The following is a 500,481-nucleotide window of genomic DNA, read 5'->3' on the forward strand; positions in this document are numbered from 1 at the left end:
GAACACTAGTAAAAACATCTGAAAAATGAACATTCTACTTAAGAATGAAACCATCTTAGGCTATTTGACAATGATTCCATCAGCTACTATAAACAAATAAAAACAATTACTCAAAGCACCTTCTTGGTCTCCTAAATTTAAAAAAAAAGTGTTTTCTCTTTCACAACAAAAGACTATACATGTTCAATATTAATAAATTTCTCTGTTATATATAAACATTTTATTAAAAAAAGTTACATTATATACATTTTCAGGTAACATGATAAAATTTTTAAGATTTTAGTTATGAAATTGCAACCTCCTCAAGGTTTAAGTGTGTTATGAACCTTAATCTCAACTGGAGAGCAGGATGTAAGTTGCGGATGCTGCGTTCAACTTCATTCTTCACAGAATCCCCAGTGAACATATATTTAATGTGATATCTGTTATTAGAAGTCAAGATCTACATCATTTGATTTAATCTGAATCATGATTCAGCTTTTTTTTTTCTTCTTCACACAAAATGCTTTTTATCCATTAATTATAAGGGGGGGGACTGATTAAGAGAATGGATAACAATGTGCATACCAAACAGCAAGCTGTTTATGCTATGAGATTTCAAAGGAAGCTCAAAAAACAATTGATGGTATATGGAACTCACTTAGCCTACATTACGAAAAAGATACAATTGCTAAAGAGTGTATATACTGTTGCCTTTTACCAATGGTTCAAGTGACTTGAGCTTCTCTGGTTTTCTAATGGCCAGACAAACATGTACACACTAACAAAAAGTACCAGTCAACTCCATTTTCTTTTAATAATATACAACTGGTGATATTTTAAATGAAAAAGGTAAAAACCTCCTTTGAATCAAGCATATTTAATATTACCATTTATGCTGCACTCAAATTTAAATTAAATTAAACAATAAATTTATTTATCTTACTGACATGAATGTGGAAATTTATACTTTCAAGTGTTAGTAACAGTTTTTATATATTATGCACAACTTATTTCTAGTGGAATGAGCACCTTAATGGAAATTTAGGTGCCTCATTCTTCTTACATGCTTATACTAAACAATAACAGTTGTTTCACAAAGCATATTACAATAAGAAAAAGCAGTTGTTGTGACTCTTTCAGACTGTGTAAAGCAATTTATGATATGCATAAATTGACTGGGCCTACTGGCTTCCCAAGGTGGGAAAAATTCTAAATTCATCTTTAACTGATATAAATGTTCCTCTAATACTATTATGAGGACTGAGTTACCTCAAACAAATGGAAAAATCAATACTAAACATTAATTTGGTTGTGCAAGATAAATGAATGAAACATAAGTGACTTATTATTTCAAACAAAAAGTCCTGTGATTTGATTCTTCTGCAGTGAAACAATGTTATTTCATGTTAACTATTACTATATCCAACCAAAGCCCTAGAGAAATGAAATATACACTGCCCAAAACAATTAGGGGAATATTTTGATTTTCTTGTAAATTATAAAGTTATAAATATAATTTACAAATATAACACATTTCAAAATATTCTTAATATAAGACTTGTTGAAACGTGTATTATCATGGCTTGTTGCGCTCACTTCCACAGTGCATAATTATCACTTCAATTGCAAACTTCTGTCACCTACCACCCATTATTTTGTTAAAAATGGCAGAGTAACAAGATATCCTGGAATCCATGGCTTGTAGAGCCATTGGTCAATTAGAAGCTGGACAAATGCAGCAAGTTGTCACTCAAACGTGTTGTGTATCTCAAAGCGTAATTTTGCAACTTTGGAATCGCTTTCTGGAGACTGGAAATGTTTGCTGAAGACAAGGTCACCCATCATCAACAACTCCAAGAGACGATCAGTATTTGTCATTACTTGCCAGAAGAAATCGAACACAACGCAACATAACTTCAAAGCGAACTTGTCACAGCAACAGGGAGGCTGGTATTGACACAGGCAGTACAAAATCATCTTCATGCCATAGGTGTATATGCTCGAAGAAAAATGGTTTGCATTCCACTTACTGCAAATTACAAAAGAGCCTGAAGAATTTGGGCACAGGAACACCACAATTGGACAAATGAGGATTGAGCTCGTGTACTTTTTAGTGACGAGTCCAGGTTCAGTCTGCAACCAGATAACCGACATATCTTGGTATGGCGTGAAAGTGGAACAAAAAATAATCCACAGTTTGTTCGTGAAAGACCCCAACATCAAGGTGGGAGTTTGATGGTATGGGCTGGAATAAGTATAGATGGCCATACTGATCTATTTTATCAGAAATGGTTCCTTAACAGCACAAAGATATCGCAATGAGATTTTGGAACCTACAGTTCGTCCAAGAATTGATTTTTATCGATAACAATGCTCGTTTACACCGTGAAAATTTGGTACAAGAGTGGTTTGAGGAAGAAGATATTGAACGAATGGACTGGCCTACCTGTTCACCCAGATTGTAATCCAATTGAACATGCCTGAATGCTTTAGGTAGGCACGTTTTTGCTCCTCGACTAGTGCCACCACAATCGCTTCAAGAACTCGAAATTGCACTCACAGAAGAGTGGGGAAATATCCCACAAGAACTGTTTGATCATCTTATCCAGTCCATGCAATCAAGATGTACCGCTGTTAATGGAGACCATACGTCCTATTAAAAAAATTTACAAAGCGTTTTTGACTATTCTTGTTAAAATTATTTCAAGCTAAATGTATAATTTGTTAAATTTGTAATAAATATCGATTATTTAAACAATATCTCATCAATTATACCCTATCCATAAGTAAGAAATATTTATTCATGCATAAAGTACCCAATAGTTATAATTATTTGCAGAAATTTATAAGAAACTAAAATATCCCCTAATTGTTTTGAGCAGTGTAGTAGCAGGAGTTTGACTATGTTAACAAAGGCTATTATTATTATCAACAGACCTCGATGTAGTCGAGAGACTCATCATGGGAGGTCCCACTCTCGCATGCACAGCTCATCATACCTCGAATTAAATGCATTCACTGTCCCTGCACGTGCTACATTATCAGGCAACGCATTCCAATCACCCACCACTCTCCATGCAAAAAATCTACTCTTCACACCTACCTTATTCAGCTTCCAGGGAAGGCCTCTCATTCTCTGTCTCCAAATATTCTATAAAAATCTCATCCACGTTACTTACTCCTTACCAACTTATACATCTTGATCATGTCTCCCCCTCTTCCTTCTATCCACTAGGCTTTGTAATTTGCATTCCAGAGACAAGAAACCAACTTGTGATAAGTCAGTGGCACTAATAGCCATAGCTGGTCCAGAGATTATTGCCATCATTGAAACATGGTTGACATAAGATGATATACTGACAAGAATAGAAGTAGAAGGGCATAGCATATTTTAGCAGGATAGGAAGAGAAAACACAGTGGTAGGGTGTTGCGATAAGTTGTTTCCTTTGAATGGAGGATTTGGAGGAAATGACACTAATGGTTTGGAGAGCATACCAGGATTGGTATGCTCTCCCAGCATACAAGGATTGTGCAAGGCAAGGACAGACAGAACCAGTAAGATGTTAAATGCCAGGAAAGAACACAGAGTGAAAAGTAGGAAATGTTTATGAAGTTGAGTTTAAGTGCAAAATGAGTGATCATGATGAGAGAATTTAACTAAAGTAGCATAAACTGGGAAGAGGAAACAGCATGTACTAGTCAAGGAATGGAATTTCTGAAATTTTTGAAAGACAGATGCCTTAGGCAACACATATTAGAAGGAACACGAGGCTCAAAATTTTTGGATTTGACTCTAGTATCAAAGAATCTGATTGTAACTGAGATATCATCCTTACCTACAATTTATTATTATTATTATTTTTTTTTTTATGTAGCTCTTAGTCATGGAACACAAAAGGTTTTCTGTAGACTTATAATACATTCATAACATGGATGGCAGGTTAAGGATGATTTTTTTAATTTATTTATTTATTAATTTTCTATTTTTCTTGTATTTTTTTAAATTTATTGTTTACAAAGTTCAGATCCTTGCACTGGAGACCAAACATGAAACTTTTTCCATGTTTGGTCTCCGACCACTTCGGGCATCTAATAAATGGGGTGGTGGCCTCACACCAGGTGATGAAGATGATTGCAAACATCCATTCTCATCGCAGGATTTGAACCGGCAACATGTTGGTTGGAGAGAATGACCATGTAACCTTGACTTGTGGTAGGGAAGGGAATGAATAGACATGTAGAGGTATCGAGAAGGATACCGTGAAAATGATTTGGTATCAAGTGGAAGATTAACAATATCAAATGGGAACTGCAGATGAAATAGAGGTTATGGAAAAGGTATAAGATGGAGAACAGTTGCATGAGGAATATAAGAATCAGGCTAGGAAAGTGACTAGCATAGTAAGAAGGCAAAACTCGAATACCAGAAGAGATTAACCCTAAGATTCAAGAAAAATCCGAAAGAATGCTTTTGTTATGTGGCCAGCTGTTAGGAGAAATGATTAAAGAAGAATGACATGACGAAAATGGGAATGGAGTGACTGATGCAGAAGATATATAGTTGAGCTGTTTAATGATTGCTTATTGGGATATTTCATCCTGGAAAAGAAGATTTTATTACTAGAGAGAGGGGGGGGGGGTCAAGGATTGGAAGTGCAAGAGGAGGGTGTTTTTCAAATACTAAGTATTTGAAACATATAACTACTCTGGATGTCAATAAGGGAATGGGATGGAAGAGATTTTGCAAAGTGTTTTAAGAGTATGTGCTAAAGTACTGGCAGCTCTATTGACTTTGCTTTTAAATGTGAGTCTGGCCCAAGGTGTGAAAGAAGGGTAAGATATTGCCATTGTATAAAGAGCAGCAGTAAACCGAAATGATAGTTTTCTAAACTCTGACTCCAACTTACTTTCAATGATGTTCCAATATCCTTTCAAGATCAGTTCCCCTTCCAAGGCTGATTGTCATTCAGCTTTATCCTAACACAAACACATTACACCAATAGCTTCCTCAGTCTCTACAAAAAGCTTAGTGTTCTTTTGCATTCAAAAAATCAATTCTCTCCTCAACTCCTAACACTTTATAAATCTCAGATCCAACCAGCCTTAGAATATTTTTCTCACATTTGAGGTGGTGCTCCCAAAACCTCCCTAAGAATTGCTTAATAAGTGACCCTCCTCTCTCAGAGATCCCTTTGGACAATGACTTTTCTTTCACCTATAGAAAAGTCGTGCTTTTTTCTTTTCTTTTTTTTTTTTTTTACAGTACTCTCATGGACAATCTTCTGCAGAAGTGATGACCACTATCGTTCCTTCCTTTCCTCTAATCAAACTCTAAACATACAGAATGATGTTAAAAAATGTTTAATTTTCTTGACCAAAAAGATCTGGAATGACTTTTAATGGGATTATATTGATCAAGTGCATATAATAAAAAATATTTTACATATTGTATGCGCTCTGTTCTTTGTTTAATATAATTGGAATCGGTTGATTATAGTTTGTAACAGTTTTTTACTTTTTAGTGCCTTACATCAGTTATGTACCCTGAAGATGCCAACAGCCTCAGTCGGTGAAACTAGTTGGTATAACATAGTTGTTTATTATATGCACTTGATCAATATAATCCCATTAAAAGTCATTCCACATACAGAATGATCTCATCTTCCGTCATTCTATCCACCACTGTTCTTGGAATAATCTCCCTCATGATGTTTTTCCCAATGAGTAAAATCTCCAATCTTTTAATATATTAACTGATTACTTCTTTCTCCTTAATCACTACATACACATGACACTGTTGTGTTATAGGTCTTATGACCTTTCATGTGTGGGTTCATTAAAAAAAAAACTTGATATCAACCATCCTCAATATCATTAATATATGGGGGAAAAAATGGATGAAGCACAGAACTCTCAGATACTTGTAAAGCAGCCACTCTTTTATCCATATTATTATTATTATATAGGCATTATGGAGTCATACAACTTATTCTTGGAGATCCACAGTAATCTTTATACACACTATCATACCGATCCTTAAACTCATTCACTGTCAGAGCACTCACAATCCATTTCACTCATTACCACTCTCAAGCAAAAAAAATCTAGTCTGCATACTCTTACACAAATGCTAGAGGTGACTCCTGGTTCTCTCTGTCTCTATTTGTCATGTATGAAAAATTTCTTTTGTTAACTTACAGAACTCCTTTAATAACTTCATAAGTTTCTATCATGGCTCATTTTTTCTGTCTATCTATTAAACCATGCAACCTTCAACCTATCCTCATAGAGGTGACTCCTAGTTCTCTCACAGACCTGTCAACAGCTCGGTCACTTGTCTATGAATCATCTCCACCACTTCCTGATCCTAAGAAACACACATGAACAAATCTAGGCACACAATATCTTAGCTTCAAAATTGAGTTAACAACCTTCCTATTTTTACTTGCTAGTGTTTTTCAACATCCAAGTAATCTTTTGAGTCATTTTGTCAACTTTTGCAATATAACCTTTGAACTTCAACTTCCCGCCCAAGAATACCACTAAGTCCCTAACCTTATCAATTTATGCAACCCATACCATAACCAAATCTGGAATCTTTTCAAGAAGTGCATAACCTTACATTTTGCAACATTAAAGTGACAACCATTATCCTTCACTCACAATGACGATTTATTTAAATCATTCTTCAGGATATGTACATCACTTTTATGATGATGTATGGAATGAGGTATGATACTGCTTCTCTCAAAAAATTCTCTGACCATGCACTACTGATATTCTTACCTTGTAGCTTCTTAAGCCATTGCTCTGCTTCTCCTAAATCTGTCATAATTACTGCTTTATAGCTCAACATAAACAACCCTTTATTGACAGAGAATTCCACATGTTAGCGACCACCCAGAGAACAAGACATGGTCACTTTCCCAAACTGGAGGCAGAGTGTGCACCTTGGTTATGGATACATCTTTTGATACTATTACCAGATCCAGCACTCTCTCTCAAACTTTTGGTCCTCTCTATGACATGCTGTTTTAGGCAATTATCTCTTAGCAGCTGTATAAATTCAACTTCCACCTTGCCATGCCCACTTTCCCTGTTCCAATCTATGTCCCCATAGTTGAAGCTGCCTGCAGTAGCGCACTCAGGATTTAATCTTGGGGGGGGGATGCCTGAGTTGAGTAGACGATTTGAGAATACACACTACGCATTGCATACAACCTATGACTGAGCAACTTGCAATGATCGCTAATTCACAAGTGGTATAGAAATAAAGACACGGCACAACATAAATTTAAAAAAATGAATTTTAATTAGGAAAAGATTTTTTGAAAATTTTCTATTGTGTTTTTCTTTTTTCTTTTTTTTTGGGGGGGGGGGAGGGACCAGGAGGCCCTGTCCCCGCCTCTGAGTGCACCACTGGCTGCCCTGTAATAATTGCTTGGCCTGCATTCATTATGCTAGTCTGCTAATGCATGGTATCTTCATTTTCCTGTGGACTCCATGGTCTATAGCAGCAAGCAACAATATATTTTCTCCAACTGGCCTCTATCGCACACCAGATTGCCTTAAATGAACAATCTCCCCCAGACCTAAAATCCTCTATAACTCCTATTTTTGTTGACTGAAGTTCTTCAGCTATCATCAGTGATACCCTACCTCATGTCCTATTCCTGCTATCCTCCCTGATACTAGAATACAAGCATAAGCTTGTACTCTGGCTGCACTGAGAAACATAGTTCATGAGAATTAAGGTGACTAGCAAATATAAACCTTCATGAAAGTTAGGAATTTTTTGTCTTGGCCAAAATCCTCATTTCCAAACAAAAGCTATGCATGTACCAGGAAAGTTCTGTGTCAGTCATTAAAAAATAGAGAAAAGTAAATGCCTTGCATTATAAATAAGCAAGTACATATAATAGAAGGTGAAATGCCATTTATCACTTTTCCTTGATGTGCTTAAGTTTTAGCTGGCCTCAGATTAACCTGAAGAAAGTGATGAAAGCATATTTCCCAGGTGCAAAGATCAAGATGTTAGATGAAGCTGTTAGTTTGCAGAGAGGAAAAGTGAAAGAATTAATTCACTTAGCTGGCAGAAATGATTTGAAAGGTGAGAAATGTGCAACAAGAGAAGATTTGAAAGAGTTAATAGAAACAAAAGAGAAGAGTCTGCTGCCTCAGTATGATAGGACTGAATTGAGATGAATGACCAGGATTGCTAATGAATTAATGAAAATATTCTTATGAATAAACCTTATCTCTATAATCAACTGGTATGACTATATGTTGCATATATAGTTGATCCTTGAACAATGCAGGGATTAGGGGTGATGACCCCTTGCATAGTTGAATATCAGCATAAAATTTTTGACTCCCCAAAAACACAACCATTAATAGCCTACTGATGACTGGAAGCTTTACCAATAATATAAACAGTTGATTAAGACATTTTGTATATTATATGTATTATATACTGTATTCTTACAATAACATAAGCTAGAGAAAAGAAAATGTTATTAAGAAAATCATAAGGAAGAGAAAATACATTTACAGTACTGTACTGTATTTATCGATACCGTAAGCTTACATCGTCTGTATACAAGATGAATTGTCTGTCAGAAACACTGTACATGTTATACGTTACTAACACTAGACATCAAAAATGAAAAGATAATGTGAAAATGAAATTCATATTTATTTACAAGTATAACAGTTCATGCACTAATGAAGAAGCAACAATATGATTGCTTTATGGTAGACTAGCCTATACACTAATGAACGAATTATATATTTTTATGCTAATTATTTTAACTAATTAATTAATAACAGTTAATTTTATGCAGTTATGATTTAATACTGCACCTTTAACTTTGTTTACATTTCTCTCGACTGCGAATGTCACCATGTATGGTACGTAAGTGTTTGTGTGTAAGTTTTGATAAATTTTAACTTTTTATAATAGATTTATGTATATTTTATGGTAGTAAATGATAATATAGACTAGTATCTACATACTAGTCTATATTATGCATTCATGACATATCTAACTTTTTCTGAATTTTTTTGATATTTCTAAGCGATGCAGTTTGTCTGTGAGTTTTTTCAAATTGTTGCAAATCTTCAAAAAAATTTCGAATATATTGAAAAAAATCTGTGTATAAGTGGACCCACGCAGTTCAAACCCATGTTTTCAAGAGTCAACAGTATAATGATGAAACCTAGACAAAGTAATGCTGTTTAAAAAATTCAATAATGATCATCTATAAAAATTCTGCTTCTATTTCTAACTGAAAACAGAAATCAAAACAGATGGCCTAATTAAGAATGGTCCTATTTTCTAACATATCAGGAAGGATACAGTAGGTCGCAGATTGTGTCCATGTGCTTCAGCTGCTCACAGTTCTTGTCAACAACTTCCAAGATTTCATATAATTCAATTGTGACCTGAACATAAAATGAATCAAAGTTAAATACAAATTTCTTCATATATTATTTATGTAAAGATTGAATTTTGAATATATATGCTTTATACAGGTTTATCAAAATTTTCACCAAAATCATCCTTACTCCGACATATAAAAAACAAGCGACTACATGAAGAAATTAAAAATACAATTTGAAGTCTCAAATGTTTAAAAAGTTAATCATTATAAAAGCACAATGACAATATAAAATATTAAAAAGTATAAAATGCTATTGAAACTGTTTTATGAGTAGAGATGTTCTCCAATTTATGCTGAAGAAGAAGTGTTCCTAAGAATAACAATGTTCTTACAGAAAGTCTCAATTTAGTATGGTGTTACTAAAGTTTAACAATAAATATAGTTGACTCCTACTATAGCAAACACAACCACAAAACTTGTTCACTGTAATACACTGAAAAGTCACAACCAAAATCACTTTTTTTTTTACTTCCATTTTTTTTTTTACTAATTTTACAGGACTTGTACTAACTTTTTATCGCCATATTCACAGGAGCTTTTACCACTACCAGTCATTTTTTTAACTTTCTTTTTACTTTATAAATTTTCATAATAATTTAAATGAAAAAATTATTTTTTTATGATAATTATTAAATATTAACCTTTATGCACAGTTTCTTCATATACCCAAGGTTTCACTTAATTATAATACTACAAATAAAAAATAACTAAGTGAATTCAGTCATACTTCACCAACTGAATGAATAAGAAGCAGAAAAAATTCCTGAATGCTTGAGTTGAGCAGAAGTTTCTATTTTTATTATTTAATTATTATTCAATATTTTTTTTTCTTTTACAACATAAATAAAAGTATCATAAACCAAGTCACCTTCCACTATTCCAATCACTGCAATCTTTTTCTCTTGTCAACTATACACTTTTAACAGCAGTTTGTTTAAAGACATTATTACACTATTATTATTATATTATTTGAAAAGACATTATATTCTTGTTTTTATTCACATAACAGTTTACACATGAAGTAATATTTCTGGATAAACATTGGCATAACTGAAACAAATAAATGTAACAATACTGTCATTAGCGTTTAGTAAACCTTGAGAGAAATGCAGTGCTTCTATAGTTTAACTAAGGTACCTGAGGTAAATAAGGCCCATTTAAAAAAAATCACATTTACGGTAAGTTGGCTGGTTTGGTTTCTTACACACAGAGGACGCAATACAATGGCAAATCAGGCACCATATTGTCTAGCGACTGTATTGTGTCAGTTTGACCCAGACCTTTGTGGGAGGTGGTTGCGTCTTCCTGTTTAATAATATTACGGTGCAATACTTTGTAAGTTTTAATTAAAAATATTATTTTTTCGCAATTGTTTTTATATTTAAATTGTTCTTTCAACATTCAGTTTTATGATAAAAAATGTTTTAAGTGATTTGAATTGATATTTTACGGGAAAATAGATGTGATCTAATCTAGTTCGCGGTAGTTAATAAGGCCCAGTAAATTTGTTGATGGGCCTTATTAAACTGTAATTTATTTTATTTTTTGGTGATTGCTCATAATAGTTACTTATTTTGTTGCTAAAGGCCTCTGAAAATGGCAGAAGTTAAGAAGAAATGGGGTCTTTGGACTGATGAAAGACTAGCAGCAGCTATGAAAGCTGTGCAAAGAGGACAACTATCACAACGTGCAGCATCAGAATGCTATGGAGTACCTAGAAGAACATTGAGGAAACGTTTAAAGACAGAGAAGATGATGAAAAGACTAGGAAGAAATACTGTGTTAACAAAAGAACAAGAGAAGAACTTGGTAGAAAGAATAGTAAAGTTTGCTTCAATAGGCGTCCCTTTAACTCCAAAAGCTATATGCAGGTAAACTTTTATATTTTGCGCGAACAAAATGAAATTAGGAATGACTTCAATAAAGCAAGTGGCCTTGCAGGAAAAGATTGGTTAAAGTTATTTTTAAAGAGAAACCCAACAATTTCTAAGTGTAAAGCTCGATTTTTGAATGCTGCTCGAGCTGTGTCAATGTGCAAAGATCTAAAGTGTTCCTGTTTGCAAGATTACCAAAGAACATGTCCTAATCCTTCACCTTGTGATTCAGATAACTCCGATGAGATTCCACTGGCAAATCTAAAAACAAAGAACTCTTTGAAGTCATCACTGGTAATTAGTTTACGGAATTAACAACACATATAAAGTATATTAATTAAAGGTAACTTTAATGAATAACTTCTATATTTCGGCAACGTCACATTGCCATCTTCAGGAACATAAAGATATGGTATGTGCACACAGGCACTAACACAAAGCAAATGAGGAAGAAAGCAAGAAACTAATATTGTTCCTAAAGTCCTAATGGTGCCCTCTTGTGGGCTAATTTGGTAGTCTTGGCAGTTGGGCTGAAGTTCTCATAATGTAAGTCTCCCAAATTTGGGGTAGTTTCATGAGCCCAAATTTGTTGAGGTTAGGAACGTTTTTTAGAGCTGCTGAAGATTCTTTGAATAATCTTTCGTATTTAAACTTGCTGCGATGAATTATTTTTGTTTTCTTCCAACTAATTTTATGGTGGGTATCTAAGGCATGGTCTGCCAGCCCAGAGCGGCTGTACTGGTGAAACCAGATGTAGCCTTGGTGTTCTGAAATCCTGATATTTACTGTTCTGCCTGTTTGGCCAAAGTAGAAAGTAGGACAATTTGCAGCTGCAAGGGACCTGGTATACACCAGGTAGGTCTAGGGGAAGTGGTTGGTCTTTAGTAGAGCGGATAAGGGATGCCAACTTTTTATATGGTCTGTAACAGGAAGTAAGGTCATATTTTTTGAGGATATTGGTTATTTTCTCAGAGGTGCCCTGGATGTAGGGGATGGTGATAGACTTGGTGTAATCTTTATTGTGGAGGGGGGTTGTGGTTTACTGGTATTAGTATTTTTTGGATTTTTTTGGGGTTATAGCCATTGGCTAAGAAAGTGTTGAGGATGTGGTTTAGTTCAGTAGTTAGGGCCTTGTCATCTGAGCAGATTAATTTTGCCCTGTTATATAGTGTTTTTATAACCCCAAATTGTTGTGAGGGGGAGGGACTGCTGGTGAATGTATCTGCCAGTATGGGTGGGTTTTCTGTGAACAGAGAAAACCAAAGATCCATCAAGTGGCGGGTGATTAACGTGTCTAGGAAGGGGAGGGTATTGTTCTCCTCTTTTTCTAAGGTGAACTGGACTCTGGGGGTGTTGGTTGTTTAAGTGTGTTAGGAAGGAATGGAGTGTGTCTGAGCCATGTGGCCAAATAGCAAACACATCATCCACATAACGAAGTTCTACAAACAGATAGAGGGGACAGCCATGGGTTCACCGCTTTCCCCACCCTTGGCCAATTTCTTTATGGAGACATTTGAAGAGAAAGCCTTAAACTCTGCCCCACAAAAACCCACTATTTGGCTTTGTTATGTGGATGATGTGTTTGCTATTTGGCCACATGGCTCAGACACACTCCATTCCTTCCTAACACACTGAAACAACCAACACCCCAGAGTCTAGTTCACCTTAGAAAAAGAGGAGAACAACACCCTCCCCTTCCTAGACACTTTAATCACCCGCCAGCTTGATGGATCTTTGGTTTTCTCTGTTCACAGAAAACCCACCCATACTGGCAGATACATTCACCAGCAGTCCCTCCCCCTCACAACAATATGGGATTATAAAAACACTATATAACAGGGCAAAATTAATCTGCTCAGATGACAAGGCCCTAACTACTGAACTAAACCACATCCTCAACACTTTCTTAGCCAATGGCTATAACCCCCAAAAAATACTAAAACCAGTAAACCACAACCCCCCCTCCACAATAAAAATTACACCAAGTCTATCACCATCCCCTACATCCAGGGCACCTCTGAGAAAATAACCAATATCCTCAAAAAATATGACCTTACTTCCTGTTACAGACCATATAAAAAGTTGGCATCCCTTATCCGCTCTACCAAAGACCAACCACTTCCCCTAGACCTACCTGGTGTATACCAGGTCCCTTGCAGCTGCAAATTGTCCTACTTTGGCCAAACAGGCAGAACAACAAATATCAGGATTTCAGAACACCAAGACTACATCCGGTTTCACCAGTACAGCCATTCTGGGCTGGCAGACCATGCCTTAGATACCCACCATAAAATTAGTTGGAAGAAAATAAAAATAATTCATCGCAGCAAGTTTAAATACGAAAGATTATTCAAAGAATCTTCAGCAGCTCTAAAAAAGTTCCTAACCTCAACAAATTTGGGTGCATGAAACTACCCCAAATTTGGGAGACTTACATTATGAGAACTTCAGCCCAACTGCCAAGCCTACCAAATTAGCCTGCAAGAGGGCACCATAGGACTTTAGGAACAATATTAGTTTCTTGCTTTCTTCCTCATTTGCTTTGTGTTAGTGCCTGTGTGCACATACCATATCTTTATGTTCCTGAAGATGGCAATGTGACGTTGCCGAAATATAGAAGTTATTCGTTAAAGTTACCTTTAATTAATATACTTTATATGTGTTGTTAATTCCATAAACTAATTACTAGTTATGTCTGACCAACGTATAAGCCTTGCTACTAGAATCTTTGAAGTCATCGTTTCAGAAGTTAATGCCAACTTCTGAAAGTGACCAAAGATCTTTTCAAAGAAAAGGATAGTAAGAAAGAGAAGGCTGCCACTAAAAAACAGGAAGAACCAAAAAAATAAATAAAGGAACAAACAGAGTGTCCAAAGAAAGGTGGTATTGCCATGGATGCAGAGAAGAAAAGGTTGCTGATATGAGGCAATGCACACAGTTCTTAATAATTAAATAATAATTGTTATATTCTTTTTTAAATATTTAATTTTGTTCAAGGGCTTTATTAAACTACTATGGTTTAATAAGGCCCACACAAGGTGTTTTTTAAAAACTTGGTTAAAATATAAATTACTGCAAGAATTGTTCTTATTTGTGTTTTTTTTTTAATTAGTGATAATACAAACTTTAATATGAACACTGTTGTTTCAATTAATCTAAACAATTGTCTAACTTATTCAAATTTTAAATAAGGTTGGCCTTATTTGGCTCAGGTACCTTATAAACAGTAGAACTGTCTCTCAAAGTTAGAGATGGCATTCTTGTCCTATCAGCTCATAATCCTTATTCTCTCAGTTCTTATTTTCCCAAGAATTCTTTAAAACCCTCCATCTTAAACAAAGATAGAGGGTTTTAAAGATATTGCAAGATACTATTTCTCTGAAAATAAGACCTAGCCAGAAAATAAGCCCTAGCATGATTTTTCAGGATGTTCGTAATATAAGCCCTAATCCAAAAATAAGCCCCAGTTAAGATTGTCAGCCAGATGGATGCATTTAGTATGTCCGTTGCAACACACGACGGACGTATTGAATTATAAAATAATAATATTAATATATAATTAAATATAAATAAATAATATTATTGACATTAATATTTAAAATAAATGATAATATAAATTATAATTAAGTATTTGTAAATACCCAAGCAGGCGCCTTTGGACGAAAGGTAAATGCCTATGTAAACAGATGAACTCGAGACTTATTACTGAATGACCAGACACAATGCACGAATAACGTGCGCACTTGATAATGAACGGACATGGTTGTGTCTAACATGAATCTTCATAATTCAATACGTTGTGTGTTGTAACGGACATACTTAATGCACTCATATGAAATAAAGAAACATTTTCTGAATTTTGGTGCCTGCAATTTTTCGACGCTTTTGTGTGGACCATCACTCTTAACTGTCATAATTTTTATTGCCACTCCTGTCTCGTAAGTCTTCAATTAACACTTGATTTAATGGTAGATTTAAAGGGAATAATATTTTGATCACTCTTAACTGTTCATCATTTCTGTTGCCACTCCTGTCTCGTAAGTCTTCAATTAACACTCGATTTAATGGTAGATTTAAAGGGAATAATATTTTGATCCCCAGACAAGATGAGTGCAAAAAGAAAGACCTATTCGTTTGAGTACAAGAAAGGAATCGTGAAGGACTCCAGGGGCAAGAATCCTACGGCTTTTTGCAAAGAGAAGAAGTTGGATCTCCGAATGGTCCAAAAATGGCGAGCAGAGTATGGTAACCTCAGTCAACAGGTGGGCAAGGGAAATGCTAAGAAATGCAAGTGTGGATCAGGTCGGCAACCATTATTTCCTGAGCTGGAAGATATCATCTGTGAATGGATTGCTGACAGGAGAGCAAAGGCTTTGGTTGTATGCAGGGGTGATATTCAAGCATTTGCCCTTGCAATGGCCCACAGTTAGAAATATCCCCAGAAGAATTCAAAGCATCACAACACTGGCTGGATGGCTTCCTTCAATGATATGAACTGTCTCTAAGAAGATCAACAACACTGTTCAAGCTGGAAGATACTAAAGTTATTAAACATGCACTTGCATTCAAGTCCTTTGTTGATGGCACTGACTTTTCTAAATACCAACTCTCCAACATGATTGCTATGAATGAAACTGCAGTGTTTATGGGCCAAGGATCTCAAACGACAATTGATCAGAGGGGTACCTCGTCAATCTACATTCCCCCCACTGGTTACAAAAGTGCACGTGTTACCTGTATTTTGGTAATTCGTCTGGATGGAAAGAAAGCCCCACCTCTAATTATCACTAACGGAAAGAAAGATAAGATTGAACGTGTTTCAGGCATTTATGTTCTTGAAACCGAAAAAGCCTGGTCCACATAAGCAGTTATAAGGAAGCGGGGTCGATTTAATGTTGCCACTTGTTTTGCAAGGTGGTCAAAGAGGTCTGCTAGTCTGGGATTCAGCCAGCACTCACCATGCTAAAGACATGAAGAACTTCCTTGCAGAGAGAAGAATAGATCAAATAATGATTCCTGCAGGAATGACTGCCTATCTCCAGACTCTTGATATTGCAATAAACAAGCCATCGAAGGACCATTTGCGCATGGAAACCAATGACTACATTGAAAATAGAATGGAGAGAAATCAGCGTGGAAACTTTGTGAAGCCTGGCCTGCAAGAGGTCGTGACTTGGGTGAAGAATTCATGGGATAAAATCACTGACAGCTGTGTTACCAATGCACTATGAGCAGGCTACATGGACAAGTAGTACTCATTTAAGGAAAGCTCTATTGCTGGACATGAGAGATTGGGGCCAATGGTTCTACAGGAAATGGTGTCACAAGAAATTCAGGCCAGAATTCGGGGTTTGGAGAGTTATGACATGTTCCAGAAAAAGATGACATGACTGCATTCGAATAAATGCAGATTTTTGTACATGAATAAATGTAGATTGTTGAACATGAAAAAATAAGACATCCCCTGAAAATAAGCCCTAATGCGTCTTTTGGAGCAAAAATTAACATAAGACCCAGTCTTATTTTTGGGGAAATATGGTATCAGTGCCGTAACTAGGCAGGTGCTGTTGGAGATAGGACAAAAAAGGGTAAGTCATAAAATGCCTCATATGAACAAACTTACTGATTGAGTCAGTCTGTTTGAAATGGAAGCAATTTCTGTGCAATACCTTTCTTTTTTTCTTCCAGTGAATTCTGTATGATAAGTTATTGATACGATATAGTGAATTATATGCTTTTAGATAAGATTTAAGCAGTTCTACCAGTATGTCCAAAGTAAGTGTTATAAGAAAAAAGATGCTTTGCACAAGCCATGAAAGAAAAGAGATGGCATGGTCCTTAGCAGATTAGATATGATGAAAAGTAATTTTTTTTTCTTTCTTCCCCTAACTGATTTAAAGACTCTGCAAGTGGTATCAAGTCTCTTTCCTTTCTTCTAGGATATAAGATTTTATAAATAACAGAGTTGTTGTCATCAATACACTCTTTTGGAGATAACATGGAAAATTTGTCCATGAAGTGTCTGAGGATGGCTGTAACCATTTATAGCAAAAGCTCTTTTTAACAGCAAAGGATTTTTGTTGGTATGTATGCATTACATAAGCAAAAAACATGTTCTCTCATTATTCTAAGTTTTTGAAAAGACTGATAATGGAAATCATTATGAACATTTTACCATATGTGTGGGGTTGGTATAATGGAAACCATTTTGTGTTATGTTTATGAATGGTTATGTTATTAAAAAATAAAAGCCTACAGTCATTCCCATGTGATCAACTGGCAAAAATGATTCATCAAAATTAGAACTAAATGGAGGTTTTTAAGTAGAGCAGATATTATATTATTATCACAGAAATGGGTTTAAGGCTCATTATCAATGAGTAACACTTAGACGGTGTTCATGAATTATTTCCGTTATTTGACTGGAGTAGATGCTCATAACGGTATTACTTAAGGCAATTAACAATGTATACTACATATTAATTAGCAAAACCTTAATACTTCCAATATTTTGGTAAAGTCAAATTGCCACCATACGAACTTATATATGGCATCAATGGCAGAATCATATTAAAAATTATGACATTACCATTAAGAATATGTGAACAGAGATAATCTACGGTGGTATGGTTATTTAAACAGAATGAGAGAAGAAAGGTTAGCAAAACAGGTATTTGATGCCAAGATTGCAGGAAACTGATGCAAAGGAAGCTAAGATCTAAGTGGATTGATGCAGTCAGAAGCACCCTAGAAAACAATTATATCTAACAATACTGGATTGGTGACAAGTGATCATCTAATTTGGAGTTAATTTGTTGACATTTTTAATAATGTAAAGTTAATCGTAGTACTGTTGTAGTATCCTGTATGCCTCTTGGGGGTACATATTAGAAAAATAATGATGGTATGGCAGATAACACCTAATGCATTATGTCCATTATGTCTATTGCACAAGCTTGAATAATAAAATGTTCAGTGTATGGGATGAATTATTCAAGTGCAATATTCATTTAGATGTTATTAATGTATTAACTATTGTATTTTGTACACTTTCAAGTTACAAATGTAGAGGAATGGGAACTGTATGTCTAAGTACAATTTTGTTCTTCCCATAGCACACCAGCTGCTGTTTTGTATTTCATGGAATTAACAGTGCATAATCCAGGAAAATATTTACTTACTTCCATGGCACATCGGGTTCTCTCAGCATGGAAACGTTGCAGGAATGGACCAACCAAATGACAAAGAAATATAAGCTGCAATTCTGTTTGAATGATAGGCTTCACTCTTTCTTTCATAAATCTGTTTGAATGGGGAAAAGGAAAGTATTTTAATAAGCATGCTAAAAAGAATTCATAAACACATTGAATTAAAGTGAAGTTTAAGGATGAGCAGATCGCTGCCTTTCGTGACCCTCTGTGCAATCTTTTCAAATACTCATCAAAATATATTCCAAGCATATTTTATATATGTTTGGATTATGTTTTGATAAACTGAGATGCTAGTTTAATAAAATAGTAGACATAGGTTTACAAGTCAAACTGTGCAAAATTGTTCTGATTTCTTCAGAAATTTTATGCAATTTTTTAAAATTTTATTTTTTATCCTATAGCAATGGATATATTGCAGTTAACATGAAACTTAGCAAAGTTCTCTACTGTTTATGAAGAGTTTAATGCAACATGAAGGTCCTCAAGTTCTGAATAACCACTTCACTCAGAAACAGTTATCTGGTAACATTTGTCACGAACTATAAATCTGATTGAGCAATCCTCTGCCTTGCAATTCAGGTATGAATTACAAGGTGTGCTCAAATTCTTAAAGATAAGCACACTGTTCAAGAAAAATTGAGAAACTGCAGTATTTTCTAAACATATATAAACATATATTAAACAAGATATACTTATATTTTAAAAATTTTAGTAAATGAAAGAATGCAAATTATTTTATTGCTGTTTGTTCCTGAACATATACATTATGAGAAAATGCATTTTTTTTTCTTTAACATACAATTTTTATGATGATGTTCACTGTACATGAGTCTGTAGCCTGAATGACTTGACCTGATGAAAAAAAAAGGTTCCTGAACTCTATTGCAGGACACATGTATGCAAAGGCATGAATTTCATGGACAGATAGATTGGCTATAAATGGTTATAATGCAGTATCAGTAAATAAAGTACTCAATCTGATATATATATATATTTAATTGCTCCCACCCAAGAAAGATTATTAGCAAACCTATTGTACATTTTATACCATAGGTGGCTAAGGATATTTTTTTTTCTTATTTTTATAAATTTTATATATATATTTTGTATTTTCAATTTATTTTTTACACAGTCTGGAAACTCTGCTCTAAAGATCAAATGTGGAACATTTTCCAGGCACTTCAAGCCTCCAATAAGCAGAGGTAATGGTCTCATACCAAGTGATGAAATTCATCTTCCACCTAAAAGCCAATCACAAACATCTATGCCCACTAACAGCAGTTACCACCTTGCCAGCGTGGTAACCACTCGGCAATCACGCTGGCAAGCAATGTATTTAGGAACTAGCTATATAGGGAATATCGTAACTTATTTCCGTTCCTACAGAATTACTTTAAATACAACATTACAGTATATGGCACTATATTTATGCATGCTAATTAATAATATGTACTGCATTTATTGCAGTCAACTTTTCTAAAACTCAAATTTTACATCAAAATATATTCATTTCAAAACAAATTACTTATTTTGATTCATGCAAATGTAAAAAGTAATGTTAGAACGAAGTGAAAATGAACTGCTTAAACAAATAATAAAATAAAAAGACACAAAGAGAGAGAGAGATACATTTAAAAAAAAATCAGGAACAGATATAGAAGAAGAAAAAAAAAAGACTAATTTCCTAAGAAATAAAGAAAATAAATATAAAGAACAAATGTGATTTTCAGTGGATATCTTATTTGTTTAAGCTCCTGTGGAGAAATTAATGTATCTTCACTGCTGAAAATTTAGTTTTTGACTGAAGATTGGGTGGGAAACAATTTTTTTTTTTTATGGAATAGACAGCCGTCAAGTAAAAACATAGGAACATTCTAAAATAGTTGTGTTCTATTTCATTACACAGCATTGTCAAATGCTTTATTATTATTATTCTTATGTGACACCTCCAGGGAGTCCAAAGACTCATCGCGAGAGAATGTGTCAACAACATCGAACGATTGATCCCCTTCCAACTACTAACTGCGCTCAAACTTGCTTTAGACAGATTTAAGTATACTGTCAGCACATAACTGTTCTAACCTAAGGATGTTTACCGTGTAGTCATATATTTCTGTTATCATTACCACATAGCTTTCTCATAGAAAAATCTATGCTGCTCAGAAATGATTAACTTATTTTTTGTTATAAATTTGTGTAAGAGCAAGTGCATGAACTCTAGCAAAGACAAGTAGTAGCAATATATATATATACACACATTTTTAGTTTTGGGGTAGTTCCTTCCTTAATTAACACATTCTAAATATGTTATTTATGTTATTTTTCATGACAATTTCAGGTTAATATTCACGATGATTGTCCACTTGTCTGCATGGCCCTGCAGTTCATAATAATTTGTAAATATATAGCTACCAATGGGATGTTTGCATTTCACACTGCTATAAGCACTAGGCAGAACTTGAATTTAGTTGTTAACAGTTAAAGGACACAGTTAAAGACTGATAAAATGATGAGAAAATTAGCACAATGTATTTCTTATTATTCTCTTTCATGTTAAGCTTGATGGTTTGATACAATAAAGTAATTTGATCTCTTTGAAAACTTACTAAGTAGTTAATCCAATGTGCATAATGTATTATGGTTATGAATCATGTTTCTGGCCGATCTGCCTGTTTTACAAAATGAAAAAACCTAAGTTTATAGGATGAAAAACAATGCCACTTCCATATAAGACATATAATAAATTTAGTTTAATCCTTTATCCAAGTGTGAGCAAACAAAGTTTGCACCTGAAAGTATCTTCAGGACTGAGGTAAGGTGGTACCACCTTACCTCAGTCCTGAAGATACTTTCAGGCGCAAACTTTGTTTGCTCACACTTGGATAAAGGATTAAACTAAATTTATTATATTCTAACCAAGTGAAAAATAAACTTTCAACATCTTTCCATATAAGACCTTCTAACTCACTTTTATATGAAAAGTACTCATAAAGATTCTTGTATTAAATGGGATTTGCATTCAGGTCTTTCCAACCAAAAAGGCATCATCAAAACTGAATGAGCTATGGAGGCTTGCTTTTTTTTTTTTTTTTTTAAATCGTCATCGATCGAATTCCTGACATAGACCCTCATAAGGATCTCATGATAGTAATGATGTGACTGTAATTTCATATCAACACTTTTCCACCAGATTAGCCTGTTAACTGTCAATATTCCAGTATTATCAGATTTTGTTCATTGATTTTAATGGTATAGATGAGAACACAGACTGATAAGAAAATAACTATTTATTAACTTATTGCTGTGGACATCCACCTCAGTGAACATAAAAAAATATGTCCGGTACTATCACTATGGCAAGTCAGGTCTAGCAGACCATGATTTAGATACCCCTGCACACAAGATCGATTGCAAATAAATAAAAGCTGCACAGAAGCTTTTATAAGTCAGAGAGGTTGTTCCTAGAATCAACAGAAGCCTTGAAACATATTCCAAACCTCAACAAGTACAGCTGTATAAATTTGCCAAAGATTTGGGAGACAGCCATCTTAAGAACAAATAAATACCTGCTTTCTTTCTCTCTCTCTCTGTTTTTTTTCCCAACATAGATGTACCAAATTAGGACTTTAGTCTTTGTGTTGCATGTTACAATTGCTCAAACTAACGAGTCCCATTGTTATACAGGGATTGTGGTTATCTTGTGTACTGTGACAAACTGTTTTTGTGCTCTGAAGATGCTGAATAGAATATCAGCAATAAGTTAATAAATAGTAATTTTCTGATCAGTCTGTGTTCTCATCTATACTGTTAAAATTAATCAATGTACGACGAACACATAAGCCTTCTCTCATGTTTGATTATCAGATGTTATATTTTTGCCTTCTAAAGCACTTTTTACTGTATCAATCCACCTATATCTTGGTCTTCCTTTGGGTCTTTTTCCTGCCATCCTGGCAAATAACACTAGTTTACCTAATCTTTCCTCTTCCATTCTGTTTAATGACCATACCACCTAAGATTAGCTCTTCCTGATTGCTGAACACATTCCTGAATGCTAACAATGTCAAGTTCTTTTCTAATATCCTCGTTTTTCATATGATATTGCTTGATGCCATCTGTTCACGCTTCTAATCTTTCTCAGGATATCTCATATATCTGTGGTCTCCAGTCTTTGATCAAGAGTTTTATTTCTAACCCAGCTCTCAGAACCATGAGTTGTTTTGAACACCATCTTATACATATAGTTAGTTTAGTGTTTTGACTAATCTCTCACTTATTCTATATAAATTTATTCAACTGATTTCCTACCATACCAGCTTGCTATTTCTGCTGTCTATTTCCAAATTTAATTTGCCACCTTCACTAAAAATTGTGCCCAAATAGCTGAAATGCTTTACTTGTTCTCCATTCAGAATGCAGTTGATGTTTTCAATATTTCTGCCTATTTTCATAGTCTTTGTCTTTTTAATGCTGATTTTCATACCAAATTTATTACAGCAGTTATTCATTTTGACCACGGAATCCTGCAGACTTGTCCTGGATTTATTTAGGAGTATAACGTCTGCATAAATTAAACAGCTGAGATTAACATTTCCAATTTTGATATCAGGCTTGATATTGCCTTCCTTTATAATGTGATCCATATAGATGATGAATAACAGTGGAGATAATGTACACATGCATGTTTGATTAACAGATCTTATATTTTTGCCTTCTAAAGCACTTTTTACTGTATCAATCCACCTATATCTTGGTCTTCCTTTGAGTCTTTTTCCTGCCACCCTGGCAAATAACACTTGTTTAGCTAATCTTTCCTCTCCCATTCTGTTTAAATGACCATACCACCTGAGATTAGCTCTTCCTGATTGCTGAACACATGCAGACTTGTCCTGGATTTATTTAGGAGTCAAACCATCTTCTTGCACATTCTTCAATTCTAACTGTTGATTTAAAGCTTAAATAGAGACTATATATTGCTTGATATAATGTCCCATTTACATCACATAACTAGAATGTTTTGGACAGCTTTCCTCTTGGCACCTTGTCAATTGCCTTTTCTAGATCTACAAAACTTGAATACAGATCCTTGTTATATTTCCATGATTTCTTAATTATTTGTCTTAAAGTGAAAATCTGATCTTGATGATCTTTGTTGGGCCTAGCACAGCTTGTTCTTCTCCAAGCTTATTCGACACAATTTTTCTTCACTGCTTCTCAAGAATACTTTCATAAATCTTACCAGGAACTCTCAGTAGTGAAATTCCTCTGTAATTCTCACACTGAGCTTTATTCATAGATGGGCAACTATGAGTGCTCTATTCCAATTATATGGCATTCGACCCTCTGACCAGGTCATCTGAACTATGTATAAGGCCACTGTAAAACGTTTAAATATCCATATTTTAGTATTTCTAGTCAAATATCTACTCCACCTGCCTTTTCACATTTCAGGTTTGTGATAGCTTTTCTATTCAAGTACTGATATATATTCAAGATGGCATTCCTGTTGACTATTTTCTACCACCATGCTGTCACTGCTTGTTTCATTTAGAAATCTTTCAAAATAATTAGTCCAAACTTCCAGAATATCTTTATACTTAGTTTTCATCTCCCTTTATTATTTCTAATCCCTTTTATAGTTTTACAGTACTTTTTCCTTCATTTCTGAACTTTTTCAATAGGCTTCAGAATATTTTACCACCTTTCCCATATTTATTTTCTATGTTCTTACCAAAGTCTTCCCATGACTTTTGTTTGCTAATTTTATAGTGCTTTGCTTTCTTACATTTTTCTCTGTATTCTCTAAGAGCACAAGGCAACTTTCTTGCCTTGAATTTTTGATATGCTTTCATCATTTCCTCAACTGCCTCTTTAACTTCCTGAGTCCACCATGGAGTTCTGATTTTTCTATCCTTGCAGATTACCTCAAAAAGATGGTCTTTTACATTTATTTATTTATTTAATTATTATTATTATTTTATTTTACAAGGAGAGCTATTTTGACACCATTATTCAAAATTATGATTTCAGCAATTTGTGCTATTTTGTTATTCACAGTTGAAGTATTTCATCACCCCATATTGATAAACTATTACCGTATATTATCGCTTATAATGCGAACTAGAAATTTTGTTTGAAAACTAGCCCTAAAATGCCATGTCCACATATAATGCGATCTGTTAATCTTGATTCATAAGATTATAAATAATACAATACGAATTAATGAAAAAAATATTTAATTAAAAACAAAATGTCAAAATACAAGACGAATTAACGAAAGAAATATTTTAAAACAAAATGTCAAAATCCTTTAAATTCTTCTTCATCTTTTGAGTCACCAAACATTTCATTTATAAATTCATCTGTAGAGATTGCGTCACCAGTGTAGCAGTTGTCGTCATCGTCTTCATGCTCTCCAATTTGTTGTGCGTCATCCTCGCTTTCATATATGACGTGATCTTCAGATCCATCCACTGAATTACTTATTCCACATTTAAGAAATGAGTGTTGAATCATTTCAGATGGTATCGAATCGAATTCTTTAACCTAGCTGGTGACTAGGGTGATCTCAGGCTTCTGAAAATTCCCACCCTTTGTCATCTTCACCAAACCAGATGACATCCATTCTCTCCATTTTTCACGTAAGATCTTTAAATGGCTTATTCAAGCTGACATCAAGCGGCTGCAAAACGGAAGTTAGACCACCCGGTATGACTGCTAGGTCTGTACGTAGCTCACGTGCTTTCTCTTTGCTTGCCTCTGTTAAATGCACCCGGAACATATCCCAGACTAGCATGCTTTGTTGACGTAACAAGCTACCTGGACATATGTTCCATACTTGATCCAGCCACAATTGTACACCTTCTTCATCCATCCAACCTTTCTGATTGGCACGAACAATTATACCTGGTGGAAATTTCATGCGCTTCGGAATTTTCTTCCTTTTAAATATCACTGTTGGCTTTAATTTGGTTCCGTCTGCCATGCATGCTAGAACAATGGTAAAATGCATTTTTTCATGTCCCATTGCTTTTATGAAGACACCCTTTTCACCAACTGAGTTTACTGTTCGATTCCCAGGCATATCAAAGTACATGGGCATCTCATCCATATTGCCAATTTGGGAAAGTTCATATCCGTGACACTTCCGTAATTTGATGATAAATTTATGGAAGGACAGCACTTTTTCTTCAAGCTGCTTTGGTAACTTCTGCGCAATTTTTGTTCGGAGTTGTAATGTTCATGCTTTGCGTTCCATAAATCTGTTGCACCACCCAGGTGAAGCAAGGAAAGATGAAATACCTGGTGTGTCCTTGAATTTACCATTCTTGAGTGGTAGAGCTCGAAAACGAATTGCATTTCTTGTTACTATAATGCCATCTTGTCGTTCCGTCAAAATCCATTCATTTAGTTCTTCAAGTTCTGGAAAGGATGCTACATCTCCACGACGGGCACGTTTCGTTTTGGGGATTTTTTCAAGACTGTCTTTTTGCTTACCCCAAAGTCTAATATTACTCTCTGCTACACCAAATTCTCTCATAGCAACACTGTTATTATGTTCTTCTGCAATCTGCACGACACTCAATTTAAATCCTGCTTCAAAAGATGAACGTTTACGTTTCTGTTGGGTCATTATCAGGCTAGGTTTGTTTAACGAATAATATTTAAAATGAACTGTGGTTAAACCGATATACCTAACCGTGTGCTATCATTTGGCGACGGAGAGAGCATGCGCAGATATGATGCGCACTCGGTCGCCGAATGCGAGTGGGTCAAGTAGATTTGGTTGCATAGGCATTAGGTAGTATATATTGTGTGTGCAAGTCTAATAAGATGTTATATTTTTTAGGATCCCCATATAATGCGAACCCTTAACTTTAAGTAGTATTTTTTACTATAAATTTTTTGCATTATACGCGATAATATATGGTACCTATATTATTATTTTTCCTCTTCTTTTTAAGTTACTTTGCCCATGCAAAACAGTCACATGTAATTGCTTCATTCATACGTGAATAATTCTTTCACCAAGCAGCTGTTTACAGTAGAATCGTTCTTAACTATTAAATATTTAAGGAATTTACAATGTATACTGGAATATTAATTAAAAGAAATTTTAATAAATACCTCCTATATTTCCTATATTTAATAAATACCTCCTATATTTCCTATATTTAATAAATACTTCCTATATTAAAGTTTATTTTAATTAATATTCCAGCATATGTTGTAAATTCCTTAAATAATTTAATAGTCATGTGTCACCAACGTATAAGCCTATTAACAATAATTAAGAATGTCACTTAACTGGCAACAATGGGACTTCGCTGATTCTGGATACGATATTTTTCTGGATAATTGAATATGTATTTCGAGAGCTTACCTATTCATGTTTTGTGATGCTATTGTGTAGAAATTGCAGCATGCGAAGTTCGTTGGTCATGTTTTTCGATCTACTGGCCATAGTTAAATAAATAACATCAAAAATCGTGCGGATTTTTAAAAATTTAAAACACATACACATAATTTTATATTTCACAAAATCAAATTTAAACAGCATTTAAAAATTACAGTACATATTATCACATGAAAGCTGTTGTGAATTTCTTAGTATGACTACATAATATAACTTTGAATGTCTGCCTGCTTACAAGATTGTCGTCGGAGCTTTAAAAATTCACTGTGTATACAATGAAGTTTCATAACATCATGTGCTGGCATAGATGAACATTGCTCGGCAAATCTTACGAAAGTCTGCAATCCTTCGTCAGCTTCCTCCCACGTAACTTTCTTGGTCTGCGTGCTGTTGTACTCATCTTCATCCTCCTCCTTTCCCAGTACATGTTCGATTATTTTGTCCTCATCAAGAGAAAGAGAGAGTGACAGGAATGGAATTGTCTACATCCACCAAGGCCTGCACCTCCTCTTCACTAACCTTCTCCAAATGTGTTACTAAATCCAAGATATCGGATATAGGACGTGTTTTAAAACCACAAAAATCTTCGTCACTTGATTCGTCATCTTCAAACATGATCAATGGCCACAATTTATGCCAAAGTGACGTAAAGTAATGTTTTTTATGAGTCCATTCGTTCAGGCAAGAGACAAAGTAAATATGGCATCTTTCAATGTGAACTGTTTCTGAAAATCGTGGATGCTACCTTCAAAGTTCACACATCAACGCATAAAATGGGAGCAGTAGTTCATCTTTATATTCTCGATGACTCCTTGGTCCATTGGTTTGATAAAGCTTGTTATGCTGGGTGGCAGAAACATAACACAATTTCCACATTTAAGTCTTCAGCTGGGGGGGGGGGGGATGTGCGGCAACTGTCCAAAAAAGAATCATTTTTCTGTGATTCTTTTGTTAGACAAAGTGGTAAACCCTTTTCCCTTAAATGCTCCTTCAAATTGGACATGAATACACTATGACATCATTCTTTGAATATACCACAATCCATCCATACGTTCTTTTGTGCCTGATAATGGATAGGCAGATTTTTCACATTTTTAAAGCACCGTGGATTGCAGTACTTGCCTACCACTGACAATCTTGCTTTGTGTATACCTGAAGCATTTGCGGTTGTACACTGACAGTGTTGCCAGAATGCAAGCCCACTACATATTTTTCTTATCTCATAGGCTTAAATTTCGGGTTTAAATTTAGACCTTCGAAAATGCCGTTGTTTTGGTATTGTCAGATAATTGGGTGCCAGTTACGAGAGATTTTACTGTACAATGTTCAAAATTTCTGCATTTCACAATAATGCCTGAACAATATAGCTCTCTTTATTATTATTAATTTTTTATGGTAAGCCCATTCGTGAAAAGCTAAAATGAATAAAGCTTTTCTGAGAAGTAAAAAAATTTCAAGTAGAGTGAGGGGGCCAATTTCAGAATGGAAATTGGGCAATAAAACATCTTTATGGTCCCATAGAAGTTATCTAGCAAGAAAGAAGTAGAGAAATTTTTTGAAACGAAGCTAATATAAAGATGGTTCTTATTGGAGATCTAAACAGAAGATCAGGAAATGAATCCCAGATATATAAAAATGATTTATGAGAATTTAGAGAAAACAGCCAAATTAATAATATGCAGCTTTTGATTTTTTTTTGTTCAGGATAGAACTAGTGACGACTAGTATGTTCCAAAGTAAAAGCTTCTACAGTTCAATCAATTTTGACAAAGCTTTTTGTCAGAATTGGATGAGCTACATGGAAATGACTGGGTTTGAATTATATACACTAGTGGCCAAAATTGTGGAAACCTTTTGGAAAAAGGTTTTTTCTGAGGTTTAATTGCTCATAACACCACTTTTTTTGGAGTAATACTATAAAATTATATATCAATGGAAAGATAATTTAATCAAGAATGTAATGCAATAACGTTTATGAAGGATTTTTTTTTATTAGAACAGCAGTTATAAAGAAGAAAAGTGAAACACAGAAAAAATGAGATATACAAAAATTCTCACAATGTGAGTTAATACTCAGTTGGGGCAACCTTTAGCGTTAATTACGGCCTTAAAACGCCTTCCCATGGAGTGAACCATGTTTTTTAGTTCTTCAGCTGTTATAATGTGAAACCAAGATTGAATTATTGCTTCTATTAATTGGGTTTTATTGCTGGTTTGCTACTGACTAACAAGTTTCTTTAATCGGCTGCATAGATTTTCAATTGGGTTAAGGTCTGGGCTATTCCCAGGCCATTTCAACAATGGAATATGATTATCTTGAAACCACTTTTTGCACACAGCAGCAACATGACATGGAGCTGAATCCTGTTGAAATATAAGTGCTTCATTATCTTTGAAAAGATCACGTGCAGAAGGCTTCAGTTTGGGCTCAAGTATTTCATTTATGTATTTTTGGGCATTTATATTCCCATTAATTCTGCCCACACCTTTTGATGTTATACAACCCTAGATCATAACACTAAGTGGATGTTTCACGGTAGGTGTAATGCAATCAGGATGCAAATCTTCTCCGATTCTTACGTATTTTTATGCCATCACTACCAAACAGGGAGATTTTGGTCTCATCACTCCAAATAACACTGTCCCATTGTTCTGATGTCCAGTTAACATGGGTTTTAGCCCATTTTAATCTTTTCAACCTTTGTTTGAGAGATAAAAATGGCTTTTTTCATGGAATTCTAGCATTTAGACCAAATTCCTGCAGTCTGCGCCGAACAGTCCTTGCACTCAACTTCACATTGTATTGCGCCATTTCATCTTGTATACACCCAGATGATTTTCTTCTGTCACATAGGCACAGTCTCTCAGTTCTTCTATCATCGCTTACTGTTGTGTACCTTTTCCTGCCTTTACCAGTCTGGTTTTGTAGTGACTGAGTCTCCTTATACCTCTTCAAAAATTTAGCAATGCCACCTTTGGTTAAGTTTCCACCAATTTTTCTTCTAATTTCTTCATAACTGTAGCCTTGTTCACTTAATAGTACTATTTTACATCACTTTCTGGGTGACCAGTCAACTCTTTGCACCATTTCTTTAATTTTATTACGTTTTACAAGCTCACTAAATGAAAGAACAAAAAAAAAAATCATCCAACTTGACAGCAATCACATAAAACACTGATTAATGTCCTCCTCTCAGCTCCAATACATGACATCAATAGCTGAATCCTACTGTGACCTTACTGGCTCATTGCCAAAACAAGATGACACCCGATTGGCTCTCTAAACACTCATGTTCATTAGCTACATTCAAATGAAGGAAAGTTACTTCATATCAACCTAAGCAAGTTGTGCTTCTTTTTTCTGGTTATTTGGCTATAACTTTTCATAGAATACAGATAATTGAACAAACTTTGTTGCATTACATTCTTGATTAAATTATCTTTCCACTGATATATAATTTTATGGTATTACACCAAAAACAAGTGCTGTTATGAGCCATCAAACCTCAAAAATACACTTTTTCCAAAAGGTTTCCACAATTTTGGCCACTAGTGTATAGCATATGAAGTTTTCAAGCAAGGTAAGTTAGCCAGTCAAATACAGAAGAACTGAATTAAACCGCCAACAAAAATAAATAAGGATATGCATAAATTCACACACAAGAAGCAAAAAAAGTTTTAATGGATTTATTATTGCTGACTTCTTAAGAATATAAGAACATCATACAAAGGAATTTGAAATATGAAAAGATAATAGTTTAGATTTGAGCAGGATAAAAAACAAGCACTTAAAAAATATGTACCAAAGTTTAAAAAAAAAAATTAATAAAATCGACCAGCTTTCAAGTTAAACTGAAAACATAAATATACAAATATTATAGGAATTACAGAGGTATTTCCTTACTGAGCGTTCCTGGTAAGATTTATTCAAGTATACTTGAGAAACAGTTGAGAAAGATTGTGGAAGGAAAGTGTGGTGAAGAACAAGCTGGATTCAGGCCAAATAGAGGCTGTCAGGATCAAATTTTCGGACAAATAGTGGAGAAATCATGGGAATATAACAAAGATCTATATTTAAGTTTTGTAGATCTAGAAAAGGCATATAACAGGGTGCCAAGAGAGAAGCTGTTCAAAGTGCTACAGTTGTATGGTGTCAATGGAGCATTACTTAGTGTTTATATGAGTTGTAAGTCAGCAGTCAGAATTGAAGGAAGTACAGAAAGATGGTTTAATGTTAAATCTGGGAGAGACAAGGATGTACATTATCTCCTCTGTTATTCATTATCTATATGGATCACATTATGAAGGAAAGTGGCATTAAACCTGATATCAAAATTGGAGATGTTAATCTCAGCTCTTTACTCTATGTAGATGATCTTATACTTCTAAATAATTCTGCTACAAATCTGAAAGATTTCCTGACTAAACAATAACTGTTGTAATAGATTTCGTATGAAGGTCAGCAATAACAAGACAAAGACAATGAAAATAAGCAGAAGCATTGAAAATATCAACTGCATTTTGAATGGAGAACCTATAGAACAAGTAAAACATTTCAGCTACTTAGGCATGATTTTTAGTGAAGATGGTAAATTAAATATGGAAATAGACAATAGAATCAACAAAGCTGGTATGGTAGGAAGTCAACTGAATAAATTTATATGGAATAAGAGAGAAATTAGTCAAAACACTATATTACCTGTATACAAGTAATATATGGCATCAAGATGGCATCAGTGGCAATGTCATATTAAAAACGAGAATATTAGGAAAGAACTTGACATTGTTAGCATCTGGGAATGTGTTAGCAGTGCTAATTTCAGGTGGCATGGTCACTTAAACAGAATGGGAGAGGAAAGATTAGCAAAACAAGCGTTCTTTGCCAGGTTGGCAAGAAAAAGACTCAGAGGAAGACCAAGATATAGGCAGATCGATACAGTAAAAAGTGCCTTAGAAGATAGAAATATAAGATCTGATAATGTTGAAGACTTGACAGTAATAGATTGATTTGGAGGAAAATTGTAGATAGGAAGTTAGTGATGGGGTAAGTTTTTCATGTAGTACTATCATAACATCCTGTATTCCCCTTGAGGATACATATTAGGAATTTGATGGTGATGATGATGAAATATTATAGGAGTGAAAGAATATGAAAACAAGAACCAAGACTCAATATTTGAAGAAAACAGACTGCTTGACTTCACTAGATAAGTATGTGGTCAAGTTGTCTGTAAGGACAGAAAAATTAGAACCTTATGGTTCATGATAGTCCAAACAAACTGTTAATTTAATATTACATAAACAGCTTTAAAGTAGAAACCAGTGATTGAAAAAGATCTCTGATACATATAAATTATATTAAATTTATTAAAAATACACTTTTACTGCCAAGAAAATTACAGGAAAAACTGGTAAAAAAATGCTAAGAGAAATAATTATACATTAACATACTGTGGTAAAGTGCTAATCTGCCCAATGCTTGCATGGTACCATACTGCATGTGTCAGTGCAAGCAAATAACTACATTGTATCTCCGTCATACTGCTATGGCTCTGAGTAAAATTTAATACTTTAAAAGGATCTATTTCAGATGTTGGACTTGTCATGATAGGATTTTTCATCATATCTATAATCCGATCGTGCAGAACAGCCCAATAAGATTCCTAAAAAAAAAAAAAAAAAAGAACTTAGGCACTAATCACTTACACTAATATTTAATAATTCACGATGACAAAACAATGAAACTATGCTGAGAAAACATATATGTTAATTATAAAGAAAAGCAGTATATTTTTAATCAATGAAAATTTTCTAAAAAAAAAAAAATTATTATTACACGACACCTCCAAGGAGTCCTAAGACTCATCTAGGGAGGGTACTTACTCTACATCTCTCCGTCATCATCTACACCAGCGCCATATACCGCCTATCACCACCACCACCACTAGTATTTTCACAATCACAAACATCCATGTGAAGCCACATGGATGTTTGTCGAACCCACAGCCTTTTGGCTGAAGAGTGGATACGCTAACCACTCGGCAAAAGCCGGCCTGGTTTGCCAAGTCTTTCGCTTTTAGCAAGCTTTCTTGTTCCATTTCCAATAGACTGGCAGCATGGCTTTTAGACCCTTGAGCACGTGGTGTCTGTGAATGGTACACCAACATTGGTTTAAGCTTCAAAGTTCCGGAGACATTTGCACCCAACAAAAGCGTAATGCAATTTTTTCCAGTAGAGCTCAGTCTCATCAACATTAAAAATGAGATCAGGAGGATAACTTCCTTTTTCTACACAGTCTTGAAATTCTTTAGGAAAAGCAGCCGCTGCTGCAACATCTGCACTTGCCACCTCACCACATAATTTGATACTGTGGCACTTACTTCGAGACTTAAATCTCATAAACCAACCTTTGCTTCCTAAAAATGTTTCTTCGCCTCCATCTGTCTTTTTAAGATCCTCAAAAATTGTTTTTGTTTTCTCAGTTATAACAGCCTGCATCACAGGAATGTTTTTCTGATTCAAGTCATCCACCCATATGATAATAATTTTTCCATTTTTTCATGAAGTTTACCTATGCTATAACGTAGTTTTGTATTTAGTGCTGCCATAAATTGTTGCGCAGACTGTTTTATTCCATCTTCATTTTTCATAATTGTAGTAACAGTCGATGGAGGTAAGTTCATACTTCTACAGACATTAGCATGTGTCTGCCCATCTTCCATTCTTCGAATCACCTCCATCTTCTTTTCAAGTGTGATTGATTTCCGCGCCTTCTTAACACCAAGTTCTGCTAATTTTTCTGCACTTCTATTATCAGACATGATATGTAATTATGTACTTTATCAATTTAAATACATATGTACATAAAAAAAATTAAATAGAACAATTAGGTAGGTTCAACATTAAAGCTAGGTTTGATACATATACGTCGTAGTAGCTCGGTTAACACTCAAACACTAGAGTGCCTGCTAGTGTCATTTCTCAGTCAATCACACTACAGTAAGAAAGCACGGCAGGCAACCAGCATAAATTGAACCGTCATAAACCAAGGGCTGCCTGTACAGCAATAAACCTGCAAGTCACCTTCCATTTGGTTTGCAAGTTAGTGACTATGGTCCAAAAGACTTTCTCCTTCACATCCAGGGGTATATCAGGTTCTAGAACTTTTTATCTATCTGTTTTTCATATTATAGACAGACAGTACTGTAGTTGTATGTTTAAAAGAACACCAGAATTGCATATGATTCTGAAAGTCTTTCCAATAAGAAACCCTTCCATATTCATTTCACCAACATTCAAGGCATTAATACAAACATTAGTCACATACATCACCATTTACAGACATCAAAATCTGATCTCTTTTTCTTAACAGAACTTCAGTGTTGGCATTTTCCATGACTACAGCCCCCCCCCCCAAACTCCCAGCTACATCCTACATGATGCATTTCGCAAAAAGAAAAAGGGCAGAATGTGTGCTTTTGTGAAATCTGATATCTCCTGTCAAAGGCTATCCAACTTAGAATCCCTCACTTTCGATCTGCTCTGGCTCAAGATTTCATGCCTCACTTTACAGCCTTCATTTGCTGCTTTCACTGCTCTCCTAACTCTGATAATCCTGATGCCCTTTTTTGACTACCTATCACTAAAAATTGATTTCCTATATACTAATTACCCAAATTGTGATACTGTCCTCCTTGGAGACTCAACATCCATAACACAAACTGGCTCTACTACTCCAACTTCACAGATCAAGTTGGTAGGGAAGCTGAATCATTTGCCACCAGCCATGTGACTTAACCCAGATAGTAGATCCACCAACCAGAATACCAGACAATCCTCATCAGTCGACCAACATTCTTGACCTTTTCTTAACCAACTCTCCCTTCAAATATACCGTGGATATCTGCTCTCTCCTTGGCAACTCTAACCACAATCTTATTCAAGTATCCTTCTCTACAGTTCATCCTCCACCCAGCTCATCACAGCCTCATATCTTATGGCACTATAATTGTGCCATCTGGGATGACCTCCAGAGCTTTTATGCTGTTTTTCTGTGGTCAGCTTATTGTTTTTGCTCTCATGATCCAAATATGTGCACTGAACTAGTAACTGAAATAAACCTCACTGGAATGAGGGCTTTCATTCCTTACTCTGCTGCAAACCCCCATCCTGAATCCAAGTCCTCAAAAAAATGTGCCTCTGCTGTCAATGATAAAAATGCAGCCTATGTTCAATGGCTTCAATTAAAAACTCCAGCTGAATGAGAATTCAGCTTACACAACAACTCGAAACATGTGTAATAAAAAAGTTAGCAATGATTCCAAAGCAGACCTATAAGAACGAAATATAATAAACTCGCCTCCTACTTAACTGGCAGTCAAGCCTTCTGGTCCCTTACTTAGCTGTTGGGCATAACTTCTGTCCTTCCGAGTTGCCACTTCTCTTGCATCCCAATGACACTCCGGTAACCTCACCCAAGGAAAAGGCAGATCCATTTGGCATTAGATTCTTTCCTCCAACTCCTGCCTGGATGACCAAAGCAAATCATCTCCTGTATTTTCACAAATTGCCCACAGCATGCATCCTCAGAACTTTCTAAGGTATTTAATCATGTCTAGCACTGAGCCCTTGCCTTCCTTCTACACTGTGATTGGATTGCCAGTTTTCCTCACTGGTTGTTCAATGTGCATTATGGAGAATGCCTTCCTATCATCAGATTTCCCTATCAATACTGGCATGCCTCAGGGTTCTGTGTTATCACACACACTCTTCCTCTTTCAATAAACCCTGCAGTACCTAAATGTTAGATGCCTCAAGATCTTCCATAACTAGTGACCTCCTCAACATCCTGAAATGGGGTGAAGACAACTTAGTAAATTTTAATGCCAAAAAAACCCCTCAAGCTTTCCTTATTATCCTCAAGAAAAAATCCAAACTCATTCCCTGTCATTTTTGATAATGTTCCAGTTTCCTTTCAAGTTCAACTCTCTTCTTGGATTGACAGTCACATCCAGTTTATCCTGGTACAAACATATTACTCATATGGCTTTCTTAGCCTCTAAAAAGGTTGGTGTTCTTTTCCATTCTAAACATTACTTCTCTTCCTCTCAACTCCTAACACTATAAGTCTCAGATCCATCCACCTTTGGAGTAGTTTTGCTACATTTGGAGTGGAGTTCAAGACCACTCTAAGAATTCATGATGATATTCAGAAGAGAGCAATCTGCTTAATAAACAACCCTTCCCTCACAGACTCCCTTAAGTCACTTTATCACAGGTGCTTTGTTTCACCTTTCTATAAGTACTTTCACGGACATTGCTCCTCTGAATTAGCTGCTGCTGTTGCTCCACTTTCTTCTAATTATAGAAGAACTAGAGCAGCCACTGGCCAACACCGATATATTGTCCATCTTCAAACACACTGAACTAACTTCTCATCAACTTTCTTCATTCCATCTAGCTCTAGTCTTTGGAATAATCTCCCCCAGTACAACTTTCTGCTCTTTAAGAAACATATCAATGGGCTTCATTTCTCTCCTTAATCACTTGCCCACACATGGCACTGTAGAGTTATAGGTCATGTGACCTTTCATGTGTGGGGTCAACATAAAAATCAGAGCAAACTGGAAAAACTGAATTGTTACATAAAAGCCTTTTTTTTTTTTTAAATTAGTAAGAATGTATAAAGAGAATATTTGAAGCTGTGGTTTATCAGCCTAACATAAATGCAAATCTTCTTTCTACTTTATAGCAAAAAAGTGTTCTGATTGAAACTTCAGGTCAGGCAGATCAAGTCTCTCCATTTCTTTCTATCCTCTCAAATTTTTCGTTTTTTTTTTTTTTTTAAATTGATTCTATATTTGGACTGAGTCACTGAGACATTGTCAGTGAAACAATATTAAAATTGCAAAAAAACATACAAAACAATTAAGCGGAAAAAGAAAAATTAGACTGAAAGCCTCAAGTACTATGAGAGGTATCGTCTACGGATGCTGTTGGGCAGAATGCCTAAGAATTGAAGTTTCCCAGATTTTGGGAAGTTTAATACAATGATATTTATTAAGATTTAGTTGGTTTCTTAAAATCTGCTGTTGATTCTAAAAACGTGTTTCAAGTTTGATTTGTTGTGGTGATGCATAGCAGTTTTTGTTGTGGTGAAGCATCTCTAAATCCAAGTTTCTGGATTTAGAGACCAAATATGAGACTTTTTCAGGTTATTTCAGGTTCCAATGAGCATAATTGTCTCATGCTGAGTGATGTAATTAATCAACTACTATTCATTTTGCCAATCAATGCGGCAAGTCATAACAAAACCCTAAGAATGGTCTAAGAACATGAATCTAAATGACTTACAGGTAAAGCAGTAAGAATGAGGCCAATAGCATTCATCCAGGATTCAATATTTGATCGTGGAAGAGCAGTATGTCTGTAATGAGAAAAGAAGATATGTTGTATCTGGTAAGCTGAAACATGCTGGTTCGTATTTTACATAAAAAAATATATATATATATATATATATATAGGTCATGATTAGCACTGTTATAAATATTCAAGTGGAATGAAGTAGCCATTCATCAAAAATTTTAATACAAAAGCAATTCATTCAAAAAAGTTGAATGTAAATTAAGTGCAACCCAACTATACAATGAACTAAACCATGTTATATCTTATTTTACACACACTAGATTTATTTAGGCATTTTGGAACTTTGGCTAATTTTTTTTTATTTTTAAATTAATGTGAGTTTTACATTTAAAACCAACTCTCAGTATAGCAAACACTTTCATGATAAAATCCTTCACTATAACAAATAAAAAAAAAAAAAATCATGACCAAAGTCCCATGGATAAAAACCTCTAAAAAAAATACGTTATAACAAATTTTCCACTAAAACAGGTTATTTCTTTACTCCCTGTGCTGCTACAGTGTGAGTCTATTATATGTTCAAATGCAAGAAAGCTTACTGTACCTTGCTAATTTCCATATTCTGAATTTATTCCTTTCTGATTTATCAGTTTTAAATTAATTATTTATGAAAGCAATAAAATTTAAAATAAGGATATACAAACTATAATTGAGTATAAATATATAGTGAATAATAAAAAAAATCATTATAATGAATGTAGAATTAACTATTGTACTTGATCACATGATGATGATTTCAGTTTGGTTCATTTTCTTTCTTTCTTTTTTTTTTTTTTCTTGTTCCATCCATGATTTAAAAAAAAATATTATAACATAATTTTTAAATTATTTTTAGTTTCAGGGCAGTTTTTCCCCAGTCAAAAGGGAGTACTTAAGTATTACAGAGAAAACTATTCCACAGCAATGATAATGCCCTTTAGTTGGAAACACCTTGATTTGAATTTTGTACAGAAACAAAATATCTTTAATAATGGCTTTTCAACTAAAGGTGAGTTAGTATTCGTGTATAGAGGCTTAAGTGCTGTGAAGACATAATGTTGGAGGTTTAATGGATTTTTTACAACACTCAGAAAGGATTAAAAAGAATTTAATACTTCCTATATTTCGTCCTAGTCACTAGGACATCTACTGGGATTACAAAAATAACTAATGTAACATAACACAAATATCATACAATACTAAGCCCAACCACGTGGGCGACACTAAAGTCCTATCTAGGTGGAGCGCCCTCTAAGGGCGGTTGTAGGTGGCCTGGAATATAAAGTAGGATCTCTGGTGATGAGTGTTTCCCAAATTTTCGGAAGCTTAATGCAACCGTATTTATTAAGATTTGGTTGATTTCTAAGAGCTGCTGCTGCTTCCAAGAATAGTCTCTCTTTCTTGAATTTGCTGTGATGGAGCATGGTGGTTTTCTTCGATGATACTCTGTGGGTGGTGTCCAAGACATGGTCAGCCAAGCCTGAATGACCATAGTTGTGTTTACAGATGTAAGACTTGTGTTCCTCTAGGCGGATGGATGCTGATCTGCCTGTCTGTCCAAAGTACGCCAGCTTACAGGAACAGGGTACTTTGTAAACTCCAGGCAGAGAGAGAGGAGAGAGCTGATCTTTCGTAGAACGGATAAGGGTAGCAAGTTTGCGGTGGGGCTTATATGCTGTGTGTAGGTTGTACTTTTTTAGAATCTTGGATATTTTTTCGGATGTGCCACGAATGTAGGGCATGGTGATGGCATTTTTAAATTCTCGTTGATGAGGACTAGGAATGGGAGAGGAACTGATTATTTTTTTGATACTGTGATTGATGTAGCCATTGGAGAGGAAAGTGTTGTGTATGTAGTTAAGCTCAGTAGTGAGGGCGGTTCCACTGGAACAAAGATTGTGGGCTCTCTTGGTAAGAGTTTTAATAATGCCATATTGTTGAGAGGGGTGGTGGTGTGAGAGTTTGTGAATGTATCTGTGCTTGTGACTAATGATACACTTGCCTTCACTGAACCTTATGAGAATAGGTTGAAGATTTGTGGGTTGCAGAAATTGGTCGATAGGCGAAGGAGGGGTGATATGATTGAGACATTCAAATTACTGAAGGGTTTCTATAAGATTGATCCAGAAGATATTTTTGAAAATATGACTAGTAGTGGGGGGACTAGGGGCCATGAATGGAAGCTGGGCAAGAGCATGGTTGACAAGGGTGTTAGAGCTAGGTTTTTTACTTGGAGAGTAGTGAATGAGTGGAATAAGCTTCCAGAGTCTGTTGTGGGTGCTACGACCGTGAATGAGTTCAAGGCAAGGTATGATAGATACTGTGTGAATGTCGAATAGTTGTTCTTGACATGATGTTAGGGCCTCCCTCGATGAGTCTGTCGACTCCTTGGAGTTGCCCGGAACAACAACAACAACAACAACAATAATAATAATAATATGATTATTTAAGTTATAGATTGCTTTCTGTAGTTCATCTTCAATCTTTCCAAAGATGATCTGATCATCAGCAAAGGGTACTGTGTCTATTTTTGTATATCGATTAATATGGAAGCCATTATGTATTTACTTCTCTCCATTTTTTGATAATATTATCCATATATATGTTAAATAATATGGGTGATAAAGGACAGCCTTCTCAGACTCCTCTATTTATTGGTTTCCAAGTAGATATGGTATAATTTTGCTTTATTGCTACTTCATTTCAAAGTAATACCCATCCTGAAACCGGGTAAACCTGCTGAGGATCCAAAGAGCTACAGGCCTATATCTCTACTATATGCACAACAAAGCTGTATGAGAGGTTAATCTAAGTCCAGAAATAGAGAAAGTGCTGATAAAAGAACAGGCAGGATTTAGACCAGGAAGATCATGCACTGGACAAGTATTAAACTTAACACAGTTTATTGAGGATGGCTTTGAAAGGGGGGGGGGTTAGCAATGCTTTGCTAACCCCGGTTTGCCTGCTTGCGGGAGGAAAAATGCCAGATAAAGTGGGGAGAAACCCCTGCTGTTCACGCCCAAGACCAGCTAACTTGGCTATGTCTGAGAAATATCCTTAAGCTCCTCACTTAAGCAATGGGAATCGAACCCAGGACACTCCTTTCCCAGGCATATCCACTAGGCTAACCATGCAGACTATATTAATTAATAATAATATTAATTATTATATGGGTATCTCTACTGAGTAATATGACTCAGTGTGGGAAACTCAGACTAATCACTATTTACAAAAAAAGCAAATTACTCTTGATCAGTGTATTCTGTTTTGCAGGCATGGTAATGAATCATTTCATGATGCTCAATAATGAATTAAATTTGCTGACCTAGTTACTTAAAGTAGAACCTTTCATCTCCCTCTCTCTAAAAAAACGCCTCCAGTATTATCTTAACTCTCAACCTAACTACAGTATACTGGCATACTATAAGTTTGCAGGCTATCATAAAAAAAAATTTTTTTTTTTGACAATTATTTAAAATAACCTACCAGATATTCAACTACCCACCTTAAAACTTGTGAAAACCTGTACAATCAATAAACATCTATTCTCAGCTAAACTTAAGTGTCTCCATGGTACAATTGGAAGAACAATGGGACATTGTGCTGTTCGATCAGAAAAGACCCAAGTTTGATTCTTGTCATGATGAGAGGGATATTTATATGGGCATTTTAAAGTGAAGATTAATGAGTTGATCTCTTATGAGTGCAGCATAATTTTTTTCTCCTGGAAACTTGGGTCAGAAAAACGGGTTTCACACCCTGTAAACAGGCATATTAGCCATGAGAATGCAGGCACGCACGCACACACACACACAGACAGAAATTTACAGACCAAGAATACTATTGTTGATGATGGAGGAAGTATATGGTGTTGTGTGTAGATGGAGAAATAAGTACTGTAGAGGGTGAGTTGTGTGTAATTGGAGGATTAGTACTAAGAAAGATGGTGAGATGTGTGTAATGGTGTAAAGCAGAGCACCCTCCCATGATGAGTCCTTGGATGTGTCACGTAATAAACTTCAAATTTATTATACTAAACTGCATTCTCTCATCAGTCATCCTATTTAAGCTGTCTTGAGAAAGCATCTTAAAGCAGTATTTCCAAGAAACTATAACCAAGAAAAAATGCTAATCATTTCTCCTTTCTATTTTAAACTTTGTCTCACAAGTCATGCTACTATATTACAGTGGTTCTAGTATATCTTTTCAAGTTTCATGGATGAAACTGTTATATCAGAAAAGACTGATTTGGAGGGAGAGAGAGAAAGAAGAGTAGATATATGCTGTTCAAATGTACACTACTAAAATAACTTCGATTACTAGGTTTTTGAAGATTTATAGTACTTGAAAAAATAATATTCAATTTTCCACTTGGTTCAATAGCCTGTCATCACGGCCAAGTAACTTGGCGTCTATGAAACCTCATTAACACTCTGAAAGGGCAGTTATCCTATCTGCATAGTGTATCGAGGCTGGCAATTGTGTATATTGGCCATTTTGTGGGATTAAAAGTTCATGTTTCCAGAGGATGCACTAGGCCCCCTGAAGATAGACTTCAAGTCTAGTCACCAACTGGAAGAAGTTTTTCAAGCCTTTCTTCAACAGGTTCCTGAGTTAGCTGATCTCTGGAAAGCAGGTTTTTTCCCTTCCAGGAAACTTCGGGTTTTCATCCCATAAACTCAAGAAAATTGACCATAGACCCTACACTATTTCAGACAAGAACATATCCTTTTAGGGTTAGGTACCAAAAGAGAGAGAGAGGGGGGGAGAGAGAGAGATGGCAGCACTTGTTTGCCAGTCTCTTCATTGGTTGTTGTTTATAATTAGTGACAGTCTTGGGCCACCTTGTCCAAGCGGTTAGCCTAGTGGCTTTGCGCTTCGCAACCATATGCCTGTGAAAGGAGTGTCCTAGGTTCGATTCCGTCGACGACATGAGGAGCTTAAGGATCTTCCTCAGCCATAGCCAAGTTAGCCAGTCTTGGGCGTGGACAGCAGGGTTTTTTCCACCAGTTTATCTGGGGTTTTTCATCTCGCAAGCAGGCAAACCAGCCCTGTGAACACACAGGGATACAGTCAGGAATACTTAGAGACATAGGGCTGGCCATCTTATCCTCATATTTCGGTTACGAAATCCAAGCGTGCTTGGAAGATTGTGGGCCTTAAAGGCCTGTTAAAGCCATTGGGATAGGACTTGGGCCAGCTATCTCAGATTGAACTGCCTACTTCCTAAAAGCTAGACAGGGTTAAAAGGCCTCGCATACTCCGGAATAAAAGGTGTTAGCAGATAGCCGATTTGTTTTTGCATGTTAGGCTCAACAGCCTGTCATGGCCAAGTAACTTGGCTTCTATGAAACCTCATTAACACTGAAAGGGTAGTTATCCTATCTGTATAGCATATTAAGGCTGGCAGTTGTGTGTGCATGTGTGTAAGTTCTTCTGGCCATTTTACCCATAAGAAGCTAGAATAGATCCAAAATAAATTTTTATTACAAAATCTTAGGTATTGACTTATTTGTGATGGAAAAATTTGGCATTAATATCTAGTATTAATAAGTAATTTTTTTTTCCTCTTAGTGTTGCTAATCTTCTCAAAACTAATACACAGTAAAACAAAAAGAGTTATTCAGTAGCTAAGTTATACAACTGGGCTATCAATTTTCTAGCACTTACCCTTTAAGAATGACATCCAATAATGCATTACCAACTGTGGAGGCTGCTACAGGAAGGGCCATTAATTCAATGCAAGTGACATGAAGTGCATGTGCTGCAGGATTTGGAAATTCATTGAAACGCCAATCGGTATGTGGGAAAGGTGATTTTCCACACATTGCTGAAAAATTTGCTAAGAAACTATTCAAATGAGAATATAATTTAAATTTACTCATCACTCACTCACAGTTCAATCTGGCAATGAATTCTGTTCACTCACCTCTTTCCCATACCATGCAAAAAATATATCCTCCTCACTTCTCTGACCCTGGATTTGCATAGGATGTGCCGAGCAAAAAAACACTACATTTCATGCACAGGTATTCCAACAAGAAGGAGCAACCTGTCACACATCATGGGGTTTTAGAGCCATCATCATCATCATCATCAAATTCCTGCCATGTACCCTCAAGGGGTGTACAGGATATGACAGTACTACATGAAAAAATTACATCATTACTAACTTCCTATCTACAATTTTCCTCCAAATCAGTCTGTTACTTGTCAAGACTCCAACATTATCAGATCTTATATTTCTATCCTCTAAGGCACTTTGTACCGTATCAATCCACCTATATCTTGGTCTTCCTCTGGGTCGTTTTCCTGCCAACCTGGCAGAGAACACTTGTTTTGCTAATCTTTCCTCTCCCATTCTATTTAAGTGACCATACCATCTGAGATTAGCTCTGCTAACGCATTCCTGGATGCTGACAATGTCAAGTTCTTTCCTAATATCCCGTTTTTAATATGATATTGCCATTGATGCCATCTGTTAATGCCCCTAATCTTTTTCAGGACTCTCATATCTGCGGTCTCTAGTCTTTGGTCAAGTGTTTTACTTCTGACCCAGCTCTCAGATCCATAAGTTAAAATTGGTTTGAACACAGTCTTGTATACAGCTAATTTAGTGTTCCGACTAATTTCTTTCTTATTCCATATGAATTTATTCAATTGACTTCCCACGATACGAGCTTTGCTGATTCTGTTGTCTATTTCTATATTTAGTTTACCATCTTCAGTAAAAATTGTGCCTAAGTAGCTGAAATGTTTTACTTGTTCCACAGGTTCTCCATTCACAACACAGTTGACATTTTCAATGATTCTGCCTATTTTCATTGTCTTTGTCTTTTTATTGCTGACCTTCATACCATATCTATTACAACAGCTATTCAATTTAGTCAGAGAATCTTGCAGACTTGTAGCGGATTTATTTAGAAGTATAACATCATCCGCATAAAGCAAAGAGCTGACATTAACATCTCCAATTTTGATATTAGGTTTAATACCACATTCCTTCATAATGTGATCCATATAGATAATGAATAACAGAGGGGATAATGTACATCCTTGTCTCACACCAGATTTAACATTAAACCATCTTCCTGTACTTCCTTCAATTCTAACTGCTGACTCACAACTCAAATAAAGACTAAGTATTGCTTGATATAATGCCCCATTGACACCATATAACTGCAGCGTATTGAATAGCTTCTCTCTTGGCACCTTGTCATATGCCTTTTCCAAATCGACAAAACTTAAATACAGATCTTTGTTATATTCCCATGCTTTCTCGACTATTTGTCGTAAAGTGAAGATCTGATCCTGACAGCCTCTATTTGGCCTGAATCCAGCTTGTTCTTCACCAAGCTTTTCTTCCACAATTCTTCTCAACCGTTTCTCAAGTATACTTGCATAGATCTTGCCAGGAACACTCAGTAGGGAAATACCTCTGTAATTCTCACATTCAGTTTTATTTCCCTTTTTATATATGGGTACTATGAGAGCTCTACTCCAATCATCGGGAATTCGTCCCTCTGTCCAGGCTTTCTGAACTATGCAGTGCAGCCACTGTAGGACTCTTATACCACCATACTTCAGCATTTCTGGTCGAATATCATCTACTCCTGCTGCCTTTCCACATTTCAAGCCTTTGATGGCTTTTTCTACTTCAAGTATGGATATGTATTCCTGACTGCATGCCTGGTCAGTGTTTTTTATCACTGTGCTGTCATCACTGCTTGTTTCATTTAGCAGTTTTTCAAAGTAATTACTCCATACTTCAAGGATATCTTTTTCTCCTGTTCTCATTTCACCTTTATCATCTCTAATTCCTTTTACAGCACTCTTTCCTCCATTCCTAAGCTTTTTCAACAACCTCCAGAATATTTTGCCACCTTCTTGATATTTATTTTCTATATTCTTGCCAAAGTCCTCCCATGACTTTTGTTTAGCTAGTTTTACACACTGTTTAGCTTTCTTACATTTGTCTCTGTATTCTGTAAGAGTAAAAGCTGACTTATTTGCCAGGAACTTTTGATATGCTTTCTTCTTTTCCTTCACTGCCTCTTTAACTTCCCGTGTCCACCAGGGAGTTCTGATTTTTTTATCTTTGCACACAACCTCACCACATGCCTCTCTGGCAGAATCAATCAATGTTTCCTTCAGAGTTTGCCACTGAATCTCCAAGGTTTGATTCCTGTTCTCAAACTCTTTCATTTTCTTATCAATAATATTTCTGTATTTTAGTCTACAGTTTACATCTGAGAGCTGCTCAACTTTTATTCGCTTTAAAACTTTCTTACATGTTATTCTTTTCAATATGAAATTCAATTTTATCCTGCTCAAGACTAAATAGTGATCACTTCCAATTTCAAATCCTCTGTACACTCTGGTGTCCTGCACCAGGGAGAAAACATCACTATCAACAATAACATAGTCAATGAGACTTTTCTTATTCCTAGCCTCTTCTCTCCATGTGAATTTGTGCACATTTTTATGTTGGAACATGGTGTTAGTAATAACCAGTCCATGTCCTGAGCAGAAATCCAACAGATATTTGCCATTATTATTAGCTTTGCTCTTTTCTCCAAATTTTCCCAAAATATTTTTGTATGTCTCACAATCATTTCCTACTCTACTATTTAGATCCCCAACAAGGACCAAGTTTTCCTTTTTCATTGTGTCAGTTGCTTTTTCTAAAGCATCAAAAAATTCCTCCACTTCTACCTTAGTAGAACCTTCTGTGGGACCATAGGCACAAATAAGTCTCATTGTCCAGTTCCCCATTCTCATATTTACCCACATTACTCTACTTGAGACTGACTGCCATTCAAGAAGATTAGCCTCGTATTTTGTGTTGAATACTATGGCTACTCCTTCTTTTCCTTGATTGTGATTGCCTGAATATAACATTTTGTATTTATTGCTCAGAAAAATCTCACCAGTTTTGGTCTTTTTTGTTTCAGTCACCCCTATTATGTCGATCTGGTACTTATCTAATTCCTCAGCTAGCTCCATTTCTTTGCCATTCAGGCTTCTTACATTGATAGTACCGATCTTTAACTCTGGTGATGTTGAGTTGGGGTTTGTTTTCAGATTTGTTCCAGTAGCTGACTTTTCGCTGTTCGCCCTGGTTCCCTGGCGAAAACAACGGGGGCCTTGTTTAACCGGGCGACGCCCCAGCCGGCATGAAATTTTGTCATGTTGTACCATCATTTTTTATTTTGGTTTAACCAATAAGAATACAATTTGGTCGGCTAAATCCCAAATTGCCAGCCCATCCTCGTTCGTTCAGTATCAAAGTAGATACCCAACAGGGTGCACCACGAGAAGGTGAGGATTGGACATTAGGTCAGAAGCCCTGGTCGGTTCTCCGCATTCCTTTAAAGGCTATGTGGAGGTCTCCTCTCAGTTATACAGCTTTGACCCTTAAGCACCCCGGTTTTAGAGCCTACTTATCATAAACATTTCCCTGGGACGTTCATTTCAAGGTTCACAGCATTCCCACATCCTTCACATTATTGTGATCTCACATCGCTTGATGCCTTCGTTTGAGGTATGTTGAAGAAATAGGTATTCCACGATGACCTACCTTCAAACCTTGATGAACTAAGGCAAGGATTCCCAACCCTATGTCCGTGGGCACCATGGCGCCCGTCGACCAATTTGTGTGTGTGCCCGCCGCTGTTCAACCGTGTGCCATATAGTTTGAAATAATCACACAATTCATGGCATGCTATATGACGCATGTGTTAATGACGAGTATTAAATGCATACAATGTAAAGTAGACGTGCATTCGAAGTTGTTCATTCCAGTTTAAGACTGGAATATCATCATATTCTCCTAATTATGAAGCACTGGCCAATGAAATGCAATGCCAAAGATCACACTAACTTACATATATATATTTAAATTTTTATATAATGTAAACTTTGCATGTATTCATTTAACAAACAAATTAAAAAAATTTGCTTGAAAAAATAGATGGTGCCTGTCGCCCTATCGGTATTTTAGAATATGCTCTAGGAAACAAAAAGGTTTGGAAATCCTGAACTAAGGAATAAAATTACACAATATGTCTCAACTCTTGTTCTCCAAGATGACATACTGGGTTGGCAAATAAGTTTGTTAAGTTTGTGCGTTAGTACAAGTTTACGCTGCTTCGCCTGTTGCTATCGTTGCGTGGTAGCGCAATGCTATTGCACTGTTGAAAGGCAACATTTCATATAACCTTTCAGTGAATTTTTGTGGCCTACTTCAGTTGCGTGTAACATATTTTTAGAAATGGAAGGAAATAACATACATTACCAGCATATTTTGCTTTTTTATTTCAAAAAAGGCAAATGAGCTGAAGAGGCCCATAAAAAAAATATGCAGCGTATATGGGGATGGTGCCTTAACAGAATGCGTATGCCAAAAGTGGTTTGCCAAATTCCATTCTGGAGATTTCGACATCAGTGATGCACCTCGCGCCAGTCACCCGACTGAGGTTGATTCGAGTGTTGTGAAGGATATCGTCGACAAAAATTCGTCACAAACAGTGTGGGAGATTGCTGCAGTACTGAACATATCCCATACAAGAGTTGAAAACCATTTGCACAAGCTGGGATATGTTTCAAAACTCAATGTTTGGGTGACGCATGAATTGACTCAGGCCAATATGACTGCTGGCATATCCATCTGTGATTCGCTGCGACATTGCCAAGAAAACGACCTATTTTTGAAGTGGATGATTAGGGGAGATGAAAAAAGGGTCATGTACAATAACGTGGTACGTAAAAGATCATGGGGGCACAAAAGTGAACTGCCACAAACAACCTTGAAAGTGGGATTGCACCCAAAGAAGATCATGCTCTCTGTGTGGTGGGATTATAAATGTATTGACCAATACGAGGTGTTACCGTCAGGCAGAACGATTGATTCAACTGTCTATTGCTCACAGTTAACGTGACTGGCCCATGAAATTAGCACAAAACATCCTGAATTGGCAAATCAGAAAGTTGTTGTCTTTCACCACGACAACACCAGACCACACACATCGTTAACAACCTGGAGTAAATTGTTATGTCTTGGCTGGGATGTTTTGCTGCATCCTCCGTATTCACCAGACCTGGCACCTTCCGATTACCACTTATTCCGATCGTTGCAGAATTCTCTGAACGGGGAAACCTTCGCTAATGAAGAGGCTGTCAAAAGACACCTGGCTCAGTTTTTCGCCAGTAAACCCCAGGAGTTTTATGAATGCCGCATAATGAAGTTGGTGGGCAGATGGCAAGGGGTCATTGATAAAGAGGGTCAATATAACTGACTAGTATGTATTATAGATATTAAATAAAATGTGTTTCATTCCACTCTGAAAAACCGAACAAACTTATTTGTCAACCCAATAGAAACTTTGCATGCACTATGAAACCTGTCTTAACAAGGTGCACATAATCTACCATCATTAATGCTTTATTCAACTAAGATTCCACTGATAGTTGTGGATGTACATATCATCGGGTGTAAATACCTATTTCTTTGTTAATAAACTTGTTTACTCCATAACATATATTGCAGTTACTCAGTACTGTTTTTTTTTTTTTTTTGCACCATACTGTAACATCAATACTAGAGAGTAAAAAAAAAAGTCCATTAAAAACCTCAAATGTGGAAAAGCAGCTGAAGTAGATGATATTCAACTAATAATGCTGAAATATGGAGACATGACAGTTTGAGACACTGCGCAATCCAGAAGTCATGGTCAGAAGGCCATATTCCAAATGAGAAGAGCTCTCAGAGTATCATTCTTTAAAACAGGGAAATAAAACAGAATGTGAGAGTTTCCTAACAGAGTATTACAAATGAGATTTGTGCAAGCATTCATGGAAGAGGATAAGAAAGCCTGTGGAAGGGAAACTTAGAGAAGAACAAGCTGGACTGAGGAAAAATAAAGTTAAAAAATAAATAACTAAAAAATCTCAACCATCTTATAAAAAGTCTTTTCCACATTTAGACTGGTATAAACAGTTTAAATGATGTGCACCAATAAAATTCAGGTATCCAAATTTTATTTTTTTTTGACTGAATACCCAAATCTCTGCCACAGCAACCAATACCCAAACTTAATTGTTTAAATTACTCCCTGTATGATTCCTTTCACTAAAGGATGCTTAATCTTGAATTCTCTCCTTTCTGAATCTTGTATGGCTTAAGATTTTCTTGCCTCATTATGTATCATTCATTTGTTATCTCTATGATTTCCCCAATTCTAAAAATCATTCTGACCTTGTTATTTTCTTCTTCATCAAGCATATCTTCCTGCTATCCATATTCCCTAAGCCTCTTCCTTGGTGATTGTAATGTTTTCAAACTCTAACTTAACCCTTTCTCTAACTTTACTGACTAACTGGAAGAGAAGTAAAGGTATCTGCTGTAAGTAATGACCTAAAGCAAATCACTCATCTCCCAACAAGAATTTCTGACAATCCTCTCTACATTCTGGATTTTTCTTAATCAGTTCTTTTTCCAGGTAAATTGTTGAGGTGACTTCTCCTCTTGGTAACTTATATCGCAATCTCATCCAAGTTTCATCTCTATTGGAATGCCATTCATAACCTCATGTACTTTGGCATTACAATGCCAAGTAGGAAGATCAAGTTTTTTTCCTCCTCTTTTCCATGGTCAGACTACTGTTTCTGTTCTCCAGATCCATAAACTTATGATCTTGTTACAATTGTAATATATGTTGGAATGAAGGTCTCCATTCTCTACTCTGTTCAAAATTCCCATCCCATATCAAAGCTATGTTTCTCCAAAAAGGGTGTCCAGATTGCCAAGAAAAGAAAATAGTATATTGTAAGGCTTGAAACAAAAACTCCAGCTTCATTCAGAGCCTACATTGAAGTTTGCAACAAGTGCAAATCCAGCATTAACAGGGCTAATGTAAAAAACTTGCCACTTGTGCCAATGGAGGTCATGCGGCATGGTCCTTCTAAAAAGCTGTTAGGTGCACCTTTTGTTCATCTGTGCTTCCATATCTTTATCACCCAGATGGTGGTACTGTAACATAACTTGCAGATGAAGCTGATTTCCTGGCATCATTCCTCTCATCCAACTCCAAAATAGATGACCAAGGCAAATCACCTCTTTCTTTACCTTGAAGCACGCCTTCTGTGACCATCAACCAGAAAGCCATCAAAAGAATCTTGAAAGATTTGCCAAAAAAAAAGGCCTGTGGTCATAGCATATCTCTTGAGCACCAATTCTGTTCAAGAAATGTGCCATGAATATCTGTTCTTTATCATCTATTATCAATCCTTCAAACTATTGAGATATTGCTTTCATCTCAGTGTTGTCTACAGTAATACAAAAGATTATCAATAATTAATTTTTTTGTAATCTGGAGAACTGTGAACTAATTAGTGACTACCAATATGAATATTGCCAATAAAGATCCACAGCAGATTTCCTCACATATATCACCAACCTATGGACACGTGCTATGAAAATGTCTGGAGAAATCAGTGCTGTTGCACTTGGCATTTGATAGGGTTTGGTACCCAGGGCTTTTCAGCTAATTGCAATCTAATGTAATGATCCAACTTAAACTTCGCTGTTGGATTGCCAGTTTTTTCTTAAGTCATTCGCTATGTGTAATGGTAAAAGAAAGATGCTCTAGTTTCAGATTCTCTTATCAATGTAGGCATTCCTCAGAAATTTGTTATTTCATCCTCTCTCTCCCTCATATACATAAATGACCTGCTCTCACTGACTTGAAACTCTGTTTGCAGTTTTGCTGATGATAGCACTTTCCATTGATCCTACTTATGTGATAAACCTCGTAGTACTCAAAAATCACAAGCTTCAAGATCATTGAAGTGTCCTAAATACTGATCTCCACACAAGTTTTATCTTTTTTTTTTTCATGAAAAAAAAAATCTCATTATGTTTGACAATGCTCAACTTAATAGTCAAGATCCAATCTCTTACTTCTAGCCTTTTCTGACAGTCACATCACTTCTACAGCAACCTTAGCCTCCAGAAAATTTACCATCCTCTTTTGCTGAAGATGTTACTTTTCACCTGTTCAGTTACTCTGCAGAAATATCAAAGTCACAGTACCTTAGAATACTGCTCTATTCTTTGGAGTAGCACACCTAAAACCTCTATCAAAATTTTTGATGCTATTCAGAAGAGAGCACTGACTAATTCAGTTGATTAATGACTGACTTCCTTCAGCCAACTGTCTCACGGATGTTAAGTTTCTGCATCTTATCTCTTCTACAGATATTTCTATGGGATGCTGTTAAGCAGAACTAGCATCTATTATGTTCCCTCATAATTTTGCTAAACCTACAGCAACACAAACAACAGCTGCTCAACATTCTTTTACAAATGAACTGATGATTCACTGAACCAATTACTCCCAGATATCTTTTCATTCCATCACTCTCGGGTTTGCGAAACCACTTTCCCTTCAAAGTATTTCTTCCAAGACATATAACTGTCAGCTCTTTAAGAGGAGTATCAATGGATTACTTTGATCTTGACCTAAACCCACATAAGACATTTGTTTACTATAGGCCTTGCAGTCTCTGGTGTGTTGGAGTGATATACATTATATATATATATATATATATAAACTGAGGTTGTCAGGATCAGATTTTCAGTTTAATATGAATAATTGAGAAATCATGGGTATATAACAAGGGTCTCTATTCAAGATTTTTAGATTCAGAAAAGGCATATGATGACAAAAGAAAGGTTATTCACAATACTACATCTGAATGGTGTAAATGAGACAGTTCCATCAAGCAACACATAATTCATCTTTGAATTGTAAATTTGCAATTAGAATTTAATGAAGAGGATGGAGGATGGTTTGATGTAAAATCCGGTGTTAGACTAGGGTGCATATTATCTCCATTGTTATTCATCAACTTTATGAATCATATCTTGAAGAAAGCGGAATTAGACCTAATATCAAAACTGGATCTATGCTCTTTATGCAGATGATGTTAAACTCTGAAATAAATGCAGAATAAGTCTGCAGGATTATCAAAGTAAATTGAAAGACAGCTATAATAAATTTGATATAAAATCAGTAATAAACAGACAGACAGACAATGGAAATAGATAGGAAGATTAAAAATATTAACTATATGTGAATGAAGACTATTATTCTTCTTCTTCCTATAGTCCACAAAGGACCGAAGAGTATATATATATTAGGAAATATTCTTCAAGGAAATCTTTCAATCAGTCCTTGATTGGCACTTTGCTTTCGGCTCTGTAAGTGAAGCACCTATCCAATTTTTTATATTGTCTACCCAGTTTATTCTAGGTCTGCCTCTTTTCTGAGTTCCTGGACTTCAAGAACTTGTATTAGTAGAACATTTGATCTGTTGATGTGACCAAGCTACATAATTTATGTCCTTCGAATCTTAGTTATGATGTTAATGCTTGGACCTGCAAAAGAACTGATTCTTTGTCTTACATCAAAATTTGTGATGTGATCAGTGTATGGTATCTTTAGGAGTCATCTATAGCACTTCATTTCAAATGTCAGCAACCTCTTTTCAACTTCTTGTGGGAGGGTCCAAGTTTCACTTCCGTATAGAGGTATTGAATTAACTAGTGTGTCAATAGGCATAATCTGTTTGTAATTGTGAGCTTGTAATCTGCACTAGTAGTTTTTGGACTGCTGTTGTTACTTTTGCAATTTTTGTTCTAATATCTTGTCTTGATCTTCCATCTTTATTAGACACTGCCTAGGTATTTAAAGCTGATCAACTTCATCTATGGATGTATCCTCGAATAGGAGTTTTTCAGTTTCTATCACTGTCTTCTTGGTCAGAAGCACAAGATATTTGCCACTGTTTTTGATTTTTGGGTACTTATGGTTAAGCCATAATTTTTAAGAGTATAACCTAATTTTGTGGTGATTTCTAGATACGATTTGTTTTCCACTAGAAGATCACCATCATCAGCAAACTAGATGGTTTATTCTTCTTCCCAAGATTTTTCACTCAAGGGCAATATCACTGCTCATTAGGGCTTCATTTACAACATATTTGAGAAAGCAGTTAATTCAATCAGTCATATTATTTGGTTGTCTATTCCATAATGTTGCAGAATTTTCCAAAGGGAATCACTAAACTGAATTAAAGGCTTTCTATAGATCAGTAAAATGATGGCACACTACATTATTATGGTCTACAAATTTTTCTCCAATGATATAGATAATAAATATATAGCCAATTTTACTCCTGCTCTTATTAAATCCAGCCTGGAAGACTGAAAAATTGAATTCCATTTTTGCTTCAATATGTGAGAATAAGATGTCCAAAAATATTTTGTTTGGGTAGCTATCGAGGCTAATTCTTCTCAAATGACTGTGCTTTTTGCTTTTTCCTTTTTTTGAAATGGGAATAGGGAAAACTGTGCCCTGATCTTTTGGCAAGATCTCAGAGTTCCACACGTACTGGAACATTTTGTAGAATGCACTAATGATAGGTTTCCGCCTTCTTTAAGTAATTCTGTTGGAATATTGTCAATTCCTGCTGTTTTTCTGAATTTTGATCATAAGATCATCTTTCTACTTTTTTTTTTTTTTTCATAAGTATAGTAATATTGTCCCAATGATATCTGTTATCGCTAGGACAATATCCTCTAAATTTTGTTGGCATAAGCTATGATCACACTTGAATGGTTTACTTGAATAATCATACCATCTTTTCAGTATTTTTTCATGATCAGTGATATTTGTTCTATTGTCATCCTCAATTATTCACCTGTTATGAACAAAAGCCTTTGTTAATTTCTTAATTTATGCTGTTGTAAGGTTATTCTTATGAAGATTATCCTCTATTTCTTTAATTCTTTAGATAACCATGTTTTTTTTTTTTTGGAAGCTTTACTTCCTTTTTAATTTGACTGTTCAGATAATTATACTGTTCATTGTTGTTCCCAATGTGCCAAATTGCATGTAATCTTCTCCACTGATCACAAAGATATAAAATTTCTTGGGTAATCCAAGGTTTATTAATACCACATTTTCTTCCTAAGATATTTTCAGCAGCTTCAATGACTGTTCTTGAAAACTATAAATAAATTAAACCAAGAAATTATATTCTTGGTTTAATCCTTTATTCAAGTGTAAGCAAACAAAGTTTGTGGCTGAAGTATTTTCAGGACTGGGCAACCTGTATATAGAAGCTAGTGACTTCACATCACTTGCCTTAGTATCCCATAATGCAAAACACATAACCTTATGGACATGTATAATGCTATGCATTATGGGAAGTGTCACTACACAGACTGGTTTCAACCAGTATTGAGGTCTATCAGTGGGAGTCAGACCTAGAGATCATACCAAGGTTGAAGTAATGCAGAAGTTCATGAAAATTGTTGTTAAGAGGTAACAGAATCAAGAAAGTCAGCAGGCATTTCAGAACAAGTAGTAAGACTTGTTTTAAATAATTCTTTAGTGGTATTTGATTTGATTTAAGGATAAACTTTTGTCTTTTTATTTTCCATATGGCTTCAAATGCAAATTTCAACATAAATGTTGGGAGTGCTTAAGGGTCAAAGCTGTATAACTGAGAGGAGACCTAAACATAGCCTTTAAAAGAATGCGGAGAACCGACCAGGGCTTCTAAACTAATGTCCAATCCTCACCTTCTCGTGGTGCACCCAGTTGGGTATCTACTTGGATACTGAACGGACGAGGATGGGCTGGCAATTTGGGATTTAGCCGACCAAATTGTATTCTTATTGGTTAAACCAAAATAAAAAAAGATGGTACAACATGACAAAATTTCATGCCAGCTGGGTCGTCGCCCGGTTAAACAAGGCCCCGTTGTTTTCACCAGGGAACCAGGGCGAACAGCGAAAAGTCAGCTAATGGAACAAATCTGAAAACACACCCCAATTCAACATCACCAGAGATAAAGATCGGTACTATCAACATAAGAAGCTTGAATGGCAAAGAAATGGAGCTAGCTGAGGAATTAGATAAGTACCAGATCGACATAATAGGGGTGAATGAAACAAAAAAGACAAAAACTGGTGAGATCTTTCTGAGCAATAAATATAAAATGTTATATTCAGGCAATGACAATCAAGGAAAAGAAGGAGTAGCCATAGTATTCAACACAAATAAGAGGCTAATCTTCTTGAATGGCAGTCAGTAGTGTAATGTGGGCAAATATGAGAATGGGGAACTGGACGATGAGACTTATTTGTGCCTATGGTCCCACAGAAGGCTCTACTAAGGTAGAAGTGGAGGAATTTTTTGAGGCTTTAGAAAAAGCAACTGACACAATGAAAAAGGAAAAGTTGGTCCTTGTTAGGGATCTAAATAGCAGAGTAGGAAAGGATTGTGAGACATACAAAAATATTTTGGAAAAATTTGGAGAAAAGAGAAAAGCTAATAATAATTGCAAATATCTGTTGGATTTCTGCTCAGGACATGGACTGGTTATTACTAACACCATGTTCCAACATAAAAATGTGCACAAATTCACATGGAGAGAAGAGGCAAGGAATAAGAAAAGTCTCATTGACTATGTTATTGTTGATAGTGATGTTTTCTCCCTGGTGCAGGACACCAGAGTGTACAGAGGATTTGAAATTGGAAGTGATCACTAGTTAGTCTTGAGCAGGATAAAATTGAATTTCATATTGAAAAGAATAGCATGTAAGAAAGTTTTAAAGCGAATAAAAGTTGAGCACCTCTCCAATGTGAACTGTAGACTAAAATACACAAAAGATTATTGAAGGAAAAATGAAAGAGTTTGAGAACAGGAATCAAACCTTGGAGATTCAGTGGCAAACTCTGAAGAAAACATTGATTGATTCTGCCAGAGAGGCATGTGGTAAGGTTGTCTGTAAGGATAAAAAAATTAGAACTCCATGGTGGACACAGGAAGTTAAAGAGGCAGTAAAGGAACAGAAGAAAGCATATCAAAAGTTCCTGGCAAATAAGTCAGCTTGTGCTTTTAGAGAATACAGAGACAAATGCAAGACTGCTAAACACTGTGTAAAACTAGCTAAACAAAAGTCATGGGAGGACTTTGGAAAGAATATAGAAAATAAATATCAAGAAGGTAGCAAAATGTTCTGGAGGGTGTTGAAGAAACTTAGAAATGGAGGAAAGAGTGCTCTAAAAGGAGTTAGAGATGATAAAGGTTACATGAAAACAGGAGAAAAAGATATCCTTGAAGTATGGAGTAATTACTTTGAAAAATTGCTAAATGAAACAAGCACTGATAGCACAGTGGTAAAAAAACAGGCATACAGTCAGGAATACATATCCATACTTGAAGTAGAAAAAGCCATCAAAGGCTTGAAATGTGGAAAGGCAGCAGGAGTAGATGATATTCGACTAGAAATGCTGAAATATGGTGGTATAAGAGTCTTACAGTGGCTGTACTGCATAGTTCAGAAAGCCTGGACAGAGGGACGAATTCCCGATGATTGGAGTAGAGCTCTCATAACACCCATATATAAAAAGGGAAATAAAACTGAATGTGAGAATTACAGAGGTATTTCCCTCCAGTGTGTTCCTGGAGGGAAATACCATTTCTCATGTATACTTGCATAGATTGAGAAGAATTGTGGAAAAAAAGCTGGGTGAAGAACAAGCTGGATTCAGGCCAAATAGAAGCTGTCAGGATCAGATCTTCACTTTACGACAAATAGTCGAGAAAGCATGGGAATCTAACAAAGATCTGTATTTAAGTTTTGTCGATTTGGAAAAGGTATATGACAAGGTGCCAAGAGAGAAGCTATTCAATAAGCTACAGTTATATGGTGTCAATGTGGCATTATATCAAGCAATACTTCGTCTTTATTTGAGTTGTAAGTCAGCAGATAGAATAGAAGGAAGTACAGGAAGATGGTTTAATGTTAAATCTGGTGTGAGACAAGGATGTACATTATCCCCTCTGTTATTCATTATCTATATGGATCACATTATGAAGGAAAGTGGTATTAAACATGATATCAAAATTGGAGATGTTAATGTTAGCTCTTTGCTTTATGCAGATGATGTTATAGTTCTAAATAAATCCGCTACAAGTCTGCAAGATTCTCTGACTAAATTGAATAACTGTTGTAATAGATATGGTATGAAGGTCAGCAGTAAGAAGACAAAGAAAATGAAAATAGGTAGAACCATTGAAAATGTCAACTGTGTTGTGAATGGAGAACCTGTGGAACACGTAAAACATATCAGCTACTTAGGCATGATTTTTAGTGAAGATGGTAAATTAAATATAGAAATAGACAACAGAGTCAGCAAAGCTGGTATGGTGGGAAGTCAATTGAATAAATTCATATGGAATAAGAGAGAAATTAGTCAGAACACTAAATTAGCTGTATACAAGACAGTGTTCAAACCAGTTTTAACTTATGGATCTGAGAGCTGGATCAGAAGTAAAACACTTGACCAAAGACTAGAGACCGCAGATATGAGAGTCCTGAGAAAGATTATAGCGTGAACAGATGGCATCAATGGCAATATCATATTAAAAACGAGAATATTAGGAAAGAACTTGACATTGTCAGCATCCGGGAATGCATTAGCAGAGCTAATCTCAAGTGGTATGGTCACTTAAACAGAATGGGCGAAGAAAGATTAGCAAAACAAGTGTTCTCTGCCAGGTTGGCAGGAAAACGACCCAGAGGAAGACCAAGATATAGGTGGATTGATATGGTAAAAAGTGCCTTAGACAATAGAGAAATATAAGATCTGATAATGCTGGAGTCTTAACAAGTAACAGACTGATTTGGAGGAAACTTGAAGAGAAGTTAGTAATGATGTAATTTTTTTCATGTAGTACTATCATATCCTGTACACCCCTTGAGGGTACATGGCAGGAATTTGATGATGATGTGGCTATGACTTAATTATGGTCACTTCGAATGTAAACACATGGGAAAGATCTGGTTCTTGCTGAGTTAATACAGGTTTTATATTTAGTTTTTATATGTACACAATCAATTAGGTTCCGAGTTCTTCGATCTGGGGAGATCCAGGATCATTTTTGTAACCCTTCATGTGAAAAAAGTGTGTTAGTTATGGTGAGATCATTCTGCAAAGCAAATTCTTTCAGTTCCAAACCCATCTTTTGTTTACCTTAGTCCAAAAGAGCTGACAAAGAGAAGAACCTACAGAAGTAGTAAAAACCTCACATATCTAGCACAATTTTTAGTGAAGATTGCAAATTACATATGGAAATAGATAATAGAATTAGCAAAATTAACAAATTTTTCATTATCAACAAATTCCTGCTACGTACCCTCATGGGGTGTATATGATATTTATAACAGACTACATGAGAAATTAACAGCATTACTAACTTAAAATCAACAATTTTTTTCCAAATCAATCTGCTATCTTTCAAGACTCAAATATTATCACCAATATTATAAAATCTTATATTTCTATCTTTTAAGGCACTTTTTATTGTATCAATCCATCTACATCTTGGTCTTCCTTTGGGTCTTTTCCCTGCCAACCTGGCAGAGAACACTTGTTTTGCTAATATTTTCTCTCCCATTCTATTTAAGTTACCATACCACCTGAAATTAGCTCTATAACATATTCATGAATGCTAACCATGGCAATTTCCTTCCAAATTACTGTGATACTGCCATTGATGCCATCTGTTTACTCCACTAATCTTTCACAGAATTCTCATATTACTCTGCAGTTTTTGATGAAGTGTTTTATTTCTAACCCAGCTCTGAGATCCATAAGATAAAACTGGTTTGAACCCTGTTGTGTACACGGCTATTTAGTGTTTTGACTAATTTCTTTCTTATTCATTATAAACTTATTAATCTGACTTCCTCCCATACTAGCTTTATTAATCCTGTTGTCTATTTTCATATTTAATTTGCCATCTTCACTAAAAATTGTGCCTAAATAGCTGAAATGTTTTTTTTGTTCTATAGGTTCAACATCAAGATACAGTTGAGATTTTCAAAATTTTTGCCTGTTTTCATTGTTTTTGTCTTTTTTATTGCTTATTTTTCATACAAATTTATTACAACAATTATTCAATTTAGATAGGGAATCTTGCAGACTTGTGCTGGATTTATTCATAAGTGCACCATCATCTGCATAAAGAGCTAAGTTAACATCACCAATTTTGATATCAGATTTAATACCAATTTCCTTCATAATGTGATCCATGTAGATGATCAATAACAGTGGAGATAATGTGAACCCTTGTCATACACCTTATTTTACCTCAAACCATTTTCTTGTACCTTTTTCAATTCTAACTGCTGGACTTACAGTTTAAACAGAGACTATGTATTGTTTGATATAATATCCCATTTCATTATATAGCTGTAGCATTTTGAAGAGCTTTCCTTTTGGCACCTTGTCATATGCTTTTTCCAGATCAACAAAATTTAAATACAATCACTGTTATATTCCCAAGATTTCTCAACTATCTGTCTTAAATGAAAATCTGATCGTGACAACCTCTCTTTGGTCTTAGCTGAGCTTGTTCTTCACCAAGCTTCTCTTCCACAATTTTTCTTAGCAGTTTCTCAAGTATACTTGGATAAATCTTACCAAGAACACATACAGTAGGGAAATACCTCTGTAATTCCCACATTGTTTTATTTCTCTTTTTATAGTTGGGTACTATGAGAGCTCTGCATCAATCATCTGGAATTTGACCTCCTGACCAGGTCTTGTGAATTATGCAATGCAGCCATTGTAAAATTTCATCATCAAATTCCTGACATGTACCCTCAAGGGGTGTACAGGATATGATAGTACTACATGAAAAATTTACATCATTACTAACTTCCTATCTACAATTTTCCTCCAAATCAGTCTGTTACTTCTCAAGACTCTAACATTATCAGATCTTATATTTCTATCGTCTAAAGCACTTTGTACCTTATCAATCCACCTATATCTTGGTCTTCCTCTGGGTCGTTTGCCTGCCAACATGGCAGAGAACACTTGTTTTGCTAATCTTTCTTCGCCCATTCTATTTAAATGACCATACCACCTGAGATTAGCTCTGCCAATGCATTCCTGGATGCCGACAATGTCAAGTTCTTTCCTAATATCCTCGTTTTTAATATGATATTGCCATTGATGCCATCTCTTCATGCCTCTAATCTTTCTCATGAATCTCATATCTGCAGTCTCTAGTCGTTGGTCAAGTGTTTTACTTCTGACCCAGCTCTCAGATCCATAAGTTAAAACTGGTTTGAACACTGTTTTGTATACAGCTAATTTAGTGTTCCGACTAATTTCTCTCTTATTCCATATGAATTTATTCAATTGACTTCCCACCATACCAACTTTGTTGATTCTGTTGTCTATTTCCATATTTAATTTACCATCTTCAGTAAAAATCGTGCCTAAGTAGCTGAAATGTTTTACTTGTTCCACAGGTTCCCCGTTCACAACACAATTGACATTTTCAACAATTCTACCTATTTTCATTGTCTTTGTCTTTTTAATGCTGACCTTCATACCATATCTATTACAACAGTTATTCAATTTAGTCAGGGACTCTTGCAAACTTGTAGCAGATTTATTTAGAAGTATAACATCATCCGCATAAAACAAAGAGCTGACATTAACATCTCCAATTTTGATATCATGTTTAATACCACTTTCCTTCATAATGTGATCCACATAGATAATGAATAACAGATGGGATTATGTACATCCTTGTCTCACACCAGATTTAACATTAAACCATCTTCCTGTACTTCCTTCAATTCTATCTGCTGACTTACAACTCAAATACAGACTAAGTATTGCTTGATACAATGCCCCATTGGCACTATATAACTGTAGTGTATTGAATAGCTTCTCTCTTGGCACCTTGTCATATGCCTTTTCCAGATCGACAAAACTTAAATACAGATCTTTGTTATATTCCCATGCTTTCTCAACTATTTGTTGTAAAGTGAAGATCTGATCCTGACAGCCTCTATTTGGCCCGAATCCAGCTTGTTCTTCACCAAGCTTTTCTTCTACAATTCTTCTCAACCGTTTCTCAAGTATGCTTGCATAGATCTTGCCAGGAACACTCAGTAGGGAAATACCTCTGTTATTCTCACATTCAGTTTTATTTCCCTTTTGATATATGGGTACCATGAGAGTTCTACTCCAATCATCAGGAATTCGTCCCTCTGTCCAGGCTTTCTATACTATGCAGTGCAGCCACTGCAAGACTTTTATACCACCATATTTCAGCATTTCTGGTCGAATATCATCTACTCCTGCTGCCTTTCCGCATTTCAAGTCTTTGATGGCTTTTTCTACTTCAAGTATGGATATGTATTCCTGACTGTATGCCTGTTGAGTGTTTTTTACCACTGTGCTATCAGTGCTTGTTTCATTTAGCAATTTTTCAAAGTAATTACTCCATACTTCAAGGATATCTTTTTCTCCTGTTTTCATGTAACCTTTATCATCTCTAACTCCTTTTACAGCACTCTTTCCTCCATTTCTATGCTTCTTCAACAACCTCCAGAATAACTGTAAAACTTATACTTCCATATTTGAGCATTTCTGGCTGAATTTCATCTACTCCAGCTGCCTTTCCATATTTCCAGTTTTTGATGACTTTCTGTACTTCAAGTATGGATATGTATTCCTGAATGAAGTTTTCTACCATTATGCTGACACTTTTAGCAGTCTTTGAAAGTAATTACCCCAGATTTCTAGAATATCTTTATCTTCAGTTTTCATGTCACCATTGTCATCTCTGATTCCTTTCACATTACTTTTCACTCCATTTCTAAGCTTTTTTAATAGCCTACAGAATATTTTATCACATTCCTGATATTTATTTTTTATGTTTTTACCAAAGTCTCCCCATGACTTTTGTATAGCTAGTTTCACACGGTGCTTTGATTTCTTACATTTTTCTCTGTATTCTCTAAAAGCACGAGGTGACTGACTTTCTTATCAGGAACTTTAGATATGCTTTCTTCTTTTCCTTGACTGCCTCTTTAACTTCCTGAGTCCACCATGGAGTTCTGATTTTTCTATTCTTGCAGATTACCTCACCGCCATGCCTGTCTGGTTGAATCAATCAATTTTTTTTAAAGGTTTGCCACTGAATATCCACGGTTTGGTTCTTGTTTTCAAATTCATTCAGTTTTTCTTGAATAACGTTTGTATATGTAAGTCTACAGTTCACACTGATAGCTGTTCAAACCTTGATTTATTTTAAAACTTTCTTACACAATCTTTTTTTCAATATGAAATTGAATTTTACCCTGCTCAAATGTCAAACTACTATTAGGCCTGACCAGCCTTATTGGCTGTTATATTTGAGCTTGGAGGTTTCATGTGAAACTACAAGGAATCAGATCATTTGAATGCAGGATTACAGCAAAAGTTTCTCCAGGTCTCACTACTGTTAACCTTTACTCTTTCTCATCTATATGGCTGACATTCCACATGCCAATGATGAAGCATCCATGTTTTTTTCCTCCAAGCATTGGCTTTTCTTTTTTCCTGATAGCCTCATGAAGATGTTGCATTAATACCTCAAGGTAATACCCCTTGTTCATTTCTTGTCTTGTGGAAAAAATTCATGATGAACAATGCCCTCAGAATCAAAAATTGTCATTATCTTTGAATGCACTTGTCTTGCTTTTTTGGGGGTTGTGGTGACCCCTTTGACACCCAATCTGACAACTAAATTTTGGTTTCAATGTCATAACCATAAACCCACATCTCATCCCCAGTAATGATGTTTTTTAAAAAGTTTTCATTCTCATAAGCTTGAATGAAAAGCTCTTGGCTCACATCAACTTGAATTTGTTTTTGATTGTCAGTCAAACGGCGAGGCACAAATTTGGCTGCAATGCATGCCTAAATTTTGCCTAAGAATCTCATGACAGTTTATGAAATGTTTACTTCTTCAGTACCTCGTGAATAGTTGTTAGAACAGATAACTTCATGAACTTTTATATTTTCGTCATTTGATGTTGATGGTCATCCTGAACAGGGATTGTCATTGACTGAAGCTAGGCAAAACCTTTCCGCCACTTTTACATTTGAGTCCATCCTAAAGCCTCATTCCCAAATGTTGGTTTTAACATTTTGATTACCTCCATGAAAGATTTTCCCAATTTGATGCAAAACTTTAGATGAATTCATTGATCATGAAAATCGCTCATTTTAAACGCAATAAAATCAGCAGCCGAACTGAACATATGTTGACACAAACAGATGTAATAACTAAACAAAATATCACATTGCAGTTTTTGATAGGCTATTTCCCAATGTTACTGCTAGATTGCAGCATATGAAGCATGCAGCTAATAGTACTTGTTTGCACAATAATTCAAAAGTTTGGGAATTTCCCAGACAAACCATGTGTGTGTGTGTGTGTGTGTGTGTGTGTGTATACATATATATATAATTAACTACACTTTCTCAAAATATATCCTGATTTAATTAGCCTCATACTTCCATATGTAGGAGAAACACAGAAATACAATAAAGCTAAATTAAAAATTACAGATATCTGAAAAAATACATTTATGAGAATCTTGCATATCTGGAAGAAGGAAAAAAAAAAAGCTCAAATTAATCGATGGTAATTTCACATTTAAAAACAAAGGACTGCCATGAACACATTATTGATTACCCCCCCCCCCTCCCATAGTTAGTAAATGAACAGAAACCAACAAAATTAAGTCAAGAATACATACATACACTTGGTAGAGGACAATAAAAATGAATCCTCAAAAGCATTAATTATGACTATGGAAGAAATAGAAATAAGTAAATGGTGGAGGACTGCTATTTAAGCTTTTTGAACACCTGCTATAATGAAATTAAATGGAAAAGTAGAGAACATAACATTATAGATATAATTCAGATATAGATATATAGATATACGTATAGATATAGAGATTTTAAAGTTCTGTTTATTCAACATTAAAACAAAGGATACTATCCACCATACGACCAATTAGCTTGATATAATAATCAAGATCTGGAATCCAATCAACTTCATCATGTGCTTTCTGCATATAATTCAAATAGCCTTCACTAAGGGACCAGCCTCTCGGTCGAATGTCCTTAAGAGACCCTAAAAATTTAAAAAAGGTTGGGTAGAAAAAAATTTTACCTTCAAATATGCATAAATTATATATTCAAAGAAAGTATTTTGTTCAAAAAAAAAAAAAAAGAAAAAAGAAAAAAAAGGGAATGAATATTAAAAATAATATTGCAAAGAAATTTTTTAGCTACCTAAATTTCTATTAAAAATTCTTAACTATATAAAAATGATTTAATTAATAAATAAAATTTAAATAGGTCTTTACTTTAATGAGGATGGAAAGGGTGGTGCCACTCAAATGCCAACCTCACCTTCTCGTGGTGCATCTGTTCTAAATGTACAAACGAGGCACTGGTGAGCAAGTATGGGCGGTATAATCCTAACATCCTAACAGTATAAATGCTGTTGGATTTGTCTGTCCAGAGGCATTAGGTAGCAGCTCTACCACTGGACTTACCCAGCGACAGGCTAGTAACCTGTCCTGGGGAAATTCAATATACTTTCAAGTCTCATCCAAAGAAAAGCCAGACGAATTATCAGGGAAAAAAACACAATCCAGGAAAAGGTAAACGAAATTGGAAAAAGGAACACATAATGAAGATGGCAATATGGAATGTGAGAGAGCATTGCATACAAAGAAGAGGAACTCGATAAACAACTGAACCAAGCTAAGATAAAGATATGTATAGTAACAGAAACAAAGAAAAAACAAAAAGGTGCAAAAGAAACAAACAACTATATACAAATGTACAGTGAGGTAAAAAAAAGAAGAAAGAGCAAAAGCAGGTATAATGATTATGGTGCATAAATCTCTAAAGAACTATATTGTATATTATAATTATTTGAACGAAAGACTAATAGAAATTGAAACTCAAGACATTTAGAGGCCACATAACAATAATTGGTGCATATTCACCAGAAGAGGAAAAGAAGAAGACAGTAATATATTTTATACGAATTACAGAATGCCACAGATAAAACAAACAAAACTGACTACTTACTACTAGCAGGAGACTTAAATGTCAGAATAGGAAGAAAAAAAAAAAAAAAAAAAAACAAATTGGTAAATTTGGCAAAGATACATGTAATCAAAATGGTCACTGCGAGATTTTGTCATTTATAATAATATGAGAATAATGAATTTGGTGTTTAAACACAAGGAAATGTATAAATATACTTGGTCAGCCAGAAGATGTAAATCAGTAACTGACTACATTATCGCAAATTTTAAATAGTGGAGTTAATTTTAGACATAAATGTCTAAAATTAATTCCACTATTTAAAATTTGGTATCAGGTAATGAATTTGGTAAATGGTATCAGCAAAAATTCGATTTAGCCACTTAAACCAAAGTGGCTAAAAATACATAAAATTGAAAATTTTTATAAATCAAATTACAAAATTTCTTCATTACAGGATCCTCATATTAGACAACAATATCAAAAATGTATAAACTCAAAAAACAGAAACTAGGCATGAATCAAGTGACATAGAAGAGAAATGGGAAAATTTGAAGCAAATAATTCTCGCAAAAGCAGCAACAGAAAACTTGGGAATAAAACATAAATGGATTAGAAAAAGAGGACTACGAGACTGGAACAAAGAAATAGAAATATAATAAAAACAAAAAAAAGCACAGTTACCAGAAATAGCTAAATTCCAAAACAATAGAAGCAGAAATGGAGTATAAAAGAAACAGTGCAATTGCAAAAAACATAGAGAGAGAGATGGAACAATTTTATAACAGAACAAGTAAAGGATATATTTAAGCCACAACCCAAAACCTATAAAGTAATAAAATATATGAATAAAGAAATAAAAGAAAAGATAAAAATACAAACAACAGATTTAGAAAAATGGGTGACCTATTTCCAAAATCTCTGACAGATGAGAACAATGAAATAAAATTTTATAAAACAATGATCTACCAGAAAATATCACAATGTTAGAACTGAAAACTACAATAAAGAACATGAAAAATAGGAAAATACCAGGAAAAGACAATATAAATATAGAACTACACAAAAATGCAGATGAAAAATTTAATGAAAGACTTTTGAAATTTTTTAATATGGTTTGGACATCTGGAAAAACTGCTAACTCTTGGAAAAAAGCAATGGTTATCCCAATTTATAAAAAAAAAGAATATAAAGATGATTCTAATAACTATGGGGGAATTAATCTGTTAAAAATACAGGATATAAAATATATGCAGAAATATTAAAAGAAAAGCAGAAATGAAATTTCTCAGAAAAACAGCCAGATATACCAAGTGGTTGAAAGTTTATTTTTCACTTGGTTAGAGTATAATAAGATTAGTTTAATCCGTTAAAGTTTGCAACTGAAAGTATCTTCAGGACTGGAGTAAGGTGGTACAACACCAGGGCACTCCTTGCAAAGGTGGAGCAAGCTACCTACATTTATATCTCAATATCTCCCATAATGCAAAACACATCTCCTTGCGGATATGTCTAATGTTATGCATTAAGGGAAGGGCTACAACCCAGACAAGTTTCGACCTTTATTGAGGTCTCTTCAGTGGAAGCCAGGCCCAAGTGGAGATACCAGGCAGAAGCATTAGCAGGTCATCTCTACTTATAGGAGTTGCCAAATGGTGTGCCACCCTTTTTTAATAAATTACTCTGGATTTAGAGAAAGATGTTGAAAGTTTATTTTTCACTTGGTTAGAGTATAATAAGATTAGTTTAATCCTTTATCCAAGTATAAGCAAACAAAGTTTGCGCCTGAAAGTATCTTCAGGACTGGGGTAAGGTGGTACAACACCAGGACAACTCGTTGCAAAGGTGGAGCAAGCTGATAGAAGTGTTGGTAGCTTGTCACCAAGTCATTTGCATTTAGAACATCCAAATGTACAGTTAGTGTTTTTTCCACCCAATACAACAAGCATTATTCAGCCATAATTGTTACTTTTAAAAAATTTTACGTTAAGCACACTTTTCAATTTATATTGGATAAACTAGAAAATAAATCATTAACAGTAACTGACGTTTGGAAATTTTTTTTTATTTTGGACTGCTTAAATCATGTTGCATCTGCTATTGCTGAAATAAGACCACAAACTTTAAATGCCTGCTGGAAAGCAGCTTGGCCTGGATGTGTTTCAAACAGTGCAACTATTCAAACATTTACATTATTCAGCAGAAATCGTTACTTTGGCACATGAAATTGGTGGAGAAGGTTTTGATACACTTAACCAGAATGATGTAGACGAACTGCTTGTGGATAATGCCTTAAGTGACGATGATATTATTGGATATTGATTAACTTTAAATATTGTTGAAGATCCAGAAAATGATAGTGAAGCTGAAGAAAAACCTGTCCCCTGACTGCAAATATAATTCGAGTTCTTGAACTGTGCAATAAATAGGAAAATCATTTTCTTCATCATTTGTTAATGACACAAATTCTGAAAGAGCCTTTAAATTCCAAAGTGAGCTGAAGAACTGTATGTCTGGTTATCACGAGCTGTATAAAAAAATTAGTAAAATGATCACCACAAAGTTTAATCACTGATTACATTGTCAGAAGAAAAAAATCAGCACAGAACGAGGGTGAAGTTAATTCTGTTTGTGAAGAACCATTGCCTTTACCATACAGATCTGATGCGCTGACTATTTCTTCTGGTGATGAAAGTGATTTCGCACTAGTTTGCAAACGTTGCCGAATATTGTCTAATAGCGACGACAATTCTGATGAAAAAACGTAAAAAAAATTGTTACTTTTCATTAAAATTAAATGAATAAAGCTGTAAAACAAAGTTAGGCATTCTTATTTTCATGAATTTTTATAAACTTTTTTATGCGATTTTAGGTTTATTTTAATTCATTGCTTCGGTTTTATGCGGTTTTAGAAAATTATGAAACGTATCCCTAATTTTTCAACATAAGTTACCGTATATTATCGCGTATAATGCAAAAAGTTTTTGGTCTAAAGTTAGGGGTTCGCATTATATGCGAATCTTAAAAAATCTAACATCTATTAGACTTGCACACACAATATATACTACCTAATGGCTATGCAACCAAATCTACTTGACCCACTTGCATTCGGCGACCGAGAACGCATCATATCTGTGCATAAAGCCAGTAATGTAAGTAGTACTAATATCCTGCCCCCATGGCGGGATATTAGCACAATTATATCGGTTTAACCACAGTTCATTTTAAATATTATTCGTTAAACAAACCTGGCCTGAAAATGAGCCAACAGAAATGTAAATGTTCATCTTTTGAAGTAGGATTTAAATTGCGTATCGTGCAGTTTGCAGAAGAACATAACAGTGTTGCTATGAGAATTTGGTGTAGCAGAGAGTAATATTAGACTTTGGCGTAAGCAAAAAGACAGTCTTGACTTTTGACGATAACGACTACACTGATGACGCAATGCCTACAGATGATTTATAAATGAAATGTTCGATGACTCAAAAGATGAAGAATTTAAAGGATTTTGACATTTTGTTTTAAAATAAATATTTCTTTCGTTAATTCGTATTGTTTTATTTATAATGTTAGGGAACAAGATTAACAGATCACATTATACGTGGACATGGCATTTTAGGGCTAGTTTTCAAACAAAATTTCTAGTTCGCATTATACGCGAAAATATACGGGTATGTCTTTTTTGTGCAATTTTTTATATGCGGTTTACTGTGGAATGTATCTACCGCATAAAAAGAGATCTGACTGTATATCAATATTTTGATGGATACATGCAAGTGTGGTATACAATGAGGACAAACTCTTGTGCAATCATGTTCTAAGTATTTTCTTGTATAAAGACATCTGTGGGACATCCATATTTATACAAAATATACATGCCATAGTGAAATAAAAATTGGTTATTAATCACAAATATTTCATTACATATTGTAAAACATCAACAGTGTGAACTAAAGAATACTAGAAATTTAAATACAGAAAAAAACAAAGGAATGTGTGAGTTACAACAGAATCATCCTTCTAAGCATGTGCTAAGATAAACCACTAATGGGATATGTGCATGTGTGCATGTGTGTGTGTGTGTGTGTGTATTACATATTTAATACAATTGAGGATAACAATTTCCCAGACTGTGGGAACAGAAAGGCTAGACGCCAGCACTTGCTTTGAATAAGAGTTCAAATTTATAAGTACAGTTTATGCAAACGTTTGGTATTATCCCACTGGATCTAATGAACAGCTAATTTTGTCTTTTCCATGTTGAGTAGACCAGATTTATGAGGTTTGATAAGCTGGATGTGGCTCTGGCAGTGGATGGTTCTATAGCAGATTTCTTATAACATAGCACTGTACCTATAGAACTTTGGCTGGGACCCTTCAATAGTATGCGAGTTTGCTATATTGAGAGTTGACTGTATGCTTTTTAACTGATCTTCCCATTTGACCAAAATAAGAAAAAAAAAAAAAACATGAAAATTGGTAGCAACACCAGGCAGCAACATGATGACAATCTGTCAGAAATACCTTAAATATAAGGAATAGGAATTCTGCAGACTTTTTCACTTGGAAGATGCTGAACGAAACTATCAATGATATTGTCTAATTTTTGGGTAAGTTATAGGTTAAGAGAGTAGTTTGCTTGATAATTTCCAAATTCCTATTGAAGGAAACTTCAGAGGAGCAAGCTTTATGCTCTATACACTAAGGATTTTATGATTCTGTATTTTTAAGATCAATGGTCTGCTGATCATATGTGAACATAGCAAATCTTATAAGTTGGTTTAATAAGATTAAATATTTATGATTAAGAGTGACATTGTTATTACTTTTATTATTATTATTATTATTTTCAAAGATACTAGTGGCAGCATTTTGTGATATGTTGATAAAAATATCTAATAAATCCATAATGTATTTGAAAGATCAGCTTCCAACTTAGTTGTCTTAATAATGCTTAGAGCTAAATCCCTTTTAGAAACTCTTAAATGATTAAGAACAAGAGAAAATGGCTAGTTTTAAGGTACGTTTTACAAGTTCCAGTGATTTAAGAACTTCTTTAATCCTAGTAAATGCAAGCACTAATATTACGTCTTCAATTTCAGAAATTAGATCCTAGCATCTATATTTTTTTGGATGTCAAATGAGAATCTGATGGATTACTTTCCAATTCTGTCTACTGTAAACCAACGTTTACAGTTCACCATCTAAGTCTACCCATAAATACTGTTACAACTTGAACAGTGCATAAACCATTTATCTATCAGTAAATCATTTACAGCTTTCAGCACATACAAACCACATGTATAATGTATATATAGCAGCACTCAATGTTTAAAATTCTGTCCTTTTACCTTCATGCATGGCCAAAGTCTGTGAGGCCACATACTGATAGTGGCATACATAACATCCAACAGAAAGATTGCCACTGCTTGTTTCAAATCCACCTTCAGACTGGCAATGCTGGGTGTCGTTTCTTGCATGCTGCTCACCCCCAGGTCATCAGTTAGTACATGTGACATCGCTCTCTGCGAAATGTTCGTATCTCACGATATCACTTTTGGTATTCTCAATAGATTATGGGGAGAAGCATGCCTTTACAGTCTTCACCAGCTGTTTCATCCTAATGCAGAGTGGTCAACCGTTTTTTGGCAGTCAGATGTCTTCTGTATCGTTATAACAGTTAATAGTCAGACATAAACATCCCACCGATCCCGAGTGTTTTTAGTGTGTTGAAAATAACAGGTGGTTGAATTATAACTCTGTGAAGCGCTATTACAGCTACATGGTTCTCATAATCTCCCCACTGCATGTTAACCTGTATAGTTAGACAACTCTCTCTCTCTCTCTCTCTCTACTGAAAAACATGTGCATGTTGGCTGCACAGAATGCCACTAATGAAACTGGGCTCACACAATTCTGTAGGCAGAATAAGTGTGTGTGTGTGCAGAAGTTGTAACAGTATTTATGGCAAGACTGTGTATATTCCTATCTTATCTGCACACCATCCATCTCAAAAATATGAAATCATAAAATCCTTGATATACACATAACTTAAATTTGCTCCTCTGAAGTATCTCTTTAACAGGAATTGGAAAATATCAAACAAACTTTTCTATTAAACAGTTATAGCCTAGTTATAGACATAAAATCATTGACAGTTTCATTCAGCATCTTCCAAGGGAGGAAGAAGTTTTCAAATTCCTAGTCCTTATATTAAAGATGTTTCTGAAAGTGTGACAAAGATTTTGAAGGCATTCCAACCCACTGCTACCTTCAAACCTATCAATCAAGTCTATAAACTCTTACTTTCTCCAAAACACAAACTGTCACCATTGTTGCTACCTGATGTTTGTCAAGCTCTATGTTTCTGCAACTTGTTTTATTTAGGTCAAATGAGCAGATAAGCTAAAAAACATATTTCAGAAAAGAGCCATACCATCATCAAACCTCATAAATCTAGTCTGGTTTAATATGGAATTAACAACACTAGCCATGGAATCCAATGGGATAATAGCAAAATTTTGCATAACTTTAAATCTGAATGCTTATTCAAAGAAAGTGCTGAATCTCTATTTCACTGGCCTGACAATCAATAATGATTGTTTTTTATAGTAAAATTTTGGGAAATTGTTATTCTCATTTGTATTAATTCTAATTATAATGGAAAAATTCTTCTGTTCCTTTGTATTCAACTCGCACTGATGATATTTTACAATATGTCAAATAAAATTTTTATTATTAATAAATAATAGTTCTTTCACTGTGGCATACATGGTTTGTATAAATATGTTTTCAGTATGATGGCATAACATCTTGTCACTAGTATGAGAATGAATACTCTCAGCTTTAATGCAGCACAATGTGTTAAATGCATCAGGAAAATTCAGCAGTATCACAAACACACAACAGAAAGACCCTGCTGCTGCTAGACATTTCGATCAATATATTCTGGGAAATATAAGTAAATTCTTAGCTTTTTAATTCTAGAAATTTTATTATAATATAACATGTTACATAATATATTATGAAATATATCATATAATACATAAATACATTAATGAAATATAATTAAGGTATTAAGACTCACCAATTATAGCGGACACAAGTTTCCGTTTCAACACAGGCCGGTCTTTTAGCTTCTGTTCATAATAATGAAGAGTGTTATATAAGTATGTCACAGGCCAGTCTAAAATGAGAATCACATCTGTATTATTTTTGATTAGTTATAGATAAAAACAATGTAGATCTGCAATTCAAAGATATATCTATAATGACTCAGAATAATTGTTTTAACTATGTAATTTCCAATTTTTTGTGTAACTTATATAAAATATTTCAAGAATTTGAAGTTACATTACATTGAGCTCATTAAAGGAAAGTAATTGCAAAATATATAGCTATCCCAGCCAAGTCATCCCTGTCTTCCTGTGATATGGTATGGCCTGTTTTCATACAGAGGGTTCTGGCAGGTGAATATTTTCACCTAAACTTCCCTAGTGAGAAAATGCCAACTAGACTTTTGGATGGTAGATGTCTTTCATTACCTGATGAAATACTACTGCCTCAGTTTATGAGGTGGCCTTTTCCATGTTTTGTCTCTAGGATAGGGTAGGGTTTCTGATCCATCCTTTTTTTGTCTTCCTACACGCAATGTAGGTGAATGCCTAACTGTTTTTCTCCTCTACTTTAAATCTTTTTAATCAGGGAACCAGTACCCCCCTGTTCAAGGATAGAATTGTAAAGCAGTTTCCACAGGCCAGCAACCAGGTAGTACATGGGGCTGAACCTGATGGTGACTCTTCAGGAGGCTTTCTGCTACTGCTTACTTTTTCCAGGTTGCGCCTGGAGAGAGAGTTCAAGTAAGCAGCTTGCAGGAGGTACTGTCCAAGGCCACACTTGGATTGAAGTCTGGTTACCCCTGACGTAAGCAGGTGACATAATAAAATTATTACACAGTAGCAGAATAACACATTTGTAAAAAATATTTATTATTTGTGAATTTGATATTTAGAAGGGGTGCTTAAGGGTCAAAGCTGTATAACTGAGAGGAGACCTCCACATAGCCTTTAAAGGAATGCAGAGAACCGACCAGGGCTTCTGACCTAATGTCCAATCCTCACCTTCTCGTGGTGCACCCAGTTGGGTATCTACTTGGATACTGAACGGACGAGGATGGGCTGGCAATCTGGGATTTAGCCGACCAAATTATGTTCTTATTGGTTAAACCAAAATATAGAATGATGGTACAACATGACAAAATTTCATGCCAGCTGGGGCGTTGCCCGGTTAAACAAGGCCCCTGTTGTTTTCGCCAGGGAACCAGGGCGAACAGCGAAGTCAGCTACTGGAAAAAATCTGAAAATAAACCCCAACTCAACATCACCAGAGTTAAAGATTGGTACTATCAACGTAAGAAGCCTGAATGGCAAAGAAATGGAGCTAACTGAAGAATTAGATAAGTACCAGATCGACATAATAGGGGTGACTGAAACAAAAAAGACCAAAACTGGTGAGATCTTTCTGAGAATAAATACAAAATGTTATATTCAGGCAATGACAATCAAGGAAAAGAAGGAGTAGCCATAATATTCAACACAAAATACGAGGCTAATCTTCTTGAATGGCAGTCAGTCTCAAGTAGAGTAATGTGGGCAAATATGAGAATGGGGAACTGGACAATGAGACTTATTTGGTGTCATTGTCCAGAGAAGGTTCTACTAAGGTAGAAGTGGAGGAATTTTTTGACGCTTTAGAAACAGCAACTGACACAATGAAAAATTGGTCCTTGTTGGGGATCTAAATAGCAGAGTAGGAAATGATTGTGAGACATACAAAAATATTTTGGGAAAATTTGGAGAAAAGAGCAAAGCTAATAATAATGGCAAATATCTGTTGGATTTCTGTTGGCAATATCATATTAAAAACGAGTATATTAGGAAAGAACTTGACATTGTCAGCATCCAGGAATGCGTTAGCAGAGCTAATCTCAGGTGGTATGGTCACTTAAACAGAATGGGCGAGGAAAGATTAGCAAAACAAGTGTTCTCTGCCATGTTGGCAGGAAAACGACCGTGAGGAAGACCAAGATATATGTGGATTGATACGGTACAAAGTGCTTTAGACGATAGAAATATAAGATCTGACAATGTTGGACTCTTGACAAGTAACAGACGGATTTGGAGGAGAATTGTAGATAGGAAGTTAGTAATGATGTAATTTTTTTCATGTAGTACTATCATATCCTGTACACCCCTTGAGGGTACATGGCAGGAATTTGATGATGATGTTATTTAGAATTTTTGATTAAGTTTCCTAGCCAATGTCAATAAATGCAGCTGAAAACATAAACACAATAAGAACAACACTTAAAATTGCAAGCATATGACACTACATGCTATCAACTGCAGGAGAACAACTCCATCTACAACTATTAGAATTCAGAGAAATAAATTTAAATAATTAAAATATTAAGGAACACCGGAACGAGGAGTGTTTTGAACAGCATATTCCCCCCCCCCCCCCCCACACACACACAAGCTATCTATTTGGTACAGATATATTGATTTTTGTTGCTGTATGAAACTCTTCCTTGTTTGAACTTAATGAATTTATTGGGAAAATTAATTCAGTAAACCCAAGAATTAAATTTATACTTAAAATAGAAGATAACAATTGTCATACCTTTCTGGATGATCTTAAATGGAATGTGTAAGCAGAGATAATTTAGTAATTAAAACAATTAAATTTTCAATAGTGTGGTGGTCATGAAATAGTGACTGAGTAAACCTCATTTGTGGGATTATCTAAAAACATGGAAATTAAGTAATTAAATGGCAAGTACTTAAATAATTTCAGGATTTTTAATATATATATAATTTTATCATACCCAATATACCAGTGATGATGGTGAACCGTTTTACCCAGGTGTGTCAAACATCTTTTTTTTTTTAAATACTGACATTGTTGATGTGCCACTTGCATACATGCATTATAAATTTAACTACATAATCATAGATGATGATTTATACATATCATATTAGGCTATTTATTTAATAGGACGTTGATATAAAATCTATGAATTCATATTATACATTTAATTTAATAAAGTGAAATTACAAACTTACATTACAGTTAATGACTTTTCTGTTGCTGAGTACTGGTAGAAAGTTGTTTTATAGAAGGGCTATAGTGTGTACATTTTAATGCTACATAGGCAGTGCTCAAATCATTGCTCAATCTATTTCTCCCTTTCGATTTGATATTATGTAAGCAGAAAATAGTTTCGCAAGAGTATGTAGAAGAGAAAATTGTTAGAAGAGCTTTAGCAAAGATTTTAAGAGCATGAAAGTTTTCGGGAAGGCTATTCCACTCGCTTAGAATTTCACAGTCTGAATTTTTACACGCGGTATCATGCAGATGTTCCCACTCAAGTTCTTCTAATTCATTTCTAAGAGCAATAAACTTTCTTTTCCAGATAGGATTACACTGGAAGTTGGCACATCTAGTTGCATTTCTAGATCTTTTAAATCCAACCACTCAAAGCCATCTAATTTAAGATCCATGAATTCTGTTTCATCAGGATACTTTATGAATTGATTGTTTGTTCCAACATTCGAAATTGCTCAAATCTAGAAGAAAACTGCTCAGTTACTGACTTTAGAACTTCGATAGATTGGTTGATATGTTGTTCACGATCTTTGGGGCTGGTTTCGTTAAAAAAATTTTCACTCATGGGAAATACTTAAAATTGTTACTTTCTAAATCATGTTGAGATATTTTGAGTTATTCTCAAAGCTCTTGATCGTGCCAAACATAACATCGACAGATTTTCGAAACCTTACAATTGTATATTAAGTTCATTCAGGTGCAATGAAAAATCTGTGAAAAACATCAGCTTACTGAGCCAAACAGAATCATTCAACTGAGAAAATTCGTGCTCCATGCCCTTCGTATTTAAATATAATTTAATTTCATTTAAACATTCAACAAACCGTTCAAGTACTTGGCCACGACTCAACCATTGAATATTACTGTACATTAATAGACCATTGTACACTGATTCAAGTTCTCTTAAAAGTGAATTAAATTCTCGTTTGTTTAAAGCCCTGGCAGCAATAAAACTAGTTACCTTTGTCACAATTCTCATCACATCATCCAAATCCTGATTTCACACACAGTATCTCCTGATGTATAATACAATGGAAACAAACCAGGGGATGACCAACATATTCGGTAAATTGTTTGATAAAACTGATATTACGGCCAACCATATTAGGCACGCCATCAGTTGTAATCGAAAATATTTTCGATAAATCTATCTGTTTCTCACAGAACACCAACACAGTCGCATATGTCTTTACCTGTCTTGTTTTGAGGTAAATTTTCTAACTTTATCAATTCCTCGTGTATGAGTTCAAGTGTTGTTGTATTTGATTTTCTATACTAGCATTCATTGATATTACTCTGTCTTTAATAGTATTCCTACTTAATGGTAACTCTTTCATGCGCTTTACAATAGCTTCCTTATTATGAAAGTCCTCAAATAAAAATGGTGCACACTTTACGAAAGTTTCTTTAATATAATCACCATCACTAAGTGGTTTCCCATGTTCAACAATAGTATGTGAAATACTGTAACTTGAGGCTGCTAAATTTGAAGGTCCTGAAACAAATTTAAATAAAGTCCCTGATTATGATTCTGCCAGTTTTAGACGTTGCGATATGTATTCTTTGCATTCTTCAAAAGTTTTTTCTTTTTCATTTGTGCTTAGTTTCAAAATGTCTTCTTACATTCCAAGTTCTACTCATAGATAGCTCACCACACAATTTACAGAGAACTTTATTGCCTCTATCAATAACATCATATTGTTCAGTCCAGGCATCTTGGAAATTTCTTCCACTTCATTTCTGTGATAATTTTAGTTTTTTATTAGTGCTAGCTGCCATTGTAAAAGGGTTCACAAATTAAAAAAAAATGAGCCAATTATATACAGCGGTAATTAAGCAGTAATAAGAACTAACAATTACTGGAAATGAATTATACACCAGCAACTCAAATTACTTAAGTGACAGACCATGCAGGACTACCACTACTTCTTTCATCAGGGTTTCCATATTTATTACTGGTACGCTCGTAACAACCTTGTTACGTTTTACTCTCTATCATGCTACTAAATAGCAGCTATTTAGTAGGTTTTGTTGCAACGTCATCGTAAGTTGTTACTATTTGCATTATTTAACAAAATTTACTGACTTTATTGCAACTATAAAAATGTTTTCATTATTTACTCAGATAAATTCAATATTTAATGCTGCAAATTATATTTTCTTTTTTGCGAATTATATTTTTGTTAAAGTGGTTTTAAATACGTTTAGAACTTGTATTACTCAGTCGAGAGACTTTGAATGCATGCATGAACAATGCATGATACATATTATAAACTTTAAGTTTATAATATGTAAAGCACGTATTTATAAATTTGTATCGTATAATATTGATAATAATTTTTATAAGTTTTTATAATATCATATGACTATGCAAAAATTATAATGATTAAGAAAGAAAACGTAAACTTAAAACGCTCATTGTTTATAGGCTAGTTACAAAATAAAATAGAAATAAGCTAACTACAAAATAAAATAGAAATAGGCTAACTATTATTATTATTATTACTATTATTATTACCACGGGCTACTCCAGGAGTCCTTAGACTCATCGAGGGAGGCCCTAAACATCATGTTCACACAGCTGTTCAACATTCTCACAGTATCTATCATACCTTGCCTTGAACTCGCTCACTGTCATAGCACCCACAACAGACTCTGCCAGCTTATTCCACTCATTTACCACTCTAAAAGTAAAGAACCCAGCTCTAACACCCCTGCTAACCACGCTCTTGCCCAGCTTCCATGGGTGTCCCCTAGTTCTCCCACCACCAGTCCTGATCTCAAAAATGTCATCTGAATTAATCCTATAGAATCCTTTTAGCAATTTGAATGTCTCAATCATATCTCCCCTTTTTCGCCTATCAACTAGTTTCTGCAACCCACAAATCTTCAACCTGTTCTCATAAGGTGCATTCCTTAGACCTGCTATCATCTTAGTCACTCGCCTCTGGATCCTCTCAACCTCCTCCCCATCAAGAAGGAACCGAGGTGACCAAATCTGGGCACAGTAGTCGAGATGAGGTCTTATCAGGGCTCGGTACAGAGGTACAATAACTTGCTTATCTCTGCTCGTCAAGGTATTTTTCAACAACCAAGTGAGTTGATGAGCTGATTTAGCTACTTTCGCAATGTGCCCCCTAAACTTCATCTCCCTATCCACCAACACTCCCAAGTCCCTGGCCTCATCAATCTCTTGGAGTACAGTTCCACCAATGTGGTATACTGCTGCTAAGCTTTTCACTCCGAAATGCATAACCTTACATTTTGTCACATTAAATTGACATCCATTCTCCTTAGTCCAGAACTCCAATCTATCTAAGTCATCTTGCAAGACTTTGACATCTTCTGCATTCACTATCGCCCTACCCAACTTTGCATCATCAGCGAACAAATGAACTGTCCCACTTAGACCATTCCCTGTATCGTTAATGAACAGATTAAACAGCAGTGGTCCAAGAACAGAACCCTGTGGCACACCACTAGTCACAGGCCGTTTTTTTGGACTCTACTCCTGAATAAACTACTCTTTGATATCTCTCCATCAACCACCCAGTTATCCATCTCACCAACCCTATATCCATTCCCATATGTTGTAGTTTACGGATTAGAATTCCATGTGGTATCCTGTCAAACGCCTTTGTCAGGTCCAGCAGTATCACTGTAAACCCATTTCCCTTATCCAGTTCAGCCGTCACCCTGTTATAAAACTTGAGCAAGTTACTGAGGCATGATCTACCCTTCACAAAGCCATGCTGTCCTCTGTACAGTATCTCATTTTCATCAATCCATTCCTGTATTTTTCCCTTGACTACTTTCTCCAAGACCTTGACAACGACTCCTGATATGCTGATCGGTCGGTAATTTGCAACCACAGTCTTGGATCCTCCCTTATGCAGTGGAACTATTTTCCCCTCTTTCCACACCTTCGGGACTAAGCCAGACCTGAGACTCAGATTAAACAACATGGTCAAGGGCACTGATAATTCATTAGCCGCTTCATGCAAGACCCGTGCCGGTATACCATCCAATCCCACAGATGTATTCACATTAAGGTTCTGTAATAGACTATTCACCTCCACTTCATTCATCACAATTCCCATATAAACTAATGGTTCCTTCATTTTTTCAACGTCACCACCTGGATGATATACTTTTGCAAAGTGCGCGCTCAGTAACTCCACTATATCGACTGGTTCAGTGAACTCTTTACCATCGTCATTCCTTAAAATCATTTTGCCATGGACAGTTTTTCTCTTGCTTGCAGCATATTGAAAGAACTGTTTGGGATTCTCTTTTGCTTGCATAGCTAGTTTCCTTTCATAATCGGCTTTTGCTGTCTTTACCACACTCGTTACCCTTCTAGCCTGTACTTTATACCGTTCGTGTACCTGCAGGTCACCCCTTTCTTTAAATTCCCTCCATAGTTGTTTCTTTTTTTGCAGCTCAAGCTTAATGGTGTTATTCATCCATTTAACCCCTCCTTGTTTCACTATTCGGACCTTAGGTATACAATCAGCCATAACCTCTTGTAAATGCTCTTTGATCACTTCCCATGCTCTATCGACGTCCAGCCCTTGCAGTTCTACATGCCATGGCACTGATCCAAGCAATCTCCTAAGCTTGTCATACTTGCCAGCACGGTAATTCCACATATGCCCTGTCTTAATCACAAATTTCACACCTTTAGCCACCTCCCAGGTCAAGACCTTATGATCACTCTCACCAATAGGTGGCAACATGGTCATATTCATTACAGTCAAATTCTCAGATACTATTACCAGGTCAAGCACTCTCACACCCCTAGTATTTTCAATTACATGCTGTTTCAGATAGTTATCCCTTAATAATTGAATAAAATCCATTTCGTTCCTCACATGTGTCCTCTCCTCCTTCCAATCAATGTTACCATAGTTGAAATCCCCCATAATAATTACCCTCCTTCCACTCATTTCATCAATTTGTTTATGCATACCATCTCCACCATCTATTCCATCACCTGGTCTATAGCAGCACCCAACTGTATATTTTATTCTGCCAGTATCAATCTCACACCAAATAGCCTCAAATGAGCTCCTTTCACTATCCTGCAATACTTCAATTCTCCTTGGCTGCAGTTCATCAGCTATCATCAATAACACCCCTCCCCCAATTTTATTCTCTCTGTCCCTCCTAAACATACTATAACCTACACATTCTATCCCACTAACTATATCATCTTCCGTCAGCCATGTTTCACTAATGCCAATAACCTGTGGCCAGGAAGAGCCAATCAAGGCCAAAAATTCTTCCTTCTTGTTCCTAATACTCCTGGCATTAGTATACATGAATTGCAGTGTTCCCTTTGTCCCACCCCTATCTTGATGCGTTATTCTAAATATCCCATTCCCATTTTTTGTCCTTATTGCTGGCTCAGGTACATTATATACATTTTTACACTCAACTGTCTCACTGATGTCTGGATATCCACTTCCCCCCCTCCTTGGTAGTTCTAGTTTCCCTGGTTCTGCACATCCATTTTCACTTCATTCAGCAACACTTTTTCCAGTCTCCGCACACCAAGTCCATTCAAATGCAGTCCATCCATCTTGTATAAGTCCTTTCGCCCATCAAACTCATTCCACACGTCCACAAATTCCACACCACACCGTCCACATAACCTGCGCATAATGTCATTTGCGATTATGGCCCTCCTTCTAAACTCCTCTCTGTCATACCGCGGTAACAGACTCACCATTCTAACTCTGTCACTCTTTTCTTTCGCTACCTTTAACAATACTTTCAAGTCCTCTCTCATAAAAAATTTATCACCTTTCAATTCATTCGTACCAGCCACAATTGTTATTTCTTTCACCCTTTGTTTTTGCACTCTAATGCTCTCACTTACATCCTTAAATTTCGCACCCGGCAAGTACGATTTAGTTACACTCCCATCTATTACTCCTCTTAATAATGAGTCACCATACAATACTCTCTCCTTCATTTCAGAAACTCGCCCACGCTGTTTATTTCCGTTAGCCGAATCACTCTGGAAAGAGTTTTGCAGGTGCTCTAATTGCCGCTGCGCATCTTGTATCACTGCGCGCAGCCTAGCGATCTCACTTCCTACTATAAAATATAAAATATAATTCTTTCAATGAACTGAAACCTACCTTCTCCTTAACTGAGATCAATCTTACACGATTTATCGCAGTTTTTTCATCAGATTACCTATATCTTTCAACATCCAAGGTGTGTCACCTGAAACTCTCAAGTGTGTCAGTGCTGACATGCGTGTCATAGGTTCGCCATCACTGCAATACACTGTACAAAAGTTACATACTTAATTACTATTTTAAATAAATCAATATATAATATATCATACTAACCATGAAATTTGTAAAGACAACCTAATTGGTCAAGAAGAGTTTCTACAGACATGGACACTGATGGCAATTCTAAAAATCGATGGATCACAATATCCATTACCTATAAATTTAACAAGTGCAACTGTTAAAAAAAATTATAATAATCACCTTTAGTACTGTTCTATAAAAAACTATAGTTCAATGTTTTCAAGAATGTAAATTCTGACTATTGCTCTCTCTCACACACACACACACTGTGGTATCTAATGATGATATGACATACTGCAATTATTTAAAACATACTTCTTGCTTAATACCCAGTGTATAACATATGAGATTAAAATATGAAAAGTGTAATTGTAAATCTCATTATTATTGCATAAACTTAGCACTATATATATAGTAGATGCAATTACAGCAACTGGAAAGAGCATGAGAGAGAAAGAGGAAACAGTTAATGTGTAAAGTTCCCACATGCATCAAGGATACAATGGATATTGAATGAATTGTCAGAAATTGTTTGCTATAAAGGCTGCACAGTTTTTGTCTCCAATAATCCATCCAATTCTAGACAGAGGCTGGTTTATTGGAGAAAAACTGACCTCAAGTATTTTCCAGCCAGCCTGAAATACCTATTGTTTATGGCAGGTGTTCCCAAACAGATATCTGAAAAATCTTTACAAGGAAAGAGGGGACAGTCATTAAAGCCTTGTAGAAAACATACTGTTCATATAATTAATTTAGTTTAATCCTTTATCCAAGTGTGAGCAAACAAAGTTTGTGCCTGAAAGTATCTTCAGGACTAGGGTAAGGTGGTACAAAACCAGGGCACTCCTTGCAAAGGTGGAGCAAGCTACCTACACTCCTATCTCAATATCTCCCATAATGCAAAACACATCTCCTTGGAGTGTAGGTAGCTTGCTCCACCTTTGCAAGGAGTTCCCTGGTGTTGTACCACCTTACCCTAGTCCTGAAGATACTTTCAGGTGCAAACTTTGCTCACACTTGGATAAAGGATTAAACTAAATTTATTATACTCTAACCAAGTGAAAAATAAACTTTCACCATCTTTCTCTAAATCCAGAGTAATTTATTAAAAAATGGTGGCACACCATTTGGCAACTCCTATAGGTAGAGATGACCTGCTAATGCTTCTGCCTGGTATCTCCACTTGGGCCTGGCTCCCACTGAAGAGACAAGTCCCAGATCCCAGATTTAGTGGCCCTGAGAGAAAGCTCCATGTTCCAGCTCTGCAGTGAAAGTATCCCAGCCTTGGATTCCAGTTTCCAGACCCCGAGAGAGAGCTCCTATGACAGTCCTGCTGCCTTGGTAAGAACCCTTTGTCTTTTTTTTTCTTCTTTGGTTCTTTGTGTTCCCCCTGTACCTATTTAACAGGTTTTTCTTATCTACAAACAGGGAAAGCTTGGCCTTTTCTACAGGTCTGTCCTTTTGTGGACTTGGATCGTACAAGGGTCTACTCTTCCCTTTTTTTTTTTTTGAAGTATGTCTTCGGCTCTACCGAGAGTAAGAACCCTCGGGTTCGAAATCGACGCAAGTGTACACAAGAGGACATTTGCGAAAGCGCTAATTGACTGCATAGGGGCAGATAATATTTCTGGCTTTACCCCCTATGGGGGTGGCAGATATCAAGTAGTTTGTAAAAATACAACAACAAGGGAGAAACTACACAAAGGGGTTGAGCGTGAAGGGAAAATCTGCCATCCTTTTGTCGTTGGTAGCATCTCTAAAAAGATGAGAATAGAGCGATTCCCTCTGGAATACCTAGAAGGAGGCAACGACATAATTAATCACGTCTTTTCGAAATGGGGAACCGTACGAGATGTCCAAGTAGGCAAAGACGCTGACTACCCTGAATGGATGTCGGGGGAAGTCACGTTCTCGTTAACGATGAAAACAGAAGTTCCGAATTTTGTAATGATCGGATCGGCCAGGGTAATGGTGAGTTACCCGGGAGTAAAGAGGCAATGTTTTAAATGTGGAGCCCCGACTCATCTCGGGGCCCAGTGCCCGAAGTTAAAGTGTAAGAACTGCCTAACAGCGGGTCATACACTAGCACAGTGCCAATCGGCATGCCTAAAATGCGGCATTAACGGCCATAAAATAGACACCTGTCCGGACAGAAATCTGGCCAAAAAACTGGGAGGCACTATTACGCCCAACACGGAAACAACAGCCCAAAATGTTATTGGCGCAGAACCGAATAATTTCCCCACCCTGAAGGCCGCGCATGAGGGAACAACAAAGAATCATGCCGCCACCTCTGAAACACTGCCAAGTACACCAGTGGAGAAGCCTGCAACCAGGAGAGATGAAGGGCAGGAGGAACTGGCCACCGATCAAACCGCCACTACAGACGTAGCAACCGAAAATAACCAGCAACACCAACAAAACAGAACTATCACTGCGGTCACAATAGACGAGGACACGGAGGCAGTAGATATGGAAATCAACAATGCAGGAACCACACAAAAGAGGCCAGCCAGCCCTGAAGAAGTAAATATTAAAAAATCGAAACAAGGAAGTCCAGCACAAGTTGGAAATATGAAGTCAACTTCAGAACCCACAAAGTTCCCTCACGCAAAGGCCAATGCACCTATATTGCATCTCTTAAAAGATTTCCCCGAGGAGCAGGCGAGACTACGAAAAGCAATAGAAACATTCGGAGACATTCAACTGATACTCACAGGACAAAATGGGCCAAGAGGCGTCAGTGCAGAATGGAACGACGTGTTTGTCGATAATATAGATGAAATCACTCCTGAAAAGATCATTGGTCTTATCGATGCAGAGGACGACGTGGGACTAGCACTGCACAGAGGCCTCTACATGCTAAACCACGTCCGTGGAGACAAATTAGCAGATCTTATCATTAAAACCCACAACAATAGACAGCAGGAGGATTTAAACCTCGCCTAACAAGTCAGTCGACTCCTAGTATTGATCTGCCAGAGAGGGGGAAAAAAAAATTCTGGTTTGTTTTTTCTTCTTTTTGTCCTCTTTCAGATTAGAATTTTTGTTGTAAAAAAGGTCTATGTCTATTCCACACAGGAGGGGGTATCCTGAGAACCTGGGCTGCGAAGGCTTACACCGAGGCGGTGCAGCTCCTTGTGGACTGCATCACCCAGGCCAGGCTCTGCCCCTGCTCTTCTCAGTATTAAACTGGTCATTCAGGTTGAAATTTCAGAATTTACCTAGTTTCTTACAAATTGTTATGTAATTTTTAATGTTATTTACTAGTTCCTCTTTTTCATGTGGTGCTTCTTTCATTTGTTTTTCCCCACTTTCCTCGGGCAGACACCTGAAGAGGTGACTGACCGGGGAAAGCTGAAAAGAACGGATGGAGGGAGATAATGTCAGAGATCTGCTTGGTGCTGACATTTAAGTCAGGCCAAGTAGATCGACTGAGGCCTCTTTTAACTATCTACTACTATCCACTCTATCTTTTCTCCTCCTCTCTCACTATCAAGCTGACTCTCAGCACAACTTTTTTTTAAATCTAAAGAGGACAGTGATGAAAGGCATGAACTCCCATTCGACCTCAATAAAGGTCGAAACTCGTCTGGGTTGTAGCCCTTCCCTTAATGCATAACATTAGACATGTTTTGCATTATGGGAGATATTGAGATAGGAGTGTAGGTAGCTTGCTCCACCTTTGCGAGGAGTGCCCTGGTGTTGTACCACCTTACCCTAGTCCTGAAGATACTTTCAGGCGCAAACTTTGTTTGCTTACACTTGGATAAAGGATTAAACTAAATTTATTATACTCTAACCAAGTGAAAAATAAACTTTCAATACTGTTCATATCTCAGCATTATTTAATATCTTAATGAATCCACAGAATTTTGTGTTCCAGTAGAGATCAACAGGACTAAAACAGGCAACTAGGAAGTATTGGAACATAAAAATTTTAATCTATGTGTTCCAGAAATCAACCAGTGACTGACCATACATACGTAATGGATAGAGTATTTATCATCTTGATCCAGACAATCAATTCCCTTATGATGGTAAAGCATGCTGCATTACACTTGCTTTTCATAAATAACAGAATAAACATTCACATTAAAAAAAGTTCCACACAGCATTATGGAACTGTTGGAGCCTTTCATTCTGGCTGACACTAGGCATCTCTGATTATAGAATTGATTGAATTAACTGTGCTTTCCCCTATCTACAGATAATAAGAAATAACGTTCACGTAATTATATCATACTCCACTGTTTATTAATAGTTTCACTAATTTAAAGGATATAGTTGTCTCCTTCAAAAGAAGTTCTAAACTAACATTAATAATCTTGCAAGCAAATATTTAGTATAACCTTGAGTCTAAAATAGGAACTTGAGCACAATCTGAAGTCTAAAATAATAGCTACGAACATAATCCTGAAACCAAATATTTGGTAAGGTACTGGAACTTGAGTATTCCCCCTAAAATAGTCATTTTTAGATTTACCTTAGGAACTGGGTGTTTAGACTTCAAAAAAAAAATCTGAACGATTACTTACAGATATATAATTTATCTAGCTAATTCTCTAATTTTAGCATAATATTATCTGAATCTATAATAAAATTTGTTTTAGCTATGGTAATCTTTAAACCATTTTCCCACTCTCTCTCTGTCAAAGTCATTTATTGTGGATGACTATATTTACTTGGGAAAATTAGTCAACTTTAAGGAAAAACAAGTTTAATGAAATAAATAGAATCACATCAGGAAACAAAGTATTCTAACCTTAAAGATTATGTTAGGAAATTTACCTGTATGTTTAAAAAAAAGGAAAGATATTTAATATGTACATTATTTCAAGGTTTGCATATAAAAGTGGCTCAGAGACTCTTGGAGAGAGAAGAATCCTCCACATAACAAAAAAGGAATAGGATTAGAAATAACACAATTAGAGATGATTCCTTCCTAATATATTCATTTCTAATATGATTCTGCCACTGATTAGATGCTAGCTTAGCTTCTCCTTTAATTTTTCTCAGAAGTCTCATTCATATCTGCATATTCATATCTTCAAGTGTTTTATTTCTAACCCAACTCTCAGATCCATAAGTTAAAATTGGTTTCAAAACAGTTTTGTACATAAACACTTTTGTAAGCGCCTCCACAGCACAATTGGAAGAACGACGGCACATTGCACCCTTCGATTGGAATAGACCTAACTTCTATTCTCGTCGAGATGGGAGAAATCTTTATCTGGACGATTTCAATCAAAGGTGAGTTAGCTGATCTCATATGGAGGTAGCAGGGTTTTTTTCTCCTGGAAACTCAGGTTTTTCATCCCGCATACAGACAAATCGGCCCTTCAGAACACACGCAATTTACAGACAAAAAAAAAAAAAGGTAGATGGTGTTGATGGAGATGATTCGTAGTAGAGGTTCGGTGTAGTGGTTGTAGGTGTCCTCCCGCGATGAGTCTTCGGACTCCTTGGAGGTATCAGGAATAATAATAATATAGAGATAGTTTAGTGTTTTGACCAATTTCTCTCTTATTCCATATAAATGTATTCAGCTCACTCCATACCATACTAGCATTGCTTATTCTGTTGTCTTAATTTGCCATCCACCATAAAAATTGTTGGAATGCTTGACTTGTTCTATAGGTTTCCCATTCATGATTCAGCTGATATTTTCAATGTTCTATCCTATTTTCATAGTTGGTCTTTTTATTGCTGATTTTTATATCACATTTGTTATGGAAGTTATCCAATCTAGTCAAAGAATTCTGAAGATCTGCACTAGATTTTTCAGGTTTATGCAGGCTATGTAGTGATTGTGAGAGCTTGGATGTGTGGAGTGGGTGTAAGGGAAGTATGAATTTATATAAGAGGGATAGTCTGCATTTGAATGTATTTGGTTTAAGGAGCCTGTCGAAATCATTTACTGGTATAAGACCTAATATGGAGAGCCAGGGAAACCAAACCATGATAAGAGCAATTGTGAGAATCAATACAAAGTGAACCAAATTATGACTGTATTCTCATTGGGTTCACAATATATATAAAATATAACATCTAATCGTCCCAAAATTCACGCAAGAAGTAATTTTGATAGAAAACACAGGTTTTTAATTAAAAATTGTAATTTCTTATTGATTCATAAAGTATACAGTATAGGGTTATGCATGGAATAGCCTATCGGGTAAATGGCCTCCACGGCTTTGCTGGCACATACGCACTATTTTATCGAAATTTTCCATGACCGTTTTGCATAAATGTGGCTGAATTTCGTTGATACAGTGCTCAATTTCCTCCTTCAAGGCATGGGTGGTCGTGGGCTTGTTGGCATAAAAAAAAAAACCCAAAGAAAAAAGTCCAATGGCGTTAAGTCACATGATCTGGGCGGCCAATTCTGATCACCAAAAGAGGAAATTACACGACCAGAAAATGACTCATGCAGTAATTGAATTTCTCGGGCTGTATGGCATGTGGCACCGTCTTGTTGAAACCACATGTCGTCCACATCCATATATTGCAATTTAGTCACAAAAAACTAGATTATCATGTTGCAATAGTGAGCACCATTAACTGTTATTGCCTTACCAGCCGCATCTTCGAAGAAGAATGGACCGATGATGCGTCCAGCCCAAAATCCGCACCAAACAGTGACACATTGTGGATGCATTTATTTCTCAACAATCACTCGTGGATTTTCTGAACCCTAAATGCGACAATTTTGTCGATTAATGAAGCCATCAAGATGAAAATGAGCCTCATCGCTGAAGATGATTTTGTTCAAAAAATAAGCATCCACTTGTTGTTGTTCCATAATCCATTCAACGAATTCTCTTCGCTGTGTGTGGTCAGTAGGCTTCAGTTCTCGAGTCAATTGAACTTTGTAAGCATAAAGATGCAAATCTTTCATGAGAATACGCTGTAGAGAACTTCTCGAAATGCCCAATTCAAGACCACGGTGCTGAATTGATGTTCCTGGACTCTCAGCAACACTCTCACGAACTGCTTCGATGTTTTCTGTTGAACGACTTGTTGAAGGACGGCCAGAGTGTATAAGATCACTAATTGATCCAGTTTCCTTGAATTTTTTAATTAATCTTTTCACAGTTGAAGTTAAATCACTATTCCGACCATATTTTGTATGAAAATTGCAAGCTGTAGCTGCCAAACCTTCATTATTTTTAAAATCTTGCTCAACAATGAAAATGCGTTGTTCTTTCGTGTAGCGCTCCATTTTTAATAACCTGAACTGTCAGCTGTCACACTGTTTTTTTTTTCTCGTTGGCAACACTTTACCGCACAAATGGCGCTAAATTTAAATCTTGCATGAATTTTGGGACACCCTGTGTATATATATATATATATATATATATATATATATATATATATATATACACATTTTCACTTGGTTATATATATATACCTACATATATAACCAAGTGAAAAAAACTTCCAACATCATTGGGTTCAAACTTACTTAGTATCTAGAGTTATTACCTGCTTCACGACAATCTGCTCATACAATGTTATTCAATTATGACTAATGCTCATTAATATGACGTTGCATTCACTCATAAGATGGCTTTAGTGACATGAACCTCCCATAAATCAACAGATGAAGTTTTTGCAAACTGTTTATTTATGACATCATTGCTCACTACATCTCACTGTGTTTTGGTGTGAATTATCAACTGTTTATAACTATTCTTTTATTGTATTGTCATTAACAATGGCAAATAAAATTCAAAGTAAGGGTGCTGTCACTTTCAGTAAAAAAAAAAAAAAAATAATAACGTACATTATATTAGATACTAAGGTTAAAAGGATTAAATTTAGTGAAATGATACATTGAAATCAGATAGGCTACAGGCTAAACTTACCTTATGCTACTGATGTTAAGGTGTTAAGAACAAATACAAAGTCCTTAGGAAAGTGAAAAGTGCTACACTAATTAATACTAGTTATCTGTAAATGTGACAATATTATTGCCAAAATGGAAGTTTTAATGGTGTAGGCTAATGACCACACTGGTTATGGGTTCCCTTAAGCCAAGCTATTCAAAATAACTTTTTTTGTTTGCAAAAATTATTCTAAATTTTTTGCTTTCATACGTCTTCTATGCATCACCTGTAAACAGCTGATGATGCAGAGGTAAGCAGGGTAATCAGAAATGAGTTGAACATGCTGACATTGTGAGCATGTAAAAATAGATGTCAGTTCAAACTAAGTGTAAATTTAGGTACTTTGATGTGATGAGATATCTAGAGGATTATATTGGTGGGATTATGCTAGAAGAAACTTATCAAGCAGATATAAAACTGAAGTGTAGGGATCATATATCATTATTATTGGACCTCCAGAGAGTCAAGGACTCATTGAGAGAGGCAAGACATCATCCCTACCAACTGTCATACTTTTTCTTAAACTCATTCACACTAGATGTTCTCACTACTTAAACAGGCAAACTGGTCCACTCACCCATGGCTATGAGAGAGAAATTCAATTCTAACCCCCTTTCTTAACTGCACACAAACTTATCTTCCTTTTCCTCTCCCCAATTTGGACTTATAATGAAAATATTTACCAGCCGATATCCTATACACGCTCTCAAAAGTTTTATAGACCTCTATCATATCACTTCTCTTTCTTCTATCTACCAGTGTCTGCACTTCACATATTCTCAATCTGTGATTGAGAATATGTGAAGCTCCATAATCCTATTATCATCTTTGTAACTCCCCCCCTTTCTTTTAAGGTTACATGGTGATTAGCATTCATATTTATAAATTTAGGGAAACAAAAACACACGTGTTGAAAAGATTATTTTATTAATTATTAATAAAATACTACTTGACGTTTCGACCCCTGTATTGAGGTCATCATCAGAAGGATATATGCATATAAGGAACAAACTACATGCTGTAGCCCTGTATACCGGTAAACTAAATCTATGTAGTTAATTAATCCTTTTTCCTAGCCTGACCTCTAGCGATAAAAAAAATATATATATATAAAAATACAACTACAATAAACTGCAAAAGTCCTCATGTATTAATATTCTTCTGGATTTGTACAGTTCTGATTGTTATAATATGATTTCCTTCAGTTGCTGTTGAATGTCACAAACACTTCATCAGGTTGTCTTCCTGCAGTGGGATTTTTCTTTGGCTTGTTTAGGTTGTTATACAGGTTGTAGATGGGTCCTCCACATTCTTGGAATAGTTAGGCCATCATTTTTGTTGAGATTTGGGTTATGTTTGAGCATTTCATATGACTTTTTTGGTGCAGTGTAGGGACTTGGTATTTTTCCAATCAATTCTGTGGTATGTTTGGACTGCGTGGTCAAGAAAGCTCGGTTTTTCCAAAATGGAGGTATTTAATGTGTCGTTTGTGTTAGTCTGTCTAATTGGGATAGTTCGCCCTGTTTCCCCTATGTATGGTATGTTACATGTGCATTGTATTTTGTATACCCCTGGGTGGGCTAGGTGTGGAAGAGGATCTTTAGAAGAACTGAGTAGGTGTCTTAACTTATTCGGGGGCTTAAACATGGTTTTAATGTTGTATTTGCGTAGTGTTCGGTCTATTTTTTCAGAAATGCCTCTAACATAAGGAATGGCAATAGCATTCCTGAAATCTCTTTTGTTCTTATTACTGGTATCTTTGTGGAGGATCTTGTGAATAGTTTTTTTACTGTATCCATTTTTTATAAATGTTTGGTTGATGATCTTGTATTCCTGGTTTAGAGCTTGTTTATTGGAACAAATAGTTTGAGCTCTGTGTTTAAGGGTGCTTATGACACCTAGTTTTTGTGTTGGGTGGTGGTAAAAATTTTTGTGTATGTATTGGCCTGTGTGTGTGTGTAGGTTTGCAGTAGACTGAGAAGGAGAGACAGCCAGAGGGAAGACGTATGATAAGTGTGTCTAGGAATGGAAGAGAGTTGTTTTTTTTTCATTTCAATGGTGAATTGGATACGTTTGTGTTGTTTGTTTAGGTGGGGAATGTATTTAGTGCTTCGTGGCCATGGAGCCAAATGGCCCCATGACCACAAAAATATCGTCGACATATCCGAGCCAAATTTTGGGCTTTAGACATGCTGTCTCTGGAGCACGTTGCTCAGTCTTCCATATGAAAGTTAGCTATTGGGGGAGGGGGAGCAGTGAGCCCATGGCTGTACCTTCTTTTTGAAGGTAAAAATTGTTTTGCCACACAAAATATCCAGAGCGGAGCATGTGGCCAAAGAGGGCTGTGATGTCTTGTGGAAATATGTTCTGTAAGAGCAAGATAGTGTCATTGATTGGTACATTGGTGAAAAGGGAATATATGTCAAAGCTGACTAATAAATCTTGGTCGTTGAGTGTAATGTTTTCAATTTTATTTATGAAATGTTGTGTATTTTTTTTATGTAGGAAGGGGACTGACCTACTAATTCCTTGAGTATGGCTGCTAATTTTTTGGCTAAGAGATAATTTGGACTGTCAATTCCTTCAACAATCGGACGTAATGGTGTGTCTACTTTTCTGTATTTTTGGCAGGCCATAAATTCTGGGCATGCGAGCATAATGAGGTATTCATTTTTTTTTTTGTTTCTTCTGCCCATGTGTGAACGGATTTGATTAATTCAGTTGTTTTCTTTTTGTTATGTTTTGTGGGGTTGTAGTTTACCATTTGGTAGGTATTGTGGTCCAATATCAAATGGTTAATTTTTTCAATGTATGTTGTACAGTCTAAAAGGACAGTGGTGTTACCTTTATCTGCTTTCGTGATTATAATGTCTTGGTTATTTTTTAAGGATTTAAGGACTAGATTTTCGGTTTTGTTTAAGTTGCTGCTTAGTTTTTTGTTTGAATTCAGTATACATGATGTTTCCATGCATATTTTATCAGCTAGAATGGTGGGGAGGGATCTTAAACCTCTCTCGATATGATAAATGACATCAAGTTTGTTCACTGACCTTGGAGAAATGGCACAGTTCAAACCTTTCTTTAACAGTGAGAATTCACCTTGGGAGAGATTGTGGTTTGATTGGTTCATAACCAGGCTGTGGTCCAATGGTGGTTGGTTGCTCCTACATTCGCTTGTGGGCGATTGGTTGCTCCTTGTGATGATGGTTTGCAATTGGCTGTTCCTTTTGTTATGGCGTCCTGATGGTCTTGTGCTTTTCTGTAGTTGTAGGACTTGAAATTTCATTATTAATTTTTCTTTGTTTTTCAGTAATAAGTGCCTGGCTGAGTCATCTGTGATCCTATCTAAAATTTCCCAAATTTTTAGATTAACATAGTCGAATATCTCTAATTTAAGTTGTAGAACTTAGACTTGGGAAGATGCTAGGTTTTTACGTGCCTCGTGGATTTGTTCTCATAACAAAGCTTTTTCCAACCGGGCATAAATACGGAGCGCTTTGGCTGATTTAAACTTCTTTAGTTTAATGCAGTTGGGCACTAAGTTGCTGTCTCTACATCGTTTCAAAAAAGGCTAGTCGATTCGTTAGCAAGGAAATGCGTATTTTTAGCTTACCGTAGAGGCTGCATTGCTTATGGGTCACATCTCCATGGATTATGATGATTCTTTCTTTTAAGGTTACACAGTGATCAGCATTCATATTTATAAATTTAGGGACACAAAAACACACGTGTTGAAAAGAGTTTCACACACACACACACACACACACACACACACACACACACACACACACACACACACACACACACACACACACACACACACACTAGGAGGCTACATCCCCCTGGCATCCAACTCCCTGATTTCCGGGCTGGTATGTCATGACTGATTATATGCGGTTGCCCTTGTGTTGCACTACCTTTAAGAGAGGGCTACCTACCCAATGGTAGTGCAACACAAGGGCAACTCGTAGCAAAGGTGGAGTAAGCATCACACATTTCGCCACCTTCCAAAAGTCATGACCTACCAAGCTGATGTCACATCCGTGACATAAAAACGTTTCAAATTTCGGTTTATCTTAAATTCCTGGAAACCTCTAATTAAAGGAACTTTAATGGAAGAAAGATAAATAAAGTAAGAAAAAATAAAGAAAAAAAATTTCATGAATAGGGTAGATATTTATAATCCTGCATAATCATAAATAAACTAAATAAATCTTCTAACACCTTTTTATTTTATATATAGTAGATAACAAATAACATCACATAAAAACATTTCAAATTTCATCTTATCTTTTTATAGATATAGAGTAGGTATATATATATATATTTTTTATTTTTATTTATTTATTTATTCATTTATTTTTTTTATCGCTAGAGGTCAGGCTAGGAAAAAGGATTAATTAACTACGTAGATTTAGTTTACCCGTATACAGGGCAATAGCATGTAGCTTGTTCCTTATACACATGTATCCATCTGATGATGACCTTGATACAGGGGTCGAAACGTCAAGTAGTATTTTATTAATAATTAATAAAATAATCTTTTCACAACATGTGTGTTCTTGTGTCCCTAAATTTATAAATATGAATTTGTAACCTTTTGCACCCTTTCCACAGCTTCTTTATCCCTTTGGAACCAATCTATCACACCTCTTCTTGAATCCATTATTAACAGACAAAGCACTCACAACTGACTGTGGCAACCCATTCCACTCATTCACCATTCTGCAAGTAAAAAATCTAGTCCTCACACCCCTACTAACCACACCTTTATTCAACTTTCAGGGAATGACCCCTTGTTCTGGTCCCTCTAGCCAAGTGCTGAAACATTCCCTCTACATCTATCCTATAAAATCCTTTAAGCAACTTAAATGTTTCTATCATCCCCGTTTTTTCTCCTATCAAACAAGTTCTGCAATCCACACACCTTCAATCTATCCTCATAGGGAACATTCTACAGGCCACTCACCATCTTGGTCACTTGCCTCTGAATCCTCTGAACTGTTTCCTCATTCCCAAGAAACCCAGGCGAACCAGACTTGAGCACAGTAATCCAGATGTGGGCATATCAAGGCCTTATAAAGAGGAATTACCTCATATTTTAGCATTTCTGGTCATCTACTCTAGCTGGCTTTCCACATTTCAGGTTTGTGATAGCTTTTTTTTTACTTCAAGTACAGATATATATTCCGAATAGTATTCCTGTTGAATGAAATGAGCAGTGACACCACCATGCTGTCACTGCTCATTTCATTTAGCAATCTTTCAAAGTAATTACTTCATACATCAAGAATATATTTATCTTCAAGTTTTGTGTCTCCTTTATTATCTCTAATTCCTTTTACAGTACTCTTTCCTTCATTTCTGAGCTTTTTCAATAGCCTCTAGAATATTTTACCACTTTCCTGATATTTATTTTCAATGTTCTTAACAAAGTCTATTTGAGTGTACAGTTCACATCTGATAGTTGTTCAACTTAGATTCATTTCAAAACTTTTAACACACCCTTCTTTTCAATATGAAGTTCAAATTTATCCTGCTCACCATTAAATAGTGATCACTTCCTATTTCAAATCTCTCGTGTCCTAAACAGGTGGAAAAACGTAACTATCAACCATATCATAGTCGATGAAAAGTTTCTTATTCTTTGCATCTTCTCTCCATGTGAATTTGTGCATATTTAAATATTTTTGCATGATGTCAGTAATAATTAGTACATGTCCTGAGGAGAAACCTGGCAGGCATTTACCATTGACCATTATTATTGGTTTTGCTCTTTTCTACAAATTTTCCCCAAAACATTCTTATATGTCTGGTAATCATTTCCTATTCTGCTGTTTAGATATCCAACCATGACCAACTTTCCTTTTGCTTAGAAAGATCTTGCCTGTTTTTGTCTTCTTTGTTTTGGTAACATCTATTATGTCAATCTGGTACTTATCCAATTCTTCTGCTAGTTCCATTTCTTTTCCATTGATGCTTCTTTATGTTGATGGCATCAATCTTGATCTCTGCTGATGTGTACATGGAGTTTGTTCCAGTAGCTGACTTTTCACTGTTTGCCCTGGTTCTCTGACAAAAGCAATGGATGCCTTGGTTAACTGGGTATGCCCAGCTGGGATAAAATTCCATCATGTTGTAACATCATTTTGAGTTATGGTTTAAGCCTATAAGAATACAATTTGGTCAGCTAAATCCCAAATTCCCAGTGCATCCTTGTTCATTAATTATTCAGGTACCAAAAAAGAGTGCACCATGAGAAGGTGAGGGTTGGACATCAGGTCCGAAGCACTGGCCAGTTCTCCACATTCCCCTAAAGGCCATGTGGAGATCTCCACCCAGTTATCCTTAAGCACCCCAACTATTTGTCTTTAAATAAAAATTCTGAATTCTGACAACATCTACTTGGCCTATACTCATCTTGTTCTGAGTTCGACAATTTTTTCAGCTCCTTTTCCAGTATGCTTAGATAAATTTTATCTGAAACACTGTATTTTCTGTAATTTTCACATTCACTTTTATTTCTCTTTTTATACATCAATATTATGAGAGCTCTACTACAATCATCAGGAATTCGACCTTCTGGCCAGGCCCTCTTAATTCTGCAGCCATTGTAAAACTTTTATACCTTCACTTGTCAGCATTTCTGGTCAAATATGATCTACTCCAGCTGTCTTTCCAAGTTTCAGTTTCTGAATGACTTTCTACCTCAAATATAGATACATACTTGTGATTGCATTTCTCTTCAATACTTAGTATAACTGTTCTGTCACTTCTTGCTTCTTGAACAAGAATTTTCATAGCACCTCTATTATCACAGATTGAATTTTCATAGCACCTCTATTATCTCAGATTGAATTTTCATAGCACCTCTATTATCTCAGATTCCTGTTTCAGTCTCTGTTCTCCCTTTCTAAGCTTTTTCAATACTTCTTGAGCATTTTTCTATATTCTTGATATTTATCTATATTTTCAGCAAAGTTTTCCCATGACTTTTTGTTTAGCTCCTTTTACATACTGCTTTCTTACATTTTTCTCTGTATTCGCTGAGAGCACATTGGGAATTTTGATGTTTGCATACAACATGCCTCTCTAGCTGAGTCAATGTTTTCTTCAGAGGGTGTTACTGAGTCTCCAAAGTTTGTTTCTCGTTTTCAAATGCTTTTACTTTTCTTGAACAATATTTGTGTAGTTAAGTCAACAATTCTCCTCTGAAAGCTGTTCACCTTGTTTTTAAAACTTTCTTACACCTTTTATGTTCATCATGATCTTTAATTTCATTCTGCTGAAAACTAAATGGTGATTGCTTCCTATTCCAAATAATCACCTATATACACTTATGTTCTGAATGAGCATGAAGATGTCACTATCAACAATAACAGTCAAAGAGTTCGTATTTCTGGTGTTATCTCTTCATGTCAACTTGTGTACATTTTTATGTTGGAACATGGTATTAATGATTAGTCCATGTCCTGCACAGAAATCCAACAGGACTTACCATTATTATCTCTGCTGTTTTCTCAAAACATTTCTGTATATATATCTGTTATTTATTTCTTACTCTGCTGCTTAGATCTACAATGAGGACGACCAACTTCTCTTTTTATGTCAGCTGCATTGAAAAATTCCTCCTTTTCTTTCTTAGAACCTTTGGTGAGAATGAGAACACAGGGACAAATAAATGCATTGTATAATTCCCCATTTTCATGTTTGCCCACATCTCTACTTGATATTGCTTCCTATTCAAGATTATCTTTGTGTTTAGTGTTGAATATTAATAGCTACTCCTACCTTTCCCTGATCATTAATGTCTGAGTATAACATCTTGTATTTATTATTTAGACGAATCTCATCTGTTTTTGTCTACTTTGTTTCAGTAATACCAATTATGTCAACAAAGAACCTCTAATTCTTTTCGTATTTTCACTTTCTTTTTGTTGATGCTTAAATATGTACATATTTTATCTTGATGACTTATCTTGAATTCTGTTGATGAGTTGAAGTTTGTTCCATTAAATGACTCTTTTCAATGCTTGCCGTAGTCCTGATGAAAACAGTGTAGGCCTTGTTTACCTTTACATAGGTGATATCCATACCGGCATGATATGTCATTTTATCTTACCACAATTTTTTTTTTTTTGGTTTAAGTCAATCAATATAGAATATAAATTGGTTGGCTGAATTCCAAACTGCCAGCAGATTCTCACTTGTTCAGTATCCAGGTAAATATCTCTTAATAGGGTACACTATGAAAAGGTGAAGATTTTACATTAGGTAAGAAGCCACACTCAGTTCTATGGGTGTGGCTTCTTACCTTTTACCAGAGGTGAGATTAAACAGAGATAAAAAAAATTCATACTTGACAATTTTAATAAAATATATTAATTCATATAATTATCAGAAACGAGAATAAGAGAATATATACTCACAGGTAAAAATCTGAGGCAAACATTTCCAAAATACACAGGGAGGTAAGTATGTTGACTACTTTGTGCACTAAGGTCTTGTAAACATTCAAAATAGAATTTCTCTGGATATTTCTTTAAAAAATGATATACAGTGAAATGAATAAATAACTTATCAAAATATAAATTTATTTCATTATTACAAACATGCTTTATGTCAGTAAGGATTTAAAAAAAAAAAAGTGCATTTTTTCTAACCTAAAAACACTAATTCTTAAGGTCATAGTAACTTAAAAGTTGAAAAAAAAAAATCAATATATTTGTAATTTCAATATTTCTTGACCAGCTTTTGATTTTTTTATAATTTTTGTACTATAAACATGGGAGCATATTATGTTATGATTCAAAGTATTCAGTAAACAAAGATACAGAATTACTGCTTGTAGACTCTTAAATACTAGTTGACTTCACTATAGCAAATGTCATTATAATAAATTTATTACTATATCAAACTACCAGAAAAAGTCACAATCATAGCCCTGCATCATAAAGGGAAATTTACTATATTTATTATCCATTATAATAGGCTATTTCTGTTGACCACTATTACAGTGAAAGTTCATTATTTCTGACTAGTATGCCTCACCAGATCAAATTTTGGAAGATATCTTGTCCAATAATGCATTATTAATTCCAAAACTGTACACAGTTTCATATGAATTTGGAATTTTTGATTTCAGTTCTTAAGAGGTAATTAAAAAACTTCTTAGATTTACATAAGTTCAAGCTAAGACAATCACGATATATTGAATAACCATTATCATAGCATCATGTGTTCACAATACATCACAGCTTAAGACATCAGGAAGAGTGTGGCATTCAGCATTGCATGAAGTCCATACTGTGATATATCTAACACAAGTCATAATTCTATAGCACCTGTTTGTCACAAATCTCGAATTATTCATAATGTGCACACATTCCCACAATACACAACATAATTCATTAATCTGTGATATTTTTCCATTACCAAAAATTAATTCTGACATTCTAAACACAGATAGAAGAAGTTTTATATACAAACAAGCAATCATACTCTTGTGACTTATGAGCAGATGCTTTTATTGGCTTGAATCACCTATTTTTATTACTGTTTTGGTTGTTTATTTTTAAACAACTAAAATTTCAAATTCAAATTTTCACATTTGACGTCCATAGATACCGTATGGTCACTGCTGTATCTCACAGTTTTGGCAATGATGTCTTCTGCTAGTATAAGTGGTAGGGTTGCAGATTCCCTTTCCACGCAAAGTTTGTAGTACAATCACAAACATCCATGCCTACAACGGGATTCGAACCTGCAGCCTCTTGGCTGGAGAGCGGACATGCTAACCACTCGGCCAACCAGGTCGGCTAAAAGTACATAACCAGATACTCTGAAAAACCTAAAATATACACGTGTGTAATTTTTATATATAGCCATTGTGTCTAGAGCACTGAAACCCACTACTATCAATAAACATGAACAGATAATTCTGATAATTCATAAACAAAAAAAAAAAAATTTCGTTCCTGACAAGGAGAATGAGCATACTAGCAATTAGCAGTTCACAATAAAATTCAGCATACTTTAGAACCTGAAAGCCTACTTTTCTGTTAAATATAGTTCTATTATTTCTGAAATGACATTCATTTTTTGATTCAGATGCAAGAAGCATGAAATTTACATCTCATTAACTCAAAGCTTACAAGAGTGCAACTCTCAAAACTTTGTACCATTCAAAAGTACATGTCAAAAAATTTGACCCTTCCTCCCACGTGGCTCATAATCTGAACAAAATGATCTCACATTACTGCTGAAAAAGCAGATAATTCTTCTCTTAAGCAGCAACATCTCTATTGTAATATATAAATGTGTAAGGCAAATACCATGTGTTACATTAAAGTATTACAGCAGCTTTTTTTTTTTTTTAAATATAAAATGCACTCCCAATTGATCATTTTCAATTAAGTATTTATAAGAATGTATTATGAAGAAATCATATTCCTCCAATGAAATGGTTAGCTGAGAAACGTAAGCATTTGCTTATTTTAGACATACATTCACTGCTTTATAAATCACCTCAGCTACTTTGTAAATCAAAAATAATTTGATAATCTGAATAACAACATGCTAACAATATAATGAAAAATCTATGATCTTTACTAATTAGGTGATTATAAATACAGCAGATTAACTGTTATCAAAGTCATATATGAAGCATAAGGAATCAAGTAAAATTTACAATTTCTTGTAAAAATTTACAAAAAAATTATAAATTATAAAAAATTTAAAATTTTAAAAAATTATAAAAAATTTACAATTTACAATCTGCTATAGATCAGATGGTGATACTGAGGCCTTTGGTTGAAAAAAACTGGGTTCCAATCCCATCTAAGATAGGTCTTCAACTGAAAGTGAGTTAATCCATACAGAGGCAGAATTTTTCAGGATAATTTCAGGCAGAAGGAAAAAAAGTTTCTGGTTTCTACCAGAAATCTTTTTCTCTCTTCCTGAAAGACAAGTCAGCCAGATAATGCACACAACTGGCAGAATCAGTAAACAATGTATAAAGTATTAGCCCTAGCATATTTTAATTAGGTTTCTATATAGGCACATTTCTTGGCTGTGACAGCCTGCTGAATGTAACAAGTTACATTCTGCCTCTTGTGTACACCACATTAAGTGAATTTTTAATTGCAGTAGAGTTATAGTTAACCAAGTGTTTTAACCAGTATTAAAATTCAAAAACAGTTGCAGTACAAGTTTCTTCAAACTTTTCATTTTAAAACTCTTTCAGTCAATAATTCTGCATCTGACATATGCTTCTAATACAACATAGATTATATACACATACTTGCAGTGGGATAACTAGGGTAGAGGAAGTGAGATAACACCTTGGGAGCCAAAATTCACAGGGTAGCAAAATAGTGTGCGTAAAAATAATGAGAGAGGCAGTATGGACAGCAACATTCACTTGACTTAAGTAGCTTCTATGCCTAGTTATACTACATCATCTAGTTGTATACCAGCACTGCTTTCTAATGTTTTCCACATTAACCTGCACAAGAAGTTAATTTAAATAGTTCTGTGAATAAAACATATTCACTGAACTTGCAGACGTTACCTAGCAAACAGGAGCTAGGGTCTTTACATTCATACTATGAAGCATTTCTCCTATCTAGCTATGCAGAGCTGGTCTCAAATTCTTTCCATCTGGTGGATGCAGCTATTTACCAAAAAAAAAAAAAAAAATGTGCAAGTCACCAGCTTATTACACTCAATTTTTTGGTCCAATTTTATAAGAATATTCTTTAGTTTTTGCCTAATGTAGGTTTTCAATTTTGGTTATGCTTTTATATCAGCTTGATCTATAATCTAATAGCATTTTTATTTATTTTTTAATGTATTACTTTCTTCTATTCACACACACACACACACACACACACACACACACACACACACACACACACACACACACACACACACACACTATCATCTTCATTTTTTTTAAAATCTGTTTTTTTTTTCGAAGGGGATAATGAAATGCAACTAAAAGAGTAAAAGACTAAAGAGTAAAGACTAAAAGAGAAAAACAACTAAAAGAGTAATAAAATGATCAAGTCAACACGAGACATGTACGGTTATCTCTCACCATAGCAAACTTCCTTTAACATAGCATTATGCATATGAGGCTTTGGGTAGGATTTTTTTAGAAGTTCATGCTAATAGTTTTTGCTTTAGAGTTGACTATATAAGAATAAAAGATTAAATAAAAAAAAAAGGAATGGCACAGAATGTTTTCATCCAACTAAATGTTGTATTTAAAAATAAGGTTACTACACTGAGGTCCATCTACATTTTGTTTATAAACTACTTGAACTGACTGGATGTGAGTATATTATTCTGATTCACACCTCACAGGCTGACTGATTTTTTTTTTTTTTTGGAAAAAAATTTTCTTTAGTTAGATTTTTTTGTAACTAGATATCTTTCTAATATTTCAGCCTAAATTAACTTGCTAACTAACAGGAAACAAACTTATGATGCTCTTCCCAATTGTTTTGAGCTATGATAGAAGCATTTGTCACCCTTTCCATTCAAAAGGTCACTTGAAAGAATGACTAGATCATATTATTACTCAAATCATGACAATAACTATACAGTCTAAAGCCGGTAAGAATGTAATGAATTGGCAAGTGTAGTAGAAATTGACCTTTGAAATTTTTGCTTTATTCTTCTTAGACTTGCAATGCAGAGTACTTTCATTCTTCAATGTTCTAAATCTACCTTCCATGTGTCAATTTTGTATTGTACTTTTACATTATTCTAGTTGTGTTTCCTTTGTACTTTTAATTTTTACACTGTTATCATCAAACTGACACTTACAGTTAGTGGGTGTACAGGATATTATGATAGTAATACATGAAAGAGTCAGATCATTATTAACTTCATACTGACAAATTTCCTCAAAATTTCTCTCTTAGGTACCAAGCCCGCAATATCATCAGATCTTATATTTCTGTCTGACCAAATTGTATTCTTATTGGCTTAAACCACAATTTAAACAATAGTACAACATGAAAGAATTTCATGCCAGATGGAGTGTTACATGGTTAAACAAGGACCCCAATTATTTTGCCAGGGAAACAGGAACAGTGAAAAGTCAGCTACTGGAACAATTCCTGAAACACATCCCATTCAACTATCACTAGAGTTCAAGATCAATACTACCAACATAAGCTGAATGGCAAAGGAATGAAACTAGCAGAGAATTGGATAAGTACAAGATCGGCATAATAGGGGTGACTGAAACAAAAAAGACAAAAACTGGTGAGATCTTTCTGAGCGATAAATACAAAATGTTATATTCAGGCAAAGACAATCAAGGAAAAGAAGGATTAGCTATAGTATTCAACACTAAATACGAGGCTAATCTTCTTGAATGGCAGGCAATACCAAGTAGAGTGATTTGGGCAAATATCAGAATGGGGAACTGGACAATGAGACTTATTTGTGCCTATGGTCCCACAGAAGGCTCTACTAAGGTAGAAGTGGAGACATATTTTTGAGGCTTTAGAGAAAGCAATTGACACAATAAAAAATGAAAATGTGGTCCTTGTTGGGGATCTAAATAGCAGTGTAGGAAATGATTGTGAGACATACAAAAATATTTTGGGAATATTTGGAGAAAAGAGCAAAGCTAATAATAATGGCAAATACCTCTTGGATTTCTGCTCAGGTCATGGACTGGTTATTACTAACACCATGTTCCAACATAAAAATGTGCACAAATTCACATGGAGAGAAGAGGCAAGGAATAAGAAAATTCTCATTGACTTTGTTATTGTTGATAGTGATGTTTTCTCCCTGGTGCAGGACACCAGAGTGTACAGAGGATTTGAAATTGGAAGAGATCACTATTTAGTCTTGAGTAGGATAAAATTGAATTTCGTATTGAAAAGAATAACATGTAAGAAAGTTTTAAAGAGAATAAAAGTTGAGCAGTTCTCAGATGTGAACTGTAGACTAAAATACACAAAGATTATTGAAGTAAAAATAAAAGAGTTTGAGAAAAGGAACCAAACCTTGGAGATTCAGTGGCAACCCTTGAAGAAAACCCTGATTGATTCATTTAGAGAGGCATGTGATCAAGTTGTCTGCAAGGATAGAAAAATCAGAACTCCATGGTGGACACAGGAAGTTAAAGAGACAGTGAAGGAAAAGAAGAAAGCATATCAAAAGTTCCTGGCAAATAAGTCAGCTTGTGCTCTTAGAGAATACAGAGACAAATGTAAGAAAGCTAAACAGGTGTGTAAAACTAGCTAAACAAGTCATGGAAGGACTTTGGCAAGAACATAGAAAATAAATATAAAGTGGTAAGATATTCTGGAGGTTGTTGAAGAAGCTTGGAAATGGAGGAAAGAGTGTTGTAAAAGGAGTTAGAGATGATAAAGGTTACATGAAAACAGGAGAAAAAGATATCCTTGAAGTATGGGGTAATTACTTCGAAAAATTGCTAAATGAAACAAGCAGTGAGGCATACAGTCAGGAATACATATCCATACTTGAAGTAGAAAAAGCCATCAAAGGCTTGAAATGTGGAAAGGAAGCAGGAGTAGATGATATTTAAACAGAAATGCTGAAATATGGTGGTATCAAAGTCTTACAGTGGCTGCACTGCATAGTTCAGAAAGCCTGGACAGAGGGACGAATTCCCGATGATTGGAGTAGAGCTCTAATAGTACCCATATATAAAAAGGGAAATAAAACTGAATGTGAGAAATACAGAGGTATTTCCCTACTGAGTGTTCCTGGCAAGATCTATGCAAGCATACTTAAGAAACGGTTGAGAAGAATTGTGGAAGAACAAGCTGGATTCAGGTCAAATAGAGACTGTCAGGATCTGATCGACAAATAGTTGAGAAAGCATGGGAATATAATAAAGATCTGTATTTAAGTCTTGTCGATTTGGAAAAGGTATATGACAAGGTGCCAAAAGAGAAGCTATTCAATATGCTGCAGTTATATGGTGTCAATGGGGCATTATATCAAGCAATACTTAGTCTTTATTTGAGTTGTAAGTCAGCAGATAGAATTGAAAGAAGTACAGAAAGATGGTTTAATGTTAAATCTGGTGTGAGACAAGGATGTACATTATCCCCTCTGTTATTCATTATCTATATGGATCACATTATGAAGGAAAGTGTTATTAAACATGATATCAAAATTGGAGATGTTAATGTCAGCTCTTTGCTTTATGCAGATGATGTTATACTTCTAAATAAATCCGCTACAAGTTTGCAAGAGTCCATGACTAAACTGAATAACTGTTGTAATAGATATGGTATGAAGGTGAGCATTAAAAAGACAAAGACAATGAAAATAGGTAGAACCATTGAAAATGTCAACTGTGTTGTGAACGGGGAACCTGTGGAACAAGTGAAACATTTCAGCTACTTAGGCACGATTTTTACTGAAGATAGTAAATTAAATATGGAAATAGACAACAGAATCAACAAAGCTGGTATGGTAGGAAGTCTAATGAATAAATTTATATGGAATAAGAGAGAAGTTAGTCGGAACACTAAATTAGCTGTATACAAGACAGTGTTCAAACTGGTTTTAACTTATGAATCTGAGAGCTGGGTCAGAAGTAAAACACTTGACCAAAGACTAGAGACCACAGATATGAGAGTCCTGAGAAAGATTATAGGCGTAAACAGGTGGCATCAATGGCAGTATCATATTAAAAACGAGGATATTAGGAAAGAACTTGACATTGTTGGCATCCAGGAATGCATTAGCAGAGCTAATCTCAGGTGGTATGGTCACTTAAACAGAATGGGTGAGGAAAGATTAGCAAAACAAGTGTTCTCTGCCAGGTTGGCAGGAAAACAACTCAGAGGAAGACCAAGATATAGGTGGATTGATAAGGTAGAATGTACCTTAGACGATAGAAATATAAGATCTGATAATGATAATATTGGAGTCTTGACAAGTGACAGACTGATTTGGAGGAAAATTGTAGATAGGAAGTTAGTAATGATGTAAGTTTTTCATGTAGTACTATCATAATTATCCTGTACACTCCTTGAGGATACATGTCATTTGATGATGTTTCCATCTTTGAAGACTTTTTATTGTACTAATCCACCTAGATTATGGTCTTTCTCTGGGTCTTTTTTCCAGCCACCTGACAAAGAACACTTGTTTTGCTATCCTTTTCTCTCTCCCATTCTGTTTAAATAACCACACCACCTGAAATTAGCTCCGCTAACAGAATTCTAACAATGTAATGTTTTCTTTCCTAATATCTAATATGATACTGCCACTGATACTATCCGTTCACTCCCATAATCTTTTTTAGAACACTCATATTTGTGAGCTTCAGTTTTTGATCAAGTGTATTATTTCTAACCCAGCTATTAGATCTATAAGTTAAAATTAGTTTGAACACTGTCTAGTATTCAGGTACTTTTGTGTTTTGACTAATTTCTCTCTTATTACATATACATTTATCCACTTGACTTCCTATTATATCAGTTTTTCTAATTCTTTTGTCTATTTCCTAGCCTTTTCTCAAATATACTTGTATAAATCTTACCAGGAACACTCAATATGAAAATTCTCCTATAATTCTCACATCCAATTTTATTTCACTTTTTTTTTTATAAATGGGTACCATGAGAGCTCTACTTCAATCACCTGGAATATAACTCTTTGACCAGACCTTCTGAATTATACAGTGTAACAACTGTAAAGTTTTTATACCTTCATGTTTGATTATTTCTGTTATTCTCTTTATAAAATAGCAATAGTAATTAAAATTTTTATTTTTTTGGATTTCAACATTTCAGTTACAGAGTCGCAGTGCAAAATGAGTTACTTTAAATGTTTTGTACCTGTTTGTTGATCAACTACAGTAATATGAAGTACTTTAATCAATGCAGACAGTCTTTTGAACAGTTTCCAGATTATGTAAAAAATAATACTTGAAAAATTCTTAGCTAGCTGACGATATTAACATACTATAGGCTTGCAACATTTCATGGATGGGAATCGCATAATAATAATAAATACAATTCTATAGTTTGAATATAATCATGGTTTTATTAGTAATGCTCACAAATTTTGCATGTGAGATGCATATAACACTGTGGGTAGTATAGTAATAGCTGAATAATTAAACACATAAAACAACTTAAATGTGCTATCCTTGACTTTTGAATTCTTTAATTTTTATTTACACCCTCTGTCCAAAAAGAAACCAAACTTTTCGAAAATAGAAGAAACTAGTGGCGCCGCCTGTTGTACCTTTTTGTTGTTGAAAGCAGCAACCTTCATTAGTCTTGTGTCAACTGTTTATGACATCTGTTTCATTATTTTTCATTAGAAGCCAAGTTATAGTGCCAAGAGTGACGGTGTGTTTGGATGAACGGTCGGAAAATGAGTTTCAAACAGAAAGCTGATTGATTTTTGTGTTAAACTTGGTAAAAGTTTTACTGAAACGCATCAAATGCTTCAAAAAGCATATGGTGATGAATGCTTAACCTGTGCTCAAGTTTAAGCGATTTTAAAGTGGTTATGAGACGCTTGAGGACGACGAAAAGCCGGGCTGTCCAAAAACTGGACTGAGTGAAGTTACCATCCAAAAAGTGCATGATTTCATCAACGAAAACTTGAAATCGTCCGTGAGATTGATTGAAGATGAATTGGGGATTCCAAAATCAACTGTGTACAACATTTTGACTGAGAGTTTGGGGCTTCGCAAATTGAATTCGAGATTTGTTCCCCACAAGTTGACCAACAACCAAAAAATGTATCTAATTGAACATTTGAGTAAGGATTCAAACTTCCTTGAAACGATTGTTACTGGTGACGAAACGTGGTGTTTTAAGTATGAGCTCGAAACAAAGCACCAGAGTTCTGAGTGGAGACCACCAGAAGAGGGGCATCCGAAAAAAAAAGTTGCTTGAAGAAGTCAAAAGTAAAGACAATGCTGATTTGTTTCTATGATTCCAAGGGCATTATCCACAAAGAATTCGTTTCGCCTGGCGAAAAGGTCAATGGTGAGTTTTATCTAGAAGTTTTGAAGCGATTGATAGTGAGAATTCGTCGAGTACGGCATGAATATCGTGATGCAGGCAGCTGGTCACTTTTGCATGATAATGCACCATCTCATCATTCGAACATTGCGAGACAGTTTTTTGAGCAAAAACCAAGTCTGTGGGTTGGATCACTCACCGTATTCACCTGATTTAGCACCCTGTGGCTTCTTTCTCTTCCCCTACTTCATTTGTCAATGAAAGGAAAGCAATACGACACCACCGAAAACGTTCAAGTAGCAGTAACCACGACCCTCAACAGTATCCCAAAATTCATTTAACGAATTAATTGACCATGCCAAACGCTGTATCGAAGCTGAGGGATTGTATATTGATTGAAATATATGATTTTAATAATTATAATTGGCCTGTGTTTTATTTTCTTTCAAAAGTTCGGTTTCTTTTTGGACAGAGAGTGTATTATTTATGTAAATAAAAAGAAAACCTTGCAAAGAATGGATTACAGGAACAAATTCTCAAATTATCTTATGAAAAATGTAACCACAACAGATTACTTTTGTCTCATTTTCACAAAAAGTTACTGAAGGGATTTTAGAGATAGTAATAAAATTTGCCAATACATGACAGGACAGGATAGAATAGCAAGAGTGTTTGGGTTAGATTCTTTGCTTGGAAAATGGTGAATAAGTGAAATGCAGAACAAATTACTAGAGACAGTCATGAATGCTTTTTCAGTGAATGAGTTTAAAAGAGAGAGAGAGAGAAGCATTATGTGAATGATGGTTGGTGCTGGCTTCTTCTATGAAGGCCTTCAATTGTTATGTATGCTGTTGTTGTGGGCCTCAATTCTGCTTTGGAGATCTTTCTTGTTCATAGATTGAAAATTATTAAAAACTGCTGCTGTTCTGATGATGAAGTTTGACTAAGAAAATGCAACCATGAGTCTTTATTCTAACGAATGCAGAAGCGAGATGATATACCTACTAAAAGGTAACCTACTTACAGACATTCAGATAACCCTACTTGGTGCACTAATAATAATATGAAATTTAAGGGTCTTTGCAATTGACCTAAACAAATTAAAGATCAAGTAGAATCAAAGCACTGCAATGTCCCATGATTCTATGGAGCACTCAAAATTCAAAATCTGCAGATATGAGATATTCTCTGACGTACTACACTAAATACTTAAAAAGCTTCTATGACATGTCAGTAACACATCCTCTCACATCAAGAACTCAAAAGACTTCATTAGTAAGATAAATAACATTATTGTGGATCCTAAAGATTCATTACCAAGCAAAGACATAACTAGTCTATTTATCAACATGTACAGAGTAGAAACGTTATTGCTACTAGAAAAGCTATATCTACCAGACACCAATCTTTTCAGACACTATCTAGAAAACACTTTTGTTGAAATTGTTTAATTAATTAAACAATTTTGTTTAATTATTAAAAGACAAAAAAGAAAGTCTAGCAATTGGCTTATTTATTCCACCTCACTAGAGTTTCAAATTTCAAATTATTCTATATATGCAACATATATAGAATTATTTGAAAAGATATCTACTGAAAAAATACCACCATAATAAGCAAAAAAGTGTGGACACAGTATGTTGAAAATATTTTCATCATCTGGCAGGCTCTAATGAAACATCCTATGAGTTCAAGATTTTCCTGAACAGCTTAAACCTTAAAATTCATTTTACAACAGAATTGTGAATTCTATTGTAAAATGAAATTAATTGAAGAAAACAGGACACTTCCATTCCCTGATGTGCTCATCTCAATCTGTAAACAGACTAGATTAACATTCTCAGTATAGGGAAAGAAATTCAACAATGATAGGTATTTACATTCTGTACAAGAGCATCTGTAATAAAAATAAATTACAAGATCATAGACAAAACAGACAAACAAATCACACAAACAACTTCATTGTTTCTTAAGAAGATGGGTGTGTACATACTATTTTCTGCATACACCATATATTATTTCAGACAACAGGATGTTTGAGAGACATTTACACAAAAGAACGTATTAAGGATGATAAGAAGAAACGATTACATACATACATACATGACAGACAGACATGGCCTATTGGACTATACAGGAAAAACTGATAATCTGGGAGCTAACTAACTATCCATATATTGAATTTAATAGCTATTTGTAAGTTTAAAGAAGTCTCTGAAATGAAAATATTCAACATAGTGTAATAAAAGTCTTATCCTAAACCAACTTTAGTTAGCTACATAAAAGTATGTTTAAAAATTTGAAATTCATGGAACTAAGTCATGGTGGACATTATGCAGCACAAATAAACAATGATGCTTGTCAAGATGACAAACTTTAAATTTAATAACAATTTCAATGCTATTAGTTTATGTTCAAGTATCGTTAAGTTAATGTATGTTTTCAAATTGTTAAATAACTATATTCCTGATGAAGTATGCCAAAGAGCACGGGTTCCCAACCCTATGCCCACGGGCACCATGGCACCTGTCGACCAATTTGTGTGTGCCTGCCGCTGTTCAACCGTGTGCCGTATAGTTTGAAATAATCACGCAACAATTCATGGCATGCTATATGACACATGACGAGTATTAAATGCATACAATGTAAAGTAGACGCGCATTCGAAGTTGTTCATTCCAGTTCAAGAACTGGAATATCATCATATTCTCCTAATTATGAAGCACTGGCCAATGAAATGTAATGCCAAAGATCACAATAACTTACATATATATATATATTTAAATTTTTATATAATGTAAACTTAAACATTTGATTATAATGTAAACTTTGTATGTATTCATTTAACAAAATTCAAAAAATTTGCTTGAAAAAATAGATGGTGCCCGTCGCCCTACCGGTATTTTAGAATGTGCTCTAGGAAACAAAAAGGTTGGGAACCCCTGCCATAGAGTAAGAAACTAGTAGAATACTTTTTTTTTCTTTGTATAGTTGTATTGTGTGGTTACACTGGATTTATTTCACATGAATAACAAAAAACATAGGATGTCAATGTCTTTTAAAAAAGAAAATGTTTTGTTTTTTAAGCAAGCTGCAGCATAAACTTTGCTCTAATTTACAATTCTTTTTCAGCTCCATGATTTGTATGCAGTTAATTTTCATCCCAATTTAACTTAGCTGTCAGTCACTTTCATTACTTATCCTGTGATTAATGATTATCATTAGAAAGATGGCAGATGGATATTTATATCACATGGACAAGTGATATAGTCAACTTTCAGTATCAAACTTGTGGGGACACATAACTATTTTGTTGAAGTATAGCAAAATAGAATGATATAGTGAATTTCCTTTAGAGTAGAATTGTGCCTTTGGATGGGACTTTTTTTTGGTAGTTTGTTATAGTGAGAGTTAACTGCAAGCTGTCAATCTCAAATACCTATAAACTCCATCCCCACTGATAACAGATCAACATTAACTTACTGTTGTACATGTTAGTACCTCTCAATGCAGGATTTTTAATTGGTACCTTTTTATTTTGATAGCATCTTATTTTTTGCAAGTTAGAATACAACTTCTTTTTTTAAAAATTATTCATAGTTCTAGGATAAATCAGATATTTAGTTCCTCAATTACAAAGATTTCAGTTAAGTGAATTAATTTATGCTATCATAACATTTTGAAGAATAGCACCAATTCTTCTGTGTGCACTAATATATGTAATATATTTTTTTGTACAATAAATTCAGTTTTCCGTTTTTAATTCTAACCAAATTTTAGACCATATTTTTTGAAAGGACCTTCATAGCATGGTCTGTAACCATGATGCACTATGGTTGGAAAGTAGTGGATTTGACTGGTGTCTGGGATGCAAAGAGCATTTATAAGGAGCTTTTCAACTGAAGGCATTAGGTGATTTCATACAGAAGGAAGCAGTTTTCTTTCTAAAAACTTTTCCCCCTCTATTTTATAGAGGAGGAAAAAATCTGTCAGAGAATACTCATACACACAAACACATTAACTGATGCACAATAAATAACCTATTCTTTAGGCCTAATACCTAAAGGAAAATGGAAGCGTAAACCTTTTAGTAAATCATAAAGCTAGCTACAATTGCTTGGAAGTGGGATGAGATGGAATTATAAAGACTGTCATGTTGACCAGTATGGCCTTTTTACAGGGTAATAGAGTGTGTAAAAATGCTACTGGATTCCATACTTTGGCACTTAGTGAAGTTCACCTTAAATTACATGCCTTTCTTTCTCTCTCATTCCATACAGCTAAAAAAAACAATCAACTATTTCTGATAATTTCACAAATATTGATCTTCAAATAGAGTTGCAATATGAATTACATTCGCACTGCTGTACATATAAAAAGGTGAAATAAAAAGTATATATGCTACTTAAGTTCACATTTTTTTAAAACTGAAATAACACAACTGAAAATAAGAAAGGATTTTATTTTAGCCCTTACATATTCAAAGCTTAAGTTACCAAACACCCAAATGCAAACAGTCATATAGCTTGATGATATCCAGATCTCAGGCAATCTATACAATTGATAACTCCAATCTCACAGATTTGCTCAGATCAGTCCTCAGACATTCTGAATCTATTCTGTCTCTTCTATAATTTTCATGGGAAAATGCTCCACTGCATTCTGCATCTATTCTATGTTTCTATCATAGTCACATAGCTTGATGGTATCCAGATCCCAGTAATTCACATAACTGATAACTCTGATCTCACAGATTCAATGAAATCACTTCTCCGACATTCTGAAACTATTCTATGTCCCTTCCATTATTATTTTCACAGGAAAAATGCTCCACTGCATTCTGCATCTATCCTATATGTTTCTATCGTATCTCTCCTCTTTTCATCCAACCAATATCAACCTAATTTTGTAATCCAGAAACATTCCAGTCATCATCTTAGTCACTTGTCTATGGATCCTCTCCACCACTTATCCCTCAAAAATCCATGAGACAGAATCTGTACACAAATATGAAATCTTTATTTGCACCAAGGATAGGGCAAATGATATCCAATGTTTTTTTTATTTTATTTTATTTTTTTTAAGCATCTAAGAATTATATAATCCAAAGTACTAATGTGCTACAGGTTTCCTACCTTTTATGAGCTGGATTATCATAAAAAAGTGTCCCTCATATTCCCCAAACTACCATTTTAACTTCATCAGTTGCCAGGAAAACAATCCCTCATGTTTAGAATTACCATAAAATCTTATCACTTACATAGACTCAATTTTAAAACTGTACCTCAAAATGAGAAAAATGTTACCAGTCTTTGCACCTTCAAAAGACTCTGGGTCCAGAGTCCAAATAAAGTCTGGAATGTCTCATCATCAAATTCTTGATATGTACCATGAAGAGGTGTACAGAATACCCATGATAGAACATCAAATTTATATCATTATTAACCTGACAACAATTTCCCTCCAAATTTATTTTTTATTAGAACATATCTTATACTGGAGTTTTTTAAGGCACTTCTAAATGCATCAAACCACTGAATCTTTTCCTTATCATTTTGTTATAAAACACCACTTCTGCTAATTTTCCTCTCCTATATTCTTTAAGTGATCATACTGACTCACATTAGTTCTGCTCACTTGACACATTCCTGAATGCTAATATTTTCATTTTTAATATGAAGATGCCACTGATAACATTTACTTACTCTGCAAATTTTTCTTAAACTTTTAATTTTAAACTTAATTTTAAACTTTTAAAATCTGTAATCACTAGTCTTTGATCAACTTTATGATTTCTAACCCAGTTCTCAGGTCCAACTTAAACCTGGTGTCAGTCTTGTAAAAAAGCATTTAGTGTTCTAATTTTGCTCATATTCAATACAAATTTATTCAGTTGAATTACAACAATATCAATTTTGCTTGTTCTGTTGTCTATTCCCATATTTAATTTCCCTTCTTTAATAAAAAGATGTGCCTAAATATGTGAAATATTTTGTCTGCTTAACAGGTTCTCCACTGTGAATGCAGGTGATGATTTCCATGTTCTTGCCTAAGTTCAAAGTCTTTTATGGGTGATTTTCAAAATAATTTAATTACAGCAGTTATTCATTCTAGTCAAAGAATCCTAAAAACTTGATCTAGATTTATTTAGGAGTATAACATCACTTGCATAAAGAACCAAGATTAGCATTTCCAATTTAGATGTTCAGTCTGATCCTCTTTCCTTCATAATTCATAGAGATGACGAATAATAGTGATGACACTGTCACCCATGTCATATACCTGATTTTACATTTTTATTTATTTATTTTTTAATGTGGTCCCCATTTATGAAAAGTTGTAGGCCTATAGTACATTAGTACTGTGAGTGGACTAAGGATTTCATTCTATTGTTTATAAAATTTTATATATATATTTTTGTATTTTATTTATTTATATTTTTTTATAAAGTCTGGAAACCTTGCTCTAGAGACAAAACATAGAACTTTTTCAAGCCACTTCTCCAATAAGCAGGGCAGTGGTCTCACCTGGGTGATGAAATTCATCTCCACCATTTTCTTGTCCTATTCCAACTGTTGATTTACAACTTAAATATGAATTATCATTATTATTATTATTACTACACAGGAAACTCCATGGAGTCTGTAAACTCATCAAGAAAGGCCCTAAACATCATGCCAAGCACTAGCCAATATTTGCACAATATCTATCATATTTTGCTTTGAACTCATTCACAGTCATGGCAGCCACAACAGAGTGACAACCTAATCCACTCAGTCACAACTATCCAAGCAAAAAATCATTATATTAGTCATTATATCTTTGCTAATCAATTTCGAAGACTCCTAGTTTTCCCACCATCAAACCTATTCTGAAAAATTTCCTCTGTATTAATCCTGTACAAACCTTCATTTGTATGTCTCAATAATTTCTGTAATCCACAAATCTTCAACTTATCCTCATAAGGTGTTTTATAGACCTATCACCATCTTTTCCACATCCTCTTCGGCCCCAAGAAACCCACATGATCAGAGCTGTGCAAGAAAGGGCTCGCATCGTCGAGAAAAAAAAAGAAAAAAGAAAAAAAGCTGTGTTTCATACAAAAACTTTTATTAATACAGCTTGTGCACAAATTCTAATCAAAATGTATGAGAACAATCACCCTCTTAAAGACTATCATTTTTAAACAAATATTTCATGATCTAAACATGAAATATTTGCACACACACAATCAACCGTGTTAATTTATCTTACATAAGAAAAACATTTTTAACTATCAAAATATAATAAGAATGAAATCTTTTATAAAGCATTTGATGGGCTACTGGTTTTACCATACGATTGACTACCAGATGAGAGAAGGGTAAAGATAACGCATGTGCTTATTTTATTTTCAAACGGCGCATTTGCTATAGAGGAGTTGAAACAATAATTCCAAATAATCTATACACTGCTGAATAGACTAATTTTTGTTAGGTTACTGTATGAGTTTGTGGCTTAATATGTTTGAAAAAAAATTTTTTTTTTTTGAAAAAATAAAAAAGTAAACAAGAACAAGGGGCTCGCAGATTTGAGAAAAATTTAACAAAGGGCTCGTGCGAGCCCCTTATAGCTCACCACTGGATTTATCTCCGATTGTCAAAGTGTTCTTCAGCAACAAAGAAATCTGACAAGCTGTTTTAGCCACTTCTACAATATGCCCTCTAAACTTCAGCTCCTTATTAACTAACACCCCCAAATCCCTGGCTTAATTTTGTGGAGTATAGTTTCATCAATATGGCACACAGGCGGTAATTTTTTCACCTCAAAATGCATAACCTTATACTTTGCCACATTATCCTGACATCCATTCTCCTTTGCCCATACCAGTCCATTTAAATCATCTTGCAAAAATTTAACAGCTTTATTGACTAATGCTCTATCCAATATTGCATCATTGGCAAAGAACTGAATATTTCATCTAAGATCATTTCCCATATCATTAAATAGTAGTAGCCCAAGTACAGCCCTGATGCATTCCACTAATCACAACCCTCTTTATCCACATCACAAACTTCAAATCCATCCTCATGTGCTGCAAATTATTTATCAAAATTCCACACAGTATCCTACAAAAAGCCTTTGAAAAGTCCAGAAGTATCGATGCATACCCCATTACTTTTATCCAACTCTGCTGTCACTGTATTATAAAAGGTGAGTTACTCAGGTATGACCTACCCTTCAGAAAACCACGTTTCCCCCACTCCTTAGATGTTGATCAATTGGTGATTTGCTATCCAAGTCTTGAAGCCTCCTTCATGCAATGGAACTATTTTCCTCTCTTTCACAAAACTCAGAGACTTAGTTTAGCTGAGACTTAAATTATAAATTAAAGATGCCAAGAAATTATATTTTTGGTTTAATCCCTTATCCGAGTGTAAGCAAACAAAGTTTGCACCTGAAGTGTTTTTGAGGACTGGGAAACTCATATATAGAAGCTAATGACTTCACATCACTTGCCTTAGTTTCACATAATGCAAAGTGCATATTCTTATAGACATGCAGAATAGGAAGGGTCATTACCCTTCCCATCCTGCAATTACTCTGAAGGGTAACCTTCAGGGCACAAACTTTGTTTGCTTACACTTGGAAAAAGAATAACCAAGTGGGAAAACTTCCAACATCTAGTTCTAATCCTGAGACTTAAACAATGTGGTCAAAGGCACTGCAAATTCCCTAATACCTTCCTTAAAATGCGAGTTGGTCCCATCTAATCCAATAGCTGTATTCACATCAAGGTTTTGTAATATCCCATGTACTTCCATTTCATCTATCCCTATTTCCATATTAGCACTTTTCTCTCTTGTTACTGTAACATCTTAGCCTGGATGACATACCCTTGCAAAGTGTTCATATAGTAATTCAGCTATTTTGTCTGCTTCAGTTACCTCCCTATTATCAGCATTCACAAAAATTACTCTTTTATAATTATTCTACCTTTTACTTGCCACATACCAAAAGAACTCTTTGGGATTGCCTTTGGTCTGCATAGCTTTTCTTTCATTTTCATTTCCTCTCTGATTTTGTCTTTCTTACCATGCTGATCACTTTTCTGGCCTATGCTTTTTTAAGGTGTGCCTGCCATTCACCTTTTTTTCTCTCTCTAATTTCTTTAATATTTTTTTTTTGTAGCTCCTGCTTAATGATGGTCAAGACAACATGATCACTCTCACCAATTCATCGCAATGTTATTATCTTGGTTACAGACACATCCTCTGATGTAATTACTTGATCTAGCACTCTCAAATCCATGGTACATTCCATCATATGTTGCTTCAGGTAATTAGTCCTTAGTAACTAAATAAATCACTTCCTTCCTCCTATGCTTTCTTTCCTCCTTCAAATTCATGTTTCATTAGTTGAAGTCATCCATAATAATCACTGGCTTTCTATTCGCTGAGCTTATTTGCTGATACATACTATCCTCATCGTCCTTTACATCTCCTGGTTTATAACAGAAACCAACTGTATATAGCAGATGTTTATATGTTTATTTGCTATAAACCAAATGTTTATAGCAGAAAAACTCTTGACTAATCACACATCAGATAGCTTGACTGTACCATTTTCAACAACCTCCTATTAAACTCCTAATCGCTTTGGTTGCAGTTTATCAACTATCAATCTTCAGTAGTCTCCCATTCTTTTCTTTCTGTCCTCCCTAAAAATACTATACTCTTCACATCCTATCTGACTAACTATATCATCTTTTGTGAATCATGTCTCACTAATGCCCATAATTTCTAATGAAGAGCTAACTGATATTAAAAATTTCTCCTCCCTTGTTCTGAATGCTCCTAGAATTAGTGTACATAAAATGCAGTAATGTAAGAATAGTGTAGGACTACAGGGGATAACTATCCCATTCTGGTATGTTACTAGTGGTAACAACTTTATTTTTTGCAAATTCTCACACAATCGACTGATTAGTATCTGTAGATTCACTCAACATGTTCCCACCAAATAGCTCTAGTTCTGATTTTTCACCCCCAGTCTCACTTCGTTCAACAACACTTTCTCCAGACTCCAAACACCAAATGCATTCTAGTGCAATGTGTGGCTTAATATAATGTCCCACTTACACCACTTCATTTTATTAGCATCATCAAATTCCTGATATATACCCTCAAGGGGTGTACAGGATATGATAGTACTACATGAAAAATTCACACCATTACTAACTTCACCATCATTTGAAATTTTTGTTTAAGCCAATAAGAATACAATTTGGTCGGCTAAATCCCAAATTGCCAGCCCATCCTTGTCCGCTCAGTATCCAGGTAGATACCTAACAGGGTGCACCATGAGAAGGTGAGGATTGGACATTAGGTCAGAAGCCCTGGTCGGTGCTCCGCATTCCTTTGAAGGCTATGTGGAAGTCTCCTCTCAGTTATATAGCTTTAACCTTAAGTGCCCCCACTTAATTTTAATATTTTGAAAACCACTTTTCTCTTGACACCTTGTCAGATGCCTTACCCACATCTATAGAACTTCCATACAGATTGCTGTTATATTCCCATGATTTAACTATTTGTCTTAAAGTGAAAATGTGATCTTGAAAATTGCTATTTGGTCTGAACCCACCTTATTCTTTCCAAGTTTCTCTTACACTTTTTCCTAGCCTCTTCTCAAGTATGCTTGCACAAATCTTTCCTGAAACTCAGTAGGAAAATTGCTCTGCAATTCTCACATTGAATTTTATTTCCTTTTCAAAGATGAGTACTATGAAAGCTCTAAATCAATCAACTGCAATTAAACCTTCTGACATACCTTCTGAATTATGCAATTTTAATCCTTGTCTGTATTGGTTTAATGCCATTGGCTGATCTAATATAATAATATATCAGTGTTTCATCACAAAATATGTCCAGTGTTATGTTACTTGATAAGATTAGGTGTTGGACATTATTCATAACTTATTTTAAAGGTATTACAACACCAAACAAACTAAATTATAAAAAGATGTTTATTAACTGGCTTATATTTTACTGGATTTCAAACCAGCATTTTCAGAGCAAACAACATGTTACTGTCATCCTAAGATCAACACCTACACAACTGTAATATACAACATTTTGTATATTACATTTTGCACATGCTACTTCTTATTATTATTATTTGGCACTACAGCCCCATGTAGGGCCATGGCCTCCCATTTTTGGGTTTCGTAACTCACTATGAGGTGGGGTCATTACCCCCTCCCCCCATGCTCAACCATGTGTAACTGTCTGTGAAGCGTTGTGTTCTTAAGACCAGTTTGCCTGCTTTGTGGGAGGAAAAACCCTGCAGTCCATGCCCAAGACCGTCTAACTTGGCTATGTCTGAGAAAGATCCTTAAGCTTCTCACGTCAGCAACGAGAATTGAACGCAGGACATTCCTTTCCCAAGCATATGGTTGCAGGGTGGTTAACCACTTGGCTAACCGAATGGACTTTATACAACATTTATTATTATATTTTTATTTATTTATTTTTCAGCCTATTTTTCTACCCACTACAGGGTGAAGGCCTCTCCCATTGTGGGAGGTTTTGGGTCTACTGCTCCCATGGTGACCCAGTCCATATTGGGAGAGGACATAACAAACATCCATGCCTATGTGGGATTCGAACCCACAGCCTGTTGGCTGGGAAGCAGATATGCTAACCACTCGGCCAGCCAGGCCGGCTTTATACAACATTATCGAGTACAGTGTTCATCAGACACTGAAAACTCATAGCTGAATTTCTGGCCCCTTGAGGAAGCCGACAGAGTTGGTATTTTTGCCATCAAGTGGTAAAGGCAAAAAACTATCTGTCCTCATTTCTAAGAGGTATCTGGAAATAGCCAGAGTTCAAGTCCAATTTTGAAAAGTATTTTGCTCCCTCTAGACTAGTCAGGAGCTCTTCTATGTTACATAGAGGAAAATCAATGGGCTTAGTGACCTTATTAATCTCATGCAGATCTAATATAAATCTGAGACTTCCATCAGGTTTTTCTACCAACAAAAAAGGGCTATTCCATCTGGAATTAGACTTCTATGATCCCAGCTCTTTCATAATCATTCAGAAGGATCTGAAGTCTATCTAGATATTTAAGGGGAGTTTTGTACTGCTTAGTGTAGATAGGCGTTTCTGAAGTGATTTCAATGGAATGCTCTACTTTGTTTGTGCAGGTCAATGAGCTAATATCTTCAGTGAATGTTTGGGGATATTTTTGGAAAATTGATAGAATGAATTTCCTTATTTCTGCTCTATCAGTTTTTGATTCTGCTAAATTAATAGCTTCGTGCAACAATTTTCTTTTCTTATCACTTAATCCGTCTTCAAGGTTTAAGGTTTCAATCTCCATCTTGTTACATAGTTCCCTTTTATTGTCTTCATTGTACATTGATTGATAACTCACGCCACACAAGTAAATGGGTTCAGAGGCAAAGTCACACATGAATTTATTTTTCTCTAGGAAATCAAGTCCTAGTATGATCTGGTCATTCGTGTCAGCAACTTCTGGAAGGATAATGAGTTCATGTGAGAACTCTACTGGAAAACAAGGTATGGAAATTTCAGCATTTATTTTTCTTGTGGCAATCAGTTCAATTTTAGCAATTCCCGTGATTTTTAGTGGTTTCTGAATTAGGGTGATGCTAGGTATATATGGGCTGATATATGGGCTCCAGTATCTAAAAGAATATTGCATGGAATCCTTCCAATCAGACCTTGCACAAGAGTTAAAGGTAACTTACCATTCTCTTTGGCCATTGTCACACTTTGCATTCTATGGGAATTGTTGTCTAGTGAACCTGGTTTGTTACTCAAGGTGGTACAGTTATCTACATTGACTTCCTCATTCTTAATCTCTTTCCTTTTTTCACAGTTTGGAAAGTATTCAAGAATTGGTAAAGGTGTAAGTTGACCATTACAGTCCTGCAGTGATTGTCTCATGGAGTATATTTGTTGCATTTCCTCCAATATTTTCTCTCTTTCTTTGGCCAGACTATAACATGCTTCTAAACTGACAGCCTTTTTTTTGTAAATGACCTCTCTTAAATTTTTATGCAATCCAGTTGAAATTGTTGAAATACAATCCAATCTAAGTGAGGTTTTTCTGTAGGGGACACCTTCATAGATTTAGCAATGTTCACCAATCTGTTAAAATAATTAGTCACATCTTCTTTATCATCTTGCATGCATTCGTGGAGCTCTATAAGGGTTCGAAGGTAGCACTTAGTATGGAAAAATCTAGAGATTAGTTCATCCTTAAATTTCTTGTATTCTAATGTTTCCTTAAGAATAGGGGATGAATTAAAATATGTTCTAGCCTTGCCTATTAATTTACTTCTGAGTAAAATTAACAGTTGAAAATCCGTCCAATTTGCTATTTCTCTAAGTTTTTCAACATAAGTAAAAAAAAAGACAGTACATCATTTGATTCTTCACCTGAAAACCGAGGAAAAACTTGTGGGTTTACTGTACGAAAAAATTCACTATCTTCCATTTTAGAACTTGATGAAACTGCTATATTAATCTATTAATAATAACTTTAAAAAAAAATAGAATCCTAAAATAATTTCTCTGTTTGCCTGATTCTAGTTTACAACCAATTCACTTAATTTATCTTTAAATTCTCCTTACTATTACAAAATCTAATACTTAATATTACAATCTTTATTAGTGAATTCAAATCCTGTTGACTGCTGCACCATTTTGTTGGATCCTACTTCTTCTAAATCTTTACCTTGGATCCGACATGTTAATCACTATGATGTTCTTAAACAACTGATAAGTTGTAAGTTGATTTCTAATACAAATAAAGAGAAAATTTATATTTATAGACTGTGCCACTCTATATCTGAATTAGTTCAAGAATTGAAGAAAAATCAACCTTCAACTATCTCTCCTTAAAATATATACTGGCCAAGTATATTTGACTTACTTAATTTACCCGCATTGGTTCGAATATTTTATGAATGGTGCAGTAAAAGAGATTCAGGCAAAATAGGCAAAATACAACTTGAGATAAACAAAAACAAGCATTTAATTTTAAAATCACAAATTATACACTTAAGATCAAAATACTAAATAAGTTATTATGAACACTTCAGCCTTTCTGATAATAAAGTCATGCAAACTCAGACAATGGTAATTCTGTTATCTGTAATACAGTCTTCTCACAGTTCTTTAAGTTCTAAATACAATAAAATCGCAGTAACACCACTTTATAAGCAAACACCTTTAAATTTACACTTCAGCTAATTTCTGAAATAGTTACTGTTAGTACAGGGAAATTCTAGGATGAAACTCCCACACTTCTCTTTATAGGAATATTAATTCATGCGTATTAATGGTTGGAATAATTTTACCGATGATCTTCTATCTTCATCTACTTATACATTTACACTTTTTACAACTGTAAACACTTTAAACAGTAAACGGCACTCATTAAATAAATTCTTCTAAGAAATAACTGAATTAATCATCCGTCACAATACACATAAACAAACGTTGTTGCATAAAGTACTACTGATCACTCATGAAATAAGGCAATACACAATAATTCCTTAACTTTAGGTTTTATATGCACAGTTGTTCATTCCTCCGCCATTCGATTAATTCTTTAGGCACTATAATTCTAAGCACAGCTAACGGTAAACTTCAATTTTTACAGCCTCTACTATTCTAGTAACTCCGTGCTTTATTTCAAGATTCTGTGTGCCCTTGACAGGTCAGCCCTGAAATTAAATCTCAACTCAAGTAATTGCTAGTCTATTCGTAATCACTTAGCTATCTTCCGTAGCTTTATTTGTTATTCCGAAACTTATAAGCTAACCGCTTCTCGACTAGTAGACTTTATTTAGCTGCTTGAGTGACTTGCCGACTTGCCATTATCGCACTGTGATTTTCGAATGCCGAATGCTCCGATTCCAACCTAATGCCAATCCCTCTCTAATAAATCTCTAATGCTCCCCCCCCCCTTTCCCAGCATTCCTCGCTTTTTATATCCGTTTTTCCCGCCTAAATTCTTCTCGTGATCTCTTTAACTAATTCCTTTTTAGTAAACTTTCAGCTTTCTCCCCACGTTCTGTTCCAAAAACGTGCTCGTTCACTTACATACGTTTCCATGACAACAAAACAAAATATAATAAAATTGAGCTATTACATAACGTTAAACTTTACAAACAGGAATAAATAGAGAATATTTACATTTCAAATAATGTGCAGTTAAATTATCAAATACAAGTTCTTATAATATTAACATAGTAATAATTAAAATAGCTTAATAATATTTAATACAGTCTTTTCATTATTAATACATATATCTTGATTAAATAATTAAATATTACATAAAATTAAAGGTAGTTATATGAGTATTAAATTCTAAATAAATGATTTACATTAAATAATATTTACAGAAGTCTTGCTTGGTATATGGAATATTATGTTAAATGTGAATGAAAAAAAAAACAAAAATATACAAAACAATTTCATTCACAGTTTAACACTAGCAGAGAAGGAAAAAACACAAGCTGGGTATAAAGTGTCAAAAGACCGATTGACACTTCTAAAATTGAAGCCACTGTTGGTGTACAGAGCGGAAAACCCAAGAGCTCTTAAGGGCTTTACAAAGAACGATTTACCTGTTCATTGGCATTCGAATAAAAAAGTGTGGGTGACTCGTTCAATTTTCGAAGACTGGTTTAAAACTTGTTTTTGCCCTGAAGTTAAAAGCTATTGTAAAAAGAATGATATTCCTTTCAAAATTTTGCTTTTATTAGACAATGTGCCAGGCCATCCAACTCTATTGACTGACTTAGATGAAAATGTCAAGATTCATTTTTTCCCTCCAAACACAACATCAATTCTGCAGCCGATAGATCAAGGCATTATCTCCACTTTCAAGGCTTACTATTTAAGAAAAACTTTTGCTCAAGCTATTAAAGCTGCAGCAGAAGGACTTTGAGCGAATTTTGGAAGAAATTTAACATAAAAGATGCCATTCAAAATATTTATGAATCTTGGCAAGAGGTGACTCAAAGCAACATGAGAGCCGTATGGCATAATATCTTGCCGCAATGTTCAAAGGACTTTGTTGCCTTTGCAACACAGAAAGAGGAAATCTCAACAGAAATTGTGCAGATGGGCAAAGATCTTGGGTTTACAAGTTCAGATTGTAACAATGTGAACGAATGTATTGATTCTCATTCAAATGATCTGGATGATGAAACCCTTTTGGAGTTGGAACAACAACGAGCCTATGAAGCAGAAGAAGACGAAGATGACCCCATTGATGTCATGGTCGAAGAATTTTCCTTTGTTGACCTTTCAACTTTTGTGAGAAAAATCAACGAAGCTTCCGACTTTCTCATAAATGCCGACCCGAATTTGGAAAGAAGCATCAAAGTGAGACAAAGTCTCAGTAATGCCATCAAATGCTACAGAGATCTAGTACTTGAAGAGAAAAAGAAGACAAGGATGGTTCAACAAACACTAAAAGACTACTTTAGTAAAAAGTAAATTACTGTATGCTAAAATTGAAGCAATATTTGTTTTGTTTTCTACAACTTTTATATCAGTTTAAAAGAATTTTATTTGTTAATGTAGTTAATAAAAATATTTTTTTTTCATTTTTAAACATTTTTATTATCCTAAATTTTTGTAATAAACAAATTAAATTGAAAACCTTTATAAATAGACCTCGAACAACGTAGTTTTGCATAGCACAGACGCTTCTTGGAACGAATTAACCGCGCTATGCAAGGTATTCCTGTATTTATTATGTAATAATCAATCAAAGTTTTAGAGATATAATTATGAAACTCACCCGGTGAAATGCTAAATGTTTTTCATGCCAATTTGTTTGTTTCCAATGTTCTGGAGAATTCTAAAATAAAAACAAACAAATTAATTAATTAATTTAAAAAAAAATAAAAACTATAGTATTAGAATATATTTGAATGTAATTCATGAACCAAATGTTAAAAAATTTTGGAAAAAAAAAAGTTGACTGGTTGTGAAGCTATAGTTTTTCTGGGACTGCCTTCCCACCTTTTGGAGAACCAAATCTTGAATAATGGTTGGAGATTTTTTTACAGAACTAGGGATGAAAGTCTTCATTCCTAGAATAATTATTTCTGTTATTCAGTCACAGCAAGTGTCTGGATTAGGAGACCATCAACAGTAATTAGACCAAGAAGGGATGGAATAAAAGTCACATAGGTCATTCTATTCTGCACCACTATAGTGGAGAACCAAGTGAAAAATGTAAATATATGCCATATTCATATTCAGAATTTCACATTCCACATAAATGGTTTTCTTTTTTTTTTCTTACTTTACAGTATGTTTTTTCACTTTTCTTCAGAAAGGCATCCTAATGGATATAAGGCTGAAGTTATTAATATATGGCAGTTAATAACAAACACACACATACAAAAAATTACAAATTAATTTTTGTAAAGCTGATAATCCATGGTAATCGTACATGTCATAGCTATATAGTGGTAACTCTGGTTTGTGACCACTCTGCTATGTGATATCCATGTTTATCATTTCATTAATTTACCATTTTACAAATCACATTCTCTTCTCTGCTGTTCACTGGTTATCAAATACTGATGTTTATTGTGACTTTCTAAACCAAACGTAAAGATTACAAGCATTTATAAGTACTGTAGATTTTTGATATTTGTGTGCCATGTTATTATGTGATATCATAGTGCATACGTGTACTTTACTTGCCATATGTTAAAAATCTGGCTGTTTGTTTTTCCTTTCTAAAAGAATGCAGTAAGCCACAAATTATGGTGTGTGTGTGTGTGTGTGTGTGTGTGTGTGTGTAGATAGATATTGCTGATTTTCACCATTTGTGCATTACAAAAAAATAAAAGAAATATCCTGTTTCTTAGTAGAAACATCCATTTCTACTATAGGCATAAAGTTGTGCAAATTCATCATTATGATTAATTTGTTCAGGCCATGTATTTTTCAAGTATTCAATATGCATATATTTATTATTCATTCTTAACAGTCACCACGTCTCTGAACATTTTTCATGCAATTCAATTTCTAACCAATATGTACATTTGTGTTTTGCCTTCTATAATGTTTGACTCTATGCAATATTCATATTCAGAATTTCACATTTTAAACAAAAAAGTAAGGATTCTCTTTTTTTTCTTCCCTTACATTTCGTTTTTCTATTATTTATGCTTACATACACACACATACTTGATATCCTTTTGACTCAGTTAACAGGCATCCTCATTATATATTCTCTCTCCAGAAATAATGTTTTTTGAATACTGTGCACACTCTGTTCCAAGAAAGTTGAAAAAAAGATGGTTTGCAGGATCAGCTGTGTCATGGATCAGAAAATCATGATTGGCAAGGAGAAGCAAAAAGTCTTTGATTTTTAAGTTGCAAGAAGACTTAACAGAAATCTTTTAAAACTTGTTTCTAGCTAAGTTATAGTTATCTGATGAACAGGTTAGTTACTACTAACCTGTTTTTGTGTGCTTTGCCAATGCTAATGACTCTCAAAAATACAAACTTCATATGACTGCCAAAAAACTCTGTGTTGAGCATTCGTAAAAATGAAGTCTCTTCCTGTGCTTGGAAATGAAACATTTCCATTAGCAAGCTTTAATAATGCAATAGTATATTAATAAAATATATTATAAATGAATAAATAAAATATATCTGAACCATTTGTACATTAAAATTATTCCATTTAAGAATTTTTTATTATTATTATTACAATTCTAACATTAAGATGATTTAAAGAGAGTTGTCTGTTTTACAACACTGAAAATCTAAAAGCATTTTATTCATTGTAGATTTTTTGGGCCATTATGGGCTAGTGATTGCACAATATAAAGCCTCTCCCAGTCAAGTCATCACCACCTTCTCATGGTAATGGCCTTTTCCCCACAAACGGGACTATGGTGGGGCAAGTATTGCTGCCTTAAATGCATATCTTCCCTAGATGTGAGGAAATGCCAACTAGACCTCTAGGTGGTAGATCTTTTTCATCACCTGGTGAAACACCACCATCCTTCTTTTAAGGAGGTCTGAAGTGGTTTCTGCTATATTTCATCCCTAGATTAGGGACCCCAGTTTCAGTCCCTCCTGTCTTCTCATGTGAAGTTTAGGTGATGGCCTCACTGGACCATCACCTGAATGGCTCCCAGTTATTATCCCTAATAACTGGCTCCCTAATTGAAAATGATAATTTTCAATTAGGGAGCCAGTCTCTGCTCCATTTCAGGGTACAGCAGTAAAACAGTTTTCTGCAGTCTGGCCACCAGATAGTGCATGGAATTGAACCCGATGGTAACACATCTGTTGAATGCTTCCTGATCAGTTGGCAAATAATCGTGCTATTGCTAACCTTGCCTAGATGGAGACTGGGTCAATGGTATGCAAGGGACACTGTCTGAGGCCACACTTGGACTGGAGTTTGGGTGCTCGCTGTATGTGAGTTATGGTCACAAGCTCCTCACTCCAGCTGTATAACCCCCCCCCTCCCATCTCTTTGATTTCTGAATCAACCACCCTACACATGAAAGTCAATCATAAAAATGCTAGAGTTTTAACTGCAGTTAGGATATCTCTGATAGGATTGCCAGATTATTCACTGGCTGTTAATGTGTATCATGGTAGATGGCTTTCTCTCATCCAATTTTCCCATCAACACTGGAATGTCTAAGGGTTCTGTGCTCTCACCCATGCTCTTCCTCCTTTACATCACTGATCTCCTTTTCTTCAAATCCTATTCATAGCTTTGCCAACAGCACTCTTCATCATTCGATAAACTCTGCAGATTTCTTATGTTACATGCCTCAAGATCTTCCATAACCAGTGACTTGAACACTGATCTCTTCAACATCCTGAAATGCAGTGAAGAAACTTAGTAAATTTCAAAGCCAAAAAAAACTCGAGCCTGTCTTATTAACCACAAGAAAAATCCTACCTCATCCCCTCTCATTTTTGATAAGTCCCAGTTTTCTTTCAAGATCAATTCTTTCTTCATGGGTTGACTGCATATCCAGTTTATCCTGGTATAAACATATGAACTAACATAGCCTCATCAGCCTCTGAAAAGCATGGTGTTCTTATCTGTTATAAACATTACTTCTCCTCTCAACTCCTAACACTCTATAAGTTTCAGAACCATCCAAGTTTAGAGTACCGTTCCCACATTGAGGTGAGACATCCATGACCTCTCTAAGAATTCTTGATGATATTCATAAGGGGACAATCCACTTAATAGATGACCCTTCCTTCACTTTATCATCTGTTTCAGCATTATGCCTTTTCTATAGGTACTTTCATGGGCATTGTTCCTCTGGATTGGCTGCTACCATTCATTCACTTTCTTCTAACCACAGAAGAAATAGAGCAGCCACTGGACAACACCTATACATGTCCGGCTTCAAACACACCAAACTAACTTCTCATCAGTTTCCTTCATTCCATCTACCTCTATTCTTTGGAACAATCCCCCCCATACTGTTTTTCTTAACAAATACAACCTCCCACTCTTTAAGAAACATATCAACAGTCTATATTTTTTCTCTTTAATCACTTACACATGGCACTGTGTGTTATAGGTCTTGTGACCTTTCATGTGTGGGGTCAACACACACACACACATTAAAAAAATAAAATAAATTGTGTGCATGTGTGTGTATACAGCACTAAGTGTATTCATTTCTCCTTTCTTTCTCTAAAAATGTTTCAAATGATATAATATGCTAATTGCAGCATTAATACAGTTCTGTGGATGCTTAGAAATCTGCTAACACCATCTGAAAATTTTCATTTCAGTACTTTAGATTCTATCAGTGTTCTCCACACATAAAACCACCTACTTTCCTTGTCACCAATCAAAAGTAACTTGAAATTCACATTTCTAATAACAGATTGAACTGTTTGTTCTTAATTATGATTAGGGTAGAAGCAAGAGGACTTCTGATTTTGAAGCTGCAAGTAGACTTAATAGAAATCATTAAACAAAGGAATGAATCCTGCTATTTCCAGTGATGCTTGTTCTCCCCCCACCCTCCCTCTCTCTCTCTCTGAAAAAGAACACAGTAAGCAGTGGATTCATTAGCTTGATGCAGATTATACAGCCAGGGAAAGAAAAACATACTTATGTTCTCTGCACTATTCATGTTGCATGTCTGCCATCAAGCATCACTGGTAAAATTATCATTACATTACTTAAAATATCATTACAGAGAGGAACAGAGTATTTAAGAAATCTTACTTATTTTAAAGAGAAACTCCAAGAAGGTCTTGCCAAATATATCATAATGATAGCAATAAATGCTAACCAGTTTACTTGCTTGGAATAGAATTTAGTTGGCATGGATAATATTTGATACAGAAGATGGCACAGAGAAATTTGAAGGCTTTCAAGAAAAAGATTTGCTGAAAGGAAACACAGGAGTTACTAACACTAATCCACCACTGAGCCAAAAAGAGGAGAGTGTGGCAGATGAGTGAAGAAACAGAAGATAAAAGTGTACCATTAGGAAACAGCACAAAACTATTTAGAAAAATGTGTTATGTTGCAGCATTATAATATCACACAATTCTCCTCTTGCTATCTTTATATACGACCAGGGAAATCCTTGGAGATAAAACAATTACAGTATTAGTATAAACTCCAATGCAAGGAAGTAAAGCATATGCACTAACAACATGAGAACACTTGAGGTGAGGACAAAATGCTTCTGATGACATACATTTAATAGCAAATATACATATTGAAGTAATAACGTTTCAGAGAAAGCTACTGCATCTGTGATCAAAACCATTTGTTAACTATTTCTAATAAAGCTGATGTACAAGGAATACCAGTCACACTAAATTAATTCTTACCAAATATTCTTGTCTGAAATCTGACAAATCTGAAAACAAACCCCAACTCAACATCACCAGAGTTAAAGATTGGTACTATCAATGTAAGAAGCCTGAATGGCAAAGAAATGAAGCTAGCTGAGGAATTAGATAAGTACCAGATCGACATAATAGGGGTGACTGAAACAAAAAAGACCAAAACTGGTGAGATCTTTCTGAGCAATAAATACAAAATGTTATATTCAGGCAATGACAATCAAGAAGGAGTAGCCATAGTATTCAACACAAAATACGAGGCTAATCTTCTTGAATGGCAGTCGTCTCAAGTAGAGTAATGTGGGCAAATATGAGAATGGGGAACTGGACAATGAGACTTATTTGTGCCTATGGTCCCAGAGAAGGTTCTACTAAGGTAGAAGTGGAGGAATTTTTTGAGGCTTTAGAAAAAGCAACTGACACAATGAAAAAGGAAAAGTTGGTCCTTGTTGGGGAGCTAAATAGCAGAGTAGGAAATGATTGTCAGACATACAAAAATATGTTGGAAAAATTTGGAGAAAAGAGCAAAGCTAATAATAATGGCAAATACCTCTTGGATTTCTGCTCAGAACATGGACTGGTTATTACTAACACCATGTTCCAACATAAAAATGTACACAAATTCACATGGAGAGAAGAGGCTAGGAATAAGAAAAGTCTCATTGACTATGTTATTGTTGATAGTGATGTTTTCTCCCTGGTGCAGGACACCAGAGTGTACAGAGGATTTGAAATTGGAAGTGATCACTATTTAGTCTTGAGCAGGATAAAACTGAATTTCATACTGAAAAGAATAACATGTAAGAAAGTTTTAAAGCGAATAAAAGTTGAGCAGCTCTCAGATGTGAACTGTAGACTAAAATACAGAAAGATTATTGAAGAAAAAATGAAAGAGTTTGAGAACAGGAATCAAACCTTGGAGATTCAGTGGCAAACTCTAAAGAAAACATTGATTGATTCTGCCAGAGAGGCATGTGGTGAGGTTGTCTGCAAGGATAAAAAATTCAGAACTCCCTGGTGGACACAGGAAGTTAAAGAGGCAGTGAAGGAAAAGAAGAAAGCATATCAAAAGTTCCTGTCAAATAAGTCAGCTTGTGCTCTTAGATAATATAGAGAAAAATGCAAGAATGCTAAAAACTGTGTAAAACTAGCTAAACAAAAGTCATGGGAGGACTTTGGCAAGAATATAGAAAATAAATATCCAGAAGGTGGCAAAATATTCTGGAGGTCGTTGAAAAAGCTTAGGAATGGAGGAAAGAGTGCTGTAAAAGGAGTTAGAGATGATAAAGGTGACACAAAAACTGGAGAAAAAGATATCCTTGAAGTATGGAATAATTACTTTGAAAAACTGCTAAATGAAACAAGCAGTGATGAGAGCACAGTGGTAAAAAACACTGACCAGGCATGCAGGCAGGAATACATATCCTTACTTGAAGTAGAAAAAGCCATCAAAGGCTTGAAATGTGGAAAGGCAGCTGGAGTAGATCATATTCGACCAGAAATGCTGAAGTATGGTGGTATAAGAGTCTTACAGTGGCTGCACTGCATAGTTCAGAAAGCCTGGACAGAGGGATGAATTCCCGAGGATTAGAGTAGAGCTCTCATAGTACCCATATATAAAAAGGGAAATAAAACTGAATGTGAGAATTACAGAGGTATCTCCCTACTGAGTGTTCCTGGCAAGATCTATGCAAGTATACTTGAGAAACGGTTGAGAAGAATTGTGGAAGAAAAGCTTGGTGAAGAACAAGCTGGATTCAGGCCAAACAGAGGCTGTCAGGATAACATATTCACTTTACGACAAATAGTCGAGAAAGCATGGGAATATAACAAAGATCTGTATATAAGTTTTGTCGATTTGGAAAAGGCATATGATAAGGTGCCAAGAGAAAAGCTATTCAATACGCTACAGTTATATGGTGTCAATGGGGCATGATATCAAGCAATACTCAGTCTTTATTTGAGTTGTAAGTCAGCAGTTAGAATTGAAGGAAGTACAGGAAGATGGTTTAATGTTAAATCTGGTGTGAGACAAGGATGTACATTATCCCCTCTGTTATTCATTATCTATATGGATCACATTATGAAGGAAAGTGGTATTAAACATGATATCAAAATTGGAGATGTTAATGTCAGCTCTTTGCTTTATGCGGATGATGTTATACTTCTAAATAAATCTGCTACAAGTCTGCAAGATTCTCTGACTAAATTGAATAGCTGTTGTAATAGATATGGTATGAAGGTCAGCAATAAAAAGACAAAGACAATGAAAATAGGCAGAATCATTGAAAATGTCAACTGTGTTGTGAATGGAGAACCTGTGGAACAAGTAAAACATTTCAGCTACTTAGGAACGATTTTTAGTGTAGATGATAAATTAAATATAGAAATAGACAACAGAATTAGCAAAGCTGGTATGGTGGGAAGTCAATTGAATAAATTCATATGGAATAAGAGAGAAATTAGTTGGAACACTAAATTAGCTGTATAAACGATAGTGTTCAAACCAGTTTTAACTTATGGATCTGAGAGCTGGGTCAGAAGTAAAACACTTGACCAAAGACTAGAGACCGCAGATATGAGAGTCCTGAGAAAGATTATAGGCGTGAACAGATGGTATCAATGGCAATATCATATTAAAAAAGAGGATATTAGGAAAGAACTTGACATTGTCAGCATCCAGGAATGTGCCAGCAGAGCTAATCTCAGGTGGTATGGTCACCTAAATAGAATGGGCGAGGAAAGATTAGCAAAGCAAGTGTTCTCTGCCAGGTTGGCAGCAAAACGACCCAGAGGAAGACCAAGATATAGGTGGATTGATACGGTACAAAGTGCCTTAAATGATAGAAATATAAGATCTGATAATGATAATATTGGAGTCTTGACAAGTAACAGACTGATTTGGAGGAAAATTGTAATAGGAAGTTAGTAATGATATAATTTTTTCATGTAGTACTATCATATCCTGTACACCCCTTGTGGGTACATGGCAGGAATTTGATGATGATGATGATATTCTTGTCTAAGATTTTTAAATTTGTCTAATATGCTAATATAATGCTTTCTTGTGATTATTCTTGTGAAAATTAAAAGATGCCCATAATTTAAGTTGTTTATTTCTTTAAACAGTTCTTAAACAAGTACTTCATCAAATCAGCTAATTTATCTTATCTCTAAAGTCTGCAATCTATAAAATCAAAGCTTTCTTCATGAGAGAAGCCACTTGATATCATTCCAGATATCAATCTGGTCACTATTCTCTTTAGCTTGTCCAACATATCTCTTTTTAAAACAGAGATTCCTTACTTGAATACTGTATTCTATGTGAGGCATAACCATGGTTTTGTATAGAAGAATTACATTTTTGTGTCTAGAACAAATTAATATAATCCAATTACACTGTTACTTATTACACTGTTTAGAAGATTTCATACTGGACTGTACTGTTATTCCTAGATTCAAGACATATTACTGTAGTTGCTTGATTCAACTGCTACCACTAGAGCTTTTTTGTCATCAATGACTCCTATCAGAATTCTCTGCATGGTAACACCTCCCTCTCCATTTTCCTTTTTCAACCATATTTGAAATTCACAACATTTCTGGCAAAGGTCAGAAATACTTGAATGCTTAATTCTCCTACAGGCACAACATGTTCTTATGTCCATCAAAATATCGATGAGAGGCATATGATGGCATTCAAGTAACATTAATAAGAAGTGTAAAGCATCAGTTATTTCAATTTTAGTTGAAATGGTTTTTTTCCATCCAATCCTGTGTGAAGGGGTGTCCAAGGCATGGTCTACTACTACCAACTTGCCATAACAATGGTACAGAATGTATTTCTATGTTCTTCAATGTGTTATGTTGCAGCATTATGATATCATATTTTCTGTTGACACCACAATTATGGCAAGACAGGAGTAGAAGAAAATAAATATTAAGAAGGCAATAAAATATTCTGGAGGTTATTGAAAAAACTCAGAAATGGAGAAAGAATACCGTAAAAGGAATTATAAATGATAAAGGAGATATGAAAATTAAGAATAAAGATATTCTTGGTGTGTGGAGTAATTACTTTGAAAGATTGCTAAATGAAACAAACAGTGACAGCATGGTGGTAGTAAATGCTCAACAGGAATATATATATATATATATATATATATATCTGTACTTGAAGTAGAAAAGCTATCACAAACCTGAAATATGGAAAGGCAGCTGGAGTAGATGATATTTAACCAGAAATGCTAAAACAAGAAAGTATAAAAGTTTTACAGTGGCTTTATACATAATTCAGAAGGTCTGGTGAGAGGGTCAAATTCCAGATGATTAGAGTACAGCACTCATAGTACCCATCTATAAAAAAGGGAATAAAGCTCAGTATGAGAATTATACAGAAATATCACTATTAAGTGTTCCTGGTAAGATTTATGCAAGTATTCTTGAGAAACAGCTAACAAAAATTATGGTGATGAAGTTTAGAGAAGAACAAGCTGGGCTCAGAACAAAGAGAGGTTGTCAGGATCAGATTTTCACTTTAAGACAAATAGTTGAGAAATCATGGGAATATAACAAGGATCTGTATTTTCAAGTTTTGTAGATCTAGAAAGGCATTTGACAAGGTGCCAAAAGGAAAGCTGTTTTCAAAATGCTCCAGTTATATTGTGTAAATGGGACATTATATCAAGCAATACATAGTTTCAAATTAAGCTGTAAATCAGCAGTTAGAATTGAAGGAGGTACAGGAAGATGATTTGATGTTAAATCAGGTGTACGACAAGGTGTACGTTATCTCCACTGTTATTCATCATCTATATGGATCACATTATGAAGGAAAGCAGTATTAAACTTGATATCAAAATTGGAGATGTTAATCTCAGCTCTACTTCATGCAGATGATGTTATACTCCTAAATAAATCCAGGACAAGTCTGCAGGATTCCCTGACCAAATTGAATAGCTGATGTAATAAACTTGGTATGAAAATTAGCAATAAAAAGAAGACAATGAAAATAAGCAGAAATATTGAAAACATCAACTGCATCCTGAATGAGAACCTATAGAACAAGTAAAACATTTCAGCTGTTTGGGCACAATTTTTAGTGAAAATGGAATAAGAGAATACATGGACTTATTCTGAGAGCTGGGTTAGAAATACAACTCTTAGTCAAAGACTGGAGACCGCAGATATGAGAGTCCTGAGAAAGATCTGGGACCAAACAGATTGCATCAATGGCAGTATCATATTAAAAATGAGGATATTAGGAAAGAACTTGACATTGTTAGTAGCATTCAAGAATGTGTTAGCAGAGTTTAACTTAGGTTGTATGGGCACTTAAACAGAATGGAAGAAGAAAGATTAGCTTAACAAGTGTTCTTTGCTAGGATGGCAGGGAAAAGACTCAGAGGATGACCAAGATGTTGGTGAATTGATACAGTAATAAAATTGCCTTAGAAGACAGAAATATAAGATCTGAAAATATTGGAATGCTTGACAGATAACAGGCTAATCTGGAGGAAAATTGTTGATAGGGAGTTAGTAATGATGTAGCTGTTCATGTAGTAATATCATAAGATCTTGTACACTCCCTGATGGTATATGTCAGGAATTTGATGATGCTGAGTAGCAGCAGCAGATTATGCCTTGGATACCACTTCACACAGGATTAGATCGAAGAAAACCAGAATGCCATACCAAAGTCAAAGAGACTGTTTCTGGAATCAACAGCAGCTTTAAAACACTTCCCGAACTTCAAAGAGTGTTGATGTATCAATTTACCAAAAATCTGGGACACTGTCATTTTAAGATCAAATTAATACTTAACCACTCTCTCTTTATCCAACAACAGATGGTACCAGATACGACTTTAGTCCTTTGTGCTGTCCATCACAATTTGAAACAGTTTGCACTATTAATAACTGTGCTATTTGTATACTGTGACAAAATGTTTATGTTTTATAGATAATGGGCATAAAACCAGCAAAATACCAGCAATGAAGTACAGTATAATTAGTAACACAATTTTGATAAAACATATGAATATGAATGTGAAAACATCAATAAATTAGTTTGTTTTAAATTAAAGTTGTTACTCAAACAGAGTAGTAGTTTCCAAGATTTTTCTCTCTCTCTATGTTCACTGGGCATCTAGATGCCGTATGGTCACTCTGATGCTCGGTGATGTTCCACACCAGGACTTGCCATGTAGTCCTGTTGTTTGCTTTTCTGGCAGCCTCAACTCTCTGAAGATCAGTCACTCCACACACACCATCCATCCATCTCATTGATGGGCTACCCCTGCCCTTTTTCCAGGAACTTTACCTTCTATTGCTGTTCTGAGAAGTCCTCCTTCCATCCTTTCTATGTGTCCAAAATATTTTAACTTTCTTCTGTCAATATCCTTAAGGAGCCTTAAAGTTTACTAATCGTTTCTAACACCCATTCATTTGTACGCCTTTCAGTATATGATATCCTCAACAGCCTTCTGTAACACCACACTTCAAAAGCAGATATCCGTTTCTTATCTGACTTCTTTAGGTTCCAAGTCTCGCATCCATAAGTTGCTGTTGGAAAAACAACTGTATCTAAAATCCTCAACTTTGTTCCCATGGAGATAGATCCATCCTTCCAGATTTTAGAAAGGTCTCTGACTGTTGTTTTAGCCATTCTTCACATTAATAATGAATCCCAGGTACTCAAACTTGCTGACGTCCTCAATTCTTTCTCCATTAAGATACACTTGTTTCTCAAGAGCTTCTCTGTTTGTTTTTCCTTTGAGAACAATGATCTTTGTCTTGCTAGAATTGAGTTGAAGTCCTCTGTTATTACTGATCTTGTTAACTTTGTCAAGAATTAGTCCTAGTTCTTCCATGTCATTACAAAGGAGTACTGTTATCATCAGCATACCTCAGATTACTGATCAATCTACCTCCTATCGTAATTCCTGTCCTGAGTTCATCCAATGCTTCACGCATGATGTACTCTGCATATATACCAAACAAGTGAGGAGAAAGTAAACATCCTTGTCTAACTCCTTTTCCAACTTGAAGCCAGTCAGTCAATCCAACACCTGTTCTTACTGTGGCTTCTTGCTCCTTATACAAGTTGGCTATCAACCTGATAGTGTGTTGGGGAAAAGCCATTCTTTTCATTACTTCCCACAGTTTCACATGCTCAACACAGTCAAAAGCTTTAGAGTAGTATAAGAAACACATTACCAGAGGGAGTCTGAATTCTTTATATTTTTCTATGATCTGTCTAAGGCAAAGGATCTGATCTCTAGTGCCCCTACCTTTCCTAAAACCTGCTTGTTCCTTGGGCATCTCTGCCTCAACTTTGGCCTCAATCCTATTTAGCATGATCCTTAAAAATTTTGCTTGCATGAGATATCAAACTAATAGTTCTATAATTCTTGCATGCCTTCATATCACCTTTCTTGTGTAGTGGTATGAAAACTGACTTCTTCCAGTCTCTAGGCCATGATCCTGTCTCCAAAATCCTTGTAATCACTTATCCCTCCATTGGGATTTCATCTGCATCTGGGGCCTTATTGCTGTTGAGCTGCTTAACTGCTCTTTCAACTTCATGCCTAAGTGGAGGAGGTTCCAAATCAAAATTTTCTTGGTGGGAGGACTCCACATTTTCTTTATCCACTCTGCTGTACAGTTCCTCACAGTATTCTTTCCATCTGTTTTTGATTTCCAACTCTTCTGTTAGTAATGATCCATTTCTGTCTTTGATGACATTCAATTTAGGCTTGAACTTGTGCTTTAAGTCACGAACTAAATAAAACATCCTTTTATAATTATGCCTTCTCATCTGGAACTCTATTTCTTCACATTTATTAGTATAGAACTTTTCCTTGTCCTGCTTGATAGCTCTTCTGATTTCTCTATGTAATCTCTTGTATTCTTCGGTCCCCTGTGTCACTTTGTTTTTCCAACTGCCTTCTTTTGATTAGTTCCCATGTTGAATCTGATATCCATGGGTCTCTTGGTTTTCTTATTGGGCCCGAGATACGTCTTTGCTGTATCCTGTATTATCATCTTGACTCCTTCCAAAGCATTTCTGGTGAGATTTACTCATTGGTCTCCAAAAAATCATCCAGCTGAGTTGATGTTTCTTCTGTGAATCCACTAGGAATTACTCTAACATCCAATCTAGTGGAATGTGCCTGACCTGGAAGTTTTTGGAGTCTTAGTCTTACTTTGGCTCTTACCAGCTGATGGTCTGTACCACAATCTGCTCCAGGACAAGTATGCACATCAGAGATGCTTGTCTTCCACCGCTGGAGAGCCAGGATGTAATCAATCTGGTGCCTTGACCTATCAATGTTAGATGTCCAAGTATAGGTCCGTCGTGGATGTTTCTGGAAGCAGGTATTGGTAATAACTAATCTGTTAGCACGGGTAAATTCCAACAGTTTTTCACCATGGGTGTTACGTTCACCCAGACCAAACATGCCACACTCCGGCCTGACCCTCATACTCTTTCCCACTTTTGCATTTAAGTCTCCTAAGATGTACAGTATGTCTCTCCTTGGTAGGCAGTCCAAAACAGTTTGTAAGTTTTCATAGAATTCTTCACTCTCTTCTTCAGGCCTATCCATGTGGGGTGCATAAACTACCACAATTGATATATTGGTAGGCAGAGCCTCAAGTCTAATGGAGAGTATCGTATCATTAATGGGGTTATAACCAAGAAGGCTTCTTGCCTGAGCTGTCTTCAGTATCACAGCTACCCCATGATGTTTTGAGTCACCACCTGAGTAAATAACTAGCTTATCATCCTGTCTTTTGAAGTGACCTTCTCCATTCCATCTGGTCTCTGTAATTCCCAAAGATGTCAATTTTATACCTATCTATCTCTTTACAGACAATCTCAAGAGTACCCATCTGTAAACCCCAGACATTCCATGTGCCTATGTAAAATTCCTTTCTAAGATTAATCTTATACATTCTGTGTTGCTCATTCACAGTATCACTGACTTGATGGAGACTGTAATATACTTCTTGAACAGGACCCTCTGCCTAAGCCCTGAACGTGGCTTTGATTATTCTGTGCGACAACCGATGCAGCATGAGATGCGTTATTAGGCACAATCATAGTAGCATTTTGGAGTGAAGTCACTGCAAGAAGAAAGTGGTAGGGTTGCAGAGGCCCTTTCCACATAAGATGAAATAGCAAAATAAGAAAGATTCACCCCTAGCCCTCGAATACTCTAATAGCATTGGGGGTAGGAAGCAAGAAGAAAAGAAAGAAGGAAAGAAAAAAGGGGAGGGACCAGTCTACAGATAATATAACAGATGTATATTACATGAAGTAAGGCATGGTCCAGCATCAGGTACCTCGGGTTTGCCATGCCCGTACTCACTAAAGTGAGCCCTTGAGTTAGTTTGTTTTAAATTATAGTTGTTACTCAAACAGAGTAGTAGTTTCCAAGATTTTTCCATAATGAATAATCAGTCTTAGTATTTGAAAATATATGCTGGTCTGGTTGGGCAAATTGTTACTGTATCTGCTTTCCAATCAATAGGGTGGATCTTTGTGATCATCCAAGAAATTCAACTATCACCTACAGGTGGAAGATGAATTTCATTGCCTACATAAAACCACCATCCCACTTATCAAAGGCCTGAAATGGCTTGAAAAAACTTTTACGTTCAGTCTCTAGATCAGGGTTCCTAGACCAGAGGGTAAAATATGAATAAAAAATACAAAAAAAATATTCCAAATACTGAGTACTCTGGATATCAGTGAAGCTGTGGGACTGGATGATATTTCACCAGGAGTTTTGAGAGAATGTGCTAAAGAACTGACAGTCAGGGGGGGGAAATCCTTAGCCCACTCACAGTACGAATGAACTATGGATTTATAACCTTTAGTAAGCAGGAGTTACATAAAAAAATAAATTAAAAACATGATTATATTTATTATGCAGATTTTTTTTAATTCTTACCTCTTTCACAAAGTCATAGACTCTGTTTTTGAAGTCATTTGGTCTTAAAAGTAACATTTGAATGATGAAAAAACACACCTGGGCTTCATTTCCCTCAAAACTACGAAGTGCCTGAAAGTGTACGAAAAGCACAGATTAACAACAGGTTAAAATCTTGGTAGCAAGGAATGTTTTCAAAACAGATATTAACCAAAAATTACTTTGGCAGACTGATCACTATCGATAAGCACATTATTTGTAACTTTTTTAAAACTGATTTTAATTGAATTACATACATTTTAAGTGTATGCCTTTTGTTAAGAGATTAATCATGAGAGGGTACAAAGAGAAGTTACAAAGACGATATTGGGATTATGGAATGTAGATTATAATGAGAGATAGGAGTATGTGGACTACAAACACTGGTAAAGAGTAGAAAGGGGGACAATATGATAGAGGCCTTAACACTTCCCTTCATGAATCAATGACTCCCTGGAGGATAGATAATTATTATAATTTCATTCCTACTTTTGTTACAATTAAATTTAATTCATAATTAAGGTTAAAGAAGATTGTCATACCATAATCTTTGGTAGTGAAATTCATTCTCTATCATGTTTATTAACTTTTGACAAAATTAATTATTTTGTATTTTCATCTGACTTGTTTTATATATATATATGTTAAAGATACCAAGAAATTTTATACTTGGTTTTAATCCTTTTCCCAAGTAAGCAAAACATAGTTTTGCACATGAAATATATTCATGTCTGAGCCATATATATATATACACACACAAATTATAGTTTATTATATATATTATTATATTTTATTATATATAAAGAATAAAGGTAATGCTACCATCATTCTTGATTAGAGAGCATACCTTTAAAAAATGAACCAATTGGTATTCGACCACAACACGTACCAATTGGTTAACAATAATCCTACAAACTGCATCAAAAAGAAAACAGAATTAATGAAGTGTGATCACATGGCCAGAGGAAACAATTAAAAAGCTATTACAGCATTATGCCTGTACTCCCAGAATTTATGGCCTGCCTAAAATACACAAAACGAACACACCACTACGATTGATAGCTGAAAGGATCGACAGCCCCAATAATCACTTTGCCAAGAAACTAGTGGCTACACTCAATTCCCCCTCCTACTGTACATAAAAAATACACAACACTTCATCAACAAAATTAAAAACATCACACTCAACAATGAATATTAAGCATGACCTGTTAGAAATACGTCTGCTTCATAAGACTGGCATGATAAAAATAACTTTTCCTGACTTCTGAGAATATTGATGCATCATTTAGAATACCAACTTTACTTAAATTATATCATATATATATATATATATATATTATATATATATGATATAACAAGTTAACTCTAAAAACAAGTTAATGCCATTTTTTTACATATAAAAGTATATCAGCACTGTACACACTGTTAGGAATAATATTCCCCCCCTCCCTTTTTTTTAAAGTAGGAATCATGCAGATTTTGTGAATAAATGAATATCAGTACAGAACACTGATAAGCAGCGGTTGAGCTACATGACCTCTTATATATATATATAAGAGGTTATTATTATTATTCATTCCTGTCCTCTTATATATATATATAAGAGGACAGGAATGAATAATATGAAATTAATGAAAACTGATATTGGAAAATATGAGCAAAGCGATGGATAAGAAAACAGGACAGAGTAGTCATATAATATGTTTTGTATTATAACATTATTATATCTGACATAATAATATCTAAAAACTGAATGGACAAAAAAAGTAAACATTTCTCACCAAGCAGAGAATCAGTCGATCCAACTGAATGACATAACATTTCCATATTAAATCATTCAAGGCATCAATGCACTAGAAATGAAATTAATAAACAATTAAGATCTCTAAGAAAATCATTTTTATAATAAAGCATAATTTTTGTATTTTATATATATATATATATATATATATATATGTTCATCTTTTTTTGACTGATTGAAACCGAGTCAAAAAAAGATGAACACATATCTAATCACCAAGTCAATGTAACTAATGATCATATATATATATATATATATATATATATATTGTTATAAATGTTGTTTCCTTTTCTTTTTTTTTTTTTATTTTGTTATGATCTAAGATGTCATTATTTAGGTAGGGGCATTACTTTCTGATTCCCTTTTATATGTCCTATTGATACTCAAACTACCTATCAGTTCTGTGGCTATCACTTAGATTGCTCACATGTGAGAATTCGACAGACAAAAAAACTGCTCCTGGATAGAGCCAATTCCTTTATTTTGGAAATCTGGAGCTGTCTCCTCGTTGAGTCCAGGAAAATTTCTTTGTTAATGCTGCACCATCCAGAACCCTTAGATTAGAAAAAGTTTCTTAATCAAGGAGTGAACTCTCGATGTGACACACGGTTATACAATCTATATAATAACAGTTACCAAGTTAATTAAATCCCTTAATTTAAATTCTCATTGAAGTCATAGTCTTCCCCATTTAGTTAGTTCTGCTCAGGTTCTACTTGATGAGTGGTGCATTGGATTCATTCATCAGGCAGATTGTTAGGTAAAAGAAAAAGGGTTTATTCATCAAATTATCACAATACAAATTTACAAGACTTGTCATATAACTAAAGTAAATCTTTCTTCTAAGTTAACAGACTTAACTATACATAACTTCAATATTCCTAGTTGAATTCTACCACAAGACAATATTAATTATGAATCAATTCACTGATCTCTAACAATCGGATCTACAATTCCTCTCAAATCTACAACTTATCAAACTTTAAGCATTACTAAACTATAACATATTATAAGGGGGACCGGAAAGTAATCAATTATTTTTTTATAGTTCATTTTTAGCTGGCTGTTTTTTTTTTTAAATATTAGAATTACTTTTTTATTTAAAAAATCTTTTTGTTAAATTTCAGATTATTTTTTTTTTTGATATGGCAAACTTTAAAGTTGAAGAGCAGCATTTACGTCATTGTATGCTGTTTTTGTTTCACCAAGGAAAGCATGCTACCGAGGCTACCAAAATCATTTGCTCAACTTATGGAGACATAATGAAAGTTAACAAATGTCAGCGATGGTTTAGGAGATTTGCAGAAAAAAATTTTGATCTCTCTGATCGTCCTCGATCTGGAAGACCTCTTACTCTAGATGACGATGCTCTCAAGATTCTCGTTGAATCAGATCCAAAACAAACCATACAAGAATTAGCAGAGAAACTTAATTCATCATGGTCAACTGTCCAAGAGCACTTACATAAGAGTGGAAAGGTTCTTAAACAGGGTGTATGGGTACCGCATGAACTGTCAGACAACAATAAAGCACAGAGACAGACGATTTGCAATTCATTGTTGACCAGACAACAAAATGACCCCTTTTAGGAATGAGTCGTAACTGGTGAGGAAAAATGGGTGCTGTATAAGAATATTAAATGCAAAAAACAGTGGCTTTTTCCAAATCAAACTCCAATTCCAACACCTAAAGATGGACTTCATCCACAAAGGGTTCTGTTGTGCATTTGGTGGGATATTCATGGAATTATTCATTATGAACTCATGGAACAAGGTAAGGTTATCACAGCAGCCATCTACTGTGAACAATTAGAGTGACTTCATCAAGCATTGTTAATCAAACATCTTGTGCTTGTCAATCAAAAAGGGGTAATTTTGCAGCAAGATAATGCAAAACCATATTCTGCAAGAATGACTCAAGAAAAAATTAGGCAGTTAGGATGGCAACTTCTACCACACCCTCCATATTCGCCGAATATTGCTCCTAGTGACTATCACTTATTCAGGTCCTTAGAACACAGAATAAGAAATAACACCTTCCGTTCGCAAGATGATGTACAAAGGAGTTTGATATCATTTTTTGCCTCCAAAGAAAAAACGTTTTTCAAAAAAGAATTCTAAACTAAGTAGATCATTGGAATAAGGTTATAATTAACGATGCTGATTATATAATTGAATAACGTTAATTTTTTCTTTAATAAAATTTATATGAAAAATGTAGTTCAAAAAATTGATTACTTTCCGGTCCCCCTTATACATACAAATTAACACCACACTATATCAGAATTCACTCTCAGATATAAAACATTCTGGTATCAGGCTAAGCCCTAAAGTCCTGTTTCATATCTTATATAGGTCACACTAATGAATAATTTTGCACATTATTACACACAAAGGAAACTAAAAGATTCGTACGTTACTGGGACCTTCAGACTTTATCAGGTCTATCTCTCAATCCTTACAATTCTTTCCACAGATCATTCTTTCTTCTTCTTCACAGTTGTTTTTTCAATGGGCCAGCCTGGAACTCACAATCATGAATTATCCTCTTCGATGTAGACGAGAACAACTCTGCTTAAGTTGGTCCATGCGGTCTATGACGATCGGCTTGCATTGATTTTCCTACCTTACTGACTAAATGCCCGCACTTGCTTGCTACTCGGCCGCATAACTGCGTCTAGACATCATTCTGTTGACCGCTCTCATGTATTCATCTCAGGGAATTCTTCGAGTTGGCCCCTCGAGCGACCTACGGCAAAGTTGAGAAAGAAGAAAAAAGCCTAGGAGAGACTGGAATAGCGGCGTCAAGCTTTTTATATTGTACCTTGAGTAGTGCTCCTACAGCATCATGCCTTTCCGCTCGGCACTACTGTTTGCATACGGTTCCGGTTATTCTCCTCATTTCTCCCAGGAAACTCCTGTGCACAACTTACTCCGTGCGTACATGACTGCTGTGGGGCATGTTACTAATCCGAGTGTCTTGTTTGCGAACTTTGAACTCACTTTTACATATTATCATAATTCTCATCAAATTTTTTTCCACTGTTAATTTTACAAGAACAGGTAATATTTTCTTATATAGAATAGTACAATATAAAAAGCATTTATTTAAATTTTTACAAGCAATTAACATCTCCACTTATATACAAGTATTTCTCTGTGTTTTGATGCTTGTAAAATCCTGAATGAGATATTTCACGACAAAATCTCTTCATTCTAGATTTAACAATATATGTAAAAACTACAATTCATAATTAAATTAAAGAACTTAGTATTTCAAGTTAAAAATATGTTTAATTTTACAGGGTCTTCAGGAAAATGGGGAAAAAAAAAAAAAGAAATAAAGGGACAAGCATGTCCACCACACAAACAAAAAACTGATATCCACTTCAGGTCATGAGTGCTTTTGAAAAATTCAGCAACAAGGAATATGAGTTATGAATTAGCAGTATTAATTTTGTTTGACATTTAAAATCAGTATCTTTGTCATCATCATCAAATTCCTGCCATGTAACCTCAAGGGGTGTACAGGATATGATAGTACTACATGAAAAATTTACATCATTACTAACTTCCTATCTACAATTTTCCTCCAAATCAGTCTGTTACTTGTCAAGACTCCAACATTACCAGATCTAATATTACTATCGTCTAAGGAACTTTGTACCATATCAATCCACCTATATCTTGGTCTTCCTCTGGGTTGTTTTCCTGCCAACTTGGCAGAGAACACTTGTTTTGCTAATCTTCCTTTGCCCATTCTGTTTAAGTGATCATACCACCTGAGATTAGCTCTGCTAACGCATTCCAGGATGCGGACGATGTCAAGTTCTTTCCAAATATCCTAATTTTTAATATGATATTGCCATTGATGCCAACTGTTCACGCCTCTAATCTTTCTCAGGACTCTCATATCTGCGGTCTCTAGTCTTTGGTCAAGTGTTTTACTTCTGACCCAGCTCTCAGATCCATAAGTTAAAACTGGTTTGAACACTATCGTTTATACAGCTAATTTAGTGTTCCAACTAATTTCTCTCTTATTCCATATGAATTTATTCAATTGACTTCCCACCATACCAGCTTTGCTAATTCTGTTGTCTATTTCTATATTTAATTTATCATCTACACTAAAAATCGTTCCTAAGTAGCTGAAATGTTTTACTTGTTCCACAGGTTCTCCATTCACAACACAGTTGACATTTTCAATGATTCTGCCTATTTTCATTGTCTTTGTCTTTTTATTGTTGACCTTCATACCATATCTATTACAACAGTTATTCAATTTAGTCAGAGAATTTTGGAAATTGTAGCGGATTTATTTAGAAGTAAAACATTGTCCGCAAAAAGCAGACATTAACATCTCCAATTTTGATATCATGTTTAATACCACTTTCCTTCATAATGTGATCCATATAGATAATGAATAACAGAGGGGATAATGTACATCCTTGTCTCACACCAGATTTAACATTAAACCATCTTCCTGTACTTCCTTCAATTCTAACTGCTGACTTACAACTCAAATAACGACTAAGTATTGCTTGATATAATGCTCCATTGACACCATATAACTATAGCGTATTGAATAACTTCTCTCTTGGCACTTTGTCATATGCCTTTTCCAAATCGACAAAACTTAAATACAGATCTATGTTATATTCCCATGATTTCTCCACTATTTGTCGTAAAGTGAAGATATGATCCTGACAGCCTCTATTTGAGCTAATTCCAGCTTGTTCTTCACCAAGCATTTCTTCCACAATTTTTCTCAACCGTTTCTCAAGTATACTTGCATACATCTTACCACTCAATAGTGATATACCTCTGTAATTCTCATATTCAGTTTTATTTCCCTTTTTATATATAGGTAATATGAGAGCTCTACTCATATTGAGAATTCGTCCCTCTGTCCAGGCTTTCTGAACTATGCAGTGCAGCCACTGTAAGACTTTTATTCCACCATACTTCAGCATTTCTGGTCGAATATCATCTACTCCTGCTGCCTTTCCACATTTCAAGCCTATGATGGCTTTTTCTACTTCAAAGTATGGATATGTATTCCTGACTGCATGCCTGGTCAGTGTTTTTTTTATCACTGCTTGTTTAATTTAGCAAATTTTCAAAGTAATTACTCCATACTTCAAGGATATCTTTTTCTCCCATTTTCATTTCACCTTTATCATCTCTAACTCCTTTTACAGCACTCTTTCCTCCATTCCTAAGCTTCTTCAACAACCTCCAGAATATTTTGCCACCTTCTTGATATTTAATTTTTATATTCTTGCCAAAGTCCTCCCATGACTTTTGTTTAGCTAGTTTTACACAATGTTTAGCTTTCTTACATTTGTTTCTGTATTCTCTAACAGCACAAGATGACTTATTTGCCAGGAACTTTTGATATGCTTTCTTCTTTTCCTTCACTGCCTGTTTAACTTCCTGTGTCCACCATGGAGTTCTAATTTTTCTATCCTTGCAAACAAGTTCCCCACATGCCTCTCTACCTGAATCAATCAGGGCTTTCTTAAAGAATTGCCACTGAATCTCCAAGGTTTGATTCCTGTTCTCAAACTCTTTCATTTTTTCTTCAATAATCTTTGTGTATTTTAGTCTACAGTTCACCTCTGAGAGCTGCTCAACTTTTATTCGCTTTAAAACTTTCTTACATGTTATTCTTTTCAATATGAAATTCAATTTTATCCTGCTCAAGACTAAATAGTGATCACTTCCAATTTCAAATCCTCTGTACACTCTGGTGTCCTGCACCATGGAGAAAAAATCACTATCAACAATAACATAGTCAAGAGACCGTTCTTATTCCTTGAGTCTTCTCTCCATGTGAATTTGTGCACATTTTTATGTTGGAACATGGTGTTAGTAATAACCAGTCCATGTCCTGAGAAGAAATCCAACAGGTATTTGCCATTATTATTAGCTTTGCTCTTTTCTCCAAATTTTCTCAAAACATTTTCGTATGTCTGACAATCACTTCCTACTCTGCTATTTAGATCCCTAACAAGGACCAACTTTTCCTTTTTCACTGTGTCAGTAGCTTTCTCTAGAGCCTCAAAAAATTCCTCCACTTCTACCTTAGTAGAGCCTTCTGGGACCATAGGCACAAATAAGTCTCATTGTCCAGTTTCCCATTCTGATATTTGCCCAAATCACTCTACTTGACACTGCCTGCCATTCAAGAAGGTGAGCCTCATATTTTGTGTTGAATACTATGGCTATCCCTTCTTTTCCTGGATTGTCATTGCCTGAACATAACATTTTGTATTTATTGCTCAGAAAGATCTCCAGTTTTTGTCTTTTTTGTTTCAGTCACCCCTATTATGTCGATCTGGTACTTATCTAATTCCTCCGCTAGCTCCATTTCTTTGCCATTCAGGCTTCTTATGTTGATAGGACCAATCTTTAACTGTGGTGATGTTGAGTTCGGGTGTGTTTTCAGATTTATTCCAGTAGCTGACTTTTCGTTGTTTGCCCTGGTTCCCTGGCGAAAACAACGGGGCCTTGTTTAACCGGGCGATGCCCCAGCCGGCATGAAATTTTGTCATGTTGTGCCATCATTTTGTATTTTGGTTTAACCAATAGGAATACAATTTGGTCAGCTAAATCCCAAATTTGCAACCCATCCTCGTTCGTTCAGTATCCAGGTAGATACACAACAGGGTGCACCACGAGAAGGTGAGGATTGGACATTAGGTCAGAAGCCCTGGTCGGTTCTCCGCATTCCTTTAAAGGCTATGTGGAGGTCTCCTCTCAGTTATACAGCTTTGGACCTTAAGCACCCCCAGTATCTTTGTAGGCTCTTTTAATTAGCATCTTTTGAAGATTTTTTTTTAATGTTAATCACTTATTGCAGTTTATTAGTATAATAAACTGCAATAACACATTTTTGTGAATAAAAATGTGTTATTTTAAATAACACATTTTTATTCACTTCCATTATGCATTCATGGGCTGTACTGTTCAATGTGCTGTATTGAAACTTGTGCTGTATTCAAATAATTGAAACTTACAAAACTTTGTAAGTTTCAATTATTTGACTATGAAATAATGATAGTTGCAGTATCCATGTGTTAAGGCTTAAGTGCTTAGATAAATTCATGATAAGTTTAATGGAGTGAAATAGCACTAGGAAATGATTAAAAATAATGTTTAATACTTCCAATATTTCATTTCACTTACAGAGACATCATCAGGAAGTACAAAATGAGACTGGTAGTACAAACACACACAAAGCCAGCACAAAACTAACTGAAAAACATGTACATGAAAGACTCAGTTCCTAACTAGGTGGGGTGCCTTATATAGACATCTGTTGATGGCCTGGGATGTAGACTGGAATAAAAAGTGTTTTTTTTTATCCCATTTCTCTTCTAAATGAATACATTAAGAAAATGGATATCATTCTCTTGATATCACAAAAAAAAAAAAAAAATCCAAAGCCTTCAGCCCCCCCCCCCCCCACACACACAACACCTGGATATACACCCTGCCTAAGATTGATAAACCCAATTTCTCCCTAAGACCTGTAGCTACCACAATTGCTATAAATTATCCAAGTAGTGAAATCTCTTGTCCCCTCCCCCATACTGGTCATGCCACATCATACATAAAAAATTCTTCCCATTTTAAAAGCTCGATTGAAAATAGAATTGTTAATTATACTGATATCCTAGTGAACTTGGGCATCACCTCATTGTTCACTAACATTCCCATATATGATACCTTATTGCGTTTAAAAAAGTTTTTCCCTTGATATCACTGACCTCTTTTCCTTTGCTATCCATTCCAGTTATTTCTCTTGGAAGAACAAAATTTATGAACAGATAGAAGGTTTCCCTTCTCTGCCCCTGTCAATTTTTTATGGAAGATTTTGAAAAACAAGCTCATGTCTCATCCCTCTCAAACCTTCTATCTGGTTAAGATATATCTTAACCAGGTAGAAATACATGATGTCTTTTCTATTTAGTCTCATGGAATAGACACATCAAATACTTTTATCACCTCACCTACTTTCTCACCTCAATAGTCTTCACCCTAGAATCAAATTTACAATGGAAAAGGAAACTAATAATAGTCTGGCCTTTCTATATACCTTGGTCGCCCGCATACTTCATAGTGACCTATCCTTTTCAGTATATAGGAAACCCACTCACACAGGTAGATATATTCACAAATTTTTTTTGCAACCCCCCCCTCGTAATATGATGTCATAAAAACACTAACCCATAGAGCTCATAATCTTTATTCCAATGAGACCTCTCTTGAAACAGAACTAATCATATACATCACACTTTTTTATCTAATGACTACAGTTCCCACATTATCAAAAATAATAATTAATCATTCTCCCAATCCATGACATTTTCTTTAGAAAGATTTTAGTAATGTTATGATCATTCCCTATATTTGAGGCACATCAGAAAAAATATTCAGAATCTTAAAGAAATACAATCTTTGCACCACTTTAAAGTTTAACTTAAAACTAGCAATGGACAGACAGGAAGATCAACTACCATCTGAATGGATGAACAAAAAATACACATGCAATCATTACTATAGTCGATCTGGCCTTGCAGGCTGCTTTGGATATAGCTCACAGAATCAACTGGAAAAAGACCATCATGCTCCATCACAGTAAATTTAGAAGAGAAAGACTGTTTTTAGATTTTGCTGCTGCTCTTAAAAATCAGCCTAATTTAAATAAATACGGTTGAATAAAACTTCCCAAAATATGGGAAATACTAATACTCTGAGATCCCAGTTTACATTCTAAGCTGCTGACAGGCATCCACAGGCGATGCTCCTAACTAGGCGGAGCACTCTCTGTCCATGTGTTTCAGTTAGTTTTGTGCTGCCTTTGTGTGTTACAAGTCTCATTTTATACTCCCTGATGATGTCTCTGTAGGTGAGATAAAATACTGGAAGCATTAAACATTGTTTTTAATAATTTCCTAGTGCTGTTTGCTTCTATTAAACATTTATCATGAGAGTTGCAGTATATAACCTGGCAAGAATTGCTGCCACAAATATCTTTCCTAGTTGAAGGCAATGTCAACCAACCTCTAGATTGTAGATGTCTTTCATCACCTGGTGAAATACCACTGCCTTGCTTATTAGAGACCTGAAGTGGCTGCAACCATGTTTGGTTGCTAGAGCAAGAATTTTGGTTTCTGTCACCCCCCCCACTCTTCTCAGATGCGGTGAGAGTGATACCCTCAAAGACATACCAATCTCACTACAGGGGAGGACACGCTCCTCTGCATTCGAGGGTACAGCAGTAAAATGGTTCTGCAGGCCAGCCGCTAGTTAGTACATGTGTTCAAACTAGGTGGTAACAAACCTGGAGGCTTCCCGATCAGTTAGCAAAAAATCCTGAAACCAGGTATTTTGCCAGTTCATGAGTGGAGAGAGAGACCAAATACTGTGGCTGCAGCGGGGAACTGTTGAGGCCATGTATGGACAGGAGACTGACTCCTGTTTGTGTGGGGGTTATGTTTGCGAGTCTGTCACCTCTCGCTGCATTCCCTATTTCCTTTTGATCTTTTCCCCACCAAATGCAATTAACCACAACCAAAAGAAATGCATTTTTACTGCAGATCTCAAAAATTTTCCTACACAAAATATTTAAAAAAACCCACAAAAACATCAAAAATTCAATTAAAAAAAAAATCATAAAAGGCAACATAAATCCAACCAAACAACCCACCAACACTTCTTCTTTCACTACGCGTTATTCTCGCTTCCTATGCAGGGTCCACGTGTTACTTAGATGCGACCTGGTTAGTACCACTCCCAACCGACCTGTTGCCTAGTCTGCCGCTGGGGGGGGGGGGTGATAATATATTTTTGACTGTAGAAGCATATGTTCACAAGGCCGGTTTGCCTGCTTGTGGGATGAAAAAACGCCAGATAAACTGGCGGAAAACCCTACTGCCCGCACCCAAGACCGGCTAACTTGGTTATGCCTGAGGAAGATCCTCAAGTTCCTCACGTTTCTGACAGGAATTGAACCTGGGACACTCCTTCCCCAGGCATATGGTTGTGAAGCGCAAAGCCACTAGGCTAACCGTGAAGACAAACAACCCACCAACACTAATTCTTACCAAAAAAAAAAAAAAAGTTTCCACATCACCAACATTTGTGGCCTAAACAGCAATATAAATGATGTGCACCACCACTTATAGTCATCTAAACCAGAACTACTATTCCTTTCAGAACCTCAACAGCCACTGTGCCATCCTTGTGGCAGAAAGAGCTGTGTAATGTGTAGTTTGGGCAGTTGAGGTGTCAACTGCCCAAACTACACATTACACAGCTCTTTCTGCCACAAGGATGGCACTTGTGCATTCGTAACCATGCTATGCCAAAGACCGCAAATCCTTGAATCCCCACTATCTGATCTGTTTTGGCTCAAAATTTCTTTGCCAAATCAACCTTTTCATATGCTCCTTCTATTGCACTGCAACTTCGTCAACCACTCTGATCTCTTCAATTTTCTCTCTCTAAAGCTCTTTCTGCAGTCTAAGTACCCCAATAGTGAGGTCATTCTTCTTCTTGGGGACTTCAATGTCCACAACTCATATTGGCTCCCTTTCTCCAGTTTCACTGATCAAGCAGGCATGGATGCTGAGGTGTTTGCCATCAGCACTAACCTATCTCAGATCATCAATCTTCCCACTACAATACCAGACAAGTCCCCTCCAATTTGCCAACACACTTGACCTCTTCCTAACAAGCTTCCCATCCAGATATACTGTAGTTGTCAGTTCTTGTCTTGGAAACTCAGACCACAACCTTATACAAGTCTCTTTTGCTGCAGAACAACCTATGCTCACCAGTTCACAGTTTCATGTCCTTTGGCACCTACAAGGGTGCCAACTGGGAGGACCTGCGTGACTTTTATTCCTCCTTCCAATGGTCCGACTACTCTTCAGTTCTTCTGATCCAAACATCTGCTCAGACTGAACAACAGAAATCATCCTCACAGGAATGAAGTCTTTGCCTATACTGTAGCCTGCAACAGCTGTAAAAGAAGTATCACCAAGTCCAATTTAGATTTTGAAAGGGCCAAATGCTGAAACTCGCCTCCTACCCAAATGGCAGTCACTCCTTCTGGTCCCTTGACAAGGCCATTGGGTGCAACTTCTGTCCACCCAGGTTTCCACCACTCTCAGATTCAGATAGTATTGTAGTGACCTCACCAAAAGACAAGACCAAATTACTTGCAACACTCTTCCCTTCCAATTCTTGCATTGATGACCTGGGCAAAGTTCCCACCACTTCACCAAGAACAACTCCCTTCATGTCTCCCATAGTTTTCTGACAAAAAGAAATCCTTAACAACCTGAACACAGACAAGGCATCTGGTCCTGATAGAATCCCACCTACTGTGTTAAAAAATTGTGCCCCAGAACTAACACCTATCCTGTATTGCCTCTTCAGTCCAATTCAACTGGCATCTACCTGAACAACATAGAAACAGGTTAACATCCAGTCCATCCCAAAGAAAGATGATAAAAGTCAACCAACAAACTACAGTCCAATTGCTCTCACTTCTGTTTTCTCAAAAATTATGGAGAAGGTCATCAAGAACCAACTCTTGAACCACTTAGAGACATAAGACATACCAACTAATCTGTGACTAGCACAATGGATTCAGTCTCTCACAATCTACAGCTGATTTTTCATTTTTTTTTAAACACAAATTATGGACTCTACAAACATGTTATAAATAATTATTTTAATTTCCTGACATTTCAACTTTCATATTAAGGTCATCATCCGAAGTATACACACATATATATATATATATACACAGAGACAAGCTAAATTACATTTCACGTAGTATGCTGAATAGACAATGATTTGATCAATGATTATTTAGTGGCCTGACCTCTAGTGAAAATAAAAATAAAATAAAAAAATACAATAAATAAATGAAATAAAATAAATTAACTACATCAAAGCTATATTCTATTTAAGACAAAATTGGAGAAACATTCTTTCATATGGTCCGACTACTCTTGGGGGATTATGGGGGATTTTAATTATGGTGATATCAATTGGAAGGAGGAAATATCACGTAGCAAAAAGGAAATGGAGTTCATACATCTGCTACGAGATAATTACTTGAAACAGCACGTAACTGAAGGGACACGTGGTGTGAGAGTGTTGGACCTGGTTATTGGTTCAGAGGTTATATGCATAAGTAAGGTGACCTCGTTACCTCCAGTTGGTGAAAGCGATCATGTGGTATTGACTTGGGAGGTTGCAAAATCTGTGGATTTTTCTATTAAGAAGGGGTATGTACGGAACTACAGGTTAGGCAATTATAACAAGCTTCGGAGTGAGCTTGCAGCCATCCCATGGCAGAACATATTGCAAGGGAAAGATGTTAGCAGTGCTTGGGATAAAATCAGCGGGTATCTGAGGAAAGCAATATCAGATTGTGTCCCCATGGTCAGGAGGTCAAACAAGGCAGGCATTAGATGGATGAGCAGTAGTATCAAGCTTGAACTACAAAAAAAGAAAATGTTATGGAGAATTTACAAGGAGAAGGGCGATCAGGACACCCATGAGCAGTACAAGGCTCAAGCTAGGAAGGTTACCAGCATAGTAAGAAAAGCTAAATCAGATTATGAGAAGACCTTAGCCAAAGAGATCAAGGGTAATCCCAAAGAGTTCTTCCGCTATGTGGCAAGTAAGAGGAAGAATGACTTCGGAAGGATAACCTTAGTGGGTGCTGATGGTATTGAGGTGACAAAATCAGATGTAATAGTCGAGTTACTGAGTGATCACTTCTCAAAAGTCTATCACCCAAGTGAGGATATCTCTATACCTATAGCAATACCTAATGTGAGAATTGAAGCTAAAGAATCAGAGGTATTAAATATATTGCGAAACTTAAATGCAAACACTGCGGTAGGCTTAGATGGAATATCAGCTCGGGTGTTGCGTGAATGTGCAAATGAATTGTCAACCCCTCTTACCTGGATATTTAATTTAAGTTTGAACTCTGGTATGGTCCCTAGGGAGTGGAAGTTAGGCAAAGTGGTTCCTTTGCATAAGGGTGGCTCTAAAACTGCAGTATTGAATTACAGACCAATCACCATCTCAGGAGTAGTGGTAAAAGTTGGTTAAAGACAAAATTCAAGAATGGGTGGATCAGGATATGATACTCTATAGAGGCCAACATGGTTTTGTTAAAGGTAGATCCTGCCTTAGCAATCTATTAACTATCCATAATAGAATAACATCAGAGTTGGACAAAGGAACTGGCTACACAGTGGTACTTCTGGATTTTGCTAAGGCTTTTGACAGGATACCCCATAGAACACTGTTACGCAAATTGGAGCAGATGGGAATGGATATTAAATTGGTGATATGGATAGGAGAATGGCTCAGGGAGAGATACCATAAGGTGGTGTATGGAGGAGCTGAGTCCAGAATGAGGCAGGTGACCAGTGGTGTGCCTCAGGGCTCTGTGCTTGGGCCAATGTTGTTTAATTTGTATATAAATGATATAGGAAACGGCTTAAAGGGAGATATTCAGTTGTTTGCTGATGATGCAAAGTTGTGTAGTGCAATAAAAAATCAAGCTGATGTTGAAAGTTTGCAGGAGGATTTAAATAAGCTGGTAAAATGGGCAAAAGAAAATGGATGTCAGTTCAATGTGGAAAAGTGTAAAGTCTTGCATTTTGGGATTAAAAGATTACCAGCTGTGTACTACATAGATGGAAAGGTACTCCAAGAGATTGATGAGGCTAGGGACTTAGGGGTATTGGTAGATAAGGAGATGAAGTTCAGAGGACACATTGCTAAGGTGTCCAAGATTGCACATAGGATTACTTGGTGGTTGAGGAACACACTGACATCCAGAGATAAAGAGGTTATTATTCCCCTTTATAAAGCATTGATACTTCCACATTTGGATTACTGTGCTCAGGTCTGGTCACCTGGATTCCTTGGAGATGAGGAGGCTGTGGAGAGGGTTCAGAGAAGAGTGACCAAGTTGGTGAGTGATATAAAAAATGCTCCCTACATTGATAGATTGAGAGCTTGTGGATTGCTGAGATTGGTTGATAGGCGAAGAAGAGGGGATATGATAGAAACATTCAAATTACTAAAAGGTTTTTATAGGATTGATGCAGGGGAAATGTTTCAGCTGTGTGATAGTGATGGAAGAACAAGAGGTCATCTCTGGAAATTAAAGAAGAGTGTGGTTAACAAAGGTGTCAGAACAAGGTTTTTTGCCTGGAGGGTGGTGAATGAGTGGAATTCATTGCCTGACTTTGTTGTGAACTCTTCATCTGTAAATGAATTCAAGAAGAGATATGACAGATATTGTTTTGCTAGCTTGGGTCTCCCGCGATGAGTCTACTGACTCCATGGAGATACCGGTAATAATAATAATAATATAGATAGTTTAGTTACAGTAAAAATGATGTTCTAATTTTTACTATAAATTTGTCCAATTTATAATTAACTCTTAGGAAGAAAGGTTAAGTGGAGGTAGAATATGTGCTTTACATATGATGGGGATTTTTAGACCATCGTTATTGTTAAGATTAGAGTGACTGATAAGAATTTCATTGGCCTCCTTAAATTTACGTTCATACCACGTTTTGGTGGATGTAAACAACAGGTGCTTTTCCAGTCAATCTTATATAAAGTGTTCATGGTATGATCAGAAAGGCCTGCTTCACCATAGCTAGTATATTTAATGTGTCCTTTGTGTTCCTTTTTTCTGATAGGAACTGTATATCCTGTTTCCCCTATATAGGGCAAATTACAGGGGCAATGAATATGGTATACTACAGGGTGTGCCAGCAGAGGAAGTAGATCCTTCGATGAGTTGAGTAGGTTGTTTAATTTTGCATGAGGTTTAAAGGCGACTTTAAGGTTGTATTTCTGTAGTATTCTGTTTATTTTGTCAGGTATCCCTTTAATGTATGGAATGGTTACAGTTTTATTGTAGTCTAGTTTTATTTTTGTTTTTAAGTGAGGTCTTGAACAAAATTTTGTTGACAGTATTTTGGCTGTAACTATTTTTTAGGAAGGTATTGCTTTTTAGTGTATTAATGATCTCTAGTTTTTGTGTTGGGTGGAGGTAGGAGTTTTTGTGTATATATTGGCCAGTATGTGTTGGTTTCCGGTAAACAGTGAAGGAAAGACTGCCAGGAGGAGGATGTGTGACAAGTGTATATAGCAACGGTGAATGTGTTCTGCTTTCAAATCTCAATTGTGAATTGTATGCATTTGTGTTGCTTGTTTAGGTGGCTGAGGAAAGTGTCTAATGTCTGGCAGCCATGGGGCCAGATAGCAAAAACATCATCAACTTTTCTAAGTCAGACTTTGGGTTTAAAAGGAGAGGAATCTAGAGCACATTGCTCAAAATGTTCCATGTAAAAGTTAGCAATGGGGGGGGGGTATAGTGAGCCCATGGCTGTGCCTTCTTTTTGTAGGTAGAAAGTGTTTTGCCAAACAAAACAGCCAGAATGTTGTACATGCACAAAGAGCCCTGTGATATCAGGAGGGAATTTGTCCTGTAATAGAGGGATTGTGTCACTGATTGGGACATTTGTGAAAAAGGCAGAAACATCAAAACTGACTAATAAATCATCTTTTTCCAGTGTGATGTGTTTGATTTTGTTTATAGTGTTGCGTGTTTTTAATATAGGAGGAGGAATGACCTACTAACTTCTTGAATGTTGTTGCTAGTTTCTTGGCTAGGTGATAATTGGAGATGTCTATACCTTTGACTGGAGTGGTGTGCTTTGTTTGTGAATCTTTGGTAGACCGTAACCCCCCCCACCCCCCCCCCCCCCCACCCCCCCCCCCCCCCACCCCCCCCCCCCCCCACCCCCCCCCCCCCCCACCCCCCCCCCCCCCCACCCCCCCCCCCCCCCACCCCCCCCCCCCCCCACCCCCCCCCCCCCCCACCCCCCCCCCCCCCCACCCCCCCCCCCCCCCACCCCCCCCCCCCCCCACCCCCCCCCCCCCCCACCCCCCCCCCCCCCCACCCCCCCCCCCCCCCACCCCCCCCCCCCCCCACCCCCCCCCCCCCCCACCCCCCCCCCCCCCCACCCCCCCCCCCCCCCACCCCCCCCCCCCCCCACCCCCCCCCCCCCCCACCCCCCCCCCCCCCCACCCCCCCCCCCCCCCACCCCCCCCCCCCCCCACCCCCCCCCCCCCCCACCCCCCCCCCCCCCCACCCCCCCCCCCCCCCACCCCCCCCCCCCCCCACCCCCCCCCCCCCCCACCCCCCCCCCCCCCCACCCCCCCCCCCCCCCACCCCCCCCCCCAAGGCGAAAAAGGGGAGATATGATTGAGACATTCAAATTGCTAAAAGGATTCTATAGGATTAATTCAGATGATATTTTTGAGATCAGGACTGGTGGTGGGAGAACTAGGGGACACCCATGGAAGCTGGGCAAGAGCGTGGTTAGCAGGGGTGTTAGAGCTGGGTTCTTTACTTTTAGAGTGGTAAATGAGTGGAATAAGCTGCCAGAGTCTGTTGTGGGTGCTATGACAGTGAGCGAGTTCAAGGCAAGGTATGATAGATACTGTGAGAATGTTGAACAGCTGTGTGGTGTGAACATGATGTTTAGGGCCTCCCTCGATGAGTCTAAGGACTCCTGGAGTAGCCCGTGGTAATAATAATAATAATAATATTGACTAATAAAATTCTCTACTAGTGAATACACATCCACAGACAAAAGTAATGAAAATCACTAAGAAAAAGAAAATGTTAGAAGGAGAGCCTAGTTATCGTTTCACCCTCCTCCCAACTGCTTGTTCTACAATCAAGTATGCTTTGGTCACAAGGATTGGAAGTTATATATATACAGTAATTTACTATACATAATTTAAAAGTCTCACAATTTTCATGATGGCATGCTACTATAATGTTTCATAAAAGAGAGTAAAGATAAGCTCTTAAAACAGTTTAAATAATATTAAACAGCTTCAAATAACAAAAACCCAGTAATTTAAACCATTTGTTAACCTTATTAACATGCTGTCCACCAACAGAATTAGCAAATTCAAAAACAAGAAAATCAGCGAATGTCCGCAGGTGACCAGATAGTGCACGGGCTCCAATTCGATCCAGAATTCTAATAAAAGAAGAAAAAAAAAAAAAAAAGATGAAAATAAATGTTAATTTCTTAAACTACAATCCATATATTAAAATTTTAATCATTAGGATTAACAAAACCTTCATAATATGCAATTCGATTTTGATTTCATTCAGTGCAATTTTATGGGCAAAATAATTAATGAGTCTGGATTGGCTGCAACAATGTAATTTGGAGTAATTAGATTCTCTATTATTTTTGTTGAATTATTTCACTAGCATTATTCATATAGCAACAAAATTGGCTAAAACATAATTAGCACATAGTCAAAAATGGTTGATATGTAATAAATGTGGTACCTTTTAGTGCAATCATTACCATTACACATTTGAAATCACTTTTATATAATTTGAACAATATAAGTTTGTCAAAAAACATCATGATAATTGTTGGGAAAAGCAAAATATCAACAACTGAAAATTCAGCTACAAACAATTTCAAAACCACTTTATATAAATAATTTTAATAAATGCTAAGTTCAATCTTTTTATGTACACAACTTCTATTATACTTATTGGAAGCCTGAAGTGCCATGAAAAATTTCATGTAAAAAAAATATTTTAAATTATAAAAAAAAATTAAAATAAAAATTAATTAAAAACCCCTCAGACCATTCACGGTACTAATGTAGATTTACAATCTTTGATAGTGGGTGGGAGTTGTGTTAAAAAAAAAAAATATATATATATATATATATATAAAATTAGAACAATGGGCATATTACAGTAATTTTTGGTGTAAGCAAGTCTGAAGTTCAAGAGAATAAAAGATGAGTTTCACTTGGTATTTGATAAGAGGATCCATTCTATGACAAAGTGCATGCATATACACCCTCTATCCAAAAAGAAACCGAACTTTTCGAAAATAGAAGAAACTAGTGGAGCCACCTGTTGTATCTTTTTGTTGTCGAAAGCAGCAACCTTCATTAGTGTTGTGTCAACTGTTTATGACATTTGTATCATTAGAAGCCAAGTTATAGTGCCCAGAGTGACAGTGTGTTTTTGACGAATGGTCGGAAAATGAGTTTCAAACAGAGAGCTGCGATTGACTTTTGTGTTCAATTTGGTAAAAGTTTTACCGAAATGCATCAAATGCTTTAAAAAGCATATGTGATGAATACTTATTTTGTACTCAAGTTTACGTCGTTTAAGCGATTTCAAAGTGGTTGTGAGACGCTTGACGATGAAATATTCAGAAGAGGAGGTTTAGCTTTAGACATCTGGTAATCTCAAACCGTAACTTGTCAGTATCATCTGTATGAGATTCCCTAATGCCTTTTTCTACACCTACCATAAAGTCTAAATGAGGCAATCAATGAGGTGTTACTGCAAAATCTGTAAGTATGATTATTGGTGAGTAAGAGAAATGGAATCATGTGACCAAATTACTTGACAGAAAATGCCTCAGCATATCTACTCATTGGTGGTGGAAGCCAACTGGTCTCTGCTGAAGATAATCTCATTAAAAGTCAAAATGAAGAAATTAAAAAATGCTTTTCACTCAGTAATGATATATTTTCTTTATATATTTTTAATATGATTTATATATATTCTTTATATATATATATATATTCTTCATTCATATTTAATACATGAATCAGTAAACTAACAGCCAGCATGGTTGTTTGTTGCATAAGCATTCCAATTCATCTTTCAAATCTGTTAGAAACAACTCAAAACTAACTGACTTGTTTTTATAGTTCAATAACTTTTATAATGAAGCAGCTGATTAGATTGCACAATTAAACTTTTACTGATTCCCTCACATCTTTAAGTAAAAAAATTCCATTTGAAGAAAGAGAAAAAAATTACTGAAATATAATAAAACTAGACATAGATAATCAACTGAAAGGTAAAATAAAACAGGATTTACCATCTCCCGTTCAATAAACTAGACATACTTTTAAATAAAAGATTTGCAAATTACATAGGATACAATGGCTTACTTGTAAGCTATAGGACTTATGCGATCATTTTCTAGCAACATCTTCCATAATAAGCTATGAGTGAGACAATAAAAGAAAATGGTAAAGAAACAGTTCATACAAAATCAAATGTACATCTCACTCACTCACAAACACATACATTTCTTAAATTATAGCATATTCAAGCCATATTTTGACCAGTTTAAAGTGAACAATGTTTAAATCAAAACAGCAATAAACAGACACACACACACACAATCACTTCTTCAATTATACCATTTTTAAGACTTTTTTTTGAACAGTTTACAGTAAACAATACATCAAAACAGTAGTAAACAAATATTTTGTCATTTTATGAATTAAAAAGAATAAATTTTTCTCCCATAAAAAAGATGTCCATAAACACATATGGAATAACAGACAATTACTTAAGAGACATGAAGTTTGCATAGGTAAGTATTAGTTTCCATAAATTAAGGAACAAAGAGAAAAATCAGAGTTAGATATTGTTAGATCCTAAATGAAGGAATCTTGGAAAGAAATCATTCATTTAGAACCTAACATATAAAACTTGCTAGCAAAGAGAAATACCGGCACATCAGTTGTAATTAAAAGTGAAACTTCTTCACTTTATGTAAAATTTGTATTCTTTATCTTAAGTACCTTATATTTAAGCTGTGGTAGTTATATTAAGATTTCATTTTAAGTATGTCTAAAAAGAGAGATAATCTGATTTTAATTTAAGCCTCACTTAAGATATGTAAAATTTACTGTGAGTCATCTAAAAAGTTGCTAAGTAATAATTTCTGGAAGGCATAAACGCTAGTGGCTATAGCTTACTCGGAAAATTACGTTGCCATGTATTCTGTGAATCCAAGTATAACAGCATCGTAAAAGCGAAGGATGAACGCAAAGGGGTGAAAAAATAAGGGTCGTATGCATAAAGGGGAACTGAGAAATGAGGGCACTCTATAGAAGAATATAAGGGGTTGAGCCAGTATCGGAAAACTCTCTCTGGTCGTAACATTTTCCTGTTTTGGTGGTTCGGAAGTTACTGGGCAGTTTCGCGTGGGGGGGGGGGGAGGTGAAGTCTGTGATAAGATGTCGGACTGCGAGCGTTTTTAAAATAAAGTAGGATTCTATGCAAAGCTGAAGGTAAAATTTCCAGCCCTAGCAGAATCAAGCCGTCGCTGAAAAGTCCCATCGAGTTGTTCCTAAAATGCAAAAATTTGAGTCCGTTTTCAGCAGAAGGAATGAAGATAGCAGATAGCGTAACCCCTACGTTGGCACATGAACAGCCAATAGATAAGAATATCCAGACATACACGTGGTGCAGAACGACGTGGAAAAAGCTTGGTAAGGTGCAATTATTCTAATTTTGTGTGAAAGTTCATTAGAAAAGAGAAGAATGTTTATGAATGTGAAATTAAGAAGTGTATTCTAAAGAACTCTGTAGACAGTCCCTATTTAGAAAGTTAACCTCCTTTGAAAGTAAGAAGAATTGTTTGGAAGAGATCTTTTGTAATTGTATGTGATAGGATTAACTTAATGAGATCAGAATTGTGGATTTTAGTAACTGAGTAACATTAGAATGTTTGTTTATATTATCTTATAAATAGCATTTCAGAAAGGAATTTTAGTTTAACTTCATACATTTGCTATCTATCCCAGTATGCGGTTATTGTGTTTTGCATGCTTTACGACGTTTCTTAACCTTTGATTTAATTTAGAGAATGTTAACCTCTTAACTTGAGTCTTTTCATTTAGTATTGAGTCAAATTAAGTGTATGAATTTTTTGTGTATTCTGTTTAGATATTCCAATAAACATGTCATATTTACCTAAACTTGAGTCATGCCTGATTACGATTCCAAACTACCACTTATAAAAATAGAACCTATTTTGGCAGGAAGGAATTAGGAAGTGTATATAATTATAGATTTAGGTCACGACTGGGGTGCTTAAGGGTCAAAGCTGTATAACTGAGAGGAGACCTCCACATAGCCTTTAAAGGAATGCGGAGAACCGACCAGGGCTTCTGACCTAATGTCCAATCCTCACCTTCTCGTGGTGCACCCTGTTGGGTATCTACTTTGATACTGAACGAACGAGGATGGGCTGGCAATTTGGGATTTAGCCGACCAAATTGTATTCTTATTGGTTAAACAAAAATAAAAAATGATGGTACAACATGACAAAATTTCATGCCGGCTGGGGCGTCGCCCGGTTAAACAAGGCCCCCGTTGTTTTCGCCAGGGAACCAGGGCGAACAGCGAAAAGTCAGCTACTGGAACAAATCTGAAAACAAACCCCAACTCAACATCACCAGAGTTAAAGATCGGTACTATCAACGTAAGAAGCCTGAATGGCAAAGAAATGGAGCTAGCTGAGGAATTAGATAAGTACCAGATCGACATAATAGGGGTGACTGAAACAAAAAAGACCAAAACTGGTGAGATCTTTCTGAGCAATAAATACAAAATGTTATATTCAGGCAATAACAATCAAGGAAAAGAAGGAGTAGCCATAGTATTCAACACAAAATACGAGGCTAATCTTCTTGAATGGCAGTCAGTCTCAAGTAGAGTAATGTGGGCAAATATGAGAATGGGGAACTGGACAATGAGACTTATTTGTGCCTATGGTCCCACAGAAGGTTCTACTAAGGTAGAAGTGGAGGAATTTTTTGAGGCTTTAGAAAAAGCAACTGACACAATGAAAAAGGAAAAGTTGGTCCTTGTTGGGGATCTAAATAGTAGAGTAGGAAATGATTGTGAGACATACAAAAATATTTTGGGAAAATTTGGAGAAAAGAGCAAAGCTAATAATAATGGCAAATATCTGTTGGATTTCTGCTCAGGACATGGACTGGTTATTACTAACACCATGTTCCAACATAAAAATGTGCACAAATTCACATGGAGAGAAGAGGCTAGGAATAAGAAAAGTCTCATTGACTATGTTATTGTTGATAGTGATGTTTTCTCCCTGGTGCAGGACACCAGAGTGTACAGAGGATTTGAAATTGGAAGTGATCACTATTTAGTCTTGAGCAGGATAAAATTGAATTTCATATTGAAAAGAATAACATGTAAGAAAGTTTTAAAGCGAATAAAAGTTGAGCAGCTCTCAGATGTAAACTGTAGACTAAAATACAGAAATATTATTGAAAAGAAAATGAAAGAGTTTGAGAACAGGAATCAAACCTTGGAGATTCAGTGGCAAACTCTGAAGAAAACATTGATTGATTCTGCCAGAGAGGCATGTGGTGAGGTTGTGTGCAAAGATAAAAAAATCAGAACTCCCTGGTGGACACAGGAAGTTAAAGAGGCAGTGAAGGAAAAGAAGAAAGCATATCAAAAGTTCCTGGCAAATAAGTCAGCTTTTACTCTTACAGAATACAGAGACAAATGTAAGAAAGCTAAACAGTGTGTAAAACTAGCTAAACAAAAGTCATGGGAGGACTTTGGCAAGAATATAGAAAATAAATATCAAGAAGGTGGCAAAATATTCTGGAGGTTGTTGAAGAAGCTTAGGAATGGAGGAAAGAGTGCTGTAAAAGGAATTAGAGATGATAAAGGTGAAATGAAAACAGGAGAAAAAGATATCCTTGAAGTATGGAGTTATTACTTTGAAAAACTGCTAAATGAAACAAGCAGTGATGACAGCACAGTGATAAAAAACACTGACCAGGCATGCAGTCAGGAATACATATCCATACTTGAAGTAGAAAAAGCCATCAAAGGCTTGAAATGTGGAAAGGCAGCAGGAGTAGATGATATTCGACCAGAAATGCTGAAGTATGGTGGTATAAGAGTCTTACAGTGGCTGCACTGCATAGTTCAGAAAGCCTGGACAGAGGGACGAATTCCCGATGATTGGAGTAGAGCTCTCATAGTACCCATATATAAAAAGGGAAATAAAACTGAATGTGAGAATTACAGAGGTATTTCCCTACTGAGTGTTCCTGGCAAGATCTATGCAAGTATACTTGAGAAACGGTTGAGAAGAATTGTGGAAGAAAAGCTTGGTGAAGAACAAGCTGGATTCAGGCCAAATAGAGGCTGTCAGGATCAGATCTTCACTTTACGACAAATAGTCGAGAAAGCATGGGAATATAACAAAGATCTGTATTTAAGTTTTGTCGATTTGGAAAAGGCATATGACAAGGTGCCAAGAGAGAAGCTATTCAATACGCTGCAGTTATATGGTGTCAATGGGGCATTATATCAAGCAATACTTAGTCTTTATTTGAGTTGTGAGTCAGCAGTTAGAATTGAAGGAAGTACAGGAAGATGGTTTAATGTTAAATCTGGTGTGAGACAAGGATGTACATTATCCCCTCTGTTATTCATTATCTATATGGATCACATTATGAAGGAATGTGGTATTAAACCTGATATCAAAATTGGAGATGTTAATGTCAGCTCTTTGCTTTATGCGGATGATGTTATACTTCTAAATAAATCCGCTACAAGTCTGCAAGATTCTCTGACTAAATTGAATAGCTGTTGTAATAGATATGGTATGAAGGTCAGCAATAAAAAGACAAAGACAATGAAAATAGGCAGAATCATTGAAAATATCAACTGTGTTGTGAATGGAGAACCTGTGGAACAAGTAAAACATTTCAGCTACTTAGGCACAATTTTTACTGAAGATGGTAAACTAAATATAGAAATAGACAACAGAATCAGCAAAGCTGGTATCGTGGGAAGTCAATTGAATAAATTCATATGGAATAAGAAAGAAATTAGTCGGAACACTAAATTAGCTGTATACAAGACTGTGTTCAAACCAATTTTAACTTATGGATCTGAGAGCTGGGTCAGAAGTAAAACACTTGACCAAAGACTAGAGACCGCAGATATGAGAGTCCTGAGAAAGATTAGAGGCGTGAACAGATGGCATCAATGGCAATATCATGTTAAAAATGAGGATATTAGGAAAGAACTTGACATTGTCAGCATCCAGGAATGCGTTAGCAGAGCTAATCTCAGATGGTATGGTCACTTAAATAGAATGGGAGAGGAAAGATTAGCAAAACAAGTGTTCTCTGCCAGGTTGGCAGGAAAACGACCCAGAGGAAGACCAAGATATAGGTGGATTGATGCGGTGCAGGGTGCCTTAGACGATAGAAATATAAGATCTGATAATGTTGGAGTCTTGACAAGTAGCAGACTGATTTGGAGGAGAATTGTGGATGGGAGGTTAGTAGTGATGTAATTTTTTCATGTAGTGCTGTCATATCCTGTACACCCCTTGAGGGTGCATGACAGGAATTTGATGATGATGATGATGATGATGATGAGGTCACGACTGCAATAATCTGAATCTATATGGCAGTTAAATAAGATATTGTGTAAGAAAGCTAAGAATCCAGTATTGTCTCCCTGAGTAAGGATCTTTTTCTACTATAGGATACTGGCTGGCACAGCAAAATATAAATTCACCAGTGTCCGAAGAGGAAACAATCCTAGATATAAGAATAAGATTAAAGTAAGAGAAGAAAGAATAAATAACAAAAGGTAAATATATAACAATAGAGCAGCTGGTAGGATTTTGATTGTATAAGGTTTTAGATAAGAAAGGATAGATATAAGTAAGCAACTAATCAAGCATAAATCATATATAGAAACAAACATTGAAATATAACAATATGTCAAAGAATTGGAGATATCAAACTTAGCTCTTTGCTTTATGTAGATGACGTTGTACTCCTAAATACATCCAGTGCAAGTCCAGGATTCTCTAACTAAATTGTATAACAACTGTAACAAATTTGGAATGAAAATCAGCAGGAACATAGAAAGCTTCAGTTGCATTCTCAATAGAGAACCTATAGTACAAGTAAAATATTTCAGCTATTTAGACAGGTGAAGATTGCAAATTTGGAAAAAGACAACAAAATAAGCAAGCTGATATGGTGAGGAGCCAATAGAATAAATTTATATGGAATAAAGAGCAATTAGCCAAAATACCAAACTAGCAGTATACAAGACAGTGCTCATATAAGTTTTTTAAGTTATGGTTATGGAAATAAGGCACTTGATCAAAGACTAGAGATCACAGATATGAGATTTATAAGAAAAATTAGTGGAATAAGCAGATGACATAAATTCATATTAAAAATGAAGATATAAAGAAAAAAGGATATTGGTATTGTAATGAATGTGTGATCAACCTAATCTAAGGAGGTATGGACACTTGGGAGAGGGAAAGGTTAGCAAAACAGGTGTCTGATGTGAAGATGGCAAAGAAATTGACATAACCCTACTTTTTCTATGTGATCTGAGTCTTGCATAATGCAGCATTTCTATGGAACCTAACATCCGCATTATAAGAGGGTTACCTAATTTGACCTCACATCGGCTACAGGAACATTAGTATTTGATTCCAATGTGTGCAGAAGACTTCATGAAGGTATGGCATGGCATAGGAGAAAACATTTGAAATAGGTCAGGCTCCACATTAACTGAATCCTAAACCAATGTTATTTACATATGCGTCCCGTTTACTCTACAGAGCGATACCAGGCATGCTCTGATCTGGAGAAAAGGGAAATGTTATCATCCCTCTAATATCAGTGAAAATGATACTTAGAGTAAGAAGTAGTGTGATGGTTTGGGGAAGCATCTTGTTGGGTGGATGAAGTGACCTGTATTTGCTTCTTAGTAGAACCATGAATACTGCATTGCATCCTTATACTGGTGCAATAGAGACAACATTTATCACATAAGACGATAATCCTCATCCTCACTGAGTGAAGCTTGTGGACCAATATCTTCAAGAAGAGACTACTATATGTATGGAATGGCCAGCCAGGTGTCCTAACTTCAATCCTATTGAGCACGTATGGAATGCTATAGGTAGGACATTGCTGCTTTCAACCCCCCCCCCCAAAAAAAAAAACCCTTGAAGAATTTAGAGCTTTGTGGGAGGAATAGTTGTTATTGACAACTTAGTGTTGTACTGCTATGCAGGGTGACCACATTCCTTATTGAGGCACTTTGACAAAATCTCATTTTGAATTCTTGTTTTTGATCGTATTCATGTATCCACTTATTACTGAATTAACACATTCGTGCCAGGTAATGTCTACACATGTGTAAATCACCAGTGAGAACCAGCTTTATTGTATGTGTGTTGCTTCCACGTTGGGCAGTCACGTTTTCACAAAGCTTATATGGAATGTTAGTTGCAACTTTTTTATGTCATAATTTTATTCATGAAATTAGTATTTGTGAAGTGTCTATATCAAAAATCTCAAGTGTAATTCAAACTGATTTTGAGTTATATACTGAACTGAAAATTAGAATTGTCTCTAATTACACTAATTGTTGCTAAATACAGCACAGTATACTGTATTTAGTGATACAATAAAACTACTTGTTTTTCTTGCTTCCATTGCATGGTGTCTATTGAATTTGGCATGTTTTTCTTACATGTCAAGGTTCGTTTCAACATTGCAATTATCCTCTGAGTTGTATTTGCAACATTTGCTGTGATCTTTGAACTTCAAATTCCTATCCACCATTATGCCAAGATCCCTGGCATCATCAGTTTCTTGTAACATAACTCCACTAATATATGCCACTGGAAATCTCATCACATCCAAGTGCATAACTTTACACTTACTAACATGAAACTGAAAGCCATTTTCATTTGCCCAAAATTTCCAGCCTATTCAAATCATTTTGTAAGTGCTGAATACCAGTAGCACCCTGATTACCTTGCTTATCTTTGCATCATTGGCAAACAATTGCACATCTCCTGATAAACCTTTCCTAATGTCATTAATATATCGATTGAACAATAATGGCCCAAGGACTGAATCCTGAGATACACCACTGGTCACTATAAATCTGCAGATTCACACCACCATATAACTCCTTCTGATATTTGTCTGTCAACCATCCACCAATCCAAGTCAAGAGTTTATATTCCAATCCCATATTCTCTAGTTTATGCAACAGCCTTTTGTGGTAGCCTATCAATTGCCTAAGCAAAATCCAACATTATCATAGTGTATCCATAAAAATGATAAAAATGAAAAGTATAATGATCTTCTGAATTACTTTAACTTATTAAATCCTGAAACTTGGTCAGATGATATTTGTGAAGCACGATGGATTGAAGGTAAAAACAAACTAAAAGAGTTTAATAAAATCATAAAATACATAATTTCAGTAAACAACTTTCAAGATTTTGCCGATGTCAGAGAAATAGAACATAAAAAAGATTCAAATAGTATTTTCAGAACTAAATTCTGAATGTAATTGTTGTTAATTCTGCCAAAGCTGAAAGAGGTTCAGTACAATGAATATCATTATCGATGTTAAAAGAAACTCTCTACTGTCATTTAATGACAATTAATTTAATGGGAAAAATCTATAGAAGAATTTGATGCTTTTCCGCACATAAAATCCTGGTTGAAACAAGGACATAATCTGGCAAGTGATAAACAAGTAAAAGAAGAAGTCCCCATTACACCTTGCCAAAACCAAAGTATGATATAGAAATTGTTAGAGTATATTTTTAATAATATTATATATATGACATGTAAATAAATGTCTACAATACTTTTTTTTGAAGTGTACCGGTTGTTGTTGAATATTTCAAATATCACCTCTGCGCTAGGCTGCCCAAAGATAGACTTAACCCAGCATTAGTAAGGTGGGGTGTCGCAGACCCCAAAGATTTTAAATTGACTATAACTTTTTAACAATGCATGGCAGTGAGTCATGCCTCAGTATAGCTTCCCCCCCATAACCCACTACTTGATGCCACAGACGACAGGCTGTTTCACGCAAGCAAGTTTAGTGTGGGACCCCACCTTACCACTTTTGTTACATTTTCCCACCTTACAAACACTGGGTTAAGTTGACGTGTAGTCGCCAACTGGAGGAAATTTTCTTGAGTTAGTTGATCTCTGGCATGGGCAAGCAGGTTTATTCTTCCAGTTACTCAGGCTTCTAATCTTGTAAACTCAAGAAAATTGACTAGAACTCACATTATTTCAGTCAGTAATACATATATCCTGTTAGGGTTAGGTACCAAGAGATGGCAGCACTTGTTTACCCATCTCTTCATCGGTTGTTACTTATAATTAGTGATAGTCATGGGCTCGCTATCTCTGATTGGCTACTAGTGGAGATTGAACTGCCCACCATCTCCAAAACCTAGATAGGGTTAAAAGGTCTTGCCTACCCCTATAAGGAAATAAAAGTTGTTAGCTGATTATTTATTAATTTTTTTTATTTCAATTAATGAATTACTTACCACAAAAACAGTGGAGATGATCCTTGCAAAGAAAAGTGAGAGATTATGTCATTTTCATTGCTCATTGCTGAAATGGAATAAAGTATTTCACAATATTCAAATTTCAATATTCAAAACAGTCACTATAATCATATTTCATTAAGCCACATATAACAATATATTATATTGCTTACCATACTTAGTCATACATCCCTCCCCCCCCCAAACCTCCCTTCTGCTTGTGTGCTGACACTGTGTATTATGTTAATAGGAGATATTCTCCGGTGCCTCAGAATGTTAGTGAACAATGTTAAAAAATAAACTGTATCATAAATTTATTGCAATATTGAACAATAAAATACAAGACTTGATTAAAGTTAAAATAATAGACAAAATGAAAGAAAAAAAGCCCTGGATTACACAGGAAATCAGACACTACATAAAAATTAGAGATAACGTGTATAAAAAATTTAAAAAATATCCGCACAATCAATATTATGAACACAGTTTCAAGTACTATAGAAATCTAATACATCATAAATTAACACGTTCACTGCCACGCTCCTCAGGCATAGTTTGTTCCCGCACGCAATGCCCTTTTTGCATCTTCAAGGTCACTACGAGTAATCTCGTAGCCGGCTTATCAGACAGAATTTTGTTTCATACGCCAACTATGAGTAATCTCGTATTGATGAGTCAATGGTGTTGTGGAGCGATAGACTGGTGTTTCGGCAATACATAAAAAACAAAAAAACATAAATATGGCATGAAATTCTATGAACTATGCGAATCGAATGGATTGGTGATAAAAATAAAAATTTATACAGGAAAATCAGAATCCTCTTTAGCGGAAATGGGTCACGCATATGATATTGTATTCCACTTGATGGAAGAATATTTAGACAGGGTTATGTATTGCATATGGACAATTTTTATAATTCTGTAGCTCTGACGGAATTGCTTACTGACAGAAAATCGTACATGTGTGGAACGCTGATAAATTTTAGGAAAAACAATCGATCAGATGTTATTCAGAAGAAACTAAAGAAAGAGGAATTTGTCTGGCAAAGAAGAGGTCCTGTTGTAGTCAGCAAATGGAAGGATAAGAGGGAAGTTCTTTCCATTTCAAATATGCACAAATTTGAAATGGTTGAAACGCAAAATCGGAATGGTAAATTTCAATTAAAACCAAACATTGTTAGGGATTATAATTTGGGGATGTCGGGCACCGATCTTTCTGATCAAATACTTTCTCTTACTATTCCACCTTACGAAAGACAATTAGATGGCCAAAGAAATTGGCAATATGCATTTTTGAGGTATACATTCAAAATGTGCATAAATTTTATAGCATGATTACTGGAAATGCAATGACTGCGTTAAAATTTAGAGATCAAGTTATCTCAGTTTTTGTTGGAATGAATGAGCTTACAGCATCAGAGAATATCAGGAGGAATCAGGATTTTCAGTATTTGGAAATTTTACCACCAAGAGAAAAAAAGAATTGCCCGACAAAGCCATGCCGTGTGTGTACATGAAACAAACGAACACGCAAAACACGTTATTATTGTCCTGTTTGCCAGAAAAAACCACCATTGTGCGTGGAAAATTGTTTTAAAATGTACCATTCTTAATTTGAATAATTTTTTTTTTTTTTTATTGATTGGTTTTTATTTTTATTGATTTTATTAGTTTTAAATTGATTTACAAATTACGTGTTATACTACGGATTAACTAGCGCTTGGCATAGGAGGTTGGTAATAGACATACGAGTATATTCATAGTTGGCTTCTGAGGCACATATATAATATACAATATTTTAGTTGAAATTATTTCCCTTCTACCAAGCCCCCAGACGTGCTCTCCGCTTTATTCAGAATCCAAGGGTCCAAATTAAGGTAAATATATTGAGGGTTAACTCGTGTTTGACATAGGAGGTCGGTAAATCGACATACGCGTATACTCGTAGTTGGCAGCAAATGTGTTAAAAGAAAGTAAAAACGAATATTACAGAAATGAATTCCTAAAATGCAAAAAAAACCCCAGAAAACAATGGAAGTTTGAGAATAAATTAATCAGCAAAGATACACATAATGAGGAAGGGAAGAGATTTGGACTTGTTATGAACTTTGAAAAAACAAAGACAATGGTATTTGGTGAGAAGAACATGAAACGAAAGATACTAGTGGATGGAACTGATATAGAAAATGTAGAACAATTCACATATGGCTTGGACTGTAAAAAGGAAATAAAAATCAGGATTGCAAAGGGAAGAACAAATCTGAAGGCCATGGATAACATCTGGAAAAGTAAAGTGATCAGTCTGTAAACAAAACTAAGAGTACTGGAAACATGCATCGTCAGAGGTGTATGGATTTGAAACGTGAGTAATAAATAAGGAATCAAGAAAAAGAATTTTGGCATTTGAAAGAACTTGTTACAGGAAGATTCTAAGAATAGGATGGGTACAGAAAATCACCAATGAAGAGCTCTATCAGAAGATACAACCAAAACAGAATCTAATGCAGAAAATTATAAAACGGAAGCTGCAATTATTTGGACATATCTGTAGAATGAGTGAGGACCGGAAGATAAAGACATTTATGTTTGGTATTTTGGATGGTTTAAACAGAAGAGGTCGACCATACAGAGAATGGATAGATGATATAAAAGACTGGTGTGGAATGGGTGTACAAAAACTGCGACAATGTGCACTGGACAAAGAAAGGTGGAAGAAGATAGTGAAACAGGCATCAGACATCAACAGGCAGTGAGCCCATGGTTTGTGATGATGATGAAAGATACACACAAACAAAACCTTCCCATACTTAAAGATATCGATAGGAATAGAGAAAATGGAGACAGAGGATTAGCTGAAGAATTCAATAACCATTTTGCCACGGTCAGTGAAAGCATTCTAAAAAATGCTAAACCCACCCCTCAGAATTGCACTCTCAAGAGACTTGATAACTCCATATATCTTTTCCTCACTTGTGAAAACGAAATCAATAGTGTTATAGCTAGCCTAAAAACAACCAAAACTTGATACGATGGTATTAACACAAGTATTGTGAAAGAATGCCAAATGTACATTATGGAACTCCTAATGTACATTTTTAACTTATCACTGATGACAGGCACGTTTCCATCAGATTTTAAGAAAGCCGTAGTTATACCTATTTACAAAAAGGAAAACAAAAATAATTGAAAAATTACAGACCGATCTCCCTTCTACTGGTCTTTTCGAAAATATTAGAGAAATTGGTAAAAATTAAACTCGTGAAATTTTCGGACAAAAACAACTTCTTTTCAGAGAACCAATTTGGGTTCAGGCAAATGTTTAGCACAGAACACGCTTTACTGAATTTCACAAACACAGTTTATACCTCCCTTGATGAACATAAACTAACATTAGCAGTATTTCTAGACATACACAAAGCTTTTGACTCTGTATCACATGAAATTTTAATAAAAAATTAGAAGTCATAGGAATAGACATACTGCCCTAAACTGGTTCAAAAATTACTTAAATGCCAGATCACAAATTGTAAAAATAAACAACAGCTATAGCAGCTCCAAAACAGTAGACTGCAGTATACCACAAGGACCTGTCTTGGGAGCAATTTTATTTATTATTTATATCAATAACTTCTGCAATCTTAAACTAAACAGTAAAATAAATACTTTTGCAGATGATACACTAATAATTTTCTCTACAGACAAAGCAAAAAACAAATGAAAACCATTGTGAATGCTGATCTTTTGAAAGTAACAAATTGGTTCCAGTCAAACAAACTCAGTCTGAATGTCTCAAAAACTAAATATGTAAATTTTAACTTGCAAAATACAACAGGCAAAATGAACTTCACTGCACAATTAATTTTGCAATTGGAATTGCAGGACAAATTCAAATTGCAACTACGAGAATATAGAAAAAGTCAGTGTAATAATTTACTTGGGATTAAAAATTGATAATAATTTAAGCTGGAAACCGCATGTTACCGATGTCGTAAATAAAGTAAGGATTATGTTAAACAGACTTTACTACCTAAACAGATTCTTAAATTTAAATATGCTAAAAATATTATATTCTGCCTGGATTCAAAGCACACTACAGTATGGTATATTAAGTTGGGGAGGAATTTATCGCACTTCACTGAAACCTTTAGTCTCGACTCAGAATAAAGTAATTAAAATCTTAACTAGAAACAAATATAAAGATACTGCAATGTGTAATAAATACACCATACTAAACATACTATCCCTTAGATATTTATATATCTATAGGATACTATTGTTCATACAAAACGACAACAAATACATAAATATCAAACAAGATGCTTTCCTTAGTAGACATAAGGGCCAAAAATATACACTTCCAAAAGCAAAAAAAGAAGCAATACACAAACATACTTATTTAGCGCCAAAAGTATTCAACACACTACCTTTAATAATAAGAAATGAAACTAACCCAAACAAATACAAAAGCTCTAATCAAAGAGTATTTATTTTCCCACAGAAATGAGGAAGCGCATTTGTTATGCAACTTTCTCTATACATATTAGCATATCTCCTGTGATTTTATTATGTAATTATATTATAATAATATGTATTATAATATATATATATATATATATATATATATATATATATATATATATATATATGTGTATATAATGAAAATGCATTGCATAAATTTTTTAACTTTCTGCATATCGTAACCTGGATGAGCTGTTGCTCTTAGGTTACACATATGATTGTTCAACATTTTATATTATAATAGCAAGCTTACAAATAATAAATAAATTACTTCTAACTTCTAGAAATACAAAAAATTTCTTGTAATTTGAGTTTTTATTTTTGTCACAATGTTCTTGCAAATGCATTTATGGAGGCATTCTTCTAAAGAATAAGTATTTGTAGAAAGCTATAATGAGATATCTATAATCTTCTCTAGCCAACTGTATTGCATTAGTCAACCAGGAATAAATCATTGTGTACAATTTATGGAGACAAAACACACATATTAGAGCAATTACTTTACTTATAATTAAGGAAATAACACTCGATGTTTTGGCCTCTATACTGAAGTCATCATCAGGAAAACATACATGTCAACAAGACACAAGCTACATGAAACTACACAAAAGTAAGTAAAATCTAACTACTTTGTTAATTATTTATGCTAGCCTGACCTCTGATGAAATATTATATATAAAATAAAATAAATAAAATTAAAATTTTAAAATGAATAAATACTTTTTTTTTATGCACAGTAAGTGTAATAACATACAAATGGTTAAAAAATTACAGAACTATATCAAATGCATCTTTACAGCCATGTTTGTTTTAAGGTTTTGTTGGATTTCTATCATGTTCTGGATCCTATACGGCTTGCAGATGGGTCCTTCAGATTCTTGGAATTACTATTCCACCATTCTTGTTGAGATTAGAATGATGATTAAGCATCTCACAAGCTTCCTTGATCTTTCTTTCAAACCAGGTTTTGGTGTGGTGTAGGGACTTGGGTGCCTTTCCAGTTAATTCTGCAACATGTTTGGAGTGCATGGTCTGACAGGCCTGTTTTACAATAGTGAAGGAATATGATGTGGCATTTGTGTCCATTGTTTCTTGTTGGAATTGTGCATCCTATTTCCCCTATGTGAGATAAGTTGCAGGTGCACTGAATTTTGTAAACCCCTAGGTGAGCAAGGTAAGGCAGGGGATGTTTGGATGAGCTCAGTATACTTTGTAATTTTACAGGAGGTTTGAAAGTTGCCTTAATATTGCATTTCTATAGTGTTCTATTTATTTTTTTTCCAATATTCTCCTAATGTATGATATGCTGTGGCCGTTTTGTAATCTTTTTTACCTTTCATGGCATTATTGTTGAGGAGCTTGTCACCTGTTGTTTTGTTGTAGCCATTTTTTATAAAGTTTTGGCTAATGATTTCATATTCCTTCAGTGACTGCTCATCGGAGCAAATTGTCAGGGCTCTATGCGTGAGGGTACTGATGGCTCTAGTTTTTGTGCTGAATGGTGATATAGACTTTGTTATGTATTGACCTGTGTATGTGTAGATTTATTGTAGATCATGAAGAACAGACAGACTGAGGGAAGACATGTGACAAGAGTGTCTACAAAAGGAAAAGAGTTATTGTTTTCAATCTCGATGGTATAGTGGATACGTTTGTGTTGTTTGTTTAGGTGGCTTAGGAATATATTTAATGCTTGAGGGCTGGGAGACAAGATGGCAAATATATCGTCAACATATCTGAGCCGCATTTTGGGTTTAGACTTGATGAATCTAGAGCTCCAAGCAAAAGTTAGCTATGGGGAAGGGGAATTCAAGAAAGCTTGTGAGATGCTGATTCATCATCCAATTTCAACAATAATGATGGATTAGTAATTCAAAGAATCTGGAAGATCCATCTGCAACCCATATGGGATCCAGAACATGATGGCAGAACCTCAACAAAAGAACACAATAAGACAACAGGACTAAAGATGCATTTGATGTTTCTTTTTAAATCATCTGTATGTTATTATACTTATGCATAACAAAGTATTTATTGATTTCATTTTTATTCATTTATTAATTATTTTTTTACTTATTTATTTTTAAAATATTCATTTTTATTATATATATATATATATATATATATATTACTTTTTTTCCCCAAAGGACAGGTTAGCATAAGTAATTAACACAACAGTTTGATTTAGATTACTTTTGTGTAGTGTTATGTAGCTTATGTCTTGCTCACATGTATGTTTTTCTCGGCCAACTGCAGGGACGCTTCCAAATGTAACAGTTCTTTTTTTTAGAAAATGATTTATGCCTTCCTTTCAAGGTTACACAGTGGTCAGCATTCATTATGTAACCTTGAAAGGAAGGCATAAATCATTTTCTAAAAAAAGATATTTGGAAGCGTCCACACAGTTGGCCGAGTGGCTATGCACTTCAAAACTATATGCCTGGGACTGGGAAAGGAGTGTCCTGGGTTAGATTCCCGTCACTAATGTGAGAAGCTTAAGGATCTTTCTGAGACATAGCCAAATCAGCCGGTCTTGGGCGTGAAGTGGAGGGTTTTCTCCCCAGTTTATCTGGGATTTTTCCTTCTGCAAGCAAGCAAACTGGCCTGGTGAACAGCATCTACAGACATAGGACACACCGGGAGGCATAGAGCTAATCACCTTATCCTTGGGAAGGATATAGCTTTAGAAAGGCTAAGGATAACAGGCCACTAGGCCCAATACGTGAAAGGAAGAAGAAGACATTTAGAAGCATTATAGTCTTTTTTTTTTTTTCATAATAATTATCTAAACCAATGGGGTGCTTAAGGGTCAAAGCTGTATAGCTGAGAGGAGACCTCCACATAAAGCCTGCCTTTAAAGGAATGCAGAGAACCGACCAGGGTTTCTGACTTAATGTCCAACTCTCACCTTCTCATGGTGCACCCTGTTAGGTATCATCTACCTGAGTACTAAACGAATGAAGAGATGGGCTGGAAATTTGGGATTTAGCTGACCAAATTGTATTTTTATTCGCTTAAAACTCGACATAATATAATGGTACAACATGACAGAATTTCATCCGGCTGGGGCATTGCTCGGTTAAACAAGACCCCCCCATTGTTTTCGTTAGGGAATCAGGGCGAACAGCAAAAAGTTAGCTACTGGAACAAATTCTGAAAAACATCCCGACTCATCACCAGAGTTCAAGATCGGTACTATTAACATAAGAAGCCTGAATGGCAAAGAAATGGAGGTAGATGAAGAATTGGATAAGTATCAGATCAACATAACAGGGGTGACTGAAACAAAAAAGACAAAAACTGGCGAGTTTTTTTAAGACCTATTTGTGCCTATGGTCCCACAGAAGGTTCTACTAAGGTAGAAGTAGAGAAATTTTTTTAAGCTTTAGAGAAAGGGACTGACACAATGAAAAAGGAAAAGTTGGTCGTTGTCATCATCATCATCATCAAATTCCTGCCATGTACCCTCAAAGGGTGTACAGGATATGATAGTACCACATGAAAAAAATTACATCATTACTAACTTCCTATATACAACTTTCCTCCAAATCAGTCTGTTACTTGTCAAGACTCTAACATTATCAGATCTTATATTTCTATTATCTAAGGCACTTTGTACCGTATCAATCCACCTATATCTTGGTCTTCCTCTGTGTTGTTTTGCTGCCAACCTGGCAGAGAACAATTGTTTTGCTAATCTTTTCTCTCCCATTCTATTTAAGTGACCAAACCACCTGAGATTAGCTCTGCTAACGCATACTTGGAAGCTGACAATGTCAAGTTCTTTCCTAATATCCTCGTTTATAATATGATATTGCCACTGATGCCATCTCTTCACGCATCAAATCTTTCTCAGGACTCACATATCTGCGGTCTCTAGTCTTTGGTCAAGTGTTTTACTTCTGACCCAGCTCTCAGATCCATAAGTTAAAACGGGTTTGAACACTGTCTTGTATACAATTTAGTGATCCGACTAATTTTTCTCTTATTCCATATGAATTTATTCAATTGACTTCCCACCATACCAGCTTTGTTGATTCTGTTGTCTATTTCCATATTTAATTTACCATCTTCAGTAAAAATCGTGCCTAAGTAGCTGAAATGCTTTACTTGTTCCACAGGTTCCCCGTACAAAACACAATTGACATTTTCAACAATTCTACCTATTTTCATTGTCTTTGTCTTTTTACTGCTGACCTTCATACCATATCTATTACAACAGTTATTCAATTTAGTCAGAGAATCTTGAGACTTGTAGTGGATTTATTTAGAAGTATAACATCACCCACTTAAAGCAAAGAGCTGACATTAACATCTCCAATTTTGATATCATGTTTAATACCACTTTCCTTCATAATGTGATCCATATAGATAATGAATAACAGAGGGGATAATGTACATCCTTGTCTCACACCAGATATAACATTAAACCACCTTCCTGTACTTCCTTCAATTCTAACTGCTGACTTACAATTCAAATAAAGACTAAGTATTGCTTGATATAATGCCCCAATGACACCATATAACTAGTGTATTGAATAGCTTCTCTCTTGGCACCTTGTCATATACCTTTTCCAAATCAACAAAACTCAAATAGAGATCTTTGTTATATTCCCATGATTTCTCCACTATCTGTTGTAAAGTGAAGATCTGATCCTGACAGCCTCTATTTGGCCAGAATCAAGCTTGTTCTTCACCCAGCTTTTCTTCCACAACTTTTCTCAATCGTTTCTCAAGTATACTTGCATAGATCTTGCCAGGAACACTTAGTAGGGAAATACCTCTGTAATTCTCACATTCAGTTTTATTTCCCTTTTTATATATGGGTACTATGAGAGCTCTACTCCAATCATCGGGAATTCCTCCCTTTGTCCAGGCTTCGGAACAATACAGTGCAGCCACTGTAAGACTTTTATACCTCATTACTTGAGCATTTCTGGTCGAATATCATCTACACCTGCTGCCTTTCCACATTTTAAGCCTTTAATGGCTTTTTATACTTATCATCTCTAACTTCTTTTACAGCACTCATTCCTCCATTCCCAAGCTTCTTCAACAACCTCCAGAATATTTTGCCACCTTCTTGATATTTATTTTCTATATTCTTGCCAAAGTCCTCCCATGACTTTTATTTAGCTAGTTTTACACAGTGTTTAGCATTCTTGCATTTGTCTCTATATTCTCTAAGAGCACAAGCTGACTTATTTGACAGGAGCTTTTGATATGCTTTCTTCTTTTCCTTCACTGCCTCTTTAACTTCCTGTGTCCACCAGGGAGTTCTGATTTTTCTATCCTTGCTGACAACCTCACCACATGCCTCTCTGGCTGAATCAATCGGTGTTTTCTTGAAGGCTTGCCAATGAATCTCCAAGGTTTGGTTCCTGTTCTCAAACTCTTTCATTTTTTCTTCAATATTCTTTGTGTATTTTAGTCTACAGTTCACATCTGAGAGCTGCTCAACTTTTATTCGCTTTAAAACTTTCTTACATGTTATTCTTTTCAATATGAAATTCAATTTTATCCTGCTCAAGACTAACTAGTGATCACTTCCAATTTCAAATCCTCTATACACTCTGGTGTCCTGCACCAGGGAGAAAACATCACTATCAACAATAACATAGTCAATGAGACTTTTCTTATTCCTAGCCTCTTCTCTCCATGTGAATTTGTGCACATTTTTATGTTGGAACATGGTGTTAGTAATAACCAGTCCATGTCCTGAGCATCCAACAGATATTTGCCATTATTATTAGCTTTGCTCTTTTCTCCAAATTTTCCCAAAATATTTTTGTATGTCCCACAATCATTTCCTACTCTGCTATTTAGATCCCCAACAAGGACCAACTTTTCATTTTTCATTGTGTCAGTTGCTTTTTCTAAAGCATCAAAAAATTCCTCCACTTCTACCTTAGTAGAACCTTCTGTGGGACCATAGGCACAAATGTCTCATTGTCCAGTTCCCCATTCTAATATTTGCCCACATTACTCTACTTGAGACTGCCTGCCATTCAAGAAGATTAGCTTCGTATTTTGTGTTGAATACTATGGCTACTCCTTCTTTTCCTTGATTGTCATTGCCTGAATATAACATTTTGTATTTATTGCTCAGAAAGATCTCACCAATTTTTGTCTTTTTTGTTTCAGTCACCCCTATTATGTCGATCTGGTATTTATCTAATTCCTCAGCTAGCTTGATTTCTTTCCCATTCAGACTTCTTATGTTGATAGTACCGATCTTTAACTCTGGTGATGTTGAGTTGGGGTGTGTTTTCATATTTGTTCCAATAGCTACTTTTTGCTGTTCGCCCTGGTTCCCTGGCGAAAACAATGGGGGCCTTGTTTAAACCAGCGACGCCCCAGCCGACATGAAATTTTGTCATGTTGTACCATCATTTTTTAATTTGGTTTAACCAATAAGAATACAATTTCGTAGGCTAAATCCCAAATTGCCAGCCCATCCTCCTTTGTTCAGTATCCAAGTAGATACCCAACAGGGTGCACCACGAGAAGGTGAGGAGTGGACATTAGGTCAGAAGCCCTGGTCGGTTCTCTGCATTCCTTTAAAGGCTACGTGGAGGTCTCCTCTCAGTTATATAGCTTTGACCTTTAAGCACCCCCAACAAGGACAGTTGGTTCTTGTTGGGGATCTAAATAGCAGAGTAGAAAATGATTGTCAGACATACAAAAATATTTTGGGAAAATTTGGAGAAAAGAGCAGGGCTAATAATAATGGCAAATACCTGTTGAATTTTTGCTCAGGACATGGACTGGTTATTACTAACACCATGTTCCAACATAAAAATGTGCACAAGTTCATATGGAGAGAAGAAGCAAGAAATAAGAAAAGTCTCATTGGCTATGTTATTGTTGCTAGTGAAGTTTTCTCACTGGTGCAGGACACTACAATATACAGAGGATGTGAAATTGGAAGTAATCACCATTTAGTCTTAAGCAGGATAAAATTGAATTTCACATTGAAAAGAAGAACATGAAAAAAAGTTGTAAACTGAATAAGTTGAGCAGCTCTCAGATGTGAACTGTAGACTAAAATACATAAATATTATTCAAGAAAAAATGAAAGTCTGAGAACAGGATTCAAACCTTGGAGATTCAGTGGAAAAAACATTGATTTCAGCCAGAGATGCATGTGGTGAGGTTGTCTGCAAGGATAGAAAAATCGAAACTCCATGAATCAGAACACGGGAAGTTAAAGATGCCGAAGTGAAAGAAAAGAAGAAAGCATATCAAAAGTTGCTGGCAAATAAGTCAGCTTGTGCTCATAGAGAATACAGAGACCAATGTAAGAAAGCTACACACTGTGTAAAACTAAATTGGATGAGTATCAGATCAACATAACAGGGGTAATGGAACAAATGTCACAGGAAAACTTTAGGTAAGAACATAGAAAAGAAATATCAAGAAAGTGGCAAAATATTATGGAGGCTGTTGAAAATGCTCAGAAACGGAGGAAAGAGTGATGTAAAAGGAAGTAGAAATGATACAAGTGAAATGAAAACTGATGATAAAGATATCCTCCACGTATGGAGGAATTATTTTGAAAAATTGCAAAACGAAACAATCAGTGACAGCACAGTAGTAAAACACACTCAACAGGCATGCAATCAGGAATAGATATCCACACTTGAAGTAGAAAAAGCCAGAAATGTGGAAATGCAACAGGAGTAGATGATATTCGACCAGAAATGCTCAATTATTGAGGTATAAAAGTCTTACAGTGGTTGCATAGTTCAGAAGGCCTGGACAGAGGGATGAATTCCAGATGATTGAAGTAAAGCTCGCAAAGTACCCATATATAAAAAGGAAAATAAAACTGAAAGTGAGAATTACAGACGTATTTTCCTACTGAGTGTTCCGAGTGGTAAGATTTATGCAAGTATACTTGAGAGACGGGTGAGAAGGATTGTGGAAAGTAAGCTTGGTGAAGAACAAGCTGAATTCAGGCCAAATAAAGGCTGTTAGTATCAGATTTTCACTTTACGACAAATAGCTGAGAAATCATGGGAATATAACAAAGATATGTATTTAAGTTTTGTAGATCTGGAAAAGGTATATGAGAAGGTGCCATGAGAAAAGATATTCAAAATGTTACAGTCATATGGTGTCAATGGAGCATCATGTCAAGAAATACTTGTAAGTCAGCAGTTAGATTGAAGGAAGTACAGGAAGATGGTTTGATGCTAAATCCTATGTTGTCAGACAAGGATGTACATTATCCCCTCTGTTATTCATTATCTATATGGATGACATTATGAAAGAAAGTAGTATTAAGTCTAATATCAAAATTAATCTCAGCTCTTTACTTTATACAGATGATGTTATACTTCTAAATCAATCCGCTACTAGTCTGCACGATTCTTGACTAAAGTGAATAACGATTGCAATAGATTTGGTATGAAGATCAGCAGTAACAAGATAAAGGCAATGAAAATAGGCAGAGACAATGAAAATATCAACTGCATTGTGAATGGAGAAACCTATAGAACAAGTAAAACATTTCAGCTACTTAGGCATGATTTTTACTGAAGATGGTAAATTAAATATGGAAATAGACAACAGAATCAACAATGTTAGAATGGTAGTAACTCAACTGAATAAATTTATATGAAATAATAGAGAAATTAGTGAAAACACTAAATTAGCTGTATACAAGACAGTGTTCAAACCAGTTTTAACTTATGGATCTGAGAGCTGGGTCAGAAGTGAAACACTTGACCAAAGACAAGAGACCACAGATATGACAGTCCTGAGAAAGATTAGAGGCATGAACAAATGGCATTAATAGCAATATCATAAAAAACAAAGATATTAGGAAAGAACTTCACATTATTAGCATCTGGGAATGTGTTAGCAGAGCTAATCTCAGCTATGTTCACTTAAACAGAATGGGAAAGGAAAAATTAAGAAAACAAGCGTTCTCTGCCAGGCTGGTAGGAAAAAGACCCAGAGGAAGACCAAGATATAGGTGGAATGATATAGTAAAAAGTACCTTAGAAAATAGAAATATAAGATCTGATAATGTTTAGTCTTGACAATTAATAGATATTGATTTGGAGGAAAATTGTAAAAAGGAAGTTAGTAATGATGTAAGTTTTTCATGTAGTACTATCACATCTTGTACATCCCTTGAGGGTACATATCAGGAATTTGATGATGATCTTAAGCAATATGTTAAGAACTAATGCAGATTTCATTAAGTTTAATTTATGCACCAATACATTTCTTATATTGTATTATGAAATGTAATTCAGTTTACTATGATAATCATTTCTTCTGTCATAAATGAATTGCTGCTTAACTATATAAATGGCCATATGGATGAAATACATCAAATAATTTATGCTTTGTATCCAAATGTTGTTCAAATTTCAATGGATACATTCAATCAATGTATGTATGTTTACATGACATAAACACATTGTGGGGTTTAACATTGGCAGTAATAGTCATTCAAAATACAATGGTGAGGATTCATAGGATCCATGATATGAAATTATTCAACATCTGTTCATAATAAAAATATAAATTAATTTCATTTATTCATCTAAATTATGAATCTGTCTTAACTAATTTTTATTATGTACATAATATTGGTAACGTCTCATAAAACAGTAACACATTAAGATGATATGAAATTATTCAACATCTGTTCATAATAAAAATATAAATTAATTTCATTTATTCATCTAAATTATGAATCTGTCTTAACTAATTTTCATTATGTACATAATATTGGTAACGTCTCATAAAACAGTAACACATTAAGATAGCTCTTCATGCACAGTTTAGATACTTTCACTAGAAACTATCAAAAAAGATAAACATGAATACTTCACTCAACCGATTTACAACAACAACAAGAACAAGAAAAAAAAAGACTCATCCTAATGTCATCAAAATAAGATAACAATCAAGCACTTACTTTTCCATTTTCGATATTCTTCTTCTACAGATCTTTTCAACTGAGCCTTATTTTCTTTGGCCACCTGATGTTGATGGAAGAAATCAGCTAAAACTCTAGGAAAGCACATAAGAGTGAAACTAGACCAACTATGGGGTGTGTGTTGCATCACTGTTGTGAGAATATCTTTACACCAACTTCCAGATAAGGTTTCTGACCCTTAAATAAAAAATGCACTTTCAGTAAAAAAAAGTACCTCTTTTTCCTAACTCCCCTGATTAATATTATGTCATTATCATCATGATTAATATATGTTAATAAACTGTATATAGTTATGTAAGTCTTTACAGAAAAGATTTTCCAAATACACAGAGAAAACTAAGTGAATAATTCCACAAAAAGTGAAAATTTCAACGACCACTTCAGTGCTTTAGCTACGTCTTTTTAATATTATTATTATTTAAATATATAATTCTAATTAATAATTAAGATATAATTTTCATCCATTACTAACAAAGTGAATGGAGAAGAAAATACAGAATAAAAAATAATAAATATAGAATATAGAAACTATAGAAGAAAATATAGTGTTATGTCTTCTTTGTGGTTAGTCTTCTGTCATATCTTTCATCTATTGAAATGATGCATTTCATGGTAATTGGGAAGTTAGTTTCGAGATTCTTGTTAATCCTTTTAAAACTATGCACATATAAATATAAACAGAGATTTTCACTCATGAAAGTTATTTTCTTGATCATAAATTAGTAAATAATAATATTTTTTGGTTTACCGATCAAGTGTTGATCAATTTTATTAACTGAACCAACTAGTTTCGCCACACTTATCTGTTGGCATCTTCAGGGCTTACATAGAGGTTTAAACAATCTCACAATTATGTGTAACTGCAAACTGACAAGAATAACTGTAAAACACTGACTAGAATAATTACAAATAAAATAGTATCGAACGTGAGTGAAACACGTATTGCATGTACAAGATCAGCTAGCTGTTGCTGAGGAACTTTCTGTAGTTTGTATTAAAGTTCATTTCTTCCGTTTTTAAGGTTCTGATTAGGGTTTTCCATAATACTCCCAGAGATATGATAGTACTACATGAAAAATTTACATCATTACTAACTTCCTATCTACAATTTTCCTCCAAATCAGTCTGTTACTTGTCAAGCCTCTAACATTATCAGATCTTATATTTCTATCGTCTAAGGCACATTGTACCATATCAATCCACCTATATCTTGGTCTTCCTCTGGGTCTTTTCCTGCCAACCTGGCAGAGAACACTTGTTCTGCCAATCTTTCTTCGCCCATTCTGTTTAAATGACCATATCACCTGAGATTAGCTCTGCTAACGCATTCCTGGATGCTGACAATGTCTAGTTCTTTCCTGATATCCTCGTTTTTAATATAATATTTCCATTGATGCCATCTCTTCACGCTTCTAATCTTTCTCAGGATTCTCATATCTGTGGTCTCTAGTCTTTGGTCAAGTGTTTTACCTCTGACCCAGCTCGCAGATCAATAAGTTAAAACTGGTTTGAAACACTGTCGTATACAGCTAATTTAGTGTTCTGACTAATTTCTCTCTTATTCCATATGAATTTATTCAATTGACTTCCCACCATACCAGCTTTGCAGATTCTGTTGTCTATTTCTATATTTAATTTACCATCTTCACTAAAAATCGTGCCTAAATAGTAGATGCAATGTTTTACTTGTTCCACAGGTTGTCCATTCACAATGCAGTTGACATTTTAAACGATTCTGCCTATTTTCATTGTATTTGTCTTTTTATTGCTGACCTTAATACCATATCTATTACAACACTTATTCAATTTAGTCAAGGAATCTTGCAGACTAGTAGTGGATTTATTGATAAGTATAACATCGTCCGCATAAAGCAAAGAGCTGACATTAACATCTCCAATTTTGATATCATGCTTAATACCACTTTCCTTCATAATGTGATCCATAGAGATAATGAATAACAGAGGGGATAATGTACATCCTTGTCTCACACCAGATTTAACATTAAACCATCTTCCTGTACTTCCTTCTATTCTATCTGCTGACTTACAACTCAAATAAAGACGAAGTATTGCTTGATATAATGCCCCATTGACACCATATAACTGCAGCGTATTGAATAGCTTCTCTCTTGGCACCTTGTCATATGCCTTTTCCAAATTGACAAAACTTAAATATAGATCTTTGTTATATTTCCAGGCTTTCTCGACTATCTGTCGTAAAGCGAAGATCTGATCCTGACAGCCTCTATTTGGGCTGAATCCAGCTTGTTCTTCACCAACCTTTTCTTCTGAACCGTTTCTCAACTATACTTGCATACATGTTACCAGGAACACTCAGTAGGAAAATACCGCTGTAATTCTTACATTCAGTTTTATTTCCCTTTTTATACATGGGTACTATGAGAGCTCTACTCCAATCATCGGGAATTCGTCCCTATATCAAGCCCTTCTGAACTATGCAGTGCAGCCATTGCAAAACTTTTATACCACCATACTTCAGCATTTCTGGTCGAATATTATCTACTCCTGCTGCCTTTCCACATTTTAAGCCATTGATGGCTTTTTCTACTTCAAGTATGGATATGTATTCCTGACTGTATGCCTGTTGAGGGTTTTTTTACCACTGTGCTATCACTGCTTGTTTTATTTAGCAATTTTTCGAAGTAATTACTCCATACTTCAAGGATATCTTTTTCTCCTGTTTTCATATCACCTTTATCATCTCTAACTCCTTTTACAGTACTCTTTCCTCCATTCCTAAGCTTCTTCAACAACCTCCAGAATATTTTGCCACCTTCTTGATATTTATTTTCTATATTCTTGCCAAAGTCCTCCCATGACTTTTGTTTAGCTAGTTTTACACATTGTTTAGCATTCTTGCATTTGTCTCTATATTCTCTAAGAGCACAAGCTGACTTATTTGACAGGAACTTTTGATATGCTTTTTTCTTTTCCTTCACTGCCTCTTTAACTTCCTGTGTCCACCAGGGAGTTCTGATTTTTTTATCCTTACAGACAACCTTACCACATGCCTCTCTGGCAGAATCAATCAATGTTTTCTTCAGAGTTTGCCACTGAATCTCCAAGGTTTGATTCCTGTTCTCAAACTCTTTCATTTTTTCTTCAATATTCTTTGTGTATTTTAGTCTACAGTTCACATCTGAGAGCTGCTCAACTTTTATTCGCTTTAAAACTTTCTTACATGTTATTCTTTTCAATATGAAATTCAATTTTATCCTGCTCAAGACTAACTAGTGATCACTTACAATTTCAAATCCTCTATACACTCTGGTGTCCTGCACCAGGGAGAAAACATCACTATCAACAATAACATAGTCAATGAGACTTTTCTTATTCCTAACCTCTTCTCTCCATGTGAATTTGTGTACATTTTTATGTTGGAACATGGTGTTAGTAATAACCAGTCCATGTCCTGAGCAGAAATCCAACAGATATTTGCCATTATTATTAGCTTTGCTCTTTTCTCCAAATTTTCCCAAAATATTTTTGTATGTCTGACAATCATTTCCTACTCTGCTATTTAGATCCACAACAAGGACCAACTTTTCCTTTTTCATTGTGTCAGATGCTTTCTCTAAATCCCCAAAAAATTCCTCCTCTTCTACCTTAGTAGAACCTTCTGTGGGACTATAGGCACAAATAAGTCTCATTGTCCAGTTCCCCATTCTGATATTTGCGCACATCACTCTACTTGAGACTGACTGCCATTCAAGAACATTTATTGCTCAGAAAGATCTCACCAGTTTCTGTCTTTTTTGTTTCAGTCATCCCTATTATGTTGATCTGGTACTTATCTAATTCCTTAGCTAGCTCCATTTCTTTGCCATTCAGCCTTCTTATGCTGATCTTTAACTCTGGTGATGCTGAGTTGGGGTGGGCTTTCAGATTTGTTCCAGTAGCTGACTTTTAGCTGTTTGCCTTGGTTCCCTGGCAAAAACAACGGGGGCCTTGTTTAACTGGGCGACGCCCCAGCCCGGCATGAAATTTTGTCATGATGTACCATCATTTTGTATATTAGTTTAAGCCAATAAGAATGCAATTTGGTTGGCTAAATCCCAAATTGCCATGCCATCCTCATTCGTTCGTTCATTATCCACGTAGATACCTAACAGGGTGCACCACGAGAAGGTGAAGATTGGACATTCGGTCAGAAGCCCTGGTCGGTTCTCCACACTCCTTTAAAGGCTGTGTGGAGGTCTCCTCTCAGTTATACAGCTTTGACCATTAAGCACCCCTTCAAATGTATAATGTTATTTACAATATTTCATGCTGCGGTTCTCCTTCCAATTTCCAAGAATTGCACATTACGATTTGAAATCATTCTGAAACAAATTATGTATCAACTATGCCCAGTGGGAAACATGCAATGAATGTAATATCAAATATTAATATCATTATTATAATTTTTTTTCGTTGTTTCTAGTTTGGATATTATGTAACTAAATTTTTATTACTATTTTACACTAAAAATGAGCACAGGTACATGCATCCTCAAGTAAAATACATCTTTTAAATTCTTTTATGAACAGTTTTGAAAATAATGTATGATCTGAAACATCTGTAGTATGAATACTACAGATGTTTCAGAAAAGTGAACACCAATGCATGAACATGCAGCTGCACTTTTATTTTTTTCAAATTTTTCTTTCTTTCCAAGATAACTGTATTAGATAATTTTGAATTTTTTGATAATAAAATAATGTCTGATGTATTATAAACATTGAAATTAAGAACTTTTTTGACCTTAAAGGTGATTAAGCAGAATTAATTTTGACAATTACATTGTATTAGCATACAAAAGAAATGCCACTATTTCTGTTTAGGATGTTTGCTAATCAAGAGAGCAGATAAAAATGTAATAAGATATTTCTGATATATATGAGGGTTTACCCCAAAATAACCAGAAAACATTTTCAGTTTTCCGCACCAGTTTGGCAAGTGGTGTCATCCTGTGTGAACTGGTTCGTTGTTCTGGCTGCTTTTTTGTTAGTCTTACAAGCAAGTTTGGCGGTTTTGTGATAACTGACCACAAGGAACACAGAACGTGTGTGAAATTTTGTTTTCTACAGCCGAAACTATTGTTATGCTTCGGCAAGCCTTTAAGGATGCCGCTTAGGTAAAAAGAGGTCTACAAGTGGTTTTCCCATTTCAAAAATGGAGATATGTCAGTTGAAGACCAACCACTATCTGGCTGACCTTCAACAAGCAGAAATGATGAAAACATCAAAAGGTTTGCTAGGCTTGATTAATTAAGATAGTTGAAAAACCTTTTGAAGAGATGAATTTGTTATGGAGTTCTTGCCAGCAAATTTTAAGAGATTTGCAAGCAAAATGTGTGTCTGCTAAATTTGTGCCTTGTTTGTTCATGGAGGATAAAAAAATTGTGTGAATGCTTGCTGCAATTTGAGGGAGCAAATTCTTAATGACCAGCCCTTTCTTTCAAAAGTTGTGATCAGGGATGAGTCTTGGTGCTACAGTTAAGATTCAGAAACAAATTCAGAAATAAACAATGATGTAGACAAATTGAAAGAAAGTCGCTAGAGGCCATAAATAGTATTCCAGCTGCACAGTTCCAGAACTGTTTCCAGCAATGGAAAAAACATTGGGACAAGTGCACTGATTCACATGGAGAGTACTTTGAAGGAGATTAGAATATGGTATTATAAACTTCAATAAAAAATTAAAAAAAAAAAAAAAAAAAAAATTCTGGTTATTTTTAGGTACCTCGTACACTGCTTGGAAAGAAGTCGAAGGACACCATAGTGTGAGGAACAAACAGCCATGGTTATCACCTTAATAAAATGTAGGATCTGCTTTTGATGAAATGACTGCAGCGATATTATGAGGGCATTTCCACAAGTGCATGCCAGCAATCAATGGGAATTTTGGGCCATTCTTCCTGTAGGAATGTAATAAGGTGCCGGACTGTTGTGGAGGAGATGTCTCTTGACCTCATCCAATGCTCCAATCCTTCCCACAGATGTTCAATACGTTAAGATGAGAGCTCTGTGAAGGCCAGTCAAGGCCTCTGTGACGTTCATGTCGTTCATGTCCACAAACCATGCAGTTATAGCCGCAACCATAATTAATTCATTATTACTTAGAAAAAAGGAAATTATTTTGTTTCAGAATCGTTTATACATTTTTCATTAAGATATGATGCATGTTTTAATTTTTCTCAGAATTTATTAATCACTTCCTATTTAAACTTTCATCCCCACCCCACCCACACAACCCATACACACTCTTATATCCTGATCCAGTTGGAAGATATTACTATTATCAATAAATAAATGAACATTCTCTGACACTTTCGTTTCTCAAAGGAATGGAAAGGTGTCCATTAACACTTCTAACATTCCTTTAGCTCGAATGTTTTGCGGACAGACTGTTATCTTCTCCTCTCACCATTACCGATAAGAGGACCTGAGGAACTTTTTCCAAGCCTTTCTTTGACCCAGCTCTAGAATCAGTCAATTTTGGCAGAGGCAAGAAAGTTTTTTTTTTCCTTCTCCCTCCTGAAAACTCTGATTTTAACCACACATCTCAAAACTATTGATCACAGAACTCATGCTATTACAAACAATAATTTCAGTATTATGGTTTAAGGCAAGGTGGCAGTAGTTATCAACCGTACTCTATCCTGAAAAGGATAGAGCACAATGGATAACACTATCCTGAAAAGAATGGATTCATTGACAGTGTGCTATTAGTGAAGGCTTGAAAGATGGAGACTAGTGGCCAACCTATCTTCAAAATTAGGGATAAAAGAGCTTTACCTATTCTATATGATAAATAAAAGGTATTAGAAGAGATGGGACTTCTTAATCCTAACATTTATTTCTAAGTCCTTATGTACAGTGCACCACAAATTTGCAAAATCCTACTTAAAAGCAAAAGATGTACTCAACCAAGATATCCATTTATTTAATGATTTATCCCAATAAACCAATATGATTTCTGTAAAGTGATTTGTGGCTCTATTACTATTTGGAAACCACTTCAAGTGAAAACCATTCCAAAAAAAAAGTAAAAGAAAATATATAATAAAAACAGAAAAAACAATAAAAACAACAGTGATCTTTTGGAAAATATAATTTGTTTAATTAATTTTTATTACTAGAATGGCCTTTTATATTAAATGTGTGTTTTAAGTTAAAAAGGTTTTGTTTAGAAAGTTATTTTTTTAATCATATAAAAAATATTCTATTCTGTCACTTCTACAGCAAATCTACTTGCCATAGGTGAGTGGGCAAACGCATTTGTTGTGCCCTGCTTTATATTCTGCAGTTGATTTTGTTGAGTTGGAGGATTAAAAACCTATTTCTTCATGGATAAAAACTTTTACTTCCCTTCCAAAGATCACCTAATTTTGGAACTGATTGAAGAAAGGCTTATAAAAAGATTCCCTAGGACATGGTCTTTCTGATAGAAAATAGTGTCATGTATGTTACTAGCATATCAAGTTACCATGAAGAAATGCAAGCATCTATGTTATTACTATTATCAATAATGTAATTAAGGCTTTTCATATTTTCAGGTTGATAATAGTTTATTTATTATACATACCTGTCACATGCATTGCTCTCGCAAGTGTCAAAACGAGAACTTTGTTCAGTTCCTCAGATTCTCCTGAGAGTAATGTCTTTGGTTCATTTTGCACACGAGATAGCTGTGGTTGAACTTCAGCACTGCCCATTCCAGCAATCAACTTGAGAGCTGTACTCTCTACACTAATGATTATATAACAAACAGTATAAACAATTTTTGATCCCCAAGACAAAAATAAAACATTAAGAGCATATTTAAGTTTATAGAATTTTTACTTTATAATAACATTTCATATTACTGCATTTTTGAAAATAAAACCATTTTCATCCAAAACTGTTCATAAATTTGTTTCCATATTTGATTACAAGTTGGTTAAACAGAAAAGCCTGATAACACATGCAGTACCTGAATATTCTCCCACTGTCCATTGAGAAGATTACACACCTCTCTGCTGAAATATTAGTATACAAAAATGTTAATTTATCACAGTATTTTGACAAATTTGTCATTGTTTGCACTGCATTTTTGTTACAAGTTCATATGATAATGGTAGGTAGTAGCAGATAAAAAGGTAACTTAAAAAATAGGTTGGTGAAATCATTCCAGATGAGAACTGAAAACCAGACTCTACTGAACTTCTATCTTAGGAAAATCCTGCTTACACTATTGAATGGTACTGATGTGCAACTTACCTTGAAACATGGAACAAACAGCAAGCCAAAATGAACTTTTATGAATTTTTTTTTTAAGATGACCTTGTGCACAAGAGGTCACATAGCCCATAACAGAAGAGTGTTATGCATAGGCAAGTGACTATGAATAAAGCCATTGCGATTTTTTTGAACAGTTGGAAGGTAAGAAGCCATTCCATAGAACATATGTAGATGCAATGAAAGAGGGGCAGAATGAGAAGTAGGTTTGGTAAATCTGATGCTGAAATGTATACAAATGCTGACTAGTAACTGGTTATATTTTTTACATACTTAGAGAAAGTGGAGAAATGAAGGCAGGTAATTCAGCAGAGCAACACCTATCAAACTGGTATAAAATGTGTAAGTAGATATAGAATATCTATAAGAAAATGACTAAAGAACTCATAAAGTTGTACGAGTGAGAAGCAGAAAGGGGGGGGGATCTATTAAGCAGAATGCTCTGTCCTAAATTTTCAGTCTGCATTTTCTATGTATCACCTCAAATGAAAACAATAGTAGTTAGATAGAACTGGGATTTATATAATATTAAAAGTTGTACAAGAGAAGCAACATCTTGAATAGGAGACAACACCAAATTTTTGGAGGATGAAGGAGGATGTTATGTGTTTGTTCTAGGAAAGTCTAGAGGTGTAAGCCAGACTGTTAAGAGACATCTGGTCTTGACAGATGGGTGTATTATCAAAAGGCAAAGGGAAGTGAAGCAAGATCTTTTTTATAAGGAATAAGATTATTCTGCTGAAAAACTGTATTCCTTTCAAGCAAAAATAAAACTATCCTAAAACATTCAGACATCATGATTGGCTTTGATATTGCATCTCTATTTATTAATGTGCCACTTACAGAGATCCCTGAACAGGTTATGTCTTTCTTCCTCTTCAACATTTTTAAATTATTCTCATTTTCTATACATGCAGGTGACTTTGCATGGAAAGAAAAAAAAAAAATATTCAAACAACTTGATGGACTGCAGCAGATTTCACAGCCCATTTCTAGGTAGAACACTTAGAACCCACATTCAAACCACTAGTCTATGACCAAGCAATATTATAGATGTTTTTTAGCACATTCAAACAGCTAATATCTAAAAGTATGCTCCACAAGAAAAAGAGAAACAAACAGAATAGCTGTCTTTCCTTCCTAGACACATTCATTACAAGTCTTTCATATGGTGCATGATCTTTTTAAGTTTATAAAAAATCTAGAACAATAGAAGGTGCTTGCATAAAATATTACGTGCTGCTCCTATTCCTCTGCATTCACCCAGCCCCTTGCGATCACAAAAAAAACCTTCCCATCTTATATCCAAAATACATCTGAAAAGATAGTTAAAGTGCTTAATAATTTCCACACCACATTCAAATCACACGTCTACACAGCTATCTTTTTACATTCTCATAAGGACAAACTCCATATTTTAACACATCTATTAGTGTAAAGTTGTGTGGTTGTAACTTGGACTAGTATGGACAGACAGGACAATGTTAACTGCCCTGAAAAACATAAAAGTTACATTTACTATTATCATAATGTCGAAATTCAGGACTAAGTATACCATGGAAATTGCCACGGGTCTTAGAGATCATTTTCAGTGTTAGCATCAACTATGAAGCCCTTTTTTCAGTAGGTATGGCTGTATTAATTCACCAACAACTTGTGAGCCAAGCATTTTAAGACACCCCCTTCCCCTAGCAGTGAATACATTTTTTTATTTAGCCCTGTTCAAGCCTGGAGATAGTAAGGGAAGGTGAAGTGAGGTTTTTCTTGCAAGAAAGACAAGACTGTTTTAATAGCATTGAAGTTGATGAGGCCATCCTCACTCCAATGAAAATGGAAAGGTCAGTGATTAAGGCCCTGGTTATGATGCTTGGAATGTTTTGATACAAGGTTGGTCAAATAAAGAAGAGGATTGGAGTGTAATGTCATCAGCAAGAATACAGACAGAATCTGACATTAGTGAGAGAAGTTTATTCATATAGAGAAAAAACACAATGTAAAAAAAGTCTGAAGCCCTGGAAATATTCAAGGTAGAGAAATCTAAAGTGGGAAGGAGGAGGAGAGCCATTCATTTCATTCACCATAATAAGTGTTATTTATTATTATTATTTTTTTGAAAAATCACCAAACAGTTGCAATTTCAGCTAAATGCTAAAAGTCATAATGTAAACTATTCATCTTCACTTTCTTCTCTCCTTTTAAGTTTATAAAAAATCTAGAACAATAGAAGGTGGTTGCATAAAATATTACGTGCTGCTCCTATTCCTCTGCATTCACCCAGCCCATGCGATCACAAAAAAAAACCTTCCCATCTTATATCCAAAATCCTTTAAGGTTCAGAACTTTTTTTTTTCTATATGAAAGACTTTTTTTTTGTAGTTCAATTTATGAATCAATTTATCATTCTGTATCAATTGTTACATAATGTAACATTTGATAAACTTTTAAACATTTTCCTTTCTATACGAAGCACTTCATAAATATCTGCTTTCGAGGTCCAAAAATCTAATTTCTCTCACAACAATATTAGTGTTCTTTTCACTCCATGCATGCTCTGCTACATTACACACTTCCAGTTTTTGTTTCAGTTATGAAGCAAGAAAAATGAACTGCCATTATGTGTTATGGTTATGGTGCTTTACTTGAAAACAGTAAATCTCACGTAATTGAAATTTGTGAAAAAACGTGCAAGTTTTTCATATCAATATGTTTTTAAATTAAACTGAAGTTATCATTTACAGTAAATAAATTTTTAATAAAATCAATGCATTCATTTAGTTCGATATTAAACTTACTTGTATATAATTCTCGTTTCCACGAGAATTACGATAATCCACAGAGATGATATCGCACGTAAAGCATGCTATTAAGGTAAAATGAAGTTAAAGCTATCAAGACAACTGAATCATCTCGCCTTCCTAAAACGCTGCCGGGATAACCAGGTAATTCCTAACTGTGTGAAATTCAAGCACCGTTTCTCTTCGCAAAAGGCTCTTCGTATTTATAACTGTGCCAGCCAAGCCTTACTCAGAGAACAAATTGCCACCACTCGCCGGTTCCTGAATGATGCTAACTTAGCTATACAGGCACTCGAAGATGACCTTTCAAGCACCTTAAGCCACAAAATTTGGTCTATTTTATACGACATCTCGTGCACTGCAGCAGAGAAAGAATTTAAAAAAGTACAAGATCGACACATAAAAAAATTTGAAAAAGAACTCGATCTCGAAACCACAACTTCCTACCAAAACGGTAGTCAACCTTTCGTCACTTAGTGTAAAACCTGAAGCACTCGATGCCCTAGCACATGGCCACAACTTCGCCATTGAGCCCAGAAAAATACCTGCTGAAGTTATTATGATAAGAATTGAACGCGAGATACGACACCTTCAAAACTACGTCACCAACGATATTCAACTGGATGTAGCTTGTGTTCTGACCAAAGCTAAACCACCAAAAGCCAACATGCCCAGTAAGGAAATTAAATCTCTACTGGAATTAAAGAAAAAAAAACATGAAAATAATAACCACCAAAGCTGATAAAGGGAACGCCACAGTATTGCTTAACCAAAAGGATTACACAGGTAAGCTGAAAGATCTATTGTTAGATCAGGCTACTTACCTCCCTATCGAGTACAATCCCACCAGCTCACAAATTAGAAAATGCCACAGGCTCCTTAAGATGGTCACTTCTTGGCCTGTGGAAATCACAAACAAATTAAAACCATTAAACTCCATACCCCCCTGTATTTATGGACTCCCAAAAATACCTAAGGAAAATGTGCCATTACGTCCCATTGTGGATGGCATTGATTCCCCTACATACAAACTAGCTAAACATTTGGCCAAAGCTCTCTCACACTATACTGGCAACACACCTTCACACATAAAAAACTCAGCCCACTTCAAAGCCAGCATAGAAAACCTTACACTCAAACACACTGACATAATGGTCAGTTTTGATGTCTCCTCGTTATTTACAAATGTCCCACTCAAAGAATCCTTAGAGCTAATCCAAGCTAAATTTCCTCCCGATATTACAGCCCTATTTCAGTTCACAATGAACTCAGGCTATTTTGTTTGGCAAGGAAAATTCTACAAACAAATAGAGGGGACAGCCATGGGTTCTCCACTCTCCCCACCCTTGGCCAACTTTTATATGGAGACTTTTGAAGAGAAAGCCTTAAACTCTGCCCCACAAAAACTAACCATTTCGCTTCGCTATGTTGATGATGTGTTCGCTATTTGGCCACATGGCTCCGATGCACTCCTCTCCTTGCTAACACACTTAAACAACCAACACCCTAGAATCAAATTCACCCTGGAAGAAGAAAAAAACTGCCTTCCTTTCTTAGACACACTAGTCACGCGCCAGCCTGATGGAACCTTCGTTTTCTCAGTCTATAGAAAACCCAACCATACAGGCAGATACATTCACCAATAATCCCACCACTCCTCCTCGCAACAATATGGAGTCATTATGACACTACACAACAGAGCTAAACTTATCTGTTCAAATGACAATGCCCTAACCACAGAAGTAAACCACATTCTCAACACTTTCTCAGCCAATGGCTACCCCCCCCCCTGCAAAAAAAAAATCCAAAAAATATTGAAACCAGTAAACCACAAACCCCCCCCCCACCCCACCCCTCCCTGCTCACAACAAGAATTACTCTAAATCCATCACCATACCCTATATCCGAGGCACCTTGGAAAAAATTTCAAAAATCCTAAAAAAAAAAAAAACATGACTTAACTTCTTGTTACAGACTATATAAAAAATTGGCATCCCTTATCCGCTCTACTAAAGACCAACCTCCTCCCCTCTAGACCTACCTGCTGTAAGCTGTCCTACTTTGGCCAAACAGGCAGGACAGCCAATATCAGAATCTCAGAACACAAGGACTACACCTGGATTCACTAATACAGCCACTCTGGTCTTGCTGACCACGCGCTGGATACCTGCCATAGAATACGGTGGAAGAAAGCCAAGATAATACACCGTAGTAAATACAAATATGAAAGGCTTTTCATGGAATCATCTTCAGCCCTAAGAAACAATCCAAACCTCAACAAATTTGGCTGCATGAGACTGCTTCAAATTTGGGAAACCTACATCAGAAGATCTTCAGCCCAATCGCCCAAGAATACCAACATTGCCCGCTAGGGGGCATCATTAGGACTTTAGGAGAAATAATAGCTTCCTGCTTCTTCCTCACTTACTGTTTGTTGTGCCTGTGTGCACGTGTCTTGTTCTTAAGTTTCTTGAAAATGGCAACATGACGTTGCCGAAATATTGGAGTATATTAAAATTTATTTTAATATATATCCTAGTTGACATTGTAATTTCCTTAAATCATTTAGTAAAAAATTAAAAAATTGTATATATAGTATTCATGACACAAGTAATAGACAATCTATTCTTTTAATCGTAATTTTTTCACAAAATAAACTAGTAATTATAAACACAAAAATTAAAATTGGCACAATCCAATTAAATACTGCGATATATCTATACATCTTATTCTTCAAACATCTTTATCCCTTAAGTAGATGCACATAATAAAGTACTGTCCTAAGGCAATTTTCACAGCTCACGATATGAATTAGCTTAGTGTAATTAAATGCTTAAAAATTTTACATAATGGAGATTTTTTTACCACTGTTACTTAAAAAATACAATTATCTTGCAAAGACAAGTCAAAGATTGGATCATGTGACTGGGTGCATTGTGAAAAGAGAGTTTGGCTCCACATCAAGTGCTACCTACGTTCTTGTTTTTGTGAATTTTATTATTTTTCTTTCCTGTTAAATTGTTGTTCATGGATAATTTATATAAATTCACCCTTCATTATGAACAATAAAGGAAAACAAACATTTATTTGATGTGTTGAGATGTGCTGTGTTACGGCATACATTTTAAACTCACCTTAAAAGAAGGCCTTTATATAATTTATAGCAAGAATTAAAGAATGAATTACTTTGTTTTGTCAACATAACATTTAGTATTTTAACAATATAGACCAACACCTTGAGCGAGTAAAAATTTTTTTTCTTCTGGATAGTAGATTTAAGTTATATTTCTAGCGTTCTGATCTCTGTGTGTAATTTATTAAATAAAAATTTATCTGAATGCTAAAGAAAATTCATTCAATTTGTGAAGAAGATAATATCTCTTTAGTGAAAAATTTTCGAAATCTTATTGTTGTCAAGAAATCAACATTCAAAAAAATATAGGTGACAACACTTCATAAGACATTTTCTCAATAAAAATTGTTGCAAGTTTTTTCACTTGGTCATACTATAAATTAAAGATGCCATGAAATTATATTCTTGGTTTCATCCTTTATCCAAGCGTAAGCAAACAAAATTTGCGCATGAAGTAACTTCACAACTAGGTTACTTGTATATAGAGGCAGACTTCACATTAATTGCCTTAGTATCCCATAATGCAATGCACATATCCTAATGGACATGCTGGTTTAGATTTAATAAATGTCACTCTAGAAAAATAATGTCCATCAACACTCCTGAAATGGGATTAGTAAGTGGGATCAAAATGTTCTTAAATTTGCATTAAGGAAAATATTTAGCATAGAACTCTGCCATTCCAATACAAAAGTGGGAGCATTTTACAAATTTTGGTCTTCCCTCTCCTGCAAAAGAGGAAAACCAATAAGAGAACACATAACATTGACAAACATAGTATATTATGCAGATTATATTATAATCTTATAATTATAATATAATCTGATTATAATCTTAAAAGAATATGAGATAAATTTATGAATCTGTGAGCAACTTGAGGACCAGTTCCAATAATATTTAACGATAAAGTTAAGAGGGATAGTAAATCCCGTATTATTTTACAGCCAGATACGAAACTCGGAGATCGAAATCCATCGAAATCTAAGAGTTTCATGCTGAAGAACAATCGGCGAGTCCAAGCGTAAGTCATCACTTGGGTAGTAACACTAGTACTCGGCTGTAAAATAATATGGGATTTACTATCCCTGTTAACTTAATTTATGTCACTGGAAAAATAGCCTCTTGGCTCTTTATTGTAGTAATAATAATATACGAGTACACCGGTCTGGCAATTCGTTAGTAGGGGTATATGTAAGTTCGGTTCACTTAAACCTTGATATTCCAGGTGTACCTACTCACTGATGAGACCTCAATAAGGGACGAAACAGGTCTGGGTAGTGACTTCTCTTCATAATGTAAAACAGTAATACATCTCCAAGGAGCTGCGTTTTACATTATGAGAAAATATTAAGGATAGTGAGGGAGCTTGCTCCACCTTTGCTCCGAGTTGTCCTAGTGTTGTACTACCGTGATGACTTACTCTTGGACTCGCCGATTGTTCTTCGGCATGAAAATCTTAGATTTCGATCTCCGAGTTTCGTACCCGGTTGTAAAATAATACAGGATTTACTATCCACCTTAACTTAATTTATGTCACTGGAAAAATAGCCTCTTGGCTCTTTATTGTAGTAATATTTAACTATATCTTTTCCCTGGAGAACACAACATAAGAAATAGTTTGCAAGTCTGGATATAGATGACATGCTGTAGAACAATAAGGGATTTTTCAAAAATAATTAATGATAATGTGATAATTTAGGGGTGTTTAAGGGTCAAAGCCGTATAACTGAGAGGAGACCTCCACATAGCCTTTAAAGGAATGCGGAGAACAGACCAGGGCTTCTGACCTAATGTCCAATCCTCACCTTCTCGTGGTGCACCCTGTTGGGTATCTACTTGGATACTGAATGAACGAGGATGGGCTGGCAATTTGGGATTTAGCCGACCAAATTGTATTCTTATTGGTTAAACCAAAATAAAAAATGATGGTACAACATGACAAAATTTCATGCCGGCTGGGGCGTCGCCTGGTTAAACAAGGCCCCCATTGTTTTCGCCAGGGAACTAGGGCGAACAGCGAAAAGTCAGCTACTGGAACAAATCTGAAAACAAACCCCAATTCAACATCATCAGAGTTAAAGATCGGTACTATCAACGTAAGAAACCTGAATGGTAAAGAAATCGACCTAGCTGAGGAATTAGATAAGTACCAGATCGACATAATAGGGGTGACTGAAACAAAAGACCAAAACTGGTGAGATCTTTCTGAGCAATAAATACAAAATGTTATATTCAGGCAATGACAATCTAGGAAAAGAAAGAGTAACCATAGTATTCAACACAAAATACGAGGCTAATCTTCTTGAATGGCAGTCAGTCTCAAGTAGAGTAATGTGGGCAAATATGAGAATGGGGAACTGGACAATGAGACTTATGTGCCTATGGTCCCACAGACGGTTCTACTAAGGTAGAAGTGGGGCAATTTTTTGATGCTTTAGAAAAAGCAACGGACACAATGAAAAATGAAAAGTTGGTCCTTGTTGGGGATCTAAATAGCAGAGTAGGAAATGATTGTGAGACATACAAAAATATTTTAGGAAAATTTGGAGAAAAGGGCAAAGCTAATAATAATGGCAAATATCTGTTGGATTTCTGCTCAGGACATTGACTGGTTATTACTAACACCATGTTCCAACATAAAAATGTGCACAAATTCACATGGAGAGAAGAGGCTAGGAATAAGAAAAGTCTCATTGACTATGTTATTGTTAATAGTGATGTTTACTCCCTGATGCAGGACACCAGAGTGTACAGAGGATTTGAAATTGGAAGTAATCACAATTTTGTCTTGAGCAGGATAAAATTGAATTTCATATTGAAAAGAATAACATGTAAGAAAGTTTTAAAGCGAATAAAAGTAGTGCAGTTCTCAGAGGTGAACTCTAGACTAAAATACACAAAGATTATTGAAGAAAAAATGAAAGAGTTTGAGAACAGGAATCAAACCTTGGAGATTCAGTGGCAAACTCTGAAGAAAACATTGATTGATTCTGCCAGAGAGGCATGTGGTAAGGTTGTCTGTAAGGATAAAAAAATCAGAACTCCCTGGTGGACACAGGAAGTTAAAGAGGCAGTGAAGGAAAAGAAAAAAGCATATCAAAAGTTCATGTCAAATAAGTCAGCTTGTGCTCTTAGAGAATATACAGACAAATGCAAGAATGCTAAACAATGTGTAAAACTAGCTAAACAAAAGTCATGGGAGGACTTTGGCAAGAATATAGAAAATAAATATCAAGAAGGTGGCAAAATATTCTGGAGGTTGTTGAAGAAGCTTAGGAATGGAGGAAAGAGTACTGTAAAAGGAGTTAGAGATGATAAAGGTGATATGAAAACAGGAGAAAAAGATATCCTTGAAGTATGGAGTAATTACTTTGAAAAACTGCTAAATGAAACAAGCAGTGATGACAGCACACTAATAGAAAACACTGACCAGGCATGCAGTCAGGAATACATATACATACTTCAAGTAGAAAAAGCCATCAAAGGCTTGAAATGTGGAAAGGCAGCAGGAGTAGATAATATTCGACCAGAAATGCTGAAGTATGATGGTATAACAGTTTTACAGTGGCTGCACTGCATAGTTCAGAAAGCCTGGACAGAGGGACGAATTCCCGATGATTGGAGTAGACATCTCATAGTACCCATATATAAAAAAAAAGGGAAATAAAACTGCATGCGAGAATTACAGAGGTATTTTTTTTCCTACTGAGTGTTCTCGGCAAGATCTATGCAAGTATACTTGAGAAACGGTTGAGAATTGTGGAAAAAAAGTTGGGTGAAGAAAAAGCTGGATTCAGGCCAAATAGAGGCTGTCAGGATCAGATCTTCACTTTACGACAAATAGTTGAGAAAGCATGGGAATATAACAAAGATCTGTATTTAAGTTTTGTAGATTTGGAAAAGGCATATGACAAGGTGCCAAGAGAGAAGCTATTCAATATGCTGCAGTTATATGGTGTCAATGGGGAATTATATCAAGCAACACTTGGTCTTTATTTGAGTTGTAAGTAAGCAGTTAGAATTGAAGGAAGTACAGGAAGATGGTTTAATGTTAAATCTGGTGTGAGACAAGGATGTACATTATCCCCTCTGTTATTCATTATCTATATGGATCACATTATGAAGGAAAGTGGTATTAAACATGATATCAAAATTGGAGATGTTAATGTCAGCTCTTTGCTTTATGCGGATGATGTTATACTTCTAAATAAATCCGCTACAAGTCTGCAAGATTCTCTGACTAAATTGAATAGCTGTTGTATTAGATATGGTATGAAGGTCAGCAATAAAAAGACAAAGACAATGAAAATAGACAGAATCATTGAAAATGTCAACTGTGTTGTGAATGGAGAACCTGTGGAACAAGTAAAACATTTCAGCTATTTAGGCATGATTTTTACTGAAGATGGTAAATTAAATATAGAAATAGACAACAGAATCAGCAAAGCTGGTATGGTGGGAAGTCAATTGAATAAATTCATATGGAATAAGAGAGAAATTAGTCGGAACACTAAATTAGCTGCATACAAGACAGTGTTCAAACCAGTTTTAACTTATGGATCTGAGAGCTGGGTCAGAAGTAAAACACTTGACCAAAGACTAGAGACCACAGATATGAGAGTCCTGAGAAATATTATAGGCGTGAACAGATGGCATCAATGGCAATATCATATTAAAAATGAGGATATTAGGAAAGAACTTGACATTGTCAGCATCCAGGAATGCATTAGCAAAGCTAATCTCAGGTGGTATAGTCACTTAAACAGAATGTGCGAGGAAAGATTAGCAATACAAGTTTTCTCTGCTAGGTTGGCAGGAAAACGACCCAGAGGAAGACCAAGATATAGGTGGATTGATACGGTACAAAGTGCCTTAGACGATAGAAATATAAGATCTGATAATGTTGGCGTCTTGACAAGTAACAGACTGATTTGGAGGAAAATTGTAGATAGGAAATTAATAATGATGTAATTTTTTTCATGTAGTACTATCATATCCTGTTCACCTCTTGAGGGTACATATCAATAATTTGATGATGATGATGTGATAATTTATTAGCTTTACTTGTTTTCATGAGTTATGATTGAATAAATTCTTTTGTAATCTGCTCATTTATTAGTATATAATGTTTGAACATACTAATAAACAAACTTACATGTTGAACATTATTAATAATTTATTTTAATATTAGTCCTAATTTAGCACAACCAAATGTGTAAAAAAATAAGTATTACAGCTATGTAGGAGTTGATCTTAAGATAACAGTCTCCCAAATTTTTGACAAATTAATTCAGTCATACTTGTTTAGGTTAGGAGAATGCTTCATAATGGCTGTGAAATAATCTGTATAAATAATCTTTCTGATCTGTAACAACTTCTACACAGATAAAAAGACCTTAATTTTCATCCATCTAATGCTGTGTGAAGGTGTGTCCAAAGCATGGTCTGCAAGTCCAGGCTTGCCACAATAGTGGTAGCAAAAATATATTTTATGCTCTCCAAGGTAGGTGTCAACAAATCTTCCTGTCAGTCCATAGCAGGCCATATCATAGTCACATGGAACTTCATACACTCCAGGATAATGCCAAGAGATGGAGTTTATCCTTAGGAGAGTGGATCACAGTTGCTAATTTAACAGATGACAGTTTAAATAATGTTATTATTTCACAACATAGAATATAAGAAAATAATTATTATTTATTTCATTTATTTGCTAATATTTTGCTGGTATTATATTCAGCATCTTCAGAGCACAAACATAGTTTGTCACAGTACACAAAACCCACAACAATTTGGTATAACAGTGGGACTGGTTTAAAAGATTGTAATGGACGATGCAAGGAACTAATGTCCTAATTGACACCATGTATCGTTGGATAAATAAAGAGAGACAGAGAAAATCAAGTATTAATTTCATCTTAAAATGACTGTGTCCCATCTTTTCGGTAAACTGATACAGCCAAGGCCGGTTTTATCATTAGGCGAACCTAGGCAATCACCTAGGGGCGGTAAGACTTCGGGGCTTATGTTTGTGTGAGTATGACAAAATATATATATAGAGAGAGAGACAATGTATAGGGGTGCCTAAATTTTCTTTGCCTAGGAGCATCAGATACTCTCAGACCGGCCCTGGATACAGCCATACTTGTTGAGGTTTAGAGAATGTTTTTAAAGCTGCTTCTCATTAAAAAAACAATCTCTCTGATTTATAATGACTTTTGTGTAGCACTTATGTTTTCTTCCATCTGATCCTGTGTGAAGGTGTATCCAAGGCATGGTCTGCTAGTCCTGACTTGCCATAACGATAGTCACTAATGTATTTTTTATGTTCTCCACAGTAGATGTCAATAGTTCTTCCTGTCTACCCATAGTAAGCCAGGTCACAAGTACAGGGCACTTCATATACTCTCGAATATGATAAAGGAGAGAGTTTGTTCTTAGGTGAATAGATGAGAGTTGCCAATCTGACCTATAATTTAAATGTAGTGCAGAGTTTATATTTATTAAGCACTCTAGATATCTTTTTCTACAGTGCTTACATAGAACACTTAGAAAATCTAGCTATGAATAGCTATTCTGAAACCAGTGGTTTGGCTGTGTTATGTTGATGATGTGTTTTCTATTTGGCCACATGGTCCAGACACATTTTTAGCGCATGTAAATAGCTAACACTCTAAAATCTACTTCACAATGGAACAGGAAACTAATGACTGTCTGCCCTTCCTAGATACACTAGTCACATGCCTTCCTGATGGTTTATTATCCTTTTCTGTTTGTAGAAAAAAAACAAAGAGGGAGATATCTGCACAAACAATCAAACCATAATCTAGCTCAAGAATATGGTATTCTCAAAACACCAACTCACAGAGTCAGAGTTATCTGTTCCGACAGCACTCTTACTACCGAACTCATTCAATTGTGTCACACTTTTTTAGCTAATGGCTATAATCTCCAAAGAATAGAAAATATACTAAATACTCTCCGGAAATACCCTCCATTAAATAATACATGAGACTACAGCAAAACTGTTACATCCCATACATTCCGGGCACATCTGAAAAGATATACTTGTGATCTGGCTTACTATGGAGAGATATGAAGTACTGCTGACATCTGCCTTGGAGAACATAAAAAAATAAATTTGCCACTATCATTATGGCAAGTTGGGACTAGCAGACCATGCTTTGGATACCCCTTCACACAGGATCAGATGGAAGAAAACAAAAGTGCTACACAGAAGTCATTATAAATCAGAGAGATTATTTTTGGAATCATAAGCAGCTTTAAAACATTCTCCAAACCTCAACAAGTATGTCTGTATCAATTTACCAAAAATCTGAGAAACAGTCATTTCAAGATCAAATTAATATTTAATTTTTCTCTCTCTCAATTTATCCACCATCTATTGTTGGATGACTAATTAGACTTTAGTTCCTAGTAGTGTTGTCTGTTGCAACTTTTTTAAACTAGTCCTACTATTATACCAAACTGTTGTGGTTTCATGCACTGTGACTGTGTTTGTGCTCTGAAGATGCTGGATATAATACCAGCAAAATTGTGAAATAAGTAATAATTATTTGCTCATATTCTGTGTTGTGAATTAATACTGTTAAATAAACTCATGTACTGCGCATATAAGCCTTTCTATTTGCTAATTTAACACGTGGTTTGAATATGGCACGAACGTTATATTTTATTAGTATTTTGGCTATCTTTTCAGATGTATACCTTGGATATAGGGAACAGAAATAGTAGTACTTGAGGTTGGAGAATAAGAGAGCCATGTGGTATTTTATCTATTTTGTAGGAGCTGTAGCCATTAGACATGAAAGTATGGCAAATATTTTTAAGTTCAGTGGAAATAGCTGCATCATTAAAACAAATAGTCTTAGCCCTGTGTATTAGTGTTTTTAGAATGCAATACTGCTGGATTGGATGATGATGTGATTATCTATGTAGATATCTTCCTGTGTGTGTGTATATGTTGATTTTCTATAAATGGAAAAAAGATAGTAAATGATCTGAAAACTGGGTGACTAATGTGTCAAGAAAAGGCAAATAGTTATTAGATTTTTTTTTCTTACTGTGAAGTGAATTTTGGGATGTTGGCTGTTTAGATAGGTAACAAAAGAATTCAAAGCGTCTTGTCCATGGGGTCAAATAGCAAACACATTATCAACAAAGCATAATACACTAAGGGCTTGTATATAAAAGTTAACTAAAGAGGTGGGGAGAATCCATAACAGTACCATTAATCTGTTTGTAGATTTTTTCTTACCATGTAAAGTAACCTGTACATAGTAAATTTGAAGAATTCAAAGATATTGTGTGGGGGAATTAGACATAATTCTAGAGCAACTATTAGTAGTACATTAATAAGTACAAGATTTGACATCGAAACCAACCATTGTCTGTAATTTTAAGGATGTGATTTTTAACTAGTGATTTGAAAAGGACAGATTTTTTAGTCAAAAATCATGTACTTAAAAATACAGAACTCCTTAAAAGTAGTTTATCTACTTTATAAAAGTAGATGAACAAACAAACAAATAAAATGAAATATTTTGTTTCTTTTTTGTTGTCCTGCACATGCAAGGTTTCAGAACCTACAGCACATCAGTACTATACATAAATAAGGTTAAAGGAGAAGGAACTTAATGAAATAATGATGTGCTATAGGTTCTGTAACCTTTCCTGTGCAAGACTGATAACAGCAAAAAAAAGGAACATTTCTATCTTATATGACAAATGATGAAAAAAAAAATTTAAAAATCAAAATACAGTGGTATCTCGCTAATCCAAACTAATAAAAACTACGCTCGTTCAGATTAGCGAATTTTCCCCCAAGAGGCAACAATAACTAGCGTTTAAGACAAAAATAATCAGATTCTAATGGTACATCAATTTAATTCTGTAAATAAATGAATTAACTGATAGAAAAAATGTTACTATACTGTAATATAAAACTTAAAAAAATAATACAGTACACAAGTTTATTTTAGTAAAAAATTTAGTTTGTATGTACCTGTATTGTTGAGGATTCTGATTTAATAAAATTGCATAGTTCAGTATTAATTTGCGTAGAAAATATCACTTTCTTGTACACAACACACAAAAAAAGTTTCACAAAATAATACAAAAAAGGTTTTTTTTTATCTTTGTAAAAAAGTCACTGATTTTCTTTTGCTTCTTGGAAGCTAAACTTTTTTCAAATGCTTCTCCTCAGAGCTGCATTAGCAATAAAATTTTGTGGAAAGGCGCATCATTCTGCTTAGCCCATTCTATACACATATTAAAACTGTCAACTGCTTCTTCGTGTTTTACTTTTTTTTCTTTGAATTCTTTATTGTCATCATCGCCTGCTAATTCATTCTGTAGCGTCATATTTATAATTTAAGCAACTGATTTGATTTCGAATTCACTTTCGGTTCTGCCTGTAATCCATTCCGTAACATCTATTTGTGAAATTTCAACATTTGGATTTATATTTTTAACCAAATTATGCCCGTTTTGAATTTTCGCTTTTTGTGTATCACCGTAGTTAGCTTCATAAATTCTAGAAGGCCACAGTTTTTTCCATGACGCTCGACAGTGGTGATTCATGCCAACAATACAGTATGTACTGTACAGTATAAAAAAGCAAACGTGAACACATAATAAATCAAAATAGGCCTACAGTGTAACCATACAATCGACAGTATGAAAAAAATATATACTGTACTGTAATAATAATAGTTAAAATAACAATTATTAAATAAAAATAATAACACACAAAATAATAATACATAATAAATAAAACTTTTTTTTTTCTTTCAAACTGCAGTTCGGATTACTGGAGGGTTCGGACTAAAGAGGTTCGGATTAGCGAGATACTACTGTACTGTAATTATAGTATTTTGGTAATTACAGTAATTTCTCTGGAAACTACAGAGTAATTTCTCTAGTATACCTGCCACTGGTCAATGTACCTTTCAAACCAGTTTCTGACACATTGCTAAACTTGATCAATGTATTTTGTTTCTGTCACCAACAAATCTTTCAAGGTTCTCTTATGTAGAAAATAAAACAAAACAAAACTCATATCGAGCCTTGTCTAATGAGTATAGAAGATGTTTGAATTAACATATTTGACCAAAAATTGCCGTATAAATCGGTTGGTGCATAGGATCAAACTCACACAGTTACAAGAGCTGTTTTCTATTTGCTGGAAGTCAACTTTTGATCCCACAACATAATACATTCTGCAAACTTCAGATATTTCACAGATAGTTGGCTATTATTATTTCTCACCAAATTTAATTTCAACCAGTTATTTTTATTTCTAGCTCATGAAAGGCATCAAAAATGCTTATTACATGAGTAAGAACAATGGAAGCATTCGAAAAATCTTGCATGATTTACAGTTTGTCATGCAAGAGTTTTTGTTAAGTAGTTTCACATGTTTTTCATTTTCATTGCTAACATACCAATTTTTATGAATATAACTGACATGTTATTGCTGGTTATCAAACATTACAAAATTTGACAGCAAAATCCTGGTATTTGTTCAGAATATCACTGCACATGAATTATGCCACTGAGCAAAGCAATTTACAAGTGAAAGAAAGTGTACTGACATTGCTTTGATTAGATTTCATATACACACAAATACACCCTGCATCATTAGAAAAATAACTTTCTTATCAAATCCCCCAAAATGGCATTTTATATTTTATTATAATAATAATAATATATTTTGCTGAGAAAAACAGATTGAATATTACTATGTAAAGTAAATTACCAAAGGTGAAGTTGAGTTTGGTTTGTCTGTGGTACAGCTGCCAAACTGTGGAGATGATTTAACAACTGAACTCTATAATTTGGTTGGATGTAATGGAGCCGATAGCTAAACATTTCCAAGAGTGTGTGCAAGATTCCCCAAGCCTGACTTTTAAATACTGTTGGGAGAAGATGACCTATAAGGAATAATTTTCTAATTATTAGAATATATTTTTATTCTGTCAAAGATCAATCATATTTTCTATTTAAAGAAACAAAATTTTCTATTTATTATTATTATGTGATACCTCCAAGCACTCTACTTCACTATACACAACTTACCATCTGCTCTACTTAAACCTCCTACTACTATCAATACACAAAGGCATCTAATGCCTACCACCACCAACAGTATTTCTGCCTATAAACTGCATGTGTTCTCATGACTGATTTGCCTGTAATTATAAAAGAGCTTGAATAAAATGTCTCTCTTCAGATAAATCGTCCCAAAGCCTTCTAGATTACATCTCAAAATACATGTGATCTTACTTCCAATCTCAACAATGTTCACCCTTTGTCATCTCCAGTCTACAAACTGCACTTACTTTTCTTAACAAAATCTCATCTACTTCTTCAAGAACTAATCATCTCAGTTTTCCACATTCTACTGTCTTTGACTCTTTTCATTTCAAAGATGGCATTTGTGCACATACAGGTAACCCTCGTATAACGCGGTACTTATACAACGCGGTTTCGATATAAGACGGTCTACTAAAGGGGAAATACCCTTTAGCACACATGTATGTCAATTGCTTACCATATAAAGTATTTATTGTTGAAAATTGTCTTTGTTTTCTGCCAGGAAAGTACATTAAAAATCATAAGTGTGTTAATCTCAAGCTGAGCACTTTATTTTTTGGTGAGTTACATACAATATGTAATGCTTTTTTTTATGTAAAAAAAAATATTTTTATAGTAATGGCCACTTAGAGTGCTTTTGCAATATATGTGTTTGTTAATAGAGATAAATTCACTCACTGTAAACTGCCAAGGTAACAATTGAACAAGACTGAAGATACATTCGGTTTCGATCAGCACATGAGACTCAACCATCAGAACTTCTTCATAAGTGCTCCAATCTCTTCAATAGTGAATTGCTGGGGAAAGAGATTTAAATGAGGAGGAACTGGTAAAATTAATAGATGACGTCGAACCAAATGGCAGGGAAAGTTCTGCCGAAGATTCTGATTGTGATGAATCCGTTAAAGAATTTAGTTTAAAGAGATTAGTAGAAGGAATGGACTTGGTAAGAAAGTTATTTTATGGATAACGATCTCTCGATGAAGAGATCTGGAAAATTCATGAGACAATTAGATATTTGTTTAGCTCCATATTATGAACTTAATAAAAAAAAATTGCAGCATAGTGGTAAGCAAGGTCTTATTACTGACTTCTTGATAACTAAACCAGTCGAAGTATGCAATGACAATTATACTAATGATGTCCAAGAGATTTAAAGTGATGACGATGTCCGGACACTCGTAAATAAAGAACATCTATGAAATGTTAGTTTTTGAAGAGAGTGATGACGATTAAAATATACACTTTATTTTATTTTGCCTAAAACATTTATATATTATGTGCAATGAACTTTACGTACAATTCAATATTTTTTTATAATTTTATACTATTTATTTGTTTCATAGTTTATATGCTTACTTAACTTAGATGAATTACCTGAATTAAATAAAAATATATATTTTTGTTGGATATGTCATTATTTATATAATCTTAAAAAAAAAAAAAGAACCTAACCTTACTTTTTCTATGTGATCTAAGTCTCGCATAATGCGATTTATATAATGCTGCATTTTTGTGGAAACCTAACATCCGTGTTATACAAGGGTTACCCGCATTTCAATCTGATACTTAGACAGTCGTGAGACATGTAAGTTTTACTCTACTGATGACTAATCGTAGCAATAGTAATTCTGCTCATTACGAGAGGAACCACAGGCTCAGACACTTGGTGTGAATGACCAGTGGTGCAAAACTATTGTTTCTGGGATTATGAATGAACGCCTCTAAGTCAGAATCCTGTTTAACCACTGCAACGATACCATTCATGCATTGTATGCTGAAAGGTAGTGCTAGCCAGAGTTGCTTTTGTATTGTTACAGTGCAATCACTCTGGCAATGAAGCCACTAGAATGGAAGAATCAAGGCGGCCATTGATGATATGCGGCTGCTGCTTATTATGCTGCATGATTCAGGTGTGATGTGCAGACACCAAATCATCCACAGACGACCTAGCTACTGGTCTGTGAGCATCATGCTTAGAAGAACAGTCACCATACTGCAATCTGTTGAGGCTCATCTTTTGACTATTTGTCTCCTCCAAGAGACACTTATATGATATATAACTAAGCAGAGCACAGAAATATTAAGCATATATATCATATATGTATGATATATATGCTTAATATTTCTGTGCTCTGTTTAGTTATGGAAATTATTTTTTTTCATATAGAATAAAGAAATGAGTGGTGTTGAAAACATCTACAGACATGGAAATGGCTGTCAACAGGGATACATCCACTTGGTTATATTAAGCATATATATCATATATGTATGATATATATGCTTAATATTTCTGTGCTCTGCTTAGTTATGGAAATTATTTTTTTTCATATAGAATAAAGAAATGAGTGGTGTTGAAAACATCTACAGACATGGAAATGGCTGTCAACAGGGATACATCCACTTGGTTATATTAAGCATATATATATCATATATGTATGATATATATGCTTAATATTTCTGTGCTCTGCTTAGTTATGGAAATTATTATTTTTTTTTTCACATAGAATAAAGAAATGAGTGGTATTGAAAACATCTACAGACATGGAAATGGCTGTCAACAGGGATACATCCACTTGGTTATGTCTGCATATATAGTGTATATTGAGCTTTTTTGTTTCACCTGGCATGAGAGTAATGATTGTAGCATCAAATGAAAAAAGGATGCCAGAAAAATCAACACATAACTGATTGAATAGCTTTTTAACAATTGGCTCACGAGATGCTACTATAAAGTTTATGAAGTGCCTCCATAGTGCAAATGGAAGAATGACAGGACACTGCATCCATTGACTGGAAAAGTCCAGAGTTCAATTCTTCTTGTAATGAGAGGAATCTTTATATGGGCTTTTTCAACTGAAGGTGAATTAGCTGATCTCATATGGCAGTAGCAGAGTTTTTTCTCCTGTAAACTTGGGTTTTTCATCTCACATATAGGCAAATTGGCTGTGAGAAAATGGACGTTACTGACAAAAATAAGGTTGGTGGTGCATGGGAGATGGTGGTGTGTGTTGATAGTATTGGTGTCATTGTTAGTTGGATATTAAATAGAAGATATGATGAGTTGTGCAGTAGAATAGTGTGCCCTCCCACAACGAGTCCCTGGAGGTATCACATAATAGTAAACCATAATTCTGCATAAGTTACATGTAGACACAGTCGAAAATTTATTTAATTAAGATGATGACATAAATATGAGCATCTCTTTAAAGAAAGTTACAAAGTACTTCTGCATCACCCAAATTTCAATCTTAATGATGGACTCTTCATGTCAAAAATATGGGAAATTTTCAAGAACTATACTATTTAATTATATAAGTTTTTATTACGTGCACACACATGCTTCATTAATTTTTTTTTTAATCACAGACAAGAACACTTCATTTGATCCTAATAGTACTGGTTTCCACCCAGCTGTATCGTGAGTGCACATAAGGAGAGATTCTATCCTCCACATACCTTTGTTATTGTTTCATTTTTTTAATTTTCAACTGTATTATACTCCAAGATGTGAATCATAATATTTGTAGTTAATTTAACTTAAATAAGTTTTCAACTGTGTCTCCGAGTAACTTACACAGAATTATGAACAATTCTGTTTACACAAATGCCAGGAGCATTTTTTTAATCAGAGACAAGAACACTTCATTTGATCCTAATAGTACTGGTTTCTACCCAGCTGTATCGTGAGTGCATATAAGGAAAGATTCTATTCTCCACGTACCTTCATTATTATTTAATTTTTAACTGTATAATACTCCATGATGTGAATCATGATATTTGTAGTTAATTTAACTTAAATAAGTTTTCAACTGTGTCTCTGAGTAACACACAGAATTATGAACAATTCTGTTTATACACAAATGCAGGAGCATTAGAAACAAAAGGGTTGAGTTCATTGCTTTATTGAATATGATGTGGCCTAAGAATGGTGGCATTAGTGAAATCTGGCTATCAGAATAATCAGATATGCTAAGTGGGATTGAGTGTAATGGGTATACTATTTTTAGGAATGACAGAAGAGATATGAGAGGATGAGGAGTGCTACTAATGATATCAGAATACTTAAGTCCAGTTAGGGCAGAAATACAAGAAAACAATGGTGGTAACAATGTCCCATGTAGCGGTGAGTTCGAGTCTATCTGGTGTGAAGTGGAGGCTAACAAAATGAAATATATGATGGGGTGCTGCTACAGACCTGGTGGCTCAGTTGCAAGGGAAGAAGAAATGCACTGCCAGTTTAGCCTTATGGGTACCAAACAAATGATCATTATGGGTGAACGGATAGCTCCTGAACAGATAAGTGTTATTTTGAGTAATAATTGGTGAATTTGCATAACATTTACATAGTATTTTTTACTTTTCGTATTTTAGCATATCTGGGTGATTTCTGTGTGTTTTCTGAGTATTTTTAATAGTAAATTGATAGATACGATTATTTGTGCACATGCCCCCATAAAGAAAAATACAAAGATAGCGACCAGGTCGCCATCTTTGTCTAAAAATTTTAATTTAAAGGATTTGATTCAGTGTATCATTTGCGAAATGTATGCATTGAGGAGAGCAGCTGGAGTCTGGTTAAACAACGATAGTGGAGTGAATGTGTGCAGAAAGTGTACAGAATGTGAGGATTTAAAGAGTGTTTCAGGTTGTGTGAGTGATATTGTTGTTGAAAGTGAGAATCTAGATAACAGTGATATGTGATGTATGAATAGAGATGTTTGTGAGATAGTACCTGATAGCTGTGAGAGTGGCGTTGAAAGTGAGAATGAAAGTAAACATGCAGAACAAATGAATGAATTACCAGAGGATAAAAATGATGAGACTGATGCAATGAGTGAGATCACTCGGTTATGCGAAGCGATACACAGAGTAAATCGGCAGCTGGAGCATTGGCAAAAATGTTTACCAAGCATACCAACTAATAAACGGCAAACGTATGATAAAAAAATAAGAGTATGATAGTGAGTGTAAACAAAATGAAGGAGCGAGTGTTGTATGGAGATTCCTTAGTAAGGGGTGTGTTAGTTGAGAGTTTAACAAAATCGTACCAACCCAGTGCGATCGTTAAGGATGTAAGCGAGTCAATTAGAATACAAAAGCAGCAGGTGAAAGAATTGATAGTGGTAGCAGGTACAATTGATTTGAAAGCAGACAAAATGGCTATGAGTGAGGATGTGAAGGAATTGCTTGAGGTAGCAAAAGAGAAGAGTGAGAGAGTTAGGATGGTGAGTCTGTTGCCACGGTATGACAGTGAAGAGTGTAGAAGGAGGGCCATAATTGCTAATGACTTTATGTGTGAATTATGCAGGATGAGTGGTGTGGAATTTGTGGACGTGTGGAGTGAGTTTGATGGGTGAAAGGATTTATAAGATGGATGGTTTACATTTGAATGGATTTAGTGTACGGAGACTTGAAATGGTGTTGTCGAATGTAGTGGAAGCGAATGTGCAGAATCAGGGAAACAAGAGTTATTAACGGGGGAGGGGGGTAGATATGCAGACTTTAGGGAGACAGTTGAGTGTATGAATGTGTGTAATATGCCCAAGCAAGTACGAAAGACCACGAATCAGAATGGGATAGTTAGTATAAGGCATAAAAATAGGGATGGGACAAATCAGCTTCTGAAATTCATGTATATTAATGCCAGAAGTATTAGGAACAAGGAAGAATTTTTGGTCTTGGTTGGCACTTCCAGGCCACAAGTTATTGGCATTAGTGAAACATGGCTGACAGAAGATGATATAGCTAGTGGGATTGAATGTGAGGGGTATGGTGTGTTCAGGAGTGACAGGGAGAATAAAATGGGGGGGGAAGGAGTGTTATTGATGATAGCCGATGAGCTACAGCCAAGGAGAATAGAAGTGGAACTGCAGGATAGAGAAAAGAGCACATTTGAGTCTATTTGGTGTGAGATTGAAACTAGCAGAACAAAATATACAGTTGGGTGCTGCTATAAACCAGGTGATGGAATGGATGGTGGAGAAAGTATGCATGAGTGGAAGGAGGGTAATTATTATGGGTGATTTCAAATATGGTAACACTGATTGGAAGGAGGAGAGGACACATGGGAGGAAGGAATTGGATTTAATGCAGATATTAAGGGATAACTACCTGCGATGGCATGTAATGGAAAATACTAGGGATCAGAGAGTACTTGACCTAGTAATTGCATCTGAGAATTTGGCTGTAACAAATATGACCACGTTGCCACCAATTGGTGAGAATGATTCATAGGGTCTTGACTTGGGAGGTGGCTAAAGGTGTGGAATTTACAATTAAGACAGGGTACATGTGGAATTATTGGGCTGGTAAGTATGACAAGCTTAGGAGTTTGATTGGTTCAGTGCCATGGCATGTAAAACTGCAAGGGTTTATATGTTGATATGTTGATAGTGCATGGGAGTCAGTTAGGAAGTGTTTGCATGAGCAATGGCTGACTGTATACCTAGAGTCTGAGTAATAAATCAAGTAGGGGTTAAATGGATGAATAACACCATTAAGCTTCAGTTGCAAAAAAAGAAACTAGTATGGAGAAAGGTGACCAGCAGGCACATGAACGGTATAAAGTGGAGGCCAGAAGGGTAACGAGTATGGTAAGAAAAGCAAAAACGGGTTATGAAAGAATATTAGCCATGCAGGCTAAAGAGAATCACAAGCAGTTTTTTTGATATGTTGCAAGTAAAAGAAAAATTGTATATGGCAGAATGATTTTAAAGAATGCCGATGGTAGGGAGGTAACCGAATCAGTTGATATAGTTGAATTATTGAGCGAGCACTTTGCAAGAATATATCATCCACTTGGTGACATTGCAGAAATAAATGAACCAATAGATTATACAGGAGTTGTGGTGAATGAAGTGGAGGTGAATAGTCTATTACAAAACCTCAATGTCAATTCATCTGTGGGATTGGATGGTATACCAGCTCGTGTCGTACATGAAACGGATAAAGAATTGTCAGTACCCTTGACCATTTTGTTTAATTTGAGTCTCGAGTTTGGGTTAGTCCCGAGGGAGTGGAAAGAGGGGAAAATAGTTCCACTACATAAAGGAGGTTCCAAGACTGCTGTTGTAAATTACTGACCGACTAGCATATCAGGAATCGTTGTCAAGGTCTTGGAGAAATTAGTCAAGAGAAGAATACAGGATTGGATAGATGAAAATGGGATACTGTATGGGGGACAACATGGTTTTGTGAAGGATAGAGCATGCCTCAGTAACTTGCTCACGTTTTATAACACAATGACGGATGAAATGGATAAGGGTAATGGGTTTACAGTGATTCTACCGGACCTTGCTAAGGCCTTTGACAGGATATCACATGGAACTCTAATCAGTAAACTGCAGCATATGGGGATGGATATAGGGTTGGTGAGATGGATAGGAGGGTGGTTGATGGAGAGATATCAGAGAGTGGTTTATTCAGGAATAGAGTCCAAAAGAAGGCTTGTGACTGGTGGTGTGCTGCAGGGTTCTGTTCTTGGACCACTACTTTTCAATTTGTTCATTAACAATATAGGAAAGGATCTGAGAGGAAGTGTTCACTTGTTTGCTGATGATGCAAAGTTGGGTAGAGCAATAGTGAGTGCACAGGATGTCAAAATTTTGCAATATGATTTGGATTGTTTGGAGGACTGGGCTAAGAAAAATGGATGTCAATTTAATGTGGCAAAGTGTAAGGTTATGCATTTTGGGGTGAAAAGATTAGCAGCAGTATATCACATTGGTGGAACCGTACTCCAGGAGATTGATTAGGCCAGGGATTTGGGAATGTTGGTGGATAGGGAATTGAAGTTTAAGGGGCACATCACAAAAGTGGCTAAATCAGCTCATCAAATCACTTGGTTGCTGAAAAATACTTTAACAAGCAGAGACAAACAAGTTATTGTTCCTCTGTATCGAGCCTTGATAAGACCTCATCTAGACTACTGTGCCCAGGGTTTCTTCTTGATGGGGAGGAGGTGGAGAGGATCCAGAGACGAGCAACCAAAATGATAGAAGGTCTATGGAATGAACCTTATGAGAACAAGTTGAAGATTTGTGGGTCACAAAAATTGGTAGATAGGCGGAAAAGGGATGATATGATTGAGACATTCAAATTACTGAAGGGTTTCTATAAGATTAATCCAGAAGATATTTTTGAGAACAGGACTGGTGGTGGGACTAGGGGCCATACATGGAAGCTGGGCAAGAATGTGGTTAGCAGGGGTGTTAGAGTTAGGTATTTTACTTGGAGAATGGTGAATGAGTGGAATAGGCTGCCAGAGTCTGTTGTGGGTGCTATGACTGTGAATGAGTTCAAGGTGAGGTATGATAGATACTGTGTGAATGTCAAATAGTTGTTCTTGACATAATGTTAGGGCCTCCCTCCCTCGATGAGTCTGTTGACTCCTTGGAGTTGCCCGAAATAATAATAATAATTTAATTTTCCAAACACTGATTGGGTAGAAGAGGAATCTCATGATAAGAAAGAAGAGGAATTTATTGAATTGTTGCAAGAACTTTCTCAAGCAGCATTTGAAAGAAGGAACTTAAGGTTAAAGAGTGTTGGATTTCCTCATAGCATCAAAAGGGGTCTCTGTTAAGAATATGGCTACTATTTTATCATGAGTTGGTGACAGTGATCGTGTCATGCTTTCTTAGGAAGTATTTAATTGTATCGATGCTCTGATTAGAACAGGTTACATGTTGAACTAAAGCTAGAAATTATGATCAACTCAAGAGAATACTATCTTTGGTCCCATGGTATCAGTCACTGAATGGGAATCTTTGAAAAAGTACTTAAATGAGGTAGCATCTGAATGTATCTCTAGTGTTCTAAGAATAAATAGATTGGGAGTGAAATGGATGTGCAACCTTATTAAGCAAGAGAGCCACAAGAAGAGGATGATGTGGAAAGAATATCATGAGAATAAGAGTGAGAGAAGTTATGGAATATATAAAACTCAGGCAAGAAAAGTAACGAGTATTGTGTGAAAAGCTAAATCAGAGTATGAAAAGAAATTGGCTATGCAAACCTAAAAGCAATCCAAAAGAATTTTATTGTTATGCTGCAAGCAAAAGAAAGAATGAACGTGAAAGAATAACTTTATTGAATGCAGATGGTACTCGAGTGTTGGAAGCCAACAAGATTGTTCAACAGTACTACTGCTACATTTGATGAAGAGTTAGAGGTTCCTGAAAATGAGGTTGAAGAGCTGTTGCATAACCTGGATAAGAATTTGTCAATAGGAACAGATGGAATATTAGCCTTTTGGCTAAAGGAATGTTCTGCAGAATTGACTAAACCTTTCACATGTTTGTATAACTTGAGTCTCAGCTCAGGGATGATACCACAGGAATGGAAGGAATGTATTATAGTTCCATTGTACAAGGATGGTGCAAAAACTGATATAAATAACTACCAACCAATCATTATCTCTGTGTGGTAGTGAAAATTTTAGAGAAATTGGTAAGAACTCGCTTACAGAAATGGATAGACAAACAAGCTATACTCTGCAAGAAACAGCATGGGTTTACTAAAGGAAGGTCATGTTTTAGCAATTTGCTCATATTTTATAACAATGTTATGGCTGAGTCGGATAAAGGAAATGGATACACTATGATAATGTTGGATTTTTCTAAGGCATTTGATATGATACCACATGATAGGCTTACGTAAACTGGAGAATATGGATTGGAACATAATCTATTGACTTGGATCAGGGGTTAACAGACAGATATTAAAAAGTGGCATACAGTGGGCGTGAATCTACCAGATTTAAGGTGATCAGTGGTGTACCTCGGGGTTCAGTCCTTGGGCCATTATTGTTCAATCTGTAAATTAATGACATCAGGCAAGATCTAACATCAGATGTGCAACTGTTTGCCAAGGATGCAAAGATAGGCAGGGCAATCAGGAATGCTACTGATATTCAGCAATTACAAAATGATTTCAACAAACTGAAAATTTGGGCAAACAAAAATGGCAGTCAGTTTAACATTAGTAAGTGTAAAGTTATGCACTTTGGCGTGATTAGAGTTCCAGCAGAATATTATATTATTGGGGTTATGCTACAAGAAACTGAAGAGGCCAGGGATCTTGGCAGATTGGTGGATAGGAATTTAAAGTTCAAAGATCCCATAGCAAAAGTTGCAAATACAACTCAAAGGGTAACCATCAACCAACCTTAGCCAGCAAAGGTTGGTCGATTGGTAGAGCCTCTGCTACTAATGGCTCAGCAAAAAGTTAAGTAAGTTTGAGTGCAGTTAGTAGTTGAAAGGGGTCAATCGTTCGATGCTGTTGGCACACTTCTCCCTTGATGAGTCTTTAGATTCCCTGGAGGTGTCAAATAATAATAACTGCAAACCTTAATATGTAAATAAGGAAGTCATTTTGCCTCTTAATAAGGCTTTGATAAGACCACACCTGGATTATTGTGCGCAGTTTGGTCTCCCAGGTTCCAATGGGGATAAAGAAGCTGTGGAAAGGGTACAAAGAAGAGTTACAAAGATTATATCCTGATTATGGAATTTAGATTATGAGGACAGATTGCGAATATGTGGATTACAGACAGCTGTTAATTCTACACAAATCTCCCTAACCATGTGCTAACCATCTGGTTAACAGGAGAAAGAGGGTGATATGATAGAGGTCTATAAACTTTTGAATGGGTGTTATAGCATTTCAACTGATGAAATTTTTCGTTATATGGAAGGTGGGGAGAGAACATGGAGCATCCATGGAAGTTAAGTTTGTTCACATTCAAGAAAGGGGTAAGAGCTAGGTTTTTCTCCCATAGAGCAGTGAGTGAGTGGAATAATTTGCCCTTAGGAGTAGTGAGTGCATCTAGAATGAATGAATTTAAGGGAAGGTATGATAACTGGTTTGGGTGATTTATAGCCTCCCTCGATGAGTACTTGACTCACTATATAATAAACCAATCAGAGAATTTTTGAACTTAGAATTTTCTTCTTTTTTTTTTTATTTACTTTATCTAAAAATTTCTCTACCCATTCTATTGGATTCATTTGATGCTCTATTGAAATTGTGTCTATTTGTAATGGCCCAAACCATGCTGATTTTTTTCCAGCCAAACTCTCTTAATCATGAGATCATCTTCCATGGAAATGTTCTCAATCCAAATGGCTTTCCTTTTCCAATGGCATGTAAAAACATGGAGAAATGCCAAGTGTTTGCTATTATCACTAATCTGACACAAATTTTGCACATGCCTACCAGAATACCAGACAACTTTAATCAATCTCCAAACACTTTATATCTCTTCTTCTTCACTAGTGACCCGTCTAAGTAGAATGCTAATGTTGTTTGTCCTCTAGGCAATTTAGGCCAATTTAGCACTGATTTTTTTCTCCATAGAAGAAGAAATCGGTATTAAATTATGGCCACTGATTTCTTCTATGTAGCAGAAGAAATCAATCGTATAGCAACTTTCATCCATTTTTTTTTATGCGACTCCCACCACAAAATATTTTCGTAACCCTATTGTATATTTGTAGCATAAGTGGGAGCTAAGGATTGCTTCAATATTTTTAAATTAATTGTATATTTTATTTATTTTTTAGATAATACCAAAACCCCGGTCTTGTGATCTACTATGGAATTTTTTTAATCTGCTCCAGGTTTCCAATAAGCAGGGGGGGGGTCTCAGAGTGGATATGCTAAACACATGGCCTACATATGTTCTCCACTGTTATAAGAATTCCAAGTAAGGTGTTCTGCTTGGATTATCATTTTCAGTTTTCTGATCTAAAACATTTGCAAAGGACATATTACTGAAGCAATTTCTATCAGCTTGGAATCATTTATCATCAGTTTCCCATTGCACTTTAAATTTTCATTAATTATTTAAGATTTCGTTCTTCAAGAACCAAATCCAAGAACATGACAAGACCATACAAGAGCCATATTGCAACTGGCTTTGATAGAAATCTTAATTTTTCTTATGTTATTACCAAAGCCTGACATAGCTGCAAGCAAACATCCAAACTAAACTTGAAAAGACTAAAAGCAAGAAATTATCATTATATCCAAATGGCAGTCATACTTTCTTGTCTCTGGCCAAAAGTCAGTGGTCATAACTTCTGTTAAGCCAGCTTGCACACAGTGTTGTATTGCACTGTTGTCCATCAGAAAAAGTCAACTTCCTGGCTTCTCACTTTTCTTAAAATTTTGCATAGGTTTGGTAATTTTTTCTTCAACTATTCCAAAACATGCAACATAGAATGACCCCTACTGATTTTTCAGCAGAAAGAGATCAGAAGACTCCTGACAAACTGGACACCAAATAAAATCTCCAAGTTCTAACAGAATTTTACTGATTGTCCTGAAGGTTTGCATTATAGAATTGACTCATGTTCTATGTTAGCTTTTTATTATTTACAATTCCAGTGGTATATATCCTGCAGCTGAAAATTAGTACACAGAGTATTCAATCCATTCCTAAAAATGGTGACAAATCTTTGCCATAAAATTACCACTCAGTCTGGTTTTTAATAAAGTAATGAACGAAACGATTAACATTCAATTTCCACACTGTCTTGAAGCCTCGTAATAATAAATCACCACTAATACAGATTTTGCCATTGTCAATCTGTTGACTGACAGGGGATCTCCTAGCTTATGGCATTCACCTATGTACAAATGCTATGGGAAAAATTCTAAGAGGGGAGGGGGAATCAGAAGTAGTTACTCTTGATATCTCTTTATTGCATTTGATCAGATATGCCACAAAGGCAGAATAAGTGACTGCCATATGATCTATATTCTGATTCTGCAACTGGGTTACCAGCTTTCTGACTGGATATAAATTACATGTAATCATAGATGAATATTTATCTTCAAACTAATTATGCAGTTCCACATGGCTCTTTCATCATCTCCAAATGGCTGAGTATTCAAATTCACAGTTCTACTGATGATATTACACTGCACTTATCATTTTAATTTTAAAATTCTTGCATTAAATAACTTAACTTCCAGAATATAAATCTCTGCAAACTAAATTCTAATCTCTGAACCATTCTTCAATTGGTGACTCTGATAACCTTGTTAATTTCAATGTTATAAAACTATCCTATCTTACTTCTTGCAACCCCCCCCCCCTTTTTTTTTCTTCTTGCTTTTGACAACACCAGATCTCTGGGTCAAGATGAGATTTCTCTTGTTGAGATATATTTCTAACTTCTAATCTTTCTCTATTGCTCAAGGCATTACTTTACCTTCCTTGAAACAGCTGTTAATTCTACACAAATCTGCCTAACCAAAGAATACTGTTCAAACTAAGTTTAACTTCTGGATTTGAGATTCAGACAGAAAATATACCAGGTAATAATAGCAGAATCATATCAGAAATGAATACATCATTCACATTTAAGAATACGTGAGCATAGTTGTGGTTAATTAAACAGAATGGGAGAAGAAAAGTTAGCTGGAGTGTCTGATGACAGGACAGCAAGACGAAGACTAAGACATAAAGCAAATTAATGCAGTTAGCAGCAATTTAGAAGTCTGATATGTAACAATGGACAATATTTGAACTTAGCGAACAACAGATAAAACTGGCGACAGGAAGTCAGTAATAATATAAACTTAATTATGTAGTATTATCATGGTATCTTGTAGATTCTTTTAACACCCTTCTCATTATATAGAATTATCTTTTAATCTGGTCTGCTTAAATGTCAAAACTGGATAACTGGGAGAAGACTTCTAGATAGTCTATAAAGAATGATAAGAATCAACTAGGGTTACTGACCATATGTCCACTCATCACCTTCCTACAGTGCACTCTTCACTATTTATTAAACTTTTTTTATTTATTCATTTTTATGAGAATCTTTCATGGAGGATTCATATCAAAAATAAATTTAGTATCCCCACTGAACCAAATGTATGAAAAGTTTACAAAGCTATCAGTACCTGAGCAGGGAACTTTTTGAAGTTCAAAATATTTAATTTATTTTAAAGTTACTTGAAGCCTCCAATGAGGAGGATGCTGGTCTCCCACCAAGCAACTAAAGCTAAGTGTCTTTCTGGATAATGAACAGAATGGACTAGCAACTCAAAACACAGCCAAATAAACTGTATTCTACATTGACAGAAAGAGTACCTACATTATAATGGAATAACACAATCAGATATCACATTAACTGGGTCATCGGCTAGTTAAAACAAGAATAGTATATTTTTGTCAGAGAATGAAGATGAACAACAAAAAAATAAACAACAGCACAATCAAAACTTTATCCTTAATAGAAATGAAAATACTTGTTATTTATTTATTCTTATGGCAAAAGCAGTAATAGGTCAATGTCCAGACCAGAAAGCCAATCAAGGCCCTCATCTGTCACCTCATGGATGTCCTGGAGGTCACCACCACCATGAAATTGGTGCCTTGGGCAGTCATTCACATTATGGGCCACAGGGGAACAGTCACAATAAGAGTGGTCTGACAGTCTCCATTTATGTAGTAGGTAGCCACATCTCTGCCCTGGTTAGTTCGAATCCTGTTGATGGATGACCAAATCTTCCTAGGAAGAGAATAAACCAGGCTGCAGACCACAGGGATCTTCATCAACCAGGAAACCATTTGTTGGAAGATTGTTGGACCAGTGTTCTCTCCACATGTCAGGTGTTGATGGTAAGGCAGCTGAAGAGGTTCATCCATGGACCAGAAAGAGTTTCTTGATTTTAGGCGAGGTGGATTTATGAGAGTCTGGTGCAGGGGCAAGTTGCTCATTATTTTATTAAATAATTTAATAGAGGCTTGTCTTCTCTGTTTGTTTAATAATGGAGAAGTCATATTTCTATATACTAGTTGCCAAAAGGTGTCCCACCTTATTATTAAAATTCCCTGGATTAGAGATAGTTGATGGAAGTTTTTTCACTTGACTATGCTTCCAATTATATATTTGGTTTAATATCCAAGTGTAAGCAAGCAAAATTAGCGCCTGAAGAATTTTCATATATGGAAATATGACTTGTATATAGAAATATGATTTCTCCATTACTTCCACCTTAGTATCACCACCTTGGGACCTGGCTTCCACTGATGAGACCTCAATAAAGGTCAAAACTGGTCTGGATAGTGACCCTTCCCTTAATGCATAGCATTATACATGTCTGCAAGGAGATGTGTTTTGCATTAAGGGGGATACTAAAACAAGGAGTGATGAGAGCTTGGTCCACCTTTACCATGAGTTGCCTCAGTCCTGAAGATACATGCAAACTTTGCTTACACTTGGATAAAGGATTAAACCAAATATATAATTGGTAGCATAGCCAAGTAAAAAAACTTCCATCAACCTTCATGTTACTCGACTTAAGGGATATTGTTTTATACTTGGAATTTCCTTTATTGTGGATAAAATTCATTTTTACCCAAAGATAAAAATGAAGTTTACACGTGTGAAAATAAAATAAGTAAATTATATCAATTCTGAAGTGGGATAAGAGATCAGCCTCTTATCAATGAATTTATTAGTAATGATAAATCTGCTGTCTTTTTCAAATCAATGTAATGGAACAAGATAATGTAATTTATATTCTTTAACTTTAGTAACAATAGTGCAAAAATCATACTTGCACTATTTTCAAATGCTTGTATTGAAAATGATTATGTTAAATATTTATAAATAGCATTGTTTTCAAACAACATTTATTGAAATAAATAAGAACTTTTTTTTTTCCTTGCAAAAATACAATTACATGGATCATCAGGAGGGAACTCAGGCTATGAGAGGGCTTTATCAAGTTATAGGATCAGAATATCTGTCCATAACTAAATTGGCAACATTACCTCCCAATGGGAAAGTGTTTCAACCATCTAATCCTGATCTTGACTTGGGAAGTAGTAAAATGTGGAAATTCTAGTTAAGGAGTACATATAGAACTACTAGGCAGATGATTAGTATACACTTGGGAGGCAGTTTGAAGTAGTACCATTACATAAAGATCTACAAGGGAAGGGTGTTCACACTGCATGGGAGATAGTCAAGGAGTATCTGGAGAACGCAATATAACACTGTATACCCAAGGTCAGAAGAGTAAATCAGGTGGGAATTAGATGGATGAGTAGTATTATTAGGCATGAGCTATAAACAAAGAAAATGTTATGAATGGCATATAAGGAGAAAGATGACCAGAATGGTAAAGAAGGCAAAATCAGATTTCAGATTATGAAAAGAAAATAGATTAGTCAAAAGGCAAAAGGAAATCCCAAAGAGTTCTTTTTTGTTATGTGGAGAGTTGGAGGAAGAATCAGTATGGAAGGATAACTTTAATGATGCAAATAGCAGAAGTAACAGACACAGACAAATTTGTTGAGTTACTTAGTTATCTTTTTACAAGGATATATCATCAAAGTGAAGATACTGTTATGACAGAAGTGAGGTGAATATGAAAACAGAAATTGAAGAATTGAAGGTGCTTAGTATATTGCAGAATCTGAATGCAAATACAACTGTGGGATTAGATGGTATATTGGTTCACGTTTTCTGAGAATGTGCCAAGGGAAATGCTGATGCCTTTGACTATGCTGTTTAAGTTTCAGATCTGGCAATGTCCCAAGAGAGTGGAAGGAGGGCAAAATAATTCCTTTGCATAAAGGAAGGTCTAAGTCTGTGGTAGCAAATTATAGAACAACTTATCTCAGGAGTCGTGGTAAAAATATTGGAAAAGTTGGGTCAAAAAGAGAATTCAGGAATGGGTGGATAAGAATATGATACTCTATGAAAGGCAGCATAGCTTTGTGAAGGATTGGTCATGCCTTATTATCTACTACTTTTTTATAATAGAGTGTCAGCTGAGTTGGATAAAGCAAATGGCTACATGATGATAGTACTGGATTTTGCAAAAGCATTTGACAGGATATTACATGGAATTCTGTTATGCAAACTGCAACAAACAGGGATAAATATGAAACTGGCGATATGGATAAAAGGGTGACTGATGCACATATACCAAAAAGTAGTATATGGAGAAGCAGAATCCAGATGACTGCAGTGTGCCACAGGGCTCTGCGCTTGGACCAATGCTGTTCAATTTGTACATAAATGATATAGGAAATAATTTGAAGGGAGATATTCAGTTATTTGCTGATGCAAGGTTGGGTAGTGTAATATTAATCATTTCAGTAAAATTATGGAGACTACAACTCTGGCAGGAATAATTACTTTAATTTCTCAATGTTTTGACTTTCATATTAAGGTCATCATCTGGAATATACACACACACACAAGAAAACTGTATATAGGAAATTAGTGGTGATGCAAGTTTTTCATGTAGTACTACCATATTGTGTACGCCCCTTGAGGGTACATGTTCAGGAATTTGATGATGATGAGATTACAAAGTGCGCACCACATTGAGGGAACTGTACTTCAATAAATGGATAAAGTCAGGAATCAGGGGGTATAGTAGATAGAGAGCTGAAGTTTGGAAGGCATATTACTACTTTAGCAATATGGCTGTTAAATTATTTAAGGAATTTACAATGTAAACTGGAATATTAATTAAAAGAAACTTTAATACATACCTCCTATATTTCGGCAATGCCACATTGCCATCTTCATGGGAACATACAACTATGACATGTGCATGCAGGCACTACAAAAAGCAAATGAGGCAGAAGAGAGAAAACTACTGTTGTTCCTAGAGTCCTAAAGATATCCTCTAGAGGACTATAATGGGTTGTCTTGGCTGTTGGGCCACAGTTCTCAAGATGCATGCTTCCCAAATTTGAGGCAGTCTCATGCACCCAAATTTGTTGAGGTTTGGAAAGTTTTTTTAGAGCTGAGGCTGATTCCATGAACAATCTTTCATATTTAAATTTGCTGTAGTGTATTAAAGTGGCTTTCTTTCAACATATTCTGTGGCAGATATCCAGAGCATGGCGAAACCAGATGTAGCCTTTGTGTTCTGAAATCCTGACATTTGCTGTCCTGCCTGTTTGGCCAAAGTAGGACAGCTGCAAGGGACCTGGTATACCCCAGGTAGGTCTAGGAGAAGTGGCTGGTCTTTGATGGAGCAGATAAGGGATGCCAATTTCTTATATGGTTTGTAACAAGAAGTCAGGTCATATTTTTTTAAGATTTTGGTTAACTTTTCAGAGGTGCCCCAGATATAAAGGAATAGTGATGGATTGAGTGTAATCTTTGTTATGAGGGGGGGGGGGGAGAGGCAGATTGTAATTAACTAGTTTTAATATTTTTTGGAGATTGTAGACAGTGGCTAATCAAGTGTTCACAATGTGGTTTAGCTCAGTGGTTTGGGCATTGTCATCTCAACAGATTAATTTTGCCCTATTATATAGTGTTTTTATAACCCCATATTGTTGTGAGAGGAGGGGGAAATTGCTGATGAATGTAGATTGGTCTACCTACCTAATTACCTCCCCATTGAGTATAATCCCACTAGCTCCCAAATTAGAACACTCCAAAGGCTCCTTAAGAAGGGCACTTCTTGGCCTGTGGAAGTTACCAACAACTGCCTGTATGGATAGGTTTTCTGTAAACAGAGAAAGCCAAGGATCATCAATCTGGTGAGTGAAAACTTGAAAAAGGACTCTACCACCAAGTAGAGTCCTTTTTCACAATTTCACCATAGCTCCTAAGAAAATACCGGCCGAAGAAATAATGATTCAGATAGAACGTGGTATTGCAACCTTCCAAACCATATCGCCAACAATATCAGATTGGATGTAGCTGGTGTTCTCACCAAAGCAAGACCACCAAAAACCAACCTATCCGAAGGAGAATATAAAGCTCTACAAGAAATGACCAAAGCAGATAAGGGAAATGCCACTCTGGTTCTCAACCAAACCGACTACACAGGTAAGCTTAACGCTTTATTGTTAGATTGGTCTACCTACCTAACTACCTCCCCATTGAGTATAATCCCACTAGCTCCCAAATTAGAACACTCCAAAGGCTCCTTAAGAAGGGCACTTCTTGGCCTGTGGAAGTTACCAACAAACTAAAACCTTTTAACTCTAAGCCCCCACTGAATATATGGACTTCCAAAAATACACAAACAAAATGTGCCATCACGTCCCATAGTGGATGGCACAGATTCCTCCACATACAAATTAGCCAAAGCGCTCACACCATACTGGCAACACACCATCACACATAAAAAACAGCCCACTTCAAAGCCAAAGCCAGGATAGAAAACCTCTCACTCCAACATACTGACATAATGGTCAGTTTTGACGTCTCCTCCCTATTCACAAATGTCCCACTCAAGGAAACCTTAGAGCTCATCCAAGCGAAATTTCCTCCCAATATCTCAACCCTATTTTAGTTCACAATGAACTCAGGCTATTTCGTTTGGCAAGGAAAATTCTACAAACTGATAGAGGGGACAGCCATGGGTTCACCACTCTCCCCCACCCCTGGCCAACTTCTTTATGGAGACTTCTGAAACCTTAAACTCAGCCCCGCAAAAACTCACTGTTTGGCTTTGCTATGTTGATGATGTGTTCACTATTTGGCCACATGGCTCAGATACATTCCACTCCTTCTTAACACACTTAAAGAACCAGAATCCAGTTCACCTTTGAAAAAGAGAAAAACAACAGTCTCCCTTTCCTAGCCACTCCAATCACTTGCCAGCCTGATGGATCCTTGATCATACACAAATTTGGGTGCATGAGACTGTCCCAAATTTGGGAAGCTTGCATCTTGAGAACTTCAGCCTAACAGCCAAGACAACCGATTATAGTCTGCTAAGGGACACCTTTAGGACTCTAGGAACAACAGTATAATAAATTTAGTTTAATCCATTATCCAAGTGTGAGCAAACAAAGTTTGCACCTGAAAGTATCTTCAGGACTAGGGTAAAGTGGTACAACACCAGCAACTCTTTGCAAAGGTGGGGCAAGCTACCAACACTTCTATCTCAGTATCTCCCATAATGCAAAACACATCTCCTTGCGGATATGTATAATGTTATGCATTAAGGGAAGGGCCACTACCCAGACTAGTTTCAACCTTTATTGAGGTCTCTTCAGTGGCAGCCAGGCCCAAGTGGAGACACCAGGCAGAAGCATTAGCAAGGTCATCTCTACTTATAGGAGTTGCCAACTGGTGTGCCACCTTTTTAATAAATTACTCTGGATTTAGAGAAAGATGTTGAAAGTTTATTTTTCACTTGGTTAGACTATAATAAATTTAGTTTAATCCTTTATCCAAGTGTGAGCAAACAAAGTTTGCACCTGAAAGTATCTTCAGGACTGGGGTAAAGTGGTACAACACCAGGCAACTCCTTGCAAAGGTGGAGCAAGCTGCCAACACTTCTATCTCAGTATCTCCCATAATGCAAAGCACATCTTGCGGATATGTATAATGTTATGCATTAAGGGAAGGGCCACTACCCAGACTAGTTTCGACCTTTATTGAGGTCTCTTCAGTGGCAGCCAGGCCCAAGTGGAGACACCAGGCAGAAGCATTAGCAAGTTCATCTCTACTTGGATAAAGGATTAAACTAAATTGATTATAGTCTAACCAAGTGAAAAATAAACTTTCAACATCTTTCTCTAAATACAGAGTAATTTATTAAAAAAGGGTGGCACACCATTTGGCAACTCCTATAGGTAGAGATGACCTGCTAATGCTTCTGCCTGGTATCTCAACTTGGGCCTGGCTCCCACTGAAGAGACCTCAATAAAGGTCGAAACTAGTCTGGGAAGTGGCCCTTCCCTTAATGCATAACATTAGACATATCCGCAAGGAGATGTGTTTTGCATTATGGGAGATACTGAGATAGGGGTGATAGTAGCTTGCTCCACCTTTGCTAGGAGTCGCCCTGGTGTTGTACCACCTTACCCCAGTCCTGAAGATACTTTCAGGCGCAAACTTTGTTTGCTCACACTTGGATAAAGGATTAAACTAAATTTATTATAGTCTAACCAAGTGAAAAATAAACTTTCAGGAACAACTGTAGTTTTCTCTCTTCTGCCTCATTTGCTTTTTGTAGTGCCTGTGTGCATGTGTCATAGTTGTATGTTCCCATGAAGATGGCAATGTGATATTGCTGAAATATAGGAGGTATTTATTAATGTTTCTTTTAATTAATATTCCAGTTTACGTTGTAAATTCCATAAATAATTTAACAGTCATGTGTTACAAATCTAAAAACCTACCTACAAGAATAGCAATATGCCTCTTCAGGATAGCTCACAGGAATACTTAGTTACTGAATAATACACTAACAAGGCAGAGATAAGAGTTATCATCTCTCTTTATAAAACACTGATATGACCACATCTGGATTATTGTGCTTTGGTGTGGTCAACTGGATATCTTGAGGATGAGGAAGTGGTGGAGAGGATTCAGAGGTAAGCAACCAAGATAATCAAGTGGCTTGTTCCGTATGAGGATAGATTGAGGGTGTGTGGACTGCAGAATTGGATTGATAAAAAAAAAATTGCAAAAAAAAGGGATATGACAGAAACATTTAAGTTAATTAAAGCATTTTATAGGACTGACACATGGAAAATGATTCAGCACTCGGCTAGAGGGAGACAGAAAAGAGTGGTTAGTATGGATGTGAGGAATAGGTTTTTTTGCTTGAATAGTGATCAATGAATGGAATGAGTTGCCTGAGTCAGTTGTGAGTGCTTTGTCTATTAATGTTCTCAAGGAGAGGTATAATAGATAGTGTGTTGATAGTTTGGATATCCCCCATGTCTTAGGACTCCATGGAGGTGCAGGTGCAATAATAATAATAAATAATGAAGTAATGTCGAAGTTGACCATGATGTCACACTCTGGAAGGATTAGATTTTTCATTAATGTTTAAAAGGGAAGAAAATTTTTAATAAATAATGTACAGTTGCTTTTGGCAGGAGAGGAGGGAGAGAATGATGTGAACAAATGTTTGGCCATTTTGCAGGAGGACTACCTATGCTGTCAACTATTGGAGAAAGTGGGGGAATTATGCATGTAAATTTTTAGGACCCCCAAATATCTGAGGTAGTCTGAAATAAGGTTTTGATAATTTGGGGGGGGGGGGGGGGGGGGCAGGATGTAACTTTTTGAGATTAGTGGTAAAGGATCCATTCCAGAATCTGATATGTAGAGGAATTTTTAAGAAGACTGCTCATTTTAATCTATGTGGTTCATTCCAGGTGAATTTTCCCTTTGATTATACATTCTCTCATTTGTCCTATAAAGGAAAACTATTAACCTTTTATAGTACTAACATTTATTTATATGGGAAGTTGCTCTTGAGAGGTTTGAATTTAGGCAGAATTCCAGCTATGTCCAAATGACGTGGTCAGAATTCTGTTGTTAGCCACTGTGGGTGGCTAACAACAGAATACATACCACATTCCATGCAAGCCATTATTTCTAAAACTGGTACTTTCTTAGGAGTAATGGCAAAACTATGACCTTGACTTTGTTCTAGAGAATTGACCATATGAGGATAGTCTGAAAAATTCTTGGCCTAACAATGAAAAAAACAAATTTATAATTTCAAAATTATTTTTATTTTTCAACATAATCTCCATTAAGACTAATACATTTATTCCAGCGATGCTCCAGCACCATTATCCCATCCCTGTAGTGGTTCTCAGTAAGATCTGTAAAATACCCCTCTACAGCTGCAATCACCTCGATTCGAAGAAAAACACCAACCAGCAAGGAAGAGTTTTAGTTCTGGAAAGAGATAGAAGTGAGAGGGAACCAAATCTGGGGATAGGATGGATGTTCTACAATTCATAGTGCAGATCCCTTAATTTTCCCATCGCCAAAACACTTTTGTAGGCAGGTGCATTGTCCTGATCAAAGATGATTTTTTTCTTCTGCAAAAGGGGTCCTTTCTCGCAAATTTTTTCGTCTAGTCTGGTTAGAAGTTCAGAATAATATTCCCTGGTTATTGTTTTACTCTTTTCAAGATAATTAATAAACAATGCCTTTAGCATCCTAAGACACCGATGCCATGACATTTTCCTGCTGATTGAACCGACTGTCTTCTTTGGCACTGAACAACTGGCTTCTGTCCACTGTTTTAACTGCTGTTTGGATTCTGGTGGGTAATGGTGAATCCAAGTCTCATCCATAGTAATAAATCGATGCATAAAATCAGTTTTATTCTTGTTAAAATGCTCCAAGCACTGTTCATATTTTCATGTGAATGCATTTTTGGTCTGATCATTTTTTTTCATTTGCAATTCTTCGTGCAAAATATATCCTACGCATTCTTTTGAAATGCCTATAGTCTCACCAATTTCAAGCACTGTGCCTCACCAGTCATTAAATACCATATCAGGCACTTGATCGATGATTTCTGGTGTTGTTACACTTTTTGGACATCCTTCACATGGATCATTCTTCAAGGCCAGTGCGGCCATGTTTAAACTCTGCAGACCATTTCTTAATTGTCAAAAACAAAGGAGAAGAGTGCTCATAAACTTTTATGAACTTGGAATGAATTTCTTTTACAAAGAATTTTATAACTTCACGATACTCAATTTTATCCATTTCAAGGGATACAGACAAGACTTTTTGCTTCTGACAGCTGTATAAAACAAACTACTTGATAGAATGACTTGTAATTTCACATTGATGCTTATAACAGATGTATCAACTTAGAAAAAAAAAATCTTGCCAATAGTATTGCCTTCAATACTCGAGGCCAAGAACTTTTCAGACCACCCTGTGTGTGTGTGTGTGTGTGTGTGTGTGTGTGTGTGTGTGTGTGTGTGTGTGTGTTGGTGGGTGTGTTTGTGTGGTGATCCCAGACAAGATATCAAAGGACCTATAAGCACATTAGTGCTGCGTGTGGGGTTAGATATATTTGGCATGTGCTGAATTTGCAACATTTTATAGATGAGCATAGTCTATCATAAAATACACCTCAGTGAACATGTAACAATACTGATAAAAAGTATTGAAAATGAAGTATATTTTAATGTGTTTATTTACAATCATAAAATCCTTAATTTTTTTTTTTTTTTTAATGTGAATCACAACTATGAAAGGTCTGTGAACATATAGTGCATTAGTATTGCAGTCAGATCAAGGGTTAGTTAATTGAGAAACACAGCTGAACATGTAACGTTTTCAAGCAACTTCAGGCCTCCTATAAGCAGGACAGCAGTCACACAGAGCAATGAAATTCATTTACCTACTATAGAAATTCCCAAAGATTCATGCCCATAGTGGGATCTGAACTCACAGCCTATTGTCTGGAGATCAGAGATATATCGACTTAAACAAGAGAACCTGGCAATGATATAATAACTTGCTAAACACATAATATTTCAATTAATGGTCTCAGAATATGTATTTCACCAATCACTTTGTGATAATCTTACTAAATAAATGACATGAATCAAAACAGAAGAGTAAAAAAAAAAAAAACTAACTTACTGATAAAGCCTTTAATGCCCAGTGATTCAATTTCACTATATACCAATAAACGACTGTAAGTTTCGACTAAAGCAGGAGCAAGAGATAGAGATGACTTTGTTTGTGCCAACTTCATAACATGGGTTACAATATTGTGAATGAGGCTTAAAATAAATAAGAAAAAAAGAAAAGAAAAAAAAACTAAGAATGTGATGGATGCACTTTTTTTTTTTAAAAAAAATCAGTTTCTAAATTGTTATTGACTTTGAATCTTTCAAAGTCAATAACACTATTTTCTGCAAAAAATTAGTTTAGATTTTACTAAGGATACTTGTTAGCAACAAATAAAAAAAAAGACTAAGAATTCCAATTGAAAATGGACTATGATTAAAAATTTCTGCAAATTTTTAAAGACAAAAAGTAAGAATGAAGAGTGAACAGTTATTAAAAATTTGTTACAATGGTAAAGCTGATTACTTTCATAAGGCTATAAGAAAGATCCATTACTAAATCACTTAAGGAATTGATAATGTAGATACGAATATAAATTAAATTACACTTTAATAAATATTTCCGATATTTAGGCAACGTCATGATGCCATCTTCAAAAGGACCTTACAAAAAAAGCACGTGCAGGTAGGCACTACAACAGTAACTGAGAATGAAGTGATTCTTGTAGAGAGGCTTATACACTGGTTAGACATGATAATAGACTAGAAATATAAATTAAATAAACTTCAGTATATACTTTCCGATATTTCGGCAAACGTCACAATGCCATCTTCTTGGGAACTTAATACAAAGACAAGTGCACGCAAGTACTACATAACAGCAAATGAAAACAGAAGCTAGGAAGCTACCATGCCAGGGGGCACCATCAGGACATTAGGAAAACGGTAGCTTCCTAGCTTCTGTTCTCATTTGCTGTTATGTAGTACTTGCGTGCACTTGTCTTTGTGTTAAGTTCCCAAGAAGATGGCATTGTGACGTTTTCCGAAATATCGGAAAGTATATATTAAAGTTTATTTAATTTATTTTTCTAGTCTACGCTGTCAATTCCTTAATTATTAGTTATCATGAGAATGAAGTGATGAAGCTATTGTTCTCCTATAAGTCCTGATGGTGCCCTCTAGCGGTCTAAGTAGGTGTTCTTGGCTGTTGGGCTGAAGGTCTACTGATGTAAGCCATCCAAATTTGGGGCAGTCTCATACGACCAAATTTGTTGAGTTTGGGAGTTTCTTAGGGCTGAGGCTGATTCCATAAATAGTCTTTCCGTATTCTGTGGCGTGTATCCAGAGCATGGTCTGCAAGACCAGCATGGCTTACTTTTGAAAACGGATGTAGTCCTTGTGTTCAGAAATTCTGATATTTGCTGTCCTGCCTGTTTGGCCAACGTAAGACAGTTTGCAGCTGCAAGGGACCTAGTATACACCAGGTAGGTCTAGGGGAAGTGGTTGGTCTTTAGTGGAGAGGATAAGGGATGCCAATTTTCTGTATGGTCTATAACAGGAGGTCAAGTCATGTTTTTTAAGATTTAGGTAATTTTTTCCGAGGTGCCTTGGATGTAGGGAATAGTGATGGATTTAGAGTAATCCTTGTTGTGGAGGGGAGAGGGGATTTGTAGGTTTCAATATTTTTTGGGGGGTAGCCATTGGCTGAGAAAGTGTTGAGGATGCGATTTAGTTCAGTTTTTAGGGAATCATCATTTGAACAGATAAGTTTAGCTCTGTTGTGTAGTGTCTTAATGACTCTATATTGTTGCGAGGAGGGGTGGTGGGATTTTTGGTGAATGTATCTGCCTGTATGGGTGGGTTTTCTATAAACTGAGAAAACCAAGGTTCCATCAGACTGGGGGGTGAGGAATAATAAAGAAATAGTTATCACCAAAGCAGATAAGGGAAATGCAACTGTAGTATTTAATCAAAAATACTACATGTAAGCTTAATGCTCTTCTATTACATCGGGCTACTTACCTCCCTATCGAATACAATCCCACCAACTCACAAATCAGAAAACTTCACAGGCTCCTTAAGAAAGTCACTTCTTGGTCTATAGAATTTACCAACAGATTAAAGCCGTTTAACTCTATAACCCCCCCCCCCCTTATTTATGGACTTCCAAACATACATAAAGAAAATGTGACATTACGTCCCATAGTGGATGGTATTGATTCCCCCACATACAAATTAGCTAAACATTTGGCCAAAGCGCTCACACACTATACTGGCAACACACCATCACACATAAAAAAAACAGTTCAAAGCCTGCATAGAAAACCTTGCACTCCAACATATTGACATAATGGCCAGCTTTGACATCTCCTCCTTATTCACAAATGCCCCACTCAAGGAAACTTTAGAGCTAATCCAAGCTAAATTTCTCCTAATTTCTCATCCCTTTCAGTTCACAATGAACTCAGGCTATTTCGTTTGGCAGGGAAAATTCTACAAAAAAAAATAGAGGGAACAGCCATGGGTTCACCACTTTCCCCACCCTTGGCCAATTTCTTTATGGAGACCTTTGAAGAAAAAGCCTTAGTCTCTGCCCCACAAAAACTAACCATATGGCTTCGCTACATTGATGATGTGTTCGCTATTTGGCCACATGACTGATACACTCCTCTCCTTCTTAACACACTTAAACAACCAACACTCCAGAATCAAGTTCACCCTGGAAAAAGAGGAAAACAACAGCCTCCCTTTCCTAGACACACTAGTCACCCGCCGGCCTGATGGAACCTTGGTTTTCTCAGTTTATAGAAAACCCACCCATACAGGCAGGTACATTCACCAACAATCCCCCCCCCCCCCTGCCACAACAATATGGAGTGGTGAAAATACTATAAAAACAGGGCTAAACTAATCTGTTCTAACAAAAATCACATCCTCAACACTTTTTCAGCCAATGGCTACCCCCCCTCCCCAAAAAAATATTGAAACCTACAAACCACAACCCCCCCCCCCCTTCCACAACAAGGATTACTCTAAATCAATCACCATTCCCTACATCCAAGGCACCTCGGAAAAAAATTACCAAAATCTAAAAAAAATGACTTGACCTCCTGTTAGAGATCATACAGAAAGTTGGCATCCCTTATCCACTCCACTAAAGACCCCTAGACCTACCTGGTATATACCAGGTCCCTTGCAACTCTAAACTGTCTTACGCTGGCCAAACAGGCAGGACAGCAAATATCAGAATTTCTGAACACAAGGACTACATCCGTTTTCACAAGTAAGCCATGCTGGTCTTGCAGACCATGCTCTGGATACACAACACAGAACACGGTGGAAGAAAGCTACAGTAATACACCATAGCAAATACAAATTCGAAAGACTATTTATGGAATCAGCCTCAGCCCTAAATAACTCTCCAAACCTCAACAAATTTGGTTGTATGAGACTGCCCCAAATTTGGGAGACTTACATCAGCAGACCTTCAGCCCAATGGCCAAGAACACCTACTTAGCCCACCTAGAGGACACCATCAGGACTTTTAGGAGAACAATAGCTTCATCACTTCATTCTCAGTTACTGTGTTGTAGTGCCTACATGCACATGCCTTTTTTTTGTAAGTTCCTTTTGAATATGGCAATGTGACGCCGTCGAAATATCGGAAATATTTATTAAAGTGTAATTTAATTTATATTCGTATCTACATTGTCAATTCCTTAAGTGATTTAGTAATGTGTAACCAACGTATAAGCCTGTCTATGAGAAAGATCCATTATAGGTATGATTCTAATTGCTGACTAGAATCAATGGATATTAGTCTTCTGGATTTTTTTTATGTGCCTTCCATCAATGAAAAGTTGTAAACTTATAGTATCATGGGTGACTAAAGATAGTTTTTAATATTTTTATTAATTTTTATAATTTTTTTTTTTACCTGATCTGGGGGAGACCACACTCCTACCAGGTCCCCCCTGGTAGCAGATGGAGGAAACCCAAATAGGTTGCTCTGAAGAAAGAATAAAGAGCTGTGGACCAAAGGATGTAGCAGAGGCATGGCAAGCTGGCTACATTATTATGCCAGTAACTTCCATAAGCTGGAGTAAGTCTACAGACTGAACCGAGATAGTGCTACTGCATATGGGACAGCTGACACAGCTACTCAAAAACCACATAGAGTAGGTGAGAAATCAGCAATGTGGTCAGCCAAGGACATGAAACATATAGCCATCCTCAAAATAAGATCATTATGCCAACCTGGAAAACTGCAATTATTCCAGAAAAATTTAAAAAGACTGAAATGTTTAGGTTTATCAGAGACACGTTGGTGAGGAGATGGATTTAACAGAAGGAAGACTAAACTTCTCAGGAAGAAAAGATAGTATACACAGAGAAGGAGTTGCATTATTAATTGAGAATAAACTTACACACTCAGTAATTGAAATAAAACCAGTATCTCCTAGAATAATCACAGCCAAACTTCAAGCAAAAGAAAAAGGTCAAACAATTAAAATAATCCAAATATATGCACCAAACAGAAACCATTCAGAGGAAGAAATAGAAAATTTCCATGAAGAATTACAACAGGAAACAGATAATTCCAAAAATAGAGAACTCATGGTAGTGATAAGAGATTTTAAAGCTAAAATAGGACAGTTCACAGCAGACAAAAAAGATGTGATGGGGAAATTTGGATAAGGAGAACAATTACTCCACTTCTGTAAAGCAAATACAACACCCTAATAATAAATATACATGGACATCCTCAGATAGTAATATAAAGAACTACATAGACTATATCATAATAAACAAACAATGGAAAAGATCAGTAAACAATGTATAAACATTAAGAAGCTTTGATTTTGATACTGACCACGAAATATTAACTGCCAAAGTGAAGATAAAATTCAACAGGAAAAACAATATCAGAAAAGAAGAAAACATTAACCTATCAAAACTAAAAGATAGCTCAAGCAGAAGTCGATCTTTAGAACACATGTGGTTGAAATTAAAACCCTCCATCTTCCAGAACAGTGATAAATACTGGGAAGAAGGAAAAGAAACAGTGTTATCAATTGCAAAAGACACTCTAGGTACCAAACCCAAAATAAACAAACAGTGGATAACTCAAGAAATCCTAGCTACAACAGAAGAAAAAAGAGAGGCCAAGATACTTGTAAACCAACAAAACAATGAAGAGAATAGAGAAAAATACAGAGCACTAAAAAATAAAGTTGATAACCTGTGCAAAAAAGCCAAAGAAAAATGGTTAGAAGAAAAAGCTAAGAAATGCCAAAAAACATACCAACAAAACAACCTAAAAGTCTTCCATGATACTATAAGAGAAATTAAGGAATTCTCAGCAAAAGCAGTAACAATGATAAACAACAAGATGACTGAAACTGGGAATATTGAAGATATAAGAAAAATATGGTCAAACCATTTTAAGACTATCTTTCACCAAGGAAACAAAACTACAGTGCCAACAATAGAAGAAAATAATGACCACCCAAAAATTTTACAAGAAGTTAGATACACAATAAAACAGATGAAAAATAACACAGCACCAGGCATTGATACTATCCCTACTGAACTGTGGTCATATGGAGACAGCACATCAATAGAATATTTAACAACCCTATTCAATAAAATATTACAAACAAGAGAGATTCCAGATGACTGGAGAACTGGAAAGATCATCCCAATATACAAGAAAGAAGACAAAAGAGATTGCAGAAATTACTGACCAATCAATTTACTCTCCCATGCCTATAAAAAATTTGTAAGAATTATACAAAATAAATTAAAAAAACACCTATGAAGAATTGATAGGCATAGAACAAGCTGGTTTCCGAGCAAACTATTCGACAATAGATCAGATTTTCACATTGCACCAACTAGCAGAGCTCAGCTGGGAAGACCATAAAGAACTATATTGTTGTTTTGTGGACTTTAAAAAAGCTTTCGATAGCATCAACAGAGAAATCCTTCTTAAAGTCCTACTAGAAAAAGCAATAGACAAATATATAACACAGTTTCTGATAAAATATTACTCTAAGACAAATGCAGAGAAGGCAATAGACAATGAGCCTGGAATCAATGTCAATGGTTTAAACATGAATAATATCAAATATGCAGATGATCCCGTCCTTATTGCAAGAATCCCAAATGAACTAAAAAGGCTGATAAACAAACTAAACGAAACCTGTAAAACACATGACATGGCAATAAATATACAAAAGACAAAAGTGATGAAAATAGGGAGGAACAGAACTACCATCTCAGCCACCCTAAATGGAGAACAAACAGAACAAGTCAACAACTTCATATATCTTGGATCAAAACTAACAGAAGCAATAGATGAACTTGAAACAATCAAACACAGTATAGCGATAGGATGGACCATCATAGGAAAATTACAGAAAATCTGGAAAACAAACAAGATATCTAAGGAAGCCAAAATCAAATTATATGAATCAATAATTACATCAACAGTCATCTATGGAGCAGAAGCATGGACAGTTAAGAAAAGAGAAGAGAAAAAACTACTGGCATTCGAAATGCTTAAGAAAAATAAATAGAACAAGTTGGATATATATATAAATTAGAAAATAACAACTGAGATGGTTTGGCCAAACTGTACGCATGGACGCAGACAGACTTCCTAACGTCCTAATCAATACTTTTCCAACTGAAAAAAAAAAAGACCAAAAATTACCTGGCGCTGAAATTAATAAAGAACATTTCAGGATGCATAACATATAAGGAACTTTTTTTGAACAGCAAAGAATAGAGAAGACTGGAAGACCTTGCTCAAGGGAAGACTCAACCCATCTTAGACAGAAGAGAAGAGAGAGAGATCGGGAAACCTTGCTCTAGAAACCAAACATGGAACTTTTTCAAGCCACTTCAGGATTCAAGTAAGAGGTCTCATGCTAGACAATGAAATTCAGCTACTAAATTAAGAAGATTACATACATCCATACTCGTGGTGGGATTTGAACCCGAAATCTGTTGGTTGTGGACTGGATATGCTGACCACTCAGCAAACCAGGCTGGTAACTGTAAAACTTGGATATACGTTTAGGTATAAAGATGGTAAAAATTCTCTGTCATACTCCCCCCCCCCCCCCCCCCAAAAAAAAATCTGAAATTGTCGGTACCTTGAACTCAACTACAGGTAAAAATTAGAAGTAGTGAAAAGGAATTAGAGAATTTAGTTATCTATTTTTTTAAAAAAAGTATGAAAATCCAAGACAGATGGCAGTAACAGTTTACTAAATTATGGAGAAAGGATAAGGGACTTAATCAGCACCTCAACAGGAAATAATTTTCAATATACATATAAAGGTTCAAATCATGGCACATTTCCATTTGTGTCTTGTTCATAAGAAAATCCAAACATCCATGGTCAAAGCACAAACAGTTAGTTATACAATTCTAAATTAATATCATCCTGATATTAATTTAGAATAAAAAAAAAATGGTATTTTTTAATTATAAAACCAACCAATACAAAAGAAGAAAACAGTCTGGGACAAACATGTAACTCTGAATTAAAACAACTAATCTGAACAATTTAAAATTTTCTAAGAACATCTTTTTCAAATTTACAGTGTGACATAATTTTAGACACTGCCCTCTCCCCATCTCTCAGCATTATATTTTCCCAACATGCCCTTCCACCTTTAGGAATGTGATATTAGTAGAACAACACCTTAGATGTTTGAATATCTTCAGATTAATGTAAGCAAATTTATATATCAGAGGCATGATATTAACACCATAGCTTTCTCAGAGTAATCAGAAAGAACACAATAACAACAACATTCTTGAAAGTATTGCTTTTCTAATTATCAACAAAGAATGATGAACAAATAGTTCACTTTCATATGACCACATTTAATCTACTTTTGTTGGGAAATTGGATTATTTATTACTTTACTTTTAACAGTATCAGAAATTCAAAATATAAAATTCCTCAAGTGTTAAACGTTATTTAATTTCATTTGTACAGTCACTGAAAGAGAAATTAATAGACATGAGGCCTATCTCTCACTCTGTTCACTTCCAAGCAATTACAAGATGACTATCAAATATTCCTAGTGGTGAATAATATGACAAGATATAGAGCACAACAGTCAAGTAAACAACAAGATTATTAATGAGTTCCAAATGCTACTTCAAAACTCCTTAGTTTGAATAGTTTTCATACAGACACTTATATATGAAAAATATATTCAAACTCAGGAGTTCAGACATGCTGAAACTATAAAATATATATTAAAAAAATTTATGCAAAAATATAAAACATACAAAAAGATCCTTCAAATAGAAGGATCTTTTCTGTATATTTCTCACAGATCTGCAAAACCAAGTATGTCTTGAATTGAAAGCTTTCTTATTAAAACATTCCTGTTTATCTTTTGAGCTCATATTCTCATTTAGGTTAGAGAATTTTCATTACAACTGTGAACCCTCTGCTTAATAACTGATGTGGCTTAGAAAACAATATCAAGTTTGGTCCCTACATAAGGGGAATTAGGTTATGTGAACATAGTCCATCCACATTCTCATAGTGGCAAAGGAGGAAAGGCTCAACAAGAACATAATGCTGAGGATTTATGACAATATAACAAACCTTTATTATTCATTATATAAAAACTGATGTGTAAAAGGAGATAATAGTAACAGATGTCTATTACTATTATCAACCAACCTTTGCCAGCAAAGGTTGGTCGATTGGTAGAGCCTCTGCTACTAATGGCTCACACAAAAAGTTAAGCAAGTTTGAGAATGGTTAGTAGTTGAAGGGGATCATTCGTTCTATGCTGTTGGCAAACTCTCCCTCAATGAGTCTTTGGATTCCCTGGAGGTGTCACATAATAATAATAATGCGAAATTCAATTTTATCCTGATCAAGACTAAATGGTGATCACTTCCAATTTCAAATCCTCTGTACACTCTGGTGCCCTTCACCAGGGAGAAAACATCGCTATCAACAATAACATAATCGATGAGACTTTTCTTATTCCTTGCCTCTTCTCTCCATGTGAATTTGTGCATATTTTTATGTTGGAACATGGTGTTGGTAATAATCAGTCCATGTCCTGAGCAGAAATCCAACAGGTATTTGCCATTATTATTAGCTTTGCTCTTTTCTCCAAATTTTCCCAATATATTATGAAAATTTGCCTCCGTAGCGCAATTGGAAGAACGACAGTACATTGCGCCCTTCAGTTGGAAAAGGCCTGAGTTCGATTCCCATCGAGGAATCTTTATATGGACTTTTTCAATTGAAGGTGAGTTAGCCGATCTCATACAGAGGTAGCAGGGTTTTTTCTTCTGGAAACTCGGGTTTTTCATCCCGATAATTTTTTAAAACATTTAATTATTATTATATTACATATAATAATATTACAAATATTAAAAATAAAAAAAAAACATGAAAAAATCACAATAAATTCCTTTGTAAAAAAGGATTTTTTTTTTTTGTGTACATTTATCTATTTTTAAGTGATGAATCCTTATGAAATACTGTTACTGATCTCAAGTATTGAATTCGATACAAAGAAACAATCTTAATATTTTAACCGAAATCAGAAATTACTCAAGAGTATATCAAAATAAATGAAGAATCAAATATTATTTCATAATTGTATACAGTAATTATCAAATACTATAATATTTGCTTAATAAATTACACAAATACATGAATTATAGTAATTAAATATAGCTCCTTTAACATATTAACCATTAACAAATATATAGTAATTAAACTGTAAATCAATTATAATTAATTCACTCTCATACCTATTCCAGCTAAACTGTGCAATAAACAATAGCTATGAATTAAGCTTAACTATATTCAACAAACTCAGAGTGAGAAAAATATACGTCAAAAAATAACATCACAGTAATCCAACAAACTGCACTCAAAGCAAAACTTGGAGTAAATTTTCAATGCTATTAGTTCTCTCTAAGTAGATTAAAGTCCAAAATTCTGGCAGAATTTCCCTACCAACTCATGTCTACTGTTCCCAGTGTAAAATTTGATGCAGTAAGATTTTTCCTCTTTTTGCATCGACTTTTACAGAGGTCGCAACTCGTAAACAAGCCTAACAAAATTTGTATTAACAATATAAATATTTTAAATTTGTACAAAACAGTAAATGTTTAAATTGTAAAATTCAAGGGCAGTGCCTTAGAAATTGGCATAGTATTGATGTAGGGATTGTATACAATCCCTACATCAATACTATGTAGGGATTGTATACAAAGTAAGTGATTTTTAATGTGCTTGGAGTCAGCCTGATATCACCTTCAACGACAGTGATAAAAGGCAGTATAGTTCTGTAGCAGTTCCGCTTTTTGAATATTGGATTAAGTGTACGTATTCCGGGAGAACTAAAAGTGAACTTTAACATGAAGGGCAAGATGGTTTTTGCACAGGAATATTTGTCCAGAGACCCTAGAAATCGTATAAAGGTCACCTAAGAATAAAAAAAAGAGGAGGGAGGAAGAGAAGAGAGAGAGAACTTCAGATTGAGTTGAATCGTCAATCAGGTTGAAGGCCACAATGGACAGCCACAGGAGCTGTGAAATTACCAAGGGAGAAGAGAAGCAGGACCAGCATGCATTGCCATTCTGCTAAGTGCCTCGACATCGGACCCCTTTGGCTGAACTCATAGACATCGAGAAAAATGTGCTCCAAGCCCTACGAGTCATCCAAGTGAGACGACGGTGACAACAATCTTTGTGTGGAAGTCAAAACCTGAAACAGATGGGAAGCCAAATGAACCTAAGAAGGAACTAGGAACGGGTATATAATAGCGTTAGAGAAGATATGTGAGTAAATCATGGAAATCGAAAATCTTCCAATCCATGAAGACATCCCACCCCTAGAAACAAGCAGGCTAAAGTCAAGGCACCCTCCAATCTTAACAGCAAAAAATCTTGCAGAGACAAGTTTCAACATGAAGGAGAAGTGGAAAGAGTCCTGGTGTAACACTTCAACAGGGATCTTCCATGAATTAGTGGACCCAACACAGATACCTTCGAGTTTTGACCTACCTCAGAAAACTTGGTCTGCCCTTAACTGAATCCGCACCAACCATGGCAGATGTGCAGACCACTTTTACATATGGGGCATGACTGCCTCACCCAGGTGGGATTGTGGATCACCCTGCCAGACAATTAATCATATTACAGCAAAATGTGTCCAACGTGCATACAGTGGAAACTTGTCAGACTTCATCCATGCTACACTAAGTGCAGAACTGGATAATCAACCTAGACATTCAGTTGTAGCCTATTCTTGAGTGTCTCTTTTATGACTGTATTATGTCTTATTATTGTATGTCTATTATTATGTCCATATATATTAAGGATTAATTGTAACTTTTCATGTGCAAGTCATATGCTAAATAAATAAAATAAATGTGAATAAATTTTGTTGTGTTTGCTTATGATATGTGAAATTGACTGAGAGTCCACAGAACATTTATTGTGCTTAACATACGTCATAGTTCAGGAATGGAAAGTTAGTCTAAGAATAGTTTGTTCACAAATATAGTTGGAATTACTTATTATAAATTATAGAGCATGATAATCCTTGAATTGAAATGGACTGATAGTTTTCTTTGAGTGTTGATGTAATATGTGGCATGATTCTGGGCATATACTAAATGTTAAATTGCTGAAGTTTTAAGCTTAGAGTGGATTTAAGAGAGAAACCTATTCTATTATGTGAGTAAATTTTGTTGTGTTTGCTTATAATATGTGAAATTGACTGAGAGTCCGTTGAAAGTTTGTTTTTCACTTGGTTAGAGTATAATAAATTTAGTTTAATCCTTTATCCAAGTGTGAGCAAACAAAGTTTGCGCCTGAAAGTATCTTCAGGACTGGGTTAAGGTGGTACACACCAGGACAACTCGTTGCAAAGGTGGAGCAAGATACCAACACTCCTATCTCAGTATCTCCTATAATGCAAAACACATCTCCTTGCGGATATGTCTAATGTTATGCATTAAGGGAAGGGCCACTACCCAGACTAGTTTCGACCTTTATTGAGGTCTCTTCAGTGGGAGCCAGTGGGAACCATTCCTCGTAGGAAGCCTATGCAAAACGCTAAAAATAACTAGGTTTCCTCTAGAATACCTAGAGAATGAACCTGAAGTCAAGAAATTCTTCAGTCAATGGGGGGAAATCCATGAGATTAAAGCACTTGAGCACGCCGACTATAAGGGATGGAAAACAGGAGACGTTGAAATCCTGATTGACATGAAAAAAGAAGTCCCCAATTTTGTTTTTTTGGGGGGAACGAGGGTAATGGTGAACTACCCAGGTGTGAGAAAAAGGTGCTTTAGATGCAATTCGGAGGAACACCTTGGGGCAGATTGCCCTCGAATACAATGCAGAAATTGCAAATCGTCAAAGCATAAAATGGAAAGCTGTACAGAACCCTGTATTAAGTGTGGGGCTCTGACCCACAAATTGGACACATGTCCGAACAAGACACACTCAGAAGCAATAGGAGGGACCATAACACCGATTAGGGCAACGCCCATCGGGAACCCTGAGAAAATATCAAGCAGTGATTTTCCGGAGCTCGGCCAGCAGGCTGAAAAGGAAGCAGCAACGGAAACGAAAACCCCAAAGATACCCAAGGCAAGTCGCCACACACAGAACATCACCAGCATCAATGTGGCAAACCATGAAGCTTGCAGGAAAGAGGAAGAGGTCACACCCAGCGCCCCAACAAAGCGTGCAAGAGAAACGGAATCACAGGAAAAGAAAAAAGCGAAACAAAGCAGCATGATGTCATCGGAGGACGAAACAGAGTACACAGAGACCACAGGTCAACGTCGAATAATAGGCGAAAAGCCCCTCGACAATGACGTTACAATGTTAGAGAGCCTACCCCCAGTAATGGATCAAGTGGCACAACCCCAAGTCCACGAAATGGACTCTGACGAAGACAGGGACTCTACAGACAGGCTCGTCATTGTCTCGGATGCTCAAAGTGCAACCAGCTCCGACGAGGAACCAGAACCGGCTTTCATAAAACAAACACCAGATAACGCCCCCCCCTCATTCTAACACCACCATGGAAGTTAAAATCGCAACTTTAAACACTAACGGACTACGCAACCCCTTTGCGCAAAGCGCTGTCTGGAGGCTAATGTTAACACACAAAATTAATATCCTCCTGATACAAGAAACCCATTTCTATAAGCATTGGGACGTGGAGAACTTCTCAAAAAGCTATCCGGTCACCAGCTACTGGTGCTTCGGGGACGCTCACTCGCGAGGGGTGGGGATACTAATTCGCCCCCCAATCGTGGGGGGGGTTCTTCAACGTCCAAAAAGACGCCGCAGGACGCCTAGTAACGGTGGACTGGAAGTACGGTGGCCGTACCATCCGACTTGCTGCAGTTTACGCCCCGAACAATCCATACCACAGAAGTGGTTTCTTCTCTGCCCTTGAAAACTATCTCCTGGGAGTAGAACACCTAATAGTTGCAGGAGACTGGAACTGTGTGAAAGACACACGTCTAGACAAAGTAGGCGGGAACGCAAACAACGGAACTGGCGGCATTGCCACTTTAAATCGATGCTGTATAAATTTTGACCTCGTCGATATCTGGAGGCGGAATAACCCCGCCAAAGTAGAAACTACGTGGGGCCGCGGCCAGATATCGACAAGACTAGACAGGGTGTACGTGTCCCAAAACCTGGAACAATATGTTCAGAGGATACGTCACACCGCAGTGCATAACTTGACAACCGACCACAAGATGGTCATTCTAAAAATCACGCTCCCAGAGGTGATGGAAACAGCCAGAGGTCCTTGGAGGCTCCCTCCCACCTTCCCCAGTCTTTTCAGCGACCAGCTACAGAACCTCTGTGACAGATGGACAAACACCAACTGGGACTGGGAAAACTGGCTGACCTTCAAGAGGCAGGCTAGGGAACTGTTCCAAAAATGTGGACGCGAAAGGGCCTACCAAAAACGCAAACGGCTGAGGGATCTCTACAGGGAACTCGGCTGGTACCGGACAAACGAACGGAGCGGAGTTCCCTGCGGAGATCTCATCAGACAAGTAGAAATAGAACTGCAGCAAGAGCGGCAGAGTAGAGTCGAGGACCTCGACTTTCGAACGAGACTCTATCTCAGACATTTGGAAACACCTTCCGCCGCATTCTACAACCAACAACGGGTGGCGGCTAATGATGAGAAAACGATTCACCAGATCGAGGAGAAGGGCCAGATTTTACGCTCAACCCACGAAATACTCCGTCACTTTCATCAGCAGTATATCGGTATCTTCTCTGACCGGCAGGGCACGGATGACTTCAGTGAGTGGGACGCAACACGTTTTCCCGATCATCTTAGTGCCCTGCAGGACAGGCCGATAACTGCAGCCGAATTAAAGGCCACGTGCAGAATGATGAAAACAAAGAAGACCCCAGGGCCAGACGGACTGGGGATAGAATTCTATAGATCTATCTGGGAATTTGCATTGGCAGCGTTAATAAACATCTTTAACGAATTCCTCACTTCGGGAAACATCCCCGAGGAATTCGTTAAGAGCCACACCATCTTTATCCCCAAGAAAGACCGAGATCGGACTTTGTCGAACAACTGGCGTCCAATCTCCCTAACCAACGTAGACTACAAGATTTTTGCAAAAATTATCTGTACGCGCCTTAAGGGCGGTATCGAAAAAATAATAACAAGCTCACAGGTCTACGGGATCCCTGGTAGATCTATGGAATTCAATCTCTTTTTGTTAAGAGACTTGATCAAACTGGCCAAAGAGAAAAAATATCCTCTGGCACTTCTCTCCACCGACCTGGAGAAAGCGTTTGACAGCGTCAACCACAGGTACTTGCAGAACATCCTACAAAAAACAGGCGTGGGCTCGAGACTTCGGCGTACAATTAAAAACATGTATGCGGAAGCCACGACCCAACTATCTATTAATGGGTTTCTAACAGAACCAATCCGCATAAATAGAGGGGTTAGGCAAGGCTGCCCGCTAAGCCCCCTCCTCTTCTCCCTAGTATTAGAACCCCTAATCAAAAGAATTGATAACACCCCCGCAATTAACGGTATTCCACTGCCCCAAGGCTCCAGACAATGCAAAATAGTGGCATATGCAGACGATGTAGTGGCTACACTCAGAGATTCTGAGTCCATCTATATCTATCTGCACACGCTGCAAAAATTCAGCATAGTCAGTGGTCTTCGCGTTAACGCACAAAAAACCAAAATCAAAAGTTTCGGAAATTTCCATAGCAGTGGACTTCCCTACGGTTTAACGCTACAGACACAGCCTCTAACTATACTAGGCGTGCCCTTTTCAGACACCCTAGCACTACCAATCCAAAAATTGCAGGAGACAAGCAGGGAAAGGATAAGGCTGTTCAAACCAACCTTCTTCTCCTTTTATGGCAGAGCGACAGTAATAAAAACAATCGTCACCCCAATGCTGATGCACACTGTCAATATCACAGGCATCACACTGGCACAAGAAAATAAATTAACCAAAGAACTCCTGGATTTCTTCTGGAATGGGAGAAAACGCGAAGTAAAGAAAGAATACCTGCAACTCAAACAGGAAGAAGGGGGTTATGCTCTGCCCGATCACAGAAGCTTGCTACAAGCAAACACGTTCAAAACCGTACGGAAGGCCTTAAACTCCAACCACATTTCTGGCCTACTAATTAGATATTTTATAGGACTTTTCCTCCCCCTCTTTGGGATCACGGACTATGCTGGACCCCGCGCAAGGGGGGTGCCCAAGTGGTACCGTACAGTAGTGAAATCGATCACAACACTCAGAGACAGAGGAATAGCAATCCTCACTCACAAACCCAAAGCAGTATACTTGGATTTCTTCCAACTTTCCAGGCGTGATACACCCAATCTTAGTACAAACAATGAAATTCTCTTCAGAAACATCAAAAATAGCTGGGGACAGCCTTTTCATTGGGATCTAGCCTGGAGAATAGCCTACGGGCGGCTCCCGGTGAAACTGGTGAAATCCCGGCATGTACCTAACCCGTGCGACCCATTCTGCGATGTCTGCCGGGACGTGGAAACGGTGGACCACTTCTTTTATTTTTGCCCACCAGCCCAATGCATCTGGCGGAGACTCAGCATAGCATTGGGAATCCCCATGCTGACAGTAGAAGAGGTCGTACGACTACAATTCCCGCCACCAGTCCAAAAAACCCAAAAGTTCACTATCTTCCTAATCAATGTACTAAAATATCACATCTGGAAAGTACGGAAAAAATCCCAGGTACGAGACGCAAATTTAATGTATGCAAGAATAAGAAAAGGTTTCTTTTTCTACTTACCCAAATTTCTTGCACAAGAAAGGCACTTACTAGGAGACTTTAAATTTGTGAATCAATACTGCAAACCACCGACAATATGCTTTCTTATACAGGGACACATCAGGCCCTGTATATCTCTTTAGAACCCAAAAAAACCCACCACCACCCCCCCACCCCAGGAAAAAGATTAACCACTCTGTCTCCCCTAGCCACAAAGCTTTCGCTGGCACCGGTTTCTTTACTCCAAACAAGGGGGGGAGAGCTGAGAACCCGGGCGGCGAAGGCTTACTGCGAGGCGGTGCAGCTCCTCGTGAGCGGCATCTCCCGGGCCAGTCTCTTCCCCATTCTAAGTCCCAGTGGTACCAGGTATACAAGTTCCTCAAAAAGTTCCTATTCACTCCTACTTACCGGACCTTAAGTCCTGTTATTTTAGATTTAAAATAAATATTTAAATAAGTACTATTATTTACATCTTGTCTTAAAAAAAAAAAAAAAAAAAAAAATTACCTGGAATAAAAATAAGGATATTATATCTAGTAACATAAAAAGAACCTCCATTAACACTGGAGTAAATCATTACTTTAGATAAAATAATATGTGAACTATAGACAAAAGTCTATCTTTAACCTTTTTTCTGAACAGATAAATTGAGTTATATGTTACAGACCAATTAGCCATTAAGGCTAAACAGGTTGACTGAGGCTTCTTTTTACCTCCTACTATCCTACTCTATCTTATATCATACTCCTCTTTCACTGTCTGCTGATCCTCAGCATGCTTTATTCTCCAAAGGCCAATGATGAGAGACATGAACTCCCATTCTACCTCAATAAAGGTCGAAACTAGCCTGGGTAGTGGCCCTTCCCTTAATGCATAACATTAGACATATCTGCAAGGAGATGTGTTTTGCATTATAGGAGATACTGAGATAGGAGTGTTGGTAGCTTGCTCCACCTTTGCAACGAGTTGCCCTGGTGTGTACCACCTTAACCCAGTCCTGAAGATACTTTCAGGCGCAAACTTTGTTTGCTCACACTTGGATAAAGGATTAAACTAAATTTATTATATTTGACTGAGAGTCCATTGTATGATTTTGTTTAGTTTATAAATGTGTTTAGTTTGTTTTGTTACAAAATGTGCCGGCTGATCTTTATCCAATGCACTGTTTCTAAATAAACATGAACCTGTGAGCGAAGGAACTTAATGTTAGCCATGACTGTTAAAAAAAGCTTTAGGATAATTTCAGAGTGAACTCTACTGGAAGTATAAATATATCTAATACCACAAGGAAAGCACTGGTGGCGCAGTCGAAATCTAAACAAATTTCCAGAGTTCTCCCGGTATAAGAAAAATACTAATCCATGGAGTAAAGTTAATAAAGGATAGGAAGTTAAAATAGTAAAGGATAAAGAGTAAATAAAGCGGTAGAGAAATTAATAAAAGTAAAGATAGAGTAGAGAAGATTAATAATAATATAATAGAGAACCATTAATAGAGAATATATCAGAAAACATTACAATTAAATAGTAAATTAGAGAACAGATAAAACAATAAATAGAGACCACGGGTAATATTACCCATATTTGGATAACCATTCTGGCCTCTTGAGTACCTAAAAGTTAATCTAAAAGCTCGATTTCTGTAGTCAAAATAATCGAATAGTGAGGTCATCTTCCTTGGAACTTCAATGTCCAGAACTCAAGGTGGCTTCTCTTTTTCATTCCATAATTAAGCACACGGGAATGTTGAAGTATTCACCATTAACAAAGAACTAACACAGACAGTCCATTTTCCTACCATTATACCAAACAATCCCCCATCATCTTATCACACTCTTGCCATCTTCCACATAAGCATCCCCTTCAAAATGCACTACAGATGTCAGTTCTCTTCTTCATAATTCATATCACAATCTGATTCAAGTTTCATCCACTTAAGAACAACCTACACCTAACCATTCTCAGTCCTTATTCTCTGGCATTATAAGGGTGCCACATAGGATGATCTCCTTTCCATGGCCTTCAGTTCTCCTGATCCAAACACCATCTTAGATCAAATAACAAAAGTGATTATAACCAAAATGAAAGCCTTCATCTCTCATCCTACGAAAACTTCCCAACCAGTATCCGAGCTCATGACCAAAAAAAAAAAAAAAGCAATTTTGAAAGGACAAAATGCCACAAACTTGCCTCCTGTGTTCTAATGGCAGTTGATCCTTCTAGTCCCTGGCCAAGGCTATCGAGAGCGGCTTCTACTGCTCTCACACCAGATGGTACTACTGTAACACTACCCAAAGACAAGGCTGATCTACTAACATCATTCTTCTCTTCCAATTCTTGCACTGATGACCACAGTATGGTACCCTCTCCTACTCTACCTAGAATTACTCATTCAGTGCCATCTCTAGATTTCTACACAAAAAGATATCAGAAGAATCCTGAATAACCTGGATATGAACAAGGCATCTGATCTTGATGGATCAGATGCCTTGTTCATATTCCTCCCAATTCTACTCACAACTCCTCATACTTGTTGGGCTAAAAACTTGTTCTCCAGAATTAACACCTAACCTACACTGCCTCTTCAATCTTTCCTAACTAGCATCTATCCTACAGCACACAAAAACAAGTCGACATGCAGTCTATTTCAAAGAAAGGGTGATAAAAACCCAGCCAACAAACTACCATCTAGTTGCTCTCACTTCTGTTCTCTCAAAAATCATAGATAAAGTAATCAACAGCCAACATCTACCCAACCAGCTAATTGCTGACCAATCCGATTGATCTCCTAGAAAGGTTTTGAGAAACTCAAAATTTAAATCTCAACATTTCTAAGGCTGGTGCAAAAGTCTGCTCAAACTATTATCCTATGGCCTACCTTCAACCTTTTTGCAACTGGGTTGCAATCTTCCTTCCTAGTCATTCACTATGTGTCATGGTAGATGTGTCCTCTCCATAGCTATGCTGATGACAGTACATACCCCTCTTCTCTCTCAATACGAACCCAAGAAATAGAATACAAGTCCAAGAAAAGAACTGACTGACCTGCACATCCTGCCCTTCCTACCACAAATATATCCCAGAACCACAACTTCTGCAGCTGCCAAAAAAACTCAGTAGACTTTTCTGCAACCTGCCCAAACATGGAATACTCCTCACATATTGGGAGTGGTGCACACAAAGTCTCACTAGCATGGCTAAAGTCATTTTATTTATATCAGCAAAAGATATACATTTAAAAAAAAAAAAAAGTGAAAAATTTTGAAAGCACTCACAAATTGTGAAAAATTTGAGTGCTTATTCTGGTTATGTTTTAATTTTCAGAGTAAAATATCTGAGGGAGGGGGTGATGTGTGCACATATAATATATATATATATATATATATATATATATATATATATATTATATTATATATAATATAATATATTATATGTGCACACATCAAAGCCAGCAAAAGTTGGTTGGCTGGTAGAGCCTCTGCTACTAATGGCTCAGCAAAAAGTTAAGCAAGTTTGAGCGTGGTTAGTAGTTGGAAGAGATTCAATTGTTCGATAATGTTGGCACACTCTCCCTCAATGAGTCTTTGGACTCCTTGGAGGTGTCAAATAATAATATATGCAATGCTTTTTTTGTCAAACATCGGGTGCCAGTACGCATTGTTTACTAGAAGAAATAGAAGCAATACCGCATCCATGTCACATGTCACTATTAATAAAGATGCTGGTTTACTGATCCATTTCAAAAAAGCACTATGTGTGCGTGCACTCATGCATGCTCAAAAAGGACTCACCTCATTTTAGTATGTACTGTAAGGGAGTCCAAAATACTCATGGATAATGGATGTGTAGGACCAGAAACAACAGAACTAGTATTAGAAATAGTCATTTGGGATTTCTGATTGCCTTGCACTGCTTCCACTAATAAACCCATTGGCCTGGTAAAATAATCTTGATTTGTGCTATCTAAACAAAAGAGAGAAAATTACTTTGGTAAGTACACTTGTTAAACAATATCATGAAAAGAAATAAGAATAGAAACCATTATTAACAAAGCAGTTTGCATGACGTCATCACATACACTTTTGGAGCAATGGCATTGGTGATGAAAGTGATGCAATAATATAACTGTTTGAAACTGAAAGTTCAAAATTAGTTCGCAGTTGTTTCAGTTCTTCTAAGGCAATAATAATCATAACACAGACATAATATACTTGTGTATTACATGTTTTCTAGCTAGATAGATTAGGTCCCACAGAAGGTTCTAGCAAGGAAGAAGTAGAGGAATTTTTTAAAGAAGGCAAAAGTTACAAGGAAAAGCTGGCTCTACTGTAGAGGAGCTAAAGAGCAGAGAGTAGGTTACGAATCTCAGACAAAAAAAAATTTGAGAAAATTTGGAGAAAAACAGCTCTGTTATTTTTAACTTAGCTGTTTTTCTCCAAATTTTCTCAAATTTTTTTACACTACACTACATTTTAGAGAACTTATATTAATTATATTAAAATAAAATTTGATGTTGCGACCTTTATATTAAGGTCTTCTGCAGAAATATACGAAAGCTGTTCAATAAGTTATAAGACTATATTTATACAGAAAACAGATTACCTTTAATCGTCATCATTTACATGGTCTTTTTTGAAGTAACCACCGTGAGATGCTATGCATTTGTCCCAACATTGCGTCCACTTCTTAAACACATGTGAAAGTCCGTTTTTTGAGAGTTCTTTTAAAACCACCTCCGCAGCTTTTACAGATGCTTTGTTGCTTTCGAAATGGCGCCCTCTTAGTGGTTTCTTGAGCTGAGGAAACAGCCAGAAATCGCACGGTGTGAGATCAGGACAGTATGGAGGGTGTGGTAGGATATCTATGTTGTTCTTCTGCAAAACGTCCACTACACCACCAGCAATATGTGGCCTTAGATCGTTGTGGTGCAATAAGAAGCCATTCTTCAGCAATGGACACTTTCTTAGGACGTGCTGTACCATTGTCCGTAAAACATCCGCATAGTATGAGCTGTTTACAGTATTCCCGGGTTCTACAGCGTGTTGGACAATGCCTTCATAGTCAAAAAACATTATGGTCATAATTTTACAGCCGATTTTAGTTTTTGCTTTCTTGGTGGGGGGTAGGCGAAGATGGATGCTTCCATTCCCTGCTTTGTTGTTTCATTGCAGAGTCATAGTGATACAACAAAGCTTCATCTGCTGTAATGATGCGTTTTAAGAAGTTACCGCCTTCTTGTTCCAGTCTTTCTTTCCATTCTGTGCACACATCCACTCGATGCTGCATTTGCTCCGGTGTCAAGAGTTTGGGAATCGATCGGATGCAAACACGTTTCAGTCCCAAATGTTCAGCTATGATTGAGTGAACACTTCCCACAGAAATATTCAGGACAACATGCAGCTGGCGTACCGTAATTCTGTGATCCTCCTTGATGATAATCGCTGCTGTGTTGATCATTGTTCCCTCACGTTCAAGATCTTCTACATTTTACCTTCCTTCCTTAAAAGTTTTATGCCAGCGAAAAACACTTGCCCTCGACATTGCTTCATCGTGGAAAGCTTTGCGTATCATGTTAAAAGTGTCCGATGCCGATTTTTGCAAACGCACACAAAATTTAATCGCATAACGCTGTTCCAAGGACGCTTCCATTTCGACAACTGGTCACGGCTCGTAGGCGCGCCGAAACAAGCTTGTGTTTAAACACTCTGGCACATCAGCCCATATACGCCATCTATCAACCTCTTTTATTAATACAGACAGCAAAATTTCTTTATTCCACAGAAATTAATATTGTGATGAGTGGTTTCGCGACAGTAAAATTAGTCTTATTACTTATTGAACAGCCCTTGTATCTACCCTATAATATAAAATGATAAGCTATTTTGCAACGTTTTTGTGTCACATTTTTTGTCAAGTTATTTGAAATGTTTTGAAACTCAGGGGCTACCCTGAGTGTCGAGTCTTCAAAATTCGAGTCATCAGAATTCAAGGAGAACCGGCCTACCAATCCGGAACTTTGGGGGTTGGGCACCGTAGGTGTCGGGGGGGGGGGGGGTTTCGCGACAGTAAAATTAGTCTTATTACTTATTGAACAGCCCTTGTATCTACCCTATAATATAAAATGATAAGCTATTTTGCAACGTTTTTGTGTCACATTTTTTGTCAAGTTATTTGAAATGTTTTGAAACTCAGGGGCTACCCTGAGTGTCGAGTCTTCAAAATTCGAGTCATCAGAATTCAAGGAGAACCGGCCTACCAATCCGGAACTTTGGGGGTTGGGCACCGTAGGTGTCGGGGGGGGGGGGGGACCCCTTCGAGTTTTCAAAATTAGGGTCATCAGAATTCAAGGAGAATCGGCCTACCAGTCCAAAACTTGGGGGGCTGGACGCCATAGGCATCAGAGGGTGGAGCCCCCTAGTATATATACACACACACACTGGATCACAAGTTACAGTAGTACACACTCCAATGGGCTGAGTATAACTGCTTTCGTCATCTGTTTACCAAGGCCAGACCTCTGGTGGAAAAAATAAGGCATAAAATAAATGAAACAAATCCATAAATACATTGGCAACACTGTATCAGCAGTTACTAGTTTCCTATAGTCCTTTAATTTTAAATTTCTGTTTGCTGTCTGAGAGTCGCTGGATTATCCAATTAAATTACTATTCTTCTGGTAGCCTACATATGGATTGTTCCTGCTTGAAAATTGTCGGATTTCTTCTTTTTTTCAGATGCTATGTAAGTTGTAGATGATCCACGTAAGTTGCTGGGACTTGTAAGCTATCATTTCTGTTGAAATATGGTTGGTGGCTAATCATTTCATACACTTTCTTAAATTCAAGTCTATAGCATGTTTTGGTTCAATGTAAGGACTGGGTGCCTTTCCATTCATTTCACTTTCAAGTGAATGGTCAGAAAGGGCTGATTTCTGTAATGAACGAACTTGGGTCATTTGTGTTCTTATTTTTGTTTTGGGATTGGCAAATGTCAAACATGTCAACATACCTTAACTAAACTTTGGGTTTCAAGGTCGGTGAATCTAGAATTCATTGCTAAAGATGTTCGATATAAAAATCAGCTATGGGGAAAGAAGTGGGGAGCCCATGGCCATACCTTCTTTTTGTAGATAAAAGTGGTTTTGTCACATGAAATAACTGGACCAAAGTGGGCTGTGATGTCAAGAGGAAATTTGTCTTATGAGAGAATTGTGTCTGTGATCATGACAAATGTGAAAAGGCAGTTATGTCAAAACTGACTAATAAATCATCGTTGTTGACTGTGACATCCTTAATTTTGTTCACGAAGTGTGTGTGTGTTTTATGTAGGAAGGGGAATGGCCTACCAACTCCTTGAGGGTTACCATGAGAGTCTTGGCTAGGTGATAATTGGGACTGTCAATTTCTTCAACTATCAACTATAACAGTATGTTACTTTTATGATTTTTTGGAAGGTTATAAATTCTTGGGGGGAGCATGCATAATGCATTAGTAGATCTTTAAATTTATCAGCAAATGAAGTAAAAGAAATCTTTAGTCCTCATAGAGACCAGCTCTACTACGAATGACTTAGAATCTGTTTTAGCAAACGATTTTTTTTTTCTGCATTTCATTAGCTTCATTCCATTGTGTTTTTAATTCAAACTGTGATAATTTAAAATGTAAGTTCAATTTACTTGTAAACTTTTCTAGGATCAGTGCTTGTAATGCTACCTGCAATACAAATAAATTGTTGCTGATTTTGGGTATTATCAAAGGGGCATGATTTTGCCATTTTTCCTAGAAAGTTGCCATTAATGGACTTCTTTCACTGCGCATAGACAGAGACCTTTTTTGTTTCTCCTAAGACAGATAACAGGATTTGGTTTGAGGGTGAAAGAACTATTTTCATGCAAAACCACCTCCTTTTGTTTAAATCTCTTTAGTCCTTGAGAAATAACAATTTGATTATTACCAAAGTGAATAAAGAAAGGCTGCTGTTGTGCAAGATAAAAATTAATATTGTAGAAAGATTTCGTTAATGATTTGAGACTATTCTACTTATAGGCCTCTCTCTTTTCTGATTCTACTGGTAGTCAGATAAACAGGCACAGTTTTCTCACTGACAATTTTTCTGATTGGAATGAAGAATTAAAGGAAAAGCTTAAGACCTTTCATGAGCATCATCCAAAATTACATGGTTTACCTAAAGTTCACAAACCTGGTGCTCCATTCAGGCCAGATGTTCCAAATATAAGTTACTACCAGAAGAGCTTCAACTTATTAAAAACACTTTTGACTTTATAAACAAAATTTCGTGATAATCTAGGGTCCCTTCCAATGTTACATTTTTGATATCATGTTTTTGTTTACTACTATTCCTTTAATCAATTACTCCAGCAAGAATTTCCATCTGCTATTGTAAAATTATGCGACTTATTCACTCTGGACATTTCACTTTTCAAAACAAATTTTATCAAAAGACTGAAGAAACAGTTAGAGGCAAGCTGCTTCTCCAACTATTGCCAACTTTTTTTTATGGAATACTTTGAGTGACATGTCCTTTAAAATATTTCATCAAGAGCTACACATCTGTATCGTTATGTCGATGACATATCATTCAAAGATGGCAGATAGGCAAGAAATGAGGTGAAATTATAGTGATTGGGAAAGGGGAGGATTTTAAGGATTAAATATGGAGGGAATTATAAAGAGAGGGGAAGAATGAGAGGTCATTCCTAGAAGTCATGTAAAAGTGTAGTAGAGAGGAGTGAGAAGTGAACTTTTTACATGGAGAGTGATGGGCAAGCTGGAATGCACCACCATAATATGTTGTAAATGTGTAGAATGTAAATGAGCTCAAAGTTCAATATGATAGATGTATTGCTCATCGGGTGACTTCATAAGGCTGTTGACTCCATGGAGGTTGCTAATAGAATAATACTTTGTTCAATGATACTCCATAGAGCAAGAATGTGATATACAGCACTTAATATCTTTCCATTTCTAATCCTATTTATTAGATTTTTTTCAGATACTGAACAGCATACACAATTCTCCCAATTTTCACATTTAGTGAGATACACTTTCTTTTGAATTACAGTGATCACAACTTCTTTCCATGTCTGATTATCTTTTCACTCTTTAACATATAATTAAAGATCACCTACAATTTATCAGGAATTTCTATTGTTGTCTTAAGCATTTCTACATTAATATATCATCATTGCCACAGACCTTTCCACTCATCACCTTCTCTATTAATTATTTTGTTTTTAGATATTGATTATAGTATAACATTTAAATCCATAGTTATGGGAATTCTCTCCATTACTATACTTATTATGCCAGTTATATTTCTTCCTACATTTAAAATCTCATCCAACTACTCTCTCCATGTTTTAACTATTTATCTTCTTCAGTTAACAGTACATCATTTTTATCCCTTGTTAATTTTTTTGCTTCTGTCTTTCAGAACATATTTTCCTTGCCACTTCATACGATTTTCCAACGTGGCCTAACATGACAGCATTCTGCAATTCTTCTGCCATACTGTTCATGTAATTTCTCAGATGAAATTAATTCTCTGACAATTAGCATCTATAGTATGGGAATATAACAAGAATCTATTTAAGTTTTGTAGATCTGGAAAAGGCAAATAAAGTGCCAATATAAAGGTTGTTTGAATGCTATTATATGGCCTAAATGGGAGATTATAGAGGGCAATATATAGCCCCATACTTAAGTTCTAAGTCAGCTAAGAACTGAAGGATATACATGAAGGTAGTTGAAGATGATATAATATTAGATATAAAGCAAGGGCATACTCTATTCTCACTGTTAGTGTTCATTGATGTAGATCATAATATAAAGGAAAAAGGCTTTAGAAGTGATATCATAATCAGTAATATAAAACTCAACTCTTTACTTTATGCAGGTACCAGTAAAACATTTATAATCTTCACAACTCTAAACTGAATAACTGCATTTGGAATACTGAATAACAAGTTTTCAGGACTAATTTTAATAACTGTTTAACAAATTCAGTATGACAATTGGCAATAAAAAGACAAATTACGGGCCTAACATTCAATATATCAAATGCATTCTCAATGGAGAATATACAGAACAAATACTACTGATATCATAATGCAATTCGTATTTTTCAGCTATTTTTGTGCAATTCTTAGGGAAATAGCAAATTACCTAGTCTAGCCATAAATAGTTGGTGCCACTTGAACAGCACAGATCTTTAATCTATCAGCAAATCATTTACTGATTTCAGCACATACAAATGACATGTATAATGTGAATATAGCAGCATTCGATGTTCGAAATGCTCTCCATTTGATTTCACGCATGCCTGAAGTCTATGAGGTCACATATCAATGGTGGCATGTGCAACTTTCAACAGAAATGATGCCGGTGTCGGCTCAAAATCCACCTTCAGGCTGGTGACTGGGGTGTAGTTTCTTGTAGGCTGCTCCCTCTCTCTCAAGCTCTGACCACAATTTGAAGTCTAATGGATTCAGATTGGGACTTCCAGATAGTTGATCAGATAGTGATATGCAGTTGGGCATATTCGCCTCCAACCAATGTTGTATGGTCCTCACCTTGTGTGCAAAGGCCGAGTTCTGTTGGAAGGTCTACTGCTTACCGTGAAATAAGATGTTCGGGGACCATACAAGGTTTCAGCAAGGTGTCTTGATTCTTGATACACTTTGCCAGAGGTTATGACCCTTTTTTCACAGAAATGCAACTTAGATACTCCCTCAATGTATCACTCCCCCCCACACCACAAAACCATCAATAAAGCAGGGCAATAACTTCTCTGAATCCTGGGTGCTATGGCACATGCTGTGCAATCATCTGGGGCATATACCTGATTGTTTTGACAATTAAATGACTCTTCAATGGTGAAAATCTTCTCATATATGAAGATATCTCTGTGTCTATTATTGGTTATGTACTGCCAGAGAAGTGCCTTTGATTTTATTACCCTCTGCCACATAAGTTGTGGCGTTAGGAAGTGTTTAGTAGAATGATAGGTCCCCCCCCCCCCCGGTCATCAGTTAGTACACGTGACATTGTTCTCTGCAAAACATTAATTTCTCACAACATTACTTTCTGTGTTCTCACAGAATTACAGTGAAGGCATGCCTTCACAGCCCTCACAAGCTGTTGTGTCCTAATGCAGCTTGGTCGACCTGTTCTTTGGGAGTCTTGTAAACTTCTGTAACATTATAATGGTTAATAGTCCGATACATAAACATTCTACTGATCCTGAGTGTTTTTAGCATGTTAAAAATAACAGGTGGCTGCTGAAACCGTGTGAAGTGCTATTAAAGTTATACATTCTCATAATCTCCCCACTGTATGTTAACCTGTACAGCTAGACAATCTTTCCTAATCTTTTCATTCTCTACTGATAAATATGTGAATGTTGGCTGTTTACAGCTCCACTGATGGAACCAAGCTCGGGCAATTCTGTGGACTGTGTGTGGGGGTTAGGAAGTTGCAACAGTATTTACGGCAAGAATGTGTACAAGAATATGGAAATAATTAACAGGATAAAAGAACTGGTATAGTGGCAAGCAAATTAAATAAATTTATATGAAGAGAGAAATTAGCCAAAACTAATAGTATATAAAACAGTGCTCAAACCAATATTAATTTATCATTCATGTTGAAGTTTAATGGAAAAAAAAAAATCTAGAAATAATAATTACAAACTACATTTATTTAGGTAATAAACTATGTCAATATTTCACCTTGGTCACCAAGGCACTATATGGGCACAAAGAATATAACTACACATATGCACACAAGAAGGAAGGCAAACACAGAGTATTAAGGGTAAGATCCTACAGTCCTGATATCCTCATTTGGTGTAATGATGGAAACTCACTGAAGGCCTCAAAATAATGGTTTCCCATATATTAGATAAAGCGAGGCAGATGAATTTGTTCAGATTTGATGAATGCTGTGGCAGATACTAGGAATCATCTCTCTGATTTATCTTTGTTCTTGCATAAATGGGAGATACATAAATGGTTCATTATAAATGCTTGAAGGCAGTCTGTATGTAGTACCTTTTTGAAACACGAGATATTTTCTGGAGGTGTCCCAGATGTAGGGAATGCAACTGATTTTTTGTGCTCTGCATTTTTTTATTTATTTGGGGGGGGGGGAGTTGCAGATGATTGAGGTTTGGGTTGGGCAGAATGTTCTTGATTTTGTGAAGGGGGGAAAAACAATTAGCTAAAAAAAGTGTCAAGGAAGTGACTGATTTTTGTGGATAGTGTGGTCCAAGCAACTAGTTCTAGTTTGATTAGCTAAGGTTCAGATAAAACCATATTACTGGGAGGAGTAGTGATGTGACAGGTGATGTATGTACCTTCTAGTGTGGGTAGGTTTTCTATGGACAGAAGAGGATAAGAATCTGTTGGGTAGTCAGATGACCAGAGCATCAAGAAAAGGCAGAAAACTTGTTTTCCCCTTTCTATGATGAAATGGATCTTTGGGTGTTGGCTGTTGAGGTGTGCTGTATGCATTCAATGTATCTATCCCAATCATGTGGCCAAATGGAGATAACATTATGTATATTATTTCTGGGAAAACTCCCATGTTACTCCTCTTAATAAACTATTATAATTACGGCTATTTTGCCTGCTTCAGTTTAGGAGTGTCCCTTAGGAGATAACATTGTCCACGTAGTGGGTTTGAGAAGTGCTGAGTTTAGGGATGTGTTTATGAAATGTTCCATGAACAGAGTGATGAGGGGAAGGGGGGGGGGGAGCCCAGAGCTATACCTTCAATCTGCTTATAGGTTTTTACCTGCTACAAAAAAACAGCCCGAGTTCATGGTAAAACTGAATAAGGCAGCTATGTAAAAAGGGAAAAAGTGTCTGAAGTTTTGAGGTTTCTTTTAAAGGTACATTCTAAAATAAAGAGAATATGTCAAAGCTGATCATGATATCAGATCTATATTTTCTTGGCTAGATTGTTGAATTTCTGTATATGGCAGCCCTTCACTTTTTTTTTTTTTTTTTGAGTTAAACCAACAGAGACATTTGAGAGAATCTCAAATGTCTCTGTTGGTTTAAATCCAAAGCTTGGCATTCAGTTTGTCGTATAGCTCACATCCTGTAGTGATTTGACTGTATTGCAATTTGTGCTGGCCAACATGGCACATGTGGGGTCAATTTGCTCCCGTAAAAGAGTCAAGTACAAACTTAATGGAGGTTACTGCTCAATATAGTCTGTTGTAGATATCTGGAATAATAGTCATATTATTGTTTCAGTATGACTACCATCATTATCAACAGATTATTAATGTTTTTAAACAGTGCCAGTTAAATAGACTATCAATAGTTTTTAAACAGTGCCAGTTAAACCAGTCACATTTTGTATTTTCCAAATTTCTTAGTCCTCCAAATTAGCTTTGCTAATTTGGAAGAACCACCAACATCCACCTGAAGGAACATTAACTATATCCATTATTTGCACTACACCCCCTGTAAAGTAGCAGACCATTCCACTAAATTCGAATCACCAGATCCAACAGAAAAAAAACCCTCCCTTTTATACAGGAACAAATATATTTCGAAACTTTTGAGTTTCCATCACCACACCCATAGTGGGAGTGCTTGCATATGAACATACTTAATTCTTTGTATCCGTGAATATACCTTGAACCTTGTGTCTCTGAAGATGGTGAAATACTGGAACAGTAATTTATTAAATAATTTATTAGCTAAATAAATTCAGTTAATAATTATTATTATCTCTAGATGTATTTTTCTCCATTAAACTTCAGTATGAGAGAATCGATGTTTGATATCCATATCAGATGAAGGTTAACTTGTAGATCTGGAAGTAAGACTGGAAATAAAACAGTTAATCAAATACTAGAAAAAGAGTTCCGAGAAAAATTAGGAGCGAACATATACATCGATTGAAGAATCATACAAATCCAGATATTCAAAAGGAACTTGATCATCATTCAAGAATACATGAGCAGATCTAATCTAAGGTATTATACGGTCAACTTAAGAGGAAAAGGTCAGTAAAACAGGCACCGATCTCAGGATAACGGTAAAAGGCTAAAAGAAGGCCAGATCTTGGTGGACTATTAGTAGTGTCCCAGAAGTGTAACAATATTGGAGACCTGACCAATAACAGATATGAAAGCAATTGTTGAAAAGAAGCTAGTAATGATGTAAACTTAGTTAAAGTATAATCATAGCAACCAATACAGCCTTTGAGGAAGCCTATCAGGAAATGATGATGGTGATAAAACACATTAAGGAAAACACAGCTACAATTTAAAATACCAGGAAGAATGTGTCAACTCATTTATATCAAACTATCATTACACTTACAAGCATTGCAAAGCAGGGAGACCTGGTAATCTGAACCCAAACTTAATGGCAGATTATTGCTCATCATACTCTGCTGCAGATATCTGAAATAATTGTCAATAAATTGTTTTAGTATCATTACCATTATTATCAACATTATCTATCAATATTAAACATGCCTATTATTCCAATCACACTTAGTATTATTCAAAAGTGTGTATGTGTGTGTGTGTGTGTGTGTGTATGTATATATATATATGTATATGTAGAAAGTATTTTACCTTGGGTATAATAAATGTTAAAATAAATGTCATACATCTCCTCCAGGAGACGTGCTTTGCATTAAGGGTAAATATTAAGATTAGTGATCAGAGCTTATTCTACTTTTACCATGAGTTGCCTTGGTCTTGCACTACGTGCAGGGTCAGCTAGACTTGCAACACTTGCAGGTGCAAACTTGACTTGTTTTCTGTTTGCTTACTTGGGAAATGGAGTAAAACCATGTTTAAAATAGCTTGGTATCTTTAACATATATATATAAAAACCTGAACACAGATAGCTTGGATCTGAATTGGATTGCAAACTGTTACTGGTATTCAAATTCAGATCCTTCTTTTAGAAAGGAGGAACTCATCCATATGTCTCTGAAAGTTTGATGGAAAGTTGCAGAACTTGTCAAATGCCTCACTTCTTGATAAACAGTAAATCATGAACAGTAATTCTCTACAAGAAGAGAATATCACGCATGTCAAACTAATATTTCTTTGTCATACTTTATTCCGGCATTTGAATGGAATTCAACTTCTTGAAGAAACTTCAAGTAGAATGATGTGGGGATATTTCAAATTTAAAAAATTGGATCATCAGACTTATTTATGTTTATTCTCCCAGTGAAGGTGCAGCAGGAATAAAGTAGAAAAAAATTTCGATCCTTAAGCTTTCTAGCTTTTCTTTTAGGTTTACATGGTTATCCGAATATATTTTGGAAAATTATGGAGACAACTACCGTGTTTGAGTAAAACTTTAGTTTAATAAAGGATTTTGGTTTATATTAAACTAAAGTTTTACTCAAACACGGTAGTTGTCTCCATAATTTTCCAAAATGCTTTCTAGCTTTTCTTTATTTCATAAGAAGAAAATAATGCTGGTTTCTATCAGGAAAACCTACTTGGTCTACTACTCCATGGAGGGAAGGGGGCAGACACGGTAGTTGTCTCCATAATTTTCCAAAATGCTTTCTAGCTTTTCTTTATTTCATAAGAAGAAAATAATGCTGGTTTCTATCAGGAAAACCTACTTGGTCTACTACTCCATGGAGGGAAGGGGGCAGACACGGTAGTTGTCTCCATAATTTTTCAAAATGCTTTCTAGCTTTTCTTTATTATATAAGAAGAAAATAATGCTGGTTTCTATCAGGAAAACCTATTTGGTCTAATACTCCATGGAGGGAAGGGGGGTGGGAAGAGTAGGAAAAATAATATTCGGATAACTGAGGAAAGAAATATATTGTGTACAGTAATTAAATAATAATACAGTAAGTAACGTCATAACTAAATAAATTTACTTATTTCCAATATTCGACCAAAGTTAAATTGGCATCTTCAGAGAGTAATACACTTGTATCAACACATTCATGCATGCACTGCTTCAGTAACTGAGAACTGAATGAGAAATAGAGGAAGACCTATAGTCCTAAAATTATGCCACTCGTTGGCTTTGGTTAAATGAACTTGGCTGCTGGGCTGACTGTTTGCAACCATATTTGTTCAGGTTACGATAGTTCGTGAGGGAAGTAGTAGATTCGAGGAACTGCCTCTTAAAACTTAAATTTGGTTCAGAGAAGTAAGGTAATGCACACTCAACCAAAGCCAGTAGATGGAATAATTTTAAGGCTATAGGTCTTACCTGTATTTCTCCTGTTCATTCTCAGTTACTGAAGTAGTGCCTGCATACACGTATTGATGCAAGTGTAGTATTCCCCTGGTGATTCCAATTTAACTATAGCGATATATTGGAAATAAGCAAATTGATTTAGTTAATTATATAATCTATGTGGTTAATTTCCTTAAATAACATTATGTGTAATAATCAATGTATAAGCCTAAGCACCAGAATTACTATCATCTATGGCTTTTAACTAGTACACAAGGCCCACAAATTCAGTAAGCAGAAATTTTCAAGACAACCCAACAGGTTGGCTTTTCTGAAATGTTGTAGGGATAATGAAGTCATCTTCACATGCATACAATTAAAACACTGATTTCACTCTATAGCAAGAAATTCTGTTTATAGGTGCATTTGCTTAACCCTGATATGGGAACAGATTGGTGCTGCATATGTGCACTGCTTCCTGACCCTAATGAAGCTATTCATATGCTGCGAGAAGGGCTCACTACCAAGTATTAATAGGCTTTGGCAAGTTTTCCAAGTAAAAAGTTGGCACATTAAAAGTTTGCCAAACTAGTGATAAACTTGCCAAAGGCTCTTAAGACTGCCCAAAAAAATACAGCAAGCCTGTCCTCAGCTACCCTAAAAAACATTAATGCATTGAGTAGTGGCCAACAATTTGCCATTGCTTGTTTCTGTCATAATCATCTTCCTATCTTGTAGGCCTTGGGTCCTGTTACGGTCTCATTCCATCTTTTATATCGTCTTCCAACAGATCTCTTCCCTATGATTGTATTTAAGGATTTGTTTAGTGATTCTACTATTGTCCATTCTTACAATGTGCTGTTTCCATTTTCATCTATAGTTGTGGATATATTCTATCATTGGTTGTTCATTCATTTCTTCCATGATTTCTTTATGATCTAAAAAGGTGTATCCTGCAGTTCTCCTCATAAATCTCATTTCTGCTGCAGTTATTCTTCTCTCATCACCTTTTTTGATCGTCCATGCTTCACTCCCATAAGTCAGCATGGGTGGCTAATGTTTTATAAGCTCTAATGTGAATATTTTTGTACCTTCAAAGGTTTAAAAACTTGATTTATAATATTTAAAGACTGAAATGTGTAATTTTCATTTCTGTCTTTTTCTTCTCTGTAAGTCAGGTGATATCCAAGGTATTTGAAAGAGTTCACTTGTTCAATGATTGTATTGTCTAAACAGATTTTACTTCTTATTGGTTCTCTTCACTTAAAGGCAAGTACTTTTGTCTTCTCTTTTGAAATTTCCTTATTAAATCTTTTTACTATTAGATTAAGATGATGAACAGAGTGCTGCAGATCAGTTTCAGAGGTTGCAAGTATAGCCTGATCATCTGCAAACAGTTTTGTGTCTATATTAGTGTGTTTGTTAATTGGGATATAACCATATATTGTGAATCTCCAATATCTTACTATAGAATTCATATAGATTGTGAAGAGAATGGGCGATAGGCTACAGCCTTGCCTTACTCCCCTGTTTATAGGTTCCCAATCAGAGATTCTTCCATTAACTTTTACTGCAATCATGTTGTTTGTATATGTATTGCTCTAATTAGATGATGGGGAATTCTGTCATTTATTAATATTTCAAAAAGTTTATTGCGGTTAACTCTGTGAAATGTCTTAGAATAATCAATAAAAGCAATACAGAATTGTTTCTGTATCCATGTTAATATTTATGGCTGGCCTAAACAGTAATATAAATTATGCAAATCAACATCAACAATCAACTAAATCAGAACCCCAACTATGCAAACTATATTAAGAGCAGCACTTATGCATTCATCAGAAATGACATCCCATGGCAGAGGTTGAAAACCTGAAATCCCCCCTCTCCATCCATTCTGATCTGCTTTAGCTCAAAATTTCTTTACTGAAACAACTTGTTTTAGTTTGCTGTCTCTGTAACATCCCCAAACTCTGACAACTACTCTGATCTCTTCAACTATCTCTCTCTAAAGCTTGATTTTCAGCAGTCAAAATACCCTAATAGTGAGGTCTTCTTTCTTTGAGAATTCAATGTCCAGAACTCACACTGGCTTTCCTTCCCTTCTCCAGTTCCACGGATCAGAGCAGACAGGGAAGCAGAGGTATTTGCCATTAGCAACAACTTAACACAGATTGTCAAGCTCCTTACAAGAATAACTAACAATGCTAAGTGTGTCTGCCAACACACTTAACCTCTTCTTAACAAGCTCCCCTTCAAAATATACAGGGGATACGAGTTCTCCTCTTGATAACTTGGACTCAAGTCTCATTTGCCATGGAACAACCTTCATCCAACAGTTCTCATTCTTATGTCCTTTGGCACAAGGATATGAAATGAGAGTTACCTCGATTTCTTCTACTACTTTCCATGGTCTTACTATTGCTTCAACTCTCCTGATCTAACACCTACTCAGACTCAATAACTGGAATCATCCTCACAGGAAAAAATGCCTCAATTTCACCCAAAATCGCCAACAACCATTCAAGCCTTCATTCTCAAAAAAAAAGGTGTGTGTGTGTGTCTATGTGTGTGAGCGTCAAATTAGGATTAAAATTAGGACTGCATTGACACATACACACACCTTTTTTTTACACTTTTTACCATGTAGGCATTCAGAACCGAAATCCTAGGGAATAGGTTGGTTACTCCTTATTCCTGGAGGTATCCTATGACTGTAGAGGTGTGTGTTTATGGGGCCGGTTTGCCTGCTTGCGGGATGAAAAATCCCCAGATAAACTGGGAGGAAAAACCTGCTGTTCACGCCCACGGCTAACTTGGCTATGGCTGAGGAAGATCCTTGAGTGCCTCACTTCGTCGACAGGAATCGAACCTAAGACACTGATTCCCCAAGCATATGGTTGCGAAGCGCATAGCAACTAGGCTAACCGCACGGGCCAATGCAGTACAAGAGAAAAAAAAACTACGAGTGGCTCAAGACCAAAAGTCCAGCTGCTCTGCCTATACTGCAGCTTGCAACAGCTGTAAAAGACCTATCAACAAATCAATCAGATTTTGTAAGGGCCAAATGTTGCAAACTCACCTCCTGTCCAAATGGAAGTGGAGCCTTTTAGCCCCGTGCCAAGGGCATTACAGGTGCAACTTTTGTCCACCATTGATTCCATTACTCTTACATCTAGATGGTACCATAATTCAATTCACCCAAAGAAAAGGCCGACTCACTTGCATCACTCTTCTCTTGCAATTACTATACCGATCAGGGAAAAGTCCCCCCCCCACACACACACACTTTATCAAAAAATGCTCACTCCATGCAATTCATAGTCTTTTGCCATAAAGAAATCGAAAGAATCCTTAATAACATGAACATAAACAACGCACCCAGTCTTGATGGTGTTGCACATAATGTGTTACAAACTTGTGTCCAAGAACTAATACCTATCCTTTATTTACTCTTCATTCTAGTCAATTCCAAAGAATGGTCGTAAAAGTCAGCCAACAAACTACTGCCAAATTGCTCACACCTGCTCTTCTTTCAAAAACTATGAAGGTCATCAAGAGCCATCACCTGAAAAATATATCAATCAGTGACCAATAATATGTATTCCACCACTCTCAATCCACAACCAATCACCTAGCCTTCCCCACCCACCTCTGGACTCATGCCATAGAAAAATTTTGAGAGATTCACGTGGTGGCTCTCGACATTTCAAAAGTATTTGATGAGGTTTGACAATTGCTATTCTACGTTCTCCTCTCTGTGACGGGATCACCACAACTCTCTCTCACTGGTTGCTCACTCTGAGTCATGGTGGAGTGAAAAGTGTATTCTCTCCTCAGATTTCCCCAGCAATGCAGATGTACCCTAGGTTTCACCCACTCTCTTCCTCCTGTATATAAATAACCTTCTCTCACACACATCAAACCCTAACCACAGCCTTTTGCAAATGACTGTACACTCCATTCCTCCTTTTAATTTAATAACCTTTATTATGCCCAATTATTAGAACAAACCTTCAAGATCCACCATGACCAATATCCTGAACTCCACTCTCCTAGCTATATTTCAATGGTATAACAATAAACCCTGTGGACTTCAATGACACCAAAAATCAGTCCTGTCTAATCTCTCAGATCCATTTCCCCTAGCCTTAAATGATACTCAAATATCCAATCACAATCGAGTTCCCTTCTTGGACTGATCTACACCTCCAGCATTTCCTGGAACAAAAACATTTTAGCCATAGCTTCTGCAGTTGCCAAAAAACTCTGTGTGCTTTGCTACTCAAAACATTATTTCACAACTTTACAGCTACTAACTCTATACAAATTCCAAAGCCACCTAACCAGGAAAAGGCAGAGATGTAGGTCAGTGAAAGAAGGGAAATCTGATTATGAATGAGTTAATTATGATTCCCTAACCTTCAGTTAGGGAAAGCGATGGAAGATCTTTTTTTACGAGAGATCAGACAGGACTGAGTTTTGGTAGCACTGAAGTCTACAAGGTTGTCCTTACCCACTGAAATATAGCTAAGAGACTGGAGTTCAGGACATTGGTCATGGTGGATCTTGAGGGTTCTAACAATTAGGCAACACAAGGTCTGGCAAATGAAAGAGGAATGAAATGTACTGCCATCTGTGAAGATATGGATAGATAATATGTACAACATGCCTTCCACATGTTCTACTTGCATATAACCTCAGTTACCTAACGTCACATTACAAATATACACTCCCAGAAAACATGTTTTTCTCATTTAGTCATCTAGCATACCCCTAATCATAAAATCACTGTATGTTACCAAATTATTTTTTCTGTTCTTCTGCATCTTCCTTTTTTCTTCTTTCCTCATATTTCACCCCCTTTCTTAACTTTCTTCATGCAAACCCTCAGTTTTTCAGTCTCTCCAACTCCCATTTTTGTACCATGAACTGCTTGTGAGATTTTTGTTATCGTACTGCAATCTTCCATTTTTATCTGTACTACTTCCATTCTCATGCTCACTCAACTCTCACACTTCTATCACTGCTAAGCATTCTGCCACTTCCATTCATACACATCATGAAATGCCAGGATAGCTCATTTGATCCCTTAAGAGAAATCTCATTCAAGTGCAAAATCTCTCATTACTCTGTCCATTTAGCACACATTTGTGGAAAATTCTTGTAATATCATAGTCTTTCACTCTTAAACTACTCACATTTACTAGAGAATACACTTCACATACTAAATTCCACAAATCTAGTTTTGTGTAAATGCTAGTATAGTAGCTTCCAAAGGGCTAATCACATTCATTGCTATGTTACCACACATGCTAACTAATTCAACAATTAAATTAAAAAAAAAAAAAAAAATACACACACACTAGGTGTGCTCACATTTAATTAAAACAATCAAAATCAATTAAATTTATATTCTAACTAAATTAAATTTCACATTAATTTTAAAAAAAAAACATTTCTTTGACAACAACAAAATGTCTTATTAAGAACTCTCAAACCCAATGATATAACAAATGATAGGAGAGAAGTAGAATTATTATTATTATCATTATTATTATGTGACACCTCCAAAGATTTATGGAGGGAGGGTACCTGCTCTACAACTATCCGTCTCCAACTCAAATCCACCAACTAAAGTGAACAACTACATCTACACCGCCATCTACTGATCACTACCAGCACCACCAGTATTTCCACAGACAATCACAAACATCAATGCCCACAGTGGGATTAGAACCCGCAGCCTTTTGGCTGGAGAGCATATGCTAACCATTTGACCAACCAAGCCAGCAAGCTATAACAATCATAAGTATATCCATACCAGAGATAGATGAAAAAACCATCACGAACTAGAATATATCAAGGTAAAAAGAGTTTTTATGATGGTTAGAATGTTAAATTGTAGCCAATTTAGAATTCATTGCATTTATTTATATAAAAAGGGTTATAAATGGAAATCTGAGAACAATATAATAATTTTTTTCTGAATAATTCAGATAATATTTATAAAAGCAGGCATGAAAAAGGAATAAGTTGAAAAATAAACTGAATTTAGACCAGACCAAACAGGCCTTGCTAAGAACATTTTACATTATGACAACTATCATGGGAATATAACAAGATTTCTATTTAAATTTAGTCAGTTTTAAAAGAGTACCGGGTGCCTAAGGGTCAAAGCCTTATAGCTGAGAAGAAACCTCCACCTAGACTTTAAAGGAATGCAGAGAATCAACAGAGCTTCTGACCTAATGTCCAATCTTCACTTTCTTGTGATGTACCCTGTTAGGTATCTACCTGGATACTTGTTGAATGAGAATGAGCTGGCAATTTGAGATTTAGCCAACAAATTGTATTCTTATTGGCTTAAAGCATGAATAAAATGATGGTACAACATGACAAAATTTCATGCTGGCTGGAGCGTCACCCAGTTAAACAAGGCCCCCATTGTTTTCAAAAAGGAACCAGGGTGAACAATGAAAAGTCAGTTACTGGAACAAATCCTGAAACACACCCCAACTCAACATCACCAGAGTTCAAGATTAGTACTATCAACATAAGAAGTCTGCATGGCTAAGAAATGGAGCTGGCTGAGGAGGATAAGTACCAGATTGACATAATAGGGGTGACTGAAACAAAGGACAAAAAAACTGGTGAGATCTTTCTAAGTAATAAATACAAAATGTTGTACACATTAAAAAGTGCCTTAGAAGACAGAAATATAAGATCTGATAATGTTGGAGTCTTGCTGATAACAGACTGATTTGGAGAAAAATTGTTGATAAGAAGTTAGTAATGATGTAAGTTCTTCATGTAGCACTATCATAATATCCTGTACACCCTTTGATACTTAACTACATTTGAAAATTAGGAGACTTACCAACATAAAACAGTCTAATCATTACAGATGTATGCCACTAACAATGGAGTAATTAGGAAGTAAACAATATTAATGAAATTGTTCTTACCATTTATTTACATTTCATAACACTTTGATTTACTGAAGCCAATTTTAAGCTTTAAAATATTATTCAGAATAATACACAGAAACTGTGTGTCCTTGAAAGAGTAAATATGAGGTAATTTCAAAGTTAATGGCACTAAAATGCCAGCAAGGATATGAAAAGACTTACAGATTGGACAGCTGTCACTTGCAATTAAAAAACAAGAGGCTAGTAACACAAAGGCTGGAACTAGTTTATATAGAGGGGTGTTATTAAAAATGTGTAAATTAAAATTGTCAGGAGTAAAATAGTAACAGCACAGTTCACTAGAAAAGCTAATAAAGTTTAACTGTCTATATTAGAAGTTGAACTAATGACTTGTAATTCCTGGTTATAATTATGGATTATAAGAAGTTACATTACTATAAAAATGACAGAATGCTACTGAAATCACTGAAGTTCATTAGAAATTAATAACATTATACATAAATAAATAAGATTAATTTCTATAAAGGCTGCCTGTAGTACAGTAGTTATCACACCTGCCCAACACATGGAAAATCCTAAGTTCAATCCCTGATAAGCATAGTTTTCTTCTATACTTCCATAGTGCAGTAGGGAGAAAGATGGAACAACATGTCCTTCAGTTGGAAAAGAATGGAGTTTGATTCTAGTTGTGACAAGAAGAATCTTTATGTGGACTTTTCAAATGAAGACAGCTAAGCCCAGTATTTATTATTATTATTTATTTTTTTTTTTTTTGTAAAATAATAGATGCTGGTACTCATTCTTTGCTGGCAGGAAAAATTGAAAATTAAAAGGATATGAAAAGAAAAGTAAAAAATTATTTACTGATATTTTTACTTCATAGTGAGATCATGTTTTTTTTAATAAGAACAGAAAATTAAGCATATAACACAGAGTTTATAATGCATACATTTAATGTATAAGTATTAAGTAAAATGAAGTATGATAAATTTTAATAAAAATTTTATAGTGAATATTTCAACTACAGATGCAGTGAAAAATGTAAATTTCATTAAATAACTAAGCTTATTTGCATACTAGGTGTAATGGTAAATGTCACTGTAGGTGCTGGTACACCACACCATTGTGCACCATACCCGCCTCCCCAAAAAGCACTATTTAAGCCAATCTCATACAGAGGTATCAGGGTTTTTTTCCCTCCTAGAAATTGAGTTTTTCATCTCATATACAGACAAATCAATTAACAGATAAAAATAATAATAGTGGATGGTAGATGGTGTTGTGTGGCATATAGTTGTCTCCACGATTAGTCATTCATTGGCTCCATATAGGTGTCATCACGTAATAACAATATCACTAGTAAGAAAGTGAATAAAAAAAAAAAAAAAAATTAGAACCACATTCACTTTAATTAGTGCTTTTAGATTTCACTGTCCTGACAGCTGTTTCAGTTTCATGGTTCTCATCAGAGACCTGGCAGAAATCTAATAAAGACAGAACCTTCTTTTCAATACTAAAGCAATCCACTGTTGGAAAGTTATGTTTTGCATGAGTGAATTCTCAGTAGGTGAAGAACTAAAATATTAGAATACAGAGCTTGAAAGGCCTTGATTTTTCCACTAAAAAGGATTCCAATCCATCTTTTAATTTTCAATCCTATCTGGCCATAACAATGATGGATGTAATAATACCTTAACATATAATTTAAACTAATATATTATTCCAAAATGTTAGAATATAACAATGTTATATTCAAAGATTTTGGAAATCCACTGTTCTTGCATGAAATTGCTATGGTATTGAACAACAGTTTTTTTTTTTTTTTTTTTTATTAGCCTTTGATGAGAACCAACAGTTTGAAATAGCTGTAAGGACAGCAAAACCCACAAGCACTAACAAAAGTGTAAATATATGTGCTCCTGAGCAGAGTCAGTGTCTTTAAATTAGCGGAAGCCAAGGCAATCCCGATGCTGAAGGTTATATTTTCATAAGTCTGTGATAAATTTTGAAACTCAAAGTTTCATTCTTATCTAGCAATAAATAATAGATTAGTCCTCAGCATCCATAATTTAGCTTGCCAGACCAAAGCCTTTTAAAGGTTCTATATTCTAATATTTTAATTACAGTGGAACCTCGATTGTCGAACATAATTCGTTCCGAAAGGCTGTCCAGAAACTGATTTGTTTGAAAACTGAAACCATTTTCCCATAAGAATTAATGTAAAATGGTTAATCCATTTTACAAGAATTAATCCATTCCTGAACCCCAAATGATTACTTATTTAAACTTTTATAACAGTTCTTCATGCATAAAATCGTATACAAAAACAATGAAAATGTATAAAATCTTACACAAAAAGAATAAACATAATAAATAGATAAAATATAGACAAAAATGGATCGTCACTTTATTTTTGAGTATTGTACAGATCGTTGATTTCGCCATACCAAACTGCATAGCAAGATCCGAGACACAAACACCATTTTCATGTTTGGATATGATTTCTTTTTTCAACCCTATCTTGGTTCTAACAACTTTTCTTTTCACTTTGCTGCTATCACCATCCTTCTTCAGCCCAGTGGCTTATTTAATAATAATTTATATAAAAAATTTTTTTTTTTAAATAAACAAATCAAGAAAAGACAATGCAAATTCAAGCAGGTGTCTGCACTGAGTGGAGGCTGTGGCATAACTGATGCTCTCCCACTGTACATCTCAGCTCACAGAGCACGTTGTTCCAATTTGTCTGTTTGGGAACTGATTTGTTCGACATGAGAGTCGTTCAACAACCGAGGTTCTACTTTATTTATAAAAGGTTGAAAACTTCATGCAGTTTGAGTCTGATAAAATCCAATAAGTAAAAATTGAAATCTCCTCTAATGTAAAATGCTGGCAGTTTGCCAGAAAAAAAAAATATGGTAAGATGAGTGTTATAGTATTCCTACGCACAGATGAGCATCTGTGCATAAGAATATGTAAAACAACTGACATATGCAGCACCTAGCATGACCAAATTCTCTTTTGTTTCTGTATAGAATGGACTGCCAATGCTTAATTTCAGACTTAATCTCATGCAATTTATTTGTAGTGCTTTCTGCAGAATGACTGCCAGTGATCACTTAACTTTGCTTTCATTAACTCTCTGTAGTTTGTATAGGGAATCGACAAAAAAAAAAAAAAAAAGATGGCTGTGGAATATTAGGTATTGCAAAAAGTGTTGAAGATGCTATGTTGTATTTGTATGATATGAAGAAGAAAAATGTTATTTTTGTTTTTGAATATGTTGCATAGGCTCTGGCACTGGGGAATTTTGTAGAAAGAATGTTAGATGTTATGAATATTAAAGTCCCAAGAAACAAAAGGAAGGGAGCAGCTAATGCATATTGGAGCAGCTGATAGAGAAAGGGGAGGAACAGCCATGGAAATATACAGGATTACAATTTAGCCACTTAACAGAAATTGATGATTTCTTTCTATGACTCTTCATTGGAAAATTGGATGCCGTTGCCATGTTAGTCACCTTGAAAACAGACCTTCTGAAATTTGGTCAAAAGCGTCAAGGGTCCAGGGGAGGCACGAGGTGTGGTTGGATTCCCCCACACACAAAGGTCCCACAAAGCACGAAAAGGTTTGCCTGCTTTGCGGGATGAAAAACCCTACTGTCCACACCCAAGACCGGCTAACTTGGCAATGGCGAAGGAAGATCCTTCAGCTCCTCACATCATCGACAGGAATTGAACCTAGGACACTCCTTCCACAGGCATAGGTTGCAAAGCGCACAGTCACCAGCCTAACCCCACGGACTTGTTTTACTTCTCTTATTTTTTTAAGTCTAGAATGTTCTATCATAAATGTCAGATATTCATAATACAAAAAATATTATTTTAATAATTTTATTCCAAAGAATGTATGATATTTTATGAACAATTTGTACTTGATAGTTAATGAAAATAGCTGCCATTTTCAAATTACTATTTATTTTTTCCAACTTCATAAACATCATGTAGGCTTGTGTAATTTGTCATAAAGAGTTATCCACCCTTCTTTAAGAAGAGCATGTACCTCTCTTTTGAAATATCAAATCTGTTTTAAGGAGGTGTGTGTGTGAGGGGAGGGGGAATCCAGACTTCTCTCTTAAATCCTTTTTGAATTACATATAGTAATCAGAAAGAGATAGTACATGAATTTCAGAGAATGAAATACAGAAATTCTGAGCGAAAAACATAATGAAAAGTAAGGTTTACATTGTAAGAATTCTCCATAACGCAATATGAACATTAATAAAATAAAACAGAAATTTTATTGGTGACCATTAAAATTTAATATATTTTATCCTTTCTTCCCACTTTGCATCTACCAACCATCTTATTGAGTGGGATAAGAGTCATATGCCCTATATAGAAGAGAACTACCATTCCAGAACCTTCAAGGAGGCTGCTATGGTCGCCCGTTCAACAGGAAACCTGAATAAGAATTAAGGTCTAATCCTACCGGAAATTTGGAAAACTTTAATTAGATCACTAAACATCAAAGAAATGAACTTTCACACCAATTACATTATGTCTCGTAACAAATAAATCATGTTCCCGAGACACGTGCATTGTCTCGCACAATACTAATTTTGTATGAATTAGAACTGTCAGTTAAAGCCTAGTCTGTTACCTTCATATCGCTTACCAATTGTATCCCTGAAGATGCCGATAGCAAAAATCGGTGAAACTAGTAGGATGATAAATAAACTTGACTAACATTCCTAAAATGCGTTATAGTTTCTTAATATATTTTATTTAAAATTATTAAATTTATTGTAAAATAAAGCACAATTACTCTAGATGTCCTCGAAGAACTTGTGGAAGTGAACGTTGTAACTTGACGTGATCAGACTGAGCTTTTTTTGTAAGATGAATCCAAATAGAAGTAATAGCTAAAGCATGAGTAGAACTTGCTTTGGTAACATCTGGAAATGGCAGTGCTTCCTTTTCAGGATAGAGAAGATCATATAACTTCATAACAGGAAGAAAATCATTAAGCTGGAAACAATGAAAATGTCATTCATTTTATGCTTTAAATACAGTAAAATGGTTTGCTAATTCTGATTAGTGATTTTAAGTCTGTGATTTCAAAGATATCCTTTAGTTAACATTCTTATTTATGGAACCTTAAAAAAAATAATTAAGAAACAAAAATCTCTTAAGACTTCTGATTAATGACATTATCTCAATATCTTCATAATACCGCATTGATACTAAAGTATATCAATGTGGATATTTCTAGGATCACTTAGCAGCTGTTTTTTAAAAAGTATGGGATCATGACAAACAACAAAGGATATGGGGCCTACGTGTTATATCTGTGAAATATTTTTCTTCTAGCTGGTTTCTGTTTTGTGGGATAAAACTCTGGTTTCTGAAGAAAAATTCAACTGCTTCCATATGAGAGTGGTTACCCCTCCCTACTCTTCAAGTTTCATAATAGTCAAAGCTAGATAACTTTGATAATATATCAGTAGTTGATTAGGAATGCAGAGAACTGAACAAGCCTTCTGACTCAATGTCTATTTCTCACCTTTCTCATAATATACTGTTATTTGTTATCCATACAGATAGTAAATTTTAACAAGGATGGGCTGGCAGTGGTAGATGACTTAACTACATTCTGTACTTAATTCATAAACAAATATGAAGAGTAAGCTACACGATACTGCATAATAAAATGCTGTTTTCATTCAGAAACTAGGATATAAATGATGAAAGTCACCTATTAGAAATCTAAAGCTCAAATTACATCAACAATTACAAACATCAGTGAAAGAGGTGAAGCTAGTAGACAATTAGAGAATCATGTCAACCTAATTCATGCTACCAATTATGTTGATATGGTAGAGGACTAAAACAAGCAAGCAAGATAGATCCTTCTAAATAATGGCCATCTTATGGCTATTTGGGCAATTGCATGTTCAGAAAGAAAAGACTAAGCTTCTCAAATGGCAAACAATTTTAAATGGTAAACCAATAGCAAGTTTTACTAAGGAAAGAGCTGAGAAATTTAATTTTTGAAGTAGAAAGGATAGCTGATATAAAAATAAATAAATAAAACAGAAGCTGGTTCTTGTTAGTAACCTAAACAGCAGGTAGAAAGAAAATCCCAAGCATATAGCAATGTGTTGAGAGAATTTTAAGAAACACCAAAGCTCAAATTAATGTTAAGTATCTGATGGATTTCTGATAAGGAGTATGTACTTGCCCATCACCATGTTAAAACATAAATATGACAATGAATACACATGAAGAGAATACAAAAAATAAGAAAGGTCTTCTGACCATGTGTATGCATCATGGAATATATGGCAAGAGGACACTATGAGCAAGTGTCAGCAGTTCTGGTGATCTTCAAGCATAATTAGATTTAAGCAAGACAGTATCATAATCAACAATTAAAACCTATCAATGCATGGATTCCAAGTAAGCAAAAATAACATGCTCATAACCCTGAGCAGTACTGTTTCATATACATGTCACCATGCTTTTATCCAGAAACAGTATCAACATATGCATTCATCAACTTTTAACTACTGTAATGAAGCCATAAATTTACATTGACTTTTGGTTTTTTGTAGGTAGGTGCTATCATCTCTTAGCAACCGTCCCAATTTTTTTGTGTATTCCTATGCCATGGGAGGTTCACAGTAAATACACAATTTTCTCACAGACTATGTAAATAGTCCAAGGCTGCCAACAAAAAGTGTTGGCACACTTACAGCTCTTACTAGTAAGAAAATAAAACATGTTTTGACTGGACTCAAGTCAGATTTTGACTATTTGAATTCAAAGAAAAGTAAAATAACTATAAAAATGGAGGAAAATTCCTGTTAAAACTTATTTATTTGTAGAATTTTCACTTAATATCATAGGCATCTTCACAAAATTAAAGAACAGCAATCAAATAATAACACACAATTCTTACATTAGCTACTAAGTAGCTAATGCAAGATAATTAAAATGGTTAATTTCTTAACTATATATACAGGGTGTTCGGGATAAATTTGACAGTTTCGTAAGGAAAAAGAAAATCTTCTTTGTATCTATTAAATTTAATGAATTGACAAAAAACATTACAGGCAGAGTTAATTACAATACTATCAACAAGATTTACTAAAAATAACCACCATTAGCATCGATCACAGCTTCAATTCTGCTTCGGAACCTCGAACAAGCTGATGCTACAGTCTCCCTGGGAAGGGCTGCAAAAACTGTTTTAATTTTATCCATTAACTGGGCTTTTGTATTACTGGAAGTGTGATTGGTGTCTTTTTCAACTGCGCCCCATACAAAATAATCCATGGGGTTAAGGTCTGGGGAGTTTGGAGGCCAAACATTTGGACTGGTGAAGTCGTAGAAATTTTCAGACAACCATTTTTGACTTTTCCCAGAGGTGTGGCAAGGGGCCGAATCCTGCTGCCATACATACGGCCTACCATTGGCTACCCTTGTTATCCAGGGCTTGACTACAGTTAGCAACTCCACGAACAAAGCCCGAATTCCAATGCCAGGGTTCTTCAACACCTGTTCCTGCAGATTTGCGAGGAATTCTGCTGTACGAACGCAATCAGATCGTCTGCTAGGGATCTTTCTTCTTGCTACATCCTCGTAGTCACCATTGCAAGTCTCTAGTTCATGCCTGATTGTTTTTACTGTATTCAGGGAGCATTGGGCAGCAGTCGTAATATCCTTATTTTGATGGCGGGCACAAATCATCATGATACAAGTTATTCTCTTCCATGATTCAGGTGGGTTCCAGCTATCCATCCTTTCTGACATCTTGTATATGAATGAAGAAGGGTCCAAACTTTTAAATGAAGAGAAGTGTGTGTTAATACATGTAACTTACGGAAAAATATAATTAATTATAAATATGTCAAATTTATCCCGAACACCCTGTATATATATATATAATTAGGAAAGATTAGCAGATTTAAAAAGTACTTACAACATATATATAAAATTGATAAAAATGGGAAGAAAAATCCTCAGCCCACCCATGATATCAAACAAATGTGCTATAGATTGCAATAACCTTTCATGGATGGGAACCACATATGAAACTATCTCTTATAAAGGTGATAGATATAGACCATTGGATCTGTTTAAATTAGGAAAATGGAGTAATGCTTTACACATTTCTTTATAAACACTCATCCCTCAATGAGTCTTTGGACTCCCTGGAGGTGACAAAATAATAATAAAGACATTCTAGTCAGTGTGAAATTAATTCGTCAAAACAGGTGACTAGGTAAACAGGTGCAGCAAGGTTTAGTAATGGGACTATTGCTGAGGAAATAACCTGAAAGGAAATATTTAGTTATTTGCTGGTGATGCGAAATTAGGTAGAGTAATAGTTAAATAGAGGAGAGTTTGCAAGATGATTTAAATAAGCAGTCAGTATAGGCAAAAGTTAATGGGTATCAGTTTAATCTGGAGAAATGTAAAGCTATGCATTTTGGGAAAAATAGATTATAAGCTGTGTATCTCACCGATGGCACTATACTTCAGGATATAGATGAAGCTAGAGATTTAGGGTTGTTGGTGGTGGTGGTAGACAGAGAGTTAAAGTTTAACGGACATATTGCTAAGTTTGCTAAGGTAGCCCATTGGATTACTTGGCTATTGAAGAACACATTAACATGTAGAGATAAGGAAGTTTATTACTCTTTATACAGTGCCCACATCTTGATTACTGTGTTCAAGTCTGGTCCCCTGGGTTTCTTGGGGATGAGGAAGAGGTGGAGAGGATTCAGAGGCAAGTGACCAAGATGGTGAGTGGCCTATGGAATGTTCCCTACAAGGACAGATTGAGGGTGTGTGGATTGCAGAAGTTGGTTGATAGGAGAAAAAGAGGGGATATAATAGAAACATTTAAGTTACTTAGATGGTTTTACAGGATTGATGCAGGGGAAATGTTTCAGCACTTAGCTAGAGGAACCAGAACAAGGGGTCATCCCTGGAAGCTGAATAAAGGTGTGGTTACTAGGGGTGTAAGGACTAGATTTTTTTGCTCGGAGAGTTATGAATGAGTGGAATGGATTGCCAGATTCAGTTGTTAGTGCTTTGTCTAGATAAAGGAATATGATAGATTGTATGGGTAGAGTGGGTTTCACAATGAGTCTTCAGACTCCGTGGAGATGTCTGTATTATAATAATAATGAGGAAATACTTTTATGAAGGACTCTTCTCTTGTTTCAGTAAACTTGTTTAGTGGAGATAGCATGATCTGCAAGTGTAAACTGTTCAGGCATATGATATTTAATATAAGACTTATGTTTCTTCTATACAAATAAAAGTGGATGCAAAAGCAAAGAATCTGGTAGATGCCTGGAAAGGCTAGAGGCAGAATTTATACTTAGCAGAAGCAAGAATAACGGAGATTTCTGATTCTGATGGGGAGAAAGGCAACAAAAATATTCAGTGGTTTTAAAATTTTTGCTATGAGTTCAGAAATGCCTTGCACATAAGTGATTGGAATGCAAGTTATTTCTCCAGAATGAGAAAAGGCAGAGATTCCATAATTGTTAAATGCTTTTTTGATGACGGGAACATTAAAACCATTTGATAAGAAGTTAGATTTTAATACATTGTAATTGTTTCTGCAAAAGGTTCGTCAAGAATGAGCACAATGTAATAAGGTCTTAAAAGTTATGAGACTTCTTCCTAAAAAATAAAAACTGTAAGCTTCCATCTGGTTGACAAAAAAATTAGTATTCATAAATAATGACCAAATAGCCTAAAATGGCTATTTGGTCATTATTTATTTTTCTAAGATGAACTCATTTAATTTGGAAAGAAACTGCTATAACTCAAAGGAAGAGCCATTCAAAATGGCAAAAATATCAGCTATATATCTGTACCAATGTGCAAGTCTAGGTGAAATATTATCAAAGAGACATTGTTGAAAGTGGTCCATGAAGGAGTTGGAAATGGTTGGATAAATAGGACTGCCCATAGCTGCTCCTTCATTCTGCTAATAAAATTTGTTAAGATGAAATAGCCAGAGTGTATAACAAAATCAAATGGTTCTTGAAGTAATTCAATGATGTTTAATAAAGGCATATTACTAAAAAAAAAGACAATATATAAGTTGATCATAATGTCGAAAGGATCTAGATGATTACAAATTTTATTGTTCTTCTTTATTTTTCTTTCTTTCTTTTTCTTCAAGATCTTCTAGTAGAAGTCTCAAGTATTTAATTCCTTATAAGTGGGACATCATATACAGTCAACAACTGGACTTAATGGAATAACTGGTTTATGAACTTTGGGTAGACTATATAATCTGGATGACCACAGAAAGTTTTAAGTTTAAGCCTATTTATCTGGTTATCAGCAGGATCATCTATAAGTGGAACAGTCTCGAAGTAACAGAGATATTCTTCTATCACTTCCTCTTATCTTGAACAACAATAGCCTTTCCTTTGTCTGCTTTAGTAATACTACATTTGTTGTTACTCTTCAAGGATTTCATCACTTTAAATTCAGAAAAAGAAAAATTAGGATGAGGAGGCTAAGCACTAAAAAGAATTTTTGCACATTTGAAATGAATCCTGTTAGCTGTTTTAAGAAATAAGGATTGATGTAACTGTAACAGCCTCTATCTATGCTGTGAAAAAAAAAAAAAAAAAAAAAATCCATAACAGGTGTCTTTCTTGGGATAAATTGTGAGGTCATATCATCGTCGTTGTCCAGTAGCATCCTCTAGCAAGAGGGTTGCAGCAGATGAGCAGCTCTTCTCTATTTCTCTCTGTCTGTCGCTTCTGTCATTCTTAAACCAGTCCATTCCACGATGTCATTAAACCACTCTCTAGTTGGTCTTCCACGTCTTCTCTTCCCCTCAACTTTCACTTGTAATATAGTTATTGGCAGGTGTCCCAAAAGAATCTCTCAGAAGATCTTCTGCAAATCTGGTCTTTCTTTGCATAATATTCTTCAGCAGTGTTCCTTCCATTCCAACTCGTCTTAAAACTTCTTGATTTGATATTCGCTCTGTATAGCTAATCTTTTCCATCTTTCTATACCACCACATTTCCAATGCATTAATTCTTTCTATCTCTCTTTCTGAGTGTCCATGACTCATGTTCATAACTGCAATACTACAAACTGTTGCTTTTACTATTCCAATTCTAATATCTATTTTAGTATTCTTGTTTATTAAAATTCTCTTCATTTCCATAAATTCCAAATTAGTTTTGCCTATTCTATTTCTAATGTCCAACTCTGAAGTTCCTTTCTCTGAGAACCAGCTACCTAAATACTGAAATCTTTCCACTTCTTCTAAAATACTTCCTCCACATCTTATCTTTACATTATCTCCTATTTTTCTACCCATTACCATTATCTTGGTCTTCTTTGTGTTAATTCTTAGTCCATACTCTTTACAAGAGTTTCCAATTCTTTGAACAATTTGTTTTAATCCATTTTCACTTTCTGCCATCACCACTACATCATCTGCATATCTTAAGTTATTAATGATTCTTCCATTTATTTTTATTCCTTCTTCTACTTCCTCAAGTGCCTCTCTAAGCATTTGTTCACTATAAAGGTTAAAAAATAATGGTGATAACTTGCATCTTTGTCTAACTCCTCTCCCCCACTGGGAATTCTCCTGTTAGGTAACTGCAGGGAAACGGAACAAAGCATGGAACATGGAGCGGCTGAAGATACCAAGTATGGCGAATGAATTCGCAAAGAAAGTAGAAGAAGAAATGAATGAGAGAAATATACAAGAAAGTGGTGATGTAAGTGAAAAATGGAAGATTCTGAAGGAAGCATAATTACTGCTACAGAATTACATTTAGTCAAAAAAGAAGAGAAAAGAGAGAAAAGAAAGAAACCATAGATGATGGACAATATTTTGAGGAAAATATATTTCCAATGCATTAATTCTTTAAATTTTAAAGAGATTATATTGGTCACAAACAGCGTCAGTATGTGTAAATGGAGAGGAAACAGGAGGTCACATACTTTTGAAAAAACAATAATCTGATCCTGTGTTAGTGGAAGGCTGGATAGATTAATGACGAGTTTATCTGAGTCAGAGACAGCATAATGCGTACTGGTCCCAACATGGCTTATGATTGAATCAAACTTGAGCTTTAAATTATCATGAGTAGAATTAAAACACACTGGTAGGAAGTTAGTAAAATATGAAAAATAATGTTAAAAAATTCAACCACTAATACAGATTCTATAGCAATCTTGATAGAATCAATTTCCCTATTTAAGAGGGCTAAAGATTTTTTTTTAGCTTTGTTCAGTTGATAATTTAAAAGTGACCTACTAGCCTTCATGTACATCTGATGGGCTTTAGGAACCTGATAAATTTCCTTTATTTTACAACAGGTCAAAATAACCTGAGCCATCTTACATTTTAGAAATATTCTTTTAACATATTTAGCCTTCTTCACTAAAGTTTGCTGTATCTAGCATATTGTTGAGAAGCAGATTCTACAGATAGTCTATCAATTTGCTTCAATATTGGAATACTGAACTTAATGAATACCATTAGTTGGTATAATAACTAAAAATGGAGAAAAATTCATGTTAAAACTTATTTGTAGAATTTGTTATCTTACGTTAGCTACTTAAAGTGATGCTTTTTAGAATTGTCTGTTATTGTTTGAATGATGTTCTATAATTCTGTACTGAAGATACATGTTATACTTAGGTGAAAATAAGTTTCAATGTGAGTTCTCCTCCATTTTATAGTTTATTATTATGCCAACTCACAGTATTCCAATATGGATACAAAAGGAAAGTAAACAAGGTTCTGATAGTGAGTATGAATGCAGTGATGCATTTGTAATGCCGCTAAATGTTGTTACATTGCCAATAACCAAGTGTCAGCGATTCATCTGATAAAATTTCACTGTTCACCACCAATCAAAGGGAAATCAGTTTCTCAACAAAAATCAGAAAATAAGGACTACATGGATCTGATAAAATGATATTGAGATTCTGCAATATCCTAAGAGCCTCCAATTCATCTGCCTCTGTTCCCATATTAGTGTCTGTCACATATATTAAAGCAGTAACCTCACTAGGATGATATACCCTTGCAAAGTGGTCACTCAGTAACTCAGCTATTTTATCTGCATCTGTTTCCTCATGACCATCATCACTCATTGAGGTTAATCTTCTGGTCTTTCTTCCTCTTACTTGTCACAACGAAAGAACTCTTTGGGATTTCCTTTGGTCTGCTTTGCTAGATTCTTTTCATAAGCTGATTTTGCCTTCCTTGCATTGCTGGTCACCTTTCTCTTTATATACCGTCCACAGCTTTTTTTTCTTCTTCTGCAGCTCGTGCTTAATGATATTACTCATCCATCTAAACCCTACCTGATTAACCCTTCTTACCCTAGGTATACAATTTAATATTGCTTCCTCTAGATGACCCTTAACTATATCCCATTGTTATGTCTCTGATTCTCCTTTATATGGACTTGTATATTTTTCTTTACCTCCTGTCTTGCCTCTCTTAACCCTATATTATATTTAGATATGGCACTGCATACAATCCCTTTTTTAAAGTTTAAGATATAGAGCTCTATGTGCACTCATCATCATCATCAAATTCCTGACATGTACCCTCAAGGGGTGTACAGGATATGATGCATTCTATGTGTACTCTTGCTGTATAAGTAGTCAAATAAGCGACTGACCTCTCCTAAAGGGAACTGTATCTGTGAGGAGCCAGTTCCATTGCTAGAGATGTCTGGAGTTATCTCATTTTTTAAGGTTCAGGGAAAATTTATTTGTTTCGCAGCGCTACCCTGAACCCCTAGATTGGAAATACCTTTCAGTCAAGGAGAGAACTCTTAGACTGGCACACAGTTACTTTGTCATATTTAAAATACCCTCTAATTCAATACTAATGCTAGTTGTGGCCCTCCTTTATAAAGTCTACTTCCTATATATCCCACTTTGGTCCGAATTTTTTATGAGTGGTGCATTGGATTCTTAAACACAGGCAACCAACTGGATAAGAGCAAAAGGTTTATTTAACATATTAATAATTATACACAACAGAGAATTTTCAATCATTACTAAACTACTAGATTACAAAGTTAAAGAAATCAACATATAATGGACAGTAATCAATGCTTAAGAATAATCTTGTTCAAACTCAAGCGGCTCGCTTTCTCAGTTCTCTAACCAACAATAAATTTAAGGTATTAGTTAAACAGTTCGGATTAGGTAATGCTATAACACCTTAGACATATTTAACAGTCATCACATATACTAGACATAGCCCTTGGCTTGAAACGTTCACCAACTTTGGTTATATATCACAGTCCTGCCTTAATCTTAATTAGAGTTCTAACTTTTATGAATGTCCTTGATTCTTAAATTACAAACTTCTTCCTCTCATACAAAACTTAATCAAAGGCTTGTACACTGAACTCGAGGATTCATCAGGCTTATCTCTTCGTTTCTTGGTTCCTTTTCTCAGCACGTTGTCTTCCTTCTATGTTGTGGGTGGGAATTTTATCAGCTTAGGTTGGTCCACATGGAATTTGCACATCGATCAACTATGCCTAGAGATTTCTTGGCACGTAGACGACTCTGCCTCCATTCGGCTTGCTACCTAGCCACTACTTCCCCGTGTGTAGCCCGCTGCATAGGAAAACTTCTACCCGCTCATTGTAGTGCTTGAAACCGGCAGCGATGCACACCTTGACCAGGGCACCTACAGAACTCCGACCACCGAGAGAGAAAAAACATAAGACCTTTCCGGGGGGGGTTCAGCCCTTTTAAATCAACCCTATCGGCACCCTTCTGCAATACTTAATTTTCACCTGATATGCTATTCTTTTACACTCGTGGGTCTTGCCTTTCCGTAGCATCTTCCAAGAAGACTGAGCACACCACGTGCCCTACGCGTAAGTGACCACTTCAGGCATCTCACTAATCCTGGTGTCTTGCCCGCATACTTTGACCTTGTGTTGCTAGTTGGTTATATACAATTCACAAACTTTCCATCATTGCTAGCAGACAAGATATATATTATTTTCATTGTTAATATACAGTTTAGTAGGAACTTCACATGGGAATACTCACAAAATTGCACCAATCACGTTATCTTAAAATTTACAGACTATTTACAACTTACACCAAAATACAAGCATTTCTCTTCTATGTCCTTAAGCTTGTTAAATTATGAATGAAACATTCCTTAGTGAATTGTATTCATTCACAATTTAACACCGTGCACTACTAACATTCTTACCCTTCAGTGTTTTATGCCATGGCACAGATTTAAGCTTTTTCCTAAGCTTGTCATAATCACTTACCTTGTAGTTCTACATATATCCCTTCTTGACAGAATATTTCTATGATTCTCATATCTGATTTGGCCTTAACTATTATGCTAGTCACTGTTCTTTCCTGCACTTCATACTGCTTGTAAACATGCTGATATCATCTATTTCTTTACATTCCATCAACAATGCTCTTTTTATGAAGCTCTTGCTTTATATGTCTACTCATCCACTTAATCCCAACTTAGTTTATCCTCCTCACTGTGGGTATGCAGTTTGATACTGCTTCTCTCAAACAATTCCTGACCACTTCCATGCACTACTGACATTATTTCATGGTAACTTCTTAAGAAATGGCACTGCTCCAAGCTGTCTCTCGTCATAATTACCATCTTTATAGTTCAGCATAAACACTTTCTTGACAGAGAATTCTATATATTTAGTTTAGCAACTTCCCGGAAAAAGACTGCATGGTCAACTTCTCCATTGAAGGCAGAATGTCTACCTTGATTACAGCTGGTGTTATTACCAGATCCAGCACTCTTGAAATCCTGGCCCCCCTCCATCACATGCTGTTTCAGGTAATTATCCCTTAGCAGCTGTATAAATTCCACTCTCATTTTTTCTTCCAATCTATGTCCCCACAATAATTGCTCGATCTGCACACTGATTATGCAAATCTGCTGAACGCATGGCATTCACATCTTCCAGTAGACCTCCTGGATCTATAATTTTAAATCCTCCTTAACTTGTATTTTTTGTTGATTGAAATTCTTTATTTATCATCAGTTTTAGGCAGTTCATTCCTTCCAAAAGACATCAATTTGGAATAAAAGTGTTTGTCCTTAGTGAGCGTGAAGGTTATATATTAGACATTATTGTTTATACTGGTTCTTCCACAGAAATTGCAGAAGTTGTAAATCATGTTGTAATAACACTACTGGAGCCATATTTAGGTAAAAGGCATTATTTATTTATTGATAGATGGTACACAGTTCCTGGTTTGTTCAAATATTTTGGCTGAGAGAAAAACAGGTGAATGTTGGACAGTTATGACAAAGTGAAAAAAATATGCCTCAATTTCGCAGAACACTTAAAAAGGGTGAACATGAGTCAATATTTATGATGAACTGCTTTCTACAAAATGGCATGACAGACATTATGTGCATTTGTTAACTTCAATTCATAAGGATGTTAGACCAAAAAAAAAAAAAAAAATGTAAAACCCACTTATCTATCAGATTATAATGCAAACATGAAACCTGTAATAAAAGTAGTAAGCAGACAAGTTCTCAGCAAACAATGAGAAAATCAAATAAGCGACATGTAGAACTTTTTTCTTCTGCTTAACATTTCTGTAATAAATGCATACAACTTGTTTGTAATTTAAAAAAACATCCAGTCAACTTCAGGCTGCAGATAATTCACTAGCTAACTGAAGATAGAAGCAAACCAAAGAAATCATTAAAGGTAGAAGATCTATAGTCGCTGACCCATAACTACCCATTGTGTTTTACTGCAAGACATTTTCATTGAACACAGCAGTGTCACTAGAAACAAAAATTAGGAGAAAATGTTTCACATATCAGAGACAAAAACCAAACCCATTTCTGTTAACAAAGGGATGTATATGTTAAGTCAACCTCCTAAAAGTGGTAGAGAGGAGTTCCATATTAAAATAATAAACAACAGGAGAAGATCCTAATACTGACTGTAAGGAATGAGGAGAACTGACTATCCATTCCCAGATATCGGTTCTCTGCAATACGTCCATTCCCCTTATCAAATTCTGCTGTCAATTAGTTAATTTACACAGATTGTTAAAGCAAGACCAACATTTAACAAACCCGTGTTATCCTTTACAGAAGATCAAGGTGCTATCCACCCACCTCTCTGGACAAGACCTAACTTAGCTCTCTCCAGTACCTTAATGATCATTCCAAAAATACTAACCAGCAGATAAATGTCTGCATCAGTCCTAACCTTAGCCTTCTATAATTGAATTATTTGGTCCACCTTTCCTCATTAAGAATTGTGCTCATGCAGAAAATTAAGTTGAACAACCAGTGAATACCACTGCTAATTCTTGCACATCCCTTCAGCATTTATGAATATACTCAAGAAATATACAATCAAGAGCAAATCTATTAACACATGAGGCAGGAAAAAAATAAAAGCCATCAAGAACCTGAAATGTGGATATGCAGATGGAAATGATAGCATTTCACCAGAAATGCTCAAATCTGGAATTATATTTTACAGTAGATACATTGTCCCCTATTAAGATTAATATGAAATGTTCTAGGCTAAGTAAAATTATGGAAGAGAAACCGTTGTTCTAGCTTCTACAGTGACATGGCTCCTTCTGTTGTAAAGACATGGGAATGAATCTTATCTAGAATGCGAAGATCACTTATAATGAATTTTTAAATAAAGGTTAGTCAGTTTCTTATGGAAGTGGCACAGAACAGCTACATAGAACACAGAGGAAAAAGAAAAAGATAAGACTGTTGCATTAGGAGTTTGAGCTCACTGAATACACTTTTCAAGAATCATAATAGTGCACTGGAAGATAGCCAAAGTCAACCATATATTTAAGTTTAAATATAATCACTTGTTCAAACAATAGAAGTGATCATAAACCTTCCTAATCCGAATTTCAAGCTATATATAAATTAAAATGTTATGCACATGACAAATAAATTTAGGGCACTAATGAACAAGTAAACAAATAATAAGCAAGCATTATTAATTATCAGGAATCAGCTATTCCTGACAATTATTAATCCCACCTTCTAAGTGGTGTGGTCTACATGCATTATTACCAGAAAAGCACAGTTCTCTGTTGGAAAAAATACAGACTAAACCACTAAGTGGCAGATGATTTACATCAGTGAACTATCACTACTCTGTTTAAGTGAGGTTTACAGTGACTGACATATTTGGATTCTGGCTTCCTTTTCTGATATGATGCATGTGTATTATGCTTTGTGGGTAATCTATCTATTCATTGGACATCAAGGGATGCTGTATGGTCACTCAGATGCTTGATGATGTGCCGCACACCAGTCTTTTTCTGGTGGTCCTGTTGTATGCTTTTCTGGAGGCTGCAACTCTCTGAAGCTCAGTCACTCCAGATACATCATCCATCCATCTCATTGACAGTCCACCCCGTTCTCTTTTTTTCAGGAACTTTACCCTCTATTACTGTTTGGAGAAGTCCTCCTTCCATCCTTTCAATGTGTCCACAGTATTTCAACTTTCTTCTGTCAATATCCTTAAGAAGCCTTAATGTTCTACTGATCCTTTGTATCAGCCATCCATTTGTCTGCCTTTCAGTATATCTTCCATAGCCTTCTGTAATACCACATCTCAAAAGCAGCAATCTTTTTTTCCTATCAGACTTCTTTAGGTTCCAAGTCGCACATCCATCCTGGAATGATGAATCTATCTCCACAACACAGAACAAATCTCTGACTGTTGTTTTAGTCATTCCTCGTCTTCTTCTGATTCCTTCTGAACAGCAATTCTTCACATTAATAATGGATCCTAGTGTAAGGATTAATCTCTGTAAAGATTTTTTTTTTTAAATTTCATTTCTATAAAGAAGATTTATATTCTCTGAGTGTTTATTATTACACAAGGGTTCAATTCCGATTGGTGCAATGACTTTTAACTGTTTCTTTTAGAATTTGGAAAATCACTGACTCAAGACCAAATACAAAAAATATAAACATTTAATGAAACTAAAACAATATATACACTTTAAATAAAATTACATAACTACAAAATACTGGCTCCAAGACCTTCTAAAATAAATCTACACTTTAGAGATTTTCTTATCAAAAAATATTAAAATCATCCATTCTCTGACTCATTCTATTACCGGATTGTTTAACATATACCTAATCACATCTACCACATAAACACCTTGTTTTCACAATAACAAAATGTTCATAGTCAGTTTCTTTGTTAGGGCCTTTTTCCAAAAATATAAAATTTTCTTCTTCTTTTCCATGGGATCTTTTCTTATCACCCTTATGTAGCATACAATATTATTCCTCCTGCCTCACTTGAAGTATAAATATCCTTACCTCTTGCAGTTCTATTTGATGTACAATTTACTAATTTTTGTACTGGATAAAAAAGTTTAATCTACTACTTCATAAACAACATATCTAAGTTGAGCTAATTCTGTCACCTTTTCCAGTAGAAATAACAAATAGATCCAACATCCTTAAGACAGATGAAACTTCCCAATCAGCATTTTTTTGAACATTCAATTAGAATATTGACAGCAATATCTTCTTTTATTTACTAAATACTTAATGATAGTCTCAACTCCTCCAGTTTAAAGACTCACAGTTCTACAATTCCTTTTTGGAATCTTCTATTAATAATCTTCCGACTGTCATGTAATAAACTTTCTAATAACAAAATTTCTCCGGTATGCATTCTTAAACTTATTAGCTCTCTCTTATTTTCCTGGTTATCTTGATAGCGAATGCTCTCTCTATCAGCTGTCAATCACCCATCAAACTCCTCAGCAGGCATGCGCACTCCGTATAAATGGCAAGCGAGAAGTTAAGTATAATAGCTGACATGTTGTCTCTGTTAGCATAATGAGAATGTCTTTACAAAACAAAACACTTGATAATTTTAAATTACAATAACAGAATTCAAAGTAACACAATTATCAGAATCTAGTAAGTATACCAAAATTTCAAATACTTTACATTTCCTTTTGACAATAATAATAATAATATCAATAATAGGTACATTGCTAGCTGATATATGTGTTAAGAAACCAAACCGAATAATATACTGAAATAAACAATTTGTAAAAATATTCATAATTTTACATCAGTTTCATCTTTCTCTAATTTTTCTTTTAAAAATTTCTAAATATTTAACTTATATCTAACAAAACTTACAACTCTTAATTCTTATGCCTAGATCTTAAATAATAAGGAGGCTCTATCTGATCATTATTTACAATCTCCAAATTGGTACTACTTTCAGAATCATCTGACACTAGAGATAATTGTGAATTTACATCTTCTAATTCATTATATTTATGAATTTCATTTCTGTACTTTTCAAATATTTCATTTAAATTACTTGAATTGTGTTCTAAATCTACAGAATCATCACCATCAGAATCAAATTCTACAAGCTGAGATTCTTTATCTTCACTAACTAAATTAGAGGTATTTTCACATTCCTCTGGTTTATTTAACTGTAAGTTAACTAACCTATGATACTCTGCCACTATTTGATCCATGTTAGTTTCTTTTTGATTATTATCACTTTTATGCTGTACATTATCTGAATTATGTACCCTGGGGTTTCTGGAATTTTTTGCATTAGGTTTTGTTTAACCTAAATTTCTTAATTTTCTCCCTTGCTGCGTATTTGAATTACAAGGTTTGAAACTATTTCCTTTCCTACATCTGATTGTGAATGAGATACACAATTAGTATCAGGAACAATTCAGAAGGCAAACAACCCTCATCTTTCAATATTTTATTCATATTGTCTCCTAACATAATTAAATTTAATTTTTAAGGAGTGAATTTAAAATTACTCCCTAAAAAGTACCTTTTTAACCTATCACAGTGTACATTTATAATTTTACTAGGATTTCTGACATCTTGAATTCTAAAATTCACAGGAGAAAATTGATCTAGAATTCTTTATGGACCTGAAGCTTTCCTTCCTAATTTTCCTACCCTTTTTATACTAGATTTATCATCTAACAATACTAAATCTCCAAATGCAAATGACATACTTTATGAAACGATTAATATACTGTCTGGATTTTTGTGAACTTAATTTACTTATTTCCCCTACTAAACTATGAGTAGCAGAAAATTTATTTACTAATGTTTCCAGATACTCATTTATGTCACTGTATCCTGTATTAGGAATGACTGAAACAAGTTCATTAGGAAAAATTGGTTCAAATCCATTTCTTTGATAACAGAAAGAAAAGCAGATCTGCATGCAAATAATGCTTGAGAAAGATATGTGTCCTAATCATTCATTTTAGTGTTTGCCAGATTGGAAAGTATTGGCTTTATATTTTTATTCAACCTTTCACACATGCCATTACACTGTGGGTGGTAAGGTGTAGTAAAAATCTTCCTAACATTTAGTAATTTACAGAATTGTAACAGCAGTTCAGATATAAAATTTGTTCCTTGATCTGACAAGTAAGGTTTGAGGAGTTCCATATCTACAAATAATCATATTTAAGAACTTCCTTGCAATAATAGTCTTTGCAGTTAGATTTTTCACTGAGACTGCCTCAGGAAATCTAGTGAGCATATGGCTACTAGAATATACTTATTTCCTTTTTTAGTAGTCGGCAGTGGACCTACTACATCAATAGCAACAGCCTGAAAAGGTCTCAACAGGATCGGAAATGATTGTAGTGGAGCTTTTCCTCTGAAAGGGGGAATCTTAATTGGCATTTATGCATGATTTGACATATGTCACTCTTCATACTTTCCCAGATATAATGATCCTTTATTCTTTCCCAACTTCTAGAAAATCCTTGGTGTCCTGCCAAGCCATAATCATGGAAAGTGTACATAATCCAAGGAATCATTTGAGTGTGCCAATATTTTCACTTTCGACCTTCCTTCTTCCATTTCTCTAGACAAGAGTAATCCATCTTTATCTAAATATAAGTTTTCCAGTAAATAATAATATTTGGTTAACCGATCAAGTGTTGATCAATTTTATTAATTAACTGGACCAACTAGTTTTGCCACACTTATCTGTTGGCTTCTTCAACATGTAAGTGGCATCTCCAACAAGCTCGCCAATCTCCTCAAATAACACAAAATAAGAGTAGCATTTCAGCCTATAGATACTATTCGTAAACTACTAAGATCTCCAAAAGACAACCATCCTTTCTACAAATATGCTGGAGTCTATAATATTCCATGCTCATGTGGCTCTAATTACATCTGACAGACTTCGAGAAGCCTCGAAATCAGGCAAAAGGAGCACATTGGCTATGTCAAAAACAACAGACAGGACATTTCTGGGCTATCGTTTCATTTCTCCACAACTAACCATGTCATCGAGTGGGACAAAAGCTGTTCCCACTACTTAGAGGAAGATTACCATTCAAGAATGTTCAAAGAAGCAGCCACAGTCGCCCGTTCTACTGTGAACCTTAACAGAAATCAGGCCTAATACTGCCAGAGATATGGAAAACCCTAATCAGAGCCTTAAAAATGGAAGAAATGAACTTTAATACAAACTACAGAAGGTTCCTCAGCAACAGCTAGCTGATCTTGTACACGCAATACGTGTTTCACTCACGTTCGATACTATTTCATTTGTAATTATTCTAGTCAGTTTTTATTCTTGTCAGTTTTGCAGTTACGCATAATTGTGAGAGTGTTTAAACCTATATGTAAGTGCCCTGAAGAAGCCAACAGATAAGTGTGGCGAAACTAGTTGGTCCAGTTAATTAATAAAATTGATCAACACTTGATCGGTTAACCAAATATTATTATTTACTAATTTATGATCAAGAAAACAACCTTCATGATAAGTTTTCCAGGTTTATAAATGTATCCAATTGAGTTTCACCCATCAATAGTTTTGAGTATGGGATCATCTTTCTGGGCTTCAACAATCCCATCCTTTTCCCGAATTTGTGAACTAGGTTCCTTATTTATCTTATGAATAACATGAATTTTGGACTTCTCTTCATCTTGATTCAAATGGTTATCCCTAGATGATTTATCATCATCAGATCCTAGAGATCTAGATAAATAATCTGCTACTATGTTGATTATTTTTTTTAACGGTATAGATGTGAACACAGACTGATAAGAAAATGACTACTTATTAACTTATTGCTAATATTTTGCTGGTATTCTATCTGGTATCTTCAGAGCACAAAAACAGTTTGTCACAGTATGTGAGACAACCACAATCTGGTAATCCGGTATAACAATGGGACTAGTTTGAACAATTGTAACATGCAACACAAAGATTGAAGTCCTAATTAGGTGCCATCTATGTTAAAAAAAACAGAGAGAAAGCAGGTATTAGTTTGGTTTTAAGATAACTGTCTCCCAAATCTTCGGCAAATTTATACAGCCATACTTGTTGAGGTTTGGAGTATGTTTCAAGGCTTCTGTTGATTCCAGGAACAACCTTTCTGGCTTGTAAAAGCTTCTGTGCAGCACTTTTGTTTTTTTCCAATCGATCCTGTGTGCAGGGGTACCTAAAGCATGGTCTGCTAGACCTGACTTGCCATAGTAGTGCCAGATATATTTTTTATATTCACTGAAGCAGATGCCCATAGTAGGCTCAATGACATTCCAGTTGTTCCTGGAATCAACAGAAGCCTTGAAACATACTCCAAACCGCAACAAGTATGGCTGTATAAATTTGCCAAATATTTGGAAGACAGTCATCTTAACACCAAACTAATACCTGCTTTCTCTCTCTGTTCCCCCCCCCCCCAACATAGATGGCGCCTAATTAGGACTTTAATCTTTGTGTTGCACGTTACAATTGTTCAAACTGGTCCCATTGTTATACCAGATTGTGGTTGTCTCGCATACTGTGACAAACTGTTTTTGTGCTCTGAAGATGCTGGATAGAATACCAGCGTAAAATCAGCAACAAGTTAATAAATAGTTATTTTCTTATCAATCTGTGCTCTCATCTATACTGTTAAAAATAATCAACATATATGATGAACACATAAGCTTTCCAACATTGTTTAATCTGCTACTATATTTCTTTTTCCTGGAACATAAGCCACATCAATATTATATTCCTGCAGTTCTAGTGCCCACCTAATTATATGCTGATTTTTATTCTTCATGGTACTTAGGAATGACAGAGGCTGGTGATCAGATCTTATTTTAATGGATTGTCCTAACAATAAGTATCTAAATTTTCTCAAGGGAAAAATTATTGCTAGTGCTTCCTTCTCTTGAATATTTCAATTCTGGACCTGATAATTTCCTACTAATAAAAGCTACTGGCTAAAATTCTTCTCCATCTTTCTTCTAATACAACAGCAATGCAGTCATTTGAAGCATCAGCAGAAAGATAAAAATTTTCACCAAATTTAGGATAAATGAGAACTGGAGCTTTAGTTAATGCCAGTTTTAGTTTTGTCAAATGCTTCTTGTTGAGCTTTATCCCAATCAAATGTAACACCTTTCCTTATCAAGTACACTATCGGTCTCAATTGCAGCGAACAATTAGGAATACATTTTCTATAGAAATTTAACATGCTGATGAATCTACGAACTTGCCTAGCCGTTTTTGGAGGTTTGGCTGATAATATGCCTTCTACATTTGACTGAGTTGATATAATTCCTTTGTTGCTGATTTTATGAACTAAATACTCAACTTCTTTTAATGCTCCACTTACTGTAAACCAGCAATGGATGGACTAAGAGTTAAAAAATCCAGAAACCTTATATAAACACCAAATAAGATATGGTTTTAAGCCAACCCAGGCTCCAATAATTAAGATGTCAATGGTGTCAATGAAAATCATCTCCTGCTTAAGGACATTCAAGACATCAATTCCATAGTGGGATTCAAATTTCCAACTCATAGGTTGGAAAGCATAAATTCTAACCATTCAGCCATCCAGAACATATAATATTTAAATTGTATGTTAACTTTTTATAATAATGACTCATGATTAACAGTAGCCTGTGTAGCTCAGTAGATGTGGTGTTTGCACACCACGGTGCTTAAACGCACGAAGGAAGACTCAGTTTCAAATCTAGTCGGTGTCTAAAGGAAATTTTTCTAAGCCTTTTTTTGACCAGTTACCAAGTTAGTTAATCTCTGGCACAGGCAAGTGGGATTTTACTCCCAGAAATTCGGGTATTTCATTCCCGTAAACTCAAGAAAAATGATCGTAGAACCCACACTATTTCAGCATTAAATATATTGTGTTAGGGACTACCATGAGATGGCAGAACTTGTTGAGCCGTCTCTTCACTGTGTGTCACTTAATTAGTGATAGCCTTGGGTCAGCTATCTCTAACTGGCTACTAGTGGAAAGTGAACTGCCCACTCAGTCTCCAAAAAAGTTAGATAGGGCTAAAACAGTCTCACCTACTCCTTATATGGGAATAAAAGGCGTTTGTCATTTTTTTTTTTTGACTCATGACACCAAAGACAAGCAAAATAAATATGGCAATTTGTTAAACTGCTAATATTTGATTAGATTTCAAACCAGCCTACTATAAGCACAAAAATATCTATCACAAAAGACAAGGCACAGCAACTGCAGAAACAGTTCAAATTGTAACAGAAAACAAGAATTAATATTCTACAGAATGTCATATGCTAGATATGATGTTATGGCTGAAGGTGATCTTAAAATAAAGTCTCTGAAATTATTTGTAAATAAATGTAGCCATAGTTGTTGAAGTTTAGGGTGCGCTTCACTGCTACTGACATCAAAAGTAGTTGCCCAGAATCACAGTTTCTATGCAGTACCACAGTTTTCTTCCACTGAATCCTGTGCATAAGGGTATACAACATATGGTTTCCTACCTCTAACTTGCCATAATGATAGCAGTGTATGAATTTCTCATGCTCTTCAAAGGCATTAGATATGAGGTTACCTTCAAAGATGGTAACAGCTCATATCTATAAATATTATCATTCATTTTAGAAATTATGGACTTTACAACCGTGTTATAAATAACTCTTTTAATTTCCCGACGTTTTGATCTTCATATTGAGATCATCATCTCAATATGAAGTATTGAGATGATGATATATGTATATGCTCCATTCATGGAGTATATACATATATACAAGGACATTCTGAGTTACATTATACACAGTAAGCTAAAGAAACAATAATTTGATCACCGGTTATTCTACTGGCATGACCTCTAGTGCAGTGCTTCCCAAACTGTGTGCCGCAGTCCCCTTGGGGGCTGCATGTTAAGTTGAGGAGGGCCGTGAAATAATGAAAAATTTTGAATGTTTTAAGACTAAGTAGATTTTTTTAATCTTAAAAGAAACGTGTTTAATTTTTATTATTTATTATTTCTTTTTTGTTCTTTTTTATATTTTAATAGCAAATATCACACATTGGTGTTGGTTCACAAATTTTGCTTCTTGCGTATTTTGGCGATTAATGAATATTAGTAAATATATGCTTATTCATATGTTTCATTTCAAAGGTATTGATAAGAAGCACAAAAAAGATTACAAATGCAAAAATCTTGAATATAAATTGTATTGAATATAAATACAATAAATATTATAATAATATATATCTATATTACGGTTTTTTTTTCGATGGGGCCATGAAATATTTTAATTTTTCCAAAGGGGGCTTTGGCATCCATAAGTTTGGGAAGCACTGCTCTAGTGGGAAAAAAAAAAAAAAAAATACAAATTAATTAATTAGAAACTACATCAAAGCTAAATTCTATTTAAGATCACATGAGAAAAACATCTTTCTTATAGACAGTCTTCTTTCAGTAACAATGATGTCCTATTTTTAACATTATAATTGTTATTTTTGATTTAGGATTCTGGATTATCTATAGTCCTGTTTATAGTTAACTCTTAGAGAGAAAGGTTCTGTGGGTAGAATATGTGCCTTCCATATGCTTGAGATTTTTAGACCATCATTATTGTTCAGATTGGGGTAATTGATAAGATTCTCACGGGATTCCTTAAATTTGCATTCATACCATGTTTTGGTGTGATGTAAACAACTGGTGCTTTTCCAGTCAATTCTATATACAGTGTTCAGGGCATGATCAGAAAGGCCAGCTATGGTGAAACTGGCCTTTCTGATCATGCCCTGAACACTTTATATGGAATTGACTGGAAAAGAAGAAGTAACCGGATGCAAAGTCAGCTGTATGAGGACAGAGTGGATGACTCAAAGAGAATGATTGAAAAACAGCTTGCAGTCCTTAACTGGTGGACCAACTGCACAATTGACTAGCATATGACTATCAATTAACACTGAGAATATCAGTGCATTTAATATGAATAAGGAATTATTATGGTCCATAATTACCAGACATGGGAAAAAGAAAAATTTGTGCATAACTTGTTCCACACTAATTCCATGATTAAAAAAAAAAAAGTGGTTTCCTAAACAGCATTATTGCTGATGATGATGATAGCTGGTGCTTCCAGTATAATCCTAACACACCAAATGATAATGTGCTCAACAGCATTCACCAAACTCATTAAGACCCCCCCTCCCCTACCCACCAAAAAAGTACATAACAAAACAATGTTGATGACATGCTCCACTCATAAAAGGATAATTCATAAGTTCATTTCTGAAGGAAAATATGTTTAAGAATGATAATATTAAAATATGATAAAATTATAATAGCTTAAATTAGATTACTAATTTAAGCTATTATAACATCATTCACTGGCAGATCAAGTGCATGCAGCCTGATTTGGTACAGTCTGGTTAGCAGCTGTTCAATGACAGTGCAGATAGATTGATCAATGTGTAGATGTTTCTAGTTCACAATCAGGTTGCAGTACTCAACTACTTTCCTTACTTCACCAACTTGGATCCAACAAACTATTTCTGTTTCCCAAGATGAAAACTGAGATTGAAAGGATGCCAATTTGACAGGGTTTATGACATTCAGAAGAATATGATGGCAGAATTAAATGCTATCACAGCAGACAAGTGTATGAATATTTTAACAAGAGTAATTGGTCCTTTAGGATTATTGGATTATTTTTGGATTATTTTGAGCATTACAAGTATAAAATATTTTCCTTATCTATATATTGGCTTATTTTAATTCGGTTATATTTTTCTGTCACACTGTGTACTGCTCTGTACAATGTTCCCCATATAATTGTGGTATTGAGAACTTTTTCTCTTAACACCTTACCATATGTCTTTTCTAGATCTACAAAACGTGAATACAGATTCCTATTATATTCCTTATTTCTTGACAATTTATTTTAAAGTAAAAATCTGATCCTGATAATCCATATTTGATCTGAAAGTACTTTGATCATAAAGTTTTTCTTCAAAAATTTTTCTTAGTTTTTCAAGTATGCTTTCATAAATCTTAACTGGAATAATACCTGGTAGGGAAATTCAACTGTAATTCTCACATTGTTTTATAATATATTATATATGATTTAAAACTATTTAGAGATATTGAAATCATCCAGAAAATTCAACCCTTTAACTTGGCCTTCAGAATTATGCAGTAAAGCCAGTATAAAATTTTGTACTTCCATATTTGAGCATTTCTGTTCAAATTATAGTATCATCTACTGCTTCCTTTCAACAATTCTAACAGCATCTTCTACCTGCAATATTGAAATCCTGTGATCCTCTTGGCCATTTCCTACTACTGTTCTGTTGTTGCACATTTAATAATTTTTCAAGTAATTACTCTCCAGACAACTAGAATATCCTTATCTGCTTTATGTAACCTTTTCATCTCACTCTGTCTCTCCTTGATTCCTTTTGTGGTATCTTTTCCTCCACAGCTTTTATTTTCAATATCCTCCAAATATTATCACTTTCATTATATTATCATCTCAAAGTCTTTCCACAGCTTTTTTTTAGCTACTTTTTACATGAAATATATCTTTTGATCTCTCATCTCCCATCAGTGAGCAAATGGAATTCAGAATACACAATAGCTCATCCTTGAAATTACATATTTTTCATAAGTGAACTCAAAATTGACATGTAAATCATAATTACAAAATAAAACAGCCAACATCTTGGCAATGAAAATCATATGAAATAATTATTATATAATGCTTACAGTGGAATGGTAGAAAGAAGTGTGTGTAGTGCTGTATGGGCACTCCGGGGTGATAGATGTGAAAATGGAGCAGGTATCAGAAGCATGTCCAAGAGGAACAATAAATAAGAAAAGTGACAGAGGCTGCAGCGAAAGGAGAAGTTACAGAAGAGTTAACTGTGCTGGTAGGAACAAACTTTTTGTGAGGAAGTGGAATATGCAGGTGTTGCTAGTGACAGTGAAGCAGAAGAATGCAAGAGGAAGAACTGCGAGTGTGTTGCAAGGAGCCAAGAAGAACAATGATTATGAATAGCATGAAAGTTAGAATGTGCAAGAACAGAGGACTTGATATATGGATATATGGGATAAATTTGAAGGTAGGAAAGAGTTCTTTGCTGTAGATGCCTATGTATGAGTGAGAAGCAGTGTGAAGTTGGGTACATTGTTGATGAGAGGGGAAGAGTGTGTAGCCAATTCAGGGAAACAAAAACTAAATAGTGGGACTGTGAGCATAATCTACTAGGATTGGCGTGAGATAAATGACAAAGGAAGACAAGATAAGGGTGTGAGGATGGTTTTAATGGGAGCAGCAGAGTCAAAGAAATGATAGGGTGAGGAATTGTGGGAGAAGAAATGGGGACAGGGGAAAGTTACTATGCTTATATAACACAGTACTATGCAAGATGTATTAAGGATATATGGAGTCTATGGTGTTGATACAGTTAGTCAGTCTGCAAATCATTAGTGTTGGTGAGACATGCTTAATAATAATACTTAATAATACCTCACCTTCTTAAAAGAGGAGGTGAGGTATTATTATAATTTCAAAAGAATTGTATTCCCTCCATGTGGAACTTGAAAAAAAACAGTAGTGATAATGGTTTTGAGGCCATATGATGTGAGGTTGAGGTAAGCACAAATTTTTGAATATTTAGTGTGGTGTTGTTACACACTAGGAAATGTAGAGAAATGATTCTGAAAGGTTCAGACAGATAAGACGGGCAAGTGATGGTAGGTTGATAATAATGGGTGGCTTTAACTATGTATAATAAGCATGCTTCTGATGAAGTGTGCATGTCAGCACATGAAAAAATAATATTTTAGGTTTGATAAAGTCCTATGCAGTTCTTGTCATATATACTGTCAACTAGAAGAACTATGCAAGCATTGATTGGAAGCAGAAAATAACGTGAGTGAGTGATAAGGAGACTGAATTCCATAAACTATTTAGAGACAAATATCTTATGCAGCATGCAGATGAAGCAACAGGTGGAATATGAATTTTGGATTTAATAATATCTCATACAGCAGTAATAACAGAATATGTCACTATGATACCATAAAATAGGGAGAGAGTGGTCATATGGTTTTGATGAGGGGAGTGGATAGGGAAGTATAAGCGTTAAAGAACAAAAGAGATATATGAAATTACAGAGCAGGGGACTATGATAAATTGAGGAGAGAGACTGGTGATATGCAGTGGCATGTTAATTTGAAGGGGAGAAAAATCAGCAATGCCTGGAACTTTGTCTGAAATCAGTTACTTGTGGCACAGTCAGATTGCATTCCTAACATTAGCAGGATAAATAAAGTAGGGAATGAAATGAATGAATCATGGAATTATGCAAAGCTTCTCAGAAAGAGGATGATATGGAGGGGTACACTTCAGCATCATGAGGAATATAAGGCACAGACTAGGAAGATGATGAGTATAGGTGGTGAGGAAGAAGAAATTGCAAGTAAAGAAAATTGTACAGTTATGTCACTAGTAGAATAAAGGGTGAATTTGCAGAGGACACATTGTGAAAGTGTGAGGGTTAACAAGAAAACTGCTGCCACAATGCAAAGAACCCAACTTAGTTGACTTAGTTGCTGATGAGAGAACACAGGTCACATCTGCTGAAGAGGTAGTGGAAATGATCAATAAGTATTTCATGTAAGGTAATTAAGAATAGTGTTGAATAACAATAGGAAGAGAAAAGAAACTGACAGTTCAAGATTAGAAGTGTTTAAAATATTAAATAACCTTGAGATTGATAAAGCTCAGGTCTGTATGGGATATCACCATGTGCAAAGAAGATGCCAGTGTCCCTGACTTGGATGTTCAAAAAGGAGTCTGGCAAAAGGAACAGTCTCAGAAGACTGCAAAGAAGGAAAAATAGTGGTACTGCATAAAGAAAATCAGATGTTTCTAATTAGAGGCCAGTGTATATATCAGTCATGAAAGCATTAGAGAGGCTGGTTAGATAAAGAATACAAACTTGGATTAATGAGAATAGAAATCATTCAAAGAGGAGGTCTTGCTAAGTAACTTGGTTATATTTTATAATAGTGTGACTAGTATATTAGACACAAGAGATGCTTATACAGCGATTTATCTGAACTTTGCTAAAGCATTCAACATAATACCACATGAAAAATTACCGTTGAAATCAAGCAGGATGAGGATAAATAGCAATTTGTAGCTTGGTTATAGGAATGATAATTTTGTGACAGGAGCCAGCGAGTTGTGTGTGGAGGTACAGCGTCCTGAAAAAGGAAGATGACAAATGGGGTATCACAAGGTTTTGTTCTATGACCACTGTTTAATTTATATATCAATGATATAATTCAAGGTGCAAGAGAAGATATTCAGTTGCTTGCTGATGATGCTAAATTAGGAAGAGCAATGTCAGGAAGTGTTGGCGTGATGTTGCAAGAGAATTTGAATAGGTTGGTGCTTTGGGCTGAAGAATGGGGATGTTGCTTCAATGCTGATAAGAATAAGTTATGCATTTTGGCAGAGAAAGTGGAATGGGATTTATCATACTGGAGGAACTTGGCAAGAGATCTTGAGATCTTCATGGATAGGGAAGTGAAGTTCAAGGGACACATTGTAAAGTTGTAAGGGTTACCCAGAAAATTGTTGCCATAATGCAAAGAACCAAACAAGTATGGATAAAGTGGTGATACATCTACTGTAAAAAGTACTAACCAGGCCTCATTTGAATTTTTGTACATAGGTCTGGTCACTTGGCTATGGTGGCAATAAGAAAACATCAGAGAAGAGGCCAATTAACTAGGACTGTATCAGGACTCTGGAATGTCAAGTTCAAAAACAGATTATGGGAATATGGTCTCCAGAGCGTAGTAGACAGGAGGAGAAGTAGATGAGAGGAGCCTATTAAAATCATATTTCTAAAAAGATGTAGGACAGCACAGGTGATAACTACCTGCTGCAGAATCAAAGAAGTTATCTGGTCATTGACATCTAATAATATCGAACCTAGGACACTCCATATGCCTGGGGAAGGAGTGTCCTAGGTTCGATTCCCGTCGGTGACGTGAGGAGCTGAAGGATCTTCCTCAGCCATAGCCAAGTTAGCCAGTCTTGGGCATGGACAGCAGGGTTTTTTCCCCAGTTTATTCTGGGGTTTTTCATCCCGCAAAGCAGGCAAACTGGCCTTGACACTATTTGCATGTACACAATAGTGTACATGCAAATAGTGTAATATGCCATTAAAAAATAACTTTGTAAAATGTTTTAAATCGGTAACTAAATTATTTTATCCTAGTGAGTGATTTTTTAAACTAGTTACTCATAAAAAAATGAATAGATAGAAAATTTTTAAAATCTATAACATTTATAATTTGGGCATAGAAAAAAAATGATGCACTAATTGGGGGATTGTTGTATATTAACAATGAGGAAATTTCCATATGGAAGAACAAGGAGAAGGGACCATCACTGGAAGATACAAAAGGAAGTAATGAATAAAAGAGTAAGAAGTTATTTTTATGCATGGAGAGTGGTTGAAGTATGGAATACATTGCCTGAGAGGGTAGTAAAAGTGCAAAAAAGTGAATGAGTTTAAGAAGTGGTATTACTTTTATTTTATTTATTTATTCAACACACAAGGAGGTGCAAGAACCTCTAACACATCAGTGCTGCCTGTGAGGTGTGCAGAAGAGGGTTGAGAAAGAAGAAACCTATTGACATTCTTCTTCAAGAGCAGTAGGTTGAAATTTTGTTGGTAAACACATCATGAGAAAGGCTGTTCCAGAGGACAGAGGTAGATGGAATAAATGAAGAGGAAAAACTAGTTCGGTGGGTCTGCAGTTGTACTGTAAAGGGATATTATTAGACAGCAGCTGCTGTTGTTTTAACAGGCCTAACAGTAAATGGAGGATTGACGTTTGCTAATTTACTGGAACACATCATCATAACACTAATTACGGGTATAGACCACATTGGTCTGTTCTGGTCTTATTATCCATCCAATATCCTTTTTTTGAGGGCTACCCTCCTCTTTCCAATTGGCTTATATTTTAGTATTTGTTTAGGACAGTGTTTCTCAAACTTCAGATATCCGCGTACCCCTTCTTAAATTTTCATTATTACCAAGTACCCCTAATTAATTAATTAAAATTAATTAATTTAAAATATTAATTAAAATTAATTATGTATTTTATTTTAATTTATATGTTCATGTAAACATAAAATATGATTTATTTTTAAATTTTGGTTCTCTAGAGATGTCAGACAACACACTCAATTTCATTTGATCCAGAAGCAATATCAAAGTTTTCTTGTTGCTTACAGCTACTTGTATTTGCTACATTACTCTCTTTTGGGGGTTTTATAAATCCAATCTTTAACTAATGATCCATACATAAGAATTTGAAAGCTAAAAAAATACTGTATTTACTCGAATATAACTTTTTCCCCAAAATTAAAGCTAAAAAATTGTGTTGCGAGATACATGCGGGAATTTTCAGAAACTAAAGTTTTCAGAAAAAAACTGAAAATGGTGCGACTTACCAAGAAGCTCCTACTCGCTATCACTACTTTTAGCATCGAGATCAGTTTCTTTGTGTGCATCGTCAAAGTCATCTACCCAAATAGTGTCATCTTCATTCCCATTATTTCAAGCAAAAATTACCAGTAATTTACAAGACTTGAGATATGTAGAGCAGTGAAGAACTGCATATGATTGGTGCGGTATTAACAAAAGATCGCGCAAAAAAGACAAATTAGCATTTCAACAGTTGAGTTGAAATACTAATTCCTTCAACCGAATTCCATAATATATGAAACACATTCACTATATATTTCTTAGTTTTAACACGTTAATGAGTGGGATGGGGTGGTGTCAAGCAAAACCATATGTTCCACCGGCAACATACGGTTTTTACTTGCTTGGTCTATACAGCAGTTTCTGTTGGAGAGGGGATGTGATTCATTAGTTAGTGCCGTTTTATCCCGGTTGTCTCTAATTGCACTGTTTGTTGAAAAATATAATGACTCCTTTAATTATGCATGGCCGAAAATTGCCGCGTACCCCCGGGGGTACGCGCACCATTTTAAGAAACACTGGTTTAGGATATCGAGTGTTGGCCATTTGGTTTACATGTTCAATCCATTTTTGTTTATAATTGTTTAGTTTTAGTTCTTTTAAAATGTCTTCGTTCCTTTTTTGATCTAATAATGTGTACTTTGCAGTTCTTCTCATAAATCTCATTTCACTTGTTTTTATTCTTTGTTTATTGCCCAAATTTCACTGCCATATAATAATGTGGGCACTGCTAAAGTATTGTATTTTTCAAGCATGTTTCTTTTTGTACTATATATTTGGGTTGAGTGTTCTATTTATCAGGCTTATAATCTGTAAAAATTTTGAAGTTTTTAATTTTGTCTTTTTCTCCTTCACATGATATTTCACATCCAAGATAACTGAAAATATTTATCTGTTCTATTATTTTATTATTAATAACTATTTTCTTCTAACTGGAGTTTGTCCACAAAATGCCATTGTTTTAGTTTTATCTATGGAAATTTTCATTCCAAACTGTTCTACTATAATGTTTAAATTATATATATTGCTCTTTATAAATTGTCTTCCTTATCTGATATTATTACCTGATAATCTGTAAATAATAGCGTATTTATTTTGTTATTCCTGGAAATTTCTATACCTTGATTGTTTAAAGTGTTCCACTGTATTAATATTTCATTAATGTAAATATTGAAAAGTGTTTGGAGACAGAGGACATTCCTGTCTTACTCCTTGGTTTATAGATTGTTTTTCAGACAACTTTTCATTTATTTTTATTTCATTATATATATATATTCAATATTGCATGTAGTAAAATATTAGGTATATTTATTCTTTGTAATATATCAAACAGTATATATCTTTTTACTTTGTCAAATGCTTTTTCGTAATCTATAAACAAAAGATGAGTTTCCAAATTAAATTCTCTTCTTTTTTCTATAAGTAGTTTTAAACAGAAAGCTGCATCCATTGTAGAGCACCCTTTTCTAAATCCATTTTGACATTCTGATAATATTTTTTCACTGTATATTATTAGTTTTTCATTAAGTATTCTGCTATATATTTTGTAGCATATATTCAATAAATTAATACCTCTGTAGTTGGCAAGTTTTGTTTTATCCCTTTTTTAAATAAAGGTATTACTATGCTTGTATTCCATTCTATTGGTATTTGTCCATTTGTATATATTTTATTTAACAATTTGAGTAGTCTTTGATGAAATTTTTTTCCAGCAAATTTATACAGTTCGGAGTTTATCCCATCTTCTCCTGCTGATTTGCTATTTTTTATTTGATTGTTATCATATCATTTAAGGTATTTTGTAAGTTTTGGTGTAATTATTTTTGATGCCAGTATTATCCGTCCAAAGATCTGTAAAGCAATCCAAGAATTCTTTTACATCTATTTCACAATTTATATTTGCAGTTTCTTTTATATCTGCATTCATGTGTTTTAGTATTTTGTATGCACTGGGTCTTATTTTGTATACGTCATTTTCTAGATATGATACAAATTTTTCCCAGCTTTCTCTGTCTCTCTTTCTGGTTTCTCATTTGGCTATTGCTTGTCTTTTTTTATATTCAATTTCATCTTGTTTTTAGCTACTTAACCTTCTTTTAAAAGCCAGCTTTTTATTTTCAATTGTTTTTATTTCATTGTCCCATATATGAAGTTTTTTATTTTTATGATTTTTTTTTGTGTTCCTAGACTTTCATATACTGCTGATGCAATAATTTCTTTTATATTATTCCATTCGTTCTCAATGTCTTCATTTTCTTGTATTTTTTCTAAGTAGTTATTAATCCTCTGTTGGTATAAATTTCTTATACTTGAATCATTTAGTAGTCTTACTTTGTAATTAGATTTTGTTTCTCTAGTTTGTTTATTTTTTGTAGCCAGTTTGGTGTAAATCTTAGTTTTGCCTGTACTAAATAGTGATCTATGTCAATTTCTAGCCCTCTTCTAACTTTAATGTCTAGGAAGAGGTTTGCTGCTTTTTTATTTGCTATAAAGTAGTCTATAATTGACTTTTGTCCTCTTACATACCACGTATATTTATGTATATTTTTATGTTTGTAAAATGTATTCATTATTTTTAAATTATTATATATTGTATAATCAATGAGTCGCTTTCCATTTTTGTTTACTGTTTGTTCTCCAAATTTTTGTATATTATTGTTAATTTTTTTTCATTCTTATTCTGGCATTAAGATCTCCGGCTATAATTATATGGTCTGTTTTATTTAATTTTTCATATATTCCTTGTAACTCTTTGTAAAAGTAATCATTTTCTTCTTTTCCTTCTTCAGAGGCATATACTCCAACAACTGTTAAATTTTCTTTATTTAATTGCACTTCCAATATTCTTTCATTCCAGTATGTATAATGAGTTATTTTTGCTTTAATTGATTTATGGATCCAAATCATTACACCAGCTTTTGCATGTATTTGTTTGTCCACTCCACTATATATGATATTGTTGTTAGCTTCCTTTAAGTTTCTTTTTTTGTTTCTGTAAGAACTGCAATTTCTATATTTTCGTCATTTAAAATTTTATCTAATTCTTCTTCTTTATGTGCTATGCTTCTAATGTTCCATGTAACATATTTCACCATGTTTTTCTTTTTCCAAAGTTTCTTAACCTTTTCCAGTTTGTGGTCGTTTCCCATGTTTTCTGTCCGGTTTGGACTTCGTTGAGACTTATAAATTTATTATAATAAATAATAAAGGATTATAAACATCTTTCATTAATTCATACTGAGTAAAAAAAATAAAATAAAATAAATTAAAAAACTTTGTCTCTGAATCTTTGAAGAATTTTGAAAGTAATTTGAGAGCTTAAAAAAATTTAATAATTTTGATTATTAAAGAATACAATACTTACAGGATTTTTCTGTATACTACCAGAAATAAACTGCAGAAGTACCCACATAAGATGATCTCTACCTTTCCTCAAATTTCTGTTTGCCAACTAATGAAATAAAAATACTATTATAAATTAATCATTTATGAGATTAAACGCACACATTTTTGTTTGAGTAAAACAGATTAGAACTCATTGCAAAAACAAACAAAAATAAAATGAAAATCATAATTATATATATATATATATATTCCATCATGATTACTTTCCATAATTTTAATTTGTCATATCGAATATTCCCAAATGCATTTCAATGCAGATATTAAATTCTTTTAACTGTTTTCAATATTTCTCTTCTTTAGTGAAATTAATTATTCTTGTAATTTTTTTCCTTATAAAATATTCCATATATTCCAAATATTCCTTATAAAAATAATATAATTGATTGACTGAATCCTAAATAATCATACATGGGCAAGTACTGAACAAAACACCCGGATGAAAGTGTAGAGATAGGTTCTGATCACAATCACCATTACTATCCTGTTGAGATTTAAGCTTAAATTGAATATTTCCATTGCAGCTTTAACTATTAACACCTTCATGGTCAGATATTTACCAAAACAGAAAACTCCTTCTGTCATCTAAGTTGGACTATGTTAGGTTTGTGCAAATATACTGTATGTTGCTGGTGAGTGTCAAAGTTTTTAATATCATATTTCGGTAAATGACTTTTTGTTCTTACTCCACTAAAGGTCTGTGAATCTACAGTATGTTAGTACTTTGAGTAGGCTAAGGATTTTTTTTTTTTTTTTTTTTGTATTTTTATTTCATTTTTTACATAATCTAGAAACCTTGCACTACAGACTAAATGTGGAACTATAAGCCACTTCAATCCTCTAATGAGTGGGATAAATGGGCTCACAGTGGGTGACAAAATTCATCTTCCATCTAAAGACAATCACAAACTTCTGTGCCCACAGTAGGATTGAAATGGGCAAACTGTTGGTTGAAGAAAGGGATAAGCTGACCACTTGGCCAACCAGGCCAGCAAACAGATTGTCTGCTATCTGAAGCATTTCTCAACAATTTGCCTTAATGAAAATACTTGGTGTATGGAGTCCCACTCTTTCTAAATCAACTTAGCCCATCTTTAAGTCACCTTATAACCACGTCTCTAATCTTACTGAAGAATACTTTGATAAGCAGAGACATGCAGGTTATTGTTCCTTTTTTTTTTTTTTTTTTTAAATCGAGCCTTGATAAGACCCCATCTTGACTACTGCACACAGATCTGGGCACCAGGATTTCTTGGTAATGAGGAGGAGATGGAGAGGATCCAGAGGTGAGTGACCAAGATGGTAGCAGAGCTATGAATGAACCTTATGAGAACAGATTGTAGATTTGTGGTTTACAGAAACTGGTTGATAGGCAGAAAAGGGGTGATATGATTGAGCAATACAAATTACCAAGGGTTTTTATAAGATTAATTCAGAGGAAATTTTTCAAAACAGTTGTGGCAGTAGGAAAACTGGGGGCCATCCATGGAAAATGAATAAGATTGTAGTTAGCAGGGGTGTTAGAACTAGTTCTTTTTTGCTTTGAGAGTAGTGAAAGAGTAGAATAAGTTGCCAGAGTCTGTTGTTAGTGTCATGACTGTGAATGAGTTCAAAGCAACGTATGATAGATACTGCACAAATGTTAAATAAATTCTTGACATGATGTTTAGGGCTTCCTTTGATGAGTCTAAGTACTCCTTAAAGTTGCCCATAATAATACTAATAATAATGTTTCTTCTTATTATTATTATGGACAACTCCAAGGAGTCCTTAGACTCCTTAGTGTTTCGGGGTGCTTATGGTTAAAGCTGTATAACTGAGAGGAGACCTCCACATAGCCTTTAAAGGAATGCAGAGAAACAACCAGGGCTTCTGACCTAATTTCCAATCCTCACCTTCTTGTGGTGCAATCTGTTGGGTATCTACCTGGATACTGAACGAACAAGGATGAGCTGGCAATTTGGGATTTAGCCGACCAAATTGTATTCTTATTGGTTAAACCAAAATTAAAAATGATGGTACAACATGACAAAATTCCATGCCGGCTGGGGCATCGCCCGGTTAAACAAGGCCCCTGTTGTTTTTGGGAACCAGGGCAAACAACGAAAAGTCAGCTACTGGAACAAATCTGAAAACACACCCCAACTCAACATCACCAGAGTTAAAGATCGGTAATATCAACATAAAAAGCCTGAATGGCAAAGAAATGGAGCTAGCTGAGGAATTAGATAAGTACCAAATCGACATAATAGAGGTGACTGAAACAAAAAAGACAAAAACTGGTGAGTTCTTTCTGAGCAATAAATGCAAAATGTTATATTCAGGCAATGACAATCAAGGAAAAGAAGGAGTAGCCATAGTATTCAACACAAAATACGAGACTAATCTTCTTGAATGGCAAGGGCAGTCTCAAGTAGAGTGATGTGGGCTAATATCAAAATGGGGAATTGGACAATGAGACTTATTTGTGCCTATGGTCCCACAGAAGTTGTACTAAGGCAGAAGTGGAGGAATTTTTGAGGATTTAAAAAAAGCAACTGACACAATGAAAAAGGAAAAGTTGGTCCTTGTTAGGGATCTAAACAGCAGAGTAGGAAATGATTGTCAGACATACAAAAATATTTTGGGAAAATTTGGAGGAAAGAGCAAAGCTAATAATAATGACAAATACCTGTTGGATTTATGCTCAGGACATGGACTGGTTATTACTAACACCATGTTCCAACATAAAAATGTGCACAAATTCACATGGAGAGAAGAAGCAATGAATAAGAAAAGTCTCATACACTATGTTATTGTTGATAGTGATGATTTCTCCCTGTACACTCTGGTGCAGGACACCAGAGTGTACAGAGGATTTGAAATTGGAAGTAATCACTATTTAGTGTTGAGCAGGATAAAACTGAATTTCATATTGAAAAGAATAACATGTAAGAAAGTTTTAAAGTGAATAAAAGTTGAGCAGCTCTCAGATGTGAACTGTAAACTAAAATACACAAAGATTATTGAAGAAAAAATGAAAGAGTTTGAGAACAGGAACCAAACCTTGGGGATTCATTGGCAAGCTTTGAAGAAAACCATGATTGATTCAGTCAGAGAGGCATGTGGTGAGATGGTCTGCAAGGATAGAAAAATCAGAACTCCATGGTGGACACAGGAAGTTAAAGAAGAAGCATATCAAAAGTTTCTGGCAAATAAGTCAGCTTGTGCTCTTAGAGGATATAGAGACAAATGTAAGAAAGCGAAACACTCTGTAAAACTAGCTAAACAAAAGTCATGGGAGGACTTTGGCAAGAACATAGAAATAAATATCAAGGTGGTGGTAAGATATTCTGGAGGTTGTTGAAGAAGCTTAGGAATGGAGGAAAGAGTGCTGTAAAAGGAATCAGAGATGATAAAGGTGACATGAAAACAAGAGAAAAAGATATCCTTGAAGTATGGAGTAATTATTTCGAAAAATTGCTAAATGAAACAAACAGTGATAGCACAGTGGTAAAAAACACTCAGCAGGCATACAGTCAGGAATACATATCCATACTTGGAGTAGAAAAAGCCATCAAAGGCTTGAAATGTGGAAAGGCAGCAGGAGTTGATGATATTCGACCAGAAATGCTGAAGTATGGTGGTATAAGTCTTACAGTGGCTGCACTGCATAGTTCTGAAAGCCTGGACAGAGGGACGAATTCCCGATGATTTGAGGCAGAGCTCTAATAGTACCCATATATAAAAAGGGAAATAAAAACTGAATGTGAGAATTACAGAGGTATTTCCCTACTGAGTGTTCCTGGCAAGATCTATGCAAGTATACTTGAGAAACGGTTGAGAAGAATTGTGGAAGAAAAGCTTGGTGAAGAACAAGCTGGATTCAGGCCAAATAGAGGCTGTCAGGATCAGATTTTCACTTTACGTTACAAATAGTTCAGAAAGCATGGGAATATAACAAAGATCTGTATTTAAGCTTTGTCAATCTGGAAAAGGCATATGATAAGGTGCCAAGAGAGAAGCTATTCAATACGCTACAGTTATACGGTGTCAATGGGGCATTATATCAAGCAATACTTAGTCTTCATTTGAGTTGGAAGTCTGCAGTTAGAATTGAAGGAAGTACAGGAAGATGGTTTAATGTTAAATCTGGTGTGAGACAAGGATGTATATTATCCCCTCTGTTATTCATTATTTATATGGATCACATTATGAAGATTCCCATAAGCTCTCTGGTCATTATGAAATATGACCAGAGAGCTTATGGGAATACGCTCGCCAATATTTACGAGTTGCCCTAGCCAGACCTTATAGGAGAGATGATTGCTGCTCAAGCGTCCATATATTTCCCTCCTATTGGTCCATTGTGAAAAGGTTTCACTAGCCTGACAGCTGTTTCAAACTGGTTGGTTTTTGTCAGAGACTATGCAGAAACCTTAAGAGAGCAAAACTCTCAGTTCTGATTAACTGAAAACATTGGAGACGTGTATTTTTTGTAAGTGAACTCTCGGTCGGTGCATAAAAGTATTTACTAAAAGAAAGAGCCACAAGCCACATTCACTTCGGCCATGCAAATTTATAAAAATGAGGTGGATATTAAATCCAGCATTATTTCAAAACCGAATATAGAAATTATTTCATATGGCTAGGGCTACTCGTAAATATCGGCGAGCTTATTCCCGTAAGTTCTCTGGTCAAATTTCATATGAAACTTTTATAGTTTCTATATTCGGCTTTGAAATAATGATGGATTTAATATCCACTTAATTTTTATAAATTTGCATCGCTGAAGTGAAGCCTTTTGGCTCTTTATTTTATAAACAATCTATTATTATTAGTATACAGGTACCTCCATGGAGTCAGAAGACTCATCGTGGAAGATTCATTTTTTCACACACTAGCCATCATTCACACAATATCTATCATAATTCTCATTAAATTCATTCACTGATGAAGCACCCACAACCACCTCTGGCAACCCATTACACTCATTCACCACCCTCCAAGAAAAAAAAACTAGTCTTAACCTAGTGATCCTCTTGTTCTCTCCCTTCTTGTTATGTGCTGAAAAAAAAGATCTTCAGTGTCAATCCTATAAAGTCTCTTTAATAACTTAAATACCTCTTTTTGATCTATCAGCTAATTTTTGAAGCTCACAGACCATCAATCTATTCTTATAAGGAGCATTCCACAGACCTGCTACAATCTTTGTCACTCACTCACCTCTGGTTCCTCACCACAACTTCTTTATCATCACAGAATCTGGGAGTCCAGATGTGCCTTATTAAAGCCTTGTATAGGAGAACAATAACCTTTCTATTCTGCTTGTTATTTGGTGTACTGTTTTGCAAGATGAAAAACCCAATTTCTGGAAAGTTTCCACATAATCTGATGTACTGTTCTGACTACCTCCATAATATGCCCTCTAAACTTCAACTCCCTGTCCACAATTTAGTTAGAGAATCCTGGAGAATAGCACTAGATGTACTTGCAAGCACAATATCATCTACATAAAGCAGAGTTAAGGTTGACATCTCCAATTCTAACATCACGCCTAATGCCATTTTCTTTCATAATGTGATCAATATAGATGATAAATAAGAGTGGAGATAATGTGCGTTCTTGTCTCACCCCTGATTTTAGATCAAACCATATTCCTGTATTTCCTTTGATTCTAACTGCTGACTTACACTTTAAATACAGAATATGTATAATGTTCCATTTACCCCATATAACTGTAGTGTTTTGAAAAGCTTTTCTCTGGGTACCTTGTCATATGCCTTTTCCAGATCTACAAAACTCAAGTACAAATTCCTGTCATATTCCCTGATGTGCAAAGTGCAAATCTGATCTTGACAACATCTATTTGGCCTGAACCCAACTTGTTCTTTTCCAAGTTTCTCATTCCACAATCTTTCTCAACCTCTTTTTGAGTATGCTTGCTTAAATCTTACCTGGAAGAATTCTATCTTCTGACCAGGCCCTCTGAATTGTATAGTGTAACCACTTCAAAACTTTTATATCTCCATACTTAAGCATTTCTGGACAAATATCATCTACTCTGGCTACCTTTCTGCATTTCAAGTTTTTGATGGCTTTTTCTATTGATAGGTAATCCTCTTGTATTCCTCTTGAAAATTTTCTAGTATGGTTCTGTCATTGCTTATTTTGTTTAACAATTTTTCAAAGTAATTACTCCAGACATCTAGGATATTCTAATCTTGTTTTCTATTTGTCTCAAAGCAAAACCTTGATCAAGGCACCACTGTTTGGGCTAAATAAGCTGAGAAGAACTCAGCTTATTCTTCTCAAAGCTCGTCTTCAACAATTTATCATTAGTATACAAAACCTTCAAAGAGTCTAAGAATTGTTCATATTTAGCTTGCATGCTACTATCAGAGATATCATATGAGGTAACAGAAATTTCCTGGAAACTTGGGTTTTTCATCTAGCAAAACAGACAACAAAACAAAAAGAGCACAGGAAATCAACAGACATAATACAGTGACCTCACAGCCTTAGATCCTTTGGCTGTAATTCAAAACAATTCTACCTATCATTCTCCTTTTTCTTCTTCTTTCAGTCCTAAGCCTGACTGCTTGTAATAACACACTGTTACAAAGACAATCACACCATCTTTGCTTCAGTCATCCTCCACTTCAGTTTTCTTATCCATCTCTTATTCTGTGTTCTTTCTATGTGATTCTTCCATTTTTCATTTCATTTTTGGATCCAGTCATTTAATGGCTGCATTTTACAATTTTTTTTCCCGATTTCTATGTTCTGAATTTGATGATACTGTTACACCTTTAATTTTTCTTAATGTTTTATCTCAGCTGTTTCATTTGTCTAATTTTTGTAGTTTCTGCTACATATATTGGTATGAGTCCTACAACTTCTTCATGGATTCTTAACTTTGTTTCTTTATTTATTCTCTTATTCATCAAGATAAGGATGTTAAGACATCCAGATATTCTAGCAGCTTTTATACTTCATTTTGAGTGGTGCAATAGTTATTTAATTTATTATTATTATTATTATGTGACACTTCCAGGGAGTCCAAAGACTCATCGAGGGAGAGCGTGCCAACAGCATTGAACGATTAAACTCCTTCCAACTACTAACTGCACTCAAACTTGCTTAACTTTTTGCTAGCCATTAGTAGCAGAGGCTCTACCAATCGACCAACCTTTGCTCCTAAATATTTGAAAAACTTGTTCAATTATTTCCCCTTTGATTTCTAATCATACTTATTATACTTTGCCAACTCATTCATGGATGATGCACTTGCCACTTCACTGTTCATCAAGAAAACATTTCTAGACTCATATCCTTGACAATTATAAACATTCCAGAGATGGTTGCATGCTTTCTTCTTCCAACCATATACAAATGATTTCACCAACATCCATTCTATAAAATCTCTTCACCTCAAATGGTTGAGATAAGTAACAGACATAATATTAATAACAAAAATAGAAATTACTTACCCAGAAAAATCTTTTTTTTAAGAGAACAGAATAACAATTTTGAATAATTGTGTCATTTTATACGATGTCACAAGCATGAAGAGAACTTAACCTCTGTAATAACATTAGTATTCAAAGCAGAAAGAAATTAAACTGAAAAAAAAATTAATTAACACAGTAGCAAGGAATATTAAAAGATAACTTATCAAAACTAGGAAAAGTCTCAGGCAGTCATTCCTATTTAAATTTGGTCAATGATGAATAAGAGTTTGATATTCTTTACACAATCTTTCTGTCAAAAAACAGCTTTGATCCAACACTTGTGTTTTTTTTTCAAATGAATTCTCTGTCTGAAAGACATGATATGATTGGTAGGACCAAATTTATTAGACTTGATGAATTTATTGTAAATTTGGTGTTCTTCTAAGCATAGTAATGAGATCTATCCATAATTGAATGAACAAGTGGTTGCACTAACCAACTGTTCTAATCAACTGGAGAGCAGATACACTAACATGCCTGATCCACTATCCACTAATTTGAATTTGTTCAAATTCAAGCATTGGAATGGATATTTGTGATTGTCATTAGGTGAAAAATGAATTTCATTGGCCAGTGTAAGACCACCACCCTGCTTAATGGCAGCCTGATGTAGCTCAAAAAAAAAAAAAGTTCCGTTTTTGGTCTCTAAGAGTATGTAACCAACTGTTCTAATCAATTGGAGAGCAGATACACTAACAGACCTGATCCACTATGTGGATCAGGCCTGTTAGGCCACTATGAAAAAAATAAATAAAAAACACAAAAATATATAAAAACTGAAAAAGATTCCTTAGCCTACCCATGGTATAAATGTACTATAGGTTTAAAAAACGTTTTGTGAGTGGGAGCAACATAAAAACTCCTAGAAAAAAAAAGAGGAAGAAGTTAATCCTTCAAGAATCATAGAAAAATGCTAACTTGTGAGCAGGACGAAAAGAGAGGAAGACCTAAAGAGAGGAAGCCTAGAGCCATTCTGACAAACTTTTGATGCAAGGTACAGAAATAGCTTAAGTAATAAAAAGACAGGTTCACTTATGTTGAGAATAATTTATTTAATGACAGCTGAATTTTCAGTCTTGTTTCAAGATCAGTTTTGATGCTCATCATCATCATCATCATCAAATTCCTGCCATGTACCCTCAAGGGGTGTACAGGATATGACAGTACTACATGAAAAAATTACATCATTACTAACTTCCTATCTACAATTTTCCTCCAAATCAGTCTGTTACTTGTCAAGACTACAACATTACCAGATCTATATTTTATCGTCTAAGGCACTTTGTACCGTATCAATCGACGTATATCTTGGTCTTTCTCTGGGTCGTTTTCCTGCCAACCTGGCAGAGAATACTTGTTTTGCTAATCTTTCCTCTCCCATTCTATTTAAGTGACCATACCACCTGAGATTAGCTCTGCTAATGCATTCCTGGATGCTGACAATGTCAAGTTCTTTCCTAATATCCTCATTTTTAATATGATATTGCCATTGATGCCATCTGTTCACGCCTATAATCTTTCTCAGGACTCTCATATCTGCGGTCTCTAGTCTTTGGTCAAGTGTTTTACTTCTGACCCAGCTCTCAGATCCATAAGTTAAAACTGGTTTGAACACTGTCTTGTATACAGCTAATTTGGTGTTCCGGCTAATTTCTCCCTTATTCCATATGAATTTATTCAATTGACTTCCCACGATACCAGCTTTGCTGATTCTGTTGTCTATTTCTATATTTAGTTTACCATCTTCAGTAAAAATTGGGCCTAAGTAGCTGAAATGTTTTACTTGTTCCACAGGTTCTCCATTCACAACACAGTTGACATTTTCATTGATTCTGCCTATTTTCATTGTCTTTGTCTTTTTATTGCTGACCTTCATACCATATCTATTACAACAGCTATTCAATTTAGTCAGAGAATCTTGCAGACTTGTAGTGGATTTATTTAGAAGTATAACATCATCCACATAAAGCAAAGGGCTGACATTAACATCTCCAATTTTGATATCAGGTTTAATACCATATTCCTTCATAATGTGATCCATATAGATATTGAATAACAGAGGGGATAATGTACATCCTTGTCTCACACCAGATTTAACATTAAACCATCTCCCTGTACTTCCTTCAATTCTAACTGCTGACTTACAACTCAAATAAGGACTAAGTATTGCTTGATATAATGCCACATTGACACCATATAACTGCAGCGTATTGAATAGCTTCTCTCTTGGCACCTTGTCATATGCCTTTTCCAAATTGACAAAACTTAAATACAGATCTTTGTTATATTCCCATGCTTTCTCGACTATTTGTCGTAAAGTGAAGATCTGATCCTGACAGCCTCTATTTGGCCTGAATCCAGCTTGTTCTTCACCAAGCTTTTCTTCCACAATTCTTCTCAACCGTTTCTCTAGTATACTTGCATTGATCTTGCCAGGAACACTCAGTAGGGAAATACCTCTGTAATTCTCACATTGTTTTATTTCCCTTTTTATATATGGGTACTATGAGAGCTCTACTTCAATCATCGGGAATTCGTCCCTCTGTCCAGGCTTTCTGAACTATGCAGTGCAGCCACTGTAAGACTTTTATACCACCATACTTCAGCATTTCTGGTCGAATATCATCTACTCCTGCTGCCTTTCCACATTTCAATCCTTTGATGGCTTTTTCTACTTGAAGTATGGATATGTATTCCTGACTGCATGCCTGGTCAGTGTTTTCTATTAGTGTGCTGTCATCACTGCTTGTTTCATTTAGCAGTTTTTCAAAGTAATTACTCCATACTTCAAGGATATCTTTTTCCCCTGTTTTCATGTCACCTTTATCATCTCAAACACCTTTTACAGCACTCTTTCCTCCATTCCTAAGCTTCTTCAACAACCTCCAGAATATTTTGCCACCTTCTTGATATTTATTTTCTATATTCTTGTCAAACTCCTCCTATGACTTTTGTTTAGCTAGTTTTACACACTGTTTAGCTTTCTTACATTTGTCTCTGTATTCTGTAAGAGTAAAAGCTGACTTATTTGTCAGGAACTTTTGATATGCTTTCTTCTTTTCCTTCACTGCCTCTTTAACTTCCTGTGTCCACCAGGGAGTTCTGATTTTTTTTATCCTTGCACACAACCTCACCACATGCCTCTCTGTCAGAATCAATCAATGTTTTCTTCAGAGTTTGTCACTGAATCTCCAAGGTTTGATTCCTGTTCTCAAACTTTTTCATTTTCTTTTCAATAATCTTTCTGTATTTTAGTCTACAGTTCACATCTGACAGCTGCTCAACTTTTATTCGCTTTAAAACTTTCTTACATGTTATTCTTTTCAATATGAAATTCAATTTTATCCTGCTCAAGACTAAATAGTGATCACTTCCAATTTCAAATCCTCTGTACACTCTGGTGTCCTGCACCAGGGAGAAAACATCACTATCAACAATAACATAGTCAATGAGACTTTTCTTATTCCTAGCCTCTTCTCTCCATGTGAATTTGTGCACATTTTTATGTTGGAACATGGTGTTAGTAATAACCAGTCCATGTCCTGAGCAGAAATCCAACAGATATTTGCCATTATTATTATCTTTGCTCTTTTCTCCAAATTTTCCCAAAATATTTTTGTATGTCTCACAATCATTTCCTACTTTGCTATTTAGATCCCCAACAAGGACCAACTTTTCCTTTTTCATTGTGTCAGTTGCTTTTTCTAAAGCGTCAAAAAATTCCTCCACTTCTACCTTAGTAGAACCTTCTGTGGGACCATAGGCACAAATAAGTCTCATTGTCCAGTTCCCCATTCTCATATTTGCCCACATTACTCTACTTGAGACTGACTGCCATTCAAGAAGATTAGCCTCGTATTTTGTGTTGAATACTATGGCTACTTCTTCTTTTCCTTGATTGTCATTGCCTGAATATAACATTTTGTATTTATTGCTCAGAACGATCTCACCAGTTTTTGTCTTTTTTGTTTCAGTCACACCTATTATGTCGATCTGGTACTTATCTAATTCCTCAGCTAGCTCCATTTCTTTGCCATTCAGACTTCTTACGTTGATAGTACCGATTTTTAACTCTGGTGATGTTGAGTTGGGGTTTGTTTTCAGATTTGTTCCAGTAGCTGACTTTTTGCTGTTCGCCCTGGTTCCCTGGCGAAAACAACGGGGGCCTTGTGTAACCGGGCGACGCCCCAGCCGGCATGAAATTTTGTCATGTTGTACCATCATTTTTTATTTTGGTTTAACCAATAAGAATACATTTGATTGGCTAAATCCCAAATTGCCAGCCCATCCTCGTTTGTCCAGTATCAAAGTAGATACCCAACAGGGTGCACCACGAGAAGATGAGGATTGGACATTAGGTCAGAAGCCCTGGTCAGTTCTCCGCATTCCTTTAAAGGCTATGTGGAGGTCTCCTCTCAGTTATACAGCTTTGACCCTTAAGCACCCCTCATACATAAGGGGTGCTTAAGGGTCAAAATATGAGGCTAATCTTGAAATATGAGGCCCAAAATATGAGGCTAATCTTGAATGGCAGGCAGTAGTGAAATTGACAATGAAACTTATTTGTGCCTATGGTCCCATAGAAGGTTCTATGGGAAGTAGAGGAATTTTTTGATGCTTTAGAGAAAGCAAGTGTTGATGCTTAGAAGAGAAAATAGAATAACAAGTGAAAATTAGCATGTGTTACAATCTACAATGTTGAAAGGAGAACTTCAGAGAAAAAGACACTAAAATTGCTATGAGGAAGAAAAAAAGAAAAAGAAAAAAAATCAGTCATAAGTTAAGTAGAATAACTTCCCAAAACTTGGAAAGTTTTAGGCAATCACATCCATTTAGGTTACGATAAATATAAATTAATAAATATAAATAAATCAACATAAGAAGCCTGAATGACAAAAAATGGACCTATCTGAGGAATTCGATAAGTACTAGATCGACATAATAGGGGTGACTGAAACAAAAAAAAATAAAAACTGGTGAGATCTTTCTGAGCAATAAATACAAAATGTTATATTCAGACAATCACAATCAAGGAAAAGAAGGAGTAGCGATAGTATTCAACACAAAATATGAGGCTAATCTTGAATGGCAGGCAGTCTCAAGTAGAGTGATGTGGGCAAATATGAGAATGGGGAACTGGACAATGAGACTTATTTGTGCCTATGGTCCCATAGAAGGTTCTATGGTAGAAGTAGAGGAATTTTTTGATGCTTTAGAGAAAGCAACTGATACAATGAAAAAGGAAAAATTGGTCTTTGTTGGGGATCTAAATGTCAGACATACAAAAATATTTTGGGAAAATTTGGAGAAAAGAGCAAAGCTAATAATAATAGCAAATACCTGTTGGATTTCTGCTCAGGACATGGACTGGTTATTACTAACACCGTGTTCCAACATAAAAATGTGCACAAATTCAAATGGAAAAGAAGAGGCAAGGAATAAGAAAAGTCTCGTTGACTATTTATTGTTGATAGTGATATTTTCTCCCTGGTATGCAAGACACCAGAGTGTACAGAGGATTTAAAATTGGAAGTGATCACTATTTAGTCTTGAGCAGGATAAAATTGAATTTCGTATTGAAAAGAATAACATGTAAGAAAGTTTTAAAGTGAATAAAAGTCGAGCAGCTCTCAGATGTGAACTGTAGACAAAAATACGCAAAGATTATTGAAAAAAAAATGAAAGAGTTTGAGAACAGCAACCAAACCTTGGAGATTCAGTGGCAAGCTTTAAATAAAACACTGATTGTTTCATTTAGCAATTTCTAAATTGCTAAATGAAACAAGCAGTGATAGCACAGTGGTAAAAAACACTCAGATGACATTCGACCAGAAATGCTGAAGTATGGTGGTATAAAAGTCTTACAATAGATGCACCGCATAGTTCAGAAAGCCTGGACAGAGGGATGAATTCGATGATTGAAGTAGAGCTCTCATAGTACCCATATATAAAAAAGGGATATAAAACCGAATGTGAGAATTACAGAGGTATTTCCCTACTGAGTGTTCTTGGCAAGATTTATGCAAGTATACTTGAGAAACAGTTGAGAAGAATTGTGGAAGAAAAGCTTGGTGAAGAACAAGCTGGATTCAGGCCAAATAGAGGCTGTCAGGATCAGATCTTCACTTTACTACAAATAGTCGAGAAAGCATGGGAATATAACAAAGATCTGTATTTAAGTTTTGTCGATTTGGAAAAGGCATATGACAAGGTGCCAAGAGAGAAGCTATTCAATACGCTGCAGTTATATGGTGTCAATGGGGCATTATATCAAGCAATAATTAGTCTTTATTTGAGTTGTAAGTCAGCAGTCAGAATTGAAGGAAGTACAGGGAGATGGTTTAATGTTAAATCTGGTGTGAGACAAGGATGTACATTATCCCCTCTGTTATTCATTATCTATATGGATTACATTATGAAGGAAAGTGGTATTAAACATGATATCAAAATTGGAGATGTTAATTTCAGCTCTTTGCTTTATGTGGACGATGTTATACTTCTAAATAAATCCACTACAGGTCTGCAAGATTCCCTGACTAAATTGAATAACTCTTGTAATAGATATGGTATGAAGGTCAGCAATAAAAAGACAAGGACAATGAAAATATGCAAAATCAATGAAAATGTGAACTGCGTTGTGAACGGAAAACCTGTGGAACAAGTAAAACATTTCAGCTACTTAGGCACGATTTTTAGTGAAGATGGTAAATTTAATATAGAAATAGACAACAGAATCAATAAAGCTGGTATGGTAGGAAGTCAATTGAATAAATTCATATGGAATAAGAGAGAAATTAGTCGGTACATTAAATTAGCTGTATACAAGACAGTGTTCAAACCAGTTTTAACTTATGGATCTGAGAGCTGGGTCAGAAGTAAAACACTTGACCAAAGACTAGAGACTGCAGATATGAGTCCTGAGAAAGATTAGAGGCATGAACAGATGGCATCAATGGCAATATCATATTAAAAACGAGGATATTAGGAAAGAGCTTGACATTGTCAGCATCCAGGATTGCATTAGCAGAGCTAATCTCAGGTGGTATGGTCACTTAAATAAAATGGGTGAGGAAAGTTTAGCAAAACAAGTGTTCACTGACAGGTTGGCAAGAAATCGATCCAGAGGAAGACCAAGATATAGGTGGATTGATATGGTACAAAGTGCCTTAGACGATAGAAATATGAGATCTGATAATGTTGGAGTCTTGACAAGTAACAGACTGATTTGGAGGAAAATTTTAGATAGGAAGTTAGTAATGATGTAATTTTTAATGTAGTACTATTATATCGTGTACACCCCTTGAGGGTACATGGCAGGAATTTGATGATGATGATGATGATAAATATAAATTTCCAAGCTTTCTTACTGTAATCTCTGTAGCAAAAATTGGCTTTGTATAACATTTTAGTCTTCTTCAGTGAATTCTATGTCTGGTAAAAATAATGGGACTGACAAGATTTATCTGTTTTACCTGATGTATCAGAATTGTGGAATTGGAGGTATTCCAGGTGCACTTCTAAATGTACTTGTACAGAACTACTTGCACGAGCAAGGAATTCTATAAACACCTGGATAAGAGAGATGAAGAAATTTATCCTTTAGAGAGCACAATAAATATTGAATCCAAGTCCTTCCAACCAAAGGGCATCATCATCGTTACTAACTGAGCTAATCTCAGTAGACTTTCTGAAACAGAAAAAACTTGAGATCTGTCAGGAAGACAATGTACAAGAAGGTACAGAAAGGCAAGAATTCTATTTCCATGGTAAATGTGATATACTGATGGATACTGCTGATCCTGTGAAAAAATTTGAAGTGATAACAAACATTAGTGAAATTATATCAAATATTAAGTTGATATAGTAATAAAGAATTTTCTTTAAAGTGATCCAAAGATATTTGCTAAGTTTGATGAAATAGAGACAATCCATATCACACCAAACTGCAAAGTTCTGTATGGTGTATTTGAAAAACAACTGTTTGCCACTATATTTCAGCAAACTGATATTTGCTATCATTTCAGTAATATTATTTCCTTCACATGCTGATAAAACTCTTCTGTATGTAAAATAACTTAAAATAACCAGAACGTATAACAAAATCTGTAAGTCTGGCAATATCAGTTTTTTTTTTTTGTTGTTTTTTGTTATCCTGTAATGGTACATTAGTGCTCAATTTGTACAGGACTAATTTCAATGGTAATAATGTAATGTCAGAAATTATGTTACTCTCTTTAGCAATTCAGAGGTAAGCTTCAAACAGCAATATTATTATAGCTGACAAAGAGAGTGGTTCCTCATATTACTCACATATTCCTCAGAATATCACAGATAAATATCTTTTGATTCCATCAGAAGACTAAGTCCATTTAGAATGGCAATAGCGTGAACTTTACAAATTACCTGCCTTCGTTTATACCTGGTGAGCATATTACAATGGTTCTAAATACCATATGTGTTCAAAGTTGGTTTTATGTTTGTGCGGAAATAATCTGAACACCCAGAAGAAAACCAAACTCAGTCCAAGACCAATTAACTCAAAGCTGAAAATGAGAAAAGTATATCCTGAGTAATCACCACCACCACCACCACCACAGGCAAACTGCCCCACTTAAGATTAGCCACCCCATATGCAAGTTGGCTTGGTATACTCATATACTCACTTACAACTTATCTTCCCTCCTCTCATTCATTCACATATCTTTTTTTTTTTTCTTTTTAATTTTTCAAATATTTTTTAAAAATTATAGTTGTCTTTTATATATATACTAGGGGGGATCTCCCCCCCCCCCAAGTTCCAGGCCAGGCTGGTAAGCAGGTAAGACAAAAAACGTTTCAAATTTCGGCTTATATATATATATATATATATATATATATGTGTGTGTGTGTGTGTGTGTGTGTGTGTGTGTGTGTAAATATGCATAAATTTATACATGCAATGCTGATATGTTCAAACTGATAAATCAGATAATTATCATACATAAAATTTAAATAACCTATCTTCCAACAAAGCCTGTGGAAATGACATTTGCTTCCATAGCACTGAAGAAAGTGCTATGGAAGGCTTGCTGAAGAAAGATCAATTTCACTGCCAGATGTGAGCCCACCACTGGGGACCTGAAGTTGCTTGTAAACGTTCTGTGCTGATTATCTAGAGCAAAGGACTGAATTACCCAACCCTTAGCCCATCCACAGTACTAATGCATTATAGCTTTTTGTTCTTTTGTGGATGGGATTCACATAAAAAAATAAATAGCCTTTATTTTATTGGAGGGCAATGTAATATTGTTAATGTTTTCAGCAACAAGACTATATACTGAGGAAATCAACAGGAGGCAATGGTTGGTTGGAATACTAGTTTTAGTCTATTTGCACTTGATTAACATATTACAAATTTAACACAAAGCAGATGTATGAAATCTGGGTCCTAGTGATAAACTGATATGATTAAGTTGTGGCAATGGCATGCACATGACCTTGCTGATTATGATTCTAAGATTATCCATGTTAAATTTAAATAGCAAAATTAAGATAAAAAATACATGTATAATGATTAAGTAACACAATTTATATTATGTTACTCAATATAATGCAATCACTACCGGGTTCACTTAAAAATTTAAATTATCAGCAAAATTAAGATATAGCAGCATCAAATACCTACCTTATCATGTAGTTCTAATACCATATGAGGGAAACTTGCATACTGGAATAAAACAAAATAAATGAGTTGACTAGACAAATGCTGCCATAACAGCTGAGTGGGACCACCATCTTCCATAGCTTCCGTTTCATTTTCTGATCTCTCCATTGCAATAACAATTAATTCAACTAACTGCTCTTCTAGTACAGGACTTCTTTGCTTTTGCTGAAAGTAAACAATGTTTTAAGACAGGGAATGAGTACCTACGTATAATTATGGATGATATAAAGAGAAAATTATATAACATATTATAAAATATAATATAATATAGTTTCATAAAAAAATTATAAAACTATTTTAAGCCCAAAATAGACCTAGGATAAGTGTCAATTATTGAATATTTCTTCTTGATTTAAAATAATTCTACAGACTGATATTTGCAATAATTTATTGTACATATTAATTTATTATCTGCAATAATACAGGCCTGAGTGAGGGAGAGTGAAGCAACTTTAGGACTATTTGGGTGCCCAATAAAAATAATGAACATTAAAAATCATTATAAATGCAGTTGCAAGAAAATGGCAATAGCTCACATATTGCAGTACAACACTTTGATCCATTATTCTGTACCCAGAGAGCACAATGTGAAATTATCTCAAAGAAATAAAATATAAAAAGTTGATGCATTTTTTAGTTAAATAACAAAAAATGACCAACTATTTTTTTAATTGCAGTGCAAATTAAAAATTGAAATAAATATTAGAAATTAAAAACTGACAAAATCGATTAGAATTAAAATTTAATACTAATAAAATAACAAACTTAAAAAATCTAAATCTTCTAACAATCATTTCCCAATATTTACATTCCCCACTAAGGAATAACAGTGGAAAACTGGTATGGAAATATTTATTCTTCATTCTGTTTTAAATTCTCATTCCTTATCTAAAACCCTGGTTCTCAAATAAATAAATAAATAAATAAAATAAAATAAAATAAACAAATGCATATTACAATTGGCTTTCGTCAAAATCTCCATCTTTCTGTTCTATTTATACCCAACTCCAAAATGCTACAAGCAAACTATCAACATATCCAAAACCGATTTAAAGAACTAAAAGCAGGAAAACTACATTGTGTCCAAATGGGAGTCATGCTTTATTTCTTGCCAAGCTACTGGCAAGAGACAAAGGTCTGAGTGTGCATCAACCTTTTTTTCAACTATATGATTTCATTGAACTGTTATTCATAGAGAAAAGTTTATCTCCTGACTTCTTACTTTTCCTCTAATTCTCACATAGATGATCTTGGAAATGTTCTACTTTTCCAAATACACAATATTCACTGTCACCTTTGAATTTTCACCAGAAAGGGATCAGAAGAATCTTGTTCTAACTGGACACCAAAACATGTCATAACTTATTCTGCTGACTGACTGTTCTAAAAGTTTGTTGTTTGAAGGTTTCTATGTTGCCTTTTTATGCTCTCCTCCACTGGTATCCATCCTGAAGCCAGAGCAAAACAGAGCAATTGAGTTGATTAATGACTCATCACTAATTCACTTCACTCTCTTTCACAAAGACATTCATACAATTCCTCAACTCTCTTCTGAATCTATTAAAACACATGCAGCACTATTCAACACCCTCTGACAATCTATTGTAGCTCACAAACTTTGTTTACCTACACTTGGATAAAGGATTAAACAAGAATATAATGTCTTAGCATGTATAATTTACTCTGTAACCAAGTGAAAACACTTCTACAAACTATCTCTGATCTGATCCAGAGCATTTTAATAATAAGGTGATGCATCTTTTTACTACTTGTATATGGGAAATACACGATTTCTGCATTAATTCCACATGGTGGAATTAATGCGGAAGTGGTGACTTGGTTAATGCAGACCTGGTTCCTGTGAACCAAGGAACAATGGATGCTTGCAATCAAAAACAGTAACACTTTATGAAAGCCAAGAACACAGACAAGGGGATCCGAATAGTGCCAGAGATGGTAGCTGACTACCTCGCACACACTAAACATTGTAGATGAAAACATCCAATACTACACATTTGCTTTAAAAAAAATGAAAATTCAAAGAGATACTGCACAGTATTACAGAATCCATTACCACCAAGGAAACCACAAAAGACCTCCAAACCTGCAGATTAAAGCCCATTTAAGTTAGTTGTATACTCTGAGCAGCTAAATGGGCAATGCCTCTTGTTCTGGAAGAAATCAGCAAACAGCACTGAGAAATCTATGACCTAAAAACAGTCTGTGACCTGGCTATAAAACCAGAACCATTATGACAGAAGGCATCAACTGGACAATGCCACTGTTGTCAAAAATTCAGCCACTTGCAAATGCTGCTACAAGGTTGATTTCTTCTGTATTAAATGTGGAGAAAACCACATAATGGCTTCCTGCAAAAAATCAAAAACAGAATCAGCTAAATGCCACATCCCACCAACTACAGAGGATGCAAGCAATACTTGGCCACCCAAAAACCAATAAAAGAAACCAGAGTCCCATCAACCACAGCAAATGCTGATACCCCCCCCCCACAATGGAATAACAAACCACCCAAGCAAGAGCTTCATATGCAGAAGTGGTGGCTTCAAAATCTGCAGGAAACACCGAACCTCAACACCTAACCAAATCCAGCAAAGTTGCAGTCATAGCAGCCTCTATGTGAAATTTTAATCGAGTTCAACAAAACAAACCTCAGACAGGACTCCACAAACAAGTTTGCGAGACATACACAAACAATCTGACTGCATTAGTCGATGGTTAATAAGCATAGAATGCCAAACTCTCTACTGATTGTGTTCTTCAGAAAATTACAGACATTACCTTAATTTCATGTGCAAGTTATACTGAAAGTGATCCAAAAAAAAAAAAAAAGTTGGAACCACATAAATAGAGACCAGATAGTAAACATGAGACAGATAATGTAAAAAACAAGAAAATTTCAGAAGGAAGTACTCATTTATTTTATGAATTATAAGAAAGCTTTTGATTGTGTGGATCACAACACTCTGTGGAATGTGATGAGATCAATGGGAATATCCGATTATCTAATTCTTGTGATTAGAGAGCTGTATAACAACCATGAAACTTCAATAAAAACAGTCTTAGGGAAAACAGGCAGTGTTCGGTGCGGCAGAGTTGCATACTATTGTTCTACTTTTTAATATTTACTGTGAATATATAAGAATGGGCAACTTAGACAAAGACCCAGAAGGAATTAAGATTGGTGGCAGAAAAATAAATAATTTAAGATATGCAGATGATACAACCATCAAAACAGAAACTAAGGAAGATCTAGAGCAGTTGATTCTGTTGGTTAAAGAGAGAAAGCAAAAAAAAGCCAGGCTTAATATAAACATCAGCAAAACAAAAGTGATGGCTTTTAGCAATTTAGATGAATTTATGATTCAGAGAGATAAAAGAGACATGGCTGAAAGTTCATGGGATCTAGAATAATAAATGATGATCAATGTGAAGTTGAAATTAAAATCATAGCCATGGGAGGGTTAAACCAAAAATTATGAAAGGTGGAGATGTTAGCAAGATTACAAAAGAACTGTCCAAACAGCTGGTATTTTCAGGATTATTAAGAAAGACAAAAAGCAAACTGATTCATTTGAATTATGGGCATGGAGGAGACTTAAGAATCCCATGGAGTACAAAAAGACGTTTTATAGAGTAAAATGACAGAATGCTCATTGCAGGCAATGATCGATAAACAGAAAATAATATACTTGGGCATATTATGCGAGCAAACAAATCATTGGAAAAAGCAGTTATATTGGGGAAGATTGAGAGCAAGATCACAAAAGAGTTGGATGGACAACATAAAGGAACTCAGAATTTATAATTGTTGAAAGAAATGACAAGAAGCCAAGTGAGATGGAAATCCCTTGTTCACAAGATCACCAAGAATTGGAAATGACTAGATGGCACATCTTTCCTGGATATGGCTAACAATATCTGCTGGAAAATCATGCTTGAGGAAGATAAGTGTTTCATCTAAAGGAACATTTGTGGAGGATACAATATCTAGGCTAAAAAGGAGATCATGTGGGCAAAGATGAAGTTCTGATATCTTTTCTTTAAAATGAGAACTATTTTTGACAAATGAAGAGGACTTTCCTGTGAATGCTAAAAGCAATTTGGAAAGGTGTTTTGCAATTTTGTATTATAACATGGAGAGAGCCAATGGAGTCCACCACAAAATGCAATGGGATATTCATTTTATGGACTTTTGGTAGTCCATATAAACGAGGTGGATGTCCATGCTAACAATTGAGTTTCTTCTTCGTTTCCTCATTCAATTTTATCCTGTCAACACTAAATAGTGATCACTTCCAATTTCAAATCCTCTGTACACTCTGGTGTCCTGCACCAGGGAGAAAACATCACTATCAACAATAACATAGTCAATGAGACTTTTCTTATTCCTTGCCTCTTCTCTCCATGTGGATTTGTGCACATTTTTATGTTGAAACATGGTGTTAGTAATAACCAGTCCATGTCCTGAGCAGAAATCCAACAGATATTTGTCATTATTATTAGCTTTGCTCTTTTCTCCAAATTTTCCCAAAATATTTTTGTATGTCTCACAATCATTTCCTACTCTGCTATTTAGATCCCCAACAAGGACCAACTTTTCCTTTTTCATTGTGTCAGTTGCTTTTTCTAAAGCCTCAAAAACTTCCTCCACTTCTACCTTAGTAGAACCTTCTGTGGGACCATAGGCACAAATAAGTCTCATTGTCCAGTTCCCCATTCTCATATTTGCCCACATTACTCTACTTGAGACTGACTGCCATTCACGAAGATTAGCCTCGTATTTTGTGTTGTATACTATGGCTACTCCTTCTTTTTATTGATTGTCATTGCCTGAATATAACATTTTGTATTTATTGCTCAGGAAGATCTCACCAGTTTTTGTCTTTTTTGTTTCAGTCACCCCTATTATGTCGATCTGGTACTTATCTAATTCCTCAGCTAGCTCCAATTCTTTGCCATTCAAGCTTCTTATGTTGATAGTACCGATCTTTAACTCTGGTGATGTTGAGTTGGGGTGCGTTTTCAGATTTGTTCCAGTAGCTGACTTTTCGTTGTTTGCCCTGGTTCCCCGGCAAAAACAACAGGGGCCTTGTGTAACTGGGCGATGCCCCAGCCGGCATGGAATTTTGTCATGTTGTACCATCATTTTTTATTTTGGTTTAACCAATAAGAATACAATTTGGTCGGCTAAATCCCAAATTGCCAGCCCATCCTCGTTCGTTCAGTATTCAAGTAGATACCCAACAGAGTGCACCACGAGAAGGCGAGGATTGGATATTAGGTCAGAGGCCCTGGTCGGTTCTCCGCATTCCTTTAAAGTCTATGTGGAGGTCTCCTCTCAGTTATACAGCTTTGACCCTTAAGCACCCCATCCAGCACACACTCTTTGCTCCACTGACTTTCTGTCCTCCCAAGAAATTAATGACATCAAGTCCACCTAATGGGTTTACCGAATCATGTGTCAACAAGATAATTAATACTTTTCTTGTCATCTGCCTATCATCATAATAGTGATACAGGGGTGGTCCCTCATGTCACCATTCCCTATGTTAAAGGTGTCTCAGAAGGTATAGCCAAACTACTTACATCTGTTGGCCCACAAGTATAATTCCAACCTGCCAACAAGATATCTACTTTTCTAAGCTTAGCTAAAGATAAACTTCCACCTTTGGCCCACTCTGGAGTGTATCAAATTCCTTGCCAGTGTGGATTATTGTATTTTGGCCAAACAGGTAGATCCACAGCCATATGTCATGATGAACATTTAGACTGCATTAATTTCCATGAGTCAGTGCAATTGAGACTTGAAGAGTATGCTATCACTACTAGACATTGAGTTCTTTGGAAGAAAATTAAGGTTCTCCAGGAAAGTAATAATCCCTTGGAACATTTATACAAAGACAGTTGTGAGACCTTGTTACATTAACTGAATCGAAATAGAAACGATGGACTTAAATTATCCCTTTTATGGGAAATAGTTCTTCACAAATTCCAAAATTAACATAAATTTATTTACTTATTTCACACACACATATAGCCAACTTGGTTGAGTGGTCAGTATATCTACTCTCCAGCCAAAAGGCTGAGGTTCGAATCCTGCTGTGGGCATGGATGTTTGTAATTGTCTGTGAAAATACCAGTGGTGGTGGTGGTGGTGATGGGTAGTAGTGGTGTTGGTGTACATTGCAGTTGCAGTTCACTGTAGTGGTGGAGACAAAGAGTTATAGAGTAGGTGCCCTCCCTTGATGAGGCTTTAGACTCCTTGGAGGCATCATGTAATAATAATATATATATATATTTTTACATTAAATTTTGTTAAAGCTATTTTTACCAGAACTTTAATTAATATGATTAGACCACGATGCTCTACATCATGTATGTTCAGTTTACGTGTTTCATTGTTGAATATATTGGTTTCCTGTTCTTGTTTGTTTAATTTAAAAGTCATACTGAAGATGCTCTTGATACTATGGCAAAAATTTTTAAGTAATAAAAATATATATGTAGGTTAAATCCATTTTATGTTATTTATTAATTAACATGTCTTACATTCCTATACATCAAGTCATTTCTTCTGCTCATATGTTCAACATTAGTAATTATTATTATATAAACACCTCCAGGGAGTCCAAAGATTCATCGGAAAGTACCTACTCTCCATCTCCACCACTCCGCCAATCCACCAGCTGCAACTACCTTCATCATCTACACCAATGCCCTCTACCACCACCACTAGTATTTTCACAAACAAACATCCATGCCCACGGCAGGATTCGAACCCCCAGCATTTTGGCTGGAGAGCAGATATGCTAACCATTCGGCCAATTAATCATTAATACAGTCAACTCTCATTATATATATATATATATATATATATATATATATATATATATTTCTTCTGCTCATGTGTATAACATGGTAATTACCCCATCTATTAACTGGCACAGGAGAACTATGCCTATTAAGCAATTTGAAATATCAAACATATCTAACTTCCTCCTGTTTGTAAAATGCTTTTTTTTTCCATATATGTTTAACAATAAATTCTTGCTTTGAGTTTAGTTTTTAAGGAAACACATGATAAGCTGTTAATTTCTTATTGATTCCCAATCAGAATAGTTTAAAAGTATTCTCTCTGCTCCATTTAAATAAATGGTACTATCACACAGCAAACATGTAGAAACCTCAGGAATAGTGGGTTATAATTCATTTTCTTTGAAAATGGCATTTTGCCTCTGGTATTTGGTCAAGGGTTTCCAGTAGTTTGTTACACTGAATGGGATTGCTACAATGACAGTCAATGGTTTAGGACTAAGCCTATTAATCAATAGGACTTTAGTCTTTTAAGTTATCCTTTTTAGGTACTGAATTTTTTTTATCCTGTTAGAGATCATGCAATTATTGTGATGGTTGCTTATACTTAGTGTATATGTTATTGTACTCTTAGATAACCTCAACGAGAGGTTGAAACAATGTTACAATGTTCACTTATAAAGTGTTTACTTCCATAAGCTGCATGCTGTTTCCAGCTAAATCAAAGAAGAATGCTTCATACCTGTTTGCTGAGTCCTAGCATACTACACACCATATCTCTAGAATAAGGCTGTTCTAAAACATATCTGAGTAGCTCTGTTTGAGGTTCAAGAAGTTCCTAAAAAAATAAAAATTATAGTTTAATTTACAAACTGCAATACATAAATCTACAAGGTTTATATATTAGATAGCGTATAAATCTATAAGATGAGAGCATTAACAAAAAAAGTTATTCTATGGCAAAAATAATTGAAGAATTTTACTCAATATTACAACAGGATGACAAATTAAAAAGCCAAATGTGAAAATCTTGGCAAAACATTTTATCCTATGAAGAAAAATGATGTGCCAAGAGAATGGAGAAAGGTATCTGATACACAGAAAGGGTCAAGTAGAAGACTTAAAGTACTACTGAACATCAGGTCTGATATTAGTAATACACAAAGTGCTTATAGAAATCTTAGCTCATAGCTCTGTTCAACTTTACATCTTGCACAGCTAAAAGAAAAGCCAGGATTTAGATGCGGCCTCAAGCACAGTGGACCATATTCAAGCTTTATAATTACTGAACAGAATAGTAAATACCAACTCCCTTATGTCTTTGTTTTATTAATTATGAGAAAGCATTTGATTCAGTAAAACTTTCGCAATATCTTAGGCACTAACTAAATCAATAAGTGGAGGAACCATACGTAAGAACCATAAAATCAGCACACACCAATGCAACAGCAACTATTCATTTCAATGGAAACAATTTCACTGAGGAAATACAGAGTCACAAGACAAGATGACACAAAATATCCCCAAAACTATTCACAGCATTACAAAAAATTTTCAAACTTCTTGATCGGAAAGCAAATGGTTTGAAGATAAACATGAGATATTTAAACCATTTACACTTTGCATATGACAGTCATCCTTACTTCAACTCCAGATGGACTACAGGCCCAAATCTGTAAACTTCAAATTGCTAGTGAATCAGCTGGTTTAAAGATAAACCGAAATAGCAAAGATTACTGTTGATATGGGGGATCATTCTCCTGTCTTTGCTAATTTCTACTTGGAACATCTTGAAGACTTCTTATTCTCCTAAATACGACTGCAACCTTCCTTTGGGTATGCCATGTGCTGTGCTTGATATTTTCATCATTTGATCCAATGTCAGTATAGATGATTAATACTGGCATTCTGCACTGTCTGCTAAGGCTGTAAATTGTGTGTTCTTGTGGCCAGTTTGCCTATTTTGCAGGAGGAAAAAACCTTGCAACCTCTATATGAGACAGGCTAACTAACCTTCAGTTGAAAGGCCCTGAAGAAAGATAATCACATCCTGGATATGATCAAATCGACACAGAATTCTCAGAGCTATGAAAAACAATAAGAAAAGGAGGACACAAGAAATTCGAAACTTCAGAACAAGGAGGGATTAGAATTACAATAGAAAATAATATGAGTCTAAAAGGAGAGAGATATTTAAACCATTTACACTTTGCATATGACAGTCATCCTTACTTCAACTCCAGATGGACTACAGGCCCAAATCTGTAAACTTCAAATTGCTAGCGAATCTTGTCCATAGGACAAAATAAATTAACTCTTAAAAATGAAAATGGAGTACTAATTAAAGCCAAGAAACAGATCATAAGAACAGAATCCTTTTATGCCAAGATGCATGCTGAATCTCAAGACTTAAACCAATATTATTATTAAGATACCTCAGGGAGTCAGGGACTCACTGAGGAATCCACATACTACACACACACCAGCTATCATACTTATTCTTGAATTCATTCACACTTCTTGCACTCACAACATCCAATGGCAATCCATTCCAATCCCAGACCACCCTACACACACGAAAATCTAGCCCTCACCCCATTCTTAGCAGCATTCATTCTAAGCTTCCAAGGATGCCCTCTTGTCCTTTCCCCACCCTCCATAAACTGAAAAATCCATCAATTGAAATCCTGTATGACTCTTTCAGAAGTTCTTAAGTCTCAATCACATCACTCCTCTTTCTCCTGTTTCCTAGTGTCTGCAGTCTACAAATTCTCGATCTGTCTTCACAATCAGCATTCCAAAAGTTTAATATTTTTAACACTCTCCTTTGCACTTTCTCTAATATACCAGAATCACAAAGGAAACCAGGAGACCAAACCTGTGCACAATAGTCCAAGTGAAGTCTTATCAAGGCCTTGTAAAGAGGCAAAATGACATCCTTATCTTTACATATGAATGTTTCTTTCAGCATTGCAATTATCTTTTGAGCTGTATTTGCAATCTTTGCGACATGGCCCCCGAACTTCAACTTCCTATCTACTACCACTCCAAGATCCGTAGCATCATCAGTTTCTTCAAGCATAATCCCACCAATATAATACGACATTGGATATCTAATCATGCCAAAGTGAATGACTTTACATTTACTGACATTCATTTTCCCATGCCCACAATTCCAGTCCATTCAAATCATTTTGCAAGTACTGCACATCAGCAGTATTCCTGATTACCCCTACCTATCTTTGCATCATCAAAAATAGCTATATGTCATCCAAATCTTTCCCAATATCATTAATGTACAGATTGAATAACAGTAGAAAAAGCACTGATCCTTGTGGTGCACCAATGGTTATTTTATTTATTTATTTATTTTTTATTATTCTTTGTACTGGTTATGGGTAGTACTACCCTTACATCACGTCCAGACTTGATATAGGCCCTAAGCCTTTACAAGTGTTTTACCCTATGCCTGTTCTAGTTATCATTGTAGTCATTCTCTGGTGGCAACACCATGCCACCAGTGTGCCCTATAGTGCCCCCAAGGAGAGAACTTTTATATCCTTCTGCATAAGCTCAAGCTGTTTTAAGTCCTTATAACTATCAGCACTCCATACGGCATGTAAAGAGAAGAGATGGTGGCACTGGTAAACCTCGGAGTTGCCCCATGCTCCTCCCGTTTCTTACTAACTAGATCTTGGTTATTTTTATAATAATTGACTTTATTATTATAGCTATAGGTTAGTGGGCATCCTGTTCCCACCACCTGGGCATCAACTACCCAAACGTCACCATCTCTTTTAATCACTAAGTCTGGCTTATGCAAACCTGCGGAGGTCCTATAATGTGGTTCCACTGCAGTCTCCCAACCTTTGTTCTTAAAGCGGTTGTTCAGAATGGAGACCACAGCATTATGCCTCCTCACGCGGATCCCATGGGTGTGGAAGCAACATTGGGCTATATGAGACAATGTCTCACTGTAGTGGCAGCCAGCCCTATAGTTGGAGTCATCATTATCCCATCGAGCTGTGCAGGCTCGAGTAGGCAGGGCATTGATCCTCGTCCTGATAAGGTCAATATACTTGAACCCAGGGAGGAGTCTGGTGCCATCCCTTACCCAATCATGCTGGGGGGAGGCACCAGATATGACTCTTTTAGAGGAGCACCATCTACAGAACAGTGCAACAGAGATGCCCATCTCTTGTGTTCTGCGGGTGCTGACTCGATTAAAGTACCTTGATAACGGGACCAGCCTTTAGCCCGCCTAAAGTCTTGTATTAATGGGCTATAGAAAGCTCTCTGCAGATGGGGCAAGAAGATAGTTCTAACTGTGTGATTCTTGACAACCGCAGGCGTGGGATCAGCCATCTAAGTGATGGAACCCCAAGCCCACCATCCTTCACCCTCGCATGGAAATATACAGTAGAAGTGTCAGGCGGCAGTCGGAGCCATGATCTTACAGCTGAATGGATAGCCCTGTCCATTTGGGACAGTACCGAGATATATGTCCTACCAAGCACCAACTTGTAGTAAAAGCAAATCTTGCAGACTCACATCCCCCCGTATACCACTTTTTGATATCTGTCAGTCAGCTATCCTCTTATCCATGCTATATTCTATAACCTAAACCCATATTCTCCAATTTATGCAACAGTCTACCATACTGTATTCTGTCAAAAGCCTTAGCAAAATTCAAAAGTATCATGGTGTATCCATTCCCTTGTCTAGTTCAATGGTAACATTGTTATAGTGTGAGCAAGCTGCTAAAATATGACCTTCCCTTAGTAAACCCATATTGCCAATGCAAAGTAGAGATCCAATGTCAACCCATTTCTGAATGCGAGCTCTCACCAATTTTTCCATAATCTTCACCATGACTCCTGAGATACTAATTGGTCGATAGTTAGATACATCTGTCTTTGCACCATCCTTGTGCAATGTAATTACCATACATTCCTTCCATTCCTTCAGAATCTTCCCTGTTCTGAGACTCATATTAAACAGCCTGGTGAAAGGAATAGCCAGTTCAGCTAAACACTCTTTTAGCACACGTGCTGATATCCCATCATTCCCTATTGCTGAATTCTTATTCAGTTTGTGCAACAGCTTTAACACCTCGTCCTCATACACCTGAGTTTCATCATTCAGTGAAGAGGTAGCAGTGAGCTCAATGTAGCATACAGCAAGTTGATAGCTTTTAAGACAATGGGCACTCATTAGTTGAACCTCTTCTGCATCTGTAACCCTCACTCCATTTAGAAGAGTTATTCTTTCATATTCATTCTTTCTTTTACTAGCACATATCAATAGAATTCTCGTGAGTTGCTTTAGCACGCAGAGCAAGTTTCTTTTCATACTCAGACTTTGCTTTCTGTACAACAGTTGTGACTATTCTAGCCTGCTGCTTATAATTTTCATAACGAACATCCTTATGCACACAGTATTCCTTCACACATCATCCTTTTCTTATGAATCTCTTGCTTAATAAGATTACACATCTATTAGATTCCTACTCTATTTATTCTTTGAACTCTTGGAACACATTCTGATATTGCATAATTTAAGTATTGTTTAAATGCTTTCCATGCACTGTCGATATTCTTCCCATCCAACAACCGATCCATTCCACCGAATTCAGTTTCTAGTAGTAAGACTTATACCTTGGTTAGACATAACTGGTAATTAATTTACGGAATTAACAACGCATATAAAGTATATTAATTAAAGATAACTTTAATGAATCACTTCTATATTTCGGCAATGTCACATTGCCATCTTCAGGAACATAAAGATATGGTATGTGCACTAAGGAACTAACAAAGCAAATGAGGAAGAAAGTAAGAAACTAATTTTGTTCCTAAAGTCCTAATGGTGCCCTCTTGCGGGCAAATTTGGTAGTCTTGGCAGTTGGGCTGAAGTTCTCATAATGAAAGTCTCCCAAATTTGGGGCAGTTTCATGCACCCAAATTTGTTGAGGTTAGGAACGTTTTTTAGAGCTGCTGAAGATTCTTTGAATAATCTTTCGTATTTAAACTTGCTGCGATGGATTATTTTTGTTTTCTTCCAACGAATTTTATGGTGGGTATCTAAGGCATGGTCTGCCAGCCCAGAGCGGCTGTACTGGTGAAACCGGATGTAGTCTTGGTGTTCTGAAATCCTGATGGCCAAACAGGCAGAACAACAAATATCAGGATTTCAGAACACCAAGACTACATCCGGTTTCACCAGTACAGCCGCTCTGGGCTGGCAGACCATGCCTTAGATACCCACCATAAAATTCGTTGGAAGAAAACAAAAATAATCCATCGCAGCAAGTTTAAATACGAAAGATTATTCAAAGAATCTTCAGCAGCTCTAAAAAACGTTCCTAACCTCAACAAATTTGGGTGCATGAAACTGCCCCAAATTTGGGAGACTTTCATTATGAGAACTTCAGCCCAACTGCCAAGACTACCAAATTTGCCTGCAAGAGGGCACCATTAGGACTTTAGGAACAAAATTAGTTTCTTACTTTCTTCCTCATTTGCTTTGTTAGTTCCTTAGTGCACATACCATATCTTTATGTTCCTGAAGATGGCAATGTGACATTGCCGAAATATAGAAGTGATTCATTAAAGTTATCTTTAATTAATATACTTTATATGCGTTGTTAATTCCGTAAATTAATTACCAGTTATACCGAATTCAGTATATGCCCCAGTTGGTCATAATTTCCTGCTTTGTAGTTCAGCATGTAACCTTTTCTGAATGAAACATTCATAAACTTAGTAACTTCCCAAGTGAGTACTGCATGATTACCGTCACCAACCGGAGGCAGAATAGTTACATCTTTAACTGAAATGCCCTGTGACACTATAATCACGTCTAACACTCTTTGAACTCGAGTTCCTTTTGTTACATGCTGATTGAAGAAGTTGTCCTGCAACAGCTCAATAAATGCATTTTCATTTTTCTCGTGAGATTCTACTGCTACCCAATTAATATTTAATAATTAGTCTCCCATTATGAATACTCTTCATGCTCATCTTTTCTATTTGGTGATGCATTTCTTCATCATTAGCAACAATCCACCAGGTCTGTAACCACACCCCACTATGTAATTGATCTTGTTAGATTCCACCTCACACCAGATGGCGTCAAACTCACTGTCACATGAAATATTGTTAGTAGTAGTACTACTATTATATCATAGGTCTCAACTCTAAGTGGATTCAAGTCATCCGATATCATTAGCAGCACACCTCCTCCATTCCTATCCTCTCTATCCTTCCTAAAAATACTGCAACCTTTACACTCAATACCAGTTACTATGTCTGATTCTCATAGCCAGGTCTCACTAATGCCTACAATCTGAGGTCCCTATATATTGACTAAGGCAACAAACTCTACCCTTTTTATCTGATACACTAAGCATTCTTGTACAGACATAATAATCTACCTGCATGTTCTTCTGCATACTCTTGTCTACAGTCTACACACAGTTGGACAACTTACAGATCTCTATTCTTCTCTAGTGCCTTATACATGTAGACATCTTTGCACATGTTTGATGATCTGGACTGGTCGAACACAAAGTCGAAATTATTCTCTCCTCGTCAATATTTCCATGACAAAGCCCATTCCTGTCATTAACAGTTATATAACATTGCTATTACACTCACATTCTCACCATTCCTCCTTTTATAATTATTTTCCTTGACTCTGTGTTAGGTCTCATACCAGCTATTAGTTTTTCTAGACTCCTGATACCAAATGCATTCAGCTGTAGGCTGTCCTTATACAAATCCAAACTTCCCTCAAATTCACTCCACACATCCAAAAATTCGCATCCATTCCTTCTACATAGCCTATGCATCAAATCATTTGCAATCATAGTCCTTCTTCTTAATTCATTTTTTTCATATCAAGGTAAAATACTGATGATTTTCAATTTCTCACTCTTACCTCTTCCAGCAACTGTTTCGTGTCCTCTCTCATACTGAACTTATCACTAGTTAAGTCGTTAGTACCTACTATAATTACAATCTTGTTTATTTTTGCTGTTTTTGAATTGCTTGCACTATATTTGTAATTTTCACTCAGGAAAAACTCAAAGTTATAACTTGCTCATCAATAGCAATAGCAAATAACGTCCTTCTTTTTACAACCCACGTTACTTACTGACTTATCTAATTCTGTGCTTTGTTGTTTCTTATTTAGCTGCTTATTTTTCATTTTCTCCCCATGTTCATTTAAACGCCTCTTGACTTTTTGTAATTCCTGCATCGTGTCTCTGTTGATCTGCTTTAATTTTGCTATTTTGGAGGTTAATTCATTTTCATTAACCTCCTCTACATCTCCAATGAACTCGTTAACGGAGCTAGCCTTCTTATTCTCGCCTGCGGTGCTCTTCTTAGCATTACGTTTCTTGTGCATTTTTGGCATCATTTTAAACTTGTACTTATGATTGAAATATCTTAATAAAAAATATTTTATAAAATACTAAATACACTAAAATCTACACTAATATACTATAATTTTCTAAGGGAAAAACACAATAAAACAGACAAAAATCACCAATTTTACATGAGTGCTAAATTCACTGACCAACCACAATGTATCCTCGAACCAATCCCCTATTCAAATATATGAAAACCAAAAATGTAATATCCCAAATGAACGAGGAAGAAATATGCCCTGATGTTTTAAAAGAAGTTCAATATACAATGGATAGCATGAGCAATGGAAAGATATCAGGTGAAGATGAGTTACCAATAAAAGTTCTGAAAAGCAGGTGGTATACCAGTCATGACTATGTTAAGTAAAATTTATACATCATGCCTAAGACAGAAGAAAATATCATACAGTTGGAACAATGCTATCCTTACTATGGTTTGAGAGACAGATAACATATTAAAAATTACCACTGTATCAGTCTCCATTCAACAATATACAATTTTTTTACAAAAATCATTAGCAACAGAATAATAAAATATACCAGATTTTTGCCAACCTCCATAACAAGCAGGATTCAGAAAAAACCTACACCATTGATCATATATGTGTGTGTGTGTGTGTGAAATAAGAAATAATTTAAAAGACAAATGAATACCAAAATCCATTAGATCTGCATTAATTGATTTTGAAAAGGCATTTGATTCAATCTCAACATTAGCTATTTTAGAAGCCCTTAAAAATCAAGGGATTGAAAAAAAAAACTTATATTGATATATAAAGTCATATATATATATATATATACAAAAATTCAACTGCATCTTTAAAATCAGGAACAGATATGAAATTTCTTATAAAAAAAAGGGAGTCAGACGAAGATGCCATTTCACCAAATTATTTACAGTGGTTTTTCAGCTCTTTCCATCTCTAGAATACCATTCTGATATCAACTTTGTACATTTTTGAGTGTTACTTCTGCAATACGACCTACCCATTGCCATGGAAATTCATTTTTATAATTTCATACTTCTTCTAGTCTTGTCTTTCATATATGTCACCTATTATTGTTTGCATTTTACTTTTCATGTTGTTTTGTGTGCTACATATATGGTTCCCCAGTCCTTTGTGACATCAAAATACCAATTCAAATCATTTCATTTATTGCCAGCAATTTCTTTTGTTCTATTTCCTGCGATTTCCATTGTTGTATTCTCTGCAATTTTTTTTACTGTTTCCTGCCATTATTTATTATGTATGGTTCCTACTATACATACATATCCTTCTTCTATTATTCATGTAACATTTACCACCATTTCATCTATCCATTTCTCCATCATTTCCTTTGTGTCATGGAAATAGTGTGGGGAGAGGGGGAAAGAAATCAATCTTTATTCTCTAAATTCATAACACTGAACTTGGCAAACTATTTCTCTTGTTCCTGGGGATTAACAATAGTGAACATCCGCTGTACACTGGAAGAATTGATAGTGAATATTCTTTAGCATACCAACGAAGCTATTAGTCTATGTCAGGAGATTCCTGGAATTTGTTATAGCACATGAAAGCTGAGAGTATAACCTAATTTTAGAACATACTGATTTCTAATTTGTTTCACTATGGAAATAACTTACTTTGCTATATGGAAGCAATCCTCTAAGCGTAAACTTGGCAGTGAGTGGATCTAACTTCCAGACATTTCCTAGAGTTCCTGAGTGACCAATTACAGGCAACAGCTTTGCACGACCTGCTGTAGAGGAAAGGGCATCCTCAGTCTCAGCAGAAACTATCAGGAAAGAAAAAATGCAGAAAATTATCTGTTAATCAGCATTCACACTTAAATTTTACAATGTTGTTGTTTTGCAATGATATTCAAAGAGAATATCATTACTATTATGCTTGATGGCCTGTCAATGGCAAGTCATATAGCTTAACACAAACCTAATTACGCTATACCAAATGAGGTTCCATAGGCACAATGCTACATTGCTATTCTTATAATAAACTATTCTTGTAGTCTCCACAGGTTTGCTAATACTCAGTACTGATTTTAATGCTATGATAATGCAGTCAATACTATCTGCATAGTCTGTGTTCTTTGTTTTCAGGATGAAAAATTAAAGTTTTAGTAGATGAAAAAGACCATTTACGTCTGTATGAAAACCCAATATAGAGGTTATAAATTATATATTTAGTTTAATCCTTTACTCAAGTGTAAGCAAACAACGTTTGTGCCTGAAGTATCTTCAGGACTGGGGAAACTCATGGCAAAGGTGGACTGAGTTCTCATTACTTTCCTTAGTATCCCATAATGCAAAGCACATCTCTTGTGGAGATGTATAATGCTATGCATTATGAGAAGGGTCACTACCCAGACCAGTTTCGACCTTTATTGAGGTCTCTTCAGTGGGAGTTAGATCCAGAGGTGATACCAAGGTTGAAGCAATGCAGAAGTCATATTTCCATATGGCAGTTGCCAAAAGGTGTCACGCACTTATTATTAAATTACTCTGGATTAGAGAAAGATGTTGGAAGTTTTTTTTTCACTTGGTTCATCTTTCTCTAATCCAGAGTAATTTAATAATAAGGTGTGACACCTTTTGGCAACTCGCATATGGAAATATGACTTCTCCATTAGTTCCACCTTAGTATCACCACCTTGGAGTCTGGCTCCCACTGATGAGACCTCAATGAAGGTCGAAACCGGTCTGGGTAGTGACCCTTCCCTTAATGCATGGCATTATACATGTCTGCAAGGAGATGTGCTTTGCATTATGGGATACTATGGAAAGTAATGAGAACTCAGTCCGCCTTTGCCACGAGTTGCCCCGGTTCTGAAGATACTTCAGGCACAAACTTTGTTTGCTTACACTTGGATAAAGGATTAAACTAAATATATAATTTATAGTCTAACCAAGTGAAAAAAAAATTCCAAAACCAATACAGAGGTTCTATATATCCATATTCAAACTCAGGTCTTTTTCTAACCAAACAGCATTATAGCTGCTACTGAGTGAGCTACAGAAAATCATATATGCTTTGTGGAATCGATATTTGCTAAACCAAATGTCAAATTCAAAGTGGGGAAAAAAAAAAAAAAAAAAAAAAAAAGTTGGATATCTGAATTTTAATAGATATCTTTCAGAAACTTAATACAAAAACTTTTGCTTCCCTCATAATTGACAACATATTTCCTAAACGTTTGTCTACATACAAATAGCATCAACATTACAAAACTTTTCAAAGCTCATACAAAATCACAAATAAGTTCTAATCTAATTTAAATAAATTTATACCTAAGCAAGACTAGTAGTCACAAAAAATAATAAGAACATTGGAAAGTCTTGCTCATAACATACAAAAACATTTAAATAACTACTTTTATAAAATGCCTTTTACTAATTAATTAAAATGAAATTAAAATTAAAAAATTTAATTAAAAATGAATTGAAGTTAAATAGTTATTTAAATGGATTTGTTTTATAATGTTATTATTTTTGACTACTAAAGCCTTGCTTAGAAATAAAATAAATTTATTTAAATTAGATATCGGAACTTAATTGCGACTTTGTATGAGCCACGAAATGTTTTGTAATGTTGGTACTGTATACAGGCAAACATTTTTGAAATATGTTGTCAATTACAAGGAAAGCAAAAGTTACCACTGTAATTCAAGTTGAGTGAATATTAAAATGAACTTGCCTCAGTGCATATGTAATGAAAAACTGTTATAAATTCCGGCAGTTTCATAATGAAATTATAATTAAATAACCTTTTCTGCACTGTGAAGAAAGAACCTTTGTCATTTCAACCCCAATGCTGTAAAGTAGTAATAGCAGCACACAGTGATAGACTTGAGCAGAAGTTTCTCAGTTGTATTTCCAAGCATGTGTGGAGGTGCTAAGCATTCAGCTGTTCAAGAGTAGGAAAGAAACATAGCAGGAAAAAACTGTGGAGTTTCTGCAGTAATTTAACTATTCTTGCGTCTTCATATGAAGACTGAACATAAATTAGAAGAAAAGTTAGAAATCGAAGACAGAGGATATCCTTGTATAGATATAAGTGTGAAGTTTATTGTAGTTATTAATTCATATAGGATTTATAAATCAGTTAAAGCTGAAAAGGAACTTTATTGATTTCCAGTTCATATAGAAATGAGTCCAGTAAAGTTTGCTTTATTTAGGATTCTCAGTCTGCTAACTGATTTCTAACAGTGAATATGACCTTGGTTATTTCTTCAGAAGCTTTCAGATGGAAGGGAGATTTGTTCTGAAGCATCAAAACAGTTGATAAGATTTTAAGAAGAATGTTGAGATTTTCACACAGAAAGTTAATTCATTGAAGTTTACTGTTACTTTCATACAGAAACTGAAAGTATAGAAGTTTCTTGACTGAAGACAAGATATGTTGTCTTCAGTGTTCTATGATTTTAAAATGTAAGAAGAATTTTTTTGAATTTTCTATCATATAAAGAGCAGTTTTTGTGATTAATCTTTCTCCTGTGTGAATTCAAGAAAGAACAAGTTTCTGTAGGAAGCAAACAAACCAAAATTCCAGAAGTTTTGTAGGATAATAACAACTGTTGGTTTATGTGATTGAAGGGAAGTTGTGCACACTAAGTATTTTTCTTGTTATAATCTGAAGAATGCACTGGTGTTTGCATAGTTAAGTAGTTGATTTGATGTTATATACATTTAGCTTTTTTTGTAAATTAAAGATTTTTTTTTTAAATTTTGGGTGTGAAAGGTTTGAAGACTCAATCTGTTAATGAATTATTAAGGTTATTTAAGAGGTTAAGTTACATATAAGAAATCCTGAGATACATACTTGTGTGCAAGGTTAATTAGGAGTTTGTTTCAGATGTTCTTTTTATTTTGAATTTAAGAGTTTAAACCACATGGAGTGTGAAGGAAGTAAAAAAATATATACACACTCCTGCCCCCCCAACACACACACACACACACACACACACACACACACACACACACACACACACACACACACACACACACACACACACACACACATAAAACACTATGAAAATTAGTAAAACACAGAAAACTATTCAAATTACTATTTTAACAAGAATTCAAGGATTCTTAGGAAAAAAATGGAGTCTTAAATCATCGGGAAAACTGCAGTGACTTTTATCATATGACAGGAAATAATAATGGGGATCAGCAAGGTGCACTAGTTCCTGAAAATATTGAGAAATGCAATCTTTTTTTATTTAATTTTTAGTTTATGCTGCTATCTGCATAATCTCCCTATTATGAAGAATACTTGAAGGAAGGATGCATATGAGATGAGAATTTCTTCACTTTTATTTTTTTAAAAAGGTGAATATATAAGGATGTATATAGAGCTAGTGCTCAAGTGAACTTAATGCTCCCATACTGGAAACAAGATATGTAATCTTCTAAAGTAAAATGATTTGATGATTTCATTTCTTTCTTCATGCTTAGTGATGCAACATCATGAAGGTGTTGAAGGACCCACCTCCATATAATGTTATAATCTGCATGTAGTCAATCAACTACAGGTATGCCTTGATTAACGCGATTAATTAATCTCTCGATGTTACCACATATATCAAAATCGAGTTAATCAAATATAATAATCAATGGTAAAAATTACAATTCGTCCATGATCGATTACTACATTAATAATTCGTTTTATATGGTACTCTATTAGGAAAGATAAAAAATGAATGCAAAGTAAATGTTTAATAAATGCTTGTACCTACATTAGTTACTGCAAATTTTTTTATCAAAAAAAGCTATCGTTATATCATAAAAAAAGAGTCATTTGAACAGTTTTAATTTTTTCTTATCAGCATAAATTCTACAATAACAAGCAAAATGACTCTCTAGACTTCTGCAAACAAGCATTCTTTGAATAACATCTGGATCCATATCCATTACTTGCTGCTTAAGCGATCTAAACTGCGAAATATTCCAAACAGTTCTTTGATTATTATCTCCTTTAGAACCTCATCTTCACATTCCATTTGTTCGTTGTCTTATGCCTGTTGTTAAATTTCAAGAAGATCATTGTCCCTGAAATCTTTTCAATTTGAATCCAATAATTCTTTAACATCTCCTGCATCAACACCATCAAAACCAAGGTCTTCAATCGAAATGATTTCTTCATTCTTCAACCACGTTGTTCATAGGATTTTGAAAACATTAGCACATTCTGGCAAAAGGTTTTTCCAAACAGCTCTCATGCAGCTAGAAGACACTTGCTCCCATGAGTCATGAATGTTTTCAATTGCGTGTTTAATGTTAAAATTTTTCAAAAATTCTTGAAGCATAATCACATTTTCTCCTGTTGTTGTTTCTACTGCCTTTGAGAACGTCTTTTTAAGAAAACAGGCTTTGAAAGTTGCAATGATGTCCATGGGTTGTAACAATGAGGTCATATTTGGTGGAAGAAACAAAACTTTCACATTTTCACACAGATCATTAAGAGAATTTGGATAATCAAGTGCATTATCTAAAAGCAAAAGAGCTTTGAAAGCTAAGTTATTTCTCTTGCAATAAGTTTCAACTGCCAGACAAAAATAAGACAAACCAATCTTTGAATAGGCTTTGGGTAACCCAAGCCTTCTGATTCTCCCACCAAATTACAGGCAGAGAGTTCTTTACATCCTTTTAAAGCCTTGAGTTCTGAGTTCGATAGACAAGCAGCAGCTTCAATTTAAAATCTCCATTCACATTCCCTCCAAGCATAACAGTTAAGCAATCTTTTGATACTTTATAGAAGGCTGCACTGCTTCTTTTTTAGATATAAAAGTTCTAGATGGCATTTTTTTCCCTCATAAAGGCCAGTTTCATCTACATTGAAAATTTGGCGGTAATTGTAATAATTTTCTTCGATAATTTTCTGCAGCTCAGCAGGAAATGTAGATGCAGCATCTTCATCGGCACTTGCAGCTTCACCTGTTATTTTCACATTAATAATGGGCTGTAAAATTTACAAAGAACGTCATTTGTAAATACAGCAGAACAACTGGAGCTTGTAATACACCCACTCTTAATTGGAAGAAAAGTCATCATGTTCACGACTTTCTTTGGCCAGAAAGAAAGAAAGACTTTCTTTCTCTTGGAAACACTAATCGAGTTGTACAGAAAGTGAATTTCATGCCACATTTGATTCTCAAATATTTACTTAATATTTGAAATATTACATAATATTTACTTAATAAACAAATAAATACTTAAACAGAATAGAAAGCAGAAATAGAAGAAGAATCAAAACATCCAATACTGATTATACATAAAAATAGCAGAAGAAAGTCTAGGGTAAAAAAAAAAAAAAAGAAAGAAAGAAAAAGAAAAATGGAAAAGAAAAAAAAAGAACTCTGTATACAGAATGATGAAAGCAAGAACTTAAATGAAAATAAAAAACTGCATACATTAAATGGCTTACCTCAAGAAAACTGGAAGATGAAATAGAATATAAGAGAAAAAGAGCAATAGCAAAAAGTGAGAATAGAAAAAAAAACTTTACAGAAAAATTTCAGATAATTATATTAGTACATTGGGGGAAAAAATGTATAAACCACATTCCAAAATCTATAAAGAAATAAAGTTCTTACAGAAAGAAACAAAAGATATTGGAGAAACAGATGACTAACAATGGATAGATTATCATCATAGACTCTGAAAAGGAAATAAACAGTCAGAATTATTGTAACAAAAATATAACTAATACTGGGTTTATAGTTCGTAATAATTATTTAATAAACCTACTAGTTTTGCCAATTAAGTTAGTGGCTTAAATGGCAAACTGAGTTAGGATAAACACAAATAAATATACAACATACGTTAAATATGAATCATTACATAACTAAAAACACCGAATGTGTAGGAACCATTACACAAAAATACAAGTAAAACAGAAACACATGGAGCGTAGAAGCTGGCATGTGGTCAGTCATTGTTCAGAAGGTGCACCTGATAGATTGCAGAAAAATTGTGTGATGTGTTTAAAGATTTAATGAGTGACTTCCAAATGTCACACAAAATCATCCGTTGGTTTCTGTTGAGAGAGTGCCTTGTGAGTGGATTACCACTGCATTACCACTTGAGGTAATGCAGGCACTGAAGTTGTCTTTTATGTACAGCATGGAGCTCTTGTCCCATTCAATGTTGTTGTGAGTGTGAGAGAAATGGAATGCCAGACCTGAGCTGTCTTCTCTGTTGTTACTGATGCCTTCAATATGCTCCTTTTGTCTTATTTCTAAACTTCTTGATGTTTGCCCTATTAAGGCAACAAGAACATGAATATTGTAAATTCCAGGATGTTTGTTGAAAGGAAAAATCTACAAACAACTTTTGGGCCTTGCAATGGGAAGCTTTGAAAACGATGTCTTGTTATTTAGAAATCCTACACCATTACTTTGGTGGCGATATGTAGACGACATATTCATAATATGGAAATGCAGTGTGGTTGAGTTACATGATTTTCTGGCATCTATTAACTCCTTCCACCATAAAATCAAATTCATTTCAGGAATTTGAAATGAATTTGATTTCCTTCACTTGAAAATGAAAGAAAATTACCTTTTCTAGATGTTCTAATTACAAAAAAAAAAAGACGGAGGCATTTCTCTCTATAAGCCAATTCATACAGGTTGTTATCTACATTTCTCCTCGTTGCACCATATTTTATCAAAATTAGGTATTGTACATATGCTGAAAAAGAGAGCGACCTCTATTATAAGAGATGAAGGAACTAAGAAAGAATTACATTATATTCTCCAACTGTTGATCAGCAATGGATATCCTAAAAAATAGCAAAAAATACTATTCTCTCTCCACAACAGATCAATGACATTCATTACAGAACGTTGGTTTCCATCCTTTTTATTGGAGAACTTTCACTAAAAATAGCAAATTGAAAATTAGAGTGGCCTTCAAACCCATTATGATAGTACGAAATCTGTTATGATCACCCAAGGCCAACAACCCATTCAACAAAACATCCTGGAGTTTGAAATATTCCATATTCTTGTGGCCTTAATTATACAGGGAAAACATCAAGAAGTTTAGAAATAAGACAAAAGGAGCATATTGGAGATGTCAATAACAACAGAGAAGACAGCTCATGTCTAGCATTCCATTTTTCCTACACTTACCACAACACTGAATGGGACAAGAGCTCCATGACATACATAGAAGACAACTTCAGCGCAGGCAACATCGAAGAAGCTACAATGGTAATCCACTCACAAAGAAACCAAGGGATGATTTTGTGTGACATTCGGAAGTCACTCATTAGATCTTTAAACACATCAAACTTTTTTCTGCAAACTATTGAATTCTATCGATATGCTGCAAGTAAAAGGAAGATTGAATATGAAAGAATAACTTTTCTAAATGCAGATGACATGAGGGTTATAGATGCAGAAGAGGTTGTTCAACTAATGAGTGCCCTTTTCGTTAAAAGCTATCAACACGGTGTACATGACAGTGAGCTCACTGCTACCTCTTAACTATGAGGACGAGGCATTAGAGCTGTTGCACAAACTGAATAAGAATTCAGCAATAGGGACTGATGGGTGCTTAAAGATGCACAGATGCTAAAAGAGTGTTCAGCTGAACTGGCTATTCTTTTAGCAGGCTGTTTAATATGAGTCTTAGAACAGGGAAGATTCCGCAGGAATACAAGGAATGTATGGTAATTCCACTGCACAAGGGTGAGGCAAAGACCGATGTATCCAACTATCGACCAATTAGTATCTCAGGAGTGGTGGTGAAGATTTTGGAAAAATTGGTTAGGGCTCGCATTCAGAAATGGGTTGACAGTAAATCTCTACTTTGAAATGAGCAATGTGGGTTTGCTAAGAGAAGGTCATGTTTTAGCAACCTGCTCGCATTCTATAACAATATTACCATTGAACTAGAAAAGGGGAATGGATATACCATGAAACTTTGGGATTTTGCTAAGGTATTTGACAGAATATAGCATGGTAGACTAGTGCATAAATTGGAGAATATGGGTTTGGATTATAGAATATTAGCATGAATAAGAGAATGGCTGATTGATAGAAATCAAAAGTGGTATATGGTAGATGTGAGTCTGCAAGGTACACCACTGGGTGGTGTACCACAAGGATCAGTGCTTGGTCCACTGTTATTCAATCTTTACATTAATGATAATGGGAAGGATTTGACAAGCAACATACAGCTATCTGCTGATGATGCAAAGATAGGCAGGATAATCAGAAATGCTGCTGATATACAGTACTCGCAAAATGATTTGAATAAGCTGGAATTGTGGGCACGGGAAAATGGATGTCAGTTCAGTGTCGGTAAATGTAAAGTCATTCACTTTGGCATGATTAGATATCCAATGTTGTATTATATTGGTGGGATTATGCTTGAAGAAACTGATGATGCTACAGATCTTGGAGTGGTAGTAGATAGGAAGTTGAAGTTCAGGGGCCATGTCGCAAAGATTGCAAATACAGCTCAAAAGATAACTGCAATGCTGAAAGAAACGTTCATATGTAAAGATAAGAATGTCATTTTGCCTCTTTAGAAGGCCTTGATAAGACCTTACTTGGACTATTGTGTACAGGTCTGGTCTCCTGGTTATCGTTGTGATTCTGATATACGGAGAGTGTTAAAAATGATATCAGGATTATGTAATACTGATTATGAAGACAGACTGAGAATTTGTAGACTGCAGACATGAGCAAACAGAAGAAAGTGGAGGTGATATGATTGAGACTAAAGAACTTCTGAAAGAGTCATACAGGATTTCAATTGATGGAATTTTTCAATTTATTGCATGTGAGGAAAGGACAAGAGGGCATCCTTGGAAGCTGAGAATGAATGCTGCTAAGAATGGGGTGAAGAAATGGGGAGAATTCAACTTCTAAGTTGAATTCTCTTCTTTTTAAGTTGAAAGGAGGAGGAGGGACATTCAGCAATTCTCATGTTCAGTTTTGTTATCCTTTTTATAGATGGGATACGAGAGCTTTACTCCATTTGAAATTTTACTTTCTGAGCCATCCTTTTGAATTATACAGTATAGCAACTGAAAAACTGTATACCTCCATATTTAGTATTTCTGATTAAATATTATCTACTCCAGGTGCTTTTCCACTGCATTGCCATTGCAAGCACATATTGATATCTACTGATTGAATTCCTTTTGGATAACTTCTACACTATTCTGTCATCACAACTGATTGTTTCATTTAACAGTCTTTCAAAATTCTTAGTCTAGGCATCCAAAATATCTTCAGATTTTTATATCACCTTCATTTTTAAATTTTTTTTTTTTTCCCCCAGCAGCCTCCATTTGGTTAAATGGAAGAGAAATAACTTGGTGATATTTCTCTTCCATATTCTTGCCAAAGTCTTTTCATGATGTTTGTTTAGCTACTTTTACACACAGCTCAGCTCTCTTACATTTTTCTCTGTATTCTCTTAGGGCCTATGTTAACTTACCTGCTAGGAACTGTCAATATCCTTTTTTCTCTTCCAAATTTGCTTCTAACTTCTTACACTTATGATGCAGTTCTGATTTTTTTTTATCCTTGCAGACAACTTCACTTCATGCCTCCCTAGATGAATCAATGTTTTCTTCAGAGTCTGCCACTGAGTCAAGGTGTGGTTCTTGTTTCTAACTCATTCTTTTTTTTTTTTTTCTAAAATAATATTTGTATTGTTATATCTACAGTTTACCAGTAAAAGCTGCTGCTCAAATTAATTTTTTTGAAAACTTTCTTACACATTTTTCTTTCAATATATTCATTTTTATCCTACTTCAAACTAAGAGGTGATCATTTCTTATTTCAAATCTCTTGTATACTCTTGCATCCTGAACCAGTATGAAGATATCACTATCAACAGTAATATATATATTCAACAAAACTCTTCTTATTTCTTTTATGTAAAATTGCGCACATCTTCATAGTGAAACATGGTATTAGTTATGATATTGGTTACTAGTTTGTGTTCTGAACAGAGATCTAGCAGGCACTTACCATTATTATTAGTTTTGCCCATTTCTCCAAATTTTTCCAAAACATTCTATATGCCTGAGATTCATTTCCTACTCTGCTGTTTAGATCTCCAACAAAGACCAGGTTTTCCATTTTTTTATGTCAACTGTCTTCTCCAATGACTTAAATTCTTTTACTTATTCCTAAAGAGGGATCATAAGCAGAAATAATTTCTCATTTTGAAATTTTGTGTGAATGTTACTGCTATTCTTTTTCTCCGTTCACTATTGTTTGCTTATAATATCCTAATTTTATTATAGAGTAGGATCTCACGTTTTCATCTTCTTCATTTCAGCGACACTATGTCCACACAGTACTTCTCTAGTTCTTCTGCTGGTACAAAGGCTTTTCTATTAATGCTCCTTATGTTCATGCCTATCTCGAATTCTGCTGACATTGAGTTTGTTACCAATATCACATGCTTACATATACTGATGCAATTTAATGATAAAATTCTGTAATTCAGATATAGTATAAAATTTATCAAAATTAATATGATAAGGGGTTTGTCCAGCATGTGTTATTTACACTTACACCTCTAAGAGAATGTATTCATATTTCAGTAAATGTGAGGACGACTTCACTCATCTGAGGTATGTATTCCAAAGCTTTTTTCATTATATTAAAATGACAATGACAATGTGTATAACTTACTTATGACATGCACATGAAGTATTTGCTTCATGTGTATGTCAAGTTTTGAAAAGAGTGATGTATGTACTCTTTAAAATGAAGCTGTAAGATAAGCCAAATTTCTGAGGTGTTTAGACAAGATACTTTTAATGGAGTAGATGACAACTTTTCCTGTCATTAGGCATGTGCTTAAATGATGAGAGTAGCAACTACCTGTGCATGTGTGAAGACACGGTATTTCAAGTACAATGTAATGAGAATCATTTCATGATAATGACAAAAGTATTTTGCATTTCCAGCCATGTAATGTGTGGCGATTTTTTGCATTAATAAGAGCCATGAGATCATAAAGCAAGTTTTCATTTCTTAAAGAATTTCATTATCACTAGTGAAGATTCCAAGTACAGCATAAGGTATTAGAACATAGGAAAGACATTTGCTGCAAGGACATTTAGCATTAACATCCAATATTCCTATTTCTGCTGGTGAAGTTAATGTACAACTAATCTGCTACATGTGCATATTCCTATGAGTTAGTATTAGAAGATGAAAAGGCTAGTATTTAGAATGTGGCTTCACAAGCTTAATGTATATACAGTTGATTCTTATTATAGTAATTCAGAGGGATGTAGGAACAGTTTCTTATAATGGACAGTTAGCTATAGTGAATTTCCTTCAGAACAGCACTGTGCCTATGTCACTTTTTGGTGTAGTTTGTTAGAATGAGTGGGTATGTGCACTGTGTAATAGTAAGAGTCAACTATATAAAGATTGTTTTACCCTTGCCTTTTATATCACTCCTGAGTGAATAATTTTTAATCTCTCTGCAGCAGAATTTCATTTCATTTTATATGTTAATTTGTTCATGTTCATAGTACATCTTTATCTATATACCTCTTCTCTTTTTATTTCTTTTATATTATACTGGGGGGAGGCTCTGGCACCTACGGCACCCCTCCCCGAGTTCCAGGCTGGTGGACCGGTTCTTTATGAACCTCACTTTAATTATTCAAAATCACAAAATGAAAATAAAATATTTACCGTATAATCAGTCATGACATGCGCGTTATGTTAATTTCAGTAATGAATACTAACACGTACTGTTCTAATGGTCGACAATGAGTTTGATTGTTGTAATCCTGAAATGATAAAATTGTCTCATGAAGGCAAACACATTGTTGGATGTTTCAAAACAATGAAGACGTGACATAAAAACATGACAAATTTCGTTTCATCTTTTTATATATATAGAATGGATTATATTCTGCATGTGCTTTGGCTAAAATCTTTGGTCTGGTGCTGCATTTCAAGTATAACAAATTGGATTCAATCACACAATTATTAATTACCGATTATGGGAAGGATATTAATTAGCCAAGCAGTTTCTTGCTCTTGAAAATAATTAACTAAAAATTTATAATTAATAATAAATGAAAGATCAATAAACTAATACAAAAATGATATTTGAAAGTTATTTGAAAGTACTTAGTTGATTTTGAAAACTACATGGAGCCTCCAACTATTTTTATAAATATCATTAAAAAGTTCTCACCTGCTACAGAAACCATTTGTGCTGTAGGTTTAAAGCTGTCAATAAATGAGGAAAGCAATTTGGAAAATTTCTGAAAGATATTTGTAAAATGATATCCAATTTATATCTCAAAACTAGTAAAAGTATAATAATTTATTTTCCAAAGTTTATGTCATTTATAAATTGTCTAAAAATAAGTAATTTATTTCAGTATTCAAGGACTATTAACATATATACACACACATACACACACAAAAAAAAAAAAAAAAAAAAAAAAACTGTACTTGTACATTCATTCAGGACATCCTATGAAGGATATATCTCAATTTTCATATAATAGATATGTTTTTTTTTTTTTTTGGTTTTTTTTACAGACATCCTATGAAGGATATATCTCAATTTTCACATGATAGATATGAATGGTTATTTTTTAAAATATTTTATTGCCAAAAATGTATTATTATGAAGCAAAAAGAAATATAAAAATAACTGCAGCTAACTCTTTTACTGAAATAAGGGCTTTCAATCTCCATTCCCTGCAAACCTGTTTTTTCTTTTTCTGAAAACTGTGCCTTTGCAATTCATGACAAATATACAGCATATGTTCAGTGCCACAGATCAAAAACTTCTCACTCAGCTCACATTACAGCCCAAATGTTTTACACATTACAAGTGTAAAAAATGTATCAAAATGAGTCATAAGAACTGAATAAACTTGTCTACTGCTCACTGAGTCTTCTAGTTCCTAGCTGAGAGTGTTAAGTATAACTTCTTCCTTCCTTGTTTCCACCTCTCTTACACAACTTGATAATATCATTATGACATAAGCCAAAGTAGAAAGTATTTTACCTTGGGTATAATAAATGTTAAAGATACCAAGTTATTTTAAACCTGGTTTTACTCCATTTCCCAAGTAAGCAAACAGACAAACAAATCAAGTTTGCGCCTCGCCTGCAAGTGTTGCAAGTCTAGCTGACCCTGCAGTAGTGCAAGACCAAGGCAACTCATGGTAAAAGCAGAATAAGCTCTGATCACTAATCTTAATATTTACCCATAATGCAAAGCACATCTTCTGGAGGAGATGTATGATGCTTTGTATTAAAGGCATTGCATTAGGTGCTTTGCATTATGGGTAAATATTAAGATTAGTGATCAGAGCTTATTCTACTTTTACCTTACCTTGCCTTGCAGGCGAGGTGCAAACTTGACTTGTTTGTCTGTTTGCTTACTTGGGAAATGGAGTAAAACCAGGTTTAAAATAGCTTGGTATCTTTAACACATAAGCCAAAGTTAAGGTGGATCCTATTGGCAACAGTCCCCTTCAACTCCTGTTCAGGGAACCAAAAGGCAAATAACCTCCTGTAATACCTCAAAATTCCTCAAGCAGTCTTTGTATTAATAATTTACCAGGTCCAGATGGTATCTCTCCAACTGTGCTCCAGAATAATATCGCCTATAAAAATGCTGTCATATTCATCTGGAATCTAACGAAAGCACATACTTAAAAAAAAGAGAGTAAAAGTCAGACATCAGCAGTTATCCCATTGACCTCAACTTCAATACTCTCAAAAGTGAGGGAGAAGGTCTCGATGACCAGCTTCTTCATTATGTAGAGACCCATCAGTTAATTAGTGCTTACAATATGGATTCTGCCATTCTTTTTCTACAGCAAACCTCCTGACTAACCTGTTCCACCTTTGGAAACTAACCATTCCCCACACAGACCATTGAAAGATTTAGAAAAATCCATGTAATCACTCGTGATATCTCAAAGTATCTAATCACGTTTGACATCAAGAACTTCTCAAAAAAGCTACCATATTATGGTCACTCTACTGCCCTTTGTGACTGAGCTGCCAGCTTCTCTCTGGTTGTTCTATACATGACATTATGGATGGCTTCCTCTGATCAGATTTCTTTAGCAACATGTGACCAAATTGTATTCTCATTGGCTTAAACCAATATAGAAAATAATGGTACAACATGACAAAATTTCATGCCGGCTAGGGTGTTGCCTGGTTAAACAAGAGCCCCTGTTATTTTCACCAGGGAACCAGGGCGAACAGCGAAAAGTCAGCTACTGGAACAAATCTGAAAGAACACCTCAAATCAACATCACCAGAGTTAAAGATCGGTACTATCAACATAAGAAGCCTGAATGGCAAAGAAATGGAGCTAGCTGAGGAATTAGATAAGTACCAGATCGACATAATAGGGGTGACAAACAAAAAAGACAAAAACTGGCGAGATCTTTCTAAAAACAAAATGCTATATTCAGACAATGACAATCAATAAAAAGAAGGAGTAGCCATAGTATTCAACACAAATTACGAGGCTAATCTTCTTGAATGGCATGCAGTCTCGAGTAGAGTGATGTTGGCAAATATCAGATTGGGGAATTGGATAATGAGACTTATTTGTGCCTATGGTCCCACAGAAGGTTCTACTAAGGTAAAAGTGGAGGAATTTTTTGTTGCTTCAGAAAAAGCAACTGACACAATGAAAGGAAAAGTTGGTCCTTGTTGGGGATCTAAATAGCAGAGTAGGAAATGATTGTCAGACATACAAATATATTTTGGAAAAATTTGGAGAAAAGAACAAAGCTAATAATAATGGCAAATATCTGTTGGATTTCTGCTCGGGACATGAACTGGTAATTACTAACTTCATGTTCCAACATAAAATGTGCACAAATTCACATGAAGAGAAGAGGCAAGGAATAAGAAAAGTCTAATTGACCATGTTATTGTTCATAGTGATGTTTGCTCCCTGGTGCAGGACACCAGACTGTACAGAGGATTTGAAATTGGAAGTGATCACTATTCAGTCTTGAGCAGGATAAAATTGAATTTCATATTGAAAAGAATAACATGTAAGAAAGTTTTAAAGCGAATAAAAGTTGAGCAGCTCTCAGATGTGAACTGTAGACTAAAATACACAAAGATTATTGAAGAAAAAATGAAAGAATTTGAGAACAGGAACCAAACCTTGAAGAAAACCCTGATTGATTCAGCTAGAGAGGCATGTGGTGAGGTTGTCTGCAAGGATAGAAAAATCAAAACTCCATGGTGGACACAGGAAGTTAAAGAGGCAGTGAAGGAAAAGCATATCAAAACTTCTTGGCAAATAAGTCAGCTTTTGCTCTTAGAAAATACAGAGACAAATGTAAGAAAGTGAAACACTGTGTAAAACTAGCTAAACAAAAGTCATGGGAAGACTTTGGCAAGAACATAGAAAATAAATATCAAGAAGATGGTAAGATATTCTGGAGGTTGTTGAAGAAACTTAGAAATGGAGGAAAGGGTGCTGTAAAAGTAGTTGGAGATGATAAAGGTGACATGAAAACAGGAGAAAAAGATATCCTTGAAGTATGGTGTAATTACTTTGAAAAATTGCTAAATGAAACAAGCAGTGATAGCACAGTGGTAAAAAACACTCAACAGGCATACAGTCAGGAATACATATCCATACTTGAAGTAGAAAAAACCATCAAAGGCTTGAAATGTGAAAAGACAGCAGGAGTTGATGATATTCGACCAGAAATGCTGAAGTATGGTGATATAAAAGTCTTACAGTGGCTGCACTGCATAGTTCAGAAAACCTGGACAGAGGGACGAATTCCTGATGATTGGAGTAGAGCTCTAATATTACCAATATATAAAAAGGGAAATAAAATTGAATGTGAGAATTACAGAGGTATTTCCTTACTGAGTGTTCCTGGTAAGATTTATGCAAGTATACTTGAGAAATGGTTGAGAAGAATTGTGGAAGAAAAACTTGATAAAGAACAAGCTGGATTCAGGCCAAATAGAAGCTGCCAGGATCAGATCTTCACTTTACTACAAATAGTCGAGAAAGCATGGGAATATAACAAAGATCTGTATTTTTTAAGTTTTGTCGATCTGGAAAAGGCATATGACAAGGTGCCAAGAGAGAAGCTATTCAATATGCTACGGTTATATGGTGTCAATGGGGCATTATATCAAGCAATAATTAGTCTTTATTTGAGTTGTAAGTCAGCAGCTAGAATTGAAGGAAGTACAGGAAGATGGTTTAATGTTAAATCTGGTGTGAGGCAAGTATGTACATTATCCAATATCAGAATCGGAGATGTTAATGTCAGCTCTTTGCTTTATGCGGACGATGTTATACTTCTAAATAAATATGCTATAAGTTTGCAAGATTCCCTGACTAAATTGAATAACTGTTGTAATAGATATTGCTTGATATAATGCCCCATTGACACCATATAACTGTAGCATATTGAATTGCTTCTCTCTTGGCACCTTGTCATATGCCTTTTCCAGATCGACAAAACTTAAAAAATACAGATCTTTGTTATATTCCCATGCTTTCTCGACTATATGAAGGTTAGCATTAAAAAAGACAAAGACAATGAAAATAGGTAGAATTGTTGAAAATGTGAACTGCGTTGTGAACGGGGAACCTGTGGAAAAAGTAAAACATTTCAGCTACTTAGGCACGATTTTTAGTGAAGATGGTAAATTAAATATCAAAATAGACAACAGAATCAACAAAGCTAGTATGGTAGGAAATCAATTGAATAAATTCATATGGAATAAGAGAGAAATTAGTTTGAACAATAAATTAGCTGTATACAAGACGGTGTTCAAACCCATTTTAACTTATGGATCTGAGAGCTGGGTAAGAAATAAAACACTTGACCAAAGACTAGAGACCACAGATAGAGTCCTGAGAGAGAGATTAGAGGCATGAACAGATGGCATCAATGGCAATATCATATTAAAAATGAGGATATTAGTAAAGAATTTGACACTGTCAGCATCCAGGAATGGGTTAGCAGAGCTAATCTCAGGTGGTATGGTCACTTGAACAGAATGGGTGAGGAAAGATTAGCAAAGCAAGTGTTCTCTGCCAGGTTGGCAGCAAAACGACCCACCCAGAGGAAGACCAAGATATAGGTGGATTGATACGGTACAAAGTGCCTTAGACGATAGAAATATGATCTGATAATGTTGGAGTCTTGACAAGTAACAGACTAATTTGGAGACACAAAAACACACGTGTTGAACAAATTATTTTATTAATTACTAATAAAATAAAACTTTACGTTTCGACCCCTGTATCGAGGTCATCATCGGAAGGATACAAGCGTATAAGGAACCAAGCTACATGCTCTAGCTGTGTATATCGGTAAACTAAATCTATGTAGTTAATTAATCCTTTTCCCTAGCCTGACCTCTAGTGATTTAAAAATAATAATAATAATAATAAAAAAAAATAAAAATAAAAAAATAAAATAAATAAATACAACTACAATAAACTGCTAAAGTCCTCATGTATTAATATTCTTCTGGATTTGTACAGTTCTGATTGTTATGATATGATTTCTTTCAGTTGCTGTTGAATGTTACAAACACTTGACCAAGTTGTCTTCTTGTAGTGGGATTTTTCTATGGCTAGTTTAGGTACAGGATGTAGATGGGTCCTCCACATTCTTGAAATGGTTAGGCCATCATTTTTGTTGAGATTTTAGTTGTGTTTGAGCATTTCACATGACTCTTTAAATTTTCTCTCAAACCAGATTTTGGTGCGGTGTAAGGACTTAGTATTTTTCAAATCAATTCTGTATGTTTGGAGTGCGTGGTCAGAAACGCCGGTTTTTCCAAAATGGAAGTATTTAATGTGTCGTTTGTGTTCATCTTGTCTGATTGGGATAGTTCGCCCTGTTTCCCCTATGTATGGTATTATTATTATTATTATTACGGGCAACTCCAGGGAGTCATTAGACTCATCGAGGGAGGCCCCAAATCATTTTCATCACAACTATTCGACATTCATACAGTATCTATCATACCTCGCCTTAAACTCATTCACTGTCACAGCATCCACCACAGACTCAGGGAGCGCATTCCACTCATTCACTACTCTAAAAGTAAAGAACCCAGCTCTAACACCTTTACTAACCACACTTTTGCCCAGTTTCCATGGATGTCCCCTAGTCCTCCCACAACCAGCCCTGTTCTCAAAAATATCTTCTGAATTAATTTTATAGAAACCCTTCAGTAATTTGAATGTCTCAATCATATCTCCCCTCCTCCGCCTATCAACCAATTTTTGCAACCCACAAATCCTCAACCTGTTCTCATACGGTTCATTCCACAGACCTGCTATCATCTTGGTCACTCGCCTCTGGATCCTCTCCACCTCCTCCCCATCAAGAAGAAACCTAGGTGACCAAATCTGAGCACAGTAGTCGAGATGAGGTCTTATCAAGGCTCGATACAGAGGAACAATAACCTGCTTGTCTCTGCTTGTCAACGTATTCTTCAGCAACCAAGTGATTTGATGAGCTGATTTGGCCACTTTTGCAATGTGTCCCCTAAATTTCAATTCCTTATCCACCAACACTCCTAAATCTCGTGCCTCATCAATTTCCTGGAGCACGGTTCCACCAATGCAGTAAACTGCCTCCCATCTTTTCACCCCAAAATGCATAACCTTACATTTTGCCACATTAAATTGACATCCATTCTCCCTAGCCCAGACCTCCAATCTATCCAAATCATCCTGCAAAATTTTGACGTCATCTGCATTCACTATTGCCCTACCCAACTTCGCATCATCCGCAAACAAATGAACTGTTCCTCTCAGATCCTTTCCTATATCATTTATGAACAAATTAAACAGCAGTGGTCCAAGAACAGATCCTTGTGGTACACCACTAGTCACAGGCCGTCTTGTGGACTCTACTCCTGAGTAAACCACTCTCTGATATCTCTCCGTCAACCACCCTCCTATCCATCTCACCAACCCTATGTCCATTCCCATATGCTGCAATTTACTGATTAGAATTCCATGTGGTATCCTGTCAAAGGCCTTAGCAAGGTCCAGCAGAATCACTGTAAACCCATTACCCTTATCCAGTTCAGCCGTCACTGTGTTATAATACGTGAGCAAGTTACTGAGGCATGACCTACCCTTCACAAAACCATGCTGTCCCCGATACAGTATCCCATTTTCTTCTATCCAATCTTGTATTTTCCTCTTGACTATTTTCTCTAAGACCTTGATAATGATTCCTGTTATGCTGATTGGCCGGTAATTTTCAACAGCAGCCTTGGAACCACCTTTGTGCAGTGGAACTATTTTCCCCTCTTTCCACCCCCTTGGGACTGACCCAGTCCTGAGGCTCAAATTAAACATAATGGTCAAGAGCACTGACAATTCTTTGGCCGCTTCACGTACGACACGAGCTGGTATACCATCCAATCCCACAGATGTATTGACATTGAGGTTCTGTAATAGACTAGTTACCTCTACCTCATTCATCACAATTCCAGTATAAGCTGTTGGTTCCTCCATTTCCGCAAAGCCACCACCTGGATGATATACTCTTGCAAAGTGCTCGCTCAGTAATTCCACAACATCGACTGATTCAGTTACCTCCCTACCCTCAGCATTTTTTAAGATCATTCTACCATGAGCATTTTTCCTTTTACTTGCAACATATTGAAAAAACTGTTTGGGATTCTCTTTAGCCTGCATGGCCAATTTCCTTTCGTAATCTGCTTTTGCTTTTCTTACCACCCTTGTTACCATCCTGGCCTGAGCTTTATACTGTTCATGCACCTGATGGTCACCCTTCTCCTTAAATTCCCTCCACAATTGTTTCTTTTTTTGCAGCTCAAGCTTAATAGTGTTATTCATCCATTTAACCCCTACCTGATTTATTATTCGGACTCTTGGTATACAGTCAACCATTGCCTCCTGCAAACAGTTCTTGACCACCTCCCATGCACCATCAACATCCAGCCCTTGCAGTTTTACATGCCATGGCATTGAGCCAAGCACACACCTAAGCTTGTCATACTTACCAGCCCGGTAATTCCACATATACCCTGTCTTAATTGTAAATTCGACTCCTTTAGCCACCTCCCAAGTCATGACCTTATGGTCACTCTCACCAATTGGTGGCAACAAGGTCATGTTCGTTACAGCCACATTCTCAGTTGCAATTACTAGGTCCAGCACTCTCTGCCCCCTGGTATTTTCCAATACATGTTGCCATAGATAGTTGTCCCTTAATAACTGCATAAAATCCAATTCCTTCCTCCCATGTGCCCTCTCCTCTTTCCAGTCAATATTACCATAATTGAAATCACCCATAATAATTACCCTCCTTCCATTCATTTCTTCTATTTGCTTATGCATACTATTCCCACCATCCACTCCATCACCCGGTCTATAGCAGCACCCAATTGTATATTTTGTTCTGCTAGATTGTATCTCACACCAAACAGCCTCAAATGTGCTTTTTCCCCATCCTGCAGTTCAACTTCTATACTCCTTGGCTGAAGCTCATCAGCTATCATCAATAACACTCCTCCCCCCTTTTTATTCACCCTGTCACTCCTGAACACGCTATACCCATCGCATTCAATCCCACTAGCTTTATCATCTTCTGTCAGCCATGTTTCACTAATACCGACAACCTGTGGCCTGGAAGTGCCAACCATGGCCAAAAACTCTTCCTTCTTGTTCCTAATACTCCTGGCATTAGCGTACATGAATTGCAGAAGCCCATTTGTCCCATCCCTACTTTGATTCCTTATACTAATTATCCCATTCTGATTTGTTGTCCGTCGTACTCGCCCGGGCATAATATACTCATTCATACACTTAACTGCCCCCCCTAAAGTCTGCATATCTACTCCCCCCCCCTCTTAATAAATCTAGTTTCCCTGAGTCTGTACATCCACTTCCACATCATTCATCAACACTCTTTCGAGTCTCCGTACACCAACTCCATTCAAATGTAACCCATCCATCTTATATAAGTCCTTTCACCCATCGAACTCATTCCACACATCCACAAATTCCACACCACTCTCCATGCATAACCCACGCATAAAGTCATTGGCAATTATGGCCCTCCTTCTAAATACTTCGCTGTCATACCGCGGTAAGATACTCACCATCCTAACTCTCTCACTCTTCTCTTTTGCTACCTCAAACAACTCCCTCACATCCTCTATCATTTCCATTTTGTTCTCTTTCAAATCATTCGTTCCTGCCACTATTATCATCTCTTTCACCCTCTGTTTTTGCAGTCGAATAGATTCGCTGACGTCCTTTATGTTCGCACCCGGCTGGTACGACTTCGTTAAACTCTCAATTATTACGCCTCTTAATAGCGAATCCCCATACAGCACTCGCTCCTTCATTTTATTGACGTTTACGTACATTCTATTATTTGCCGTCACAGACTTCCGCCGGTTATTTGTCGGTACGTTCAACACACATTTTTGCATACGCTCCAGTTGTCGTTTGGCTCTGTGTATCGTGCCATTTAAACGGGCAATTTCGCTACTCGCATTTATCTCACCATTTTCATTATCGATCAAATCATCCATTCCTTCGGTGTTTCTACCTTCATTTACACTTTCAGCGACGCTCTCACACATATCTGGCACTACCACGCAATTCTCTAGTACACCGCCATTTTCTGCATTCTGACTACCGTTAACGATATCAGTCTCGATACACGAAACATGCTTGAAGTCCTCATTCTCTTTACACTTTCTACACATATTAACTCCACTATCACTTTCTAACCAGACTCCTACCGCTCTTCGCAAGGCATACATCTCACAGACAGCACATTGCATAAATTCTTTTACATCAAAACTCTTAAGCAAGCATGGCGACCTGGCCGCCATTTTTTTCTTTATCGGTGCCATGTGTACGCTATCTTTTCTTAAAAATAATAGTTAAAATAACAGAAAACACGCAAAAATTGCACAGACACACCAAGAAACAAAAAGCAAACAATACTACTTAAAATTCTGGTAAAATATCTAATGTTAACACAAAATAATACTGATCTTTTCAGGAGCTCTCGACAAGCCGACGATCTAATCCGTGCGACACCTAGCGACCTATGTTACATGTGTATTGTATTTTGTATACCCCTGGGTGGGCTAGGTGTGGAAGAGGATCTCTAGAAGAACTGAGTAGGTGTCTTAACTTATTTGGGGGTTTAAAGGTGGTTTTAATGTTGTATTTGCATAGTGTTCTGTCTAAAAAATGAACCATTTGATATTGGACCACAACACCTACCAAATGGTAAACTACAACACCATAAAACGTAACAAAAAGAAAACAACTGAATTAATCAAATCCGTCCACACATGGTCTGAAGAAACAACAAAAAAATTAATACCTAATTATGCCTGTGCGCCCAGAATTTATGACTTGCCAAAAATACACAAACCAGACACACCACTACGTCTTATTGTTGAAGGAATTGACAGCCCAAATTATCACTTAGCCAAAAAATTAGCGGACACACTCAAGGAATTGGTAGGTCAACATAAAAAATACACAACATTTCATTAATAAAATTAAAAACATTACACTCAACGACCAAGATTTATTAGTCAGCTTTGACATAACTTCCCTTTTCACCAATGTCCCAATCAATGACACTACCTTGCTCCTACAGAACATATTTCCACACGACATCACGGCCCTCTTTGCCCACGTGCTCCGCTCCGAATATTTCATGTGGCAAAACAATTTTTACCTTCAAAAAGAAGGTACAGCCATGGGCTCACCGCTTCTCCCCCCCCCCAATAGCTAACTCTTATATGGAAGACTTTGAGCAACGTGCTCAGTTCTTCTAAAGATTCTCTTCCACACCTGGCCCACCCAGGGGTATACAAAATACAATGCACATGTAACATACCATACATAGGGGAAACAGGATGAGCTATCCCAATCAGACGAGATGAACACAAACGACACATTAAATACCTCCTCCATTTTGGAAAAACTGGCCTTTCTGACCACGCAATCCAAACATACCACAGAATTGATTGGAAAAATACTAAGTCCTTACACCACACCAAAACTTGATTTGAGAGAAAATTTAAAGAGTCATGTGAAATGCTCAAACACAACCCAAATCTCAACAAAAATGATGGCCTAACCATTTCAAGAATGTGGAGGACCCATCTACAACCTGTATAACAACCTAAACTAGCCATAGAAAAATCCCACTACAAGAAGACAACCTGGTGAAGTGTTTGTAACATTCAACAGCAACTGAAAGAAATCATATTATAACAATCAGAACTGTACAAATCCAGAAGAATATTAATACATGAGGAGTTGAGTAGTTTATTGTAGTTGTATTTATTTATTTTATTTTTTTATTTTTTATTATTATTTTTTTTTTAAATCACTAGAGGTCAGGCTAGAGAAAAGGATTAATTAACTACGTAGATTTAGTTTACCGGTATACAGAGCTAGAGCATGTAGCTTGGTTCCTTATACACTTGTATCCTATCCTTCCGATGATGACCTCGATACAGGGGTCGAAACGTGTAAAGTTTTATTTTATTAGTAATTAATAAAATAATCTGTTCAACACGTGTTTTTGTGTCCCTAAATTTATAAATATGAATGCTGATCACCGTGTAACCCTAAAAGAAAGACTGATATGGAGGAAAATTGTAGATAAGAAGTTAGTAATGATGTAAATTTTTCATGTAGTACTATCATATCCTGTACACCCACGTGAGGGTACATGTCAGGAATTTGATGATGATGAGAAATTATATTCTTGGTTTCATCCTTTATTTTGTAAGCAAACAAAATTTGCACATAAAATGACTTCACATCAATTGCCTTAGTAATCCATAATGCAAAGCACATATCTTTACAGACATGTATAATACTAAGCATTATGGGAAGGGCCACTACCTAGACTGGTTTCAACCTTTATTGAGATGAAAAAGTAAAGAGGTGTTCATTATAGGCCTAGAGTAGATAGTATAGGGGGTGCAAGAGAGCCTGATAGTATTTGGAAGAATAAAAGAAAGATAGATAGAAAGAGAGGTAGAGAAAAGGCCTCAGCTCATTTATATCATCATATAACCAAAAGCTATCAGTTTTTCTTTTTCACCAATTTCATGTCGATAAATAACAAAAATTTGGCCTTCTCTGCTGGAATTGTTATCCAGTCATCCCTACAACTGACCATAAGACCACATTGAATTAAGAGGATGGAACTATTTAAAAAACCTCTCATAGCAAAAACAGACAGAATTTTATCTCCCTGTGGTGAATATTGCATAATGTGGGTGGTCTACACTACCTAGTCAAAAATTTGATATCTTCTAGAATGCTTCTTCTAAATACAAAAATCGTCTGACTGAACAATAAAATTTCCACATTACAATATTATAAAGAATTTGGATGTCATATTGCTGGTTTTCAAATCCATGTTTTTTCTAACCTTCCATAAATGGTATTTTAATTCATTAATTATAAAAATCAAAATTCTCTTCCCATATTGACAGGTGGTGGGTACTGCAAAAAAATAACCTGTTCTAAGTAATGGAATGCCCAACACATTACATAATCTGTTCCAAATATGCAGGGCAAGAGAGCAGCTGTAGAAAGCATGTTTTACCGTTTCTAATCGGTAACAAACTGGGTCTCCAATGTTAAAGTACCTCCATTTGATGGTACTGAGTGGAAGACGACCATATGCATTCTCCAAGCATCCCTCGTTAGGGTATCCTTGGAACTTCGATAAGTTATGAAACAAAGAGTTGTTGTCAGTACCCAACTGTGGAAGTTCATGGCAAAAGAGATTAAAGATCTCTTTATACCAAATTTTACTTTTTTTTTTTTTTTTTTAATGGGGAAAAAAAAAAACTTTTATAATCATTTACTCCAAACAGGGGGAAATTGAAAACCCAGGTAATACAGGGGAAGGTCTGCATGTGTGTAATTAGTCTGCAATATTTTATGGATTTTTGAAGCTGCATTGCTTAAATAGTAGAATTTGAAGACTGCAAGCTCAAATCCTCCATGCTTCTTTGATAGTTGAAGAAATTCCTTTTTAACTTCTAGATATCAGCTGGACCAAAAAATTTGCACAGGCTTACTATATAATTGCTTTTCTTCAGCTTCTGCGATGTCTGTAATATTTATTATGTACAACTGAGCAGGGAAGATTATGATTTTGAGTACTATGGCTTTAGAAGAAAAGGAAAGTGGCCCATTTTCCAGTCTTCTAAGGTTTTGATGTTTGTGTTATACAAGTTCTTGAACTGGTAATATTGGGTAAGTGGCGAAGGGACTTCCAAGTATGATGAGGAGTTCTCTCTTAGGGGTTAGTCCAAAAGAAATGCCTCCAAGATACTACTTTCCAAAAACCTTTAATTTTGTCTCGTCTGCATTAGTAGTTAATCCACTGAACTTGCTGAATTTTTCCAAAATACCAAAAAAAAAGATGTATATGGACTCATTATCCTTCAAAGTGCCTACTACATCATCAGCATATGTTACCTTATTTTCCTTCATAGTTGAAGGAACTGTTATTCCTCACACAGCACGTGTATTGTTGACTTCCTGTAAGAAAGATTCAATAACCAATGCAAAGAGCAATGGACTAAGAGGACGCCTTGCTTGACTCCTTTTTTGAATTTTGGCTGGGTCTGACAGGAACCCATTAACTAGGAGATGGGTAGTTGAATTGGCATAGGCTTTTCTGATAATGGATAGCAGTTTTTTATTCACACTAATCTGATGTGGAACATAAAGGGATAGCAGACATCATCAAATGCTTGAGTAAAGTCTACTGATAGCACTGCCATCGACTGCTTTTTTGTGTTAACTAAGTGAAGTAGATCACACAGCAGAAACAGATTAAATTCTACTGCTCAGCCCAGAACTCCATACACCTGTGTGCTTTTATGTATCTCATTCTCACTTAGTCTGTTATTGATAATGCAGAAAAATATCTTGTAGTCAGTATTAGATAGAGAAATAGGTCTCCAGCTGCTGATTAAGGTGTGATCTCTATTAGGTTTTGGAATAAGGACAGTATGGCTGCTATAAATTCACTTGGTATGTGTCCTGATGAGAGAAAAGAAATAAACAGTATAACTAGAATGGGAAGAATAAAATCCCAGGCCTCGCGGTCAAGTTCTATCCCTAGACTATCAAGTCCTGGGGATTTTCTTGTGTGGCATTCTTTATAGTCTGTGGTAACTTCAGATGCTATAATGGGTCTGTCAAGCTCATCCTGGATATGAACAGGAAAGCCATTCATGTTCCAAGAATTATAATTTGAAATGTTTGAAGACAGTACTACTGTCTTGAAAGATTTCTGTAGTGTTTTTGAAAGGAGTCAAGGATGTCTTGAGTGGTGGACATGTCTTCACCATCAATGCTGATTTGAGTGATAGTCCTTTCTTCATGGAATTTAGTGAATTGTCTGTTGAAGAATGCAACTGAAGGGCTATCTGCTAAGTGCTGCTGTATTCTTATTTTAAAAATTCTTTCTTCTACTTGTTTCTGCATTTCCATTTCTATCTCTATGTTAATGTTTCTAATGATATTGATATGTTCTATACCATTGCATTGGTTTGGTATGAACTAGTACACAAGTCTTTCAACTTTCTTCTTTTGAGGAGAGTCTGTTCCTTTCCCCATTCAATCATATTCTGTTTCACTGCTTGTTTGAATATTAACCACATATCCCAGTTCTAGGTAACATTATTCCAATTTGAACAGAAGGTATGGAAGGATGAAAAGATCAATGGAAAAAAGTATTATTATTATCTGAGACCTCCAGGGAGTCAAGGACTCATCAATAGAGGCTATAAATCACCCAAACCAGCTATCATACCTTCTCTTAAATTCATTCACATCAGATGCACTCACTATCCCTAAGGGAAAATTATTCCACTCACTCACTGCTCTCTGGGAGAAAAACCTAGCTCTTACCCCTTTCTTGACTGTGAACAAACTTAACTTCCATGGATGCCCTCTGCTTTCCTCTAATCAAGTAAGGGAACTAGAGCAGCCACTGAGTGAGAGCAAAAGAAAAAAACTGAGTTTTTTTTGTTTTTGTTTATCAGTTGACCTTAATTAATAAAAGATATACACAAATGGAGTAACACAGGACTGTGTTACTCCATTCTTTTTTTACTAGTAAACATTATTATACCGTCATACTTGTCCTGAAGAAGCCAGACAGAATAGCTGGTGAAACTTGTTGACAATTTGTGTATATCTTTTATTAATTATGGTCAACTAATAAACCAAAAGAAAAAAAACTCGGTTTTAATGTTAAGTGACCAAATACAAAACAATAATATGTAAGAGAAATCAGAATTTATTAAATCCCTTATATATTTTACTCACTGTAATAGCATGAGCATCATTCAGAGAGAGAGAGAGAGAGAGAGAGAGAGCAAAAGAATTAGTTACAACATTTAAAATATCAACACAAGAATGAGTCAAACAAGATGAGTATACTTCCATGTGTCTCAGTCGCAGGTGATTGAACAGGAGAAAACATTAAAGTTCCAAGAAACCATGCATATAGTTGGCATTTCAAAATTAATTAAAAAATAAAATAATAACAAAAAACATTCATAAACAATTTATGGCAATTACCACCCAAAATCTGGAGATATGCATGCAGTCTATTCGATTAATATTAGGATGATGACTTAGTGTTTCACACATTTCAAGGAATGGATTTCATATATTTCAAGGAATACTGCCAAATTTTGACAGTAAAAAATATTTTCATCCAAACTACAGTGCACTTTTGCTTATTTATACAATTATATCTGTATAAAATCTTTCACCAGTCTAATATTTATGTAACATTGGTTTATTTTGCTGCAGATACTGGGGCTAAATGTAAGGTTATGCATTTTGGGGTGAAAAGATGCAGCAGTATACCATATTGGTGGAACTGTACTCCAGGAGATTAACGAAGTCAGGGATTTGGGAGTGTTGGTGGATAGGGAGTTGAAGTTTAGGGGCCTCATTGCAAAAGTGGCTAAATCAGCTCATCAAATCACTTGGTTACTGAAGAATACTTTGACGAGCAGATAAAAGCAAGTTATTGTTCCTCTGTATCAAGCCTTGATAAGACCCAGCCTGACTACTGTGCCCAGATTTGGGCGCCAGGGTTTCTTCTTGATGGGGAGGAGGTGGAGAGGATCCAGAGGCGAGTGACCAAGATGATAGCAGGTCTATGGAATGAATCTTATGAGAACAGGTTGAAGATTCGTGGGCTGCAGAAATTGGTCGATAGGCAGAAAAGGGGTGATAAGATTGAGACATTCAAATTACTGAAGGGTTTCTATAAGATTAATTCAGAGGATATTTTTGAGAACAGGACTGGTGGTGGTGGAAGGACTAGGGGCCATCCATGGAAACTGAACAAGAGTGTGGTTAGCAAGGGTGTTAGAGCTAGGTTTTTTACTTGGAGAGTGGTGAATGAGTGGAATAAGCTGCCAGAGTCTGTTGTGGGTGCCATGACTGTGAATGAGTTCAAGGCAAAGTATGATAGATACTGTGTGAATGTTGAATAGTTGTTCTTGACATGATGTTAGGGCTTCCCTCGATGAGTCTAAGGACTCCTTGGAGTTGCTATAATAATAATAATAATAAAAATGCTAAACTAAAGCATCACTAATTGACCACCAGTAATATGAATGATTATGTCATCAAGTACTACTGGCTGGTTTAAATTTCATTTAACATGATTGGTTATGGCTGTGTGGCACAAGAGTGTGAGATAGAATCATTTATGATCAATATAAATGGTGTGCATTAAGAACACAGGTGTATTGCAAAAGAAATTTGAATTTCAAAGTGGGTCACAGTCTGAAAAAGTTAACCACTGGAATAGATGATCAAGTTTAAATCTACTGTAGTGTAACATCTTTGATACCAATGAACTCTATGTCTAGTGTCGATGCCATGAGAAACTCTCAAATGCTAGATATACAGTTCATGAATATTTCATTTTTATTATTTTTGCATTACAACATAATGCAAATACATTATTTGTTTCTCTGGAACTTTAATAGTGTTTTCTGTTCACTCACCTGAAACCAAAACATCGAATTATACTCATGTTATTTGACTAATTCTTGTGTTAAAAATTTGAATGTTGTAAGCAATTTTTTTTCTCTCTTCATGAATGATGCTCATGTTATTACAAGTGAACAAAATATATAGGAAATTTAATAAATTATAATTTCCCTTACATGTATAAAACCATTTTTCAAGCATTATTATATCAAATCAACATTTCATCTTCCTTCACTCCATCTACTTCTATTATTTGGAAGAACCTTCTTTACAGTTTTTCCCAATGAATACAACCACAGCTTTTCAAGAAAATTGTCAAGATTAAATTCTTTCTCCTGAAAGATGTCCACACATAAAACTGCTGTCTAATATGTCTTGTGGTATGTTTTGTAAGGGGGGGGGGGGTATGAATGAATATATATATATATATATATATATATATATATATATATATATATGCCTCCCTGGTTGAATTAATAAATGTTTTCTTTATTAGAGTCTGAAAATGGGTCTCCAGTTCACTTCTGTAAATTGCTTGACCTAGATTCTTTTTAAAACTTTCTTACAAATTTTTCTTTTCAGTATGAAATTCCTTTTTATACTACTCAAAACTAAATGGTGATAACTTCTCAGTTTAAATTGCATGCATACTCCTGTGTCTTGAACCAATATAAAGATGTCACTATCAGTAATAAAATTAATAATTAATAAGACTTTTCACATTTTTTATATCTTCTCTCTAGGTGAACTGTGCACATTTATGCTGGAAGTGGTCTTGGTAATGACCACTCCCAGCATAAAGTCCTTATTGTTAATAGATATCCAGGAGAAACTTACTAATATTGTTAACTTGGGTATTTTCTCCAAAATTTCTATACATCTGGCATTATTTCCTACTTTCCTGTTTAGAGAGATAACAAGGACAAGCTTTTCCCATTTTCTTTAGCTAAAGACACACACAAAAAAGTTCAACTTATTCCTTAAAAGTGCCTGGGATCACATGCAAAAATAAGTTTCATTGTCCAACTTCCATTTCGATCTTTGCCACATCACTACTTGAAATTGACTATCATTCAAGATTATTATTTTCATGTCTAGTAATGAATAGTATAGCTATTCCTTCCTTTCCCTGATAATTATTGCCTGAATATATTACTGCATATTATATTCCTTTCCCTGAATATAACATGCTTTAGTTGTCATTTAGAAGTCTCTCCTGTTTTTGTTTTCATTGTTAATTGGTATTAACAATGAACGCTAATTCAAGAATAAGCGTGATACTTAGTGTGTGTGTAGTATGCGGCCTTCTTGACTCCCTTGACATCTCTCTTAATAATAATAATAATAATTTGACAGAATATTATGCTGGCTGAAGCATTTCCTTGAGAGTTTATTTTTCACTTGGTTAGAATATAATAAGTTTAGTTTAACCCTTTATCCAAGTTTGAGTAAACAAAGTTTGCACTTGAAAGTATCTTCAGGACTGGGGTAAGGTAGTACAACACCAGGAAACTCGTTGCAAAGGTGGAGAAAGATCTCATCCCTCCTATCTCAGTATCTCCCATAATGCAAAGCACATCTCCTTGTGGATATGTGTGATGCTATGCATTAAGGCAAAGGCCACTACCCATACCAGTTTCGACCTTTATTGAGGTCTCATCAGTGGGAGCCAGGCCCAGTAGTGGAGACACCAAGGCAGAAGCAATGAGAGGTCATCACAACCTATAGGAGTTGCCAAAGGGAGTACAACCTTATTATTGAATTACTCCGGATTCAGAGAAAGATGTTGAGAGTTTATTTTTCACTTGGTTAGAATATAATAAGTTTAGTTTAATCCTTTATCCAAGTGTGAGCAAACAAAGTTTGCGCCTGAAAGTATCTTCAGGACTGGGGTAAGGTAGTACAACACCGGGCGCTGCAAAGGTGGAGAAAGCTTATTATTGAATTACTCTGGATTCCGGAGTAATTCAATAATAAGGTTGTACACCCTTTGGCAACTTCTATAGGTTGTGATGACCTCTCATTGCTTCTGCCAGGCCCAGTAGTGGTGTCTCCACTACTGGACCTGGCTCCCACTGACGAGACCTCAATAAAGGTCGAAACTGGTATGGGTAGTAGCCCTTGCCTTAATGCATAGCATTACACATACCTGCAAGGAGATGTGCTTTGCATTATGGGAGATACTGAGATAGGAGGGATGAGAGCTTTCTCCACCTTTGCAACGAGTTTCCCGGTGTTGTACTACCTTACCCCAGTCCTGAAAATACTTTCAGGCGCAAACTTTGTTTACTCAAACTTGGATAAAGGATTAAACTAAACTTATTATGAAGCAACAAGCCCCTTGCTGTTTTTTTTTGTGGAACCAGGGTGAAGTAAGCCATTGGAACAAACTGAAAGCAAAACATCAGTAGAATTGAATATAGGTACAATCATCAGAAGTGTCAATGGAAAAGAAGTGAAACTAGCAGAATTAGAGAAGTATCATGTTGATATAATACCAATTATATCAACATGTAATATACTCAAGGAAAGGCTTAGACGTTGGTTATGCATTTTTTACTAAGTAATTTAAGGAAATTACAATGTCATTAGGATATACATTAAAATAAATTTTAATACACTTCAATATTTCGGCAACGTCACGTTGCCTTTTTCAAGAAACTTAAGAACAAGACACGTGCATGCAGGCACAACAAATAGTAAATGAGGAAGAAGCAGGAAGCTATTATTTCTCCTAAAGTCCTGATGATGCCACCTAGCTGGCAATGTTGTATTCTTGGGCGATTGGGCTAAAGGTCTTCTGATGTAGGTTTCCCAAATTTGAGGCAGTCTCATGCAGCCAAATTTGTTGAGGTTCGGATTGTTTCTTAGGGCTGAAGCTGATTCCATGAAAAGCCTTACATACTTGTATTTACTACGGTGTACTACGTGGCTTTCTTCCACCGTATTCTATGGCAGGTATCAATACGGTGGAAGAAAGCCACGATAGTACACTGTAGTAAATACAAGTATGAAAGGCTTTTCATGGAATCAGCTTCAGCCCTAAGAAACAATTCGAAACTCAACAAATTTGGCTGCATGAGACTGCCTCAAATTTGGGAAACCTACATCAGAAGACATTCAGCCCAATCGCCCAAGAATACCAACACTGCCCACTAGGGGACACCATCAGGACTTTAGGAGAAATAATAGCTTCCTGCTTCTTCCTCATTTACTGTTTGTTGTGCCTGCGTGCACGTGTCTTGTTCTTAAGTTTCTTGAAAATGGCAACGTGACGTTGTCGAAATATTGAAGTATATTAAAATTTATTTTAATGTATATCCTAGTAATGTTATAATTTCCTAAAATTACTTAGTAAAAAATTTAAAAAAAAACATGTAATATAATACCAATTATATCAACATGATGCTTCTCTAATTCTACTAGTTTCACTTCTTTTCCATTGACACTTCTGATGATTGTACCTATATTCAATTCTACTGATGTTTTGCTTTCAGTTTGTTCCAGTGGCTTACTTCACCCTGGTTCCACAAAGAAGACAGCAAGGGGCTTGTTTAACAAGGAAATGCTTCAGCCAGCATGATATTTGGTCAAATTATTATTAAGAGAGATGTCAAGGGAGTCAAGAAAGGCCACATATACTACACAGGCTGGCTATCACACTTATTCTTGAATTCATCCACACCTCTTGCACTCACAACATCCAATGGCAATCCATTCCAATCATGCACCATCCTATGAGAGAAAAATCTAGCCTTTACCCCATTCTTAGTGGCATTCATTTCCAACTTCCAAGGATGCCCTCTTGTCATTTCCCCAAATGCAATAAATTGAAAAATTCCATCAATTGAAATCCTGTGTGACTCTTTCAGAAGTTCTTAAGTCTCAATCATATCACCCCCCCCCCCTTTCTCCTGTTTGCTAGTGTCTGCAGTCTACAAATTCTCAATCTATCTATTCATTTCCATAATTCTGATATCATTTTGAACACTTTCCTTTGCACTCTCTCCGATATACCAGAATCACAATGGAAACCAGGAGACCAGACCTGAGCACAATAGTTCAAGTGAAGTCTTATCAAGGTCTTGTAAAGAGGCAAAATGACATCCTTATCTTTATATGTGAATATTTGTTTCAGCATTGCAATTATCTTTTGAGCTGTATTTCAATCTTTGCTATATGGCTTCTGAATTTCAACTTCCTATCTACTAACACTCCAAGATCCCTAGCCTCATTAGTTTCTTCAAGCAAAATGCCACCAATATGATATTGGATATCTAATCATACTGAAGTGAATGACTTTACATTTACTGACATTGAACTGACATCCATTTTCCCATGCCCACAATTCCAGCCTATTCAAATCATTCTGCAAGTTCTGCACATCAGCAGCATTCCTGATTACCCTACCTATCTTTGCATCATCAGCAAATAGCTGTGTGTCGCTTGTCAAATCCTTCCCATTATCATGATTGAATAACAGTGGCCCAAGCACTGATGCTTTTGGTACACCACTGGTTACCTTAAATCTCGTAGACTCACATCACCCTTTCTGACATCTGTCAGTCAGTCATCCTCTTATCCACGCTAATATTCTATAACCCAAACCCATTTTCTCCAATTTATGCAACAGACTACCATGCTGTATTCCGTCAAAAGCCTTAGAAAAATCCAGAAGTATCATGGTGTATCGGTTCCCTTGTCTAGTTCAATGGTAACATCGTTATGGAATGTGAGCAAGTTGCTAAAACATGACCTTCCCTTAGTAAACTCATATTGCTCATTGCAAAGTACAGATTCACTGTCAACTCATTTCTGAATGCAAGCCCTAACCAATTTTTCCAAAATCTTCACCACCACACCTGAGATACTAATTGGTCAATAAGTATGTGGAAGGAATACCGTGTACACCAAGTTGATAGCTTTTAACAAAATGGGCACTCAGTTGAACAATCTCTTCTGCATTTAGAAGAGTTATTCTTTCATATTCATTCTTTCTTTTACTTGCAGCATATCTATAGAATTCTTGTGGGTTGCCTTTAGCATGCAGAGGCAGTTTCTTTTCATACTCAGACTTTGCTTTCCGTACAACAGTTGTGACTATTCAGCCTGCTGCTTATAATTTTCATAATGTACATCCTCCTTATGCACACGGTATTCGTCCACATTGTAACATTATTACTTATTGTTATTTGTTATATATATTGTTCTCTACCTCATATCTTAATATCTTAGCTACCATATATAACCTGGGTTGACCCCTAGGGATATTTCCTCTTCAGAAACTGGCAAATTTATATTTTAACTGCGTCAGCCAGCTTCCTATAAAAAGAATATAATTCCGGCTCAGGGAAATATTCTTAGGTTTTAGGCATATATGTTAATCTAAATTCACATGCGAGTATATAGATCTTTGTTCCTTGCAGTCATGACCTAAGATCTAATCTCTATTATATAATTTTCTAAACTCCTTCTTGCTATTTGGTTCGAATTTTATAAGTGGTAGGTTGACACCTCGAATTCAGGCAAGACTCAGATTCAAATAACAAAACATGTTTATTTATACTAAAAGATAGGTACATTAAATCTTGCATCAAGTTATCAAAACTTCTGAATTTCTAGCTTTAATGTCTTATGCTTATCTATACAAACTGTTCAATACTAATCTGACTTTCTCACATAAACTGACATGCAAAATCATGTAATACAATGGATAATTTAAACAATGTTACACTCAAGTCGAGTTCCTTCATTCACATTTACTTTAGATAGCCACTTCTCAAATCATTTCTCTTAGTTATGTTTACTCCGTTAACAAAAGGTTTTCACTATTTCAATCATATATGCGTTAGAGATTTATGATATACAATTCTTTGTCTAATAGAATTGTCTGTAATAATTACTCTATCCTATCAAAGTTCTCTAAAATGTCCTCAGTCTTGCTTTATCAAGACACAAATTCTACCTTCAAACAATCTCAAGATATAAAACAAAAGAATCTTTACTTTACCAAGGCCCTTCGAAGGTCTATTAGCTGCCACGTGTTGCTCGGATCATCCTTCGTCTTGTGACTGAGTTGTTCCGTTCTCTGCTAAAGGACACAAATCAAGAAAAGAAATGGCTGTTGCTACGAGCTTTCTCCGCTCGCTCGGGTGGATCGTACAGTGTTTGGCACCATTCTCCATTAGCTGTTGATTCTCGTACAGATCTCCGTGGAATACCTCTCAGCGCAGGTCATGAATACAGCCAGCTGTCGTCAACATAGCACCCTCGGCTTGTCCTATCTCCGATCACACGTCGAGAGTCCTCGATCTCCAAAATCTCCGAAGAAAACAGGAAAAAAAGCCTTGAGATTGGCACGTATTGCCTTAAATACTTTTTCTCAGCGCCCTCTTTTCTGTATTGTTTTTCACACAATCCACAGTTTACATCGCCCTTAGGTTGATCCCCTTGCTTTCCCTCCTTGCTATTAGGTGTTGTTTTCGAGGAAAAGCGCTTATGTCAGCCTTCACCGTAAGCTACAGCCTTCGGTGTTACGACAGGTACTTGCAGCTTAGACGTGACCATTGATCCTATTAGTCATTTCTCACCTAGCGACTTAAGATTTTATGATAGCTTGATAATACATAAATTAAGCCATTGTTCCTTTACATGAAATGCTAATCTGACATTATTCTTGATTTTTAGCTTTCCGTTTTACAATAAATAAATTCCAATATATTACTCATACTGATATAAACTTTCACATACAATAATTTAGGTGTTTCTCATCTTCTACTGGTAAGCAGGTATTATGCAAATTTCTTTGTTATTTTGTAAAGCTTACATGTTAGATCTTGAATGAATAACTTGTCAGTAAGTTCTCCATTCAATATCTAACATCATCATTTTCTTACGAATCTCATGCTTAATAAGATTACACATCCATTTAACTCCTACTCTATTTATTCTTCCAACTCTCAGGACACATTCTGATATCGCATCCCTTAATATTGTTTAAATGCTTCCCATGCACTGTTGATATTCTTTCCATCCATCATCTGATCCCATTCCACTGAACTTAGTATACTCCTCATTTGGTCATAATTTTCTGCTTTGTAGTTCAGCATGCAATCTTTTCTGAATGGAACATTCATAAACTTAGTCACTTCCCAAGTGAGTACCGCATGATCACTGTCACCAACTGGAGGCAGAATAATTACATCTTTAACTGAAATGCCCTCTGACACTATAATTAAATCTAACACTCTTTGACCTCGAGTTCCTTCTGTCACATGCTGCTTGAGGAAGTTGTCACACAACAGATCAATAAATGAATTCTCCTTCTTCTCATGAGAAAATCTTCTGCTACCCAATCAATAATTGGATAATTTCATGCTCATCTTGTCTATTTGGTGATGCATTTTTTCATCACTAGCAACTGATCTGTGGGGTGTTCTAACAACACCCCACGATGTAATTGATCTTGTTAGATTCCAACTCACAACAGATGGCTTCAAACTCGCTACCACATGAAATACTGTTAGTAGTAGTACTACTACAGTCATAGGTCTCAACTCTAACTGGATTCAAGTCATCCAATATCATTAGCAGCATGCCCCCTCCTCCCCTGTCCTTCATAAAAGTAATTTACCCTTTACACGCAATACGAGTTAATCAGAAACAAACTCTAACCTTTTGTTTCTGATACTCCTAGCATTCATTTACAAACATAATAATCTGCATGTACGTTCTTTTGTATACTCTTGTCTGCATGACACAGTTGGACAACTTGCAGATCTCTATTCTTCTCTAGTACCTAATACATGTAGACATCATATTATGCCATTATTTTCTTTTGGTTTAAGCCAATATGGAATATAATATGGTCAGCTAAATTCCAAACTGCCAGCCCTCAGATAGACAGCTGCTATTGCAGTGAACCATGAGAAGCTGAGGATTGGACATTAGGTAGGAAGTCAGGTCAGTTCTCCAGATTTTTTAAAAGGTTATGTAGAGGTTTCCTTCAAGTTATCTTGGACTGTTACGTGAAGCTAATGTACACATGTTACATTCTGAAATGTGCGTGTGTGTGTGGGGGGGGGGGGGATCTCAATACTTATACAAGAATTCCAGGCAATTTTCCTTGCTTTCTTAACTCACTCCATCTTTACCTTTCAACTATGTTTCGAGTGAGTTAAGAAAGCAAGGAAAATTGCCTGGAATTCTTGCAGCAAATCCATAATTTGAATATGGTAATACTTTGGTATCCATTTTGGCTAAATGTGTTACTTTTGCTGTTTAAATATGTGAACAAGTTAGAATGGAAATGTATCAGATATCACATATGATTAGTACGATGTTTATTAAAACAAGTTTAAACAACGTGTAAAGTGTAAAACATTACATACAATTAAAAAAACAAGGGGAGGGATGAACAAATCAGCTGTTTCTGTTTTATTCATCTTGATTTCATATTAATCTAACTTGACTCTCATAAGAGCAAACTTGTAGGGACAATAACCAATCTTGAACTAAAGCAAATTATAATTTATAATTTAGGAATAAAATAGTATATCCTTACCCAATGTGGCCATCGTTCTCTTGGGTATATCCTTTTCTGAATTTCATCCAAAATCAAATAACTTGGTAAAAGGGAAGCATTTCGATCAAAAATATGATCAAGCACCTTAAAAAATATTAACATTTTAAAAGAAAAAGCAAAGAATGAATTCAGGAGTGCTGAATTAATTCAACAGCCATTTAATAAAACAAAGGAACTGTGCATAACCTAAATGCAGTATAAGATTAATTACTTTATAATACATAATAAGGACATTTAAGTTCCATTATCTTTTTTTTTATAGCTGAACAAAATGAAACTTAAAATTGTTTAGAATTTTACCAGAGTTTATGAGAATATAACCTTTGGCATAGGAGATGCCTTGGCTAACTTAAAAGACAAGGACTCTTCCCAGGAACCAATACATTCACCTTTCATTAATGCACTGATTACGTTTCACTGGCTTGGTTGCTGCTTCATACTGTTGGTTCTCATCAGAAACCATGCAGAAATGAATGTTAAAATCTGAATATAGTCATTACACATAAGCATCTGCCAAACCTACACTCAGTACAGAAGCATATAAAGCCTGCTGGCATACACAGGCCTACTGTTTTCATCCAACGACTAGGCAGAAATCTAAAGGGCAAAAATTCTGTTGAATACCAAGGAGTTCCTATGTCAGAGAGTTACATTCTTCATAAGTGAATATTTGATAGTAAGTACGGTATTGAGATATAGAGCCACAATAGCTTCAATTTGACAAATTAAGCAATACCTAATAAGGATATTAAAGAGCCATCATTTTTTTTTTATAGCCAAACAATAAAATCTCTGGTAAATTCAAAACATTTTAAGTTTCATTTGGCTTTAAAAAGGTGACTGATCTTTAATATTGTATTATTTAATGTGCCGAATTTTGAAGCTTTTATGGCTTTATATCCTAATATTAGTTACTTTATAATCAGAAACATTGATTGGTTCAGTTTTGCATGAATTATTTTCTCTTTGATACTTATGGTATTAAGGAGTAGCAAAGAATTAGAATAAGCTAAAACATTTATTACCAATAATTTAATGATAATGACAAGTGAGTGACTATGGCATTATCAGACAAATTAACCACCTGAGCAAAAATGCAATTACAGTTGATTCTCAATACAGCAAACTTGCTCACCATAACTATCATACAAAGTCTTAGCCAAAGTTCTATAGGCACAGTACTACTCTAAAGGAAACATCAGAAACTCTACACAGCAAATTATCTGCTATAAATATTCCTGCAGGCCCCTGTACTATGTTAACTGTGTGTATTCTTCTGAGCAGGATGACTATTTTACATGTAGCACACATAAGTGTGGTGAGGAAAACTCCTGCCACTTCTGTATGAGAATGGTTAAAAAAAAAAGCTCTTATGATGCTTCTTTCTAATGCAATCCCTACCAGTTTGCTATAGTGAGAACTGGATGTATTCATAATAAATTTTATATTGCTCATTTCAAACCCATGTTATACTTTTAATACTATTAAGCCTAATGGTATTAAAAGAGAAGATATCAAACAGTGGCTGAGTTAGGCAAAAAAAGAAGAGCATGAGCCTGCTGCCAAAGTATGATGGGAGTGAGCTGAGGAGGAGAGCTGCATAAGTAGATAGTGCAAGAAAAATGGTGCACATATATTGATTATAGAGTGATTTTAATGGTCAAAAGGATTTGCATTTTCAAGATGAACTTGAATGGTTTTGGTGTTAGGTGTTTGGAGATATTTTTGATACAAGAGGGAATGTGAGTTGTCAGGAAAACTAGATACGTTTGGGTGATTACATGAAAGAGTCGATGTGCATATTAAATTAAGTGGAAGAAACTGTGAATGTAATAACAAACAGAGTGAGAGGGGGAGAGAGAGAAAAAGATAGCATGTTAGGGATGATCCAGGGCTTGGTTTATCAAGAAAGAAAAGCACATACTGTGGAAATAGAGAGGAGGAACTGGTTGAAGAATCAACTCCAGCTTTCCCGTCTGAACTGGAAAAGTTTCAAGGGTTAGCTGAATACTATTCAGCCCACTGATTAACATGTATGAATATACACTAATGTCAAGAAACATCAGAAATAAAGCTAAGTAGGTTCATAGAATTAGTAGGTAGTGGAACCAAAAATTATTGGCATTAGTAAGATCTGGCTGACAGAGAAGGGCATTATTACAGGAATAGTGTAATGGTATAATGGAATAGTGTCAGAGATAACATACAAGACAGAAAAAGTGGAAGAGTTTTCCTAGCAATCGCAATCCAACCATAGTAGAAATATGTCAGAGACAATACGAGTAACACAGGCAGTGAGCTCGAGACTGTCTGGTATAAAATAAAAATTAACAAGACAAAATAAATAACTGGGTGATGTTATAGACCAGAATCAAGGAAGTGGATTGCTCAGACATAAATCTTATGGATATATATAAAGAGAACCATTGTTAGAGGTGATTTCAACTAGGGGTGTACAAACTAGAGAGGGAAGAAAGCACCCAGATTAAAGGGGAAAAGAATTTATAGACATAATGAAGAATAACTTAAGTCATATGTGATTGCATGGACTCATAGTACGAGACCACTGAATCTGGTAACACAGTGAGAAAGCTGTCTAGAAATTAGTTGAATATTATGCCTCTAATTGGCAATGATTGCACAGTCTTAACTTGGGAGGTGACAATGCATATAAAGGCTATGACTGAAAAAGGATCATCTGTGGCTAAGGCAGGTGGTTATAATAAACTGAGATGGCAGATTAAAGCAGTGCCTTGGCATGAGAAACTATATGATAGCTGTGACTGATGCAACTCCAATAAAAGTAACCCTTTCTTTTAGTGTTACACAGTTTGCTGATAACTTTAACACTAAAAGTGTTCAAGTTATCGGCAATACTTTTCTAAAAACAAGGTTACAGCCAAAACACTATTAACAAAATTCTCTACAAAACCTCAATAAAAAACAAAGGTAAACCAGACTACATAAAACTATAATCATTCCTTACATTAAAGGGACATCAGATAAAATAAACAGAATACTACAGAAATACAACCTTAAGGCCACCTTTAAACCTCCTGCAAAATTAAAAAGCTTACTCAACTTATCCAAAGACCCACTCCCTCTGCTGACCCACCCTGGAACATACCGTATTTATTGCCCATGGAATCTACCATATATAGGGGAAAAAGGATGCACAATTCCTATCAAACAAAAGGAACATAAATGACACATTAAATATAATAACTATGGTGAAGCTGGCCTTTCTGATCATGTCCTGAACACTTTACATAGAACTGACTGGAAAAGCACCAGTTGTTTACATCACACCAAAAAAAACATGGTATGAACATAAATTTAAGGAAGCCTGCGAGATTCTTATCGACCACCCTAATCTGAACAATAACGATGGTCTAAAAATCCCAAGCATATGGAAGGCACATATTCTACCTATGGAACCATTCTCCCTAAGAGTTAACTATAAACAGGACTGTAGATAATCCAGAATCTTAAATCTAATATAACAATTGTTATGTTAAAATAGGACACCATTGTTACTGTAAGAAAACTATCTATATGAAAGAATGTTTCTCTTATGTTATCTTAAATTGAATTTAGCTTTGATGTAGCTTTTAAATAATTAATTTTTTAATTTTATTTGTATTTTTTTTTTTTTTGTATATATATTATATTTTTACTAGAGGTCATGCCAGTAGAATAACCATTGATCAAATCATTGTTTCTTTAGCATACTGTGTAAAATGTAACTCAGCTTGTACTTGTATATACTCCAGATGATGACCTTCATATGAAAGTTGAAACGTTGGGAAATTAAAATAGTTATTTATGACACGGTTGTAAAGTCCATAATTTCTAAAATGGAAACTAATAAAAGTAAACTGGTGTGGGAAGTGATCCTTCTCATAATGCACAGCAATATATGCATCTGAAAGCAACTGTGTTTTGCATTATATGATACTAAGGCAATTGCTGTAACATTAACAGCCTCTATATAGTGAAGATACTTCACAAACAAACTGTGTTGGTTTCACTTGGATAAATAATTAAACAAGAATATAATTTCTTGCCAAGTATAATTTAATTTAGATATAAAGGCATTAAAGCAGTAATAAACCCTTAGATAAGGTGAAGACAGTGCTGTAAGTATCTGATCACTATAAGACATATCGAAAAAAGATTTTCATTTGTATAGCACTAAATGTTATGACCCATTTGCTGTACATAAAAAACTGTTTCAAATGGCACTGTTCTTTGTAAACTCAAGCAATCTGAAATTACATTGCCTGCATTGATAAGTTACTGATATAAAAGTGAAAATTTTAATGTTTATTCTACTTTCGCAAAGACTGATGACATAAAAATTCTTGATATATATATATATATCATTTGCTTACTTCACACCAGTCAGGAGTCCTGAAAAAATTATGTCTTCATAAAGTGGCTGTACTAAATAAGCTGAAAGAGGCAACAAAAAACTGGAGTCTTCTCATCTTCCAATTGCTGATATATATTTTCAGGGAGTGTATAGGATATTATGATAGTACCACACCCAAAAGTTTACATCATTAACTTCTAAAGCACTTCTTACAGTATCAATGCACCTAGATTTTCAACTTCCTCTAAGTTTTTCCTGTCATCCTGGCAACAGTATCTGTTTTGCTAACTTTTCTTCTGTCATTCTGTTAAGTGAAATTTACCACCCAAGATTACCTCTGCTCACACATTCCTAAATGCCACAAATAGTAGAAACTAACCAGTTCCTACCTAATATCCTAATTTTTAACATGATGTCCAGGCTGAGGTGATGAAAATAACAGAACTGGAGGTTGAGCTTTAAAAATGAAACTCTACATTCAAGATTTTGCAAACCTTGAGGCAATTTTTTTTTTCATAATAGAAGAAAGGCTTCAATCAAGATGATGAGGTATACACAGTTCCACTACATGTACACAAACACAAAAAAAATTAGATTTTTGGATTCAACCAAGGGTCTACAAGTAAAATACAAAATGCAGACCAAGGGACTTGAAACATATAAAGCAGTGGCTGCCATCTTGGAAAAAAAATTAGTTTTGTCTGAACATGCAAAAAATATACACCTTGAGCATTAAAATGGCAGCAAAAAATCAGAAACTGCATAAATAGGATAAATAAAAATGGCTGCCATAATTAACAGAATGCTTCATATGGGGAGGCGTTCCCATATGAAGGAGAGGGTGACAAAATAACTTGCTTTCATGAAAATCATACCTTCAGCCAACAGATGATTTCATTTGTTAAAAATACTAATATCAGAAATCCCCACCATTAACACCCCAACCAGCCAGGATGTCTATAGATGTCCAGCAAAATCTGGATACAATTCTATAACACCTATTGAATAACATGGATTATTAGTGCAATTATCCACCAAGACCGGTAGAGAGGTTAATGTTTATTATAAAAACACTGTTAAAACAAACTCACTCATTAAACTACTGGAAAGTCCAAAGTCCCACAGGCAGTACTATGTTAAAGGAAATGCAATATAGCAAACTACTACTTAATATAAGATACCATTCTGATCCTTTTATGCAAGTTTACTAGAGTAAAAGCTAACATATCATGTCAAACTCTTAAAGAAAAAAAGTGAAGTCTTAAATAAATATTACCTGTTGCACAGCCCTTAACTGATTTAGTATTGCTACATTAACTGCAGAGGGAATAGTATGTGCTTTATCCAGAATACTTTTTAACAGATCTCGTACTCCCTAGAACAATTGGTAATATATATATATGAAAATACAATTTGAAATCCATACATATTAAATTTTAATTTTATAAATTTTTTATAAAAGAGTCGATGTGCATATTAAAATCAATATTTTATAGGTTTAAAAAACTCTAATAAAATTAGACTTCATATCCAAGAAACCATTTCATTATTATAGTATCATTTCCCTGGCTTAAAGGAAGACTGAACTTTTAGACCAGTGTTTCTCAACGTGGTGTACGCCCCACAGAGGGGACAATTAGAAAATGTACATGTACATATTTATATTATACTTTTTCAGAACTTGACTATTATGCTAGAGGGGGGGGGGCATCAAAATCTTTGAGATGCTGAGGTGGGGACATGATCCAAAAAATGTTGAGAAACACTGTTTTAGACCATTATATTCCCTTTTTTATTGCATTATTAAGAGAACATCATTCCATTTAATGATCTCATTGCTAACTAAATTACTTATTTACTCACTCATTCTTTGATACTACAGTCCATGCAGGACCTTGGCAACCTCAAAACATTCCTTATTCATCTACTGACAACTTTTGTATATCCTCTACATCAACCAGACTTTTTCCCAGTCTACCCGGTTGACCAAGAAAAAGATATCTGGTTATTTGGATATCTAAAAAATTTTCTTTGCAATCTTCACATTTTACATTCTCTGTACATGTCCAATCCACCAAAGGCAGCATACTTTAATTGTTCTAATAATGTTTAGGTGTTGGTTTAAACACAACCTATCATTAGTCCTTATTTTCTACACCTTATTAATATTCACCTTATCACCTTATTAATAAATTCATATGGAATAAGAGAGAAATTAGTCGGAACACTAAATTAGCTGTATACAAGACAGTGTTCAAACCAGTTTTAACTTATGGATCTGAGAGCTGGGTCAGAAGTAAAACACTTGACCAAAGACTAGAGACCGCAGATATGAGAGTCCTGAGAAAGATTAGAGGTATGAACAGAGGGCATCAATGGCAATATCATATTAAAAAATGAGGATATTAGGAAAGAACTTGACATTGTCAGCATCCAGGAATGCATTAGCAGAGCTAATCTCAGGTGGTATGGTCACTTAAATAGAATGGGGGAGGAAAGATTAGCAAAACAAGTGTTCTCTGCCAGGTTGGCAGGAAAATGACCCAGAGGAAGACCAAGATATAGGTGGATTGATACGGTACAAAGTGCCTTAGACGATAGAAATATAAGATCTGATAATGTTGGAGTCTTGACAAGTAACAGACTGATTTGGAGGAAAATTGTAGATAGGAAGTTAGTAATGATGTAATTTTTTCATGTAGTACTGTCATATCCTGTACACCCCTTGAGGGTACATGGCAGGAATTTGATGATGATGATGATATTAATATTCACTCTTCTTATACCTTTCACATATATATATTATTTATTTACAGAGTAATTGACTCAGTTAAATGACGTTTATAATTATTAACTAACTTAAACACCGAGAAAAAATACAAGAGATTTAATAAGGTTTCACTACTATTTTCATCGGAAATGCCGACTTCGTCAGGTGAATACAGTACCATGGAGAAAACGATATCTTAAAAATATATTGTACTTTAGACAAAAACAGAGTTCAGAACAAGTAGTAGTTGTGTTTGAAATTGAGCATGTGAATGATATCATGAGTGAGCCAAAACTGGATTACAGTGCTATGTGAATCGGGCAGGCTGTAACTGAGATTGCTGTTTAGATGGGTAGGGTCGAGAGCTATTTCTTTGGATTCCAAGATACGTCTTTCTAATTCATTGGAGCATTTATGGATGTTTGAAGTTGAGTTCCAGTCTATTTGTTGTCGTCCTTCAACAATGGTATTGGCTGAGAATAAAGCATGGTTGAATAGGGCACTAGCAGGGACTCTGTTATAAGAAATGTCACATTGGTGTTCTTCTAGGCAGAGAGAGATGGATTTTTTCTGTCTGGCCATAATATGGTTTGCAGCAACTGCAAATGATTTTGTATCCTCCTGGGAACTTAAAAAGGTTGTGTTTTACTTTAGGTTGACTGAGGTAAGATCAGAGTTTGGGAAAGGTGGAGAAACATATTTTAACATTCAATTTCTTCAGGATTTTCGCTAGTTTAGGAGAAAGAGAACTTATATTCAGTAAGGAGATGTAGGCTTTTGAGTTTGAGTTATCTTCATTAATATGTAGATTATATACACTAAGATGATTATAGATATTTTTATGAGAGTAACCGTTATTTAAGAAAGTCCTTTTGAGGCAACTAAGTTCTTGTTGAAGTTCATTTTCTTCTGACAACAAGGATCTAACCCAATGAGCTAGTGTGGAAATAATTCCTAATTTCTGAGGTGGGGGGGGGGGGGTTGTAGTGAGATGAAGCATGTAGGTATCTATCAGTGTGTGTCGGCTTTCTAAAGATAGAAACCTTGAGACCATCTGCTGTTCTAGTAAGTTTTATATCTAGAAAATCTAAAACACCATCAACTTCTGGTTCAGATGTGAGTTTATATTTTGATTGAAATTGTTTAAATGATCCAGAAAGGTTTATAAGTTTTCTGGGCAGTGCTCCCAAATTAGGGAAATGTCGTCCATGTAGTGTAGCCAGATTTTGGGTTTCAGTGTCGCTGAGGAAATAGCCTTTTCCTCAAAATCTTCCAGAAAAACATTGGCGAGCACCAGAGACAATGGGCTATCCATTGCCAAACCGCAGTTCTGCTTGTAGATCTTGTCTTCAAATAAGAAGTAGCCTGCCCAATTCACATAGCGCTGTAATCCAGTTCTGGAGCACTCATGATATCATTCACACGCAACGTGCTTCATGCCCAGAACTAATGCTTGGACTCAATTTCAAACACAACTACTACTTGTTCTAAACTCTGTTTTTTGTGTAAAGCACAATATATTTTTAAGATGTTGTTTTCTCCATGTATACTGTATTCACCTGACGAAGTCTGCATTTCTGATGAAACTAGTAGTGAAACTTTATTAAATCTCTTGTATTTTTTCTCGGTGTTTAAGTCAGTTAATAATTATAAAAATATATATATTTGCACAATATATATATTCCCCCCCCTTACTACCAAAGACTAGGCCTCTGATCCACATTAACAAATAGCAAACCACTATGCATATAAATGATGGATGTATCTTGAAGAAAATAACTTATTTTAAGTGCATAATGACTGCAGTTTGCCTGCTGTGATTTCTTCAGAACTAGTATTACCCTCTGTCATGAGATCCTAGTACTAAGTGTCTGTTGTTTCTCAAACTCTACTGTTAAAGAACTATTCTCTTCTTTGTTCCCTCTTCATCTTCCTGAAGTCCAGATATATATTGTCTTTTCAGCATTCACCACTTGGTCCATTTTCTTAGATGATGAGTTTCCAAAAAACTCCTATCTCCACATGAGATAAGATAACTCACTTTCAACTGAAAATGTGCACACACACGAGCACGTGTGCAGATAGATATGAGAGGTTTCTAAAAAGTAAGGTAACATTTTTTTTCTTAATAATTTGATAAAACACAGTGGAGAGACAGACACGTTAATAACGTTCAAAAAGACCACCATAGAAGTGTGGCACTACTGTTGCTTCGTGGCTAATTCCAGTTGCAAAATGGCAGTTACCATGTGAGTGTGGTCCAAAACAGTGTCTGTGAAGTTATTCATTTCTTGCAAGCAAAAGGGGCTTCACCAAGTGATATTCACCATTAACTGGCTGCTGTGTATAGCAAAAATGTGATGTAAAAAGAAGCTGGTGTGTTTTTGATGCACTGAATTTAAATAACTGTGGTGACATTGAAGATCGACATTGGGTAGGCAGGCGTCCATCAAGCAAGACAGAAAATAGCATTCTACACATTAAGGGCATCATTCTTGAAAACTGACAAGTTGAAGTGCATGGGAGGTGGACTTAAGTTCACTGTTTATGAAACTGTTCATGATGTCCTTGGCATTTCAAATCAAGCGAAAGGTGTAGTCCCGCTGGGTGCCCTAACAATTGCCACAGGAGCACAAGGCAACATGCACAGGGATGTGTCTGGAGAATCTGTTGCAATACAGCAACAAAGACCCAAGATTTTCTTTCTCGCCTAGTCACTAGAGATGAAATGTGGGTTCATCACTTTGCACTGGATAGCAAACAAGACTCCACAACCTGGAAAGATCAACAATCTCCTGTGTGCAAAAAAAATTCAAAACTGTTCCCACTGTCTGAAAAGTAATAGCCACAGTGTTCTGAGATCATCGAGGCATTCTGTTGGTGGACATCTTGCCAAAAGGAGGAACACCCCCCCACCCCCCCCCCCCCCCACCCCCCCCCCCCCCCACCCCCCCCCCCCCCCACCCCCCCCCCCCCCCACCCCCCCCCCCCCCCACCCCCCCCCCCCCCCACCCCCCCCCCCCCCCACCCCCCCCCCCCCCCACCCCCCCCCCCCCCCACCCCCCCCCCCCCCCACCCCCCCCCCCCCCCACCCCCCCCCCCCCCCACCCCCCCCCCCCCCCACCCCCCCCCCCCCCCACCCCCCCCCCCCCCCACCCCCCCCCCCCCCCACCCCCCCCCCCCCCCACCCCCCCCCCCCCCCACCCCCCCCCCCCCCCACCCCCCCCCCCCCCCACCCCCCCCCCCCCCCACCCCCCCCCCCCCCCACCCCCCCCCCCCCCCACCCCCCCCCCCCCCCACCCCCCCCCCCCCCCACCCCCCCCCCCCCCCACCCCCCCCCCCCCCCACCCCCCCCCCCCCCCACCCCCCCCCCCCCCCACCCCCCCCCCCCCCCACCCCCCCCCCCCACCTGTTGGCAAACTTTCATGAACAGGTCCCACAGCAGGTCAATTCCCTCTTCCCCCAGTGCCTTCCATGCCTCCACTGGAATTCTGTCGGGGCCCACCGCTTTTCCATTCTTCATCCTCTTCATGGCCTCCATCACTTCCATTCTACCGATGTTCTGCACCATCCCCTCAGAAGGCTGCCCATTTCCTCTGTGAGTCCTTGCATTTTCCTCATTCAGAAGTCCCTCAAAGTATATTTTCCATCTGTTTCTTATGTCCACATCCCTCCATAATACTCTTCCTTCAGCATCTTTGATCTGCCTCACATGTAAGATGTCCTTAGCTGCTTTATTTCTACATTTCGCTAGTTGGTAAATTTTTCTCTGTCCTTCCTTTGTTTCTAATTGATCATACAGATCTTGATATGCCATGGTCTTCGCCTGTGCCACAACTCTCTTGGCTTCTTGCTTTCTCTGTTTGTACACCTCTCTGTCCTCTTCCACTCTTGACTCATCCCACTTCTGCTTTGCCTTCCTCTTAGCTGTCACTGCCACTTGTACATCATTATTCCACCACCAACCCTCCTTCTGCTCTCTAATCTTTCCAGATGTCTCACCAAGCACCTCGATTGCACAGCTCAGGATTACTTTTGAATTATGTTTCCACCAATCTTGTACACTTTCCAGTCCATCCGAAATCCTCTCTAACACTCTCTCCCTAAAACGATTCCTCACACTCTCTTCTTTTAAGCGAAACCACTTAATTGTCTTCATCCCATGGCAACCAGAAGTTCTTATCTTCGATCTTAATTTAAAGTCTGCGCACAGCAGTCGGTGTTGTTGTGCTACTTGATCTGTTGGAATTACCTTACAATTTGTCACAACCTTAAGATGTTTTCTTCTAGTCAAAATGTAGTCAATTTGTGAGTGTTGTTACCACTTCTAAATGTTATCAAATGTTCTTCCCTCTTGAAGAAAAACGAGTTCACAATTGCCAGATCAAACGCTACTGCAAAGTCCACAACCCTCTCTCCTTCCTGGTTCATCATTCCCACTCCGTGGCCACCATGCACCCCTTCACAGTCTCTATTCTGTCTTCCTATGTGCCCGTTCAAGTCTCCTCCGACAATCACCATCTCATTTTCTTCCAATTCCCTCATTTCTTCATCTAACATGTTCCAGAACTCATCTTTTTCCTCTGCTGTACAACCAACTTGCGGGGCATATACACATAATACGACCACCCGCTCTTCTCCAAGACCCAATTTCATTCGCATGATCCTGTCGTTCCTTCTACCCACGTCCAGTACTTCACCCTTCATTCTGCCACACACCACAATTCCTACACCATTTCTTCCCTCGTTATTCGCTCCAGAGTAGAACAATTTATATCCATCTCCCAGTTCCTTTGCCTTTCCCCCTTTCCACCTTGTCTCCTGCACACATAAAATGTCCAACCTATCTTAAAACTAATTACCCTATATTGTAATGAACACTGTTTTCAATTAGTGCAGCATTTTCCAAGCACTCATTAATCACATTAATTGAGAGATTGCTGCATTTAAGTGAAGATCTAATATATGTCTGAACAAATCAACAAAAATAAGCAATAATTGTTCATATTTCAAAGACTGCATCATCTTTTTTTTTTCTTATGAATTATGCATATTATTCCCTTTCTCCATTGTTCTAATAACTCCTTTCCCTCACAAATTCTTTGACTACTACAACACACACACACTGGTCTATTTCTTTTACCAATCATATTATATTATCTTCTCCAGGTGAGGTGTTAGTTTCAATTGATTTATTAGTTACATTTTTTATTTTAATAGTGGAGCCTCCAGTAATATGTTTTCTTGCTACTTCTATTTCTTCTTTAATATTTTCATCCTCTGTAACTAATTCTGGTATATTTAGAAACTCTGAAACATTCAACCTATCTCTAAAAAATTCATCTTATTCACTAATAAATTCCTTCACTTCTTTGCAAAAGAATGTTTGTTTTAAGTGTACTAGATTTAGCAAATTTGCCATAGTGAAAACTGATGGTATATTCACTGTTATTCTTCTTGTTTATTTATATTATTTAATTATTGTCCTCCTTTGTAGCATTTTTCTTATTCTATTTCTCTCAATGAAAATGCTCTACATTTTCACCAAACCATTTTTCTATGTTTTTATTCCTCGGCTATCACCTCCTCTGCCATTTTTTTTTTTTTTTAATCACTTTCATCTTTCTTTTTAAGTAGCATTACCAATTTGGAGGTTAGCAATTGTGGTATGCCAGAGTGCCCGACCCTCTGCTATTCTTTTGATCTCGTAATAGCTCTTCTCTTTTAACCAGTCCATTTCTTTACATCATCAATCCAAGAAGTTTTTGGTCTACCAGGAGATCATCTTCCCTCTAATTTTGCCTCCAGTATTTCCAGAGACGTTTTCCCTGCTGATCCACTTTCATCATATTCATTATTATTATTCTTTTTTTCTTGATAATATAGAAAGAATCACCTCTATGTTTTTGCTAAGCAATTGTATACTCAAAAATGGCATTATAGTGCAAAGAGCCTCCACAGCTCAGTTAGTTTCAACGACACCATATAATTGGAAAGGATTGGGTTTGAACCTTGTCTATGACAAGCAGAATTTTTATTAGGGATTTTCAGATGAAGGTAAGTTACCTGGTCTCGTAAGAAGGTGACAGGGATTTTTTTTACCCTCTAAGAAATTTGGGTTTTCATCCTGCAAAAGGGACAAACAAGCCAGAAACACACACACACTCACAATATACAAACATGGAGATTACAGGAATAATGATTAACTATCCAAATGTAGTGGATCTGGTTTTGAAAGCCTGTATGGTACAGTGTAAGGCTACATGCAAACATAAAACAGACAGACAGATCAGAAATGACTGATTTCAATCATTCAAATTTAGCATCTTAGCATCTTGCTATTGATTAGTTACACAGGATGATCTGCTAGCTGTTTTTAATATTGTAAAATTAATCTGTAGTGAAACTGAAAACATCATAATTGTAGAACTCATTGCATAGAACAGCAAAACCAAATCAAGAGATTTATTACTGTTTATTAGGAAACAATGCCATTCTCCTTCACACTGTTATTTTTTAAAATAATGGTTTCACACATGTAAAGGAGAATAGAATTCATTAAATACTCACATATTTCATTCAATGTAACATGAGCATCATTTTTTGATTGCAACCTCTTTGTTTGATTCCAGTGAACTGTGTGACTAGTCTCGATTGGCATCAGAAACAAGGTCTGAACCTTCTGTTCCCAGAAATCTTATATAATCTTTATGTTCTAGGATTCAGCAGAATGGCCATTATGCCAAAAGCAGCAAAGCTGACAAGAACAGGGTATCTGATAAATACCAGGCAAGGACATAGGTGGTAGGAAAGAAGATAATTTATGGGCTAGTTTGTACCGTATCAATCCACCTATATCTTGGTCTTCCTCTGGGTCTTTCGCTGTTCACCCTGGTTCCCTGGTTAAAGCAATGGGGACCTTGTTTATCCGGATGACGCCCCAGCCAGCATGAAATTTTGTCATGTTGTACCATCATTTTGTATTTTGGCTTAAGCCAATAAGAATACAATTTGGTCGGCTAAATCCCAAATTGGCAGCCCATCCTCATTCGTTTCAGTATCCAGGTAGACACCCCACAGGGTGCACCAAGAAGGTGAGGATTGGACATTAGGTCAGAATCCCTGGTCGGTTCTCCACATTCTTTTAAATTAATGTGGAGAACCTAACCTAATGTCCTATGTTGAGGTCTCCTCTCAGTTATACAGCTTTCACCCTTAAGCACCCCTTACATGAATCTTTATGTTGAACACATGGTGATAGTAAGGAGTAGTCCTAAATAGAAATCTAGGAAGTATTTATCATTGATTATTATATCAGCTGCCTTCTCTAATGACAAAAAAATTCCTCTACTTCTTCCTTAGAAGAATCTTCAGAGGGGCCATAGACATAAATAATTGTCCAATATCCCATTTTGATGTTTGCCCATATCATTCAACTTGATACTTCCTGTCATTCTGAAGATCATCCTTGTGGTTAGCATTGAATGCTATACATCACCCTTCCTTTCCTGATCATTCTTTCTTGAATATAACATATTGTATTTGTTATTTAGAAGTATCTTACCAATTTTTGTCTTCTTTGTTTCAGTAACACCAATTATATTCATGTGATACTTCTCTAATTCATCTCCATTTCTTTTCCATTAATACATGTCATGCTGATTGCATCTTATTTTGAATTCTGCTAATGTTGGGTTGCAGTTTGTTTCAGTAGTTGACTTTTCATCTGTTCATCCTGATTACCTGATAAAACAGTGTGTGTGTGTGTGTGTGTGTGTGTGTGTGTGTGTAGAGGGGGGGGGGGTGCTTGTTTACCTGATTCATATCCCAGCCAGTGTGACATTCCATCTTGTTGTACCATCACTGACTTTTGTTTTAAGCCAATATAGAATATAATTTGGTTGGCTCAATTCTAAATTGCTAATCCATCCTAAGTAGTTTCTTTTTTCACCTGTGAAAGCTTGTAAACCTATAGAACATTAGTACTGTTCATGAGGTAAGAATTTTCTCCCTATTTTTATTAATTTTATACATTTTTTGTATTTTTTTTATTGTTTACTAATCCAGAAACCCAGTTCTAGAGAACAAACATTTCAATCTACTTTAAACCTCTAAATAAGTGAGACAATGGTCTCACAATGGGGCAATGAAATTCATCTCCCACCTAAAAGTTTTGATATTATTACACCTTACCTAGAGTCAGCAGACTCATCATGGGAGGTCCATTCAACTGATAACATATTTATCACACAGAAACTTAAAATCATTAACACTCCTTGCATTGACAACACATTCTGGTGATGTGTTCTATTCACTGACAATTCTCCATGTAAAAAATCTACTCCTCACATCCCTCTTCTCTTCACCACACTCCTACATAACTTCCAGGGGTGACCTCTGGTTTTTCCCCCTCTCATCTTCTATTCTTTTTTATAATCTCATCTGGACTAATCTGATATAATCCTCTCACCAATTTAAATGTCTCTATCATAACACCTCTTTTCCTCCTATCCACCCAACTCTGCAATCCACATTTTTTAAGTTTGAAATATTTTCAAGTTGAGAGTAAAGTCTAATTCAATTCATGCCACCTGTCATAACTACAAAAATATAATACAGAGGGATATACATGGGATTGCTTAAGAGTCAAAGTTAAATAACCCCTATGAAATTATGTAAAGGTCTAGATAACTAGACCTTCACATAGCCTGTAAGGCATGTTGAGACCTAACTAAGACCTTTGACCTGGTGTCTAATCATCTTCTTGTGGCATCCTATTATTAGATATCCATCTGGATACTGAATGAATAAGGATAAGCTGTCAGTTCAGGAAGTGTCAAACCAAATTGCATTTTCAATTTGCTTAAACTAAACATGATGGTACAACATGATCAAATGTCATTCGAGTGGTAATGTTCAGTTAAACATGGTCCTCTTTCCATTATTGTGCAGGAGTCAGTGTGAAAAGTCAACTACTGGAACAACCCTAAAAGCAACAGAACTGAAGATAAGCAACATGAACATAAAAAACATAAATAAAAAGAATGAAAATGGGAATCGAGTAAGATTTATTATCATATAACTTGATTTCCAGTTTCCCATTTTACTGTTAATATTCTTTAAAAACTTATATTAAATAATATCCAAATAGTACAACTTACTTTGTAGTCAACTCCAGCTATAATCCTGTTTATAAGTTGGAAACTGTGGCACCAAAAATCTTCATTTTGGTAATGAAGCTTCTCACATTTTAGCAAAGTATCACATACAACCCTAAAAATAAAAATACTTTTAGATTTAAACCCTTATAGACCAAAATTTAATATTGTGAATTAATGCTTAAGAAAATTTTATAATACATGTTACATATTTCTTTCTTTTTTATTTTACCACCTTAGTTTGGATTCCATATCTTTTACTTTATCACAATATCTTCCCTTAAATGTTAAGTTCAAATGGTCTATTAATATTGAGTAACTTGGCTTCACAGACACCTAATTAATGCTATGAGTGGTTAGAAATAGCAGCTATCTTAATTAAGAACACTTTTTCTATTAAGATTTCAAATTCTTTATCTTAACAATTTTCTGTATCACACAGTGCATGTTCTGGTTTAAAAAATTATAAATAAAATAATAAGAATTAATAAACACAAATAAATAATAAAAAAATACAGTAAATCATATGTTATCTTCTGGCCACAACTGCAAATGTTTTTTTTTTTTTTTTTTAAATCCCAGACATGAAATGTCAAAACCTATAACACATCAGTGATGTTTGGATAGGAGGTCAAGAAGAAACCTGTTGATGCTTTTTTGAACAACTCGAGATTGTATTCCTTAGGGCTTAAACAGATAAGCTAGTAGCTGTCATTTGCAAGATCGTCAGTGTAACACTTCTGTAGTACAATCAGAATACTAAATTGCTAATTAGAGCCATTATGGACTGATAATCACTCAATATATAGTCTATCACAGCCAAGTCATCTCCACCTTCCTGGCATATCTGTTTCCACAAATAGGGCTCTGGTGAGGTGAATATTGCCACCCTAAACACCTATCTTACCTAGCTGGAAGAAACTAGACCTCTAGGTGATAGGGTCTTTCATCACCTGGTGAAGTACCACCACACTACTTTTAGGAGATGTGATATTGCTAATACCACATCACCTCTAGAGTTGGACCTCTGGTTTCTATACCCCATTTTTTCCCACATGCAGTGTGGGTTATGGCCTTGCAGAGCATGCTTGCCACGTTGTTGTTATTGAACTGGAGGGCCAGTATCTGTTCCATTTCAGGGTACAGCAGTAAAGAAGCTTTCCATAGGCTGGTCACCAGATAGTGCATGAGACCAAACCAGATGATAATCTGCATGTCAGAGACATCCTTATCAGCTGACAAATAATCTTGCTACTGCCAGGTTGTGTCTGGAGAGACCGAATTAGTGGTGTAGGGGCTAATGTCTGAGGCCACCCATGGACTGAAGTATGGGCATCCCCTGCGGGGGAGGTATTGCACAAGTCCTATACCCCAGCTGAATGCTCTTACTCTTACATGAAAGATGGTCATTAAAATATTAGCATTTAATTATAATAAAAAAAAAAACTAACAAAAAATAATAAAAATATACATTAAAAAAACCCAAAATAACAAGAATTTCTTCCCACTAAAAACACTTCCATATCCATTTCACCAATCATGGCATCAATACAAACATTAATGATATACATGACCACTTAGACATCAAAACCTGATCTACTTTTCTTAACTGAAGCCCAATCAGCATCCTCCACAATTACATCACGAATGCATTCTGCAAAAAGGAGGAACTTGTGATATCATCGAATGTGATATCCCTTGCCATAAGCTATTCAACCTGAAATCCCCACTTTTTGATTTACTCTGGCTCAAGATTTTCTTACCTCACTTTATAGCCATCATCTGCTGCCTTTACTACTCCCTAACTCTGACAACCGTGATGCCCTTTTTGACTACTTATAATTAAGAGTTGATTTCATACAAAACTAATTACCCAAATTGTGAGATGCCTTGATAGTAGCTTTTAACATTTTATCACAATCTGGTTCCCATTCTCCAACTTCACAGATCAAGCTAGAAAAGAAGTCAAATCATTTGTAATTAGGTCATGATCTATCACAAATAGTTAACTTACCAACCAGAATACCACAGAATTGTCATTCTTCTTCCAACACTGGACATTTTCTTAACTAGCTCTCCCTCAAAGTATATTGTGGATATCTACTCTCCTCCTGGAAACTCTGACCATAATTGCCTCATTGCCCTATGGCATTACAACTGTACCAAATGGGACAGTTGTAATGAATCTTTATCTCTCTCTACCATGGTCAGATTACTGTTTTAGTTATCTGATCCAAACATCTGTACTGAACTTGATCTAATAATCAAAATAATACTCAATGGAATGAGTGACTTCATTCTCCACTCCACTGCATGCCCTTAATCCTTATTCAAGCTTTGGTTCTCGAAAAAAATGTACAGTCCATGATAAAAACATTGAATATATTCAACAGCTTAAATCAAAAACTCCAGCTTGTCATTCTGCTTACACTACAGCCCAAAACAATAATTCCAAAGCAGACTTCATAAAAATGAAATGCAATGGGTTTACCCCTGCTCAACTGGTTGCCGAGCCCTCTAGTCCCTCACTAGAGCTGCTGGGCATTACTTCTACCATTCCTTGTTCCTACTTCTCTTACACCTCTATCATTCTGATGGCACCCAAGGATAAGGTATCAGCATTTTCCTCAAACTCTGTTTAGATGATAAATGCAAATTACTTCCACACCACCATAAACTGCTTCCTCTGATCTTTGCCAGAAAGATAGCAGGAAAATCCTGATTAATCTTGATACTAATTGTTCAATGTGTAGAAATTATGGAGACAAAGCATGTGTTAGAGTAAATACTTTATTTATAGCTAAGATAAAATAATCTTCAATGTTTTTATTTTGATATCAAGGTCAACAAAAGGAATACAGATATATATATATGAACTAAATCACAAGCTACTTCACAATGCACATTAGTAAGCTATATCATGATTGCTTTGTTAACCATTCATTATAATAAATTATGGAGACAACTAACACAATAGAGTAATAACTTCAATTTAATATAAAAGAAAATAATTATCTGACATTTCAACATCCATATGAAAATCATCATCTGGAGTATGCATTTGCATATAAAGAGACAAACTAACACTGATTTAGTCAACCATTAACACTACTGTGTGTGGTTAAACAAAAAAATACTACATCAAGTCTAGATTCCTGTAATATTTGGCTAGAAATTACTTTAAAAAAAGTTTTGATGGTGGCTAATATATGAAATAAGAGCTGAAATTATTGTTTAGAGTCCTGAAGTGAGGACTCAATATATACTCCTGTTTTCTGAACCAGTGTGAAGATAGTCATATGACTATCAACAACAACAGAGTCCATGAAAATTCTTATTTCTTGCGTTTTCTCTCCAGGTGAATTTGCACACTTTGGTGGGGGGGGGGGGATTAGTAATAACTAGTCCATTAGTCATTACTATTATGTACATACCAGTCCTGAACAGAAATCAACAGACACTTGCCATTATTATTAGCTTTAGTTTTTCTTGTATAGTTATTAGCTTTAGCCTTTTTTCAAAATTTTCCTAAAACATTTCCATGTTTTGTATTCATTAACTACTCTGCCATTTAAATCTTCAACATGAATGAGCTTTTCCTTTATGTGAGCTGCCATCTCTAATGACAAGAAAAATTTCTTCCGTTCTTCTTTAGCAGAACCTTCTGTTCTACTGTAGGCACAAATAAGTCTGACAGTCCAATTCCACATTCTGATGTTTGCCCACACTAAGTACAACCTTCTTGAATGCTTGCCATTCAAGCAGGCCCGTTTCTACATTTGGGGGGGGGGGGGCTGTGCGAAATGGAAAAGTAGGGCCCCTGAAAGTTAGTAACATTTATGGAAATTTTAAATGGAAGGATATCTTGTTAATTAATTAATTAAATCAAATATGAAAAATATTTATGTACATAAATAAACAAGTATGCTCTTTAGCATCAATTTAAGTAAAGGGAAAAAATTAGTTAAAAAATAAATGTGTTTGTATATACATGATATATTATTTTATTATGTAAGTATACATTATCTTATAAATATGCCAGAACAATGATTTATTTAATAATATACATAATAATATAAAAATATTAAAAAAAGTGGTACAACACTGGGCAAGGAGTTGCCCGGTGTTGTACCACTTTACCCCAGTCCTGAAGATACTTTCAGGCGCAAACTTTGTTTGCACACACTTGGATAGAAAGGATTAAACTAAATTTATTATGGTCTGACCAAGTGAAAAATAAACTTTCAACATATTGCCAGGGACGACAAACGTTCTTGAGACATAGAAGATCGCAAATAGGTTTTTATTAATTTTAATTTGGAAAATGACCTTTCTGCTGATGCGACCATAACTGGACTGGTCAATAATATTTTAAATGTCGCAGTAATATTTGGATAAATATCCAACAAATTATTTGTAATTATGAATTTTAAAATATTAATGGGTGCATCGTCTGGAACAATACTTCTAAAAATAATTAATTCATTGTAAAATTCAGATTCATCAATATCTGTACTTAATTTTTGATACAGCTGTTGCAGCAAAATTTTAATTCATTTTCTCTCATTTTTCTTATTAATTTCATATCATAAAGAAATCCAAATGATTTTTCATGAATTTCATACAATTCAAATATTTTTTTGACAGATTGTACAGCAGTATCTAAAATTACAAAAAAGAAATTTATCCTAAAATTATCTTTCTTATCACCTATGTGTGATTCATCAGGCGTTTCATAATTAAAAAAATAGTTTTCTTCGACATACTCTACTTTCTTTAAATTTAATTTCTAATAGATTTGACAGTTCTTTAGCAATCTCAAAACAGCTATCGACAGTTCTTTAGCAATCTCAAAACAGCTATCAAATCCTGATATTGTCTGCTCTTCAAAGTACTGCACTAACTCTTTATTATGCTTAGTTGCTAAGTCTATGGGAATTTTTGCATTTTGTAATACTTTACTAAATAAATTAACTTTTGACAAAAGCTCATACCAAATTACAAGGCTTAGTATAAACTCAAATTAATCTATTTGTTCATATATTGAAACCACTTCTACTTTGATAGTATTATCTGATGCAGTTTTAGATAATTCTTTTAGTGCATTTAAAAATTCTGGAATTTGAAAACATACAGCTCTAACTGATTCTATTCTATATTCCCATATTGTAACACATAACGGTTTTGGAGTTAATTGTTTAACAAATTTCTTTAATATGTCCCAACATAAAGTTGAGGCAGCAAATAATGTATATATTTTTTGTATAACAAAAATTTATAGCTATAATTGATGATTTAGCAACATCCCCTAAAATCAAATTTAAATAATGACAGGTACAAGGAGTATAAAATGCCTTTTTGTTTTCATTTAAAATGTAAGCATTGACTCCCTTATATACTCCTTTCATATTCGATCTGTTATCATACCCTTGCCCTCTACAATCTGACAACTTAAGATTTAATTTATTCAAAAGTGATTTTATATTTTCATATATACCTTTACCAGTAGTGTCATTAGTTGTTAAAAACGTCAAAAAGTGTTCACAAATTTCAATATCTGCTTTAAATATATGTAAAAATCTAAATATTAATGAAATTATTGAATAGTACTTTGCCTGTCATATCATATTTACAGTATTTTGTTGAATTTTGGTTCCCGTATCAACAATTAATTCCTTTTGCACAATGGGTGATAGATAAGAATTTTGTTTCTTACCTATAATTTTTTTTTCCCCCGAACATCGCATTAAATGATCTTTTAAAAGTGGATCAACTTCTGCAATTAATTCTATGATTCCTAAAAATTACCATTATGGGCTGTGTACAAAGTATCAAAATTACCTCTAAAAGCTAAATTATATTCGGATAAATAAAGAATTGCTGCTACTATTCGTCTTAAAACATTTCTTAACCGTTCTGCTTCAAATTTTATGACATTTTGATTTGCCTGATCGTATTGTGATTTTTTAAATTACATTCCATTTGTGTCCATGAATACATGCATTTCATGTGCACTGGATTTCGTTCGTGCGACTTTAATCTTTCACTTTCATGTCGCCAGTCAGAAAAGCCATTATTAGATAAAAAATTATCATCAGAAGAAAATAATCTGCAACAGAAACAATAAATAGAGTTGGCAGAGTTTGAATATACAAGCCATCTTCTGTTTTGCTTCTCTCCATTTGCAATTGTCCTAACATATTGAGCTGTGGAAAAACACCTCTTGTCGTCGTCTTTTGGAAAATCATTTTCAGTCGGAAAAGACGATGGACCACATTGTACAATTTGTGTTAGCGTTGCATTGTTTGAAATTTTGGGCCATGTTGCTGGATCATCAATAGTAAATAGTTCACCTTCCTCTGGTGTCTCAGTTTTAGGATCTTCAATACTCATTGTTAGACCAAACGCTTCATGTTCTCCGCTTCCTTTGAGTATTTCAGAACTCTCATTATTAATTAATGTTGAAGCCAAAGAACTGTTTGTAGTTACTTCAGAACTCCCGTTAGCAACTGATATATCTGAACAAATATATGAGTTCAACTTCATAAATTTAAACAGTGAATTTCTTTTTCTTGTTTTCATTTTTCATGCCCACGTGGGTATTTTCTTCCATAATAATCTCTCTCACGACTAGTCATACTTTATTAAATCGTATTTAATTCTAATCTATTGTATTTAATTGTAATCTATTGTATTTAATTGTAATCTATTGTATTTAATTCTAATCTATCGTATTTAATTACGATGGATTATTAAATAAGTTAATAAATTAAAATAAAATAAATTAATAAATTAAAACAAAATTACTTACCTGATAAATAAAACATATCTAAAATAGATAATATTAGAAAATAAATAAATCTAATATAGATTGAAAACTGCTATTGAAGAAAAATTCTGATGTCAGATAACCTAAAACCAGTTTACAAAATATATTTTTTAAGATGTTTTGCAAGTAGTGTCACATACAAAAATTGCCATGAGAGTACATGTGTATATACTTACTTGTTCATAAAATCATAAACTAAAATCAAAAAAACTCCTTAAAATTAATAAAAACACCTGTTTTAAAATGCACTTTTCCCTATTTAACACTATGTTGTACGATATTGTTATATATCTTAGAGTAGTTTCAAATACTACCACTCCAGCGCTACGATCTTAAAATTTATTCCCTATACCAATTACTGTTTATCCTAATGTTATTTCATCAAACAATAGCGCCTGACCGGCGGTCTGGCTCCGGCCACGAGATACCGGGCGAGCAGTAATGCAGTGCAGTGCCAAAGAAAGAACTACATGCCGTTATCAGTATAATTTTAATGTATTTTCATGAAAAATTCGGTGTTTATTTTACCAAAAAAATACATAAAAACTGTGCGGTGGTGCGGGGCCCTGTGCCACCACACAATTCGCACACCCATGAATGCGGCTCTGCATTCAAGAAGATTATACTTGTCTATAGTGCCAAATACTATAAGTATTCCTTCCTTTCCCTGATTACTACTAAATGAATATAACATCTTGTATTCATTATTTGGAAGAGTCATCTGTTTTTGTGTTCTTTCTTTCAGTAACCCATTATGTCAACGTGGTTCTTCTGTAATTCTTCTGCCAGTTCCACTGCTTTTCCACTGATACTTCTTGCAATGATGTTGTCTGAATATAACTTCTCAAAGTAATTATATGGAAGTAATTAGTAAGTTCTGTTTTTTTTTTAAGTCTCCAAAACACTAGTTGTGCTGATGAGGTATTTCTGAAATCACTTTGCTAGCTTCACCACTTCTCCATTGATGCTTCTTATGATGACAGCATCTATTCTCTATTCCACCATGCTTAGGATTGTTCTGGGTACAGTAGTTGATTTTTCAATTTCAAATGATTTATGTTTAACCAAGTGATATCTCAGCCAGAATAACATCTGATCATGCTATACCTGCATGTGATTTAAGATGATGCAGAATACAGTTTGAGTGAGATAACAAATTTAAGTGTAAAAATCTTTAATAAGAAGACATTATGAAAAGGCAGGAACATGGAAATCATTTTCTCCTATGTGAACAGTAAACTTATACAATGAGTAAAACGTTATAGGTATTTAGGCAAAAATTTTACTGAAGATGACCAATTTAATACAGGAACTGTGCAATAAATTAACAACATACAGTGTTCATATTGATTTCAACTTATGATCTGAAAGCAGTTAGAAATTAAGCAGTTTATTAATCTAAAGAGTAGAGACAACAGACTGAGAGTTCTGAGAAAAATTATGGGAGTTAAGAGATGGCATTAATAGCAGAATCGTCTTGAAAATGAAGATATTAGAAATTAACTTAGCATTATTAGAAAACTTAGCACAATACATTAGTGAAATGCAATAATAAATGCAATGCAAACTCTAGCTGATAAATTCATTTGTAGACTTTGTGTTATTTAATGAGGATGGCTGAAATAGATGCCTTTTCATTTCTGCCTTTAACATGTTTCATCTTTGGACATCTTCAATATTTCTACCTTCAGTTAGTCAAAGTTTTTTTTTTTTTTTTTTTTTTTTTTGCAAATACAGTATCACTCTGGTGTTCATTCATAGGTTTGCAATCTGAAGCAAAAAAGACAATACAACAAACATATTCAGACATATCAACAGAAAATTCTGTGAAGAGCAATATGCAAAACTTACCTATGAGGAATAAGATTATTGTTTACTGCTTCTTCTAACAAGAGTAATAACAACCTTGCTTGTTTTTGACTACTTAATGTGCCAATTGCATTAACATAATGACGTAAAACTGCTTGCTGGTCTTCCTATAGCAAAACATAAAATGCATTTAATACAAAAAATATAATGCATATCCAAATATCTTATATTAAACTTCATTTTAAAGAATAAAGACAAAAAAATTTTAAGATAGGAACTTTTGATAGGAATGTGTGTTGTGTGTGTGTGTATTATATATATACAGTAAAACCCCTTTTTTACACTTTTCAGGGGACTGATGGAAAAAAGTGTAAATAGCAGGAAATGTAAAAAAACATTAAAAAAAAAAGGCTAAAAGATGACTTACTGCTAGTATGCGAGTCTACATACTAGATTACAAAATCTAATAACTGAAAATAAACGAATTTACAATTACTTACATTTATCTATTTAAAAAATCTTTAATTGTTGATTGTTTTTGCTTTTCTTTTTTTCTTTTTGACATAGCGCCAGATTGCTTTGCATTGGGTTCAATGCTTCACCTGTTTTTTACTATCGTGTTCAAAGAGGACATGGAGAGTCCAAGATCTTTTGCTTAATGCTCATGTGTTCCGGCATGCCAATCTACACGTTACAGAATTGCCATCTTTTCTTCTACAGAAATACATTTTCTGTCTTTTTTCTCCATGTTACTAACATGGATAATCCACCACCGCAACTTGAAAGCAACTTTCACACGCTAAATTACGTAGCAGAAATTCTGCATTATCAATTCGTACTGTGATTGAAAAATCACGGTATCGCTCATCACTACATTATTGCTGCAAGCATGCAAGTCACTGTCATAGCGGAAATGAAACTACAGCCGAAAGCAACACCATCTGGGAACAGAAATGCGCAATTTCCGCAGAAATCAATTCAAAAATCAGTATTGTCACCCGACAAAAAAACGCAAATCACAGGAAATAACGTCCCCATCAAGTTGTTAATGGCGGGAAAACAATATATATATATATATATATTCTATATATACAAAAAGATAAGCTGAAATTTTAAACATTTTTATGTTTAAAATTTCAGCTTATGTTTAAAACACGTTTTGAAATGTTTTATGTTTAAAACACGTTTTGAAATGTCCAACAATGTATTTGCCTTCATGAGACATCAATTTGTTAAGCCGATAAGCTGAAGGCTTAAAGATAAGCTGAAATTTGAAATGAAATTTGTCATGTTTTTATGTCACATCTTCATTGTTTTGAAATGTCCAGCAATGTGTTTGTCTTCATGAGACAACAATTTTATCATTTCAGGATTACAACAATCAAACTCATTGTCAACCATTAGAACAGTACGTGTTAGTATTCATTACTGAAATTAGCATAATGCGCATGTCATGACTGATTATATAGTAAATATTTATTTTCATTTTGTGATTTTGAATAATTAAAGTGAGGTTCATAAAGAACCGGCCTACCAGGCCGGAACTCGGGGGTTTGGGCACCATAGGCACCAGAGCCCCCTAGTGTGTGTGTGTGTGTGTGTGTGTGTGTGTGTGTGTGTGTGTGTGTGTGTATATATTTGGATATCTATTTGGAAATTGGATATCCAAAGTTTGTTTTTGAAATACAAGAAATCCCATCCAGCTAGAAAAATCAGGTTTTTCCTAATGTTATGGAAGACAGTAATTTTTTTGACCTATCCAAAAAGAAAATAGTCCTATCACATCTTGTTTGCAGTGCACATCACAATCTTTTAGGAGAGTCATTTCAAGGCCTAAAACATTCAGCGGTTCCTGAATTTTTTAACAAAACAACATTCCACATGATAGGGAATGTAAGCAGATGCAATTGTTGGATCTGATAATGATATTTCTATCAGTTTAAATAATATCAAGGATATTATTTAAACTGATAGAAATATCATTTTGAATTTGCTACATTTTAACTGCTATGTTGATTTATGCAGCATAAAAATGTAAACGTTCTTAAAGCGTCTTATGAACAATGAACTGAGGAACACCCAACTACAAACTTGCACAGGTAGCTGACCTCTTTGGATTTCATTAACATGCTCAAAAATAGCATGGATCTTTACAAGTTCTCATGTATCCTACAGACTTATGTTTCCAAACAGTGCCAGTTTCTTTAAATTGACTACACAGCCACTTCATACATATAACATCTGGTGAGTCAGCCTTGTTAACCTATTAGAGCTTTCCTTAACCCTTTGTGTAGCAAGTTAAAAATGCATATTGCATCCTCACAAAGTTAGTTTGACTCCTCCTGAAGAAAAAGTGATTAAATGAAATTTAAAAGGCCAAGTGGATTCAAAATCCACTGTTGGCATGCATGTTTGTAAAAGCCTGCTTTGGACAAGCTGTATAGCTCCTTGAGTTTATGAGGTTGTCTCAATTAACAAAAGCTGTCATTGACAGTAATGTGGATGGGTTGATTAGTAATCTTTCATTTTTAAGATGTGCCATCAACATCATCAAAAGAAGAAAAAAAAAATTTGAAAAATAGAAATAATCACTATCAGTCAACTCTTCATTAAAATTGAAGTTATCACTGACACAGTACATTTATTTTCATCAAAATCAAATTGGTGTTCCACAAAAATAACTTTTTTTTTTTTTTTCCGGGTCTGTTCACTAGTTCTTGTCTTTTGGTTGAGAAAATTTATTGTCACTTTTACTGCTGGAAAGGAGTGAAGCACTATCATCCAAATCATTAACAATCACATGGTCGTAGGCAATGCTGACAAGTGCAACTTTGGTGTTGACAACATTAGCAGCACTATTGTCAAAATTTTTAGCACTGTAGATGGCTGCATTCAAAACCACTTTATTATTATTATTATCCCATGGTAATATTACACCAGATCATAGAGGTCAAATTCATGTATTTTATACAGCACCTTTTCTGGGTTGTTATAAAGTTCACATTTAGAAATAGTAAAGTGAGTAAATGCAGCAGTGCTGCATTTACTCACTTGTATGAATATTTCTAAACTTGTAAATGATGCTTCCTCAATGTTACAGATTTTGAAAATGGGGAAGACTTATGCTATTGCTAAACTTTATTGGTCTTGTGAGGCTGGTCTCGAGGCAAGTGATCATGGTAGTGGCACAGTAATTAAACCTGGAATTGATGGTAGCTCCTGGTTTCTCTGCTGAATACCAGTGGTGAGTCATGTCCTGGAGAATCATTCTTTTTATGTTTTCTTTTTGAGTAGTTTTAAAAAGATCAAAATCTATGGTATCATGTGATGTTGCAGCCATTTCTGCTACTTCATCTGCAGTTTCATGGAGGACAAAGTCTGACTGTCACCTCCAAAGGGCACCCGTGGTGTCCTCTGGATAATCTAACGACCACAGCATATCTTTTTTCCCATCATGGAGACAAATTTAAAATCACTTTTTGACCCTCAGTAGCAGTTGCATGTTTTTTTGGCAGGTGGCTATCTTGATTCTGACCATTGTTTACTTATAGGTTACTATAAACTTTCAATGGCATAGAGATACATGAAAAAAAGTGAGAAGGCTAGAAAGAGATTGTAGCATCTTCCTGCCAAAGTACAAAAGCTAATAAATTAACAGCTTTACCACAGTAGTTAAAAGTCAATACCATCAAAACAAAACCTGCCTTTTCTCTCACAAAAGAAATCTCAGCTTACCTACCCTTACCTTCAATAATAAACACACCAGACAAGAACCAAATCTCACTGCTTGGACTAACATTTACCTCCAGTCTCTCCTGGTAAAACCACATCACATCAATAGCCTCCACAGTATCCAAAAAACTAGAAATTCTCTTTTTTTCATTCAAGATGCTATTTTATATCCAACCAACTTTTAACTCTATACAAATTTCAAATCCACCCATGGTTAGAATACTGCTCACATGTTTGAGATTACCTTGATTACCTTGATGAACCTGTGGTTTCAGTCCGGATTTCTCCATGACTGAGGGTCGTAAAGAGTCCAGCTATTCCTGTCTTGGGCCTTTCTTCTCCAGTTTCTTCCAACTTTCTTAATCATTGGGTCTTCCCATTTTAAGACTGGTCTTCCAGGTTTCCTTTTGGTATCTCTCGGATACCAGTTTGTAACTCTGACCCTCCATCTGTTGTCTCTCATTCTGGCGAGATGTCCTGCCCATCTTCTTTTGCTGTTGTAGATTGTTTTTATTATATCTGTGAGTCCAGACTTCTTCCTGATTTCTGTGTGTCTTATGTGGTCTATTTTGCTTATATTGCATATTCTTCTTTCTATTGCACGTTGAGTTGTTATTAAGTTTTGTTCTTCTTTTAAAGTTGTGTTCCATGTTTCACTGCCATAAGTTAATGCTGGTAAGATGTGACTATTGAAAAGATGGGCTCTTATGCCTATATCTATGTTTTGGTTGGTAACTGTTGATTTTATTTTGTTGAAGGCTATCCAAGCAGCTCTTTTTCTCCTTGCTATTTCATTTGATATATCATTATTCATTTTTATGGACTGGCCGAGGTAGATGTATTCTTCAACTTTTTCGATGGTGTGAGATTCTAGAGTGATTGTATGATCTTTACAGTATTTGTTTTTCATCCATCTTGTTTTGTCAGGGTGTATTTCCAATCCAATTTTTGGCAGTTTTGGCTTATGTTATTCAGCATTGATTCTAAGAGTTTGGGTGAGTGAGATATTAATACCACATCATCAGCGAATAATAGGATATTTAATATTTCACCATCAATGTTTATTCCATCTTTCATGTCAATTTTTCGAATGATGCTGTCCAGAGTAGATGTGAAGAGATTAGGTGATAAGACATCACCCTGACGTACTCCTCTACTTAAGTTAATTTTAATCGGGTGATTGAAAAGGGTGATATTTGTTGTGCTTTCTTTGTAGATATCTTTTATGAGTTGGATGTATGCTTTTTCTATGCCTTGTTCTATTAAAGCTTGGAATACTGCATTATGCTCAACAGTGTCCAATGCCTTTTTAAAATCTAATGTCTCTTTGTCTCTGCATCTTTCTGTTAGCTGAGTAATAGTTTGAATGTGATCTATTGTTGAAAAGCCTTTTTTGAAACCAGCCTGTTCTTTGCAGCTATTTTAATTGATGGAGGTTTGTATTCGGTTTAGGATGATTCTGGCAAATATTTTATGTGTGTGTGCTAATAGACAGATAGGTCTGTAGTTACTGATGTCTTCTTTATTATCTTTTTTATGCAGAATTATGGTCTTTGATGTTTTCCATTCAGTAGGTACTTTCCTTAATTGTATATATTGGGTAAACCTTTCTGCTAGAGCTTTAAAGAGTATTTGTTCACCCATTTTTAATTCATCAGATTTTATACCGTCAATTCTTGGTGATCGGTCATTTTTCATATGGTGGATAGCCATTTTTATTTCTTCTGGTAGGACAGATGGTATTTCCAGATTTTCCAAATTTTCGTCTGGTACTGAAGCTGTGATTACTTGTTTAGATGAGTAAAGGTTCTCATAAAATGATTTTACTATTTTTGCCTTCATAGACAATCAAGGAAACAGACACACCTCTGTTTGTATGTCTGTTTCCTTGATTATCTATGAAGGCTGATAGTAGTGGTTGCTTTGGATTTATTTCTTTTTCTACTTTTTTTAGGCTACTGCGGAGCTTAGCTGCTTCTGCCAATTTTGTTGTTCTATATATGTTATAGTCGTCTTTGATATTCTGCCTCAGTTGTTTACAAATAATTTTATATTCTAGACAATCTTTTCCTGTATCTTTCAGTATTCTTCTTTTCTTCAATAGTTCTATTGTTCTTGCTGATAGGCGTTCCCTGGTCTTAGGAGGAAGTTCATACCAGGTTCTTTCTTTGCAGTTCATTAATTTATTGTTAAAGTTTGTTAAATCTTCGTCAATGTCATTTTTTAATTTCCAGTTGGTTTCTTCCACCTTTTTTCTAAATTCTTCTGGGTTTATCTGTTTTGAGCGTTTTTTATGGTTGGACTGTGCTTGTATGCGTTCTTCATTTTTTTTTTTATGTATTTTGAGAGTGGCTCTTATTGGACGGTGGTCTGAATGAATGTCGCAGTAAGTTTTCCCAATGACTTTGACATTTTTTCTTATTCTTTTGCAATCTGTTAGGATGAAATCAATTTCTTGTCTCTCCATTTGGAGATTGCCAAGTCCATCTTTTTCCAGTTCTCTTTTTAAAGAAACTATTCATAATGTACAGCCTTTCTGCCTCTACAAATTCTGCAAGTTCACTTCATTCATTTCTTTCCCCTTTCCCCCCCACGGTCCAATGTATTTTTCTTCAATAAATCCTGTACCAATCTTTGCATTGAAATCTCCACACACTATTGTGTATGTTGTTTTTTTCAGTAATGTTTCTCGTAGTTGTTCATAGAAATTTTCTATTTCTTCTTTGTCAGCTGTTGAGGTGGGTGCATAGGCTACTATTATTTTTATTGTTATGGATTCTCCAATTTTTAATATTAGTGTTCCTAGTCGTTCAGAATGGATTGTACAAGAAATAATATTTTTTAGTTAGCTTTTCATTTATGATGAAGCCAACTCCTCCAGCCCTTGTAGTGTTATCTGAGGCTCCCAGGAAAATTTGGTTGGCATTGTTCCATTTTGCTGTTAATTCAGAGCTTCTTCGGGTTTCACAGATAGCGAGGACATCAAACTTTACATTTTGCAGTTCTTGAAGTAGGAAATCAATATGGGAGTCAGAAGACAGAGTTCGAGTGTTGAAGGAACCAATAAATAGGGTCCAATTTCCAGATGGTGGTCTACCTTCCTCTGTGAGATTCTTAGCACCCCCTGCTCTTGCAGATTTCTCACCACCACCTTGGTGGAATTGCAAATAGCTGTGCAGGACTGGGGGCCTTTTTCTTCTTCTACTTGCTGGCATCTTTATAGTGGTCTACAGCACTTCTCCTGACCATGGCTCTGAAGTGCGCCTTTGGTCCACAGCTCCTTATTCATTATTTGGAGCTGCCCGCTTGGGCTTCCCTCATCCGACACCAGAGGGATGCGCTTGGTAGGGGGTGAGGTCATGGTGGACCTAAACTTCCCTTAAAATCCTTGACACTGTCCAGAAGGAGCAATTAGGCTCACAGATTATCCCTCTCTTCGATATTCACTTCGACCTCTATTTCATAGACAGTCTTTCAGTACTGTGTCTATACTTCAATGGTCATTGTTCTACTGAACCAACAACCATCATTCCTCAACTTTCTATTGCACCTGTTCAATACAAGAGCAGCAGCAGCTGCCCGGCATTTCATGAAGTATTTCATTATGTATTTCCAAACAACAACCTGCAACTTTTCAAAAAAAACATTAATAAACTTCTATCTCTGTCCTCATCTGAGCCTCACAGATGTGCTTATAGGTCCCTCCACCTCTCATGTATGGGACCAATGTTACAGTATTAGGGAATCTGTCTAGTGCTTATCTATTTACTTGCTTATCACTGAGGATAAATCCTTTTTCCCATGGCTGGTAACTAAATCGTATGTGATGCAGTCTTTCATATTCTGGACAAACAGATTATACTGTAGAGAAAAGATTCAGTGAACACCAATACTACTTGAAGTCTCATAAGTCAGTCTCAGATTCAGATTCAGATTTACAGATACCATTTTAAACATAAATGCTGGTTTAAAGAGCTTCGAGCCCTTGTTATATCATCCCAATTTAAATAAGAATTATGGCTAAGCTTAGTTAGAATCTGGGAGATTCTGATCATTAGTAACAGTATTTATTATTATTTTACCCATATCTTTAATATTGTTATTTAGGAGTAATTAAATGAGATGTCGGGTGCTAATGGGTGGCGATTGTGTAATGTTATGAAGTCCTTTGCTTCATGATATATAACACATTGCCTCTCCCATTCAATTACCACCTTCACCTTTTCATGGTAGAACCTGTTATCACAAATGAGGCTCTAGTGATCAGGTATCAGCGGTATAACTGAAAATCTGCACAAGAGTAAATGCTCGTGTATAAAACATATGTCTGGATGCTGAGGTAGCAGATCTATCACCAGAATAGGAACTCTGTGGGTTAACAATCTGCAAGTCTCTGAAAATTTAAATATTGTTTTCAAGTCAGATAAATAGGGAAATCAGATGGACTCCTTGGTATCAACTAAAGTTTTGAAAATTAGAACACGAATTAGCCAATGAATGTTAAAACAGTATCAATCAACAGGAAAACTAGCACAACTAAGAAAGAATATAGAGCTAATACAGCTGAATACGTGAACATGGAGTTGGAATCCTCATGAGCAAAAGATTTAATCAAGCAGTGATTAGATGGAACCAATTTCAGAACAAATAACAGCAAATCTTAAAACTAACTTTGGAAAGCTAAGAGTCGCATCCTTTGAAGAAAGTTCTACTCAATAAGACCTTGTTAATAACATGGTAATGAGAGCATACTTCTCACGAGTGACTTCAATGTTAAAGTTGGTACAAATAATGAGGGGCTAGAGAATGTAATGGGTAAGCATGGTTTGGGGAAGAGAGAGAGAGAAATGTAAATAGTGAACTGTTGTGGAACTGTGTGGCAAGTATAACTTATTACTAAGTGGCACAATCTTCCAGCATAAGAGAATACATTAAGTAACCTTAGTGTCACCAGATAGCTAAACACAGAATAAAATAGAATTGTCATCAGTCAAAGGTGGAGAAAATGTTATTAGATGTCCAAAATAAAAGAAGTGCTGATATTGGCTAGGATCATCACATAATGAGATCAATGCAGTTATATATTCAAAAAAATCGTCAGGAGAAAACATTTAATAGATGGAAATTTGATATTGCTATATTACAAGATGTGTTTAAAATAAATTAAGGGAAAATATGGATATTAATTTTGATGGAGAAGAAGATGTAAGGAATGATGATATAGAGGCTAAATGAAAAAAAAAAGTCCTTAACAATACAGTAGAGCATGTTTTAGGATATGCTAAAAGAAAGAAGAATAAACTTGGAGGCTAGTAAATGAAAGGAAAAAAATAAAGCTGAAATTATGTGCAAGAAACATTCCCCAAAAGAAAAACTTAAAAGATAAATATAAGATTTTAAATAAAGCAGTTAAGAGAAGTGCTAGAAAAGATAAATGGCAATGTTTGAAGAACTGGCATTGAGGACAAAACAAGCTGCAGACAAGTATAATAGTAGTAGAGTTACACAGTATTATAAGAAGACTTTCTGGAGAAGCCATGCAAAAGAATGTCCTGGTGAAAGATCACAATGGAAAAATTCTAGTGTCAACAGAAGAACAACTGGAAAGATGGAGACAACATTTTAGTCAAATTTTGAACAATAGCAGCAATAGAATACAAAGAGAAATAAAAAAAAGAGCAGATTAATTAAAAATTGATACCAGCCCACCATCCAAATTAGAGATAAAAAAGCTATTAAAGAAATGAAAAATGGGAAAGTGGCAAAACATGATGGCATTATGGCAGAGGTTCTAAAATATTACAGCACAACTATCACAGATATGTTTCACCCCACTATTCCAAAGATATTTTGGAAAAAGAGACATTCCCTAAGGATTGGAATGCCAATTTTTACCAAATCCTAGGAATTTGGTAAAAATATCAAAGAGAGGAGATTAAGGAAATTAATAATTGGAGAGGCATAAGCCTACTATGTGGCATTAGTAAAATTTTCTGCAAAATTATTCTTTCAAGAATCTTTAATATTTTAGATGAGGACACATGAGAAGAAGCAGTCTGGTTTTAGGCCAAATAGACCATATATAAGCCACATTAACTCTTTAAAAATAACAATCAAACAGCTGGGTGAAGTTAACTCTCCTTTATATTTGCTATTTGTAGATTATGAAAAAGCCTTTGATTCCATTGCTAGAGATTGTGTGGAATGCACTTCGACACAATCCTTCAAAACAAAGAAATGCCACAGAAGATAATAAACTTTGTAAAGGAAGGATATAACAAATTCCAATGTCAGGTGCTGCATGATGGATATTTGTCACAGCCCTTTCAAACTGTATCTGGGGTACCACAAGGATGTCTGCTATCTCTTTTTATTTATACTGGTGCTAGATCATGTTCTAGAACAGGACAGCAACAAAACCTACTAAAGAAATATCATGGAAAATAAATAAAACTTTGGATGATCTAGACCAGTGGTTCCCAACCTTTATCCACTTGTGTACCCCTTTTAAACCCATTTCTATAAATTGTACCCCTTGTTTTTAAAATAGCTGTTTTTAAATACTGACACTTTTGTTCAGTGCCTATCTTAATGTAAAATAGTTTACTTGTTTTTCCACCATTACTGATTATTTTTCATGTACCCCTGAACGGCCCAGCACATACCCCCAGGGGTACGCATACCACCGGTTGGGAACCGATGATCTAGATTATGCAGATGATGTGTGTCTAATTGCTCAGACATGCAGATATCCAAAATAAACTAACCACGTTACAAGGACAATCACTGAAAGTTGGTTTGAAAATAAATACTAACAAACCAAAAGAGACAAGAATCAATGTTAATAACAAGGCACCAAAGTACAATTGAAAATGGAAAAATTGAAACTGTTTCAAATTTTACCTATCTCGGCAGTGTTTTATCTCTAGATGGAGGAGCAACTAGAGATGTTGATATAGGATTCAAAAGGAAAGAAGTGTGTATGCTAAACTTATCAGAGTATGGAAAATGAAAAGTATTCACACGGATACAAAAATAAAAATATTTAATGTATGTATTAAATCAGTTGCTTTTATATGGATGCAAAATGTGGCTGGATTCAAAGGAAATACAAAAAAAAAAAAGCTACAAACATTCATAAACAAATGTCTGCAGAGCATACTTCGAATTTGGTGGCCACAAATCATTAGCAATGAAGAGTTCTGGAAAAGAACAAATCAGCAAAAAGACAACCTTGAAATCAGAAAACAAAAATTTAGATGGCTTGGACATACACTTAAAGATCAGCAAGAAATCTGCCATGCAGCTCTGGAACAGAATCCACAAGGAAAGAGAAAGTCTGGGCGTCCTAAAAAAATAATCAATACATAGAAGAGATCGACTTTAATGGAATATGAGTAGAAGAGTTTTGCTGAACTAAGACCAAAAGCGAAGATAATGAACTAATGGAAAGCATTTACAAATTGTTGATGTTCCTGATGGAATCTGGGAAAGAAGAAGAAATGAGACGTCAACTTTCTAATATGTGTCAAGAGCCATGAACAATTAGCCGATTGTTGTTGTTGCTGTTGATAAAAGTTTATTGGAGTGAGACAGCACCAGGAAACAACTAAAAGTAGTATTTAATGCTTCTAATATTTTGTCTCAGTTACAGAGACTACAAAATGAAATGTAACATGGACGAAAGACAACTAGGGTCCTAACTAGATGGGACACCCTCTATGGACACCTGTTGGTGGCCTAGGATGTAAACTGGGATCTCAAAGTATGTGTTTCAGATATTTTTGGAAGTTTTATGCAACCATATTTATTTAAATTCGGCTGATTTTTAAGGGCAGCAGTAGATTCTAAAAATAGTCTTTCTCTTCTGAATTTACTGTGATGGAGCATGATGGTCTTTTTCCCAATTGATTCTGTGAGCTGTATCTAAAGAATAGTCAGCAAGGCCAGATTGACCATAGTCGTGACTGTAGATGTATTTTTTATGTTCTTCCGGAAATTCCGATGGTAGGCCAACTTGCAAGGAACTCTATATATACACATGGATCTGAGAGGGGAAGGAAGTTTGTCTTTAGTGGAGCAGATAAGCATAGCTAGTTTTAAGTGGGGTTTGAAAGTGGTGCAAATTCTGATTTGCCTTGGACTTAGGGAATGGTGATTGCATTACTGAAATCTTCCTGAAGAGAAGGTCGGGGATTGGGGGAATGATTGATTATTTTTTTGATAATGTCAGAAATGTAGTCATTAGATAGAAAAGTGTGATGTATATGCAAGAAAGACCTCATTGGAACAAAGGTTATAAGCTCTATTGGTTAGTGTTTTTATTATACCATATTATTGAGAGGGAAATAAATGGGAAAGTTCATGAATGTATCTGCTGTGTGAATGGATTTCCTATATACTGAACTTGACAGGCTACCATTAGGTACGCAGGCGACCAAGGTGTCTAAGAAAATCTATGTGGTCTCATGGCCCAGACTCAGATACTTTTCTATGTCAGCTCAATAGCCTTCACCCTAGAATCCAATTCACTATAGAAAAGGAAACCAATAACAGTCACTCACACAGGCAGATACATTCACAAACTTTCCCATCATCCCCCTCTCAATAATATGATGTAACAAAAACACTAACCCATAGAGCTTATATAACCTTTGTTCCAATGAGACCTCTCTTGCAACAAGACTAATCATATATATCACACTTTTCTATCTAATTAATCATTCACTCCCCCACCCAATCCATGACCTGCTCTTCAGGAAGATTTCAATAATGCTATCACCATCCCCTATGTCCGAGGCACATCAGAAAAAATATCCAGAATCTTAAAGAAATACAATCTTTGCAACACTTTCAAACTCCACTTAAAACTAGCTATGCTTATCTGCTTATATATACGCATTCCTTGTTCCTGCAAGTTGGCTTACTGTGGATAGACAGGAAGATCAACTACTATTTCAAATGGAAGAACATAAAAAATACATCTGCAGTCATGATTATGGTCAATCTGGCTTTGCTGACCATGCTTTGAATACAGTTCACAGAATCAATTGGAAAAAGACCACCATGCTCCATTACAGTAAATTCAGAAGAGAAAAACTATTTTTAGAATCTGCTGCTGCCCTTAAAAATTAACCTAATTTAAATAAATATGGTTGCATAAAACTTTCAAAAATATGGGAAACACATACTTCAAGATTCCAGTTTACATCCTAGGCTGCCAACAGGTGTCCATAGAGGGTGTCCCACTTAGGACTGTAGTTGTCTTTCGTCCACACATTTTAGTTAGTTTTGTGCTGCCATTGTGTGTATTATAAGTCTCATTTTGTAATCACTGATGGTGTCTCTTTAACTGAGATGAAATATTGGAAGTATTAAACATTACTTTTGTCTCCTAGTGCTATGTCACTCTATTAAACTTTTATCATGAGTTTTTCCCAGCACTTAACCACGGTTGTTGTTGCTGTGTTCTTGTTTTGGATTTGCTATCAATTTATGGATGGTTATTTTCTATCCAAATACTCGAATTATGTAATCCAAGTCCCCCCCCCCTTTTTTTTTGATAAAATATTTCAATGTGTAGAAATTATCTGCAATAACAATTCTATATTACTGAATAAGATCATTAAGATACCTCTGATACACTAATCAAAAGGGATTTTAAGTCCTCTTGGTAGGAATTTAATTTCCAGTGTGCCTGTTCTGGTGAATGAATGATATATCCATTAAATGTATCTTCCAGTTCTTCAACTTGCTATGAAAGAAAATGAAATTAGGCTTCTCAAATTAATTTTTTGCATCTACTTTATTATTCACAAAATCTTAATACAATATTTTTAAGAACTACAGCACTAAAAAAAACTAGCAACCATTTTTTTTCAAAGAATATTTTTTAAACATAATGTATGAATATTAGGAATAATAACCAATAATAGTAGTCAAATACTATGAAAGTAGAAAGATAGTTCTGCATATAAAAAATAAAATGGTAAAGACTGTGACAACATTTATGTGTTAAAAATGGAGATATTTTACTATTCAAAAAATTAAAAGGAAAGAAAGTTCTTAGTACAGAGGTGACCATGTCAACAAATAAAAGAGAACATTTAAAAACAATATATGAATATTGTTTTTAAATAAACTAAATTATGTGGGGAAAGTGAATATATTATTATTATTATTATTATTATTATTATTCCTGATACCTCCAAGGAGTCCGAAGACTCATCGCGGGAGGACATCTTCAACTATCTCTACACCTTACCTCTACTACGAATCAACGCCATCTACCGCCCACCTCCAACACCACCACAACTAGTAATTTTTGTCTGTAAATTGCGTGTGTTCTGAAGGGCCGATTTGTATGTATGCGGGATGAAAAACCCGAGTTTCCGGGAGAAAAAACCCTGCTACCTCCGTATGAGATCGGCTAACTCACCATCGATTGAAATCGACCAGATAAAGATTCCTCCCGTCGCGACGAGAATCGAACTTAGGCCTATTCCAATCGAAGGGCGCAATGTACCGTCGTTCTTCCAATTGCGCTACGGAGGCGCTATATTTTTCACAAAATATATTCATATCAGCATGAATTACACAGTGGCATTTATATTTTAAACTAAAATGTAAAACTAAGTTAGTTACATAACTTAGTTTAAATATGTTTCCCAAACAACATTCAAGCACTCTGGGCACTAATTATTAAATTTTTGCCACAGTATGGTGGCTTCTGTTCCTGTTTTTTCATATGGCAGACTTTCCAGCTCATAACTAATAACAGGATTCTATTATAAATTATGGTCATATAACTGATATTATTTAACTGATATTAGGAAACCAAAACATATGAGATCATTTGAAATGATCTTGTATGTTTTAATGGAATGGTAACATTCAGTATATAACCTCTCCCAGTCTCGTCAACTCCACCTTCTGTGGTATCTGTTTCCATAAGCAGAGCAGTGGTGAGATGAGTACTACCATCAAGGAAACATGTCTTCCCAAGTTGAAAGAAATTTCAACTAGCCCTCTATATGACAGATGTCTTTTGCTGGCTGATGAAGCACCATCACTCTGCTTACTGAAGGCATGAAGTCACTATGTTTCATCTCCAAAGCAAGGTCTTTGGTTTCTGTTCATCCCTTCTGAGATGCAGTGTAGGCTTGGAAAGGATGATCACATAGGCATCAATGACATCCATAGTCCATTCCATTTGAAGACTCTCTATGATTGTGGTGAAAACAGACAGTATTGGGCTAGAAAGATGAGAATGGGGAGCTGAAGCCAATTCTTCTTCCTTCCCTACCTTCCTATCCATTCCCTTCCTGCACCCACTTTCTCCTTTCCCACTCTCTTTCTTCTCCTAACTCCACTCTCTTCCCCTCTCCACATTTTTTTCCCATCTTCTGAGGCACTCTTAGCTGAATAGGCTGACATGGTTTCTTTATTCTTTAACCACATCTTCAGTATACCTTCAGGATGGCAAGTCATTCAGATTATTCTTTAAGATGGCAGGCCACTGGATGACTAGAAGCTTGGCAGTTGCAGACAATGGTGGCTACTGGTTTAATGTATCACAAAGTGTCATCTCAGCCTTTAGTCATTACAAGAGCTGGCTAAAGTTGACAAGGGCTATATCAACAGAACAAATCCCTATCTCTGGTTCTAATAGAAAGATGAAACTCCACTATATACTATTTCTTGAGGTTACTGTAGCCACATGTGAAAAAATCTCTAATCAGACTGTTAAGAAGGCAGAATTCAAGTAGACTCAATTCAAGACAGCCAGGTTTGTATCCATTAACTACAAGTCACTACAGGGATTGTTGAAACTGGACATGAACATAGTTATAACTTTTAAGAGGGCAGGGCCCTGCTTGACTAAGTAAACAGCAGGTTTAATAGCTTTTATACAAAGGCAGAAGCTCCTTGTATAATGGAGGCACTAAGATGTAGTTTGTATAACTTTTACATAAATCCGGACATGCAAATTGAGTACATTTCTGTTCTCTGATGAGTTGTGTTTTAGCCTATAAACAGACTTTAGACTCTGTCTGATCCAGAAAAAATGGGGAATGCAGTACTATTCCTCCAACTTCAGAGAACAGGATACTTATGGTGGAAACAGCTTTCTTATGGAGCAAGATAATGATTAATGGCTACACCCCTCTTCACATTTTTGGTAGGATATTGTAAATACCCAAAAAGTATCAAGAACAGATTCTCAAACTGAAGCTCTGTAGACTCAACTATATCCCTACAGAAGTAAGGGAACAGCTGACTCAGATTTTCTTTTCACACATAACAATGACATCTCATCGAGCTGAAGAGGTGGAGGAGGTGTATTGAAGTGAAAGATATCTAACAGCCATGGCCAGCATGATCATGAGATTTAAATCTCATCAAAAATGTGTGGGATGCTCATGGGCATTGCATTGCACACTGACAGCCATTGCCTCAGTCACTTGGTGAGATGCAGTCTACTCTGGTGGAAGAATGGGACTTGATACCACAAAATATTATAAATACCCATACTGAGCATGGTCCACTGCTGTTAGGCCTTTTCAGTTGTCAGAGAGAATCATATGCTGTACTGATGCTTTGTGATCAAATTTTCAGACAAACTGTGCAAACCCAACCATACTGCATTTTCCCCACTGCTTCATTGCAAACTGCACGTGTACATTTTCTAAATTGTGTTGAGCAGCATATCTGGACTGGATGAACATGCTATTGTTTCTGCACAGGTGTCAATGATTGGTGTGTGTGTGGGGGGGGGGGGGGAACACAAGTGCCTACATAAGAGTAGATTTTTTTTTATGGAAAACTGCTTAAAAAGTTGTGTAGCATTATAAAATCAGATAACCTTTTCAGTATTTTTTTTTTGTATCTCTGTTACTTATTTTAGCTATAATTTGGATGATGCTACCCTATTATTACAGCCCATCATGTCAGTTTTCACTGCTGATCCTACTGCTTTTGCCATTTATGTATATACTATTGCTACATCTCTTTTAAACTGTACTGAAGATACTCAGAAAATTTTAGTAATAAAGTCAATTTTTCTTTATGTAATTACAATGGGGCTCTTGGCATCCTGTCTGGTCACTCATTACAGATCAAGGCAGGTAAGCTTCCTTTTTTCAGATTTTCCCACTAATGCTGAAGTATCCCAGGACTCTGTATTTCCACCCTTTCTCTCTCTCTCTCTCTCAATCTTGTGCATAAATGACTCAATGACCTCAAATGCTATTCACAACTTTTCTGAGTACATGCTGTACCTCTTCTACATTCCATAAACCCTGTAGTGCAGATTCTTCCACAGGGTAAAGGAAACCTTGTGAAATTTGATGCTACCAAAACATAGCACTGTCTTATTTTTTTACAAGAGAAATGTCACTTCCCCTAATTTAATACTATATTACTCTCCAAACATGAAGAGATTCCTCTTCTTAGAAATTTATTTTCCTGGAGCTGGCACAAACATATTTTAGCCACATCTTCAACTTAAAAAAAAAAAGTTATTACTATACAGAAAAAGCCATGGAGCTCATCACAGGAGACCCAATCTATCATACGTCCTTGAACCAATTAACAGACAAAGCACTCATAACTGACTCTGGCAACCCATTAAACTCATTCACAACTCTCCAAGCAAAAAATCTTGTCCTCACACCCCTAGTAATCAACTTTTATTCAACTTACAGGGATGACTCCATGTTTTAGTCCCTCTAACCAAGTGCTAAAACATTTCTCCTGCATCTATCCTATAAAATCCTTTAAGCAACTTAAATGTTTCTATCATATCCCCTCTTTTTCTCCTATCAACCAACTTCTGCAATCCACACACCTTCAATCTATTATCATAGGGAACATTCCACAAGCCACAAACCATCTTGGTCACTTGCTTCTGAATCTTTTCAACCACTTCCTCATCCTCAAAAAAAAAAAACCAGAGGACCAGATTTGAGCACAGTAATCCAGATGTGGGTGTATCAAGGCCTTATAAAGAGGAATTACAACATCCTTATCTCTACTTGTTAATATGTTCTTCAATAGCCTAATAATCTTATAGGCTAATTTAGCAACCTTAGAAACATGCCCCTCTAAACTTTAACTCTGTCTATCACCACCACCCCTAAATTTCTAGCTTCATCTATTTCCTGGAGTACAGTGCCATCAATGTGATACACAGCTAGCAACTTATTTTCCCAAAATACATAACTTTACATTTCTTGACATTAAACTGACACCCATTAACTTTGCCCATACTGACAGCCTATTTAAATCTTCCTGCAAAACTCTCCACTCGCCTTGATGATCTATTACTCTACCTAATTTCACATCAATATTTCCTATATCATTTATGTACAAATTAAACAGCAATGGTCCCAGGACTGAACCTTGCAAGACACCACAAGTTTCACTCAAGCAGTCACCTGTTTTTTTGCCTCAATTCTACCCCTCCATATACCACTTTTTTATATCTGTCCAGCAGTCACCCTCTTATCCACTTAACCAGTGACATATCCATCCCTATTTGTTCTAATTCATGTAACAATATTCCATTTAGTATTCTGTCAAATGCCTTTACAAAATTCAGCAAAATCATTGTGTAGCCATTTCCTTAGGTGTCTGGAGAGCTTTGTTCACTGAGCATGCTGACGTAAATTCAAGGAAACTTAAGCAATTAGAGTGGAAGCAAGTGAGTTTGTGTGAAGGCACCCATGAAGCGAGTGAGTGTGAGAACGACCAAGTGAGGAATCTAGTCTCTCAAACAAAAATATTGAATATGGTAGTCAATTCAAAAATTAAAAGTGGGTGGAGGAATAAAGGGATGTTGCCGTTTCTGTATACTAATGCCAGAAGTATCAGGAACAAGAGGGAGGAGTTTGGGGGAATTGGTTAGTGCAACCTTGCCAAAAGTTATAGGCATTAGTGAGACTTGGCTAACAGCAGATGCAGTTATAGGGATTGAATGTGAAGTATTTTCAGGGAAGATAGAGAAGACAGGATGCTAACTGTCTTCTCTACAGGAGACAGGCAGGAAGGTGGCTGTTCATTTGAAGCAATCTGGTGTAAGATTAGGACCAATAAGACAAAATATACAATTGGTTGTGGCTATAATCAAGAGAGTTCCAGAGATGATCTGGAAGACATGCATTGCCAAATTAGTTGAGTGATTAATTATGGAGGGACTTCAACTATGGAGATATAGACTGGAAGGAAGAAGGATCACATGGCAGAAAGGAAATAGAATTTATACACCTGCTGAGGGATAATTACTTAAGGCATCATGTGATCGAAGGGACTAGGGGTGAGAGAGTATTGGACCTTGTCATAGGATCAGAAAAGCTATCCATTACCACGGTGACACTGCCTTGTGGAACTACAAGGCAGGTGATTACGACATGCTTAAGAAAAGCTTAAGTCTGTACAATGGAATAAAACACTGAAGGGTAAGGATGGTAGTAGTGCATTGGATATAGTTAAGGGTCATCTAGAGGAAGCAGTATTAAATTACATGCCTAGGGTAAAGAGGGTTAATTGGGTAGGAGTAAGATGGATGAGTAATATTATTAAGAGCTGCAGAAGAAGAAAATGCTGTGGAGGGTATATAAAGAGAAAGGTGACCAGCATGGCAAGGAAGACAAAACCAGATTATGAGAAGAATTTAGCTAAGTAGGCCAAAGGAAATCCCAAACAGTTCTTTCGTTATATGGCAAGTATGAGGAAGAATAACTATTTTATTCTTCCTCATACTATGGAAGATTAACCTTAATGAGTGATGATGTCACAATGAGACAGCGAATAAAATAGTTGAGTTACCAAGTGACCACTTTGCAAGCATATATCTTCCTGTTGAGGTTACTACTTTAACCTATGTGAGAGAATAATGTGGGAACAGAGGTGGGTGAATTGGAGGTTCTTAGGATATTGCAGAATCTCAATGTAAATACAGCTGTGGGATTAGATGAGATATCAGCTATAGTTTTACAAGAATGTGCAAGGTGACTGGCAGTGCCTTTGACTAAGTTGTTTAAGTCTCAGCTCTGGTAGAGTATCAATGGATTGGAAAGAGGACAAAATTATTCCTTTGCATAAGAGAAGTTCTAAGACTATAGTAGCAAATTATAGATCAATCAGTATCTCAGGCATGGTGGTAAAAGTACTAGAAAAATTGGTGAAAAAGAGAATTCAAGAATGGGTAGATAAAAATATACCATATAAGAGTCAGCATGGTGTTGTGAAGGGTCAGTCATGCCTTAGTAATTTACTAACTTTTTATAATATAGCAACCACTAAGTTGGCTATCAATGCCCTCATCCTCCTCAGTTCGCCTCTATTATAGTGTGGCAGGAGACTTGCAATCTTCACCTTCAAGCTCTTCAGATTTGCCTCTTCTAAGAACTCCTTTACATCCTCCCTCATGGAATACTTCTCACCACTCAATTCATTGGTACCAACCAAGACAATCATTTCCTTTGACTTATCTTTTTGCATCCGGATGGTGTGGCTAATATTGTTAATTTTTGATCCCAGGATTTTGTCATACTTTCATTAAGTACTCCCATGATTCTTGAGTCTCCATACATAATATTCCCCTTAACGTGTTTTTCTTGTTTGTTTGGTTAGTCTTTATTATTCTTTCGGCTCACCTGCTTCTTTCGTTTTTTCAGCCCTGCTTAACTCTTGCTGCTTTTGCAATTTTTCAATTTTGCACTTTGTCCTAGGAAAGATAACATTTAAGAGCGCTATTTTTCTTTATTGATATCCATTTCATTCTCCTCTGCCACATGTCCGACATTATTAATCATTTTCCATCTTATCATCATTATTTGTTGCATTCTTGTCACCTAACAGAGACTCATTTTTAAAACATTTAATTTCTCTCTCTCCAGTTTCGCATACTGGAGATGTTATAAATATAGTAATACTCTAAAAACACAAAATGCTACACTAATACACTACACTATAATACTATACTTTTCTGATGAAAAAACACAACAAAACAGATAAAAATCGCTACTTTCACATGAGCATTAAATAACACGACCACTTGCAATATGAAACCAAAACTGAAACATGCTTCTGCTTGGATTAGATCTGTGGTTGAGGCCTTATGCTTCCAATGGAGCAAAGAGGTAAGTATTCTTCTGCTAATGAAGTCTTTCATTCTGCACAACTACTGACACTACATAAATCTATACATAGAAGTTGCTAAGAAATTATATTCTTGGTTTAATCCTTTATCCCAGCGTTTCCCAAATTTTTCCTATGACAGAACTTCACAAACGTGATTTAATGGAACACCTTGGTTGGAGTTGAGTATCATCCGTCTCACACTCTCGGAGGTTGCGACAACTTGCGGCTGAGTCAAGGCCAGCACACACACAGGCCTTAATAGCACAATCCACACGCAAAGTGAGGAGCGCCTGATTTTCAAACATGTTTAAACTTGTCGCAACATTTAAAACCATTCCACGCTCATATTAATTTTGATAATTTTTCACAGAACACTTATTCACTTTCTGCGGAACACCAGTGTTTCGCAAACACAGTTTGGGAAACCCTGCTTTATCCAGTGGTAAGTAAACAAAGTTTGCACCTGAAGTAATTTCAGGACTGGCAACTTGTATATAGAAGCTAATGACTTCACATCACTTGCCTTAGTATCCCATAATGCAAAGCACATATCCTTATGGACATGCATAATGCTATGCATTATGGGAAGGGTCACTACCCAGACAGGTTTTGACCTTTATTGAGGTCTCATCAGTGGAAGCCAGACCCAGAAGTGATACCAAGGTTGAAGTAATGCAGAAGTCATAACTTCCATATATGAGTAGCCAAAGGGTGTCAACACCTTATTATTAAAACACTCTGGATTAGCAATAGATGTTGGAAGTTTTCCACCTGGTTATACTATAAATTAAAGATGCCAAGAAATTATATTCTTGGTTTAATCCTTTATCCAAGTGTAAGCAAAGTTTGCACCTGAAGTAATTTCAGGACTGTGCAGCTCTTATATCTAAGATCTCAAATCTTTAGATGCCCAAACTTAGAATACTCTTCACATATTTCGTAAACCTAAAACCCAAGGATGCTTTATGCTATTTTCCCTCATGTTAACAGCTTAATGAAGGCACCCACAAGATTAAAATCAATGTTTACTGCTTGCAGTATTTTATTTTAATCACAGATGACATCTTCAGAAAAGATATGATAAAACCATAACACATACACACACACACGGAGAGAGAGAGAGACAACAGAAAACAAAGTGAAACTCAATTTAAAGAAAGTTGTGTATCAACTTTCTTTAACTATGGATGCCAATCAGAAGCCATGGTTGTAACTCAAGATCTATAAGCGTTACGGGTTCCTATCTTTTGAGAAGTTTAACACATCCATATTTATTTAGATGAGGTTCATTTTTAAGGACAGCTGCAGATTCTAAAAAAAAAAATCTTTACTTTTAAATTTTCTGCAATGGAGTATGGTGGGTTTTCCTCCATTTGAGCCTATGTATAGTATCCAAGATCTGACTAGTCATTATTACAGGTGTATTTTTTATATTCTTCCATGAATATGTATATGGGTGTTACTACAGACCTGAAGCTCAGTTGCAGGGAATGAAGAAATGCATCACCAATTTCCAAGTCATTATTACAGGTGTATTTTTTATATTCTTCCATGAATATGTATATGGGTGTTACTACAGACCTGAAGCTCAGTTGCAGGGAATGAAGAAATGCATCACCAATTTCATCTTATGGGTACCAAACGAGTGATCTTTATGGGCAACTTAAATTTTCCAAACATTGATTAGGTAAATGAGAAATCTCATGATAAAAATGAAGATTAATTTATTGAATTGTTGCGAGACAACTTTCTCAAGAAACTTGTGAAAGAAGGAATTCGAGGTCAAAGAGAGTGTTGGCTTTCCACACAGCATCAGAAGGGGTATCTGCTAAGAATATGGCTATTTTACCACCAGTTGGTGACAGTGATCATGCTGTGATTTTTTTTGGAAAGTATCTAATTGCATTGATACTCCAATTAGAACAGGTTACTACAAAGTAACTGTTGAACTACAAAGCCAGAAATTCTGATCAACTTAGGAGAATACTATCTTTGATCCCATGGTATCAGTTACTGAATGAGAAAAAATGCCAGCAATGCATAGGAATCTTGAAAAAGTGCTTAAATGAGGTAGTATCTGAATGTATCACTAGTGTTCACTAGTGTTCGAAGAATAAATATATTGGGAGTGAAATGGATGTGCAACCTTATTAAGCAAGAGAGCTACAAGAAAATTATGTGGAAAGAATATTGTGAGAACAACAGTGAGAGGAGGTACGAAATATATAAATCTCAGGCATGAAAAGTAACGAGTATTGTGTGGAAAGCTAAATTCAGAGTATGAAAAGAAATTGGTCATGCAACCTAAAGCAATTCAAAAGAATTTTATTGTTATGCAGTAAGCAAAAGAAAGAATGAATGTGAAAGAATAACTTTATTGAATGCAGATGGTACTCAAATGTCAGAAGCTAATGAGATTGTTCAATTAATGAGTGCTCACTCTGCCAAGATATATCAACCAGGTGTATGTAACATGGTGCACAATGCTACTGCTACATTGGATGAAGAGTCAGAGGTTCATGAAAATGAGGATGAAGAGCTGTTGCATAACCTGGATAAGAATTTGTCAATAGGAACAGATGGAATATCAACCAGTTTGCTAAAAGAATGTTCAGCTGAATTGGCTAGGCCTTTCACATGTTTGTATAACTTAAGACTCAACTAACTCAGGAATGATACCACAGGAATGTATGATAGTTCCATTGTACAAGGCTGGTGCAAAAACTGATGTGTCTAACTACAGACCTATCAGTATCTCTATGTGGTAGTGAAGATTTTAGAGAAGTTGATAAGAACTCGCATATAGAAATGGGTAGACAAAACAAACTATACTCTGCAAGGAGCACAATGGGTTTACTAAAGGAAGGTCATGTTTTAGCAATCTCTCATATTTTATAACAATGTTACAGTCGAGTTGCATGAAGGGAATAGATACACTACAATAGTTAAATTTTTCTAATGCATTTGATAGGATACCACACAAAAGGCTGCTGCATAAACAGGAGAATATGGGATTGGAATATAAACTCTTGATTTGGATCAAGAGATGGTTGACAGAGAGATATCAAAAAGTGATATAGAGTGGGTGTGAATCTGACAGATTTAAGGTGACCAGAGGTGTACCTCAGTCCTTGGGCCATTATTGTTCAATCTATACATTAATGACATCAGGCAGGGTCTAACATCAGATGTGCAATTGTTTGCTGATGATGCAAAGCTAGGCAGGGCAATCAGGGATGCTACCGATATTCAACACTAATAGAATGGTTCGGCATGGTAGCTGGCTGAATGGTGTATCCACTCATCAGCTGAAAGGCTGTGGGTTCGAATCCTGCCGTGGACATGGATGTTTGTGATTGTCTGTGAAAATACTAGTGGTAGTCGGTGGGTATATGACATTGGTGTAGATGAAGGTAGTTGTGGTTGGTGGAGAAAGAGAGTTGTAGAGTAGGTGCCCTCCCTCGATGAGTCTTTGGACTCCCTGGAGGTTTTACATAATAATAATAAATGATTTGAATAGACTGGAAATTTGGGGAAACAAAAATGGCTGTCAGTTTAATGTTAGTAAGTGTCAAGTTAAGCTGGTGCAATGAGATTTCCATCAGCATATATTAGTGGGATTATGCTACAAGAAGCTGTGGAGGTAAGGGATCTTGGTTTACTGGGGGACAGGAATTTGAAGTTCAAAGCTTACATAGCAAAAGTTGTAAATACAACTCTGAGGATAATTGAAATCTTGCAGCGAACCTTGACATTTAAGGATAAGGAAGTCATTTTGCCTCTTTACAAGGCTTTGATAAGATGACACCTGAATTCTCATAGACAGGCTTATACGTTGGTTATGCATTATTAAATCACTTAAGGAATTGAACAACGTAGATACGAATATAAATTAAATTACACTTTAATAAATATTTCTGATATTTCAGCAACATCATGTTGCCATCTTCAGAAGGAACTTACAAAAAAAGGCATGTGCATGTAGGAACTACACACAATAACTGAGAACGAAGAGACGTTATTGTTCTCCTAAAAGTCCTGATGGTGCCCTCTAGGGGCTAAGTAGGTGTTCTTGGCTGTTGGGCTGAAGGTCTGCTGATGTAAGCCTCCCAAATTTGGGGCAGTCGCATACAACCAAATTTGTTGAGGTTTGGAGAGTTTCTTAGGGCTGAGCCTTAGCCCTAAGAAACTTCAGCCCAATGACCAAGAACACCTATTTAGCCCACTAGAGGGCACCATCAGGACTTTTAGGAGAATAATAGCTTCATTCTCAGTTACTGTGTTGTAGCGCCTACGTGCACATGCCTTTTTTTGTAAGTTCCTTTTGAAGATGGCAACGTGACATTGCTGAAATATCGGAAATATTTATTAAAGTGTAATTTAATTTATATTCGTATCTACGTTGTTCAATTCCTTAAGTGATTTAATGACACCTGAATTAATGTGCACAGATTTGATCTCCTAGATTCCAAGAGGATAAGGAATCTGTGGAAAGGGTGCAAAGAAGAGCTACACAGATTATATCCAGATTATGGATTTAGATTATGAGGATAGATTGCAAGTATGTGGATTACAGACTCTGCTTAAAAGGAGAAAGAGGGATGATATGACAGAGGTCTATAAACTTTTGAATGGGTGTTACAGGATATAGTCTGATGAAATGCTTCATTACATGGAAGGTGGGGGAGAGAACACGGGAGGCATCCATGGAAGTTAAGTTTGTTCACAGTCAAGAAAGGGGTAAGAGCTAGGTTTTTCTCTTATAAAGCAATGACTGAGTAGAATAGTTTGCCTTTAAGGATAGTGAGTGTATCTAGTATAAATGAAGTTAACAGATGGTATGACAGCTGATTTGGGTGATTTATAGCCTCTCTTTTGGGTGATTTATAACCTCCAGAGAGTCCTTGACTCTCTGGAGGTCTCAGATAGTAATAATATGATGGCAGCTGATCTTCTAGTCTGTCCAAAGTACATTGTGCAAGAACAACAAACTCTATACACATCAGGAACAGAGAGCGAAAGGAGTTGTTTCTTAGGAAGATGGACAAAAGTAGACAATTTTTTGCAAGTGAGGGTTGAAGGCCGTGTGCAGATTTTTTATTTATTTTTTAATTCTGGTACATCTATTTTTCTAGAGTACATCTATTTTTTTAGATTTACTCTAGATGTAGAGGATGGTGATAACATTACTATGATCGTTCTGAAGTGAGGGTCAAGGATTAGGGAAGGATTAAGTATTTTGTTCATTCTGTAGGAACTGTAGTCATTAGGAAAGTAGTATGTCTGTATGATTGAGTTCAGCTGTAGGAGAAGCTTCTTTGGAACAAGGTTTATTCACTCAATTAGTCAGAGTTTTTGATGGTTAAGAGTTTGATGCTTTCAGAAGAGCTGATGACCTCTCCCTCCAATAGATTCAGTCCAATCATATTGTCTACTTTAAAATCTACTGAAGGAATTTCTCTTCCCCTCTTTTAATACATCTATCTCTGTCCTCTGGAACAACTTCTCTCTCATTCTGTCTTTGCAAAAGTACAACCTTCAGCTGTTCAAAAAAGCATGTCAAGGAAACTGTTCTTCTTAACCTCTTACCTACACACACATAAAACCTCAGTAGGAGTGTGGTTAGCAAAGGAGCAAGATCAAAAAGACATTTTTTACCTTAACAAGTGGTGACTGACTGGACTGGAATGAATTTCCAGTGGGAGAAATGAGTGCACTCAAGTGAAAGAGTAAGGAAAAGTATTAGTGTTGCATATGTGGGCCATCTAGAATGGGTCCTAGAAAGTACTTTAATAATAATAGTGAAAAATTAATATTTCTAATGAAATTTCACAACACCATAATCATTAAACAATATGGTTCAAATCCTGATGGGATGAATGTTTATACATGTCTTCAGGCAGCAAATGATTTTCGATGCCCAGTGAGAGATCACAACCCTGCTTAACTGGAGATATAAAATGGCTTGAAAAAAGAACCTTGTTTGGTCTCAAGAGCAGTATTTATTTCAGGATTATTCCATCCTTAATGCAACCACAATAATAACATATGATAGGTTTACACCCATTCATGGTGTAGTTAAATATTTTTTATATATATACACACACACACACAAACATAAATATACCAGGCGTTGGAGGTCAGGTCAGTGTTTATTGATAAATGAAGTTTCAAATGAAGAGGGATAATTTTGACAGAAAGGCAAAAATGGTAGACATGTCATGGGATGGTATATAAAAAGAAGGAAACAATATACATAGCTTTAAATAAGATATGGAGGGATGGAATTGCGTGGATATGGTAGTGCAAAGTGGTCTCCAGAGAGGAGTTTGGGAATATATATATATATATATATATATTATGTTTAGGTATGCTAAATTTTATATTTGAAATGAGGGATGGGGGAAGCCCAAGCGAAAACATTTTTCTTTATATAAATAATAAAAAGCAAAAGGGCTAAGGAATTAGTATTTGCCACTAAATTTGAAGTATTAAGGTCTTAATCACGTTCAACAACTCTGTTGAAAAATGAACTGAAAATCATTTTCATTTCATTAACTACTACTGCAATTGTCCGCTACTTCACCAATTCAGGTACTGTATTTTCACTTTTGCTTCGCGGCAGTTTTAAAAAGCGTTTCGAGCTCCCATGTAACAACACTCGTCCATTACGATGAATGAGCCAGATCACAGATTAAGTAGCTCACACAGTGAAATATTACAGATTACGTATGATAATGCAATACATTCTTATATAAAAAACGTAAGCAGTTTTTAAGAAATGCAGAATACTTCAAAAACGTATTTCTATCAAAGTACATAAAAATGTCACTGTCAAAGAGAGCAATATTTATGTACACCAGAAAATACACCTTGGAATAGCAATGCCGAGGTTCCTTACCAAAACAGAATCAATGAACCTATTTACACGTCCTTCTGGAGTCATTTTTCAATGCACAAAACGTCACATTTCTACAAACAACTAAGTAGTGAACACATGGTCGCCATTCTGTATTACTTGGAAAGTTTTAACACAGGGATTTCTAGCGGATATCCCTATATATATATATATATATATATATATATATATATATATATATATACATATATATATATATATATATATATATATATATATATATATATATATATATACACACACACGCACACACACACACACACACACACACATATATATATAATGACGATGTTCGCTACCCGAATTGTTCGTTAACTGATCATCGATTTACCATAGTTTTTTATGGGAATTTGATTAATTCGTTCTGGAGACCCAAAAGCCAAATAAAAAATTATATAATTTCTTACTACGTTTCTTTATAATAACAATAATACATACATACACGGTCTTGCATTTTCATCAGTCATGTTTTTTTTTTAAGGAGCCTGTGTAGCTCAGTGGATGTTGCGTTTGCACACCACCGCGCTTGGCCGCACGAAGGAAGACTTGGTTTCGAGTCTAGTCGGAGACTAGAGGAAATTTTTCTAAGCCTTTTTTCGACCGGTTCCCGAGTTAGTCGATCTCTGGCATGGGCAAGCAGGTTTTTCCACCCGGAAACTCGGGTTTTTCGTCCTGTAAACTCAAGAAAATCGACCGTAGAACCCACATTATTTCAGACATTAAATATATTGTGTTAGGGTTAGGGACCACGAGATGGCGGCACATTTGAGCCGTCTCTCTTCACTGCGTACCGCTTAATTAGTGATAGCTTTGGGCCATCTGTCTCTGATTGGGTACCAGTAGATATTGAACTGCCCACTCAGTCTCCAAAAGTTAGATAGGGCTAAATGGCCTCGCCTACTCCCGTATACGGGAATAAAAAGGCGTTAGCTAATTTTTTTTTTAATGTTTTTTTTTCCCGTTTGTGTGGCATAAAGAATCTGTCCAATGTTAATTGCTTTTCTCTCTTCTTCAGGATTTTTCGGAAGTGATTAATAGCATTGCCATTGTAGAGATCCCCAAGCCTATTGACCTCAACCTGGTTTGGGTGCCATTCTAAGACCGTTGTTCTGACATCTTCCCACTTCTTCAAAAGATCTTTAATAGCAGGTGTTGGCATGGGTCCTCTTTCGTCTTCCTCTTTATCAGAAGAAAACGCATCTCGCCGAGTTTCTTGGTGTTCTTCATTCACGAGTTCTTCTGTCGTCAGATCATTTTCATGTTCCATTATGAGCTCTTCAGTGTCATCTTCATTCACTTCCAATTCCATATCTCTAGCAGTTCTCACAATTTCATCCATAATTTCAGGGACATCATCTCTGTCTCCCTGAATGTAGGATGAACACAGCTTTTGCCAAGCAGAATTCAACTGTCGTTGAGTGACTTCTGACCACGCCTTTTGAAATGATCTGGATGGCTTCAAGAATATAAAATTTTCCTGTCCAAATCGTTTTTAATATCATCGGTGAGGAGAACTGGCATGCTTCGAAACACCGACAAAACAGCGCGCGAGTGTACAATTTCTTGAACCCCACAATAACCTCCTGATCGATTTGCTGAATCAACGAAGTGGTATTTGGAGGCAGGAACGGAACTGTCAGCCAGGGAAAGTCTTCCAGCAAATTATCTTCAAGGTCTTTTGAGTGTCGTGGTGCATTGTCCAATAGCAACAGTGCTTTCAATGGCAATTCATTGGTCTGAAGTTAATCCTTGATACTTGGCGCACAAACTTTAAACAGCCATTCTTTGAAAAGAACCTGCGTAACCCATGCCCTTTCATTCGATCTCCACATCACTGACAGTCTTTCTTTAATTATGAAATTTTTTTGGAATTCTCTAGGGTTCTCAGAGTGATAGACAAGAAGCGGTTTAAGCTTCTTCCTGCCAGATCTCCTTCTAAACTTTGCAAACCATCCAGTAGCAGCCTTGAATTCTATCTCCTCATGTCACGAATGTAGAGTTTGTTTCTTCAGTTCTCCAAAAATTTCTCTAGCCTTCTCTTGAATGATAGTCATACTAGTTCTATCTCTTTTCATTTCCCTTTCCTTTATCCAAGCTAAAAGCAATCTCTCCATTTTTTCATGAATAGCACATTTTAGTTTCTCAGATGTGATTTTCGTTACTCCTTTAGTTGCTTGAATCTTCTTGATTATATCTTTCTTAGCTAAGATTGTGCCTACTGTAGACCTGATCAAGCAATACTGCCTAGCAACATCAGACAGCTTCTGCACACTCTCTACCTTGGCTATTATCTCTTGCTTGGTTTCTATGGTGAGTACAGTTCTTGACACTTCATTTTTTAGGCCCCATAATATTATCAGTTTTTTTTTTTAAATAAAAAGTTCAGAAAAGCACTTACAAAAATTCAGAGAACAGAAATTTCACAGATGCCAATAAAATACAGTTCTACAAATCTTACACACAGCGTCGCATCTTCTTGTGTTTGTTCTGTGAGGTGTTCGTTATCCGAACATGTGTTTGTTGTTCGAACATAAAAATCTTTCGCGAAACTGTTCGTTGTCTGATTTGTTCGCAGTCCGAACTGTTCGTTAACCGATCACCCGCAGTGTGTGTGTGTGTGTGTGTGTATATATATATATATATATATATATTATTTCAGACATTAAATATATTGTGTTAGGGTTAGGGACCACGAAATGGCAGCACATTTGAGCCATCTCTCTTCACTGTGTACTGCTTAATTAGTGATAGCCTTGGGCCATCTATCTCTCATTGGTACCAGTGGAGATTGAACTGCCCACTCAGTCTCCAAAAGTTAGATAGGGCTAAATGGCCTAGCCTACTCCCCGTATACGGGAATAAAAAGGCGTTAGCTGATTTATATATATACATGTATATATATATATATACATATATATATGTATTGACGAATATTTACAAAATATTACACACACACGCTTATGCGTGTATATATACACACATACACACACAGATATATATATATATATATATATATATATATATATATATATATATATATATATATATATATATATATATATATATATATATATATATATATACATTTTTCTAAACACAGTTTATCTCCTCCTAAGATTTTTATTTAATAAGGTTAAAACACTTATAGTAACTTGTTCTGGTAAAATACTTAAAAGCTCTGTATTACTAAAATCTTGGTATTTCTAGCCTGGCTCCCACTGATGAGACCTCAATAAAGGTCGAAACCGGCTGGGTATTGGCCCCTTGTCTTTAATACAAAGCATCATACACCTCCTCCATGAGATGTGTTTTGCATTAAAGGCAAATATTAAGATTAGTGATCAGAGCTTAAACTACTTTTACTATGAGTTGCCTTGGTCTTGCACTACGTGCAGGGTCAGCTTGACTTGCAGGCGCAAACTTGACTTATTTGTCTGTTTTGCTTACTTGGGAAATGGAGTAAAACCAGGTTTAAAATAGCTTGGTATCTTCAACACACACACACACACACACATATATATAAATATAATATATTATTTTTATATAATAATATTTTTGTATTGTGTAGTTCAGTAGAATGGCGTTTGTACTCTTTTTTATTTGGAAAATCTAAACAGGCAGAAAAAGCTTGACCGCACGAAGAAAGAATTTGGTGATTCTAATCTAGTCGCCGACTAGACGAAAGAGGAAATTTTTCTAAGCCGTTTTGCGACCGGTTCCCGAGTTAGTCGATCTCTGGAACGGGATAACGGGTTTTTTCTCCAGGAAACTCGGGTTTTTCGTCCCTCAAACTCAAGAAAATGGACCGTCGAACCCACACTATTTTCAGACATTAAAAATATTGTGTTAGGGTTAAGGACCACGAGATGGCGGCACTTGTTGAGGCGTCTCTCTTCACTGCGTGCCGCTTAATTAGTTATAGCCTTAGGCCAGCTATCTCTGATTGGGTACCAGTGGAGATTGAACTGCCCACTCAAACTTCACCCTATATACCGCTACTCCTTATATACGGGGAGTAGAAAAGGTGTTAGCGGATTTTTTTACCTCTCTCTCTCTCTCTCTCTCTCTCTCTCTCTCACACACACACACACACACACACACACACACACATGTATATATATATATATTTTTTTTTTTTTTCTGTATACATATGTGCATAAGTGCTGCAGCATGTTTTTATTTCTAATGTGTTTATATATACGAAGTGCATTCTTCTGGAGCTAAGTTTTCAGATACCAGCAAGACGCTGTCTTCACCTTTAACAATAGACACGATTAAGTATTCCAATGGTGTATTCAATATGAGATTATGTTCCTAATCCTCACAAGTGATTAATGGTGTATATATTTATAAGTATATATCAAAAAAGGCGTTAGCTGATTTTTTAATTTGATAACTATACACTGGTATATATAATTCCTGTATATATAATTCACTTAAGAAGCTGATGCTGGGTGTCAACTGACAAGTGACTGATGACACTTGGTTAACACGTTAACCAAGTGTCATCAATATTATATGAGGATATTAGTAGGGAGGGAAGGTAGGAGGGAAGCGAAAGGAGGCGGTGATTATCTACATCAACCAATCCACAAACACAGGTTTCTTTTAATCAACAGAGCATCACAGTGGTGTAGCTAGAGCTATTGCCACCTGGGGCGGTCCCTGAGTTTGCCGCCCATCTCAACGCACACCAGAAATACTACAAAATGTCAAAATGACGTATAGGGAAATAAATAAAAAAAAACTGTTTATTTTTGAAGTAAAATTTTAATTTCAACATTCTGAAATTTTATTTTATATATTTATTTTTTTTAATTTTCTTGCTTTTTATTTAAATGCCTGTGTAGCTCAGTGGAAGTGGCGCTTGCGTCCTCTGCGCTTGAAGTTAGACCTAGATTCTAGTCTAGTCGCTGACTGGAGGAACTTTTTCTAAGCCTATCTTCGACCGGTTCCCGAGTTAGTCGATCTCTGGCATGGGCAAGTGGGTTTTTCCTCCAGGAAACTCGGGTTTTTCGTCCTGTAAACTCAAGAAAATCGACCGTAGTACCCACAGTGTTTCAGACAGTGACATATCTTGTTAGGGTTAGGTACCAAGAGATGGCAGCACTTGTTTGCCAGCCTCTTCATCGGTGGCTGCTATAATTAGTGATAGACATGGGCAAGCTATCTCTGATTGGCTACCGGTGGAGATTGAACTGCCTACTCAGTCTCTATAAGCTAGATAGGGTATAAAGGCCTTGCCAACTCCCTATTAGGGAATAAAAAGGCGTTAGTTGATTTGATTTTTTTTGCTTTTTATTTATTTTATTTTTTTAGCAAAATCGTCGATGACATTGGCGAAGTCTATTTCATAGTAACGTAGGTAATTCTTAATCAATTTTATTTAGAAAAACTCCTCTCACAACTAGCAACACTTACAGCAGTTGTGAGGAAAATTCTCAGTAGTATTACAATATTTGGAACTGAGTTCTCGGGACTGTATTTCAGAATTAACTACAAAAGTTCAAAATTGTTCATAGTGACGCCCTCTCCTCCCCCTGCTACCTACGCCTCTGTAGCGTCATATTATATAAATCTGCTCCATGTACTAGAATACCGCGACAGTTTAAAATTGTGTGAAAGGTAGCAGGCATAGTTTCAGTATTTCGTGAGAGCGCACGTCAGGGTCCTACGTAACACAGTCTTTCCTCTGAGAATATGGGCGTAGTGAGGATGCACAAAGAACAAAAAAAATTAGTTCCTTGTTCTATGGCATGCAAGTCATCTGTCTTATGTCATATTACACAGAACATAACCAACATCAAACTTCATACCTGGTCCTTTGATGGAGACCTTCCCGTATCATGTGTTGCTTGTTTTTCATATGGCGATCCTAATCCTACGATAAAGGAAGTCAGTACATCTAGACTGCTTACAGTTCCCGGTCCCGTAATCACCAGTTAGATGAGCAGCAACCTTGGTCACAGGTGCCACTAAAGGTCACCTGAAAGAAGTGTCATATTGTGGTAGAGAAGGAAGAATAATCGACATTTGATGGCAAACCTGTTTACATGTCTATTCCGCTATCTAGGTTGAAGAGCAATGTTCCACATTAACTATCCTTCAAGTACTGATAGTACCGATTCTCAAACTTTTATTGAAGATCTGGATTTTTGTAAGAATAGGTTATCTACCATTCTTTTTTGGTACTGGAAAAGTACTGGAAGTACCAGATGCTGACGTTCTTTTCTGAACGTCAGCATCTGGAAGGATAAATGGAGGTGTTCAAAATGGATGTGGAAGGAATGAGGATTGAACTGAGTGCTATGAATAGAGAGATCAGGAGCCTTGAGATTGCTTTAGTTGATGTAACCAGATCAGGATTAGGTGGGGGAGAGACGTTTGTGAATAAAGAGCAATAGAGAGAGTGGAAGTGACAAGAAGTCATGAAAATGAAAGAATGAGGGATATAGAGAATATGAGACGATGCTGTGAGAGTGAGAAAATAGGGAAAAGAGTGATTAGAGAAAGATGTAAAACCGGGAGAGACTGAAGAGTATGGAAAATACAGGAATTAGGGAGGCTGGTGTGAGTGAAAATGAAATTATGAGTAAATACAAGATATTGATAAAGGCAAACATAATGGGTAAAGTTATGCACAATACATCTGTAACACAGAGACTTAGCAAGAGAGAATTGTGTGAAAAAGATGGACTGTATCTGAACATGGAGGTCACAGGCGTTTGAAGAGTTTGCTGTTTCTCTGAACAAGTGGAGGCATTCGACAAGGAAACTTGTAACGTTCAGAGTAGGGGGTGAGCGGCTTATGTATGAAAAATGTTTCTTCTATAGTGGAGTAAATTGAAGAATAGAGCAGATGAGAGTTGGTAAGGAGCCATTGACAATACTAAAATGGAAGTATATAATGTGTTAAAGTGGTTGGAGGACTAATGGGAAGCTGCAGGTTTTGTCTGTCTGTCATTAGAGATAAGAAGAGATTTTGCTATTAGTGCAATCTCGTGAAAGTTATAGGCGTTAATGAGACTTGGCTGTGAGCAAAAGATGTGGTTACAGGAATAGAATGTTACAGGCATAATATTGTCAGGGAAGATAGAGAGATAGGACTGCAGGAGGAATACTACTGATGACAGTTGAATAATTGCAGCAAAATAATGTAAGATATCAAGGAGCCAGTAGTTCATTTGAGTCAATCTGGTAGGAAATCGTGGCCAAAACGATAAAATATACAGTTGGCTAGTGTTATAGGCCAGGGAGTGCAAAGGATGTTGTGGAATACATGCACTAGCAGTTAACGCAACGAGTAAGATTTTTGGTTGAAAAGTAATGAACAAATGGAATGCGCAGCCAGAGCCAGTTTTTAGTCTTCCTCTGTCAGAGTTCAAGGAGAGTTATGATGAATATTATGTGAGTAGTTTGGGTATCTCGCGATAAGTCTTCAGGTGCCCGTATAATAATAAATAAATAAATAAATAATAGTGTGAATTATACAGCTATTTTTTTAGTTGTGGAACTGGAATTAAAAATTCGAATGTCTCGCTGGCGGAAAACCTTACTGTACCAAACATCAGCTTTCTGAAGATGACTAGAAAGAATAAAATAAATAAAACGAAAGAGCAGAAAAGGGGAGGGGAGTGAAAGCTCAGAAAAAAGTTTCTCTAGTGAGTAAGTACAGAAACTGTTTTGTATTTACGGAAGTGGTTACTAGGTATATTATGTCCATGAATTGAGTGTGTTTTTCTGCAGCTATGCTTGTTTTGAGTGATAAAAAACCTAGTTTCCAGGAGAATTCCTTTATCCTCACCTTCACATGAAAAAACGTTTATTAGGATTCGAAGCTTCGCTGTTCGAGCACAACGTTTTCCATCAATGAAAATCATCAATACACACTGACTTAAATATAGAGCCTCAATTACAGGAAGAGAAACTTTAAATTCTGTTTCTCCAGAATCGAGAATCCTGGAAATTAACATAATGCTATTCCTGGCCTCTAAGATTTAAATAACAACAAAGATAAATTATCTAACTTTTCATTCGCTGATTTGGAGGCATCGGTGCAACAGTACAGTAAATAATTGCGGCCGTCTCGTGATACTAAGCCCTTCCACTCATATTATTTTCTGAAATAGCATTGTTACCCACATCTGAGATATGGCCTTAACAACTCAGTCTCAGAGAGAAAAAGCTCAATTTAGACTGAAAAGCTCAGTTGACTAAATGTCAAGATTGAGCAATAATTGAGGACCTGTTGAAAAGAGCCTAGAAAGTGTTTTTCTATTTCGTAACTGGAACCGATCATATAATAATCTTGCTTCTGGTAGTCTAGCATTATGGTAACAGAATTTTACTAAGCCTTTCTTTGATTGGCTTTCCGAGTTACAACTCAAAAAAAGCAATCCTTATAATTCCCAGCACTTCAGGCATTTATCTATTGTATTAGGGCCAGGGAACACAAGATGGCTAAAGGTGTTTGCTGTACTCTCTCTCTCTCTCTCTTCACTGGATGCCTTTAAGATCATGGATAGTTTAAACCATCGAGCTCTGATTGGCTACGGAAGGGGGGAACCTCCACTCACTCCCAAAAAGTACATAGGGCTAAAACGCTTTTTCTACTCCTTATGGGGAAATAAAAGACTTTAACCGATAATAATAATAATAATAATTATTATTATTATATTATAAGAAACAGTTTTCTGTGATGCCAGACTGTCATGGAATCCCAACAAGAACATGTGGCAGCTGCAAGACCAATGGAAGAAATATTTCAGGTAAATCTCTGGAATACAACTAATCCAAATAACAATCAGCAGGATCGCTTAAATGTTACACAACAACCGAGATATATAATTGTAGAACAAATACAGAGCACCAGACAAAGAAAGAGACTACTGACACTGAAACAAAGCCAAAGACAAGATCTAGTAACGATATTGAACATCAGCTTGGTAAAATAAAACAATTCGTAGAAAAACAGTTGGAGAACTGTTTTTCTCCAAATCAGCTAACGTACAGTACTGCAGTTATAGTTACAAGAGAACTTGGTTATACAATAAATTAGATGAATAAACCAAAAAAGAGGAATGCTAAAATGTAAAGTTTGGGATTGATCTTTTTGACAAATAAAAAAATAAAATAAACCAACTTCGAGTAGATGTTAGCAATTTAAAGAATAAAACGGGAAGAATTAATCGGGAAAAGATTAAGAGGCAGTCTAATAAAGGAATAGAATCTTTAGAAAAAATGGATAACAGAAGTATCAAAAGAATTAGAAAAAAGAATCGTGGGCACAGCAAAAAAAAACAACAACAAAAAGAAATTATTCGTTATGAAAGCATAATAAATCAATACTGGCAAATGATAAAGTTTAGTACTAATCAGAATCAGTTTTACCAAAATATTGATGGAGAAATCCGAAAACAATGTTGAACATCTAAGAAACACTCAAGTTCTGGAAACAGCTCTTGATAATCCAAAAGAAAGTAATACAATGCTAACTGGATTAAGGATGTTGATAAACAACAGAACAACACTCAGATGGAAGAGCTTATCACAACCAGAGAAATGATTCAAAGACAAACAAAGAAAATGAAAAACTGGAGTGTATCTGGCAAAAAATGAACTGCATGATGTTGACTTAATTACTTGTGCAGTACTCATGCTTAAATACAGTTGGAGAACCAAATACTAAATTTAACACCTTATGGCGAACAGTCTTAATTGAAGAGTGGATGGCAACCAGGACAGTTCTGATTTCGAAAAACAAATAAAGAGGAGCTCTTCCATAAATACCGTTCGATAAGTTGCCTGTAACAACATTTAAGTTACTCACGGGACTTCTAGCAACTTCGATTAGTCAACATTTATCACAGTATCAACTTCTGCCTAATGAACACAAGAGGCATTTCAGAAAATCCAGAGGAACAAAAGACCAGTTGTTAGTTGACAAATTCATTTTGAAAAATTCGAAAAGATGAAAAGCCAACTTATATACGACCTGGGTTGATTATCAGAAAGCATTCGACTCTTCGCCACATAACTGGATTATAAAATGTTGAATAATTTTAGGAGTGAATAAAAGTATCAGAGAACTCCTAACAGCTATCATGCCTACTTGGAAACTCAGTTAATAGTAAATGAAGATAATATGGGTACAATAAATATCAAGAGAGGAATTTTTTAAGGTGACTCACTGTCATCGGTATTGTTCCTCCTATCACTAATTCCTTTAACATCGATACTAACGAAAACTATCTTTGGATACCAAACATCAAAGAAAGCAAGAAAAACATCTCATTTGTTATACATGGATGAGTTCAAGCTATATGAAAAATCATCAAGAGAAACCGAGTCACTGCTCAATACAGACTGAATTTTCAGTGAACACATTAGTATGGAACATAGTTCGAATTAAATTACAAGCATCCAATTAAAAAAAAAAAAACATTTGTGCATTGAAGGAAAATTAAAAACTTGCCGCAGCACGAAACCTACGAATACCTAGGAAATCTTGAGGCAGACGAGCGTTGAATGATTACATCAATGAAAGCACAGAAGAGATGTTAATTGAAACTTATAAAGATAAACTAGTGAATGTAGAAGATTCAAAAAATTAATACAAACATAAAGAAATGGTAAAAAGATCAGAAAGAAAAATAAAGCACTCCATGGTCAATACATTAAAGAGATTGAAGAGATAGTTGACAGTGGCATCAAAAAAGAGAGAAGGTCTAATTCTTGCTGCTCGAGAACAAGCACTACAAACGAATGATGACATAAAGGCAAAGACTGTGGAGAAATAAAGAAGATACAGTAGACCATCTAAATATTTCTCGCAGTAAGACTGCTCATACACACTGTAAACAAGGCATGATCAGGTAGCAAAAGCTGTACAGTGGAGTTTGTGCAGGAATATATGGTTTCCCAACTTGCATCAATTTAGTCAGAGAATCTTAGAGCAAAGTCCCTTGGGAACACAGTTGAAAGGTTGTTGAAAATGAAAAGGCAAGATATTATTGGACTTTAAAATACAGAGAGACAGCTTGAATAAAAGATGCTAGAAATCACTGTAATCGACCAACCCGTGCGGTTTATCGATGTGGCAATATCAGGGAATAATAAATTAGAAGAAAAGCGAATGAAAAACTGGCCAAGTATAGGGATCTAGGGATTGAAATTCAACGACTTTGGAGCAAGAAAGCAACAACAGTTTCAATTGTCATAGGAGCGCTAAGAGTAACACCAAGAACATTCTGCAACATCTAGAAAAGATGAGCCTCCAGATATAGAACCATTTCAACTCCAGAAAAAGGCAATTTAGGGTCATCTCACATTTTACGACGATATCGAGTCGATTCTAGGCCTTTGGTTAAGGCACTAATTGGATTTATTTGCTAGTCAAAATTTCATTGCAGTATTCTATTTCGTGTTTTTTATTACTATTCGTCTGTTAAGGAGGTTGTTAATTGAATATTCAAAATCAGATAACGAATTTTATGCACGCATAGGGATTAGGCGAGGCAGTGTTCTTTTTGGAGACTGAGGGGGAAATTCAGTCTCCACCAGTTACCAGCAGAGATAGGTAACACAAGATTAGCAGCAATTATACACGACATCCGATTAAGTGTGGGGGCCGAGAAGTGCCACCATCTCTTTGTCCTTAATCCTAACACTGTATTTACTGTCTGAGAATAGTGTAAGCTCTATGGTGGATTTTCCTGAGTTTACGGAACAAAAAACTCGAGTTTCCAGGAGACAAAAAAAAAAATATTTGTCCATGCTTTTTTTGACCGTACCGTAATAAAAAATCAGCTAATGTTTTTTATTCTCGTATAGGGAGTAGGCGAGACAAATTCAGCCATATCCAACTTCGGAGACTGAGTGGCATTTTGCTCAGTAAAAGATCCTCTAGTTAGTGACTAGAGTAGAACACATCACTTTTACTGAGCTACACAGGCGCTTGTTAATTGAATATAATAATAATAATAATAATAACAGTAAGTTCCCAAGGATAATCTCTCCTTGAATCCATTCACCGTCAGGGAACTCGTGACCAATTATGGAAATCTATTCCACTCACCACTCTTTACGCAAAAAACCTGGTCCTAACGCCCTACTAACCACTCTTATACAAATTCCACGGATGGCCCCCTAGTAGTCTGGCTATTTCTCGCATATTGAGAATTTTTACTTGCATCAATTTTGTAAAACCTTTATAATATCTTGAAAGTTTCTATCATGTCCACTCTTTTCCGCCTATCAACTAAACTTTATAACCCACAAACTGATCTTTGTAGGGAGTATTCCACAGACCTGCCACCATCTTGTTCACTCGTCTCTGAATACTCTCGACTACCTCCTAGTCGCCAAGAAACCCAGGTGACCAAATGTGCACAGTAGTCAAAATGTGGGCGAATCATAGCCTTATAAAGAGGGATAATAACTTCCCTATTTTTACTTGTTAGCGTGCTTTTTAACATCCGAATAATTCTTTGAGCTATTTACCTTTTCAACATCCGAGTAATCATTTGAGCTATTCTACTTTTGCAATATACCATTTGAACTTCAAATCTTTGTCTGGCATAAGTCTTATCAATATCCTGCAATCCAATACCATCAATATGATACACCAAATTTTTCAACCCGAAGTGCATAATCTTACATTTTGCAACATTAAAGTGATAATCATTATCATTCGCCCACAAGACCAATTTATTTATATTATCCTGCAGGATATCTACATCTTTATTAACTATTGCTCTCCCCACTTTTGCATCATCAGCAAACAACTGAATATACACTTTCAAATCTTTCCCTGTCATAGATATACCATAGGTACTCCACTAGTGACCCTCATTCTCTTAGATTCCACTCCACCACATACTACTCTCTGGTATCTGTCCGTCAGCCACCCCTATCCATGATACTAGCCGCATATCCATTCCCATTTGCTCCAGTTTTTGTAGTAGTTTTCCATGTGATATTTTGCCAGATGCCTTGGCAAAGGCGAGCAGTAGCATGGTGTAGCTATTACCTTTACACAGTTCTTCTGTCACTTTATTATAAAATGTGAATAAGTTACTAAGACAGGACCTACTCTTTATAAAGCAATGCTGCCCACACTACAGAGTATCGCATCCCAATCCACTCACTGTTGTATTTTACCTCTCACCAACTTTTCCAATACTTTAATAACCGTTCCCGATATATTAATTGGTCTGTAGTTTGCTATATCTGTGTTGGAGCCACCTTTATGCAATGGTATCATCTTACCTCTTTCCACTCTCTTGGAACCCTGCCAGAGCTAAGACTTAGATTGAACAACTTCGTTAGTGGGAATGCCAATTCTCTTGCAGATTCACGTAGTACACGGGCCGATAATGCCATCTAGTCCCACTGCTGTGTTCACATTCATATTTTTTAATATGCTGAACACCTCCAATTCATCTTCATGAATGTCGGTATGAAAATTTCTGTAATATCACCACCTGAATGATACACCTTTGCAGAATGATCACCCCAGCATCTCAACTTTCTTTTGGTTCAGTCACCTTCCTGCTATGAGCACTGTTTAATGTTATTCTCCAATAGTCATTTTCCCTCTTACTTACTTACTACATAACGAAAAAAACTCTTTTGGGTTTACGTCGGCCTGTTTGGCTAATTCTCTCTCATAGTCTGATTTAACCTTCCTTGCCTTGCAATCTACTAGTCACCTTTCTTGCTTCCACTTTGTACTGCTCGAGTATGGTGAGCATTTTCTTTATATTTCCTCCACATTTTCTTTTTTTGCAGCAGTTAATTTATATCCGTGTATCCCTATATATAGAGATGAAAGCTTATTGAAAGTGAAAATGCAGAGTTTATGCGATTTAAAGTTCAGAGTGATAGTTCTGGAACGCAATATATGCAAGATGTTGTTGTAATATGGTTTCATTCGCGCTACAATACCAGTGACAGAAGACTAGAATGAGCAAAAAATGACCAAGTGTATGGAGATCTCAAGATGTACATTCAACAAATTCGGGACAGACTAGATTAACTATAGTTCCATAGGAGTGATCATTGCATACTTGGTATTGTATGCCATGATCGTTGACGAAATATCTCGAAAAGCTGACCTTCCGGGGTATAACACCATTTCAACTTCCGAAAACTGTATAATCATCCGGCTTTTTTTTTTTTTTAAAAAATGAAAAGAAAAAAAGAAACGTGACTGTTTTGTTGCATGGTTGTTTTTATATTCTTTCCCTGTGAATCTTAACTGAATACAATGATAACCTCCGTGAAATTGCAAGGATCATCATGGGAGGTTCGCGTTAGATAAAGCAAAGCCTATCATCCTCTTCCTTAAATTCATTCACTAGGAACACTCGTTTCATATTATGTATTCTGTTCAATGAGCACACAAGACTCAAATACACTCCTACGCAACTTGCGGAATTGGTCTCAAGATATACCATTTCTCGGACTATTCAAACTCCGCGAAAAGCATTCCCTAAATCAGTCGTTATAATATTTCACAATACCAATATTATCTTGGTCATCGGCTCCCCCTCGTAAACGTTGTTTCTCACGGGATACAGTCAATCAAATCAGTGTGAATTCTTATTCCCGATAAGAGCTTTATTCAGAAAAAAATAATTTTCTTTTCTCATTCTTCAATGTCATTCTCCTTATTGCAGTTTTTTGGTTTGTGTGTTTTCACCACTTTCCCAACATAACCCTTCAACTCAAGTTCTATATCTACCATTACTATTTGCCTCTTGATAAACTGGTTTCTTCTAATGTATTCCACTAATAGCATATACTAAACAGACACTTCAATCCAAAACGTAAACTCTTACACTAGGTAACACTAAATTACCAATAATTTTTCTATGAACAATATAATTTTATTCCAGACATACTGAGCATTATTGCAAGAGAATCGCCCCTCATCATATTCATCTAATTTCATGTAAACAACATACTATTCGCTCATGATATTAATATTAGTGATTATTTAAAGTAAAGAGCCAATAGGCTTCATTTCGGCGATGTAAAACATTATTCAAATTAAGGGGTTATTAAATCCCACATTGTTTTAAAACCGAATAAGAAACTCAAAGATCGGAATCAAAGAGTTTCATGCCGAATATAGTAGCCATAAAGGTATCGGCGACTACTAGCATAAGCTAAAGCACGTAGTACAAACTAGGGCAACTCGTTGCAAAGGTGGAGAAAGTTCTGATCGCTATTCTTAGTATTTTCCATAATGTAAAACCCATCTCCTAGGAGATGTATGATGTTATACATTATGGTGGGAGGTCACTACCCAGACCGGTTTCGATCTTTATTGAGATCTCATCAGCGAGTAGCTAGACCAAAGTATAATACTAAGGGTATAGCGAAAAGAACTTATATACTCTGCTATACGAGTTGTCGAAAAGGTGCCCCCATAAATTATTTAAAGTAAAGAGCCAATAGGCTTCATTTCGGCGATGTAAAACATTATTTAAATTAAGGGGATATTAAATCCCACAATGTTTTAAAACCGAATAAGAAACTCAAAGATCGGAATCAAAGGTGGAGAATTTCTCCACCTTTGCAACGAGTTGCCCTAGTTTGTACTACGTACTTGAACTACGTGCTTTAGCTTACGCTAGTAGTCGTCGATACGTTTATAGTTACTATATTCGGCATGAAACTCTTTGATTCCGATCTTTGAGTTTCTTATTCGGTTTTAAAACAATGTGGGATTTAATATCCCCTTAATTTAAATATTAGTGATATTGATAATGCCCAATAAAGAAGGCAAATCTGCTCGTGATCAGTTGCCATTAATATAGCTAATATATTGGCTTCATAATTTTAGTTACTTTGGGTATAATTCCATAGTTCCAATAAACTTATCAAACAACTTCACCTCCTCCTCTTTCTCAGCATAGTCTGGAGAAAACAGAGGAAGGAGTTCTCTTCAAGTATAACTATTCGAAAAACACGTAAACAAATTTCTTATTCCACTTTACCCTCTCATCTACACCTGGCACTGATGAGTTATAGATCTTGCATACTTTAGCGTGTTCGTAAGATATTTCAAAAAATAAATAAATAAAAAGCCCCTATAGAGGTTTCTTTCCTCCTAGACGGTAGAAATGGCATTTTTCCACCTGAAGGGTGTGAACTAGCAATATGAAGAATTAATTCTGATACAAGGAAGCAAAGGCATATAACAGGGGTGGGCAAGTTCTTTGGTAATAAGAGCCACATATAATACTTTTCATATATTTTTGAATGTTCAAGAGCCGCAGAGCCTTTTCACCCTTAACAGTAAAAGCAAAATTGTCCTCCCATTGTTGGTTAAACATTCTCTTTTCTTGTTCGTATTTCCGTTTTATACTCGTCTGTTGCTCAGTCATTTTAAACAAGGGTTTTATAACTTTCATTAAAATCAATCTTAAGTATTTATTAATTAGAAAAGCACTTATCTACAACAGTGACGCATCCAGAGGGGAGCAAGCTCCCCCCCCCAAAGGGGAAAAAAAAACTAGAAAAATTTCCAAAAATCTTTTCCTAATTAAAATTCATTTTTTATTTATTTATGTTGTGTCATGTCTTCTATTTCTATACTACTTATGAATTAGCGATCATTGCAGATATTCAGTCATTGGTCGTATGCGATGCGTAGTGTGTATTCTCAAATCGTCTACTCAATCTCCCCCCACTCCCGATTAAATCTTGAGTGCGCCACTGATCTACAATACACTGCACTAGTTATGTTCCGCTACCACCACAAACGCGTAACTTGTGTGTACTGCATGAAGTGATGACGCGTTGGTCCAGGCAACGGAGGCGGTGGGTAATGCAGCGCTCATAGTAGTCACTTTTGGAACTAATTTTGGCGGGAGCAACACAGGCCATCAAATGTCGAAAGGCTTTTTGCCAATCAAATACGATAACAAAATCCACGTTAACAACCCTTTTGACTGGTAATTTAAAAGCTAAAAATTTAAAGTTTGAAAATATCTGTTTTTTACTTATCTTTAAAGCATTTACGAAATGAAATATTCTAATATTGGTACATACTATACTACTATAGATTATTAATATAAAAGTTTAGGAAAAATGGCAATGAAAATCAATATTGTCTCGGGAGCCGCAGTTTGTCCAACGTAGGCATATAATCTTAGCTTCCTACCATTTTCAAGAAAACATTTCACAGGTACATACAACAGAATATATACTTTCTTTTATTAGATTAAATCCGCTAATGCCTTTTATTCTTCGAAAGAGGCAGCCGAGGCCATTTAGCCCTAATTATTGAAGACTGGTGTCAGCTAGCCTCCATCCTTAGCAGGGTGACCACCCAGTGAAAATATTTTGTACTAACTTAAGCAGGAAAAAGGTACTAGATCTGAAAAAAAAAAATACTAAATTTTTATTTGCTTTCGTTTCACTCTATTTAGGACATTTTACGATATAGCTACCTTATTATCATAGATGAACTCAATGTAAAACCGCTAAATTAACATATGTACTACAAATAGGAAAAGAAAAAAAGTCAAAACTCAGCTCACTGTCATCTATGAGTCCAAGAACTGCAGTTGTCAATCATTATAACAGAAGTCCCAATTGTAACTCTAGCACTTAACGTGTATTAATTTACCATATAATTTTTAGTCTCATTTTAGTGTTTAAAATAATGTAACATTAAATTTTCAGTTATTTAATGTGCTATTTACACATATACAGGGGTTCCCACCCAGAAGAAAAATACTGGAAGTATTTATACATTATTTTTATCAGATTTTGCTAAATTAATTAACTCTTCAGAAATAATAAAATCTGTAGCTGATGAATGTTTTGATTTTTCTTTTGTCAAAAGGAGTCCATTCATCAAAGGAGTTTTTTTTTTTTTTTTGAGATTTCATTGCGTGAAACTACAGCCAAAGCATTTTTTATAAAATAGTTACATTTAGTGCGTTCACACTGTATTTTCTTAACAATTTCACTATCAGGAGCAATTGTTTTCAATAGGAAGAGTTGGAAGAGTATCCATAAGCCACAAAAGCAGATTGTGTTCGGCATCCAGGGTCGTTCCGTGGGTTTGTACCGCCTGAGTGCAAAATTGTTTGTGTCCCCCCCCCTTCCATTAAAAATTAAAGGTTCCCGAAGTGCAATAACACGTTACGAATCATTTTATTATACTGCACATTAAGAGGAATATATATTAAAATAAAGAAAAAACACAAATAGTAAAAAACACCTTATTTTTATATAATAAACAAACCTACTCCTAAAATGTAACATGGAACACGACAAGAAAAGAAGAAGGGACTCTCAGGATAACTCAGCGTGCAACAGAACGTTGGATTTGTAACATCAGCAAAATGGAACATGTCAGAAACACGGAACTAAGAAAAAGATCAGGCATAAAACATGTGGTAACTGCAGTATATGAAAGCAGGTTGAGATGGGCAGGTCACATAGCCAGACTCAGGGATAACAGATGGATATATAGAATATTCAACTGGCAACAAGAATAAAGAGAAAACCAGGAAGACCACCTACAAGATGAGAAGATCCACTAGAGAAATCTATGGGTATAACATGGAAGAGAGATGCTCAAGGTCGAGATCGTTGGAGGCATCTTTGTGACCTGCACTCATGGAGAAATCCAGAGTGAAACACACAGGTCCATCAAGAAGAAAACTCAAGAAACTCCTAGAATGTTTGTTTAGTGTGCTGAGAGCAATGATTAAAGTAAGTTGTGCTGAAGCTCGTACCATTTATTTAACTACCCAGCGACTCAGTCCCTCACTGAAATCTCTCACATTCGAAGGTGACAAATATGCACAAACAGTTCAGTGTATTATTTATTCCCTATTTTTTATGAACATGTTCGATTATACCTCCCCTAAATTTGTCGCCCGGGTTCATTGCATCCTTTTCACCCCGGTACGGAAGGGGCCTGTCTACATCATATGCACATAATCTTAATTCTGCCTCTTTAATTTGTTTTTCGACTAGTATTGGAACTGGATTTAAACATTATACCTAGTGTGCTTCTTTTAGATTCTACATTCTGCTAGTGTTTTGGAGTGTTTACATAACGAATCAATAGACATTTGCTACCATTAATCATCATCATGCGTATATCAAGGATTTTGGCCGAGCATGGCCTGTTCCGGCCTTAGAAGTCATCGTTGAATAGTTTAAGAGGACGTCCTGGTTTTCTTTTTCCTAATGGCTCATACTTTAAGGCTTGTTTTGGTAATCTTTCTGTTTTCATTCTTTGAACGTGTTCCATCCATTTATGTTTATAGTTTTTAATTTTTTTTCTATTACTGGTTTTTGGTTTAATTCTTTCATAATTTCTTCGTTTCTTTTGTGATCAAATAGGGTATACTTTGCAGTTTTTCTCATAAACTTCATTTCTGCTGTTGTTAATCTTTGTCTTTTTTGTTTTATTGCCCAGATTTCGCTTCCATACATTAAGACTGGTAGGGCTAATGTATTGTATACTTTTAGTCTGGTTTGTTTTGAACTAGGTTTGGTTTAAATATAGAGTTAATTACACCTGTTATTTTTAAATATTTTCCAATTTTTACGCTTATATCTTTTTCATTTTCATATGTGATCATACATCCTAGGTAGTTAAATGAATTCACCTGTTCTAAGATCCTGTTATCTATTACTATTTTAGTTCTTGCTGGATCTTGTCCTTTAAAGGCCATAGTTTTTGATTTTTCCGTTGATATTATCATACCATAATCTTTGGCTATCTCATTTAGATCTAAAATAGCTTTCTGTAAGTTATCTTCAGAATTTGTAATTATTATTTGGTCGTCGGCAAAGAGGAGAGTGTAAGTTTACTGTAGGAGAAAGTTTAATTCCTTGATGGAAATTTTTATTCCATTTTATTATTATTTAATTTAAGTAGATATTAAACAGAGTTGCTGAGAGGGGACATCTCTCTCGTATATGATAGCTCATGATTTAATCTTATTTGTATTTGATTATTTTCATATATACTTGTGATAGCCTTTAGGATATTATTTGGTATTTGTCTTTCTTTTAATATGTTAAATAATATGTTTCTTTTAACTTTGTCAAATGCTTTTTCAAAGTCAACATATCCAATATGTTTCTAAATTGTATTCTCTTCTTTTCTCTATTATTAATTTTAGGCAAAAGGGCGGGTCTATACATGATCGTCCTTTTCTAAATCTATTCTGTACTTCTAAAATAAAGTTTTCGGAATATTTCATTAGTTTTCTATTTAAGATTCTGCTATAAATTTTGTAACAGGAATTGAGTATACTGATACCTCTATAGTTTTTAGAGTCGTCTCAATTACCTTTTTTAAAGATAGGAATCACAATTGCTTTTTTCCATTCCATTGGGGGGATACCAGTTGAGTAAATTTTATTTAAAAATAATAAGTCTTTCTTTGAATCTTGTTTCTGCATATTTATATAGTTCTGAACCTATCTTTTCCAGGTGATTTTCCGTTTCTTGTTTCTTTCATGCTGATTTCTAATTCTTCTTTAGTTATTTCCTTTTCAATTTCGTTAATTGTTTGCCAGTTGTCTTTTTTAAAATATTTGTCTGTCCACAGTTCTGTATAGTAATTTAGAAATTCTTCTAATTTCAATTCAGTGTTTAATTTTGTTTTCTTTGGTATCTGGATTTAAGTGTTTCAAAATCTTATATACATTGGGTCTTATTTTATATAAATCATGTTCTAAATTAGAAACAAATTTATTCCATGATTCTTTATGTCTTTTTCTGACTTCTCTTTTAGCTATGGCTCTTATTCTTTTATATTCTATTTCACCTTCTAATCTTTTACTGCTTAACCATTTGTGATAGGCTTCTTTTTTCTTTTTGATTATTTCTTTGATTGTATATCATCCCAGATCTTCAGTTTTTTTCCTTTTATTGAATTTTTTGGTCTTTCTTAAGCTTTCCTTTGCTGCTGCATTTAGTATCGTTTTTATATTAAGCCATTCTATTTCTTCATTTTGTTTTATTTTATCTATATATCGGCTAATTCTTTGTTCATATAGCCATTATACATTTGTGCCATTCAATAGTCTAGTTATATAAACAAATGTTTCCATTTTTCTTTCTGTTCTTGTTACTTGTAGCCATTTAGGTGGTAATCTTAATTTTAATTTAACAAGGAAGTGGTCACTGCTTATTTCATATCCTCTGTGAACTCTAACATCTAGTGAAAATTTTGATGTCTTTTCATTTAATATGAAGTAATCTAATATTGATTTCCATCCTCTTGCTGCCTAAGTATATTTATGTATGTCTTTATGTTTATAGAAGGAATTCATTATTTTTAGGTTATTATAAACTACAAAGTCAATCAGTTTTTTACCATTTCTGTTTAGAGTGTGTTCTCCATGTATTCCTATATTATTATTCATTTTCGTGTTTCCAATTCTTGCATTTAAGTCTCCTGCTAAAATTACGTAATCATTTTTATTTATTTTATTATATATGTTTTGTAGTTAATTATAAAAATCAACATTATCCTGTTCTCTTCCTTCTTCTGGAACATATAAACCAATTATTGTTAAATAGCCTGCATCTATTTTTATTCTAGCTTCTATTATTCTTTCATTCCATAATTTATAATGTTATAACTGTTTTGAAAGGGAGTTATGAATCCAAATCATGACTCCTGCTTGTGCTCTTTGGTCTCTGACGACTCCACTGTATATCACATTAAAATTTTCGGTTCTCATGGTTCTTTTTAATTTCGTTTTTGTTTCAGTGATTACTGCTATTTTAAAATTTCTTTCATTTAATAACTGGTCTAATTCCATTTCTTTATATGCTATCCCTCTTACATTCCAGTTTGCTATGTGTATTATATTTTGTTGTTTCCATTTTTCTTTTACCTTTTCCATTCTAGGGTCGTTTCCCATAGATTCAATCCGATTATCTTTTTCTGTCAGCTTACAAGTAGGATTATGTTCTCCATGTCAGGGGACTAGCTTGACGATGGAATAGTTCAATGGTAGGGCTGCTACCTTAAGGCTTCTGAACTAGTCTTCTTCCGAATTTAAACCCATAGGAGGAATAGGGTATATTGAAGGGAAAAGAGTAGATTATTATTATTTCGGGCTACTCCAGGGAGTCCTTAGACTCATCGAGGGAGACCCTAAACATCATGTCCACACAACTATTCGACATTCTTAGTATCTATCATACCTTGGCTTGAACTCGCTCACTGTCATAGCACCCACAACAGATTTTGGCAGCTTATTCCACTCATTTACCACTCTAAAAGTAAAGAACCCAGCTCTAACACCCCTGCTAATCACACTCTTGCCCAGCTTCCATAGGTGTCCCCTAGTTCTCCCACCACCAGTCCTGATCTCAAACATATCCTCTGTATTAATCCTATAGAATCCTTTTAGCAATTTGAATGTCTCAATCATATCTCCCCTTTTCCGCCTAGTTTCTGCAACCCACAAATCTTCAACCTGTTCTCATATGGTTCATTCCATAGACCTGCTATCATGTTAGTCACTCGCCTCTGGATCCTCTCCACCTCCTCCCCATCAAGAAGGAACCGAGGTAACCAAATCTGGGGCACAGTAGTCGAGATGAGTTCTTATCAGGGCTTGGTACAGAGGTACAATAACTTGCTTGTCTCTGCTCGTCAAGGTATTTTTCAACCAAGTGAGTTAATGAGCTGATTTAGCTACTTTTGCAATGTGCCCCCTTAACTTCATCTCCCTATCCACCAACACTCCCAAGTCCCTGGCCTCATCAATCTCCTGGAGTACAGTTCCACCAATGTGGTATACTGCTGCTAATCTTTTCACCCCAAAATGCATAACCTTACATTTTGTCACATTAAATTGACATCCATTCTCCTTAGCCCAGAACTCCAATCTATCTAAGTCATCCTGCAAGATTTTGACATCTTCTGCATTCACTATCGCCCTACCCAACTTTGCATCATCAGCGAACAAGTGAACTGTTCCACTTAGATCCTTCCCTATATCGTTAATGAACAGATTAAACGGCAGTGGTCCAAGAACAGAACCCTGTGGCACACCACTAGTCACAGGCTGTCTTTTGGACTCTACTCCTGAATAAACTACTCTTTGATATCTCTCCATCAACCACCCACCTATCCATCTCACCAACCCTATATCCATTCCCATATGTTGTAGTTTACGGATTAGAATTCCATGTGGTATCCTGTCAAACGCCTTTGCCAGGTCCAGCAGTATCACTGTAAACCCATTTCCCTTATCCAGTTTAGCCGTCACCCTGTTATAAAACTTGAGCAAGTTACTGAGGCATGATCTACCCTTCACAAAGCCATGCTGTCCCCTGTACAGTATCTCATTTTCATCAATCCATTCCTGTATTTTTCCCTTGACTACTTTCTCCAAGACCTTGACTCCTGATATGCTGATCGGTCGGTAATTTGCAACCATAGTCTTGGATCCTCCTTTATGCAGTGAAACTATTTTCCCCTCTTTCCACACCTTCAGGACTAAACCAGACCCGATACTCAGATTAAACAACATGGTCAAGGGCACTGATAATTCCTTAGCCGCTTCACGCAAGACCCGTGCCGGTAACCATCCAATCCCACAGATGTATTCACATTAAGGTTCTGTAATAGACTATTCACCTCCACTTCATTCATCACAATTCCCGTATAAACTAATGGTTCCTTCATTTTTTCAATGTCACCATCTGGATGATATACTTTTGCAAAGTGCGCTCAGTAACTCCACTATATCGACTGGTTCAGTGACCTCCTTACCATCGTCATTCCTTAAAATCATTTTGCCATGTACAGTTTTTTTCTTGCTTGCAGCATATTGAAAGAACTGTTTGGGATTCTCTTTTGCTCACATAGCTAGTTTCCTTTCATAATCGGCTTTTGCTGTTTTTACCACACTCGTTACCCTTCTGGCCTGCACTTATAGAAGTGCAGGTATAATTATAATATAATTATAAATATAATATAATTACCATTATAGAAGAATTATAGTAAGGTTATAGTAAGACCCGTGCCGGTAACCATCCAATCCCACAGATGTATTCACATTAAGGTTCTGTAATAGACTATTCACCTCCACTTCATTCATCACAATTCCCGTATAAACTAATGGTTCCTTCATTTTTTCAATGTCACCATCTGGATGATATACTTTTGCAAAGTGCGCTCAGTAACTCCACTATATCGACTGGTTCAGTGACCTCCTTACCATCGTCATTCCTTAAAATCATTTTGCCATGTACAGTTTTTTTCTTGCTTGCAGCGTATTGAAAGAACTGTTTGGGATTCTCTTTTGCTCACATAGCTAGTTTCCTTTCATAATCGGCTTTTGCTGTTTTTACCACACTCGTTACCCTTCTGGCCTGCACTTATAGAAGTGCAGGTATAATTATAATATAATTATAAATATAATATAATTACCATTATAGAAGAATTATAGTAAGGTTTATAGAGAGGGCATAGTTGTAAAGCCAGAAATGAAAAGACCCCATAGCCCTCGAGTACTCTAATAGCATAAGGGTCATAAAATAAGAAGTTGGCTGATAAGGTCTTATAGGAAAGATTACGGTAAGTGGATCTTCCTCAAAGTAGGAGAGGATAGATCCAGCTAGGGGTCCATCAGAGTGCCGCTTCCCTTACAATCAAGATGATTGCCCCTTATGGCCCTGTTGGTCCATGAGTCCATATTCAGTATATTCCGCCCACCCCACCATACACACACACATGGTGGGGTCCACTATCTGCCACCCAGGGGACACACTCTCTAGGGGTTACAGGGTCCCACGAGAGACCATTAATGCTTATATCACAAAATTTACAATAAGTAGTGTATTCTTTACTCTTACCTGAACTGATCCAGGATTTAAGAATGGGATCCTCCAACCATTCTTCTTTGAATTTTTGCTTATATGATTTTTTCATCTTTTTAGATAACCTTGTAAACCTGAATCTGAATCATAACTATTATCACTTTCTCTTTTATCTGAATTACCTTTGTCAGAAGTGGTTTCTTGTGAAGGGAAGGCTGGCATTGAGATCTTCACTTTCAATGACTCGTTTATGTACTTTACTGACTGATGCACCATTTCCCCCTGAGATTTAGAATCAAATTTAAATTTAGAAAGTTTTTCTTGCCACTTGTCCATGTTTAAAAGGAAAATCTAAATAATAATATTTTCTACAAAGAATTAAAACAAGTTTTTGTTAATAAAATTAATAAAAACACTGGACTTCTTATAACACATGAGAAGTGTTTGAACAGGGAAGAATATATTCTCATTGGCTAATGCCAGTTGGATTGTGTGAGTACAGGATCGGGGGGGAGAAGACTAGCGAACAGTGAGAGGGGTAGGAAAAAAAGAGAAATCGTATTCTTGTCACTGAATGTGACATATGGGGAGGTGGGAGAAGAGAGAAATATTAAACTCATATGTCTAACTCTCATATTGTTATTATTATTATCATTATTATTCGGAAGAAAAAAGTACTAGATCTAGTACGAAAGTACTAGATGTGGTCACCCTGATCCTAAGCCAACTATAAAATAACTGGATCAATGTAATTGGCAGACAGGAATGAGAGTACTGAATAATAGGAGACGACTAACCGTAATACTATATATCATGGTGTTAAACACTGTCTTAGGGTAGAATTAGTTTACGGGATTAAAAAAAAACAAAAAAAAACTAAGTTTCCAAGAATAAAAACTGGGGACTGGTCGAAGAAAATAAGAAAATTGTGGATGGCGAATAAATTGCATTCTGGCAAAGTAGCAGTTAGAGGAATATTATTTGAGACCACCATGGATTCAAGAACTCATCAAGAGGAGCTATACATTACCCACACTAGCTGTCATATTTTCTCTTAAACTCATTTACATTGATGCATTTGCTACATCAACATCCAAACAGTTCCACTCATTCACTAGACAAAAAACTAGTTCTCACCCCTAACTGAACTATACAACTTCAAAAGATGTACAGTACTCAAAGTCCATTCGTATCAAGGCCTTGTCAAGAGTTAAAATAACTTTATCCTTAGGTCAATATTCATGTCACAATTGCAATTATTATTCTCTTAAGACCCCATGGAGTCAAAGATTAATCAAGGAGGTCCCTTTGTCATATACACACAGATCATCATAAACACATTCAAATTCTCTGCAGACACAGCACTCAGGCAAATAAATTCCAATCATTCACAACTCTCCATAAAAAAAAATGCTTCTCACACCTTCCAGGGATAACCTCTCATTCTCCCCTGATCTTCCACCACTTTAAGAAACACTTCCCCAACATTAATCCTATAGCAACCCCTTACCAATTTATCACTATCATATCACCCCTCTTCCTTCTATCCGCTAGACTGTAAACTGAATCTTCTCAACTTTTCTTCATATCAGTCAATCACCTCTGGACCCCTTCCAACATCTCTTCGACCTTTTGAAAACTGGGTGACTGTGCACAGTAGTCCATGTGTGGCCTAATCAATGCCTTATACCAGAAAACCAGAATCTCCTTACTTCTACAAGTCAGTATCCTCCATATCATTCCCAGCATTTGTGTTGTCCTCACAATTTTGGCAATGTCCTCTAAATTTTAGATCCTTATTCACCATTATCCCAAGATTACTTTCCTCCACCTCAAACAATATATCCCTTCTTCTTCTTTGGTGCATCAATCCAAAGATTGGTTAGTTATAGCAGCACATCATAACATCCTGTCTTGAGACCTCCTTTTTCTCTCTTCATAACTCTTAGCACCAATTAGCAACATTATGCTATTTATATATGAAATTCTTAGTCAGCCTCATGGCCTCTTTCTTTCTACAGTCCCCTCCATTATTTCTGGAATCAGTTCCCCCATGCCTCAGATGGTGTCCAATTAGACTTTTTCTTCTCTTATTGATGTGGTTCATTAGTGACCACTCTTCATGAGTTATATTTACTATTATGAATATGACCATATTGCAACCAACTGGTGAGAGTGATCATAAGGTCTTGACCTGTGAAGTGGCTAAATGTGTGGAATTTTCAATTAAGACAGGGTACATGTGGAATTACCGGGCTGGTAAGTATGACGAGCTTAGGAGATTGCTTGGATCAGTGCCATGGCACGTTAAACTGCAAGGGCTGGATGTTGATAGTGCATGGGAAGTGGTAAAGGAGCACGTGAGGGAAGTAATGGCTGACTGCATACCTAGAGTCCAGAGTAAATCAGATGGGAGTTAAATAGATGAATAACACCATTAAGCTTGAGCTGAAAAAAGAAACAATTGTGGATGAAATTTAAGGAGAAAGGTGACCTGCAGGCACACAAACAGTACAAAGCACAGGCCAGAAGGGTAACTAGTGTGGTAAGAATAGCAAAAGCATATTATGAAATGAAATTAGCAATGCAAGCTAAAGTGAATCCCAAACAGTTCATTCGATATACTGCAAGTAAAAGAAAAAATATATACGGCAAAATGATTTTAAGGAATGCCAATGGCAGGGAGGTAACTGAATCAGCTGAAATAGTAGAATTACAAAGCGAACACTTTGCAAGAGTATATCATCAAGGCAGTGATATTGGAGGAATGAGAGAACGAATAGATGATACAGGAATTGAAGTGAATGAAATGGAGGTGAATAATATATATTGCAGAACCTTAATGTAAATACATCTGTGGGATTGGATGGTATACCAGCTCGAGTCTTACGTGAAGCGGCAAAAGAATTGTCAGTCCCCTTGACCATGTTGTTTAATTTCAGTCTCAGCTCTGGGTTAGTCCCAAGGGGGTGGAAAGAGGGGGAAAATAGTTCCATTGCATAAAGGAGGTTCCAAGACTGCTGTTGCAAATTACTGACCGATCAGCATATCAGGAATTGTTGTCAAGGTTTTGGAGATATTAGTCAAGAGCAAAATACAGGAATGGATAGATGAAAATGGTATACTGTATGGAGGACAGCATGGTTTTGTGAAGGGTAGATCATGCCTAAGTAACTTGCTCACGTTTTATAATACAGTGACACTGCTGGACTTTGCTAAGGCCTTTGATAGGATACCACATGGAATTCTAATCAGTAAACTGCAGCACATGGGGATGGATAAAGGGTTGGTGAGATGGATAGGAGGGTCGTTGATGGAGAGATATCAGAGAATAGTTTATTCAGGAGTAGAGTCCAAAAGAAAGCCTATTACTAGTGGTATGACACAGGGTTCTGTTCTTGGACCACTGCTATTTAATTTATTCATTAATGATATAGGAAAGGATCTGATAGGAATTGTTTATTTATTTGCTGATGATGCAAAGTTGGGTAGAGAAATAGTGAATACATATGATGTCAAAATTTTGCAGGATGATTTGGATAGATTGACAATCTGGGCTAATGAGATGGATGTCAGTTTAATGTAGCAAAGTGTAAGATGTGTAATATGCATTTTGGGATGAAAAAATTAGCAGCAGTACATCACAATGGTGGAACTGTACTTCAGAGGGTTGACGAAGCCAGATATTTGGGTGTTGAAGTTTAGGGGGGCACATATTAAAAAGTGGCTAAATCAGCTCATCAGATCACTTGGTTACTGAAGAATACTTTGACAAGCAGAGATAAGCAAGTTATTGTTCCTCTTTATCGAGCCTTGATAAGACCCCATCTTGACTACTGGGCCCTGGGTTTCTTCTTGATGTGGAGGAGGTAGAGAGGATCCAGAGGCAAGTGACAAAGATAATAGCTAGTCTATGGAATGAACCTTATGAGAACTGGTTGAAGATCTGTGGGTTACAAAAATTGGTTGATAGGCGGAAAAGGGGTGATATGATTGAGACATTGAAATTATTGAAGGTTTTTTACAAGATTAATTCAGAGGAAATTTTTCAGACAGGTCTGGTGATGGGAGAACTAGGGGCCATCCATGCAAACTGAACAAGAGTATAGATAACAAGGGTGTTAGAACTAGGTTTTTTACTTGGAGAGTGGTGAATGAGTGGAATAAGCTCCCAGAGTTTGTTATGGGTGCCATGACTGTAAACGAGTTCAAAGCAAAGTATGATAGATACCGTGCGAATGCTGAATAGTTGCTCTTGATATGATGTTTAGGGCCTTCCTCGATGAGTCTATGGATTCCTTGGAGTTGCCCGTAATAATAATATTTAGAACATCATTAAGTTTTCTTTCTGTCCAACTAATTTTCATCATCTTTCTCCAGCACCAAAGTTCAAATGCCTCCAACTTTTTGATGTCTTGTTTTGTTAGCTTCCAGGCCTCACAACCATATAATGCAATGCTCCATATGTATGTTTTCACTAGCCTTTTTTTTTTTGAGCTAGGTGCTAAGTCCTTTACTGGTAAAAATGTTTCTTCTGTTGTAGAATGCTTTTTTGGCTAAGATTATTCGTGCTTTAATCTAATTGGTTTCTTCCATCTTCTGTGATAAGACTTCGAAGATATTTAAGAGGATACTGTTGTATTAGGTTATTATTTCAAGGTTTATTTTCATTCAATTTGCTTTACTTGTAATAGTTCTGTTTTCTTATAATTTTTAGGCTGTACTGTGTGAAAATTTCTTCCATCTTTGTCAGAGTGGATTTCAGTTTGTCTTCGTTATCAGCTATAACTGCTATATCATTCACAAACTGTACCCAGTTAATATCAATTCCTGTTTCTATAATTCTTTCAATTTATTGCATCTTCAATGTACAGATTAAACAGTATGGGTGAAAGAGCACCCCATCTTACACCTCTATGTATTCTTGCTATTGAGGTTTTTGTTTTACTGCTGGCTGTTTCTATTAGGGCTTCTTGGTGCTTATAAAGATTAAATATGAGCCTTCTATCTCTCCAATCTACCTTTGTTTTTAGGTGAAACATTTGGTTCCAGTCAATACTGTCAAAGGCTTTCTCCAAGTCAAGAAAGACTATCAGAGTATTTTGATTTTTCGATAACTGTTTTTAGAGCTAGGATTGCTTCTTGTCCCCTGCTGTTTTCTGAATCCAAACTGGCCATTGCCAATATACTCTTCAGGCTTCTTTGTTGGTCTTTTTTGTATAATTTTTAGTAGTATTTTCGAAGCATGTGATATTAAGCTTATTGCTCATTGATTTTCCCACTTGTTTGCATTATTTACTTTAGGAATGGGTATGATAGGGCATCGTGTAAAATCTTTGGGAATATATCCCTTACGAAGTGTAAATTCTACATCCCATCTTTGTTAGCCAAATTTTAAAACTTTACATTTTGCAACACTCAACTGGCATCCCCCACTTCCATGCACATTCACTCATTCTATTCAAGTTTTCTTGTAAGGCCAGAACATCTGTTCTACTCCTAATTCATCCCAACTTTACACCATCTGCAAACTGAATATTCCAATCAGGTTAAACAGCAATAGCCCTAAAACAGACCCCCCCACCTCCCAAGACAATATAGTGACTTTTCTCTTCCAGGATATTGCTCCCCAATACACAACAACTTGCTGATACTTTTCAGGTAGTTAGTCTCTAATCCAATGAACTAGTAGTCTAATATCCAACCACATTGGCTCTAATTTGGTTATCAACTTATGTGGTAATTATCAAACCTCTTTGCAAAATCTAAGTACTATGCAACTGTATATCCATCTTTATCTAATGAAGCTATCACCTTATTGTAATAAGTAGATTACTAAAGTAATCTACTTATTACTTTATACACAGAAAGGTCTATAATTTGATGCTTGAGTTCTGTCACCTCCCTTATGAAATGGCACAATCTTGCCTTCCTTCCACTGCAAACTGAATATTCCACTCAGGTTAAACAGCAATAACCCTAAAACAGACCCCCCCCCCACGAGGCAATTTGGTACTTAACACAATGTAAGCCTCATACAAAACAAATATGTCAAGGCAAATGTCAACTCAGTGGCACATTCCTTCAAAATACGTCGTGATATATCATCAAGCAAGTCTCACATCCTTATTAATATCAAGTTTGTCAAATTCTCCATATCTCTCCTCATCATTATTCACTACCTCAAACTCCCCATGATGTCACATTCAGAAGAATGAAAGAATTTTATGAACTGTTCATTAAATATCTCAACTATATCCTCTACAGCAGTTCTTATACAATTTTCTCCAATCAATGTTATTCTTCAATAATCACTTTTTTTTTTTTTTTACTGGCTTCGTATTGAAATAACTCCCTAGGATTTTTTGACTTAATTAGCTAATTGCCACTCATATTTCACTTTTGCTACCCTTACCAACCAAGTTACCCTCCTTGCCTGTTCTCTGTAATCCTCAAGGAATTGAATATTGCCACTAACCTTATTTTGCCTCCATAATGCCTCTGTCCTCTGTATCACATGCTTAATCTCTTCATTCTTCTATTTCACACCTGCATTATCTAACCTTCTGATCCTTGGAATACATTTAGACATTGCTTCTACTAGATAGTTCTTGAATATCACCCAAGTAGTACAGATCTCCTTTCCACCCAACTCATCATTCCATACCACACCTAGTCGTCTCCTGAGCTTCTCATAATCACCAGCCTTGTAGTTCCACATGTACCTTTTACTAACACTGCTGGCTACCACTCAGGTAATCACTTCATGGTCACTTTCATCAACTGGAGGGTGATTTGACACCTCATTTATAATAACATTCTCTGATGAGATGATCAAATCCAAGACCCTCAAATTCTTGTGTGCCCTCTGTTACATATTGCATGACGTAGCTATCCTTCAAAAACACGAGAACTTAGAGTGCCCATTTCTTTTCATACTCAGACTTAACTTTCCGTGTTGTACGGAAAGGTAAGTCCGAGTTCTGGCTTGCTGCTTATAATTATCATAACTGACATCATCCTTATGCACTTACTTATTCTCTGAACTCTAGAAATGCATTCTGATATTGGATAATTTAAGCATTTTTAAACACTTTCCATGCACTGTTGATATCCTTCCTATTCAATAACTGATACCATGGAAACCCAGCACACTCCACAGGAAATCGTTATGTAATCTTTTCTGAATGGAAAGATGCATGATCACTGTCATCAACCGGACGCAGAACAGTTGTCTTTAAATGAAATCTCCTGACACTATAATCAGATCTAACACTCTTTGACCATGAGTTCCTTCTGTCAAATGCTGCTTGAGGAAGTTGTCTCGCAACAACTCAATAAATTGTTTTATTCTTCTCATGCAATTTCATAGTTACCCAATCAATGTTCAGATAATTAAAGTCCCCATTATGTTTACTCTTTTTGGACTTTAAATTTGGTGATGCATTTCTTTGTTACTAGCAATTGATCCACCCCAAAATGCAGAATAAACAGAATGCTAACAAGAACAGTGAAGTAGTGAATAAGAAGGTTATGTCCACTAAAGTCAATATTGAAAATAATTTAACCTCTGAGGAAAGCAAATTATTAGACAGATGACAAAGGAACTGCAGAAAGTCGAGCAGCATTTAGAGGAACATAGGAAGAATAAAAAAAAAGGTTCTGCAGCAAAATGGAAAGCAGCATGGAATCAGGTAAGTTAGTGCATAATAACAAAAATCTGGTAAGTAAAGTTGATTATAAAAAGAAGGATGTTATTTGGTAAGGTGACCATCATAAAACATGCCATTAATGAGCAGGTTATAATGTCAAGTTTTTCAAAGCAATTGAAAAATAGGAAAGAAAAAGCAAAAGAGGTCATCTGTGGCATAGCTAGAGCTTTTGCCATCCAGGGTGGTCCCTGAGTTTGCTGCCCCTTTCAATGCACACCAAAAATACTACAAAAAGTCAAAAAGACATATAGGGAAATAAATTAAAACACTATGTTTATTTTTGAAGTAAAACTTTAATTCCAACATTCCAAAATGTTATTTTTCTTGCTTTTCTGTTAGCAAAATCGATGACATTGTCGAAGTCTATTTCAATTAATAACTTAACACATATAAACCAACAATAATAACTTTAATGAATTAGGTGCCAGTTTGTCTTTTGTAGATGGCAACGAGTGAGAAATTTTGTTGATTGGAAAATATGTGGGAATAAGATGATACTTCTTCAAAATTCTGCCAATAGGTTCTGAGATGCCTGAAATATAAGGGATTGGAACTCTGCGGTCTGTTGAAGAATCCTGAGGTGTTGGAACATTGGAGTCAATTATCTGCTGGATTTCATTAGGGTTGTAACCATTAGATTATATTAACTTTTTTATAGTGAAAAGTTCTTGTTGTAAGCTTAATTAAAGAGCACACTTTATGTGCTCTATTAATTAAAGATTTGATAACACCAATTTTTTGAGAGGTGTGATGAGCAGACTTTTAATGAATGTATCTACCAGTAAAGATAGGTTTTCAATAGACGCTTGTTGACAAAGTACCAGAGGATGTGCGTGTAAGGAGGATGTCCAAGAATGGTAAACTACCAGCCTTTTCTTTTTCCATGGTGAACTGAATGCGTGGGTGAAGGCTATTTATCTGTTGTAGGAATGTGGTAAGTTCCTCTTCGGCATGTGGCCAAATAGCAAAGACATCATCGACATAACAAAACCAAAGAGAGGGTTGGGAATGAATGGATGAGAACAAGATGTCTTCCAGATATTTCAAAAATAGTTTGCCAAAGGTGGAGACAGAGGGCTACCCATGGCAGTACCTTCAACTTATTTGTAGATCTTGTTTTTCCAGCTGAAATATCCTGAATGTAGAAGGGTAATCATCATATAGTAAGTTGACAGTGTCAGCTAATGGAATATTGGTAAAAAGGGAAACAATATCAAAATTGACTAACAAGTCAGATTCTTTGATTTGAACATCCTTGATTTATTCAAGAAATTGTGTCGAACTTTTGATGAATGATCTAGAATGTCCAGTATGGGCAGTTAATGAACGTGATAAAAAGTTAGGAATTTGATAAGTGGGAGAGTCAATACAATTCACGATGGATCTTACTGGATAACCTTCTTTATGGATTTTTGGGAGGCCATATAAACGAGGAGTTCTTCCAAAATGAGTGTGCAATTTATCCACAGTGTTTTGATCCCAACTGATAACTTCATCAAGCAACTTATTTAGTTGTTTAATTTGCGAATTTGTATGATTATGATTGATTTCTTGATAGCTGGAGGTATAACAATCAATGCGCTAATGTTCACTTTCTTACAAGGCTATGTATCACCTTGATACAATTTGGGAAGGGATAAAAAAAAGTATATAAGTAAATATGTTGGTTTGGCTGGCTGAATGATTTATGCACCTGCTCTCCAATCGACAAGATGCAGGTGCTGCATCCTGCTATGGGCATGGATATCCTTAGGTGGGAAATGTATTCCATTGCCCAGGCTAAGATCACCGCCCTTTTTATTCGAGGCTTGAAAAGCAGGATTTTTGCATTATGCAGAAAAATAAACAAAATAATATATATATATATATATAAAAAAAAAATCTTAACCTATCCAATGGAACAAATGTACCTATAAGGTTTATAACCCATTGCAGGTGAGGGTCATATAAAAAAAAACTGCTCTTCAGTTAACAGGCAGAAGAGAGAGTACATTATAGAAACTTATAAATTACTAAAGTGATTCTATTAAGATTGGCACAAAAAGGAAATTTTCAATACATGATGAGTAAAGAGAGAGCAAGGTGTGACTCTGAAAACTCTGAGAGAGTGTGGTTGGTAATGGTGGGCAGACTAGATTTTTTTTTACTTGGAGAGAGATAAATGACGGGAATGGATTGCCAGAGGGAGTCGTGAGTGCCCTAGCAGCATAGGAGTTCAAGGAAAGGTATGACTGTGTGAATAACGGTTGGTGTGGGTATCCCCATAGAGTCTTCTGACCCCATGAAAATAACATTTTCATTATGATTCATTATAATTTATCAGAAGAATCAGCCTTATTCCTAAATTCACCTTGTAACTCTTTGAAAGGTGAATGTAACTCATTTGGAATATTTATTTAATAGACATACATAATAATGTACTGCTTGTCAAAATGGAATCATCGCATTTAATTAAATACTAGAGGAAGGGAAAAAAAAAGATGTAAAATATATATATTATATATACATTTATTTATTTATTATTATTATGGAGTCTGAAGACTCATCGTGAGAGACCCAATCTATCACGTTTCCTTAAACCCATTAACAGATAAAGTGCTCAAAACTGACTCCAGCAACCCAATCCAATCATTCACAATTCTTCAAGCAAAAAAATCTAGTCCTTACACACCTAGTAACAACATGTTTATTCAACTTTCAGGGATGACCTCTTGTTCTGGTCCCTCTAGCAAAGTGCTGAGACATTTTCCCTACATTTATCCTATAAAACCCTTTAAGCCACTTAAATGTTTCTATCATATCCATTCTATTTCTCCTATCAACCAACTTCTGCAATCCACATACCTTCAATCTATCCTCATAGGGAACATTCCACAGGACACAAACCATCTTGGTCACTTGCTTCTGAATCCTTTCCACCACTTCCTCATCCTCAAAAAAAAACCCAGGAGACAACATTTGGGCACAGTAATCCAGATGTGGGTATATCAAGGCCTTATAAAGAGGAATTACAACTTCCTTCTCTCTACTTGTTAATATGTTCTTCAACAGCCAAGTAATCTTATGGGCTAATTTAGCGACCTTAGCAACATGTCCTCTAACCTTTAACTCTCTGTCTAACCCCATCCCCCTTAAATCTCTAGCTTCATCTATTTTCTGGAGTATAGTTCCATCAATATGATACACACTTTATAATCTATTCATCGCAAAATGCATAACTTTACATTTCTCGACATTAAATTAACTGACACTCATTAACTTTTGCCCATACCGACAGCCTATTTAAATCATCCTGCAAGCTCTCCACATCACCTTGATTAACTATTACTCTACCTGATTTCACATCAGCAAACAACTGAATATTTCCTTTCAGGTTATTTCCTATATTATTTATGTACAAATTAAACAGCAATGGTCCCAGGACTGAACCTTGTGGTACACCACTAGTCACCTGTTTTCTCCTCAGTTTTGCCCCTTCACATACCACTTTTTGATATCTATCCAGTAGCCACCCTCTTATCTATCCCCATTTGTTCTAATTTGTGTAACAGAGTTCTATGCATTGCTCTGTTAAATGCCTTTGCAAAATCCAGCTAAATCATCATGTAGCCATTTCCTTTATCCAACTCAGCTTGAGCTGTTACTTTATTATAAAAAGCAAATTACTAAGGCATGACCAACCCTTCACAAAGCTATGTTGACCCTCATACAATATCATATTTTTATCTACCCATTCTTGAATTCTCTTTTTTGCCAATTTTTCTAGTACTTTTTACCACCACGCCTGAGATACTGATTGCTCTATAATTTGCTACTGCAGTCTTAGAACCTCCTTTATGCAAGGCAATTATTTTGCCCTCTTTCCACTCCTTTGGAACATTCTTGCAAAACCCAAGCTGATATCCCATCTAATCTCATTTTCCATTTTTTTTTTTAATTCTTCTCTACTGTTGACAACTTTATAGAGACATTGTTCAATCGATTTTGACCAAATATGAAATATAGTTGTTTCTGTTATGACTGAAGATCCTCTGAGAATTTTAGTCTAATCAGACTAAAGTGAAGGGGATGATGTCCATAGTGTCTGCAGACACTTCTATGGACTGCACTGTTCAATCAGTTTCAACAAAATTTGGATACAGCTATTTCTTAGATTGTTTTTCATCAGCCTGCCTGAAAATCTGAGAGGATTTTGCATCCTCTCAGAATTTCAGGCAAGATGACTATTGTTTTGGTCAAACAAGGTATCTAAGGGTGGGTAAAAAAGAAAAATGATGCAGTTACCTATAACACTAGCACTGTTCACAATTGATTTTGAAAATTTTGATAGTTATTCATTGAAGGCAAGAGGTAGCTACAATTTAGAAACAGTAATGCGAGTGTTATTAACATTTTTCTCATCTTCATTATTTTCTGAAATTTCAGCAACAAATTATCAATGATCAGAACATTAATGAAAATAATGCCAGTAAGTAATTGCTTCTAAATTGCAAACCAATCTCCTGCTTTGTTTGTAGTCAGCTCACTTTTTTAAACATATGTTTTAAAGGGACAGTATATTTTAACAGTCCAACTCCAATAAAAGGGCAATGAAATAGGTCTGACTTGCTAAGAGAAAGTTTTTCACAGAAGAAAAACATTGTTAGACATGAACAGTCAGTGTGTGTGTATGTAAATAATTTATTATTTTAAATTTGGTCAACTGGTAAAGTAACAAACGGGTAATATCAAAAAGAACTCACAAAAATCATGCCATTAATGTCACTATTTTTTATTTACTGAAAGGTAATAATTTACCAATTTCTTTGATAATGTATTTCAAATATAATTACACATGTATATATACAAATATAGATAGATGATACATATATTGCTATACATATAAGTTCATTATTACATACTGCATATTGCAAGGGTCAAATATTAACATAACAAATAAATTAAGAGTTTGTAAAAAATCTGCACATAAAAGCCATTAAATTATATTTAATACACTAGTTTTGTAAATACTTATGGTACCCCATTAGAGTATAAAATGATGTATAAAGAAAGAAAAACACTTTTTAAAAATGAGTATTTGGATACCCTTGCAGTTATTAGATTTTAAGAATGCAAATCATTCTTAAAATTTCAAAATTCATACTATTAGGATTCACAACAAACATTCCATTCACCCGACTCTCTATGTAACATCTACTCTTCGCTCCCATATTCATCATAGTTTCCAGTGATGACAGCTTTTTGTAATTCCTGGCTCATCCTTCAATTTCTGTATAAACTCCTGTGTACTAATCTGATAATGTCCCTTTATCAATTTCAAAGTCTTTATCATGTGACTTCTTTTCTGCCTGTTCACTAAAACTTTGTATTTACATATCTTCAACCTCTCCCTAACTCCCAGTTTCTGGAGTAATAATGATAACAACAAGCAGATATAAGAAGATGTACCACTGTACAAAGACTTCATCAGACCAAATACAAACCACTTTGCATATTTTGTGCATCAATGCAAACTATTGTGCAAATCTGGTTACTTAGCTTTACATTATCTTTTGGACTTCATGTCTCTGTCAATCCTTACATTCCAAATCATTAACTTCCTGGAATATAGTTCCACCAATATAGTATATGCAACCTTACATTTGTGCATTACAAAGTACAGCACCTTGTATCTATTTACATTTAAATGGCAACTCTCCCACTATTTGTTCAAGAGAAAAGTTTATTGAAAACTTCCTGAAGATTTAAGCAGTCATAATTGTTACTTCTTATACTCTCCCTGGCTTTGCATCAGTAAATAACTGAATGTCTCCTGTCAACCTGGGTGAAATATCATTAACAAATAATTTCACACCAATGGCCAAAGAACAAAATTCTGTGGTATTCCCAAACAAGGGAGAGCAAAATCAGAAAGAAAAATATGTAAAATGATAATGACAATGCACTGTAAGAAAGCAAACTTTATAGATGTTCTTTAGGTTCATTGAACATGCTCTTGCCAAATATAACTTTAAAATTTAGCTTCTGTCACCCCCATGTGACCTAAGTTTTTTTTGAAGTTTGCTGTATCAAAGTAACTTATAAAGGAGAAAATAGATCCAAATGAATTTTGTGATAAGATGAAATGCACATGGTATTCTGGACAACATTTCTGGAACAGAGATGTCAGAATTGTCAGCTTGAAGTTTTGCTTTCACTTTATTGGCTAATAAGATAGAACTTGTGTAAATATCTGGAGTTTTCTAATTAAATGGTGCATATGTAAACATTCACATAATAATCCCTTAAATAATAATAAAAAAAAAGGAAATGTTACAGAATAGTATAGTTTTTGATTAAGAGGTGTGCAGTGAAGTTTCAAACAGTAATTACATGCTATCATTTCCTGGGACAATTAGTTATTATGAAAGATAAGTTATTCATTTATATTATTATTATTCAGGCCTCCATGGGGTCAAAAGACTCATCGTGGGAGGTCCTGTCTAAGAAACAAGTCTATCAAGACTCATCGAGGGAGGTCCCTCCTAGGAAACACAAAGTCTATCATACCACTCCTTAAATGCATTGACCGTTCTCGCTCTCACCACTCTATCAGGCAATAGGGATAATAACAGTGGCAGCCCATACAACTGTGTGAAATTCAAGCACCGTTTCTCTTTGCAAAAGGGTCTTCGTATTTATAACCATGCCAGCTAAGCCTTGCTCAGAGAACAAATTGCCACGACTCACCGTTTCCTGAATGATGCTAACTTAGCTATACAGGCACTCGAAGATGACCTTTCGTGTCAATCTCGTACTTTTTTAAAGTACGAGATTGACACATCAAAAAATTTGAAAATTTAAAAAAGAACTCAATCTCGAAACCACAACTTCCTACCAAAACAGTAGTCAACCTTTCGTCATTTAGAGTAAGACCTGAAGCACTTGACGCCCTCGCACGTGGCCGCAACTTTGCCATTACGCCCAGAAGAATACCTGCTGAAGATATTATGATAAGAATTGAATGCGGGATACGACACCTTCCAAACTACATCACCAACGATATTAGACTGGATGTGGCTTGTGTTCTGACCAAAGCTAAACCACCAAAAGCCAACATGCCCAGTAAGGAAATTAAATCTCTACTAGAATTAAAGAAAATCAAGAAAATAATAATCACCAAAGCTGATAAAGGGAATGCCACAGTATTGCTTAACCAAAAGGACACAGGTGAGCTGAAAGCTCTATTGTTAGATCGGGTGACTTACCTCCCTATCGAGTACAATCCCACCAACTCACAAATTAGAAAACTCCACAGGCTCCTTAAGAAGGTCACTTCTTGGCCTGTGGAAATCACTAACAAATTAAAACCATTTAACTCCATACCTCCCCCCCCCCCGTATTTATGGACTCCCAAAAATACATAAAGAAAATGTGCCATTACATCCCATAGTGGATGGCATTGATTCCCCCACATACAAACTAGCTAAACATTTGGCCAAAGTTCTCTCACACTATACTGGCAACACACTTTCACACACAAAAAAACTCAGCCCACTTCAAAGCCAGCATAGAAAACCTTACACTCAAACACACTGACATAATGGTCAGTTTTGATGTCTCCTCCTTATTCACAAATGTCCCACCCAAAGAATCCTTGGAGCTAATCCAAGCTAAATTTCCTCCTGATATCACAGCCCTATTTCAGTTCACAATGAACTCAGGCTATTTTGTTTGGCAAGGAAAATTCTACAAACAAATAGAGGGGACAGCCATGGGTTCTCCACTCTCCCCACCCTTGGCCAACTTTTATATGGAGACTTTTGAAGAGAAAGCCTTAAACCCTGCCCCACAAAAACCAACCATTTGGCTTTGCTACGTTGATGATGTGTTCGCTATTTGGCCACATGGCTCCGATGCAGTCCTCTCCTTCCTAACACACTTAAACAACCAACACCCCAGAATCAAATTCACCCTGGAAGAAGAAAAAAATTTTCTTTCTTAAACACACTAGTCACCTGTCACCCTGATGGAATCTTCGTTTTCTCAGTCTATAGAAAACCCACCCATACAGACAGATACATTCACCAACAATCCCATCACCCCTCCTCGCAACAATACGGAGTCATTAAGGCACTACACAACAGGGTTAAACTTATCTGTTCAAATGACAATGCCCTAACCACAGAACTAAACCACATTCTCAACACTTTCTCAGCCAATGGCTACCCCCTCAAAAAATCCAAAAAATAATGACACCAGTAAACCACAACCCCCCCTCCCCTCCTCACAACAAGGATTACTCTAAATCCATCACCATACCCTATATCTGAGGCACCTCAGAAAAAATTACAAATATCCTAAAAAAACACAACTTCTTGTTACAGACCATATAAAAAATTGGCATCCCTTATCCGCTCTACTAAAGACCTCCCCCCCCCCCCAGACCTACCTGGTGTATACCAGGTCCCTTGCAGCTGTAAGCTGTCCTACTTCGGCCAAACAGGCAGGACAGCAAATATCAGAATTTCAGAACACAAGGACTACATCCGGTTTCACCAATACAGCCACTCTGGTCTTGCTGCTCATGCGCTGGATACCTGCCATAGAATACGGTTGAAGAAAGCCATGATAATACACCGTAGTAAATACAAATATGAAAGGCTTTTCATGGAATCAGCTTCAGCCCTAAAAAACAATCCAAACCTCAACAAATTTGGCTGCATGAGACTGCCTCAAATTTGGGAAACCTACATCAGAAGACCTTCAGCCCAATCGCCCAAGAATACCAACATTGCCTGCTAGGGGGCACCATCAGGACTTGAGGAGAAATAATAGCTTCCTGCTTCTTCCTCACGTACTGTTTGTTGTGCCTGCGTACACGTGTCTTGTTCTTAAGTTTCTTGAAAATGGCAACGTGACGTTGCCGAAATATTGAAGTATATTAAAATTTATTTTAATGTATATCCTAGTTGACGTAATTTCCTTAAATTATTTAGGAAAAAATGCATAACCAACGTCTAAGCCTTTCCACGAGGATTGAATAGTTAATAATTGGAATTATTCGATTAACACTTTAGATTATGAAACAAATGCACTGCGATCTAACGCTGATATTTGTTTGTGCTTGTCATTGCATTACGTCATTCCCAACTGCAACTGCTCAAATGGCAGTATATTTTTAGTATGCTTACACGCCTAATTTCTTCGAGATATGAAACATTTATTATTGGTGCGTGTGCATGGTGAACTATTTTTTGTAAATCTTATTTTATTTTGTTAAAATAACATAATTATTTATTTATTATAGATACAAGGCTGAATTATGACGAGTGTCACTGTTGAAAATATAAAAAGAATAATTTTTTTTTCAATTATTGTTACACGAAATAAATGCACTGCGATCTAATGCCGATATTCGTTTGTGCTTGTCGTTGCACGTTACGTAGCGTATCTTAACCTGCGCTCATTATTTCTGTGAGATATGAAACGTTTATTATTGTCGCGTGTTTGTGGTGAACTATTTTTTTGTAAATCTTATTTTATCTTATATCAAAAATCATAAGATTTTTGATAGAAATTGCATTTAATAATGGCCATCTATTTCTTGGTAAAGGTCAGCAAGTCCATAATAAAAAGGGGAAAATAACTGCTTTGTAGATAGATTTAGTAGATATATTAAGACCTAAGCACAAATGATTTCTAAAGAGAAAGCTCCACTTCTATTTGGCAGTATAAAGAGTCAAGTGCTTTCAGGTATCCTGCAACAAATCAATAAAATAACTTGTACGATGCATTCTCAAATCTCTGCAATGCACTGAGAATTTACTTGACACTACCAACAACATTTTCAAGTTGTGACTAAAACTTCAGCAAAATAAAACTCATTAAAAATTATTTACAGTTAAAGCTGCAAAATACAATTTTGATGAGATATTTTTTTTGTTATATTTTTGCTGAATTTTACTTCTGTATTTTTGGCAAATAGAAAATACAATCTTGTATCTTATAGTTTTTCTTTGTGTAAAGTGCAAACATTTGTCATTTTTTAAAAAATATAAAATTAAATCTTCAAATCAATATGATAGAGACAGCAAGACTAAGTCATTATCCCTATTCACATTTTTGTAGAACTGACTCTGGTATTCCACTAGTTACCTCATTTTATAGGACATTTCCCACCATATACAACTTACTAGTATCTTTCAGACAATCATCTATCTCTGATCTATTATCCATCACCATCTCCCTAGAGTTGGTGTTTTATCAGATGTTTAAAACAAATCCAAAAATTTCATCATATATGAGTCTCTCTCCAGCATATCTATCACTTCTTCATAAAATGCAAGAAGATTGCTTAAGCAAGATTTATCCTTTACAAAGTCATGTTCCATCATATGGAATTCTATGACTATTAACATAATCCTATATTCTAATCCAAATCAATCTTTCCAATATAATATGAAACCTTACACTTTTATACTCCAAAATGCAAAAGATCTTGTGCTTATTAATATTCAAATGGAAATTCAATTCATCAGTCCAGGTATATCATATTTTTTCAACATGGGAATGCAAGGACTCTTAGTGAATATGTTATTTTGAAATGACCATAAGATGGTAAAATAAATAATTAAACAAAGCTTATCCTGAAATTCAAGTTTAAATAAGAAAGATACTCTGGCCATTGGCTGACACTGTGATAAACATTTTCAATTAAAAAAAAAAGGTGGAAGTGATGATCTAGATGAAGAGCCTATGAACATCATGCGCTGCATATGTTCATAGTTCAATACCGTACTATTATTATTCAGTATATATTTAGACTGTAATGTGACTTTTTTTTTTTTTTTTTGTACACCTTGAAGCACTAGTGAAACTAGATCACTGAAATATAATTTAGTGGATTTTATATGCAGATTTCTATAAAAATGTTTTACAAATATTTTATTTTATTTTTATATTTGTTCCTTTTCTGGGATTTAAAAACAACAACTAAAGCATCAAAAAATGAACAAGAAATAATACATGTCTGGAAATAAACTATAAATGAAGTAGTGTTTGATCTAGTCTATATAAAAATAAATTAAGCAAAATACTAATGATATATACATATATTTACAGATACTGGTAATTTAAATCAGATTCCGTATGAGTCTGAAGAACTAAATTTGTTCCAGAATGCAAAAGCACACCATTTATCTAGCTTATTCAAAATATTTAAAGAAAATTTTAATTTGTACTAGGCCATCAAGATTGGGAAAACCTTTAATTTATCACATATTATTATTGTATGGGCACCTCCATGGAGTCCAAAGATTTATTGCTAGAGACCCAATTTATCCACACAATCTATCATACCTTTCTCCTTGAACCTATTAACAGGCAAAGTGCTAACTCTGGAAACCCATTCCATTTATTCACAACTATCCTAGTGAAAAATGTAGTCCTCATGTCCCTACTAACCACACTTTTACTCAACTTTCGAACCTTTTGTTCTGCCCCCTCTAGCTAAGTTCTCCTATATTGTAATCTATAATCCTATATTCCTAAATCAAATCCTATATTCTAATCCATAATTCCCCAAATCACTCATTTCGAGGTTCAAAACAGGGAATATATCATTAACAAGAATCAATAATAAAAAAAAAAAAAAATACAATTAAACTTTATTTTAAAATTGTACATTTATCTGCAATTCAGCTGCTGGAAGAGGTTAGAACAGAGATCATAAAAATCTGTATGAATAAAAATCAGTACCAGTACCACAGACTTTTTACTGATGTACTTTTAATCCCTTTGTGTGTGTGATAATAAGTATATTCTACCATTTTATGAAAATGCTAGATCAAATCATTCTAGAATATCTTTCTTGGAAAAAAATAAAGTTAGAGAAATATGCAGATATATTGTTGACTCAGACAATGTAATTACAGTTCATCATCATAAATTAAAGATGCAAAGAAATTATATTCTTGGTTTAATCCTTTATCCAAGTGTCAGAAATCAATGTTTGTGTGTGAGGTATCTTCACGACTGAGCTACTTGTATATGAAGGCTAATGACTTTACATCAATTGCCTTAGTATCCCATAAGCACACACATTTCAGATGTGTATTATGCAACTGATATGAAGTCATTAGTCTCCATATACAAAGTGCTCAGTAGACCAGTTGTCATACTTCATGTGCAAACAATGTTTGCTTACTGTTGAATACAAGATTAAACCAAGAATATAATTTCTTGGCATGTTTATTTTATAGTATAACCAAGGAAAAAAAACAAAAAAACTTTCATCTATCTCTAATCCAGAGTATTTTAATAATAATGTGTGACACTTTTTGACTACTTGTATGTGGATAACATGACTTCTGCATTACTTCAACCTTGGTATCTCTCCTAGGTCTGGCTCCCAATGATGACATTTAATAATGTTCATCATTTGGTTTGTTGATCTCTGGGGAGTAGTGAGGCTCTGCTTGGTGCTAGGTTTTGCCTATTAGTGAGTGGAGCCACTGCTGAGTCTCCTGTCCTAGAGTAATTCAAGTCAGGAGTAATGAGTTTGGAAATGATCCTTTAGGATCACTCAGTGAGATTTTAGAAGAAGTATCCCTACACTTAAACATACCTCAATAAAGGTTGAAAGTGGCCTGGGTAATAGCTTTCCCATAATGAATTGCATTATACACATCTGGAAGGGTGCATGCTTTGCATTATGGGATACTAAGGCAAGTGATGTGAAGTTATTAGCTTCCATATACAAGTCGCTCAGTCATGAAGATACTTCACGTGCAAACACTGTTTGCTTCCACTTGGATAAAGGATTAAACCAAGAACATAATTTCCTGGCATCTTTAATTTATAGTATAACCAAGTGATAAAACTTTCAACAGTTCATCATCATCATGTTTAGCTTTATTGTGAGACAATACATTTGAAAGAATAGAAAATTTGCTAGTGAATTTCCTTTAGAATAGTACTGATACAATGAAGTTTTGAATAGATCTTCTCTTTCAGTAGTTTGTTACTAATTTGTTATTAATTTGCCTAATCATTTTTTTGTCATCATCATGTTCCAAATTTCCAGGTCTATAATACCATCTCACTAAAATAACCCATTCTGTTTGTCAATCCCTCAAACTACAGCCTCCAAAACCAATGACACTATTTCTCACTTGCTTCTCTATCTTGTGTTACTCCATAGTACTTCTCTCCTATCTCTTACTTTTCACCATCCTCATGGAGGATACCTTACCCTTCTGTCTCCATTCCTGCTAATACATTGTCCTCACCCATGTTTCATTTACATGAATAATTTTTGAGCAGAAATCAATTCAACATGTACCACTAATTCTACTCTCTTATTTCAAATTTTTTTTTTTATTTGAAAAAAATAAATAAATAAAATAAGTACAATGATATACAGTGAAAGGCAGCAGTTTTCAGGGTAAAAAACAAAACAAAAACACTGATTTTTAATAATGCACAAAGTTATCACATATTATTTTCTTTCAGTACACATCTGCAGGCACAAGACCAATGTAGCATCTGTCTTCTAGTCAAGTCTCATTTGGGATGTGAGGAGCCTTCATAATGGCTGTTCAAATGAATAAGTTAGCAGGTCTCATATGTTTTTTTTTTTTTTTTTTTTTTTAACTCATGGAATTTTAACACACAAATATAAAAAATGATTTAAGACACATACCATACTCATAATCTAACTCCTCTGGCCATAATTGCAACCAACCCAATTCAGCAGCTGAACAAAAACAAATACATTTTCAAATAATAAGATGAACTAAATAAAAGTTAAATGGAAAAGATATTAAAGAATGATTTCAGAATATTTTTACATTCCAGAATATCACCAAACAAAGAGAATTTAGAACCTTGTTATACCTAAATTTTATAAATTTTGCCAAAGCATTTGATAAAGTTGATAGAGAGACATTATAGATAATTATTAAAAGCTATGAAATTCCTGACAAATATATGAGAATAATAAAAGAAATGTATAAAAAAATAAAAGTTGTGTTATTATGCACCAAACATCAGAAATGGCTGAGATAAGGATTGATATAAAACAGGAATTAAATGGAATTCTATATCATAGATGGGAGATCTAGATTATATAGACAACATAATTTTGATATCATCAAACTACAGTGATATATACAAGCAAAATCGGAAGCAATGTATAAAACATCTGAAAAAAAAGTTGGTCTTAAAATAAATGAATAAAACAAATGGTCTTAAACTAAGTAGCAGATGCTAGAAAGAAATTAAAATTGATCAATGTGCAGTAGAAGAAGTTGAAAATTTTACATCTTTTGGAGCTAATGTTGATATAATGTGGATAACAATGGTGGAATTGACAGGGATATAATGCATAGATTGGTAAAAACAAATAATGCTTTCAGAATGGAAATCATTCAAATATTATAATAAAACTAAAATAAAGATCTTCAATGGCAATGTTAAGGCCATATCATTGTATGGATTGAAGACATGAAAAACTATTTTTAACAAAGGACTGGAGAGCACAACTGCTACAGAGTGGCAGTTGTGTTCTCCAGTCCTTTGTTAAAACCACTACTCTGAACCTTCTATATCCAGAATATTGAGAGTAGTGGTTTTATTCTCTGTATCCAGAGAATTCTCCTGGAACTCATGCAAAACACGAAACTCACCTCATCAGAATTATATTTCTTCCGCAAAAGTTGCAATGATCTCTTCTTATGATATTAGATATTTCAAATCCAGTGCTTCCATTTTTTTTTTTTTTTTTTTTTTTTATCAATCCACAATCAACAACAACAACAAAAAAAAAAAAAAAAAAAAAACTGAGCAATCTGAATACCAAAATGCCATCTAGACCTAATAGCACCTTGTCTGTTTACTTTCAGGCTAGTTAAGACCTATTTCACTGGCATTTACCCTTCAGCTGAGAACATATTATAATAAAAGAGGAAGAAGAATTTAATAGAGTATTGTGCTGAATGAAATGCTGTTATTCAATTAAAAATAAATAAAGATATTATTTAAGTAGTAATAGGTTTCAATGTCTCCATGCAGTATAATAAGTTCCCCCCATTGCATACCTCTTTTTCCATCCATTAAGAGGGATGAATAACTTCATAAAGTTACCAAACAATTTTTTTAAAAATAATAAACAATTAAGTTTAATAATGAAAAATGCAATGCACAAATTCAAATAAAAATATTGTAGAATTAAAAAAAAAAAAAAAGAGAAAATCATGAAGCTAATCAAATTTGCAGGAAAAACCAACTTCAGACATTGCTATCACAATAAAGGTGTTCCCTCTGATAGTGGCAAACAAAACTACAGCTGCTTAGAGTGAAATATAAGATCAATTATATGATTTGATATACACAAGTCATACTAAGAATTTATTTAGAATTAGGAATCCTAAGCTAATGAAAATGATATTAAAAAAAAAATCTTTTTCCAAACAGAAAATTCAGTCATACCTTACTTCCCCTATAGAATGGTCCAATACTTTTATTTCAAAAACAAATGTGAAAATGACTCTGTAAGTGCATTTTAATTTTATAACTAACTCCAAATACTAAGTAAATGCCAAATATACATGGTAGCACAATTCCCTTTCATATTTTCAATTATTTATGCACCATATTATGTTAAAATTTAATTCATATAAACTAATTCATAAAACATAAAGGTTCAAGCAGAGCCAATATACTCCAACAGCATTAATTATAGTAGTAACAAGTCTTTATTTTGGAGCAGTTTGCCAGAAGATAATGTTTTGTTTGAAAGCTACATGAATGAAACTGCACTCAATTGTAATTTGTTTTTCTTGAAGCAGACGTCATACAGGCAGAGTTAATGTTAGTGAGAGTGCCAATTTGAAAGAATGAGAAACGGGAAAGAAAAAAAAAAAAAAGGTGGAGTGGGAAAATTGGGGAGGATGGGTGCTGGTAACAAAAAATATCGGTAAACATGGACTGTCCTTTTTCATCTATCATTACATCGATGGACTGAAGTCAGTAAGGAGAAAAAAGATATATACATTTACGTTTACACATACTTTATACATTCTACACACACAACACATTTGAGGACTATTAGCTACATCACATGAATTATGTGTGTACATACATACACACACACTTTTATATGCATGGCACAGATATCCTAACTGAATAGTGTGTATGTCATCATCATCATTTATAAATAGGGAAATATACACACTAATATTCACATAACAAAAACTCATGGAGATATGGTTCATGAGCCTCATCTTCAAAAAACAAAAAAAGTTTGCTTGTGTATTACCAAACTGTTTTCTTGGTCTTCCTCTGTGTCCATTATAGTTGGTCTGCACAGAGTAAGAGCAGTGAACGAAGGTGAAGGCAAATGTCTAAGCTGGCATCCTAACCATCTCACCTGACTTTTTTTAATTGTTTTTATTAGGGATCTTTGCTGACTTTCTTCAAGAACGACAGTATTAGGAATGTGATCTTGCCAAGTATATCCTAGTACTGTTCGAAGGCATGTTGTCCCAAAGCAATTGATGATATTAACTCTTACTGAGTAGTGATATTCCATGTCTGGGCACCATAAGTAAATATGGCTTGACTGGCGATTTTGTACAGACAAATTTTGGTATTTTTTTAGTGATCAGACTGGATTTCCAGATATTAGTTCGAATTTTATGGAACTGAAGGGCTTTGTGCTTTCTTTTCAGTATGTTAGAGTATCGATGTATGGAACCAAGGTACTGAAAATCATTTACTCCTTCAAGAATGTGGTAATTTAGCCTAATATTTCCTTTTATTCTATTCTTTAGGACTTCAGTTTTATTGCTACTGACTACCAGTCCAATCAATGCTGCATTTTTACATGAATTATCAAGCTGGTTTTGGGCAGTCTGAATGCTAGAGTCAATCGACACATCATCTGCAAAAAAACAGAGATTGCTTATGTGAACTTGTCCTTCTGAATCTTCAAGAGTTATTATTCCATACTCATTTCCTGTGAGTCTGAATACTTAATCAAGGGTAATAATAGAAATATATGGTGCCAAACAGACCCCCCCCTGAAGAACTCAAGTGGAAATAGGAATGCTGTCAGTCATCTCTCCATTAACCTTGCATGATAATTCTAATATGGTTCTGCTATTGCTTTGATTATTTTTAAGGATATGCCATAATAACTGAGAATTTTGAACATCCTTTGTCTACTGATTGAATCAAAAGCTTTTGAAAAATCTACGAAGTTTAAGCTTAAAGGAAGGCTTTTATTTCTTGATCCTTCTAGCCTTCCATATACAGGCTAACTATCAAAAATTAGAATTATATCAAAATACCCATAAAATGAGAAATGCAGCAGGTAGGTAATTTCTTATGCACTAAGGAAAGGAAGGGCAAACAACTAAGAATAAAAGCTAAAAATGGCAAGTTACCTGAAGACAAAGACAAAAATGAAAAACTCTTTGTATGGAAGAATGACTTTGGAAAACTATTGAATAACTCATCAGTGAAATTCATTACAGGTGCTTTGCCATAAATAATAAAAAAAAGAGACCTTCCCATTATGTGTAACAATTTTAGAATGCAAAAATTTGAAACTGCACTCAAACACAAAGGAACAAGAAAGCACCTGGATAGGAGCAGAGGCTATAAAGCATGGATGAAAACAGCTTTGGAAACAACTGTTAAATATCTGTAATACAGCTTTAGCTACATCCACCAACATTCCATCAAATGGAGAGAATGCATCATAATACCAATACCCAAAAATGGCAATCTAAACAACCCAGAAAAGTACAGAGAAATCACACTACTTACACTGAAAATCTATAACAAGATTTCCAAATTTAATCATATGTGATACCTCTTTTACTCAAAAATCAAGCAAGTTTCTCGAAGCATGTATGCACCGCACTGTCAACATACCTGGATTTATGTAGATAACACCATCCTTTAAGTTCATATCATAATCCGTACTGTCCATTTTGTGCTAAAAACAAGTAAACTACAACGTTTTCTTTCTTGAAAATTTTGTTATGTATGTAACAAAATTTTCAAGAAATAAAAATTTACTGTAAAATTTTGTTTTGTAAAGTATGGTCCACTTTTACCAAGCTTTTTTCATTATCAACTTTCCCATGCCACCTTCTTTTTCGTATTTTAGCTCATGTTTCTCAATTTTAAGAGTGAAAAATCTAACAAAAGTGATCCCATCAGCAACGATCCTATTCCTGTACTAGCAAGAAAGACAACAGGCACAAGTGACCATTTCACTTATGTGACTTGCAAACAAACCAATGTTCTGGCAGACTACTGAAATAAAACAACTTGACTAACTATTATTGCATAAATGCAAGTTTCAATTTTCTGTGACCAGTCAACTGTGTTATTTTTAATTTTTTTTTAATTTTTTTTAATATTAAACTGCTTTAACTGCCAAGGAGTAAATGCAAAACACTGGTATAACTTAATTCAAAGTAAATTTTAAAAATTCACAATTTTCAAGTTCAAATCTTCTCTTTGCTAAAAATACAGCAAGCAGATGTATTTTTATTTTTCAAGCTTTCCCATATTTTTCAAAGAAATTTTCAGTGTACGACTCTTCATAAAACACAGCTAATGCAAATCTTGTTACTGAAAAAAACAACAAAAAAAAAAACAAGAAAAATAACTTCAGGGTGGTCCTTACATCTTTTCATGTAGACTGCAACAATGAAATAAAAATAACTTGGAATTTAGGAACACTAAACCAAAACAAACAAAAAACATGAATGAATTGATGGGGAACTATACTGGATGATTCCCCATTCAAAAAAAAAAAAAAAAAAAAAAAAAAAAAAAAAAAAAAAAAAAAACATGCCATTTACAATTGTTTTACAAATATTTAATTTTTTTAAAATTTCAGATTATGTCCTTGTGTACACTAGAGCAAATTCAAAGCCTAACTGATATAGGTCATTCAAGACTTTAAAATGAATTGTCTTGTGTGGAGTTCCAAAAAAATAGTGCCCCCTAAAGTTAGACAGACAAATTCAAGAAATATTGAATTATGTGACTCTCTCATATCTTAATTCAAAATCTGATGATCATTCAAGAAGGAAAGACCCAGAAAGTGAACATAAGTCAAAATGGTATGAGAATCTGTGGAATACAGCCAAAAACTGGAGGGCACATAGTCAGACATGTTACAAGGTAGAAGCAAAAATAAAATAAAATAATAGGTTTTCATTATAATTTAGAATTTTACTTTAAATTTATGGGGAATCTAAGTTACACAGAACATATAGCCTATGGATAGTTTGCACTTAAATGTAATATTTTACATTTAAGTGCAAATTTTACACTTGGTGATATTTTACATCATCGAGTCCTCCACCATTTAAGGATTATATTTTACACAGCATACTATGGGATTTTGTGGTACATGGTGCTTGAGGCATGTATGCACTCTGGCAATTAGAAATGTGGCCAGTGAGAGACAAGGGTGTGAATGTCTATGTAAAATGTAGAAAATGGGAAGAACTTTGTGATTTAGAAATTAGCATAATGGACCACAGCAGCATTATGCCAGAAACAGGTGAATACTGACAGAGAGAGAGATGAGGATTGTGATTGAGAGTGAGGAAAACGAGCGGCATGCGAATGAGAATATAAAAGTAGGAAGTGTAGTAGGTTTCAAAGATGGTGTTGATTGGGAGGATGAATGCTGAGCAAAAGTAGGTAGCTTGCAGAAAGAGAGAGAGAGAGAGGTGCTGAAAGGAGAAGGGGGGGTATACATTGTGTAATGTTGAATCCAGTGTGTGAAGGGGGATAACGATAGGCATAGAAACAGTGACAGTGCCTTGATGATTCTTTATACACATTCCAAGAGTACCTGGATAAAGGAGATGAATTGGTGGTGTTGACAGCATCAGTCTGTCCAAAGATTGAGATTGTTGAGACATGGTTGACAGATGATATACTGATGAGAATTGCATTTTTTGGCAGGATAGGAAAGGCAAATGTGGTGGTGGTGGAGTATTCTGTATAACTGATGTGTTATATCCTCTCAGAGTGGAGGATTTGGAGGGCAATGGCACAATGTGAGATGTAGGTCAGCAGGACAGGATATTTAGTGGGTTGTTGCTATAAGACAGAGAGCAGATAGGATGAAATGGGGGGGGGGATGTTTAGGCAGTTGAACTAAGTGCAAAAAGAGAATGATTATCATGGGAAATTTTAACTACAGCAGTATAAACTGGGAAGAGGAAACTGCATGTAGTAGAAGGAATACAAGTTTTGGATTTAGTCATAACATCAGAAGATCTAATTATATCTGAGATGGCATCTCTGCCTCCAGCTTGATATGTAACCAGGTGGTTTTGACTTGGAAGGTGATAGACACACAAGAGTATTAAAGAGAAAGGAATGTATGTGGAATTATAAGGTAGGTGATTATAATAATCTTAGAAATCAGCTTGGGGCAGTTCCATGGATGGAGGAATTGGAAGGGTAAGATATCATCAGTGCTTGGGAACTGGTGAAGGAATATTTATCAGCAGCAATTGCAAGTTGTAGACCACAAGTGAAAAAGAGAACACAATTTGGTGTAAAGTGGATAACAAGCAATATCAAATGGGAAATGCAGGTGAAAAAGAGGTTATGAAAGAGATATAAGGAAGGAGTGGAGAGCAGATGCATGAAGTACATAAGACACAAGCAAGGAGGGTGACTAATATGGTAAAGAAGGCAAAACTGGAATATGAGAAGAGACTGGCCCTGAGATCCAAAGAAAGTCCTAAGGAATTCTTTTGTGACTAGTAGGAGGAAGAATGGCACTGTTGGCTAAAAATGGAAGTAGAGTGACTGGTGCAAAGGATATAGAGGAGTTTTCAATGAACACTTTACTGGGATATTTCATCCTGGAGAAGTAGATTTTAATACCAGAGGGATGGGATATGTTCGAGGTGTAGAAGTTCAAGAAGGGTGTGTTTCAAGAGTACTCTGGATGTCAATAAAGCAAAGGGACTGGATGGGATTTAGTCACAGATTTTGAGAGAATGTGCTGAAGAACTAACAGCTCAGTTGACCTAGTTTTTCAATGAGAGTCTGGCCATGCAAAAGGTGCCCAAGAAGTGGAAAAGGGGATAAGATAGCGCCATTGTATAAGGGTGGCAGCCAAATAGAAGTGTCAAACTATAGACCAGTTTGTATTTCATCAGGTTAAGATTTTGGAACAATTAGTGAGGGAATATTTACAGCAGTGGGCAGATGAGGATAATGCTATCTGTGAGTGTCAGCATGGATTTGTAGACACTCTTGTTTTAATACTCTGATTACCTTTTATAATAACGTGACAAGAGCAGTTGATGAGGGGAAAGGCATAATCTGCCATTTTCTTCAATTTTACAAAGGTATTTAACAGGGGGCCACATAAGCTGATATTTAAGTTGCAGCAAGGTTTGGATGTCAGGTTAGTGAACTGGCTGTCTGACAGGTAGAGTTGTGGATGAGGGAGAGGTATCAAGGTAGCAGAAGATTACAAATAGGGTCAAATCTTTAACCTTTATATCAATGACACTATCAATTGACTGCAGGGTAGATCTTCAGTTGTTTGCAGATGATGGGAAAATGGGTTATTAGTAATAGTGCAGATGTTTTTTTTCTTTCTATTATTTGATTTTTTATGGCACAAAGACAATGGTCACAGTAGTACATATGGTAATTGGTTAGTAGGACAATCACAAACATCCATGATCTTGGAAGGATTCTAACCCTTGGCTGGAGAGTGGATACACTAACCACTCAGCCAACCTCACTGACATGGAAACATACATACATTCCCCACACTACTCAGAACGGCCGTCCCCTAACTAAACCCTGGTTCTCCAAAAGATGTGCCAAGGCTGTACCAAAATGAAAAATCAGGCATACCACTGCTGGCTCAAATCAAGAACCACCATCCTCCTTCAATGCCTATACTGAAGCATGAAACAGATACAAGAAAATTATCAATGCTTCTAAAACAGAATCTGAACGGGCAAAAAGCAGGAAGCTTGCAGCCTGTCCAAATGGACAGCCATGCCTTTTGGTCTCTTGCCATCGTGGAAGAAAAGCTTGGTGAAGAACAAGCTGGATTCAGGCCAAATAGAGGCTGTCAGGATCAGATCTTCACTTTACGACAAATAGTTGAGAAAGCAGGGAAATATAAAGATCTATACTTAAGTTTTATCGATCTGGAACAGGCATATGACAAGGTGCCAAGAGAGAAGTTATTCAATACTCTACAGTTATATGGTGTCAATGGGGCATTATATCAAGCAATATTTAGTCTTTATTTGAGTTGTAAGTCAGCAGTTAGAATTGAAGGAAGTACAGGAAGATGGTTTAATGTTAAATCAGGTGTGAGAGAAGGATGTACATTATCCCCACTGCTATTCATTATCTATATGGCTCACATTATGAAGGAAAGTGGTATTAAACATGATATCAAAATTGGAGATGTTAATGTCAGCTCTTTGCTTTATGCAGACGATGTTATACTTCTAAATAAATCTGCTACAAGTCTGCAAGATAGGCAGAATCGTTGAAAATGTCAACTACGTTTTGAACGGAGAACCTGTGGAATAAGTAAAACATTTCAGCTGCTTAGGCACAATTTTTAGTGAAGATGGTAAATTAAATATGAAAATAGACAACAGAATCAACAAAGCTGGTATGGTAGGAAGTCAATTGAATAAATTCATATGGAATAAAAGAGAAATTAGTTGGAACACTAAATTAGCTGTATACAAGACAGTGTTCAAACCTGTTTTAACTTATGGATCTGAGAGCTGGGTCAGAAGTAAAACACTTGACCAGTGTTTTACTCAGGACATTTCTCAGGACTCCCATGGAGATATGGGAGTCCTGAGAAAGATTAGAGGTGTGAACAGATGGCATCAATAGATATCATATTAAAAACGAGGATATTAGGAAAGAACTTGACATTGTCAGCATCCAGGAATGCATTAGCAGAGCTAATCTCAGGTGGTGTGGTCACTTAAATAGAATGGGCGAGGAAAGATTAGCAAAACAAGTGTTCTCTGCAAGGGTAGCAGGAAAATGACCCAGAGGAAGACCAAGATATAGGTGGTATTGATATGGTACAAAGTGCCTTAGATGATAGAAATATAAGATCTGATAATGTTGGAGTCTTGGCAAGTAACAGACTGATTTGGAGGAAAATTGTAGATAGGAAGTTAGTAATGATGTACATTTTTCATGTAGTACTATCATATCTTGTACACTCCTTGAGGGTACATGGCAGGAATTTGATGATGATAAATATTTCCATGGGAAATGTTCATCTGAAACAGCATCAATAATTCCCTCACTCTGTACTTAGCCCATTAGAACACCACAGCTGCTGCTGGCCAACATCCTTTCACAGTACACCTTGAAACCCACAAAACAAGTTTCTTTTCCTCCTCCTTCATCCTTGCCACTGTGGTAGAGTCTCCCCCCCCCTGACATATTTCCCAAGGAATATAACATACAGGCTTTTAAATCAAATGTAAACAAGTTTCTCCTTTCCCAACTCACCACCCATATATGGTACTAACGTACTATAGGTTGACCAGCCAACCTCTCGTATATGGGCCCAACATAAAAAAAAAAAAAAACAGGCTTGCAGTGTAGATGTGATAACCCTTCAAGAGGATTTGAATAAAATGGACAGATGGGCAAATAAATGAAGGTTTCATGTTAATTCTTCTAAATGTAAAGTCTTGAAGTTTGGGATACATCAATGGGAGGTGCATTGATGTATTTTTCTTTGCTTCCCCCACTTCCTCCTCCAACTCTGTTGGAGGAGGAAGTGGGGGAAGCAAAGAAACTGGTGATGATGACTGACAGAAACCTGAAATTCTGGTGGTGAAGTAACCCAGAGGGCTGCTGCAATATGATAAGGAAGCTGACCAGCAGAGACAAAAGAGTTGTCATTCCATTGTATAAAGCACTGATCAGACCACATCTAGATTACTGTGCTCAAATTTGGTCCCCAGGATTTGAAGGAAATAAATTAACCTTGGAAAGAGTGCAGAGGTGGATAACAAAGCTATTGAGACATCCAGATATCAGAACTGTACAATGTTAGTTATGAGGATAGATTGAGGGAATGTGGACAAAGTTTAGTAGACTGAAGAAGGAGAGGTGATATGATTGAGAAATTTAAACTGTGAGAGATAGTTACAGGGATGACTTTGGGGAGGGCCTTCATTTGGTAGAACAAGGGGAAGGAGAGAGGACAAGAGGGGCCATCCCTCAGATGTTGCAAAAGGAAGTCATGAGCAAGAGAGTGAGGAGTGGTTTCTTTGCATGGAAGGTGGTTGAACCATGGAATGCTGCCTGGCAGTGTGGTGAGAACATGAATGGTGAATGAGTTTCAAGGAGTGGGATGATAGACTGTGTTTTCTAGGGTGGGCCTCCCATGATGAGTCATGTGACTCCATGGAAGTCTTGAATCATAATAATAATAACACAGTTCATCAAATGGAAACAAAAGGAGGCAATCACTTGGAATAATTCCCAGAGAAATGTTCAGGACTCTTCCTGATGATCTCAATAAATACATATGCCATATACAGACCAAGCAGTTCTCAGATAAGGATCAAGTAAAAAAAAAGATTGCTTGCTAAAATTCAGAAGAGTGCAAATTTTCTTTTTATGTCAAATGAGGCTCACTTTGAACTCTATGGAAAAGTCAACAATAATAACAATAAAATAAATCTTCTGGGAGATGGGATCACAATCACCTGAAGAGGTCTAATTAACTCAATCTTCTTTGAAGGGCATGGAAGGAATGTTATCATTGCAAGGAATAGTGTGTGTGGATGTGCTTGAGATGTTTTGGAAAGAACTGGCATTTTTCAAACTCTGGGTCATTCCATATTAAATTATCAAATTAAAAATTAATTTGAAGCTGCATAATTTCATATTTTGATGAAAGTAAGTTACTTGGTTACCATATCCTTTAGATAGAAGAAAGTAGATATCTTCTAAGATTTTTCCTGGCATCCTATTTATAATGGCAGTGCAGTCATTTTTATTTGGTAGATACACAGAATTTTGCCCAACTTCTGAGGGTTTTAAAATTAATCACAGCTTATTTCCAGATTGTCCAATTTCTGATTTTTTACTGCCAATTTAATGCTTAAGGCAGAAATATATTTTTTTAAATATATTAAATAAAAAAATTTTTTAAAAAAAAAATATTATTTGCATTTTCAGACAAACTAATGTTTTTCAAGATGGCAGCCACCTGCATTAACCCTCCTACCGGCCGAGGTGGATGAAATAGCAAGACCACCCCAGAATTTTTCATGGAACAAAACTTCATCGGCATTTTATCTTTTATCAAGTATTTATCCTCCTCCACTGTTAATCCCTTAACAGCGATTTTAGAGCCATTAGCGGATTAACCGTGGTGGAGCGACTTTTGTGTCACTTGTCTTTACATGTACTATGTTACTTGAAATTTTCTTCACTGTACTAGGATATTTGATCTTTTTTTTTTTTTTTTTCATTGCTGCACAATTTATTTATTGTGCCTCTTTCCAAAAATAGAAATTTAACATCTGCCAAAATAAATAATCAATCCTGAAATGACCACAGATCAGCCTTTGCAACGAATATATTTTAGCAATAGTAAATTTCCTTCACTTCACTGACAATATAGATTCTTTTTTTGCGAATTTTCAAATGTTTTGTTTACATTGAAAATATTTTTGTCAAATATTTATATTTTTAAATAACATTTAGTGAAATAAATATGACATTTTGCTTTCTTTCTTTGCAAAATACCTTTATACGGATTGTCACATTTCAATTTTAGGAATGATTTTTTTTTTTTTTTTATGAACAACAAATGATTATAAACTGCATTACTCAGTTTTCGATATTGTGTATTTTTTAGTATCAAAATTTATACCTAATGGTATTTTATCAGAGACTCTTCGCCTTCTTTTTCTTGAAATTGCAACAGATTTTTTTTTTTTTTTTTTGTAGGATGCACATTACTATAATATCCAGTGCTTAACCACTGTAGATATGTTGAAAATATAATAGGAAGGATATCCTGTATGGAATGATTCAAAATTTATGCTCATTTTTAGGATTTTTTAGTGCAAACCCCCCCCCCCTCCACCTCCTGTCCTGGAACCCAGTTACATAACTACTTTGAATTTCTACAGCTTTGAAAGCTTTCAGAAATTATTCAAAATCTCTTATTTCAGTTTACCGTTTTGACAAAAGAAATAAAGCAATAATATTGTTGTATATTCGAAGCTTCTAATTCTGTACTCTTTCTTTGCATTCTGAAATTATTCTATGATTTAGAAATACTATGCTATATTGTCAATATGTAAAACTGTATACCACACAAAGAAAGTTCAGTTGTGTTATTTTTGATTATTTATTTTTTTAAAAAAATCTAAATATTACTACTCCTATTGCTGCTGGTTGCTCTTTCTGAAATACGTCTTAGAAATGCTGGACAATAATTCCCTTAGCTGGAGGAAAAGCTAAAAGTCTTAGAGTACTCTTTTGAGAAACACAAGAGAGGAAGTTTCCCAGAAGTCGCATTAAATTGCCTTAAGCAAGAATGTCTTGTTTCGTTTTTCAGACATACTAACACAGAAACACTGACATTTCCTTTACAGGCTGATGCAGTATTTATGCCAAAAATGGTTTCTTTATTTATAGTGATCGGTTTCACTTTTATTATCAAAAAATTCTAAATTATTTGATACAATTATCTTGAAAAAAAGGATTTGAATTTTTTTAAGAGAAAAGGCACAATTTGTTACATAATCATTTATTTTTTTAGTTGAGAGGGGGAGAGGGGTAGACCTAATCAATCTGCAGGAAATAAATTAGAAGAAAATGTCGGAACTCTTACATAAATATTTTTTCTGGCATGAATTCTCTATCAACTATAATGTAATCAATTTACAGATTTTTGCACTCTTGTATTGACAAAAGAAATATGTGCAGTAATTTCTTCTTTCTACTACAAGAAAAAAACAGATAATAACAGAAGAAAAATATATAGTATTTTCTTTTTCAGTGGGTGAATTTACAATATTCTTTCTTTGTGTTTTAAAAAGTGCAAATGATTATTTTCTTACCATTTTTGCCAATAGAAAATCTGCTATAATTATACGAGTGACATTTTACCGTTTTTCTCCCACAGGTGAAAAGAAATAAAGCAATAATATTGTTCAATCTGTCGAACTTTATTGAAGCACAAATATTTATTATCAAACTTTGCTGTTTGATAATAAATATTGTAATAAAAAAAAATAAAAAATAAAATATATTTGTACTACTTTGAAAATTTCTAATCTGTGGCACACACTGATATGAAAATTTAGTAGACAAAGTTTTGCCAAACTGTATTCTTATTTACAAAAAGACAATCTTGTAATAGGCATATTTGAAAAAAAGTTGCATTAGGTGAGACTGTGGCACACAGAATGTTTCAAAAATTAAGAAATAAAACATCTCAGAGAATGATTTACCCTACTATTCAGAACTGTTTGAAATATAATTAAGGTTTTATATATATATATATAAATCTCCCACACATCTCACAAATGAATTGTGTATTGGATATGCTTTCTAATATTCCTTTCTGCCCAGTAATTATAGACTAACGGAGATTACTACCCCCCCCCCATGTTCTTTTGATCTGGGAACCAGATCAAAAGAACATGCCCAGCAGGCAGCACACTGAAGTGCCTTGTGCAATAAATGAATATTTTACAGGCAGAAATTCCTTGTTCTGTTTTTCCATCTTTATGATTGATTAGCAGACATTCGAAACATATTATTCTGATATTGCATTTGTAGGATGACAGTGTCTTTAAATATTAATTTCCCCTATTATCCAATGTCACATAACTTCCTGATTTATAATAATGTGGAAATAATATGTATATTTTCTTATTTATAATTTGCTAATTTATAATAATCAAAACTTAGTTTCTGTGTCGAAAAATTAAACATTATGTGGAAAACAATTATGGAAAAATCACAAATTAAATAAAAACTGTACCTATGTTTTATAACAGTTTTCAGGTGTGTGGTAGTGTTGCAGAAGGAGAGGGGGGGGGGTGTAAAACTATTAAAGTTGAAATAAAGTTCACTTCTATTATGAAAATGTGAAATTTCACATTTAATGAACACGCATATACTTATTTTGTATCAGAGAATATGCGCAAAAGTATCGCTTACTTTAAAATTGGAGAAAAATATATAAACTATAGAAAATATATACATATCAATTTGGATAATAACCGTTTATTTCATTTTATAAAGACTGATTATACAGGGAAACCAAACAGGTGAAAGTGCAAAGAATAGTAGATTACGATATTTTGAAAAAACTTAGTGATATGATATGACAAAATTAGCACCAAAACATTAAACGCTGGTTCTCCAAGGTAATGCAATATTTAAGTGAAGAAAGTATGCAAGGATTTATATTTTGTCCTGGAATTATAAACTGTACAATAAAAAGAGAGAATAAAAATAATTTCTATATTTTTAGTCTGACTAATATAACTAACAGTCCAGTTGTCCAACATAAAGCAAGGAACTGCGTTTCTTGTTATAGAGAACTGAGACTCAGCTTCGCGAGATAATCTGTTTAAGTGTTCCTGTAGCATGAAGGATTATCACACCTTGTAAAGGAGAGAACAGTCAAATTGCACTTCTTATCCATGCTCTTTCAACAGGGGTATTGAATCGCATCCAGATTTAGCTGGACGTATATATACGTCCTGGCCGTTTGGAGGATTAAGTGTTCCAAGTGCTTTCCCAACCCATTCTGTACTCTGCCCTTCATAATTCTAATTTTATCTTATTTTTTGTAAGTTTCATTTATACATGCAGTGGATTAAGTATTCTCAAACCATCTTGAATAGTGTTACTTCTATGAAAAAAAAAATACTCTAAAAGTTTGCAAACTTTTTGCATGAATGTTTTTGTTGTTTATTATTTTAACGGTATAATAGAACACAGAAACTAAGTAAATAATTAATTTATTAACTTGATGCTGATATTTCGCTGGTGTTATAACCAGCATCTTCAGAGCACAAAAACACTGTCACAATACGCGAGACTAAAACAACATGGTGTACTTAAACAAAATTGTAGCAGCAACACAAAGACTAGAGTCCTGATTTTGGCGCCCTCTATCTGAAAAAAAAAAAAAAAAAAAAAGCTATCATATATTACTAGAGTCCTAGAAAAGTGCTAGTTTTTTCTTAATATGACTGTCTCCCAGATCTTCAGCAAGTTAATACAGCCATATTTGTTGAGATTTGGAGTGTGTTTTAGGGCTTCTGTCGCCTCTAAGAACAATCTCTCTGATTTATACGTCCTGGCCGTTTCGGCAGTCGCCTCTAAGAACAATCTCTCTGAAGAGAGATTGTTCTTAGAGGTGACAGAAGCCCTAAAACACACTCCAAATCTCAACAAATATGGCTGTATTAACTTGCCGAAGATCTGGGAGACAGTCATATTAAGAAAAAACTAGCACTTTTCTAGGACTCTAGTAATATATGATAGCTTTTTTTTTTTTTTCCAGATAGAGGGCGCCAAAATCAGGACTCTAGTCTTTGTGTTGCTGCTACAATTTTGTTTAAGTACACCATGTTATTTTAGTCTCGCGTATTGTGACAAACAGTGTTTTTGTGCTCTGAAGATGCTGGTTATAACACCAGCGAAATATCAACATCAAGTTAATAAATTAATTATTTACTTAGTTTCTGTGTTCTATTATACCGTTAAAATAATAAACAACATGTTCGACGAACACATAAGTCTGTCCACACGTTTTTGCATGAATGAAAGAATGAGAGGGAAAAAACTCGTTTTTCTCTCATTGTGTTTATCTTGAGATTAACTCAGCTAACACATTCCTTAATGCTAACAATACAAGTTCTTTCCCAGTATCTTTATTGTTAATATGATACTACCATCTGTTCATCCTCCTCATCTTTCTCAGAACTCTCATATATTGTGGTCTCCACTATTTGATCAAGTGTTTTATTTCTAACCCAGCTTAAGATCCATATATAAAATTGGTTTAAACACTGTTTTGTGTACAGTTAGTTTAGTGTTTTGACTAATAATTTTTCTCTTATTCAATATAAATTTATTCAGTTGACTTCCTACCAGACCACTTTACTAATTCTGTTGTCAATTTTCATATTTAATTTGCCATCTTCACTGAAAATTGTTCTTAAAGGTTGAAATGCTTTACTTGTTCTACAGGTTCTCCATTCAGGATGCAGTTGATATTTTCAATGTTCCTATTGCTGATTTTAATACCAAATTTATTACAGCAGTTATTCAATTTGGTCAAGGAATCCTACAGACTTGTATCACATTTAGAAGTATAACATGATCTGCATAAAGTAAAGAGCTGAGATTAACATCTCCAATTTTGATATCCAGTTTAATACTACTTTCCTTCATAACATGATCCATACACAGTGGAGATAATAGATACCCTTGTCTCACCTGATTTAACATTAAGCCATCATCTTGTACCTGTTTCATTTCTACTCTGACTTATAGTTCAGAGAGAGACCATGCATTGCTCCATTTACACCATATAAATATAGCATTAGCTTTTCTCTTGGCACCTTATCATATGTCTTTTTCCTTATCTACAAAATTGAAATACAGATCTTTGTTATATTCCAATGATTTCTCAACTATTTGTCTTAAACTGAAAATTTATTCATGACAACTTGACCTGAACCCAGCTTGTTCTTCTTCAAGTTTCCCTTCCAATTTTTTGTTTGTTTTTTTCTTAAAAATACTTGCAAAAATGTTTCTTATGTTATTATTATTTTTTAGCTTATCATTAGCTTGTTATTATCTTTTATTAGCTTATTTTATTATCTTTTGATATTCTATCTTTTCTTACTTCTACAAAATTTTGCCTAAATAGTGTCTTTATGATATTATCAATAAACCATGGCTATTCCCAAAGCCAAATGGAGGACAATGGTGACTAGTAGGGATATGTTAGCAAGCATTCTCTGATGTGATCTGTCTGAAAAGAACATTTCCAACCATCTGACTCAAGATACCGAGCAAGACAATCTCTAACATTATACAAGAAATAAGCAAATAAAATGGAATTAACATAACTCTGATACAATGTTGCTGCTAAAGCAAACATGGTAATAAACCAGCAAGGCAAGACAAAGTAAAAAAAATTACTACTTGGTGAGAGAATCAATCTACTTAAATACTGTTACTAAAATCTTCAATAAATTTGATATGTACACACCATTAAATATAAAAATCTATTTATATTACATATACATAAAAGGCTGGGTGGGCTGGAATCATGATGAAAACCTAAGATTATAAAGACTGTACATTATGTTTGCTAATTCTGTATGTTGTCCAGTTTTGTTGGATGAAAATCCATGTTTCTAGGAGGTAAAACTGTGTCAGCTATGTAGGCTGGCTAGCTTAAAAAAATAATAATAAACATATGCAGTGAAAGATGACAGATAACTCAATGACAAATGCAGAAAAAAAGAAAAAATAAATAAATACATAGCAGGAGACGCAAGAACAAGGAGGGAAGTCATCACTGAAGTATGAGTGTGATTACCATGAATGTGTAAAGACTAGATTTTTTAATTTTATTTTTTTTGAAAGAATGGAACAGATTGTTAGAGGGAGTTGTGTGCTTTCAGAGAATGAGTTTAACAAGAGGTATGATATGCATTGCATGAGCCTCTCATTGATAAATCCTAGAACCAAATAATAACAATAATATTATTTCCAAACTCCTGCATTTCCACTATAATAAAAATATCCTGGAATATGAAGATATAATTTAATCCTAAAACTCAAATGACTATTGGATCAGTCAAAGGATATGCTGCATAAACTTGATGACTTAAACAGTCCTTTACATGACATCTACATAACTGCATATCATTTCAGAGCAAAAATGGACAGTGATATTTCTTAGAGTAGTAATACAGCACCCAACTTGCTTTATTTTACAGCATAAGTGCACTGGATCAAAGGTCCTGTGAGAACTTCATAGCATTCTTGTACATTTCCGAATGCAATTATTACACCAGCTTCTCATTATCAGGTATTTGTGACACTCTCATAATGAGAAGCAAGTATAGTTTATGCAATGGTTCACAATGGCAAGGTATTGCAACTATTCTTCATATCATTAAAAGAAAATAATAATAATACAATATAAAATCAATTACACAATAACCACAGTAATTAACTTTAATGAAATGAAAGTACAGATATTTCATACTGTAAATAACAGTACAT

General features: G+C 35.5%; 1 protein-coding gene across 1 annotated transcript; it reads right to left on the reverse strand.

Moving 5' to 3' along the window:
- Positions 1-205: 205 nt before the first annotated feature.
- Positions 206-435,680, reverse strand: MED23 (mediator complex subunit 23). The gene is made up of 34 exons (XM_090410280.1): positions 435,563-435,680; positions 421,151-421,270; positions 407,827-407,951; positions 399,150-399,261; positions 388,495-388,593; positions 382,823-382,927; positions 357,379-357,448; positions 344,803-344,954; positions 335,484-335,579; positions 327,869-328,072; positions 310,674-310,760; positions 278,208-278,410; positions 264,598-264,680; positions 254,027-254,198; positions 233,957-234,099; positions 209,239-209,413; positions 191,839-192,002; positions 184,228-184,425; positions 169,770-169,836; positions 160,510-160,563; positions 158,435-158,543; positions 141,396-141,467; positions 139,594-139,704; positions 124,555-124,614; positions 98,159-98,269; positions 81,871-81,970; positions 72,426-72,524; positions 64,272-64,409; positions 43,002-43,161; positions 37,281-37,353; positions 32,379-32,590; positions 18,482-18,602; positions 9,342-9,427; positions 206-422 (listed from the first exon to the last, which is right to left on the reverse strand). Exons 1-34 carry the CDS (start codon positions 435,605-435,607, stop codon positions 284-286), a joined length of 4,065 nt encoding a protein of 1,354 aa, XP_090266406.1. The 5' UTR covers positions 435,608-435,680; the 3' UTR covers positions 206-283.
- Positions 435,681-500,481: the final 64,801 nt, after the last annotated feature.

This window comes from Typopeltis vanoorti, chromosome 20, assembly GCF_054136105.1.
Source record: "Typopeltis vanoorti isolate ZY-2024b chromosome 20, IOZ_Tvanoo_1.0, whole genome shotgun sequence".
NCBI classification, from domain to species: Eukaryota; Metazoa; Arthropoda; class Arachnida; order Uropygi; family Thelyphonidae; genus Typopeltis; species Typopeltis vanoorti.

Bases quoted from the DNA above. Each gene is read 5' to 3' on its own strand.
- MED23 (XM_090410280.1), bottom strand. From the start codon at position 435,607: ATGACTCCAGAAGGACGTGTAAATAGGTTCATTGATTCTGTTTTG. The intron at 421,271-435,562 runs GTAAGGAACCTC...TTTCTTTCATAG, and splicing joins GGTTCATTGATTCTGTTTTG to CAAGTTGAAGAACTGGAAGA. The intron at 344,955-357,378 runs GTGAGAACTTTT...CTTTCCTGATAG, and splicing joins ACAAATGGTTTCTGTAGCAG to TTTCTGCTGAGACTGAGGAT.